Source organism: Hypomesus transpacificus, chromosome 23, assembly GCF_021917145.1.
Source record: "Hypomesus transpacificus isolate Combined female chromosome 23, fHypTra1, whole genome shotgun sequence".
Taxonomy (NCBI): domain Eukaryota; kingdom Metazoa; phylum Chordata; class Actinopteri; order Osmeriformes; family Osmeridae; genus Hypomesus; species Hypomesus transpacificus.
Genome location: NC_061082.1, coordinates 6,507,368 through 6,941,582, shown reverse-complemented (window position 1 = coordinate 6,941,582; position 434,215 = coordinate 6,507,368). Strand labels below are relative to the sequence as shown.

At 46.4% G+C, this 434,215-nt stretch overlaps 24 protein-coding genes and 2 long non-coding RNA genes across 55 annotated transcripts in view; 16 read left to right on the top strand and 10 right to left on the bottom strand.

Annotated features, from left to right (window-relative positions):
• The first annotated feature begins 3,189 nt into the window (after positions 1 to 3,189).
• LOC124485545 (DDB1- and CUL4-associated factor 1-like) lies at positions 3,190 to 13,598 on the top strand. The gene is made up of 26 exons (XM_047047230.1): positions 3,190 to 3,350; positions 4,051 to 4,174; positions 4,366 to 4,442; positions 4,527 to 4,600; positions 4,736 to 4,849; positions 4,964 to 5,101; positions 5,270 to 5,902; positions 6,069 to 6,170; positions 6,498 to 6,656; positions 6,823 to 7,002; positions 7,146 to 7,358; positions 7,504 to 7,673; positions 7,838 to 7,962; positions 8,098 to 8,342; positions 8,450 to 9,235; positions 9,380 to 9,657; positions 9,941 to 10,148; positions 10,273 to 10,355; positions 10,454 to 10,538; positions 10,663 to 10,896; positions 11,040 to 11,133; positions 11,217 to 11,333; positions 11,418 to 11,491; positions 11,595 to 11,687; positions 11,827 to 12,070; positions 12,180 to 13,598. Exons 2-26 carry the CDS (start codon positions 4,059 to 4,061, stop codon positions 12,254 to 12,256), a joined length of 4,719 nt encoding a protein of 1,572 aa, XP_046903186.1. The 5' UTR covers positions 3,190 to 3,350; positions 4,051 to 4,058; the 3' UTR covers positions 12,257 to 13,598.
• A 2,839-nt stretch (positions 13,599 to 16,437) lies between these two features.
• Positions 16,438 to 31,484, top strand: LOC124485107 (alsin-like). 5 transcript variants are annotated; one of them, XM_047046448.1, is made up of 34 exons: positions 16,438 to 16,516; positions 17,426 to 17,492; positions 17,654 to 17,802; positions 17,978 to 19,264; positions 19,525 to 19,687; positions 19,770 to 19,866; positions 20,043 to 20,120; positions 20,236 to 20,439; positions 20,552 to 20,723; positions 21,204 to 21,390; positions 21,604 to 21,669; positions 21,763 to 21,922; positions 22,221 to 22,352; positions 22,578 to 22,706; positions 23,067 to 23,090; positions 24,445 to 24,515; positions 24,733 to 24,799; positions 24,977 to 25,155; positions 25,248 to 25,313; positions 25,484 to 25,582; positions 25,977 to 26,141; positions 26,280 to 26,391; positions 26,473 to 26,550; positions 26,724 to 26,860; positions 26,996 to 27,151; positions 27,242 to 27,359; positions 27,460 to 27,617; positions 27,740 to 27,862; positions 28,100 to 28,276; positions 28,377 to 28,422; positions 28,940 to 29,001; positions 29,084 to 29,233; positions 29,347 to 29,443; positions 29,788 to 31,484. In XM_047046448.1, the coding sequence occupies exons 2-34, from the start codon at positions 17,473 to 17,475 to the stop codon at positions 29,824 to 29,826; spliced, it is 4,968 nt and encodes a 1,655-aa protein (XP_046902404.1). In that variant the 5' UTR covers positions 16,438 to 16,516; positions 17,426 to 17,472; the 3' UTR covers positions 29,827 to 31,484. The 5 variants fall into 5 exon arrangements, with proteins under 5 accessions (XP_046902404.1, XP_046902407.1, XP_046902406.1 ...); XM_047046451.1 differs by lacking the exon at positions 16,438 to 16,516 and adding an exon at positions 16,591 to 17,328 and having other exon boundaries at positions 26,724 to 26,806; XM_047046450.1 differs by lacking the exon at positions 16,438 to 16,516 and adding an exon at positions 16,591 to 17,328 and having other exon boundaries at positions 26,724 to 26,806; positions 26,981 to 27,151.
• Positions 31,485 to 33,682: 2,198 nt separating this feature from the next.
• Positions 33,683 to 41,321, top strand: LOC124485699 (MAGUK p55 subfamily member 4-like). The gene is made up of 18 exons (XM_047047450.1): positions 33,683 to 33,814; positions 34,152 to 34,229; positions 34,358 to 34,441; positions 34,616 to 34,747; positions 37,068 to 37,149; positions 37,256 to 37,341; positions 37,437 to 37,508; positions 37,661 to 37,857; positions 38,062 to 38,120; positions 38,394 to 38,459; positions 38,732 to 38,746; positions 38,903 to 38,944; positions 39,045 to 39,212; positions 39,305 to 39,385; positions 39,491 to 39,584; positions 40,108 to 40,216; positions 40,424 to 40,564; positions 40,694 to 41,321. The coding sequence occupies exons 1-18, from the start codon at positions 33,683 to 33,685 to the stop codon at positions 40,880 to 40,882; spliced, it is 1,827 nt and encodes a 608-aa protein (XP_046903406.1). The 3' UTR covers positions 40,883 to 41,321.
• Positions 41,322 to 42,671: 1,350 nt separating this feature from the next.
• On the top strand, positions 42,672 to 46,465 carry tmem237a (transmembrane protein 237a). Its single transcript, XM_047046452.1, has 11 exons — positions 42,672 to 42,757; positions 43,054 to 43,125; positions 43,377 to 43,511; positions 43,700 to 43,790; positions 43,914 to 44,068; positions 44,267 to 44,396; positions 44,703 to 44,894; positions 45,012 to 45,085; positions 45,635 to 45,722; positions 45,932 to 46,053; positions 46,181 to 46,465. Exons 1-11 carry the CDS (start codon positions 42,721 to 42,723, stop codon positions 46,246 to 46,248), a joined length of 1,164 nt encoding a protein of 387 aa, XP_046902408.1. The 5' UTR covers positions 42,672 to 42,720; the 3' UTR covers positions 46,249 to 46,465.
• Positions 46,466 to 47,199: 734 nt separating this feature from the next.
• On the top strand, positions 47,200 to 65,989 carry abi2a (abl-interactor 2a). 11 transcript variants are annotated; one of them, XM_047046881.1, is made up of 11 exons: positions 47,200 to 47,619; positions 54,237 to 54,404; positions 54,537 to 54,713; positions 54,961 to 54,978; positions 55,186 to 55,286; positions 58,144 to 58,293; positions 60,255 to 60,376; positions 61,708 to 61,890; positions 62,254 to 62,340; positions 62,760 to 62,930; positions 64,897 to 65,989. In XM_047046881.1, exons 1-11 carry the CDS (start codon positions 47,503 to 47,505, stop codon positions 65,070 to 65,072), a joined length of 1,470 nt encoding a protein of 489 aa, XP_046902837.1. In that variant the 5' UTR covers positions 47,200 to 47,502; the 3' UTR covers positions 65,073 to 65,989. The 11 variants fall into 11 exon arrangements, with proteins under 11 accessions (XP_046902837.1, XP_046902836.1, XP_046902840.1 ...); XM_047046880.1 differs by having other exon boundaries at positions 47,201 to 47,619; positions 60,252 to 60,376; XM_047046884.1 differs by lacking the exon at positions 54,961 to 54,978 and having other exon boundaries at positions 47,201 to 47,619.
• Positions 65,990 to 72,217: 6,228 nt separating this feature from the next.
• Positions 72,218 to 73,877, top strand: LOC124485687 (secreted phosphoprotein 24). Of its 2 annotated transcripts, none has more exons than XM_047047437.1 (4): positions 72,218 to 72,483; positions 72,747 to 72,877; positions 73,091 to 73,213; positions 73,591 to 73,877. In XM_047047437.1, exons 1-4 carry the CDS (start codon positions 72,435 to 72,437, stop codon positions 73,792 to 73,794), a joined length of 507 nt encoding a protein of 168 aa, XP_046903393.1. In that variant the 5' UTR covers positions 72,218 to 72,434; the 3' UTR covers positions 73,795 to 73,877. The 2 variants fall into 2 exon arrangements, with proteins under 2 accessions (XP_046903393.1, XP_046903394.1); XM_047047438.1 differs by having other exon boundaries at positions 72,258 to 72,483; positions 72,750 to 72,877.
• A 2,137-nt stretch (positions 73,878 to 76,014) lies between these two features.
• On the bottom strand, positions 76,015 to 120,669 carry raph1a (Ras association (RalGDS/AF-6) and pleckstrin homology domains 1a). 5 transcript variants are annotated; one of them, XM_047046344.1, is made up of 19 exons: positions 120,598 to 120,641; positions 120,013 to 120,285; positions 107,285 to 107,356; positions 95,526 to 95,645; positions 95,328 to 95,436; positions 95,076 to 95,215; positions 94,694 to 94,888; positions 94,234 to 94,563; positions 91,083 to 91,157; positions 86,994 to 87,071; positions 85,209 to 85,368; positions 83,640 to 83,761; positions 83,106 to 83,171; positions 82,759 to 82,902; positions 81,566 to 81,676; positions 80,370 to 80,468; positions 80,019 to 80,139; positions 79,764 to 79,903; positions 76,015 to 78,757 (listed from the first exon to the last, which is right to left on the bottom strand). In XM_047046344.1, exons 4-19 carry the CDS (start codon positions 95,643 to 95,645, stop codon positions 76,580 to 76,582), a joined length of 4,188 nt encoding a protein of 1,395 aa, XP_046902300.1. In that variant the 5' UTR covers positions 107,285 to 107,356; positions 120,013 to 120,285; positions 120,598 to 120,641; the 3' UTR covers positions 76,015 to 76,579. The 5 variants fall into 5 exon arrangements, with proteins under 5 accessions (XP_046902300.1, XP_046902302.1, XP_046902298.1 ...); XM_047046346.1 differs by lacking the exon at positions 120,013 to 120,285 and having other exon boundaries at positions 120,598 to 120,669; XM_047046342.1 differs by lacking the exons at positions 120,013 to 120,285; positions 120,598 to 120,641 and adding an exon at positions 110,048 to 110,473.
• Positions 120,670 to 126,433: 5,764 nt separating this feature from the next.
• Positions 126,434 to 128,945, top strand: LOC124485753. Of its 3 annotated transcripts, none has more exons than XR_006958091.1 (5): positions 126,434 to 126,561; positions 126,841 to 127,179; positions 127,442 to 127,611; positions 128,076 to 128,090; positions 128,244 to 128,945. XR_006958091.1 is itself a non-coding variant. In XM_047047537.1 (5 exons), the coding sequence occupies exons 1-5, from the start codon at positions 126,483 to 126,485 to the stop codon at positions 128,316 to 128,318; spliced, it is 618 nt and encodes a 205-aa protein (XP_046903493.1). In that variant the 5' UTR covers positions 126,435 to 126,482; the 3' UTR covers positions 128,319 to 128,945. The 3 variants fall into 3 exon arrangements, 1 of the variants encoding a protein (XP_046903493.1); XM_047047537.1 differs by having other exon boundaries at positions 126,435 to 126,561; positions 127,502 to 127,611; XR_006958090.1 differs by having other exon boundaries at positions 126,443 to 126,561; positions 127,445 to 127,611.
• A 1,187-nt stretch (positions 128,946 to 130,132) lies between these two features.
• LOC124485319 lies at positions 130,133 to 132,339 on the top strand. Its single transcript, XM_047046851.1, has 3 exons — positions 130,133 to 131,124; positions 131,234 to 131,596; positions 131,732 to 132,339. The coding sequence occupies exons 1-3, from the start codon at positions 130,545 to 130,547 to the stop codon at positions 132,292 to 132,294; spliced, it is 1,506 nt and encodes a 501-aa protein (XP_046902807.1). The 5' UTR covers positions 130,133 to 130,544; the 3' UTR covers positions 132,295 to 132,339.
• A 172-nt stretch (positions 132,340 to 132,511) lies between these two features.
• On the bottom strand, positions 132,512 to 144,821 carry fer1l6 (fer-1 like family member 6). Its single transcript, XM_047046852.1, has 42 exons — positions 144,515 to 144,821; positions 144,102 to 144,190; positions 143,775 to 143,895; positions 143,616 to 143,670; positions 143,366 to 143,497; positions 143,205 to 143,267; positions 143,044 to 143,122; positions 142,700 to 142,856; positions 142,290 to 142,479; positions 141,860 to 142,052; positions 141,377 to 141,711; positions 141,128 to 141,236; positions 140,879 to 141,032; positions 140,641 to 140,761; positions 140,451 to 140,551; positions 140,227 to 140,317; positions 140,015 to 140,134; positions 139,736 to 139,888; positions 139,429 to 139,606; positions 139,184 to 139,308; positions 138,806 to 138,940; positions 138,554 to 138,703; positions 138,373 to 138,480; positions 138,040 to 138,201; positions 137,661 to 137,862; positions 137,442 to 137,572; positions 137,211 to 137,333; positions 136,957 to 137,002; positions 136,720 to 136,764; positions 136,419 to 136,507; positions 136,189 to 136,317; positions 135,800 to 135,934; positions 135,527 to 135,654; positions 135,266 to 135,436; positions 134,810 to 134,964; positions 134,556 to 134,698; positions 134,370 to 134,458; positions 134,130 to 134,228; positions 133,766 to 134,007; positions 133,526 to 133,683; positions 133,248 to 133,348; positions 132,512 to 133,143 (listed from the first exon to the last, which is right to left on the bottom strand). Exons 1-42 carry the CDS (start codon positions 144,547 to 144,549, stop codon positions 132,963 to 132,965), a joined length of 5,523 nt encoding a protein of 1,840 aa, XP_046902808.1. The 5' UTR covers positions 144,550 to 144,821; the 3' UTR covers positions 132,512 to 132,962.
• Positions 144,822 to 145,929: 1,108 nt separating this feature from the next.
• On the bottom strand, positions 145,930 to 182,055 carry mylka (myosin, light chain kinase a). Of its 2 annotated transcripts, XM_047046348.1 has the most exons (32): positions 181,829 to 182,055; positions 177,231 to 177,387; positions 171,008 to 171,215; positions 170,056 to 170,101; positions 169,531 to 169,696; positions 169,260 to 169,425; positions 169,138 to 169,159; positions 168,495 to 169,006; positions 168,201 to 168,404; positions 167,213 to 167,347; positions 164,712 to 164,864; positions 162,651 to 162,788; positions 161,560 to 161,757; positions 161,235 to 161,481; positions 160,657 to 160,737; positions 159,329 to 160,218; positions 157,928 to 158,044; positions 157,110 to 157,178; positions 152,762 to 152,809; positions 151,709 to 151,836; positions 151,474 to 151,630; positions 149,507 to 149,806; positions 149,231 to 149,257; positions 149,046 to 149,136; positions 148,711 to 148,914; positions 148,389 to 148,606; positions 148,151 to 148,274; positions 147,866 to 148,018; positions 147,499 to 147,622; positions 147,315 to 147,405; positions 147,098 to 147,226; positions 145,930 to 146,934 (listed from the first exon to the last, which is right to left on the bottom strand). In XM_047046348.1, the coding sequence occupies exons 2-32, from the start codon at positions 177,381 to 177,383 to the stop codon at positions 146,696 to 146,698; spliced, it is 5,538 nt and encodes a 1,845-aa protein (XP_046902304.1). In that variant the 5' UTR covers positions 177,384 to 177,387; positions 181,829 to 182,055; the 3' UTR covers positions 145,930 to 146,695. The 2 variants fall into 2 exon arrangements, with proteins under 2 accessions (XP_046902304.1, XP_046902306.1); XM_047046350.1 differs by lacking the exons at positions 177,231 to 177,387; positions 181,829 to 182,055 and adding an exon at positions 172,446 to 172,583.
• A 3,986-nt stretch (positions 182,056 to 186,041) lies between these two features.
• On the bottom strand, positions 186,042 to 189,727 carry LOC124485698 (ropporin-1-like). The gene is made up of 5 exons (XM_047047449.1): positions 189,652 to 189,727; positions 186,942 to 187,047; positions 186,739 to 186,832; positions 186,436 to 186,597; positions 186,042 to 186,227 (listed from the first exon to the last, which is right to left on the bottom strand). Exons 2-5 carry the CDS (start codon positions 187,043 to 187,045, stop codon positions 186,042 to 186,044), a joined length of 546 nt encoding a protein of 181 aa, XP_046903405.1. The 5' UTR covers positions 187,046 to 187,047; positions 189,652 to 189,727.
• On the top strand, positions 187,904 to 297,431 carry kalrna (kalirin RhoGEF kinase a). 4 transcript variants are annotated; one of them, XM_047046250.1, is made up of 62 exons: positions 187,904 to 188,597; positions 227,469 to 227,543; positions 229,754 to 229,868; positions 232,818 to 233,010; positions 233,127 to 233,300; positions 233,546 to 233,884; positions 237,468 to 237,590; positions 239,043 to 239,234; positions 239,819 to 239,950; positions 240,878 to 241,108; positions 244,538 to 244,660; positions 247,866 to 248,057; positions 251,246 to 251,415; positions 251,706 to 251,880; positions 252,326 to 252,521; positions 254,173 to 254,339; positions 256,455 to 256,574; positions 258,579 to 258,797; positions 258,973 to 259,122; positions 259,225 to 259,339; positions 259,430 to 259,545; positions 259,842 to 259,964; positions 260,342 to 260,524; positions 260,991 to 261,109; positions 261,358 to 261,424; positions 261,541 to 261,650; positions 261,752 to 261,821; positions 262,017 to 262,106; positions 262,447 to 262,539; positions 263,238 to 263,349; positions 263,518 to 263,708; positions 264,500 to 264,601; positions 264,798 to 264,940; positions 265,107 to 265,209; positions 272,372 to 272,618; positions 282,738 to 283,012; positions 283,895 to 284,035; positions 284,606 to 284,701; positions 285,439 to 285,554; positions 285,831 to 285,897; positions 286,308 to 286,411; positions 286,542 to 286,611; positions 286,722 to 286,808; positions 286,910 to 287,002; positions 287,118 to 287,168; positions 287,289 to 287,366; positions 288,209 to 288,394; positions 288,540 to 288,711; positions 288,989 to 289,200; positions 289,564 to 289,817; positions 291,512 to 291,650; positions 292,806 to 292,868; positions 293,373 to 293,400; positions 293,514 to 293,676; positions 293,914 to 294,035; positions 294,124 to 294,255; positions 294,452 to 294,616; positions 294,752 to 294,830; positions 294,966 to 295,017; positions 295,118 to 295,266; positions 295,357 to 295,495; positions 295,605 to 297,431. In XM_047046250.1, the coding sequence occupies exons 1-62, from the start codon at positions 188,531 to 188,533 to the stop codon at positions 296,148 to 296,150; spliced, it is 8,916 nt and encodes a 2,971-aa protein (XP_046902206.1). In that variant the 5' UTR covers positions 187,904 to 188,530; the 3' UTR covers positions 296,151 to 297,431. The 4 variants fall into 4 exon arrangements, with proteins under 4 accessions (XP_046902206.1, XP_046902203.1, XP_046902204.1 ...); XM_047046247.1 differs by lacking the exons at positions 187,904 to 188,597; positions 227,469 to 227,543; positions 229,754 to 229,868; ... (42 more) ...; positions 295,357 to 295,495; positions 295,605 to 297,431 and adding an exon at positions 268,400 to 268,482 and having other exon boundaries at positions 289,564 to 290,880; XM_047046248.1 differs by lacking the exons at positions 187,904 to 188,597; positions 227,469 to 227,543; positions 229,754 to 229,868; ... (43 more) ...; positions 295,357 to 295,495; positions 295,605 to 297,431 and adding an exon at positions 275,928 to 276,169 and having other exon boundaries at positions 289,564 to 290,880.
• Positions 297,432 to 297,670: 239 nt separating this feature from the next.
• umps (uridine monophosphate synthetase) lies at positions 297,671 to 301,038 on the top strand. Its single transcript, XM_047046814.1, has 6 exons — positions 297,671 to 297,871; positions 298,001 to 298,154; positions 298,504 to 299,202; positions 299,300 to 299,475; positions 299,902 to 300,016; positions 300,159 to 301,038. The coding sequence occupies exons 1-6, from the start codon at positions 297,722 to 297,724 to the stop codon at positions 300,335 to 300,337; spliced, it is 1,473 nt and encodes a 490-aa protein (XP_046902770.1). The 5' UTR covers positions 297,671 to 297,721; the 3' UTR covers positions 300,338 to 301,038.
• A 447-nt stretch (positions 301,039 to 301,485) lies between these two features.
• LOC124485542 lies at positions 301,486 to 302,327 on the top strand. The gene is made up of 2 exons (XR_006958072.1): positions 301,486 to 301,681; positions 301,784 to 302,327. It is a non-coding gene; the product is annotated as an uncharacterized LOC124485542 (long non-coding RNA).
• Positions 302,328 to 302,988: 661 nt separating this feature from the next.
• LOC124485451 lies at positions 302,989 to 305,817 on the bottom strand. Its single transcript, XR_006958063.1, has 3 exons — positions 305,744 to 305,817; positions 305,399 to 305,447; positions 302,989 to 304,143 (listed from the first exon to the last, which is right to left on the bottom strand). It is a non-coding gene; the product is annotated as an uncharacterized LOC124485451 (long non-coding RNA).
• Positions 305,818 to 306,782: 965 nt separating this feature from the next.
• On the top strand, positions 306,783 to 309,672 carry cryba2b (crystallin, beta A2b). The gene is made up of 5 exons (XM_047047075.1): positions 306,783 to 306,818; positions 307,142 to 307,328; positions 308,337 to 308,478; positions 308,669 to 308,811; positions 309,088 to 309,672. The coding sequence occupies exons 2-5, from the start codon at positions 307,171 to 307,173 to the stop codon at positions 309,233 to 309,235; spliced, it is 591 nt and encodes a 196-aa protein (XP_046903031.1). The 5' UTR covers positions 306,783 to 306,818; positions 307,142 to 307,170; the 3' UTR covers positions 309,236 to 309,672.
• Positions 309,673 to 310,836: 1,164 nt separating this feature from the next.
• fev (FEV transcription factor, ETS family member) lies at positions 310,837 to 314,531 on the top strand. 3 transcript variants are annotated; one of them, XM_047046815.1, is made up of 4 exons: positions 310,837 to 312,017; positions 312,206 to 312,262; positions 312,716 to 312,787; positions 313,246 to 314,531. In XM_047046815.1, exons 1-4 carry the CDS (start codon positions 311,885 to 311,887, stop codon positions 313,782 to 313,784), a joined length of 801 nt encoding a protein of 266 aa, XP_046902771.1. In that variant the 5' UTR covers positions 310,837 to 311,884; the 3' UTR covers positions 313,785 to 314,531. The 3 variants fall into 3 exon arrangements, with proteins under 3 accessions (XP_046902771.1, XP_046902773.1, XP_046902772.1); XM_047046817.1 differs by having other exon boundaries at positions 312,137 to 312,262; XM_047046816.1 differs by having other exon boundaries at positions 310,837 to 312,262.
• A 4,091-nt stretch (positions 314,532 to 318,622) lies between these two features.
• On the bottom strand, positions 318,623 to 320,468 carry cdk5r2b (cyclin-dependent kinase 5, regulatory subunit 2b (p39)). Its single transcript, XM_047047451.1, has one exon. The coding sequence runs from the start codon at positions 320,399 to 320,401 to the stop codon at positions 319,514 to 319,516; it is 888 nt and encodes a 295-aa protein (XP_046903407.1). The 5' UTR covers positions 320,402 to 320,468; the 3' UTR covers positions 318,623 to 319,513.
• A 25,059-nt stretch (positions 320,469 to 345,527) lies between these two features.
• Positions 345,528 to 359,461, bottom strand: wnt10a (wingless-type MMTV integration site family, member 10a). The gene is made up of 4 exons (XM_047047543.1): positions 358,985 to 359,461; positions 357,204 to 357,469; positions 354,238 to 354,611; positions 345,528 to 347,562 (listed from the first exon to the last, which is right to left on the bottom strand). The coding sequence occupies exons 1-4, from the start codon at positions 359,068 to 359,070 to the stop codon at positions 347,038 to 347,040; spliced, it is 1,251 nt and encodes a 416-aa protein (XP_046903499.1). The 5' UTR covers positions 359,071 to 359,461; the 3' UTR covers positions 345,528 to 347,037.
• Positions 359,462 to 367,496: 8,035 nt separating this feature from the next.
• On the bottom strand, positions 367,497 to 382,863 carry wnt6b (wingless-type MMTV integration site family, member 6b). Its single transcript, XM_047047856.1, has 4 exons — positions 381,664 to 382,863; positions 376,719 to 376,939; positions 371,329 to 371,636; positions 367,497 to 370,299 (listed from the first exon to the last, which is right to left on the bottom strand). The coding sequence occupies exons 1-4, from the start codon at positions 381,843 to 381,845 to the stop codon at positions 369,838 to 369,840; spliced, it is 1,173 nt and encodes a 390-aa protein (XP_046903812.1). The 5' UTR covers positions 381,846 to 382,863; the 3' UTR covers positions 367,497 to 369,837.
• A 3,309-nt stretch (positions 382,864 to 386,172) lies between these two features.
• LOC124485456 (FAST kinase domain-containing protein 3, mitochondrial-like) lies at positions 386,173 to 389,561 on the top strand. Of its 2 annotated transcripts, XM_047047084.1 has the most exons (7): positions 386,173 to 386,241; positions 386,361 to 387,740; positions 387,958 to 388,043; positions 388,239 to 388,413; positions 388,538 to 388,607; positions 388,730 to 388,844; positions 388,946 to 389,561. In XM_047047084.1, exons 2-7 carry the CDS (start codon positions 386,387 to 386,389, stop codon positions 389,042 to 389,044), a joined length of 1,899 nt encoding a protein of 632 aa, XP_046903040.1. In that variant the 5' UTR covers positions 386,173 to 386,241; positions 386,361 to 386,386; the 3' UTR covers positions 389,045 to 389,561. The 2 variants fall into 2 exon arrangements, with proteins under 2 accessions (XP_046903040.1, XP_046903038.1); XM_047047082.1 differs by lacking the exon at positions 386,173 to 386,241 and having other exon boundaries at positions 386,252 to 387,740.
• A 1,134-nt stretch (positions 389,562 to 390,695) lies between these two features.
• Positions 390,696 to 400,906, top strand: map3k19 (mitogen-activated protein kinase kinase kinase 19). The gene is made up of 13 exons (XM_047047444.1): positions 390,696 to 390,878; positions 391,669 to 391,860; positions 392,001 to 392,161; positions 392,583 to 392,698; positions 393,252 to 393,361; positions 394,183 to 394,243; positions 395,121 to 395,208; positions 395,849 to 396,126; positions 396,224 to 396,270; positions 396,372 to 398,549; positions 398,705 to 398,809; positions 398,980 to 399,677; positions 399,831 to 400,906. The coding sequence occupies exons 1-13, from the start codon at positions 390,696 to 390,698 to the stop codon at positions 399,910 to 399,912; spliced, it is 4,299 nt and encodes a 1,432-aa protein (XP_046903400.1). The 3' UTR covers positions 399,913 to 400,906.
• Positions 400,310 to 408,377, bottom strand: ccnt2a (cyclin T2a). 2 transcript variants are annotated; one of them, XM_047046347.1, is made up of 10 exons: positions 408,170 to 408,377; positions 407,421 to 407,502; positions 407,193 to 407,321; positions 406,647 to 406,707; positions 406,005 to 406,067; positions 405,497 to 405,542; positions 403,655 to 403,818; positions 403,458 to 403,528; positions 402,150 to 403,326; positions 400,310 to 402,023 (listed from the first exon to the last, which is right to left on the bottom strand). In XM_047046347.1, exons 1-10 carry the CDS (start codon positions 408,325 to 408,327, stop codon positions 401,956 to 401,958), a joined length of 2,019 nt encoding a protein of 672 aa, XP_046902303.1. In that variant the 5' UTR covers positions 408,328 to 408,377; the 3' UTR covers positions 400,310 to 401,955. The 2 variants fall into 2 exon arrangements, 1 of the variants encoding a protein (XP_046902303.1); XR_006958032.1 differs by lacking the exons at positions 400,310 to 402,023; positions 402,150 to 403,326; positions 403,458 to 403,528 and having other exon boundaries at positions 403,734 to 403,818; positions 405,114 to 405,542.
• A 499-nt stretch (positions 408,378 to 408,876) lies between these two features.
• Positions 408,877 to 412,285, bottom strand: acmsd (aminocarboxymuconate semialdehyde decarboxylase). Its single transcript, XM_047047271.1, has 10 exons — positions 412,108 to 412,285; positions 411,311 to 411,355; positions 410,613 to 410,709; positions 410,474 to 410,523; positions 410,109 to 410,345; positions 409,915 to 410,008; positions 409,645 to 409,740; positions 409,359 to 409,531; positions 409,073 to 409,171; positions 408,877 to 408,987 (listed from the first exon to the last, which is right to left on the bottom strand). Exons 1-10 carry the CDS (start codon positions 412,162 to 412,164, stop codon positions 408,925 to 408,927), a joined length of 1,011 nt encoding a protein of 336 aa, XP_046903227.1. The 5' UTR covers positions 412,165 to 412,285; the 3' UTR covers positions 408,877 to 408,924.
• A 998-nt stretch (positions 412,286 to 413,283) lies between these two features.
• tmem163a (transmembrane protein 163a) overlaps positions 413,284 to 434,215 on the top strand; it is a 27,704-nt gene continuing 6,772 nt past the window's right edge. The window contains exons 1-2 of the mRNA XM_047047141.1: positions 413,284 to 413,757; positions 416,108 to 416,227. Of these exons, the coding sequence (XP_046903097.1) occupies positions 413,577 to 413,757; positions 416,108 to 416,227 (301 nt within the window). The 5' untranslated portion in view covers positions 413,284 to 413,576. The remainder of the gene's footprint in view (positions 413,758 to 416,107; positions 416,228 to 434,215) is intronic.

Here is a 434,215-nt window from a genome sequence, read left to right as displayed (position 1 = left end):
CTGCCCCTGCAGCTCTGAAGGAGCCCCATTGTGAGAGGTTGGATGTCACCATGCTGGGGGGCACGGAATGTCCGGGCGCCTCACAAAGACGCTCCTGTTTTCACTCCTCCTCCCCCCTCCCCCCTCCCCCCTTCCCCCGCCCCCACCACCACCACCTTCTCTCCATCAACTCCCCCTGCAGACTCCAGACTCCCCTCCTTCCTCCATCACTCCACCCTCTCCCCACCCTCTCCCCGCCCCCCACCACCGCCCACTCGTCTACCCTCCCCCAGGCTGAACCTGTTGGACAAATACAGCCTAAATGATAGATCTGTTCTGTTACAGCATCTCGGCTGTACGTGTACAGCACTGTGTGGATTAGGAAGTGGATCGTACCTGTGAAGGAACATACACGCTTGCAGACACACGCAGACACACACGGACAGACACACACACACACTCAATCTCTATCCTTATCCCTCTCTCTCTGTCTCTCTCTTTCACCCAGACAGACCTGTCTCAGAAATCGCTGGAATATACCATTTGTTTCCCTCCCCCCAGCTGTGTCAATTCCTGTTAAATCCAGGGTGTGTGGAGGTGTGTTTGTCTGTGTCAGAGGGGTGTGAAGTCTTGGTCTCACACTCCCCACCACACACCCACGCCTAAACGCTGCTGTGCATGTAGTCTCGCACCACAGCCACAGCCGCCTGACACACACAGACAAACAGACAGACACACACACACACACAGACAGCCACGTACAGACAAACAGACAGACACACACACACACACAGACAGCCACGTACAGACAAACAGACACACACACACACACACACAGACAGCCACGTACAGACAAACAGACAGACACACACACACACACACACAGACAGCCACGTACAGACAAACAGACAGACACACACACACACAGACACACACAGACAAACAGACAGACACACACACACACACCCAGACAGCCACGTACAGACAAACAGACAGACACACACACACACACACAGACACGCACAGACAAACAGACAGACACACATACACACAGACACGCACAGACAAACAGACAGACACACACACACACAGACACGCACAGACAAACAGACAGACACACACACAGACACGTACAGACACAATCACACACTCCTTCTCCTTTTCCCTCACATACGCAAAGACACACGCAAATGCAAACAGAGATCGATGCATTCTCGCCTGTACCTGCATATTTTGTAAATCTGTAAATATTGATGTTTACTGTGGCACTTCTGTTCTCTTCTGTGCTGCGTGAGAAGTGGTTGCTTTATAGTCTCTCCGTTCCTCTCTTTTGTTTTCTGTTTGTTTCTTTGTGTGTAAATGTGTATGTGTGTTTGTGTGTGTGTGTAGGTGTGTAGGTGTTTGTCTCCATTTTACCAGGTGTAGAAAGGAATTCCCTCTGATGATGATGCACTATTCAAAGCATCTCTGTTACTGCCATGCACATTCTAGGAGACAGCGGTCTGTGAAACTACAGTCTACACTGGGACACATATATTCTGGAAAATCTTAGCATCATGGAAAGTTATTTATTTTCCCCCAACGAGCAACTTGAGATTGATTATTTTGTTCTTTTCAGCAAGGTGTCATTGTACAGTAAACTGAGTAGTTCTTTACTTTTTTCTATACATTTGTTACGTCATGACATCTTGCCTGGATGGAAAGCATGTGTGGCCTAGATCTGGCCCGGGTGAGACTAAACAGGGATAGTCATTGGGGACACGTGTGTGTGTGTGCCCGTGTTTCTTTTTGTTTTTTTGCGTGTGTGTATTTACTTTGTATTTATGCATTTTGTGCATTTTTGTGTATCCGTGTGATTTTTGTGTGTGGGTTGCGGTGTCTTGCGGCGGTGATAGTGGGTGTGTGAAACAGCAGTTAGAAAAAAAAATGGCTTACGGTACTAAGAAAGGACCAGGCTGTAGAAAATGACAGACATGCTGGTCTAGAAATCTGCCCAGTTTAACTGCTAGACGCCATATTTGAGAGGGGAAAACATGAGGGAAGACAAAGGAGGGCCAGAGAAGGGAGACGAGCAATGAAAAAGGAGCAGAAGACCAAAAAAGGTTTTTCAGGAGAATGTATCGAGAGGAAGTACAGGAGAAGCTGGAAAGAAAAAGAAAAATAAAGGATTGAATTAGGGAGGATAAAGGAGAGGAGCAGAATGAACAGGACAAAGGGGAAGAGTCTGAGGGGAGAAGAGTGTAAAGAGAAGTTAAAAGGAGAGATTTGAACAGGATCTCATGTCCAGTCACAGCATTGTGAGACACTGGTCTAATCACATTCTCACGCCTCAGCCCATGACACATCTTCCTCTCCACATTCCACAGAACCCGTCTGTTTGTGTGTGTGAACTCCTAGTTGATATTGTACTTTCCATGCTATTTGATACTGGTATGTTATGAAATAGTGAGCACCATGTTTGTATTTTTTCCCCATTTCTGTCTGCATATGCTCCGGTTCGAATTGCGCTCTGCAGTTGTGGCAACAGCAAAACATTTGTCTGTGATTTGGCTAGGGAATAGAGCCCTCATACTTTAGTCTTCAAAACACTCAAGTCAGATGTACACACATCCAGGGACATTATTAGACCAGGTGCTGTGTGTGACTCCTTCTCCTTACTGCACATGCACACACACACACACACAGGCGTGCACATGCACCCACAGACACACACCACAGGTTTTTTTTTGTACACGATCATGATGTGTACTACTTGAGTTGGCTCCTTAACTTGGTGCTGTGGGGATGGTGTCAATAGCTCAACAGTATGACTCACAAAATAGACAGCTTCAGGTAGTATGGATGTGGAGGAGACAATGTAATGGCTTAAAAATCTAAATTTAACAGTTTATGACATTTAATTAGTTTAGTACATAAACAGTAACGATGTATTACTTTTGCCAAAGCCTCAGTGAGCTATGATTTGTATTTATATAGCTTGAATGAGCAACATTTTCTTTGAACAAATAACACATCATGTTTTTTTTGTTGGTGTCCCTCGGTATGAGGCAGTGCCCCTCCACCCCCAACATACACAAATTACTGCATCCATTGTTGTTACCAGTACTACCCCAGATATTCTATATGGGCAGTAACAAGGTGGACATTTTCTGAACGGATGACACATTAGGGGGGATAGAATTTGAAAACTTGGCAACCTTGCCTGTGACGTTGGCAACGTGCAATCGTCAGTGAAATAGCCAAAACAAGCATGTGAAAGTTTTAGCTAATACTTTAAAAGCTAATGAGCGTCGTTCTTTGTTATTTAAAATTCAAAATTAATAGGTGTAGATGACATTTACACTGGAGGATTAAACGGCGGAGGAATTAAGGTAACTATTTACAGTTGACAGTGGCGCTCAGCAGTTGACATGTTGTACTTATGTCATGCTGCCCCTCAAGCTAGCTAGCTAGCTAGCTAAAGGTAGCTGTCAATGTGTCATCAGGTATCTGGCAATAGTTGTAGCCATGTGGAGATATCAATAATGATAAGAGATGTTAATAAAAAACAGCCATTAGGTTTCGAAATTGCGCTTGCTGATCACTTTCAGTCGTCTAAGATGGTCAACTACCCAGCTACCATATCTTGATCAGCTAGCCTCATTCTAGCTAGCTAGCCTCATTCTAGCTAGCTAGCCAACCAGCTAGCCAAGGGTAGGTAGCAAGGTAGCTAGCTACTTATAAAGCTGGGGGGGTGTCCAGTGCGACCAGCCAGCTACTAGGCTAGCTGCTAGCTAGCCAACTCCCTTGAAAGTTCGATCTAGCATCAGCCGGTTAAAGCCACCTGTTGTTTGGTCAGAGTTAGTGGAAGATATGTTGTTGTACCTCAAATATCCCCCTATATTGAATATGTCATCACTCAATATGCGGTCAGGGTATCGATAATTGTTCATATTAGTAGTACTTGTTGAGGAAACGTTCAAGAAGTAAGGAGTCAGTATCAGTCATTTCGAGTAGAATATAGTTTCACTGACAGCAATATCGACTTTAAGTGTAGGCTAACTGCCTTAACCGTCTCCCCTCCTCTCACAGGCGTAGCCATGGATGCTCCTGTGGTGGAGGCGGTGGATGCCAAGGCAGAGCTGACCTCCCTGCTGGAGACATGGGAGCAGGAGCAGCAGGGCAGCACCGACAACCTTGTCTCCACCCTCACCAAGTCAGTCAACAGCGACGGCCATATCCAAATGTTTCCCTCCACCCAAGGCATTTCTTCTTCTCAGCTGCTCTCTCTGGCAGCATTGAAATAGCGCTTGAGCCCTGGCTTGTCTATAGCAGCATATGGTCTTTTGGTGAGGCTGATTATTGTATGCTGTGGTAAAGATGTAATGGTTTACTTTATGTTTTCAGAATCTCTGAGCTGATTGAGAAGGAAACAGAGGAGTATCACAAAGCGGACCCTGATCCATTTGATGATCGCCACCCAGGTGACTGTTCTTATTCTTTCTCAAGACTGTGGGCACACAGTGTTTCATAACGACAACAACATGAACACGTGTGTTTGTTTACAGGAAGAGCAGACCCAGAGTGCATGCTGGGACATCTACTCAAGATCCTGTTCAAGAACGACGACTTCACCAATGCAGTGAGTCTTATAAGGGTCATTTGTCTGTGGTCATTTGAAATGTATCCTGTTTGTTCCCTTTTAAAATGTGTTTCGAAAGTAGATTGTTTCTTGGTAATTGTCCTCAATATTTGGACTGTGCTTGTGTCCCTCCAGCTGCTGAACAGCTACGTGATGAGCAGCAGAGAGTTCTGTTTGAACACGGCTGCCTGTCGCCTGCTGCAGAACATCATGCCTGGTCTGGAGACTGCTGTGGTCTTCCAGGAGAAAGTAGGCCCGCCCCCCACCACTTCTCCTCTCAGCAACCAGGATTTGTCCTGAATATAAACCCCCTTTTGTCCCCGATTTGTTATGTTTTGTCTCTGACTGTGCTGTGTCCCCCAGGAGGGCTTGGTGGAGAAGCTGTTTTCTTGGGCCAGGGAGGCAGAGAGGCCCCTGTGTACCTATGCTACAGGCCTGCTGGCCAGAGCCATGGAGAACCAGGAGATCGCTGCCAACTACCGGGAAGAAAACTCTGCTCTGGTGGGTCATACAGCCTGCACACAGACCTCCCCCCCTCCACCATCACCTCCATACACACACACACACACACACACACACCAGATTCCACACCATATTTTAAAGAGCATTTTGCAAGATTCATTCTCAATCCTATATTCAATTTCTACCTCTGGGCTTTTAACTCTTAAGGTGCCACTCATGGTGCAGCGGCTCCGTGAGCTGCTAGACAAGGAAGACCAGGATCACCAGGGGCTGAAGAAGACCGAGAAGCCCCCAGACTCCCTGCCTCCTGAAGAAGAGGCGGCAGAGAAGGCGGAGGTGCAGAGTCCGAGGAAAGAGGAGGAGAGCAGCAGAGAAAGACCAGTGTTCAACGCCAGATCCAGACCGTCTTTCCAACTGGGTTTAGCCCAGAAGACCAGCAGCCGCGTGGCTGGTAGTGTGAAGCCCACCCCAGACCCTTTGTACCTGGCTGCCACCCCGGAGCTGAGCCTGGGGGAGGCTGAGGCCAGGCCAGCCTCTACGGGAGTCCTTGGAAAGAGGAAAGCTCCCTTAAGGGAGAACGGGAGGAAGGCCAAACAGAAACTGAACTTCCTCTCCGAGCCTGAGGCTGAGGCTGAGGCTGGGGCCGGGGCTGGGGCTGGGGCCGGCCCGGACTTTGGCCAGGAGCAGGAGAGGAGTGCCAGCGAGCAGCTGGTTAACAGCAGCTGGTCTGAGATGAGCTCCTGGGTGATAGGGAACAATTACCGTCTGTTCCCCCTCACCCCCGCCATGGAACAACGCCTCATCCTCCAATACCTCACCCCACTGGGGGACTACCAGGAGGTAAGACCCACCCCCCATCATGTAGGCCACCTGGACCCTGACATGAGAACACCCAGACCTCGTCTGAGGGGCCCGGAAGTCCTCTGGGGACACAGACTCCTAGTAACTGTGCCATATGGACCATACAAGCTGGTTATCCTTTTTTTCTCTCACTGCTTTCCTGTAGCTGCTGGCTGTCTTCATGCAGTTGGACACCAGAGAACTGCTCATGCACTACATTGACCTCAAACACTCCAGCGATGTCCAGCTGACCTTTGAGGCTCTCCTGGTAAATAACAAGACCTACCAAGACCTTAAGCACACGCATCAGCTGAACGTTTGCGCCTCCTACATCCTGGAGCTGACTTGGTCTTAGAAAGGCAATTGTGTCTCACTCAACGTTTTAGTGAGAGCTAAACCTCAGAGCTAAACCTTCATAAGAGCAGGGAATGTTTAGCGGGGGAAGCGAACTGCAAAGTTCTTTGAGTAGGCCGTGATTGTTCACTGTGTTCCAAACATCTCCTGATGCCCCTCTAGAGAGCTAAAAAGACTTCCAATTAGGTCGCAGACAAATGGAAAGGAGTGAACCCATTCTGTGCTCTCTCTCTCTCCCCAGTACCTGGCCTCCCTGCTCCTGCATAAGAAGTTTGCTGCCGAGTTCATCTCTCACGGAGGGGTTCAGAAGCTGCTGGAGATCCCCCGGCCCTCCATGGCAGCTACAGGAGTCTCTCTGTGTCTCTACTACCTAGCCTACAACCAGGATGCCATGGAGAGGGTGAGACTATCACACACACACACACCCACCGCAGTTCAGGCTATGCTGTTCACATTTATATCGGAACAGTTGAAATATGCTTCCCCAAGGTGTGTATGCCAACACTTCTGTGCGTACCCCAAAGTGTGTATGCTAACTGTGTGTCTGTGTGTGTGTGTGTGTCCAGGTGTGTATGCTGCAGGACTGGGTGCTGTCGGACATGGTGGCCTACGCCCTGTGGCTCCTGGAGTGCTCCCACGCCTCAGGCTGCTGCCACGCCACCATGTTCTTCTCCATCTCTTTCTCTTTCAGGGCCGTCCTCCAGCTGTTCGACCAGCAGGACGGACTGCGTCGCCTCGTCAACCTGGTAATGACGTCCGCTAGCTAGCGAACGGCTAACAAGCACCGCAGCGCGCGGCGCGCAGAAACGGAAAAGCGTCGGTACGCGTGACGAGCAGTATGCCTTTCTCTCCCCTGACAGTCGTGTTTTCGCCCCGGCCCCCTCTGCAGGTCAGCACCCTGGAGATCATGCGGAGTGCGGAGGAGCAGGTGTCTGTGCTGAGCGACGACCAGGTGTTCTCCAGCAGGCAGACAGCCAAGCACACCTGCATGGCCCTGCGCAGGTACTTCGAAGCCCACCTGGCCTGCAAGGTGGAGCAGGTCAAACAGTCCCTCCAGCGCTCCGAAGGGGGCGCTCTCGTTCACCCTCAGCCCTTCTTCAAGGTCAGGGACAGGTGATCGCTCAGAAGAATTGTTCCGTTTGAAATGCTTGCCGTATCTGATGATTTCCGTTGGCTTGCTCGACAGAGCCGAGGGTGAACGCTGTACTTTGTGACCTGAATAGGATCGTGTCGTCTCGTTGTTCCAGGCATGCACCTACAGTCGCGAGCAGGTGGTGGAGATGATGGAGTTCCTGATCGAGTGCGGTCCTTCCGAGCTGCAGTGGGAGCCCGTGGAGGTTTTCCACAAGCTCACCTGCATACCTCTCGTGCTGCAGCTCATCTCCATAGCCTGTGACTGGAGGACCTACTATGGCAGGTAGCTGCGGCGGATCCCGCACACCCGTAAACCCGCGTGGGACGGCATTGGCTCTCCTCAACTCATCAGTCCGTTGATCGATTTGAGATTCACTTCCCCCTCTTTCCTTCCTTCCTTTTTGCTTCTCTCCGTCTCCCTCTCCTTGACCTCCCTTTCTCTCCCAGGAGTGACACGGTGCGCTATGCCTTGGATATCCTGGCCATCTTGACGGTGGTCCCCAAAGTGCAGCTGGCCCTCGCGGAGACGGTGGACGTGTTTGACGAAGGAGGCTCCACCGTCTGCACTGTGGGTGAGTCTCTGGCACTGACAGCACCACCCCGCCCTGACTCACCTCCCAGCCAAGTCCCAAAGACGCAAAGAGGAGCGCTTTGGTCTGTTGTGATGGTTTCCGTGTGGCTTCTCTGACGGGTCTCCCCCTCTCCAGGCATGAGCATCATCTTGGGCGTGGCCGAGGGGGAGGCGTTCGTGAGCGACGCCGAGATCCAGAAGTCGGCGCTGCAGGTGATCACCAACTGTGTGTGCGCCCCCGACCAGAGTCGCTCGGCCGTGGGCATCTACCTGGCCGCCACGCCCCTGCGGCCCCAGCTCCACCCCCACCAGGCGCCCGCCGCCCTGGAGAGCGTGCTGTCCAAGATGTGGCAGGTGGTCCAGTCCAACAACGGCATCAAGGTCAGCCGCCCAGCGTAAAGCCAGTCCCTAACACCGGGCTGCTCCGGAAAACACCAAGAGTTCCAAGTGTGTGATCAGTTCTGTTTTCCCCTCCGCCTCCTCTCCAGGTGCTGCTGTCCCTGCTGACGGTGAAGATGCCCATCACGGACGCAGACCTGATCCGGGCGCTGGCCTGCAAGGCCCTGGTGGGCCTGTCTCGCTGCGGCGCCGTGCGTCAGATCATCGGCAAGCTGCCCCTGTTCAGCGGCGGGCAGCTGCAGCAGTTGATGAAGGAGCCCGTGCTGCAGGACAAGCGCAGCGAGCACGTGCGCTTCTGCCGCTACGCCGCCGAGCTCATCGAGAGGGTCTCGGGCAGGCCCCTGCTCATCGGCACCGACGCGTCATTGGCCCGTCTGCAGAGGGCCAGCGTGGTCGCCCAATCGCGGATCACCTTCCCTGAGAAGGAGCTGCTGATGCTGATCAGGAACCACCTGGTGGCCAAGGGTCTGCTGGACACGGCCGGCGCCCTCACCAGGGAGGCCCAGCTCCCCAGCGCCGCCCTCCTCGCCCCCTTCTCGCACCCCTGCGCCTCCCCCTACCCCGCTCTCGCCGGCGGCCTCCTCTCCTCCTCCTCGGCCGCGCTCCCCAGGACGCCGCGGCTAGCCAACGGCGTGGCGGCGCACCTCAGCACCCACGCCGGCCAGTCGCTCGCCGCCTCGTCCGCCTCGGCGTCTGTCCTGCCGCAGCCACACCCCTCCTCGTCGGCGGCGGCGGCCCCGCCCCACGGCCAAGGCTTGCCGCTGGTTGGCCGGATCCTGTTCTCGCGGGAGAGGCCGGGGTGCAGCCCGCCCGAGTGCGCGGGGAGGAAGCCTCGCGTGCTGCGTCAGAAGTCCGACCACGGGGCATTCATCCAGGTGGGTGTCAGGATCTAGAAACATCTCTCTGCTCCCCTCCGCTAACAGTCTTGGAAGGTCCTTCCTGATATTCATGCGGTTAAATTCTGCCCAGTGATCCCTGACCGGTCGTGTGTGTGTGTGTGTGTGTGTGTCCTGCTCCAGAGCCCAGCCATGAAGAAGCAGCTGGACAGGCACCTGCCCTCCCCCCCCGCCCTGGACGGCATCATCACCGAGTACCTGAGGGAGCAGCACGCTCGCTGCCGTAACCCCGTCACCACCTGCCCCCCCTTCTCCCTCTTCACCCCCCACCAGTGCCCCGAGCCCAAGCAGAGGCGCCAGGCGCCCACCAACTTCACCATGCGCCTGTCCAACCGCGTGCTCTACCCCAAGTATGGAGGGGTGGACGGGGGCAGCCTGGACAGGCATCTCATCTTCAGCAGGTAGGACAGATTAGGAGGCCGAATTGGACATCTGACATGCGACGCTTGTCAATGGGGCATTGCGTAACACAATCAATGTCTCTGTCTGTCTCTGTCTCTGTCTCCCTCTCTCTCCCCTTCTGTCCCCCTCTCTCTCTCTCTCTCTGTCTCTCTGTCCCCCTCTCTCTCTCTCTCTCTCTCTCTCTCTCTCTCTCTCTCTCTCTCTCTGTCTCTGTCTCTGTCTCTCTCTGTCTCCTCTCTCTATCTCTCTCTATGTCTCTCTCCCCTCCCTCCACCTGCCCAGGTTCCGTCCCATGTCGGTGTTCCGGCAGGCGGAGGAGAGCGTGAGCGTGTTCACGTGCTGTGCCTTCTCGGCCCGTGAGCGCTTCCTGATGCTGGGCACGTGCACGGGTCACCTGAAGCTCTACAACATCTACACCGGCCTGGAGGAGGCCAGCTACAGCTGCCACAGTCACAGCTACAGCACCATCACACACCTGGAGCCTGCCAGGGTCAGCACACACACACACACACACACACTCTTACTCATTGCTACTAGCTACTTGCAGATGCTTGTTTTCAGATGTTGTTTTCCCTGGTGTTGAAATGCCGTGTGTGTATCTCGTGGTCTTCCAGGATGGCTCGTTGCTCCTTACTTCGTCTGCGTGGAGCATCCCCATGTCAGCCCTCTGGAGCATGGACTCTGTCTTCGTCATGAAGTGAGTCTCTGAACGGGAAAATCACGTTGACGTTTTCACACGTAACTTTGGAAAAGGAGCCGTTCTCACCGTGGCTTTGTGTTTCCTGCTTGTTCCAGGCACTCGTTCTTGGAGGACAACTATGTGGAGTTCAGCAAGCTCTGTCAGGACCGAGTCATTGGCACCAAAGACCAGATAGCTAACGTGAGTCCCCCCCCCCCCCCCCCCCCCCCCCCTTCTATTGGACGGATCTGTTCTATGATCCGTCTCCTAATTCCGTGCAGTTCTCTGCGTGGACAAGTGAGAGGAACCCATCTGTTGCTTCTAGATCTACGACATCCACACGGGCCAGAAGACCCTGACCCTGAACGACGCAGGGCTGGCCAGCAACTACAAGAGGAACTGCGCGACCTTCGACCCCACCGACGAACTGGTGCTGAACGACGGCGTGATGTGGGACGTGCGCTCGGCGAGGGCCGTGCACAAGTTCGACAAGTTCAACATGAACGTCAGCGGCGTCTTTCACCCCAACAGACTGGAGGTCATCATCAACACTGAGATCGTATCCTTCAACGTAGTCACTAACCCAAAGCTACGAGAGCTCGTTAAGTTCAACACCATGGAAAACACAGGCCACAAGTCGAAAAGGGACAAACGTAAGTGTGTGTGAGAGAATATGTTGACCAGCCTTGACCATGACGCCAGTGGGACCTGAGGACGTTCCACCTGCTCCACACTGTGCCCGCCCTGGACCAGTGCAGGGTGGTCTTCAACAACAACGCCACAGTCATGTATGGAGGTAAGACACACACAGGCACATTCACTGGCACATTTCATTGTGGGGTTATGGGCATGTGTTAAGTTTCCCCCCCGCCTCCCTAGCCATGATGCAGGATGCAGAGGACGTGGATGTCAGGGTGATGGGCATCGACCAACAGATGAAGAGTCCCTTCGGTTCCTCCTTCAGAACCTTTGACGCCACAGACTACAAGCCCATTGGTAGGGCTCTTTGGACTTACTTCCTGCTGGTAGACGACTGTCAGAACATGGGTGCTAACAATGTTATTTCTGTTTCTTTTTTAGCCACAGTTGATGTTAAAAGGAACATTTTCGACCTGTGTACAGACACTAAAGATTGCTACCTGGCTGTCATTGAGGTAACTATACGTTGAGTTCATGGAGAGAGTTATTTTTTTTTGTCTTCTGTCTAACCTCTCTCTCTATCGCTCTCTGTCTCTCTCTGTCTGTGCGCACGTTCAGAACCAGGACCCGCCCAGCATGGACACAGTGTGTCGTCTGTATGAGGTGGGCCGACAGCGGCTGGCAGAGGAAGGGGACGAGGATGAGGATCAGGTGAGATTGCTTCGGAAACTTCCAGAACCAAACGGCGTGTCCCATCAACCCCAGCACTACAGCGTGTCCCCTAAACCATATATACATCTAAATACATCCCTGTGTGTGTGTGTGTGTACACGCTCGGCTGTCTCGTCAGGACGACGACGATCAGGACGACGACGACGACGATTCGGACGACGAAGACGACGACGACCTAGATGATCTGGATCTGGACACGGACCCTCTGATGGCTGAAATAGCCAATGCCAACGGGGAAGATGGCGGGAATTTAGACTCCTCCCCCTCGGATGACGAAGTGGTGGCTCGGCTCCTGGAGTCTATCGGCGATGATGACGACGACGACGACGACTCGGATGCCAACTTGCTGGACCTGGAGAACAGTGGGTAGTTGTATGTGAGGGTGTCTGACCCAGCAGGGGAAGGGCAGGGAGACGTGGGCGCCGTCGACACGTGTCTTACCACGCGTGTGTGATTGTGTGTTTGTGACAGGCGACAGCTCGGACAGCTCAGGCAACACCGACACCTCCGACCTGGAGGACCAGCTCCTGCTCTCCTTTGACGATTGACGAGGACGAACACACAGGGGCCACAGAAGAACACCTAGCTCCCTCTGGTGGACTGGAAGACCATCTTGCGGAAGTGAATCTGATAAACCGGACTGTTTGAAATAAATCCGATTGTGAAGCCAGGGGAGTGAGTGGTGGAGGCTAGTCCACAACGGGCTTTATCTTCTCAGGGTTATGTGGCTGCCCCTCGGGCTGGCACTGGGGCTGGGCCAGTGGGTGGAATAGGTTGTCGGAAATGTATACATTTCTGAACCGATGTAAGAATTGTGTCACAAGGACACGACATGAAAAGGGGTTGTCGAGAACGAAAACAAAATCTCCCCTCCCATTCCCCATAATTTAATTTTTATTTTGAGGTCAGTTTGTTCATTTTGTTTTTAATTTTTGCTTTTATTTATTGTTTTGGAACTGACATTTTTGAGTGGGAGTAGCAATGTCATAGCAGGCAGCTACAATATAGTCCAGTCAGTGGAAGCTGGTTTTCTAGATACGACAGCCCATTGAATTCCACTGCTCAGAGACCCAGCTCTTCAGATGCCGTCTCACATGGGGGGCATCACAGTGTTGCTGTGTGAAGATCTCCAAGTTATGCAGGCCTTTGGACCTTCTCGAGAGATTTCAGTGTTAATTTATGGACATCTATTTAGATTCATGTTATGGTCGTATGATGGTGACAATGTGATTCAGTGTTGTGGTATACTAGTGAACTGAATGCCAGACTCCTGCAGGGCTGTGCTGTTTGGCGTGTTAGGGCTGTACCCTTCTCACACGAAACCAGGCAGAGCCGAGGCCAGCTGTGCTATTCTAGCCTGGCAACAGAGGCTTTTGGAAAAGTGTGCAAAGAGGAGACAAAATTCAGTTTGCTAATGATGTGAGGTTATTGTGTTGCTAAACAAGGGGAACAGATTTCACACACAGTTTTTGAGAAGCTTTTCATTGCAAACAACTAGCAATAAAGCCTAATGTGGCTTTTCCGTTTTCTCTGTTATGGATGAACCCATGATCCCTGACCTTCACCCTGTCACTCCCTTGACAGATGGGACTGGTAGAAGCAATGAACTATTGGTAGACATACCACTGACACATCAGTTGCTTGTCTACACCTGTCCGATCTTCTCATCTGTAAGTATGAATGGGGATGTAAGGGTTGTTTTGTAACACTGCCTCCTTGCCACGCCTCTCCCTGTTGGGGAGCAACTGGGCACACTTGCTCTTTGTTTTGACCTTTGTTTTGGACAGGTGCTTTTTAAGTTGTCCTTTTTTGCAAAGGGCTTCAATATACATATCTTAAAAGCTGTCCTGTTATAGAGTAACTCTATTTTGATATGTAATAAAAGAAATGAACACATTTTTTTCAACTTAGTGTTTTTGTTCATGTGAAAAGGGCATTTACTTACAGTCTTAAAGAATGATATTTTGTAGAAATATATCGTACAATATCCAATCAGTCCTACAATGCAAGTTGGATCACCCTGTCCTAGCTATGTCAGACTAATGGCGATGGCAGGAGAGTGTTCCCTCCTGGGTCATGTTACTCAAACACAAGTTCAGCAAGCAGCCGGGGTAAATCCACTCGTGGCCTGGCCCAACAATCAGATGTTTTATTTGGTTTGGCCAGAGAAGGGTAGTATGCGTGCTGAGCGCAGGCCTGGGAAGAGTATAGAATGACTCTGGCCATGTCTACATGTGAGAAACAACACTGGCCACAGTGGGGTGAGAGACTAACAGATTCAACATGATTTGAATGTGTCAACACATTCTTTTAGCGCATATGGCCAAACCTCTAACGTTGTCAGTGTCGATGTCAGCATCTAAACATGCAAGGGATCCGTTTTACTATGGTCACATTCAGGGCCTGTTGTTGTGTCAGAGAGCTCAATTAGGTGTCTCGTTCTGACAACCTCTGGTTGCTCCTGTGGCACCATGACCTGAGCTTTGAAAAAGGGGAACACGCCATTGCATTACACACAACTGTGTGTCAGAGGGAGAGAGAAGGAGAGGAAGGCTTGAAGGATCTCATTCGTGGGCCTCTAGACTCCCCCTTTCATCTTTGCACCTGTTCCTCATTTTATCAGCCAAGTGTGTGTGTGTGTGTGTGTGTGTGTGTGTGCTGCATGAGCAGGCCAGCGACACGGCTGTCAGATTCTTTTAGGAAGAGAGAGATTCCCTCTGTCTTATCCCCTCCCCCTGCCCTGGTCCTTACCCCTGTCTTTAACCTACACACCACCTCGCACTCATGCACATGTTAAAGCAATTAATCCTTCGTCAGACGTCACCACCTGTTTGTCCCCTCCAGACTGAGGCCTACACCCCCCCCCCCCCCCTCCCTTTCTCTCTTTTTGTCCTCTTTCCTCACAGCCCTGGCCCCAGCATTTCCACTCAGTCACACGCATACATTCACACACATGCATTGCACGCACAAACACAAGCACTCCTTCCTCCTCCCATCAGTCAAGACCAGGCTGACAATCTCAGGCTTTGATCACTGTTCCATTACCATGGGACCATGATGGGTCCTGATTTCTCCTCCCCCCCCCCTTTCACCTCTTCTCCTCGCCCGCATTCCCCCATCTCTCCATCTCTTCCCCTCTTGGTTCCCCTCGCCCAATCACAAATCCCTCGACCCCCACCTACCCCCTCTCTCTCTTTCTCCTTCTGCAGCTGTTTCCTGTGAACATAGAATGATGGAAGATCTCTGGGGATTGCAGTACTCTATACGATCTGTCCTAGTTCTTCCAGGATGACATCACATGAGGGATCGAATGGATGTGCAGCTACCCTGTGTTTTAGTTGGCAGGCATTACAGACATGTCATCACGGAATACCTGCATCAGTCCAACCATTTTCTAAAAGACAAATGAAACGATCACAGATCAAAGCTGTCTGTTTACTGCTCACTGAGTTGTATATCTTACACTGTACAACATGTAACCCCACAGAGAACAGCCCTGTCATAAACCTTTCTTAGCTGTCACAAGAGAAACCTGTTAAACCCAACACCTCTAAAACAATTCCTTGGAAATGTTTTTAACTGCTGGAGCAAAAGGCCACAGAAAGGTTTGAATTCATTCATAGAATGAGTAATCTAAGTAGGCCTATGACGGGAATTAAAACCACATGGAACCATGGGTGTGGAACATTCCGATAATTCTTAAGTGATCTGTCATTAGATCACTTATACAGGGAAATATATAATCCTTTTTCTCTTTACTGACATATGTAAAGAAACAGTTTGAATAAGATTATAGAATTTGAAGAAAAGTCTGATATAAATCCCTAATTGTATTTACATGGATTTGATCACCAAATCACCTCTACAACACTTTTTGCAGTATGAACACCAAGAGCCCATGGGTCTAGACAGACAGCCCAACTTAACAGAAGCCACATGGCATTTGTAAGTGACCAAGAACTCACCCGTGTGGGAACCAAGTAGCTTGGGGAATCAAGCCACAGTGACAGACCTGACGTGTCGAAAAGTGAAGCCAGTCATTTCTCTCCCCATTTCGTGTTTGTGTTTATGACCAAACACACTTAAACGCCGGGCCAAACTCGACAGGGCGAAGCCAGAGCGTTTTATATAGAAAACACTAAAAGCTCAAACAAGCTGGGATCACGAACACGGCCGTCTGAGGGGATCTGGGGAGATGGTGTGCGTGTGAGAAGCTGGGCTGTGCCCCAGAGTCCTGTGGAGATAGGCTATACCTGCCAATCCCAGCCTGGCACATTTTACAAGCTGTGGTTTCCCTCCACAAAACCAAGAGATTTTTTACTATTCCTATATTTTATAACCCTTTTTTTGTTGTTGACTGTAATTCCACACACGGCACAGCAGGCCCCTGTTGTCTACAAGCAGATCTGAGTTGGTATCCCACCCTATCACTTGTTTGAAATAGGATTCAATTGGATGCAGATGAACCAAATACTATCTCATTGTACTTCATGAAATACACATGCTTTTTACAGTCTTCCCAATAAAGGAAACAGACCAGAAAAGCTTAAAGGGTTTCTCTGCAAAGCTACAGTTTCTTTGCACAGTATAGCCAGCCAATCGACTTGTCTGGCAAGACAAAAACCAGAGAAGTTAATGTGCTCCTTCCTGATGTTGACGTGCCTGAAACGCTTACCCTCCAGCAGAGGGCAGCATTCCGTTTTCTTGACGAGGAAGGGAAAGAAAGCGTTTCTGTGACTAATTATTTAACTTTGTTAAGGTGGGACTTACGTGAAAGTAAAGGTTAAAGGTAGGATTCGATCTGCCATGTAAGTAAGGGAATTTTCCCTTAATTCTGCACAGATAAGCTTATTATAGCAAATAAGCAAATAAGATGATATTTTATAACGCTTGTGGTTGATGAAGTAGATATGACATGTCAGCTCATTGCTGGGTAGGTTACAATGCTTCAATGTGTGTAAATGCCATGCATTAGGAGTGAAACCCTTGTTCCAGAATATGGTCTGTAAAATATGTATCGTATGTGGAGCATGTTGCATGTCGGTGGTAAACCCAAATGATGAGACAGCCAGAGGCCTCAGATGTGCTGGATAGACATGAAAACATGACATGTTAGTAGACCTTTAAATAAGAACCGACTGTGATACATCTTTTCCCTGTAAAAAAAATCATATTAGATGTTGTTTGATTCATGTTGCTGATGATTCCCAGTGACAAAACACAAACCCAATGTTTTGGGGGAAACATCCATTTAAATCGACTGAGCAAATAATCTAAATTCAATTCCCAGTGTACAATCAGTGTACATGTATTGACCAGGCATGGACAGCGCAAATAGCAACTTGGGACATTAATGACGCATAGAAATTCCACGGCGCAAAGCAAAGTAACTTGCTGTCGCCGACGCTTTTTGACCTTCTACGGATACCGTACAAAGGCAGGTCCCTGCATCTACAAAAAATAATACAACTTGACAAGTTGTGAAAGAAAGTTATCTTCACAGTTGAGCACAGATTTTTGTCTCCTGAATTTGGACGAGTGACAGTAAGATATGTAGCTAATACCAAATATGAGGTACTAGTCCAAAGGACAGACAACACTAACGCGAAGAAATTGTTTGGTAAGTTCTGCCTGCTAGCTAGCTAACTGTAAACAGTATAATGTGGTCCATTTAGTTTAGCTGACGTTATATAACTGTCTTATTCCAATCGTTGCAGTAACATGCTATTATCAAATCCGTGACCTGTGAAAAGGAGAGGATGTAATGCTGGACGAAAATAAAAGGTACATAGCTAAATAAATACTATGTATTTGGCATTGTATCTGTTCACATGTGCTTGTATGTGTGCTTGTGTGTAAAGTCAATAGGGTTATGTATAATCGTGCTGTCATTGTAATCAGTCTGTCTGTACTGGGCTGTGATATGTCTGCTGTACTCTCCTCAGCATTGAGGAGGAACAGTCCCCTGGAGCGAGAGGCTTGCTCCACCTCTGGAGAGGCTGCAGTGGGAATGTAAGCCCAGAGTGTCCCCTCCTGTCTCGGCCTGTCCTGCAGGTGTCCCTGGGGGCCTGTCATGGACTTCTGTTGGCCGAGGGTGAGGCTGCCATTCTGGGGTGGGGGGTGGGGGGGGGGGGGGAGGGGGAGGGGGAGGGGGAGGGGGAGGGGGAGGGAGTGAGTGAGTGAGAACATAGCTTAGTGACCCAGATATCAATCATGTTACACTAAGCTTACTAGTATATCCTAACTGCTTGTCTCCTCCTCCTCCCCAGGTGGGTTGGTGTACAGCTGGGGTGACCTGTCCTGGAGGCAGGGGCTGACGGTCCCCCCAGCAGCACCCCTACACGAGGACACCCTGACAGGCCAGTGGGTCGTGTCGGTGGCTGCCGGGAGCTTCCATAGTGGGGCAGTCACAGAGGACGGGGCGGTCTACATGTGGGGGGAGAATAACCATGGCCAGTGTGGCGTGTCGGAGAAGGGCCTGGTGCCAGAGCCTACCCTCGTCAGCGTGGTGGACTCGGACAGCGTCCCGCCTCAGGTGGTCCGAGTAACGGAGCTGTCCTGTGGAGAGCAACACACTCTGGCACTGTCTGCTCAGCGTGAGGTGTGGGCGTGGGGAAGTGGCTGCCAGCTGGGTCTTGTCTCCAAGACCTTCCCTGTCTTGAGGCCCCAGAAGGTGGAGCACCTGTCGGGGAGGCATGTGATACAGCTGGCCTGTGGGGCGTTCCACAGCCTGGCTCTGGTTCGAAGTCTACCTTCCCAGGACTACGTTACCCAGAAGTCCTCGGACAGGTGTGGCCAGTGTAAGCAGCTGCTGAACTCCCATACTGACTATGAGGACCACAGCATCCTCTCTGATAGCCACTACTGCCCGCTGGGGGTGGAACTGGAATCAGGCCGGTGGTCGAGACAGTCGACCCCAAAAGAGAGGCTTGCAGCCTACCGTCTCCCTCACAGCGACAGCCCATACCCTGAATCAGTCCCTGGCCAAGCCCAGGATGGAGTACAGGATTTGGTTCGAAATGCACATTTAGGCCACCTCGATTCGGACTCGGACTCAGACTCTGCTCAGTTCTCGTTGTCTGTTTCTCCATCCCTTGTTGAAGAGGCCTCTCATTCCCCTTCCGCAGAGTCCAACAGAGAGGCCACACCAGAGCCCCCTCCGCAGGAAGACGGCAGCCCTGGAGCTCAGACGGACGGCACAGATTCCCGTCCTCAGAGAACCAAACTCTTTTCTGACGAGCTCAAAGGCTTCTGTAGTAGACTCTCCGATCCCGAGCTGACTGATTGCACTACTGGAGAGGCACTATTTGATGGACGCCTTTCTTCAAGTTATGAGGAGCCCTCTCCTGTGAGGGCCTCCTCCAGTCTGTGTGGGTCTGCCCAGGGTTCGGGGAGTGTGTCTGGGTGGTGGCAGGGCAGGAACAAGGCTCGAGGTGGGCGTCGGTGTGTGGAGGAGAACTTTCAGGGCAAGAAGAGCGCCAGTCTGGCTGACATACTGCTGGAGGATGCTACAGCAGCCAATAGGAGGAGATCTCTCCCAGGAGCATTCTCTCATGGTATTCAGTTAAACCTTTTATCTATTGGTCGCCTATACAGAACTTCATTCATGTATTTTAAAGTTTCAAAAAGCCCTATGTGGTCTTAGAAACTTTTAAAATGCATTTATGCACTTTCAGTTCATGTTTTAGACTACTCCTTGTGTTTCATTCTGTAGATCGGATGTATTAAAGACTCGTACTTCCTCAAACGTAAATCTAAATGTCTAAATGGACACTTCTCAACTGTTTGTCAACTATCTGACCCTCTGTGTGGGCAGCATCACCAGTTCTGCCCAGAGGGAAGTGCCCAAGGGGCAGGGGGAAGGGGCCGGCGCCTGGCGTGGACGAGACTGAGGAGCAGCTGCCCTCCCTGGCCAACGAGGTGTGGAGCTGGGGCAGGGGTCAGGAGGGTCAGCTGGGCCACGGAGACCACTTGCCCAGGTAGGACCAACACACACACACACACACAGGGCCCATACATGTGAATAGTTGCTCCGACTGAAACATGCCCATGTCTTTCCAGGCTCCAGCCCCTGTGTATAAAGACTCTGAACGAAGAAGAGGTCGTCAGGGTGGCTGCAGGGACATATCATTCTGTGGCCATCACTGCCAAATGTCAGGTAACAAACATGCGTAGAAACACACCTACACACATGGTGCTCACACACGTACATCATTGGACACGTTATTCCGCTCCCACACCTACATCTGACCAAATCAAATTCATTCTGAAAGCAGAAGCGTCCGATTTAATGGGACTGCTGTATTTTCGGAAACGTAACCTCATTTCTCCCAGGTTTTCAGCTGGGGCAGCAACATGAGTGGCCAGCTGGGACACATGATGAGTCCTACCACTCGCCCTCAACAGGCCAAGGTAACCCTACCTCACTGTGGTGTGTTACCGCACGTGTATTCCTCTACCCTGGCCACTGTTAATGCAACGCGTGCACGACTGACCAGCTCTGTGTGTCTGCTGCGGCCCACCGTAGATCTCCGAGGGGATCCGTGTGTGGGATGTGGCGGCGGGTCAGAGCCACTCCCTGTTCCTGGCGGACGGGGACTGCGTCCAGCCCGTGCTCTGCTACAGCGGACAGCGGGACTCGCAGGGGTCACCTCCGAGGTTGCGGGAGAGGTCGTCCGCCAGAGGAGAGATGCACACAGTCAGACCGATCCTGCTGCCCTTCTGCATGGACGTGAGTACCCGACCAGTGGATCGTGTTGAGGACGTGATGCCCAGGGCAGAGGCTATGTTTGATGCCGTAGAGGCAGTCTGGCTGTGTAACGCGCCTCGTGCTGCCGCTGCAGATGGGCTACGTGAGCGGCGTGGCCTGCGGCGGGCAGAGCTGCGCGGCGCTGGCAGACCACAACGTGATGGGCTTCATCGGCGGCATCCACGAGCTGGCCGCCTCCGAGAGGAAGGACTACTGCAGGCTCGCCGACGTCCACCGACGCGTGGTCTGTCCGCTGCTCAACAGAGGTGAGATAAAGGAGCAGCGAGGGAGGGGGGGATGGCGATGAGGGGAGCAGCGAGGGAGGGAGGTGTGGACGGAGATGAGGGGAGCAGCGAGGGAGGGGGGGACGGAGATGAGGGGAGCAGCGAGGGAGGGGGGGATGGAGATGAGGGGAGCAGCGAGGGAGGGAGGTGTGGACGGAGATGAGGGGAGCAGCGAGGGAGGGGGGGACGGAGATGAGGGGAGCAGCGAGGGAGGGGGGGATGGAGATGAGGGGAGCAGCGAGGGAGGGAGGTGTGGACGGAGATGAGGGGAGCAGCGAGGGAGGGGGGGACGGAGATGAGGGGAGCAGCGAGGGAGGGAGGTGTGGACGGAGATGAGGGGACCAGGAAGGGGGGGGATAGGAAGAAGCCTCAGGAGGAGCAATTCAGTGAGGGCTCCGCTCCTCCAGAGATGATCCCCTCCTCCAGAGATGGTTATGTCCCTCTTCTGCCTTGGCCCTGCAGTGTCCTCCACCATGGGCCCCTGCAGCCAGCTCTTCCACACTCTGGGGGCCAGTTTCAGTCGCCTGTGTCAGCTGATTGGACAGCACTCTGTCTCCCTCACTTCCTTCCTGCATCACGCCCACAACCGTGACATCACAGGCCTGCTCCTCCTCCAGCACTCTGACCTCTTCCTGAATACTTACAAAGAGTGAGTACACACCTGCTACTGATAAGGACACAAGTAGCACCACCAAGAAGCGCACAGCAGATCTCTCTCTCAGCCTCTTCTATGGCCAGTCTAAAGTGAGCTTCCGTCTAAAACTGGAGAACTTACTCTCTCCTTTCATCCCTCTCCTTCTGCCCCCTCTCCCTGCCCCCTCCCTCTCCTTCTGCCCCCTCTCCCTGCCCCCTCCCTCTCCAGATACTGTGGTTCAGTTGGCAACTTCCAGGTGATGGGAGGCTTCCAGGCCATCGCCAAGCTCTCTGTGTAAGACGTTGTGCTCTTCCACTTTAACCCAGTCTATTCAGACGGATCGTCTCTCATTGCTCCCCCCCTCCTCCTTCCTGTTCCCGCTCCCAGGGAGTGTTTCGGTAAGAAGCTGGAGCTGCTGAGGCAGCTGTCAGACAGCCCGGAGAAGGCCCCGCTGGGAGACCTGCTGGTGTCTCTGTGCTACATGCCTCTGGAGCAGCTCCACCAGTACAGCAGGCTGCTGCTTAAGCTGGCCACCTGCTTCGACGTGGTGCGTGCTCCCAGCCCCTCCCCCCAGCCCCTCCCCCCAGCCCCCCCCCCAGCCCCCCCCCAGGCCTGCCTCGTTTCTCTGATGACTGCATGGGAGCTGTTTTTAATTTGCTCGACGATGACATCTTTTAATTGCTTTCAAATTATGCACTCAGCACATACACATTGCCCGGAGTATATAATTATTATTAAATTAAAAAAATGATCAGTCATGGGAGACGACGGGTATGTTGGTGAAGTAGCACTCTTACGTGGTGAGGAGCAGCGATGACTCATGCTGTGTTTGCGTGGGGAAGCAGAACACGGCAGCCTACCAGCGCCTCCAGGAGGGCTGCTCGGGGTACGAGGACCTGTCCAACAGCCTGCGGAGGAAGAGGAAGGAGGCGGAGAACACCTGCCTCTTCTGGAAGACCTTCTCAGGAAGGAGCACAGTGAGTGTCCACGTCCCGGCCTGCAGCGCTACCAACACCTCCCACGTTACCGAGGCTCATTACAATAACGTACTGGTTGTCGAGGTGACTTCAAAGTGATTCAAAGGGCCCTAGGCTTAGGACTGGCTCCCCCCCTCCCCCTCATACTGACCAAAGCCTTGTCTGGCTCATGGAGTAAAGGTGGATGTTGTGTCGTTCTGTCCCCGGGCCTCCTCACCCTGACAGGACTCTCTCCGCCTGCCCGTACGTCGCCTGTTGTGTGAGACCAGCAACAAGTCCCTGACCCTGCAGAACGCCGGCAGGTTCTCTGTCAACTGGTTCATCCTTTTCAACGACGCCCTAGTCCACGCACAGGTGAGGCCTACAGGAGTCACTGGGGGCGTGCAGGCAGGGGCGAGCTTGCATGCAGCGTTGAGGCACAGCAGAAAGGAGTCAGGTGGCCGAGCGGTAAGGGAATTGGGCTAGTAATCGGAAGGTTGACAGTTCGATTCCCGGCTGTGCAAAATGACGTTGTGTCCTTGGGCAAGGCACTTCACCCTACTTGCCTCGGGGGAATGTCCCTGTACTTACTGTAATTAGCTCTGGATAAGAGCGTCTGCTAAATGACTAAATGTAATGTAAAAATCTGACTGGAAATAACATTGTAGGGTCATTCTTCCTGAAATATTTTGTTGTGACTGAGCTGCATGTTTTGTTTGTCTCTTGTTCTATCAGGGCACCATCCCCTCTAAGGGCTTTGTAAGTACTTCATGTTCAGTTCCATACCTAGCTGTCAGCTTAGTAGTCGTCTACCCAGTTCTCTGTTGCCTCCCACCTTTGTGGCCCTTTGTTGTCAGTATGGGTGTGTTTGTCGACGCTAGGTGTGGGTTTGAGAACGGAGCTGCTTTTAGTAGCTCAAAGCTCCCGTAAGTGACGCATGGTATTTACTCAGCAAACACTCGACTGGAGCTGCAGGATGAGTTCCAACACGATATATGAAGGCAAACTCGCTGCACCACCTATTTAATTCTGGTCCGGTGCTGCTGTGTTTGCTGCCGTTCGTCCGTTTTGCCACAGGCCCTGTTGTGCAGTATTGCTCGACAGGCAGTCGCTAAGTTCTTAATCAGTCTGATTTCCTTTTCAGAATGTAGGCTGCTGGTTTATTTGCGGGCAGACAGACCCCGAATAGTGAAAGTGATTGGAGTGAATGCCCCCATGTGGAGCAGAACGCCGTGTTAGTATCTCTGTGTCCCTGCTCCGGCTCTTTGATGGCTGCTGCGTTACCATGGCGAGGGCCTGCTCCCCCCCCCCCCCCCCGTTCTGTCTGTGTGTTTGTGTTTGGAGTGTGCCTGCTGTGCTCTCCTTGTCTTTAAAGCTTTGTGCCAATATCTTTGATCCGACGTGACAAATAAACTGCCATAAGCGGTGATTCGCCTTTGGTGTAGAAACTTGTCACTCGTGACAGAATCCCATTAAACCCTCTCTGGTACTGGCACTGTTTCTCATGATTAAACTTTTGTGAAATGCCACTTTTTTGAAACATGTTGTAATGGACAGACATGACTTGTTTTGAGAACACCCTCCGCCAAATAGTTGTTGGAGGAGATCCCCCCACCTGATTGGTGCCGGGGACCTTTGAAAAGTGATGTGTTGTCAAAGCAGCTGTGTGGGTTTGAGCCACTTCCCAATTTTAGGCCATAATCACGTTAGTGGAAAGCCAAGAAATGACTGCTACTTCACTAAGATTGGCAGGTTTCACTTTCATTCACACTTACCAGCCCTACCAACTGCCTAGCAGGTCCTTTACAAAGGGGAACAAGAGGCCCAGACACTACCTAGGCACAGATTTATTGTCGGCAGTTGAGCGAATTTCATGTCTTTGCGAAGGAACTGTGGAATTCCACGTTTATTCTTCTGTTGCAAACCACGAGGTTATAGCTACACAGCCAGACTATTGTGACAGAAAGAATTATGTTGTATAAGGCCATGTGCCCCTACACAAATTGCACTAGTGCAAAATGATGAATAATAGTGATGTTTGAGAACGTTAGCGGTCATAGTTTTTGCTGTAGATTGTTGTTGTTTTGAAATCCTAACTCCTGCCTCCCCTCAGTTCTCCTCGCACCACGTGTACCCTCTGGCCATCCTGTGGGTGGAGCCTGTTACCCAGGAAACCAGCAGCCTGTGAGTCCTCTAGTCTTAGGTTCTACTGTGGGTTGTTTTTACCAATTTCTGTGTCTAACTTTTGAGCTTTTCTGTCCACTGAAATACTGCTGCACCTATGATCTTCTGCTGTACTTTCTATTTGCACTATATTGTATATAGCTTTGAAGGAAAGTGTCTGCTAAATTAATCAAATGTATAAGGTAAATGTAATGTTGACGTTTTTGTGCTCGACCAGGTATGGCATTAAGGTGACCACACCAGAGGAGACTTTCACACTGCTAGCTACCTCACCTCAGGAAAAGGTAGAGGTCCACAACCAGTCTGAACAAACACCTTCTTTAAGGTTTAACCTTGATGTGCAAGTCAAATGACTGAGTGACCTAACTCTCCTGTACGTGTGTGCGTGTGTGCGTGTGTGTGTGTGTGCGCGTGCGTGTGTGTGCGTGTGTGTGTGCGTGCGTGTGTGTGCTTCTCTGCAGGCGAAGTGGCTGCGTGCCCTGAACCAGGCTGTGGAGCAGCAGGTCGTGATGGGGGACAGGGTGGGGGTGGGTGGCGTCCCCGCCGTGGCGCGCTCTGCCTCTTACACCTTCACCAGGGACGGACGTCTGAAGGACGCCACCTACAGCGGGCGCTGGCTCACTGCCACGCCCCACGGCAGGTCAGTCACACACACACATGGAAGTCCCTCGCTCCATCCTAAAATATGTCTTTTTTTTGGTCTTCTTCTGACGATATCTAATTGTGTTTCAGGGGGACTATGAAGTGGCCGGATGGAAGAACATACACAGGAACATTTAAACAGGGATTGGAGGATGGGTGAGCTAGAGTAGTACAATGTCAGAAGATATCCACCACTGTTGACTCTTGGTTAGGACCTTGCATTCTCCTAGATACGTTTTGTTAATCATCTACAGGAGGACTGTTGGGGCTAGCACTAATAGTGTATTATCCATTGTTGCGTTGGTGTGTTTCTCCCTGGCTGGTAGCTATGGAGACTGTGTGATGCCCAACAAGCTGCAGAACAAGCCTGATCGTTACCTTGGCCAGTGGAGGGAGGGCAGGATCCATGGTTTTGGGACCTACAGGTCAGCCTGCCTGTCTTTGTCTGTCTGTCTGCCTGCCTGCCTGTCTGCCTGCCTGTCTGTCTGCATGCGTGTGTCAAAACAAACGCAATCCTAGTAAATGCCTAGTGTGCGTGTACTGAGTATTTGAGGCAAGGCCGTAATCATAATACACATAATAATCATAATAATCATAATCATATTGGGGGGGGACACATCCCCCCCCAATATTCAAATCTGGTCAAAATGTCCCACCCAATACATTGATATAAAAACATAAATGTGCTACGCTACGACAGGCAACCACCCACGCTGTCCGAAATGATCATTAAAAAAAATAATCGTCCCCCCCAATGATGATTCCATGGCTACGCCCTTGATTTGAGGTGTAACAGTGGAGTGTGCTGTGGCTGCCCAGGTATGCCTCCGGGGAGGTGTACGAGGGCTCCTTCCACGACACGCTGCGTCAGGGCCACGGCATGCTGAGCAGCGGCAAGCTCGCTCGCTCCTCCTCCAGCGTGTTCGTCGGCCAATGGCTGCAGGACAAGAGGACCGGCTACGGTGTCTTCGATGACATCACCAAGTAGGTCCCACATCTCCAGGACGGGTCCGAACCCTAACCACACCCAATTTTTTACTAGCCAGTGGGTTCACTCTTGGTCTGATTTCAAACGCTGTGCGATGTGTGAGTCAGGTGTTAAACTCCCATATGTTGTCTCAGAGGTGAGAAGTACATGGGCATGTGGCTGGAGAACCAGCGACAGGGCAGCGCTGTGGTGGTCACCCAGTTTGGCTTGTACTACGAGGGCACCTTCGGCAACAACAAGATGACAGTGAGTGCAAATGCAAAAGGGGGATGTTTTCCTTGGGGGTCCACCTCATGTGCGGTGACTGTGTGTGTGACTCACCCTCAGGGCACCGGCCTCCTAGTGGTCGATGACGATACTGCATTCCAGGGAGAGTTCTCCGACGACTGGATACTCAATGGAAAGGTAGTAGAAGATGCTGGGGACGTTGTAGAGGAATGATGTAATGTACCATTGTTGAAATACTGTATGGTATTGCACACTACTATATATGGAATATTCTCACTTTTCCTATCTTGCCCTTTCTTTTTCATTCATTCGCTCCAAACACACACACTTTGGGCGCCTCGTCCTTTCAGGGTACCTTGTCCATGCCTAACGGAGATCATATTGAGGGTCATTTCAGTGGAGAGTGGGCCACGGGACTGAAGATAGAGGGCAGGTACACCAAGCCCAACCTCTACATGACAGAGAGGAGAGAGAGGCCCTGTGAGCTGTAAGGACAGACAGCTTCGTTTGAGGGCGGGCAGGGGGTCATGTGCATTGTGTTCATGCACATGTTTGTATGTTTATTTGTTTGTGTGTTTCTGCCCATATGCGTATGCTTATCTGTAAGTGTGTGTGTGTTTAGTAAATTGGGTCGCTTGGCAGTGCCTGCTGATCAGAAGTGGAAGTCAGTGTTTGACGAGTGTTGGAGAAGGCTGGACTGTGACTCACCGGGCCAAGGTGACAGGAAGAGGGCCTGGGAGAAAATAGCTGTCACTCTCACCACAGGTCACAGAAACGGGTAAAGAACACACACACACACACAAAAACGGATTCAGACTTTTCCACACAGATGCACGTAACAGTCGTGTGTGTGTGTGTGTGTGTGTAGACAATTGTCGTTGAGTCGTAGTCAGAGGATGACCCTGGAGCAGCTGGAGGTCATCCCTCAGCACGTCGGCCCTGTCACCACCGCCTACTACAACAGCATCAGACGCTACCTCTCCAAGGTCCGGCCCCACCCTCTCACACACACCGCCCTTCCAAGCTACCACACCAGCTTTGTAGCCCAGTGATTGACGCCTGTCTTCCCCCCGGGCCCCTCCCCAGGCGTGTGAGACCCCTCTGCACCCTCTGGGCTGCCTGCTGGAGACCCTGGTGACTGTGTACAGGATGACCTACGTGGGGGTGGGCTCCAACCGGCGGCTGCTGTGCCAGGCCGTGGAGGAGATCAGGTCCTACCTCACACGCATCTTCCAGCTCGTCAGGTACACGGCCAGAGGACTCTGCTCTGCTTTCTTCTGCTGTGCTCTGCTCTGCTCTCAGAGGGTATGCAGAGGGATATCCTTCACTGCTCCCAGGGGTAACCTGTCTCTCCTGGCGTCTCCAGGTTCCTGTTCCCAGACCTCCCAGGGGAGGGGACCTTCATCCCAGAGTGTTCCTCCTCCCCAGCCTCCAGCCAGCCAGGGTGGCTGGGATCTCCGGTTCCCCTGACCGAGGCTGGCCAGCAGGGGTGAGTCTGCCCTACAGAGCCTTCCAACGCTAGTCTAAGAGTTAAGAGTTCTTCCTTCATTCACTCCCACCAGATCAAGTGCAGGGTGGGAAGGAGGGAATGAATGTGTGAGATTGGGATGATGACTGAGGCAGATATACCTTACTAGAAGTCTAGTGTATATAATACGATTCCACACCTCTCTTGTCCTCCCCCCCCATTCCTGTCTCTCTGGGAACTCCCCTCCCCCTCCTCTAGCTGTGTGGTGAGCAGCTCCAGCCTGCTGCTGCCCGTGCTCCTGCCCCGCCTCTACCCTCCCCTCTTCACCCTGTACTGCCTCCACCAGGAGAGGCAGGAGGCCGACTACTGGGACTGTGTCATCCGCCTCAACAAGCAGTCTGACCAGGCCCTGCTCGCCTTCCTTGGGGTGCAAGAGTGAGTCACAACACACACACACACACACCTGGTTGTATCACACTGTGTTTGATGAGCCCCCCCCCCCCCCTCATGGTGACTATTGTGTATGGTGTTGTAGGAGGTTCTGGCCGGTGTCTGTCTCTGTGCTGGGGGAGCAGAAACAGGTGAGCCCCACCCGACTAGTCCAGCCTCCTCTCCGCTCCGCTCCTCATCCGCCCCTCCAGTCACACAGCTCCCTCTGCCTTCTGTCTCTGCTGCTGGACACTCTGCTGGACACTCTGCTGTCCAAGTGCTCACCACCCCGCCTCAACACACACCAACACATCTTTTCCTCCTCCATCCTTCTCCTCCTCTCACTCCTTCTTGTCCTCCTCCTGCTGGTCCGGATGTCAGATCCTCTTTAGCAACTGCAGGACAGCTGGGAGCTGCTTCGCTGGGCTGAGGCCTCGTTCCATGTTACACACCGCACTATCATAGTCCTCTAATATAAGTTAATGTCCTGATCTCATTGGCCAGTGACTCACTGTAAACAAGCGAACGAAGGAGAAAAAGCACAGGGTCGTGTCAGGGAAGTTTTGTTGTCGGTAAGATACAGAGTAGATGTACGCCACAGTATTACATTTCTGGGAAGTAATGTTTACTCATGCCTGTTTTTCAAACCATTTTCCTGTCCACTCCCAGGTCCTCTCCAGCTCTAGAGACGCTTGCTTCGCCTCTGCTGTGGAGACCCTTCAGCAGCTCAGGTAAACACACTCCAGTCCAGTGTTGCTCCTACGTCAACCATCAGAACCTATTATGTTACATTCCTCTCTTCTCTCCCCGTAGTACCACATTCACTCCATCAGACAAGCTGCTGGTGATCCACCTAACCTTCAAGGAGCTGAAACTGGAAGTACAAGCCCTCTTGGATGGGAACTTCCTGTTGTCCATGGACGACCTCCTCCCCCTCTCCCTGTACGTGGTGCTCAGAGCCAGGTATGACATTGTCGTCGTCGTCATCATCATCCAGAGGGAACTGTCCGAGGTGCATGTGGCGCGGCTGTGAGGACGTGGGTCTGGTGATGCTCATGTTGTTCCCCTCTGGGCAGGATCCGAAACCTGGGGGCCGAGGTGAGCCTGATTGAGGACCTGATGGAGCCGTGTTTACAGCACGGAGAGCTGGGCCTCATGTTCACCACGCTCCAGGTACACTACACGCACACATACTACACATGTACTAGGGGTGGGGGGAAACATCGATTCACATTTGAATCGCGATTCAGTCTTCTAGCGATTCACATCGATTCACAAATGTAAAAAAAAACAACAACAAAAAAATCGAATATCATTTCTTTTTTCGAATCGTGAGGTAACAAAAGATTCCCACCCCTAATATCTACGTATACTGGATACAATAAAGCCACAGAATACAGTGAAAGAGACCTGCCAGCTAGCTGGATTAGAGCTCTTGTATCCGATGATCAATGTGAGTACGTGGTTTAGAAAATAACTGTGGTTCTCTTGTCTTGTGTGTCTACGTGTCTGTCAAGGCTTGCTATGTCCACATCCAGCGGGAGAAGACCACCTGATGAGGGATAGGAACCAGAGGGGAGGGGGGGTCTCCTGGCATCAGACTGTGTCTGGGAGGTACAAGCTCTAATGATCTCACAGCATTGTATACTGACTACTTACTATGTCCACAACCACATGGAGACGTGAACCAAGACAAGGCAGTTGGATGGTAGATATCGAATGTATCTACTCTACCTTGGTGACACAGGGAGACCTCTGAGAAGAACACGATGGCCCCTGTCTCTATACTGCCTCTCTCCATCACAACTCCACTGTTTTGGCTCTATAGGGACCATCCATTTATTACTAAGGTAGAATTAAGTCAAATTTCCTCCAGTGGCTTGACCACTGGTTACATAATCATTATGTAAATTTTGATTTGGGTGTGGCCAGACTCATTCTAAAGGGAGTTATGACGGAACATTGAGTTATCTTAAAGGGATAGATCATGAAAAGCTCAAAACACTGGAAAATGTTTACTATTTAAAACTTTTATGAACAGAAACATATGGGAAGTGTCTACAATGCTGCAATTGTATTTTTTGAATTGAATTTATTTTTTCTAATGTGTAGTAGACTAACAATGTTTTTCACTTATCTTAAATGACAGTGGATTGTAACCGCGTGTTAACTACTGTACTAAAGTATCTCAGTAAAGGTGATGGACTGCTTATAAATGCTGCCAATTTATGTTATATATATATATAAGAATTTATATATATATACGTCAAGCTACTGCGCAGACTTAAAACAATTTAGCAAAATTCCTGAAGATATTTTCAGATATTTGATTCAATCATTCAATTTGTGTGTGTTTGAGTGCGTGTGCGCGCGCTTGCGTGTCTGTGAATGTGTGCTGCTGGTTGCTTTGTGCGGTGTGTTTGTGTGTGCGTGTGTGCGAATTAGATCAAACTTGACACGGCAAGTATTTCACCAGGCGTTATTAGTGTGTGACTGATAATCCTGAGAGCGGTTTAGAGACACACGGTTCATCCAGAGACAGAGTTCCTGATCTGGTCTCTGATCTGGTCTCTGATCTGGTCTGCGGCACCTTTGTCTCCCTGGTATCCTGACTGTCCAGTCCCGCAACTGTTTCAATTCAGTCCTTATTTAGGCATAAATATATATTCATGAAACGATGAGGGATTACCTATCCCTTTGACTGATGATCTGATTTTTAGTACAAATGTAGGATTCAAAACAATGATTCATCCTTGTGTTTATATTGCTTTCATGGCAGTGTGCTGTTTGAGATTTCTGAAGCTTGAAGTTAACCGCACCTTTCGATGAGATGATTGAACTGTGTTACTGCTCAAACTGTTCTCTTATGTCTGTTGTAACTCTGATATATGAAGACATGGACCCAGCCAGACTGAGGCCTCAGTCTTTTGTCTTCTGCTCCAGTTTTTTACAGATTGTCTATCATCATGTGTTGGTCTTAAACCATGGTGAATTTCACAGATGCTTGTACAGTGCACTTGCCACAATGAACAGTCACATTTGATTGACCACTGAATATTATGTTGTTGTTTTTTTACTCACAGCTGCTTTATAATGTAACCACTGTTTGAAAGTTAAGAAATGATTGATAAATTAATGGGTTGTGTTGGTTGATTTACTGACAAATGAATGAAATGGTCTCATTTCAAAATCAAAATAAAATGAATGACCAAGACCAGAAACAGCTCATTGCCTTTTGCTCTTACTACAACATGTTTTCCTTGCTTCCCTGTGTTTGCTGTGAGTCTTATAGGCCTTATATTGTACAAGCTCCAGAATTGAGTTGTGTTACTGTGTGACCACATGGAAGTGTAATACTGGTAGTGGTGGAATTAAAGACTGTAGTGTGTATGTTTGTTTGGTGGTAAGGGTCTTAGTGACTGCTGGAAGGAGGATCAGGATTAACACTGTGATGGGGAGTGACCCTGAGGGTTCTCCTTGGACTCCCACAGTGGAGAGGAAGAGACATCTGGGCCAATCCATAATCTCCCAAGAGCTGTCGGTGAGGGCGACCTCCTGAACTCCACAGTCATGAAAACCTGGGGGGTTTACAGCTTGTGTTGCTTACAGTAAATGTTGCTTTGTTGCGAGTGTTAATTCTTCAAAAATGACGACGGATTAACCATAATTAATTTGTTGTTTCCATGTTAGTTACTCATCTGATTAAAACTGATTTCAGTGTTTACGTTTTGACTTTAAAATGACCAGCAACGCACGTACCCACACACTATGGTTTGACGTTCGGAATGAAGGCTGGTCTCTTGAATACCCAAATGTTGCTTTAGCCCACCACCACTATTAACCACTGTGCCATGCTACTGTTAGCTGTATCTACTGCCCGACAGATACTTGAGTGTGGGGCTAAAAGCAGCGCTAAGAAGATTTGTGAGCTGGACCTGCCTGTATGGTGAAGTGCTCCCAGAGAGAGAGAAAGAGAAAGAGAGAGAGAGATTGCTCGCTCGTCCAGGATTAAGTGGAGGATAGAGAGGGATTACAGGCTGTATTTCCGTGGACGCTTTGTAGTAAAACCACGTACATGTTGACACCGGTCCTGGCTTGCAACCTTTACCTAAATATATTTGACGGGATGGTCAACAGCTGAAGTTGACCCGCAGAACAGAGGATATCTGCGTGTGGACATCAGGGAGGGACACCTGAGGACTCAGGCAAGGTAAGGTTAAAGTCTGACGGTCGATTGTTTGCTTTGTTTGATGAGCTTTTACTCTGAGCCGGTGTGTAGCAATCAGCTTTACCCCTCACTGAGCAGCATATCAGCACAACATCATCCAATCTCAATCTCCCAGTGGAACTTCAGGCATACATGGGTGTTTTATCAGACCGCAATGTGTCACCATCTGTAGGTCTTGACCCATGCGAGCGATGTGAATAGAGCTTATGGAATTTAATGGAATCACAACAAACTCATGATATAGTTTCTTACATGGTCCAGTATGGAGCTAGGGAAGCATTCCTCTAGTTTCTGTCTCCTGTTACTCATGCCTGCATTAATCTGTCACTGAACCGATGATGCAATACCTTTAGAATAAGGATGTGACGTGGTAGGCCAAGATAGAATGTAGGCTTGAAACTAACCTCAATCTTACCCTTAACTATCAAACCATGAGGGTACAGAGTGTCTTATTTGGTATCAGAGTTATAAACTGGGCGGCTCTATTCTCACCTACCAGCAGAGGGTTTGCTAAGTGGCTGCATGACATTTAGTGGCCTTGCTGTCTGCTTCAATGATTAGTCATGTCCAGAAACAAAGAAATGGTCAAGACGTAGAACGAGGGATTAACTACAATCTCGTCCTTTCTAACAAATGAGGTAATGAGGTACGGAAGCTTGTGTGTCAGTTAGATAAGAACACACATAGGGGACCTAAGCTGGATCCGTAGTCCACAAGACAATTAGCACAAGACAGTCGTTACATGATCCTAACATGACTGGAGTTCTGTGGTTCTAATATATTTGTATGTTATATGTTTTGGTGAGGCCTCTGGTTTGTCTGCAGTGAGACCGGTGCCTTCATGTTCACCATGAGACACGCGCTAGAAGCAGAGGAAGGCCCAGTCCACGAGCAGCATGGTAGGACACACACACACACACACACATTCCTCACCTCATTATAGGATGTTTAGGTTAGTAGGTCCAAGGAAGACTTATCGTTAAAACAGTCTAATCAATACCCTGTCTTTGTCCTGAACCTTGAACAATAATCACATACACACCACGCCATCCAAAGCTTAAGCTTGTCTGCCAAAATGTCATCAGAATGATCTTACTAGATTAAATTCTGTCCCGCTTTTTAGCTTTCACTGTAGATGCACATTCTGTGTGTTTTTACGTGCATCCGTGTGTGTGTGTGTGTGTATGGTGAAAGGCCTAAGTGATGTTCTGCACAGAGTGGTGGAGGAGGTGAGGCTAGCGATCAGCAGAGATGTCAGTGGAGCAGAGCTGCTTCACAACCTGCTCAGCGCCCCCTGGCTGCATGCCCTCCTCAAGGTACTGCAGCTACTGTAGTGTTGTATGTATGTGTTATATATATGTTTATGTGTATATATGTAGTGTATATCATGTATTTGTACCTTCCTTTCTGTCTGTCTGCCTGCCTGCCTGCCTGCCTGCCTGCCTGCCTGCCTGCCTGCCTGCCTGCCTGCCTGCCTGCCTGCCTCCCTCCCTCCCTCCCTCCCTCACTCCTCCCTCCCTCCCTCCCTCCCTCCCATTGCCCTTTCCTTCCATGGATTTAATGATGTATTCATTTAGCAAACGTATCATGTGTGTCCGCAGCTTGGGTCTGTTATGGCATTTGACTGATAAATCTTGATCTCTGCCTTCCCAGGTGTATGAGTGCCTCCTGCAGTTCCGGAATCTTCTGCCCAGCCCCATCCTGCCGGATGCCTCCAGCCTGTCCTATGAGGTCTGCCATTTTAACATATTTACCTCTCTATTTTGGTTGTATGATATGCAGTATTATTTCATCTACTGCATGACTATGACATATGGATATGCCTGTATTGACTGTGTGGATGTGTTTGCCTGTGGCAGGTCCTGCTTAGTGTGAGTGCTGTCCCGAACCCCTCTGCTGAAGCCAGGGAGCTGTTCAGTCTTCTGAGCAGCCCGCACCTGCAGGTCAGTCAGGGGAGGGGACACAGGAAACGGGAACTAAAGAACAGCACGTTACAGCATCATCACTGGTGTCTAAGCCACTCCAGAGGCATAGTTAACCTTTCCTCGGCCTGGGAGCATCCCTGTGTGTCTGACCAGCTGTCCCCCCCCCCCCCCCCCCCCCCCCCCCCCCTCCAGGCCCTGCTCTCAGCCCACGACACGGTGGCTCAGTCGGACTTCGAGCCGGTGCTGCCGCCCCTTCCTGATGACCTGCCTCAGGACGAGGAGGCCATGAGAATCGTCTGTCTGGTCAAGAACAAGCAGCCCCTGGTGAGGCCCCTGGTCACTCCATCATTCAGATATGATGGGAGCCCAACACTTGAGCTTCTCATCAGATGTCTGGTTGGTTGCTTCTGCGTTTGTCTTTCTGATCGCCTCTTTCAGCTCCGTACGTGGTTGTTAGCAGGGATGGAACTTTTTGGTTCACATCATGGTGACATGGTCTTTACTTTGGGACCTTCGTCCCCCCTTGCCCTCCTCTGCTTTTCATGCCTCGCTCCTTCATCTAATCTTGTCTCAAATCTGTCTGCGCGCTCAACGTACACAGTACATCCGTAAAGTGACCCAACCCCCTGTCTTTCGCTCACAAGAATGGCGGAGGGGGGATACGCAGTCGCTGGAACAGCCTACGGAGACTCACCCTGGAAAAGCTGGTGCCGGGGAGGAAGGCGTGGTCGGGGGAGGAGCTGATAGACAGGGAGGGTGGGGACAGGTTTGCCTCCACGGGGCTGCTGCCCCCCCTGCTGCCTGGTCAGACTCGGCCCCTCCCCCGTTACGAGGCCACAGGAAGCTGCAGGTTGTGTCGGCAAACTGGCCAGCTCTGGGGCCTCAACCAATCAGCTCCCTCTGTCTACAACACGGCACGTGTTGGTAAGAGGAGGAACAGGAAGTGTTCTTCTTTAAATCACTTGGTTACTCAGTTCTTCGAAGAAGAAAAAAATGATATACTCAGCTACTTTGATGTTGACATGACTTCCACATAAAGTTGAGTTTGAATAAAGCCTGTGTTTCAATAGGTTAATGATTAACATGTACGCTTTCTCCTCATTTCCATACAATCCCCTCATTCCCTTTCCTTCATCCCTGGCCATCCAAGTCTGTGCTGCTATTGAAAAAAACACAACGGAGCAAAAAGAAATGAATGGAACAGACAATGACGATGCAGATTATGCTTACCCTCCATTTCCTCTCCCAGCCTTCAGTCAGACCACACCCAACTCCCCCACATGCTATTCCTCCACAGGGGGGCGCCCTCGGACTGTCCCTACCACGAGGGTAGCAGCCCGGGCACAGACGGCACCCTCTAGCCCCATGGCCAAACACAACAAAGGGCTAGGTACCGTCCACCGCTTCCACCGCCCCTTCTTTGATCTGACCAATCAACGACATCCTTCTCTGGATCGAACCGATTATCAGCGTCCTTGTCAGGGACCGACCGATCAGCGAAACCCTTCACTGGATCTGACCAATCAGAAACGTCCCTCCGTGGTCAAACAGGCCAGTGTGGACGAGCTGAGGTCCACGGTGCACACGGTGACCAGCAGCATGGAGCACAGCACCAGAGACGTCCGCCATCTTGGCCAGAGGATGGTGAAGGCCACAGAGCTGATGTCAGACAGCGTGGAGGAGAACGCCCAGGCTCTCAACTTGCTGGCCGAGGTCGTCGACAAGCTGCAGGGCCTCATCGTCGCCAGTAAGCCCCCCGAGGCGCCACGACCCAAACCCTTCCCTCCTCCCCCTGCTCGCTTTTACCGCTCCTCCTCCACGCCCTCCTCGTCCTCCTCCTCGCCCTCCTCTTCCTCCTCCAGCTCTCTCCACGGCTACGAGGAGGGTCAGTGGTCGACCCGAGAAAAGTCTTCCTCTGGGCCAGGCCTTAATGGGAGGAGCAAGGGGAAAGTGACTATCGTTGTCCCTCCAAAGACAAAGCAGGCTCAGCTCTCCAATGGGACAGCATGCAGGCCAGGGGAAGATCCCCAAGACCACGACACCACAGGCTGCCTTTCTAGCAAGAAGCACAAAAAGAAGAAGAAAGGTAGCAGGACATAGACCTGCTCGCTTCCTGTCGTCTGCTTTGCTGAGATTTCCATGTAAAAGAGTCTTCTCTGATTGTTGCCTTCAGTGCTAATACCAAAGAGAAAAATGTCTTCTTAAACATAATTTGACCTGGTATTGAATCGGACTCTCTTTGGACCCTTGCCAGTGAGGTTGCAAGTGGTAAAAGGTACATACTTTAAGATAGTGGTCAATCCTTCAAAGTGTCTTGTTCCTCTGTTGTTTCCATTAACCTACGACACCTTTTTGTCCGTCTTGAAGTCTTACTCAACTCCATCTTTGTGTGACGAGTGTGTGAATCATTGTCATCACAGTTCATCTTAAAGAGGTCCACCTGCTCCTTCATCTGATCAACTGTTCCTTGGGTTCCCTGCCTGTAGCATGATCATCTCAATCCTTCATTCCACTGCCTTCTAACCACCATCCTTTTGCCATTCACCATTGTGTTCTTTGCAACGACTTTTCCGGAAACATCTGTTTATTGCATAGATAGGGTTTTCGAATTTCTAAATGTTTGTTTGAAACCTGTCTATTCCAGGGAGCAACTATAAAGAAGGATGAGGAGACAGGAGAGATCTTCATTGCCCGGGTAATCAATGGAGGCTTAGCAGATCGCAGCGGTGAGCCCTCAGATGTACTGTACACGTTAACACTGGGACCACGTGCTCTGGTCTCTCCTCAAATGTATGTACTGCACTGTACCATACTGTGTGTGTGTCTATGCAGGTCTTCTGCATGCAGGAGATTTGCTGGTGGAAGTGAATGGAAGCCCGGTGGAGGGTCTCGACCCAGAGCAGGTCATAGAGATATTGGTCAGTCTTCAAACAGGCCACTTTCTCACAACAGTTAGTTCACACTCTTGTGTTACAGCTGTACTTTACTCACCGATTCCTCACACTTCTCCCAGATCCAGTCTGAAGGAACTATTTTGTTCAAAGTGATCCCAAACACACCCCGGTCAACCAACAGCCAAACTATGGTGAGTGGACCTTTACTCAAACCTTTTGAAGTAGTCTTACAACAACTTTCATGTTTTTCCATGATTTTACAGTAAAGATGAATATAATATATGACATGATGAATGCCTATATACACCAGTCAGATTGCACTGTCTTCTTCTCTGTCTCTTAGTTGCGTGTGCGGGCCATGGCAGACTACTGCCCCCAGCAGGACCCTGCCATCCCCTGCCCTGATGCAGGCATGGCCTTCAGTAAGGGAGACCTGCTGGAGATTGTGGACCAGACCGACATCCACTGGTGGCAGGCCAGGAAGCTTCCCAGCACCACTTCCTGTGCTGGCCTCATCCCCTCCACCAGCCTGCTCAAGAGGTCAGGTCACATGACCATGTTTTTTTCCCATAGGTTGGACTGTGTTCACACAAGGTTCATGGTCATAACGCTTGAGATATGAAATTCAACACTAATTATTCAGCAGAAGCCACTATCTTTGTGATAAGTGTGTTTATAGTGAGTCTGTTAAGTGTTGTCAGTCATCTAATGTTCTTCCATCTGTCTCTGGTGTCCCTTGTCCAGCAAACAGAGGGAGCAGTGGTGGTGCCAGCCATTTCAGGCTCACACCTGCTCCAAACCCTGCGGTAAGTCACTTCTTGTGTTATTCGGTCTCAAATTAACTCGTCTTGTTTATCCCAGTTTCTGTCAGTCAAGTTTCAAATTTTGAACAAATATTTTAACTGTCAAACGGTTTCCTTTGTCTACTGTGCGGCTAGTGAAAATGCCTGATGATGGCAAAGGTATGTACTGCAGAAAAAGAGGGATAAATATGCTGGCCAGCTGGGCTGAGTGGTGTGTTGAATTAACGTCATGTTCCACAGCGCATCTGAATGACACTTCTCTGTCTAATTTAGTTGTGTCTGTGTTCTTACTTCCAGAAGAGGACACAAAGGATGCTGATGACAAATGTATTAAAGCAGGTACACGTACATTCATTACTCTGTTCTAGGACATCCATCCCATTGTCATATTGATACATTCAGAAGGAGATACAAGTTGGTATACAATTACACCTCTTCTCTTTCTCCATAGATGAGGAAGATTTTGATTCTGGTAGGTAAGTCTTTACGGACTCACATAGAGAGTTCAGATATAGTATATTAGAATGAAGCAGAAACTAATTGTCAGCATGACACCATTATTAACCATCTTGTATGTTTCCTTGTCTTCCTTCTCGATGCTGATACTCTAGAGGATCTCAGAGAGGGTGAATATGTTTGTTTATTTCAGACGAGAATTACCAATTATTTGTATCACCATGTTTAACTCAGTCACTAAATTAAGAATACAGAAATGATTTGGATTAGTCGGCTGGAGTGCGACAGTCATGTGATCGCACCTCCGTCTTGTGTTGCCTCCACAGAGGAGGCTGAGCCAGAAAGCAGTGTGGATGGCATCTATACCGGTAAGCTGCCTTTGCTGTTGCAGTGAATACTGAACACTCACACACAGTTGACTTCTGTGAGGTGAAAGGTCACGGGGATGACGAGGATGTTCTGTCCCAGCTGGTTTCCGGCGTAGCTACCGGATGTGGAGGCGGACGGCATTCAGGAAGAGGCGCCAGTCCTGCTACTCCTGCTCACCCAATAGCAGGGTTCTTACCAACCCGTACGAGGAAGTGATGACCTACCAGCGCCCCCCGCAGGACCCCCACCGCCTCATCATCCTCGTGGGTGAGAGAGCCTCGCGGGGTTTGGAGTTTGTGACATGCAGAGCTCAACTGGTGAGGTGTGGTGATGATGTGCGGTTTCCATCGGTACTGTAGGTGCTTCTGGTGTGGGAGTGAACGAGATGCGCAAAAGGCTGATCACTCTCAACCCAACAACCTTCCAGGGACCAGTGCCTCGTATGTATCCCATACGTTACTTTAATATGAACACATGTCATATGTAGGTACACTGTGATCATTTCTCTTCCTGTGTGTGTGTGTGTTTTTACCGTTGCTCTCCAGACACAACACGTCCACCCAAAGATGGAGAGGAGCCCGGGAGAGAATATCACTTCATCACCAAGGAGCTGTTTGAGGACATGGTCTCCAACCACAAGTAAAACGACAGGGTCCATTTACATGTATTCATTTAGCAGGCGCTTTTATCCACAGCGACCTCCAAGAGGGAGCTTTACAAAAGTGCATAGGTCACAGATCATAACAACGAGGTAGTCCCAAACATTCTGGGCAGCCAAAACATGAAGTATACATTGTGAAAAATCTAATAAGTGCCAAAGAGAAGAACCATAAGGGCATGTAGTTAAACAAGTTACAATTAAACAACATGAACCTCAAAAAGTGCAAGAGTGTAATTGTAGAAGAGCAATCAACAGTAAAATATTTCACAGTGAGTACAATAATTTAAATCCGTTACAACTAACCAACAAGAGCAACAAGTCTCTCAATAAGAGTCATTTTGATCCTGGAGGAAACTAGCATTGGGTCCGGCAAATCAATCCTAAGTACCGTTGTACTGCCGGAACAAGTGCGTCTGAAGCTTTAAGCCTTAAGCCATTTCCTGTGTCTTTTTCTGTTTTTGTGGCGTGACCCCCCTGCCAATGGTCTGTTTCCCCGGCCAGGTTCCTGGAGCACGGGGAATATAAAGGTTACTCATATGGCACTAGCTCTGACGTGGTCAAGGACATGCTGAGCAGCAGCAAGATGTGTTTGGTAGACGTCGAGCCACATGTAAGTTCAGATGGATCCCAAGTCATGCATCATAGTAGTACGCCCCAATATCAGTGATAGGAGGTTTGTCATTATCGAAAGAGGAATCCTTCCGTCAATAATTTGTCGGTATTTTACCAAACAACCCCCCTACGTGTTCATCAAGTGACGCATTATAAAGTCAGGTGTGTTATCCCCTGCCATGTCTATCCGCTTCTGTCTTGTCAGAATGTCCAGTCACTGAGAACGAGGGACTTGAAGCCCTACGTCATCTTTGTGAAGCCTCCCGGTATGGAGCGTCTCAAACTGACTCGCAGGGAGGCGCACGCACACATCATCACCAACTACAACGCCGACCGGCCCTTCACAGTGAGACACAGCTCATTACTTTGAAGTCCTCGATCAACTAGTCGTTTGTTTCTTCTTCGTGATGGTAAATGAATTTCTTCTCTGCCACAAACCTCGTTTCCACCCCTCCTCCCCATCCTCTCTCCCCAGGATGAGGACTTTGCAGAGATGGAGGTGACCACCAAGCTGATTGAGTCTAAGTACGGTCAGTTCTTTGACAGTGTAGTGGTAAACGACGAGCTCCAAGATTCCTGCATGCAGCTGTTCACGACCATCCTGCAGGCCCAGGACGAGGCCCAGTGGGTCCCTGCTGGGTGGCTGAGCCAAGAGGAGCCATGAACAGAACGAGGGAGAGGATGGAGAGGATGGACGAGGAGCGATGATGCTATTTGGAGTGTCATCGTTTGATGGTAAAGGTGATGACACAACCCTGACTGCCTTCATAATTATGTTCGACCACCGGTTCAAAGAAGAAAATGTTTTGGGATAACTTGTTTGATTGTATGGTAAGCATTTAATAGACTTGACCCTGACTTGACCATGTGTCTTGAGAGTTGGTTTCATATGTGTGATTATGTGCCAAGCAGATGAGCCTGTTTGGTGTGTTATGTTTGTAATCACAGCATATATTTAAGTCAGATTCAGGTGATACCAGTCTGATACTGTACCATGGACTTGTAAGGCAGTCTGCTCCTCTGGTATTGAGAAGAACGGTTTGATAACTGTCACTGTTCTATGCATTATCATTAATTTAATTATTTAATATACTGTATTTGTCTCATCTGAGTTAAGATCTGAGGTTGGGTAGACTTGTGAATAGTTGCATTGTGTTCTGTTTGCAGTTACAATAAATGGTATGTATGCCAGTAGCTTTTGTAAACCTAGTTGAATAAAGCCTTGCATTTGTTTGTAAACAGTTGTGTATTTCCTTCAATAATACTATGAGCTTATGCAAAACAAGTGCACTCCACACCAGACTAGTGTGTCCTGCAATGTGATCTCTGCCCAGCTAGTTAATCCCCTTCCTGTGCAGATGAAGGTGTATGGGGGATTTTAGCTCTGGATTAGGCCTCAGCCTCAGACCTGGCGTTGGCCCCTCCCCCGCCCGGTCCCCCCCCCCCCACCCTCCTCTGTCTACCACACGTCCTGAGAGGGGGAGAAGCAGGTCATTCATTCAGAATTTTTCTCAGGGATTGTTTGGGGGCCTTGTTTGTGAGATGAACTGTGGGTGGGAAGTCATGGCATAAACACATCAAGCAGACTGGGACGGCCAATTGTATCTGTTGGACGTATCAGAAGGAATTAGTGCTGCTGTGCAACAACAAACAACAAAGCACTCACCATTTTAAGGAGAATTTGTTTGTTTGTGAATTTGTTTTTGTGACAGAAGTTTATGTGTAACAGTTAACAGGATGACTGGGTTGTCGTTTGGATTAAATCGGTCTTTCTGGCAGTTCTTAAATGAACGATATTTTAGAACAGTGCACTTTGACTTTGGCATCTTTGCTTTGACATCACTACAGTAATGCCTGTGATGTCATGTCTGTGTCATTGCATTGGAAACGGACCATACCTACCTTTCACCTTGGAAGGGGTGTAATTGGATTAAGTCTCTTAGACCTAAAGATTTCAAGTAGATAGATGGCGTCATCTGTTAAGATGCATTCACAAGGCAAGACAATAGAGACATTTTCAATCACTGCTCTGTAACCTTGCAAAAACTTCAAAACACATTTACCAGAAAAAAAGACATTTATATTATGAACATACACTGAAAAAGATACCAGCCTCTTTCTGGCATGAGGTGGGGAAGTGGGAATTATAATGAGGTTTGTATCACAGACCTGATTCGCCTTGTAATCCACTCAGGCCATGTCAGAATGCAGCGCAGACCTGTGGCGCAGGCAGAGCTATATCTGGCACAGGGCTGATTTAAACCTGCTGAGGAGCCGTCTTTACTCCTCTGCCACTGCCAGCCAATCACAAGGCCCCGTCGCAACCAAGCTGCTCATCTTCCAATCAATTGCAAGCTGTTTCTCAGGAGCCTCCTCTCAGGATGGACTAATGGGTCATAGCAGTCTGCAAGAGAAGCCAGGTGGAATTCTCCCCTGGGATCGATGGACTGTTGACAGACTTTCTCCAGAAGCTTTTCTCTGACATGGTTGTTTCTTCTCTCCATGGTCGAGGTGGGAAACAGGAAGGACAGTAAAGGTGGTGAGAAAATCTGTAATGTATCTCGGATGTATATCTCTTTGTCACGTATTGTAATACGTCTGTTGTGTGCTGTAGATGGTCTGAACTATGGGATGGTGTCAGAAATGAAATGCCATTTATAATTCGGAAATATTACTTTTAGTTTTATCATAATCGGCTGAAGCCCTGTAACTTTACGTCAGCCGTCAAAGACCTGATCTAATTATCTCAAGCCAGAGATGTTACAATCAGACCAACCGCTAAATCCTTTTCAGTTTCATTAATTTCATTAAATAGCCCTGGCTTCTCCTCTCCAGACAAAATGCCACTCGCCAAAACCAAGAAAAGGAAGTCAAAGAAGGAGGCGAATGATGTGGACGAGCCAGAAGGTGGGTGACTGTACACTTTGTCTGTTGTCAGGCTGCATGGTGGAACATCAGAGTCATGAGTTTTCATAAAGCTTTGGAACAGTGAAATCTTCCCCTGCCCATCACTTGTAATGTGCTCACGATGATCTTGCCACCACAAAACCTTTTTAGGAATCTCACCACCTGCACGAAAGGAAACCTGTAATCTGAGTGTATGACCCTGTGTGCCGTGCGACACACATTGTTTTTCCTGCTGTTGCCCTCCACCCCAGTGGGCATGGAGCACGGTATAGAGATGGATGGCCTGGCCAGCCGCAGGCAGTCTGAGTGCAGAGATCCCCTCACCCCAGAACCGCAGGATGTCCCGCCACATAAGAAGAAGAAGAAAAAGAAGGCTCAGATTCCAGGTATGATGCCTAGCTTTGTTTCTCTAGATGGAAACCTCAAGTTATCCCATACAGTTTTACAGTAAACACATCACCTGGTGTGAATGTTATAAGGAGAACCTGGAATGTTCATTACACAGATTGAGTTTACGGGTACAGTAAACAAAAAATTGGAATTCTCAAATTTGCTTGTGGGTTAACTCCTTCAGACCTGGAGGGGGAGCAACCTGACATGACGAACGGAGATGTAGTGGAGGCGCACACAGACGAAGAAGTGACGAAGAAGAGCAAGAGGAAAAAGTAAGAGACAGAGGGCACTGCCATGTGCTGTTCCAGCTTGTGACTTGTTGCATTATGTGACACGGAGATGGGAGGGACGATCATGTCTTAAAAAAGTCATAAATTGTCTCTTTATCACAACAGGAAGCCCAAGCTAGCAGAGATGCACTACACCAACGACCTGGGAGTGGAGGATGATGACATCATCACAGATCAATCGCCTATCCCCCAGCATTCCCTGTTCTCCGCCCCTCTGGGCCATAGCCAGCCTGTCGGCAAAGTGTTTGTGGAGAGGAACAGTATGTGTCTCCTCCCTCCTAAATCCAACACTCAGACAATCTGCATGTCATTGTCACATCCACATTGGTACAATGTATGGAGGATGACATGCTGTTACCTTAAAGCTCCATTAGACTAATAGCCTTGTAAGTGTAGATGAAGGCCATGTTTCTAATTCCAACGATGTTTAAACCAGAGTCGTTACGTTCTCCAACCAGGGCGTTTTCAGGCCGCAGAGCGAGTGGACCATCCAAAGCAGACTGACCACATGGACCAGATAGACTACATGGAGGTCCGGCCCATGTGGACCACCAAGGACGTAGCCATGAGGGTACATAGTGGCTTCAGGTCAGCAAACACCCTTCGCTGAGTCTTGTATTCTGATGTTTTCTCATTCTCTGCTTGTTTTTCTGTGTCTGTCAGAGAGGAAGAGCTCTTGACAGGCAACGTGTGTCAGGTGGCTGAGCGGTTAGGGAATCGGGCTAGTTATCTGAAGGTTGCCAGTTCGATTCCCGGTTGTGCCAAATGACTTTGTGTCCTTGGGCAAAGCACTTCACCCTACTTGACTCGGGGGAATGTCCCTGTACTTACTGTAATTTGCTCTGGACAAGAGCGTCTGCTAAATGACAAAATGTAAATGTGTGTTCTCCACAGGGTCATTGGGCTGTTCTCCCATGGGTTCCTGGCAGGCTATGCAGTGTGGAACATCATTGTGGTGTACGTGTTAGCTGGGGAGCAGCTGACCACTCTCCCTAACCTGCTGCAGCAGTATCACCCCCTGGCCTACCCCGCCCAATCTCTGCTCTACCTGTTGCTGGCCATCAGCACTGTCTCTGCCTTTGACAGGTAGCTACTAGCTGTGGTTGGTGTAGTGCAAGGGTGTGCAATCCAGCAATCTCTTTTCTGTGTCTCTCTGGGACTGTTCCTGTTGTCAGTAAACCATCTGACCTGTCTTGTGTCCAGGGTAAACCTAGCAAAGGCCTCCATGGCTCTCAGGGGCTTTCTCACAATGGACCCTGCTGCTCTCGCCTCATTCTGTAAGTCACTGTTAAATATATACAGACATGGACATTGAATATTAATTGTTATAATATTGGGTTAATGTAGAAAAAACTACCCCAATATATTTTCTTTACAGTTTGTTAGTATGGGGGGGGGGGGGGTCAGATGGCTAAGCGGTTAGGGAATTGGGCAATTAATCAGAAGGTTGCCGGTTCGTTCTTCACCTTACTTGCCTTGGGGGGAATGTCCCTGTACTTACTGTACTTACTGTAAGTCGCTCTGGATAAGAGCGTCTGCTAAATGACTAAATGTAAATGTAGTCAATTTGACATGGGCATTTAGTTGTCATTAACCTAATCAATAGAAAAAACAGAATATAGAAGACAGGCATTGTCCACCAGCTAAACGTAGACTATGGTATTACTATCAAAAACTAAGCCGATTATGAAGGAGCCGTGGAATAACTTGACAGAGGATCAGCCTACGAAATTCTGTTTTCTGTCACTGTTCAAAAGGAGGATTTACATACTAGTTAGTCATAGAGAAGTCTGTGTGTTCAGTCCCTGTTTTCCCCTCTTTCCCAGTGTACTTCATAGCACTGATTCTGTCCCTGAGCCAACAGATGACCAGTGACAGGATCAACCTTTACCCCAGTGCTAATGAGACTCTATGGTAAGCTTCACACAATGGTTTCAGGTGTCAAAACAATCGCAGTTCCAGCTCTGCATGTTGATGAAAGCTGCAGTCGCAAGAATGAGAAACATGGGTTCTCTGGAACTTAACCAGTGTCTACCTATCTGTCTAGCTGTCTTTTTGGGAAGCTTTAAGTCTGCTTGGAACAGCCTTCTGTACCTACTTCTACCTATTTACCTGTTCCCAAGGCCCCCTGGGTCAGAACACCAGATCCTACAGCCCTGGATTGTGGTCAACCTTGTGGTGGCTCTGCTGGTGGGCCTGGCTTGGGTCTTTGTCTCCACCAGGCCTGATATGGACTACACTGAGGGTGAGGACATGACACACAGGAAACTGGCACTCTGCACATGACACTCAAGCTGCTTCCACGGCTGATTGAAACTGTTTGGGATTGATAAACCGTGTCAAGATCTGCCCAACTCTTCCTTTGTTACCAGAATTTCTGATGGCGATGGAATTGGAAGAATACCCTAGACATGACGAGAGATTGGACCTTCCAGCCTGAACCCCTCTGTTCCTTCTACTGTTTCTACTGTATGTGCTGTTTGTGTTGGAAACATTGTCGTCTTATTAACTGTTTAAATTATTTTAATTTTTATATCATACATACCATAGCTTTTTTGTATCACATAGACTATTTATATTCCGCAATGTAATTTTATAAATTCAACCATGTGAAGAAATGTAATCTGTGTTTGATGTGACTAAAGTGAAAAAATACTATCTTTCTTGTGCTCGAGTTTGATGCCGTACCAGAGCACTAACTGGGTTGGCTGCCAAGGCTTCACTGTGGGCAGAGTATGATCACCATACTGTAAAAACACAGCATGTCTACTGTACTTTAAAATGTGTGGAGCCAGTATGGGCATAGGAGATTTGTGTGGGCCCTTATTTGCCACAACAGACCAGTACAAGCTCCCGATTGGCTTCTGTGCTGGGAAAAAAAACTGTAAACACAAAATAGGTCTGGTTAGAAGTTCTTTTGATGTTTAGAAGTTGAAGTTACACTACAGTTTTCAAATTGCATCTGATGAAGTTAGACAAACGTTAGCTAACTGTCCATGTCCAGACTGGTCATCTGTGTGTTGTTTTTACAAGCCACCTGCAGGGGGAAGTGCTGTCTCAAAAACATTGAGGAATCCCAGGGTTACTCCATTCACGATCCATAATTTAGCTGTTCATCTGTCTGTTTCCTCTAAGAGAAATAATGTAATCCTACAGTGAGTTGGCTATCCACATAATTTATTTTAAAGTTGTGAGCAGCAGTTCCCCTATGATAATGATCGAGCACAAATATGAGTAATAACCACCAGTTTGTCGTACTGTTTTTAATCTTGAAAATTATCTATGACGGTCGGATGTTCTGCCTTTAAAAGCTGTTTGACAGAACACCGTGGGATTTTTTTTATAGGAAAGATCTCAGGCAGTTTAAACTGGAAAATCAGTTCAAAGAGTGGCGGGGGAAGTTGTAGGATACGAAACATTCTGGCATGGGGAGAGACAAATGGTGTGGGCCAAGAGTTATGTTCTTCCATACTTTATCACAAATGGAAATGTACACTTCTTAAAAGTATTGTTTCAACAGAGAATGATTTGAAGAGCTCGAACACAAAGGCGACGAACAATCCCATTCCTGCATTTACTAAACAGAGTAGTGTTTTTGAAGAGGGGAGGAAGTTGCTCTCCCTCACTCTAGTTTCCTGCGCAAAGGGAGCAGTGTTCGCTCGTGCACCATAGTACTGTAGTAAAAGATGTAAAGATGGCGGAGCTACAAATGCTTTTGGAGGAAGAAATTCCAGCGGGTCGAAGAGCTTTACTTGATAGTTTCACAAATCTCGAAAGGGTTGCTGAATACTGCGAAAGCAATTATGTTCAGGTAAGGTATACGAAAACTGTCGCGTGCGTTGCCAAGCAATAAGTTAAACAGGGACTAGCTAGATAATATTAGCTAACGGTTTTCCACGTTTTAGCTTTAGGAATACAAGCGGATACTGTCCACGTTCAATCATACTTTTATCAAGCATGGAATAGGAGTAGATAGGTTGGGAATATTACGCCTTTCAAATGTATTTTGTATTACCATGAAATAACTTGCTGTCTCGTCTCGTTAGTTTACCAGCTATTGAGATAGAAGTCGGTCATTTGCAGTGGCTCGCGAGGTTGATAACAGATTTCTGAATGGAGCGTGCATTTTAGATCTCTATAATGTCAAGTCTAGCAACCGTAGCAAGCTGTAGTAAAGCTAACTGATATAATTAGCTAGTTGTATCTTGCACGTAATAGCTATTTTAGCTCTAGCTAAAACGCATGAAATGTGCACAATGTCAAACTTATTTCTTAAAATAAAGGCGTATGCCAGGCTATTTGCTGAGGAACGTCGTTATCATTATCGCCAGTTTTCTCATCATCTCATATGCGACTCAAACAGTGGGCTTACGTTTCGTTCACAAATAACATATTTTGCAGCAAATTGATGTTCCATAAGTGTATGTCTAAATTGGTTCTGTAATGTGCGAACGATTCATTTCCATCGGTGGGTCTTGGCTTGTTTGTTATAGACTTTACATTGACATGCGCTTCACACTGACAGCTGAGCAGTGAAGTCATTAGTGATTTGTTGCTGCCTAGTAGTGCCTACCTTTTTAATAGGCTGTATTATATAACCAAGCCATATTGTCCCTTGCACACTGGTAGCCCAAAAGCTTTAATATGTGATGTGAGGTACAATGTTGAGTGCTAGGGTATGCCAGATTAATTATTCCAAGTCACAGTAGTCCATTCTGTTGTTAACTCCTGCCCACTCACAAGCTGGGCTGGATAACTGTTCCATCCCTCAACTGTCTGGCAGGCAACAAAAAAAAATATGAAGACACCTGTTACTTCCAGCTCTTCATGGCCACAGATAGAGATGGGGGAGTGGGGAAGCTGGCAAAATATGTTCATGTCTTATCGGCCAAGAAGAACAAAATCAAAGTGAATTTCTCTAACTTGTGCACACAGCGGCCAGTTAGGTAGGGCTTTTTGAGTTGAGCGAGACGGCAGACTGTTAATCTCTGAAAGAGAGAAAGAAAAAAAAGAGAAAATACCGTGATGTAATAATGATTATTATGATATGGTATACTTTAAGGGCATGAAGGACTATAGCGGACCATGTTAGGTTCCAAAAGATCATAAGGAATGATTTCTGCCGTGGGTATTATCTATTATGTTTATTATATTGCGGTGGCTTTCGGGCTGACTTTGTGGAAAACATGTCTAAAAGACCGTTGTTGATGGGAGAAAGCGTTGTAGTTGTTCCTGGTGGCCTATATTGTAATTTTTTGTTCTCAAGGCATTCTTTTGTTCAACCCCACAATTGTTTTGCTTTTTATTGATAGCCCTTGGCTCTCAATCTCATTAGAGTTGCACAGTCTTGTTCTCAAGCCTAATAGCTAAAAGCTATTTGTGATTCCTTCAGTGGCAGGCCGTTGCTTTGGTTTTACAAGGTCCCCTGTGTCTCACGGCCTGCAGCTCCACGCTTCTCCCTAGGCCTGCCTCAAGTTTCCCCTCAGTGTCTCTCTTAAATATTTAGATTGTCGGCTTTTAGAACTGAAACACAACTACATGATTTAGCACGCTACGACATTGTTACATAGCTTTTATCTGGAAAATGAAGTTCAAGGAGCTTGTTTACTTTTCTTTATCTAAATTTATTTCAGCACTTGCATTAGTTGTAGGACACTGCTAGAGCCTATTTGCCATTCAAAGCATAGGCTATATTAGCTCTTTCGCCTTGCTTTGGAATTTCTAATAAAATATTCCCTTAATCTTAGAACATCTCTCTCTCTCTATCTAACTCACTCACTCTCTTTTTTTCAGTGTTTAAGACGGCACACTCTGTACTTTCACTTTCAAGACCACCATGTATGTATCGCAAAAACCTACCCAATGGTAGTTATACACTACTCATTTCACACACACTTATGTGTGTGTTTAAGAAAGCCTGTCTTACTAGAGCATGTGTAAACACAGACGGCGTACACATGACTGCTTCCCGCTCACACAGGGCCCTGCCCCTGACATTTTCCAGCTGAACACTCAGCGGGGTTTGGCTCGAGGGGTAGAGAGGCTTAAAAAGACAGGAGGGAGGTATTATGGATGAGAGATGCGGGACAGGGTCTGGAAAGGGACAAACAGGATGCATTTGAGACAATGACACGTTGGAGAGTCAAATGTAATGAGACATAAAGAAGGGCGAGGTAACAGAGAAGAGAGTTAACGCCTCAAATAGAGATAGGGTGTCTCAAAGGAGAAAGACTATAGTAGTGGGGACTGACAGAAGGTATTAGGTAATTTAGGGGAGAGGCAAAGTCCCCATTACCAGCTTGGCTGAAATCACAGATCTTGTTGCTGCTCAACACAGATGGTTATGGTTAGCCCAGAGTCCTCTCTCTCCTCTTCCCTTCCTCCCACTAAAGACTCCTTCAGGTGATTGGAAACAGCTGAATGCTGGGAAGGCAGGATGGAGTTTACTGGGGATTGAAGGGGAGAGAGTGTCCCTGCCTACCTGCCTGCCTGCCGGGCTGTTTCTTGGGTTGAAAACCAAGAAAATGTACAATGAAGTGCAGGCCTTGCCTACATGGTGTCTATTAAAGGACAAATGTTTCAACTCTCATCACCCCTATGGAAGATGAGTAACCCAGATTAGAACAGCCTTTTCCCATTGTTGGTTCAGTGTTGAACTAACTATGGATAATGAGATAAGCTTTGGCCTCACATTCAAGGTAATTTCCTCAACTTAATTAGGTTATTATGTTAGGCTAGTATATGTTTGTCCAATGCAAAAAGCTTGTATTCAGCTGCAGTTAAAGCAGTCTCGGTTAAATAAACTATAGACACTGTATTTGTACTGTACCCTTCTGCTGTGTGCTGTATCCTGCTGCTGTTGCAAACTGCAATATCCCCACTAAGGGACAAATAAAGGATTATCTTATCTTAGATGTGGAAGGAAGGCTACAGTTAATGAACCGGTAATACAAATCGGTACAGAGAAATTGCTGATGTTTTTTATCTTTAATGTTGTAAATGATGAAATCAATCAGTATGTTGAGACAGGGCTGGCGTGAGGTAGGCATGGTCTGCTACTTTTTTATTTTCTGTGAGAATGTAAATACTTAAGATTGAGGCTAAGTTAGTCTATGAATATGTCCACATGGAGCAGATGCTTTTGTCATTGTATAAGGGATTATCAGAGAGTTAACATGACGATTGATGCTGTAATTAGAGTATTTTCCAAACCTGCCAGATGAAGTTCATAATGGGCCAATGCATCACTGGCTGTCACAATGTAATGGGATTGGCTGGCCCTGGAAGATAGTGATGGCCTGTCTTGCTTGTTGAGTGGTTAATGAGTTTAAGCCATGTGCCAGAAGGACTTATCTTCCCAAAACATATAATTTAGTGCAGATTTCACATCAATGAACCATGCTTTGACCATATGAGTTTGAAAGCTGTTTGAGCCACCTTTTATACTTTGTCCAAACTCCTGTTATGGAGAAGCCCAGTCCATGTTGTTGGATGTAACACAGCTGCTGTGCCACACTGTCACACAATCCTTTTAAGGCAAGGTTGGCAGTTGGCATCCGTACTCTGGTCTCCGACAGGGTCCAAGCAGACAGGAGAATAAAGAACTGTTCTGTTACTCCTGTCTGCTCCAGATGACTGGTTTATAATGGACCCAGCTGGACCGGAACCAGGAACAGGCTCTTAGGAAGAATCACAGACCACATCAGGGGAGGGTTAGAGAGGGAAAGGGGGGATAAATAGAGAATGGAGAGAGATGGAAAAAGGGACAGAAGACTGAGAGAAGGACAGGGAGAAGGGAGACAAGGAAGAGTTGAGCTTGTCTGATGTAGGGTGTTTTAAACCAGGAATGAAGGTTCAGCCTTCAGTCTCTTCCTCCGAGATTGGAGCCCACTCAGCTTCAACCGTGTGTGTGTTCTGTATCAGTCACAATCAGCCGCAGAACAGTTATGTTCTGTGCCGCTCCTAAATGCAGAGTGAAACCGCCAGGCGTCCATCCATGAGTGAGTGCGGTTGTCTCCCCCATGATGCCCAGCCCCTCGCTGTCCCCGGGCGAAAGAAAACGGGCCTCCAACTAGGTCACGACTAATGGAGCTTCAGTCTTCTGGCACAGAGAGGCAGGCAGGCAGAACGAGGGGGCGAGGGTGGGATGAATGGATGGAGGGGAGGTAGGGAAAGGAGAAAAAGAGAGGGATGGATCAGGATGGTTGAGAAAAAGGAAGATGCGAAAGGGAGGAGTGTGAGAAACCGAGAGGGAAGGGGAGGGAAGAGAGAAGGGGGAGGAGAGAAGGGGGAGGGGTGCTACAGTGATGGAACATTGTGCTGTCAGTATTTGTAACAGTCGTCCTGAATCATTTGAAACCTCCACGCCGCCTGCAGCCTTAACACACTACAAAGCGGTGTTATGAAAAGGCGAGTAAAAATCCCTCCTCCTCCCCCCCGATGTTACGTTGGAAATGTATTTCATGCAAATCCTCATTTCCTCTTCTCTCTATGTAAAAGTTGGTGATCATGTCTGAGGCAGCAAGATCATTGTCTGTTCCTGACTAACCAGACCCCCCCCCCCCCCCCCCCCCCTTTTCCAAGCACCAACACCGTAACCTGTGTTAATCCAGCATGGAATCCAATCATTGTTCTTAGATTGCTTCTCCACCCAGACTCAGTGTGTCCGTGTCTCAGCTTGAGAACCATTCGTAGCAATTTTCTACAGCACAACTTAAGCCTATTGCCTAACCTAATTCCAAAAAGACACAATCACATGGACAAATGAAGCTGTTGCTGTATTTTTATAGGAGGTGCTGCTTGTTTGCAGTTTCAAGTCTCCATTCTGTGGACATAGCCTTTTTCTCATTAACCAGCAGATGATTGGCTGACTTCAGGAACATATTGATCCACAGTGAGAACTGATGGGGTTTGGCCACAGTGATGCTCTTGTCATGCCACAGCTGTGAGGGTTGTCGCAAGGATAGATGGCTGAGGGGACAGAAAGCTGCTTGCTAAGCTACCCATCATCACACAGCAGGGGGGATGCAGGGTGGGGAGGGGTGATGCAGGGTGGGGAGGGGTGATGCAGGGTGGGGAGGGGGAGCAGAAGAGAGGAGCAGACCTTCTCCCCTCCAAATCCTCTGCAGGGCTTTCTTATTGCGCTTAAAGGCCTGGTTTGGAGTAAAAAATTAAAATGATGTAGTCATTTGACAGATGTTTTTTTTTAAATCTAAAGTGATGTACAGGGGGAGATTTGAACTTAATATCTCTTGATCTGCAGTGAAATACTCCACCACTGAGCTAGGAATATCCATCCTTACTTCCCTCCGAGAGCCCTCCTGGTCTCTTCTCCCGTCCTCCATCTTAATCAGCAGGACAGATGTCGTCATTTTTGGACTGTAGGAGGAAGGGGGGGGGGGAGTTCAGGATTGTAGTGATTTGATGCAGCAAGCAGACACACATTGGTGTCACTGTATTTGTGTTTTCCTCTTTTCCCCCTTTGGTGATGGGGGTTGGGGTGGGGGTGGAGGGTTGTATTCATGCTGACCTACATGCCTGCCTGCTTGCCCCAGTTCAGACACATTCACTTCCACTGATGCTTGGCCTCATCCTGATGTAGAAGCTATGTTTAGCTGTGTGTCTGTCTGTATGTGTGTGTCTGTTTGTGTGTATGTGCTTGTGCTTGTGTGTATGTGTGGTGTCAGTCCCCCCGGTCCTGCCCAGGGACAAAGCAGTTGATTGAACCTAGCCGGCCTCTCTTCAGTGTGCGCGTGAGTGTGTGTGTGTGTGGTCATGTGATCTGTGCTCTACAATGCTGCTTCAGTAGAAGTGCTGAGTCTATAACATTCCACCTCCCAGGAGGCAACAGGCTCCCTACTCATCCAGCCTGCCCCATTCACTACCTCGTTCACTCTGCCCTGTGTGTGCTTGTCTCTGAGCGTGTGTGTGTGTGTGTGTGTGTGTGTGATCTGACTCTCTCACTATGAATAGTTAATCATGTCTCTGTAATCGTCACAATGTTGTTTTAGTGCATGGTGACTGTGGGCCTTTATTCACCTCATGACACGAGAACAGTTGGATTCATCAAAACCACATAATGTACGATGATAGTTTCCAGTCACACTAAATCCACATCACACAACACAGACTATCCTCTTAGTGAGCTAAATGAGGTTTAAAACACAGAGCTTCTACAGTTCTGCAGGCTGCATGGTGGAGCTGCAGACCGACAAACAGATAGCCGTGTTAGATAGTTAGGATAGCCGCGGTGCGATGAACGAGTGACCCGAGCGTTGAAAAGACACAGAGGCAGATCCACTTCATCCATCACTGCTTTGTAACAATGAGAGGAAGGCAGGGACAAACAGTCATCACTGAACCAGCAGCTGTCCTTGGATGAACTCTCTGGTGATCTCCCTGCTCCCTCCTCCTCCTCTCTCCCTGTAGTGTCCAGACAAGCAGCGTGCCCTGGAGGAGACCAAGAACTACACCACCCAGTCTCTGGCCAGCGTGGCCTACCTGATCAACACTCTAGCCAACAACGTGCTGCAGATGCTGGACATCCAGGCCTCGCAGCTCCGACGCATGGAGTCCTCCATCAACCACATCTCACAGGTAAGAGCACGGCGAGTAACACACACACACACTCACACACATATACCTACCATAATGGGGTTCACTCCAGTTGAATGCGCTCAACACCCGTTATCTCATTTCCTTCTCTGAATCTCTTTCTCCCTCTTTCAGACGGTGGATATTCATAAAGAGAAGGTGGCGAGGCGGGAGATTGGTATCCTGACTACCAATAAGAACACTGCCCGCACCCACAAAATCATTGCGCCAGCCAATCCGGAGAGACCAGTGCGCTACATACGCAAGCCTATTGACTACAATGTTCTGGACGACACCGGCCATGGAGTCAAGGTACGCTGAGGGGGGGGGGGAAGGAGAAGCACAATGTTTAGCTGTTAGTTCTTGAAGCGTGTTTTAACAATGAATAGTGGTTCTGTGTTGTGTACGGCATGCTTAGAGCACTATAAAGGTTTTTCTTTCCCTTCTATTTGTTTTCTCTGCTCTTCTAATGGGTGATGGTTGGCATGACTCAAATCACTAACTTCTCAATGCTCTCTCTCTCCTCTCTCTTTTCTCCTGCTTTCGATCATGTATATAGTGGTTACTAAGGTTCAAGGTAAGGACACGCCATAGGGCCCTTTTTGAACATCCAACATGCACAGACAAACACACAGTGGCTGTCCATACATGGGCAACTGCTGTGGAGACGACCTGTCACTGAGAATGTGTGTCACGTGTGTATCCTGATTTATAACCCTAAGCTATAAGTGTGTGTGTGTATTGTGGTTGTGTTGTGATTGACACGTCCTCGTCTCTCCTACAGGTCAGCAGTCAGAACATGAAGATGGGCGGGGCTCTCCCTCGCACCACCCCTCCCACTCAGAAGCCCCCCAGCCCCCCTATGGCGGGCAAGGGCACCTTAGGGTATGGAAGAACTCTCACACACACACACACAATCTAATCTATTTGTTAGGCTGTGCTATTGTCTGTATGTCAGTTGTCGATACATGTACATGTTTTCGTTGATTTGGAGGAACTGTTTGCAGGGTAATGTTGCTGCCCTGTCTCTGTGGTGTGAATGTCCATGACGAAATGACAAGTGAATGTACAGTGCCCTCCAAAAGTATTGGAACAGTGAGGCGAATTCCTTTATTTTTGCTGTAGACTGAAAACATTTGGGCTTGACATCAAATAATGAACGTGAGACCAGAGATCAACGTTTCAGCTTTTATTTCCAGGTATTTACATCAGGATCTGATGCACAACTAAGAAAATATCACATTTTGTTTGAATCCACCCATTTGTCATGTGAGCAAAAGTATTGGAACAGATATACTTAAAACATATTTAAGTGAATAAGACTTAATATTTAGTTGCAAATCCTTTGCTTTCAATAACTGCAGCAAGTCTGTGACCCATTGACGTCACCAAACTTTTGCATTCTTCCTTTTTGATGCTTTCCCAGGCTTTCACTGCAGCCTCTTTCAGTTGTTGTTTGTTTTGTGGGGTTCCTCCCTTCAGTCTCCTCTTAAGCAGGTAAAATGCATGCTCTATAGGGTTTAAGTCTGGAGATTGACTTGGCCAGTCTAATACCTTCCATTTCTTGCCCCTGATGAACTCCTTTGTTGTTTTGGCAGTGTGTTTTGGGTCGTTATCTTGCTGCATGATGAAGGCTCTGCCAATCAGTTTGGTTGCATCTTTCCTTAAATTGGCAGACAAAATGTTTCTGTAGACTTCCGAGTTCATTTTGCTGCTGCCATCATGTGTTACATCCTCAATGAAGATTAATGAGCCCGTCCTAGAAGAAGCCATGCAAGCCCAAGCCATGACATTACCTCCACCGTGTTTCACAGATGAGCTTGTGTGTTTGGGATCATGAGCAGTTCCTTTCTTTCTCCAAACTTTAGCCTTTCCATCACTTTGGTAAAAGTTAATCTTTGTCTCATCAGTCCATAAAACTTTGTCCCAGAATTTTTGAGGTTCATCTCTGTACTTTTTGGCAAATTCCAGCCTGGCCTTCCTATTCTTCTTGCTAATGAGTGGTTTGCATCTTCTGGTGTAGCCCTTGTACTTTTGTTCATGAAGTCTTCTGCGAACAGTAGATAGTGATACCTTCACTCCTGCCATCTGGAGGTTGTTGCTGATCTCACTAACAGTTGTTTTAGGGTCTTTCTTTACAGCTCTCACAATGTTTCTGTCATCAACTGCTGATGTTTTCCTTGGTCTACCTGTTCGACGTCTGTTACTTAGTACACCAGTAGTTTTCTTCTTCTTCAGGACATTCCAAATGGTTGTACTGGCTATGGCCAATGTTTCTGCAATGGCTCTGATTGATTTTCCATCTTCTCTAAGACTCACAATTGCTTGTTTTTCACCCAAAGACAGCGCTCCGGTTTTCATGTTGTTTTCACCTCTGAATACAGTCTGCATAGACAAAACCTATCTTACCCAATCTGAACCTGAGTGTAGACATTCAGTGGTATTTATTGATTGAATAATGTATGTAATAGGACACACCTGGGCAACAAAACACACCTGTCAGTCATATGTTCCAATACTTTTGCTCACGTGACAAATGGGTGGGTTCGAACAAAAAGGTGATATTTTCTAATTTGTGCATTAGATCCTGATGTAAATACCTGGAAATAAAAGCTGAAACGTTGATCTCTGGTTTCACATTCATCGTTTGATGTCAAGCCCAAATGTTTTCAGTCTACAGCAAAAATAAAGGAATTGGCCTCACTGTTCCAATACTTTTGGAGGGCACTGTATTTGGGACTCGACGTGAATTCCTTGCAGGAATAGCATGACGTCATCTCTGAGAGCTTCTGCTCGTCTAATCTAGGTCACTTCTGTCTCCAAATGTTCTTGCTGTGATGTTATGTTGTCTCTGTGTGTCTGCTGGGGGCAAGAAGTTGTAGTAAGGTGTCGGTGGTTACAGTTAAGACGGGGAAGTGACGGAGCTGTTTTCTCTCATCAGTGACAATTCAATTGAGGCTAAGCTACCATTGGGATTCAACAGTACTTAATTTAAAAAGTGCTTTCGTCCCTCAAGGGGAATCGGAATGACTAGTGTTTTATCTGAACTCTCCGGCTCCCAACATTTACTTTCATCAGGCAATTATCTCTATTTGAGTCACACCTCTTCTATGTGACTGTTTACAGGACTCACTATAACACACACACAGTAGCCAGATAGCTCGCGGGGTGACTGTTCCTGGATGCTTCCTGTCCAGTGTGTTTGGAGCCAGCTGGCCACCTCTCCCTCCCCATTGGCTGCCTCTCTCTTCCTGCTCCCTGCTTCCACAGGCATGCTGGGAACACAGTGGAGCAGCCTGGCTCTGACCATGGAGCACACAGCTTTACTTCACCTGAACGAGCAAGGCCAGAACTGTCCTGCTGGGCATTAGCTCTCCACTCACATCATAACTACTTATTTTCTTATATGAGCTCATCAAGAGTTTTTTTGTCCTCTCTTCCAAACAGGTGACCAACAGGATTAGACATTACTGCTGTTTTATTTTGTGGTTATTTTAGTTGACAATCCTTTACCTTCCACCCTCCCCCAAATCCAGCTGTTGTTATGGTTGATGAGTTGTCACCGATTCATGGGGAGAACAGAACAGTCTACTGATGAGCTAACGAGCAAATGATCACTCTTGATCCAACATCATCAGCTGTGTCTTTACCCATTCGGGTCCAAAAGGCCGTTCCAGACCAGCCCTGTCCATCTCTTCATCTGTCTTCTCTGGGTGCTAAACTTCCTTCCTGCCCCCTCCAGGAGACACTCCCCCTACAGGACGCTGGAGCCAGTGCGCCCGCCTGTCGTCCCTAACGACTACGTTCCCAGCCCCACGCGCAACATGGCTGTTGCCCAGCAACCCAGCCCCGCACGCACGGCCACCCTTAACCAGAGGACTCGCACGTACAGGTACCGCTACTCGCCCTGCTCCCACCCCCTCGCCGCCTCACCAAACCAATCACAGATTCAGGTACCCAGGATGCATTGGGGGCCTTCGTCTGGCCATGACAGAATGGAAACAGAAAGAAGCAAGGAAGATCTGAAGAGGGGGGGTGTTGCTCAACACTGTCAGACTGGAATCACTTTTTCCGCCATCATTTCCTTGTCGTCCCCCATCCCTCCTGCTGATTTGCCTCCCCCCTGGTCTCTGGCTTGAGCACTTGCACACCCCTCAACGAGACTCGTCTTTTTCTTCCCTCGTTCTTGTGAAGCTGTGCCCTGAATGACTGCAGAGTTTTATATAACTGATCCGTGGCCTCCTTCCATCCCTCCCTCCCTGCCCCCCTCCCTCCCTGCCCCCCAACCCCCCCCCCCCCTCCAGAAGGGAAGAGTCGTCCTGCCACAAGCTTGGAGATCTGACAGAAGGAACGTGCTGATTGGCTTATTAGTCTGCTCTCATGTTTCGCACCATCCACATGGTCTGGGGATTTGGAATGTTCCATGTGAGCTTTGAACCAGAGGAAAGCAGGCAGTGCCATAGAACACACACGCGGATCCATCTGCCTGACAATGTGCAGTGACTCATCTCGACTCATGAACAGAGATCAACTAGATGACAGAATTGAAGAAAGAAGTCACAGACGACCAGAAGTTTCAACTGGGAATACTACCAAGTCTTTCTGAAGAATCAGGAACATTTTCAAACCCAGAAAGCACAAATGGAGGTTGACTGGTTTTGCCTGTGATGATAAAGCTACAATGTGCGCCAGAGTGAAACGCAAAAGCTTCTGTCCCAGAGCGACATTCCCCATCTATTAAAGCCCATGAAGTATTTATAGTAGAAAGTCTGTTTTATCTGCCTTCATAGTCGCTCCTCCTTTCTAGCAGTAAATATGCATCCTTTCCTATCCTCACCCCTCTTTCCAAAATACCTATTTTGTATTAGTTTTTCTGTTTTGGTGTTTTATTTCTGTCTAATTGATCCTGCTTTTTCATTCAGCTTGGCATCGCCGCTCTCTCTCTCCCTCTTTTGCTTTTCTGAAGACTCATGCTCTTTCTCCTCAGCGGTAACCTCCATCCTCGCCGCATCGACTAACAAATTGTCTCTCACTCTTTTATTATTTGATTTTTTTTTATCCTTCACTCTCTTGGAACTCGCTCGTCTGTCAGCACTCGAGAGGGCTTTCTCATTTCTTGTATGTATGATGAATGACAAATAGATTTTAATCAACAAAGCAGCCAGTGGGTACTGTAGAGACCACATGATAGGCACTTATAGTGCCTGTGATTCCGTGTCGCGGGTCACATCTTCACAAGATTTACTACCTTACCTCTGTCACAATAGATGAGCCATTGACGTTAACATGCACAGTGCGTTCTCTGTATGGGAATCCTAATGGGTTTCTACTTTGAAGAGCTGTCTCCAGCGTCTTTGAGACTGTGTGAGGAATGAGAAAGCTCTTAAAGAACACTGACCTAATCAATCACCCAGAGGTGTTCTGGAACCCTCCTCTGCTATTGCCTTCCCTTTATTGCCTTTTTTTTCTCTGTTCCAGAACACTCTGCTGCTCTATGCTGTCTTGTCTGCTATCTCTTCACTCAATCATTTACTAATGTTATTGCTCCAGAACCTACTAGAGCTACCGCTGCTCAGGCATACCTTTTCGTTGTCATTGATCTAGAACCTTCTCTCTGTCTCTCTCTGTTTCTCTTTGTGGCCATAGCTGGCTTGTTTCTGACTCAGCAGAGCAGACAGACAGGATGTGTAGTGTTGTTGTGCGTCTCACTCTGGTACGTGTTCCCACGTCTCTCCTAGTCTGCGTTTCACTAGTGTGTTAGTGTTGTCTGTGACACGTGTCTTGTGTCAGTGTGGGTCCAACAGTGGAGCTAGTGCTTACTGTTAGTGTGTGTGTGTGCGTGTGTGTCAGCAGTGGAAGCAGTGGGGGCAGCCACCCCAGCAGCAGTCGAAGCAGCAGTCGAGAGAACAGCGGGAGTGGCAGCGTGGGGGTGCCCATCGCCGTGCCGACGCCCTCGCCACCCGGAGCCTTCCCAGGTAGACACACTCAGACGTCCCTCTGGTCCCCCAGTCACAACGCTTCACTAGGCTGGACCAACATGGCTAACAGGAAGGCTAACCAATCAACATAATTCACTTCAAACTATTGGGCATTTGTTGTAGAAATATCACTTTTTTTATCTATCTATCTTAGTTAAACATTTTTTATACAACATCAAAACTATGAAACAGGGATACGTGTCTAGCTTTCATAGCAGTGCCTTCTTAATAAACTAGGCATGTTTAGACTAAGGCTCCTCAGGGTTTAATAAATGATTAGAAGTTGTCATTAGTGTGGAGTGAGTAGCTTCACAGACCCCCTCCTCCTCCCCCCCCCACCTCCCTCCAGCTCTGCTGACCTCTGCAGCACAGACAGCCTCTACCCCCACCACCCTCTCAGCCAAACCCAAACATCTGTGTGCTGTTCTGACCTGCTGGTGTCCTCTGTCTCCCCCTGTCCTGTCCTCTCTCTCCTTGTTGCCTCCCGTCTTCTTAAGCCTCTACTTCTGGGGTCACAGGCACCTCTGCTACGCCACCTCACTCCGCACCACCTTCCTCTTCCTCCTCCTCGTCCTCCAGCACTGCCGCCGCAACCCCCGCCCAACCTAACTCCCCACCCGCAGCACCCGACCCCTGTCCCCCCACTAACCCCGTCCTTGCATCCGAGGGCCAGTCGGCTGAGTCCGAGGCCCCTCCTTCCTCCCAGACCCCCCTCTGTGCGGCTACTGCTGCAACCTCCACCACCCTTGTGCCAGGTGAGTGTGCCCCCCCCTCCCCCCCCCCCCTATCACCCCCTTCCCAGACTCACCCAGCATCACCCGCCCCCACCTCGTCCTCGCCCACTCCCATCACCCGCCTGGAAGAATGCAACGTTCCAGAAGGAGAGTCAGTCCATTAGCATTTATGTCTGCAGCACTGTGAGCGTGAGCCCCCTCATTCTGTTTCCATGGGTTACACCCTCCCACTGACAGCCCAAGTCCACACTCCCACGTTCACACCTCATCAGGCTCATTTCATCTTGCATCTCCGTTGTTCCTGGTGCTTTGCTTTTATATTTCACCCAAGGACATGTTTTTGCTCATTTGGATAAGTTGAAACTCGGTGCCTACAAATCCCATAATGCAAGAGGAAGAAACTACGGGCCGTTGGGGAGGATTATATAAAGTTTCTTTGCCAGATTGTAAAACTGTATCAAGTTTACAGTGTGCAGATTCTAGATATTGTACCTCTTAAAAAATATATTAAGAAAGAAGAACTGCATCAATTGAGAACAGGTCCTGCTTAACTGCTGTTTTTCCAAGATGGTTGATTCCCTCTGTGTCCTCTAGGTGGCATGGTTCCCCAGTTCTACAGCATGAACCGACCTGTCCCCAGACAGACCTCCCCCCCAGTGGGGGGGTCTCTGCCCTATCGCCGGCCCCCCTCAGTGACAGGCCAGCCCATCCTCCCTCAGAGCCAGGTCCAGAGCCCCAGCCAGCCCAACGGAGGGCCTTACTACAACCAGAGCCCAGGTAACTCTCCCACTATTATGAAACAGCAAGACTACAAGTCCCATGAGTCATTCACATGCCGCGCCTACAGCTCGGCCACCCAGCCCTCTCTTGTGAGGGATAGGCCCTGGACCTTTTCTGTTCCTCCTCGCCACTAGGATCTCTGCAGACATGTAGATGTGCTGGGTGATATACAGCTACTTCTCCATCCTCGGCATCAGTCTTTCTGCACACTAACCGTCTCCTCTTCTTGACCTCACCTCCATTTCCTTCTCCTTCTACAAAACGATTCATCTGTCTGTCTTCCTTGTTCTACTTCCTTCTCCTTTGGTCCCTGTTCCACCCTCTCTCTCTCTCTGCTCCACCCCTGCTTATGTGGCCCAGGCTCGGTGGCCCCCCCGCCCCCTTCCATCCTGCAGATCACCCCCCAGCTCCCTCTGATGGGCTTCGTGGCTCGGGTTCAGGAGACCAGTAAGTGGCTTTCAGCCTTCCCATAGCTAACAGCCCGCCCCTCTGCCGTCATACACAGACAACCTCTCACCTTCTGGTCCTCCCCCAGTGATGATCTTAACACCACAGCTACATAGTAAAGGCTGATCGAACATTCTAATACAGTGCAGATGTGATATGGCACGAGGACTCTTTTTTTTTTTCTTTCTCCCAAACACGACTCATTGAAGAGAGTGTGTGTGCGTGGGTGGATGTGAGAGAGTCCATGCGTGCATGTGATGGTGTCTTTTTGAGTTCCCAGCATGGTGACTTGAATACTGCATGTCCCTGCCATCCAGGCTGCCATGGGAGACCAAGCACATTCCTTTTCTAGGGTTTGTTTTTAGATGGGTGTGTATGTCTTCAGGTGTGTGTGTTCTAATGTCCCCCTCCTCCCCCAGTCTCCGACGCGCCCCCTCCGCCCCCCCCAGCAGAGGAGCCGGTGTTTGAGGAGGTGGAGCCCCTGCCCCCTCCAGAGGGCTACGAGGAGGAGGACTCAGCCATGGTGGAGTACAGCGACCCCTATGCTGAGGAGGACCCCCCCTGGGCCCCACGCACCTACCTGGAGAAAGGTACACACACACACACACACACCTGGAGAAAGGTGCACACACACACCTGGAGAAAGGTAAACACACACACCTGGAGAAAGGTACACACACACACCTGGAGAAAGGTAAACACACACACCTGGAGAAAGGTACACACACACACCTGGAGAAAAGTACACACACCTACCTGGAGAAAGGTACACACACACACCTGGAGAAAGGTAAACACACACACCTGGAGAAAGGTACACACACACACCTGGAGAAAAGTACACACACCTACCTGGAGAAAGGTACACACACACACACACCTGGAGAAAGGTACACACACACCTACCTGGAGAAAGGTACACCAACCCTCTACGAACAAAATTAAGCTTGAGTCGCCATTGTCTTTATGTTGAATATAGATTTAATCTACCATTTTTTTTGCAAATGGCTTTCTCTTGCCACTTGACTTCAGCTACCTCTCCACAGCTGATGATTGATCATACTCCTGAAGCTCTGGCCTTCTGTTGAAATGAAGATCAGGTCTGAAAGGCATGAGGATGTGAAACAGTTGATCTTATTGTGAAAGAAAGCGACAGTCAGTGTCGCGTTTTACCTTCCCTAGCAACAAAAAATCGTATCTAGCGACGAACGACAAATCTAGCGACTTTCCGTTACTTTGGCAAACTCCGTTATTTGTTATTGCGCAGTAGGAAAATAACTAATTGTACTTCTGTTGTCATATCAGCCAATCATGTTAACTCGCAGTCAAGCAACGGTGCGTCATTGAAATCTGCTCTGAACTTATTATTTGCCTTGAACTCAGTCACAGGCGAGTGAAATCAAACAATTTGCCATCTATTGGCTAATTAAAGATACTTTTTAGTCGCCTAGCGTGACATTTGGTCGTTAATGCAAGTGATTTACTCGCATTGTAGAGGGTTGGTACACACACCTACCTGGAGGAAGGTACACCAACCCTCTATGAAGAAAATGAAGCTTGAGTCGCCATTGGCTAGTCATTTTTTTTTTTTTTTCTCCCCAGAGTTTTTACATGAAATGCATGAACAATGCAACTGTAAAAAAGGACATTATTTGTCTGAATTAATCTTTAAATTGTAATCTATTTTGTTTTTGCAAATGGCTTTCTCTTGCCACTTGACTTCAGCTACCTCTCCACAGCTGATGATGGATCATACTCCTGAAGCTCTGGCCTTCTGTTGAAATTAAGATCAGGTCTGAAAGGCATGAGAATGTGAGACTGTTGATCTTTTTGTGAAAGAAAGCGACAGAGGCAGTGTCGCGTTTTACCTTCCCTAGTGACAATATTTTTAATCTAGAGACGAGCGACAAATCTAGCGACTTTCCGTTATTATGGCAATCTCCGTTATTTGTTATCGCGCAGCAGGAAGAAAGCTAATTGTACTTCAGTTGTCATAGCAGCCAATCATGTTAACTCGCAGTCAAGCAACGGTGCATCATTGAAATCTGCTTAACTTATTATTTGCCTCTAACTCAGTCACAGGCGAGTGAAATCAAACAATTTGCCATCCATTGGCTAATTAAAGATACTTTTTGGCATGAAATGTGGTTGCATATGCAAGTGATTTACTCACATTGTAGAGGGTTGGTACACTCACGCACACTTACCTGGAGAAAAGTACAAACACACACACACACCTGGAATATAAAGTTTACACGCCTGGAGAAAGGTACCCCTCCAGTCCCTCTGTATGTGTTAGCTGTACCATTGTCCATTTCTCTCATTCCCGTTCAGACTGTGAAGGGATTCTTGTAGCGAGACAAGATATCTGCTTTCAGATCAATGTTGGCCTCAATCTCTCTTTATTTGATCTCCTATTCCTCCACGGTCTTTTTGCCTCAGCTAAAGCACTCTCAGATCACACCCGTGATTGCGTGCCTCTCGTTGCGGTGATAATCTCTGCCTAGACACAGATTAGTCACGTATGATAGTAATGAGCACCTGCGCCCCCTCTAGTGGTGGCCATCTACGACTACGCCCGGGACAAGGAGGACGAGCTGTCCTTCCAGGAGGGCGCCATCATCTACGTGATCAAGAAGAACGACGACGGCTGGTACGAGGGCACGATGAACAACACCACCGGCCTGTTCCCTGGCAACTACGTCGAGTCCATCATGCACTATGCAGAGTGAAGCCCCGCCCCTGTCTCCTCCCCCCAGGCTCCCTCCCACAGCCTTGTGGTGTGGTAGATGGACTTGGCGTCAATGGGATTGATGTGAATTGTGTACATGCATGGGGGGGGGGGGGGGGACGACGACGCTGCAGAAGGACTCTTGAATTGGTGGGAACAACAAGAGGAGAAGAAGAGACAAGACCCTGTTGCTGTGGTTTCCTGTCACCACTGAAGGTGACATGGTGGTACAGAACTACACTATTAAAAGTCAAAAAACATGTCCTAAAAACTACAATAACAATCATTTGTGTAAGCCCAGATGACGGACCCGGTTGTAGCGCTGTGTTTCCTGTGTTGTGAGCGTGCTGCTGACGGGTCGTGCTGATGGTCCTCCTGTCCTGACTAAAGCTGGTCTCTCTGGTCACACTTTCAACTATTCTGTTCTTTGATTCTGGCCTGAAGTCATGTGGGGAGGGGAGGGCTCCTCAGAGCCCTGTGCTGTTGGTTTCTCGTTCTGTAGGACAGACACTACGATTACCGACACACTACAACACGGTGTCTGCAGTAGCCTTCCCGCTGCCCACCAACCTTCAGCAGTTCAGCCCAAACGTATTGAACTGTTCAGGTTATATGACTCTTAACCATTTATTATAGTACATTTTTTGGTATGTGTCTTTTTCTTTTCTCACTGGCTCTGAATATTCTGTACTAGTGGACCTAACCAGATTGCCTAGTGGACTATGAAGATGTTGTATACTGTATGTATGTGCTTCTTTGACTGCATGCTCTCTAAAACAGACCTACCGGTTTATTTTTCTTTTGCTTTAATTTCACCAACTTGCTTTACTAAACGTTTTACCATCTAGAGAAGATGTTGTTTTTATAAGTGGTTATTGGTTGTTATATCATTTTAATACAGTTTCACTCGAACTCTCAGATGGTGTTGGATATTTTGTGCCATATTGCGATGTTGTATACGTGTGTGGGTGTGATTGTATGTGTGTGTGATTTACAAAAATGACCACCCATATACATTGGTTCAATCCATGGTTTCACTTGTGGTTCCCTCACTAACGTGAATGGGGACCTACAAAGCAGTGTTTGATCCTTTTTAAGAAACATTCAAATATATAACATGAATAGAACTCATTTACATTACAGATTTGACTGGGAAGTTGTTTGTCTTAATGCCGTATTGCAAGAATTGTTTGACATTAGGTCACTACAGCAATAAAACTGAACTCTGTTTTGTTTTGGCAATAATACCTGGTAGAATGTGATGTCATCAGAAGCTTACTTTTGTAATCTATTGAGTAACAAAAGCACACTGTTTTTAGAGTGAAGTGAATGTGAGATGAGAAACCAAGAAAACGCTAACTGAAAGTTATATTTGTGTTAATCCGAATATGTGTATATTTGAAGGACTGTAATGCTATGACAGTGTTATATTTTGGGAAAACTTTAATCAACCCCGAAAAAAAGCAGCTTGCCAACTCTGAAGGATCTGATGATGTCACCTACACAGGCCTACTGGGCTCCTCAAAGACGGCATCCACACAACCAGGTTCTGTTTTTGTTTGAGTTTGGGTGACACATGCTTCGACGGGATTTCCAGAACATACTGTGTGTCAACATATGAAAAACAATAAAATGGGAACTATTGATACTTGATATTTAAAAAAACCTGGACATTTAATTTCCTACTTCCTGACAAAAGGACACAATCTCCAATTGTGTACGTTTCTGTGATTTGATTTCTGAGTTCTTATCATCTTTGATAACTATCCACAAGAAGGCATTGAACATGTGCTGGAAATGCTGTTTTATTATAGCAGACTTCAATCAATGTTGTTAGTCTTGCATGACTCAGATGTGGAGTCGGAGGTTGTAGAGGTCCGTTAGTCCAAGGATGACAAAAGGAACTCGACCTGCATCTCCAGGTTCCCCAGAACTTCCCCAGAGAGATTTTGGGAGCAGACATATAAATGGTCCTCAAAATCAAAGATGGCGTCCATCCATGACTGCATCTGGCTCTGAGACAACACATTGAGACAACATTTTGTAATATAATTCTACAAGGACACTTAACAGCTAACTATCCAGGTAGAGCATGTGAAGGGGGGAGAAAGGGACTGTACCTTGATTCTCAACAGAAAATTGTTGGCGCTCTGGCTCCAGCTCTGTCCTGGTGGTTGGATGGACAAAATAACCCCAAACAGGAGCTGGAGGAATCCATTAGGCCGCTGGGGTAGTGGACAGACATGAGAGATGAGACAGAGTCAAAATACTGGTAGGACTACAGCATTGTGGGTTAGACCAGCCAGTAAGTTTACACTATTAGGTTTGTGTCACTTGCCGGTGCAGCATGGACAGTCTTGCCCTCCAAAAGGCCAAGCAGGACCAATTCAAAAAACAAATCCAGGAAATTGATCTGGGTGATCTGAAATCAAACAAGTACATATTTTAAAGAACAAAGTAACACCAGACGAGAAGGATATCATAACCTTACATTAGAATCTCATTCATTTCTATGGAATCACTATCTGATCGGATGTCTGGCTACACCTACTCCTGCTTTGTCAATGTCCTCCTTTATTGCCTGTCGGTTTCCTGGCTCGTTTAAAAAGGAGACCAGGCGATCATAGGCCTGCTGGAACTCCCTCACATCCTCAAAACAGAAACGTCATAAAACTCAAGCCTCAAACATCCTATTGACTACAAAATGCTGTAACACTCATTACCCTTTCTCACTCTCAGTATTGTGATTTATAAATGTACCTGGTCATTGAGCTGAGCCAGTCCACCCAGAACCATCCGCCCAGCATGGCTGATGAAGTTCAGGGACTCGTTTGTATTGGTCAGATCCTGGGAAAATATGGGAAAACCATTGGTACACTGAATGTACACAAAGTAAAATGCAAAGACTCATGACAAATAAACCTTCTCTTTACCTCAAAGGCCTCACGAAGGGCAGCCAGTTTACCCTCAAAGTCATTTATCCCCTTGTAGGCAAAATAGCTCCTGTATCAATAACATTTGATATAGTGAGTTGTGCTGAAGTAACCTTTTGTTTAATTATATACACAGCAGAGTAACAGTGCTATTTTCAACCTTAGTTCCTACAGTACTTACTGCATCAGGGGGACTTGGACCTTAGGTTCCTCCACATCCTCTTCAAAATCCTACAACACAAAAGCAACATTGGTCTCAATCTCAAGGCGCTTTTCACTCTGGCGTGTGAGATCATTGGCAGAGGTATAAGGAGATGGAAGTGTGGAGATATTTACCTCCTCAAAAAGGGGTGAAGGAGGAGAGGCGTGAGGAGAACGAGGTGGAGGGTCTGTGAAGGTGGACTCTGTTTTGGAGCATGACCAACTTGTTGTCTGAGTCTCACCCCCTGCCTCAACAAAACCCTCAAAGGTGGTCATCACGTCCACCTCCTGTGATTGGAAAATACAGAACATCTTTAGATGTTTGGTAAACCATTCAACATTGATGACTGTAAACTCAATGTGATGTTTCATCAAGGAAAATGTGATGCACCTGGCCATCCTCAAAGTACAAGAACTCCTTCCTTGTATTTATATGGTGAGACATGACGTGGCTTGTCTTTCTACCACCTAGAAGCTAGGGAGGACAAAACAGAACTCGTCATTCATAACTGACACACAGTCTGAGTGTAAAGCTGAAAACCCAGAAGTTGCGTTTGTCGGCTTGTGAACATTAGTTGCTTGAATAACCTGCACCCCTGTGACCTCCAATTCAATTGTGGAAACAGCCACTGAGCCCTGAGAAAGATACACAGGAATACTTTCAGTTTCATCCAGGAACAGTGGGATGAACCAGACGCTCTGGTGACTGGCCTGTCCTGTCTGCAGTATTCTCTCACCTCAGGGTTCAGGAGGTCAATGTGGAGATGTTTTCTCCACCAGAGCTGGGTCCGATTGTTCATCACGATCTGGATTAGCTGGCAGACCTCCTCCAGGGTCTGTAAAGAGAAAAGTTCCTTGGTATAAATGCAAAATGTTGGGGGCTGAACTTCAGCCTCCTAATTGCTAGGCCAAACATGCCAAAAGACCCAGAGGACATTGTTTGTTCCAAGGTTGACATTAGAGCTTGTAACTCACTGACAGGGCTGACTCATTACAAGTGAGTTTCCACACCACCACTACTGTAGGGTGAGTGTGTGTGTATAGTGTTTGATACAGAGTCAGAGAAGTCCTCAAGACAGAGATGTCGGAGTTACCTGCAGTCTTCCAGCAGAGTGTCTGGTGCAATGAAAATCGGAGGCATTCCAGAGATCGACCAGGGGTAGGTCCTTCTCAAAAACTCCCTCCTTGTAGAACCACTCTGGTTCTTCCTTAGTCAGGGAGGCCTCCTTCTCGGCTTCATGCTTTGGTAGCAAGAAAGGCCACACAACAAGAACCAAACAGTCACCCTGACTTTCTGGAATTGTCCAAACTGTTCACTCTGAACAATTGTTTTTGTCTCTCATTGTATTGCCCATGGCAGACAAAGAAGTACAGATGCAAACAGTGTGGGGTTCCCATTCTGTTTACTGATGATATAAGGTTACCTGTCCTCTGGAAAGGGCTGTGTCCTCAAAGGCCATTTCCCCAGCCAGGGTAAGGTATCCTTTGGGATGCTTCAGCCATACATGGGCCATAAAGCAAGTCTGGCATGGAAGATATGGAGACAGAATCAAGCACATCATCTTCATTGAGGTTGACTTGTAGGTTTAACCCAGTGTCTTTTTCTCCAAACAGTAGATAGTGGATGAAGACCATGGAAGGTGCAGTGAATAGTTACCAGAGTGTCCAGAGATGTGAAGTCACCCAGAAGCAGTTTTCCAGCATGTGTTAGCTGGAGAATGGGCGTGGATGAAGGAGCCTTCATGGCAGAGAGGAAAACGAGAGAATCTCAGGACTTCTATGTAAAATCTTTATTTGTCCACAGTAGACATTGTCAGTGTTTTCAGAGCATTTACTAGCAATTATTATGAGCCGCTGTTCATACGTTGTTCTTAGTGATACGTTGATGCACCCTCTCAAACCCTTAACCTCAAGACAGACTTACAGGACGCCACACAGGCATGTACAGGACCAGAGGTCCAGACAGAGGGAGCAGCCGCTCCTCATCATCCTCCATGACCTGAGGAGGAAGAGTACAGTAGAGGAGGGTTGGAGAAAAAGAAGAAGTTAAATATGCATATTTATATTTAGGCTATATATATATTTTGTATACATTCTTAAATTGTTTGGCTTACAGATACATGTAAATGGTGTAAGCAGTGTGGGTATTCCATAATGTTACCTGTCCTCTGAGTAGAGTCCGGTCCTCCAATATCATCTTCCCCGCCAGGGTGAGGTAAGCCTTGAGACTGTCTTTGGGCCAAACTGGAGCCATGAAGAAAGTCTGTGACAATGAACAACTGGAGATGTTAACTCCACCATCTTTGTCCAAGGGTGACTAACACAGTGTGTCTAAGTCAGTGGTTTCTTAATCTGAAGACAGCATAATTTAGAACAAGAACATGGAAGGTGGAGGGAGAGTGAATTGTTACCAGAGTGTCCAGAGATGCTAACCCACTCAGAAGCAGTTTTCCAGCATGTGTTAGCTGGAAAACAGGCCTGGATGAAGGAGCCTTCATGGCAGAGAGGAACATTTTACAATGTTAGGACTTCTTTGGAAAGTCTTTATTTGTACATTTGTCAGTGTGTTACGATGACATTACTAGCTAATGTCAATTGCTCATGTTCTTAGTGATACATTGATGCGCCCTCTCAAAACCCTTAACCCCAAGACAGACTTACAGGACGCCACACAGGCATGTACAGGACCAGAGGTCCAGACAGAGGGAGCAGCCGCTCCTCATCATCCTCCATGACCTGAGGAGGAAGAGCACAGTAGAGGAGGGTTAGAAGCATTATAGAAGTAAAATAGGTATAAACTATAACCAGTAATAGGAGATGATCTAGTAGGTTTTGTTGCTCAACTGTAGAGTGTCTGTCCCTTACAGTGGGGGGTGTCTTTTCATGGCTCTTCCTCCACCATGTAAAGACATGTTTCAGTGTCTTTGGTTTGTGTTTGTTTGACTTCTTTGTGTTGGTCTCGTCTCTATGTCCCTTTACCAGATGGTGTGTAACACAGCCATCAACTGATAGGGAGCTTTCTGATAGTTTGAACAGAAAAAAGGCATGGAATTAGCACTGTAACATGAACTTAGTCAACCAGCAACTAGTTCAGTCCAAGGGCTCTTTCAAACACTTACCAGAATCCGTGTCATCGTTCGATGAGGATGACTTTCTCAGAGGTCTACCAACACAACTCAGCATTGGGAACAGGCAGAGGAATCCTCCAAGAGAATTTCCTCTTTTCTTTTTCTTCCTCTTCTCTTTTTTAGGTTTCTCCGAAGAGATCCCTGGGTCACTTTGGGCCTGACCCATCGAGCCAATGTTTATTTTAATGATCAAATGTAAACAATCATTAGCCAACTTAGCTATTGCTGTAACTGTTAACTAATCTCTATCTGTAATAAGAAAGTTGTTCACTACTGCTGTTTCAGACTGTCTGAAAATGTTGGAACAACATCTTAAAACTCAAGTTGTACATGTGACATCATAATTGGGAAGCTCCATCCCTTAGTAACATATCATTGTGACATCATGTTAATTTGTGTATTGTTTTTCATATTAGAATACTCAGCTTTCAAGCATTCCAAAGTGATATTGAATAATAGAACATAAGAAATTGCAGTAACGCACTAAATCACTCAGAATAAAAATACATTTCTTTCTTGTCTAATAGAAATGTTTAGTGTCCACTGTGCCTGGCGGCTCAGACGTGGTTACTTTGTGTTGTGCCAGTAAACACAGACCATTACTCAACCCTGACCACCAAATCAGAACTATGTCCTTATGATCATTGATCTTCTTCCATACTTTCTATATTATGCACTCTATGCTGCCTTGGATTATAGCATTTGCTAAATGAATAAAATGTACTGTAAAAGAGTACGTGTATACACAGGGCTTGGTTAGGAAACACCATGACGATAGCCACCTACCAGCATGAGGCGTAAACATTTAGAGATGAGAAAAAACTAAACTGGTATCCTCAGGCTGCATCATTCTATTGATTGAGCACGTCTACCTCCAGTGTGGTTACCCAGTGGCTCAACAGGCCAGAACAGGCCTGATATCACACCTCACACATCAACACCTCTACTGAGCTGTCTCACGACACAAGCACCAGAAGAGCGCTGAACAAGAACACAAGGGAACACTGGAGCTTTCAGAATTTATTTAGATGCCACATTTTTATTAATATTTATAACAACAAAAGCACTTATCAGGCAGGTACAGGAGGTTCCGGAACAGAGATGTCGGGTCTGGTCTTGCTGGTTCTGCTGCAGTGCCTGTGCTGCTCAGGTGAGGATGATCAAGTATTGTGTGTTTTCCTTGATAATGGAAAATTCTAGAATTTGAAGTATGCCACAAAGTGTATAATTAAGGGTAAGCAAATCCTAAAACCGGCCTCAGAGACGTTAGACACAATGCTACCCTCTTTTTAAACAACTGAAATTTGATAAACATACTTTGTTGCTATTGTACAAACCCAAACTTGGAAGAAACCCAACCCAAGGTCTGAATTCCACAGGATCTGAACAGGTGACTCGTATGTTTTGTACCAGCAGGTGTGCCAGTGCTGAGGTTCTCCTTTAGGCCCATGGCCCAGTGGGCAGTCAGAGTGACACAGGACCAGGTCAACCAGCGCTCTGCTAGACCCCGCCTATTCAGGGTCGCCAACAGCATCGTGCAACGGGTGAGTCTGCCAGACATCATAACAGTCTGGGGAGGACAGCCTCAATAAACTGCACTGTAGCACCATCCTGTGGTTTATTTAGGTAATTTCAAGAGTAAACCCACCAGGACTGATGGCATTTAAGACTTCACAATCTAACCTGTGCCATTGTATGTACTGATAAAACAAGCCAATGGTGAATAAAACACAATAGTCATTTGTATTTTTGGAAAGATTGCCCAGGTGGATCTGACCACCTATGATCTCCACCTGGACTTTGACATCGGAGAGAGCGTGTGTTCAAAAGGCTTGGAGCCCTACCTGGATGGGTGTCGTTTCAGAAGCAGGAAGCAGCAGGTGAGCGGAATCCTCTCATAACATCAGTGACATCATCGTCATCAGAGCTGAATTGACCTTAACCCTTGTGTTACCCTCCGGTCATTCTGACCCATCAGTCATTGTGACCCACTGTTGTATTGCAACCGCATACAAAAACAAAGTGAAGCATTTTCTTTTAACCGTCAGGCTGTCTCAGACCCCCCACATCGCGAAGGTTAAAAGTAAATGCTTTTCGTTGGTTTTTGTATTGGGTCAAATTGGGGGTAAACACAACGATGGTTTGTTGTGAACCTTTGGGTCATGTGACCCGAAGGTTCACAAAGGTTAAAGAAGGGACTCAGGAGAAGGATGCACACTAACAGTGCATCCTGAGTCCGACTGCCTCTTGTCTCCAGATGGAGGCTTCCTGCTCCAGTGTAGTGCGTGTGGCAGGTGAGTTTAGCAGGCTTCAGAGTCTGGAATGCATGCCTGCCCAGAGCTCCAGCTCTGAGTCCAGCAGTGAGGAGATGATCATGTTGCAGAACGTCCAGATCTTCCAACAAACCCCTGGGATTACTGTATGTGACGGAGCTATCAGCTGTGCTCCTTATGTACTGTAGATCACTTTTCCTGTTGTTAATGGTCAAACGAAATGGCTCTGGAAATAGGTGGACATACAGGAGGAATAAAGCAATACACAATTCTTTCTCTGGTCTTTTCCTCCAACACAAACACACCAAAGTGTATTGGTTTATTGATCTGAGGAAGTCAATCCCATGAACCAAACACCATGATGTGCTGTCCTGCCTGACAGTAACAACATGGTTTATTCGAATTCCACTTGAGTGACTGTCAAACACCAAATTGCGAGGTATGAGAGTTGAAAGACAACAAATTTATCTGGGAAATATGGCACTTCATGAGGATAACGCTTTCCACTGATTGTTATAATAATATATTCACTGCACTGCATACTTCAAAAACCAAAGCCCTTGACTACAAAGCATGTTTAGAATAGTCCATTTGGTTGCTTAATTGCCCATCTTTAATGGTTAATTATGAATACTTTTTCCAATATTGGTGAACTGAACTACTATTGGGATTACATTTAGTGTTACAGGGGTTGTTTGTGAGAGTATGAACTATCATATTTTCTTTCTCCAAAGGTGTAATAGCATAATAGTGTGGTTTGTATCATGGATTAATGTGCTGGCTCAGGAACCAATGGTGGTGCTCCTGGATGGTCAGCTGAGCTGCACTGTGAGCATAGTGGAATGTAGGTCACTGTGTTCTGAGTCCTACACTGGCTGCACGCATCACCTTCTGACACACACACACACACACAAACTACCAACTACTTGCCTACACACACTCAACACTGTCAGAACCTTAGAAAAGAAGTAAATCCAGTAAATGTAGACATAGTAAACACACATATTACAAAAAAGACATTTAGAAAGACTACAAAAAATGATGAGGTATGATTTGCAAATTTTTATTGTTCAGTTTAAATGCATTTTAGGTTTATGTCCCCGTTACGGCAGAGGATCTAAGAACGGTCCTGACTGACTTCAGGCAACTCCTCTGACCTTCAGACACAATGGTTTATTATATCTCATGTTGCCATGAAAATACTGAAGATCTGAAATAGACAATAGTTTGTAGCGTACTCAAAGCCATCAGATGTAGCAGATGTTAAGGCAGAGTTTTTCCACTCTGCACCAAAGTTTGACTAATCTAACGTCATGACAACAGTAGTGCAACGTGATTGGTTACAGAGATAGATTCTGACCTTGTCAGACCAATTGGCACGGGCTGCGTTCAGGAGGACGATTTTCCGCCCTCAACGTTTCAGACACGGCTTGGGATAGAACAGATGCCTACACTCCTTTCTAAATGTTTCAGAAAGTTGCACCTTGCTGAACACAGTCCTAGTTTGAATGAAGACAGACACACACACACAAGCACACAGGTTGACAGAAGTTGTTCCACAGCCAGAGATGGTCTTCATGCTACAGTCTTACTCAGTACTACTAATGTAAAAACAGATGGGACACAGTGCACACACGTAGAGCAGTTCCCAATCTCAGACACACAGTACAAGAGAAGGCATTCATGTGAACCAACGCTCGTCCAACCTCGCTGACAGCATGGCTGTTGCGTGACCTGGGGGTGCGTTCAGTGATCAAGCAATGAGAGGAAACCTTCGCAGCGTCGCTGACCGAAATGTGCTATAGGGCTGTTATGGGGCAAGTCTTTCAATGGCACGGTGGTCCCACTTTAACTACAGTAATCGGATCTTAATCGGATCAGTAATCTTGGAATATGTGTTTAGTGTGTCGTCTTTAACGGTGCCCAGGTGCCCTCTGACTCTGAAGCCCTTTCTAGGGGCTGGTTTAGGGTCAGTTGAGTGTCAAACCCTCTCAGGGTTAAAGGTCAAGAATCTGGAGAGGGTCAAATGGTCCTGGAATTAGGGACAGGGCCAAAGGAGGCCAGTAAAGCCAGGATAAGCAACTTTACAGACAAAAATATGTGACCAATAGAAATAAAGTGGGTTCAACCCACCCCCAATGTAACAGCCAATCCCAGAAGTGGACCTTCATTGTGCACCTTTTTATCTGAGCACCTTAGAGTGTCATTGCCTTGTCAGTCATCTTCATCTCTCTACAGTAAAACTGCTGTAGGTTTTCAACCATTTTGGTGCAATTTGCAAACAAAAAATCTTCATTAGAATTAGCGTTAACACAATGCATCTGTACACTCTACAGACAGACAGACAAACAGACAGACATACAGACAGGGGATCTTGAACCCCCCCCCCCCCTCCCCTGCTGCTACCCCCCCCCCCCCCCCCCAGTTCACTCACAAGGTTTGAAAAACAAAACTTTCAAATAATAATATCTTTCAGGTATTAAATAATCTTATATAAAAACACAAACGTAATAACAACACCCCCATTCCCTCCCTCCCCTTCATTACCCTAACATCCACATACATTTTTCTGTACACGCACAATCCCCCTCTCCCCCTCCCTCCCCTCCCACACCCCCCAAACCGTTGCTAAGGTAACACCATGTCCTCTACAGGGCTCCATGCAGTACCAGTTATATTGCAGCAAGTTTCTTGTCCTTTATGTTTTTGTTTCTGTTTATATTCAATGCAAAGCGGCACAAACATGTGGGAAAGCTGATAGGTGGTCAGGCTTGCTTCTTTTCATTGGAGTAATCATGTAATAATAATAATAACAATAATAATGAAAATCTGGGATTACAAGGAAGAGGATCCTAGCTCAGTCAGTCCAGGGTGGTTGCTATGAGGGGAAACAGACGGAGAGACAGAAAGAGTTCTGGAGGAGCTGACCTAATAGTCTTTAGATCCCGCCCCCCCCCCCCTTGTCCTGGTCCACTACCACTCCCCGGTTAGTTTGGTGCTTTGGTCCCGTTTGGGTGGGGCGGGGGGCGGACCGCGCCGTAGCGTTGCATAGCCTGAGATGTTGGCATGGGCGTAGCCTCCTCCGCTGGCTGGCCTGTGGGGGTCCTGCAGCAGCTCTGGGGGCGGGGGAGGCAGCGCCATATCGTCCATGGTCGCTACCGGCTCCATCTTGGAGGAGAGGCGGGAGGAAGGGAGCGAGCCGTGGCGCGAGACCGACTTCCTCTTCAGCGTCCGGTTGAGGTCCTCCAGGAAGTTGGGCTGCAGGGCCAGGTTGGTGCCCTTGGGGGACGTGGGGGGTATCTGGGAGCTGAAGGAGCTGTGAGGGGTGGTCTGCTGGGGTGGGGGAGACAAGGGGAGGGTCTCCTGCACTGTGTTGCTCCGCCTGTACACGGCCGCGGGGGGGGTCTTCTTCAGGGAGCTCGTTTTCCATGACGAGGAGACCACAGGGGGGGTCTGGGGCTGGGGGTTGACCACGGCTACCTTGGGCGCCCCCGGGTGCAGGTCCGCCGGCAAGGGAGGCGGGGGGAAGAGCTCATAGTCGGGAGGAGGAGGGGGGAAGTAGTCGGCATCGGTCGGTGGGGGGGAGGGGAAGTCTATGCTGGGCTGGCGGTGCTGTCCCGTCTGGAGCCCCTGCAGGGCCAGGGGCAGGTTGGCCAGGTTCAGCTTGCCCGGTTTGGGGGGCGCTGGGGGGCCCATGGAGGCATCCTTGGAGGGAGAGCCCGAGGAGGAGGCAGGGGAGGAGCCGCAGGAAGACAGGCCTGGCTGACCAAATTTACTGACTAGGCTCTCCACCTTCTTAGGCCTCTCATCCTGGAACTCGCCTGCCTTGATGCTGGAGTTGCGCTGGGGGGCGGTTGGGGGACCCCTCTTCCCTGCGGAGCCCGTGGAGGAGGAGGAAGGGGACTTCTTGATGGGGGACCCCATCTTGGTAGAATGGTGAGAAGGAGGAGAGGAGGACTGGGGCGGAGGTGGAAAGTCCAGGGTGCTCTCTGGTGGGGGAGGAGGGAACTCTGGGGACTGGAGGGCAACTTGCCCCCCGGGCTGCCACTTTGGCTTAGCTTTGACGGCTGGGGGAGACTGAGGGGGAGGGAATTTGGAGCCATCCATAGAGTTGGAGGGGGTGATGGAGGCCCCTGGGAACTGGTTGACGATTTGCTTGACCAAGGAGGAGGTGGGGGTGGGGGAGATGGGGGCGGAGAGGGGGAGGGTCTTGGAGGAGAAGCTGTGCTGCTTGGGCATCGTCTGCGGCGGCTGATTGGGGGAATGGCCTGTTGACAAGCTCTGCTGCTTTTTAAAGGAGCCGTGATGAGGTGGGGAGGGGGAGACAGGAGAGATGGTCAGGCCCGGGCCAGAGGGTTTGCGGGCCGTCTGGGGAGGGAAGCCGCCGGTGAAGGTTTTAGGTGGGGCAGGAGGGGGCAGCGTAGGGGACAGGGAGGACTGGTGCAGTTGTGGGGGAGGAGACAGGGCAGGAGGGGGTGGGGGTGGAGAACAGTCATCCTGCAGGTCCTCCGGGGTGAATTCGTAGGCCATGTTGGGGAACTTCTGGGCCAGGAACTGTTGCAGGCCCGTGTTGCTGAGGGGCGGGTAGGAGGGCTCCTGGTCCAGGGGGGGGGGAGGGGGCATGCCGTTGGTGTGCAGGTGGAGGGGGGGAGGCGGGTCTTGCTCCTCTGGGGGAGGAGGTGGGAGGTAGGTGGGATTGGGGCTGGGGGGGCCAATCTTCAACACTGCCATGGCCGAGCCAGGGGTGGGCATGGTGAGCGGGGGCGGGGGAGGTGGGGCGGGGGGCCCTGGGGCATAGGTTGCGGGCAGGGTGTTATACTGAGGTTTGACAGACTGTAAAGGAGGCGCCGGGGGTCCAGGGGGGGCAGGCTGGGGCCCCCCGGGGCCAGAAGGGGGTTTGTAATGGTTGGCAGACTGGGAGGCATTCTGGAGCCTGGCCAGGGTGCTGTACTTGACGTACATGGTGGGAGGAGCCGGCTGGTGAGTGGGATTGGGAAGCGGGGGAGGAGGGGGAGGGGGAGGAGGGGGCTCGGGGGGTGAGGGGGACGACTCGGGGGAGACGCTGGTGTAGCTGGTGCGGGACGGGGGGGAGGACTGGGACATTGTGGGCAACTGGAGGGGGTAGGGTCTGCTTATAGGGTCCACCCTCATCTGTAGAGAGAGAGAGAGAGAGAGAGAGAGAGAGAGAGAGAGAGAGAGAGAGAGAGAGAGAGAGAGAGAGAGAGACAGAGAGAGAGAGACGGAGAAAGAAAGAGAGAGATCATATCAGTGAGAAAACTCAACATCAAAAATGAATGTTAATTCATGCCATGACTTAAATTTTGACATTTCCAGGTTCATTTGAAGACACTTTAGCATGATGCAATGAACACCAAAACCCACACACACACACACACAGTACAGCCCAGAGTAGAGCTGCCTGGATCAAAAGGTCTCCACAGACCTCGATAAGAGTCTAACTCGACACACCATGCTCTTCACAAACCATGGTGAACCCATGTCTCTGTCTCTGGACCCGGTCTAGAGAGTCCAACTAAGGTCCACACATGGTTGCACCACATACCCAGAGAAAACAACATTAGACCAGCAGTGCTGTAAGGTTAAAACAACAACTCTATCACCCCCTCCCTCGACCCCTCAGTGACCACACCCCGACCACTCCTCAACCCAGTGAGGTAGCTTCTGTTAGTTTCAGATGGGGGAAGCCCACATTATGTCTAGCTTGTCTGAGGTGCACTTGATTTTATCTTGGCCCTTGACCTTAAAGGATGATTCCTCCCATCGAACCATGCAAGCTAAATCAAGCACAGCTCATGTACGGGACAGTATTTGACATGCGCGTGTGCGACCTGGGCCGGCTAAAGTCAACCCTGGGGGATGAGAGAGAGTTCTAGAACTCTGGTGTTAGAACACTGCGAGCGGTCACCCTGACCTCAGTCCCCTCCGGTGCACAGGGGCACCGCAGTCCGAAACTTCACCTTTGACCCCTGGGTGGAACAAGCGCAGAGGGAGAAGGGAGAGATGGGAACAGTGGTGAAGAAACACAACACCACCACAGTTGCATCCAGGACCAGGCAACAGTTGCTGTCTCCCCTCCATCACCACCATATTCCAACACATACAGACACAGAGTGGGACCAGGTGCAGTCTGGGATACCTTGGTGGTGTCTTCCTGCGTTCCCCTCTTCCAGGCCTCAGAGAAGATAGAACTGACCACACTCTGGGAGCGGGTGTGGCCTGACGAGGTGGTCTCTGACACGCCACTGTCTGATTGGCTGGAGTGGTTGGACTGGGACTCTAAACAGACGAGAGAGGAGAGAGAGAGAGAGTAGGGTTAGAGTCTGGTCATGAAGCCCCTGGATGGCAGAGAGGTGTCCGCAGCCAATCAGACAGTAGCAGTGTGTTCTCTAACCTGGTAGGCTGGAAGAGCTGGATCCGGATTTCATGCTGGAGGAGGACAGGGAGGACCAATCGTAAGCAGCCTCAGTCCGCTTCATGGCCTCTTGGTAGTTCACGTAAAGCTGCTTCCCATACTACACACACGCACACAAACACACAGGTAAACCAAGACACACAGACACGCACACACACAGATGAGTTATCCAGGGTTTCATGAGAAAATGTGCAAACTAAACACCTAGGACACAGTCCATTGGCTGACAAACAAACCAGAATTCCAAAGTACAGCTAAACTTTGCCTAAATGTCAAAGGTCAAAGCTCAGGAAACATAGCATCAGATTCTGGGCGGAGCTTATGTGCTACCTTGGCAATGCGTATACTGTTGATCCATTGGTGTAGGCTTCTGACATCATCACAGCACAGGTATTTGATGTACTGGGACTTCTTCTGGATCTGGGGGTGCTAAGACAAACAACACAAGTGATTAATAACCAACACTTTCAACAATGTGCCAAAATGTTTGGTTTATACTCAGAGATACCAATGTATTCTTCTGTTTGAAAGCAGACTTCACTTGATCTTCTGCAAGTGCAAAGATACATTTGGAAAAACTAATTTAAGTTTGTTGAACAACAACAGACGTAAACCGCCAATCCTTTCCCATCTGGATCCACCATCATGTGAACTGAGATTTTCCTTTGGCCCAGATACAATGGTATTACTACACTCTACCACTAGGTGGGAGTGTGCTACTCTGGGCACCTTCTGACAGACATGAGTAATCTATCCCTAACCTCAATCCCTCGGCTTTCAAAGAGCTGAAGCTTTACGTTGAGATTTATAGACATACTAATATCATTCAGTCACAGTGAAATCAGAAAGAAAGTTAGTACTGGGAGTACTTCCCCAAATGCTTCTTTCCATTCCACTGTCTTACTAAAGAGAACAAACACTCTTGGAAGATTCATCTCTCTCTGCTGGCTGCTTCATTTCAGATATATTTGTTCTTTTATCTGTATTCCACTCTATCCAAAACCCATCATCCTTCCAGGAACCACAGATCCTAAACAACACAACATCTCCTCTCCCTCTCTCTCCTCTCCCTCTCTCTCCTCTCCCTCTCTCTCCTCTCCCTCTCTCCCTCTTTGTCCTCCCTTTCACCCTCAGCCCCCTCTGAAGCCTCTAGTCTGTTTTCACAATCGTGACGGTGAGTTTTGGTAGAGGAGGCACAGGAGGAAACAGAGAGATCTATTTCCCTGGCTGCTCAGGAAGTGGAGGCATGAAGAGACACAGGGTGTCCCAGCAGCCCCGCTCTTCACTGAATAGCGGAACAGAAGCATCCTCTCATCTCACTCTAACCTGGGGACGTAACAGATATATGTGTGTGTGTCTGTGTGTGTGTGAGAGAAAGAGCCGTAGAGTGTGTGCTGTGTGTGTGTGAGCAGTAGAGTGTGTGGTGTTTGTGTGAGCAGTACAGTGTGTGGTGTGTGTGTGTGAGAGCAGATAACGTGTGTGTGTGTGTGTGAGCAGTAGAGTGTGTGTGTGAGCGGCAGCCTCACCTTGAGCACCATGCAGTAGTCGGTGGGAGCCTTGTACTTGCTGCGGTAGTCCTGGCCGTAGTACACGTTCACGTGGTCCAGCTGCAGGAAGCACACCAGGTCTCTGGAAGCCTGCCAGGGACACACACACACGCACGTCAGGACACACACCCTGAGATCTGTGCATACACAGACTAGAGAGTAGGGGGGAGGGGGAGGCTGGCAGGAAGCAGTGTGAGGAAGGCTCGCGTGCAGGAGGAGGGTAGGACACTGCACTGCAGATGGCCTGCAGCTGGCACTGCCAGTGAACTCTGGGTAAAAGACCATGAGGTGTGTGCATTTGCATGTGAGCCGGGCGGTGTGTGTGTGTCGGTGTCTGTGCTGCGTGTGTACGCATGTCTGTGGCTGCATGTCTCTGTGTGTGTGCATGTCTCTCTGTGTGTGTGCATGTCTCTGTGAGTGAGCTCCAGCTGGGTTAATGACCCAGAGGGATCAGGGAGAGTGACGCCTGGCCTTACTGGAGGATGGCTCTGTTAAACTAGCCCATCTGTGAGAGGCTGTCATCTGCTCTGCTCACAGGACCACTGAGGACTGTGTTTGCAGAGCCTCCTTGAAGCTCACAAAGGGCTAATGTGACCAACTCTACTCCAGACGGCATGACCCGAGGAAACTTGATTCACTGCCGTGACGTCAACACAGAGAGATCTAAAACGCTGCCACGTCCAATCTAAACATCTACAGAATGTGTGAGCGTGTGTTTGTGTGCACGTGTATTTATTCCGAGCCCTGGTCATAATCACCAGGCTTTGACCTCATTAGCAGTGTGAAGTGAGGTTAGGTGGGTGCTGGTGGCGAGTTAGTGACCACAGAGCTGGACTACAGCCAGAGATAACCACACACACACACACACCATCTTGTGCTCTTACAGCACCTTCACACTCCAATCTCAGAGCACATGCTTTCAGCTGGACAACAGGCTGACTGTACTCTCACACCCTCTCACACTTACGTACGCACGCTTAAACACACAGACACACACTCACCCACGCCGGCAGGGTACCAGACTAAGGCTGGAAGGCCAGGAAACATGAATCTTATTAACAAGCCTCCCATTGGACAGTATGGAGGAGAGAAGAATGGAGTGAAAGAGAGAGCAATGGAGCATGCAAGCAGCAGGAGGAGTGTGTCTGTGTGTGTCCAGGTAGGTAGCAGACCTTGGCTTTGCCTTTAGGTACGTAGTAGATTCCTGAGGCCCGCAGCAGGAAGTAACGCTTCTTCCACGACTTCTTCCCGTCCTCCTTCAGCCACAATACGCCCTCCATCTCTGGCACGGAGACCGAGCTGCCACAGAAACACTCCTGCAGACACACACACACAGAAACACACACACACAGAAACACACACACAGAAACACACACACACAGAAACACACACACACAAAAACACACAGATACACATACATCAGACACGCAGGACACGTTAAAGATGAGGGCCAGATTTCCGGCGGAGAAAAACGGAATCGATCACGTGACGTCCTCGCTCTCCTCAGAGGACGACTTACCTCCAAGAGGGCTTCCTTGTTCCTGTCGGCCATCTCACACGTCTCCTTCCGCCCCAGCAGATAGTTCTAGAACATTCCAGAAGACACAGAGGGGAAAGGGTTCATTCACCGAGGCCAGGCTGAACATTCTGAGGTTGTGCAGCTGTGTTTTGAGCACAAATAAACCCCACATGTATACACCAGAAATGGGGTTGCATGCTTCAGTGCTGTGTATTACAGATCTGTGCAGGAGATCAAGGTTTTCTGAAGGGCCCACCAAGGACACAGGCCTTGCGTCACCAATAAATTATTCATGTTCTCATCATCTACACCATCATGACCTACTTACACCAGACAACTGTGTGTCTGCCGTTGTGTGTCAACATTTGAATGTGAGCTTGCGTAAAATTTCAGAGTGTGTTAGCATTACTACATGGAAGCAGCGTGCAGCAATGCTGTAAGACAATAATAATCCTTGTATTTTTATCTGGTTCTATGTTGACGGTACAGTTTAATGTTCTGGTTGGTTCGGTGAAGCTGACAAGAGATTCTGACCTGGGGGTTCTTGAAGAGGGCGTATTTTTCAATCCGCTCTATGAACATGAGGCGGTTCTGGCTGTCTCTGGTCCAGTTAAGAAGGTTCTCCACCAGGTTCTCATGGTCCTCAAAGATTCGCTCTGGGGAGAGGAGAGAACACAAAATGGATGACATTATCACTCACCCCAGACAAACTAAACGAGTTAGTGTGGTGCCAAGCTAACTAAAGTCAGCCAGTGTACCAAATAGCTTTCATGAATATTGAATCCGACATAAACTTTCAGGTTAAACTTGGCCTGAGTGACCAGACCATGACCCCAGTGTCAGCCGTCATCTTTCTGTACTCCCCTTCACACACAGACCACCACACACAATGCTCCCGACCCTTCCCCTATACACACAGACCACCACACACATCAGCCTCTGCTGTGATAGAACTGCCATCTGCCATGGATCTAACTGTAATAAATCCCTTAATCTGTGGGATTACAACCTTGGTCCATTAGGTGATTAAAACATTTACCGAATTAATGATGTTTACCCCTCCGACTGTCATTCCAGAGGTTTACAGATATGTATACTGTATACTGCATGTGGATGAGATCCATGTGCAGTGTATTGTCTCCTATAGACACACATGTACAATATACCTCACACAATACTAGGTGGTGGAGATGCTTTGGAAACTGACTTTTAAGGGCAACATCACACACACACACACACACACACACACACACACACACACACGCACTAAGGCATGCTGTAAGGGCTGTATGGCTTCACAGTATGTGTCTCTGTCTGAGGTCACATGGTCTGATGGCCTTCTTGTCCCCTTTTGTCCTCTCTCCTCACTTGCTGTCTCAGTTCTGTCTGTGGGTCTCTACAGAGGACCATGCCAGTGTGTGAATGAAGAGCTTAAGGCTGGATTGGCCTGGTACAGTATCTACAGCTGTCCCCCCCCCCCACCCACCCCCACCCTCTCTCTTTCTCTATCCTTCTCTGTCTCGCTCTCTCTTTTGCTGTTCCTCTCTTCTTTTATAATAGGCGCTTGCGCAGAGAAGCTGGCCAGCCAGCGGAAGCCCTGGAGATGTAGGTTAGGTCACACGCATGACTGCACTGGACCCAGTTACACAGGGCTGTGTGTGTGTGTGTGTATGCACCCTATGGGATTATTACAATGTCCCATGGCATCAAAAAGGAAGCTGTGTGTGTGTGCGCGTGTGAGTGAGCATTTACCCTCTATCCCCCAACCCATCTCTAAATGGTCACCATCTCTCCAGCAGGATGCCACTGGTCTCCAATACCTACCCTGTGGCATTCTCATGCACTATATTACAGAGAGTAGGATATCCCCCCCTTCTCCTCATCACCACCCCCCTGCTCACACACACAAATCATCTGGCTGGGGATGACAGTGCTGAACAGGATCAAACTAATCTGTTGGCCTGACCATGTCAGAGGATGATGACAATGAGCATGATGATGATCATGTGTAAGTGACAGAGGGTTTCGTGAAAGAGGCGAATGGCTTGCCTGTGTGCATGTGTATGTACGTATGTATGTATGTAAGTGTGTGTGTCTTCGTACCCATCTGCAGCTCATTGATGGTCTCCACCAGGGACCAGTCGGGGCTGTAGCCACAGTGAGACTTGTCCAGCAGGCTGTCCAGCACCTGCCTGACCGTCTGCCTCTCGTCCACCATCATGGTCTTGGAACTCTCGTCTGACAGGTGGACCCGGATCACCAGCTGCAAACACACACACCACAGGGCAGAGAGGTCAGAGGTCAGAGAGGTCAGAGCAGAACGCACCCTCCCCAACAGATTTGGGTAGATGTATTTATGATCTGACGTGAATGTGTGCATGCACATGTTGTTTGCTGGGTGGATTCGATCAAGCACACTTTCCCACTCGTTGTATTGAGTGTGTCCAGATACACATGATTGGTCACACAGGAGAAAGGGGGCGGGATGAAGAGAGAAGAGGGCAGGGGCAAGGAGAGAGAAGAGGAAAGGAGAAGAGAGGACATGAAAGAAGAGGAGAGGAGAGAAGAGCATAGGAGGCAGATGCTGACCCCAGCCATCCTCAGCCTGTCCAATCCTCTCTGGGCTGGCAGGATGAGGCAGATGAGAGGGCCCATGTAGGACTGGCAAATCCCCTCTCTGACTCTCCATTTCCTGAATTAAAACTCACCGCTGCAGCAGCAAGCCTACGAGCACACTCATCCACCAATCAGATGAGGCCATGCTCAGCGGTACTGACCTACATACAGCTACAACACACGGCACTCCTGGTCGACCCTCAGCAAATCCAATCACTGACCACTACTACTGCAGGAACCATAATCATACAATCACACAGCTGTACAGACGCAATCATATGGAATCAAGTTCCAATCGTTGAAACTCGTTCCTATTCCAAGGAATTCTACACATCTGTCGTAAAAACACGTGTCACACGCATGTCTCACAGGCACCAAGTCAGATGTGGGCCAACAGTAGAGACATGCCAATGCAGTCACACAGAACGGGCATGAACAGAAGGCTTATGGTCAGAAGAGATCCATTTCTAGAGAACCGAGGGGTTCTTGACATGGAATAGATTGGAACCAGACCTGGTGGTCTGGGGTGGAGCTGAACAGCCCTCTAACCAGGCAGGATAGGAGGGGGCCTCCCTCAGGGGAAGAGGCTGCTCACCTGACCGTCCTTCCTTGTGGGGGTGTCGTGACCAGCCTTGAACCTGCCTTGAACTCCCCCCCTCCCTCCCCACACACACACACACACACACACACACACACACACTGATTGAGTGTGTACGCAGGTTAGTACAGGCCCAACAGTGTTTCTTCAAGTACTTTTACGTAAGGTCAGTCTACACGTGGCAACTCCCTCTCATTTCTTTGTCCCTGCCTCCCTCCCTCTCTGCCTAGGGCCGTGCTAAAGCTGGTATTGCCGTACGCTAATCCTCCGCCTGGGATTTGGGCTTAACGTTAGAGGGTTCCGCCATTATGTAGAGTGGCAGGGGAGGAGAGAGAGATGAAGAGAGAGAGACAGAGGGAGAGAAAGGAGAGGGGGATAAAGACAAATACCGGAATAGAGAGCAAAAGAAAGATAGAAAAGAAACAGACCGATTAAATGTGAGAGAGGCAGTGGGTCAGGCAGAGAGAGAGAGAGACAGAGAGAGGGAATATGAGATGGAGGGAGGGAATGTGTGGGCTGATGTTTGTGTGTCCAGCCGTATGACCCCAGCTGTTGCCATGTAACACTGACCTGACCCAGAAAAGAGCAGAGTAGCCGGCACGTGCCAAAAGTCGACACACACACACTTCACACTGTTTCGCCTTAGGTAACGAGGTGGGAGGCTAGTCACTCACCTTTTTAACCTGGGCCTCCTTGATCTTCTCCAGAGCAACCCGAATCTTCTCTGCCTTTGTTTTGGCAGCTTGCTCCTCCTGAACACACATACACACGCACAAGACATGAATACACATTTGCAATATGTGCCCTTCATAACTACACAGTCCTAGAGCATTCCTGTATCCAGAATCCAGGACAGGTCACACACACACACATTCTCTCCTGGTCCAGAAAAGACAGGTCATGTGCTGCTCCCTCTACACACACCGCTGCTAACTCACCTGGCTCCTCCAACACGCTGCCATGATCCCCTCAAGGTGTCCTACCAACTACAGGCAGTGTTTCTGTGCTCCTGATGTAGGAGGAATAAGCTGGTTCCCAGTCCTAAGATGGGAGCTGAGTGTCTTCCATAAGGAATCTGTGAATCTGAGACAGCGGCAGAAATCCCCTCTCACTCTCCTCCAGATTAGCATTGGATCTGTTTTAGGAGACAATTCCTCGGCAAGGATTAGCCAGTGGAAACGCTTCCTCGCATAGGGCTGTCTCCGTAGACCGGGCAGGAGCAGAACAACACCCAGCTGTCTCCAGAGACCAGGCGAGAGCAGCAGATCTGTACTCCAGCCAAACCTCTCAGCTTCCCTCCAGACTAAAGCATCCAGGGTAGTCGGTTGTTCGTCCCAGCCCTGTGGAGGGATGTCCTCTGGCCACACGAGGATCTGCTAAGATCTAAGACCAGGACCTGGGCCTGAAAAGGCTGGCTGGATCCAAACAGGGGATGCCTCTTCCTGGCTTCAGTGTTGCTACTCTGACACCCAGACTCGCAGCTGGCAGGAGCTCACACTGAGAGCTGTGGATCCTCTCTCTGCCTCCCTGACCAGAGGGAGGGAGGGAGGGAGGGAGGGAGGGAGGGAGGGAGGGAGGGAGGGAGGGAGGGAGGGAAGGAGGGAGGGAGGGAAGGAGGGAAGGAGGGAGGGAGGGAGGGAGGGAGGGAGGGAGGGAGGGAGGGAGGGAGGGAGGGAGGGAGGGAGGGGGAGGGAGGGAGGGAGGGAGGGAGGGAGGGAGGGAGGGAGGGAGGGAGGGAGGGAGGGAGAGAGAGAGGAGGGGCAATGATGCCAGTGCCAACACACACGATTAGGCTTTGAGCTGTCTTTCTCTCTCCCGGACTCATGCACTCTATTGCTCTCTTTATCCGACTTTGTGTGCCTCCTCTCCATCCCTTTATGTGTTCTTCTAGCTCCTCTGTTCTTCTCTCTCTCTCTTTCTTTCTCTCCGAGCGAGTGTATTCTCCTTCTCTACTGAGAGTCCTCGAGCTACAGTGTGGGGGAGGATTCTATTGTAGCCAATTATCTGAATCATGGGCTTACAACAAACTCACACACGCACACATACACCCAGAGGGGCCTAAAAAGGCACCAACAAAATGACAGAGCCACTGGATGGAGGAGGTGAAAGGGAAAGACCTAAGAATCAAGCCTCTTATCAACACCCTTAATCAGTCACACACACACACACACACACACACACTTTTGCCCACACCCCCCAACAATCCATTCCTGGCCATCTGAAGATGACCCTTTCTGCATGCGTGCCTTAATGACGGCACAGCAAAGCGCATAAATACATCCACGAGTATGATTTGACAGGGCTTTTCTGTAAGTGCGTGTGTTTAATACTAGAGCCAACATGGGAGATTATAAGATAAATCACACCATTAAATTGCCCCTTAATCAACCCTTCTGACCCTCCTCCACCAAGCTGGGGCTGCTGCAGCAAGCTCCTTATGATTTCATCAAGATTAGCATCTCCATCCCACTTACTGGATATTCATGGGTGACCTAGATTGAGATGGTACTACTGAGATTAAAATATTTTTTTCGCTATGCTGGCTAAACCGCCAACCCCATCTTTTTTACTCTTTGAAGTTGTGTGTTGTCTTCCTTCCTGGCTTGCTGTGGCAGGAATAATGTGATGTTCTGACTCATGCAGTGGGACAGCAGAAGGGGAACAGAGCCTACAGTAGCTGACTAACATAGCTGGTCTGAGCACTGGGTGTGTGTGCTACTTAGTATAGAGCCCAGGAGAAAAACAAAATAACTGTGAACAGGATCCACACATGGGGAAATACACACACATGCCCGCACACACACCTGCACGCACGCACACACACTCTCACACACACAGAGCTGTGCTCCTGCCCCAGAATCCTTTGTAAGATAATTACACATCGTCAGTCTAATTACGGCCTCCCAAGGGAATCTAAAAACCCTGTCTCCTGGTCTTGGAAATGTCAGTGTTCTGACAGAGTGAACTTGACATTCATGACAGTCAATTGCAATTCTTTAAGAAGCTGCCATGTACATGTGTAGGTAGGTGTTGAATAATATGTGGGTATGTACAGTATGTGTGTGTCAATGAGTGTGCCTGTGTGTGTTTGTGTTTGTATACAGGAGAAGCACCCCTCACCAGTAAAGAGGATTAAATCAGGAGAACCAGCCTGATCTGACAGCCAAGCCCAAACGATCCAATCAGATCAGCTGAGCCTATTAACCCCCTCTGAAGCGTGTGAATGCACACACACACACACACCAGCGTCAACAATGCACACAGATACATCAGCATCAACAACACACACAAACAGGCGGTAGGATTTCACTGACACCCCCCAGACTAGATTCAGAGCCTGGGTGATACAGTGAAAGGCTGATCACAGCGTACTCTACGATAAACTGAAATATGCTGCGTTTAACCATTAAGAACCACTTGCTTCCTAAGAAGCTTTACCTAAATTCCTGAATTCCTGGAAATCTAATTCTTATGGATTAATGAAAAGAAACAGGAATGTTCAGCGATGTGTGTGTGTGTGCTAGCATGTATGTGTCAGCCTGTGCACCCCCACACTGCTCGACTCGCACACCAGCCTGTCACAAATCCTTTTAGCCTGACCCCAGGTCCCTCACCTGGCCTGATCTTAGCTTTCCGTGGATCTCTCCACCACGTCCCCAAACGCAGGCCTCCTTGTCACACACCGTGTCAACCTCGCACTGCAGCTTTGACCTTGTCCTTCCCCATACCACCAGGCTGCTTCCCAGCCTCAGTACAGGAGCACACAGCCAGGCAGCTGAGCCAGAGTCTAAAGGGGATCTCACCATGACCACAACGTGGCCCGCTTTGATCATTTATTAATTTAACACTTGGACCTTTTTTTTGTTTTTGACTTTTTGTCCCATTCCTGGTTGTTGAAGGGAGCCACCAGTCCAGACAAACCATGAACAGCAAGCTCTGGGAGACGACTGAGTTTGTGTGTGTGTGTGAGGGAGTTGACAGACACAGAAACACTGCCCGCTAAGTACCCGTCTAATCCACCAGTCCAAACCTCTCTGTGGGCAGCACATTGGACCCAGAACACCCATTCTGTAACTGATCCATTCACATTCTCATTCCGAGTTAGCTATGGTCAGACCAAACACACTCATGACCTGCAATGACATACATATATCACACATGCCTTACTCTCTTCACATGCTTAGTAGGCGCAAGCAATCCATCACACACACGACCACACATTCCATGAGTAAATGAATACGGAACACATAGAGCAGGGAGGGACTACACTGTGGTTTGGAGAGCTAGGAGCCGATGCTGACCGGCTCTCTCATCAGTGGGGATCAAGAGACAGGTGCAGACTGCTGGGCGGGGGAGGGGGGCAGGCAGGGCGAGAGGGAAGAAAGAGCATGCGACATGCAGAGGACAGGAAGCCATGCTTTCCGCAGCTTTTTCTTACCTCTTTACACGACAAACACCCAGATAAAAGATAGCTAGCTACTACTGTCATTATCGACAGGATATGACCTCACAGGAGAAAGGCAGCAGTTCATTCCTTCTTGCATGGCAGGTGGGAGGTAATAGCCACGAAAAGCGGGGAGGCGTGATGTGGTTAGGTGTGTTCGACTTCATGCTGCACCGGCTGCCTTGAAGCTGAGAATGTCATTGGCTGCTTCAAGTCAGCCGGGCTGCAGGCGGCTGCAGGCGACGCCGGCGCTGCATGAAGTCGAACGCACTTATTGGCATGCAGGTGGGAGGGATGAGAAGCAAAGAGGAGGAGTCACCTTGGTCAGCAGGTGAGAAGGCTTTCCTGCTATGTTTTTCAGAATCAGGGAGGTTTCCCTGTCCAGATAGGAGTGCTTGGTGCGGAACGAAGAAAGAGAGAGTGTGTGTAAGAGTGACAGAGAGAAAGAGAGAGAGAGAGAGAGAGAGAGAGAGAGAGAGAGAGAGAGAGAGAGAGAGAGAGAGAGAGAGAGAGAGAGAGAGAGAAAGAGATGGAGAGAGAGAGAGAGAGAGAGAGAGAGAGAGAGAGAGAGAGAGAGAGAGAGAGAGAGAGAGAGAGAGAGAGAGAGAGAGAGAGAGAGAGAGAGGGAGAGAGAAAGAAGAACCATTAGTGAAATCTGTGAATAACTTGAGCATTTGATCTTTATTGCGTGGAAGCATGGTAGAGAATCAAAAGTGTGATTGTGTGAGGCACAAGCAGAACGTAATAGTGACAAGATAACTGACAAATACATTGTCAAAGTCCATTACAGAAATTTGACTTGCTGTGGAGAGACATCTGGGTTAGACAAAAACAATCAAGCAGTGGGAACTGGATTCCTGATTTAAGATAAAGCCGTTTACCCCCCTTTCCAAGGAAGCAGTGGCCTGAGGAAGGCTATTAGTGTATACCCAGACAGACAGACAGACAGACAGACAGACAGAGACAGACAGAGAGACAGAGAGACAGAGAGACAGAGAGACAGACAGACAGACAGCCAGACAGACAGAGAGACAGAGAGACAGACAGACACTACTCCCCTGGGGCCGGGGCACCCAGACTACAGTTGCTCTATTAATAATGTGTGTGCTGCAAACACACTTACACACACTTACACCCACACACACACAGACATACACAGCATAACAAAACAAAACAGAGCCAACCAAGTCAATTGTGTAAATGTTGAGCCACCTCAGACTGGCCATGTCATCCTTGTGTGTAACAGACAGCAGCCACAGACACATTACCTCTGCATCACATGAGCCACCACCAGGTGCTCTCTACTCTCATAGAAGTAGGCCACAGCATGTTCACATGTTAATCAAGCCCACAGACAAGCTAGGGCACAGCTTGTGTTGGACAGTAGCAGAGATCAGACAGGACTGGAGAGACAGACCTTTAGGCTAACACAAGGCATGAAGTGTCCAGGGCTACTGTAACTGTAGACATGGCTGACAGACATCAACAGCAGAAGAGCCTGTGTGGATCTGTTTATCTGGCTGCGTTCCCTGCCAAAGGGATCAGGCTAGGCTGGTCTGGCCGAGAGGAGGGAGAGAGAGAGGCTGGATGGGTTTAATCACCAACATTAGGTTGCTGCCAGCAGACAGCAGAGAGACTGGGGGTGAGGGGGAGAAAGCCATCCTGTTTCCTATATCCTGCACTCAATTTAAAAGTGTAGACGTTTTGTTAGCGACATCAAGACATATGGAAGAAGGTTTGGGTCTGAAAGCTGGGAACAGTGGATTGACGAGGATGAAATGCAAAGTAAAGTCACTGGTTTGACAAACAACATCGTTTGACCCAGCTAATGTTCCTCCACTGCTTCAGAACCACAACATGACATGACATCATGTCAGTAGAAGTTAGAAGAACCCTCTAGAACAGGGGTGTCGAAGTCCGGTCCTCGAGGGCCGCTGTCCTGCATGTTTTAGATGTTTCCCTGATCCAGCTCACCTGATTTGAATGAAGGGTCGTTATAACAAACCATTTAATTGAATCAGGTGTGTTGGAGCAGGGAAAAATCTAAAACATGCAGGACAGCGGCCCTCGAGGACCGGAGTTCGACACCCCTGCTCTAGAAGGTTGCCACTGCGGAGCGGAGGTTGCTGATGCACGCCCCGCTCCTCCATGTTGGGCTGTGCTTGACTGGCCAGGCGTGAGAGACACTGCTGCTGCAGGCTCCTCACTGACCTGAGACTGGAGGACTCAACCTCTGTCCGTCTGTCTGTCTGCCTGTCTGTCTGACTGTCTGTCTGTCCGTCTACCTGTCTGTCTGTCTGCCTGTCTGTCTGTCTGTCTGTCCGTCTACCTGTCTGTCTGTCTGCCTGTCTGTCTGTCCGTCTACCTGTCTGTCTGTCTACAGAAATAAGTTATTAAACACCCACCACATCTCTTTCTTTCTTTCTCAGCAGTGTCTGCCCTACCAAAAATACATTACTTGATAGCATTTTGAGAAAACCTTTCTCTTAATATTGTAGATTAAATATCGTATTTGGGCCAGATTACCGATGATTAAAATCATCCCTCTGGTCAATATATGGTCGAGTATATCCAACAGTAATACTGTTAGATGTTGATCCCTGTTACAGTGAAGTAATCAAGTCTGGGCAGCCAGAAAGCTGCTTTGCATCTCTACGGTCAGACTCTGTCTGTGTGTCTGTCTGATACCAATGTTGTGTGTGTGTGTGTGTGTGTGTGTGTATTTCTGTCTGTCCTCCCCAGTGTGTGTGGGTCCGTCTGTCTTCCTAAGTGTTTCTATTTGTCTGACAGCATCAAGTCAGAGTCTCTGACCCCATCATTAATCTCCACATCTGCTGTCGTCTACACTACTCTGTCCATCCATCCCTCACTCTTTCTCTCTCTTTCTTTCTTTCTTTCTTTCTTTCTTTCTTTCTTTCTTTCTTTCTTTCTGTATCAGAAGAGAAATATGCGAGGGAGCTGACAAGCTTGGATCAACGTGTCTATATATACAGATCCAACCGAGCAGGAAGGAAGGAGGGAGGGAGGGAGGGGGAGAGAGAAGGAAGTAGAAAGAAAAGAAAGAAGAAACATTAGTGAAATCTGGGAATCATTTGAGCATCCCTCTCCCAGAAGAGAGGGAGCGAATTAGAGAGAGAAAGAGAGAGAGAGAGAGGCTGGTGACTAACCTGTGCTGCAGAGGAGCCATGTTAATGAGCCATGCATGCCAACAGGGCTTTAGGCTTGGGGACTACACTCAAATCTTTATCCTCACTTGATTCTCCCCCCCCCCCCCTCCCTCCCCCTCTCCTTCAGCTTCAAGAGGAGCGGGGAAGAGCACTGCTTCAAATGGATGACTCAGCTCTTCTCCGCCGCTTCAAAAACAATCCATCCCGAGATCGTGCTCCAGTTCATCACCAATAAAGAAGAGAAAAACACTGGCTGAATCCCCAGCTGTTAGGGGGTCACAGACAACCAAGGTGGGAGTGTACCTCGGAGCTGGCCTGGCCCTGATTGGTCCCCTGCGGCGGCGGGGGTGTGGCGGAGGTCTGTCGCGGCTCGTCCTGGTCCTCCGGCCGCAGCACGCTGTCCAGGGAGTCCATGCTGGAGGCGGAGGCGGAGTTGATGGAGGAGCGCGAGGAGTGGACGATGGAGCGCGCCTCGTGCTCGCTCACCGTGCCCACCGAGCCCGTCCGCCGGTGGTGCCGGTGCGAGGAGGCGGGCCGGCGCATGGTGGACGAGTAGGACGAGGAGGACGAGGAGGCGGAGCCCAGGGAGTGGGAGGAGCTCTGGCGCGCCGCCTCGTCCATGCTGAGGGACGCCTGGAGAAGCAGAGGTATACCGCACCGTGAGACACGCTTCAAATACACACACTGGCTCATCTCTGTCGTATAGATTGAGACTAGCTTTACAGCAACACAAAAGGGATGAGGTACTGGTCGTCTCTCCCACCTGCTCCAGCTGAGCTGTGATGTCATCCAGGGAGAAGTTGGAGGCCAGAGGGGTTCGGCTGTGGACGCTGCCCCCCCTGACAGTGGAGGCCGGTGAGGCCCGGGTGCTGCTGCTTGTGCTGCCCCCGCTGCTGCCCCCGCTGCCCCCTGCATGCTTGGCACTGCTACTGCGCCCTGCCGGTGGCTTCTGACGCACCTGAACACACAGCCAGGATGAGCCACATACAGGGTGTGTGTGTGTGTCTGTACGTGTCTGTGTGTGTCTGTACGTGTCTGTGTGTGTCTGTACATACGTGTGCAGAGTTTGGGGTGTTTTTCGCGTATATGTGTGTAAGTGTGTGTTCCATGTGGGTGTTTATGTGTGTGCAGTCTTCAGAGCTTACCTTGGGCTCCCCGGGCACGCCCAGCCTGGTCATGCCAGTGTTGTTGGGCTTGCCGATGGTGCTGAGCTCCTGCTCTATGGAGCACAGGTCTGCCATCAGGGCATCCAGGTCCACTGAGTCACCACCCTGGTTTAGAGCCTCTGGACCACGACAACACACACACGTCAGTCTGGGACTATAAGAGAAAAGCTGCCTCGCGCCATACAGCTAACGGCGTCTGGTGAGAAGGCAGTGTGAGACTCTGGTCCTCACCGTTAATGTTGTAGATGGAGAAGCGGTAGGAGAAGTTGGCCATGTTGGTCTCCTGCCTCAGAGGAGCCTTCTGGCTCTTTGGAGGCTCGGGCTTCCCATCGTCCAGACTCTACAGGGACACAGCATGCACACAGGCTTGGGTTACATATCCTGTTTCTGCATGTGTGTGAGTGTGTGGGTGTGTGTGTGTGTGCTCACCTGTGTAAGTTTGTCTAGCTCTCCCAGCCAGGCTCCAAACATCTGGTCCAGGTCCTGGTCCTCCTTATCACTGTCCTCTTCTGCAGCATGGTCCAGTTCCTCATCTGAAAGCTGATCCATCTGCAACACACCACACCACACACACACACACACTTAGTAAACACAGTAAAACCTTACATTGAAAAGGAGTAACCAGAAGTCCACTGTCATATCCAGTAGACAGGAGGAACAGCTAGCGTGTCACTTCCTCTCATTCTGGCCCACAGGGCACAGCACGGCACCCCAGATTGCCATGGTAACTCAGGGGTCGTCTGTGGGACAAATCCATCTGGCCCGCGTACACCTGGCCTCACCTGAGGCTTTGAAGTTGACCATCAGAGGCTCAGCACCTGTCTGATTATCCCTTCCAGACTCTTCTCTCATGACTCACCTCCTCCAGGCAAGGATCACATTTCCCCCACAGTGATAAATGTGCAGCATGACAGAGAAAGTCTTCCATATGTGACTGCGGACACATTCTACTGGCATGGTCTAAGCATCTGCTCCGGTGAGTGGTGATGAATTATTGCCCCCTAGTGGCCATCTCCATAGCCTGCACGCACACGCAGTCTGTCCCCTCGTCAAGTCTCTGCCGAGCAGAAATGAAAAGGAGGCCTGCTGTCATGGCCTGAGTTATGGACTGATTATGCAACATCCGTGGAACAAGTCAACACACTCTTAAGTCTTCTGCAGAGTGCCTGAATGATTCATGTCCAGGATCATCACATTCCTGAGGAGCAAAACAAATAGTCAGGGCTCCACCAACATGTGTACCGCCAAATGAAGAACAGATACCACAACAAGAAAGCACAACACAGATCCAGACGACTGAATCACAGTCCTCCTCCTCCTCTGACATTAATAAAGCTGCGCATGATTTTCAGGGCCCGTAAACAGGAAGTCCGACTGTACACTTCATGAATGACTGCTGATGAACCGGCTCATGACTGACTCAAAAAAACGAGCCACAACCATCACCTCTAAACTTGTACACGTTGGCTAGCCCGCATAAGTAATCCTCTTAAAATTCCTTTAAAATCGAATAGAGGCCAAAGAGGTGAGAGGGGGAGGAGGTGGCCCCCACTCCCCTCCTGATGGGGGTGTTATGGAGGGGATGTACCAGGCTGTGAGGCCCCTCGATGTGGAGGTGGTGGATGGAGCAGGCGTGGCTACAAGAGCTGGATGTGTCCTGGTCTGTAGGAGCCAGCATGGGCGTCCGTCTGTGAGGGCTGTATCTGGAGATGGTTAGGGACTGTGAGGGCTGTATCTGGAGATGCAGACAGATCCCAACTAGGACTGGGACAAGTCCCAGTTGTTGATTGACTCAACACTCATCAGTCATAGGCTGCTGAGGTCAGGCTCTTCACACACACGTTCATCAATTTACAGACTGCACAATTTACTGAGGGATTGAACTAATCTAGGCCTGGACAGTTTTGCGAGATCAGGAAATTAGAAGGCAAGGCTAGCAGCACAAACAAACAAATCCTCAGCCCAAGCCCAAGCTTCAGCCTGAGCCACAGCATCAGCCCCGGTCCTAGTTCCCCTCCCTCCAAACCATGCTCCTCACCAGTCTTCCCCTTCACCCTAGTCCAAGCCCAAAACCCATCTTCCTCTTGTCCCGTCCCGTGGCCCTCTCCAAGCCCCAGCCCCAGCCCCAGCCCCAGCCTCAGCCCGGCCTCAGCTTCTAATCACAGGCCTGCAGGCCTGGAGCTAATTGTAGCGCTGCTCCCTAAAACTGGGCTCTCTAATCTCTGGCTGCTGGCTTCTTTTCACTCTCTAGGGAGGGGACAACTACACCAGGGCTGTCCAGGAATAGGCCACCCTGGCCCAGGGAGGAGAGAGGAGCAACAGGGAAGGAGCTGGGATGGTGGTGGGGATCTTGAGGCTTTACAGTAGTGGCTGCTATCTGTCTCCTGGGGAAACACAGACCCATGTCCACTTTGGATGCTGGGTCTGGTGTTTAGCAGAGCTGAACCAGCAAATCGGCTATGACAGGAGTGTATATGCAGGCGACCAAACAATCATCACTCTGCTGTCACACAGACACACGCCTGCTGTCCTGCAACCTGCCTGCAAGACTCTACCTACAAACAGGCTATCATTCTTCCCCTTTCCACTCCCTCTCCACCCATCCACCCCCTCTCCCTACCTGGCGCACACTAGTGCTCTCTGAACGTTGCACAACGTTGAATACTGTAATGTTGAACGCAGCCCTGCAGTAGCTTATCCACCGTGTCGGGACTACCAAGTTGAATGTAGGCCAAAGACAGCAAACATCAGACCACATCAGATGACAATCTGGAGAGGACATCCAAACAACAACATTCCTTATGGGGAGAGAAAGAGAGGGAACACATAAACAATGTGTGAACTTGTGTGTGTGTGTGTGATCTCTCTGAGTGTTATGATTATCCTAGCAGACAGTTCTGCTCCACTAAACCCGCTGGTACAGAGTCATACGAGGGGAGGTCATGAAGACAGATTTAGCCTCGACCCACTGCTGTTTACAGAGTCCTGAAGTCAGAGCGTGGGCTCCAAGACACGGGGGAGTTAGACCATGCAGGGAAAACAAACATCTCAGCGCTCCTCAGCAGCAACAGTAGTGTGTCCAGGAGCAAGGGCATTAGGGAGGAGGAGGAGGAGGAGGAGGAAGAGGAGGAGGAGGAGGAGGAAGAGAGGAGGAGGAGGAGGAGGAGGAGGAGGAGGAGGAGGAGGAGGAGGAGGAAGAGGAGGAGGAGGAAGAGGAGGAGGAGGAGGAAGAGGAGGAGGAGGAGGAGGAGGAGGAGGAGGAGGAGGAGGAGGAGGAGGAGGAGGAGGAGGAGGAGGAGGAGGAGGAGGAGGAGGAGGAAGAGGAGGAGGAGGAGGAGGAGGAAGAGGAGGAGGAGAAACAGGAATGTCCAGGACTTATTGGATTCCTTATCTCCATAGCGATGCTATGCTTGAGGAACAGCCTCCCCCAAAGGCTGTTCCTCAAGCATGGCCAGAGAAACGACAGAGCCTTCGCTGAATAACGTCCAGATTAAGAATTTGAACATAATCACTGCTCTGGTTTGAGAAACAGGTTCACCCCAAGGTTTCACTGACGCTGCGTCCTGCTTGAACACAGCTCAGAACATCCCTGTGGAATCCAGAAGGCTCACCAGCTGAAGCAGCATGGAGGGCAGAGGAGGAGGGAGCAGGCCCTGAGCTGACCCCAGAGGGTCAGAGAGATTCCACCAGGCGAGGGAGAACGTTGGCATGTCCTCAGGACTGCCATCGCTGGAATGAGCAGTACACATGTTCTACTGCCCCTCTGGTGCCCTGTGGTGCCCTCTACTGCCACTTGGGAGTGCCCCCACCCCAAATAGAGCAGAGGGTCAGTGACTGGGTCAGCTCCCAGGGTCCCCAGCTCCAAAGAGCTGTGACATATGACCTAAAGGTTAGGGGTCAGGGGTCAGGGCCCAGGAGGGGACAGACTGATTCCTTGTGGAAGGCAGCGTACGGTACATGACTAGAAAACACGTTTTCATACTACATCTGAGTTTTTATGACAACACAGTTCTCTGTGAGCCTGTCAACGGTCTAGGTGGTTAAATGATTGATCTCCCTTTCAGATAAACGATCAGGTGAAACCAGTGTTTAATGTGGGAGAAGATTACGGGGTGTCAATCTGTCTGACTGCAGAGGAGCAGAAAGCAAGCTGGTCTCTGCTCTGACATTCCTCAACAACAAGAACCTCCCTTGAGGCAACAGCTGCACAACCCAAATTAAAATGATCCTGTAACTCAAGTCACGTGTGTTTGTGTGTGTGTGTGTGTGTGTCTTGGGTGGGACTACTCCCTGTTCCCACGCCTATATTGGAATATGACTCAAGATAGGCCTAGGCCACTCCTTTAAACCGACTCCCATACATATAGTATAGATGTGCTGACCCACACACAACACAACACACACACCAGGAACATTCTACCACAAGTCTGCTGAAGAGACTACCAGGGGAAGGAACAGCTCCAAACCAGATCCAGACAAATTCACTCTCTCTCCTCTCCTTTTCTCTCTTCCTTGTCTTTTTTTTCTTTCTCTCTCTTCAGAAGAGGAAAAACAAATGTGTGTTGATGTTCTGAGACGAAGGATGAGCCACAGAAACCATGGAGGAGGGAAGAGACTGTGAGAGTGAATCCAGCCTCTCCAACTCAATGATACAGAATGTACCGTACGCACACACACACACACAAACACACACACACAAGCATGAGCACGACTACATGCATAAACAAACACACACTTTGACTATGCAAGTGAAAGCCAGCTGGACACAACCTTGTAGTGACCTTGTGGGTCCTGGGGATCTCTTCCTCATTCTCCCTCTCTGACATCAGTCAGGCCTTGATACTGACTGGCCCAGGAGACAGAAAGGGGGAGGGGGGGTGCAGAGCGAGTAGGAGGACAACATTTATTATGACAACACACACATGGTTAACAACACCCAGACAGGCCTGCACACTAACGACAACACTCGTCTTAAGACCGACACACACACACACACACAGTAGCACCTCACTACGTCAATGAGATAATGAGATACCTACACACGGATTTCCCTCCACAGCAGCAGTCACTTTACTGCTCTCTGAATCTTCCTGTGTGATTTTTGCAGCCACAATGCCAGAGTTGTCACATGCCCAGTTATAAAAGAGAGCAACGACTAAAATAGCAGAAGAGACTTCAGATAGGCTGGAGTCAGAGAGAAAGAGAACCCAGTGACCGCGTTCGAAGGGGGAGACTGCATAGACGAGGACTCCCAGCACAGTAGCGAACGGTTAGTGAGCGCTAGATTTCAAGCTAGCGACATGGATGGGGAGGTTCTCTCTATTAACTATTAACTGGGAAGATAGATAGAGAGATAGATAGATAGAGAAAGAGAGAGAGAGAGAGGACGATCCAGGCAGGCAGCATATGGTAAACACTGAGAACTACTGTAGCAGAACAGAGGAGAGAGTTGACTCCAGCTCAACATCTGACTCTCTGCATGGGAAATGTTTGCTACATCTGCAAGCAGGACAGAACATGGCAGCACAGACAGACAGACGGACAGGCTGACCGACAGGCAGACAGACGGACAGGCAGACAGACAGGCAGGCAGACAGATAAGAGACAGATTATAAGAGGGTATCGACAGAACAGAATAGTAGAGAAGCTGCCTGTTTGATGTTTGTGGTGGTGGTGCTCTCTGTAGGGTCAGTTAGGAGACAGTGGGCAGGGGCAGGCAGCCTCTTGCTGAACAGCACATCACTTGTTTTTCAGGGACAATTATCTGCTTAGCCTGCCCCTCCCTCCCCCCTCCCTGTGAGTCAGAGCCCAGCAGATGAAGCACCAAAGGGGAACTGTGGTTGGAGAGCAAGCCGTGCGAAAACCACTGGAGAGTCAACGCTGGCCAAGAGAAGACCCGAGGCTTCTACGTGAAAGACGCAAGTTAACTCTTGTGAATGTCCTTCAGATTTTTTAGGAGAACATTGTAATGGTGGGTTTACACGCCGATAAAGCAGATGAGGCCCGTTTCTGTTCCTGGTTTCCTATGTGGCTCCCTTCACTCCCCTCTCCACCCACTCACACGAAGGTCATGGCTGTACGACCGCAGTAGGAACATAACCACTGGCACCAGGCCTCTTTGTAGTCGACACTAACATATTGGAGTCCTCAGTTGGGGAAAACAAAGGGCATGTTTATGAATGCCGAGGAACTTGTTGGCTGGCAGTAAGTGTGCCTAGTCACGGCAGGGACTGCTCTGCTGATGGAGAGAGGCAGTGGGAGGGTTTTGATGTGAGACATGGGAATGTATCACGATGATATGTGACCGTTTGGGGCACAATAACTGTGAAAGAATGTTTTGACATGAGATGCTAGGCTGTGTTTAGGTTGAGTGGTCTTTAACACAGAACTTGATTTGGTTCTGGAATTCCTCTGCTTTCCCGGTCAATTTCTGTATATTTAACACCACAAACGATGAATGCAGCCTAACCTTTAAATTTGGAACAGTCTTGCCAAAACAGATGAGCATTCAGGTCGTTGACATAATCACCGTCTCTCTCCCTCTCCCTCCGTCATCCGCCCCTCAGTTGACGTCATGAACACACACGCGGTTGTTGGCACGAGCACACACGTGCGTACACGCTCACACACACACACCTGCGTGTTATGACGCAACCTCACCTTAGCTCCAGTCCATTTACGTGAGTTGCTGACAAAGTATAAGAGAGGGAGGAGGAGGGTGTGAGATATGGGAAGCCCGAGGGCTCAGTGTCAAATGGCACCTGTCCCACCTGCACCCTGTACCTCTCCTGAACCTGACCACACCTAGCTGCTCTACCATCCCACCTGCAGCCTGCTTCTCTAGTCCTGCCCTAGTACTGCTTCGGTACTGCCCTAGTCCTGGTCAAGTACTGTTCTAGTACAGAGCCCTCTAGTACTGCTCTGGGGCTGCTCTGGGACCTCTTCTTACGGTGCCAGCCCCTCTGCCGGGGTTTAGGTGAGGTGGATTAGTGGTGGGGCTTGGTTAGTTGGAACTATGCTGCGCCAGGCCAGTCCTACTTCCTCCATAGTCATGCAGCATCTGCGGTTGGGTTCTTATAAGGCCCTCTCTGTCTCATCTCACCAGGTCTATATGGAGGCTTTTGATGATGAGTCCAGGTTTCCACACTCCAGTCGGGTGTGACACACACACACCCACACACACCCGCACAGCCAGAGTCTCCCTCCACTGTTAATTTCCTCTTCCAAATAAGCATGTGAGTTCATAATGGCTGGAGTGTTATTATTCCGCGTCAGTTTTGCCGTTGAGCTGCAGCCTCCAGTTTCCATGTCTCCACCTTCCTAGGTAAACAGTCTGGCTGAAGGGGGGAATCTCAGAGGTCTCTCCTGGTCTCCTCTCCTCCTCTGCCTTTCCTAAAACACATGGGAGGAGACAGCCTGAAGTTCCCCTCAGACCTTCTATAATCTGCTCTGATGTGAAGATACTTTAAACAAAGACAAAGTTTAGGCTACTCCCTGGGTCTCTTATGTCACTCTGGACTGGTCTGTTCAGCACAGGCAGGCTACTAGACAGACTATGTCACTGAAGTCTCCACGCTAGTGACGGACACACACACAGACACCACTGACACACAGACACACTACGGACACACATACACACACATACAACAAGGGCTCTTATCCAATGCCAAAAGTCTTGCTCGCAGTCATGAAAGAGGTCCATTCAGAGGAGGAAGGAGGGAAACTGTTTGTCTGTGAGGGTGTGGCTCAGCTGTGAGAACCTGGCTGGACCGCCACACTGCAACTGGGTGACCTCTGGTAGTTCCAACATGACGGAATGATGGGAGGGGTCAAGAGGGAGGCGTTCAGCCAGACCATCTGCTGAATCAACCACAGTCACACTGCACAGGAAAACACACCCTGGGGTCCAATATGTGTGTGTCTGTACGTGTTCTTGAAGGCATGTGTTTGTGCATCTGTATGTATGTGCGTGTATTGAGATGTGTGTGTGTGTGGATTGAGATTAAGGTATCCCCGGGATAGATACAGGATGCAGGTGATTCATGTTCTGTAAACAACTAGAGCAGCAGGTATTTCCCAACTCTCTGACCAACCACATTAAAACCACACACATTCACTCATGTGTGGCCTAAACAATGAATCATCACTCACTGCCAAAAACGTTTCATTCATTATGAATGACGAATGATTCTCCTCAAGGATATACGGTCTAGGATAATGTCTATCATTCTGGAGGGCTTAATAAAGCCAAGTCACTTTCAACCTCAGAGGTTTCAACTAGTTTCAATCTTAATATACCATACAAACTCTATTCTAACACCATGGTGGCTTGAATTACAAAATTGAATCCAGCATCAGAAACCCTTGTCCCCTGTCACTCACCCTGCCTGCTGGATAAAGGAGCCGCATGGCTGCGTGTCATCGGAGGGAGAGAAAAGTAGAGAGAGTAGCGAGGAGAGACAAAGGCAGGAGTGGGCTAATAGAGAGCCCCTGTTGTTGCAGCCAGACAGAGAGAGGCAGCTCTAATGTCATCTTTCACGCACAACTAGCCACCGTAAATAAGCAGCATGCCTGGTGGCACCCCCCCCCCCCTCCCCTCCCCCCCCTCCCCCCCGGTTCCCCTCCATCCCTCTCCTCGCTCCCTCCCCCACACCCGTCACCTCCCCCACGGCCCTGGCAGTGTCACAATGGGCCTGAGGATTCACACTGCACCGCCAATTATAGTGTCTCTCTGTGTGTGTGTGTGTGTGTGTGTGTGTGTGTGTGTAGGGGGCTGACTAATGCCTCGAATGCTAGAGGGTTGCCAAGTCAGCCTGGGACTCTGCAGAGAAGCTGTTTTGAGTGCTCTGTCCACGGTGCACTCATACAGACCCAAACCGGTACCATACACTTCAGCAATAAAGATCAAGGGTCAGGTGTCATCAAGGCGGTTGGTCAACATGACCTAATATGACAATAGAATGATGGTAGCTCTTAGACTTGACAAAGAGCAGATGTTGCCCCTCATAAAACAAAGATCCCCATTTATATAGACAAGGGCGGTTTGGCATGTGGACTGTGTAAGACCCAGGCATCTATACTGAATCTGTCTTAACTCTAACCCAGCATCTAAATGAGGCTGACTGTCTTTTTGTCTGAACAATTCGCACAAAAAACTCCCAAAAACTGAGACTGAAATTGAGAAACTAAAGTATTCTTTAGTAATAGTTGTGATGCATAGGCTCCTGTAGAATTCCTGACTGCTGGTGATAGACATGCAGGCAGGTAAACAGACAGGCAGGCGAAGTGCACTCAGACCAATGAGCCAGACATTCAGTCCTCCATTAGGTAATGGATGGAAGAGAGAGAGAGGACAGAGAAAGAGAGATTGAGAGGCAGAGGGAGAGAGCTTGCATTAATTTCCAGATTGACGGCTTATCACCTCTACCAGTAACAAGCCTTATCATGCATTTGTGTGTCCCTCCAGTGGATTGTCATTGATCTAGTAAGAGACAGTGAGTTTCAGCCTTCCTCCACACTACAGTCTACATGGTCTCTCTCTCACTGTAACCCAAGGACTCCAAACTACACATAAATCAATACTGCTCTCTCAGCTTCTCTCTCTCTCTCTCTCTCTCTCTCTCTCTCTCTCTCTCTCTCTCTCTCTCTCTCTCTCTCTCTCTATCTCTCTCCCTCAGCCTCTCTCTCTCTCTCTCTCTCAGCTTCTCTCTCCCTCAGCCTCTCTCTCTCTCTCTCTCTCTCTCTCTCTCTCTCTCTCAGCTTCTCTCTCCCTCAGCCTCTCTCTCTCTCTCTCTCAACTTCTCTCTCCTTCAGCCTCTCTCTCTCTCTCCCTCCCAGCTTCTCTCTCTCTCAGCCTCTCTCTCTCTCTACCAGCTTCTCTCTCTCTCTCTCTCTCTCTCTCTCTCTCTCTCTCTCTGTCTGTTTCCTCCTCTCTCCTCCTCCTCATGTCTGCCCTTAGACGGAGCTGATTTGAGTAGTTTCCATCCTACAGTGTATAGTTAAACCATTACAGTAACACGATATTCACAGTATCACAATATACTGGCAAACCTAGTTTCCAGTTTTCCATGGATTCAGAGGGTCCAGGCCCCTCGTACTGTGTGGAGAACATAGCAGCTGGCATGAGCACACACGCCAACCTTCAGGATAAACCATAGAAAGGTTAATGTAATCAGAGGAAGCCTAGGGCTGGTCTGTCAAAACTACTGTTCTGATCTTTCATGTGAGAGAACGGGAGGAAATAAAAGAGAGAAATGAAGGAGAGGAGAGAGGAGAAAAGAGGGAGAGGAAAAGAGAAGAGAGAAGGAGAAAGAAGAGAGGAGACATGTGAGACAAGGAGAGACAAGGAGAGAGGACCAACAGAAATTACAACACAACCCCGAGGCCCTGTTACTGTAAAATCATTACATCACTTCCTGTCCCCCTGCCCCCATCTTATCCTGTCCTGATGGAAGCCCAGCTCCAGTGCTGTTAAGGTCAGATCCCAGCCAAGTGTGTGTAACGGCAGAACAATAGCGATGTGGAGGGGGCCCGGCCAGGGTATGACTCACCCGGCCTGGGAGAGGCTGTAGTGCTGGCCCCCGACACTCCACCAGTAGGATGTAGTACACACATATGCACAGCACCCTTCCAGGCAGATGGTCAACACATTACTGTGGAGCGAAAACAGCGAGAGCTGATGCTGGGGCTCTTCCTGGGGCCTGCAGGAGGCTGATGTGCCAGGGCCGGGGGGGAAACGGGGGAAGCAAGCCGGACTGCGGAACTCCGTACTACCAGGTTCACGTTACACCACAGCAGCTGTGCTCCACAGAGAGCTGTCAGGACATGCCCCGCGACCGATATAGACGCACACACACTAACACAGGACACACACACGCAATATCCCACTTCACGCTGTGATGTGGGACAGATTTAGACCAAAAAACGTTGGGTGGAGGACTGGAGGTACTCTGTCGTTTCAGAGCCCACAGACACCCCCTAGCAACACAATAGAAACTCAAGACACCTAGCAACACAGTGACCTTCAGCACTCAGTGGTATGGTCTGTTTTCTAACACAATGTCATTGGTGAGATTAAACAGCAATCAACCAGTGATGCTATTGTGTAACAGATGTGATCATACTGAGTAAGAATTTGGTTCAATCTTGACATACTGTAAGTGACACGTGAATACGTATGACAGAGAGAGAATTGTCTATGTGTGGCTGCAGTCAGGACTGGCTATCACCCAGATGGTGATGACTTCACTTCCTGGGGTCCCCTCTCATTATCTTTGAGTGAAGACAGGCCGGTCCGGTCGGTGTACAGTGTGTGTGTGTGTGTGTGTGTGTGTGCAGGACAGGCAGTAAAAGAGGTGGGTTGGGGGTCTACATTGTAGTGCCAAACCTGTCTATGTAACAATATGCTCCTTTACATTCGCACTGCCATCTTCCTGTACCGGCATCAACCAATAGAATGACTACTTTATTAAGCCTATGGGATTCGTTGTTGTGCCGTGTGTGTGTGAGTGAGTGAGTGAGTGAGTGTGTGAGTGGGTAATCACAGTGGGAGGGGGTTCAGAACGGACCACTAGCCCAGCCCATTCTATGATAACAGGGCAGGAGTTCCAGGACCGTCCCCAGGAGGGAGAACCCCAGCAGCATTCCCAACAGCCCCAAAGCAGCTCCACATGTTTCCATCCCTCCCGCTCCCCACATGGTTTCATTTCCCACAAGAGCTATCCCCCCCGAAAGCCACGAGTCGATCCAGGACTTAGCGTGGGTCTGCTGGGGCTTGAGCTCCACTGGTGGTGTACTGTGATGGGGGATCAGAAGTCTCCAGCCCTGGAGGCTTCCAGTTTTCCACCCGATAGAAACCCATCCAACCACGCATGTATTTCTGACTGGTAAATGCTTAGTGGAAAGAACAGCAGGGTTTGACAGCTGAGACAGCGACACACCACTGAGAAACCTGAGCAGTGGATGCGTGGCTGGTCTAAACCATCGTCTCAACACCGCAGCGAGCGGCTTCTCCCGCTCACATGAAGTTAAGCGTTGGAATATCCTGTTTTGAGAGAGCGATGTTCTCCCTCTCCGGTGCCAAAACGTGTCTCTGATTATACGGAGCATGGGCAAGCCTGGGTCAAGCCTGACTGCGGTGCATGCAGCGCCCACAGAGACAAGGAAAGTATACTGGGGTACCTGCTTACCTTTGGTGTAGTTCTGCAGCCTGGTTCTGTCCAGTCCACAATCCTCCTGCGAGAACAGCTGTTTAAATCACCCTGAGAGGAAGAAGGGGGAAAGAGAGAGAGAGAAAGGTAGTTCATTTAAAGCCAGCAGGACAGTAATTCATGTGGATTGTAGGCAAAGCCAAGTTTCAATCCACTGCTACAGAACAGCAGGCTGTGCAGATTCAGCTGAAGGTTTACTGTAGAGATTGACTGCTCCCCTGAAGCCACTGCTGCGGAACACTGAATGGCTGCTGCATGCTATCTGCTCTGGTACTGGAATTGGTTTCATGAAGGGAAAAGCACCTGCAAAACGGGCTTGAGCTGCAAAATGCTTGTTGCGTGAATCAGGCGATACACTATTCTACCTGTCTCCTCCCCCGTGCCTTCACTGTCCAGTCACCCCCTGCCTCCGCTCCTTCTCACTCCCCAGTCTCCCCCCATGTTCAGCTTCCTTCCCAGTGCCCTTACACTCCAGTCTCCCTCATCCGGGGGTCAGGTGGCTGAGCGGTTAGGGGTTAATCAGAAGGCTGCCGGTTTGATTTCTGGCCGTGCAAAATGACGGTTGTGTCCTTGGGTAAGGCATTTCACCCTACTTGCCTCGGGGGAATGTCCCTGTACTTAATGTAAGTCGCTCTGGATGAGAGCGTCTGCTAAATGACTAAATGTAAATCCCCAATCTCCCCCCCAGTGTCTCCCCATCCCCAGTCTCCTCATCTTAGAAGCTGTCCACACAACAACTAGCCTCGCCATCCAGCGACAGTACAGCAGGTGGCACTAATCACTCTGCGCATGTGTGGCATGTAGGCCTAAACCTTGCCACTATACATTTATTTCATACCAATTAGCTGACAACTAGCCTGATGCTGTGACCTAAAAATGTCTAACAGGACTAACAGGATATACATCACAAACCCACACAATCTCCCACACTGACACACAGACATACACAACCAAACAGTCAAATATAGTGGTATTGCAAAAAATTACAATGTTTTGTCAGTTAATTCAGTTAGTTAGTTCATTTCTCCATTTCTCCATTTCTATAACAAAATCTGTCTCAAGTTTGATTAGCAGGTTAGTCACAGCTACTAAAGTGCAATTCAGAAAGTGGGTCAACGTTTCCAGTTCATGTGACTCGCTTCCTGAGCCTTAACTTAGTCACATGGTCTGTCAGAACACACAATAATAAGCACACAACACACACTCACAGCCAATCCTAAGTTGGCAGTCCTCATTCAACTTTGGGCCTGTAACCTGAGGCTTTATTCAAACAAATAAAATACATGTTGTGACTGTCTGAGGTTCTCAATGTCGTGGCAGCACCGGCCACAGACTGCTCTTTCACTTCCTGTCTTGTGCTCAGTCTCCTCTCCTGCCCGCAGGTTTCCTGCTCCCGAGCGCCTCCACTCACACCTCTCTGTTGATGTGGTTTCAGGGTACAACTCACGACAAGAGGCAGGAGACGGTGTGGTCGGATCTAGTTAACCAAGTTTCGGGGAACACTAAAACATCATTTTAAAAGACAGAATGACAGCCGTGTCTACAGTTAGACACACACAGGCATTGAGGATCGTTTGTGATTCATCATACTGGAGGGGCTTAAAGTAAAGAGTTTTCAGGGGGAATATCTAGGTATCTCCACCTGACAGCTATTAAGTTATCCTTCAAGGCAAAGGGTGCTTGAGGGGGGGGGGGGGGGGGGGGCATGCGTGCAGGGCACCAAGCCAGGCCTACAGTATTATGTTGCTGTAGGACACAATAACAGCATGTGATACAGAGATAGGAGCAGCCTGAGGCAGGGAGGTGTTAACAGGCTGCTTTCACTGAGGAAAAGAACAGCTATACATGCAATACACACTCCCACACCTACACACACGCCACATGACACATAAAAGGCCAGTAGATTAAAAGGCTGGTGTTCTCTGACTGTTCATTGTTTGGTCTCAATGAAGTCGACTGTGAAGGTCGTGGCAATGGGATCCGCTGTACTGGACAAAACACTTCGATAAAATCCATGACAATGATAAGATGTGCCAATTGACTGAAGTGCTCTTGACAAACCTTGAAGATGGCAAAACATTTTCATCCACAATCCAGGATATACCTGCTTCCACTATCCTTTCACATGGCCAGGCCTGAATCAGAGCTTCCATGGAACTATATGAAGAGCTTGTCACTGTCAGAGTAAATACTGTAGCTTTGTTGGAACACGCTAAGGCTCATTAAAGACAGATTGAGTTTCTCTGTTCTCTGTTGTCAATGAACGAGGAACCTTTAGAATGCAAGCAAGCTATGAATATTATCTTACTATCTCACCAAACTCCCGTCATTCTTTCTGTCTCGCTATTTGACGCGCACACACACACACACACACAGACACACAAACATAGACACACATCCTCAGGAGTTGCCGCAGAGGGACACAGAGGGACTTACTGCAGAAGAGCTGTCATTGAAGATCACATTTAGCCAGCCTTCCCTACTCTGACTAACACACAAACACACATACACACAACCGTGCTGGAACAACAGCCAACCACTGACCTAGAAGGCAGGACCCACAAACAGGATACTACACACAAACACACACGCACACCAGCGCTGCAGAGTTGGGGACCACAAAGCATGACAGAAGAGCCTGCAGCCTTCTCTCGAAAACCCCCAAACACCATTGGTCTCTCCTTCCATCTCTTCTATCCACCACCTCCCCGTTTACCCAGAAACCCAACCACACGACTATACCAGAGCTGGCCAAATGCGGGGAGCTGAGCCTTCGATTCGGGGCCACCCGCCCTGCATGGGCACCGGAGCATGATGGGAAATTGAGTCTATCTTGGGCAGGCAGACGCGCAGGCAGGAAATTCCCCTGACAGCAGCTAACTCCGTCTCGGGCACATGTTATCTGGCTCTGTAGGAGACGTTACTGGGTCAGCCAGCACTCTGCTACTACTAGTACTACTGCTGCTGAGCACAGCAGAGTGGCACAGCACTGAACAGTCTACACACACCAAGTCACACCAAGCGTTGGGTGGCATGTTTCTGGTCATAGGGGGAGAAAGTCAAAAAGGAGCTCATCCAGGATATAAATAGATTGGGGTTTCAAATGTGAGGCAGCATCCAGAGGCTCAGAGCCAGACCCTTCCCTCCATCACAGTGTGAGTTGACACGGTAATTAACAGAGCTCCTCTAGGGCCCAGGGGAGACTTCCCCCCCTGGCGTGTCAGTCTTACATACTGCAGGTCCTTAAATAGGTCGAGCTGTGCATGTTGAATGGGAGCAGAGAAGTGAACAGCAACCAAGCCTGGTTGTGCAACCAGCTTACACACTCATACACCCATACTATGATAGCTGGGTTCGTTCAACGCTAACACTGTTGATGCTATGGTCTGCTGCTTGTTTGCAGGGAAATACTTGGGGGTTCTTGTGGCCATCCGGGTGACAAGTATACGTTTAGGATCAACTTACCCTTCTCAAAATAAGCTGCCCTTTCAGACTTTTCGTCTGAGGAAGATGAAAAACAGCCAGAGGATTAGCACCTGTGGGGCACCTCGACACACTAGCAGGGGGCTGGTGTCTGGAGCCTGGGATGGGTATAGCTCAGCTTTAGGGCAACTGACTGAAGATCCAGAGGTCACAGGTTCAAATTCCCCCCCATAGGTCACTTTGAATTAAAACAAAAAGTCTTCTAAAGGAGTGTCCTATATAGGAGACAGGCCCACCTCCACTCCTGACTGAAACAAGTGAGTTGTGGTCACACACACACAGCCAGTGCTGGGTCGGTGTGTGACCAGGCCTACCTCCTGGGTGCGTGTGTAAACCAGCTCACACTGTGACCTCCTACTGCAGGTCCAAACAAAGGAGCCAGTGTGTCTGAGCATTGTGGGACAGTTTATTTTTAACGTGGCTCAGCTCCCACCAGCTCATGGGGGTAAGGAGGGGGTATCACGGCTCACCCAGGTGGCTGGCTGTGAACTCCCCAGCCCTGTTCAACTCAGCCGAGGCCCCATGCTGACTCCCTCAGGCCTGGTTTGTGGTAGAAACCTCCTCTAATGGAAGTTGAATTCTCTTCCACTCTCCTTGGCGTACACCAGCTCACTCCTTAAGAAAAACAAAGCGGGTAGACACATATCTAAGGGCAAGAAATAATTGTAGAAATAATTAGGCTAGAGAGGTCTGTTAAATTAGTTTCCATTCTATTCTTACAGAGCATCCGTCTGTAATGCCACTCGGACAAACAGATGTCCACCAGATAATTCCTACTGAGCCATAATAAGTAGGCCTGATTTGAAGAGAACCAGTGCTGCCTCTATTAATGAGCTGATGAATTAGACACATATGGTTGAATGGAGAGGTGGGGGGGTAGAGAGCATGCCACTGCAGAAGGTATCTCTTTCACTGAGACAGAGGAGGCGTGTGTGTGTAAGTGTGTGTGTGTAAGTGTGTGTGTGTGTGTGTGTCGACAGGAAGATGGAGAGGTCTCTACTGTATGACGGAGAGACACATGACAACAAAAGGACAGGTGGCAGAACAGCAGGCCAGGACACAGTCCACTGCCTGTCTGTGAATAGCACTGACCGGACACAAACACACACAGGAAGTTAGCCTTCCTGTCTGTCTGTCTGCCTGTCTGTCTGTCTGACTGCAACTTACTCCTCCCTTCCCTCTCCCTCCATCTACCAAAGCAGCCCTCCAAAAACAACAGTTTGGGGTGGAGTGTGTGTGTGTGTGTGTATACATACAAGCTCTTCATCCAAAACTTTGTTTGTGTATTGGTGTGTGTTCATGTGTGTGTGTGTATTGGGGGAGGGTGGGGCGATCTGGGTTTCATCAAAATAACTGATTGGATTCCTGTAGCTGTTGCAGTCCATCTGGAACCAGGAGCTCTGCTTCTTCCCCATATGGAGGGTATTACAGGCCACGCGGAGAACAGGACAGAAGCACGCAACGCCCGGAATGTTCCCAACATGACACTATACTGTTCCAATGACCCCTGACCAGGTCAGCGCCAGCAGGCCCAGGATCAGTCCTCTGTAAATGATTCTGTCCTCATACTATGAGAGTCTTCACACCCAAACACAGAGATAGAGGAAGGAGACTGTCCATCCTTGAGCAGATGACTCTGAACTCCACGCGCATATTCCACCTCCTTTGTTCAACATCACACAGTACACTACACCAGACTCCACAAGACCCATGCTACCCGAGCATTGAGTTTCCGATAGCTGACGAACTGTTTTTGTCGAGTGTACAGGACCGCACAGCAACCATTACTGTAATGGCACGGTCTCACCGACACCCGACCCAGATGGTGAGGACTGGAAAAGGCTCGTGTTTCCACCTCCAGTCTGACTGGGGGCTCGGGGAAGAGCCGTGTCCTGCCAGAAACAACAGCCACGCAAACGACCATAGATGTTCTTATAGTCAGCCCTACCATCCAGGAGCTGAGAGAGGAAAGTGTGTGTGTGTGTGTGTGTGTGTGAGAGAGAGAGAGAGAGAGAGAGAGAGAGAGAGAGAGAGAGAGAGAGGGAGAGAGAGAGAGAGAGAGAGAGAGAGGAGAGAGAGAGAGAGAGAGAGAGAGAGAGAGAGAGAGAGAGAGAGAGAGAGAGAGAGAGAGAGAGGGAGAGAGAGAGAGAGAAGGGGAGAGAAAGAGAAGGAGGGACAAGAAGAGAGAGATGGGGAGAAAGAGAGAGAAAGGGAGACAAAGATTGAGAGAGGGAGAGTGAGAGTGAAAAAGAGAGAGCGAGAAAGAGAGGGAGAAAGAGAGGGAGCGAGAAACAGAAAGAGAGGGAGAGTGAGAGAGAGGGAGAAAGAGAGGGAGAGAGAGAGACAGACAGAGAAGGAGAGAGAGAGACAGAGAGGGAGAGGGGAATCCAGGGAAACCACCATAATGGAGAGCAGGAGCAGACTGCGGCTGAGCTAGAAAGACAGAAAGATGAGAGACTATTGATTACATAACCCCATAGTTACACTGTACTCATAGTCCTAATGTGTTAGGTGTAACAGTTAGTGTGTTAGGTGTAACAGTTTAGTATACACAGCCGATAGAACAACAGTACAGTCTCTACGTTGCAGACATCTCTCTTCATAGGTGTAGCCGGTAGCCAACGTGGAGAGAGTACATGTGTGAGGACAGTGAGTGTGTTTGTGTGACTTCCCACTACCATGGAGTGTGTGTGTGTGCGTGGTAGTGTGTGAAGTCCCAAAGTGCTGAGCAGGCAGTGTGTGAGTGTGGCTACGCTGAGGGAGGGAGGGGATCAGAGGGGATCTGAACTCCCAGCTGGCCATACAGAAGCACCTCCTCAGCACTTACACACCGCAGGAAGGCAGACACACACACACACATCACTTACACACTGCAGGAGGGCACACACACACACCTTCCAAACCGCAGGAGAGCACACACACATACACACACCTGCTGTACACACAATGTGCACAACACAAACACAAACACAGGTCTGAATCAACTAAAATCATTAGCCTCTGTCTCAACTTGTTTGACGTTGCTTCAGGTGAGTGAGTGGAGACAGGCCCAGACCACATGGACGAAGCAGACACAAGGCTCGCTGTCGGTTTAGAACTCCAACAGCGTGTTGAACCATTAACCTCACGTGTGACACGTGAAGCAACAGTCGCTTCGGCACAGTAGCCCAGGTCGAGATCAGCATACACACACACACACACACACACATATATATCAGCCCTAGGCGTAAATATGCCAAGAACACACACTGTTTTAATACATCTCTCAACACCTCTGGGAATGAAAAACAAACGGCCAGGCCTACAGTATCAACAATCCCCTTCAAACGCTGGACCCAGACACGCTCTGCTCCTCTTTATTGGAACCTTGTCTCTGACACGACCCAGTCACAAGATATTGCCACAGACCTGGCTCTTCTCCTCCTCTGGAGGTTGGCCATTTGGCATTCATTCCTTTTCTTTTTTCAGGGTTAGGGGGATCTTTAATCGTTCTTTATCTGTCCTGCTGATGACATCTTGTTGCCATAACAACACTCTGGGACAGTTAAGACTTGGTACTGACCCAGCATCAGATCTCCCCCAAATCGTACTTGGGGAGTCAGGTGGCTGAGTGGTTAGGGAATCGGGCTAGTGATCAGAAGGTTGCTGGTTCGATTACCGGCCGTGCCAAATGACGTTGTGTCCTTGGGCAAGGCACTTCACCCTAGTTGCCTTGGGGGTGAATTTCCCTGTACTTACTGTATGTCACTCTTAAGGAGCGTCTGCTAAATGACTAAATGTAAATGTAACCCTAATAGGTTGAATAATGTTAAAACGGACCATAGATCAGAATTGAAAGGCTGATCATCGAAGAAATATCAGGTCCTGATTCCCAGCTGTACATTCTTCCCCCAGTCAGACCTCGACATGAGGAAGTGTTCAGAGTCTTGGCGCCCTCTCTCTCTCTCTCTCTCTCTCTCTCTCACACAGAGGGAAAAACACAGAGGGAAAATATAAGAGTGAGATTATATTTTCCGAGCATGAATTTCAACATGACATCAATGCCATTCGTAGTTGTCACTGCTTCTCGTGTTGCTGGATTCTTCTGCAGAGGAGAGAAACTGGCGCTGGTTTATCTAGTGAGTCTGGTCTGCTCCAGCCTCCAGAAGGCTAGTTATCCCAAGGCAAGGTCTAACATCAGCTTACCTTCTCTCCACACCCTTAGGCATGACATAGGGACTCAGGGACAAACTGTATCCTGTGTAGTGAAGATGGTGGAGGATGGATGATGGATGGATGGATGGATGGAAAGAGGGATGTCATACAAGCTTCTCTTTCTCTCACAGCGTCTCCAGAGTCTGTGGTTAAAACTGTGCCAGGACCATGAAGCTGACCCTTGTCTATGCCTAATGGGTCAGTAACAAAGGGGGGAGAGTGAGAGGCTGGGGGAGAGACAGAGATAAGGAGAATGAGAGCAAGTGTGTGAGAGAGAGGCCACCGGATGAATGCAGTGATCTGACCTGACGTAGGATGGTCTTAGGGAATGATCTCCCTCGTTTTTCCTCTCTTCCTCCTTCTCCTTTCTCTTCTTCGACTCCTCTTTCTGTCACTCTCTATCCAACTCTCTCTTTCTCTCCGCAGTAAGCAGACAGACAAGTCAACAGCACCCTTCCAACTGACAGCTTAGCTGTTAGCTTAGCAACTCTGCAGAAGACAACTGTCCCCTTCTGACAGTCTTTATTAGGCACCCACAGCTCGTCAAATTCTGCTCACTTTTTCAACACTGACCTCTCCAACTAGTTACACAACTAATGGTTTGCTTTTCTAAAGTCATGCGTCTCATTTAAGATAAATGAAAGTCAGATGGTGACACTCCTGTCAGTCCAAAAGAGTTTCACAGCTTTATGGGGGTGACGCACCCATGTCTTTACAAGCGTCTTTCTCTCTCTCTCTCTCTCTCTCTCTCTCTCTCTCTCTCTCTCTCTCTCTCTCTCTCTCTCTCTCTCTCTCTCTCTCTCTCTCTCTCTCTCTCTCTCTCTCTCTCTTTCTCTCTCTCTCTCTCTCACACACACACACACACACACACTGTTGAGCAGGGCAAAGTGGCATGTGTTTGCTCTTTTCAGGATGCCCAGCCCAGCTGGAATTACCCATGGTTGCGAAACATGTCTGGGTTGCCTCTCTTTAACTTCTAATGTGTCTATGAAGAAGACACACAGCAGAGAGAGAGAGAGTGTGTGAGAGAGAGAGAGGGAGAGAGAGAGAGAGAGAGAGAGAGAGAGAGAGAGAGAGAGAGAGAGAACTGCTGTAGAAGTGCTGGTAGGAGAGGGGATGGAAAGACTACTGCTGTAGCAGTGCTGTTAGGAGAGGGGATGAGAAACTACTGCTGTAGCAGTGCTGGTAGGAGAGGGGATGGAAAGACTACTGCTGTAGCAGTGCTGTTAGGAGAGGGGATGGAGAGACTACTACTGTAGCAGTGCTGGTAGGAGCTCACGGTTCTTCTTCCGTGACTTCTGTTTTCTCTGCTATGTCATATAAATAGGGCTTGTGTTGTAAAAAGTTATTGCTTTCCCTCAATAAAATACATTTGGCAGTTTATTTAATCCAGGGTATTTGCCTAAGAAAGGAACCCAATCAAAAGCAAACGCAAAGGCAGAACTACAACCATTTCTCCAAGAACATGGGACAGATGGAGAGAACTGGGCAGAAATGTCCCCAGAAAAGAACACCAGTCTGCTCAACTTTTCTGACACAGTCCTCCTTCATTTCTCCATCTTCTGTTTGGCTGTTCTTCTGTCCACCCTCCTGATGGCCTACTGAGGGACACTTCCGAGATGGAGACAGAGATCTGGAGGGGGGGGGTGGGGGGGGTGTCACTGCCAGTTGGCCGGAGAACATCCCCGTGGTTAGTTACCACAGGGTCAGTCAGTCAGCAAGGCCAGGCTATGTCAACAACCACCCACATACTCCAACTCAGCCCTTGTTAGCCTAGCAGCAGAGCCTACCAAATAGGCTTGCATGCTTTATGAACAGGGATAGGCCAGCCTTTTTTCTGTCAGTGGAGGAGTTCAGAGCCAAACCTATCAGGCATCCCAGGCACTGCAGATCAGATCGAATCTCAGATTGTCACTGTTAATGCCTGAACGTGTTACCGTGAATCATCAATGGTCTGATTTTAATAGGGTGACAAAGACATGAGGTAGCATGTAACAAATTGTATTTTTCATATCTCCTCTTTCCTGTCTGGTAAGCAGAAAGATTTCTGTGGACGTGGCAGGAATGTTCCTATGGCATGCAGAGCTCTCCATATGGTATCCTCACCTCTAACCTTCAACCTATGACCTCTAGAGGTTCTAGGGTTCTCCTGGAGAACGGCCACCCCCATCCTGGCCCTGAACTGCAGGGAGCAGGGCAGTCTGGGACATTTACAGTGTTATCCTGACTGGTTTTCCCGCTGTTAGAGAGAACGCTTTACAAGAGAAAGGGACAGGAAGCTGGTGTAGGATTACCTCATGTGTCTGTTATGTAAAAGCCTCCTATCTGTACGGCCTGTGTGTGCAGACAGTCATGAGTACGCATGGTACTGCCACACATCTGCATGCTCATACATCCTCTCATACACCGACAGGGTTCATCAACGCAGTCTGAGGATGCTAATGACCCTCATCACCTCTATTTCGAGCTCAATGCTGAAGTGTGTGTGTGTGTGTGTGCCTACGTGCAAGCTGGGAGTCCCATTTGGCAGGCAGATTCACTCTTAAAATGCTCATGAAGACAGCCAGAGCACATCAATCTACATCTCTTCAACATCAATCAGCCTCATTTGATGAGATAAATGGGAGGCCAGGACTTTTTAAAAGTAAGGTATGGCCCAAGCTTCCACCTGGTAGCCTGCAAGTTAACGGTGCCAGGCCAAGGTAGTCTGCGTGGTAAGCTGCTTAGAAAAAGCAAGGCCATTTCAGTAGCTCTGTCATGACTGAGGACCTACCAAGGGCCTGGTATGCACCATTACATTACATCTAGTCGTTTAACAGACGCTCTTATCCAGAGCGACTTACAGTAAGTACAGGGACATTCCCCCCGAGGCAAGTAGGGTGAAATACCGAGCCCAAGGATATTAAGTCAGTTTTCACGGCCGGGAATCGAACCAGCAACCTTCTGATTACTAGCCCGATTCCTTAACCGCTAGCCACCTGACCCCCCTGCACCAGCAGCCGCCATGACATGAGACAGAGATGTATGTCCGTCTATTGCTGGATCTCTGTTGAATTTGTGCATCTTTGTGCCACTCCATTATTCATCCATCTACACAGCTCCCATCTTGAATTCTTGAATACTTGAGTCCTTATTGTGTTTGATGAGGTTGACCCTCTAATATACTGCTGTTGTGGTAGCTTTCGACCCCGATACTGACATTAGTCTCAATCTGTGATGCGCTCTTAACTCTATACCTAAGATAGGTACTGTTGGGTTTTAACCTCAAGGAGACTTTTAGCAGATGTATTCCTGTACAACAGTACGAGGGGAGCTTATTGTTACTGCAGGGAAACTAATAGGTGCAGAGCAAACGGCAGCCAATGTCGCGAACCTGAGAAACCAAATTATTTCCAACAACATTATGAGAATAGCCCTTCAAAGCTACTAATAACTTTTCAAGATCTGCTCTGCATTCACACATCCACTTACTCATGCCCAGGAGACAACGAGGAATTTCCTGAAAGAAGGACTTTCTATTTTCCATGAACTTGGAAACGACATCGGGAGAGAGAAAGAAAGAGAAATTACAAATGAGAAAAAGAGAGAGGGGGGGAGTCATTCTCACCATCTCAGTCTTGGTGCACACAGTCACCTCTTCTCACCCCTACACATACTAATACCAATATTAATACAAGGATCCAATAATGTAAAGATGTAATGCACTTCAGACACACCACTTGGTGTGCATTTGGTATTTCTCCATGGAATTAGTCAATGTTATCTATATGAGACCAAATGGGACAATTGTGACACAAATGTGGGTCTTTGGTATGTGTCCTGGTCAGTGAAGTTGGGTCTTTAAGTGGTGGATGCTTGCCATGCCTCACAGTCGCAGACTCCATAGGGATGGCAAGTGGCTGCTAGATTCTTTCTCTGCCTCCCTATCTCTGTCTCTGTCTCTGCTGGATGTTAACGGTTCAGCCAATAAAGAGCCATTTGTCAGATTAGGGATTATTGAATCCTATCGCATTACAACTGCCATGTGTTCGTAAAGGAATATCTAGGATTAAAAAACAAGATAGCCTGCCGTTGGAAACCAGTTTACAAAACAGGCGACCGAGTGAGCAGTCACGGGCATCGCTGACTATCAACTATGATAGTAACAGCAGAAGACAAACTCATGCCAAATTAATCTAAAATGTTATACGATTTACATTATCAATAATAAAAATCAAACTAAAGGAGGTAGGCTAATATGTCTTGAAGCACATACATGCACGAGCTCATGCAGGCCAAGATCATCATCATACTGCATGATGCAGAAATACAGGTGTCGGGATTTTACTCCTTCGGAAAATGAATTCCTGGTCATTTACAAAATGTAGCTGCAGTTTCACGATTATCGTTTTGACCAACCAGTGGTGATGACCCAGAAATACCACAGATACACCAAGATCAAACGCTTGCATGAGAACACGCCCATATCAATGCCACGCCACGCCTTTGAACCATCAATTGTGTATCTTAATTAAGAATAGACTGGTGGCCGACATCTCATGGAGTGAAAAACAGTCATACAAATAATATATTTCTACAGTTCACCATTTGTGAGGAAACTGTAAAGGTACGGTTACAATTTTCATTTAGACACATTCTCCCCGGTAAATTGTTCAGGCCGGGAATCATCCGCGGTTTTTCCCTGTCCATTCCCTACGGCGTAAGATACACAGCGCATATTTGGTATTATATCAGGAAGCATAGAATACACACCCATCGTCAGGATGATTACGTTTCATCTGAGCTAATCATGCACATTATGCTATGTCCTATTCTTAGACTATAAAGCATTTACAGGGCCATTCAACGTTTGGTAAAAAAACCTCAATGCACGCCGACCTGCGTCTATGGTCTTTCCAAATGGGAAGATATAACGTAAAACCCAACGGCTGCTGTAGGACACTGTAGAATAAAATATAATCTTGTGAAATGCGTTATGCGTTATAATCAATGTAACATTTACTGCATCAAGGAGGAAAGATGCTACTCACTGACAGAAATCCAGTTGTTTCCCCACAGGATCCTTCTAAAAACCGCAACAACAGGGATGGGAATTGAAGAAATAATATAACAGATCCTGATGACTGAAGGACTGTGCCACTCTGTTTCAGTCGGTCTGCTCGAGAGAATGTTGTCCTCTGCTGTTACCGACTCCTTTGCTTGGGAACTATTCTGGCACACTGATTTCATCTAGCTCCATACTGTAAAAATCACTCGGGAGCGCGGATCCTGCGCGTCCATGGAATCCCGTTTCCTGTCCAGCCCTACAATCAGTCTCGATCAATCAACCATGCCAAAACACTGCAATTTGGAAGGCAGTCAAATCCGTCGGGCTATCTGTGTTGGACATTAAGTTTGGCTTAGACCACTTTGTGTTATAAGTGTGCAATTACACGTATTAACTGTAAATGTAGGCATTTGGATTGCTGCTTTTTGTCCTCTTTGACATATTGTTTTGCCAGATTGTGTACTGTAAATTCAGTGTTTCTTTTATTACAAGTATGTCTTACAAGCATATGATTTATTTGTATTTTGTTAAATAATATGGTTTTATGTAGAGTTTTACTGTTATTTACCCCTGGTCTGTTCTGTTTTCAAGTCTTCCTCCATGCAGTCTCCATGCAGCCAACCTGCTGCCATGTTCTGTCTGTGTGGGTTCTGGGGGCAACAGTCCCAGTATTAATCATATCCTTGTTGAGTATCCTTCACACTGTATATAGCACAGGGCAAGAGGGTGGCATTCTGGATTGCGAGTTTCAAATAAAAAGACTCTGCCCTCTAGTGAAATATTTCATAATGCACATTTAGGATTTTCTGCACTACTTTCTTAGACAGGTTCAGCGCAAAAACAACTAGTTCATCTGTAAGGGAACGGCCTTGCTGGGAAGAAGAGAAGGGATTACATCCTTGTTTTCTTTTTCATGACAATCAGGTCAAACATTTATTTGCAAGTTGACTTCCATCATTTTTTTATGTTTATAAGTAAGTTTTAAGACATAGGCTAATAATGAGTTATGGGTATTGTTGAATAGGGTACATGACCTGGTGGTCACATCAAATTCAAGTAAAGTTATTAAACACCTCAGGGGTAAAAACGTAAATGACAAAACCTAATGCTGCTGCTTCTGTGGTTCTCACTTCCTTTGTCTCTGCTCTACCAAAACATCTTTGTCTTTCATTCTCTCTCTCTCTCTCTCTCTCTCTCTCTCTCTCTCTCTCTCTCTCTCTCTCTCTCTCTCTCTCTCTCTCTCTCTCTCTCTATCTCTCTATCTATCTCTCTCTCTCATCCTTTCTCTCTTTCTCTCTCTTTCTCTCTCTTTCTGTCTTTCTCTCTCTCTTACTATCTTTTCCATACTTATACAGTAAACTTCCGTACTTTATTCACTTGTTTTTCAATTCTGCTGCAACAGCCATTCTCAGCCCCCACATCTCAGGTTTCAGACTCCCGTGCATCTCTTGGCAGGTAAAATATGATTTTGGGCACCCACACACATGACACATGGTGTGGGTTAAGATTCAGGAATTATGTCTTGTGAAAATAAAGATGAGTCACAATGCAAATATGTAATGGAACAAAACAGACAACAAGATAGTTGAAGTGTCTGGGACCGTGGGTTGATAACGTCTATAACTCACTAAAAGTTATATTTCAGCAACCTTTGACATCCTTTTTCACAAAAGGATTTGCAAGAGTTTCACTTGCGTTTTGTTTATGAGTTGCCCCTCATCCACAACCCCACCCACAACCCTACCACAATCATTTTCTACTTGAGTTTGACACTGTCAGATAGATGTACCTGCTTAAAAAATCTGGCTCATACAACAAAATCAGGTCAAATTTGATATTTGCATACAGGAGAGGTCAAGATGGGGGGTGTTTGGACAGTGGTACTGCTGCTGTGGATCTGTATGGATGATGGATTTACTGAGGACATAGGTGAGATTGACTGTGGTGTTCATTCAAAGTTTGTAAAAGAATAACAGCTCTGAAAAGGAGAATGATTTGTTTTAGCAATACATTCCAAGATATTAGGTTCATGATTTTCCAACCTACAAGGGATTTAGGTAAAAGATTGGTAAAGTTAGTGTGCACCATAGTAAGCTTACTATTATTTTCTACATCCTAAACCTCAATAACAAAAATGACAATCAACAGCAAAACCTTTTTGAGATACACTCTTTGACTGCCCACTATGTCCATGTTTCTATTTAACACGCTTTGTGTTTTCTGGAGCATGGTTTAAGACTTCCTGTCATACTCAATTGAGGGACCAACAACAAATATGTTATTGTAACTATATATTGAGCTGCTCAGACTCGACTCAACTAGGTTTTCTGCCAGAATTTCACCTGTAGCCTCTCATTGCGTGTATTCTTCTAACCAAAGATATACGTTGTTGGCATGAACATGGAGTTGGGTTGGAACTGAATATCCTCGATGTTCTCCAGGACGGCAATGATGATGAACATCAGGGTGATGTTAGCCTCAGATAGTGTTAGATCCGACCGCATGTGACCTCCCTCCACACAGTCACCTAAACTGTATTTGCATAACCCTTAACAGTATGATCCTCAATTCTGGTAGCCTTTCAGAATGCGACTGTCAACAGCAGAATGTCTATACCCTGCCCTACCATGACTGGAGAAGACCTACTGTACCAGCTGTACTTGGATAAATTCTGTCTGCACTCCATACAACTCAGGAAGAATGGGAACTGGAAGACTCGGAATGAATCTCAGGGATGGGTCCAGTTAATTGGTGCTAACCAGAACAGCACACATTATTTGGTGACAGTGAACCAGACTGGCCTGTACACTTGTAAGGTAGAGGTACATAACCCTCCACCGTACAGAGAACAATCTCTGAGGACAGTTCTGTATGTGAAAGGTACACAAATACTCACACCTAAAATATATATTACAGAGCAACTGATCTCACTGCACTAGTACCAGTAAGTATGGCCTGAATGTATCCATTAATGTTGTGGGGTTATGTCTGTTCACAGAGGGTTGTTATTCACCACTAAACAACCAAACTCCACACACCAACCAAACTTGGCAGAGACCCACAGATTGTTTCAGCATTCTGGGTTGGTCTCTGATGGTGGCATGTGTGTCCTTGTTTCTCTACAGTATTGTCATGTCTGGAATAGCTGTTTATTACATGGTGAGTCAGTGCAGTCCCCAAACCCAGCCCCTTGATTTCCTTGCAGGGATCAGAGTTTCAAATAGTGTCTTTCAAGGTTTCAGAGGTCTGACACTAATCTTACCTCAAAAACGTTGTACTGGTGCACAGTTTATCTAATCATTAATTATAAATTGATGATCACTTAATATATATATAATATATATATATATGATGTAATGTTTTCTTTTTGACAGAGAAAGCTAAAGAGGGAGAAACATTGTCAGCCTGTTTACATGAACACCAAGCCCCGGGAGTTCACTAAGGCTCATGGTCAATCACCCACTCCAGCCTCCAGACCTGGGAATGTGTGGTAGTCATCCTATGAATCCCTCATGATCCCTCATGCAAAGGCTTTTTGAAGGCAAACCCCAGTGTTGATGAATGTCATAATAATAATGCTGCCATAATGAATGTATTTAAATGTAGACAAACTTTGTATGAAGATATGTTCCTATATGGCTTACTTTTGTGTTGCTTTAAGTGTTTTACGTAAGCCATAGTTTGGCAAACAAACAGGCTATTCTAGTAAACAATGAATTGTAAAACTTTGGATGCCGTTTTTCTCAATTGTTAACACTCATTTTTTGAATGTGCACTACGTTTTCTTAAAACCCTTGACATACATCTTGATACTCTCACAATTTTGACCAAATCCTTGACATTTCGATACAAAAGTGATCAAAACTTTGTCTGTTGTAGAAACCAAACTTTGCATTCAAATTACACAGAAAACTATCAAATACAATAAATCTTCTGATTTCCATTACACACTGCTGAGAGGAATTAAAAACACTAAAAAGGTTCATGAACCCATAATGTGACCCTGAATTTCAGATATGTAAATTATTTCAGTGTAAATCATAAAATCAGACAAATACCACAATTGGCCTTCTCACAGGATGATGATTTTCCAATCAAACATTCAACAGTAGAGTACTGCAATTGCTTGTTGAACAATCATGCTTGTCAGCATGACTTGTCAAACCTGTCTGAAACACAGGTGAGCTGTTGCGTTTTTGATTAGTTTCAAACTCCTTATTGCTTTTTGAGTATTTTTGATCATTATGACACATGGACAATTGGTTGTGGAAGGTGTTTGAATTGCGCTGGTTTGAATTTAGTTAGTTTAGTTATGAGCGGCAGTGTTTTCAAAATGACAATATGGTGACAATTGTGTCTTGTGTAAAATGTGAGAGTTGTTTATAGATATTTGCAAAACAGTGTGAATGGACCAGAGAAATGTGTCAAAAAGGGAAAATAGTGTTTCTAGACAGGGGAACATGGTCTTTCTGCTGGGAATTGGCAACATAGTTTAGTGAGGATGGCTTACATTAACAGTTTTTGTGTGTTTGCAAATCGAGAAAAACAGTAATACCTTTAAACAAATGTATTGTTAAACAGTAAACAGTAACTTAAAGTAACTTTTTTAGGTCAGCACATCCCTGATTGGAGTACCATACAACCATTGTAAACATAATATAACATGTACTGTGGATTACTTTTATGAACCTGATGAAAATCAAACTTGAATGTTCAGACACTGAAATGGATTATATCTCTCTACTCATCTCTCAATTTTTTTAATTAATTGTGAATTAGTGTACTTCCTGAATTCAGTGTATAATACAAAATATTTCTTGAAATAGGCCTACAGATGATGATGTCAGTACAATTATCTCACATTCAAAAATGTTCAGTTTGACTAAGGTCAAGTTTGAGTAAGGTGAAATGACACCTGATCTGTATCTCTGCCTCTTTCAACTGCTGAACCTGCCGCCATGATACCCTTCTGTAAGTGGCAGGAAATGGTTGATGGCTGTTGTCTACATACCAGAGAAAATATTATTAATACAGACATTGGAAAATGGATCAGATACTGTACTGTATAATAAAAGTTCTGTAAGGGAGTCAGATGGCTGAGCGGTGAGGGAGTTGGGCTAGTAATCAGAAGGTTGCCGGATCGATTCCCCGCCGTGCCACATGATGTTGTGTCCTTGGGCAAGGCACTTCACCCTACTTGCCTCGGGGGGAATGTCCCTGTACTTACTGTAAGTCGCTCTGGATAAGAGCGTCTGCTAAATGACTAAATGTAAATGTAACCAGTAGGAAGCCTACTCTCTTGTTGTTATTCTAGTGTATTTTAGTGCAGGCTTTTTAATTATTTTTTTTTCTTTTTAGAGAGACCAATGTGGAGACCAATTTCCTTCAATTCAACCTCCAACCATCCCCTAAATGAGAGTACACAGACCCAGTGTCAAAACAAATGCAAGCAGTGTCATAACGTCACTTGTGGTCTCCAGCAGAATAATGGCAGGGAGTTTATGCTTGGTCTTGTCCAGAGAGAACATCCTCCCCTTCTTGTTAACCTCTCAACCTTGTCATTCTGTAAGTGGTCAGTGTCTCATCAACACTAAAGAATGGGTATACCATGGGGATACCATGACTGCTAAGAGGCAGTATTTTAATTATACTGAACTTTAACATGCCACCGAACCACACCAAAATGTGCTAAATTCCTTTTTAGACTAAAACTAGAACACTGCATGTTAACGCAACAAATAATCATTACGAATGAGTTTGGTAAAGAAGTGGTAAGATTACTGACTTCATTCAAATCTGAAAAAGTTTCCTGTGATTCTCATCACAAATATATCTAAGGCTGAAAATAACTCAGTCAGCATGTCTCCTCACACCGATTTTCAGAAAAAACAGGAAGCAAAGCTCTGGGGAGCCAATCACATGAAACCTTTCAGGCAGCACCTCACTAGTGCTGACAAGGTTTGAGGTTCAACTTCACAGAAACATTCTAAAACAACAGGATGTGGGATTAACATGGCTGCTTATAACTACTTATTAAAAATATTTGGTTCATTCAAAAAAAGGGGGACATTTCTTAGCAAGAAATTGCATTGTTAGACAGTTAGCTAACTCAGATGTCTGTAGATTCCTCAATCCAATAATAAAAATCTAAAGAAGACTTCATTTTCTGCTCTACATACTACACGTCATTTAATTCATTCTAGAAAATGAGCTTAACAATTAAATATTTCAAAAATTTAATAAAATGTGGATGATTCTTTTGGTAGTGGTCCATGACAGGAAAAAACTACTTTTTAAAAATCTAGTCCTCAAACCAAAAGAGTAACTAACCTACTTCACGTCTATAACTGTCCAATGAGAGACAAGCAGTTGTATTGAAGCACTGTGATAGGATGGATTGAAGGGTTTATGATTCAGGATTCTCCTTTGTGTTCACAATGCTAAGCAGCTGTCATGAAACCACGAGTTAGAGAAATGAGAGTTCAACTCATCACCACAGTCTACGTGGTCCTTCTTCTTTGCATTTGTGATGGTGAGATCTTTCATCTATTTTACATCAGCTATATACCATTCATTCAGAAACCTTGATAATCTAACTTCGCAAATGAGACATGCATAATATAAAATCCCAAAACATTGTAAATACAGTATTGGGTAAAAAAAAAAAGACTTCTAAAGATTATTTGTAAAACTACCCTTACCAGATTCAACAAGCCTCTATAACGTGAGATGATGTGGTTTTAATTAACACAAGTTATGTAATTGCCCATTAATCTAACTGAAGCTCTGTATTTTTTTATTCCTATCCCAGCTTTTGAGGTTTTCCAGCCAGCCAGTCAGACCTTAAATCCAGATGGCACTTTCTCAATCATTTGTGAGCACACAAAAACAGTCCCCTCAAAAATGGATGCCAGACTGAACAAAATGCCCCTTCCTCAAAATTCTCCTTCTGCAAAGAGTGAAATCATCTGTCAGCTAAGGAACCCCAATTTAAACTGCACCGTGTTTTCCCTAGAAAGTAACCGGTACAAATTTATAGTATACCATGTGGATCCAAATGACATAGGACGGCGTTATGAGTGTGAGTTCTCCAACCTAACGCAAATTCCGATCATACCCAAAAAGGGATCTCCGACCAAACTACTCCAAGGTCAGTAGGACATTTGCCAGATGGATTTTGGCTCAGCATTCATCAGTCTTGGGGACTGTGTGTCGTTGCTTCAGAGCTAGCAAGCTGTTGACCATACTGTATATTTTACAATACTACGATTGTATTAGTGTGGCATTGTAGATTACATTGTTTTATGTTATATCATCAAACTGATTCTGTACAGAACAACCTCCGCCACGGCCAATGCCTTGTTAAGTTTTGAGGGTTTTTAATTGACTGAATTGTATACTTTCTGTGGTAGCAGTGTCCACATCTCCATGCTTGAGGGATACAACCGAAGTCTCTGTGTGTTCCACCCCAGCCCTTCTCCACCGTCCAGACCTTAACCTTATCTCATGGCTGCTGATTGGACTATCTGGCTTGTTTCTTCTCTACAGCCTCGTTATAACGTCTGTCTATGTCAAACTAAAGGTTTGTCTCACACTAAAACAATCATTACTTGACAGTGTAGAATTTAACATTCTGTCTGTAGATGAACTCGGCAGGCATGTAGACTCACACGCACGGCTGTAAGAAGGATAACATATCCTTAATCTGTAGAGTATAGACATACATAATGAACATATTACTTGTAAGAATGTGTAAATGCAGTTTATCTGTCTATATTATCATGTTGTATCACTCTATCTACATTATCTGCTCTAGCTCACAATAATCTTTGGTTTTCTGTTATCAGTGTCTGGGATGATGATTCACTAACCCACATGACCATAGAGCTTTGAAATTTTCCATTTAACATTTAAGTCATAATTTGACGAGTCAAAAGAGCTGACAGAAACATCTGTTACAGATCTGAAGCGAATTGTCATTTGTATCAGTAGTCCTTTCAATCATCATAACAATCTACAATGTTTTGTGTTTGATTCTTCCCACAGCAAAATCAAACCAAGGTAAGAACCATCAATGACTGATGATACACCTCAACTATACATCACCAAACTATCCATAGTTGTATAAAATACAGCTTCAGTTGATTTCACTTAGAATCAAACTAAGTTTGTAAGTTTGGGATGAATGACACGGGAGATGCATGTGTATTTCAGAGAAGGGGAGGAAACCCTGAAAGCACTTCAACCTACATGGATATGAGGAAGAAGCCCCCTGGAGTGAGGGTGTGACACAGGCACAGCTCTGGCGAGTCTCCTGCGAGGCTGCTCTATTGTGATCGCATGTATTATCATTTCAGATACAGTATAAAGTATAAAAGTATAACTGTCTCTGGTTAATTATGAGCTATTTCATCGATTTATTGAAATTGTTTGTGTTATCTTTTACGCCATATTATAATTGTGTGATGCGACACAGAGGAAGTTGTTGTGAAAGATAGTCAATGGACTTTATCATCCACAATGGTGAAGGCTATTACAGTAGCAAGCTTGTAGTGGTCAACTGTGCTGGCTTGGAGATCAGTTATCTGTAGTAATATCTTTGTAAAAAACAGTAAGTAATCAAGGATCCTAGACACCATTTCTCCCAGGACTTCTCTAGCAGCTGATAAGAGCTCAAAATAGTAACATTAAGCTTGTGTGCAATTCTTATTTGTTTGCAGAATCCCCCAATGGAAACTATGTGCTATGTACAGTAGACAGTTATGTCTAGCCCACCTGATTAAGATACGTTTTATATTGTTAGAGACTTGTTAGTACGGCATAATTTAATCACAAAAACGGAATGACAAAAATGTTAATGCTCAATAGAGACCGCTTGTTGAGGAATTTGTAGTTAAATAAAGTTATGGAGAGTAACGATCTTGCCAGCAGAGTGATTATTAAACATGTGCTTTCTGATAAGTAGGAAATTGCAATATGCTGAATTATAATGTATACTGGCGACGTGATTATGTAATAGCTAGCCTATACATTGTTAGATTTTTCCATTAGATTGTTTAGCAGGTTATTATCTTCATTGCACCTGAAAATACTTGTTGTTGTCTTGTTTTGTTGTTGCTGTCCGTTCGTTGGCGAATACACTACAAAAAGCTGTTGAAACTTTGCATGTATTGAAGCCTAGCACTTAATGTCAGCATAATTAAGTGTCAGCAACATTAATAAAATATAAAAAGAAATAGTAATAATTACAATAGGATTATTGGGATGCCAGAAGGATGATTAAGGGTTGTATTTTATACTTTTCATAGGGTCTATTTTTAGTACAGGGGATATTTACTTGATGATAATGATTATGACATTTTCAAGTAAGCCCATAAACATTCTCTTTTTTGAAAAGATTTTGTTTTTGTAAATTTTTTAAATTTATATTTAGTCATTTAGCAGACATGGAGTGCACTCCTATACAAAGCAACTTACAGTAAGTACAGCAACATTCCCCCGAGGCAAGTAGGGTGAAGTGCCTTGCCCAAGGCACTTCACACTTCACTCCAACGTCAATTGCCACAGCCAGGAATCGAACCGGCAACGTTCTGATAAATAGCCGTTTCCTAACCGCTCAGCCATCTGACTTCCTAGTTTTATTGTTCTATTCTTTTATGGATTTTACTATGCCCTATTTTTGTATTTTAGCTTTTACATTTTATTGTAATTATTATTCCTGGTGGACCTCAACCTGAGACAGAGATTCTGTTGTTTTTGTGAAAACCTTGTGCTTTTCTGTGTTGTCATTTATTCCATAAAATGTGACAGGTTTCCTCAATTTCAAAAACACAATTATTAAATAGATTGGACTCAGAAATAAATACGGTTTTGTTTAATCATAAGGGCAAAAGTTTAAAATGACATCTCGAAACTACCGTTGACTATTCAAATGCCTGTATTAAAAATATAAACAAACTTTCCAACTTTCAAATAAAGACAGTAAAATTCAGCATACAGGTGCCCTACAACCGTCTAAATTGAGCTCTTTCAGACAAACCGAGCCCGGTGCAAAGCTGTAGACTACTGACTCCACCGAACGTTATTTAGTGAAACACAAGAAAACTATATTTACTTCCGTCTATGCAACGTACCAACAGTTTATTTATTTATTTAGCGACAAGTTGGACTTCAAACGTGGCAGATAGACATCCACTGTTGTTGGTTTTTAAGATAGATTTGTTTATTCCAACAAGTTAAACGTAGTTAAATATATACAGCACATTTTGTTAGCCTTCTTGGATCTGGAATGGCACATATTAGCTAGCTATTACGGTAAGGGATGCTGTAGCTAGCTAACGGAAACAACTACTGTGTAGCCAGCCAGCTAGCTACAGTAGTAGTGCTAGTCAGATACCTAATAATACGTTTATAATAATACTAACATTACGTTTTCAAAGGCGTTACGTTAGGTGAGCTACTATACATTTTGTTCGTTTTAGCTGAGGGTTACACTACTCAGCTCGTTATTTAAATATGGATGTCAGTATAGCTGTATCACTAATGCGTGGCCAGATGGGGACAGTCATAGAGAGAGCGGTAAATACAGCTGTAGAAACAGTTTTAGCAGAGATGCTCAAAGTGGTTGGCGTCAAATTCGAAGAGCTAAAGAGGGAAATGTCAACAGTCAAAAGAGAGATGGTTGCGGTCAAAAGAGAGAAGGCAGTCAAGGAAAAGGAGAACGAAGATATTAAGGGTAGACTGCAGCTGTCTGAAATACGATTAAAATACTTAAAGCAGAGCCTGAGTGGCATGGTTTCAAAGGAAGACCGACGGGTTTCCCCCTGCCAGAAGACCGCGTATGTCCGCTCCGAAACCCTCACTGTCCCAGGGTTATCAGTGCCCTCAGCAGCCTCTGCAACAGGAAGGGACGATGGCAACGGAGGAAATACAACAAAGGAAACTAACCAGCTCCAGAATAGAGTCACTCAACCCCCCGATTCTTCGTTGGCCACATCGTTTGACAACCTGCAAGAAAATCATTTGCAGGATGTGGATGACTTAGTAAGCAATGTATCTGTAGTAAATGGGTCATTGGAGGACCAGGAACCTAAAGGTAAAATGGCACTAGCTCTGTGTATATTTTTTGTTTGTATCATGGTCACAATCTAGGGGACGTGTTACATATTCAACATAATTACGTCTGTTTGACTTTTGCCCCCCAGAAGAGATTACCAGGCCTCTAGATGATGCAGCTTCTCTGAGGAGGGATCAGGAGTGTGAGTCTGATCAGTGGACCAGTAAGCAGGCAACAGAGACCCCAACCGCAATACAAGGATCTTGTGATCAGACGGACAGTGCAATGGGCTCAACCCTGGCCTCCAAGGGTTCTTTCCGACCACAGGTGAAGGAGGAGGAAGAGGAGGTAGAGGTTATCTGTATAAAAGAGGAACCAGAGGAGGTGGCCTCTCTGCTGCTGGACTGTGAACGTCTGGCCCAGGGTAGTCAGGAAGACTGGAGAGGCCCATCACAGGACAACAGAAACTTCATAGATCATACACCGTTCAGCTCAACCAGCTCTGACACTTGTGAGTAGTCACTCATGCCCTTGTCCTACCTCTTTAACTATTTATGGTCAGTCACATAGTAAACATGTCACAGTTTATTCATGTTAAGGAAATTCCGATTTTGCTGTTATTATAAACCTCCTGTTCTGTCATCAGATTCCCTGTCCCAGCCTGCCATGTCCGTCTCTGTGTCCACGGCACAGAGGCAGGTTAGGGCGTGGCCTAAGGACCTGAGCCTATATGAGGAGTACAAGCTTCGCAGGGCGGAACTTCGCCGACACAGCCTGAACCGTAGGCGGGAAATGGAGAAATCCCTCCCCCAGCCCCTCTTGGCTGACCTGGTGAGAGAGCGCAGAGAGAAGACCCGGCTCCGGGTGGCTCGCTGGAGGGCTAAACGCAAGCTGCAGGCCTGCCTAATGAACCAGTCGGCCCAGGTTACCAGTGCAGGACCAGCCCAGGCCCTGAACACCCAGAGCCAAGCCCCGGCAGTCACCACTCAGCAGCGGAACAACACTGTCCCCTCCTATGGTAGCCTTTTGTTTAACCGAACTCACTGTAACTCTGCCTTAGCTTATCCTGGTTCTCTCCAGTTAAACTCCTCACCGTTGCTAGGACACAGCCTAGTAGAGACTGTCAATCACGCTGCGGTGACGTCCACTTCCTCGTCTTCCTCACAGGCCCAGCAAGGTCTGTCATGGACGGACTCTGAGATCTTTTAATGATCAGGACAGGTTGTTTTTAAGAGTGATTTTGGTTGTGTCTGAGTAAACTTGTTGGTTTGGATTTTAGTTTTGGACATGAATAGGACATTTTAGTTTTGGACATATGGCTATAATGTTTGACACTGGTGAATAATGTTTAGATAATTACAATACAAAATGATTGATCAGTTTTATTGTGATTTTATGATATCAAAGAAGCAAAATTACTTAACAGTGATGGTTAAAATGTTTATTGTATTTATTTGTCACAATTGTCTTTAAGAAGAATTAATATTTATGCAAGGCAAGTTTATTTGTATAGCACATTTCAACAAAGGCAATTCAAAGTGCTTCACATAATGTAAAATGTTAGACATATTGAACCTATCCTGACATGTCTATAGATATAACAAAAACTTGATCATTGACATTTCCCTACATGTATCTATGCGTATGCAATCTTTATTTAAAATATGTAATCATTTATTTTGAAAGAGGAGCAGTGAGTATTTTGTCACAGCATTTTTTCACTACCAAATTGTTTTTAATGAGGTTTTTCTTGCTAAATCTCAATAAATGCTAACTGTTGAAGTTCAGTCATTCCTCAGGTAGCAGCCACTATACATGATACAGCATTAGGTCACACACCACCTGACAGTGTGATGTGTGTAAGTCTGTTGAGCATCTTATCCATTAACGATCTTCTGGGAGATGGCTGCAGGGAGAGTGTAAAGCAGCAGGGCAATGAACAGAGCAGTGATGAGGAGGACCAGGGCTATGATGATGTATTTCTTGTAATTCCTCCAGATCAGGTGGAAGAAACACTTGAAGGGGTTCATGAACCAGGAAAAGGAGGTGTCGGGGCGGCTGATGGGTGAGAGGGAGGGAGACTTAGTTACAATGATGAATTTGGGTGAAAAGAAGGGTTTCTAACCGTTTCAAACATGAAGGCCTTGACTAGAGCATCTTACTTGGGTTTCTCTAGTGGTTCTGGCTCCTTGCGGGCTCGTCCAACTGGGTTTTTGTCCCTCTCCTCTGCGGTTACAAGGTGGAACTCTGCCTCAACCTTCCCCTACAAGAGTGAACACAAATCCTGTGTCTAAACTAGTGGTAGGCTTGTCATATTGACACGTGGTCTGCAAGTGTCTTAAATGTCTGAAAGGGTTATATGACGACACACATCTGCCCTTTCAAGGATTGTTAAAGAGGCACTGTTAGCACAGAACTGGGAAGTATGACTGAGTGGTACCGTGAGTTCCTCGGACTTGACGAAGGGCCACCAGCCTCTGGAACGCTTTTGCTGAAAGATGGAGATCTTCTCCATGCTGTCACCCAGCATGTCCAGCTTACAAGCTTTGGCTGACTTAGCCCCGCGAGGAAACCCATGCAGGTCTAACTCCACCGTGCCTAGGAACGCACACAAATCACCGGATGGCCCATCTTTGACATTCAGCTCATTTGACCCTCTTGGAAATAGAGTTTGTCTCACCTAGGAAGTCATCAGATGACAGCCTCTCAAAGTCCCAGACCTGCAGCACCAGAATGGCAGGGAGTTTTTGCTCGGTTTTGTCCAGAGAGAAGATGCTCTCCCTCTTGCTGACCACCACCACTTTCTCAGTCGGTAAGTAGCTGAAGGGAAACACGAAGCGCCAGTTGAAGTTGCCTTCACCTGTTAGAGAGTTGTAGTGGACATCAGTTTCCTGGCGATCGTCCTCCAAGCCCTTTAACCACCTACAAATAGGAGAAGAAGATCACAGTACAAATGCAGTTAAGCCAAAAAACAATACTGTGTACTTTTGTATCGGTGTAATTTGGAGACAGCATAATCACATACAGTAGATGGTTCTCCTCACCCTTTGATATAGATGTCACTTGACTGTTGACCCGTGAGGAAGTTGCTGTCCTCCAGAATCACATCCTCAGTGTTCCAGATGATGATCCTTAACTCATACCTTAACACAGGAAACACAGTCAGCTACATGCTGTATATGTTTCCTTACCCAAGCAGTCTACGCCACACATTAACGTGTATCAATCTGCAAATGTAAAAAGTACAGTTACGGTTAATGGTAAATGAGTGGTCAGAGCCTTACCCTTTGGGTTTTCGTGGGGAAATGTCCACTGAGGGTCCGGGGAGGGGCATGTCCATAGGGAACATTTCCACCCACATCTGGAGCTGACCCTATGCATCCGCACACACGAGGATGTACAATGGAATGTTTGATAGCGTCGAATAGAATAAAGGCAGGAGAGAATAGAATAGAATAGCGTGTCGATACCTGGTCCATGCCTGGCCTGGCCTTGTTGTAGAGTGAGCGCGTCTCAATGTGCTCTGGCACCAGTCTGAGCCCCACCCCAGGCATCTCTGCCCACCTGTGGAGGGTCTTCAGAGCCAGGTGTTCATAGGACTCCACTGTCTGCTCTGTAAGACAGCAACACGGCAGCAGTCACACGCCCCTGTCTGGATGTAGGGTTAGGTTTGCACTGTGGTACAACACATGGCAGCTATACACTCGCTGACACCATACATTACCCTCGTCTGAGAAGAGGGTTTTCCCCGTGAAGACCTTGTCCCCAATGGTGATTTTTCCTGGTGTAAAGTGGGGCCCGTCTAGACCGTTGTCTCTACAGAGCTTCATCAGCAGCTCTGAGGGCTTCAGGGAGTCCCTCCATGCATTGTACCCGTCACTGAACCAAAAGAAGCAGTTACAATTGAAACAACAGATGGCTGTCAGATCTGAGGGCCAGATGGCTGAGTGGTTAGGGAATCAGGCTATTAATCAGAAGGTTTGCCGGTTCGATTCCCGGCCGTGCCAAATGACGTTGTGTCCTTGGGCAAGGCACTTCACCCTACTTGCCTTGACGGGAATGTCCCTGTACTTACTCTAAGTCGCTCTGGATAAGAGCGTCTTCTAAATGTAAATGTTACAACCCACACACTTATTTGGAGTATAAAAATATCGCCTCCTTGAACACAACTTTGACTCACACTGAATACTCGGTGGGCAGGCCACAGGTGGCCCGATGGCGGCTGTAGAAGCGATTCTCCAGGTCGATCTTGGTCTCTCCTATGAAGTCGTCACCCCCCACCAAGTCGTAGTCGTAGATCAGGACGGTCAGCAGGGACTCCTTAGGAAACGTCGCCTGGATCTCAAATGACCTGAGACAGGAAAGGAGTCCGGGAGGACAAAGTGAATGAATCTTAAAACCTTGCAGAGATCTCAGGCTCTGTTTGTGTTAAGTCTCCTACCTGCCAAAGACAGGGTTGAGTTGTTTGGGAATGTAGTTGTCTCTGTCTTTGATCTCGGTTTTTCCCAGCCTCAGGACGATGTAGGGGTCCGACTTCCCATCCGGGTCTGCCGGGTGGAGGTTGGCAGCCTGGGAAGCACAGCAGGACAGTAGGGAACCATGGAGCACAGATAGCTTGCTTAACTAGATCACACACTAACACTTTACCAGTCAACTCATATTATCAGTCAAAGTCTTTTAGAAAGAGACTAAATGGAATATAGACACCACTCACAGAGACTATGTAGACACGAATGAGGACGTTGACGGAGTGATTGGAGGGGATCCCGAGGTTGACTTTGAAGTCGCCCGGGTCTGGAGTTTCCTCCCACTCTTCATCTTCAGTCAGCTTGTACAGACAGAAGCGACCCTGGACGCACAGTAACCTGGGATGTAATCACTGACGGACAAGTACAGTACACTGGTCATCTACAGTATATGGATGTATCGCCTCTGCACTGTGTAGGATGGATCTGCAACCTAGAGACAACTCTGGAACAGGAGAGTATTGTTTTGATAGCAGTTTCGGAAATAGTTCGGAATGTTCTAGTCTTTTTTTTCCCCCCTCTCGAACAGATCAGATCAACTGTGAGGTAGACCCACCACCGGTGTAACGTTACTCACCTTGAACTTGCCCACGAACCTTTCATCGCACGTTCCGTCCTCATCGTTGGCCTTGCCCCTGAACAGCTCAAAGGTGTTCACCCAGTCATCAAACGGACCAAACTCTGCCTCCAGCTCCTTGTCATACAGCTGGAAGGGATTGACACAGTCTCACTCAACGTGGTGATGATTGGTCACTCCTTGTGGCCCACTGTCAGATGTTTGTGTTATTTTTTTTTGTTATACAGTACCTGCAGTGTGGCCAGTTTGCCACTTAACACATTGACTTCTTTCACTTTGGGTACTTTCTTCTTTTTATCATCAACCTGCTGGCCACCAACTAGTAAAAAAATAAAAAATGACATATTTTACTCTCTTTACACACACACGCGCACACACACACAGTTACTGAAAGTGTTGAAGTCAGAATGTTGACCAGAAGCCCCACTGTCCTGCACTGTGGTGTGCTCCTCTGTTATAGAGTGTTCCACCAAAAGCAGAGAATGAAGTGAAACCCTTTAAAGTCAACCAGCTACTGTATAGTTTCCTTACCCAAGGAGTTTACGCCATCGGAAATCAAGTTTTGGAATGAAGATACTGCAATGCACAACAATGTGTATGTGTGTGTGTGTGGTAAGGGACCACAATATTGCATGTCATAATGCCAGAGAACATTGTAAACTATTAGCACCAGAGTGCTGTCCATTCCGTTCTACAATGAAACCTGAATACTTACTTAATTAAGAGTTCTAAGTTTGATACCACAACAACCTGCATATCAACACTCACCATTGTCATACAGATTTGGAAATGGGTGCCCTTCTCTTAACTTTGCCTGCAAGACATATCATAACATTCATTCAATTTCATCTCAAAGGTGGATCTTAATTCATGTTCTTGCCCATTGTACCATCCCACATTTGATTGAAGCTTCACTCAGTGCTTCACTCACTTCACTGAGGTAAGTCAGTAACCCGGGCCACCCCTTCAGATGCATCCCAGTGACCTCTTGATCTGCAGTGAAGTGCTCTAACAACTCTCACCTGTTGGATCTTGTCCACTGAGGCGTAGTACTTGGACCACCAGTCGATGACACTCTCTGCTGATTCGTCTGCCATGGTGCGTTTTCTCCTCTTCGTCGACCTCCTCGAGCTCTGTCTGTTGTCCTAATGGACGTGAAACAGGTTGTTAATGACAGTGTGTGTGTACGCTTGTGTGTACGCTTGTGTGTGTGTGTGTGTGTGTGACCTCTGTGGCCTGGCGTATCCTCTCACTTTTTTCTTCTCAGGCGGCGCTTCAGTAGGGGGCGGAGCCCTAGGAGGTGCTTCCTGGTCTATGGGGATGAGGCAGTCCTCGGGGGGGATTGATATCGAGGGGTCGCTGTCTGCTGACAGCTGGTATGCACCTGGGATAGGAAACAATGTCAGCTAAGAAGACACAGGACCAACCTAGGGGGGTTAATAAGAGCCCAGCATCATGTTTAGGATGTTCACCTTCTCTGATAGGTGGGTCCATAACCAGGGCAAGTGTAGGCTTGGCCATCATGCTGGCTGGGGGCAGAGAGAGAGAGGTGTATTTGAAGGGCCGCAGGTTGTTGATGACGTGGTTTCCCACCAGGGTGCTGCGTCCGAACGCGCGCCAGTCCACCACACTGATGCTGAGGGGAGGGTGGAGGTGCTCATTTTCTGGTAGCTCCTAAAAAGGGAAGAAAGGATAGGAGAGAGGGGGGACAAAGGAGAACGAGGGGAGGGTAAGAATCACCTCAATTATCTCCATTGAGTGATAGTGTTAAAAAGTGGCTACAGCAGTTAACACATGTTTATACTAATGGCCACAAGCAAAACGATCCATAGCAGGACAGGTAACAGTTACCATGTCTATGGCGTCCACCAGAACAGTAAAGTTGGGGTTTTTCTTGTAGCTCTGGATGACAGAGGAACGCAGACTGCTCCCTGCACATTCTATAAACACCTGCGGCCGGTCCACAGACAGCAGCTGCACCCTCTTCAGCTCCCTCAGACCCCAGAACAACACCTGGAGGAAGCAAGACAACACACACCTGCCTGTCATAACACACCGGTCTCTCATTACACACACCTGTCTGTCTCACACAAGGAGTAGGACACATGGAACAAATGTCTAGCCTGTTTGATTAAAAGAGCCCTTTACGCTCAACGTGGTTGCAAATCCCAGTGTGTGTCTCACCTCCAGGCGGTACCTGCTCAGGACAGGCCTGATGTTAGCAGGTACAGGGTAAACCAGTCCCTCTGCCTCCTCCAGCAGTGGAAGACTCTCCTCACCGGACTCTGGGATCTACAAAGGAGAGACAACTGCTGCAAATGTCCCACTGACCCGTTTCATTGGTTCTGCCTCCTACTATATATACCTGGAGGAGTTCGAAGGCAGCCAGAAGGTCGCCCCCAGACTGCCCCCCGCAGTAAATAGGGCAGTACTGCAGCTCAGGAGGAAAGTAGGGCTCGTCGGCCACTCGAAGCACGGGCACGGCCACAGTGGAGCCCAGGTACTCTGCCTTGCCCTGAGGGAAACAGACAGGTTCCATGAGGAGGAAGGCGGAATACTCAGAAAAATCCGAAAGATGAGATCATCCAGGCATTGGGCGGATCCTGTTGGCTCTGACCAGGGCGTCGTCGTCGTACACCTCGATGACAACGCGTGGCGGCTCCTGGGCCAGGTGAGCCAGCTCTCCGTGCAGCACCAGCTTTCTCATCAGCAGTGTCTGGTTCCAGGTAGGGGTCAGGGTCTGGTTGATGATCTGGTAGGACATGGGTATAGCTCAGCGGTATCGCATTTGATAGCAAGATCAAGAGGTTGAAGGTTTGAATCACCCCTTGGATGTTGCTATGGATAAAAGCTTTTTTGCCTAGAATAGATGAGCACATTCTACATCTGGGAGGGAAAGAGGGAGGATGGAGAGACTTGAAATAACTGAGGGAGGGAGAAAGAGAAGGGTGTCGGTGTGCCCGAGTGTAGTGTACTGTGTGGGAGGAAGCCTTACTGCTGTGTTGTGGCTGTGAGACAGGAAGGAGACCCTGGCAAACGGGTCTGAGAGGCCTGTGCTGTCTGCAGCTATCAGCCCTCTGGCCTGGTACATGTGGGCTCGCAGCTGGAAGTTGTGATGATCTGAGGACACACACACACATCTAAATCTAAACCAACTACACTACAGTGGCTTTAGCCATTTAACCCCACTTGAAGATGATACTCTTTTGGGGGATGGGTTGCAGCAGTGCCTTGTCGTACCTTGATACAGCAGGTGGTCCGGAAGGGGACCAACATGCCCCTGAGTGGCGCCCTCCTTGGGTTCCATCCCTTCAGGCAACTCCTCCAGCACATGGGAGGAGTCTGTGCAGCTCCCAAACCACAGATAGATGTCCACTTTAGCCAGCACGGTCCAGCCCACCACTCGCTTCCCTGGGGGCTGGGAGCAGGCAAGTGGATACAGGAAGTGTAACAGGTGGTTAGAAACAAGAAGCTGTCTCTAGAAGTCATGAAGCTATATATTCATTTCGGTGAAGTTTTTTTTCTTCTTCTCCAAACTTTCGTTTACCTTGAGGAATAAGGTTGTAATCTTGCCACAGTCCCTGCCCCTCTCTTCTGGGTTGGCAGAGTAGAGGAGGTCGCGGGCGGAGACCCGGGCATATGCCACGCGTTTGTTGTTGCTTAGCAACCACACAAACACATCTGGGACAGTGTGTTGGGGCTGGATGAAAGGGAGAAGAGCAGTCAGTTTTGTGTCATCCCACACACACACACGCACACGCACACGCACACACACACACACACACACACACACACACACACACACACACACAAACACACAGCATACCTCCTCCACCAAGAACCTGAGTTTCTGGGAGAGTTTGGATGCCTCCAGGAGTATTTCTTTCACACTGAGGGATTTCCGCTTTCTTTCAGCGATGGACTCAGCTTCAGCTATCATACTCTCCTGATGGGGGTAGCAGTGGCATGAACACACACACACGTACTGTACAAAACACAATATTGACTTGAATATGAGCAGCTATGAAAAGCCCGTACCAGTTCTTGTTTGCACATTGTGAGGCGTTTCTTGTCCAACATTGTCAGCTGAAGTTTCTTTACCTTCCCATCTGTAAAGGCTATGAAGTGTCTGCAGAAAAGATTGTAATCACAGACACACACACACACACAATAATTTGATGACTTTACATGTTCAGTGTACAGTAAACACACTGGCCATGCTCACACTACCTGTCATCATCGAGTGATGTTGTTGGGAGTACCTGGCATCCATACAGAAGTCCTTAAACAATCGACGAATGAGAACCTCCGCTCCAGGATCCGACTGCTTGTGTAGCTCTCCTGCACTGGCCATACCCTGTTCCTGGATACAGAACACCATATCACCATTACTCCCAGTCCATTTCCCACATGTCTGGTCAGGTCGTGTACGGCGGAAGCAGGTCGACATACAAACACAGTGCCGATGTTCTCCAACATGTTGGAATTGTAAAGACGATAGGTGCGGTCCTCCCAGCGACTGAACACATGGACGCATGGCTTCTGTCTGCCAATGGGCAGGTGCATGTAGTACCTAGACACACAGGAACACACTGGATTACTGCATCATCCTCCTGAGACCGAAATCCATCTTCACACAGGTTTCCTCCGTTTGAGGAAGAGAGACGACCATGGGGCGATGGGTCTTCACCTGTTCCCGTCACAGATGAGAGGTTTCTCTGGGGGGGAGGAGGACTTGCAGACGTCTGAGGTCTCCAGCAGGGGGGTGCCCTCAGTCTCGGAGCTCTCCACCTTTCTTCTAGTACTGGGCTGAGACGGGTTCTCTAGGGCATTCCCAAAGTTCCCTAGAAACACACACACACACACACTGTGAGTACGATATATACTTTGTCACCAATTGATTTTAGATTTAAAAGGTCTCTCAAAATTAAGTACTGACCGACAGAAAGTTCGAAGCTCACTGGCTTGTCCCCGACCTTCCTGTCAATCATGGAGGCTTCAAACAGAGCTCCGAACAGCAGAAAGGTGTCCTTGTCAGTGTCGCCGCCCTGAGGAGAGCAGGACAGCGTTCTGATCTAGCGCTGACTAACAGCTTCAGATCGATGAGGACATATGTAATTGCAACCTAGTAGAATGTGAGTGGTAAGGGACTGTGGTGGTGGTTAGCAGTGAGATGAGTGTCCCTCACCTGAGGTGGAGACTCTATTGGCATCACTTCTGCCCCCAGAGCCTTGGCTTTCTCCTCTTCTCCTGCACCCCCGCCTCCACCTGCCCCCCCAGTGGGGGCCTTGGGGTCTTTCCCTCCAGCTTTCCCTGCTTTGGGATCTTTCATGCGGGCTTTGGACTCGGCCGCACCCGGCCCCCCTGACAGGATCTCCACCGCTAGCTCAAGGTAGACGCGGCCCCTGAAGGACACGCCCTCTCCCACACCCTCGTTCAGCTCAGGGTTGTCGTCCACCAGGGAGAAGTTGCGGGCAGAGCCGTAGAGGTTGACCCAGGCTGGGCCGAACGTGGGAAGGAAACCTAAAGAGAGTACAAAGAGAGAAAGTGAAAGACAGCGGGAAAGAGATGGAGAAAAGAGAGAAAGAGAGAGAGGCAGGTTATATCAAGTAAATATTGTGATCATCATCAGTGGGAAAAAAAGAAAAGGCTTTTAAAGACCTGGACAGACCTTTGTCACCATCTTGCTCATTCGAGATCCTGCGCAGGTCGATGTAATGTGTCCCTATGGCAACATCATTCATGCTCCCTTCATCCCACACCTGGATCTTCAGCCTCTGGCACAGCGGAGGGAACATCTCTTTGAAGACCACCTGCTCGTTCCACACCGGGTCTGCTGTGCTCTTCTGGGTCGATGTTCTGCCCTGGGTCACACACACGGTACACCTGGCTCAAGTTCAGATCCTTTCCTCTGCTTACTTAACCTAACCTGGCACCAAGCAGAAGCCTCTAACGTTCGACCAACTGAAAAAAGAATGCAATTAAACTAGTTCAATTAAGTCTCAAACACAGCAAACAAGCCAGAAGTGAGAAAACTAGAAGTGAAGAAACTAGAGGTAAAGAAACTAGAAAGTGGGACAAAGGACATTTTCCTTGGTTACCGTTTGTCCAAAGAAGGACACCACCAAGTATGGGTCTATGAGGGCCGTGTTGTCCCCTATAAAAGCCTTGGTGACGTTGGCCATGATGTTAGCCATGATGTTCTTAGGCAGACCCTCTGCCCGGTAAACCTTCACGTAGAACCGGGCCCAGGGACGCTCTGATGGGAAACCCTCTGGAAGCAGCAGGTTCCTGGGTCAGAGAACAACCAGTCAGGGACACCTCAAACCACCTTTCAGTATCACACATACAGTGGGGTGATTACTGCTGTGATCCATATTCTGCACAGACGCTCAAGCAAGTTGTGTCAATGTTTTCTTTGTTTTGTGTGAAAAGGATCACTGTATTGTGTGTGTGTGTACTGGATAGTACATGATGTGTTTGTGTTACTGTATGTGTGTGCGCCTCTCACTTATCAATGTTCTCCTCAGCGTCGCTGAGCTTCTGAGAAGGCTGCATGGCGTCTCCCTTGCCTGTCACAGCGATGTCACATTTCAGGTAACCTTTGACCCCTGTGCGGATGTCTGCAGGGTCAGTCAGCACTGCCCACTTGTTGGTGAACTGATGACCTAGGCAGTACAGGGATGGGGACAAGAAAGAGGGAGGGAGAATAATAAACCATGCAGTGGACACATTAACACTTTCAACGTGCCAGGGTGAGGAGTGGAATAGAGACAGAAAGGGTAGAAGAGAGAAATAATAACAAAGTTAGAGAAAGGGAGAGGAGGACGCTGGGGGGTAGGGGGGTATTTCTACCAGGCTGCCTGTAGACTGTCCCCACATCCAGTTTGAAGGATCCAACACAAAAGCTTCTCATGATTTTGGAATGCATCACCTGAGAAGGAGGGAATTTTGCTTTCAGTCTGGAAGACACAACTGATGCGTTTTACTGTGGCTTTCCTTCCTCATCTACTCACCGATAATTTGATGATTTTGTCAAAGAAGGTCTCTTGGTGGCCAAAGAAGTCAAACACAAAATACTGTTTCAAAAAGAGAGAGGAGAGTTAGACGTGTACATCCTACCACTTTCTCGTGTGAAGAGCCAGAGGTCAGATCAGATGAAGATCCTTGAGGGCACCTCATTGTAGAAGGGAGCGCTGGTTCCCTCTTTCACGGTCGTCTGCTTTTTCTCATCCCCTATCTCTATCACCACGCTGGGGTCAATGTTCTCTCCAACCAGCTGTCGGGCCTCTGTGATGTTGATTGCTATCTAGAGGACACAGATAAAGGCACAGTTCTTCCCTCAACTGATGCCTACGTATTTTGAAAGTTAACCTGATTATTATTATTATTATTATCAGTGAGTCATTTGCGACATGTGCGTCTACCTGGAAGGACTGTGCTTTACTCTCAGCGTCCAGGATTCTTGGCTTGAGCTTGTGTCTGTTAGGACAGTGCTGTGTTAGTACAGTCGTTACCTTAGAAACGTGTGTCTGAAGGACGGTGAAGGACTGGAGGGATACAGACGGATACAGTGTGTGGGGTACCTTTTGGTTTTAGGCTTGTGTCTGACAGGGTTGAGGCCTGAGGGACCGGAAGGCCTGCCGTCTTCAGGGTTCAGGCCTTCGAGATCTGCACCCTCAGCGTTAGCCTGGGCCTCTGCACCATCTAACACTCATTCACACGCATGTAGAGCAACATTTATAAGACACATGATCTCAATGCAAACAGTGAAAACCCAACCATTCAGTAGCAGGCCGAGTTGGCTTAAGTGGCTCAAGTGCAGTTGACAATAAGACAGGACCCAATCTCTCTCGTGTTCCAAAGCCGCTTACACTGTACACAGATTGACGTGTTTGTTTTTAAGGCCTTACCAAGAGCACCCTTGTTTGCCAAGACCAGACCTTCTGTGTTGACTTTCTTCTTCTTCTTCACTTTCAGCCCGAACATTCCTTTCCCTTTCCTGGACACATGAGTAGATCACTCTCACTCATGGGCTACAAACTCAATGCATTATGTGAAAGTACACAAACACAGACACATCCAGACAAACCCCACCACCACCTTACGGTATCTGTATTTTTACAGTTTCACACAGACACCAATCCAATGCAGTCCCATTAAACAAACTGAACTTAGCCTTAGCATGGCATCAGGAGGCACCGATGAACATATTGTTATTTTTTTCTAATTAATCCCTGAACAGAGATCGATCGATCAATCCAGTTTAAGCGTGGGAGTGAGTAAGAGGATTCAGAGGTGGAGGCAGGTAGCTGTGGAGGCTCACCTGTGTTGTGCAGGACTGTGGCTTGATGGATCCATTCTGCCAGGTAAAAGTCTACGTACTCCCTGAAACAAGCTCTCTCTCCAGAATACTTCTCGTCGCTAAATCTAACGTCTCACTTGTCTTTAAAGTAGAGAAACTCAAATGACTACAGCTCCTCTCCTGACCCTACCTGTTTCTCTCGTTTGATTTCTTGTCACGGGATGAAAGTTGCGTGTTTGCTGGCTTGTGGTTTTCTTTAGGAACCTGCCCTCCTAGCAGACATGACTACTTACCAATCCTACCAAACAGTACATATTTCAATAATCTACAATACACGGATGAACGATGCTCTGGTTCAACTCCAGTTCAATACAGCTCTGTTTGTATTATGATGGGGCTTGTTCAACAGTCATTGCAAACACACAAAGTTCAACAAGTTGTTATAACAGCCATTCTAATCCTTAGATTGACACAGTATATAATATGAGGTCATGTCAATAAGTGGTGAACAAATTACCTTGGTTTGGAGGCCATTTGATGTTCTCAGATCGAAAATATAACAGGTCCTGTAGACTGAAGAAACTAGCTTTATCTCCAGCAGAGGTGGGCTTGAGGCACAGACTGGAGTTCACCCAGCACCTCAGAGCACAAGGAGTGATACGTGCTACACTGTTGACTTAGAAAAGCATATGGAGACCAGTCCTTCTTATGATCCCTGCTACTCATTTAACTACACCCAGTTATTACATGTATACTTCCTTAGGTCCTGTTGTAAGAGGTACTGTAGAACATGAATCGATGTTAATCCAAAGCTTTATTGTAATTTATAGAAGGTTGTGTTCCTCAACAGGTTTTTATGAAGTATCTTATAGAATTACGATTTACTGTCCCTCCATACGGTAATTTAAACAGCAGACTGCCATGTCTTAGGTCTTATCAGCATTTAGAAACAGCGTTATTTACAAGTTAGCTCCATGGTCATTTCAATCCGAGGATGACCTGGCATGCAGCCATGCATGATGTTTACCCAGAGGTTTACCAAGGTGAACAGGATCTCTGAGGCTGGCAGCTTGAGCCTACACACCCCTGGTAAATACACACAGACTATCGTGCAAACTGTCATGCTCCTTAGACAGGTAGATTGGCTTTCATCTGATCAGAGGGATGGGGAATTAGTGTTGCAAACGAGACAGAGTGTAATTGTCATCGTCTAACTATTGTCATTATTAAGTACACAACAGTTAATGTAAAACAAGGTTTAACAGCAAAGTGCCAATGATTCGTGAGAGTACGTTATTTCACTGGCAAGAAAGGTTTTGTCCGTACCAATCTATGATCTCATGTCAGTTGATCCCTCTACTGGACGGACAATACATTGCAAGAAAAAAGAGCAATAATTAATCATTCAAAGATACAAATTACAAGTACAAACAGCATTTGTTTTGTGATAAAATTTTATTTAGTAATGGTGAGTAACTACACTTGTAGTGTTCTCATTACATGGAATCTGCAGTCTGTCAAACTGATATATTTATAAAAATTTAAGAAATATAATCTACATACATCTAATACAAACAAAACAAAACAACCAACAACTAGGTCTGATATTTCACTGGTCTGTTAAGTATTGCGGCTTTGTAATATGGTGGACAAGTGCTTGCAGGAAAATAAATCAAAACTGATGCTCAAATGATAACATTAACTCTGTGCTTAAATAAATCTAAAAATAAAACATTCTTAAGAGCAAAAGCTCTGGTAATTTCAAATACCGTACTGCTGATAACACACAAACACACCTGTGACTTTGTTTGGTTTGTCTGGCTGAGGAGGAACTGAAAAGCCACTGAGGAAATGCCTTTAAATAAAGGGTTAAAGCACAAACAGCTGGAATGTGGTTAATGTCAATGTAATGTTATAAATATCAACATCTGATATCTGCTAGCATAACTGGTAAGTAAGTAAAAAAGAAAGTGCACAAAACATAGCAGAAGGTCATCCAAGCCCATTTGATCACCATGTCTGAGAAGGTGAGTGTCTTACCAAAGCAGGTATGAAAAAGAAACAAGGCAAAAAAGGCACACCATCATTACTATCATCACCACCAACATTACTAACCAACACCACCACCCAAATGACTAACCTACCCCACTAACCACCATAACTGTAATCCCCACCAACATCTTCATTGTCATCTAGAACATCTCATTCCTCCTCCTCCTCCTCCTCCTCTTCAGCCATCACCTCCACCAGTAGTTCAGCTGTACAGGTGGCCTCCCCCAGACTGTTGACGGCCTTGACGGTGTACTTGGCGTCGTCATCCCCGGAGACCTCGGAGATGACCAGGCTGCAGTTGCCCTCCTCGTCGTAGTCGATCTGGAAGTGACGCGTCTCTTTGATTGGCTGCTCGTCTTTATACCAAACCACCTCTGGGTCAGGGTAACCTGAGGGGGGGGCACACAAGGAATGGGGTACGCTTCATTTAGATCGTCAAGTTTCAAAGAACCGGGAGGAAAAGAAGCGGAGGAAATGGCCTTAATATGCCAGGAGACGGAACTGAAGTGCTCCTTCAGCAGGGGAGCTGCTGGGGTGGCGTGTCACTGTCACCTTCGATCTTGCAGTCAAATCTGGCGGCGCTGCCTTCTACCACCTCCACGTCTTTGATGACGGAGGTGAAGGTGGGCTTCATCTGGGTCTTCTCCTCATACTCGAGACACTCCAGGAACTGGTTGTCGTCTGCACGACAACATGATCATACGAGAGGTGAAAATCATCACTTTCATAACATCACATTTGTACAGAAGAGAGAACCACAGTATTTTACCTTCAGTGGGTGAGCCCTTCTTGGCACTAACCCCAGCCAGCATCGCCATGGACGACAGTCTTCCGATGGCTCTCACGGCATGGCCCGTTTTCTGAAATGAGATCCATGGTAAAGAACGACATAGGAGAGGCATACAGACAGTGGACAATGACAGTCCGAGCTTTACTCTCCCGTTTTGCCTTACCTGCCATTTTCTTCTCAGGATGTACTTCTTCATCCTTTCCTTGGACAGTTTCTTGGTCTGCATGCTGTTGGTGTCCTGTTTCAACCAGGGGTGCTCAAAGCACTGTGCACAGGTGAGACGGGCCCTGGAAACCAGCCCAGAGAGACACACACATCAACACACAGACAGACAGACAGGCACATCAACACACAGACAGACAGACAGACACATCAACACACAGACAGACAGGCACATCAACACACAGACAGACAGGCACATCAACACACAGACAGACAGGCACATCAACACAGACAGACAGACAGGCACATCAACACAGACAGACAGACAGACAGGCACATCAACACACAGACACTGCTGCTACGCTCACTTCATGCTCTTCTTGAGCAGGTTGGTGATGAAGTCTTTGGCGTTGTCCGAGATCTCGTCGAAGGCCTCGTCCTCAAAGTCCCAGGTTGCCGAGGTAACATTGGACAGGGTCTCGTTGTCGTTGTCTCCCATGAAGGGCGAGAGGCCGCTCACCCTGTGAGGGGGAGGGTGAGCAGTGGAGGAAGGTGGGAACACACATTTATAAATAAGTGTGACTCCCGCATTTACACAACAGTGACATGTCTCACTATAGTGCTGGAGCATGTGTGGTTGGAGCGACACTCACAAGATGTAGCAGATGACTCCTATACTCCACATGTCCGTAGGATAGCTGATGGCCTCATAGTTGATCACCTCTGGGGCCACAAACTCCGGGGTTCCGAACAGCACTTTGAGCGTCCCGGCGTTTTCTGCGAGCGTTCAGGGTAGATTGGTACGGTAACCAACCAGGAGGGTTAGCATGACAACAAACAGCATACGGACGTGGTGAAGGGGAGTGTGTGTCTGGACAGGGCCTGTGTTACCTAGTCTGCGTGCCAGGCCAAAGTCAATGAGTTTGATCTTGCCGCCGGTCTTGTTTAAACACATGATGTTCTCAGGCTTGAGGTCCAGGTGGACGATGCCCTGTTGGTGGATGAACTGGACCCCGTCTACGATCTGCAGCATGTACTTGATCACCTCCTTTTCAGTCAGCTCAAAGTCCTCGTCGATGATCCTCTCAAACAGTTCACCACCGGAGATCCTGAGAATCAGCACACACACACACACATCATTGAGTTAACATGACTTTTTCTGAACTACATGGGGGAAACAGACCTAACTGTTAAAACCTCAATATATACTCACATCTCCAAAACCATAACAATGTCCGACTTGCCCTCGAATGCATCTATGCACTGGACAAGCTTAGGGTGATGAAGGCTGTTCATGATTCCAATCTCGTGTCTGACATTATCCTTCTCTTTGGCAGAATAAGCTTTGATGAACTTCCCAGCCCAGGCTTTTTTGGTTGCTTTTTCCACAAGTTTAAACACTTGTCCAAATTTCCCCCTGAAAACACAGAACGTTTTGCACTTTTGAGCCAATGACAGAAGATACGGTAGGACAGTGTTAATTGAACACACAGAGATGTTGTTTGCACACCCTTCGATTTGAGATCTAGATTGATGTTGAGTACTCACGTTCCCAGTCTCTCTTCAACATCGTACAGGTCCTTGACTTTCAGATCTGCTCTGACTGTTACATCTCTGTAGTCTGGCTCCTTCTCCAAGTCTAGAGAGGGGCATTTCTCATCAGTAAACAGTGAGAGTTATTAATAGTAATGGTTATCTGATTATTGTGAACCTGATCGAAAGTATCAACATACCGTCATCTGAAGCCTCTGCCTCCTCTTCTGTGAAATTAAAGACATAATAACTTATATAACAATCTGGGACGAAACTAAATCTCTACTAAATATCGGCATAGTTAAACTGTGAGGTCTTTAACAAATAAAATAACCAATCCTCAAGTCATTCTAGGGGCACATAAACATTATAACCAACTGACAACAAATCCAACCACAACATCCCTGTCGCGCAACCTCGCCTGCTCTAGAGAGAAACACAGGTAAGTCCAGACCCTTCCAGCAGGGGGCGCTCACCATCCTCGGCTCCCACGGTGACGGGCTCAGACTCCGCACTGGGCTCTCCGATGCCGTAGACGTTGACGGCCCTGACCCGGAACTTGTACTCCCTGTCGGGCAGCAGGTCCTGTACGTTGTAGGAGGTGCTGTTGCAGGAAACCAGGTCCTTCCACTCCTTGTCCACAGAGTTCCAGATTTCCAGGTTGTAGGACTGGACGGCGCTGCCCCCGTCGTACGTGGGACCGTACCACGACAGGGTCAGGGTGGAGCGCCGGATGTCTGAGGCCGCGGGCACACGTGCAGGGGGGTCCGGCTTGTCTGATAAACACAAACACAGATAGATGTATGTATAAACATTAGGTTCAACGACATACATTCAACTGACACAGACATACAGATATACTGTATGTATATATATAGAATATATACAAACAACACGCATAGGTCAACACCGATATCTGGACACAGGGGTCAGAATGTAGTTCTAACCAATAGGCTCCGCAGTAGTTATTTCAACACGCCTTGAATCCACTACAAGACTGGACCCTGTGAACAGCTGTGCGTGCGCTCATGGTTCGGAATGGCCTGCCCTCTCATTGGCTGGGACTAAGATTAGCCACCTGAGATGAGTGGGATTCAAACCCCTAACATTTTCCAGATAGGACACACAAGCCCACCATTCACAAATGTCAGCGTGGTGGGTTCCTACTACAGCCTGTGTGAGTGGCTCAGCTGTGGGTAGGATCAAGGGAGGTTTCACCCACACTGCTCTGACTGACCTGGCTGGCCCCGCCTCTCTGACTTACGGTAGACTCTAATGCTACACTTGAAAAACCTCAGCTGAAAGTCACTGATGTCCAAATGAGCTTCTCATAAAACATGCTGTTCCATTAGGGCCACAATAAATGTCACTAAAAGCACCAGGGCCCCAGTTCAGGCTGCCTTACCCAGGCCGCACACTCCTGGAAGGAACTTGATTGAGTGACTCATCCCTGAGTGCTTTGAGAGAGACTTCAGGGAATGAGTGTGCATCTACTGTTGTACTTCTTTGCCGTGGTGTTAAGACGGTCTTTGGCAGGCCTTGGGAGGGAGTGAAGGTACAGTTGATTCCCCTGGCCTTGCCTGGGGCCAAGCGAGCCACGCTGTAACTCACAAATCTGTAACCCAGAGAGGCTCAGCTAATCCACGCCGGCCTCTCGTAAAACGCCACAGAAGCCAAGCCGCACAGCTCAGCACAACAAGCCCCACCAGCTGGTTGAAAACCAGGGGGGGTGGGGTGTCTGCCTGTGGGTGTGGGTGTGTGGGGGGGTGGGGCCGGAGGCTGTTCACACTCAACTGAAACAAGTGGGACATGTGAAGTCTAGCAATGCCATGTCAAAGCCATAGCCTGCCTTGCTCTAGTCAAAAGGTCAGAGAACCAACAAGTAGGTAATGCATTGGAACAAGCATCCCAGCAGAGTGTGACGTTTCACCAGGTCTCCAAGCAGCCCCTAGTCACCTCTGGGCATGCTGTTAACAGTCTCTGGGCATGTAAACACTGGCTTTATAAACTCGGCCGTTTATGTGGAGCGGCAGCTCTATAACTCTCCTGCAGCTGTGTGTGCGTGTGTGTGTGTGTGTGTGTGTGTGTGTGTGCGTGTGTGTGTGTATGTTTCCCTGAGTCAGGCTGGAACCTCTCCACTCTGACAGGCCAGGCACCGGACCTTGTATTAAAGCAGCCGGTGGGGAAAGAAGCACAGCCTTAAAAGGCCATGTGAGACCCCGCTACACAGGCCTGTTAGTGTTTGGCTCTCCAGCTGGAGCTGGGGCAGGATCAGGGGCTGGAGCTGGATCAGGGGCTGTGGTTGTGCTTGAGAATGGGCTGGAGAGCTGGGGCAGGGATTCGGACTGAACTGGGGCTGGGACTGTCCCCCCCCCCCCCCCAAGCCTAGTACTCATCTCTCGTCCACTCTTGTCCCCGTCTCCCCTGGGGATGTGAGACGTACCGACGATGGTGAGGTTGAGCGCGGCCTGTCTGAGTCCGTAGCTGTTCCGCAGCTCGATAGTGTAGCAGCCACAGTGCTCCTGCTGGCTGTCCGCTATGGTCAGCTTACTGCTGGACTCAGTAGTCTCAATGGTGATGTCGCCTGTCCCCTCCTGGATCTGAGGAGCACACAGGTCGAGGTGAGAGAGACGGAGACATGGTGGTGTAAGTGCGATGTGATGGATGGGTTATCTTACTGGTTTCCTGAACTTGAGCCAGGTACAGTTGATGGGTGGGGCTCCTCCAAACTTGCAGAGCAGATCCACCTTCTCCCCAGCCAGGATCTTCATATCATCAGGGAACTGGGTAATCTGAGGGGGCAAGCCTGGAGCAACAACAAAGGATGTAACATTAAAAAAAAAACACATTTGACAGAACTATGTTCTAGGTAGTTTTCTTTATCTGTGAAAAAGATTATAAAAGTACAAAACTTTCAATCTACAAACTGTTTACCTTATGTCAAACCGAGCTTTTAGCCATTTATGGAGACATTTTACCAACGTCCCCAACACCTCAGGTTGACATTACCAGTCTCAACATGAAGTCACATGGAACATCCCTATACCTACCACACTAACCGCTATTTAATCCATGCCCTGCACCATTAATCTGTGGCTGAGTTGGTTTGGCAAGGCCCCGGAATTTCCACACACACACACACAAATATGCACACACACACACGCACTCTCACCAACACTCTTTATTTCATTGCTTGCGAACACGGTAAAGCTCCACACAGTGGGACAGAGCACAAGTGAAACAGCTGCAGCTCTGTCTGACACCGACAGGGCTCCACTGCTTAGAAGTCCAAAGTGAGCTTGGTTGACACAGGTAGAGGGGATCTCTCACTTCTATAACAGGCAGGCCCAGACCTACATCACCACCACCACAACAAACCCACACCCAGAGCAAGGACTGTCTTAACCCCAGACACACTCTACAATGACTGTCACTGTAAAAACACACTCCTGCCAGGGCAAGTCTACACACCAGAAACCTTATGGCTGTCACAGCAAATCCACACTGTCCAGAGACCAGTCTCTTACATCCTCTTCACACCTGCACCGTTAAGATGGGGGTGTTCTAAACTTAGCAGCTAACAAAATATTCTGCCTTTTCTGCTAATAAAATCTGCAACAACAAAAAAAGGTTGCTTTCCTGTAGCATAACCCCAGTTTCTCATAACTGTCGAACCAAAAAAAATGAGCATATATTTGAGTGGAGAAATCAAACAGCTGTTGTACACTTACCTTGTTTAGGAGGTGTCTTTGTGTTAGGTTTCTTTATTCTGGCCTCACCTGTAAGACACCGCAGCAAGAAACACAACACATTACATATGAGCAGAGCTTATGTGGAAAACATACAGGGATCATTAAACATTCATACAACCAGGCACAAACTATACTGTACTGTACACTTTCAAATTAGACTGATCAAAGGTTGGTGGCTTTACAGGGGCAGACCATGTACCTGACCTGGCCACCACCAGACCAATGTAGACTATAGGGGGAAACAGGACTGGGGCCAAGAAGTCCATTATTTTAGAGAAGGACAATGTTTGCAAAACACAGTCAGTCCAAATCATATAGTATACCTTGTATACATTGAGTCCACCATATTTTCTTTCAAACAAATGAACAATTCTTCCAGTGACTGGATAGTATATGGTAAAAACAATATAAACTAGCATGTGTGTGTGTGTGTGCGCGCTTGTGTGCGTGTGATAAGTGAACTTGTGGGAGGAGGGATTCTCTTCTAAATGTCCTGGGAGAGTCTGTTGCCTCAGTGCTGATGTCCTTTGGTATTTGCCTTTTTTGGTAATACTAAAAATAGTCCCAGAAGTATCCAGGAAATGGCTCTTGGCACTATTTATTTTACATTTGATTGCTGTCAAGAAACAATGTAGCCAGTAAAACCAAATAATGCAGGGAGAGGGGATACAACAACCCTCGCAATTACATGTTTTAATCTTGGTCATTAATTTTTTCTCACTCTCTCTCTTTTTCTCTCTCCTTCACTCTTCCTGGAAGAGCTTCCTCCTCCTTGTTCTCTCACTGGAAAGAAAAACATTTTTTCAACACAAAACTATTTTGGATAACCATAGAAGTGTCCAGTGTCCTGAAATACATTTCAAAAACTTAATGGAAAAAGTTTGATTGCTCTACAGGCTCACTGACAAAACAATCCTGTAAATTTGTCTGCGTATAGAAGAACTAGAAGAGAAAACAGACTAGAGATCCCGCCAGCACCAACTGTCTGTTTGACGGTTTTACTAGAGGGAAATGGCTTATCCTCTAATACCAAGTTTCCAAAACAACTTTTTCCATTTGAATTAAAACAACAATTTCCACAGGGCTTTTACGTACTTCCAAAATGAAATCTGCACAATTAGTCTGTAAATGGCCTGTAGTTTTACGACAAGTCAAGAAACCAAATGACAGATTCAACCCCACAACCTGTCTCTGGGGTCTGAAGACACACTAAGCTGGCTTTGTGTCAAAGAGAGGATTCTGCCCTATTAAGGCAGAAACACAAGATAACCAGCTATATGTATGTTAAGGTCATTGAATAAACATGACTTTCAACCATCAAACTGGCAGGTCATGTTCTAGTTCATACCAAACAACCTCTGTGGCTGTGTTGGTGTAAGCCTGTCCCTCACTGCTTGTTGCATCCTGTCACTACTCCTCACTTCTGCAGCTACCAAACACGTGTTATCAAGCGGCCCCTCGGTGTGCCGTTCACAAACAAAAACAGACCGTCACGTGACAGGAAAGACGACTGAGAACATTCACGCCCTCCAAACCATAGACAGCCAATCAGAGAGCAGCACTGACACAGACCTGCTGCTGAGCAAGCTAGAAAACAGAGCCAACTGAACAGTTTACTGTAACCCCATCAACAAATTCAAGCCAGCGTCTCTGGTCATGACCCATTCTCCAACCACAAGAGGGTTGAACCCAGTCACTGCTCTGGCATGGTCTCCTCCTCTTCTGAAAATAACTCAAAACATGCCCTCAGACATGATGTGCACACGTGCTGTTGACAGAATTCAAATGCATGCCAACTGTTTATCTCTAACTCAACATGCATCTGGATGTGTCAGGCCATGTTGAACTTGTTTGAATGTGTTAGGGATGAGTTCTGTCATTCAAAAGCATGGGACCAGATCTGCCATGTCGACACCAAGGTGAATCAAACAAGACTGACACTAGACACCGACCAGTCCTCATTACATCTCACTTGGCCAGCTGCTGAGCCTTGATAAACCCTGATGAGAGGAGAGGATGCAGAGGTAAAGATGAGAGCACTGTGACATATGAGGCATCCGACATCCACATTGCTCACACACACACACACACACACACGCACACACGCACACACGCACACACACACACACACACACACACACACACACACACACACACACACACACACACACACACACACACACACACACGCAGTGTGATCATAGTGGATAGCATTCATTCCCTTTTCGGTGCACTTGATCTAGCTTGTCTGGCATGCTGTCCGGGAACAGTGGGTAGAGTTCAAACTATTCCATTAGTTCCATTAAACAAGGCATGCAAAATCAAGCACACCTTATGTAATTGAGAGAGGGAGGAAAAAAAAGACTGAATCGGGGCCAGAAGTAGTTGGAGTAGCGTGTGTGTGTTTATGATGGGAGGGATATTAGGTGGAGGGTTGGAGGGCTTCCAGGCAGGACAGTGCCTTGTGAGCTCTGCAGGACTCTGTTCTGGACATAGTGCCCCCGAGAGCAAGTTAAATAAATTTGCAGGGGTTAGAGTTTTCCAGTTAAGGATGAAAATGCTGCTTGTTTTCATAGAGCTACTCCATTGATGCATTTCCCATGCCTTTCCACACATTCACAGACCTATACAGCACGATAGTCATATACACACACGTGCATGGACACACACACAATCAATGACACACATCACACATGCGCTGTATCATGATAGATCATCTAACGTATGATAGCATCCAAAGGTTACTTGTATAACTCAAGGACATAAATCAGGATTGAAAGGCACATAAGTGTAAACAGCAGGAACTATGTAAAGGATCACTGCATTTTCTAACATGGTCCAGGACCCTTTTAGCTCTTCTCTCCATTGCTGGAGGGAGACCGAGCCTCTGAGGAAAGGCACTGAACCACCATTGATATGTCTGGGGACAACACAATGGAAGTAGAAAACCATCAGTTGAACACTATCATGTTTAGCTGCAGCCAGATGACCAGACACAACCGTACCTAGGATCTAACTTATGACAGAAAAAACCATGGCTAATCGCTCTCTTATGTCAGGTCCTAGGCATCCTACTTTTTTTTAAAAGGCTCTTCTCTTCCTCTTTCTTACTTATTCTCTCTCTCTCTCCCTTGCCCTCTCGTTCCTTCTCTCCCTCTCTCCGCCCCCTTTCTCTTTCTTTCTCCCTCTCTGTCTCTTTCTACCAGATCAGTTCTAGGCCTTGTTTGGATCAGGAACATTCCAGTGGGACAAAAGCGTATCCCGAAGCTGGCCGATTTCAGCAGAACCTGGGAGTATTGGAAAAAGAGGTCAGTGAGTGCGTGGTGAGGCTGAACGAGAGGGCTGGGGAGCAGGCAGACACAAGCCTTACATGGAAGTTTGGAAGAGGAGGGCGAGCGAGCAGGGCAGCTACACAGAAGCCTTCTCTCTCTCTCTTGTTTCTTCCTTCCGTACCGCTCTCTCTCCCTTCATCTCTTTCTCTCTTTATCCCCCCTCTCTTCCCCCTTCTCTCTTTTTACCCCCCACCCCCCGCCTCCCTCTCCTCTTCCCCAAGTCACTCTCTTTGTATGTTGAGTTCCAGAGAGTATCGGTCTGCAAGACAAACACTGCTCCCTTAGGTCTGTCAAACCTTACAGATTCCGGGCTTGTGTGTGTGTAAAAGAAAGAAAGAGAGCAGCGGTTTTTACACCCAATCCCATTGAAAACTATGCAGGTTGGCTGAATAAGATACAGCCCAGCTCCTGAATTCTTCCTTTTCCACTCACAAAGATTAAGATTTAGAAGATAAAGATAGAGGCATAGCAGGCTGTCCTCCTTGTTTGAGTGTAAATCTAGTGTATGGAGAACATCACTTCGGGTTACGGAGAAGTACCTATGAAGATACATTCCTGCAGATCATAATCTCTGTGCGTGCATGTTTTCTACGTCTGTATGTTTCGCCTCCTTCAGCCAACTGCAAATGGAGAAAAGATTGCAGCCAAAGTAAGTGGGTCCAGGGTCAGGATAATATTTTCTCTCTGTTCACATGCTATAAAGGGACCTGGCCGAGGCTGGAGGTTGAGGCTGGGAGCTGTAGCTGGAGGTTGAGGCTGGGAATTTGGGCCAGGGGCTAAGGCTGAAGTTATGAACTGGGGTGGAGGCCAGGTCTGGGTCTGAAGGCTGAAGCTGGGCCTTAAGGCTAGGGTTGGGGCTGGAAGTGGGTGTGAGTTATCAGGCTAAGGCTGGGGCTGAGACAGAGGCTGGAGTGAGGACAGGCTGCCGCGATGGGAAACACAGTCCACGCCTCTCCTTTTTGGGAAATAAGGAAGCGCATGTTTTGGAAACTCACTCTCTGAGGTAGGGGTGGTCGTCTTCTTGCTTTTCTTGTCAGCTGCGGTCGAGTTTGTATCTGTAGGATCTGCAATAAAAAGACCATAGATTAACATTAAGTCATTTAACAGACGCTGTTACCCAGAGAAACCTACAGTAAGTGAGGGACATTCCCCCGAGGCAAGTAGGGTGAAGTGCCTTGCCCAAGGACACAATGTCATTTATCGCGACCGGGAATCGAACCGGCAACCTTCTGATTACTAGCCCGATTCCCTAACCGCTCAGCCATCTGACTCCCTGATAGATATGGGACAGTTGTTAATAACAGCCCACATCTCTTCGCACAAACTCGTACTTCGTAGGACAACCGTAACAACAATGTTCTATCATAAAAAGAACAAATCACAACTTTAAAAAGGTAACTTTAAATCAAGTGTTTACATGGTAATATCAAACATTGTGATTTCCGATGCATTGCGAGCGCACCTTTATCTACGTATGAGTGCGTCTGTGTGTGTGTGTGAGTGTGTGTGTGTGTGTGCGTGCAGGGGGAGGACGTGCAAGCCGGGGGGAGTCTGGACCAGCGATCCCAGCTCTAGGCTAAAGGGTGTTCTGTAATTACAGGAAGTTCCAGAGCATAGGCAGACTGAAGCTCCTGGGAGCAGGGCATGGTGGGAAAGGAGGGGAGGGGGGCCGGGCTGCAGAGCCACAGACTGTTGCGACAGCCAGAGAGGATTTGTGTTTGTATGCAAGACGTTTCGGACATATATTATGATGTCTTGTCTTATTTCAACATGAGAGCACCTAGAATGATTTTTCTGTCCAGGTTCCACTCACCGTCCACCAGCACCATGCAGGAACACTCGGTTTTCCCGCCAGAGTTTTCAGCCCAGCACTTATACTGGCCCTCGTCTTCAGGCAGGGCCTTGGCAATGGTCAGGGAGCACTGTCCGCCTGCAGGGGCAGCCAGGACAGAAACAGTCAGCACAGACACATGGTCAACACAGAGACGCCCAACATTACCACAGAAACAGTCAGCACAGACACATGGTCAACACAGAGATAGGCAGATACACCTAGCATTGGTCTCTATGTCAGCCCTCTCAACATAGTGGTGGTCAGCACAGGGGTGGTCAACAAAGTAATGTAGTAATGACATTATTTAGTAGACACAAGAAAAGTCAGAGACCAGGTCATAACAGAAGGAGACAGACATCACTGAGACACAGGTACAGTCAAGACAGGGACAGATAGTCAGAGTAAGAACAGCTTGAATTTCAGCCATGTTATGTAATTGTACGCAGTACAATTACGAATTCTGATATCAGATAGCCTGAACAACACTGAAATCACCATGAAGACCCAGTGGGCCAGGGAGCCATGGTCATGTCTCAGCCTCCAGTGACTCCTGCAGCCTGAGCTTCAAGCTTTTGGGATCAACTGTACCTTCGCATGCTATGATAACCAAAAGCTGCTTCTCCCAGAGCCCCATGAGGTCTTCACCCAGACAGACTAGACATGAGAGACGTTATACTGTCCATGGTATTGACATGGTAGTCATCCATTGGAATAAGGTAGAGGGCTGGGTGACATTCAGGATTAATAGTTAGCGATGGGATGACAGACAAAAACACACATACATACACATGGCATTCCGAGACAAGCAGTGAGGGTGGCATTGTAAGAACTCCCTACAGCTCGTCAACACATCGTGCCGCCTGAAATAACAGCGTGAGGATTATGGAGGCCTGGAGGAGGATGAGAGGCCGGGACCCCCAGGAGTCTAGGAGCAGGGAATCCTTCTGCTATTCTGACCCTGGCTATTAATACCTCTGTAAACACGACAGGGGAACTGTTTCTACAGGGAAACAATTACACAGACAGAACACAATATTAATCAGAAGCCCTGAGCTACGCTAATACTGATTCCCCCTGTGTAAAGTGATAGGTTAGCAGGATGAAATGCCTCTTTGGTGAGGGAGCAAACTCGGCCGCACATCTTTGTGCATGTAAAAGAACCTTCTCCGTGTTCTAATATTAGAATCCCACGCCACCCCTGAACAAATGGCCAACCAATCCGTTACTCAAAAGAAAATCCTCAGTGTTGTGCCTTTCTGTGCGACGGTGCTGCACCTCCTGCTGTGTTAACGAACTGTGAGCTTATCTGCTCAGTCTCAGACAAACACAGTGACGCTTTCGAACGAGAGTGCGGATCTAGGCACGCGGACATATAATTACCGTCGTTGGCGAGGATGATGAACTTGGAGGGCTTGATGACCTTGCCGTCGAGAGTCCAGGTAACCGCGGCCGGGGGGTCAGAGGTCACCTGGCACTGCAGCCGGAGGCGCTCTCCGTCCAGCACAGTCACGTCGCTCAGCTTCTGTGGGAACACCGGCTCCTTTCCAGTGCCGTTGCTCTTCTTCTCTATAATCCCTCCGTCCACACAGTTGACCGCATTCTTCTCCTTCTCCTTCTCGCTGGCAGCAGGGACGTTTTTCTCCACCGGAGGACCTTCGCCGTTCTTCTCCGGGCTGCTCTGCTTCTTCTTGTTCGCCAGCACTGAGCGGAAGTCAGCATTCTTGGGGCTGTCTCCCTCGGGCGCAGGGGCAGCGCCTGCTTTAGGCCCTGCTACGGCACCTGGGGCCTTCTTCCCCAGAACGGCCCTGAAGTCGACCTGTTGAGGGGTGTTGACCTTCCTCTCATCTTCCGACTGCGTCTTGGGCTTGACCCCGGCGCGGTTGAGGTTAGCCCTGAAGTCCATTTGCTCGGCCGTGTTCTCCTTCAGGTCCTCCTCAGACACACTCTTGGTGGTGACCCTCCTGCCCAGCAGGTTGCGGAAGTCGCGTTGCTCGGCTTCCCGCTGGCGGACCTGCTCTTCCCGGTGCTCCTTGGTCTCCACGCGCCTCTTGAGCAGTCCCCGGGCTGGGCTAGGCTCCTCCTCGCTGGGGCTGGGCTCCGGGAAGGGGTCCCCTGGCTCCTGGTTGTCCTGGGGCTGGCTGGCGGAGGTCCTGCTGCTGTTGCTGCTGAGGCTACCTCTGCTGCTGGTCGTCTCTGCTCCTCCTCCTCTGCCTCCTCCTCTCAGCACTGTCCCTGCTGCTCCTCCTCCTCCCTCGCGCTCACAGGGCTGGCTGCTTCGACACAGGGGCGGAAGGGGAAAAAACACAGGGGTCGCTTAAAAGCCCCGGCTCACTGGCTGACTAGCTCAGCCCACCTCTGGGTAATTGAAAGGGAGAGGGAGAGGGAGAGGGAGAGGGGAGCACCACAACTCAACATGATGTTACATCAGAGATGACTATAGTAGCCTTATAAGGGAGCACACCCTGGACAGGGCCCCCCAGTCCTCCAAGAACAGACCCTGAGCCTCCCTAGATCCCCAGCCCCCTCAACCCACCCCCCCATCCCCTGACTCTGAACAATGGCACAGCTGGAGGAGGAAGTACTGTAAACAATTTATTTGGTTATATTGAGGGATTAAGCAGATTTTGAGCAGGAGGTCTGGATAGGGAGGGAAGGAGAGTCAGAAATAGTCCCTGATCCGGTGGGGCTAGCTGGGCTGAGACACATACGTTCTGTCTTCTCTGCTAGACACCCCTGGACCCTCGCTGACCACCAGACTGGCCACACAACTGCAGTCTCCCACCTTGTTCCTGGAGAAAAGAGACAATCAACAGGAAAACAAGGTTGGGGGGAGTTCTAGCTGCTGATTCGTTGACTAAATCCCTCTGAATAGATATCATGTTAAAGGGATTTGGGTCGCTCAGGGCTGGATGCTCCACATGAATTTTACAACTCCACTGGTATTACCACCCACATGCCATGCTGCCAAACACAGCACACCAAAACAAACACAAAACAACACTAATGAAACTAGATTTTGGCTTTAGAAACACTATAGCAGATGCAGAGCTGAATATAATAAAAAAAAAGGCATGATTGTAATCATGTAAAAAAAAGGAATGTTGTAACAGAACTATTAATGGTGTGGTTGAAAGAGTCACAATGGGATTTTGCTGACTCGTACTGCAACAGAAGGTGTACTAGGAATTTCTGGGGAGTCATGCTGTCGTGTTCAATTTAGTCAGAAAAAAATCTATGAGCAAATCGACCAAACAAACAATCCCTGCTCCATGGGACTTCTAACTACCTGAGGCTGATCAGGTAGTCTCCAGCATGCTGGGCCCTGACTCTTCTGATGAGCAGAGACACTACGTCCTCCTTCTGCAGCACCTCATAGTCCGGTCCAGAGGACAGCTCCTGCCCACCTCGCCTCCACTGGAACTCTGGGAAAGGGTCTCCAGCAATGGCGCAGGACAGTAGAATGTTCTGGCCCACACAAGCGCTGGTGGACTTGGGCTTGGTGATGAACCAGGGCTGGACTCCGTCCTGGGGTTCTGGCATACACAAACACAGTTATTACAGAAGGTCACAGTTTGACAGTTTTGAATCCCTCGCTGCCGTTCTTCCAGTACCTTGCACAGTGAGCGTGGCTTCAGTACGGATCTCTCCATACTGGTTCCACACCTCACAGGTGTATTTTCCGTTGTCTTCTGGGAAGACTTCCTGGATAAACAGACTGTACTGGTTTCCGTTCCTGTCGAAGTGGAAGTCCTCAGACTCTTGTATCTCCTTCCCATTGTGGAGCCACAACACCTCAGGAGCAGGGTTGCCTGGTAGATTAAAACAAGCACACACCAAACAACATGTACACAATATATATTTTACAAACAAATAGTGCAGGATCTCTAAAGGGAGAAGGAAAGACATGCCTTGAGACAAACCTTGAATCTATACCTGTTGTGGCACTGCACTACTTAGCTCATTGTGTCCTAAAAACAAATATATTAGCATTTGGTTACATTTCATTTAGCTCTATGGAGGCCCATTCTGCTCATCTCATAAACAAGATGATAGTGAGGCTCCTCCAACCACCCCTGGCTGTCAGGTCACATGGGGGCCAGAGAGAGAGAGAGAGAGGAAATGCAGATGTAGAGAAACAACCAAACCAAACATCTTATCTCAAGAGGCCTCAGAGGAAATACCACAGTAATAAAGAAAACACAGCGGTGCAAACACAACAGAAATGCAACCAAAACACAACCGAAGCTAAACCTCAACATAAAACGCATTGTGTTTTGCTACTTAAAAAAACAATGTAAACACAACTAAGCCTTAACCTAAACCCAACCAAAGCCCAGTGTTTCCCCCATGAAATACAGTAGGTTAGGATCAGCTGGAAGGACTGTGACACTGGACAGTCCAGGCCATGTTTTTCTATCCCGTGTATTTGCTTACTCAATTCATTTTATGGTTTCCACTTGTTGAGCTACAGACCAAGGTATTGAGAAACAAACATGCACTGCTCCATCACAACACTTCAGCTCCCACTTAAAACCATCATCACCGTCATTTTCACGATGGGGAGGGGGGGAGGGGGAGGCTGTTATTCAACTCAAACAGATAATTGGCCATACTGTACAGCATAGGCATCCACATTTCCATGGTGTGTAAGGATGCACACCAGGGAGAGAAGAAGGGGAAAAAGGAGGACATTGCACCGTACCTGTCACCTCCACTGTCATGGTGACCTGGCTTCCATCCATGACCTTGAGGTCGTTCAGAGCGTGGAGGAACACTGGAGCGGAGGGCTGCTTGGCGTCATGAGCTCCTCCAGGCTCGCTCCTCCGGGACTGCTTCCTGGCTGAACGGGAGACAAACAACAAGACTTCTGGGATGGAAAGTCAAACAACTCTTTTTGTGCTATCATTCTACTGATTTGAGTTAAACCCCAACACTGTCATCTTTGATAACGTTTTATTAGATAAGGGCCCAATGAAAAACACCGATTTTTTCCCCCAAACTTCCCTCGCTTAGCTGTCACTTTACAGCAATCCTTTGGGGGTGTTGGAGTGAATCTGAACCTCTTTGGGGGGAGTGGATCCCATCATTAATAGCATGGGCTTCTAGCACCAAACAGAGAGTGTATCTGACCATTCCAAACGCCCACTGTGTGATGTTCTTGGCAGCTTGTGAGGTGCATGTCCTGAGTATGTAAACACTGAGTTAATCTCATTAACTCAGGCCTGGGGGAACTCTGGGGGATGGGGGAGCTGTGTGTGCCAAGGTCTTCCAGAGTCAGGAGATCCAACTGCTTGACTACCAATTCCACGATGACCAGAAGGGAAAAAGTTCAAACTGCTGATGACATGCAAGTGCCACCAACATGATGTTCCTAAATATTTGAAAAATGTTCAAATGCACAGACAACAGGTCCTGAGAAGGGAGGGAACCGAGTAAAAACAGATTTTCAAGACGGATACTTTCTTTATAGCAGAAAGCTCACCCGAAGAGGAGAGAGAGCTAATGACCGTTTCGGTCTCCTCTCCTCGTCTCATGCACACCATGTATGGTGCTTGGTTTTACGTAGTTAACCCTCCTTCACAAACTCCCCAACCTCCCTCTCTCGCCCCTCTCCCTCCCCACCAGTCCATAAATCTGGGGAGTGGAACCCTGCGGACGTCGGGACCCAACAGAAGTGGAGGAGGAGGGAGGGAGGGGGGGGCTACAGATTTGTCATAAACACACACCCTTAGTCTGTATACATATCCAGCATGCCAGAGGGAGATCCACGATATCTTCAGCATGTTTCCATCAGCACCCTCCTCCCCACCCACCCTACCATCGGCCCTGGCCCTGCCTGCCAGTAACTGACCAGTTTACACAGTTAGACAGAACCAGGACCTTAAACAGGCCCTTGAATGATAAAGCATGATGCAGACTGCGTGGCACCTGCGTGCTGTAGAAGAGAGAAGCAGCAGGGAAGCCACCACGGTGGACCATTTTGTTGTGTGCATAGCTGGACGGTCTTACACAGTTCAGCTGAAGCCAAAAGGCATCCCTTGGCACTACACGGCACAATGCAATTTCCCATAATGAGATTAGATCCAAACCGTAAAGCCAGATGCTTCATATTGGGAAAAGGAATTGTGTAGGTCTGGGAAATTAGTGCAATATGTTTGGACTGGACAGCTGTTGTGTAGAAGGATCAAACTAGCAACCTCCCTTGATCTCCTCTGCAGGGGCAGTCTCAGCTGAATACTACAATCTCAGACTGTTGCCTGTGCACTGGCTCAGGATTGTGTGGGAAACTGTTGGTATTTCATATAGTATTTTTACCCCTACATAGAGCAGGGAAAAAACCTAACCTCTGCCATGAATGAAGCCCTCCACGCTGACACCAGATGCATGCTGGTCTGCAGGACAGGGAGCAGATGTTTCCTTTATGTTTCTGTCTTTTCCTCTCCCTCTCTCCCTCTGTGCCCAATGCCACGTCATCATCCCCAAAATACTCACATTTCTTATCAAACAGCCCGCCAGTCTCAATGGAGACATATCGGGGAGGGGGCTTCCTAATCAAATGTTTTCTGGGAAAATAAGCACATTTCCTATCTCATGGCTTGGACACATTCTCAATTTGGTTAAAGATTGAAATGGTCCCAGTGTAATAAAATATTTGATATGACCCCCATGTTTACCATCTGGCAGTGTGTGTGTGGCGGTGTGAGTATGTCAGGCCACATAAAAATAGACCACCAAGTAAAGGAGGTCTTTCAGTCAGGCTCACCTCTGACCGCCACTCTGGCACTGCACACAGCTCTCCCATGGCTGTTCTCCGCCACACACATGTACAGACCCTCATCCTCCTGCAAAGCATCATGGACCGTCAGCTGAGCCAGACCGTTGTCGAAGGAGGAGCGAGAACTCGGTATGGGCTGGTCTGGGGAAGGGAAGGAGGGAGGGAAAAAGAGAGGGAAAGAAAGAGAAAAAAAGAAAGAAAGAGAGAAGTTAAATAAGGAATGCATTTCCAGTGGTCTCAGACAGGTGTTACTGAGTTTAGACTTGGAGAAGAGTCCTTACACACCAGGCAAGATTCTGACACAAGTCACCTCAAGTTGATTGAGGGAAAACAAAGAGAGATCTGTATTGGTACAGAAATGGGCTAAAACACTTGCGAGCCTGAACTATGGTGCACTGTGTTGTTCTAGATCTTTCCTATTGGAAGAGAGATGAGTATGCGTCAGAGATACAGACCAATAAGACCCAGACCACTCACAGGAGAGAGGGTCTACGTAGCTTAGGTACAGACAGCAAACTCTGCTCTTTGAAGGGAAAAAGTATAAACCGCTCTGTAAATGCTGTTGCAAGTTCAGCATGAAACACTTCAGGGATTTGCGGGGGACAATCCAAATGAGATGTAAAAGCCAAGACTGCTAAATTCAACAGACGATGAGCTCGTCGACCTAAAAATACACGACATCAATTCTTCATTCAACAAATCTGCTGAGTAAGCACTCGGCGGTGTCACCGTTAACAGAACCTTGTAAGGTATAAACACCTCTTGGAGGTCATAGCAACTGATTGATACATTGGCACAAGATGATACTCTGTCTGATGACTGTTACCCTTTTCCCAGTCGTGTACTGTACACAGGAGCAGCTCTGTGTTCCAGCCACCAGAATGAGTTGTGATACACTGGCCCCCAGGCTAGCTGGACACAGGACCACCTCATCCCAAGTAGGGCATTAGCCAAGAAGGCTCTGTATTTCGTAATCAGCCTGCTCCAGTAAGAGTCCGATCTCAGATGTCTGTTTTCCAAGCTCAAACACGTGCCAAGTCAGGCTGGGTGTTATGTTTCAGGAGGGAGCGATGCATGTTTTTCCTTTTTATGGTACCGGACTTTCATATTTGTGTAATGGCCGCAGCTAGCTTCCAGTACAACAGAGGACTATGGAGAGGCATGAGTTGGGCATCAGGGTCAGTCTCTCTCTCTCTCTCTCTCTCTCTCTCTCTCTCTCTCTCTCTCTCTCTCTCTCTCTCTCTCTCTCTCTCTCTCTCTCTCTCTCTCTCTCTCTCTCTCTCTCTCTCTCTTTCCACTCTCTCTGTTCCTCTCTCCCTCTTTCTCTTTAATCTCTTTCCCTGTGTGAAGAGTGCCTTGTCATTAACCATCCATTCATTCTGAAGAGGCCTTTGGCTAACATCAACAGTTCCAGCACTGCTTAGACGGGGAAAGATACAGAACATGAAGCTGTGGAAACTATGTAAGCTAGTTCCACAGCATAAACCTTTGTTAGGCTACAGAGCACGGTGCTTTATTTAACCAAGTCACAGCATCAACTTCTATTTAACCAATGGAAAAAACCTCCTGCAGGCTACGTCCATATTCAGCCACTTCATGTGTATCCTGTTTACTAGTTATATTTTCTGTGTTTACGGTTTCTGGCTGAAACAGCTCTACGGCATGTTAAAACATCATAACTGGGTTCCTCGAGGAAAGGTCATATGCTGACATTTGCTGTGCAGCTTCTCTAGGAGTAAATTAAATATTTTAATAACTGTATCAAGTAGTGATTTACACACTAATAATCACTTCTTCGAATTTGAATAGCCAATAGACCCTTAGCTATGAACATAGAATGTAACGTTGAAACAGAAAGAACCATTCCACAAGGATACAAGTTGAAACCAGACTGAAGAACATCTCGTCAGATCCGGCAGACGTACCCTCAGCTGTCTATACAGTGCGATCGTTTTAGCTGAAGACAAAGTACCGTAGTCTCTTATGGAGTGGTAGTGGCAACAAACCATCAGTCTGGCCCTCTTGGGAAGAGCAGGCAAGAAAGATCTTACTGTGTTCTCTGATCCGGCACAGAGAACAGAGTAAAGGACAGACATACCATCATTTACAACCTCCTATTCATCCATTTGCTCAAGAGGTTTTGGATGTCTTGAGACATTATCAACTTTATCTCCATTTACCCTGTCACAACCCTTTTTTTCTTCATGGAGAGGGGCTGAGTCAGTTGGTCCTGATGTGAAAGACGTCAGGAAAAAAGAAAGCTATCCCCCTCTAGTGGCGGAATAGGACATAGCAGGAGCTTGACAGAACTATAATCCTAAATTCTGAAGTCATTTATTCCTGAAGGATTCTAAAAGGAAGGTTAAAAACAACGGTGGACACTGCCTCTGTAGCAAACTGATAAACATCCAATGCCTTCTAAATCCACCGACTGCGAGTTTAGAATCGAGTGAACTGTGGAGGAATTAGCCCACTCGGTTGTTCCTCACCATTGAAGAGCCAGGAGATGTGAGGAGCAGGTATCCCCTCCACACAGCACTGCAGCTGCAGGTCCTCTCCTTCTGTCACCGGGCTGCCCTTCAGCAAACTGCTGAACACCGGGGCCTTGCCCTCCACTCTCAGACCTGCAAGGAAGAGGGGTTCACTGAGAAACTTGCTGTGACAAAATGCAATGGCGTGATTTATCCACTAGGGGGTGTACGTTGACAAGAATGATTTGAGTTGTTAGTGATGGGCAAGGCTCTCCAAGGAATCTCGTGTCATCAAACCTGATCAAATACATCAGTGCACTATACTCTGCATTCTAAAACACTAAATTCTCTCTCGCTCTCTGTCAAAATAAACAACTAGATTACAGCCCTCTGACGTGCCGGTCTGTCTTGTCCAAACCAGTACAACTGGACCGAAACGTCCCATATTCCAATCCAAAACCCCCACTTTCACTTTGATTATCATTAAACAAACAACCAAGATTGGTTTGGTTATGCAGCCATGTCCAAAGCTAACAGCAGGCTCGTTGTGTTTGAAAGCAGCCCAAATCCATGCCGTAGTAGAGGAATGAGGGTCTATGCACTCCTGCACTCCTCCAGTCAAGGTCATTCCTGGACTGAAGCTACACTTGAGTCACTTTCATGAGCCCAAGGCAAAGCCAAATACTGCTCTTTCAGCTACCAGACATCCATGTATTATTTATTCACAGTACACATTTCTAACCCTATAAGGCCTAACAATCTACTCCACTGGTCCACAGGCAAAAACCTGTGGTACCCTTGAAAATAAAACATTTGAAATCAGACCAATCATGAAATCAGGGCCAAAAAGATAACCATTCCTGCATCCCAGTTAGACATCTTGAGAGCCAAGGGCCACAGCTGACGAATCCTAATCTAATATTCAAACACCTCCATGGCCCTAATATGTCATTGTTTCTCTCAGCCAGAGGATGAGAGAAGGTCTGAAATCTATGACGGTGCTTACTCTTGACAGTGAGAGTCCAGGAGGAGGACACCTGTCCGGAGGGGGAAGTGAGGGCGCAGCTGTATGTCCCCGCTTCCCTCCTGGTGAGCCCCTCTAGACTGAGGGAGTGTGTCGACCCCTGCTGCTGCAGGCTCAGCCCAGGCCTGGGCCTTACTGGCTGGCCCTCTCTCAACCAAACCACGCCAGGAGCAGGAGAACCAGAGACTGGGGAGAAGTGAGGAGATGAAACTGCCTCGTTCAACATTTTACGGTGACATTTTTCAAGAACTTTGCTTGGGAATGGTTACACTGTACCTTGGCATGAGAAGGTGACCTTTGACCCCTCAGCAGCCTCCTGATTCTGAGGGGCAGAGTCGAACCTGGGTGGAACCTCGGTCATTGCCGTTCTCTCTGCTCTGGCCTGCCTCCTGCTCTCTCTGCTGGTCTCTGCAGGCGGGGTCACCTCTGGAGGGGGTCTCACTGTGGTTCTCCTGGAGGGGTCCAGTTCTGTCCTGGCAGGGGGCTGCTGCCCTCTCACACACTGGGGTGATGGAGTAGACCCAGGAGGCTTAGGAGAGGGGGACCTAGGTTTTCTCTCTGCCCCCTCCGGCAGCTCTGCAGTGGGCTTGGGAGACAAGGAGGTCCTCCAGGGCGAGGGTTTCTCCTGGGTGTCCCTGGCCTGGAGAGTTTGTCTCTCTCTGGGCTCAGACCCATCTGTGGTCCTGCTGGGGGGTCTGGCCTCTGGCAGGGGGCCATTGCTGGTATGCCTGACTTCAGGAGAGTCAGTTGTCTTTGGGGAAAGGACTACAGAGCCCAGGGGGCTTGGGCTGAAAACAAAGTCAACATGTTCAACATGTCACGGTAAAAAGCACAGTTAAGGAACTGGTAAAACAATAAATAAAAAGATGATTCAGTGGAATAACACCTAATTCCTAAATGCAACACCCAGTATACTCACATTGCAGGCTCACTGCTCGAACCTGAAAAGATATATACAGATTTCAAATGTAGGGAGGTTTTCATGAAGACTGTACACGCGTGTTAGGACCCTAGAAGGCAGGCGGAGGACCTGGGGCTCACCCTGAACATTGAGCTCAGCCGTGGCGGAGGCTGTCCCGGCACTGTTGGTCACAGAGCAGGTGTACGTTCCTGCGTCCTCCACACACACATCACGGATCTCCAGGAAGTGCACGCCTGACCTCTCCACCATGCTGTAACGACCCGATGACTGGATCTCTACATCGCCCTGATGGAAGGAGAGAGAGGTGTAGGGAATGAGGGGCAGGAAGGAAGAAAGAGAGCAAGAGAGATGGCGTTGAGATAGTGAAAGTTTAGTGGAGTTGAGTCTGACCTTGAGCCAGGTGACCTGGGGCTGGGGTCGCCCTGTGATCTTAGCTGAGAACTTGCCACTCTGTCCAACTCGGGCAAAGGTGCGAGACGGCTTGGTGATGAACTTGGGGGGGCTCTCCCCCCAGATACTGGGCCGGTTCTCCACAGCTGAGACTCCAAAACGCCCACTGGAATCATGGGAAATAAGAGTTTATGACTAGACTGGTCCCAGTTCCATGGCCATCCACTCGTCAACTGTATGGTTATTCATAGTTAAGGCATGACCGCAACAGAAAGTTTGGCAAAAGTACAGACTGCTCACTCACTAAGACTTAGCTACACACTACATCATCCTCCAAATATGTGTCTGCTCAATAGCATCACTTGGACAAACACCCACTGTTTGGATAACAATTTTACTATCTCACTAGATTATTTATAACCTGAAGATTAAACATGGTTGCAATCTGATTGTCATTATTCAACCTTTTAGAGGAGAGAAAAATTAGAAAGAATCAGGCCAGGAGGAATAAAACAAGAGACTTACCTTCCTCTAGTGGAAGATGGGAGGCCATATTTCTTCCCAGCATTCCCTACAGTGAGATGAAAACATGCCTTAGAAGATGAATTAAAAAATTAAAATAAAGTAAGAGTGAGGCGGCGAGAAAGAGAGACTGAGAAAGTGAGTTTGTGAAGGGGAGTGAGACAGAGAGAGACCGAGAGAGAGTGAAAGAAAGTAGAGAGTAGTCCACTGGCATAAGACCAGGCAACTACAAACATAAATGGAAGTCAATTCTCATTCAATGGTTCATATCTCGATTCATGTACTAGGTGATGCGTGCTGCAACCTGCTCTTTGGAGGGCAGGCTCCATATGTTTCAGTTTGTGCTTAGCTAGCAGGAGGTGTGTAAATAGCTGTTTATGAGCTAGTAAATCTAAACAGAGTAGTACAGTATGTCAGAATGTTTACGTGCTGCAGCTTTTCCTGTGTGGAAGGTGGAGTGCCCCCTCCTTCATGGCTGATGTAAACTAACCACACAATAACCACAGGAAGTGGGAAAGACCAGGCAGCTGGCGCAATGGATGCCAAAGAATCTGAACGACAAGTCTGCCAATGCTACATATTTTTACTTAAACTAGAAGGGGAAGTTCAAGTCGTCCATGTATAATGGTAGGCTTAGCGAGATACTCTGATCCGTGCCTACTGAAAGGGTGGAGAGGGGATGAAAAGGACATCATCTGTAATAACTCAACAACAAGCGCTTTGAAGAGAATGTTTAACCTCCCTATCATCACTGAGTTATTGAGCTGAAACATCACTTGGGCACAGCATGAAAGCCTGCAGTCAGTTATATGTGGAGACTTACAGTATGTGTATTAGGTTACATCAAAATGCTGGTGCTCAAAACGTCTGGCGCAGACATGTTCTATTCATTTTACAAAGCTTTTTTTATTTTTAGGATTTTCAGCAAGAATGGAAAAAGATAATTCTGCAGTACCTTCTACGGTGATCTCCACGGTAACCTGCCGACTGCCAGCATCATTCGTGGCCTCACAGGTGTAGCGCCCTCCATCCTCCTCCTGGACACCTTGGACCACCAGACTGAAGGTTCCACGCACACTCTGTTCCATGATGAGCCTCTCTCCACTGGTCACCGTCTTTCCATTTCTGTACCATGTGATCTGGGGTTCAGGGTAGCCTCTAACCTGCAGTCAGACAGAGACTTGTGGGTCCAGAGGAGAAGGAACCATTCCATTTTGACAAAACTTGATGTCCAGTAAGTACTGTGGGTGCCAATGGTACAAAGACCTAGCGTGATTCACATATTCCTTTTCATCTTTTCAGTACATTGTCATCCCAGTCAACAAGAAGCCATGGGCTGTGAGAACTTGACTAGCTCTCAGGACAACAATAAGAACAGGAACAAATTCTAATTCAATAAACTAATTTACCCCCCCCCAAAAAAAAAAAATACAAATAAATACAAATAAGAGGAGGGATATCAAGAGCTGGACAGAGTTACAGAGTTAGACACATTACTAATTAACTCCAATACTTCCTAATTTTTTGAATGGTGTTCCCAGAATTACACAGGGAAATCACCCAGGTGTTCTAATAACGGGTGTCTCTGTGTGAAACAGAAGCCATGAAAACAGGCCCAGACCTGATGTGAACCACCTCTCACACTTTAAGTCTTTCTTAAGGAGCTTCTCATTGGGCTCTCTTTGATTCCTCTCAAATTCACCTCGCTAATCCTGATCTGAATCCAGCCTGTTTTCACTGAGTCCTTTGAAGCATCACAAATCTGCAGCCAGGCAGGCAGGGGCCACAACTAATATAGTGTGGACAACCTCTCTTTCTTTTTGACTCCATCTCTCTCTTCATCCTCATCTCCCTCTCTCTGTGAGAGAGAAAGAGAAACACACACACACACACACACACACACACACACACACACACACACACACACACACACACACACACACACACACACACACACACACACACACACACACACACACACACACACACACACACACACACACACACACACACAGTTTCCACTGGTGTTGTGTCCAGAGGCCCTCTCCCACCTCACCTACTGAATGAAGTTAGAACAGTGTACTTCACTAGACCATGGTGAAGCCAAGCAAGAAGAAATGTTACACACAGCTATAAAAAAAACAACAACACACACACACACACACAGATTTATGGAGGAAACAAAGGGTGGACAGAATCATTGACCACTACAGCTGTTACGAATTTCAGATTGAACATACAAATTAATAAGGGCCGACAGCAAGTAGACAATAGATTCGGTCCATATGGGACCCGAATTCCAAGCAGGGCAAAAGAAAGTGCATGCTTTCTATTCTACTGTACCACACACATTCCAGACTGTCAAGCTCCTCTCAGCTTCAATCAAACATTACCTCTGTATTACCACGTTGTCCTTAGGCTCGCCCAGAAACAGCCATATTAGGTTTAGAAGTCCTTATTAACTCAAACAGACACTGGCATTTCCTTGAAAACTTCAGCTGCTGGACGTTCACTCTCTAGCTGGCCACAGACATTTTGAACAGACTTCTGGTTGGTGAAGCTTCTTGCGGTCAAGTTCTCCGCCTTACACTCCGCCTCAAACATCCACAAAGACCAAGTTCATATTCAAAGTGGATGAAAAACACTGGGTTGTTTTTTCTACTCTGCAGCCAGAAAATATACACCAGCTCTATAGTCTGGCTTGTTGCAAGTATACCAGTTAAAAACGAAGATTATGACAAGACTTACAGTACACTACAGAGGGATATTGGCATAGGACCCACCATAGTCAGACGGAATGCTTTAAAAGAGTCCTCGTTTCTTTGTTGTAGTTCCATTCTCCATGGGAGAAATTATGGTCTGGCTGGTCACCTGTTGTGTTTTTACATACCCATTTTGTTTCTGACAAAGGTTTGTAGAAGAGTAACTACCAGACACCCAAATAATACATACTGAATGTCTCCATATATTCCCCATGGCAACATAAAACACCCCAACAACAACACATAGCCAAGTTGTCTCCATCTGGCCAGGGGTTTGAGAAAACAGGAGTCTGAGAGAAAACATGATACAGACTGATCGCTAACTTCTGTATTCTACTGTACCTGCTGTGATCTACCTACAGCCTTTCGGCTGTGTGTGAAAGGGCCAGTCCATAAAAGAATACAGCTGATGGAGATGGATGATATCTATGTAACGGACCCTATTGTAATGTACTGTAGGAGACATCTGAACATAACCTGTACAAGCATATGGCCTCTCTAACACATGGCCATAGGAGAGAGAGGAATGGGGAGAGAGGAGTGGAGGACGGAGGGTGGAGGAGTAGCCCAGCCTAGCCAACATCTGCTTTCAATAGCCCAGCAGCCAACCAGCCACTAGTAGGTCTTTACCTACATCCCCTTGACAGATTTCACATGGAGCCTCCCTCCCAAACATACTGTTCTCCTCCCCCTCTCCCAAACCTCCTATATATTTCCTGTTGCCTCTGAGGTAAAGTCATTATGTAATACAGCGTTCTGCTGCAGAACCGCTGCAAAAGGAGAGAATGAGAGAGACTTGTGGATAGAGAATGGGGGGGGGGGGGGATAGAGGAGAGGTAAAACATTTTGGGACAGGCGAGCAGGGAGTTGTAGGGGAGACCACCATTGTCAGTGTCACCAGTCACACCAGCATGCTACTTGGCCAGATTCCTTGTTTCGACAAAAGTGGCTCTGATTAAAACCATGGTTCTGGTGCATGAAACACTACAGGAAGAATGCAATATACTGGACAGGCACTTTAGGGACACTCACTGGACATCAGCTACCTCACATTGAATGAGTAGGCAGACACTACAGGATCACTGTTAAACAGATTGTTGTCCTCAGACATCAAGTCTCCACTACTGTCGCAATTAAACAGTATATGGTTCTGTAACAAAACAAGATATACATAAAAAAAAAAAAAAAGTTGGACAGTGTCTCAATGGACATGTGTTTTGTTTGGTGATGGAGAAGTGAGGATCTTCTCTGCTCCGTGTTAGACAGGCCCCGAGAAGAGAAGATGGATGAGGGTCGTCACTGGTGATGGATGCTGCCAGGGAGAGAAACATCTCAAAGTAACAAACCCACAGACACCCTATAGGCTCCTGGGAGCAGGGGAACGCTTACTGCACTTGCTGCCTTTGATCTGAGCTTCAAGCTGCTTCATAAATCAGTGGTGGGAGGCCCTATATGTGTGTGTAGCAATTGGCTGACAGATGTCCAAAGCGCTTTCAATCTTAAACTTGAGCTTTATAAATGCTCCTGAGGTACATCCAATATGATCTTTGCATGTAAATTCTCATTAATTCTTTTACTAAGATTCTTTCCCTGAACCAACGCACACTCCGGGTCCTTTTGGTCCTATGGTGAGCATGGTGCAGCACCGCAGGCTCCAAACAGAGCCCTGCAACACCCCAAATGAAAAACTTGAAAGAAAGTTCTGCGTTGTCTCAGATCATCGAAGTGGAACCGGGACCGTCTGGGTTCTGCTCCAGCGGTTCTGAAAAAAAAAGAACCATCCCTCCAGGAAACTGAGAGTCACAAGACCGAAGATATTTTAATCCCCATTAGAGGGCATTCCATAGATCCACTCTCACCCAGCTCCAACCAGGCTAAGCTAAGGTAGCCCCTCACCCACAGGCCCCTGCTGGCCCTGGCCAGAGACAACAACCTGTACACCACGGGCACTCACGCTAACCTGAACGGTTCTAGATAGGTGTTAGCTAGATAGATTACAAGCCATGTTCTCTGGTGGGTTAAGAGGAATATCTGCCATTTTGCTTATGCCCATCCAAACCTCTACTTAAGAAGCAGGCGCTGAAGGGGGTTTAGGGATAGAACTGACCTACCTCTCCGCTCCCTGCTCTGCCCCTGCTAACAAGCCCTCACCCTGGTCCAACCATAACAAAGGATTCATTAAAACAGCAAATTAAAGGAGAGGATGTTTCCTTTCTTATAAAAGATATTAACAAGCCATGACTTCAGCCCTCTCAACGGATATTCACGTCGAGTTTTAATTAGCTGCTTGTTGGGTCTTGGATTGAGCAGTAGTATTTACATGGCATTGAGAGCTGGAGAAAACCTGTAAGCAGCGATGGAAATCCAAAAGTGTATTTAAGAATAAAGTATACATACAACACATGTAAACAGTTTCACTTATTATCCTCCCCTCTGTTGGTCAGTGCAGATGTTAGGAAAGCACAACTGTTACACATTCGACTAAGGGTGTCTGAATAACAACTGAAAGTAGTGTTATTGTTGGTGCAGCCGACACGAAAAGAATGTGAGCGAGGACAGGCCCAGATGTCTGTGTTTGGAGTCAGTAAATAATACCACATTACTCTAGTCACACAGCTAATGGGTCATAAGAGGAGACGCTCACACCAGACACCAGACAGAGCAGTTTGCCCAGAGGAAGATTACCATTGTCTACTGCAGATCCTGTACATAGAGAACTATTAACTAACATAAAGTCATAAAGCATCCCTCAGCATCCCACATTGGATGGTGCTTCTACAGCTCTCTCTACAGCGACTGGGACTGTTCAATGCTCGATGCCATCCAGGGCCAAATTCCTTAGAAAATTTTCATTAGACTATGTGCCTAAACATCTCCTTACATAATGTCAGACTGGTGTCAGGTGGAGATGTGTTTACATTTCCATGCACACATTTCAACCATTAAAATGCGGAATTGATTTACTGTACATATTCTATCAACTTCTCGATGAAGGAAAATAAACCAGTAGATTAGATGGGCATCTGCTTCCTGTGTTGCTGTTCAAGACTAGTCAGGAGCTACAGTGCTGTGTGTACAGTGGAGCAAAGGCTAGTGGTGCACATGTGTTAACAACTACTACCAGATTCCATATACAGCTAAATAAGGAAGTATATTTATCTAACAATCAAGAACCTTCACTGGTTGTTAGGGGGCTTTTTCCATGAAATACTTCAATGATGACACCAGCTAGTTTAATTTGATTTGATGGGGTTCTTTGAGGGCAGTTAGGGTAGTTTGAGGTGGTAGTTTGGGGTTGCTGTTTGTGGTATTTGAAAGCATATGAGGACGTAAAAAGATAGTTAGCGGTATGGGATAGTTTGGGGTAAATAGTATCCTGACCTGTGCTAATATCAACATTATGGTCTCAGCTATGCTGTGCTTTAATGTGCAGTGTTTATTTATTTGTATAACCTTTATTTAACCAGAACACATTAAGAACACATTTGTGTATAATACAATGGCAGCCTGGCAGTCCAGTCCAGCCTAGCTCAGCCCAGCCTAACCCAGCCAAGCTCAGCTCAGCCCACCAACCATGACAGCATGGTGCATCCTGGCAGCAACTGTGCTCTGTACTGGACCACAAAGAAAGAAAAGAAGACAGAAAGAGTGAGAGAGAGAAGGAGAGAAGGAAAGACACACAGAGGTAGACAGACAAACAGGCAGAAAGGCAGACAGACAGAGTGGAGATCAACCTCCCTGCCCGCTCTGACAGACATGATGGAATAACAAGGATAGCAGAAACCACCACAGACCATCCGGGTCTAGGAGGTGTCACACACACACAGACCACACACACACACACACGTAGAAGAGTTTGTCTAGTTTGACAGACAACAGGGATATATTGTATACTGACATGTGCAGTAGACCATGTAACAATACAATTGTTGGAAGGATAAAAGTCAGGAGTGAGAGAACAATCTGAGACCATGTCCTGGGGTCTGCTTGTTGAATGAACTATTCAGTCAACAAAAGCACTAACTAGCATAACTTGACAAAAAATGTCCCAGATGAATACAGGCAGGAAATTCAACCCCACAAGTCTAGATCTCCTTCTTATCTGTGTTATCTGAACAGCCCAGTGACGCTGGTTCAGACGGAGAGTGCCTGGCCCAGCCGCCCCCTGCTAACAAGAGGATAGCGGGACAACATCTGACTCTGACCCAAGAGCAACAAAGACCGCTTCAGCACCTTCACTCAAAGCACAATAGAACTGTACTCCAACCAGGGTGGAGGACGAGAGGGCTGTTGAAGGCCATAGGGTGTGGGGTGCCAACAGGAATGCAGAGTAAGAGTCAGCTTCTTTGCTACAGTACAAAAGTACCAGTGGAGTGTTACTGTACTGTCTAGTGTGTGTGTGTGAGAGTGACTTACCTTGCCATCAAGGCGCGCTGTCCCTCCCAGGCTAACTCGGGCATTGCGGGGTGGCAGGGTAAAGGCTGGAGGCTCGTTGCTAGGGGAACCTCTGCCTAGCGTCAAGCTGGTCTTGGAGATCCGAGTGCTTGTTACTAGCTGCACATCGGCCATATTTCTGTCAAAAAGTTAGAATTCTGTTAGGACTTGGGTAGTTCACATCTGACATTTGCCCATTTCCTGTCCATGAAACGGTGTCCTTCTTTGTGGAGACTAATTATATTCAACACCTTGAGTTTATGATGTACTGTACAACCAGTTTTGAACTTGTTTCCCCTCGTCTATAAGCTCAGCCTTGGCAGGCTGACCCTGCTGGCTGCAGAAGTAGTTAGGGAGGTATTAGGAAATATATGGGACTTCCTTTTCCTCATGTTTTCTGAGAAATACCTCAGGTGTTTACTTTCCAGGATAGGATTCAACATTCTCAGACACTCAACATGTTTCTGGGATAAAGTCAACATGCAATTGATTAAAACTTAATAGGAAGTAAGTGAACTAATTCTGACTGAAAGATTGGTGGGACACAGATCCTACTCACAAACCTCAATTATCTACCACTGGGAGGAAAAGACATCCTGGTGGTCCAACGGGGACATTTTTGGAGAACATAAGTCAGTCTCAGGCAGAGCTATCACATCCCGGGCTACACATGCGTAACGGTCTAGAATGTGAATACTCCATAACCAGAGATGCGTATATTCATGTGACTTGGACTTATAGTGGAGATTCGAATGCCTAACCATATAAGTACAAGATCATTGAACCATATATATATCATACCAAAGGCATTTCACACCACCTTAACCCTTTAAGATTGGGAGTGAGAAGATACCATGGGTATGTCCTCGCTGTATATACTGTAGTTCTGCCCCTAATGGAAATCAAGTGAAATATGATCAGCTATCAATGTATTAGAATAACCATGGTGTTCCTGTTATGCTGGAGGCAAAGCCCACCATGGAGGGTGTGATCAGAATTACTGCTGTGAGGAGATGTAATCTAGAGGGAGGTGTAAACATTAGGCCTGGTGTGTAGCTAGCTCCACACGCAGCCTGTCTCTCCGAGGATGAACCACAGAGGGGTGCACAGGGTAAGAAAACAAACACACTTCCTCTCGGAGATGCCAAGAAGGCCTGCGCAAGAAGTTTCATTCTCCATTCTAAGTATAGTCTGCAAGTTAGAAGATCAGGTGGCTGTGAGGAGCATGTGCTTTTGTTTTATGCATCTGTGGGGGGGAGATCACATTCCTCATAGTTTCATCCACACACGTGACTGTATTTTTCTTTCCCTCTTTTGGTTGTCTCCCTCTCCTGAGCTGAGGAGGTGCTTGTTTTGAGTCAATGAGCGATGGGGCAGGTTATTAGCAAGGAGACAGAAGCAGCAGTGCCTCCCACATGTGACCATATAGTCGTATCTGTTACCGCATTACTAGAGTCAGATGGCTGAGTGGTTAGGGAATCGGGCTATTAATCAGAAGGTCGCCGGTTCGATTCCCGGCCATGAAAATGACGTTGTGTCCTTGGGCAAGACACTTCACCCTATTCGGGGGAATGTCCCTGTACTTACTGTAAGTTGATCTGGATGAGAGTGTCTGCTAAATGACTTAATGTATTGTAGACAGAATTGGATGCAATTGTGTCTTTCAACTCAGTCTAGCCTAAACCCGATTGATTTCTTGGATTTAGGCTGGTCTTTCTCTACCTTTCTCTCTCTTTCTGTATCTCTGGAGAATATGGCTCCTCAACTGCAAATACATGGCTGTATGACGCTTCTCCTACAAGCACACATGGTGCAAATTAACCGGACACTACAGGGTTTGATTCACAAGTGTCTCGGTAGTTTCCCATTGAAAGGAAACAGAGATGGGGAACACACACTGGGAGACTCAACGTGAGGTCATAACCTTAAGGTGGAATGTAAACCTTGGCTTTGTGAACATTTGCAAACACACACACACACACACAGGGTTGCTTTGTGTTGACTTACACATCCACCACAGACATCAACATAAACAGTTCCCTGACTGAGACAACAATCCCTTTAACAATAACTGACAACCAAACTTGCAAATCATTGGTGCGCTGTATCAACTCAATCATTTTCAACTTAATAACTTATCTCGAATACGTGCACAGCATCAACAAATGTCCACATTTTTGCTGTTTTACAAAAATGCTGTGATTCTTTCCAACTTTGCTACATCTCGTGAAAACATGATTATCCTGTATTATCCTGTATCAGAGTGGCGTTATCTACCATGTTGCTAGAACAATATCAGGCTGCTATCGGCGGCGCCACAGACAGACCAGTGTTCCATTAATCTCTGCTTGGAAAATAGAGATAGGGGATGGTGCTGGTTCTTGATGTGCTGACACTCAGCAGAGCACATTCACAGGCAGCTGTGGCCTTCATTTGACCAACGCTGTTTTGAATGGCCCTCAGTCAGATCTGATTCATTACTTATCCTGCGATGGATGGATGGTGACATCAGGCTTGGAACACGTATGAGAGCCGTGCGGGATTCAGAAGGGAACAATGTTTGATTTAGTTCATTAGAGAATAACTGCAAAGTATTGGTAAAAATGTGCAAAAGGATAAGTGGAGAACATCTCTTTGTGGATTCTAAATCTATTGTAAAAAATCAATCGCAGTCTTCTACATTTTTGTACCATTGAAAAATCCTGTCTGTGTGACTCCATAATGAGCCTTCATTGGAATGAGAGATTGAAAAAGGGAGATTTGAAGGGTGAGAGGTCAGAGAAAGACAAACAGGGAACACATGGAGCAAATATGTTGTACCCTCTGTGACTGAATACACAGCCGTGGCACCTGTGTTAGTGAACACCTAATACACCACCACAACGACATGGTCAAGGGGTCGTTGAACTATGATGGAGTGTTTTAGCATGAGATAACCTGCAGTGAAGGCCATGCAGACAGAGCCAGCCTTGTCCCCCACTAGACTTATCACACCTCACAGACCTGTGTGCTGGGAACATTGATTCTCTCGGTAACGTTGTCTGTGTGACACACTCCTGACAGCAAGCTGCGAACACAAGACCAGGAGACAATGGCCACCATAAACACACACACACAGACACACACACACACACAGACACACACACCCAGGGTTAAGCGCTAGTAGCAGGAAGAACACAGAGGACACTGTCGTGACTGAGATAAGACTAGCAGCCCTGTAACACGGCCCTTTCAACACAGGATGATGGAGCACAATTCTCAACAAGTATATTTCCCACACCAGCTTGAAAGATCAAAGATACTTATTCAACGCATTGAATTTAAAAATAGTGTTCTTCAATGCAATTGTAGTGGATACCTCTCGCCTGTTCTTGCTTCCCAGTGCCTATTGTAGCCTTTTCGGCGTGGCTGTGCTGACAGCCAGATTACTGAGCCACATTGTGTCAGTCACCAGAGCTGAAGACCAGAATGCTGACTCCAGTCTTCTGCTGCAGCTCAAGACTGTCTCAGACCAGAGCCAAACTCCCAGCCAGACTATCAGGCTTCCAGAGAACAGCTGGCAGGACACAGGGGAAGATGGAGCTATTAGCCGGGATTATTAAAGGGTATATCTGTAAATATTTCAGGGTTATGTGTCTTTCCAGCAATTATGTGTGTGGATGTTCTCGGTTTAATCCCTTTCAGTGATGAATGACGCCATTATTGTCCATCTGATCAAAATAATTGATATTACACTTGAGATTTGGGAGAAGACCACACAATCACAACTGAGACTGAGTCTAAGAAGACCATGGAACCATTATCTACTGTCACTTGTGTTTTCTACCTTCCATCTGTTTTATACCTCCTCCTGCAACCCAGGCACCGTGTGAAGATCTGCTGAGCTTTGGGAAGAATGGCCGAGACCCAGGGTCTACTACCTGGACTGCTACATTTGTTCTTCAGTTTATAATGTTTTCATTAATTCAGTCATATTATTCCCTACTAAATGTTGTTGATGTGGTATTCGAATTTACTAAAGAGAATATTCTACAGCATAACATTTAACAAGATAACACATTTTAAACTACAAGCATCTCCTGACCTTATGACATCAACTATCCCGAAGTGTGGACATTGATATTAGACGCACTATTCACTAAAATTGTCCACCAGATCAGTGGAAGATAGGATATGAGACTGCTTATCACTTTCCTCCCTGGTTAATTCTGCATAGTTCTCATCTGGGGACTTAAGTAACACGTGATGAAAAACTCACCTATCCAAATAGGTCATGTACTTAAGCTACTGATTACTTGTTTGTGTAAATGTTGATAGAAGTTCTATCTATGCTGTAGTGTATATTTCGTTCAAAATATTGTATGACTGTACATGGAGTATCTTGAGTACATTTTATTATAATATTTTAACTTTTAAAGTGAATGGCTGGTCCAGGTTGCATGTTAATTACAATGTAGCTGAAATGCTTACAATGTTTAAAATATTTCTGATTAAGATGTAGTACTTTATGTTAGAAAATGTACCCAAGCTAGGTAAATTGTGATCAGTCAGATGCAGGTCAATACTACAGTTGGACTCACCAAAACAGCACAAGAGCCGGAAAGCGCGTCTCAATGATATTTTACCGCTTCTCCTCCGCTCCGCTCTTTCTGTGTCGTTCTTCTCAATTCCTCCAAGCAAGGGGACACTATCAAAACAGTCACTATTCCGCGGACCTGTCGCCGTCCACCTCTGTCAGAAACCTGAGCGTTTCTTCGGCGGTATCAAACTTTCTGGCTCTTGTCCTAACAACATTCACTGAGACTTTTCATTGGTCGTGGATGGCTTGCTGGAAAGTGGAAGGGGGAGGTCCAAAAAATGAGCAGTTTCTGTTCTGTTTAAGATTGCGTTACATTTTACGATATGTCGTTTTTAAACAACATTTTCGATGCAACCCATTTCAAAACACGTTTAAATAACAGCCTGGGTATGATTGCTGTAATCCTACACAAATGTCACGTATGTAAACGAATCTCTCTGTAATTAGTTAATTGGTACATGGTCAAATGTAACGTGGAACCATGCACATGACATCAAGTGGTCCTGAAAGATTTCACCTTGCAGCTATCTTGCAGGTTTACCTATGCAGGATATTCATTTAGAACTACGGAGAAGTAGGCTACAGGGTTCTTAAGGCTAAACATGTTCTTCACTTCATTCCCTTAGCCGTGGAATTGCAGAGTGCACAATTGAGGAGACAACGTAGGAACATGTGGAATGGTCATTTGGTCCGTGTGGGATCTAGGCTGCGAGGGTTGAATGGTGAAAACACCTGTTCAGTCTGCTGGCCGTCACAGCAGCACCCGGTGACACACAGCTGATTTCACAGTCTGTCAACACTCCCCAGTGGCAGCAGTAGCCAGCCAGTCAGTCAAGAGGAAACATGGCCGGAAAAAGAGCGAGAGAGGGAAAACTTGGAGTTGTCTGTTGAAAATGCAGCCAGTGGAAGTCTATCATACCAAAATGCACTGAAGCATCAACAGCTGGAGTTGGATGGAAGGCTTGGAATTTATGATAATGTGTTCAGATGGGATGGGTTAATCATAGATAGTCTAACAGACAGGATGTTTTATGGTGAAGTTAAACGTTGCAAGCTACCAAAGAAATCTAAGGAAGACTTGTCCCAATCCTAAAATGAATCTACAGAACTAGAAAGGCTGATGCATTTTGTGTAGAGCGCAAAAGTCTTACTGGAATCACTGTACAATGTTTGGCATAATAATCGTTAGCCTGTTAGTGTAACCACAGTGCTCTCCAGTCAGTCTTTATCCATTTCAAAGCTTTGCATGCTCTATGTGTGTGTCTGTTAGTAGGGACACTCCTATATACCCCACCCCACCCGTCCCCCAACCACCACCCTAGCCACTGGCCTGTATGGGAAGTGGATCAAGAGTCCCCCACAGGAAAGGTAAAAGTAAACATTCTCTGAGAGCGCTGCCTCAAACGAAACTGCAGACAAAACAAACCAAGCTCTGTAAGAAACCAAGCCCGCTACAGAGCTACGGGGCACCGCTGGCGCTTGCCAAGCACATGCCACATCAGCCTGTATCTGGTGTGTGGAAGATGTGGATATTGTGTAGTCTTTCCGTCTTGTTGTGTATTACTCTTATGATGTATCATATTTGATGTTTGTTGTTTTTTGGGATTGTGGAGTCTCCTATATTTTCTCACACAGTGTAATTGAAAGCTATTTCTTACTCCAGTGGGCTTTTTGTAATAACAATCCTTACATTTGTACACAGACTGGACAACGCCATCAGAGCATCATGGCTGCATTTACATATTCTATTTCTTGTTTGCCGTCCACTGTGTACTGGTTTGTGACCTTGACCTACAGAGGGTTCTGACATGATGGAAGGGGGGTGACCTCAGGCGTCTCTCTAAGCTTATCAGGCCTCTGATGAACTAATGATCCTCTTCCTGTCAGTCTGGGGGTGTACAGTATCTCTGTAATTGGCAGGGCTCCACCACTCTGATTAAAGCACACCAATACGCCGTGTGGTTTCTGGGAATGCTTCACGGATGTCTTTTGGCAAGGCGTTTATCCAATTTGCCCACGACGCTGCCAGGAAGAAGGATATTGTCATTTTGTTTCAAGAGATTAGGAAATAGATGTGGACAACTTGTTCTGTTTTGATTTGGCCAAGGAACAAGGGTTTTGGTGCTGAAAATTTGTTTTTTGGTTGAATTGACAAATTGTCTTAATATTGGACATTTGGGGAGGTGTGTCTGTGTGCGTGTGTGTGTGGGGGGTGGTGAAAGATGTTTCAATGCATGCTCAGGAAATGTTATGTATTGTATGAAAGAGGAAGAGATTATGAAAATCTGTCACACAAGGTTTCCCATTGTCTTTTTAATAAATGAAATGTAGAGGGCCATCTACTGGCCACTCAGAGGAGTGGATACATGATACAAGAACGGCATCTGTTCTCCCCTGGAAAATCAGTGGTTTAACTTTTAAAAAGCCTGACATTCTTAAACCTCTTCCTCAACAGTCCATATTGTCTTTCTCAGTAAAACACATCTATTCAAATCCAACATTCAAAAATAGATGAATTCATGGGGAATTGCTTTTTTTTTTCATCTGAGCCTTTTTCTCACAGAAACAGGGACTAGACATCTACAAATGAGAGTGTAGACTAAAGGCATGCGGTGAGAAGCAGTCACTCGGACAGGGAGTTTCACAGTCTCTTGACTTTCACTGTTCTGTGTTATTACTGAGGAGACGCAGCAGTGGAGCTTCCCTGTAACTGGTCTGGAACAACTGTCTCAGTGGTCCCACAGACAATCAGCCAGTATCCTTCTCTTGGGCTACAGCTAGTTTATATTTCTTTCTTCTGAGTTTCTGGACCTCTGGCCTGTAGACTGAGTCCCCAGGGTAAAGCCGGCCAAACTGTCACATTGTTAAATAACTCGTATCCCGTCAACTCGCCTCATGTGTTAGGGATGGAGATTGTCTCTGGTGCAAGTTAATTGCTAGAGGGAATCACAAGTTTAATGTTGGAGCTCATTTAGCTCTCTGATTAGGGTTGTTGAGGGCTCAAACCATATGCTGTACATGTGTCTCTGCCTGTGGGAAAGCACGAAGAGCCTGGCCCTGCACCAGAGTTCTGTGTCACAGTAACGTTTCGATGGGCCATGGTTCGATGGCCCGCAGCCCTCTGGCCCAGAGCACCACTTAGAGTCCCGGAACATTCCGTCCACACTCAGGTGACCATGGAAACACCAAGGGCTGGAACGATCAGAGCAATCAAATGAGAGAGATTGTGCTATATCATCTAATTTACCATAGGGTTGGAGACACATTCCAATATACAATTATATTACATTACTCAGACATGACATTGGCAATGTTTGAGATGTTAATATTATGTGTCATGTTTGTTTGAAACATCGCATGGAGTGTTTATAACCAATACATGTCGCTGGAAAAGGTCATTTATATACATATATGTATTTATGACCGAAAGTGAAAAGTAATGGACTGCTTACTGCATTGCACAAAAAAGCACCTCCAAAGCATGCTGTAAATAGCTTGAAATAATAGTGTATATATAGTATATATATAGTGTGTGTGTGTGTGTGTGTGTGTGTAGTGTGTGTGTGTGTGTGTGTGTGTGTGTGTGTGTGTGTAGTGTCCGTGTGTGTGAAGGAAGCCTTGAAAATCCTGGCACCCGGTGACCCAGCAGGACCATCTGTGGGAGGGCCTGTTCCAAGGGCTGGGTCAGGGTCTCTGGACAGTGCATAAACACATATGCACACACACACTCACACATGCAGGAATGCAAAAATTCTAATGTGCACGCACTTACAAACACACACACACACATACAAACAGCCTGTTCAGTTCTCATCAAATTACGATGTTTGACAGAAATATACATTTATTGTTACACATTCTTTATCTGACAAATGTATTTGTATTTACACCTTAAGAAAGGGGATCTGTTAGATACTGTGTCTTGGTAGATGGCACTAGATCCAGTTGTAAATGTATGAAGTCAGACACCTTCACCACACCATTGCTTGATTCCCTAAAAGACATGTACGAGGACAAACATGAATAATAGCAAATATTAATTGAAGTATTTTCATTCTGAATTTAACTTAAACTAAGTAACTCAGAAGTGTACTTTGAGTCCAAAACATATTGTATAAAGTTAAAGCCTAAATCCCTTTATTATTCTTGTTTACTACTACCCTTTAATCCTGAGAGGTGGTGGCTGTTTACACAGTGTCCTGAATACACTTCACTCACGCTTTCCCCCTCAGATATGTCAGTACGCCGTCTATCTGTTCCTTCAGGACATTTCCATTCTTCTTTGCTAGGAACTTGTAGAGCATCTGGAAGGTTCCGAAGGGCACACATGCGTCCGGGGGCTTACAATCAGGGTCAGAGTTCATTGTGTAGCAGGCCGTAGTCAACGCCTCTTTGATAGTCTGACAAGACAGAGGATAACATTGCTAAATACCTATTGGAGTAAACATAGTCCTTTATGGGGATGGGTATAGCTCAGTGGTCAAGCATTTGACTGTAGATCAAGAAGATGCAGAATACATTTTCCTGCCACTGTATTTTAATCATTACCTTTTTCATGCAACAATTGCGTGAGTTGAAATGCATGCTGCTGCCTGTGCTGGGGATTACCTGTCCAAGATAACTGCAGCACGAGGCCAGGAACTTGTCCCACTCAATCTGATCTTCAAACTGTCCCAGAGAGAGGATGTGGTTCAGGGTGTCCTCCTCAATGTTCACAAGTTTCCAGAACACTGCCAGGTCAGACCTATTAATTTTTCCTCTGTCGGATAACTAGGAAGACAGTTTTTTACAAGGACTTACTCAAATCATTTGACAGAATGTGTTTACTATTTTATTTGTCCAAATGTGCCCCCTGGACGTGCTTTGACAGGAAAGAACCAGACAGAAGAGACATCTGATTACAAGGTGTACCTGCTCATGTAGAGAAGCTAATATTTCTGGGGTGAGTGCCAAGGCTTTACGGTCCATTGAAAAACACTCTCCTTTCACTAATGCTGTGAAGTACCTGGACAGCAATAAAATAGTTGTCTTGAATCTTAGTCAAGAACTTTGTTCATGAGGCTTTGTGAAATGCATCTTAACAGACTGTAAGAGGTTGGCTGCTTTGAACTTACTTGATTGAGAAGTCGATTATGTCATCTGGTTGATACTGCACAATTTCTTTGGTGAATTTACCAATGAACTTTGGCAGTTCAGGTGGGACCTCGGAAGCAGACATGTCTTAGATCAAAGAACACAACACAGTAAGACAGAAAGACAGATAGAGCATAGAGATTATGCTGTTTTTACAGTAGCCTATCACACAAGATGTTATTAGGAGGATGGGAAAATATTTTACTGAAATGGGCATCAGAGAGAAAATCGATTTAAAATTCACTTAAAATATCTCGGGTTTCTAAATAAACAAGAATACGTGTTTCTAGGTAATAGCATTTGAAAGATGCTTTAATAGTCAGTTATTCCATTGTTGACTGCATATTCTTGTAGGGCACAATCTCTACCACTAGATGTCTGTACTTAACTATATTTGCACAATACTAAGAAAACCGAGTATTCCCACGTGTAGGCTATGAATGTAACTGTCATTCTGACAGCCGCCTGATAAGCTATTGCGACAAATGCAACAATCTAACCTCACTAACTAACATAATTTGTTATAGCTGATACTTGCCTATACGATGCATTAACGCCTTTATTTAAATGTGTAAAAAGTTTTTAAATGTATGATTTAACAAGTTTGTAAACCTATCACAACATTTCTATTTAGGGTACACCATTATAGGCTTACACATTTGTCGAATGATTGTTATAGATTAAAAAAATAATCGTTATTATTTTGTTTAGCTTTAACTATACGACTCTGCGAGCTGCAACTCTGTAGGTTAATTTGTCTTATGCTGTCTGACTATTTCAGCCTGTTTGACAGATCATGACTTTGTGTACTGTATTGACAAATTAATTTAGGCGTTCCTAAAAGGCATTTTATGTTTTTCTCCCGATCTCAGCAGTAATCAAGTGAAAGTGAGAGGAGTGTGTTTAGGAGGCGTGGGTATAGGGGCGGAGGATGGTGCGAAGGGTCCGACTCGGAGCTATTGTTAGAATACTCTTAGATAACTGCAATTTGCGCGTTTTCTGAATACCTACATAAGAAGGTAATCGAAGGGATATTTGTGATTTTCATTCAAAGGATCATTAGCCACTGTAAGGAGTTACAGACAAGATGTTAAGAATACACAGATGGTCCGACAGCCAAAACCACTTCCATTATGCAGATTTTGTGACATCACGGATGAACTGCTAAGAAACCGCTCTAAAGCAACCATATATCTTTCTCTATCTACAGATCATTTTGTGTTATGCTGTAGCTTTATTATACTCAATCAATGAGTCCTTCGGTTTTGTTTTCCTAACTAGACTTGCCCATTTGAAATTATCGTTCGGCATCTTCATTGTGTCACACACGCCTTGGGTTCCTTTTGTGGCGCCGGGGGCTGCTAGAGAGGAGGTTGAATTCTAAACAATAGAGCGAAATACGGCCAAGCTCCGGAGCTTGGAACAAGGACGGAAACCCACGACTGGGTTTAGCGAGCAGCCTTGAATAAAGAACTCAAGAACATGAAGGAGAAGCACTGATTTGGGGGTTACTGTAATCACTGGATTTATTCGCGCTACATTGTATCTTTGAAATCCTCAAGGAGAGATCATGAATTCAGCAGAAGCTGCCGAGGAAGGACCAAACGATTCGGATACGGATGCGTTTTTCAAAACAGGTAAGATGAGGATAAGGTGAATAAACTACAGTTGAATCGAATGTTCTGCCTGGTGTGCATTCACAACGTTTTGATTCCTTCATCGCTGTGTAAAAGCAGGTCTGCTATTGTTTGTGTGTGTGCAGAAGGGTTGTGCCTTGGTAACAGTCTTGAAGCCACCACTGATTCTGTTCAAGGATGTGATAGGTACTAATGTCCCGAAGCCTAAATATAAACGGTTAGGTGTTATTGCTCATAAAAATATAGTTTGTAATTGTAATAGCAGTAGTATATTTGAGAAATGTATCTATTTGACTTATTTAGAAATATAACCAGAACATGAGTTGTATTACTGCAGTCCTTGTTAGTCTGACTGGGTTCTAATACTATTGCAATTACTTATATTATTTATGGCATTAACTGTGCACTCTGTTTGGGATGCAATCAACCAATGACACCAGGAAATACAACAGAAATAAACACAAAATACAACAGAAATACACATGCACACACACATGGACATGCACACAAACAGTGTGTGCATGTCCATGCAGTTTTTCAAGTATTGATGGTACTTAGCAGAGACATTTTGTGTGTTCAGACAACTGCATTACACACTCTTACACACACACACACACACACACACACACACACACACACACACACACACACACACACACACACACACACACACACACACACACACACACACACACACAAATACACTCACGCACATCAACTGATCTCCACTCAGTCAGGAATGGTTGGAATGTGTCTGTAGTTTGTAGTGATATGTACCATGAACCTGTCCTTAGATTTGAGTCTGTTCTGAATTCTTCCAAATGCACAGTTAAGACACACCTAGAAAAATGAGCATCAGACAAGAATGTCTCACTGTTTTCAGTGTGATACTGTGTGTGATACTGTGTGTGTGTGTATATGTGTCTTCATGTGTACTTATGTTTTTGGGGTGGATTGGGATGGCACTGCTGTAAAATGCCAGATCATCTAGAAGAGATCCACACACGCACACATGCACACACATGTGCAAACACACACACACACACACACTCACCCTGTGTTCTGCGCTGCTGTAGTCAGGGGCACACCCTAACTTTCAATCACTGATCCTTCAGTCTTGGAATCTCTTCACAGCCTCATCCTGGGTGCTCCAGCTCTGTTTAGTAGTGTGGAATAGTTGGTTTGATCTCCTCTCATCAGTCTGTTACTCCTTCTGTTCATAAGGATATCTGTGGAACTAGTGCTTTGGAGTTTACAAATGTCAATACAATATAGCAATATTGAGAGAGTCAATAGAAAGTGATTTGAGCTTTCCTTTCTTTTTTTCAGTAGTCCATTGGAATAGAGGCCCTGTAATCCTGTCTTATTTGAGAGGAAGGTCATAGTGAAGAGGCTGTTACTAGCGTCATGCACGCCAGCCTCTTAGTAAACATAGTCTAATCTATTAGGCTGCCTCTGGGGGGGGAGACTACGCCCAAACCATGAGAGGAACAGTTGATCACAAGATGAACACTTCTTCGAAAGTGGTAGATCTGAGTTCAAACCTGCTAGAGTTCTCTTAGTATGCCTCTACCCATATGTATTGGTGAAAGACTGAGCTATAGAGAGAGCATCAGCCTTTTCTCCCCAAACCACCCAAGTCCATGTGGTTTGATCCTTGCAGGGGAGTGAACTGGTTTAGAGGATAGACCCAGGGGAGAAGGGACAAGAGAATCAGAAGTCTAAGAAGCTAGAGGACTTTGTTGTGGCTATAGTAGGAGTGGAGCCCAAGACATCTGGTCCTGTCTCTCTGGTCTATCATTGATAGTTTATTGATCTGACTGGACCGAGGAACAATTGACACACACGCGCACACACCCAAACACATCCACACGCGCATACACACACACATTCAAAGAATAGTCAACCGGCCCTCTCAGCTTTTCAGCCGCTCAACCAAGAGTAATTGTGTGTCTGTGAATGTAACTGTGCGTGTATATGTCTGTGGGTGTGGCATTTATGCTGCGAAGAGAGACAATTACTCGGCCGAATGAGCTTTTAGCCGTTCTCGACAGCAGGCCCTGAAAGAGCTGTAGAGTGGGTTTATGTCCGGAGACTGACTGGAGACTCCCCGCCTGCTTACACAGGGCTTAGACACAGATCAACCTTCAATGTTAACTTGAATTCCCCTCATCTTTGTCCAGGAAGATTCTGACTGGAAGCCACGTCTACGTCGATAAGTACTCTTTGTGAGGCTTTGGAGGCTTGTTGAGTGTACTAAGCAATTAGAGAGCCTTGAAAACATACTCTGTCAGTCTGTCTACCTCTCGGCTGGGATGTAATTGGTATCCATGGCGATGAGAAGCAGGGTCATTTGTCCCTACTGCCAAGCTGAGAGAGAGGCCTCATCAGTCAGATCAGGTAATAATTGCAGAAGATTGACAGTCCAGCTCAACAATCAATATTTGCATTGATTGTGCCCTACTGCAACAACAAAAAAGTATCTCTCAGACAGATAAACAACAGTCTTCCAAGTCTCTGACAAGGGTGAGGCCATTGTGCCATTGTACAGACCAGAAATCAACCCAAATATTAATCAAAATTCAGCTACCATGACTGAAATATGGGTAAAAAGACACTCAAAAAAACACACATCCTAAGTAAATCAGGTCTTGCATGGTTAGGATATGGTGGAGAGGGGCTTCTATTCATTATGAGTGTGGCAAGGCTTCTGCTGTGCTGAGGCTGGGGCTGGAGACGAGGCTGGAGAGGACTCAGTCACTGTGGTCATATCATCTGTCAGAGCAGCTGGTTGACCCCAATGCCTCCAGGACCTTTCCTCCTCCCCCCCTCCATCCCTCTCTCGCTCCCTTCCCCTCTCTCAGACTGTATACTTAAACCCTCCCTCTCTCCCTTGCTCCACCATTTCCCTTTTTCTCCTCCTCTTTCTCCCACACCTCTCTCTGCTCCCTCTATCTTTCTCTCTTCCTTCCTGTCCCCCACCCAGCAGATGTACACCCAGGCTGGATAAGAGCACTCAGGTTATTATGACTCTCATTACCCAGCTCCTGCTGGTCAGGGTCCCGCCTTTTCTCTACATTTAGAGGCTCTGAGTGCTGCTGGGATGGCTAGATGTGTCCCCCAGTCCACAGCAGGGCTCCGCTGATGAGGTGTGTGGTGCCCACATACATGAAGCAATTGAGTACTTCTGGCTTTCTACCCGCAGGAAGATATTTCGATGGATGTTTATGGCCTTCCATTGCTGATTTGAAGACTGAACTGAATGGATGGCAGGCAGGCACACAGACAGACGCACAGAGAGGCAGACATGTCAACAGACAGACAAGCAGACAGACACGTCAGCAGACAGACAGGCAAGCAGGCAGACAGACAGAGAGAAAGACAGAGCACTGACCCAGGACAGCAGCCCCCCTCCTCCTCCCCCTGGTAACCTCCTGACTGGTACCAGTCCTGGCTACTGTGCTCTGTGAAGCATGGCAGTGGAACAGAAGTGTGTGTGGGGGGGGGGGGGGGAGCGAGAGAACAATGGGGTCTGATGCCCCATACTGTCAGTCCCAACAATAGGGTGTGTACTGGTGAGGTGTGTGAGGATAGATTGTGTGTCCGTGTTGTCATATGAGAGTGTGTTGTGTGTTTCCGCTGTGTGTTTAGTGTGTTTAGTGTGTTTATTGTGTTCCCTCCTTCCTCTGCGTGGTAGTGTCTGAGCCAGCCTCACCAGAGAGGCCGGCAGATGGCTAATTGGCCAATGTAAACCACTGGGGTAATGGAGAGAGTGAGAGAAGATTTGTGAGGATTATTGAGTCATGATCTGTCCATGGAGGGAGTGAGGGTGTGATGGAGATAGGGAGGGGGGGGACATAAACAAAGCCAGGGGGATGCCCCTTCCTATCCCAAAAGCAGCATGCTTCTTCTCAGGCTTCCCAGTCCTCATGTCTAACCATATGCCAGTGGTGGAGCAAGAACCTGGTTAGCCTTGCAGGCTAATGGAGAAAGATCTGATTAGCAGAGCTGAAATGGGGGGCTTTTAGTGGAATTGAAGGAGAGTTTTTCCCAGAGGACAGTGTGTGGCTTTATTCTGAGAAGACAGCTAAAGCTCTGGATGTTGAATGATTGCTCTTCAACCATTGTAATTGGATCAGAACATAACAGAGACATTCTTCGCAATCAATGTGGTTGTAGGACATGCATGGATGCAATAATTAATATTGGAAAAGGGAGATTATCTGATCTAGTGATTTCAGTACCAGACATATCAGGCCTGTAGGCCATTCCTGCTTGTCACGTAGAAACAATACTGGTGGCTTAAAGGACCAGCGTAGGTGTCCAACCAACCAGTATTGATTTAATGCACCAATCCTCTTTTAGCCAGATGGGTCTGTGCTGACTCCAGCCAATCAGAGCCTGGCTGAAATGTAATGTCAGTCAGTTGCTTGTCGCCGGGCTGACTGAGGGGATCGGTGGTAAACTAATTACCCAAGGGTCAAGTATGGCATTGACCTCTGAGAACGGCCAATTAGTTGCCAGTTCCCATAATGTGAGTGTAATAGCAGGATGGCTCCTGAGCGGCTAGCTAGTCAGGAGATAAGAGACCTTACAGGGAAAGAGCTATACAAGTGTGTGAGAGATGGTTTGAGTGTGTCGGTTTGTGTGGGTTTTTCTGAGTGTGTGGGTTTGTGTGTGTGTCTATGGTGAGTGTGTCTGAGTGTTTGAGTGGGTTTGCGTGTGTATGAAGTGTGCCAGATTATATGTGCATTCCTTTGTGTACTGTGCGGATCTGGCAGTTATGTGCTTACAAATGCGTTCTGTGTATGTAACTGCATGTTTTGTGTGTAACGGCATGTTTGGTGTGTATGTGAGTGCATGCGTGCTTGCATGTGTGTATATGCTTGAGCGTATGTGCGTGAGTGTATGTGCGTTTGCATGTGTGGAGACTGCCCTCCCCAGCAGCACGTCAGATGAGGCAGCAGACAGCAGTGAGGAGATGCCAGCTGCCAACAGGGACCTGCTCCGGCTGCTGACGGTGACAGGCTGGACCGGCCTGACTGGCTCCAGTCAGCCCAGTAGGAATAGATTTGTCCCTATTCTGTCAGCTCAATAAAACACAGGGCTGGGTGATACAGTGTCTCCAACACAGGTTCCCTGTGGTTTTCATAGGCTTCATGTGACTGACAGGGTTGCTTTCACAGGACTCCTGTCTCTGTCTCTCTCCCGCTCTCCCTTCACCAAAACAATGGGGACTGCAGGAGGAAATCAGTACTGCAGGTCTTTCAACCAACAACCTTCGGCAATGCCAGCTTCACACTTATGTCAAACGGATTCATGCTGGACAATATCTATCTCAGCGGTGGTCTCGTGCTCAATGTCTTTGCCTGGGGATGGAAATGTCACTATTTTTGTTGTGAGCTCCCCCATTGGATGGCTGTGCCGGCCTGTTTGGGCCAGCAGCGGGGTTTCTCTCTCTCTAGGGGGGGGGGGGGGGGTGGAGAAACAGACAGGGGAAACAAAGCACATCAGAGGGTGGCTGCATCAAGGGAAAAGGAATATCCTCTCTTTTTATAGCTCCCGCCTTCTTAATGCTCTCCCTCCCCCTTGCGCACTGTCAATGGTCGGGCCATAGCCTTTCACTCTCCCTCCCTCTCTCTCTTTCTCTCTTTCTCCCCATCTCCTCCTTTCCCCTCAATTTTTCTCTCTCTCGTTCTCTTTCTCCCTTTCTCCCTCTCTCTCTGTCTCTCTGGCATCCCAGCAGCCCCTTTTCAGTCTCAACCACAAGGGCATCACAGGAGGCAACTGGAGAGCTCTCATGAATATTTCATTATCCTGCTCAGGCTCCAGCCCCCAAACATGCACTACCTCGACTCTAATGGCCAGGCCTGGCCAGGCTTGGTCTGGAGCTGTCTGGCCTGGTCTGTGCACTCCATCGGCCTGGTCCATGACATGTTCCACTCGCATCCAGTCCCAAGCAGCCTGTATTACAGTCATATTGTTAATGAATCATTTATATTTGATTGCTGACAGACCCTGTCATGGAGGGCCTCTGTTAAGGACAGGAAAATAATAATAATGTGATGATTCGGATTTATTGCTGTTTGCTCTCGAGTCCTGAAAAGACAGAGTTCTTCTGTAGTGGGTCATTCAGACCCGTTCATAAATAGACCCTTTAGAAAGTGCAGTGTGTTGCGGAGCAGAGGCTTTGGTGCTGCGTTCAGCACCTCCCTGGAGAAAGGTATGCCACTACACGCACGCAGAGACACACACACGAACACACACACACACAAGCAAACTCTCACGCACACACACACTCATGCGCCTAGGGAGAAAGCCCTGGGTAAGCCAAATACTCACAGAAGAGGAGCCAGGTCGGCAGACAGTGAGGAGAGAGAAAGATGCTTGGCTCACGCTTTTAGAGGCTCCATATTTCAGCTGTAACTGGAGCAGGACGGGCGAGGGGTGAAGGATGTGAGAGGAAGTCAGAGAGAGAGAGCTGCCCAGGGAGATACAGGAAGTGATGGCTGTTAAAATTACCTTCTCTCCTGCTCTACATCTATGTCCAATCTCTGTTAAGTGTTTTAGGCAATGCAGCTAGACCGTAAGAAGTCAAATCGCTCTCAAGCCAAAAAATATATATATGTTGCAATCCAATCCAACACCGTATAATGGCGCTTGTGGATGTGAAGATGTTTCCATGGTATTCTAAGCATAGTCTATCTCTCTTGGGTTCCTCTGTGGATCTTGGCCTAACCAAGGTTGTATGTTGATAGTCCCTGGGAGCTAGTGCTGTTTATAGAGCTGGGAGGACCATGTGGAGCATGGTCCAGCTTACTGAGTGTCCGGCAGACATTATGAATGGGCTGACCTCCAGCTTTGACATTCACTGTATGTGTGTGTGTTAAACAACATGCCAGTGTCAATGTGTTGCTTGTGTGTGACATGACTAGGCCACTCCAACATGTGTGTGTCTGTGCATTATTGTATATTTGTACGAGGATTGCTCGGTTCTAGACCGTCTTCTCTTCAGTGTGAGTTAATTAATTGTGTTTTTGAGAAACAGACCACCTTTGAACCTATGGACCAAACTTTTATTAGTATTAATAATATTTTAGAGTCTAAGGGTCTGGATGGTTGAGTTACACACAGTCTGGGCTCACTGTGAACCTTCCACAACACAGCCAAGTTCACCACTCCAGACCCCAATATTCGCCTCATATGTTAAACCTTACTAGACACATCTGGAAAAGCTGTAATCCCTGCTACAGACCAGCTCATCACATCTACATTAAACTGGCCCTTTAGACTTCTGCCCAAGTAGGAAACTATGTCTTTCTTTCAGATCAATGGAACAACACTCATTCTATCTATACTCATAATGACCACCTTATTTTTTTCAACTAAAGCCCCCCCCCCCCCTTCTCCCAGTCTCCAACCATGAGTCAGCCCCCCCAACCCCTCCCCAGTTCTAACAGGAACCATCAGAGGAAATAATGGAATACTGATCCTAGATCAGGGTCCATTGAAGGAACACTCAAGTCCCGAGGAATGTCATGTGATCATCAATGGCAGCTGTATTTCGTGCTGTACATTCCATCCATGGGAGAGAAGAGGAACCATCAACCGAGACACACACACACATTATGGGTGGGTCTTGAGGAGGCCGTGTGTTTCACTCTGTGTGTGTGTGTGTCTGGATGTGCTGCTGTAGGAGAGGGGTACAGTGGCCTAGTTGGACCCGTGTCTAACCCAGCTGGCGAGTTAATGAATGTAGAGGGGGTGTTGGCATTAAGAGGCTCACAGCTGCAGTTCCAGTACGAAGTGCCAGTATAAACTAACTTAACCATCTGTGGGATGAAAGTCTGTCTGCGAAGGAGTGGGTTAGAGCCAAGCCTTCAGAGTGCCCAGTCAGCCCCTAGGCCCTGCTAGGCCCTTCCTCTCTGGGCACTATGGGTAGAAGACTAGGGGAAGAGTGACCGTTATGATGGAAACCAGGCAAGATGTAGTATATGACCACGTTAGGTACACTTAAAGTCATCCCGTCCTTGCCAAAATATTATTTTTCGCGCACACGATAGTGCTGATTTGCTGGTTTTAACTTAAAGTGTGAATGACTGCAGACGTAGTCTGAGGCCGGCATTGTCTTGTTTTGCTTGGTAGTCAACTGTTTGCATTTGATTCTGTCAACTGGCTATGGCTCTGCCTGCCTGCCTGCCTGACTGCCTGTGTGATGGACTGGTGTGAGGCTTTGAAGACGCAGTGTCCTCAGTGCTGGGGTCCTGGGGGTATTGCATGCTGTGGTTGAGCCCTCTGCAGAGACGGCTGGCTGGTGTGTTGGTCCTAGACGTTGGAAAACACAGCAATCCCTCTCTGAACTCCACCACACACACACACACACACACATCTTCACCATACTTCCTCATAATGGAGAAAGCGATCCTATTTGTTTGACCACAGATGGAGGTGTGCCAGCTATGCAGACTAACCTAGCCCTGGCAGGGCTAGCCATGTCTGGCATTGGAGCTTTTGGTTCTGGTGTTCTCCAAAGTCTGTGGGCTACTTCTTTCTTTCAGAGGAAATTACAAATGTCAGTCAGTTTCTGTCTATACCGTGCAGTTACATTTCAAATGACAAGTCTGCATGCGTGCCTGCGTCATAATGCAGTCCCACCTCGTAATGCAAAGCCACTTCCTCCCTGCTCCCTAGATTGGGTTTAAAACCACATGTCGCTAGCAGTAATTACAACTCATTGAGTGGCAAGGAGGCTGAAGGTTCAGTCACTACTGCCGAGTCATGGTAGACTCCTTCTCTCCACCTCTCCGCACGCCATGGAAGAAAGAAGAGCCAGCATCCGACTGGCCATAATTGACTGAACAGATCCCAAGAACGTGGCCTATGTGTGTATGTGTGTGTGTGTGTGTGGTTGGTTTATTAATAGAACTACGTGAACAATGTTGACCAATGGGTTTCCAGCAGTGTGAGGACTGTGAGGGTTTGATTAAACCAGGTTTTGAAGAGACTCCAGGGAGTCTACGGAGAGACTCTCCATGACTTCAGCGTGACGGATTGGTAGTGATAGCAATATGTGACAGACTGTGTACAAAGCACAGGACCAGATGCACACATGCACTTAATATTACTTACCAGATATTAATATTACTTAATATTAATATCTGGTAGATTCTAGAAAAAAACTATTACTGTAGCTACTTGCATATCTATACACCCGTATCATATCCTAATTTGAATGAATGAGATTGGCTGTACGTGACACAAAACGTAATGGTGTGTCATCAGACACATTCATTATTGCATCTATTTAAAGAAGTATTTAGTCATGTCACCAGGCGCCAGCGAGTACCTGCTTGTCATGTCCCTCTTCCGGCTTTGGCAGCTGACACCCACATACTCACATACGTGTCTGCTACAGCTGGTGTCTACTCCACAAGTGTGCATGCGTGCCCTGTGGTCTGCTTGCCTCAACCCCCACTCCAGCCCCAGCCCACGCCTCAGCCCCGGACCCCCACTCCAGTCCCAGCCCCAGCCCCCAGGCCGGTCCCCTCTCCCAGGCTAGCCCAGCTGTCAGGCTGGGTAACTGATACACTTGACAGGGACTGAAATGAAGGAGAGAATCTCGTGCCTGTCCTTACCTATGGGAAACATGTGTGCCTCTTGTCTGGCATGTGACTTTTAAAACCCTCCCAGAGAGTTTAACAGAGATTGATTGTCCTACCGGCTGACAGGCGGACAAGCAGTTGTATAGACAGGCGGATAAGCAGGCAGTCAGACAGACAGACAGGCAGGTCGACTGTCAAACAGCCAGGCATACAGACAGACAGACAGGCAGACAGGCAGACAGACAGACACACAGTCAGACAGTCAGACAGTCAGAAAGTCAGACAGTCCGACAGTCAGACAGACAGGCAGACAGACAGGCAGACAGACACACAGACACACAGTCAGACAGTCAGACAGTCAGACAGTCAGACAGTCAGACAGTCAAACAGTCAGGCATACAGACAGACAGGCAGACAGACAGACAGACAGACAGACAGCCAGACAGACAGACAGACAGACAGACAGACAGACAGACAGACAGACAGACAGACAGACAGTCAGACAGACAGGCAGACAGACAGACAGACAGACAGTCAGACAGTCAGACAGACAGGCAGACAGACAGACAGACAGACAGACAGACAGACAGACAGACAGACAGACAGGCAGGCAGGCAGACAGGCAGGCAGCTCAGTGTACTTCTGTGTGGGTTCAGGTCCGTCCTTACTTTCTAAGAGGCGGTCCACACGGTGGCTTAGCGTCTATATGCAGCATGTATTTGCCCCATTATTCTATTATTTGCGTCTGAGCTGAACACATTAGAGTTAAATAGGGCTTTAACGGGAGGCTCATGTGTGGGATTAGGGTGTGCATATAGGGAATTACAGCTGGCACTGCTACAGAAGACCTGCTGGGCTGAGGGAAACACGGATATGTCAGGGTTCCAATCAAGCAGGACTGACACCAACATACTGTAGCATACGTGTCATCAATCCCTTTTATGTACTGTACGTCATTTATAGCGATACATTTTACGTAATGGCATTAGACTGCGTTGTAATTTACATTCTGGGCACCCTTCCCAGGTGTGTATTGGTCATGTATTTGATGTGTGATGTAGTGTTCGGTATATGTTGTGTCCAAATGCTTCTTCATTTAAAGCTTATGTCTGCTATTATCCTACACTAATACGATTCCGTCGATTCTTTCGTGTTCTATTGTCTGTTGTTTGTGTCTGTGGCCAGACCAGCTGGAGCAGGAGGAGGGCCTGTGTACAGTACAAGGCTGTATCTGCTGACTCAGCCCACAGAAGGCCCAGTGTGGTAGAACATCACGCCTATGAGGTCATCAGAATGAGACGAGCGCTAGAAGGGCGGGTTGGGGGTTAATGGAATTGGTTCCCTCTGTCGGCTAAATGAGTCAGACCTATTGATGTTCCGACAGTACAGGCAAGCTGGCTTTGAGAGAGGCTAAGCAGGAGGCAGAGAGAGCAGAAGGCAGGCTAACAGTGTGGTCAGAGTTATTGACCGTGAGAATGGCATAAAAGTTAGTGGAGGAGGTTCTATACAGAGATAATGGATAATGCCTTTGGTTTTAATTGTGGTCTTCATTTTAGACTGTCTCCTCAGAGTCAACACTTTTCCCTGTTGCCTCGTTTCTGCCTCCACCTTGTCTCTATCTGCTCTGTGTGGCTTTGCATAATGGACCCTCTGACAGACAAGGTTTTCCTTTGTTTCCCTAGCTGTGAGTTCATCTGATTTATAGACTTCAGCTGCTTGTGTGTGTTTGTTTAATAGGAGGAAAAGCACATTGTTGCGACAATGGAAACAATGAATTAAGTTCTCACTTTGACTCAATTATCTAAAAATGTATGCTATGTGAACTCTGAGAGAACTGCACCAGAAATAGTCTTTTATAGAAGCACTGCAGCAACAAAGGAAAGCTAACCAGCTACCTCTTTCACACACAACCCAACCTCCCTCCCTCCTCAGTTCTCCTCCCCCCCCTTTCCCCCCTCTCCTCTCATCTCCTCTCTTCTCTTCTACTCTCCTCCTGTCCTCTACTCTCCAACCCTCTCCTCCCTTCTCCCCCTCTTTCATGACAGGCAGCTATAATTGTAGATTGGAAAAGTTAAGATGTTTGTTTTCGCTGCACGGGCTCCTGTGTGAAATGGTGAGTTAGGGAGCCATGAGAGAGACGGAAAGGTGTACGAGGGTGGGGAGGAGAGAGAATATAGTGCCTGGCTGACAGCCCCCTCATCTCTCCTGTGTTATTACCCTTCGCACAGTACGAAAGTGAAAGCTTTCTCCTTGCCTTTTAATGGCGGTGTGTTTGAGAGTGGACAAGAATGACGGGTGAAAGACCATTGACAGACGTTACTGGCATAATGTTGGCTACATTGACATTCTTTGGGTATGCATTATGTATAGGCTGCCTAGCAACGTAAACGGAATGGGCGTGATTTGTTGAGATTGCATGACTTGCCTGACAAGTCGTGTGTGTATGAGTGTGCATGAGAGAGAGAGTGTGTGTGCTCGTTTATGGCAGATCCTAAGCACTGGAAATGTCATTCACAGTAATTCTTTAGAAGGGTTTGTGGCGATGATGGATGTGGTCTGCTCGACGGGGGGAAATGTGAGCCTGCCAGCTTGCCGTACTATTAGCCTTCTGTCGGACGCTTGGACGGAATGACCTCGCTCTGACAGCAGGGAGGGATAGATGGATGGAGGGATGGATGGAGGGAGGGAGACATGGTGAGGCTGGGGGTGAGCAGACAAAGAGAGATGGAGGGAAAGAGAGGTGGAGTGGGAGGTGGAGAGAAGGGGGGGGTGGCAAATATAGGTGCATGGACAAGTCCTCAGGCATGAGCAAGCCAATTACTACTTTTCAGCACTTAATGATAATAGGTGGAAACGATGACAACGATGAGTGTAAATGTGCTGGAAGGCACGGAGGGGGGGATGTCTGCTTAATACAACATCATCATTAGTGTCTCCACAGGTGTCCTGGCCAGCAGCCTCCCTGCCAGCCCTGACCCTCTCCTGCTGTGCCAACCATGGCCCTGGCCCCCTCCCACTGTGCCCACTTGGTCAGAGCCCGGTCACTCTCCAGGAGGGAGCCATCGTGGCAAGGGGAGCGGGGAGGGAGGGAGGCTGTGTTGAACCTGTGTCTTGTAACCCCTCCCCCCCCCCACACACACACACACACACACACACACACACACACACACAACACTTATCTGACCTCTGTTGTCAAGTGTATGACCTACACAGAGTATCTTTTGTCTGTGTAGTGTGTGTGTGTGTGTGTGTGCAGGTGTGTGTGCAGGTGTGGCGTGCGTGTGGACTGTATGTATGTGTGCGTGTTATCCTTCCATTTACGGGTACTGCACCGTTGGGGGTGAGCGGGAATGTCTCAGCGGGTTGTCAGGAAGTGTCAATGTGGTGCACAAGAGGATTCTGGGTACTGGGTTCATTAGCTATCTCTCGGGGCCAACTTCCCTTCCTCTTTCTCATCATCCCTTCCTCCTCAGCCCCTTTCTCCCCATCTCCATTTGACATTGATATGCTCCCTGTGCTATCGTCTCACTCCTGGAAAACTGACATGCTTGAATTGCATTAAGGAACCCAGACCGACCAGGGCTGAGAGCTTTTTCTCTCCCTGAAACATCAGTGGAAAATGGAGAAAAAAAAGGTGCATTGATATTGAAATACTTTAAAGGTGCATTCTGCAGTCTCAACTACTTTGTTGTTATTGTTTATTCTACTCCTGTTTACTCCTTTGAATAAAAACCTGCTTTTACCGATGGAGGATTCCGAGAGTTAAACAAACGATGCAGCAATTTTTCCAGTGATTCCTTTGAAATTTAAATCTGGTTTTTACATCCTTCATATGTCAAGGGAGACAAACCAACATCTAATAAAAGTCTGTTTTGATGTGTCCATGTCGGTCTGTGAACTGCTCCAGGGTGCTGTTCTGCTGCTGCTGTCTGACTTAGACAACAAGACCAGTCCAGGCCATATGATAATAGACCAGGCCCAACCAGACCAGGCCCAACCAGACCAGGCTAGACCAGACCAGACCTGACCAGACTTAACCAGACTCGACCAGACCAGGCTAGACCTGACCAGACCAGACCTCACCTGACTGACCAGAACAGACCTGACCAGACCTGACCAGGCTAGACCAGACCTTATCAGGCCTAACCAGACCTAACTAGACCAAACCAGGCCTAACCAGACCAGACCACAGTACATGAATGACGTCAGTCCTTCATTCTGCCGCTAAGTAAGGGTTGTGTTGAGTCTGGCTGAGATGGACCCTCATAAGGGTTGTGTTGAGTCTGGCTGAGATGGACCCTCATAAGGGTCGTGTTGAGTCTGGCTGAGATGGACCCTCATAAGCTGAGCAAACACTGGTAGACAGGGTTGAGTTTCGAGCAAAAACAGTTCAGTAGTTTTAACCATGATGGGATAGAGGTGAATCTGTAGGATTAGGAGCAGTTTGTAGTTGATGAGCAGTGTGGTTATGGTTTGGAAAATGTGGTGTAGAATGTAAAGAAAATCTGAAAGTTTTTTTGGGGGGAATGATAGCAATGAACAATGAATAAATGATTCTAGCAACACCCCACACGAAGATTAATACATTAGTCCAACCCATTTTTTTAAATGTATAACACAGCAGATGTAACCACACACCCAGACACAGGAAGACTCAGGCACGGCTGACTTCAGTCACGCTGAGAAATACACTTACGTGTGAAGAAAGACATTTGTCCACGTTTCTTCCTCGGCTGCTGTGCTGAAATATGTCCCACTACAGGAAACGATTAAGGTCGCCGTGTTACCGTGGCAGCTGTTGCTAAGAGTCAACATTTGAACTCTGTGGGTCTCACCTGCCATTTCCTGTGGCCAGATATATCGGTTGATGTGACAACAGGAAAGCCATTCTACAAAGTTACTACTACTAGACGAAGGGGCTGCTGATATAGGGCTCTGTGTGAATGTGTGTAGCGCGTAGCTTTTGTGTGCGTGTGTGTTGTGTGTGCCAGTGCAGTGTGTAGTGTGTTTGCGTGTGTGTGCATGTGAGTGGGAGGCAAGGGAGGGTCCATAAAATGTAAATGTATCACACGTTTGAGATCCTTGCTGAACCTCAGGCCTGCAGTATATTATCCTCCACACTCCGTCTCAAACACACACCTGCTCGCATGCTGCCGAAGAGAGCCGTGTAGGTTACACATGACATCCTTATCAATACCAACTCCAGGAACTAAATGCAAATCAGTAACTGTCATTCAAATCAGTACAACTGACTTTTTTTTAAGGAAACCCTGGTCAGCATTGACATACCTTATTGGTTAGGAAGGGTCCATGCTTTCACGATTCATTGGAATTTATTCAAGCCATAACAACCAGGGTGGAACAATCTTCCACCATCTCACTTTTAACTGTCTGAAGCATTTATCCCAACAATTCAACGGAAAGTTGCACCCTGTATTAATACATGTTTTGTTGACAGAAGCTTAGGGCAGAGTCCCTTGTCTGGATCATCGTGAATAGACAGAACAATATGAGGGGGTTAAGGGAGTGTTGGCTGGGCTTCAGTCCATTCCAGCGCACCCCCTCCCTGGGCAGACCTCTGATATGATGGACTCCTCTCTCCCCCTTTAGTGGACAACTCTGGGTAATTGGATGAAAGAATTGAATCCGACAATGTTTTAATAGGTGGATGGAAGCCCAGAGGAACACATTGGTGTCTTTTTGTTGAAGCTAACAGTCTGGTTCTGAGCTGAGCTTGCTTTCATAGTCAGCATGAGTGTGCTGTGTCCTCCTCCCTCAGATCGGAGCTCGTTATCTCTCCTGCACCACATCTCAGCCGTTCTGTCTCCCTCTGAGTACAGCTCACAGTGTGGCTGACGGCTCCTGTTCTCCTGCTTTTGCTGAATACTGAGTTGACTCTGCACTTTGATGCACCCCAGTGAAGGTTTCTTCGGTTTATAACCGAGGTCTCCCTGGACTCAAGTTAAAAGTGTTATCTTCTCAGGAACAGGAGGAGGTGAACTTGTTCTGCAGGTCCTGATCCCCACACACCCAGAGTGAAGGGTCAGGGGTCAAGGGCTGCAAGGTCAGTCTGTATCGAGGGAGTGGACTGCTTTATCAAATGTGTGTAGGCAGACTGGCAAGCTGAGGGCAGGCTGGGGTGTGAAGGGTCTTTGTGATTTACACCTTGCCTGAGCTCCTCCTGAAAACAGGAAGTAGGGTAGGCCACGCACTGATTCCTGGCCTGCCTCTCTCGGATAGACTCTCTCTCTCCTACACACATACAAACTCTCACTCACAAACACACACACACACCCTCTTTTCTCCTTTATGAGTCATAAAGCTGGTTCGGGCAGGGAGGGGATATATAACCCAGCCTTCCCGTGTTTGCTTTCACTCATGTCTTGAGTGAGGGAAGATTGTAAAAGATTTCATCTCCAACATTACAGTGCATCCGCTCACAGCTCTCCATCCTGAAATAACAGGTGAACTTCCTGTGAAAGTTTGAGCGGCGTGTCTCACATAGTTCCAAAACAAGTCTCGTTTTCCCCAGTCTCTTTTGTAGTCTTGCTACTTAAAACGCAGAAGTTCTCTCTCCGTGAACAACATCTTCACTCACTCTCTCAGCTCGTTTTAGATCCTTGCCTCCTCTGAATGTGACTAACGAATGGTGACTGGTGTGAGAGCACAGAGGCACTTCTGGCATGTGGCTCCTGAGGCCTGTTAAAGTTGGCCCTCAGTCTGACCACACCATTTTGGGTAATTGAGACTTTCTCTTTCCTCGACATGGAAACGGAACACTGTAGACCTCTGGCAGCATCACACCCCGCGTCCTGGAACGAGCCCTTGTAGAGAACAACAGTCAGCTCTTTTAGCCTCTGGGTCAGCAGACCTTACACAACATCTATGTATTACATTAAACACAGATTAGAGAAACTGAGAACAGTGAATCACCCTAGATCACATTGTTCCCTCTCTACACCAAAGAAATCTAGTTCCGTTCTGTCCCTTGGAGCTGAGCACACTAAACATGATAGGGAACCAAGTGCTTATAAAAGCGCTATAATGTGCTGTAATGAATTTTAATGCCGGTTAAAATGTTCCTGAGGCGGTCTGTGGAATGCGGAATGAGTTACCAGAAGGGCAGCCTTGCTGGTGTAACCCCCCAGGACCTTCCCTCCCTGTAGGGACCCTCCCTCCCATTTCATCTCCTCTCTTCTCCTCACCTTTCCATCCTGACTTCCTAAAGGGAAGCTTGTGTTTATCTGGTCACACAAACACTGGTTGGGTAAATTTATAGATCAGTTAGCTCATGACTGATGAGCCAAACACTCTGTCAGTAGTTCTATATTGGACTGGTCATTGTCTGTGCTGGTTGGCTGTCTCTTCTAGTTATTCAGTATCTGTAAGCCGTGGTGTGATTGAGCTGAACCATTACATTCTATTAGAGGATCTGGAAACTGCAGGGTTGTGATGGATGCTGCCTGCTCCAGCATTAGCACTGATAAAACATTCACGCCATCGCTGGTCCTGTTTACAGGCTAACCTTGGGAAGCGGCCTCTGTGTTGATAGAGCTGGGGAAATAAATTCTGCCTGTCAAAACAACTTAAACAGCTCCTATGTTGGGAAGAAAAAATATCCTACTTGTCCTCAAGTCACACGCCTGTCTGTGCACACATATGTGTGTGTGTGTGTGCGTGTGCATACGTTTGTGAATCCTGAAGCTAGAGGTGCTAAAAGCTTCACATCTGCTAGTTGCCAGGGTTAAGGAAATACAGGCCTCTGAGTCATCCTTCAGCAGGTCCGACCCCTTAATGTGTCCCCAGTGCAACATGAGGCCTATCTCTCTTATGAGGCCAGTATCACTGCTCATTAATGTACATGTGGCCCTGCACAGCCATGGCATCCCAGGCCTAGCCCGTGCTCAGTTTCTGGCAAATCCCAGTGAAGGATGGCCCCTGGTGCATCAAGGAGGTCAGTGCCTTTGCTCATTCATCTCTCCTTCATTGACTGTGTAATGGACTAGGCTATTTACTGATCCGGAGGAATCTAGACGCTAACGGTTCAGTGTAGCTGTGTTGAGAGGACTTGGCTGAGGTTGTTGGTTCTATTCCAGCTAAGACAACATACATTACATGTATATGCACAGTCAGTTGCTTTGGACTAACATGTGCATGAGACAGCACTGCATAGCACCAAAGTGTGGCTGTGCTGCAGCTTGTAACAGCTTGTTCCCCCCTGCCTCGTCTGTTGGTGTGCAAAAGGCCTCTCCATGATGAGTGTTGCCCCGGTGCCTCCAGACTACCAGCTGCTATCACATTAGGTTAATTTAGCTAACAGGAGACACTGTATAATTCAATCTCTCCCAGAGGGAGGGAGTAGTGTCACCAGTGTTGCAGCGTTGGTTTGCTCCCATCCGAGTCACACAGACTCCTCTCCAGTGCCACGGCGGGGCTGGAACCTGGGGAGGAGAGGGACTCCACTGCTGCCCTTTATCTCCCCTCCTAGTGTCTCTGACGTTGATCATTTTTCTTTCCTTTTCTCTCCTCCTCTCCTCCATTATGTTCTCCTTTCCTCTGCTCTCCTCTCCAAACCAGCCACCCCAAGTCTTCTATCATCTCTCCTGCATTACTGCTTTGACATGTATTTATGTCCTTCTCGGTGCCTCCACTCCTCGCTCCCTCCCTCCCTTCCTCCCCTCCCTCTCTCCCTCCCGCCCTCCCCCTGACTGTGGGGTCCTCCAGTAATCAAGTCAGGGAGCCCTCCGCTCCCAGGTTCAGCATGTCTCTTAGCAACAGCTCTGCCAGACACACCCACCCCCTCTCCCTGTCACACGCACTCCATCTCAGGTAAATGGATGGTGGTATCGGTGGTGGCCATGTCTACAACACTGCTACATGCATGCCACTGTCATTTGATTTAAAGCCTTACAGTGTAATGCAATGATTTCATCTGCAGTACATTTAGCAAGTGCCTGCAATACTGGTGTAGTAGAGCAGTGAATACAGCATAATAACGGGATTCAGTTGTTTGATTTTAAGACCCCAGTGTAGAAAGTCACAGGGTGGTTCTCCACTGTGCTGTATGAGAAGTAATGCTTCTACACAAACATATTTTATGACTGTTGAGACTCTGTTGGGCACCTTAACATACACTACATACACTACACTACACTAAGAATCCCTTTTATTAAAACAAACTGTGTAATCTCTTTGCTCTAGTGCGGTCTGCTTTTGGGCCCTGTGTATGTATGTGTGTGTGTTTAGATCTCGTATCTGCATCCCTACATACAGTGATGTGACAAGGCTGAATGTAGAGGGCTGAAGGGAGCAGCTCGATAACACCATCCTCCCCTCAGGTGCTTTCACCCTGCTTGAAAGCAGCCACTTTGGAAGGGAGTGTGTGTGTGTGTGTGTGCGCGCGTGTGTTTGTGTGTTTGTGTGTGATCCAAGACCCTGATTCTAAGTGCTTAAATATGTCCACGTCTAGCCCACAGTTTTGTCTTGCGGTCATGTTCATTCATTTTCTAGATGGCTTAGTTTTCCAATGCCTCATTTCCGGCTATCACAGACCTGCTCCGGTACAGACTCCACTCCTCTACTCTTAGATTCTTCTGTCAGACAGTGTGCTTGAAACAGGCTTGATGACAGCTCTATAGGAAAGACAGCCTGCTCAGGATGCTCATACACAAACACACACACTATTCTCTCTCTCTCTCTCTCTCTCTCTCTCTCTCTCTCTCTCTCTCTCTCTCTCTCTCTCTCTCTCTCTCTCTCTCTCTCTCTCTCTCTCTCTCTCTCTCTGTCTCTCTCTCTCTCTCTCTCTCTCTCTCTCTCTCTCTCTCTCTTTGTATAAAACTTATGAACACAGAATGGGGGGTCATTGTTGAGCCGGCAGTAAGCCGGCAGCGAAGGTACTCACAGAGCCGAATTGACGTCTGTGTAAAAGGAGAGACGGTTTGTTGGGTTCAGCGTAAACAAGCTAAGCCGGCATCATGACGAGTCTTCTACTTGGCAATATTGTAGGATCTCTGTATAGAAGAGGCTTCTCTCCCACGCAGGCACACAGACACACACGCAACAGGGGCTTGGTGGCCATTTCATGGGTCGCAAGCCGCTGCAGACAGGTCAAGTGCATTTCCAGCACATCAGCCCTGACACGCCATCAGAGAAGCTAGAGAACCCACCCACTGGATACCATGATACACGACTCATACAAGTTATGCTCTACACAATGACTCCAATGTAAAATGACCCTAATGAGCCTTGTTCATGCTGTGTGGAGCAGTCAATACTGAAGTAACGTTGATGCAAGACCGTCTTCTTCTAATGGTACCTCCTGGAGTCAAGAGCTTGGTTAGTCCAAAAGTCAATCAGAGGCTCTTACTACATACAGTACATTATGGATGTAATCTAATGATGTGGAACTGTGATTAATAACATACTTCCATCTGGTTCATCCCATTCGTGGCTGCTTCCCTTTGAATGATCTTTCACTGTTTCCTATTATGCTAATAGTACTACAGTTTATTGATATTGGACATTTTCTCATTATGCAGTGAGAGAGCGCACGCATCACACTGCATGTGGCACCCCCCCCCCCCCCCCCCCCCCCCCCCCCCTTTTGTAGACTGTAGGGTGCTCTTAGCCTTCTCACACACGCTTTGAGGGGGGGATAAATCCTGGCAAGTTCATGAGGCCATCTTGAACATATCAATGGGGTTGATATTGCCCTCAATCAACACACACACACACACACACACACACACATACACTGTGGGTAGATGTAGTGCTAGCTGGATATCACCTATAATCCCAAAAGATGGATGACTGTGGCCTGGAACCTTTATTGATGTGTGGAAGACCCTGGGTTTAATAACCCTCTGTTTTCTATTAGTCTTTTGTGGGTGTAAAATAGGATGCTTTGATTCCCGCTGCTATGTGGTTGTGTGTGTCAGTGTGTATGTGTGTGTTTGTTGTGTGTTGTGCTACAGTATAGAGTATATCGTTTTCTGTGTACTGGCCATAAAATGGAGAGCTTCTATGCAACTAAAGGGGTTTCAGTGTGCTTTGTGTGTGCTTGTGTGTGTATCTATTTTTCACAATGTTTGCTTCATGTTTTGGCTGCTTGCAATGTTTGGGACTACCTCGTTGTTATGATCAGTGACCTATGCTCTTTTGTAAAACTCTCTCTTGGTAGTCGCTTTGGATAAAAGTGTCTGCTAAATGCATAAATGTAAATGTAAATCTTGACACTGTCTGACAACTCGTAGCAGACTATGCACACCATGTCAATGTTGATTATGTTATCTGGGTAATTCCAAACTTTAATCCTCTATTTTCTCCCAAAACAAAACTTTATAAATCAACTGTGAATAGGTCGGTGGGAAATGACATTCAGAGTGAGAGAAAGAGAGAGGGAGAAGGACAGATAAGTGGCTGAGAACTGTGGGTAATTTTGAGCTCCTATAATGAAGCCATCATTGGTAGTCAGAAGGCAACTTGAATGCTTGGTGATTACCCTGCCACTAATTGCATTCAATTTTTGTCCGAAATGTGTGTGTGTGTGCGTCTGTGTGTGTGTAAAGACAACCCTAATCCCAGACACTCAGAGACAGTAAACAGTCTCTCCGTCTCTGACCTACTTCTTCCACTATGGAGACATGCATCAGGGGTGCTGTAGGAACCAGGCCACTGGGACAGCCAACACGGGTGTCCTCTAGCAGTGTAGCTGTGGTCACACCCCCCTGATGCTACTGGACCGCAAGCACTCACACTGATCACCCTACATCGATTCCCATAGGGCTGGTGACCACCAATGAGGAGACACTTCCTGGTGTTGTCAGGAAGTGAGGAGTGAATGATATCTGTTTTTCCACTCATTTATTTAAGGGAAACCGAGGCAAAAAGAGCAAAACACACACTAACAACACACACACCTTATTCCTAAAGTAATGAGGACTGTTAAAGGTTCATCCTCAGAGTATTAATTAGACACACATGCCATGTAAATGAACTCAGAGCACCATGGCCGTGTACACAGCGAGGAGCGTGGAGTTCCCATTCATTCATCTCTTATTACTTATCCTGGGATGTGTCCAGTAGGAAGGAATATAGTACCACAGATGCCAGGACATGATTTATGTGGCCACCGCTCCCTTCTTGTCGGTGTGGGGAAGAGGAGTGCACTGCATACATGCATGCACACATATAGTTCTCACACGCAAGCACAGACGACGACTACAAATACTCCCACCCATGCACACACACTCGACCTTCATCAGGGTGTGTCTTCCGGAACTTTTGGACCCTGCTGGGTGTACGTGTGTGTTGCTGGGTGAGGCCAGGCTCTTCATCAAGGCTGATCAGAGGGATGGTGAAGGCATGTGGAAATCTCCACTCAGCCCTGAGCCCCACTGCTCTACACGCTCACACTCCAATCAGCCTTTGATTACGGCACAGCACACAAAGAACTGCAGTGGTCCCCTTGCTGATGTGGGTGTGTATGTGTGCGTGTTTATGTGTTTGTCTGCTTGTGAGAACGTTGCATGTGAGATTTGGAAATAGAAAGACTGCCTTGCGGATGTTTGTGTGTGTGTATGTCTGTGTGTGTGAGTGTGTGGCTTCCTGACATCTCAGGGACAGCAGTGTTAATGGTTTTAGCGGGGCTGAGTCCTGACCTCTGACTTTACTGCTCTCTCTCTCTCTCTCTTTCTCTCTCTCTCTCTCTCTCTCTCTCTCTCTCTCTCTCTCTCTCTCTCTCTCTCTCTCTCTCTCTCTCTCTCTCTCTCTCTCTCTCTCTCTCTCTCTTTGTCTCTCTATCTCTCTCCCTCTCTCTCCAAGCGGGTTGGCAAAAAAGTTCTGTCTATCGGAGGGGACAAAGGGACCGAATGATAAAGGAAGGTATTGATTTCTTTGATCTCTTGGGATGTGAAATCAGAAGAGAACACTTTGCCTTGCACTTTTACCTTTTAGGAAATTACATTTCACAGAAGGGCTCTCAGTGGCCCCTTAAACCAGGATTTGAAAGAACGTCCTGTTTGAGTCCCTAAGCAGATGAGAGGCTGACACAGTACTAATGCTAATGTCGCTAATGAGGGGTGTGTCACAGGAAGTGTGTTTGTTCCTGTCTCTTGGAATGATTTTCTACCACTGTTGTTAGAAAAGAAAGCGTGTGTGTGTCTGTGTGTGTGTGCGTGTTAGAATGCGTATGTTTGTGTGTGTGTCAGTTGTCTCCCATGGGAGATTTGGTCAACCAGGGTGTTAAGTGCTCTCAGCTTTTCTCCCCCAGCAAGCACTGCTGCATGAGTCACTGAGCTCCGAAGCAATGCACACACACACGCAAACGCACACACAAACAAACACACACATTCCTCTTCTGTCCGAGGCTTAGAGAACTGGAGGAAAGCACACAAACAAAGAAGCAGGATGATACACAGAGAGATCTCTTGTTCTCTCTGTCAACCTCTCAACTTTTCCATCTGTCCTTCCACTCCTTTTTTCTCTCCCCCCCATCAATCATATCGATCGCCCTCCGCTTGTACCTTTATCCGTTGAAAAAAAGGGTCTGAGAGGAACAGAAAACAAACTAGGTGGGTGAGAAAGTCACAGGGTGGTTCTCCACTGTGCTGTATGAGAAGTAATGCTTCTACACAAACATATTTTATGACTGTTGAGACTCTGTTGGGCGCCTTAACATACACTACATACACTACACTAAGAATCCCTTTTATAAAAACAAACTGTGTAATCTCTTTGCTCTAGTGCGGTCTGCTTTTGGGCCCTGTGTGTGTATGTGTGTGTGTTTAGATCTCGTATCTGCATCCCTACATACAGTGATGTGACAAGGCTGAATGTAGAGGGCTGAAGGGAGCAGCTCGATAACACCATCCTCCCCTCAGGTGCTTTCACCCTGCTTGAAAGCAGCCACTTTGGAAGGGAGTGTGTGTGTGTGCGTGTGTGCGTGTGTTTGTGTGTTTGTGTGTTTGTGTGTGATCCAAGACCCTGATTCTAAGTGCTTAAATATGTCCACGTCTAGTCTACCCCACAGTTTTGTCTTGCGGTCATGTTCATTCATTTTCTAGATGGCTTAGTTTTCCAATGCCTCATTTCCGGCTATCACAGACCTGCTCCGGTACAGACTCCACTCCTCTACTCTTAGATTCTTCTGTCAGACAGTGTGCTTGAAACAGGCTTGATGACAGCTCTATAGGAAAGACAGCCTGCTCAGGATGCTCATACACAAACACACACACTATTCTCTCTCTCTCTCTCTCTCTCTCTCTCTCTCTCTCTCTCTCTCTCTCTCTCTCTCTCTCTGTGTCTGAGAGGAACAGAAAACAAACTAGGTGGGTGGTGAACTCCTCAAAGACACAAGCACAGCCTTCTGGAGGCTAATGCTATGCTAGCCCCTGAGAGGAATATCAATACAGGTTGAACTAATCCATTACCCAGCATGCCACCTACCTGGCAGCTGGCCTCGGGCGAGCATGGTTGTAATTTTGGAATGCCAGGCTCAAGGTTTCCCAGAATGCATCAATAAAGCCTGTCCAGCTGCTTATCAACCGAGACACAAGGATGTCTGGGTGAAGCTTCTTTTAGCGCGGCGATACGCAGGAAGCTTCTGAGGTACACACCATATTTGAGTCAGTTCCCAGTTCTTGTGTTGTTGAGGTTGTAAAGTGGTGCTATCCTACCATCCCACTGACTGAGGCGTTCCTTGGGCTCAGCCTCCCCATTGTTATGAGAGCGGGGCTTGTGAAGGTTGTGTTGTTTCACCAGGAGACACGAAACCCTGCTGAACTCCAACATGTCTGCCTGATGACTAGGCAGTTCTGACTTTGGCTATCAGGTTCATCTCAGGAACGAGACGTTTCTCTGCCTTCTCTCTCTTTGTCTTTCTCTCTCTGTCTCTTTCCCCCTCTCTCTCTGTCTCTCTGCCTTTCTGTCCTCTCGCTGCATGGCCGTGGCCGGACAGGAAGTTACCTTGTTGTTATCTGAAGCTGGAGGTCTTTTTCCTTGTCTCCAGTTTCCCTTCTTGGCAGGGAAAGCTGCTCCACTGTCTGGCTAGTCTCCCGTTCCAATGCAGGCCTTTCTCCTTTTGACTCTCTCTCCCCATCTTCTCTCTTTCATTATTTCTCTCTCCCTCCCGTCTTACTAAATCATCTGTTGGATATATTCGCTTGGCTCCCTGCTCCCTCGTCCCTCTGTTTCTCTTTCTCTCTCCCTCCCCCAGTGATAAATGGCAGTAATATCAGGCAGGCTGACATGGTGTTTTCCTAGAGCATGCTGTGAGGAAATGGGTAACTCTCAAGAACAATAGGCTCTGACTTAGTGGAGCATTTCAAACAGGAGGCACAATGCAAAGGACGCAGTAAAACTGATGGCATTCAGAAGTGTGTGTCTGTTTTGCGTGCGGATCTGTCATAGAACACCACCCAAATGGTGGCAGGCTCACAGGAAGTGATGTCATTCAGAGGGGTACAGTAGATAGGTGATGCGGTGTGACTCCCTGTCTAAAAATATCCCATGTCTGGATTGGTCAAAATGAGTCACCAGCTGTCACCAACATAAAGTATTTTTTTTATATATATTTCAAATGTAAAAAAAAAACGAAAACTCATTCAGACGTATCTTTTGAGAAAATTCAGCTATGTGCAAAGACTTAAAGTGCAGAATCCTGACTTCCCTGAACTGTCTGCATAAAGCTGATAGCACTCTGCTAAAGCTGTATTCGGGATATCCATGGTAACCAGCTGAGGTGCTCCATGTTGTGCCAGAAGGATAGGTCATCTGACGTTCTAGCTTGTATCATTGGCACGACACAAACACACACACACTCACACACACACACTCACTCACACACACACGTCTCTTTCTCTCACACACACAGACACATGTGGGGGTAGCAAGCTGATATCTTGCACACATCGTGTGGACAAGGAAGCTAAAAACATCATGCCCATCATCATTTACAGCTGAAGTTTTCTACCACTCACTTTTTACTGGGTGGATTTATTAGCGTGGTCTTGGTGGCCAAGTGGCTTTCTTAAAGATATTTGTAGGGAAAGACTTTTGTGTCACCACAAAAGCCCCTGAATTTCAGTGTGAGAATTCACTGTAGAAGCCCCCTCGGCCTGTGTTGCCCTGGACAGGGATTTTTCCCATGGCCGAGTTTCACACTCATTAGAAGTATTCACTCTGCAAGGAAGGTTCTGCACTGACCTTCCTGTCAGGAGCATAGACTCAGGATACGGGCCAGGCTGTTACTCTCTGTTAGTTCCAGTCGTTAGACAGAGAGTGAGAGCAGGAGGAGAGAAAGAGAGATAGAGAGATGGGGGAGGGGGCTGGTGGAATGGAACACCTTTCATAAGAAGGTGGATGGATGTTCTTCTGTGATGTTAAATGTGATTAGTAAGGAGGTTCCTCTCCTGGGCTCCACTAAAACCACTGTGTTATTGGTATGACTTTTAACCAGATTATTTAGAAACATTCACATGATTTGACAAATTCACAAGATAAATGCTCAGGTTGATGAATATTGTGAAACAGCTGCAGCAGATGGTTGTGTCACACACAGTTATTTGTTGAAGATGAAAAATACATGGTCATGTGTTTGTGTGTGAGTGTGTGTGAGTGAGTGCGTAGCTGGAGCTTTACTACCCAGGGTGTAACCTAATCCCGGATGCAGAATGTGTTTCTCAGGTCAGATGGTAGTCAGAGTCATCACTCCACATGATAGATAGAGGTTTAAATCTTACTGTTCCACTGTGAGGAGAGGGAGAAGGAAAATACAGATAGGTGATAGAAACGGATAGGTGCTGTAGAGAGACAAGCAGGAGGACAGCTCATCAGAATGCAAGAAATGTATTTGTTCCGAACCAGTACTGTTTTTGAGTATTGTCAACGGAGTGTGCGTGTGCGTGTTCCAGGGACAGGTCTTCCCTCAGTTAGGGACAGGAGGTCTCTCCTGACATACAGCAACATAACCAGGGCCAGATGTTTTTCCTGACCTTGCAACCTGACTAGTTAGACTATAGCCTTTAAGGGCTTTCACAATGTCACTCTGCATGTGTGTGTGCACTTTGTAGCTTGTGAGAACTCTGTCGTGTCTTCTCGGTGTCTCCCATGAAGACCCCCCCCACACACACACACACACACACACATCTGATATCTGTGTGTGTGTGTGTGTGTGTGTGTGTGAGAGTGATAGGAAGTGTGTGTGAATGAGAGTGAGCTCCTCCCCAATATAGATTACAGATCCTTTTAAGGTTCTAATATCATGTCTTTGAGACTGACGTAATGCTGGGGCCCCTCAACCTCTGGAACATCTGGTAGTGGTTCTTAGAAATGAGTTTGTGTGTACGAGAGTGCAAGAAAGCTAGAGACACAGAGAGAGAGAGAGAGAGAGAGAGAGAGAGAGAGCACGAGAGAGCACGAGAGAGCACGAGAGAGCACGAGAGAGCGATTGATATTGAGTTTGTGTTTTCTGTGACAAGAGCTCGGTTATCTGTAAGACTGTGAAGCTCTGAACAATAGCTTGTGAGTCTCTCTGAGGAGGTGACTGACTGAGTCATCTTTCTCTCTCTATTTCTCTCACTCTCTCTCACTTTCTATTGGCATTGTAATTACAGTGTCTTGCTTTGTGTGTGTCAGTGCATGTGACTTGATTTACTGCTGTGTGTTATGATTGTTGCCAGATCTCAGTAATGAGTGAGCTGTACGACTGTCTGGCTGTGTGGCTGCATGACTATCAGACTATAGGACTGTAGGATGTTCTGACTGTCTGGCTGTGTGGGTTGGTGGTGCTTGTGTGGTGGGCACCCACAGTCATTGCTGGTCCAGACTGGCTCTATCAGCCCTCCACAAACACACAGACTTGGGACATAATACCAACACTAGTGAGGAGAGGTATCAATCTCCTGCAAAAACTAGAGAAGTAGTATTGTCTGTCTGTTGGGTGTGATGCACACAGGATGTCTCCAGTGGAAGCAGGGATGAGGCTGGAAGTCTGAATCGGGTCACAGACGAGCTCCGGTTGCTTGTGTTGTCGTCAGCTAACTCCCTGAGTCCTTTTCCTTCTGTGTAAACTAGAACAGCACCTGTGGACTGGTCTTGTTAAGTCATTTACACGCACGCACACATACACACATTCACATGCATATAAATACAAGCACACACACAAACACAAACACACACTTCCTCCTTTAAATGTGTGCATATGCTTTGACTATTACAGCTGTTTGCTGGAGAGAAGCAGCTTTCTTCACTGGTGTACTGTGGTAGTTGCAGTAACGAGTGATCTCTCTACCATGAGAGACTTTTGCCCCGTATGTTTGTATGTGCATGCGTATGTCATTATATTGTGGTGATCTCTTTATGTATTTGTGTTACAGCATTCAGCATTCTCTGTTACCCCTTTGAACAGTGTGCTTTGAGTGTGGTAGGTGGGATGTGTGTTTCGGAAACGCTACAATTATCTTGTTACAATGCTGTTGCAGTATCTAACCGGGAAGAGGCATTGGGACTTTGAGTGTTGCTACACTCTTGAAAGAGGCTGATGACACTTTTTTATTTGGTATATCGAGTAATCTCCTGAAATAAAAAATGCAGGCCATGGTTGTTCGTTTTCTTATCTTTATCCTGACTGTGTTCTCATGTTGAGTTTTCTAAACATAATTTTGTTCTCCTCTTAGCCAGACCAACAGCTAGTTGGCAGGATTTCTTCAGCAGCAGATGGTTTGCAGAATGGAGTCTTACATAAAAGGCAGCAGTTGCCACTTGCTGGGGCTTGAGTTTAGTCCAAGGCCTGATCTCATGAAATCAGTCTGATAATGGCCAGGGCTTGATCAGCATGTCTGTAATAGATTTAAATGAGTAGTCGTTGCATTTGAGACATCATCATGAATTCATGATCATGAATGAGACAGGTCCCAATCCCAAAAAAGGCCGGCTGTACATTGTGCAGTGATGCTTCCTCTATTATGGGTACTAGATAGAGCTAACTGGAGAAAAGGCTTCTTTGTTTGTGTCCTCTTACACTGTAGCTGTAACTTGACTCACAGTGGACACTTGACATTCATAGCTCTATACCTAAGGAAATGTTTTTTTCCCTGTGTGTTTATCATGTTGAGAGAAGTGAGATTGTTTGTGTGTGTGTGTGTGTGTTTAAGTCAGGGGTGGGGGCTGGGGGGCAAGGAAGGTGATTGGCAGCTCTGCATGCTCCACTGATCAAATGCTCTGATTGACAAGCATGCAAATGCCAAAGAGCCTTGCTGGGCTGCATTGATTTGTCTGTGTGTGTGTGTGTGTGCGTGTGTGTAACTGCACGTTAATAGAGGTGTGAGTAGTGGCAGGTGAAGATGCCTTCTGTCAGCTGTCCAGAACATCCACATTTTCAGCGGGCGAAGGACCACTGTCTAGCCAGCCAGCCAGCCACTCTCTCACTCAACCTCTTTGTCACACACAACCACAGTACAGTAATGTGTTCAGCCAGGAATCGAACCTGTGTCTCTTACATATTCAACTGACTTAACACTGGACCATAACAACAGTATGGACTGTAGTGTTCTGAAGGGCTTATCATTCAGTGTTGGTTCTGAACCACCTCTGCTAGATAATCCAGTCATCGTGCAGCACGTCCTGAGCCCTGGTCACCCTGGTCACCCTGCTGACAGCTGCTATTTTTACCTCCTGAGATCCATGACCTCACAGCCAATAATGGAGTTCCCTGGGGGTAGAGAGGGCAGTGCCGCCTCCGCCATATTCACTCCCCCGCCCCGCCCCGCCAATCGGATGGATGGGGCTGGCCGGATTAGCCCTCATGGGAGGGTCAGAGGCTGTACCTCTGTGTGGGAGGTGACGGAGAGAGCCGACACTATTGGGGCTGCATCACAGATCCATACTGGGGGGGTGGGAGAGGGCCTGGGGGAGCAGCAGAAATCAATCACAGTCGCTCTGCCTCCATCTCTAGCCCAGGTTTTCAAGACCTATTGCTTCAGTACACCGCTCCACAGGAGCAGCCTTTGGACCAGGTCTCTGCCCCAGATCCAGTCTCAGCCCCAGATCTAGTCCTACTCCCAGATCTAGGTCCAGCCCCTGTCCTAGGTCCAGGTCCAGCTTTAGTCCACTTTAGTTCACACATCCCCCACAACCCTGACTCATTTTCTAGTGTTATATTGATTTATCATGAGTCATGAATCATAAATGTCACACATTTCTCGGAGTCTGAGGCAGATTAGACTGTGTCATCGTGGAGTCTGTTGTTTGTGAAAACATGATGTTGTGTGTATGTGTGAATGAGACAGTTTTCAGCATGTGTTGTAGGAGGTACAGACCCACGTCTTTTTGTGTCTGCGCTGAACGCCTGTTGCCACGGCAACAGAACCGTGCCATGCAAGCTGCATGCGTGTTCCAGTCTATGGACGATGTTATTCATCATCTTGTGCGTCTGCGCTTGTGTGTGTGCGTTTGTGTGTGTGCGTTTGTGTGTGTGCGTGTGCTGAGGGCTGACTTGCTCATGGTGGCTGTGTCGCTCCCTTTTTTTGTCTCTCTGATCGTTACACACAGTGGCATCCTCTGGTCGTCTAAAAAGGCCAGCGATTTGTGCAAAGGCCATTGTGCGTGTCTGTGTCTGTGCCCTGTGTGTGCGATGGGTGTGTGAGCGTTGTCTATGCTCTGCCCTCTCAGCTCTAATACCCAGTGCCCCAGGCTGCTCTCCCTTAAGATTGAAACTGACAAGGGAATGAGCCAGCACAGCCTGAGTGTGTGTGTGTGTCTGTGTGTGTGTGTGTGTGTGCATGGTTGCCTATTACTCACTTGCGTGTGTATGATGGTGTTTAGCAGTTTGAGACTCCCTGGTTTGAGTGCCACAGTCAGACCAGCTTGACGGACAGTCTCCAGCTCTGAAGACAAGACTTCCTGCTGCCTGCTGAAGCCCTCTCTGTCACACCCTCTGGGGAGGAAGCAGGAGGCTAGGGTGGAGGAGGCAGGAGGCTAGGGTGGAGGAGGCAGGAGGCGAGGGTGGAGGAGGCAGGAGGCTAGGGTGAAGGAAGCAGGAGCCTAGGGTGGAGGAGGCAGGAGGCTTGGGTGGAGGAATCAGGAGGCTAGGGTGGAGGAAGCAGGAGGCTAGGGTGGAGGAGGCAGGAGGCTAGGGTGGAGGAAACAGGAGGCTAGGGTGGAGGAAGCCAACACTGAAACTGACAATGACATCTGGAACTGACATGAAGAGACATATAGAGAGAGAGACAGTGAGAGAGAGAGAGAGAGAGTGAGGGGGGGAGAGACAGACTGAAAGTGAGAGAGAGCTTGAGAGGGAGGGAAAGAGAGAGATAAAACAGACGAAAAAAAGTGTCTTTGCGTGTGTGTTTCTGTGTGTGTGTGTGTGTGTGTGTGTGGGGGGGGGGGGGTTACTAATGATGAGAAATTGGGAGCCATGTGGTATCTCTGGTGCAACAAAGACAAAGATCCCCAACTCAGCCTTCTCCTAAATGACTAACAGACACTTGGATCTCTGACTGGATCCATGTGCCATGGGGCGGTTGGTCGATCCATTCCCTACTCGTTTATTATCCACTGGATTTACTGCTGTAACCATCTCAAGACCAGATCCCAGCTCTGTCTTACCAGAGGAAAGGAAAACAAATAACAACAAAACATCAAGACAGCGCCTGAAACCATTTATTATTTTTGAGCGCTTCCACATTAATTTGCAATTACCCTTGGTTTCTGCACAGATGGGAACGGTGCATGTCTGGAATACAAAATCCTTGAAATGAGTGTGTGCACGTGTGTTTGCGTGCTCCTGTGTGTGCATTTAGGTGTGCGTTTTGGTGCTTACACGTAGCGCGTATGTCTGTGTACTTATGTTCGTCGGTATACAGCTCCAACCACATAAGTGTGTATGCGCGCATCATCGTGTCATTTCCTTCTGTGCTAAAAAGCTAGAAAGCGTGTTGTGTATACTCCTGAAGAGGCAGAGTAAATGGTGTGGATCCGCCCATGACGCTAGCGTGTGCTGCTGGCGGCGGGGGGGCGCCTGGAGCCGCCAGGGAGTGGCGTTTGCAGGCGTGTTGCCTGTGTAGGCTGGCTCAGTGATGGAGGCTGGCTGTCACACTGGCCCACGATCAGCCTGCTCCTCACGGTTCTACGAGATGCTTCACTGTCCGGGGTCCGCTAGCCATGAGATCAGCCGCACAGACTCACGCGCACATATACACACACAGACAGGCCATTAGGCAATGCGCTAATGTTAATGGCTTAAAGTGCAGCTCTATTTCGATGCGCTGGTGTGTGTGTGTGTTTGTGTGTATGTATGACCTCATCTTCTCTATAACTGAGCTGCACTTCAGGGCTGAGGTGAGACGTTTCTCTGCTCTCGGTCTCAATAGGTTTATTGACACAGACTCTCTCTCTCTCTCTCTCTCTCTCTCTCTCTCTCTCTCTCTCTCTCTCTCTCTCTCTCTCTCTCTCTCGCTCTCTCTGTACCTCTCTCTCTCTGTCTCTCTCTCTCACACACACACACACACACACACACACACACACACACACACACACACACACACACACACACACACACACACATACACACATTCGGACATTCCTGCATTTGTATGTCACCAATGTATCAATGTCTCAATCAATCCAGAGGTTTCCTTCAAACCATGTTCTCACTCTGACATGATTAATCATCTCCAGCTCACCTTTCATGTTCTCCAAAGTCCTACATTCTTTCCTCAAAGTATTTTACTGTCATTGCGTAGTTCCTTTTCTGTGATCTCTCTCTCAGAGAGACAGACTACGTAATAGGCTTCTGGCCAATTTGCATGAACATCAGCCAAACTCTGACATAATTGGATCGTGTTAGGTACTCTGGATGTGTGTGTGTCTGTCTCTGCATGTGTGTGTGTGTGTCTGTCTGTGTGTGTATGTGTGTGAACTATATATGTTCCATCATGGGCATGTGTGTGAACCCTTCATGAGCAAATGAAGTGGAAACAGTCAGTGATTGGACAAGGCTAATTGCCCGTGGGTGAGTTTGGCTGTGGTACAGACATGCAGTGTAATCTAGTATCACTGAGGAGTGTGTCCACACACAGTCAAACATCTGTCCATGGAGACATCAAAGTAGCACGCTGAAAGTCCTTTTCAGCGCCAGTAGAAAGACAGGTATTTATGAAGATGGCTTTGCCAGATAGACAGTGTGTGTGTGTGTGTGTGTGTAAGTGTGTGTGTGTGTGTGTGTGTGCCGTCCTCAGGTGATCCTTTTGTTTGCTGACTGTCCACAGCGCTATCATGTCTGTTGTTTTTGTCGTTGAGTTTGACTTTAGACAGTACATCCTGTCACTGGTTCATTAGGGACTGCTGTCAGACAGTCCAGTCGAGCTGTTTAGTGGCTGCTGGGATGACAGCGAGACAGATTGAGGGGGGTGGAGGGAGAGAGAGAAAGGAAAAGAGAGAAAGGTAGAGAGAGAGAAAGGGATGCCTTTTAGACTTGTCACTTTTGATTATGCATCCCTTATGTTGTGTGCCCGTGTGTTTGTGTGTGTATTTGCTAGTGTGCTCGTGAGTGTGTGTGTGTGTGTACATACAACCCACTGCTCCAAAGCGGTTTACTGTGCTTCCCTGTTTACTCCTCAAAGACTTTCCCTCTGACTATGCTGCTCCTGGTGATCTGGTTGTGAAGGAACCGACACGGTAATGTGAGAATAATGAAACCCTGCTGATTGACTGTCGACGTCTACGGAGCAGATGCACCCTATAGTGTCTAATTGAAAAGTAGTTTACGTCGACAGCCTGGTAATCAGACTGTACTCCATGGTAATAGCCGTGCAGGTGTTTCTACACTAGCTCTTCTCTTCGCCTCTCACTCTGATTGACTTCCATGACATCTGTTAAAGCTTTCTCCTCGTCAAAGCGGTGGAAATAGATTTTGCATCAAGGTTGGGAAGCTGCAGGTGCCTGCTCTGGGAGAGAGGGAGGCAGGCAGGTGGTCCCGAGAGAGAGGGAACCGGAGCTGAGAGACAGGAACTCTGACTGTTTGGATAGTTCCGGGAGGATCTTCTGTATTCTTTCTCATTTCACATCTCATTAACTGATCAAGCTGCAGGTGAGGGGGTTTGGTATTCCCTATTGTCTTTCACTCTGTCTCTCTTACTACCTCTCTCTCTTACTATCTTTCTCTCTCTCTCTCTCAATCTCTCCCTCTCTCTTATGCTTTGTATTCCCTATTCTCTTTCACTCACTCTCTCTCTTACTAATTGTCTCTCTCTCATTCTCTCCCTTTACCTCTCTCTCTCTCTCTCTCTCTCTCTCTCTCTCTCTCTTGATATTTTCCTCACTTCATTCACACTTGCGGTATTTAGTCTGCATGAATTACAGGTCTCTTATTTCCCCAAAGCCCTGTGCATGATTCCATTCTTGTGATGTCATCATCTAGCAGGAAGAATCAAAGGCGGGGAGATGAGAGTCGGAGAAGGTACTCTCGTGGACGCGTGTGTGTGAGTGTGTGTGTGTGTGTGTGAGTGTGTGTGTTATCCCCCCACACCCTGCACTAATGAAGAGATATTTCTCACCAGATTGAAGTATCTCTTCATACTGGATTCCTACAACAGCTATAAAGAGCAGAGAGACCATTGTGTATTACACCACATCATGTGTTACAACACAGCACCAACCAATAGCATTGATCCTCCAGTTCTGGGCCAGAGGACCTTAGCAAGACTGCTGCTGTTATCATTCTCAATAGAAACAACAATACCCAGCATCCTCCTTTATCAACCTGCTATTCACTCTGATGATGACCAGCTTTTATAATACTGGTTATATGGGCCTTTTATACCATGAGCTCTTTCTTTAGATTCAAGCTCTTTGGGGACCTATGAATCCCTCCCACCACCCTCCGCACACGCACACACACAGTGAGTGTGACACACACACTCCTCTCTGTGTGATTGCATTTATCTGATTTCCTGGATTTGTATCAGCTGGGTTCAGGAGCCTGGGGTCATATTGTCCCTCCTGCTGGCACATTGATCCTTTCCTCCCTGCCACCCACCATCCCACCATCCCTCCATCCCTCCATCACTCCATCACTCCATCCCTCTGTCCTCCCCGTGTGCCTTCCTCTCATCTGCCGTCAGGGCCAGCTCTCCCCTATGTGAAGGAGGTGAGGAGGTATGGGTTCCATACAGCTGATGGATTGTTGACAGGTTGAAAGCTGGAAGTCAAGGTCTCTGGTGTGACACTATGTCATGCAGAGCAGAGAGCATCCTGTGTATGTGTGTGGGTTAGCGTGTGTGTTTCTGTGAGATATAGAAAGACAGGGATGCAAAGGAGAGAGGAAGATACAGTAGAGAGAGAGCGAGAAAGAGAGAGAGGGACAGATTTGCCCTAGCTTGATTTGTCCCATGCCAGCTCCCTCCCTCCCTCGCCTCCTCCTCCTCCACCCGTCTCTCTTTTCTGTATCTCCCGCCCTTCATCCACCATCTTTCTCCCCCTCCCCCTCTCAGTTCCTTCCCCCCTTCCCTTTCTCCATGGCTCTTTTGCAGCCTCTATCTCAAAAGGAAAAGCGAGCTGGAGAGCGCTCAGAGCTGATAAGCGGCCCCGCGTTTCTCAGACATTGTTGTTTTGTTAGGCAAATGAGTTGTGTCACCATTCAGTAACGGCTGCTGGAGCGCTATCCACGGCGGGCCACATTGTCAGAGACAACATGAGCGGAGGCGCGTCGCGATCATAGTGCTGCTTCAGTGCTGCCTAGTCAGACAGCGTACCCCAACCCTTGGCAGCGCATGGCACAGTGGAGCTTTGTTGGCGCACTCTCTGTAGGCCTTTGCCACTGGGTGAGACAGATGGTGGATGCAGAGGTGGCAGTGATGGCAGTGACAGACAGACGGACCAGGCAGGGAGACAGACACAGACAGACAGACAGACCAGGCAGGGAGACAGACAGACAGACCGGGCAGGGAGACAGACACAGACAGACAGACCATGTTTCTCCAGTCAGGCTGTCAGTGTAGGATCTATGTCTTTACCCAGAGGAAGCACACATGCTGCTGTCAGTCCACATCTAAACATGCTGGATTTATTTCCTCCATTCCATGTTCCTCTTTCCCCTTGGCTTGGAAATGTCTCCAGTTCTAAAGCTTCTCCAGGGGGGCCCGATATCTGAATCTCAGCTGGTCAACTGGTCAGGTTTTATATCCAATCTTGAACTTTGACCCGCCCCATTCTCTGGGATGTTCGATGCCTGTAAGATTTATCTGCGGATGATAGACTGTGAAGGGGTGAATTAGGGAACATATGCTGTTATTGACCCAACATACCTCATATCCATGTGGATCTGTGGAGTCCGAGTAGGCCGTCACAAACCTCAAGACTGGCTACTGGTGAGGCAGGGCCCTGAGACCAGGGGTTCAGACTGTTTACTGAGGGGTTTATGGGATTCATACTGGAGGTTTTCATAGTCTGCAGACCCAGTGTGTTCTGGGTAAAGGATTAGCCAGACGGGTTTCCTTTTGTGTGTTTTCCGGAGTCTGATGCAAACCGGTTCAATGGCCAATCAGAGGTCTCACAGCCAAACAGGGACTTGGCTGTGTGTAGGGGGCGGTGCCCGTCTGCTTTGTGAATCCCTCTCCCTCCCCCCAGTGCAGCAAAACACAGCCCCACCCCCTCTCCCCAAAATGTGCGTTTCTGTAATCTATGATAATTCACACACAAATGCCCGTTCCTACACACACACACACACACACACACTTGGACACACACCAACACACTTGGACACACACAGACACACACATACAGATGAGGATTCGGCCCTGTTTGTTTCAGAAGAAATAGGGGAGGGGCCTGACCTGGTTTCCTTTGTAGATGCGTTGCCATGGGAAACCATGTCCCAGCTAAGCAGACAGAACGAGAAAAAAGATAGAGAGACATAGAGAGAGAGAGAGAGAGAGAGAGAGAGAGAGAGAGAGAGAGAGGGGGGGGGGGGAAAGGGAGGGGGAGCAGATGACTTAATGTCAAAAACGTCTCCTTCCACCTCCTCACCTGTGCATGTTTCCCCTCCCTCGCTCCCTCCCTCTCATTAAGCACAGCACAGCCTGTAGTGTTTCTTTGGTCTGGGTCCAGTGTGCAGACAGAGGCTGGGGGGGGCGCTCATAAATCCAGACAGACGGTAATGGGGAGAGGCTTTAGCTTTAATACTATCATTCTTGCTGAAGGTCGCTGGCATAAAGACTGCCTCTAAAATGGATGAGGAACAGGTTGGAGGGACAGGGGGCCTCCAGAGTACACACAATGGTTGGTAATAGAGACAGAACTTCCTGTGGAGACGATGGATGAGTACCGCGTGTGTGTTTGTGTGTGTCCTGTCTCAGTATCCTCACCTACCTCTCTCTTTCTCTTTCTCTCTCTCTCTCTCTCTCTCTCTCTCTCTCTCTCTCTCTCTCTCTCTCTCTCTCTCTCTCTCTCCAGCATAGTGCCCTCCTAATGATCCTCTTTTGGCTTCAAACAGTGTTTAAGCTGTGTGTGTGTGTGGGTGTGTGGTGCCCTCCTCTCATCTCTACTCCTCTCCTCATGTGTGTCACAGACACGGTAGGAGAAGGACATTTGGACCTTTTTCTCAGCCGCCGCACAGTAGACACAGTGGACAGAAGCTAGAAGAGAGAGAGAAAGAGAGTCAGAGAGAGAGAGACAGAGAGAGAGACAGAGAGAGACACAGAGAGAGAGACAGAGAGAGAGACAGGGAGAGAGACAGAGAGAGAGACAGAGACAGAGAAAGAGAGAGAGAAAAAGACAGAGAGAGAGAGACATATAGAGAGACAGAGACAAAGAGAGAGAGAGGGTTTCATAACATAACAGACGGATGTCCAGCTGATCTGAGAGTCCTGCAGAGTAAGAGGGAAAAATGAAAGCAAAGAGGGAAGAGGAGAGAGAAAAGAGAGATAAATCACATGTCTTTGTTTCACAAACAATGTTGCTGTGTCATCTTATCTAACCCAGATCATTATGTGCTGGTCACACTTATTGATTATGCATATTGATTGCAAATTCACATTTGAAGCTTTAGCCAAAGTCATCGATGTGTTGTCCCACGTGAATGGTGTTGCGGGCTACATCAGTGTCAAATGTCCAGTGAAAGACACCCAGGAAGGGATTTGATGTCAGTTTAGTGATGTTGCAAACTGATAAGTTGCTTTTACTTGATGTTTATCACATCGAGTGTTGAGGTTGTACCTTTAGCTGCTGTCTGAGAGCCAATATGACAGCACGTCATGATTCAGTGCTGTGGGTTTTCCCCCCATAATGCAGTGCTGTGGGGGGTGTTCCCCTCCCCTCCCCTGGCTGCGCTGGGACTGATGGATGCCATTGTTCCGCCTCTCCGCCCGTGTGTGTTGCTGTGCCGACCAGCTGATCCAGAGAGAGATAGGAGGCGGGGGGGTGTCCAGCAGGGGTGTGAATATAAAGTCTGTCGGCTGTTCTAAGTCAGAGAGAGATGAAGAGAGGGAGAGGGCCAGAGAGAGACTGAGAGAGAGAGAGATAGAGAGGGAAAGAGAGAGAGGGAGAGAGAGAGACTGAGAGAGAGAGATAGAGAGGGAGAGAGAGAGACTGAGAGACAGAGATAGAGAGGGAGAGAGAGAGACTGAGAGAGAGATAGAGAGGGACAGAGAGAGACTGAGAGAGAGAGACTGAGAGAGAGAGATAGAGAGGGAGAGAGAGAGAAGAGAGAGAGAGATAGAGGGAGAGAGAGACACTGAGTGAGAGAGATAGAGAGGGAGAGAGAGAGAGAGAGAGAGAGAGAGAGAGAGAGAGAGAGAGAGAGAGAGAGAGAGAGAGAGAGAGCTGTGTCTTGTAATAGCTTTGTAATGGCCTGTGATGGCGGGGCGTGAATAGGAAAAGGTTTCCTCTGAATCACAATGAGCCCATTCTCAGTGCTCATCATCCGTGTAGAGCCCCTGACAGCATCTCAGCTGTGTGCCCGCGGAGTGCGAAAAACCAGGAACACGGACGTATGCCCCTCTGCACAGTCTCCATTCTGCATGGCCGTTTCGATTCCAAATGCATGCAAACGTTTTCCGTTGTTTTCTTTAACATTCCTTCCCTCAAGAACTCTTAAGAACCTGGGGAAGGTTCTCAGGGTCTGTCAGAACTTTGCGACGGAGGAGAATTCTTTCCAGTGCTCATCAGCCTCTGTGTCTGTGTGTGTGTTCTTTTGTTCAGGAATGTAGATCTTATAATGAGATTAGTGTCGAAAGCTGATTAGTGAATCTTGTCTGTGCTTTTCCCTCTTCCCCAGGGTCCTTCAGGGCTGACGGCATTAAGGCGTCTGATGTTCTGCCCGTGCTGAAAGAGAAAGTGGCCTTCGTGTCTGGTGAGTGTGGGGTTTGTGGGATGCTAAAGCAATGCGCCATGGGATATGAAAATCTTTGGTCTGGGCATCACAGAAGTCCAGCTGAGAGCAGTCCCTGTGTTGTCATGTCAACATCATTGTGGACATGTTTTATCACCCTGGCTGAGCAGGACCTCTTTAATGTCATCTCTTCTATCCTTTAGTTTAACAGGATTCAACATCAAGGATGCAACATTATATTACACCCTGCCTGCTAGGGGCCTACTGATAAGGTTTGGAATGTCAGGTGGCTACATTTAAAACCTATTATAATTGCATAAATGTTAAGCCAAGTGTTAATGTACCTGGCAGTGTTCAAATCATTTCCCTTTAGAGCAAGAGGATGTTCTTGTTGTTTGAAGGTGACATTCAGACATGAACAGGTTTTCTGAACCACTGTCCCTAAGCTACGCTACGCTACGCTACACTGCCTTACATCATTACTTCACACGGTAATACTTTATTGATCAAAGCAGCTTTAAGATATAGGCATAGCTGCCCAACAGCCCATTATGACTACTATCATTCATTCATCTTCAGTGGACATGCTCTAATGGGCTATCAGAAAAGGATGTACAACCTTCTAACATCCACTGGTTTTAGATCATCTCTTATCATTCCAAGGGTGAAGAGTTCAGACTCTGGGTTGCTCCTACGGGGACCGAACCGACGCCTTCAGTCTTTATGGTCCTCACGTGGTTCCCTTCCAGCCCCACCCCCCCACCCCTCACCCCCAGCCTTCTGATCACATGACCCTGATCACCCTTACATGCTACGCTTGGTTGGCTCTCCATGTTGAGCTGGGTGTCACCACAAGGGCATGTTATCTCCCTCACCATCTCCCTCTCCCGTTGGCTGGACAGATAAGCGATGATGTCACTTCTCGCTTTTATCGCCACTGCTCTGAGCATGCTCTGTATGCTGTACATCGTTTTATAGTGCGCGTGTGGAAGGTGAATTAAAGGCCAATGGTATACACAGTTGTGATCCGCATGGATACAATGATGCTGGCTGGATTTCCTGGCACTCGACGATGAGGAGTTGCTGCTGTTGTTTATGTTTCACTACATTGGACTTCTCTCTGAATTAGGAGTGAAGCAGGTCAAATGCTGGCTTAGAGTGTCACAGAGCTGGCGGTAAACTAAACAGAGTTCACTGGGATTTCTCGCGCACGCACGAACGTGCACACACACACGAGCACACCGCCATAAAATAGACTATTTTTCTCATCATCGGAAAACCAGGAGGTCGTTACTAAGTCAAGGTAGTCCTTCAGGTGTGGCAAAATGGACTCCTCCTCTCCTCTCTACCCTTCCTTCCATCCCTCGCCAGCTCCCTCTCTTTCCCTCCCTCCGTGCCTTCCCTCGTTCCCTCCCCCCCTGGGGTCAGGCAGCTTCTCTGCCATGAATCCCACTGAGTTTTTTTTCCTTTCATGAATACATCACAAGGTTTTCTGCTGCTGGCCAGCAGTCCAGTCATTTAGCTGGCCTTATCTCCTCCGCAGGCCCAGCTCCAGGAAGGGAGGGAAAGAGCGAGGACGAGGTAGAAAAGAGGGCAGGGGGAACGGGGCGGGGGGGCGGAGGAGGGGATGAAGGGGACGGAGGGATGGCGAGCACAAGGGAGAGGAGGGAGGGAGGTAAGGAAGACGGGGGTGGGGGGGACCTTAAGAAGATTAAAGGCTGTTGAACATTTGTCAGGGAGAGGAATGGTGGGGGGGGGTGGGGGGGTCAGGGAGGGAGGGAGGGGGGCAGGCCGCTGACCAACGGGGTGCACCCAAAAAGTGTCAACAGAGATCTGTCATCATGGTCCAGATAAGAGTACTCTCTCATGGTGCCCCTCATACCTCCCCCATTCCCTGGCTCACCCTTTAGCTGTCCTTACACACACACACACACACACACACACACACACACACACACACACACACACACACACACACACACACACACACACACACACACACAACACACACACAGACTTAGATACACACCTCTCTTATGAGAAGGCGGGCTCTATGGCGTACCAGGGTAAACAGACGCTCCCTGTATTTCTTCCCAATCTGATCCCACATCTCTCCACAAGTACTAAATCACTGACCAACACACTCACATAGAGTCACACCACGAACACACACACACACACACACAAACTCTTACACAGCCGCTTGAAGTGCTGCATGTTCATGTTCCCAGGAGGCAGAGACAAAAGAGGAGGTCCCATCCTGACGTTTCCTGCCCGCAGCAACCACGACAGGATAAAACAGGAAGAACTCAGAAGGCTCGTCACCTACCTATCCACCGTCCCCAGGTACGTGCAGCGGATGAGTAGACTGACTGGAGTGACTGTCTCATATGATGTGGATGTTAGTTTGTTTTTAGACCACTGGTGGGCAGGTCTGGGTTCAAATCGTTTTGGGAAAGTGATGCATTCTAATCACCCCTCTGGACTCTCCTCCTTCTCTTCCTGTCGTCCCACTTCTCTCTGACCATCTCTACTCTGTCCGGGGGGGGCTGTTAAAGAGGCTCCCTGTAGGAACAGCAAGAATGATTTATGCTACAGAAACAGCTGCCTTGTCTCCCATCTGTACAGTACCTGCTCAAAATGAGCTGTAACACACACAGTCACACACACACACACACACCCTCCACTCTACATTGCAGAATCTCTTTGATGTAGAGAGAGGTGGATTCTTATTGTAAGGCAGTACACTTTAGGGGGTTCTTTCAGACGAAACACAAATAGTCAAGGTCAGATAATCTGTCACATCTTTGTTTGTGGATGTTTGAGCTTAGCTCAATTTATACACACACACGCACCCTCACACCCTCACACGCACACATTTGTGTGGTGCCTGGAACCATCTTGAACATGAAGAAAGATTCTGGTCATATTGGGACCCAGTGTTTTCTCTGTGTAACGTAGTACCTCAGACTTTGTGGTGGGGAAAATATAAGCGTGTGTGTTTGTGTGTGTAAGAGAAAGTGACACAGTGAGAGAGACAAGAGTATTAATATGTGCTAGAAGTCTTTTCCTATGTGTGTGCCCCAGCATGGGGTGCTGTCAAGCAAAGTGACAGGGCCACGGAGAGAGTATTCAGCCCATTGATCAGGCCTGGCTCTGGGCCTGTGAAGTCCGCTTCAAAGCCTCCCTGTTCAGCCCTGAACAAAGGTCTGCCTAATGAGAGGCTAAAACAGCAGCTTGTCTAAACAGCCAGGGAAACAGGCTGCCAGATAGGCAGCCTGTCAGAGGGGCCTCATGTCCTTGACCAACACATGTTGAGCTTGTAGGAGGAGAGGGGCAGGGGGGAGCTGGGGCAGGGGGGAGCTGAGGCTGGCAGCCAGACGTGGTATGGCACACGTCTGGCCTGGCGCTGAACACAAGGAAGTCTCTCTGCTCCTGACTCAGAGCAGCCGAGGGAGGCTAGAGTTTCTCGACTGCTTGCTAGTTGCTAAACACACACAATCTCTGTCTCTCTTTCAGTCTCCCTATGTTATCATGAACTTGTGTTGATCTTATAGAATTTTTTTTAAATAAATCCTCATGCAGTTTGTCAATTGTATTGATGCATCCGACCCATGCATCCGACCCATGCATCCGACCCATGCATCCGACCCATGCATCCGACCCTTGCATCCGACCCATGCATCCGACCCATCCCTCCTCCCCGGTTCTGTCTTAATCAAGCGTTCATGTGTGACCACCACCCCCCCCGTGATTCCCAGAAAGCAGTTCATTCTTTCAGTTTTTAGCTCATGCATAATCCATTCGCTAAGGTATTTTAGGTAACAATCTTTGTTTATAGTTCTGTTGAAATGAGCCACGATTACAAGCTCAGTGGAACAACAAACTGAGAACATGATGTAATTTGGGCCTAGCTAGTAAAACATACATAACAAGTTTTCATTCTTCAAGTGAACAAGTCGATAGATTATTTTCTATGGTAACAACTGTATCGTAGGGGTTAAATGGCCGTTAAGATTTTTGAAACCAGATTGTGTATTCATCCGGCACCTCAGCAGCTTGACACAAAGGGATAAAGCCATCCAAGCACCAGCTAACATTTCCTCCTTTCACTACTATGATGGTGTCAGAGCTTGACTTCCTGTTGTTCTTGGGCCAATGACCCAGTGAGGCTAGAGAATGACAGGAAATGAAGGGTACAACAGTTGTTATGAAGGTCTCCGGCTGCTGGTGTACTGTAGTTTCATAATGTCCCTGGAGTCCCTGCAGTCTTAGAAAGACGCAGAGGGTCGGAATAATTCCAAAAAGTAGGGGAGGGAGGTAGAGACGGAGGGAGGGAGAGAAGGAGGGAGGGAGTCTTCAGGAGGGCGTGCAGTGAGGTGAAGCAATTACAGGTTATTTTTATCTTCCAATCCCGGTGAAGTGCCTCCCATGCATGGAGGATAAGAATAGAGCATTAATAGTATTCCACTCGGAGGCCTCTATGCTAGCGAAGACGAGTCCCCACACAAATCAAGCTATTAGATTTAAAGAGATGTTGACATGCTCTGGAGGAGGGGGGCCGTGTGTGCCGTATCATTTGTATGATAATTCCCTAATGACTGCCTTTGCAAGCTGCCAGGCAAGTAGCATCATCTTGGAAAGGCTCACCGTAGGTAATGACGTTAATGACACACTTACATGAAAATTTGTTCCAACGGCTTAAGGGGGAAAACGGTGACAATGTGCGTCTCGAAATGAAATAAAACGCAAGCACACGCTGACGTGAAGAAGAAGGTGTTAAAGAGCACTGCTGAGGCCCAAGGAGTGGGATGAATTAGAAACATGTCCAATTGAATCTCCCTCCTCATTGAGTGGTGCCAGTTGAGCTGCTCCAGAGTATATAACAGCTTCAGCTCCCTGTCTCTCAGAGAGTCCTCAGGGACCTTTTCCAATATAACTGGCAGAGGGAAGCAGGGCGAGAGAGAGGCAGGGAGATAGGGAGGACAGGGAGAGAGGGAGGCAGGGAGAGAGGGAGGCAGGGAGAGAGAGGGAGGCAGGGAGAGAGAGGGAGGCAGGGAGAGAGAGAGAGGGAGGCAGGGAGAGAGAGGGAGGCAGGGAGAGAGAGGGAGGCAGGGAGAGAGGGAGGGATTTTCAGTGGGCAGTGTTGGACGGCATTGGCCTCTCTAGCCTTTCAAGGCTCTCTTGGCGTGTATCATGTTAATGATACAGTGTGATGCAGAGAGGAGTCTGGGTAGTGTGTCAGTGTGGTGCTCTACCTGGTTAACGTCTGCTCTGCTCCCGTCCTCTCCGCAGCGAGGATGTGTGTAAACGGGGCTTCACGGTCATTATTGACATGCGAGGGTCCAAGTGGGACCTAATAAAGCCGCTACTGAAGACCCTCCAGGAAACCTTCCCGGCTGAGATCTGCGTCGCCCTCATCATCAAACCCGACAACTTCTGGCAAAAACAGAAGACAAACTTTGGCAGTGCCAAATTCACATTTGAGGTAAGTGGTACACTTTCTACCACCTGTGTGTAGAATGAGGAGATCCTCTCCTGAAAGGTTTGGACAGGAGCCACACTGCTCTGACTCTGTATTTGGTGTTCTGCGTTGTCTGACAGACTAGTATGGTGTCAGTGGAGGGGCTCAGCAAGCTTGTGGACCCATCTCAGCTGACTGACGACTTTGAAGGCTCGCTGGATTACAACCACGAAGAGTGGATGGACCTCAGGGTGTCTCTGGAGGAGTTCATGGCCAGTGCCGTGCATCTCCTCTCCCGCCTCGAGGACCTGCAGGTAGGACTGACCAGTCTGTCAAACTACCAGACTCACAAACCTACCTCATAGTGAGCATTAAGGATTTGATTCTTCTAAGGATTTGTCTCATCCCGTTCAATGTTAAGTCAAAAAACAAAAAAAATATGTTTCACGTCTTCTGCTATCATGGTTTGGCCACTGTGCCAGTTCAGTACATTGTGATGTCTAACCAAGAGAAAGACGTTTGACACCAACCCCATGCCTGCCTTCTACTGTGTAACCAGGAGCTGCTAGCCAAGAAGGAGTTCCCTGTGGACGTGGAGGGATCTCGCCGTCTGATCGACGAGCACACTCAGCTGAAGAAGAAGGTGATGAAGGCCCCGGTGGAGGAGCTGGACCGCGAGGGCCAGCGGCTGCTGCAGTGCATCCGCTCCAGCGACGGCTTCTCCGGACGCAACTGCATCTCGGGCAGCGCCGACTTCCAGAGCGTGGTGCCCAAGGTGGCCAGTCTGCTGGACAAGCTGCACTCTACCAGGCAGCACCTGCACCAGATGTGGCACGTCCGCAAGCTCAAGCTGGACCAGTGCTTCCAGCTGCGGCTCTTCGAGCAGGACGCAGAGAAGGTGGGTGGTGCCTGGCTGCGACTGCAGATGTTGCTGTTGTCTCGACATCCTTTTCCCATAAACCAGCTGGACCTGGATCCATAGCCCGCCGAAGGCATCGGGGTGTTGTGGAGAGAAAATGCTGAGAGGGTGTTTTCTGTTAGGCCAGAGGTGTGTGTCTGGTATATATTTATGCAGACAACACACGGCAAGGAATTGGTAACGGTATATCTATAAACTGAATGAGAGGGCTTATTCATGTAAATATTCTCTTGCCTCAACTGCAAATATTTATGCGAGACGCACATCCAAACGTCTTTGGTATGGCAGCAAATAACAATCTGAAGGGGGAGGGTTCGAGTTTCTCAGGTCAGGTCTGTTTATGTAGATGGTCCAAATGCATGAAGGCAGTGTAATCAGATTTTGTGTTTATTTGGAACACATGTTTCCCTGTGAATGGCTTTCAATCACATGGACCAGTACTGTAAGTCCTGTTTTAATTGTAGAACACAAGGGTATTTTTTGAGGGAAAGCATCTACCTCATGTTCCCAACGCATGAGTGGTTCCTGAAAGGCCATTACAAAGGATTTATGAGTAACTTCTCATCTGGGCGTACATTTTCATAATTCCCCTTTAACATTGTCAGTGATGATGTCCAGATGTACAGAAAGGTCCATGTAATGCTTTGGTTATTATTTCTAGCTGTGTGAACAGCTTCCAGCAGCAGGCTTTTAAAAGGAAACCTCATACCCAGAAAGTCATTAGCGGTATGACGAGGAGGCTGGCGTGCTGACGGACCCCACGGCTGGACTCAAACACAGCCGGCACAGTGATGATGACACACAGGTGTGACTGGCACACCAGGTGATGCCTGTATCCTGTGATGTCACTGCCTCTTTTAACATGATTACTCGGTTCCCTTATTGACCACTCTCAGCTATTAGAGATGCAGCAGCTACTGTATACGAAGCTCTTTTCTCTCTCCCTCTCTCACTCTCTCTCACTCTGTCTCTCTCCCTCTCTGTCTCTGTCTCTCTCTCTCTCTCTCTCTCTCTCTCTCTCTCTCTCTCTCTCTCTCTCTCTCACTCTTTATGTCTTTCTGCCCCCGTCCTCCTCCATGTTTCTACATGGTGTAATGATGAAGTGAGGCCAGTGATTCCCAGCCCGCCACTCAGGCCTTCATTAGGAGAAGAGCAGTCTCCTGATTACAGTAATGCCCTGTGGTGCCTCTGATTAGGACAGGCCCACATAATGATAATGATCCATCCCCTCGAGGGGACTGCCAATCAAACACAGGCTTGCTCGTGTCTATTCCCTCTTACCGGCCAATGCCAATGCTAATCAAGGACTGAGTGTCCTCTCCAACTGGATGGTGGAGATGCCAATCAAAGACAAAGGCAAGGAAGCCTGTGTCCATTCCAGCTGAAGGTGACTAGTTGCGTGTCCATCTCTGTGTTTCCCCTCCATGATCTGACAGGCTGACTGGATACAGTGGAGCAGTTCTGCTCGGGTCATAATGTGGTCATGTTTGAAAGCTCAGAGGCCCCCCTGGTTCCTGCCGGACTGACTCAGCAGAGCGTGTGGAACACGAGGCTGGGATTGTGGGGCTTCCAGTGCCAAGGCTGTGGCTTCCAATCCAACTGGGTCTCATTTCCATCCTGACGTATGCTCTCGCTCTACTGGATGGTGCTCAGAGGACCTGCTGAATGGCATGTTTTAAGGGTCCCGCTAGTCTAAGTGGTGCTGCACCTGCACACAGGGTATTTGGGAACACGGGCTCTGAGCCAGACCACAGTGTAACACAGCACCTTTGAAGCTCCAGCACTAAGACCATTCCCTCATTTTCTCCACCATGGTAAAATGAAATTCTTGGAGTGTAACCCCAGTTAAAGCAGTGGATATCTGTATGGATTCGGATCAAAGGCAGCAATAACAGAACCGAGGGGCTTGTTTCTCTGAAAGGGAGAGGGATAGGGGGAAGGATCGGGAGAGGGATGAGGTTTCTCTGCACGTGCTAACGTTTCTCTCATACAAACAAGATTTCTATAGTGACCTAATACATACCACACTGAGACACTTAACAGAAACTTGTTTTCCCCCCAAAAGATCTCCATTATTACTGTGATCTCCTCTTAAGACCTTCATGAAGAATTGAAATCAAACATCTGACTTCTTTGCCCACCTGCCAGCTTTAGTACAGAGTAATCGGAGATAGAAAACCAGCTACAGTGCACTGTTTCAGTCGGAACGAAAGAAGCAAACAGTCAATGTGCTAATGAAAGTTTCTGACAGCTTCCGTACGTTTGATTTGTAAGACATTCTAATTTGATAGAGGTGTCAGCGTGTGATTTAATGAAGATGACAAGTAGGAGAATTTACAAGTGCTGTCCTCCATCAGTCATACAGTGTTCCAAGAATGTTCTTCAATTTGACAATAATGTCAATGACATTGAATCCTGTACGTACGGCAGGAAAGAAAGAGAAGAAGCGTTTATTCAAAACGTTTATTTTTAGCGAGCTGTGAATGCTTAAATGAAGGCACTGCATTAAGTTATTTCAAAATCACAATTTACAACATTTACTTGATTCTTGACTTGTTTGAAAAGATTAATTATGACTTCGTAATTAATAATCTTTGCTATTTGGAATACAGTAATATTCACTTTGATTTGTTTTATCAGTGCAAAGCCATGTGGTGTCTAATTCCCTGTGTATTGACTTGAGAGATGGAAAGCAGGAGAGGGTCAATGTTTCATTAACAGCCCGATCAAAACCTGATTAACGCAAATGATTCCAGTGTGTCCAGACACACCTTCCTTTCACATTGCCAGTGAAGACAGCAGATAGCAATGTCACTCACTGGATCAAGCTGGTTACATACTGGGAACAGTTTCTAGGCTCCCTGCAAGTTAAAGAGAGGGAATGGAGATATCAATGTGTCTGGCTTTTCAAACCAGGGAGCAGAGGACATTCTGGCTCCATTTACACCCGGTGGTTGATTTTCATGGCATGTCAAACTGTGTTAGGCTCAACTGCATAGGTGTAAAGAGTGACCTCTGCACTTTACGATGAGGTGGAGCTCTCTCTGTTTTTGTTATTAGATAAGTTGAATCAATAGTCATTGTACGGTACCTCAGGGAAGAAACTACAGGGTGATGTAATACTCAATCTGGAATGTGTCACCCCAGTTAACCTATCACATAACAAGTACATAATGCCAGGGTTATTTTGCAAATGCCATGAACCACTACTTGCAATGAACACGTACATTATTTTGTCATAGATTTTAACAGACGCTCTTATCCAGAGCGACTTACAGTAAGTACAGGGACATTCCCCCGAGACAAGTAGGGTGCAGTGCCTTGCCCAAGGACACCACATCATTTTGCACAGCCAGAAACAAACCGGCAACCTTCTGATTAATAGCCCGATTCCCTAACCGCTCAACCATCTGACCTCCCCCCCCCCCACATTATGTACGGCTGTTGAGTTGGACTTCAACTGCAAATGTAACTTTGATATTTTGCCAGCATTCTATATGGTCATACTTAACAATATGTTGTATTCATCAATCATATGTTTGTCTGTTGTTTGTCCCTCTAGATGTTTGACTGGATCAGTCACAATAAGGAGTTGTTCCTACAGAGCCACACAGAGATCGGAGTGAGATACCAGCATGCGGTCGACCTGCAGACACAACACAACCACTTTGCCATGAACTCAATGGTACGTATATCATGTCTAAGATCAAATCAACTATACTTACGTGAGGGATTTACTATGAACTTGTCAGTACCTTTCAGTAAATTGGATCTTTCAAGCCATTTCCTGTAGCTACTGCATTGGTCACTGCTATGTACTGTGTGTGTGGTAAAGGGAGGATCTAATAATATACTTGACGTCAGTGGTTTGAGTCATGCCTCTGTGATTTCACTCGGTGTACTATGTAATGTATGAGTTGAATTATTGAAAGACTGGAGGAGCAGGTCAAATGGCAAGTCAATTTAGGAAATTAGTATTTCTGATGGGCTGTAAAAAGCTTTCGGTGGTTCTTTTGACTGCAGTCTCTGTTGTGGCACAGAGGCCACAGCAGTTGGAGAGCAGGAATGGGTTCTCACACAAACAAGACGACTGGTACTGTTGAAGGAGGTCCAAAAAAGAAAAAAATCTCTGTCACACACACTCTTATAGAACACACATAAAAACACCCACACACAAACAAACACCCACACACGTATAAACACACACACACACACCCCTGACTCATACAGACCTGACAAATGCTAGGACTATTATACAGTGACGTGAGTCTTGGCGCAGCATACAGTCTGGTTAAGAGTCCATTAACGGCTGATTTAAACCCAGCCGTCATTAGTCAGGAGGGCTTCATTAACAACTTTAATCAGGTTAGAGGTAAATACAGCCCACGCTACAGCACGGCAGGCGTGTAAACCATGGACTTGAGCTGTGAAAGATGAGGGGAGACGGGTGAATGGATGAATGATGGATGGATGGATGGATAGATGGAGAGTTGGATGTAAAGAGGAGCGATGCAGCCAGATGGTAAGATAGAGTACGTGTCTGTGCACGTGTGTGTGTTCATGCAAGCGTGCGTGTGTGTGTGCGCGCGCGTGTGACTCATTAGTGGTAGCTAGCCCGCTCCCAGCCAGACATGCTGAGCTGCTGATTCCTGTTCTGCTTGTTGATGTTAAAGCTCTTCACTTTGCTTCACACAAGCTGACGTGTCAAAATGCATCTGTGCAGTGTCCCGGTCTGGCATGTCAGTGTGCCTGGCATGCGGGTGATGGCACCATCCATCCACACACAGTTCTGTCAAGCTGTGTTTATATAGTTGTCTGTCTACACATCATCTCAGAATTACTGGATTAGGAAAAACTCAAATGGTACATTAGAGAATGACACATAGAATTGAACTGGAAATGTGTCTTTCGTACAAAAACATGACATCAGAGTGAGTGCAGTAGTTCACAGTAGCGTGGCCTCAGATGGCATGTATTGCTTTGTTTCCTTATTTACATTACATTTAGTCATTTAGCAGACGCTCTTATCCAGAGCGACTTCCATTAAGTACAGGGACATTCCCCCGAGGCAAGTAGGGTGAAGTGCCTTGCCCAGGGACACAACGTGTCCCCCCCTTATGGTTTTCATCTGTTCCAGAATGCGTACGTCAACATCAACCGGATCATGTCGGTGGCGTCCCGGCTGTCGGAGGGGGGTCACTATGCCTCGCAGCAGATCAAGCAGATCTCCAGTCAGCTGGACCAGGAGTGGAAGAGCTTCGCTGCTGCACTGGACGAACGCAGCACCATCCTGGCCATGTCTGCTGTGTTCCACCAGAAATCTGAACAGGTACGAGATACAGTGAGGTCCCTGTACTCGCGTTAAAGGAAAGAAAGATTTCTCCCGATGGCTGCAGCTGCTTTGTTAGAGTGTGTCTTTTGGGGGGGATCCTAGTTGCCATGGCAGCAAATGTCACTGAGAGACTCTGAGTTGTTGGGCTTTAGGTGAAACTCTAAGCTGTGTGTGTCTGTGTGTGGGTGTGCGTGTGTCTGGAAGTGTGTTTGAGGTGGGGGGGGGGCGGTGGTGGGGAGTATTAGGAGGTGAAAACACTCTCTGTCTGACAAAGAGCACTTAGCTAGCTCTCCAGGCTTACCTCAGCATCTTGTAAAGTGGGGCTCTCTGGTTCCCTATTTTCCTCCCTCTCATCTTCCTGCCTGACTTCTCTCCAGTCTGCACACACTAGTGTCCAACGTGCTGTCTCCCAAGGCAGGTGTAGTGATGACCGGGCAGCCTTTATCTATTTAGCCGACTCAACTCTTCTGCTCTGCAACTCGCTCTTCCTAAAAATCCCAACAGTTAGGATCTCATGCTCTCCATAGAACCTGAGACTCCCTCTGTTCTAACCGTGTGACTTCCTGTTTCCGTGTGTCCAGTTCCTGTCCGGGGTGGAGGCGTGGTGTAAGATGTGCAGCGAGGGGGGGCTGCCGTCAGAGATGCAAGACCTGGAGCTGGCTATCCACCATCACCAGACCCTTTATGAGCAGGTCACACAGGCTTACACTGAGGTAAGACCCAGACCCTACTACTGACCCAACACTCACCAAGCACGGACCTCGCTTGAACTCACTCACTATCACAGCACCCAACACCAACACATCACCCAGGGGTATGATGCATGAACCTGACACAGTACTGACAAGGCGGCCCCAGCTAGAGCCCACAGACTCGCACCCAATAGCAGCCGGTTGCCCAAATCCATACTGAGGTAAAGCACAGTATACCCAGTAACAGTAATGCAATTTGACATGCAAATCTTTCAATTACTTTATTACATGTACATATCTGAACAGTTTTCACTTTTTTAAATCAGAAATGACCTTTACTGTCACTAGGGTTTCAAGTAGTGCTTAGCTTGTGGCTGGGGGCAGGTCAGACAGCACTGGGTCCTGTTGTCCGTCATACCCCACAGAGGACTGACGATGATGACAGGGTTGTGCATTTTGAGCTATGCTTCATTCCTCCAACAGCCACATCTGCTCTTGTTTGTTTTATTTTAGTGTCCTCTTTAAAAAGGCTCCCCTCAAAATGTTTATGGTTTGAACCCAAAGAGAAAGAGATGGTCACTTCAGACTTGTTTGTCCATATTGTGTTAAACAGTAGATAAAGAATAACACCACACCTCGCCCACGCGCCAGATGTGAATGTGTAATTTAGTCATTTTTCCTTGGAATTGAAATTACAGCCTGGTCCAGCTCAATTTAGTGAGTTAAGTAGACGGCTATAACAACCCCAAACTGGACTGTTATCAGAACACCATCTCTTTTTTTTCCAGTCACAGTACACATACAGCTCTTGTTTCTGTTCCCTAACCCCCCCCCCCCCCCCCCCCTCCATTGGATCAGTAAACCTACTGGCTTTTCTACAGGCCTCAGCCTATCAGTGACAGACGCAGTACTTTTAGCTCCCGTGTCTGTTCTCCCCCCACTCGGCAGGTGAGCCAAGATGGCAAGGCCCTGCTGGATGTGCTCCAGAGGCCCCTGAGCCCGGGGAACTCCGAGTCCCTGACGGCCACGGCCAACTACTCCAAGGCGGTCCACTGCATCCTGGACGTGGTCCACGAGGTCCTGCACCACCAGAGGCGCCTGGAGAGCATCTGGCAGCACCGCAAAGTCCGGCTGCACCAGCGCCTGCAGCTCTGCGTCTTCCAGCAGGACGTCCAACAGGTAGGAGGGAGCCTGTGCTGGTGTGTGTGTGTGTTTTGAAAGAAAGAAAGAACGAAAAAAAGAAAGAAAGAATGAAATAAAGAAAGAAAGAAAGAACGAAAGAACAAAAGAACGAAAGAAAGAAAAAAAGAACGAAAGAAAGAAAGAGTGAAGCCTACTAGTTGCGTAGTCGGGGTACTTGTGTGTGTTATTTCATATAACCACACAGTAAGAGCAGTGTGAAGAAAGAGCAGATTAGTCAACAGTCCACCATGAAGTGAGGGATGTGTGTTTTTCATGAGGAGGATTCTTTCCTCTAATATTTCCCTCCTGGACATGAGCCCAGAAGTACAGTTAATATTGCAGCCTTAGCCTGGGAGTGAGAGTTGGATCAGCATTGGGGCTCCAGTACCAGGATGAGACAGGTCACCACTACAGGACTGGAACCAAGTCTGGCAGCTATACCCAGAGCTGATCTGAGATCACTGGAGGGCTTTTCACAACAACAACATTCACCTCACGAGTTACAATGTCTCATTTTCAGTGTTTCCATACAGATACCATGGCCAAATTTTTTTTCGAAACCAATATATTCTCATGCAGTGTTCAATTGAATATGCATGTGTGTTCGTGAGCCTACTGTTTGTGCTTCCATGCGTGTCTATGAGTTTGTTTCCTGTGCAAATTGCTCTGTAAACCAATCTTCCAGTAGTTCCTGACTCCTGCGTTGCTTCACCGCACACATTAATTGAATGAAACAGAGAAGGGACAAATGAGAGACAGCCAGACAGACAGTGTGTCTGGTTTAACCTGGAGTACACAGTAGTCAGACAGTAGTCAGAGACTGTACCAGCCCATACAGGAATAGGCCACAGTGAGGGCTACCCTAGCTGAACCATATCTACAGTACCGCCTGTGTCCATTCCCTGGCCTTCTGCCAACAGCCAGACATGTACGCAGACGCACAGAGTCAGAGTTCTCAGTAATAAGTCTGTCTCTGTTCAGAGGCCACAGACTGCAGCTGAGAAACAGAATGTTCCACACAAACCAGTGGCTCAAACATTGAAGTTGCATTGAAGTTGCAAGATATTTAGCCATATCTAACCATGCTTCTCCGGTTAGAATGGCCGTGTAGGTCGGCACCGGTGAGTGCCTGCTGTGAGCTCGTGCAGTGGAGACGGCCTGTGCGGGATGGGTGGGGTGGAAGGGTTGGGGGAGGGGGGGGGGGGGTGGTGGGGTGATTGAAGTCCCCTGGCAACTGGGTTATCAGCTCAGCCACATGAGTGACCATTGGCCAGCCGTCAGAGCCTGGTGCACATGGGCCACATTTCGACATTTCCTGGCCGTGAGTCACACAGGGAGATTCCAGCCAGTCTGGGCCTGTCTGGCAGAGATGGTGAGGATGGGCCGGCCTTCCAGGGAGACCCAGGTCTGCCCAAGGTCACAGTGCTCCTCCTGGTAGATTTAAGAGGAGCCAGAGCTTCCTGGAGCTGTCTCTGTAGATATGCAGTGCATGCCTCCCTCCACACTTCTGCTTCTTATCTGGGGGAAACCAATTTTGTTATATATTTTTCATTTGTTTACTGTAGGAGGATGGAGGTCTTTAGGATGAACGAAGAGTTTTGAGGCTGCTGCTGGACAGTGTTTGAATAGCAAGGCTTAGAGATGACAGAGGTCAAACTGTCCATTTAGGCAGGAGCAAGATTGTGTTCTGTGGAGCTGCTGCTGGTTGTTCTGAGGTGGATATAGGAAGGTCAACTGTTCCTGCTACCCTGCTGTGCTATTCACAGCACTGATCTCCAAACCTTTCTCAGTTTTCACCTCTCTTCTGTGGCCATCATACTTCACAAGCATACTCTAGGACTGAGTCCAATTAGGCCTTGTCTGGAGGAATGAAGTGTTGAAATTTAGGAGTACTTTTGGCATGCTCTCTCTCTCTCTCTCTCTCTCTCTCTCTCTCTCTCTCTCTCTCTCTCTCTCTCTCTCTCTCTCTCTCTCACTCTCACTCTCACTCTCTCTCTCACTCTCACTCTCTCTATCTCTCTATCTCTCTCTGTACATTTTTGGGATGCCTCCTCAGGGGTTTGGATCTGTAGAGCTGTAACAATTAACAGATTCCAACTGAGATTATATAGAGCACACACACAAACACACACACGGGCACTGCCCTCTCTCCGTTCGGACTGTTATAGTGGATTTAAATCCAGAGCGTCATTTCTGCTAGGTTTATCTAGCGTCTGTTTTCAGTCAGGGGATTGTCCAGGGCAACATGTTATTATTATACGTTTAGAATAGGCTTAGCATGTTTCCTGGGGAGGAAACTTTGTTTTGGGCCAGGGGAGAGTAAACCCAGCTGAACATAGCTCAATGTTGAGTGAGATTACAGTAAACATATTTGCTTGTTATATGCCAGTCAACTGAAACACACACAAATACAAACACATACAAACTTGCTATCTTTAGACTGCAAATGTAATCTTCATTAAATAGAGAAGTGTGTGTGTGTTTCTGTGTGTGTTTCTGTGTGTGTTTCTGTGTGTGTTTGGATGGGAGTCCACTTTTAGAAGCTTGTTCCTGTGGATGTTCTAATCAGTCAGGGGAAAATAAAAGTTTGCTGCTCACTCTGCAAACACAAGATATGTTTATAAAACATTCCCTCCTTCGAGCACGCGAAACCTTCCCACTTCCCACAGACCTTCCACACACACATAGACACACATCAACACATTTACCGGATGGTTGCTGCAGTCCACTCAGGGATAACACACAAGATAATAAAATAATCGAAGCAAGAAGTGCTGTTGGGTGCCTTTTTCACTGAAAATGACAGAGAGATCTACTTCATTGCCAGTAACGGTTGCTTATACCACTGTAAACCACAGCTGCAGCTTCCACTTTGCTTTGTCTTGTTCGGGGAAGCATGTCAGAGCCTCAATCCCCAGCCAAAGGGACCCACACAAACACACACAAACACACACCCACACAAACATACACACACACACATGATCTCATCCTCTGAGCTGCAGTCTGATCATTAGCAACTCATACTGTAAATTCTGGACAGACTGCAAGCTGCTTCAGATATGCGAGTCACGCCACTGTAGTAATGCCTCTATGGAGAGAGTCTGTTAATGGGCCACTGGGGGGAGAGACTCTATGGACTTCACTGCACTCTGGCTGCCCTCCACATTTGGCTATTCACTCATTGACTGCAATGACATGGAATGTTATGGAAGGCTCATAATATGGAACAAATATACTGTATGTCCGGTTTACTGGGGGGGGGATATAGCAAGCTAAGTGACATCTAAAAAGCACTTTTCCATGGTTTATCTCCAGCGTAACCTTTATCATTTGTGTTTCCCACTTCCTGTTGAGCTTTGGTAAATAAGTGAGCTAGCTGGTCATGCTAACATGTTGACATGCTGTGTGTGTGTGTGTCCTGTGCAGGTGATGGACTGGACAGAGAACCATGGCGAGGCCTTCCTCAGCAAGCACACAGGCGTGGGCAAGTCTCTCCACCGCGCCAGGGCCCTGCAGAAACGCCATGACGACTTTGAAGAGGTGGCACAGGTAAAAGTCGTTTTAAAATACCCGGCACCTACTTAATGGCTTGCTGCCAGCCCTCTGATGCTGGGGGAACCCAGTGCAGAATGGTGCGGTGTAGGAACTTCCTCCATAAAGAGGAGACACGCTTCATCAGCTGTTCAATGTGGCAGAGGACCACAGTATCCTGGCAGACTGGAGCATTGCTGTCTGCCCGTCATGCCTCGAGGAGGAAGTGAACAAGCAGACACATTAGCAGAGTACACACACCAAGTCACGAAGCTCAACGCAGCATCAGAACACTATTGTATTGTACGGCACAAGTCGTTACAACCGAATCACGCATGGCTCTCTTGTGCTTTTTTTTTTTTTTTTTTTTACAAGCTCCTGTAACTAGCGTTCCTATGAAATGCAGTTCACAGATGGCTAGGTTTTATTCCACTGGAGCAGGTTCCACTGCTCCTCAGCGTGACTGTGGACGGAGCTCTGACGGCCGGCAGTCTCCTGTGTTTAGATGTTACTTGTCATTAAGGGCTCAGTGACAGATAATTAGGATACAAATGAGAAATACATACTGAGATAGTCGGTTCTCTGGACTTCGTAGCACGGTAATTGAACCTGAAATACATTTCAGATGAGGGATTGTTTTTATAAGGCTTGGCAGACAGCTTTCATGCTTGCTGCAGTCCATGTGTGCGAGAGGAAGGCCAGGAGACGGAGTTCTTGTACGAACCAGCTGGAAATAGTCCAGCGAAGGAAGAAAGATGCTTTTACATGTCCATTTTGGAAATACTTTGTTTATTACGTAAAGTGTACGTTGTTAACCTGGAGACTGTAGCGGTAGCGACATGAGGCTGGGTAAACTGTGACCAGATGCAGCCCCAGTGCTTTGGGAGGTATTTGAATGTTTTAATGCTAAAAGGATGTGTGTAATCCTTGTTTTAGCCTCACTCATCATGGATTTTCTTGATTTGGGTCATATGGTTTGGCACACACTGTCAGGATACACTGACAAAACACACACACACACACAGACACACACACAGACACAAAGACATGCTTCACCGCAAAAATACACGCAACACAGACACAAACATGCTGAGACGTTCCAAGTTATGAGGTTATTGTACCAAAGTCCCTGTAGACATTTGTAGAAAAGGATTCCTGTGAAAGTCAATGAGCGAATCTTTGCCATTTTTCTTAAAAATACCCTTTAGAAACGACAAATACACCCTAGTCATTAATCCCTCATCCCCCAATAACCAGCTGGTATATAATGCCATTGTAAATGACAAATATCCTAACTAGCAGGGATGCAGCTCTCGTCTGAATGATTGGCCTCTTCTACATAACCATATGATTGGGATTTGTATGAACAGAGCCCAGCCTGGTAGCAGCAGAGAAGCAGAAGCTTTTGTATCCTGCCTCTGCTTATCCAGCTCATAATGCAGCTGAGAGGAACAGATTGAGTGGAAGAGATCGAGTACGAGTGAAAGAGATACAGACCAAGAGAGTCTGACAGGGTGTTGGGTGGAGAGAGATTACAGAGGTGGGACAGGGTCACTCTTCTGAGTCGGAATGGAGGTATCGATGCCGTCGGTCTGCAGGGAGGAGATACCTTGAGCGAGGCCTGGCGGGTCTTCTGCTCTTAGGAAGACTGCTGGCCTGTGTGTGCGTTTGCATCCATTTTCACCAGGCTTGCGATGGTTATGCTCTCAACACCTCTAGATGGCCATGAATATGGAACCATGCCGCAGTAATCAATTTTCCCGTTCTCCAGCTGTTCACATGGAGCCTCTAGTCTAGCCCTTGTCCGGTAACACACTGATCTGCTGTGTTCACTGTGTCAATGAGATTTACACCAAAGCCAGGAGCAGTGTAACACAGGGTTGTATGAATTCTAAGTGTCAGCGGGGGGGGCAAGGAGGGAGGGAGTTTATCACTCATAAACTGTGACTCTACAGAACAACCTGTCTTCAGAACACTCTGAGCACCCAGTTGCAGAGCACAGAACACAAATCCTCGCTGTTTTTGTAATAAATGGGATTTTGTATATCTGTGTCAGTGGTTTGTGTGAATAAACGCCTCTGGTTTATTTCAAAAAGAAGGATTCAGGTATTTTAGTGTGGTAAGAGATGAACATTTCTCAGATTAACTAAAAAAGATTTATCTGCGGATAATCTGAGATTACATTCTTGTTGTAGTAGAACTCAGGCCTGCTGGGGTCCTGTTATAGATACATAGATATATGCTTACTGTTGGAGAGATGCTGGTAGGAGATGAAACCTTAGTAGCAGGATTTAAACAGTCGCTTAAGGCAGTAAGTAAACATACTGCTTGGTACATCTCAATTTTAAATATTAGCTGGACAGTGATCAATTAGTAGGGTCCTACTGGTTGGTATTATTGTTTCCACTTAACGCCTGCCTTAAATGTACTCTGAGAAACAGCCCTTGGCTTTGCTTGTCAATGTGACCTTGGGCAACTGTGACTGTGTGCTGCTACCAGGTTAGCAGGTTCTCAGCAGGGCTAACCCAGATCAGCACATTTACAACATCACTATACACATTACTAATCTGGCCGCCTGATCGCTGTTGCTGCCCTACTGAACTGTGAGAGACAGAGATCGAGGGAGCGATGAAGACGACTCCCTGCCAGCACAGGGATTACCCATGATGCCAGAGCTTTGCCCCCTCTACCCAGCACAGTGGCGTTTGGCCCTGCTGCTTCTGGGTAGAGACATTTCAGTCGTTTAGCAAAGTGCACCCGTCAGCGAGGATGCTGCACTGGGCTGGGAAGCTGAGGGAGGGACCTCTCTTAGCTAAAGTTGGATCTACTTCCCTCTCCCAGTTCTGGAGAAGACTTGGTGTGTGTCGTGTTTGAGTTCTGATTAAGTTGGCTGTCTGGGTCTGCCAGTGTAGACTGGTACAGTGTTTATCCCATCTTGATTTAGCCAGGTGAGTTATTGAACAGATACAAACGTAAAGAGTAAATGTCAATTGTCTATTTTTAAATGTCTGTTTTTGGTTGAGACCTAGTCTCGGACTAGTCCAGCAAAATGATGAATAACCTTGATTACTAACCCTAACTCTAACCCTAACCTTGACCTGCGATGATTTCTAAAGTCTGCATCAGTGCAGCTCCTTCCAGAACATACAGAACCTGGTCAGAGACCATTTCCTCTGTCTTCAAACGGTGACCCAACCACACCTCTTCTCTTCTTCTCTTCCAGAACACCTACACCAACGCTGACAAGCTGCTGGAGGCAGCCGAGCAGCTGGCCCAGACGGGAGAGTGTGACCCCGAGGAGATCTACAAGGCAGCCCGCCACCTGGAGGTCCGCATCCAGGACTTTGTCCGACGGGTGGAGCAGAGGAAACTGCTGCTGGACATGTCCGTCTCCTTCCACACACACACCAAGGAGGTAAGATAGCTGACACTGGAGGACGGGGCAGGATGGAGCTGTAGGGTGAGATGGGAGGGGCTTGAGATGGGAACTGGAGACTGACCTTGAGCTTGGAGTGGGGCGGGGCTGGACCTGAGGATGAGTACCAGGATGAGTTGAAATGAGTTGGATGGTTAGAGCTAAGTGGTACAGGATTTGACTGCAGCTCAAAAGGTGGCAGGTACGAATCCCTCCTATACATCACTTTGGATAAACACACAAGGGGCTGAGTTGATCTCGCTGCCTCGGTTTTCTGTTTCTGAGTCTGGAGCAGCGGGGATGTGTGATGAGAGAAGAGGGGGCAGAGAGAGGAGCATACCAGTCACTCACTGAGGATCAAGCAGATTACTCAGGTATGCAGGTGGGAATTCGGGCAGATAGAACTCTTGTGTGTAAAAGCAGTTTTGTTGATAAACAGTGTACTTCTGCACTTACAGTAATCTTCCACCTTGTACTGTGTCCAGTAGACCACTCACTCCTCCAAAAGCCCATTGGATGGCTGTTTAGTCACTGTACTTAACGTCTTCCTGCCTGCCTGACTGGTCTGCTCTTGTACGAGAAACAGTCTTGTATGTTTTACAGCTTAGAATGGTAATCTTGGACTGTTTAACATATAGCAGTCTTCCATGGGTAGGCATATGAAGGCAATTAAAGGCTGATATTGAAACCTCTGGAGCTGACACAGGTACATGAGGATGGACCATCTGTACACCAGTCAGAACCACAATGTGTTAGAGAGATTCAGTACAGCACTGGAGCTCATGGCTGATAGCTTCTCAGGAAAGCGCTCGGGCAGATAGGAGCAGGTCTTTTTATTGGGGTTTAGCAAAGGGAAGTGGTTAAACAAAAGCCCTGGGACATTCAGGGTGAACTGAAGATGAAGGACCTGGCTGGCTGATTGAATGAGTGGCTGGCTGGCTGGTTGGCTGGCTGGTTGACTGGCTGGCCAGCAGTTTGTGCATGGAACATGGCTGCTGTTGGAAAGGTTGTTTGACGGGGATAGAACAACGTTGCTCTTCTGGCTTTGGTTGGTCTCAAGCTTGGCTCGAAGGAGCTACCTAGCTCCTGCCAAGTACAGCCCCAGATAGGACTTCACAACACTAGGAGTGTTCGAGTGTTAAATGAAGGCACAATCTCAATTATTGATGTTGGGTCCTCCCCAGCTGCATCTAAAACTCATTCTAGTGTCAGTTATGGAGGTGGTTCGATAGAGCCCTGAGATCTTGACTCAACCGTTGTTAAACGGTAGGAGGTTTGGTCGATACAGTAACAGGAGTGGGGCCCAACTCAGAGTGCCTTCTCTGGGGTCAGAGAGGGTTGAGAGCCGCTGAGGCGATTTGGAACACAGGCTTGGATCCAGGTATATCTAAGGGGTGTGTCCGTGCAGAGGAAGTGTGTGTGTGTGTCTTAAAAGCTTATTGACATGCCAGGACCAGATTATCCTGCTACTTTGCATCAGATGTGTGGCTAATTCCCACAAAGCCCTGTCAACAGCAGCTTGACTAGGAACCTCCAACAACCACCTTGTTAATGTGCCCGGTCGTCACGGTAACTCCCTCGCGAATTCGCCTCGTTGTCACGGCGCTTTAATGCTCTCCTTCCCTCCAAGGTGAACTTTTGTCTTTTTTGGTATCTCAAAAGACTTAAAATAGATTTGCTAGCTGTTTTGACTAGAGGGTTTTTGATATGTAATAATATCATAATTCAAATGTCCACAGAAATAGATGACTGCAACTGCCCCTGTTTCATCTTGGTAATCAGTTTCTTCCTCTCCTGCTGCCTCCACTTCCTGTCACACTCGCCCTTATGGCTTTACATTCATATCGATTGCAATTTCATATGGTTTACACAAGATCAAGTTAAAAGCAGCCATTAGCTTATGAGAAGCAATGCTGTTGGTGGTTGGTGGTTGCTGTGTGGAGGCAAGAAAAGGGATGAGGTGTGGAGGGTGTGTGCAGGCTAAGTAGCTCCACTCAGGACTGGAGGATCAAACCAAGAGCAGCTATCAGTGACATGATTTATAAATCAGCAGCATGATTTAGTCATCTCAGAAAACTCTGTAGAGGGCTTGGCAATATTTCAAGTGTGTGTGTGAGAGTGTGTGTGTGTGTGTGTGTGAGAGTGGTGACTAAAGATGTTTGGCCCTTGTGTCGGCAGTAGTCACAAAGAGAAGCATGTTTAATTCTGGGCGTGCTCACATCAGTCATGGGGAGCAGTTACCATGGGAACCCAAGATATGGCAACGCTGCTCTGCTTTATGAATTCCTTAACCCTTCCTTGACAGAGTGGCAGTGCCTGTCTGTCCTTTGGCTTTTGCGGGTCGATGAGAGAGAATATTTTATAAATTAAATTAAGTCTGTGCAGAATCTAGATGTGTTTCAGCATCAGTGCTCAAAGTGGGAAGGCTGACATCATTCTATGAGGTTATAACATCAGAGCTTGACTGGTGACCACCTGATTGTTTAATCTGATTTAGTGATTGTGCTTGTGTGAAGCTTGAGTTGTTTTGTCTGCCTTGGCCCTGCTAATTGTTTTCTGATAGACAAAGGAACTCAACCCAAACAGCCAGGCTCACCAGTTCAACTGTATTATGGCTTGCATGAGAACGAAGGCTTGTGATGTGATGAGGAAGCAAGTTCCATCTCCTGCCTGCGTACTGTCCTGCCTCCCAGCTCCAGCTGCGGGGGGCTGTTGTCTATCCAAGCCTCGCCCCCTTCACTGAAATATTCAAGAAAACATTCATCCCTTTCGGTCTCTATGAAATATTCACATTTTCAACGGTATGAGAAATGGACGCCTATTTTAGGTGAGTTTGCACAGGGGTGTTCTACTTGCGGAGGTGACACCTGGAACTGGAATTATTGGTCTGCGGAGAGAAATCATGATCCGTTCACTTGATGTTTTAAGCATCTCAAGCTAAAATGTGAGAGGACTGAGAGGTCAATCATTTTGGTTACGAAATAGTGCTTCTTTTTGTTGTATCCAACTTTTTTAGGACTGTCCGAATCAAGACTCAGGGTTAGAGTGTTTCCGTTCTACTATAAGCCTGTTAACTACCCTGTCATCTTCTCTCTCTCTCTCTCTCTCTCTCTCTCTCTCTCTCTCTCTCTCTCTCTCTCTCTCTCTCTCTCTCTCTCTCTCTCTCTCTCTCTCCCCCTCACTCCCAGCTGTGGACCTGGATGGAGGACCTGCAGAAGGAGCTGTTGGAGGAGGTGTGTTCGGACTCGGTGGAATCGGTCCAGGAGTTGATCAAGCAGTTCCAGCAGCAGCAGACAGCCACTTTGGAGGCCACGCTCAACGTCATCAAGGAGGGAGAGGACCTCATACAGCAGCTCAGGTACCAGGTTTACTCACCACACCTGGTCTTCACACGCCAGGTGTTCACACCAGCAGCATTCAACCAGGGCAGGAGCTGGGTTAAATCCATGAAATTCACCATTAAAACATTTTGCATTATGTAACCTTAAACATGACCTATAGACTGTTTTAAAGGTCCCTCTCTCTCTCTCTCTCTCTCTCTCTCTCTCTCTCTCTCTCTCTCTCTCTCTCTCTCTCTCTCTCTCTCTCTCTCTCTCTCTCTCTCTCTCTCTTCTCTTTGTTTTTTTCTGCTCCCCTCTCTCTCTTCAGGGACGCCGCCATGTCGACCAACAAGACGCCCCACAACAGCTCCATCGCCCACATCGAGGGCGTGCTGCAGCAGCTGGACGAGGCCCAGGGTCAGATGGAGGAGCTGTTCCACGAGCGCAAGATCAAGCTGGACATCTTCCTGCAGCTACGCATCTTTGAGCAGTACACCATCGAGGTGAGGGCGGGGGTGGCAGGAGTGGGGTTGGGGGCGTAGCGGTTGGGAGAGAGGAGGGAAGGGAAGGTGGAGTGGGGGAAGGAGGGGGGGGTGCACATTGGGTTGAAGAGGCAGCAGGGGGTGCTGACTGTGGGGGCGGGGAAAGGGGTGTTGGAGAAGAGGGGCAGGACTCAGGTGGTGTGTGGGAGGAGGGAAGGGGTGGGGAGGATATCTGGGGTAAGGACTCAGAGGGGGGGCTGGCGAGATGTGTGTGTGTGTGTGTGAGGCAGGGGGCACAGTCTCGAAACACAGTTGAACCCAATGAGCACAGCGTTGGAGCCGGAGAGTGGTTCAGTTGTCTAAGTTCTCACCTGCTCTCTCTCTCTCTTTTCTGCTCTCTCTTTCTCTCCCCTGCTGTCTCTCTCCTATCTCTCACGCTCTCTCTTCCTGCTCTCTCTCTCTCCAGGTGACGGCAGAGCTGGATGCGTGGAACGAGGACTTGGTGCGCCAGGTGAGCGACCTGAGCGGCGAGGACCTGAGCCTGGCCGAGCAGCGTCTGCAGCGCCACACGGAGCGCAAGCTGGCCATGAACAACATGACCTTTGAGGTGATGCAACAGGGCCAGGACCTGCACCAGTACATCATGGAGGTCCAGGCCTCAGGTAAGACACTCAGACAGACTCACACCAGACCATATGGTCATTTCATTGTGTCAGTGTCTGGTCAGAGACTTTTGGAAAGTCATTTCCTTCCCGTCCCATAGACTATGGTGATGGAAAGCCATCGAATTGTGCAGTCATTGACAGAGCAAGATGGAGGCATTGCTGTAACTAAGCAGGCTGTCATGGTAGTGTTGAGAGGGCCAGCTTAAGTATGCAAGTACAGAAGGGTAGCAGTGTGTGAGTGTTGGAGTGTGGAGAGGTCAGGTCTTATCTCAGCAGCTGTGGAGTTCCACCATCTGGAGGGGAATCAGGAATTAGGTTAAAAATGCTGGGCTTGTCTCACCTAGGAGCAATCCTCTTACTCTCCTCCTCCTCTCCTCCCTGCCTCTACACCTCTCTCCTCCTCTCCTCCCCCTCTCCTCCCTGCCTCTCCACCTCTCTCCTCCTCTCCTCCTCCTCTCCTCCTCCTCTCCTCCCTGCCTCTCCACCTCTCTCCTCCTCTCCTCCTCCTCTCCTCCTCCTCTCCTCCCTGCCTCTCCACCTCTCTCCTCCTCTCCTTCCTGCCTCTCCACCTCTCTCCTCCTGTCCTCCCTGCCTCTCCATCTCTCTTTTTCTCTCCTCCCCCTCTCCAACTCTCTCCTCCTCTCCTCTGGCTCGTTACCTGCTTCGCTCCTCCTCTTCTATCTCTTCTTGTCTCCTTTGTCCCTTACCTCCTCTCCTCTCACTTGTAATGTCATTGCTCTCTTATCCTTTCCTATGCATTCCTATGTATCTCGATCCGTACCTCACTGCACTCGTTCTTCACCACAAGGCGTGGAGGGAGGTTATGATGGTAGACTTCATGTGCACACACACACACACACACATACACAAACACAGGAGGTCCGAAATCCTTTCTCTGCCCCCCTGCACTGCCCTCAGACCAGACACATATCTGTGCCAAGAGTTTGAGAGTAGGGGGAGGGGAGGGGCTTAGCCCCTTTCCCCGGTGCCTTTCCTGGGCTGTGACATCGGCCATGACCAATGGAGATGTAACCCCATAGTATCCCAACACCATGAAATGAAATAAGATGGGTGTGTCTCGCAATATTTCATATGGACATTTTTATTAGGGGGTCTTTTGAGTAGGAGAGGGGCAGCGTATCCAATTATATTGATAACAGTTGGGTTTCCATGATCACAGTCCATTTATCATTGTGACATCTTTTTATTAGCAGTGTCATGTGTTTCATTTTGCATTTAATTAATTAAGAAATATCCATGCATCGTTGGCGTTATAATGTAGCTGGAATGGTTCAATAGCTCCACCTAGTGGTGAATCCAGTCACCAACCTTATCACTCACAACAATGTCAAAACCACTACCAGTGCCTTACATCATTGTACATGTATAGTCTCCCTCATTTAATAAGCTACATTACATTTTAGGTATGAAATCACGTTTAGAACTGTAATATATAAAGTCAAGTAAAGGATGTGTGTATGTATATGTTTTAGCATTAGGTAGACTTGTACCTTTAGTATAGTACATATTTAAGAATTAGGCTTCCTATATGTTTAATGTATGCAGCTTCCTTCCAAATTAAATTCCTTGTCTGTGCAAACCTTCATGGCGAATACAACCCTTTCTGATTCTGAATGTGTGTGTGCAGGTATTGAGCTGACGGGGGAGAAGGAGGTGGACCTGGCCACACAGGTGCAGGAGCTGCTGGAGTTCCTGCATGAGAAGCAGCAGGAGCTGGACGTCAGTGCAGACCACACCCACAAGAGGCTGGAGCAGTGTCTGCAGCTACGCCACCTGCAGGCCGAGGTCAATCAGGTGGGAAGACACACGCATGCACACCCACATACATACACACACACCCACACACACACACAACCACACTCACCCACACACACACAACCACACGCTTGCATACACACACAACTACATGACTACACACCCACACACACACAAACACAACCACACACACAACCACACGCTTGCACACACACACAACTACACGCACGTACACACACACTTCTGTATTACCCTGCTGGACTGTATTTTATTTCCTCCACCACAAGCTCCCAGGAGTCAGCCTGTCAGCCAGTCAGTCAGTCAGTGTAAAACTTCTAGCAGGGCTTTAATATTTCATCATTGTCTGTCTGGTGGACTCACTCACTTCCTCACTCGCGTTCAGGATAATGGAATTGTAGGAGCCCCTGTTATTGTTTCTCAGTACATGTTTTATTATGTCTTTGAGTAACAGTTATTTATTGACAAAGAGATGGGTGATCTTACAGCAAAGCAATCCAATCCTGGAACAGCAGATCACACAGGGAACATCATCTGTTGCTACCTCCATATTTTCTACTCCATGTTGGAATGTTGCACTCGGCCTCTTTCTTCCTTGGGTTTCCAGTGAAGTGAGACATGAGGAGAGGAGTTGCTTTCATGTCCAAACAGGGTGTGTCTCTCAGCTGTTTCTGTTTGGCCAGTGAGCCGGACACAGGAAATACCCTTCAAACTGACACTCGGCTGGCTCGTCTAGATGTCAAATGATCTTATATGAGTCAAGTATTAGTACGCTGTGTCATAATTAACTACAGTATTAATGTAATAAATCGAATATGTCTCCAGACACAAAAGGTCTCATTGGAAAAGGCTGCAGCTGGCCTTGAATAATTGATGGTGTTTGCCGCATCGACAGCGACATACATACACACATACAGTACATACCGTTTCACTTATAACTGTCTGGAAGAGGCCTTCATTTAGCTCTAACAGCTACAGTGACTGTAGATGTGCTCACTTAAGGTGAGCTTACACTTGGAGCGAATATCCACACCTAGACTGGTCCTTTATTTTCTCAACTCCATGAAAAGTGGGATTTGGGGAGAGCACACTCAGTGGAGCGAGATGGAGACTGGGAACACAGCCGCAGACTTGTAGCAGCTGCAGTCAAGGACATAGGAACTGGGGGGGTGGGCGGTGGGGGGGCGGGTGGGGGGCAGGTGGTGGGGGGCAGGCGGTGGGGGGGCTGACAGAGGAATTATAGCAATGATAGAGAGAGGGTGTGTCTGTAAAGCAAAGTGAATGACTGAGGGGGAGAGATAAAGTGAGACAAAGACAGCGTGAGGAGAGAGGGGAGGAGGCAGAACGGCACACATTTGATAGTTAAAGGCCTCATTATCTAATCATCACGACACCAAACAAACTGTGTGGTTGCATTGTCAGCCAGTTGCACACAGCTGCACACACACACATTCACATACAAACACGTGTGCTGACACACACACACACAGACTGTTTCCCAGACGGATACAGCTGGTCTCTGATACCCACCACTAGAGAGAGAAAGTAGTCCATATGTCCGTAATCCTCTCGGGGAGGCATTAGGGAGGAAAGAGTACTAGTGTAATACTGTGTTTAATAGTTAATATGCCAAAGAAGATAATACTACAGCTAATCCTAAATCATCCTCCTGTTGCTGCTCAACTATGCCTGCTACTTCATCGTGCTGTCTGTCCGGCTGTCTGTTCGACTGTCTGTCTATCTGTCTGTCTGTCTGTCTGTCTGTTTGTCTGTGAGCCGTATATGTGTCTGTCTGCCTGTCTGTGAGCCTGTATATCTGTCTGTCTGTTTTCCTACCTCTCTGATCCTCTGTCTGTATCTGTCTCTCTTTCGGTCCGCGTGCCGGGTAACTACTTAACATGGAAGTGCTCAGTTTAGTTGCATACCAGTCTGTTTATTGACAGTCTTTATAAGCTGTGGGGCCTGGGGGCTGGCAGCTGCTCATTGCTCAGAACCTAACCTGCCCTCTCTTTCTCCTTTCTCTCATCCCTCCTCCTCTCTTCTCCTCTCCTCTCATCCATCCTCTTCTCCTCTCATCCCTCCTCCTCTCTTCTCCTCTCATCCCTCCTCCTCTCCTCTGTTGTGCCCGGTGTGCAGGTTCTAGGCTGGATCCGTAACGGGGAGTCCATGTTGAACGCGAGCATGGTGAACGCCAGCTCCCTGTCTGAGGCAGAACAACTGCAGAGGGAACATGAACAGTTCCAACTGGCCATCGAGGTAAACAACTGCACCTCACCTGGATATCCTGGCACACAAACACAAGCATGCGCACACACACGGTACGATCTTGTTGTTGACAGGCAAATTCTAGGTGAGAAGACAGTGTATTGACAATATTCACAGAGTTTTAAATAGCTGAGTAGGGAAGCTCAGACTCACACAGGATGGGCTGCTGGGTAAAAGTCCTGTATCAGCAAACACTGGTAACTTGGCACATACAAGGAACACACACCAACACACGCACACAAATGCACAAACCCACAAACATGCGTGCGTATGCACATAGATGCGCACACATATGCATACTCTTAAATAAACACACACTCACACTCACAGTGTTGTGTGAGTGCTGGCAGAGACCCCAGGCTAATTCACACAGATTTGAAGCCAAATGTGTGGTGTTCTCTGCGTCACTGGCTTGCAAACATATCCAGCATAGGAGAGGGGCAAAAGCAGAACGAACAGACTTCTTATGGGCTTGGACCGTCCGGGATCAGTCCGTCAGCATGGTCGGTGTTCAGAGTATCAGTGTCCTCTCGTGCTCCAGGCTACTTGGGAGACTTCTCCTCAGCACCTACTCAGCCCTTCAGCAAAGACATGTGTGTTCTGGCTGGGGCTCAGCTCAGCTATGCTCTGGAACCCATTTATGGGGGGAATGAAAATAAGGCCCCTTTAAGATGCTATTAGCAAACTTTTATTGAATCAGCCCGCTGCAGGATGTAGTGGAGAGTTTTCTTAATGTAATCACCGTGCTTCCTCTCTGTGGGAAAACAAAGATGTATGTATTTACCCCAGAATGCCCCCTTGGCAGAGCACAGGGCTCCCCTAGTCGCCCCCCACCCCCACTCCCCTTTGCAGGGGCCCCCAAAGTAAAGTTTAGAAACTGGCTCTATCTTGATTATGATGGTGGTGCGGATGTTGTTGAGGTAAACAATGGATGGATTGGCACGACTCCCTTACAGGAAACAATCAGTAGACCTGGCCTTTATAATCCCCATTTATGATTGATAGTTTATGGGAGCTTTATGGTTCTGGCTCCTGTCCTGTCTCAGCCAGTCAGCATTTCTCTTGTCTGTCAGCTGTAAAGCATTGAGGCCGGCCCAGCCTAATACTGCATGTCAGAATTGAGAAAATCACGCTCCGTAGAGAAAGCTAAGAAGATTCTTACAGGCATGGAGTTCTTTACTCTCAACATAAACAAATAACCTCCTCTTATTTTCTAATAAATCAAGTTATACATGTTTTCTTGGGCCAACACAAAACGTATTTTCCCCTGGAAACACTTACTAAACTTTCCGTGTGGGGAAAATAAGACAGTGGTTCCCCCCGTTTTTGTTAGGTTGAGTAACTGAGTGCTACAGTAAATAAGTTGATATTAGTATTGGTGGGGCTGTGTGGAAGTGCTCCTCCTCACCCTGGTCTGGTCTACTGTGTATGGTCCTTCCCTGGTGGATGGCTAGAAGATAAATCACATCTGGATTTGGCAGCAGAAGAACAACACGCTAGTGCGCCTGTCTGGGTCGAATTCTGCAAGATTGAGTACACCAGTAAAAACGCATTCTGGGCCTCTTAAATTTAGATATATTTTTTCCTTTGTGATGTTGTCAAGCCCAGCCAAGCAACCAAACAGGCATCCATTTGACGTGATTACAACTGAATCTTTCCTGAATAGTGGGCAGCATCCAAGAGGGAAGGACAGAGGAAATCTGCAGAAGGAGAGCTGATGTTGAGGAATGGCTTGGCTGTCTGCCGGGCGGACGGAAAGATTATTGCATTTTTCATCTGAGTGTGATTATCTTTAGATGGCTGCAGATAAATGACCAATGAAATGTTGACGGAAATATCTTCGACGGTGAACTTGGCATGATCGATTGGGAACGACACAGACCTGTCAAATATGTCCCTTCCTCTTATACCTTCTTCTCTTCCTAATCGTTCTCCTTTTCCTCTTATCCTCATCATCCTCTCCCCTCCTTTCCTCTCCTCTCCTCGCTCCCCCAGTCTCTGTTCCATGCCAACTCGCTCCAGAAGACCCACCAGAGTGCCCTGCAGGTTCAGCAGAAGGCCGAGGTGATGTTGCAGGCGGGACACTTCGACCCGGATGCTATCCGTGTCTGTGCTGAGAAGGTGGCCATGCACTGGCAGCAGCTCATGCTGAAGATGGAGGACAGACTGAAGCTGGTCAACGCTTCCGTTGCCTTTTACAAGACCTCCGAACAGGTAGGGGGTGCTGGCAACATCCTGATGACTGCCAAACTGAATCCCTTTTTGAGGGACTTTTCCATGTTAAGAGATCTGTAGATGTCGATCTGTCTTGGAGAGAGAGGCCGTTCACATCCACGGCTGAAGGTGCAGAGACGTGTGGTAGTAGTCATGGGGTGTGTGTGTCCTGCAGGTGTGCAGTGTGCTGGAAAGCCTGGAGCAGGAGTACAGGAGGGATGAGGACTGGTGCGGTGGCCATGACAAGCTGGGAGCCTTGGCTGAGACCGACCACGTTCTCCCTCTCATCAGCAAACACCTGGAGCAGAAGGAGGCCTTCCTCAAGGTACAATACAGTCACTGCGCCTGAAGCAACCTCAACTTACCGAACGTATGTTTTTTAAACTGGCCCCCGGTTCAAATCTCGTGATTGGGTCCTGTATCCCAGGCATGCACGCTGGCCAGAAGAAACGCAGAAGTGTTTTTGAAGTACATCCACAGGAACAACGTCAGCATCCCCGGAGCGGCCGGCCACGCCCGAGGACCCGAACAGCAGGTCAAAGGTCAGTCACGAGAGGCCAATCACTGACACTGTGTTAAGGACAAAGGGTGTGGTAACACTGATATCCTGGGGGATTCTCCTCTCTTCCTAGCTATCCTGAACGAGCTGCTGCAAAGGGAGAACCGAGTTCTGCATTTCTGGACCCTGAAGAAGAGACGCCTGGACCAGTGCCAGCAGTATGTGGTGTTTGAACGCAGTGCCAAACAGGTATGGCTCTTGAACACGGCCCAAACTGACCGAGAGATGAGTGTGTTTAGACTGGAAGGCCATAACATACAGTATGGAGAAGCCCTGGGGCTGGCCAGGGGCCTGTTTTCTTACACAGGCACTGATGATGTTGGAAGGGAAGGGGTGGGGGGGTTAGCGTGTGTGTAGAGGTGTGTGTATGTGTGTGTCTGCGTGTGTGCGTGCGTGCGTGTGTGTGTAAAAGAGAGCGAATGAGAGACACAGCTAAGAGCGAGACACCTCTTATCCTGTCATCAACTGGGTGTGTGTGTTGGCAGGCTCTAGACTGGATCCAGGAGACTGGGGAGGGGTACCTCTCCACACACACCTCCCCAGCAGACAGCAGCGAGAAGACCCAGCAGCTACTCAAGGAGTACGAGGAGTTCAGAGTCTCCGCCAAGGTAAAGGCTCCGTGGAGGAAGAGCTTCCGTTTGGACACGCTTCCTCCATCCATCTCCCCGTCCTCCTGTCTCCTCCCACTTCCCTTTCTTCCATCGGTACCTGCTAGAGATATTAGTGAAACATCTCAGCAGGGCCTGGTGTGTGTGGAACAACCTGATGACATCATGAGGATAGCAGGCGTTGGGGATCTCTCCTCAGGGAGGACTGCTCCTGCACTCTCTCCAAATCACCTTCACAGACACACACACATCCCCACACACACGTACATTACACACACACACACACACACACACACACACACACACACATGCATGCACACAGGTTCTCTACACAAACACTGTCTCTCTCTCTGACATGGCATCTGTGACTCCTACAGCAAACAAAAGAGAAGGTGAAGATCCTGATCCAGCTGGCGGACAGCTTCGTGGAGAAGGGCCACGTCCACGTGATCGAGCTGAAGAAGTGGGTGACCACAGTGGACAAGCGCTACCGGGACTTTTCCCTCCACATGGGCAAGTACCGCTCCGGCCTGGAGAAGGCCCTGGGCATCAGCTCAGAGGTGAGGACCCCACCATACGGCACGGCCTATTTTATTACCACAAAACTCATAACCCATAGCATTTATCTCCAGACCTGGATTGTTCCCTGCTCTCTGTTTCCCTGGGTTTACTTCCCTTCAGCAGGGGTCTCTGTCAAAGACCCACAGAATCATGAAGGACAATGCTGAGTAGAGACAGGAGGTTAACAATGAGAGGAACACAGGCTCTTTCATGGCTTGTCTCTCGTCAGCTTGTCTCTGTTTGGCCTGGGGCAAGGGCAGGAGGACACGGATTAGAGACAAGACGTCTACATCTTAGTTCAAAGCTCTTGACACACATATTGATCCCTCCTGTCCTCCCAAGAGAGAGGAGACCGTTTGATCGGAGTCGACTGCTTGCGAGTCAGCATGGTAGCCATGGTGAAAGGACGGTTGCTATGCCATCTCTCCTCTACAATTGGATAATGAGATCCTCTTTTTCTGATAGGATAACAAGGACCTGGAGCTGGACATTATCCCTGCTAGTCTGACGGACCGTGAGGTGAAATTACGTGACCCCAATCATGAGGTCAACGAGGAGAAGAGGAAGTCTGCCAGGAGGAAAGAGTGAGTACAGGAATTCCCCAGGAAGTCCCCCAGGCACCACAGAATGTGGAGGAACTGCTCCTCGTAGAATGGGAATACCTCGAGAGTGGATTTACCATATGTTACGGACAATATATGTGTCAATCCTTTTATTTACTCCGACCGATAGTTTACGATGTTCAATAACCCCTCTCTCTCTCTCTCTCTCTCTCTCTCTCTCTCTCTCTCTCTCTCTCTGTGCATTTGTGTGTGTGTGCGTGCGTTTTCAGGTTCATTATGGCAGAACTCCTCCAGACTGAGAAGGCCTATGTCAGAGACCTCCATGAATGTTTAGAGGTGAACTTTCCCTCTTTATCTTAAAATAACTATTGATGCCCTCCCCTTGTCTGGCTATCTGTCTGTCTGCCTGCCTGTGGAGCTTCCTGGTGTCCAACCTGTCTGTCTGTGTGCAGACATACCTGTGGGAGATGACCAGTGGGGTTGAGGAGATCCCTGCTAGCATCCTCAACAAGGAGCACATCATCTTTGGCAACATCCAGGATATCTATGACTTTCATAACAAGTAGGAGGACCAACAGCATATCTGTAATAGATTAATTTGGTGGCTTTGTTTTCAATTGAACTTTGACCAACCGATAAATTCTCTGTTTTGTGCTCTTTCAGTATCTTTCTGAAAGAGTTGGTGAACTATGAGCAGCTCCCAGAGGATGTGGGTCACTGTTTCGTCACCTGGGTAAGACTGGACCTGTTCACATAGTACTGTTGTTTGAATTGGTGTTTCTTTTTACTGGTGTTTCTCTCTACTGGTGTTTCTTTCTACTGGTGATTGTCTCTACTGGTTGACATATAATTAATCACACCTTTAGCCTCCGCTGTGTTAATTTAGCATACTGATGCAACTGATCCATTAATTTTTCGTGTTTTACAGGCTGACAAGTTTCACATGTATGTCAACTACTGTAAGAACAAGCCTGACTCCAGTCAGCTGATCCTGGAGCATGCTGGGAGCTTCTTTGATGTGAGTGAATCAGCCGTGCTGTTTCTTATTCTAAATCATTCCGCTCATTTAATTTTCATGACCGAGGATGAATTAATGAGTCAGTCAATGTGGCAACCTCACCAAGCCTACCTGTAGATGGCACCAGTGAGCCAGGTATTAAAACCCAGATAAGGTTGTACATTTTTTGGATCATGACTATACTGTTTTCAGCATTGCATGGCTGTTGATGAACTGATGACTGACAGATTGGCAAATAGAAACAGTTGAGTCCTCTTGTCAACCTACAAGTATGTATTTCACATTGCCATGAATACCCCTTACGAAGTCCTTTGTGCCGTCACTATTTGTGTGTGTGCAGGATATTCAGCAGAGGCATGGACTGGCCAACTCTATCTCATCCTACTTGATCAAGCCTGTCCAGAGGATCACCAAGTACCAGCTTCTCCTTAAGGTACTGGGTCAGAACCAGCAGCAGGGCTACAGTAGAACCAGCAGCAGGGCTACAGTAGAACCAGCAGCAGGGCTACAGTAGAACCAGGAGCAGGGCTACAGTAGAACCAGCTGCAGGGCTACAGTAGAAGACGGAGAACCAGGTTCAGACGGAGAACTAGGAAACAGGAAACACTAACAGAGCTGGTCATTATCTCTCCAGCTCTGAGTAGCTTGTTACATCAAAGAAGCCTTCTTGTGCTCTACTCCTCCTCCTTTCCTTCGCTCACTGTCCTCTATCTCTCTGCATCTCTCTCGCCTCTCTCTCTCTTTCTCCCTCTCTCTCTCTCTTTCTCCCCCTCTCTCATTAAGGAGTACCCAGGAGACTCTAGTCTGTGTTGTTTTACACTGTGCCATTAGCCTTCAGTAATGTGTCTGTTGAGAGTACAAAGTATACCTCCCCTAGACTGACAAACATCAAGTTGTAAGTTGTACATCATTATAGTCCAGTCTTGTTTACTGTAATCTGTTGAAAAACAATTTTTTTCAAGATGAATGTGGTTTCCAGCTTGTTCATAACATGTCATGCCTGTCTAAATTAGTCTCTGGGAAATTCAGTCTAGTTTCCATGTGGCCCTCTCACTGAGTTGGATAAGTCTGTGATTTTGTGAGATTTGAACCCGAGTTCTGCCCCCCACTCCCACACTCCTTCTCCCCCAGGAGCTGCTGACCTGCTGTGAGGAAGGGAAGGGGGAGATCAAGGATGGGCTGGAGGTGATGCTGAGCGTCCCCAAGAGGGCCAACGATGCCATGCACATCGCCATGCTGGAAGGTAGGGGGGCGGGAGACCAGCCTCTCACAATACACAGCAGTATACAGTCTGACCATGTCTACACTTTACCTCAGTTGGCTGACACTGTCTTCCAGCATGCCAGAGACCTCACACATAGTACTGCACATGCCTTGTAGGCCTTGTTCCTAAGCAGCTGTGTCCTCCCAGGGTTTGATGAGAACCTGGACGTGCAGGGAGAGCTCATCCTTCAGGACACCTTCCAGGTGTGGGACCCCAAGTCCCTGATCAGGAAGGGCCGCGACCGACACCTCTTCCTGTTTGAGAACTCTCTGGTCTTCAGCAAGGACATCAAGGACTCCGCGGGACGCACCAAATATGTCTTCAAGAACAAGCTCCTGGTAAGATGGATTGTCCGAGTTGAGAGGTTGAGAGAGAGGTTGAGAGAGAGAGAGAGAGAGAGAGAGAGAGAGAGAGAGAGGTTGAGAGAGAGAGGGTGAGAGAGAGAGAGAGGTTGAGAGAGAGAAAGAGAGAGAGAGAAAGAGAGAGAGAGAGAGGTTGAGAGAGAGCACATGTTTTATAGGGAGCTGGGGAGCAGAGGCCCAGGTGTGTTTAGCACTACAGTTGTTTGTTCTGAACTGAAGCCAGAGAGGTCAAACACTAGCCTCGCTCTGATCTGCAGCCAACAGAAACCTAGATGTAGAGCCCCTATCTCTGTGTGCGCGTTTGTGTGTGTGTTTGTCCTTGTTCAAATGCACTCAACAGTTATTCCCTATAATGAAAGCATCTGTTCAATAAAGTCCACAGTATATACAATGATGTGTATAAGGAAAATGGTCATTGTTAAGAGCTAGGCTCTGGCCTTGAACAGCTAAGGCTGTTTTTCAGTCACTGAAAGCAGTCCACTGAGGTAGGTTATGAATATAGAGCAGCACAGCAGATGGAGAGGCCTTTCCGAGCTAAATTAACTCTCGTTAACAAAGCTGTATCTAGGCACACGCACACACACACAGACACACAACCATGGCCTTTTCTATAGCAGCTCAACTTTCACCCCCTTAAGCAATGATTCACTATCAGCAGCCAGACACAGTAAACAAGGTGCAGTTTTACCGTAATGCTTACAAGCCATATAAGACTTCTGAAGCATGTGACCATGGAAAATGTTGACTATGTTGTGTTCCATCCCCAGACCTCCGAGCTGGGGGTGACAGAGCACATAGAAGGAGACCCCTGCAAGTTTGCTCTCTGGGCTGGCAGGACCCCCTCATCTGACAACAAGACTGTCCTCAAGGTACCGGTCGACTGGAGACATTTTCTAACAGGCTGGGACGCTCCTCAGCTTAAGCCCAAGAAAGCCACGTGACTTCAATTGTCATCGTCTTCCATGCCTCACCTACTATTCCACCTTCTCTGTGACCTTCCTTCTTTCCCCTTCCTCCTCCCTTTGCATCTCTTCCCCCCGTACCTGCCCCCTCCCCCCTCCCCAGGCATCCAACGTTGAGGCGAAGCAGGAGTGGATCAAGAACATCCGGGAGGTGATACAGGAAAGGATCATACACCTGAAGGGGGCGCTCAAGGAGCCCATCCACATGCCCAAGACCCCCGCCAAGCCACGCAACAACAGCAAGAGGTGAGAGGTCACGGGAGACCGGACACAACTATGATGACAGAATGGATGTCACAGATTAACGCTAATTATGTTAATCTTGTTACAAGTGATTCAAGAGGAACCCACGGATAGAGTCAAACAATGTGTGTTTGTGTATCCCCCCCCCCACCCCCACCCCCACCCCAAGGGATGGTGGTGAGGATGCAGACAGCCAGGGAGATGGAAGCAGCCAACCAGACACCATCTCCATCGCCTCCCGCACCTCCCAGAACACTGTAGACAGCGACAAGGTAGGAGATCTGGAGACAGATATCGTTTTAGGATCCCCTGAAAAGGGAATGTTGAACAGATAAAGGAGAATTTAGTTGTTTACAAGGGAAAGCTAGGATAGTAATTAACAGCAATAAAGTTATTTAGGCTGTGTCCCAATACCCATACTGCCATAGTATTTACATTTCCAAAATATTAAAATGGCCCAATGCACAGTATGTCAAACAGTTACCTGGATATCCTATGACATCCGATCTCATATTCTAGTGCCTCCATTCTCCCTCTACCTGCTTTTCCTTTGGTTACATATATTACATACTTACTTTGAAGGGCAGCTGCAGAAAACACTGAAATTCCAAAGGAAGTATGACATTGGGGACCCAGCCTTACTCTCCCGTGAGAGACTCCACCCCTTTTGTGGACGAGCTGATGGGTGACAGGTGTTGTACACTCGGGGTTTCCCTCCCTGCTCCACTACGGCCAGCAGGGGCTGTGGACGCCCATCAGCCTCCAGACTGGGAGAGACACAAGCAGCTCAGAGAGAGGAAGTCAGAATGACCTAAAACCATGATGAATGTGTTCGGGTTCTGTGTGGGCCTGTGCCCTTATGCCGCCTACGAGAGGCCTCGTGAGATCAAAGTAAGGAGGGTTTTTTTCACGGGAACGTTCACGGCATCAGGTTGTATCCTGAGCTCGTTTGATGGATGTGGTTGAATGTGTAATCGAGCGAATCTGATCATCAGCAAATCTTTATCTGGCAGTTCTTACAACAAAGCATACAGTATCTACTGAAGCTGAAGCTAGGTTATTGATATCGTGGAACTGTGGGGCAGGCTATGACGAAGACCCAGATTGTTGTTGTGAAGAGCTGTTTGTTGTCTTATCTTTGGGATGTTCCCCCTCTCTCTTCTCTGTGGTCACGCCCCCCAGGTCCTGCAGAGCACACTGATACTATCTCTTCCCCTCTCAGTTCTCCCCTGGCTTCTGTTGTCTTGGAGAAGACCCAGTGCCGTGTTTGTGTGTGCATGCATGCATGCGTGCGTCTATCGCCTTAGTCCACACGTTTGTGACGTACTGTGGCCTTTTCACACAGCTCAGCCCTACCCCCAAACACACACACACACACACGCTCCCTTCTAAATGTCACCCGGCTACAGACACATGCTCGCAAACACAAACTCAATATCCCCTTGAAACAGCACCCATAACCAAGTGACAGAGACTGTTAATACTGATGACGAAACATTTGGGATCCTGGGGAAGGTCTTTGCAAAGTGTACGTCTGAGAGCGTGCATGCGTGTCTGTAGCAGCCTAGCTAGGTTTCCTTTCGATCCCTCCTCTCCTTACAGGCAGGATGGGTGAACTCCTTGTCCTCCGCTCTGGACACAAAGCAGCTTCTGCCGCCCTGACAGGCTCCGGCTCCCCCTCACAGCCCATGTCCCAGTCTGGACATCAATATTATCATTACCCCCCAGGAATCCAGGAGTGGGAGTATTATTATTACTGGATGCTTGTGTCCAACTTCAAAATAGAAAACGTTTCAGTGCTTGAGTTTCCCTGTAGTTTACTGTACGATCAGGAAGAAACGAATGGAAGTTCGGCACGCCAAAGCCGATTGAGATCCTGCGCAGTTGAACTTCACCGGCAGTCTGAGTGATCGCCTGTTAGAAAGCACACAAGTCAATATAGCTTCCCTTCTGTGAAAAGTATATCACGTCCCGGCCCTGTCAATTGTTCCAACCATCTGTTTTTGTCTTGTAAACCAAGTATTATTCTGGTGGGTTTGGAGAACTTTCCGAGGCTTTCTGTCTGCCTACGCCTGGCGCTGTCCGTGACTGCCGGTAGTCACTGCTGGCAGCAGGGCAGTGTAGGCTTGGGTCCAGCTCACACCCACTCTGTAGGGCGAAGACAACAAGCAACATCCTAGACTGGTCTCTTGCTAGACTGGTCTCTTGCTACACTGGTCTCTTGCTAGACTGATCTTTTGCTAGACTGGTTTCTTTCTAGACTGGTCTCTCACTAGACTGGTTTCATAGCTGCTGCTCCTTGCTCTTGTAATGACATTGTCTATAAAGAAGATCTTTTCTAGAGCTTTCCAGGCTTAGTGGATTGCAAGTTTGGCTTCTTGTCTTCTTTGATGACTCCGTGTGAGCTTCTTCTCTGATGTTTTCAGGACAAGTCCCGCTCTAAAATACTCACTGAGTTCGACTGAGAACGCATACTGGTTGACATCTGTAAGAGGAGCCTGCTCTGCTCCTGCAGGCTACTGCAGCCCAGGTCTCTGTGGTCTAGCTGAAACCATTCAGACACACTATTACCGTGAAGACAAAGTTCCCCCTCTTTCCGTGTCAAGCTCATAAACGATGGGTGTGTGTTTGGCCTTTGTCCATCGCCCTGCCCATCACATGGATGTGTGCCTCTGGTGGGTCTTTGTACTGTACCTCAGTAAATCCAATCCATGTTATCCCTTTCCCAGCCCAGCCTGTTATAATGAAGCTTTTCTCCCATCACCACTGATGTATCCGTTAGTCATAAGACTGTCCTCGTGCCTCTGGGAACGGAGATGAGCTTTTTATCTCTCACATGCACCCGTGTAGTGGACCCAAACACACACAACCATTCTCTCTCTCTCTTTTACACACGCACATAGACATACACATGTCTTACTGTACAGCTGGGTAGGCCTGTGGTGAGTTGGGGTTTGGGGTACCCCACCTTTCCTATTTCACACACACACCCACACTCTTCCTCTCTCTCTTTCCGTCTCTCTCTCTCTCCCTCCCTCTCCCTCTCCCCCCCCCCCCCCCTCTCTCTCTCTCTCTCTCTCTCTCTCTCCCTCCCTCTCTGATTCACACATACAAAGGCTCTCTCTCTTTATTTTGCAATCACACATACTGTACACACAGAGACAGCCAGGTACACACACACACACACACACAATTATGACACGCTATGGGCGCATGTGAAGCCCTCTGTGACATGCTTGCGTGTAAAAAGGGCTATACAAATAAATTTGATTTGATTTGATTTGATTTGATGACACGTATCAATAAACATGCAGTTGTTCATTACTGTCTTAACTGTATTGAGCTTTCCCCGGTCGCAGCTTCCTTGAGTAGCACACACCGTTCATAACACACTGTGTGTCTATATCAGCCAATCAGCAGCAGAGCCTGAGCTGTGCCTTGCTCCCAGCGACACATAGACAGGCAGAGTGAGAGAAAGCAGAATAGAAGCTGGAGCAAACATGCCAAAGTGGATGAGCTTTAAACTTTTCAAGGAGAGCAGTCGTGTGAGTAACATGTCTTTTTTCCACCGCAGTTAAGTTACCTCATCAAACTTTTTTATGTCAAAATGTACCTATGCTAAGGGGTTGTTATCTGTAGGCCACGGTTGAAGCTGTTTATTATGAGCCAGTTTATGTGCCAGATGTTGTTCCACACTTGTCTGCTAACAATTCAAGGCAACAGTTGGTGTCTCTAGGATGAGCTAGTATGTGGTGGTTATATATGCTGTGGCTATAAGAAATTAAGAAGTAAGAAGTTTTATTCAGTTCTGTAGAAATTAATCTCAATCTATCACTAATTTTACAGCAGAATGTTATTTGAATCATATTTTATTTTTATAGCGCTTATAACCAACCTAAACTGTCAAGGAATGAAAGGAATAATTCCTAGGAAAACTCAAAAAATCCAAAAGATATATTTTAGCAACATAGCCTTTTGGAATTATGGTTGACAAAGGGAGCTTACCTCATTTATGACCTTAAGAGTGCACGGCCTGTGTGATTCATATCTGGGTGAATCAGAGTCGCGTACTTGTAAAAATAAAAAGTTGGGGAGTGCACATGAACAGTTAAACTCAGAGGACTGGGAGAGAGAGAGAGAGGGAAGCAGCCAGAACAGGCGACAGGAAGGGAGCTATTAAATCTGTCTGAATGAGATGGTAGTGAGTGAGTTTGGAACTGTTTGGGAGGCAGCACTCCTGTCCAGCGCAGCCCTGCTGCAGTGACACGTGTCCAACGCACCCTGCACACTCCCCGACTAATGACCTATGACCTGTGAACCGTACGTTCTCTACTTTGGGACAGCTTATCTCCAACCCAGTGAATGTTGTTTGAACTTGTGTTTATAAGAGGTTGGTGCGTGTGTGTGTGTGTGTAGACAGTGGGACACAATCCTGCTATGTGCTTGTTTGTTTGTTTTGACCTGCCTTGGCCCCGACCCACACAATGAGATCATATGAGCACAAGACTCCTGAGGAAGATGGAGAGTGTGTTTATGGAGCATTTACACAACACATACAAACATAACAGTTTACAAACATAAACTAAATATCTTGTCCTGCTATTTGATATGTTGTCATCACAAAAAGTGGACAGACTTGGACAATCAGCTTCCTATCCTCACAGCTGCGGTACTTTCCACGGCATGTTATGAACAAACTTTAGATAATGACAAAGCAGTGCTAAATTTTCCTCACAAATCCGTTCCCTCTGTGAGAGACGGACAGACGGACAGACGGACAGACGGACACACACACACACACACGAGCACGCATGGGTGAGGAGGCTTGGAGAGCAGAGCTCACTTTGTGACCCTGAGATCTCCTAGCAACGTTGGCATGGCCCCTGGTGGCTTCAGGTGACCTGATCTGTGCCAGATGGTCCGGAGGATGAAGAGCACAGAGAAAAGAAGCCAGACACATCTGCTTCCAGGCTTAACACTGGACGCCCTGACATTTACTACACAGCACTGCACAATATGATGGGAGAGATGAGAGAGAGAGAGAGAGAGAGAGAGACAGAGAGAGACAGAGAGAGACAGAGAGACACAGAGACACAGAGACACAGAGACACAGAGACACAGAGACAGTGTAAGGAACCTGTGTGCAGAGTTGGAGATGAGCTGGTGGTCCTCTCTAGTTCAACTGGTTGGTAGTTCTAGCGTTGGTACAGTAAGGTGTTGCTTGTTTTTTTATTAGATGTTACTTGTCATTCTATAACCGATTTGTCGAGCTTGCACTACCCTATTGTTTTAAACAACAGCCTTGTTTGTAATCCCAAATTGGCTTCGGAGCCCCTGGCTGTAGTGTCTTTGATCCTCCTCAGCAGTGAAAACCGATACCTCTGTTGTTGTTGTTGTTGTGCCAGAGTTTCGAGTTCTGCGGGTCTTACGGCCTTAGCTCAGCATGTGTTTTCTCCTGTCCTGCCCACCGAAGCCCTCTGACTCACAGACAGAAATAGCAGCTCGTTTTAATAAAGGAGTGTTGGATGATGAAACTTGTCTGCTTGGACTGGTCCCACCACAGGACTGGAACACTGGCAGCAAGCACGCTTTACTGTTTCCTGCTGCCCTCAGACAGCTAGGACAGCCGCTATGGAAACTGCTATTTACATCCAGACTGTACACACACACGCGCACACTGACACGCTGTCCCATTTTTGTTTGCAGAGGATTTATATTGTGGGTTCCATCAAGTATAGAGGCTTTTTCTAGCTGCTACATTGTGCTTGTGAGGATTTGCATTCCTCTCTGTGGCCTGTTGCAGCCATGCTGCTGGTTAACTGCACAGAACGCTACACCCTGATTGTTCTATACTCAATCACACCCCACTGGAAAACCACTTTCGTTGGGTGTTTTTGTAAGTTCAAATGTAGGGAGTCAGTTGGCTGAGCGGTTAGGGAATTGGGCTAGTAATCTGAAGGTCGCTAATTCGATTCCCGGCCACACCAAATGATGTTGACGTTATGTCCTTGGGCAAGGCACTTCACCTCCTGGCACTGCCTCGGGGTAATGTCCCTGTACTTACTGTAAGTCGCTCTGGATAAGAGCGTCTGCAAAAAAACAAAAACAATGATTGGCCCTGTTTTTCTGATCATGGCTTGAGGGGCTACCGAGGAAAACTTCAGACCCAATTCAGTGGAAAAAATGTTAGTCTTGATAATTGACCCGTTGGGATTCATGTTTATATTCCTGAGTACGACGTCCAGCATTTTGTGAATATTCTGCTCCCTCACTGAGCTGACTGTGCATGTTTAATGACGAGGACGTCTGGCCTTGTGTCATCGTTAGTTACGGAGGGTTAACTGTCAAGTGGTAACAATCATATCTCCTGGCAATTGGCTGGATTTACTGGTCGTTATAATGCTTGTAAATGCTCGTTATAAAGGTCTGTGTTTATTGTGTTCGGGGCGTCCTGCTGACTAGATTCGGTCTCCGTTAAGGCGAGGCTGCAGGCTGCTGCAGGCTGCCAAGCCTTAGGTGAGGTCATCACGCTGGAGCTAGGAGAGAAAGCAGGTTCACACAGCCTTCTGTGTTTGGTGTTGAACATGAGTCACGTCCCTTATCAGTGTTCTATTTATTATAGCATTGTTCCCTCTCATTTTGCAGGGGAAGGGTTCTTAAACTGCCCGACAGGTGAACAAGAGCCTGAGAATTTAGTGTATGGGGCTGATAGTGAGCCATTCTAGCCTGGTGTGTAACACAGATCAGACCAGGAAGGAGCAGTGAAGCAGAGCAGGGAGGGAGGGAGAGGAGCCAGGAGAGGCTGCCTGAGAGCTGTGGGTGGTCTGGAGGTCGTGCACTATTGGATCCTTCAGGGGAGGACCCTGGTGTGTGAGTGGGTGTTTTGTGTGGACATTCTAGTTTTACACCCAAATCTTGTTTTGGTCCCTTTCTTGTTCCTGTTACGAGACAGACAGGAGAGTCTTGTCTGTCCAGGGCATCCCAGGGGATGGAGGAGGGGCATGGTCTGTTTTTCCTGTTCCTGATATCCCTGGAGGGGAGTAGAGCAACTGTGGAGAGAGATGAGCTGACCCAAAATGCTCCTTTCACACGACCTGTTGATTCAATCTGCTATGAAGAAGAAGAGGGAGAGAGAGAGGAAAGAGAGAATGCAGAATGAGAAGTTATAAGATTATGTCTGGATGGTATCGAATCCCCCAGGCTTTAAGCTGAAGAAACAAACACATCTATCCTTAACAAGATGATGATGGTTTGGTACGCATGCCTCTTTTCGTGGTGTCTCCCCCTCCTCAGTGTCACGGAGGAAATGCCAGATGTCGAAGTCAACGCTGAAACCAATTCTGTCTCGATGAATGCTAGGTTTGCTAAGTTACATACTGCATGAGACTAACCAACCCCTCTCCCCCCCACCCTCCCCCCCATCTCCTCGTCCAGCTCTCCGGCGGGTGTGAGCTGACCGTGGTGCTGCAGGACTTTGCGGCGAGCTGCCCCAACGAGATGAGCCTTCAGACGGGTCAGACGGTGGAGCTTCTGGAGCGCCCCAGCGACCGGCCCGGCTGGTGTCTGGTCCGGACCACCGAGAGGGTCCCCCCCCAAGAGGGCCTGGTCCCCAGCAGTGCTCTCTGCATCTCGCACTCCCGCAGCAGCGTGGAGATGGACTGCTTCTTCCCCTCAGGGAAAGGTAAGGACAGGAAGGCTTTGGAATGGGGATGATGATGCTGCGTGGACTACGCGTCTTTGCGTGGAACCCCTGGGGAGGCGAAATATTATGCAGAAGTGATCTCAAGGAATGGATCAACATCATGTTGGCTTAGTCAAGTATGAGCCCTGCCAGAAAGGTATGGCTCAAGCCTTTGAAATTGAATTATATTTCTGAACCAACCTGTAGATGGTGCTGTTGGCTTGTCCAATTGGCCCTGTAAGTATATCGCTATCATGCTCACAAAGTTCAGAGAACATTGTGTAGAATGATGAATTTACCCCCTCCATCCCCATTTATTTTCAGTGGAAGGGGGAGTAGCTGAATAAAACAGCATGCTGCGTAGCTGCGCTGTGCGTATTAAATGAGGGGTCAATGCTTGTGTGTCAGAATGAAGCTAACAATAGGAGCCATTCATTGATTCAACCATCCTTAAAGCAATGCTTCTACACAAAGTTGTAGTCTGGTTTCCTCCAGCATTGCATGCTCACACACACAGAGTGTGTGTACTTGTGCTTGCCTGTGTAGAGTACAATATGAATGTTTACATGTGCTGAGGAGAGACCCTAGGGTTAGACCCTGTTGGGACATTACCGGTTATTGTTGACAATCTCAGATGGACTTCTTTATTACTGAGCCTGTAGGAGCTTCCTTTTTGTCCTTTCCTCGTTTCCTCTGACCTAAAACAGCCCCTCAGCGTTCCTATTCTGAGAGTCCGTACGCTCGGCTTCCTCTGACTCCCTGCAGCGGCGGAAGGAAAACAAGGCTTAGGAAATGGAAGCCATGGTGTGTGTGTGTATGTGTGTGTGTGTGTGTATGTGTGTGTGTGTGTGTGTGTGTGTGTGTGCATTGGGGATTCAGAGACACTGATAGACAGATGCTCAGGAGATGTCTCTCACACACACTTCAATATGTTATGAATTTATTTTACATACCCATTAGGCTTTGGATACTTATGTAAAAGGAAATTCATGGATGGTCCGTCTACCCTTCTTTCTCCTAAACATAAAACAGCCTCCTGACAGTTAAGTTGGTAACCAGTCTGTTTTATGAAATGGTCGCGTTTGTTTTGTTTAAACACAGTCAAAGGCTGGGCTTTCATGTGGTTGTGCCTGTGGTTACCTTACATTATAAATTCCAGTCTGTTGTTGTCTGTCCGTTGACAGGAGGCCATGCTTGTCTAGTCTCACCTGCCTAAGATCTGGAACAATGCATGTCTCACTGTGAACCATGTACCATGTAGTCTTTGTTAGCCTACATTCCTAATACTCTCTCAGACAGGTATCTAGGCTACATAGTTTCCCTCCTTGCTCACAGGCCTTCCATACTCGCCATACATACTGTACATGCACTGCCCCACCTGCATAGTGTTGAGTCTCTGAAACAGAAACCCACACAATCCCCCAGCGGTCCACTTATTTACATAGACACAATGTTTACCACTGTTTTCTCCCCTAGTCAGCCTGGTTGTTCCATGGCAATATGCAAAATGACACTAGTAGAGTGTCAGCTATGCGATATGTAAATCGATGGAATGACACCCTAATATGCACAAGTGTTTGAACTGTACTGCAGGGCTGACATCTACTGAACCTCAGGCTGTGGGTCCAAATGTTTTGGTACATTACCAACTGTCTCCCTTCTATATATGTCTACCTGGAACAATATTTTTCGGAAGCAGAAGTTCAGGAAGAAAAACGTTCAGCTGTTTAAATATAAAGTAAGATTTCTCAGCAAGGGGGAGCTTGGCTGCAGGCAACAGCATGTCCTTATTTGTACTTAGTTCCTCTAACTGCTCCTCCGCTTCAGTCCTGGAGGTACTTCAAGGTTGATCTGGTTTGTTGCAGCACTAACTTATGGGAATCTGCTCATAGACTTCTCGTTTTTATTATTTTATTGAGCGTTTGGGCAAAAACTGCACATCACAGTGATTTCAACTGCCACAATATTATCATTTGGAGTTCAACTACCACAGAACTTAATGTTGTCTTTTGGATTCCAATGTGTTAGTGCTAGGCTAGGGTAAACATGTGCTACCCTAAGTGTACTAGACTGGAGTTGATCCCTTTTCCCACAGAGGCTGAATAAGGCCATGTGGTTGTTGTGTGGAGACAAAGTGCCCTTGGCTGCAGGGGAAACTAGGACACTGCAGGTAAGGAGCCTGGTAGGAAATGTACTCTGTTGTGGAGTTTATCTGGGCTATGTGAGGCTGACTCACCTGGTGTCTCCGCTCTCTGCTGGGGATACACACACTGATACACACACTGATACACACACTGATACACAGACTGATACACAGACTGATACACACACTGATACACACACTGATACACAGACTGATACACACACTGATACACAGACTGATACACACACTGATATACACACTGATACACAGACTGATACACACACTGATACACACTGATATACACACTGATACACAGACTGATACACACACTGATACACACACTGATACACAGACTGATACACACACTGATACACACACTGATACACACACTGATACACACACTGATACACACACAGATGGGGCGGTGACGGGCCAGCACCTCCCACACAGACACTCTCACACTCACACACCTTGAAAAGAAAAGCAGTCCAAGGGTATTTCAAGATGACCAACCAGAGCTGAGATTCCTGTGCCCTACCTAGATTGTAGCTTGAAGATTGAAGCTTTTCACATGGACAGAAAATGTGACTTTCAGTGGAAACATTTAAAATATGGATTATTAAAAGTTAATTTATGAAAAGAACAGCAGGCAAGATTAGAAAATCAATGACTCAGAATCAATTTCCTCCTTGACTAAAGTTGACTGTAAATGGTGAATTGTCTAACTTTCCCACCATTTAAGTGTGACGTGTCTTTGGCCTTCAATATTCAAATACATCTACATGTTACAACTCGAAACATGCAGGACGTGTTTTTAAAACTCCAAATATGAAATCCCACTCTTCTGAGTCTTCTATGGTAACACAGCCTATGAGAAGAATTCTCCCACATATTTTCTTATGACCATCTTGAGCTCAGAGAGTCTCTCGGCCAGGACACAGCTCTAGTGGATACAAACAATCCTGTCGTTGTCTGTTTCTCGAGTTGGCCCGGGGATTCTCAGTAGTGGAGAGGAGGAGTAGTCAGGCAAGGAGTAGCAGCACTGTCGCGTGTGTAATCAACACCCCGCTCTCTCTGAATCACAGACTGAGAAAATGAGTCCCTCCCACGTCGCCTCCTCTATCCCCACCTCCTCTGTCCTCCCGCCCCTTCCCTCCCATGTAGGCTGCGAGCAGGCTGAGAACAGACCAGTGGCTGGTAGCCTAAGCCGAAGTCAGTCTGCATGTGGATCTATCTCCCTCTCTCTGTTTTCCCTCTCTCTGTCTCTCTCTCTCTGTTACTCCCCATCCCGTGTTCATCTCTTGGAGCCATGGGCTTTGATTGGGCATAATGAAGAGAGGGAGACTGAGCCGAGCGTGTTGTGGCTGGATCCTAACTAGGTGCTGCTGCTGCTGTTATAAAGGTACAGGTGCGTACTAAACGAGCACTGCACGTGCTCCTTCTGTGAAAAGTTAGGGTTTTTGGGGGGGAAAAACAGGAAATGTTAAAAAAAGGACTCTCTCTCTCTTGATTGTTGATTGCTGTAAAGGTTTTAGCTGTCTAGATTCAGTGCCTTTGTAGTTTATTGACTCTTTGAAAGTCATGATGCAGAGTGCATACAAAGAGTCCACACTTTGGGAGGAAGGGGACTGTGAGGGGCTATGCAGCGTGTGCTTTGTGGAGCATGAAGAGGACATAGTTGAAGTGGACTGAGCCTGATGCTGCTGGATGCTTGCCAGGTGTCACGGCTCAGGAATGGGGAGAAGAGAACAGGTTCTGATTGGCGTTCATTTTTCTCACAGCAGATATAGAGCTCTCTTACTTTTGGTTCTGGAGGATTGTAAACAGAGCTGTTTTTCCTCATAATCTGATGCCAGATGAGATGGATTGAGATAGGTCTTGGAGTTACAAATCTGATTAGGTTTCGGTTGAGGGGTTCATCTGCTTTAGGTTTCGTCTTTTTCTGTGTGTGTGTGTGCGTGTGTGCGTGTGTGTTTGTGTGTGTGTGTGTGTGTGTGTGTGGGAGGCTTTGTGGTTAGACCCATGTATAGAACGGGCAAGGTTTCTCTCTGCTCCACTCTAATGCAACCTTAAGTACTCATTATCCATTAACCCAGGCTGGATCTCCCTGCCAAAGTGATAAGAGAGAGAGAAAGAGAGAGTGTGTGTGAGTGAGTGTGAGAGAGAGAGAGAGAGATACGATGGTGAGTGGACAAAGTCACTTACAGAGCAATACACACGGTTAGATTAAATAATAAACACTAGTATGATACAATGGACTGTTCAGAGAGAGACGATGCAGGACGAGTAGATTTGGTGAGATGGATGGAGAGGTGGAGAAGTGACTTCATACAAACAGACGGCCTTGAGTATGAAGCTGAGGGGAATGCAGGTGACTTGTTACAGCATTGTCACTGTCTGGACCACTTCCTTAACTTGAAATCAGGCGCATGGATGCACTGCAAGTGATGACATGCTATCCCTGTGTAAGCAGATCTAACATTATCTAACAGTGTTTACAGGATGCAGTAAATCTAATTTTCTTCAGCGTGTTAATTATTCATGTTCTCGTTCCCCCCCCCAAAAAAGAAGTTCCATCCTAAAGTATCGTAGCAGCATTAGAGAGTTTCTGTTCCACTCCCTCCAACCTAGTTTTGTGAGGAGGCAAGCATGGTACTCCGCAACAGCCTTTGAAGACCAAATTAGCCACAAATCCTCTTTCATCTAAAGCATTATAACAACTTTCTTTGAAGATGACTCTTGGGTGAGTGGGGGGGGGGGGGGGGAGGAGACTTCAGGGAGTGGTGTGTGATTGTGGCTATGGTAAACTTCTCTGTCTCTGATATAGCTGCCCTGCAAGCTAATTAATGATGATCTTCCCTTTGCTGTGGTGGGTTCCATATCCAGGATATTACTGTACTGGTCTGTGACGTTGTGATTGTCTTTGTCCTTTGGGACCATATTTAGTCAGTTCAGCAAACGTTATACTGCAAACGGCTGATCTCAGGGAGGTGGAGTTCATTGAAACATCTTGAAGAATGTGTGGAATGTCATCTTTCCAGATGACATTTGTATCATTGACACATCAGAAAGGGAGTGATGAGGACTGGAATGACAGCTTGTTACAGACATACCAGAATGTCACTGCAATTACCTCTCCATTCATGACGTTTCAGCTGCATTGAAGTACAAAATGTATGCCTCCCGCTGGATGTTTATCTAGGTGGCAGAGAAACGGAGTATCTAGACTAAACGGGAGATTCTGTTAAAACAACTGATGATGATGTTTGCAAGGATGTAGAGAAATCTGCCTGGTCATGTGCTTTCAGGAAGTTTGAAAGCAGTTTGGCCAGTGTACCATCTAAGTATGCAAATGGTGTGGTTTCTCTCTGGGCACAGTATAGGAAACTGTTAGGGGCTTTTTTTAAACACCTTTTGAGGCCTCAGATAGTATCAATGTTTTTACTTTACATGAATTGGCACCATTACCTGTTCTCAATGAGAGTACAATAAAAGAACTGTTGTCACTGAAATGTTAATTATCTTTGCTATTTAAAGTATTTAATATTTCACAATATAGGCATTGTTTTCTGACAAGCATTTTTGAACACCGCTGGTATGAAGAATGTATGTTGCATGGTGGATTTTGTGTGTGGTACTTGAGTAGTTGAGAGACCATAGCTGTGTGGGCTTGTGGGCCGACCCTGAACGATGTTGTGTTGAGAGACTTGGTGGTGGACCCTGGCTGCACAGACTGAGTGATTGTTGTCATGTGTATTGAGCATGGAGAATCAGGTGCATGGACAGGAGCCTGAGGGCAGCCGCTCTGCCCAGAAGACTGCTGACAGCAGGTCAGGGGTCAACATGGAACAGTGACAACTCCTCTTGCCCCTCCTCCTCCTCTTCACCCTCTTTACTCATTCTTTGTAAAGTGAAACTTCTTCACGTTAAATGCTTATATTTAAAAACAACAACAAATATATTACAGTTTTTCTCAATTGGTTTGGCTCATTTCACGAAACTGAAATGACATTCTTAAAACAACACGTGCAAACCTCCAAACCACTGGGCACTTGTTCACAACAGATTGGAATTGTTCATTCCTTTAATCAAATTGCAATTGTATTAGTACATCCTTGTAAATGACAAGTGCAATTACCTACAGTTTGCACACATTTCAAATGATTTCGCACATCTTTGAAATGGTTAGGTATAATTGCCTTCAATTAGGCCAAGTATCAATTGAAAATGTCTTGCTGGTCTAAACTGACTGTTGTTTCTCAGTCAAGTGGTTGTTCTCTGCAAAAAATATTGGCATAATTTCCTTGTGTACATCATCACCTGCACAATAGTTCACTCCACTGTCAAAATCTTCCAGGCACATAATACCATGAAAAACATAATGGTATATACTGTAATATGGATCAGATGTGATGTCATTGAAATATGTGGCCAGACAGACAGTGAGGACGACAACTAGTGAAACTCCAGCTTTGCTTTACTTTCTTACTGTATGTGTTTCCTTCTTGCCATGAACTGCACCCTCTGCAACTCTGACTAGGAAGGGGTCAGATGCCTGAAAAGTACCGTGGTTACTCATACTAGTCCCCTCAGTGTACAATAGGAATCATTTGATGCTGGGATATACAGAACAGACAATAGAGGAGGTGCATTTCATGCCAGGCTTACTGTAATGCACCCCCTGCTAACTCTGACTAGGAAAGTGTCACTTGCCTGAAACTTACTGTGGTTACTCATACTACTAGTGTAGGTTATACATAATGTTAGTTTTGATGTGCTTATTGTATGAAAGTATATTGTGCTGTACACATTTCCTGTAACAGTAACCATGATGTATGGCAATTACAGTAACAATTTCCATGGCAGTGTAAGTGCAATATGTGATGTGAAACCTTGTAAGCTACTCTTGAATTACTGTAATCTTTTTTCTGTTTGATACACATTTACATTTTACATGTATTCATTTAGCAGACGCTTTTATCCAAAGCGACTTCCAAGAGACAGCTTTACAAAAGTGCATAGGTCAATGATCCTAAACAACGAGATACCCCCAAAAACATTGTGGTTAGCCAAAACATGAAGCATACATTACAGTATTGTTGCTTGCTTTTCTACAGGTACACTCTTGCACTTTTGAGGTTCATGTTGTTTAGTTGTAACTTGTTTGGCTACATGCTCTTATGGTTCTTCTCTTTGGCACTTACTGTATTTGGGTTTTTCACAATGTATACTTCATGGTTTGGCAACCCGAAATGGGGCTATCGCGTTGTTACTGTATGATCAGTGACCTATGCACTCTTGTAAAGCTCTCTTGGAAGTCGCTTTGGATAAAAGCATCTGCTAAATGAATAAATGTAAATGTAGATTGAGACACATTGTATTCTGGAAAGAAAACATCTACTACAGTAACTGTAGCACAGTGCACATAAGGGATATTTCTAAGATTCACTGCCATACTGACAAAACATCTAAACATTTTGACCTGCAGTGTTTACACAATGCCAAAGGGACTTTTCATTTTGGGGGCACTGACTATTTGTATGAGAAAAGGATTTAGTTTTGACTGATAAGTTGTCTGTTTTAGGAAAGAGATGACCCTTTGCAGGTGTTCCGTGGTGTTTTGCTGAACCATCTGGGTTATTTTGGCAAATGTATTTAAAGGTTTGAGAATGTTCTCTTTTTTCTCGAGAGATGAGCCAAAGCAATCGAGAAGCAACTTTTCATTTTGGGGGCACTGACTATTTATATGAGAAAATGATTTGGTTTTGAAGCATGACTTAACTGTTTTGGGTGAGATATGACCTTTTGAAGGTGATCTAGGTAGTTGTGCTGAACCATATAGGGTATGTTGCTAAATGCACGTGGAGCTTTGAGAATGTAATTTCTGTTTCAAGAATTGAGCCAAACCAATTGAGAAAAACTGTAATATTCTTCTCAAATCAAAACTGGTGCGTGAACTATGTGAATAGTGTGAAAATGATTGCTGTTCTACTTGCTAGGTGGCAGTGGGTGGTAGTGATGTTGCTATGGTCTTTTGTTGTCATCAACCAAGCATTTGGGGAACCATCCAAAGCATTTTTACTACCCTGCACATTCTCGTCTTTCTCCTCCTCTTAATCTACCTGCATATCTAGTTGGTCTAGCAACAAGTATGATTGGACCAAGTTTTCTGTTTTGTTTGTCCTCATTTGCTGGTATAGTGTAGCTAGCTGATAGTGTTGAACTTGGTCAAGGTCGCTGCATAGGTTGTCATTGTGTGGGCCTGGCTGTTCTCCCTAACTGCAGACATAATCACAGCTGCCTGGTCAAATACACCGAAATCTGACACTGTGTTGACACCCAGCTCAAACATACACACACCCACACACACATCACTTTAATTCCTCAAGACAGCATGTGGTTTAGTTGACCTGGGCGTAGTACTGACATAGTAGTGGCTGACAGTAGGCAACATAGCAAGTTACATTTTCCCAGTAGCCCAAAACTATGTATTTTCTCTCACAACTTTATGACATGTTGAGTATGTCACATAAAGTGGTACAGTATGTTGGTCTGGGCAGGCTGGGTTTTCCTAGTTCACGTGTTGTTGTTGTTAGTGGAAACAAACGTGTGATTGAACATGCTGATTCAGGGAAAGTGTCTGGAAGCAGAGATTTCAGGGTGAAGAAGGAGAACATTAATAGCCAGTTAGTGGGAACCATTTATGCATGTGGGCGGTATGTACACACACACACACACACACACACACACCACACACACACACCCAGACCTGATGGTTAACCAGGAGAGCCACTTGTTTTTCCACCACACACTCATGAGATGGTCCGCTGTCGTCAGCCAGCCTCTGTGTTACGCTCCATGGCCATTGGGATGCTCCCAAAGTGTTCTTCAGGCCATGTCAAGTACCCATTAGCTAAACAGACCATAGACTCTGCTCCTCTCTTAACCAGGGCTGAGTGACGCGAAATACGTCACGTTGGACTCTTTCTCTCTCTCTCTCTCTCTCTTACACACACACACACACACACACACACACGTGTCTTCTGGGACCATGTGCTAAAGCACTTTTCAGACAAAGGCCCATGGAAACGCTGTGTGAGGAGCTGTATTCATTTTATCAAAGAGATAATTCATCAGTTGATTCCACACCCACATTTAAGAAAGAAAAAAAAAGTGTAATCTTGTTCTCTCCCTCTCTTTCTTTCTTTTGCTCTTACTCTCGCTCTTTCGCTTTGTATTTATCTCCTCGTCTCCCTCCTCCGCCTACAGGTATGAGATATCGGTTGTTTGCGAAGGATTGTTGAGCTACTTTCGTTGACAATCTCCAACCAGGAACATGACAAGGTTACGTCCTAGCAATCATTCATCCAGCACAGAGCCAGACAGTCAGAAGTCAGCCAGCCAGACTTATAGTCTGTTACTTTAGTCTGTAAAACATGAGTGTTGGTTTTCCCTCTCCTTGTCACACCCTGCCAAGAGCAGAAGCAAATGGTTCCCTCTCATCACAATGTCTTGGCCACACATTTCGATTTGTACGAGTTGTTCTGATCTCAACGGATGTTCCCTATGCTTATGTACTGTGGAGTATGACACTGAGTTACAGTCACCATCTTACAGAGACAGTAGTTGTCAGGATGTGAGAGGCAGATGTTTAGCCAGATGACAATACATCCAGCAAAACAACATCCAGCCCTAAATTATTGGTACATGAATCACAATGCATGTTTACACATTATCTAGTAATAATGTGGTTTGTGGTATATGGATGTGTGATAAGAATGGGTGTGCCATTCATGCTTTGAGTAGGACACATTCCTGAGTGATTTGACAATGTGTGTGTTTGGGTTAATTGTCATTTCATTGAGCCGACAGGTTTATCCAAAGTAAACTGGGGACACGGGCACACACTCTTACTAACACACCCATCTGTTGATCCTTACTGACCACGCTGGTTCTGTTTTCCTGTCTTCCTCCAGAGAATTACTCCGTGAGTGGCTCGGAGCCCAAGACAGAGTCTGTAGCCAACCTGCAGCCCCAGGCCTCTCTCACCTCCATCCAGTCCAGCTCCCCAGGGCCCAAGCGCTCAGGGAACACCCTGAAGAAGTGGCTGACCAGCCCTGTGAGGCGCCTCAGCCAGGGCAGCGGTGTCAAGAAGTTCCCAAACAAGCCCAAGACAAAGAGGGAGGACAGACGCAAGAGCATGGACCTGGGCCCACCGGAGCTCACCCTGCAGGACGAGAGTGCAGAGGAGGTAACTACGTCTGAAGTGTCACTGCAGGAGGAGATGCTCCGGGTCTCATGTAGACAATGTCTCTCAACGTTGCTGGTGTGAATGATGCTTTTTCTTTATAGGGACATATGGAAATTAGGGAGAGAAAAAAAAGTCAAATCTTTCCTCCAATCTTTTCTTGTTGAGAAGTGTAGCTTTGCTGTTTCAGGCGGGCCATGCTAGGCTGTGGAATTGTGTGTGTTCATTATCAGTGAATCCCTCCAGTTGCACTGGTTCATGAAACAGGTTTCTTTTGTCCTCTCATATGCCCAGTAGAACCCTCAGAGACTAGAGGGTCCGTGAAAGAAGGTCTTTGATTCAGCACATTTGATTATTCAGAGTTGATTTTCAAATGGAGAACAGAATTGGTTGTTCTGAGTTGCTGGTGTCGAGAGACCCGGGTTCAAAACTAGCCGGGCAAGCTGGGTGTGATCAGGGGAACACGCGTTTGTCGTGCTGTGATTTCCTGTTCCTCCGCAGATGCATATACACATACTCGCTTGTGCGTAATCCCCCCCTCTCCACACACAGACACACACACACACTCACAATCATGGTGCAAGTGAGACAAAGAGGCTTTGTGAAGCAGGGGCCCCTCTGTGAACCCAGAGACAATGGGCCCCATATCGAATAAGCCTCAGTATGGGGTTTCAATCTCTCTGTAGACCCTTCACTCACACTCAAAGCCTACATCTGCACAGATGTGTAACCACCCGTGATACACCCTCATCTGATTCCCAGGATGTGATGCACATAGAATCACCTCTTGACTTATTAAGGAAACGATAAATCCTATGTGAAGACCTCCGCCGATAGTCTCCTGCGGACGTCTCTTCATCTCCTGCTGTGCTGTCTCTCCTCCAGAGAGGCAGGAAGGAGGGTACGCTCTCCAAGTCCTCGTCCGGGGTGCCGAGCGGAGGGGAGGAGGAGCCAGAGGACGATGCTCACACGCCCCTGCCGCCTCCGATGGAGATCATCAAGGACCCCTCTGCCCAGGACGAGAAGGTAGGAGTGGGAGACCTGACTGCCATGCCTGCTCTCTCCAGGACCCTTGTCCCCTTTGACAAACCTCTGTCATTCAGCACAGGCTTAGTAGCAGTGCCACCAACATACCACCTAACACATAATCTACATAATGGTCCTCAAAAGGTAATGGTAGCTTGGGCTTGGTTTCCAGCAGAGAGAAACTCTTGAAAGCTTCTAAATGACTTCTATCTCACACATTGGGCATAAGTGCATACCTGGAAATTGCCACCAAAAAAAAATGCAATTAGCTACGCATAGCTGCTTCAAATGCTTTGTTCCTAGGGGCTTATCTTATCTAACAAGTGCTTTTGTCTCTCCACCTTGCCTCTTACCTGTTCGCCTCCTCTCTCTTTTCACCCTCTCCATACCTCTGTCCTCTCCCATTCTCTTTTCCCTCCTTCCCTTCTTTTCATTCCACCTTGCCTCCCTGATCTTCTCCGTCGTCTCCTCCACCCCTCTCCTCCGTCCTCTCCTCCACCCCTCTCCTCTGTCTTCTCCTCCCTGGTCCCATCCACTAATTCATTCTTCCTCCTAACCCGTGCCTTGCAGTCCTCTGCGTTGCTAAGCACACGCCAGGCGTCCGCTGAGGTGCCTAGTGCTGCAGAGCTTGTCAGTGCTATTGAGAAACTGGTCAAAACGAAAATGGTGAGTCTGGAACCTGCAGCCTCCCATTACGGCATGAAGCAATGTGGCCGCGATGCTATGCAATGTTTCACTGCTGATAACGGTGCCATGACAATCTAACCACTAACCACCTCTTCCTCTTTTTCTTTCTTGATCAAAATATCTGTCTGTCGAAGCTGCTGTTTCCATCAAGATGATTAACAGTTTGGGCATAAGGGAGCTTTTTGTTGAGATTGTCATCACCTAGAACCTTAGAACAGTTAGTCCTTTGACACTGCACAATATCCAGTAGTGTGGAGGATCAGCCTGTTCCTTCAACACCCCCAGCTGCTGTATACAGTATGAGCCTGCATGACCAGCAGACCTGGCCAGGGGAGAGGGAACAGAGATGCTGTTGTAGTGCAGCTCATATGACAGACCCATCATGTGTATACTATCGAGATGCTTTTGGGGTCGTTTACTTGCCTTAATGATTTACAACTCTGTTTATGATTTACGATTCACGTCGGATGATTTCCTACTCTGTTTATGATTTACAGCTGCGCACTTTCGCTTTCAGCATTGTTGACATGGATCCATGAAAATGTAGTCACAATGCAGCTTTGAGGATCGTTTCACTATGCAACTTTAGGTGGTAGAATGTATGCGTGTGTCATTGGGATTCTGTTCAAATGGGTGACCCTTTGTGAATGAGTGTGTGTTTGTGTGTGTTGCCAGCTGTACAGTCCTGACTTCCTGTTTTCTGTGTCCCTAATCAGACCCTGGAGCCAGGGAGCTACCCCAGCTTCGCCTCCCTGACCCCCCCAGAGCAGACCCCCACCCAGCCCAGAAACCCCGAGCTGGAACAGAGGGCCAAGGCCATGAGAGGACGCATGTAAGACCCCCCTCTAGGACACACACACACGTGCACACACACACACACACACATGCACACACTCACACAACAGTAGAATGTCTGAAGGTTAATTAACTGTAGGCTTGCTGTCAGTGGGTGCAACAGTATTTAAATGGAGACATAATGAGCTACGTTGAGTTTAACTACATCAAATGCCAGCCACAGGCTGGTCCCTTTGTCACCGGCAGCTCTACCTTCACTCACAGACTTCTGAGGCTGTGTGTGAGAGTTTAGTAAACAGGCTGTTGTCCTCAGGTTTGTCCTCAATGAGCTGATCCAAACAGAAAAGGACTACGTGAAGGACCTGGGCATCGTAGTAGAGGTGAGATACTATCAGTGTTCATAACAATCTCTCTTTTTTTTATATATACATATAGTTTCAGACTAGTTCCATCCGTAGTCAATAAACTCATCTCCATGGCTTCATGTAAATGAGAGATTCAAGATTGCTGACTGTGATCTATTTCTGAGTGTTGTGTAATGTTGTCCCCTGGTAGCTAAGTGAAATGTGACCCTGTGTTGCCTGTTGTTTGGAACATATAAATCACCTAGTGTTTGGTTTTGGAAGAGCCGCCTGTGTCCTTGAGTCGCGCCTATTTGCATAGTGTCCTTGTGACATTAATGCTGTCATAGCCAGACACAAAGAAGCCTCTTACTATTATTAACTAGCTACTGTAGTACATGCAAACCACCACATAATCATCATTAATTACTGGTCCCATGCTCTTCCAGGGGTTCATGAAGAAAATAGAGGAGAAGGGAGTTCCTGAGGACATGAAAGGAAAGGACAAGATTGTGTTTGGGAATATTCACCAGATCTACGACTGGCACAGAGAGTAGGTTGCTTCACCGAGCATCCTGTTTGATTCATGGATTGAGTGGTTAATTAATAGTCCCACGGGGAGAGTATCAGCCCATGGATTAAACATATTGTAAGTACTGATTCTGGATCATGTCTGTCTGCAGTTTCTTTGTTGGAGAGTTGGAAAAATGTCTTGAAGACAACGAGCACCTGCCTGAGCTCTTCATTAAACACGTATGTGACTGAAAGAAATCAAAGCATGATCAAAACATTGTCAATGATTATTAGGATGAAAGATCAACATACCGTGTCATTAATTGGGTGAATGACGTACCTGTTTCCAGGAGAGGCGCCTCTACATGTATGTTGTCTACTGTCAGAACAAGCCCAAGTCGGAGTTCATAGTAGCAGAGTACGACACATTCTTTGTGGTGAGTCACACTATGCAGTGTTGGGACATGTGGCTCCACTAGCAACTCTGTGGCATTCGGGTGCTGAGTCCATGGTGTTCTGTGTTCCATGTGGTCTGCAGGGCATACAACAGGAAATTGCATCACGCCTAGGCATCAGTGACTTCCTTATCAAACCCATCCAGAGAATTACAAAGTACCAGCTTCTTCTAAAGGTAGGATCAACCAGGGGCATGTTCTCTCAAACACAGTCTTGTGTACATCACATACAGTACATAGTATGATAGAATGGCCCTTTTGAACCTAGAACTCTTGATTTTTTCCCTTCAGGACTTTCTAAAGTACAGTTCCAAGGCTGGAATAGACTGCCAAGAAATTGAGGTAGTAGAACGTTAATAATGACCTTTCTATCCTGTCCGTTAATTTATGCACTATTCAATCAAGGTTTTCCACATTGACAGTATACTGACAGTTCTCAAGCAGCGCTATTTTGTTTTACAGAAAGCGGTGAATCTGATGTCCCAGGTCCCAAAACTTTGCAACGACATGATGAACTTGGGCCGATTACAAGGCTACGAGGTACAGGCTCATTATTTTCTCACTTTTTAGTGACTAAGACATGAACTGGTGAAGTAGGCTTTTAGCTTTGATTCCTAGATCTGCATCAGTTGTTGTGGCCAGTTGATTCTCCCTACTAAAGAATATTCAGTCTACAGAATCTTTACCATGCCACGTTTACCATCGCTGATTTTCCTTTGCTTGTTTTCCCTCTTGCATATTAAAGCCACTCAAGCTACAGTATATGACATCTACAGTATGTGGCCTACAAGATAAGGTTCTTCTTGGAGAAAATTAAAGACCTCTATTTGCAGAGGGCCTGGTCAGAGATACAGTGCTCTGCTGTTAGGTTAACAAACTGGTGCTGAGAGAAGGAGTCCACACAGACTAATGTCTGGGTGTTGACAGACAAAGATGACTGTGATAAAAACGGACATATGCTCTAGTGTTGAAAGACAAACCAATAATGCCATGTTTGGGGACAATGTATGCCTTATGCCAAATGAAGGTTTCAACCTTGGGCAGAACCTTAGTGTAGAATCACAGTATCATCTGTGACAGACACAGATTCATAGTTATGCTATTTCCAACTAATGAACTGTAGAATCTTTTCTTTCCTCTTGCTTGTTGTGATAGTTGAAATGCTGACAACCCTGAATCATGTACTTTGCCCTGTGTCTTACTGATACTGCTGTAATCTCAATGGGGCAGAGTTTACCTCAAGGTCTCCAGTACTGTAATCGTTGTGAGAGTGTATTGTTAATGTAGGACACTTTTTTTTGTATTAGTAAGCCTTAAGGAATGTCATATGATACCTGCTTATCTCTGTCTGTCTGTCATTCTCTCCTTTGTCTCTCCACCAGGGGAAGTTGACGAGCCAGGGAAAGCTGCTGCAGCAGGAGACCTTCTATGTGACGGAGCAGGATACGGGCGTCCTGTCCCGCAGTAAAGAGCGCCGCGTCTTCCTCTTTGAGCAGATTGTCATCTTCAGTGAGCTTCTGAGGAAAGGCTCGTCCACCCCGGGCTACCAGTTCAAAAAGAGCATCAAGGTTGGTCCCCTCCAGAGCCACCTGATGGAGCTGTCAGCACAGTGCGTCACTGTCACAGGTGCTGTCTTAAACTACCCCATGAACTGTGTGTGTGTGTGTGTGTGTGTGTGTGTGTGTGTGTGTGTGTGTGTGTGTGTGTGAGCAGGTGAGCTTCCTGAGCTTGGAGGAAAACGTAGATAACGACCCATGTAAATTCATCATGTCCTGCCGTGGATCATCCGAGCGTTTCACGCTGCAGGCAGCCAACCTGGAGATCAAGCAAGTGTGGGTCCAGCACATCAACACAGTGCTGGATGCCCAGAGTAACTTCCTTTCCGGTGAGACAACGACAGGAGTTTGATCAAACTGATTAAGAACCTCTTTCAACAGTGTAGTCACTCATTAACGTTTGGAATGTGTTGGAATGTTTTTGGAATTGATTGTTTTGGAATGATGGATTAGTGTTTTAGACTGAGACACACCGCATGTACTTCCTGCTGCATGTTTTCTCTGGGGGCTTGTGTGAAAGCACAGGCTCTTAAGAGAGATGCTATAAGAACACAACGCCTTGGAGGACACTTCCGATCACTCACGTGCGTGTGCCTCTCTCCACAGCCCTGCAGTCTCCTATAGAGTATCAGAAGGAGAAGGGGGGGTCCCACTCCCTGACCAGGAATGCGTCAGGCAGCAGCCGTCCCTCCCAGGACAAAAGTCGACCCCACTCCTCCTCCTCAGTAGGGGCAGAGAAGCCGCCCCTCACCGGGCGCACCTCCACCCCTCTGAAGACATCTACCTCCAATGGCAGCTCTTGCTTTGATTCCACCAGGGTGAGTCCACTTGTCTGGCCATCAGACCACTAGTGCAACCCTGCCCAGCCTAGTCCAGCTTAGTCCTGCCTAGTGTAGTCCCACACTAATGAGGGAGCATCTCCTCTCTAACAGAGGACTGTAGCAGTGCAGATTTGGGAGGTTGGGGCTGCAGGTGAGAACCAGGCTATTCTTAGCTTTGTCGATGCCCTACTTTCTCTGCATGTATACGGGGAGGCTTAGTTTTTGACTGAAAACTCAAAAGCAAAAGTTAGGCCTTGATTGCTGACGCGTTGCCAAATTTACAAAACTTGTTCTCCCCTGTGTTTTGAAACCTGCATCTACATCTACATCTCCTCCCATCCTTCTCCTGTTCCCCCTCAGCAGGACGGCGTGGGTTGTAACGGCATGTCCTCCACCATGATGGTCACCCAGGACTACAGTGCACTGAAAGAGAACGAGATCTGCGTCATCCAGGGAGAGACCGTTCAAATCCTAGCAACCAATCAGCAGAACATGTACCTGGTCTACCGCCCTGCAAACATCCAATCACCGGCCGCCGAGGGATGGGTCCCTGGTCACATCTTGGGCCCGGCCACTAAAACTCTGAAAGATAGTGCTGCAGACGCAAGCATCAAGTAAGTGCCCCTCTGCCCGGCCCTCACTGCAGAGCTCTGATTGGATGATAAAGATGTCAGTCTCTGCTTTTTGAGTTCGCTAATCCAAATCCCCCAAAACCCCCACCACCCTATCTGGGAACTAACTGGGAAATGTCGGACAACCAGGGCAAGTCTTGTACTGTTCCCCTTTTTTGTTGATATGTTTAAAAGCTTGCTGATTAATTCTCTTAAAAAAGAGTTCAAGGACTTAATAGAATGTGCTTCATGTAGAGAAGATGCAGCGAGAAACTTACATCCATGTGGAACTGACTGGTCTGGACTATTATTTCTGTTCCTAACACCCGTTATTTTCTTTTTATTTTACACATTTTGAAAAGAAAATGGCCTTTTGATGGACTTAGGCCTGTTTCTCCAAATGGAGAAAGTTTATGTTATTGTCTATGGCAATTTGTACAGATTGTGTTATTCTTGTTTTCTTTTGATTTTCTTTTTGAAAGTTTGATTTGATCTTTCATTTGATTTGGCGATATCCGACATGTTGGCAGTTTACTGTAAAAAGTTAATTTGGTTTGTTTACTGATACTCGTTCCAGTACATTCCTGTATAAAGTCTTTTGCACTATTTAAGAGAATCCATATTAAATGAAGTCAGGTTGTGCAATATAATTGATTAGTCACAATGTTCAGCATTTTACTGGTAGTGTAACTAATCATTTAAAATGTATTTTAAATATGTAAAATAAACTTTTGACATGAGCATGTCTTAGCAAGGCAACTTAAGTTGAACTTGTTTTTTTGCATTAGGACGAACATCAGTGATATTATTAATACTAGTAAATATTACAGCTGCAGTCCAACTGCACCTCCTGTCTGATCTTTATTGAGCAGCCTTAGACCTAGACTCCATTCTTATCTCACATTGAGCATAAAATGATAGAGAATTCAATCCAACCAACTTTTTTATTGTTGATTTCTACTTGTAAATCTCTCTATGAAGTTTCATTGTGGCTTGCTCATTCATTCCCTCCAGTGATGGACCATTTCTAGATTGTGAGCTTGATTAAAGGTGATCATTCTTCTTATGCAGATCTCATGGTGGTTTATCAGCTCCAGTAGTTGCAGTGGGGTTGGGTATGCCCGCGCCAAAAACAAACACCACTTGGGCTTCTTCCCAGCACACACGACTGACCCAACATACAAACACCAGTTTGTGCACTTTATCTATGATTTAGTTTGATTTCTTATTTTTGTTGTAGGCTGATGAAATAGAATTTTGTTTTATTTCTCTACTAACCATACTGGTCCTTGATAAAGCCTATTTGTGTACAAAGCAGTTTGGTTGAATATGCATTAAACTGAAGTGATGTAGGGCCAATAAATGTTTACGGTCACTCCAAAAACGATGCTGCTTTGACACAAATGGTCTGTCCACCATGGTGTAAGAAGAAAAAAAGTGTATTGTAGCACATGAAACAGTTGAGCATTTATTTCTCTGATGTTTGTGAATTGGTAATACAAAGCTTTACAGAATCTGACTAAATGTGTCTGAAATGTTTGTTACAGAGGAGATTTCCCACAGGGTTTATTTGAGCTTTTTCCCCACTTTAGTTAGTTCCTTCTTCTTTCTTCTGATAAAGTTGAGCTGCCCGTTCTTTTTCTCCACTGTCCTCGCAAAAAGCTTGGATTTGATTGGTCAATGTTTTGACACAACAGGAAATCTCTTTCGTGGAACACCCTGCGCTCCAGAAAGCGGGCAGAGAAGGATAGCTCTGGGGTCAAAGGTGACGCCAAGCTAGAGAACGGACTCCGTAAGCCCAAGGAGATCCTCAGCACCACCAAGGTGACGGTTAAAGTGAGTTAACAGGTGGTGCAGAGTGACAATGTCACACGTGCCCCTGACACTCCCTCACCTGTGTGTCAACCTGCGATGCTGAAGCACAAAGATAATCCACCTCTAACTGCAACTGCACTAGCCACTGTTTGGTTTACCCTTCCTTTATGCATCCGAAAATGAACATATTATTTTGGTGAATTTATTAATCTTCCCTAAAGCATGCCACTAATTAATAGCAAGACGTGACTGTGGAGTTTTGTTTCAGTTTTAAGTCGCCCCCCCCCCCCCCTCGTTCTCCCCTACTTTACTTATTTACTAGAACTACTAAGTTGCTTTGGTTAAACTAACAATATCTTTGTGTAAATGTCTATTGACTTTGCTTAAGGACAACTCATGCTGCAACTTACTATAATAAACCACAAATAAAGATATCATAAAATTAAGAGAAATAATACAATAAAAACAGCCAAATTAATAATCAAGTATAATTTCAATAATGTATTATTTGTAAAGTATTTGAATTTAAGCTTCATTTGAAGGTAAAGTCAACATAATATTGGTGTTTATTACTTTTAACGTGTTTGTGCACCATAACAAACACAGTAGACTAGGCCTATTGGTGAAGTGATATTAGGAAAACGGTCCAACCGGCAAGATCTACTCAGAGAAATCACTCAATACTTACGGGATCTCACTGCACATGCCAATACTTTTAAGAACCATTTGCAGTATGCTTTGTACTGTGCGTTTTTCAGTTGTTGTTGTGTGAATCTAAACCACTTATCATTTCAAGCATGTCAATCATCTGTTTATTTGGCTCGACGTGTTCCCCATGTTGTGCTTTACCTCTTTTAGACCAGGTCATTACATTACATATTACGTAACTTTACATTAAGCAAGAAAATATTTTGTAGCCTTTATATCGATATATCTAACTGTGTTGAGATAATTGTATGTACAGTACTGTTAGTTTCTGGTCTTACGCATACAGAATTGTGCATTACCAAATCTTCCATGCTTATCACTGTCTATTGACGTCTTTCATAATGATTGATTTGGGCCTCGTCCCGCCCACAACCCTCTCCACACACTGCTAAACTTGGCCTGTCAGCCATGTTGGGGCTGGGCTGTGCTGTCTTCTCTAACTCTGCCTTCTCTCATCCCCCACCACAGGAGTCTCACACCTCAGAGGAGTCTGATTGTGATGATGATCTAGAGCCCAAACCTAGCATGGAGGTAGTACTGCTCAGCTCTGCTCTGTCCGGCTGCATGTTGCTCTGTTGGGACTTTTTAATCCGTACGATTCGGAGAGAATTGTAGATCCTTGACTCCGAGTTTAGCCATTATAAATAGAGCAGGGGTTTCAGCCTATTCCTCCCAATATCACTTGTCTGCTAAACACATTCTCACTGGCAACTTGTGAGCACACTTATTCATGTGATTCTGTAAGGCTAAAGTCTTCATCAGCTCATTCTGCTATAAGGAAGTGCATGTATGTCAAATGAGGATTCAAATACACTACACCACATTTTGCCTATTATGTGGTTTGCTGCTCCAACTGATGCGCTTTTAATCAAAGCAACACTGCCACATAGTGGCTTTCCCTCGCTATAGTCGCTAAATGGGAATATGTTGTTAAAAAGGAAGGTTTGGTTTGGTTTCACTCTAACATTATTCAAACTGAGACATTCAAATTAATTATGACTTACTGATGTCCATACGTTTAAATTTCCTTTGCAGTTACTGAATCCAAATTTCATACAAGAAGGTAAGATAAAAACATATTACAGGAAAATAAATACAACTTTTCAACATTTTGTTCTCCAACCTAAAAAATAAGGGTCTGTGTCGCTGAAATATATGTGTAACTTTGGTTCCAAGTGGCTCCTGAGTTCCTGATCTCTCTAGCTGATGTAACATGTGCCTTTGGAGAGACTGTGGTCTTGTGCTGTAAGGTCTGTGGGCGTCCCAAACCCAACATCACTCTGAAAGGACCCGATCAGAACCCTGTGGTCAACAGTAGCCGCTTCACCATAAACATCCGGTAAACTGGAAGTGTGTGTGTGTGTGTGTGCTTGCATGTGTGTGCAGGGATAGAGTACACGTTGTCTGGGACCTCGGTAGCGGAGGAAGTAAGATAAAAGCAGTGTGAGCAAGAAAATTAGTCGGTCCCAGAGAGACTTATTAGCTTCCTGTCTGCTTGACAGATCCATTCCTGTAGAACAGAACGGTGTGCACACACCGCCCAATTATTACTCTTCCTCCGTGTACCGGTCTCCAGGGATACAGGTGACATCCTGTTAAAGATCTGTAACCTGATGCCCCAGGACACAGGCATCTATACCTGCGTTGCCGTTAACGACCACGGCTCGGCCTCCTCTTCGGCCTCCATTAAAGTGCAAGGTGAGGGGGAGGGATGCGAGGGCCCCAAGGCTACACAAGCCCTAGCAGGGCGTCCAAGTGGGACTGATGTGTTCCTCTCGCACGCCAGGCATCCCAGCAGCCCCTGCGCGGCCAGTGGCGCAGCAGGCCAGCAGCACAGCGGTGATCGTCCACTGGCTCCCCCCAGCCAGCTCGGCCAACTGTGCCGTTTCCAGTTACACTGTGGAGTACCGACAGGAAGGTAGGCTCGTCTCACGGACTCTCATCCATTGTAGCATAACTCTACATCAGACATTGTATTTTCAGCTATACATTAAAACCGTGAATCACTTGCAGTGGATTCAAACTCAGTCACCAGTGGAGTATCCAGGCCGTAATGTCTGACACAGGCACAGTACATGTTATTGTTCTGGTTACCCCCCCACCCCTCTCTGCAGACTCGCTGATGTGGCAGCAGTCAGTGGTGTCCACAGCAGATGTGTGTGTGAAGATTGAGGATCTTATCCCTGGGGGGCACTACCAGTTCAGGGTCAGTGCCAGTAATCCCTGGGGGGTCAGTCCACCCAGCGAACCATCCAACATGGTGACCCTGCCCAGCGGGAGTGAGTGACACACACACCAAGATGTTCATTGCAGGCTCCAGTCTTTGTCAATAAAACACAACTACATTAAACATTTTGGTAACATTTTATTGATGTACCAATAACAGAACTATATGTAATTGTCTCTGTATTAAGATTCTACCTACGATGGCACAAGTATCCAGTGGAAAGACAACTTCGAATCAACGTTCTCTGAAATTTGTGAGATTGGACGGTAATGTTCTCTCGATCTCATGTCTATCGTTTCTCTTCCCTCTCTGCACAGCTGTATGTCTCTTTTTTTCTCTCTTACTTACACACACACCCACTGACCTCACTAATTCTCCATTCTTATCATCCCATCATGCAGAGGCAGGTTCTCAGTGGTGAGGAAGTGTCTCAACAAGACCACAAAGAAGGAGGTAAGTGGTTTATTCATGAGCGTGTTGATTGATCTCTTATGTTTGACAAAACGGAAAAAGCCAAATGAACACACTTGTCAACTGCTGTGTGTTCCCGCAGGTTGCCGTGAAGTTTGTCAGTAAGAAGATGCAGAAGAAGGAACAGGTGGCCCATGAGGCCGACATCCTCCGTCACGTTCAACACCATCAGCTAGTGGCTCTGCTTGACACTTACGAGACACCATCCTCCCTCATGCTAGTGCTAGAGCTGTAAGGAACTCTGATGGAATGAATATGCCATACGTACACAGTGGCACACTATTCTTTAGTGATACTGGTGTCTGTGTGTGTTTCTCAAAGGCTTGAGGATGGGAGGTTGCTGGACTACCTGGTGGCCCATGATGAGCTGATGGAGGAGAAAGTGGCGTTTTTTGTCAAGGAGACGCTCGAGGCCCTCCAGCACCTCCACACCTGCAAAGTGGCACACCTGGATCTGAAGGTGAACAATACTTTTGCACTCTGCAATCCTTCCTTTCATCCGCACTTTATCTTACCTGAATAAGACCCATTCACTAAGACTTTGCACTCGTGTGTTCCACCCTCAACAGCCGGAGAACCTCCTTGTGGACCTTCATGTTCCTGTTCCCTGCGTCAAGCTGGTGGATTTTGGGGACGCCGTCCAGGTCTCTGCTCATCGCTACGTCCACCTGCTCCTGGGGAACCCCGAGTTTGCTGCCCCCGAGCTGATCCAGGGCACGCCCGTCTCCCTGACGACAGACGTGTGGAGTGCAGGGGTGCTGGCTTACGTCATGCTGAGTGGTGTTTCGCCCTTCTTGGACGAGAGCTTGGAGGAGACCTGTGTTAACATCTGCCGGCTGGACTTTTGCTTCCCTGAGGAATATTTCAAGGGTGTGAGCCAAGCAGCCAGAGACTTCATCAGCTCCACGTTGCAGCAAGACCCGAGGAAACGCCCCAGCGCCACTTCCTGTCTGCAGCATCCCTGGGTGGGGGCGCACAGTGGCGACTACTCCAAGACCCCTCTGGACACGGGCCGCCTGGCCTCGTTTATAGACAGACGCAGACAGTTGCATGACGTCCGGCCTGTCACCAACATTAAAGGCCTGGTAACCAGCAGTATGGGACACACGCTTTAAGAGGATCTCAATGCCTACCCTAATACAGGTGTGGTCTTGGGGCACACAAGTCCAGATCAGGGATGCTAGCTAGTTAGCATCTCAGTAGCCTTCTCACTCATTCACTTTGCCTGCAATACGACATAAAGCCACAGTCTGGAGTCTAGTTTTTCCACACATCTGAAGTGTCTAACAACACAGCACTGACCCACCTTGACAAAGGCTCGAGAGACTTTCTGAAGTGTGTCTCTCATTGTGTCCGACTATTATGAATGCCAACGTTAAAAAATAATTGTTAGGTAACGTTCAAAGAAAGTTCCATGAAGAACTTAGCATAACTGTTGAATGTAATTTATTGTTGAATGTGGTCAATTCTTGAAGTTCTATAGTTTGTGACATTATCAGCAATTGATCACTTAAAATATGCATCGATTGTGCATCATCTGTAGATAAGCTGTGACTGCTATTTTTCAAAGGTTTCAGAGTGTAAATTGAAGATAAATTGATAACCTTTCCACCCTAAGATTTAGTAGTGTGCACTCAGGACATAATGTCATGATTGAATCCCTCATTCATAAATGTATATCCATTAATTTAAGAATTGGAATCTGTTGCACCTCAGACTAGTCCAGTAGCCATCACAGTAGTCTAGAAACGGAAAACCCTAGGCCTTAAATAAGTAGTCATTGTTTGATGCCAACCTTAATGTATTAATTTATTCATATTTTTATGAGTATAACTGTCTTTTCCACATAATTGTTTTTACGTGTAAACCAAACACTAGTTGTCCATCTGCCAGTGGGCTAATATGTTTGGCCATCATGTATTGGGTGCAAAAGACATTCTGTTTATTACATTTGGATCACAAACCGACAACCAATGAAATGTCACCACCACTTTGAAGTGTGTTAGTCTAATTTATTTAGCTTATTCAGCCTTAATTGTATTTACCCGTAGGCCCACATGCAGGAAGTAGAATGTGATCATACTGCGAACCATGTGTAGCCTACATGGTGTATACCGTATCACCAAATTTAAGTAAGCAAGCTAGCTATGTGGTGTAATCCAACTTCAAACCCAGTTGAGTTAAAAATATCTCTGGCCTTTCATTAGTTTCGCTCAATGTCATTGTTCATTGTGACTAGATTCCACCTACCTAACATGTAAATGCTTGTAATTATATTAACTACCGCAGCAGTATTGTTCATTACATCGCATCACACGTATCACAACATTGTATAAATGCCTAGCATCTTTTCTTACTCCATGTGGGCTGTTTGTTACTGAATGTTTACGAATAAAAAGTGCTTGTTTCTAGAAAACCTTGGTCTTTAGTTGTCTCTTTGAAAGTGTAAGGGATTTTTGCCTTCATTACTTCAAACGCACGATACTTGTTTCAATAGCAATCTGTCAAATAGCCAGCAACCTGCCTGGCACATCATCAGTGAGTGTGAGGGAATATGATTGATGACTCGCGAACGAGGTTATCATCAGGCACGTAAACTACGAATCCCACTATGCATTGCGCTACATCGCGCACATACGGAAGAAGGGAGTTTAGGGAGAAACGTGATTTCAGTCAGTTTGCAATAATGGATAGCATTTGCCTCGAAAGTTTAATTTTGAAGCTGCATGATGTTCAAGCAGTCAAATTTGGCGAATACAAACTGAAGAGTGGAATGATGACTCCAATCTATATTGATCTTCGAGTAATAGTCTCACACCCATCCCTCATGAATCAGGTAAAGCTAAATCTTAGGTTTAAACACGTGTTCCCCGTACGAGGCATGCGATGATGTTTGGTTTTTCACCAACAACAGCTTACTGTAACGCAGTGACGCTGCTAACACGTTATTGTGTTTGACTTGTAGGTGTCAACAGTTATTTATCAACGTGCAAAGGCTGAAGAGCTGGAATATAACTCCGTGTGTGGTGTACCTTACACGGCTCTACCCCTAGCAACAATAATTTGTTCCCGACATGAACTCCCCATGCTCATTCGGCGTAAAGAAGCAAAGGACTACGGTGGGTTTTCATGACTTTTCGAATACATTGTTTCTTTCTGGCTGTGCTGCTGCAGAGCGGCATTAATGACTAGCCCACCGTTTCATAGTATAGTATAATTTAGTTTTGGGGCATATATAAGGCATCAAAGACTGAACAGTGTTTCCTTACCATTCATGCCAAATTTTCTGTTATCTTTCTGGCTGTGCTGCTGCAGAGCAGCATTAATGCCTAACCTACCGTTTCATAGTATAGTATAATTTAGTTTTGGGGCATATATAAGGCATCAAAGACTGAACTGTTTCCTTTCATGCCTAACTTTCTGTTATGTTCCATGCCACCCCTGTGTTCTGTCATGTTCTGTTGTCAGGAACCAAGCGGATGGTTGAAGGAACCATCCATCCTGGGGACACCTGCCTGATCATCGAGGATGTGGTAACCACTGGAAGCAGTATCCTGGAGACGGCTGTGGTGCTTCAGAAGGAGGGCTTAAAAGTCACAGATGCCATCGTCCTGATGGACCGGGATCAGGGAGGTATTGACATGCTAAAGTCAGAGGGCATCACGCTCCACCCCGTCATCTCCATGGCCAAACTCATAAACGTCCTGCTCAAGGCGGAACGCATCGACACCGACACCGCCCAGAGGGTCCGCAAATTCATCCAGGAGAACAACGTCTTTATGTCTGCCCGAGGGAAGAACGGATCCAGTGGGACTGGCTCGCCTGCCACTAAAAAGCCCTGTATGAAGGCAGCGGAGATGAGTTACGGGGCACGGGCCCAGCTCCCACACACGCACCCTGTGGCCGCTCGGCTCCTGAAGGTGATGGAGGAGAAGAAGAGCAACCTGTGTGTGTCTGCGGACGTGATGAAATGCGAGGAGCTGCTGCTGCTGGCTGACTCCCTGGGCCCATTCATCTGCCTCCTGAAGACCCATGTAGACATCCTGCAGGACTTCACCCCTGCCTTCTGCCAGTCACTGACGGACCTGGCCACCAAACACAACTTCCTCATCTTCGAGGACCGCAAGTTTGCCGACATTGGCAACACTGTCAAACATCAATATGAAGGTGCGTAGGCTGAAACTGTGGAGGAATTGAGATTTGTTCAGTAAAGGCACTTTGAAAGCTATGAAATGTAATGAAAGGATGTGAATGCGTGTCTCAGGTGGGCTGTATCAGATCTCCTCGTGGTCGAACATGGTGAACGCCCATGCTGTGCCGGGACCTGGCGTGGTGAGGGGACTGAGCGAGGTGGGCCGGCCTCTAGAGCGCGGCTGTCTCCTCATAGCTGAGATGAGCTCTCAGGGTTCCTTAGCAACGGGAGACTACACCCAGGCAGTGGTAAGATGGCTGCTTGTCACATGGCTCTGAATGTAGCAGAAGTGTTTTGATGACCTTCCCATCAGTGTGGGTGATTACCTGTGTATTGCTACAACAACAATGTGTCAATGTTATGTTGGGAGAACTGGGGCTACTTGGCACTACATTAGAACGCAACACCAAGGACACATTCTTAAATTATTATTATTATGTGGGCTGTGCAAGAAAAGGATTTTCAATGTCTTTGGTCACATGAGTGCAGGATGGTGATTCTTTGTATACTTCAAACCTTCTCAATGTTACATTGGAACACAAATCTTACTTCAGGGAGACCTGTTTTATTTAATTTCAAGTGGGAATTAGGTTTACTAAAATGTCAATCTAGCGGATTAGTACACTGTAAACTCGAATACATTTCTCATAAGAGTTTTTGCTCCATGCCTGCAGGTGAAGATGGCAGAGGACCACTCTGAGTTTGTGTTTGGTTTCATCTGTGGATCCAAGATCAGCCAGAAGCCAGAGTTCCTCCACTTGACCCCTGGAGTCCAGATGCAGTCAGGAGGTAGGTGTCCTTCAGCTAAAGTAGGTCATAGCTCCTGTGTGCCACAAGGTGGTGCTATTCTCAAAGACATGAACACCAGACACCTTATCAATCAGTTTTAGATTCTTCCATTAGTAATGTCTTTGTTTGTGCTGCTTTTCAGGTGACAGTCTGGGCCAGCAGTACACCAGTCCTGAGGATGTGATTTTGAAAAAGGGCTCTGATGTCATCATCGTGGGACGGGGTATACTGGGTTCCGCTGACAGGAGGAAGGCTGCTGAGGAGTACAGAAAATCAGGATGGGATGCCTATACCAAGAGGCTGACTTCTGTTAGCCGTTAAAAAACAGGAAGCACATTATTTAGGGGTCTGTTCAGAAGGGTGAAATTTTACAGAAATAAAAAATTGAATTTGTGAAAGATTATATACATGGAAAATACAGAATTAAGTAGCATAGGGTGATGTGAGCCTTTCACCTTTCTGAAGGCACTCATGCTGCATGTTCAATCTGCTATCCAGACACACCTGTAGACTTTACTTAGACTTTTTCAGTATTAAAAACCTTAATCTGTAGCTGTTTTGTCTCAAAAAACAGTTGGTGGTGGTTTGTTTTGGGGGAGATGGACTAATGTGAATCCATGTGACAATTACCATTCCATCCAAATCAGCTGGAACATCTGTTGGGGTATTTGCTGCTAGCTTTCCAACTCTACTGAGAATCCTGCCACTAAATGCCATAGAGAGCAGGATGGTGATAAAAAAATAAATAATAATAACATTACTTTTTACGTCCTTTTATGTCTACACAAGACTTGTGTGTATAAGATGGCCAAAGCTGGAATATTAGGATGGAGTTTTAATGTCGACGAATCGATATTTTCCGTCCATATTTTCTTTCTGGTGGCAATAAGATTTGTTGCTAGGGTATTTCACCATGATATTCGTGTTAGATTGACTTGTGTTCCTTTAAATGATTTCTAAAAGATTGGTATACAATGGTTGTGCAGTGAATTATATTAATAAAGTCTCTGGTTTTTTATGTAGTAACCTATTTATTTCAAGTTCATTTCAGTAATCAGCGAGTTGTTCAGACTCAAAATGTACATGAAAGTTATGTTGAAAATGATTCCACTGTGCCATTGACAGTTCAGGTTGTGACCTATTTGCAAGACATGATATATAACACCTATAATATAACATATACGCATAACAGTGTAAGGAGATTGCTTTCCTCTATACCTACCTACAAAAAAAAGCATTTGCCATCTCGTCGATTCAAGGTAGGACGAGGCATAGTTGGTTTGCATAGAGTGTGTCAGAGAAAGAGAGACGTTGTGATAATGGAGAGGCGCGAGCTAATCTACTTTTGGACCTCCCACCTCTGACCCTTGAGTCAATATTGGATCAGAGCAACGCACCGTGCGACAGGTGTCCACAGACAGAAGGGGGGGATGGTCTCTTTTGGAACCAATCAAAAAAAAAAAGAGAGTAAAGATAGAGAGAGATAGGAGATAAGTGGAAGGATGGCTTTCCGCGGCACAGGTATATAAAGACCTACCTGTCACTGGCCACGCACATTCTGTCTCACTTCAAGGTGGGCCCCATCGTGCAGTGCCCAGGTGTGACCATAGGCTAACTTTTAGCGCAATAAACACCTGGCCCTGGCCTGACTGGATAGCTATTGTGGTAAGTTTATTTTGGAAAGACTGAACGGAGTTGTGGATTGACGTTTTATTGATTCTTTGATACACATTTCGTTGGTATTAATATTTTTTATTGTTTGTCAAGGTGTTTCGATGGAGCCATGGGTGGAGCGCTTCTTGGTATGGCGTTGACAATGATTCCTCCAGACTGGATCATCATATTTGGAATGATATAAAATGTTTTCTCTGTATTTGCCTCACGTTGAGCCACACGCACAATACCTGAAGATGAAGTTTTGTTCGTTCGGCTCGCGTTAAGCAGGTACAGGTTTTCTGCAGAGAAAGAAGAGTTCCGTTGTATGAGAAGAAGTGCTTGGCAATGTGACAGCTGTCGCTGATAAATGATAATTTGGCAGCTTTGAATGAAAGTTGGGCTACAGCAATAAGGCTGCGTACTACTACTGCCTAAGTTCGATCATTGATTTAGGTCCCAACGGATGCTCTTTTTATGGACGCTTTTCGTGTAAGCTGATGAGGACATGATAAACAATGGCTTCTGAACATGACAATGTCCTCAAGAGTTGGAAAACGTTAAACGACACGTTTGACTTGACTGTTCACTAAAGGTATTACGTAGCTTTAAGAACTGACCAAATATTGATACTCAAGCATTAAAAGTATGCATGATATCCGGTATGCCTGTGTCTTTTACCATATTAGTAGGAAGCTACTGTAGTTGGGACAGGCAAGGTTTAAGAAATGTATAGTTTTTTTCCCAGACATATTAGATAAATATTCCTCTGAAAGCCTACACTACAAAGATGAGTTGTTTGTACAGTATGATGCATAGGCCTACCTATTCAGGATCACATAGGACGATGAAGTTGGTGGAGGAGAGAAGATTATGTTGATGCTGTACATTTGTTTATCTAACGTCCAGGCCTCTTTCCAGCTCATGTCTTCATGGATCCTGCCTTTTAGTTGAACTAATATGCTACCCCTAATCAAGTTACATTCGATTTTCCCATTGGGACATATGGATGAAAATGAATTTGCCATGAAGGTCTTTCATTAGAGTCCACTGTACGTCATTCACCGCACCAGAGAAAGGGAACCTGGTCCTAATTGAAGTGTAGTTAACAATTAACCAACACCAACCCCTTCCAGACCACATATCTGATATGACCCAGCTGCCGTGAGAACCTTTCGTTGTCCCTAACAACAAATACATCAGTTACTTAGCTTAGTAGTGTTCACATTTGTACCAAAATACACATTTGAGTTTATGTGTACACATGACAGCCCCATTTTAGTCAGGCACAAGACACATTTATTTATATTTGAATTTTCCTTGCTGAAGATGGCAAGCACTATCCCATCTGATGAGCGTTAACATTTACACATCAGAAATGGAAATTCATGAGATTGCATTCTAAACTCGTAGCTCAGGTGCTCCAACACACATATGCTAGAATGTCCTTTTTATGAACCAGTACGCAGTGCATAAGGAAAGCTGTCCCATTACATTACAACATCAGAGAACTCCAGCTCCCTGCCTATTTGACTATGCTCCAGTAAATATTTGTTTAGAGCCAGAGGAAGGAGCTCTTCTAGCCTGCTGTATCCTGGTTACCTCCACCGCTCTGAGGACTGCCAGACTACACCCTACAGTACACCTCCAATTGAAAACCTCCACATATTTGTTCCACGAGGAACCTATCCCTGTGTACCAGAAGGATGGAAACGAAAATAAAACATAATGGCCATAGTTTGAACAGACATTTAGGTATCAAATATGAACATGACTAACAACACATCCTTGTTGTCTCACTGGTCCAGCCCACATACAGTACCACAACCACCAACATAAAAAAAATATAGCATGCACACTTTTGACAAATGAGGCCATGCAACCTGTACACACACCATAATCTAATAGGTTGTACCTTACAGTATCTCTCTTTTGCTTCATAACTGACATAACATTTTGATAATCGTTGGTGTGGGTAGAAAAACATGATTGCATCTGTGCTGCCTGTTAAACTGCTAGTGCTGTTCTAGTGCTGGCCTCAGGGGTCTGTTATGTTCCTCATGACAGTTAAAGAGGTTACTGATGAAATATGCAAATGCCTGGGGCTTGTCTTTCCTGAATGACTGTTGATGTAACTGCCTCGTTCTACCTGGGAGACAGGGACCTGCTCAGGAAGCAGAAAATGTAGAACACTGACGTAGAAATGGACTACAGCAGTGCTACAAATGCACTTCCTCTTTTCAAATGGAACTGGATCCATTCTACACATTAGATAGATGTTTTGAAAAAGGATCTGGATGGGAGAAGCCCTTCTTGAAACATTGCCTGTCTGCCTCCCTGCACCCAGCCCCCACTCTGTCCTCGGGTAAAGCCTGCTTGTCTGCGGTCCACTCCAACGCAGGGCTTTCAGAGCAGATGTCACCTGCGTGGAGCCGTCGAGGCCTGTTCAAATCTGTCCTTAGCAGGATCAGTTTCTATAGCAACAAAGAAAAAAGGGAGGAAACCCCCCCCCCAACACACACACACACCTGGATCAGGTCATTCTGTATGTCGGCTTGCTGACTATTCAAATATGAGCCACACATACAACCTGAGAGCAGAAAACAGCCTCATCCATAACTGTATAAACTTCCTGGAACTGGTCCCAGACAAAGAAGCTATCCTGTCTGACTAGGACTAAGCACATCACTGTGTCCTCAACACTCATAACACTGTTACATACTGCCCATCTATCTTATTTTCTATGTTGAATAACTCAAACAGTGCTAAAAAGAACATTTCCATGGATATTTTAATTCAATAACTTCAGGATCATCATATAGGATTGCATGTTGGAAGATCTATCTTGTCTTTATCCTGTCTATCTTTAACTACTCTTGTGCCTGTGACTGTTCTACATTTGCAGTTCTAATACATGGTAGGAGAGGAAAACACATTCTCTGGAGTACAGGTACTGTCCTTCACAGGCTCAGAGCCCTGGTCTGTTTCCCAGGGAAACAGCTGCATCGCTACCCGTCTGTTTATTGATGCTTATGCAACATCTCAAAGAGGAGGGTGTAACCATGGAGAACACTGGACATTAGCGCTTAGCACACACACACAAACACACACATTGTATTTTAAAGGTACAGATGAACAAGACAGTCTTAAATATCTAACCACTTACATCCTAATATAAGCCCCCCCCCCCCCCCCCCCAAATCATTCAGAAAAAAAATGATCTCATGCTGATAAACCTAAATTGGGGAACAATGTGAGGACAAGAATGAAATGAGAGACTGGGGTGGCAGATGCTCAAACTGTTTTGTTTGCTCTGGGTGCTGCCCTGAGTACGTATAGATCCACCTACCTAGGACTAGTGATTAGCTTATTAGCAAACTGTCATTATCATGGCATTATAGAGTGTATGTATTCTTTGTACTGACAAGAATCAAGCTCTCCTTTGGCTTCTTCACATTTGAGTGTGTTATTTGAAAATCTTTTTTAGCATCTCCCCTTTTCATGACCAACGTCCTTAGTATCCTATCAGAGAGCTACTGTATCTGATCCTTGTAGAAGAATAACCTGTTGTCCTATAATGACAGCAACAGAGATACGATTCAAAGTAGGACCCTGAGTAGGTACTGGACTGCAGTTCACTGTTGAGATCAGATGCAAATTGCTGGAGCTGAATTTCCCTGTAAAATTAGGCTTGAGCGTCAGCTGACAAAGAGACAATTCTAATCTTACCTGCAGGGAATCAAAGACCAGCAGCTGGGTTGTCTTGTCTGTCACCTGGCTGTCAAGGGCCACACACACACACACACACACACACACACACACACACACACACACACACACACACACACACACACACACACACACACACACACACACACACACAGGTACATAGTTACAATGAACCAGCTTTACATCCACAATAGGACCATTGTATACACGCATTCAGGGACAAATATTTTTTCATCAACGTTCTTTCATACACAGATGAAAATATAAGTAAAATCAATTAAACGAAAACTAAACCAAATTGAGCAGCCAAATTAAATTTAGAAAAATATTTTAATATCTACTTACTATGCTCACAATGTACATATGTCTGTCAATAGCATCAGTGAAACATATCCATGTGTGCATGCGTCGCGTTCGTGTGAAACCATGCTTACATTTTCATTGTTGGTGACCAATGACTGAGTAGAACTACATTATACCACTAGATGTCGCCAGAGACAAGTGCTAAACAGAAGTTAGATTACAAATAATTAATTTCAACTCAAAGACAAACTGACATTTCAAGGCCAGATGCCCAAACATAAAAGTTCCATGACAACGTACAGTACACAGGTGTACATACGAGTCATACCTAAACAGAAATTTCGTTTTACAAAACAGAAATAACTATAATCAAACATTCTAGCACTGAAAAGCACAAAAGAGCCTACACAGAACAATTGTATAGTACAATTTGATGCTACCTGCAGCGAGAAACGTAAAGCAGAATCTTGCTGTAAGGTCATGGATGGAATAGAATAATAAGCCAGTTCCTTGAAAAATTAAATTAATTATTCAAAATTACTGATGCCAATATTGTCTGCAAATGTAGAATAAAAACAGTACCTCTAAGTCCACCCATACCACACAATCATAACAAAATTGAGTATACATTATGCATCTTCATCATACATTGTCTTTCTAACGTTGATCCAATAGAATTCAATGTTGACACTGTAGCCATGATGGTGAGACCTGAGGTTGCGATCTGGGCTGGGCTGGGCTTGACAAGGTCCATGACCAGGGAGAAGGCTATGCCCTTGTCCCTATCCCTGCAGAGGATAATCTCCCAGAATGCAGCCATTATCCCCACGCTCCAATCAAACTGTCGTGTCAGTGTGTTGCCATTGTGGCTGTCCGTCATTTAGGCATAGGCCCAGGCTGCTGTATTGATGAGTCAGAGGTTCTAAGCTCTGTGACAATGGGCCTGTGGAGCCTCCACAAAGGCCTAGGCTAATACACGCTTTCAGCCACACGCTGCTGAGTGTGCAAGGCTTGTGCGTATGGTGCACTAAATGAGGGGCTGGGTCCTATAAAAACACTACCGGGGGTCCTGTCCATGACATTGATTATACAGGATCTGTCCCACCTCAGTACATCTGTAAGTATCACTACACCTGCTTGCTTGGGCAGTCAGTATCCGGTGCTGCTCACCCAGGTGTAGCAGCCCGCAGCCTACCTACCTGGAGTGCTGGCACACACAAGGAGAGAATATCTAGCTAGATTTTTCTCTCTGTAGTAACTGGGTATGGTGCCTCATTTAGGAATGGGTTGTTCACTCCCTGTAGCAGCATAGCCTAAAAACCCACTGAGTCAGTCAGTTAGCCAGTTATTTATAACCAGTCAGTCAGTCAATCAGATTGAATGGTTCAGTTTCCTCACCTCTGCCTTGTTATCCCCCTCTTCCACCTCCTCCTCTGGTAGTGAGTGAAAACACGGTGGAAACAGCAACCATGAATACCCAACAGATGGAGCAGATGGGACAGTTCAGAATCACTGTCTGGGAGGAGGAGAACTTCCAGGGCAAGCGTTGTGAGTTCATGCTGGAGTGCCAGAACATCATGGAGAGGGGTTTCTGCAAGATCCGCTCCATCAAGGTCGAGAATGGACCGTAAGTCAAAGTTTTTCATTGCACTCTGTTTGTTTTGATATTTGAGAGTAGTTCATGTCTTGAGATGAGAGTTCAACTAGTTAACATGCATTGTTAAACTGCCCATACTGACATGGCATTTACTATCATAAACCTGGCACATAATTGTTTGAAAATGCTTTTATTATTGGTGCAATCAATTAGATTGTATTGGTTACTTGAATATCATAGGCTCCTAGACAAGGCATAAACATAATTGTGGGTGAAAGGGGAAGGTTGTTTGCATATGAAGTCATCACAGGCCAAAGGACAGTAGATTACTGGTAGGTGACGTGAACAGCGGAACATTTGTTGAAGTGTTGGCATTGGCACTGGCATTATACAGTGGCATTAGTAGCAGGCAATCACCTCTTTGCTTGGAGACAATGCTGCTTCTATAAAGAGTCCAAGATCTAAGAAAGACACTATAATGAATCCTCCACATTTTTCATAGTCATTGATACAAATGGTGTATTGAGCCCTCTAGCCATTAGAGCTTGTAAATTGTTGAATTATTGCATTGCCAAGATGTGTTTGACCCTGGCTCCAGCTGTAATCTGCATTGGCCCTGCGCAGCTGGCTTCTGTGAGTCAGAATGGCTAACTGACGGATGATCTGATAAAGAAACGAGGGTGCACCATGTGATGTTTGCTTTAGCCTTTGTGCTGCCTTCAACAAAAGGCTCTCTGCAATACATGGGGCGTTGAGCTATTGTCTATCTAATGTGACTCTCTCTTTCTCCACATTTCTTTTTCTCTCTCTCTCTATTTCTTTTGTTCATTATCGTCTTTTCTCTTTAATTATCTTTTTTCTCATTGTTCATAACCTACTCCCTTTCCCATTTTCTCCCTCCCTCCCTATCTGTGTTCTCTCACTGTTTTCCATCCTTCTCTCCCATCTCCATCTCCCTCCATCTGTCTGTCCTCCATCTCTTCCTCTCCTCTCCTCTATCTCTCCCTGTCCTCTCCCCCATGTCTCCCTGTGGTGTAGCTGGGTGGGTTATGAGTACCCTGAGTTCCAGGGCCAGCAGTTCATCCTGGAGAAGGGAGATTATCCCCGCTACGAGGCCTGGAGCGGCAACAGCAGCTACAGAACCGAGCACATGCTCTCTTTCAGACCTATCAAGTGCGCTGTAAGTCTTGTCTCCAACAGCATGCTCTCTCCACGGTATAAACTGAGGGATATTGTCTTTGAGCGAATCCATCAAGTTTTTTTCAATCATTCACAGCTGACCATATTGCAATGAACACATATATAGAAAGGTGATTGGTGAAGGTAAGACATGGTGACTGATCTGGGCTTCTTCCTCCTCCCATGCTCAGAACCATAGTGACAGCAAGGTGACCCTGTACGAGTGTGAAGACTTCATGGGCCGCAAGTTCGAGATGTGCGATGACTATCCTTCCCTCCAGGCCATGGGCTGGTGCAGCAAGGAGGTCCCCTCAATCAAAATCAACTCTGGAGCGTAAGACTCACTGTTCTTCCGCCCCACTTATGGTCCCTCCTGTTTCAGTTTTGTGACTCCTGTTTGCTGTGACATTCAGGCCATAATAATACACTGTGATGTGCATAATTTAATACTACACCATGACCAACTAAGTGTACCTTTTGCAGTAGGGTTTTTAGCAGTTCCTTTATCAAAATCCCAGACCAATGCTTCAGGTGTGCTTGAATTGTGGCTGAAATTCCAATATTTATTTATTGTCTGTTACGTAAACAACGCTTGTGCCTATCTTCCCAGTTGGGTGGCCTACCAGTTCCCCGGCTACCGTGGCTACCAGTACATCCTGGAGAGAGACAGACGCCAAGGAGAGTTCAAACACTACAACGAGTACAGCACCCAGGCTCACACTAACCAGGTCCAGTCTATCCGCAGAATTCAGCACTAAGTCCCCGACACTTCATCCTCCAACGGCTACTATGTACCGACCATGCTATGACATGTATTGAAATAGGCAATAAAAGCTTTATTCAAACTATGGAAACAGAGTGCTTGTGGCAATTCATTGCTTTTTGGCAAGACATTTTATAACGTCTTTCTGTAGAGGGACGTAACATTGTAAAACAACAAGCCTGTGATTTTACGTAAAATCCTAACACCACAGCGCTGAAATGACGCAAGCTTTTGTTGAGACAATACATCGCCTTGGGTTTGTTTTCAGAGCTATATGCTCTGTATTCAGTAAAACAGATTGATTTAGGTTTTTAGGTTATTATGACTGAAAACACCTCATTGAAATACAAATCTTCCTGTTAGGCTGTATTGTTCTTGTCAGATTGAATCTTATTTCCAATAAACAAGAGCACGTTATCACGTTTGTTTTCACCATTTGTTAATGCGATGTTGTGTTAAAATGGAACCCACGGGGGATGCACCTTCCGATGGTTTTAATTGAAAAAAAAAAACTTTCTGGGATTATACTTCAGAATTATTCTGCATAGGTGGAGCGTGATTTGCTGTGGTGTTATTTCATCAAAAATATTAAATTATTGGGTAATTATAGAATTAATCACACAAAGATAAGGCGTAAACTAATAGGCCTACTCTAAAAACCTAAATGTCATCGGCCCGTGATGTAGGCTACCTATACTTGACCTATAGCCTTAACAAACAGTTTTGTTTCCTTTTATGGGTTTCATGGTTACTTTAGCACGTAGGCCTAACTTGTATTGAATTAATTCAAGTAGGGTAAATAGCATGCGTTTATTATGATGGCTGTAGAGATTACAGGTGTATGATTTAAATGCCTAAAATGAGGTGAACATGGCCATTTTTCACTCAGGCCCACATATGACGTATACACAAAATATGAATACCTGAGGCTAAGGTAAATAGGCCTACAAAACATGCTCAGCGGCCTGCTTTGATCCCCTCCGTGAGCTGTCCAAGGTGCCGACCTCAGTCTGTCTGACCGGGCCCAATAAAATTAAATGAGAGACACACAAATATGTTCTATAGCAGACTTAGGCATAAAAGGCCTACCATACATTGTTATTTGAAGGCTAGCCTACTTTATGTCCATAAACTGCTACATTTAGTCGTACATCGTGTTTAAAAATTAAACGCAATGTTTCACACTGCAACATCCTGGATGGAATCCGTTGTATGTTTGCCAAGTCGGATAAACGCTCTAACACCAGGACATAATTCCGCCTTACACACCCACACAACCTGAACCTGATCACGAGCCTTACGGCAGAAAAGGAAAACACAGTCCCGCACCCAAACCAGGATCTTTTAATAAATGTTCAACCATACACACCTTTCTCAAATATACATATAGGCTATGTCTTGACTGATTAAAACGGCAGCACAGTGCAATGCAGAGGAGTAAACCGTGCGTTTCGCATTGGTTGGTCATGCTGATCCTGCTTTCAACTTTGAGGAAAACAAGGATACGCACCATTAATGGACTAAATGCAAGAAGAGAAATAGTAGGCTATGCTTTAAGTAATTATAGGAGGCGCAGAGGATAGCGCGAGGTAGGACATAACGCGGCAATTTCTCTTTTAACATAAATGTCATGTAGATTAATTGTATGCTTGAAAACGACACCAATAATGTCGGTTCTTCAATAGGCTACCGAATGTAATAATTGTGTTCGTGATTATACGCAAAAAATAAACTTAATGTCCAAACCATCGCCTATATAGTGCTAGTAACCAAATGACAAGTAATATTTCAATTTGAAATGTTTATGCAATTGTAGGCCAATTGTAGGCCGTTCGTGAATATCTGCCATTCGAGGCTTGTTTTAAGTTGCCTGCGACCTGTTTAAAGACACAGGCAGCTAAAGCAAGTCTTGGACGCCAGAGACAGATCAACTTAACACAGAACAGCGGCCATAGGCTACAGGATGAGCAGAGAAAGGGAAGCCTGAAGGAAGCCTGCTTTATAACACAGCACAACGAGATATAGGCCTTGGAGTTACATTTTGTAACAGGTTACAGGGCTACGGTTGGGTTTGTTCTATTTGACTGCAAAACACCACTGATTCAAATGTACATCTGTTCAATAAAAAAATCTAAATATTCAGTCCATGTCATTACTTTGTCAATATATAGGCCTAATGTTTTGGAATAATGTTAGGCTAAACCGTCCTTCATGCACATTCCTTTACCGTTTCTGATTTAAAATGGGTTTTGTGTTTTTCTTACATCTGTTTTAACCCACGGTGGATTTGCCTACAGGGAATTAGGCCTACAAATGTATTGATAGTGGCAGGCACGATAATACATGTCATTTAGATAAAACGACTCTTGTCTAAAATGCGGTCTCTCACCAAGCATAAGCCTATAGCTAATAGGTTATATTAATGACAATCAGAAATTGTTTAAAATGTACAATATTATCACGCTCTAATAGACCAATAGCCTTACGCCTACTGACAGAAGGTGAGGGATAACATGTTCTTGTTTTCCTCAGATGCATTGAAGCGTGCTTTATAAGGTAAATATTCTTTTCCAACATGAAATAGGGCTTTCTGTTTGCAAAGAGGTAAAGAGGCGGAAAAGTGCGAGGATCTGAACTGGTTTCCATGTCAAACACTTCAATTCACCATAGAAACTCAGATCTTAACGCGGAAACTTTATTAAACTCTGATGGTGGATTGATAAGGCCGAATTTCTATCGGCCTCTTTTTATTGTGGAGACCGGGCGGGATGACAGAGGTAAATTGCTCTTTTAATTAAAGCAATGCACCAAAGGAAATTGCTGTCTGAATATTGTCTCAGAGATGGGGTTTGTGACAGTTGCCTGGAAACTTCAATCTGTCCCACATTTATTCCAGATCACAGTTATGAGATAAAGTTTAATAAAAATCTTTCCCCGAAATGAAATCCAACCCTTTCTGAGCAAGCAGCCACAATGAGACAGAACTTCGGAGGAAACCTTATGTTCAACATGTATCTCTCAGGTTCGTGCTTTTGTTCGTTAAATTATTAAAAGATGCTTTACACTTTTATTCTGCTAAGGAAAAGGATATTTAGCCCGGTCGTCCAGTGGTGATGATGCCTCTAGCCAGCGACGACACCTTTTCAATTTGAAACACGTCTGCTCTTTTGTCGGAAATCGGATATCCTCTTTCCTGAACGCGTTTCCTGGCTTCCCCGGTGAAGCTTGGAGGAGAAACCACAAAAAGAAGAAAACATTATAGGCAGTCTATTGAACAACGATTTGGTTTTACCAATCTGAGAGATTTGTGTACATTGTTTGTCATCCAAACATTGATAATAGTAAAACTTCTGAAAATGCCATTGTTGCATTCAACGTCAATAATTTTAAACAGTATTGTTAATAAGAATGTTTATTAAACCATCTTTTTTTGTAAACTATATCGTGTTGATCAATTCTAAATTTATTTTTTCAGATCCAACAGATACTCTGTTGAAAGAAGGTAAAGGCACGACTTGGGGTCCTATAAATTCAGGAGTACAGAAAGGTAAGTCATTACATTTAATCATTCTTGTCATGAAGCTATAGTGATGAACCATTTTTTACAGGTAGGCTTACTGTGGGATATGGTCTTTGGATCGTGAATGTGAAATACAAATGCAAATTGGCCTATTGGTCTTGTGATTGTAGCTGATAGATAAGTGAACAACTATAAGGACATAATCGTTTCACAATCAGGCTACGTTTGAAACAAAGAAAAAAAAAAAGTTTTGCAATTTACAGAATATTTTGTTTTACATTTAAAATAGATAATGTTAAATGAATCTATTGTAATCAATATTACTATAAATGAATTAATTCAGAAAATGTATTAGTCTTACAGTAGTCTTCGTATTATGTAGAGGTACAAATTGTTGTTAGGGTTAGTGTTTTTAAATAAATAGGCTGTGGTATTCCTATCCATATTTCCATTATTTCCGTTATGCCCATTGTGTTTTGCATTAGGAAGTGGACAGATTCAGCTATGGCAGTTTCTCCTAGAGCTCTTATCAGACAGCGCGAACATGACCTGCATTGCCTGGGAAGGAACAAACGGCGAATTCAAGTTGATTGACCCAGACGAGGTTGCACGGAGATGGGGGGAGCGCAAAAGCAAACCCAACATGAACTACGACAAATTGAGCCGTGCGCTCCGCTATTACTACGACAAGAATATAATGACCAAAGTCCACGGCAAGCGTTACGCTTACAAATTCGACTTTCACGGCTTGGCACAAGTGTGTCAGCCTTCGTCGACAGAGCAAGCACTGTACAAATTCCAAAGTAATTTCGCCCCTATTCCTTTTTCGGGGATCTCCAAGCTAAACCTTGTCGCGCCCGGAGTGGGTCCGTCCGGGTTCTCCTACTGGCCGGGTTCCCCACCGACTCTTTACCACAGTCACAATCTCCAACCACCCGGACCATTCGGGGCTGTGTCTGCTTCGCACATCAGCTGTGTTAACAACATTAACAACTTGAATAATATAAATACTCACTATAACTGACTTGCATCAACCTATTCTAGACATATGGCTTATATGGATGACCGTTCCATGCGCTACTGTTATAACCGTCCAGCCAACAAATTTATTATGGGCATATATCTGTGTGAAAATAATTATACCGAATTGTACACCTATTTGTATCAATTTCTGACTACTGTGATATGAACAAATTATCTTACCTAATTATCCGAGGAAAGGGACAGTAGGCCTAGGCCTATAATATAAACTTAGGCTATTTTACGTAAGGGACTCTTAGCGCTGTGGTTAAGAACATGATCCTTTGTCCTTTTTTACTGTATATTATTTTAATTAAATTGCACAATGTACATTGCCTGTATTTTCCACAAGATGACTGCCTTTCTGTAAATCTATCATTAACAGGTCATCAGCGCCATCTGATGGGTCTTTGGAAGCTATTGGAAATATTTTGAACAGATTACGTTGCTTTGTGTTAATGTATTTACGTTTTTGTTGTTGACCAATTGAGATGAAATTGTTCTAATTTTGAAAAGGTACATAATGCGTTCATAAATGCGTGCATAAAACGTTTACGTCAATTGTTCATATGACATGCGTGTACAGATGGCCTATACTAACCTAATCAATGTGGAATCAATCCATTTGGAATCAATCCACCTTTTCTCAAAGTGCGCCCATTTTGTATCAACACCACACTACCATTACTCAATTTCGTTATGAGAAATCTTTTTTTCAGAGGCTTTTATTACAATTAAAATGTCATTTTTACTCTTGTGTTTTTGTTTGTGTGCCTTTGTCCAGGATCAGGAATCCCACTAGACTTGGCATCCAATAGTAAATTCAATTTTTATTTTTTATTTTATTTCAAGCACGTGTCATACTGTTTGCAGACAGTGTCTTTTATATATTATTATTGTTAATGATTATCGTGTCTTGGTAGTCACATGTATGAACCACACGAGGGCGCTATACCTCTTCGGACGGTCAGCCACCGTTGGCAACTGTACGATACCTTCTGCTAATAAGCAGGAGTCTGTGCGTCATGCGGAAGACTGTCCTGCTCTACTTCTGGGAAGAGAAGGTCTGGTAACATGGTTTCTTTCCTGTAGACAGGCTGTGTTTATTTAAGGACATTTGTTGTTCACAGCCTAATTTCACCACATCCTGTTTGACAGAAGTTGTAATTACACGGTCCTCCATACAGTGACAGAGTATAGTGTGTACAGAAGCCTAAAAACCGTGTGGGTGTAGAACTAATTTGGTGTCATAGGTGGAGAATTCCTGCACGGTGGTGTATTGTACATCGAGGCTTGATCAGAACGACAGAGCAGTGTGTGTGACCTGCATATCAATGGAACCCCTACAGACCCAGAGAGAGGCTTCTATTGACGGGGTGGCAGCTCTGCTGCTCCTGCTTGCCCTGGAGACACGGGATGCATTTCAAAATACCTCCCCCCTACTCTCTCTCTGTCTCAATCTTTCTCTCGTTCTCTTTCCTTTAGTCAGCAGTAGCTTTAGCATTCCTGTCCCCATTCCATCTTTTGCATGTACAGCCTGGCTAATTGATGAGGTAGGCATCAGCAAAATCAGTTATTAAACCGTAAATTAGATGCATATTTCGAGCAAAGATTTTAATGTATGTCCAATTTCAGGTGAGCATTGGAGCATCTCAACTTTATACTTTATATTCTTTTTTTTTTTTTTTTACATAAGGGTGCCACCACACTGCACATACAACAGCATTACTTATATGGACTTGATTACGCAACATTGAACTGACGTAGGAGTATAATTGTGCTGAGTTGTTATGATAAGTGGGTCATCAAGCCCTTAATTCATGATCTCCCTCCTCCCTCTCTCTGGCTCCAAGGAAGAGCTATTTAGAGAACAGGTAGGAGTGTGTCTGTGTCTCTGCTGGTGACAGAGCTTACCCCTGGGAGTGTTCAATACCACCCACTGAAGTGTTAGTCATCATTTTCACGTAGGCACACATTTACAGCACTCATTTCATTCCACACGGTAGATTCACCATGGGGACTTCAGTTGAATGTAAACATTTGCTACTGTAATCTATGGGATATCAACTCCCTATAGAATACTGAGCTAGAATTGAAACCCTGCAGTCTTGCTTGTCAATCCTCCCCATGTAAGTCTTAAGCCCTGAGGGGAAACAATTGCATCCTGCCTCCCACCTTTGTGTTATGTAAGGGTGGGGAGGGTGAATCCAGCTTAGCGGAGATAATGCGCAGCTTAAGTTAGCAGGACTGTGTAACAGAGGAACATAATAATAGTCACACGTACACTGAGAAGCTTCCAAGACCAATGCCCTGCCATGAACTTTTATTGTTTTCATCAACATTTCTCACCCCTCATGGATCTCTTGAAACAGGGTCCGAATCATTCCACAAATCTGAAGTCCATTGTCTGAAATATGAAACTCAATTTACAAGTGTGATACTCTGATGTTAATATATAATTGAATCCGGTTGTGATGTGATGAACATTGTAACCATACAGATTTATTACATCAGGTAAAGATTTTGAGCAGAAGGGAAAAAGATGAAGAAAGTGTTAAAACTTTCTCCAGTTTATTCATTCAGTCAATATAAAATTGTAATCTCTCTTCTGAAATGGAGTCTCTACCAAAGATCAGTTGTGACTGCATCAGTGCGACTGTCATAAAAAGGAACTTATTATGTCTTCAAGCCTAAATCCACTCTCCTCATGCTTATGGAAACACCTTTGGTAGAAGATCGTCCTCTGTCGTGCAATTACATAATTCATGTTGAGAAGGTGCTTTGTAGCTTAAAAGATCAACTGTACTGATCACAGTGGATGCTGATGACAATCGACACAATCTAGGGCAGGGCAGTAGCAGTAGTAGCACTGTCCTCACAGTATCTTAGAAGACGAGTTCCCCAGTGTCCTGGGGAACCTGACCTGTCAAAGGATCGGTAGTAGCCTTTGCCTTTATTCACTGTGCTATCTACAGTCCCTCCAGGGTCCTCCACTTGGCCCAGGTCCTTCCCCTGTAAGCTGTTTTAAGGCGGATTAAGTTCCCCAAATATAGATGGGGCTTGCTGAGATGAACTAAATGACAGTCACTGTAGGAAAATAATCTGGTTGACCAGATTAGGGTTTGATGTAGTGAAAAAAATAGCTATGATAGCCAGATTTGCAGGACCAGTGTGGTGGTGACCATTTTATTTGGATAATTCCTGGTTTAGGTTGGACACATCGAGTCATGTAATTTACAATATGTGCACTGTAAAAAAAACTGATAAACATTATGGAATAACACATTTTTGGTTGTTGTAAACCAAATGTGAAAGGTGATTTCAGACAACCTAAAATCCCAGATTATCAGATGACGTGTGTGTAGTAAAGCTGTGACTAGTCAGCACAACACACCTTGTTCACCTGGCACTGATCCTGTTCCTGTAGTACTACAGGCTGAGTAACAATTGTGTAGCTGCATCGCCTTCTTTGCCTGTGAAGTGGAACATGAATGAAATTGTCTGTGGCGTAAATACATCTGGTTGTTGCTTTATGCCTGGGTGTTTTCCATTTGGGGGGAACAATGGAGAATCAGGACATATTTTCCTATTTCACATATATTATTCTATTTTTCCATGAGTAAATTATTCTATTTTCTTTTCATTTCATTGATGTTCTGAGAGTCTCACATCAAAACATTCTGCAGGTGCGGATTTGTCAGAACACCACTGCAAAATAAACAAGCTTTTTCAGGCATCATGTAAAAAATGAGTCATCTCACAGGCAGATACAGTGAAATATCTGATATTGATTTGGATGCATGTGTCTGCAGTGTTTCAGACCAGCAAACGCGATGTGTGGGCAACACTCATTCAGTCGTCTACTGGTTACTATAGCAACGTGACAAGAGGAATGCGGCAGGCAGGCAACACACAAAAGTCTCAACAGTCTAGAGTGGCTACCTTCCCTGGTCGCATCCTTTCCATTTGTACGTACTCTGTTGTTAACCTGTATAGTATGCTCTTGCTTAAGTCATTGGTTGGAGAAAGGGAAAGGAAGCTTCTGAAGATTATTGAGATGTGTCCCAGAATACAAAGTTTTACCAGGCACAGTGTAGACTACCATTACAGCCGGACAGACAGTTCTATCAGACTGCAGCAAATTCTAACCAATCAACTAGGAGACCTTAGGGCCACGTGCTCCATTCACAAAATCAGGGGAAATTCCCTAATTAGGCTCTCCCTTTTTCATTGATAATTTAGCCTACTAATGCTTAGACATCAAGGTTGCCATGATAATTCAATTAAATAGCTTTCTTAACACTACACATTTTAGTACACAAGTATGGTAAAGGTTAAGGTTTGACGGTTTGACAGTTTGACGGTGAATGTTTAATTGACTTATAGGTGTGAAAGCACCCAAGTTTCATGACATTGGTTTTATTCATTTTTATATAAAATATATATTTTGGTTTAAAAAACAACAATGTGGATTTCATAAAAATGACAATTTCAGACTAAATGTCACCTTTGTGGCTGTTCCCTTATGTGATCCAACCAGGCTTTAAAACATACATTAATGTATCCTTCAAGGTCATTACTGTCTCATCACACTCACATGCACACAAAGGAAAATGACGCAAACAATACTTCTGATATTTGTTTTATTTCCTGAAGAAGACTGTTTTGACAGTGTATAATGTTGTGACAGTTCAGGCATGTATTGTTTACAGCTCAGAAAGGACATCTAGATGTCCATTGTGACACCAGACAGTGGTCTGCTGGGTCTGAACACTTGTAATCACATGAAGGAGGTGAGCCATGTGCAGTAGGCCTCCTGTAATGAACTATCTGGATGATACATGTTTTACAAGGAAAACCTGGAAATTACCCAAAGACTGATATCGTAACAATTATAACATGTGCAAGACAAAAAAAGCTTCACTGTAAGTTTGATTCTTTGACAGTTTAAATACCTGCATATCTACTATTCAAGTCAATTCAAGGTACAACAATTACAGTTACCACATAAAAAGATGAAACTCCCTTATTTTACCTTTGTATTGCTTTAACATATCAGCAACATCAAATATGGTTATACATATTTGTAAAACTTTATTTCAGGCCTAATAATTCCTAAAATGTAAATTATTGGCACATATTGGGAAAGATAATCTCTGCGTGCGCACCCATTTAGTGCCTAAAGTCTACAGTCCAAAGTTTTGACTTTAAACCATGTAGGTTGCAACTGTGCGGTGCAGAAGTAGGCCTAAATGCTACTAGGCAGGTCAGCACCTTGGATAGCTCCTGACTTTGACGCTTCAAATACTGCTATTTCCTGGCCCACGTGACCTCCAATCGTTATATCCAGACAATTTAAAAATCATACTCAAATGTATGTGTGGTCTATCATCCAGAATGTTGTTTTTCCATCGTTTTCTTATAGCCTGAATAAATGTAAATGAATAAATGTATAGCCTGTGCCCACCTTCACACACACACCTTCACAGACACACTTTCACAAACACACACACACACCAGTAATAGGCTATTGCTGTATTCAATTGAACGATGGCTCCAAATACCCGTAAACGACGTGACAATTTGAACACTTTAGGTTTGAATGATTTTAGACAGTAGGTTGCTGATCAAGTATATAATGTGATTATACAGAGGCAAGTTATTGTCAATGGTTCTAATTTAGGGTACCCCTTACATTCATTTTAACATTTTGTTTTTATTTTATTTCTCGATTTAACGGTCCACGCTATTGTCCCGATCTCCTTCCTCTTTAAGGTCTTGAAAGACTTCAGTGAAAAAGTGCGGGTCAGAGTTTAACTGTAACATTTTGGCACTCATTCTATCAATTATGGTCAGTGATCTATCCCAAAAAACGTCTTTGTTAGCTTCGATGACGAAGGGTTTGAGAGGGTAGGAGATCTCGTTGCCCATGTAGGAGTAGGCCAGGTAGAGGCAGCTCAGGAAGGTGCCCTGTAATTCGGAGGCGCTGTCGATGTCCTCGGTTACTATATCCTTGCAGAGCAAGTAAACGAAGACCAGGTTAGCTGGCGTGATAAACCCATGGTCCTGCCAGCCTTGGATGAGCAGGGTTCGGTCTACGTTTCGAAACCATAAGATAACCTCCCCACTGCTGAGCTCTTTCAGTTTGTAACATCTCCGGCACAAAAAATCTCCCAGACAACGCAACAGCTCCCCAGTCGATGCCTGGACGATTACCCGTCTGGGTGAAAGGACTGACAAACGGCTCGGTTGCTTTTTGATTGACAAGAGAGTTACTCCATTCGTCTGACTGGGTTGAAGGTTTTGGGTGGGAACCGTTGGCACCGGAACAGCGAGCGGTGCTTTAACTTGTGGTTCGGACTCAGACTGTTGTGATTTCTTATGATTTTCATGATTAAGATGTTCCACTTGGTTGTTGCTGACTTGTGACGCAGGGGGGTCTGGGCTGACTTTTTTGACAGATTTTTTCTTATTCGATGCAGCAACCGATTTCGTCCATACAAGAGCTGAGACGAGCATGGATTGTCGTTTGACCGTCCCCTCATTGTTGTTGATTCCATTTCTATCGTCCAACAGAGCTCCCTTACTTGCTGTTGGCGAAAACGAAAGGACCGTCCCCATCCCGGCAACGTTGAGTCGGCACCCCACAGTTAGATTTTTCTTGAGGACTATTCCTCGTCCACCAGATACTCGCTGTGGTGGGATGCGGTCAAATTCAGAACAACTGATTTAACTCCATTGACTGTATTGCTCCATTCAATTAATGGTAAAAATTTGATGCTGCGTTATGTAATGTCGGGGGTTGAAATTCCAGGACACTCCCCAGCTCTTACGCACCACAGCCTCGCATACTCAGAAGAGGACAGACAGAACCTCTCTCTTGGTCACAGATTCTCCAACAAGTGAAAGCAATATAGATAATTCAGTAAAGTGGATTAGTAACCCAGGGAAACAGCCAACCCCTAGATTTATGGGATAAGACTGGCAACTGTTTAGGCCAATGAGAGGCAATATCAGTGACCAAATCAGAGTTCTTCACCCACCCTCCTCCCCTCGAGGTTATCATTTGATACATTTCCGAATTGTTCGTCGATCAGCGTTGATGAAGCATTAACATATAGCCAATCTCAGTTTGTACATTTGAAGACTTTTGCCTCCAAATGACTCCAATTGTAAAGTATTGAAGTTATATTTTTTGTGTTGATTAGTAATGACAAATTATGTGATGGAGTAAATTACTAAATGTGCTCCATAGCCCAAAAACCCAACAATTATGGTTTATTAAACAGACCCCAAAAGATCTTTAAAAGGTTCATTCTATTGAATGCATAGTTACAACTATACAATGTAAACATAATAGATTTGCAGTGTTTGCCCCAATTGTCTGACAATTAGTCTGAGTGACTGGGGCCAATTGAGTAAATCCAAGTTAAAATAAGACTGCACTCTAAGGACCTATAGCTGATCCTATTACAGAAGACAGTTAGGGGAACCTCTATAGAGAAATGTTTCCACTGTGCATGCATGGTGTATTGGAAACATTACCCACGTCAAATGCTAAAGTAGATAATTATGCTAAGTGTAAAAATCGAAACAACGTGACCTGGATCTAAGACTGTAAGTCAGCCTCAATATGATTGTGGCCACAAATTCTGAATATTAAATTATTGGCCAAATAAAGTTCTGGCAAACTGATCTTGAGGTCTTCATGTTGAGGTCAGGGGTTTAGCTAGGGTTGCTGTTATGTGGCTTATCGCTGTTCTTATAGACTTACTGTAACAAGGCCCATATTTGAATCAGTGTGTGTCGCACTCAAAGCATTGATCTATATTTTGTAATCTCTCAAAGGGTTAGCGAGGACAACAAGAGGAAAAGTGAAGGGAAGTCTGTTACAATGGTTCTGATCAGAGGAATGTCCAGAAACCTTTGACAGAGGACATATACATGGGTTGAAACCAATTGGATGTGCTATCATGTATCACGAGTGGTCTTTGGAATTTTCAATTTTCAAAGACAAGCAGGCAGATGGACATACAGATGGACAGGCAGGCAGACAGACAGACAGAGAGACAGACAGGCAGGCAGGCAGGCAGGCAGGTCGGCCCGCAGGCAGGTAGTCAGGCAGGCAGGTCGGCCCGCAGGCAGGTCGGCCCGCAGGCAGGTAGGCAGGTAGGCAGGTCGGCCCGCAGGCAGGTAGGCAGGTCGGCCCGCAGGCAGGCAGGCAGGCAGGCAGGCAGAAACTTAACATGACACCAGAACTAGTGGTGTTCCTTTAACAAATAAACATTCCTTGTTGTGGTTACACTACCTTTCACTTCTCAGTAGATACACTCTTCCACCCTGTGGTAAGTTGATGGCACTGCAATATATCTGTGTCACTTACTGTATGTGTGCCTATATACCTATGCCTATATGAACAGTCTGATATTGTATGCATTGTATGACTCATACCTGGAGAGAGATTCATTCCACACGATCAGAAGTTGAACAGATATTCCCCATCTGTAATACAGCTGGTGTACTTGGAGTGATCATCAGGGGGCAGCCAAGTATAACAGTTGACATAGCAGTATGAATTTTTACAAGAGTCTAATATTTTCCATGAAGGTCACTTGGTGATACGTTCTGTCACCAACAGTCTTCTGACAAGCATTTAATTACTCCTGACAGTCAGATGGAATGATGCTGGAGCATAGAAGCCTCTATCTGTGTAATATTGTGCATAGTGACAGAATCCTGCTTTCAACTCTTTAACAATGCCGTCTAGCAGTCCGGTCACACACTAATGGAAACTCCCAAGTGCCAACACTTATGAAGGAAACAGTGGTCTCCTTTACTAAATCCAATCATTTAGCCAACTTAGTTTGACTGCCGGTGGTGGGAACATGTCAACCGACATTTCCTTGAAAACTTGTATAGAAAGTAAAACAATGACACATTTTTACATAATTTGATTCAAACACTGTTATGAGTCAAAAACAATGTGAGAAAGTTGTTGACAACCATTCCTATGATACAACTGACAAACAAAACGGACAGAACATGGTGCTAAATCCTACCAAGCCAGACATTTCTCCCTTTGCTTCACTAGACCCAGGACATTCTGTGAAGAGTCCCCCCCATCCGTTGTCATGGTACAGCACATCAAAAGGCATCAGAAGGATCGTGTGTCGTGTCTTATCGAGGGCTTGCCCGTCAAGGCCGTCAGCAAGGGCTTAGCACCACGGCTGGAAGCAGGTGGGCTGCTGGACAGACCACAGGTCCCCTTGGGAGCTGCCTATGCAGCTGGCGGCCGAGGGCCTGATAAGGTGCACAGACACACGCACACACACACACACACACAGATAGATACACACATGCACACACACTAGGGAGGCACTGACCCTATTTTCCCATCACTGAAAAGGAGGGATTGTCGAGAACATGGAGGAGTTATCCAAGACACAAGACTATGGATTCATTGAGAAAACTGACCATTCTCACTACTGTCGTTGCCAAGGTCATCATGGGCACCAAGCCTGTGCTCCTCAGCTGTAAACTACACAGCGACGATCACACCTGGTGAGTGGCAATGAAATGAAGATCAAACCAACATCTGGAGCCAACCAATCTCCATAACTGTACTGTATGGAACACAAAGTAAACAACACATCAATGGAACCCAACACAGCTTCAATGAAGCAGCAGCTGATTAAAGCCCTGTTATCAGCATGAGAGAGAAATAGAGAGAGATGGAGAGAAGAGAGAGAAAGAGATGGAGAGAAGAGAGAGAAAGAGACAAAAAGGAGAGAAAGAGCGAAAGAGTGAGACAAATATAGCTATGGAGAGAGAAAGAGAGTGAAAGAAAAAGACAAAAAGGGAGAGGGAAAAGAGAATGGAACACAAGCAGCTTCTACTTCCCTCATGTTAACCAACCTATGAGCTGCTATATTTAGGCGGCAGCAGATAGGAGTCAAAGAGCTCTGATGTTCTTATCAACGCAGTCTGGCTGGCTGAGGACTTCAGCTGCATTGTCATAGCAACACAAGCAGACAAGAGGAGGAAGAGGACACGCACAGTGATTAACATGAGATACTTTAGACACTGCATTGCATGGTAAAGTAAAGGGACTGTACTGAGCGGATGATTTTCCTCAAAAAAGGGCCTCTTTTAAAAAAAAGTGTTGGGAAAGACTGGCAGGGTATCTCCCTCTCTATGGCCTTGACTGATTTGTCTGTCGGAAGAGATACCTTGTAAAGAGCGCCTTTGAGAAGGAGAGCAGCAGGCCAAGAACACACATCATCTCTCTGTCTGTCATCTTCATCTCATGAAAGCTTCCATTCACAATGCTCTTCTCCTCCAGCGAAATACCTCAGGAGGGAGAGATTCATCAGCTATGTGGGGCAGTGCGAATGTCTCTCCCCGTTCACATGATCCTCTGTGATTCTGGGAAGGATGCTTACACCAAATTACATCAACCCTGTTTTGTTTACCATATTTCATACATACAGGGACTGTGAAAAGAGTTGTTTTTGTGAGCATGTCAGAGCCAAGGTAACCTTTTGTACAAGTTTGGATTACTCGCACGATTTTGATTTTACAAGCTACAGTGTGGACAGTATGAGTCATGGAAATCCAAAGTCAAATTAACATCATAACACAACATAGCAAGTTTATCAAAATAACGTCACAAATCTGGCACAGTCTACCAAAATAACCTAATGGCAGTACCCTCCATATCATCCAGGTGGCACCCTTGTCTGTACCCTGGCCTGGCTCTGCTGTACGATAATGGGCTGGTCTTTAGTATATTATTGTCTGTATAGATCTTGCTCCAGTCTCAGCAGGAGAAGGTAAGGATCACCCTTAATGTACAGCGTCTGCCAGGACAAACACACAGAAACCCCTATTACACTGAACCAGAGCATTCCCCGAAAGGCCCGAGCCGGCAGATAAATACATGACACACAACTCCTACTGTCATCAGCCTAGGGGCAGTGATGCCCTGCTGTCCGCACGGTGCTATTCTCTCTCTCATCCCTGTCTTTCTCTCTTCTCTGTCTTCCCCTCTCTCTCTCTTTCTCTCTTCTCTGTGTTCCTCTCTCTCTCTTTCTCTCTCTCCCCCCTTTTCTCTCCGGCTTCCCAAAATAAACCCTTTCATTCTAAGGTCTGGGGGCCTCCCTCGGACGTCCGATTAGCCCGTAGAAACCCTCAACGCTTGATTTGAGGGCGGATAGAGATGAATCTGTTGGTGTGATCATCACCAGGCGCCCTGCAGTGGTTTTATGACAAGAGGGAGCGACGGGAGAGACCTGCTCTGACCCTGTGTTCACGGCAAGAGGATTCCTGCACCACACGACCACATTCACCCACCTTTGATGTTTAGGGATGGTAGAACAGCTGCAGAGTAGAGTGAACCTTCTGTCTTTGCTCTGAGGGGAGGAAATTCAAGACTTCAGGCGATGACCCACTTCCAGTACGTTTTCATTTCGTGTATAGGCTACACATTTGTGCTTGTCTCTGTCCATATCAGCCTTGCAGAACAAAATACTTAAATTTAAAAAAGAAAACTAAAAGATTCAAATGTTCCCAGTTGTACTGACATCCACAACACACTTTCTGTTAGAGAAAGTTCTTAAAACGAATAAAGCCACAATGCTCCTTACACACATTTTGACTTTAAATACATGCAAATATATACATCTGGATGGAAGTGACCTATGAAGTGTTATAGAGATCTTCTAGGTAATTCACATGCACAGATGGTTGTGGAGGCCTGCTATCTCTAGTTCCCTCCCACCTCCATGACTAAAACTCACTGTGTCTCCCCCAGCCTACCTCCCCCAGCCAGCTTCCCCCTGCCTGCCTCCCCCAACCTGCCTCTCCCTGGCCTCAGAGACCCCTTGTTCCCTAGCAGACCAGGCTGACAACAGCAACACACACCTGGGCCAAGATCAACAGCACATGTTGACAAGACTGTGTTCCATGCTGGGGGTGATGTAACTCTATCCCACCACCCAACCTGTCAGTTTAATTAATTTAGGTAATTTTATTTTTGGATAGAAGGTCTGTATATCCACTTCTGTCAGACATCAATGGGAGAGATCACTAGATGAAATGAACTGATGGCAAGACCTTGTTGTTACCATCATTGTTCTATAATAACCTGTACTCTTATATAGTTCATCCACAAACTTCTGACATCTGAAGCTGCGCATGCATTGTTTTGAATGGCATATTTATCTTGGAATTAAGTATTTTCCTTTTGAACAAAATAGTATTATCACAGAACCTCCAACAGGGGGCAACAAAGTATCCTGCATTTATCTCTCTTTTCCTAGCTCTCTCCCTTGCTCTGCCTCCCTCTCTCTCTCTCTCTCTCTCTCTCTCTCTCTCTCTCTCTCTCTCTCTCTCTCTCTCTCTCTCTCTGTCTGTTTATCTCTCTCTTTCTCTCCCTCTCTCTCTGCTTCTCTTTCTCTCAACCTATGACATCAACTCCCTGGTCTCCTTAGTGAATTACCAAAGTCTTCACCCAAGAGGAAAAAGGCATCCAATGAAAACAAACCAACCAAACCAAATGGTCTATTACAGGAATAGTGCTTATTTGATCCACACCCATCATTCCAGATCACTAGAACAGGTGCTACGCATACGCTTCCTAAATATTGCGAAATTGGTGGAGCTTATCATGTAAATATTTTACAATAAACTTTCAACAAAACAATACACAGGAAAGTCTTGTTTTCATCCCATTGTGTTGTTCTTGTTTAAACGGCAGGTTTGTTATTGTTTTACAGAAAGATCTCACTATGGGCTTGCTGATAGATCACACGGCTACTGCTAATATGGTTGCTGTTATTTCAGGGGGACCCAGAGGAGCGTTTAGTCCCAGCAGTGGGCCTCCCTCCCTGGTCTGCTATCGTCCCACATCAGCCTCCCCTTCATGTGGTTTTATAAGACATGACGAGGCCGCTCAGGCCCAAAGTGATCAGCCACGCAGCAACATCTGAAACCCATTTCCCACAATTAAAGGGAAAAACTATCAGCTCTAAACATCACTTGTTTCCACGGTATCGGCTCATTTGCGTGCACGGACACACACCCATGCATACACACACACACACAAACAGTCAGGCAAGCACTCACACACTGGCAAACACACACACACCATTCCCACCATAAACAGTGACAGAACATTTCCAAACCTATTTGTTTATAGAGAAAGCAAAGTCCTGGCAGCAGAGCGAGAGAGGGGTGGCCAGGGATCAGAAGAGAGACCAGTCGCTGACAGGGGATAATGTGTGAACGCAGTCACAATGTCTACACCTGTGCTGGCGTAAAAATGGAGAAGCCAGTGTGTGCGTGAGTGTGTGTGTGTGTGTGTTCGTTGGAGACAGAGAAAGAGAGAGAGAGGAAGAGTCAACGAGCAGGAGAAAGAGAAAAGAAGAGAGAAAAATAGAGAGAAATTTGAGTAATCTGGTATCATTCTGTGTCCCTGTGTGTATGCGTGTGTGTATGTGTATGCGTGTGTGTATACGTGTGTGTGTGCGTGTGTATGTGTGTGTGTTTGTATATGTGTGTGTGTGTGTATACGTGTGTATACGTGTGTAAGCATGTGCATGCGTGTGCTTGCTCGTCGATACGATTGGATGCTCATCAAACTTCAAACGCAACGCAACTGAAAACAGACAGACCTGATTGCTATCTGCAGATGCAATCAAACCAGGTCGACTCACCAAAACGCATGGTTACAACTCCAACCCCTGAGAGCACCTAAGAGTCCTCTCTGTGTCAACTGCTCCAGTGGATTGGTCATGGTGTACTAGACAAGCCTCTGGCACATGCTTTGGACTAAGTGCTGCTTTTGTGTGGCATTGGTGGTTCACCATTTACAAACACATTTTCCCTCTGTCAGTAAACTCTCTATCTCTTCCAGATATGGCCGAGCTTCCCAAAGCTTCTCCAACGCTGTCGTCTTTCCGCCACTGACCCTTCATGGTCCAAAAATGACCTTATTATGAGGAATATCCCGTACAGATTATAGTCTAAACACGCAGTTCTTCTGTGACAATCCACAGGGTTTATCTGTCCACCTTCATGGCATCAGTCCTGTGGGATCTAATCTGATCTAATCGAATCTAACATGATCCCTTCTGAGGGGAAGGCCCCGCAAGGGAAGCCAAACAGGACATGCGTTGCACATTATAATCTGTGCATTTCAGTGGCTTTCGTCTGTTCAGTGAGCATACTGTATAAGGTCACGGCCGTGAGATCTGAGGGATCAAGATTTAAGGGATCAATGTCTTTCAAAAAGATCATGGAAATCATTAACAACAAGGATGGTGTACTCAAGAGCAGTATTGTTGGAAACACCGCTTCTGGCAGTAACAGTGTTACATAATCAGGAGCACGGATTTCCAGAAACGTCTCTGAGACACAACAGGAATGGAGGGATACTCCATTGCTACATGCAGTGTTGAGGGTTGTTTCACCCCATACGAAAAGGAATCGGACAGGCCTGGAAGGAAAGCAAAGCAACTTTACGCTGAAGGAAAATACGGTTGGAATCACCTTTGGCCTTCTGTGACTTGGCAACATCCAACTGTCATCTTCAATTCCCTCCCAATAGAATAAAGCAGACAAGAATGGTATCAACACATTCGGACATAAATGTACATTGTTCTTCGCGCAAAAGTCTGACATTGATCAAAATCCTCCATGTTGGCATGATTACTATTTCTGATGTAAGCCTTTGAATTCATTTAGAAACATCCAATTATTTGCCTTGTTTCAACCTTCCAGGTACCAAAAAACTACCATGGTGAGAAAGAGAAAAAGAGAAGGAGAGAGAAAAAGAGGGAATGACTGCAGACAAAAGGCTGCAGGCCTGTTAGGTTTAAGAAAGAGAGAGATTAGATTCAAAGCTTAAATGACCACCATGATACTCTGCAACATGAAATACTACAGCATGTCATGTGTGAATCATAAGAAAGAGGAACAAGAAAGAAGTCTAATCCCAGCATGCTGGAGGTGGGGGAGCAGGGGTTCAAGCTAAACCCTAGGAGACCTCTGGACAGTCATATGAAACAGATTTCTCTACGATGGGCAAAGAGCAGCACTACCAGCAAATGTCTCTGCCAGGTCCGCTGCTCGATAGTAAATGGCAAATATGTCAAAAGTGAATAAATCACACAGGACTGATTCTAGTTCATCTTTGGGCTAAGCATTGTAAAGCTCATTACCTCCTATAAGCTGAAGGCCAGACCCAGACCTGGACAGGCAAGAGCTGACTGTCAATAGTCATAATGTGACAGGAAAAAAACACTGACGACCCACAAAAATATAATAACAGTGCTTTGTTGGCCTGTTAGAGATAGCTGACAACAGCTCCGAAGAGATATAAACATCTCCAAGTGATTATTTCTACACATGCTAGCATCTTTAAGAAGGTTGCACATACCGTATGTGATAGATACCCCCTCCCCTTAAAATGAAGTGTTAACCGTTTTTCTTTTCAAATGTGATGCTTTAACTGTTTTATTCTGTACTGCCTTTGATTTGTTTTAGAGTGTAAAGAACGAGTCAAAGTCGAAACAAATGGTGGGGTTTGAAGTGAGGTTTGAAATCAACATCACAGAACCACACATAAAAAAAGGCTTTATTTGGCTGTTTTATGTGCATTTTCTCATCAAAGTTTAAGGAAGTTTAATTAAGTATAGGAATATTGGTGTGGGTGCCACCAACAGTCCAAACCCCAAATGTTGCCTGCTTTTGTAATTAACTTTCATGATTTATTTCAGTCTTCATTAATACCAAATGTAGCATTTTCTTGAAAAGAAATGAATTTGTTAATGTGGTCTCATAAAATGCCTGTTCCTTCTTTTTGTGATTCATGGGGTTTGTTAATTCTGAAACCGGACCAACAATGTTGACAAAGGATGTCAGGGACAAGGTCAGTGTTTGCTGTTGCCAGGTAAAAAGGTGAGTCACTCATTGTGGAGGCCTTCTGGAACCATCCATCCTAAACTACTGGGCTTTGTGTTCCTGACCACAGGAGGCCCAGTGATGGTGTCACACTAACCCTGGAACACTGTTTCTGTTTAATCATTGACAGGACCTTATTCAGATGGAGGGACTACGGCTTAATAAGATGGGAGCATGTTTTAAAGTGTAAATGACAGACTCCTAACAGAATTCTCAGACTTGCTGAAAATAGTTTTTTTTCCCTTTCGGTCTCCATTTCTAATCGTTGTGATTGCAGCAGTTACATCACATGACTGGTCGGAGCTCCGTCTCAGCAGTGCCATCAGGTTAAATCTGCTATCGTTAAGAGGAAGAAAGGGCCCATTAAAGCACAAGTCTGCTTTCTCAGTGTCTGTGAATGATCAGTTAAAGAGCTAGAAGTAGGAGTTGTATATTATTGAGGTTCAGGAAGGAAAAGAACACACCACAAATTTCACCTGCTATCTTGTGCAGACACTTGCAGTCATTCCCGTCACAACATGCTATATACCTGAGGCCTATCAATGGGTGAGCATGAAGACAATTATGCTATAATACTTGTCACCTGTGTGTGTGTTTGATTGTAACCCACTCCCATCCCCTCCTCCACTCTCCATCTATTTACCATCCACTTCCTCCTTATCCCAGACAGGAGATTAGGAGAGAAATGATGAACACAAAGAAGCCCAGGACTCATTACCAACATCCAAAGACATCTTCATGGATCATTCATTCAGTACTTCACTACTGAATTACTTCAGTCAATTATTTTCCTTCCTGTAAATAAATACAAAACTTATTGAGTTTTGAGGTTTTTAGTGTTGTTTTGAACTTGTGAAAAAGACAGTTTGGTGACTTGTTTGTGTCACATGACCTGTCAGAACAGCAATGTGTGAGCTTTTAAAGCAGGGCAATCATTGGAAATACTCTTCTTTAAACAGGCCACCCGCACGGTGCAGTGTTATTTGTTTAGTCCAAATGGGCTGCATGTACTCAGATCCTCACTTGTTTTTATTGGACACTGTTCTCTCCTAACCTTTCCTGGTTCTCTTCAATCACTGCGAAACACAAGTAGAGTGAGTTTAAAGTACAGAGAGGACTCCCAGAATGACTGTACATAACATTGACCTACGTGGTTCCATCATCCAAGGCATTTTCTCCAGCACAAATGTGGGAGTGATGCATCGAAAACATTCACGTTATGCTTTTTTGACTTTTTAAAAAGATTGTTGTTGGATGGTTATGGCTAGGACAAGGAATTAAATCCTTTTTTTCTAGTCTGTGCTTATATCTGTCCTTTCTCCTGAGATAGTTCAGCATACATCTGAGCCGTTGTTTCTGTTGTTGACCTGTAGGGGGAGCAGCGATCCAACTTCCCTGTCCCCACACACTCACAGCTGGTTACACACCTGTTTGCCAGATGTCACAGACAGAAGAAAATGAGCTTGACGTGGAACTTTTTTTTTCACCTCTGTCTCTTTTTTACTTTCTGGTAAATGTTGCCAGGGACATTATTTCTCTTTCCCCCGATGTCTGTTTACACAAGCTGAGATTAGTGCTGAAGAAGGTGAGGTGAAGGAAACAGCACCTGATGACAGTCTGCAGGAGCCACCAGGGAATCCCCTCAGCGTCACTCTCCAAGACCCTCCTGGTCCATTGTGAGGGATATGCCCTATCAAGATCAGGTCCATGATGACATGTCAGACTTAATAACACTTTTTTTTTGTGTTTTTGCACCTTAGTGCTCACAGTTGAATGGTATATTTAGTTTGGGCCTACACTATGTTATTGTGATTTTTAGCTTCGAGTCAAACTGCCAGTTTAAGAAGACGCAAAAAATACACATCAGTTTGTTTGTAACTTGTGAAATGGTAAATGATGTGATGAATGTTTTTGTCTTTGCGTCAATATCATGAGTTGTAACAATAAAGTGCTTTGGGCACCACTGAGGTGTCCTCTTGTCTTTCTGCAGGTAAACAGTGTTCCGGTTCTGGTCGGGTGCAGTGCAAAGCAAGGCCTTTGGCTTAATTAGCACCTGTGTTGGGACTAAATCTGCTCACACATTGGCCTGGCTTTGAAGAACAGAGCCGCTAATCCTCAACCGTCAGCCAGAGAGAGAGAGAGAGAGACAGTGAGAGGGAGAGAGAGAGAGTGTAAGAGAGAGAGTTGTAGTTTTAACACACAGGACAAAGATAAAAATCCTCCTTAAATTTGTTCCTGTATTGCTCCTTGTAAACATTGAGAGTACTGAATTCCACTTTAGGTCAACACAAGAATGCAGCACCATATTTGACAGTAAAAAAAGACTTCACCAGCTATTGAAAGTATTTCGACAGATGGCAAGTTGAATATGTGCATGTCTTCTTGTGCGTATTTTGGGATTTCAGTAGATTCTCAGATATTAAACGCACAAATGAATGAGTGCATGGCAGTTTTTATTTATGCAACCACAAAATGGCACGCAAATAAAGAAAGCAGAAATGTCCAAACGAAAGTACAGGTCTTTAATATTTGTCAAGCAAGCCACAAAGAGGGTGTTCCCTCTGACACAAGGGCCAGCAGTGGTGGTGGCTGGAGCTCAAGCTGTTTGATCCCTTTGCCGGGTTCCCTGGAAAAGCTCAACTCTTCTCCTCTCCAACTCTGATGCTCTGGGTCACCCGCTGGAAGCAGTACAGTCAAGTCAGCACAGAGCCACTGGCCGACCATTCGTTCAGCTGCTCACTGGGATACCGTAAGAACCACCGCAGAACTACCGCAGAACCGCCGGAGAACCACTCGAGGACCTCGACATGTGTCATAACCACAATTTACCGATAGCTATGTTGTGAAACAGATACACGATACCATAGTACTTAGCAAAGTTATTTTTGAAATCCTAAGTCATATATCTTCTGTTCCTGAACTGGCAACAGTACGGCAAAACACATTAGAAGATGAGATCAGTTATGTAGAAGAAATGGTTGAGGATGAATGAATTGAAGGAGATGTAGCAGAGAGATATTCAGAGTCTCTCTTCACACCATCCTAGATGGTGCACTTGTGTGAAACCTCAGGATTGTGATTTTAAAAGAACCTCACCAAAGCAAATCTGGGTCCAAATCTCAGTTGGGGTGCCACAGTACTTAGCTTCCCACCATGTCACCATAGATGTCTGTAAAAGTAGCTATAATCAGGACCTATCAGAGCAGCAATGGTGCCACGCTAGCAGTCAGTCTCAGTGGGATGACCCTTCTGATGGCTAGGTGCTCCACCTCTCCATCTGTGACCAGCACGAAGCTGAATCCTCCACGAACCACAGCAGATATGCTTCTGACAGCGGAGCGGTGGTGGTGGTGCGACGTCCCCGGAATGTTCTCAGGTTGTTCTCAGGACGTGCCCAGGACGTGGTCCTGATAGGCTGTTCTGGCCACAGAGCCCCATCACCATGTGTGAAGTAGCACAGCGGGAACCACATGAGGGGCCCAGCCCTGCCCAGAGCACCCACAGCTCCCAGTCACACGCAGATACAGATACAGGAATGCTGTGAGACCGCGCCCTGCCTAGCACCCGCTATCACTGACACACACATGCATACATGCACACACACACGCACTCACACGCACATACACGCATATGCACTCACACATACATTCATACACCCTACTCATCCAAGGGATCATGTCAATCAAGTTTGGTTGAAAATGTGTTTTTAGAATCTGGTTGATTTTCAATGTGGTGTAAGTCAGTGGGAAATTATTCATGAAAATCTAAAATAAAACACATGGGAAAGGAATGTTCTGGGAATTAATCGGAATCTTCAGCAAAGAAAACTCTAAACACCATATTTACAATTTCTAAATAGTTCTGGGGTTCTTTAAAATATATAATTTATTTGTGTCCCTCAAATAACTGAAGAGACGTGTATCAATGTCACCTTCGGAAGAAGAAAAGAATACCAGTATACTTACCCAATTCTGAAGAGTGATGAACCTCTGTGACTCTCTGGTGAACTGTTAAGCCATTTGTCTAAGTGGTTGTAAAACTTCTATGCTGCTTTTTCTACTCGTAATTAAAGCAGTAAATTATTCTGTGTTTTCGACAGGGTGTTAATGGTGACTTTATGGGGCTATAACAGGCAGGTGCTCTCTTTCTTGTTGCCTTTTTCTAGTTGTCTTGGGTTGTCTGTACGTCACTGGGTGCTTGCCAGGAATACAGCCATGCTGCACTGATGGTACTAAAACTCCAATGCAGCGCGATCTGAAATAACAGATTGACAGAATGGAAATATTGAACAGCCTGTCATCGTCTTGCCCTCAGTTTGGAGGTCGGTCAATAAACAGACCCATGATGACATCTTGACTTGAACCATATTTCTATCACAGTGTAGCTGGCCATGACCGGCCGGCCCCACATTGCTTGCGTGTGTATTCCCTATTTGATCTTTATCCATCTGACCGACAACAAACACTCTGATGGAGTTGCATTGCTGCGAGAAGCACATTGAGGCCCACACACTGGCATTCTCTGGAATGATGGTGAAGCTGATGTCAGACACTGATCTCAGGTCAGTTTTGTGTTCCTCCGTCTGGGAGTAAAGTTTAGGAGGACGAGTGTGTTGACTGATCCTAGTTCATTGCATAAGAGACTGAGCAGCACAAGAGGCCTATCGGGCAGGGTGGAAGCCCTGATCCAGTCTCCATGCTACAGTCCAGTGGAAGATGAAAGTCAGTGTTTAGTACTGATGCCTATCTCAGTCCCGTGGTTCAGGCCACTATGTCAGGTTAGCTTAGCAGTGTGTGTGTGTGAATTTGTGTGTGTGTGCTTGTGTGTGTGTGATAGCTGAGGACTTTAAAGAGCCTGCTGATCATCTGGATACAATTGTGCCATTACTGTTTTCTTCTGTGTGGGGTGTGGGGACACAAAATACTTAGCCGATAATGATTGAAACGTCTCTTTGCTCTCTCTTACTCATTCTCTTTCTCTCCCTTTCTTTCTTTTTCTCTCTTTCTCTCTCTATCGCTCTCTCTCTCTCTTTCGTTATTTCTCAGACACAGACATACTCACACACACTCACACACACATACACATACTGAGGGAAAAAATCATTTGAAGACCCACAAGAAGTGACCAGACCGGAAATGGGGTTCCTGTTGTCCAAGTTAGAGCTCATTTGAACTTTGACCTTTCTCTGTGATTGGCTGCGGGGTGATTACTAAACACTGGTGAATACACATTTAGCCTACACGGTTACCGTAACTCAACTCCCCACTTCCCATAATGTTTGATTTTTGTAGGTCATTTGTTGCAGAGTTTTGTAAATACGCCTTAAACACATTAGACATAATGGATGGTTTTTACTGGAAGGAACCTATCTACTGGAGGAACCCGTTAAAAATGACTTGTTATTCGAACACACCTGGGTGGCATCACATCTCCAGACATTCTCTAACTGCTCACAAGCGTTGTCCTGCCTGTTTAAAAAAATCTGCCTGTCTAAAAAGTACTTAGAAAGCCTCCAATTTTCCCTCCACACTCTTTAAATTCATTTTGCCTGTCTAATCTTAACCAAAGGCAATGATGACTCAATTCACAGGAGATTTTGAACTTATCTCAACAGTGCAAGTCCTTTTCCCTCTGATGTGTCTTGAGGTTACTCCCACCTGAGTATAAAACGAAGTAGTCATTACCTCATCAGAGGATAACATAAATAAGTCTCTGTCGTTTCCTCCCCTAGAGGATCTAGCATCCTGCCCCTAGTGAGTCATTAAAACACTAATTTTCTCTTTAGTCTGTGAGGTGACAACCCCTCATTCCCCAGTCCAGAAGGGGAGCAGCGTCACCCTGTCATTTTGCCCAGTAAATAGTCTCACCCCGGCCTGCACACAGGACATGTCCCAATCAGGCCCTGACTGCTTTACTCTCTAGCTTGTGGTCATCACTCACAGGCCACAATCAAAGGATTCTACCGCACGCAAACCAATTGACTCCTCCTTGCTACTGTGTTTGACAGCTGAGCAAGGAGGGGACGCAGACAGCAGTTGTGAGAGTTTACTTCTTTTACTGTGCACTCTTTAATCTGTGAGGACACATGTGAGCAGGAGGAGGTGATGTAGAGGGACAAACGCGCCTCTCTCTGTGTGTTTGTGTGTGTTTGAGAGTAACTGTTTTCTTCTGTGTGGGGTGTGGGGACACAAAATACTAAGCCGATAATGATCGAAACGTCTCTTTGCTCTTTCTTTCTTTCTCTCTCTCTATTTTCAATCCCTAATCTGTGATGTCAATATCCGTTGAGTTGTAGATGGATCTGAAAGGGAAAAAGAGCATGAGGGGATTTAAAACAACCCCTCGTATGAACTTCCAACTAAACGTGCCACACAGCTGCATGTCCCAGCCATGAGCAGACTTCTCTTGTAAAAACTGGGCCTACCATGGGCCCGTTCCTCCTGCCACCCTCACCCACCCACAGCAGCAGTAGTACCAGCAATAAGAGCATGTTGAGATCCTGGCCCAGCACTAATTAGTACCCTGCGAGGGCCTGGCAGCTCCCTGCTCCCAGCTCTGAGGTCAGCCGCCCTCCCGCCCCTCCAGTAGCTACCGCTCCTGATTAACTGCATCCTGGCACTCAGGACCAGCACGCCCGGACAGCCTTTGATCTTCAGCTCCCGTCCCGGGGACAGACATGAGCCGTCGGCAGGCCTCCGGACAGTAGACATTACAGTGACTTTCAAGTGCAGCAGGGCACGTCTCCTTGCGTGGAGTTTTTTTTTTATAGTCAATTTATTTACCGTGAGTACAGCTAAATATAAGCGGAAATGCAGCGAGTAATGTATTTATAGAGCACTGTTCAAAGCTCAAAGAGACCTCAGTGAAATTAGGAAAAAGGCCAACCCTCACTTCAGGCAATAAACCAATTAACTAAATGCGTTGATAACAGTTTAGGGTGTGCTTGTGTCTCTTTTAGTTTGTTAGCCTCAGACTAACGTCGTCCGTGTTCCTGCTGCATTAGCGAAGAGGAGAAAACGGCTTCATAAATCCACACATTGTCTCACACCCTGCTTTATCGCCGTCCGCCGTGGTCTCATGTGTTTTAAACCCTGGCCGAAGCACTGCCTCAGCCCAATGGAATGTGGAACATACAGGGACATCACTCCTCATTGGCTTTAATAGCCACTTCAGGCCCTAGAAACTCGGAAAATAAAGGTCTTCCACCCAACCACACCAACACTGACAGTACACCAAGCCAATCAGAAACCGTAACACTGAGGAGAATAACAGTTTTTTATTAACTCAATAGGGCTCGTGTCATCCAATTGACTGTGACTCTCTCCTGATGCTTGACCCCATATGAATGAGATTGTCTTCCATGCGAACATGCTGAGGCTGGGGCCTTCATGTCACTTTTGGAGTCTTATTGAACTGAAGACAGTCTTCTGTATCAACACATTCACAGTTAGCTGAGAAAGCCACGGGGGTGGATGGTATGTAAATGAGCCTGCTGTCACGGGGGAACATATGAGAGATATTAGCCTGTTGTCTTTATATAGCCCTGGCTGGCCTCAGACCTGAAGAGCTCCTAGAGAGGGAGAAACCACAGGGCCCTTAGAGGCTACAGCATCCATCATCCTAACCAGGGGTGAGGAGATCACTGACCTCAGGCCAGATGTGCTGCCTGGGCTGGGCTGAGCTGGGTTGGGCAGGCTGGGCTGAGCTGGGTTGGGCAGGCTGGGCTGAGCTGGGTTGGGCAGGCTGGGCTGGGCCCTAACAGGAGCTGGTGCGTCTGACTAACGTAGATGTCACAAAATGTTTAATCCTTAAAAGAATGAAGAGAAATCAGGTCAACTGTTATTTAATTCCATTCGGATAAATTCACTTGTTGGTTTTTGCCAACATCATCTGAGGACGGCTGGTGAAAGAGTGGCTTGGTAATGCAGAACAGCCCATCTCACAGTCTGACTGGAACCATCTTCTTCCACCGTAGTGTTTGCACCAGCAGGACTCTACAAACTGTGTATTGCAACCCCATGTTTACTGTGATCAAGTCACGAACAGTTTATAGTCTCTCTTTCTCTCTCTCTCTCTCTCTCTCTCTCTCTCTCTCTCTCTCTCTCTCTCTCTCTCTCTCTCTCTCTCTCTCTCTCTCTCTCTCTCTCTCTCTCTCTCTCTCTCTCTCTCTCTCTCTCCTCTCCCTCCCTCTCCTCTCTCTCCCCTTAAATGCCCGATCTCGGTCCCTGGTCTTTCTTCTTTCTTTCTCCCAAATCCTCCCACCCTCTCGTTCTCCCCCTGTCACCCTATCACACTCTCTCTATCACCCCCACCTAACCTTTGTTACCCCACTCCTAGTTGGAAAGTCCCCCCAGTTTGGGAGCGATGGAGAGGAGGCACGCCACTGGCAGCTGCTCGACCACATGAGAGGGCCGAGCAGAGGAGAAGCAGCCAGATAATGGGAACCTCGCTGCTGTCAGCCGCGACCAGCTGCTCTGCTCCACACAGATTAAAGACCTGCCTTAACAGTCTGCCTCTCTGGTCTACGCTAGACTGGAGGAGCTCTGCTCTGTTTCATGCTGGCTGTTGTACGTTACGCTGTGCCTCTGTCACACCCACACACACACAAACACACACGCACACTGATTTGTTCGAGGCTGTTTGTTTTCTGTACTGGGCCTCTGCCCCTATCTGCATGTTCATACAGCATGTCCATCTACTGGTCATCCGACAGGGACTCGTCTGGTCTCTGTGGTAGATAGTTTGCATCAATGATAGGGTGCAGCCAGTGTAGTTACTTCAGATGCTCTGTACCTGTTGTCAATTGAATCCACCTATATTATGTTACATGTCACACCGTAGTATTAAAAGACATCTGTATTCAAAGGAATCAAGTACCAGTACGGTATAGGGCTTTCTAGTGGGATTCCTTACAATTCACTTAACAATGCCTCACTGCTGATTCAGATCATCAAAGGCCTCCCCATACAGTACTCTGCCCCACATCACATTACACTGAGGGCTCTCTCTCTCTCTCTCTCTCTCTCTCTCTCTCTCTCTCTCTCTCTCTCTCTCTCTCTCTCTCTCTCTGTCTCTCTCTCTCTCTCTCTTTCTCTCTCTGATCTCCATGCTGTTTTATTTTCTGGCTGTTTCATGCAGGCAGCATGTCATGATTGTCTGTTTCTTACTGAACACTAAAAGAATGTGGGTAGTGACTCACTTGTCTTCATGGTAACCACTGAGGCTTGCCGCAATGTGTAAGAAAGAGAGATAGAAAGAGAGAGCGAGAGAGAGAGAGAGAGAGAGAGAGAGAGAGAGAGAGAGAGAGAGAGAGAGAGAGAGAGAGAGAGAGCGAGGGATAGGTAGGGGGAGTGTTTTTTCTATTTGAAGAAACATGAAAACGAAAATAACAATAAAGATTTGGCTGAAAGTCTGACCAGAAAAGAGAAAGAGAGGTTTGGTAATCATTTTCAAACCAAATCTTCCATGAAGAGAGTGTCTCTGTCTGTATACACCAGGGTGTGGATCGACTCACATCGAGAGCAGTTTATTCCAGGGCCCCTGCAGCCAGGTAACATTGGAAGCTAACATATCACTCGCACACCACAGAGCCACCAGCTCTTCAGTTGTGGTTAGCAGGTTTTAGATGAAGAGTATTACTATACCACTGGGTGGTTGTAGCGCCTCCCAGCCGTCCTCCCTGGCTTTGTGCTTTTGTAATTTGTGTAATAGAATACCCTGATGTCATAACCCCAATAAAAGCGGCCTGTGACAGATGTCTGGCTGGCATTATTTCATAGAGGTGTGTGTCATTGTCTTGGAAGATCGCGCAAGAAAATGGAAGGAGCATGACACTAAGAGGGAGCTGGAGTCACCTCCCCACATGAAAGGGGCCTGCATCTCAAGTGCTCTGAGCAGGAATGAAAGAGTGCTTGTCAACTCACGGCACTAGCGTACGTACAACACACCTGTGCAGTGGGGTGTCACTTCCTTCGATTGTATGTCATCTGCTTCAAATGTTGTGTTTACTGAAAGGGGAGCACACTCATGCGCTCACACAGGAAAAACCTGACACGCACACACACATACCCACAGACGCAAACTCACAAGAACCTGATCACACACACACCTGCAGATAAACACACAGACACACCAGAAGGGGCAGGTTTGAACATAAAAGACACAGAGTAACTGTAACACTCCCCTTGAGACAAGTTCTAATCTGTCTCTGGGTTTTTGTCTGCTTAATCTCAACTGATTGCTCCCTTGACAGATCACACAGGTAGAGAAAGAGAAAGGGACACTGCTATGGCACCAGTGACATGGACTTAGCCAGCCACCCAGGTGACCAAGGTTAAAGGGCGGTGGGATTGGGCTTCTCTCCTGACGAGTTGGTAGCGAGATTCTTCGCAGGCAGAGGTGTGTCCCCAAACATACCAGTACACATGTGCCACAAGCAGCAGACATGTTTCCCGGCAAAATCCTGGCAGCCGAGGAAGGAGGGAAAAATGTCAGGAATGATCTGTGAGCTCAGTTCTGCAGGTCTGAGCAGGGAGCAGTGAACTTTAGTTAAGGTAGCAGAAATGGCCAGAGGCCTTGTCTTTCTTTACGACTCAAGGAAGACAGATTTCTGATGGACCCAAATGTATCCGTAGACATCACTGCTCTCAAGCTCTGCTGTGTTGATTAGGCCACGCAACAGAGCTGCCATTAGAGATGTTGGCCATGGCTTTCGATAAATGACTTCGACTACAACATGCAATCATACTGCGGCCTGCCTGCCATCATGAGGGACTATAAAGGCTTAAACCAAAGACTGTCTGAATTACTGCAGTTGGTAGCAATTAACATCAAGCTGCTTGTGTATCTGTGTAATACCAGTGCAATTACTTTGCCAGCCACTTTGTATTAACATGTTATTACATGATGCATAAAAAATTGGTACAAGGGGATTCCTAAGAGATCCACTCCTTCCTACACAAATTAGCCAGGCAACCTTCTTGTGATAAATCACACCGTCACTAATGCGGCTAAACTTTCCTAGTAACAATCGGATGGGTCAGTGTGACAAAGCACAATGGAAAAGTCCTCTCAGTGTGCACGGAGCCAAACCACATTTGTTAAATTCACAGACACTTTGAAGCTTACCTTCCCTGAGTGATCTATCCAGAGGTAGACAGCACTGTACCTGACAGGGCTCCAACCACAGCTCCATATTCCAAAACTGTCAGCTGGCTACACATCACCTTCAGATCTGTCTGATGTTATGGCCCTAGGTTCTTTGACTTCATGTTATGGGACCAAACTCGGAAACCGTGGCTTTGTGGCTTCCTGTTGGTCAAAGACTTAAAAAGAACAGAGCACAAGAAGAGGAGAAAAATAAGGAGGAGAAGGAGGGAGGAGGAACAAGATTAAAGGGTAACGTTGCGCGTAGGTTTTATGTTATTAATGCTGAAATTGCTAATTTTACTCTTTAGATCTTCTGAGGGGTTGGTTGGTGATGCAGCAATTTACCTCATTTGGTGAAGATAACGGTGATCAAAGCAGAAGAACGTGGGGTCAGTTATGGGAGCCTGCCAGACCTTACCGGGGAAGGTTCAGGGGGCATGGGTTGGTGGGGGCTGCGGGGGGTGGGTTTGAGGAGGGTGGGGGTTGGACAAAGATTTTAATGGTGACCGAGTGTCAGAGTTCTCCGATCTGACTCATGGACACAGAGGTGGGCAGGAGAACATAGGAGAGAGGGTCTGACATGTTGGGCCCCAGCTGTGTACGTTCTAGAGAATGTAAGACAGATGACTCAAATATGCGCCCCAGACATGACAGATAAAAGATTGTTTTCTAATGACATTTTAAGTACATTCCTCAGTTTAAGAGCAATCACGAATACCAACGACCTAAGATCTGCCTGTAAAAAAGCACTTCCTTTATGTAAAGCCAGTAGTATGAGGACATGAGGGAGTTTTACTGAGGTTCAAAATTCCATTTGAAGGGATGTAAAAGATTTTGAAATATTTGCCTTTAGTCAAAGACGTCCAGCACAGCAATGTTCAAACAGCGCAGCTTGAGATAACTCCCAACTTCCAGGGCAACAAAACTTTCCTCAGTGTCCCTCTCCATTAGATGAATCCCTGTGCACGACAGTGGCCTAAGGACGCAATGTCCTATGAAAGATGCAACAAGTGTCTGAAGGAAGCCCCTTTTTAAGTAGCAGTCATGCAGTATTCAGCGAGCTTCAATTTGGGGGGCCCACTTAAACAGGGCCCAGATTGGATCTAATGACAGACAGGGGAGCAGGGGAGCGTGGAAGGCTGTCAGGCTAAAGCTGTTCCCCCATGGAGACCCTGCTGGACCCTGGGCTTCTGGCTTCAGTCCATTTATAGCTGCGCTGGGGAGGAAATATTTAACCCTGCAGATGAATATTTCAGTGGATCCTCGTGTCACTCCTCATCTCTCTGCTGGTGAAGACAGGGCCACAGAGCTTACAGCAAGTGTAAAGTGGAACAGTCGCTAGGGTGGGGAGGCTTCATGACTACCGCCTCTCACAGCCTTCATGAAAATGGAACTAAATCTACTCTGTGGTCTCGGCTGAGGTTGGACAGAACATGCTCCAAATGGTGTTAAAAGCATGTTCTTGCTGGCCTCTTTTCAATATTTCATGAAGTAAGGCACACAAAATTATCCCTCTTTCCTCCTCAATACCATTCATGCTGACACAGGCCATGAATAAGTGATATGGATCAAACTGGAACGTTAGCACAGATCAAGTATTTGTAAAGAAGCTGACAGATGGAGGCAGGAGGTCCTATGAGATAATGTGAAGTGGGCTTTGCAATGTGTTCTTTCCTGTCACACTGAATTTCAATGTGGACTTAAGTTACTCTGCAGACACAAACTAGGCCCATTGTATGTTTATTATAAGGTCAGTGTTGCAGTCCTATAGCAATGTACTTCCATGAGAACCATATTTCAATTGGGCTGGGATGGAGAGGAGTGGTGTCCCATACAGCAAGTTGTATTATCAAGCACATAAGGTACATACATTTTCACTTGATTATACAGCTTCATATTATTTTTTTTACCTCAGAACAAATTGGATGATGTAGGCAGAAATCAAAGTGACTTGCACCAGTGTAATCTCCAGGGTAAACTCCTAGTCCTAATGGGATTAATGCTCGGTGTGGGAGTTCTTTTCGGATCTGACCTGAGCTGCTCATTCTCCTCAGGCCTCTCCAGGACAGGACACCCAGCTGCAGCTAATCACCACCACCTCCTGACCTGGGGGCGGAATAACGACCTATTTCAATCTGATTTATGTATCCACTGTATGTCACGTGGGAAATGTGTTACGCAACCCCCCGACTTCAGTCCTACTCAGACAGGTCATTTCTGAAGTCTATTTGCTGGCCACGTTTAGCCTCCTAAAGCCTAGAGACGCCTGAAAGGACACCTATGAGGATGTGGAGATCGAGGCACTTGGCTGTGCCACACTGGGAAGGTCTCTTCCTGGACGCAAATAGGAGTGGCTGTAAACAACATTTGTGCCAATCACGAAGCCAGTGCCTGTGCTGATAAGGACACTAATACGGCCAGAAGGGGAAGATGGGAAAAAGAGAGAGGAAAGGGAGTGGGAAGCGAAACTCAAACTGCGTTCTGCGCCTCTGTGCTTTCTCTTCAGCCCTCAGAAGAGTTGCTTCTGCCAAACACCTCACAAGGCTGGAAGACCCCACCTTTACTGTAAAAGCACTCACGTGTGGTCTCTCACGCCGATTAGGAGGTCAAAGTTCAGTTCGTGTTTTTGAGTTTCCATCAATGAAACCAACAAGCCTCAGATGGGTCCTCTAAGATAACAAACCCTACCCTATGCGTGCATGGCCAAACAGGCAGAGCTGAATCATGTCCCTCTCTCAATAGACACGCCACAGCGATTACCTGTGGATTTCACTGTGCATTTGTGTTCAACAAAAGAAATCACGATTACTTATTTCTCCCCGCAATGGAGTGCATGCAGTCGATCCACCTTATTTCGTGTGTGTGCGTACAATCGTGTGTGTGTGTGTGTCAAAGATGCATATGTGCGTGTGTGTGTACAGTACTGCACTCTCCCTCAGTTGCTTGTATGGACTGGTCTACTGTGATCTTCTGTGCTCTATTCACCCTTTTTTTTATGCACGAAGAAGAATAACGTTTATTTCTCATCAGGCGTTCCAGGCGGTTCAGTTCAGGAGGTAGCGATGTAGTAAAGTCAGTGCAGCTGCAGTGGCAGCTCTGCCCAGCTTTATGGGTGCAGACTGCTGCACCACATAGGCTAGGCTAGCTTAGGCTCATTTGACCAGAGCAATGCACCAGAGTCTTTGGTCTTGTGCATTTTTTGGGTAGAGTCAAGATCTTGATCCCACTCTCAAAATATATGGCTGGCTAGCGTTGACACGGCTCTGGTTTTTAATTCGATGCTTTCCAGGGTGTAACCCAACAAGGTCAGACATGGGGCACCAGATTTGCTCAGATGTTCACAAGTGTTGCGGGGGTGGTTTGGATCAGATCTGTAGAGATGAACCTAAGAATTACGAAGGAATTTGTGTGACCTGGCTTGGGAATTGAACCCTGGTCTCACTTATTAAAAGACATGCACAAACTCCCATCAAGCAACTTGGGAGCCAGTGCATGTTTTCAGGTACAGATAAGATTAGCCTTCAGGAGCAATGTCATCAAACCATTTTTCCTACACTTCTGTATCCTGGGTGTCCTCTGATCTACTGCAATCTCAGACAGTTTCTTTAAGTTCAGCCTACACACATCCTGCTAGTTCAAAACAACAATCTCAATCACCAAAAATGTTTCATACATCTTGAATAACGTTAGGGTCTTTGAATTCCAGATTCTGTTCTGATAAATTATGATGAAGTCCAGACATGTTAGCCTTGAGATATGAAGTAGATTAAAAAAATGATTGATAATGTTTGTTATCTACAGTAATAGTCTTTATTATGTCAAACCATTCATGAATCAAATGGTTATGGCATGGGTTCTTTTTGTCAGATAAAAAGGACGACAAAAGTTGTAATCAAAGCTAGGCTTGAGGTGATCTTGCACGAATGCTTTTTTGATTAATTTATGAGAGGGAATGTTTACACAAGGCACAAATGATCAGCAGTTCACTGCATTTTGGCCGCAGATAAAAGTGACTGTCTGTGGAGGAAGGGCCCGGGGACATTTTTGTTCAGGTTGCAAAATGTCAAACGTCAATCCATGATTCTGAGGAGAGGACAAGTTCTCACAACACAAACTGCTCTTACCTTGGCGTCAATGCACTAAGAAGATACAGCATTCTAACTGCTACTGTAGGTCTACCAAGGAGGGAGAGGGAGAGGGAGAGGGGAAAAGAGAGATAGAGAAGGGGGAAGGGTACTCAGCTTGTATGTTTGGATAAGAATAGTTCTGTATGACTCTGCACATAAATAGTGCACATCTATTTACTTTGAGAGCGTATCTCTCACATTTTTACACTTGACTTGGTGACTTCCCCCCACACAGGGGGAGCTGAGCCGAGGAACACATCAGTGAGCTAGAACGTACAGGCAAGCATCTCTGGAGCTGCCGCTTGCACGCAAACAGAAACCGCTGACGGTGGACTTGAAGTGCCCTCTCATGAAGTCTCACATGGTTTTACACTAACACTAACACCTCCCAATGGAGGTTATTGGAGGCTCTTTCAGGGTATTTCCTATATGGGGATATCCTGCATCATGTATACAGCAAGGCGTGCACAATACAGACAAGGAGCTTGGACGGCGGCCGACTCATGAAATACTTTTCAACTGTTTATTAAATGCCTTTTACCAATTTCGTAAATGTTGTCTTCTTTTTTCATTAATTCAAAGTCCCTTTTATAATTACACTCTTTATTGTTTTACAAATATTAAGTTATCAACGAAAAATAACTTAGAAAATTATCATTCAACAAAAAATAATACATTTATGACAAGATGCATATCGCTATGAATTGGTATCCCCAAATTATAAGTTATCTGGAACAAAATGCATGCGCCAACATCTTGTCTGCAGCAACATCACATGTGCCAGTACACCTGCCATAGATGATCAGTTGTTCTGAACAGTCACAGCAAACGGTAAACACCTGATTGGTCAGATGCAGTGCAGTAGGATGGAATGCATTTTGACAGTTACGAGGACGTTACACATGAATAACACAATACAAGACACACACATAACAGACAAACCAACTGGGAAATAAGATGACATCCACACATTTGCTTTGGGGTTGGGAATTAAATTAAATACAACAAAACTATGGATCTGTCCAACCACTAATGATACTCCAGTATAATGATTGATTCATGACATTTAAACTGAATAGATGGATGATATGATAGTGATTTTTGAAATGACAATACAACAGCTGTACAGTACACTGACATGGTCTCTGCCACTGAGGGGAGGACAAGAGGAGGGGGGTTAACAGGAGCAGCATTGATTATTTGTCCATGTTGTGTTTTGATTGGGTTAGTCTATACTTATTCCACTCTGTCTTCAGTCTTTTGATTGGCTTAGCCCGCTATCACTTAGTTCCATTAGTGTTAATAGGTAGGGAGTCGACACTTCATCTCTGATGCAGCTGTCCTCTGGCCCTTTTCATTTAATCTTCTTCAAGGTGCCACTGAGGAGGATTCATTTGATTAAAATATTGCAGTCCACATTTTTACACTGTAAGAAAGGTAGTATGGTACAGGGGATGGAAGGACATGACATAACCAAACTGTCTGGTACCGATACAATTTGTAAAGGGTTAGTAAAATAAAATGCAGTTACATGTTCTTTCTGAACCAAGCACTGGAAGTCCAAATTATTTATTTTCACTCATTTTCTTCTTAAATGACCAGATTCCATACATTTGCAATCAACACATAATAGATTGAATCAGGTATTTTATCAGTTTAGGAATCCCAGTTTAAATGATAGAGAGCTCAGTTACCAATCCTGTCCATGTTCATGTCACTGGTGTTCCTATAGTTTCTATCTATCAAACCTAATCCTGTGAATCCACTCTCAGGGAGTGAAGACAGTGCAGATCCAGACTCTCTGAGCTGATGTGGTGGGACTCATGCTGCTGTGCACGCTCTCTTCGTGCATGCTTCTGGTTCTGGCCCTGGCTCTACTCTGGTCTCCTCTGGTGCTTTCCATTCAAACCAGTGGAAACGGCAGTCCGTCGCAAAAGGGAAAGGGTGTATTGCAGTCTCTCCCTGTTTGTTAAAAAATCAAAACAAAGTCTTTGTCTTTCGTGGTCTCCGCTGTTTTCTTCATTTGCAGACACTGACCCACTCTGTTATCCTGCACTCTTCACACACCACATAGCAGCACCAGTGGAACTTGCAGTTGCAGCGCTCGCTGCGTGTCTGCTGTAAGATGTTGTGGCCTCTGCCACAGCAAAGACTCTCACAGTTGTCCATCCCAGGGCTGGTCTTGTTACAGATCCGTCCCTGTGTCCCTGCCGCGTCCGAGCCCAAATCCCGCTCGCAGAAGTCGGGTGACTTCTCAAAGTAGACCAGCTCGTTGATGTTGGCCCGGCGCCGGTGTGGGTGGTGGTGATGGTTGTGGTGGTTGTGGTGGTTCTGGTGGTTCTGGTGGCTGTTGTGGTGGTTCTGGTGGTCCAGCTGACCAGTGTTCCGGTTGTGGGCTTTGATGAGCGCGGCGATTTGGAAGCGTTCCTTGAGCAGCGAACCCACCGCCCGGAACTCTGGGGTTACCTGCCAACAGGTCTTCAGCTGGCAGCTGCCCGACGTACCATGGCACTTGCACTTCCTCCTCATGTGATCCATCACCACCTGGGAGGAGGGGAAAGGGAAAGAGAGATGAAGAGAGGCAGATAAAGAGAGGGCGGGCATGTGAAAAACATCAGCCAAATGGAACTGTTAGTCCCCAAGAAATGCGGTGCTGCTGGGGGTGGGGTTTATCCACAATGGATTCAAGACTGTATTCCCAAAGGGAATAGCATCCTCATTTCCCTCACAGACTCAGACACTCATGTTAAAGGTGGACAGAGAGACATGCAGGCATGTCCTTAGCATGTATTGTAGTCACATGGTGGTCTTGTATCACTGTTTCGGATGTTTGAACATGGAGGAATAGACCAGTAGAGACATGGGCCTCTTTCGGTAAAATGCCAAGTTGAAGTCCCTGTTGAGGATGTCCCTCCCACACTCTGGGAGACCTCCCTGTTCTCTCCACAATACACTCGTCTGTCAGCCTGAGTTATAAACTTTTAGATCCAATTACCGCCAGGAACAGGGGGCCACCCAGAGCACTGACAGATGCTCCTACAGACGCCCCTATCAACAGGCGCAGGCGCGGGCACAAACACACACCTCAGGGCCAGCAGTCCCACACACAGCACTCTGGCTCTCCTTTTTCTGACTCTCCCCTCCAAAAATAATAGAAATTCTAAAGATGTGATCTATTTTTTTTCCTGTCCAAGGATAGCTTGTTTGAGCTAAGTGGGCCCACTTCTACAAGACAACCCACGTACTTCTACAATAAAGAAGGAAAAACAAGGGTTTAATCTCTGCTTTCAGAAAAACGTCATCAGAATTTAACCGTGTCTTGAACAGAACCCGTGTCCTATGTTGGAGCTGATGGCTCCAGTCTTTCACTCACCCACTGTTCTAATATAAAGGTCCTTTTGAACAAATGCCAAAGGCAGATCCTCAGAGGTGAAGTGAATGATGAATTGTTAAAGGCTTGGTTTGCGTGCAGTGGGTCTCCTTTTAAGGGTCTGCCGTGGGTGTTCCCACTGAAGAGCGGGAAAGTGCTCTCTCTCTCTCTTTCTCTCTCTCTCTCTCTCTCTCTCTCTCTCTCTCTCTCTCTCTCTCTCTCTCTCTCTCTCTCTCTCTGTCTCTCTCTCTCTTTCTCTCTCTCCCCCCCTCTCTCTCTCTCTCATCCTCCCTCTCTCTCTCCCCTCCCCTGCTCATTCTGTCCTCCGTCTGTGAATGAATGGATATGGTAAGGAGTGATAAATGGGACCACTTGACTCATCCGTTAGGAATGACGGGTAAAGGAAAACAACCCTCTTGAATTGACGGAAGAGTCCAAACTTGACATCAATTGATCAGAGGCTCAACAGACCACCGGTGCAAACCTGAAGAGAAGCCCTCATGCCTTCTATTAATCTTAGTCTCTACATCAGGGTTTAGTCCGTATGGCTTTACACAAAGGACACCCTGTCATTATTTCATCGTAACCCACTTTAAACACTTTAAGATACAAACCAAACTCTGCATTATAATTGTATCCGTACTGCTCTGGTTTTCATGATGTGCTGCGATTAAATATAGAGCTGTTTCAAGAGAAGGGACGTGGTTGTTACTGTGCAATGAGAGATGTCAGAGGTAGGTACCCTCCTGAGGTCTGGGCATATTTGTTCCGTGACAGATATGGAAGGTTGGATAAGTAGGGGAATTTTCAAACCCAGGAGGTTGAAAACCTCCGCTGTCACAGAGCAGGAAACAGGAGCTGTCTGCTCTTGCCATAAGTGGCCCAGTCAATCTGACATAAAGAAAGAGCGTTTCGTCCGTGGTCTGATGGGAGATTGTGGCGTCTGACACTGTTCCTTTTCCTCCTCGTTGTTTTCCTAGGGTGCACCTGGGGGCATGACCGGCATGGATGTGCCTGTGGCACAAGCAGAGGAAATGTGTGTGCGCTTGTGTGACTGTTAGAGAAAGAAAAGAGAGAGAGAGAGAGAGAGATCGAAACGGAGAGAGATTGAAAAAAGATCAAGATCAAGGAAAAGAAAGACAAGAGACAGGAGACAAGAGCTCCAGACTAGACTAGCTCTCTAGTCTGACAATAGACGCTGATATGGCTGTGATTTATTGGCTGTTCTGGAAGCGGAACTGGGCTTTGCTTTAAACGCCATCTGAGGCCTGAGGCCCTACAGGCCATTGGGGATGTCAGTTTGGGGGGAGTGAAGGAGGGGTGGGGAGTGGTGGTAGATGTAATGCTAAGCGTACTGATAACAGATATTTGTTTGTGCCCTATGCTATAGCGGAACTGGGCACTGTTATACAAGTACACCAACAGGGCCCGTCTTTATAGGAATAGAGATATGCGTCTTGTCTGGGTTAGCCTTTCTCAATGAACAGTTTGTAACATAGGTCTGACACATTTGCTTAATTTGAGTAAAGGAGGAAAAAAACTTGTTTTAAGGTAATTGCCCCCAAATTCATTGGTAGACCACTGTTGGAAACACACATCTGGCCTGTTTTAATTGGAGAAGAGTGAGACAGACCCTTCTATAAAGTAGGAACCAGCTGAGATCAAAAAAGACATATTGGAGGCAGATTAGGACCACAACCTGTACTAGGCATTGCATGTGTAGTAGAGGTGGTTTGAAACTACAATATGATTTACTGATAATTTCCTCTCTGAAACTCACCAGTTTTTATTGTATCGTTATACCGAGTGAGACATATATTTCTCCTCAAACCACAAGAAGCGTGTTTCTTTTTGGTCTCATGGGAGATGCTTTGTATTAACCATGGAAGGCTTGGGTCTGATTCCTTGTCACTCACACCAGAGCTTCAACTACAGTGGAGTCTGCATTAACTCTTACAACTCAGTCCAGATAGGCTAGACTACATGCAGCATTGCTCTGTTCAAAGTCATGCACCAGCAGCCATTAACGAGACGCAAAAGACGCTATTTCAAAGATCACAAACAAAACCCACGGAGGCACTTAAAGAGTCACAGCATCACTTCAATCAAACAGCCCATCAAAGAACAGTTATACAGGGACACGCAATAACTGACACAGAACAATCATGTATTCAGAGGGAAACAAATAGACCAAACTGCAACCATCTCTAACTGCACCATAACCACCATGTGCAAAAGTATTACTCTCGGTTAATTGTACACAACATCCACAGCTCTCATTTGGGCCCTCTAATAAAACGTTATTACGACCATAAGCACTTCCACCTGCTGTGCCTTTTACAGTGCAGAGCATTTGTTGTGGTTCGGAGTCTGTCTGAACCGGGGCCAAAAGGCTAGAACAGATTAAATAGCATCTAACGTCAAAGCTGTACTCTCAGACCCCGAGGAATGCTTCATCCCCCTCCAATGATGTGAAATGCTCTCAATGAGAAGGGCCACCAATGTGTCAATAGATCAGACCAGGAGACTGTTAGATGTTATATTACACACAAGCAGTTCCCATCTATATCCATTGTGATATAGAGCCTGTATATTATCTCATCCTAGTTTACGCCACACCTACCACTAAGATACAGGTGTGAGGAGAGAGACCTGCTTAAAGTGAGTTTGTGTTAGTGGGTTAGTTGTGTTGGGAAATGAACTTTCTGAGTTGTTGCTTATCTTGGCATTCATACAAGGTAATATATGATATATTAGTTGATGGTGACTGTTTGTTCTAGAGTGTATACTGTAGTTTCAATAGCCAGGTTCCAATGAAATGCTGTTGAAGGAATTTACGACTCAAGTAACAGAAAAAAGTATTGACATTGACAGCTATTGTAAACAATGAGACAGAATCAATGAAACTTAAATTATGTTCAGAACTTAAACACTGCTAACCCTGATGACAAACTATGAGGCTGCTAAACAAGTATTATATGTTTTTTAGAGGAAATTGTAAAAACAAGATGGATTTTTTGGGGGGAGAAATCAATACTATTTTCTGGAAGACATCTCTTTCCCTTATAAACTTGTCTGAAAATCTATATTTTTTAAGTAGGGGAAGGAAGGGCAAATCTCTTTCTACTTTGCGTCGTGTTTGATGTCTAAAATCTTTTTCAGGGTTTAAACATCTGTTTCCAAACAGCCAGCAGCCACTAATTAGAGCTTTTAACAAGACTGAACGTCGTGAGAACCTGAGGGTGGGCATGAGGCGACATGTATACCCTACTAAAACCACCACATTCCTGCACAAAACACAGCTTCCTAGGATGGAGGGGAGGAGGAGGATAAGAAGGAGGAGGGTTAGAGGCCTCACCTGTCAAGTGTTTTCTGTTTGATTCTGGGGGGCTGGTAGAGGTAAGGGGCTCTTTGCTGTGTTTGAAGTCCTCAAGGCGCAAGCCTTTTGTATAGCAGCGTCTAACTGAGTAATACTCCTGGCTATCTGTGATGTGTGCAGCCTTTGCTATATTACATTTCCACACAGCCATTGTTTTCCTAAGCTTTAGTCTCATTAGTGAGGTGATATACGGCCTGTGCTGTGACAACTTTGGCGGCCCTGAGCACGTGCAACCTGATCTCAGAGAGACCAGCAGCAGGCCAAGGCTTTGAACCAATATACAGTCACTAGGCTTGATCAATTCAGCGCAGAAACACAAGTGGAGCTCAATAGTATTTATTTACAAGACTGAGGTATTGATGTTTGTGATTTCATAAAAGATGGGAAGCAAATGGTTATATATTTGAACTGTCCTCAATAGATCATTTAAACCACCATCAAGTGCCACATGCACATGATGGTTGTTTGATATCAAGATGCCTTTGAAGCTATATTATAGTTCAGCATTCTCATAATGCAGAACTGCAGCCTGTGGTTGAGGAAGCACAGTAGCTACTAAATAAACTTGTAATGGTAGTTTTTGCTTCAACTCCTGCCTCTGTTGTAAGTTTTGGTTTCCTTGTATCTTCTTGAGAATCAAGTCTTGACAGAATTGAGACATGTCCCAGTAGTTAATAGGTTTATAACACACAATTACTCCTTTGTTGCCAAATGGGGCTCTTGGCAAAAACACAGGTGAAATGTGCCCAAACGAAGAAACTCATCTATTTAATTTCACACCAGATCTGACAGCTGTTGTAGAGTAAAAGTAACATATTTATTCTGAACCGGAATTACTGTTTAGTTAAGTTCAAATCATTAACTCACGCCTGTACTTCAAAGTAAACGATCACCAACCACATACTACTATATAAACCCACAAACAAATATGACCTTCTTCAACAATCACTCTCTCCAAAGTTATATTCTGAGTTTATTGCTAGTTTTCATCTATATGTCTAGTTCTCCTCTATGAGGGTCTGGGTCATCTAACCCATCTAAGGTCTGTGGCGGGGCTTGTCCAACCAGCTCCACATTTGTGTTTTGTCTGAATAATCAAGGAAACCAGAAGTAAACTGATGGAGCGATACACGACCAAATTACACAGGAGGAAGCGCTGAACAATGAGCAATTTACTCCTGCTTCTGTTGTGTGTGTCAAAACGCTGGGAGCAATCACTGCTTATCCATGTCATTTACATCACTGGCCACACAAGCGATAGCCCTCATGGTGAATGGAGACAGGCAGACAGGCAGGAGGATATTTCACAATCTATGGCAATGTTGGAGACTTGAAAATCTTGTTATATCGTTAACTGAAATAAGTAATTTACGTTCATGACTGGTCACATCTGCTGTCACACCCGCATCTATAAATAGACAGATTTTTCAATGAACAGGTGGGAAGTCGAGAGGGAACCAGACATTGAAACAGATGCAAGGCGTGGGATCCTATTGGCCTGAGGTGATACATCTCGTGAATACAGAGGCACAACAGACCCAACACTGGGCTTTCTACGTAGGCAAGTTGTGCTCACGGTCTAACTTACAGGAACGACTGAACTTATTTATTAACTTTCTCACTCCACCTGAAACTCCACCTGTCAACTCTCAGCTGTAGGCATACTAGTCACAGTCACATTATCCAATTAGTCCAATTCCAGAGCAACAATGACAGGGCACAGCATGAAATCAATTTCGTAAAACTGTCCAAAGAACACAAAGGGAACAATTTGCTTTCATTTAGATAATCAAGTCCACCATTTTTATATAATAATACTTAATAAGGTATACACAACACACATTGCTTATCAACGTGCATACAATTATACAGGGTTTGCTGTTATTTAATAAGAAGTTGTAAATCTTCCTGGTCTGATGGACTGTTCTGGCTGTGTTAAATCCTATAGCTATGAGACTGAGAAGTAGAGAGGCTCCCTCTAAGCTCAAAGGTAGATTAAATTGAGCATGCATAGATACAAAATGCTTGAATGGGTAAGAGCTATGGCTATGACCATAACAACCATGTAAGGAGAAAGGGGATCTGGTTAGAAAAGTGTGCCTAACTCAAAAAGACCACACACACACACACACAAACAAATGGTAAATGGACTGTATTTATATAGCGCTTTTCTACCTTAGCGGTACTCGAAGCGCTTTCAATTCTTTGCCTCTCAATCACCCGTTCACAATCAAACTCAAACACTGATGGCGGCGGAACTGCCGTGCACGGGGCTAGCCTGCCCATCGGGAGTGTTCAGAGTCTTGCTCAAGGACACTTCAGCGAATGGCCTGGAGGAGTCAGGGAACGTACTGCCTATCTTGTGTTTAACAGACGGCCCTCTCCCCCTGAGCCACAGCCACACACACACATAGACACACAGACACACAGTCACACACATGGCCACTCTCAGCAAGCCGACTCCTCTCACCTGCCTGCCAACTCTGTTGTTGTGCAGCCTCATCCTGGCATGGATGTCCTTGTATGTCTCACGGGCATCCAGGAAATCGCGTGAGAATTTCTCTCCAAAGTCCACATCAGGGCTACAGCCACCCCACTCCCAGGAGTCCTGGGGTCCGGGGAGGTCCGCGGGGAAGTGCTCCATGACGCCGTGAACCATGCCTTTCCCCCTGTGGAAGGCCTCCTGCTCCAGACGACTCAGCTTGATCCGGAACGCTTCCTCGTCCCCGCGCCTCTTCTCGTCACAGCCGCAGGCCTTCAGCTTGCCCATGGAGCAGGCGTTCGCCACGGCATGGACCACCCCCGCGGCCGCGATGGCGTAAGCAAACGCACTCTCTCGGAAACCTGCGGACCAGTGGTGGAGAAAGGGTGATTGGGTTGGTCTCTATAGTCTGTGTTCTGCTTAGTTTATACTGTTGCTCATTATTGGCGGGATAAGACTGATTGCTGAAGAACCACATGCAAGTACATACGCACACTTACATACAGGACATACTGTAGCCTTGTAAAAGAGGTAGACACAGGAACATCTGGGACAATAGCAATTAGGGGGGCAATGTGTCTCATGGGAGAGTTGAATGTGAGCGGCCACCCTCCTGACACACAGATCTGATAGTGATTATAGGCCAGTGATCCTACTGTCTGTCTGCCATGTTTATCTACCACTTCTCATCTGTTTGCTTGCCTGCCTGCCTTCTTGTCTGCCTGTCCTCAACTGTAATGTCCTGCTACCCTGCAAGCCCACTTGAGCCACCCTGTCTGCCAGTGCCAGCCTTCCTGCCTACCTGCCCTCTGCCAGCCCCCTACTTGCCCCCTACCTGCCCCTGGCTGCCCCCTGCCTGCCCCCTACCTGCCCCCTGCCTGCCAGCCTGCCCGCCTACCAGCCTCCCTGCCTGCCTGTGTGTCGACCTGCTGAAGACATGAAGCGCCCCTGTTAATCCTCTTTTAAGCTTCCCCCTTTAAGGAGGCCCTCCAACATGTTTACCATCAACCTGGCTAGCTAGCTACCGTTGGCAGTCGTTTGATCTGCTGTGGCTATAATCACACGCAGTGCTGCCTACTGCCTCACAGCTCTAATCATCCCAGTATGGCTGCTACCTCTGGACAGCTGTAACAGAGGAGGTTTGGTGAGGCATGCTGGTCTGATGAGTAGTCTTGCCGGACAAATTAAAGCTGGTTCTGTTTCGGCTTGGGCTTTGCAGAGTAAGCAAATCTTTGAAGTCCTCTTTACAAGACGTGGGTTTGAAACAGCCGGCAAGTTTTAATTAGTGACAGTGTCCACGTTGAACAAGGTGGCTGTGACCTTGTGTTAGCCATCTGAAAAGACAGCGTTGACTGCAGATTGGGGCTTGTTTCTCTAGACTACGGAACATGGCTCGATCTCACCTCTGTCACCTCTGTAGCCCACCTTGTATGAAGTATGAATAACTCATAGATAAATAACACTCTATTGGTCCTGATGTGGGAAAAATCAGCTCAATGACCTTGACTTATACCTGGTCACTGAATCAACAAGCACCTGGAATTTGAAGTGTCAAATAATATCATTTGGCTGGTGCTCAAACTGACCATCGCAAACACACACCCGCACTGATACTCTCTTCACGTCTATGTCACACTTACTCTTATACACATCCCATACACACTCTGGTACTTTTTTTTTATCCCCATCTTGCCATGATTCCATTGGGGACAGATGGCACTTAGATGCAGCCCAGAGACACATACATGAAAATGCTGTTTTAGATTTCTTCCCTAGCAGGCGGGAGCCCTGGAACAAATCAATCTAACAAATAATTTACAGTGAGAGGCACGCCCGGATGAACTGATGGCAGAAGAAGTGGGAAAATGAATTAAAGATTAAAGAAAACTGTCACTTTGTGTTACAGAAACCAACTAAACAGGTTTATGCTTTTGCCACTGAGAGTTGGGAAAGTGCTGAGAGCAAATTCACAGCACTTGCACTGGCAGAGAGTAAAAGCATTAGGCCAGCCCCGGGAAGGCTTGGGCACTTCAAGTGTCTCAATGGCTTTTTTAAGCCTAGTTTTAATTCAACCTAACGTGGATACAGGGTCCCATAAAACCTGTCAGAATGAATCAACAAATAAATAAATGTTTGATGAAAAGAGGACGTGACATCAGTTTCCTGTAGTAAAATTAGATACCAAAACAAACAACTAGACTAGGGAATGCATGTCACGAGCAATCCGTAAAAGATATTCATGAAAAGTAAATAAGACTTAACCTGTATTAATTTCATAATGACCACTTGCCAAAGTCCTATTTAAACAAAGAATAACACAGGCTATTAATCAAACCGACTAAACGCAGTTTTGCAATAAGTGTTTACAGATTTCAGATTAAGTTCAATAACACATGTTTGATATACAGTATTACGGTCTCGCCTCAACTGATTGTTAATAGTTTCTATGCCTGGGGACTAACATCCCCAGCTCTATGTGAATGCCAGAAAACCAGCCTTCTAATAATGATAACAGCTTACAATGAGTCAGAGCAGACGAAGAGCTGGTCTGACCATGTGGTGTACTAAGTGTATATTAGTTCAGTCATTGAGAACAAATATTCCTTTCTTGATGATTAATCCTAGATTCATTTTCAAAAAGCTTTTAAAATAAGCAATGACAGTATGTCACCAAGATGTTGGTTATTTTCTTGAAGTTTCTTAGACCTTTTCAAGGGTGATAATAATACTTTAATAATTGCTTCAAGTTCAGAGTACATTTTCAGGTTGCAAATGGTTACTAGTGTCTCTTGCAGTTCCCAGGTGTATTTATTCAACATAATTAGTGCTCTCTAACTTATTTAAATTACCACATTTCGAGGATAGTTTACACAGTCTATGAACGAAGTTGATCCACTTCTGTTATATATCATACGCGTTATTTGACAGGGTGTGTAGTGGTACGCAGTACCAACCTCTTTTAAAGACCACACTGTCATAGGGGATCTTGTTCCGGGTCTCCAGACTGGAGCAGTTCCAGCGGTGCCCTCTGAACTGGTGCTGACACTCGTGGATGGCAATTTGAATGCCCTGGATGGCCGAGGCCGTCACGTCTGGGTTCCGCATGCACACCTCCAACTGTCGCCGGTTGAGACCAGGGAGGGTTAGACACACGGTGTTTGCGTTCAATATGGGGTCAATATTGGGGATCTTCAAACCTAAGATCTCATTGGAGTCTACCCTGAAACACAGAGAGGAATTGGGTGTTAAATATAGTTCAAGCTATCAAGTCTGTCATGGTAAAACATGGTTGTACTTATTTGGACAATCGGATGATACTTGAGGAGAGACACTTGTTTTAGTTGTCACAGTGTCACGTAATCTTAGGGTAGGACTGTCCGCAGAAAAAAAGGTCAAAGATAATTGGTGTAGCCCAAACCATCTCTTGATAAAGTCAGCCTAAGTCTGAGTCAAAGACTTGGTCTAACAGTGGAGACTAAAGCTTTGCCAGGCCTTGGATCGACTCCCATCACCGTTACTTGTGTTCCACACCTCTAACACCGGTCTAGTCTCAGCTAAGAAACAGACTCCAGATTGTGGCTTTAAGCAAGGTATGTCTAGCAACTGAGGAATGATTGATGCCCCTGTAGAAATCAATTATGAGTACTGGGCTACAGTAGCTATTGAAGTGACAGAAACCTGGTGTTTGGTACACTTTGGAGAGTTTAGATAGTGTAAATACAACACTATTATAAATCACAGATGATGGACCAGGTGGGGTGCACGTAAGAAGTGTAATTCCAAATACTTTGCTTAGGTTAAACTGCTTAATGTACATGAAGATGTATAGTATTGGATTTTGTTGGACAAACAAATAAAGTATTAAACTACCCATTGTCATTATATTACATCTATTTCTTGACATTTGTCTAAATATTTCTAATGTAGGCAATTCAATTAAATTGTATTAGAAAATAAATACTATAGAATGAAAATCAAGTGCATAAAATAATCAAATTCCATGAACCTTACATCTGTAGCTAATTTCAAACTAGACCTCAATGCATTATGGAAGTTGGCTCAACCAAACTTTATCTTGTATTTTAACTTTGCTTTATTGTAATAAGCAATGGATAATATCCTTTTTGGTGAGATTAACAATGTAAAACCAAAGACAATACTTTTTAAATAGCCTAACTTTTTATACAAGTTAGAAGGAGTTAGTGTTGTTATTCCAAGTGATTAATTGCAATTGACTCTAGGCTATATGGAGTAGGTCTGCAATTCTGATCACAAGCTAACATTCACATACAGAATCCCTTGTGCATGTTTCCACTTTGATTCAAGCTACAGTACATGTTCTGACAGATGATAATGTGATGTTTCTTCTACAACACAGTCTCCATAAAACAACAACTGCATCCGACAAACACTTTCAGGCATTCAATAGGACAACATGAAATGTTTCATAATTATACATAAAATAAAAGTTGAATAAAAACAATACGCCTCTAATATAAATGATCAAATATCGATTTTACATTCTTCACAGTGCAGACACAAAGTTGATAAGTGAATGAGTGAATGAGTAAATTCAAACAAATAGCCAAGTGCAGTAGTGACAGTTCCCAGAAATAAACGTGAACATTAATTGTTAACAACCGTTGAAGTGTCAGACAAAGTTTTGAGGGATCCACCATTATTCAAAATTAATTCTAAAGTATACCAATCAAGAGTAGCATCACTGGCAGCTCACCTTTCATCGAAAAGAAACATGACCACCACGATGCACATCAGACGAGTGATTGAAAATTCCATTATGATCGCTTTTTGACGCCACATAGCCTAACTGAGAAGGAGTGCTTGAAAGAAGTTAAATATTCCTTCTAAAATGCGAGCGCTTTTTTGTGTGGTCCAAGTTCGTGCGGCGCGCTTTTGAGATGACAGGTCCAATTCAGATTAAGTGCGGATCAAATTTAAGATCTGATACTAGCCAAATCGCCATACGAGTTGAGGGCAAGTTGCTAGTGGAACGACAAAGTTAAGCTGCGGGATATAAACTTACTGAATCAAGAGATCTAAGTTGGCAGAAATGTCTGAACACTCATATATGCTATCTTACAGTACATCTGCACATTGTCCAACAGCTCCGCCAAGATATTTGCATAGAAATACATCCGAAAGCGATGAGTGTACCAACAGCAGCGCACTATCTCGAGTCTCGAGTCTTGACTAGTGTGATGTTTTGCTTATGCTGATAGCATTCTAAACTACAGCACTTACTTACTTTGCCAGCCCACTTCTACGTCACTGGATGGAGTAGAGGAGCAGTAAGGTCAAGTGTTTTATGTTGAGAAAGAGATCTCCCAGATAGCATGTCCTCACTTCAGGCTACAAAGCAGCAGAAAGATTTTTAGTGATGATGATGATGATGATGATGATGATGATGATAATAATGCAGGATAGTTAAAATGTATATTAATTAACATACATAAACTTTTAACTTCACAAACGGTAAACCATTTCCATAAATGTTGTGCAATATCATCAAGCAGTAAGCAACCAATTTAAGGCATGATATTAACTATGATGTCCTGTTCACTAAACCCATTATAGGATGGTTTTCATTAAAGGTTGATTTTTTCTTAAATTTTAATGAGGTTGAAGGTATAATGATTGAAATCTACAAAAAAGCTTTACCACTTTTAAGCTCATGGCAGGAAGTATATACGAGGGCCCATTGGTCTAGTCTTTTTGGGGCCACGACAGTCATAAACCACAGAGTACCATTACCTTGTGAATCGCAACCCAGTGTCTATGACTCTGTTACAACCCTACACTCCAAATCCCATCAGACACATTGTGCTGGATGTCTATATTTCCTCCCCGAGAACTAACGGCAAGATGTTGATGCAAGCGGGAGAAAAACAGAAAAATATGTCTCCCCATCTGGTGCGGCTGGAGCCACTGCCAGGAGATCTGTGGTAAATACACACACACACACACAAACACACACACACACACACACATGCACAAACACACTCTTTTAATAATTTGAATTTGCTCACTGGAGTATCTGTTTGATTAACTTGATCATGAGTGCTGTGGGAACATTACAGTTAGTCCCAAATCAACCCTTGCCTCGATGTCCAGAGACCTTGACTTGGCAGTTCTGTTCACAGTCCCATTATGTGAAGGTCTCTTCCAGTGGAAGACGTGCCTTTGACCAGATGGATAGTTTGCTGCCTCAGTGTCGTTCCAGCCAGGCTCGTAGGATGTATGCTACTTCAGGAAATGAAACATATATTTTCTATGTCCTCCTGTCCCTGGACCAGAGCACCTTTGATTTCAGTCTGCAGTAAATCTGAAGGCAACAATGTGAGCTGACTTTATAAATGTCACAGAGGGGAAAAAAGAACTTAAGCTTCCTGATTTCTGGCCTTTTTCATTCAGATACAAAAACATGCTGCATTATGTTGGAATATTTTCTTTATACAAACATCCAACAAAGTAGAAACTCTAGTATTTTTCCATGTGTGTCCTCTTCAAACTTCAACTGACTTTGTTATTCTCCAAACTTCAGTAGTCCTTCAGATGTTTATGTGTCTGATTAAGAATTTACGACAGGTCTTTGTTAAAGAGAAACTGTAGTTTGCGTAAGACTTGGCATCTAGAGAAGACAATTCCCATGAAGTACAAGCTTAGACAGTACTGTTTCTCAGATAGCAAGACGAATGTCATGGTAACTCCCACTATAAAATAGACATCTCTAACATATAAAGCCACACAAATGTGCTATTACTTCCGTGAATAGAAAGGAATTTATGGATTTTTTGAAAGGAATTTATGGACACATCACGGATGAAGTTACATTGTTATAATGTATTGCCATTACGTCAGGTTGAAGGCCCATTGAACTGCCAGTAATTAAGTTTGTACTGCGTTACTACTGAGACACCAAGAGTGATGTTATCTCAACTCTCATTGTCAGACTGATAAACGTGTCTATAACATACTGTACACACAGTGACTAGCCAAGGCAAATATGTGTACCATATGTCTGCACTCAACTCACACTTGAATTTACATATACCCATAACTGTAAAATACCCCTCCAGTTCAATAACACGGACTAATGCCCACCCTATCCGCACATTACCTCCAACCTGTCAGCTGACACTCTGCTCAGACCTAAGTTCAGGTCAAGTTCGTGTTTCATGGAGAGTTTTGACGGGAGTAGAAAGCGGCAGAGCAGAGGTTAGCCAATTACAAGCCTCTCCTCCGAGGAACTATTTTTGGTTTTTCTAACGCGCAAATACCTGAGTGATTGCAGCTGAAGGTTGAGAAACCACTCAGGAAGGAGCACAGGACAATGTGTAGAAGCAGAACAGAGGAGAAGAAAGCCAGGGTCCAATTATAGGAGCATGCCCAAATAATGACGGGGTCTCGAGGAACAATCTTTAACTACAATGGATGTTTATCATTCAGGCAGCACTGTTGAAATTAGAGAAAGCTGCTGTGCACTTTCCAAGATCCAGCCTCAGAGTATACAGACAGTAGATATTAACAGTAGCTTCTAGACCAGGTTGTGAAGTTCTTTGACATAAACTGAGATACTGTGGCAGTTGCTGTTTAAATTTGTTCAGATATAACTGCAATGCTCTCTTGTGCAATAACATTGTGAAATTAGTTGAGAGAGGAGCTAGACCTACAGAAATTCTTCCCCACAGAAAAATGTAATTGTTCCTACACATCACTCTGCTGAACTGCTTATGCCGGGTGGAATCTAAAGGTTGGGCCGCCCTTGTTGTTGTATCCTGAAGCTGTGTCGCAATCCTCTGGGTGGAAGCACAGTATGGTCTCAATCAATTAACCAGTGGCAACAGAAACTATCTGGGGGATGAGAGGAACTTTATTCTGGACGTTCTTAACGGCACACAGAAGGGACACAAATCTGACGCCTGGGGGGGGGGGGATCTTCAACTTCATGTGATTTTTTTTAACAATGGGCGGTGCTTGGTTTTGTTTTCGTTCGTGGTGAGAGGAAAAGAGAGAACGAGACGGAGAGGAAGACAGAGGTAGAGAGACAGAGAGAGACGGAGACAGAGAGACACATACAAAAAGAGAGAGAGAGAGACATACAAAAAGAGAGAGAGAGACATACAAAGAGAGAGAGAGAGAGAACGAGGGAGAGAAAGACTGAAATATAGAGAAAGATACAGAAAGAGAGATAGACTGTCTAAGCTGATGTCTAGAATAGTACTCTATCGCGGGTGGACATGCTTGAGGCTATGAAGTCCCCATGTGGCTCTGTTGGTATGTGCATGGCATACAGTCGGGGGCGTTGTCCATGTCATTCGACGGCAAAGCTTGGCCTTGCAAATCAAATGCAGGGGCTAAACCACCTCGGCTCCAAATACAGTGTTGTAACGTGACTGTTAGGCCACTTTCGCGATGAGGCATCCTCTTTGGATACAATGCTAGTAAGGACTCACTGTATCCAGGGGACAATGTGATCCAGCTTTTTGCGGAACTGAAGACAACGCCTCTGTACAGCTCTGTGTACCCTCTATCCAGCTGAGAGTGGTCGGGGCCCATGGTTGGCTATCACACCCCAGTGGAAGACTAGGATGTGAGAGTACTCTGTTCACTAAAACGAGAGATGATGAGACTACAGCTGGGCCTTGGGGAGCACAGTTGTGAAAACTGAAGCTCCCCCTACTGGACAGTACAGAAACATAAAAAAGCATTTGTCTGATGTGTCAGATGGTGTGTTATCGGTACAGTTGAGAAGTTTCACAATGCAGAAATTGCTCTGTTAGTCTGTGTAAGAGTAATGATGCTGTTTTCGGGAATTTCACAGTTAGCGTAGCTAACTCCAGTAAAATCCTGTCATCATGTTTTATTGACCTAAACCCTACAGGCTTGGCTATGAAAAGAAGTAGAATACTCCAGGTATTCAATAGCGTTGCAGGTAAAGCCTGCATGATCCAAATTTCAGAGACAAATATTGTTTAGTTCATTGTGTATTTATGTATGTGAAGCACATTGTTGTGTACTTATGTGAAGCACATTGAATTACCACGGTGTATGAATTATGCTATATAAATTAACTTGCCTTGCCTTGTGACTCTAAAGCCTCATCTCTGCCTCATGCCCAGGAAGGTGCTTGTGGTTTGAGCTGAGTGGTATTTTTCTTTTGTAGGAGGGTGGGGGGTCCTTCTGGGTTGCTGTTACATGTAACCTGTTGTACTAGCTCTCTCATGCACCCTGAAATGCTATGCAAGGAAATCAGACCATTGCTTATTTTCTTTACCGCTTAACTTATTCCTGGGTATCCCTAATTGAGCGCAATTACACCATGCATGCATGGCTTCAGTTGTTGTTTTGTAAGAACATCTGTATGTGTGTGTGTGTGTGTGAGTGGGTGGGTGTGTGGGTGTGTGTGCGTGGTGTGTGTGCAGTTAGAGCTATTTAAGTGTGTGTGTGTGTATGTGTGTGTGTGTGTGTGTGTGTGTGTTTGTGGCGTTATGCCATGTAACAATCAGCAAGTCAATAATTTTGGCATCTTCTGCTTTTGGCATAGAGATCCAGATATGTGTTGGTCATTTCAAAAGTGCAATTCCTGCCTCTTCTCAGTGATTCTCGTGTTTTAGAGACCACAGGCAGTCTGTGTTTCCGTGACTCATCCAATAACATCTTGGTTATCACCACAGCGATCACAACAAAAACAAGGACTGGCACTCATACCGGTAACGGCAAGCATTAACCAGGAACCAGGTAGAGAGAGAGAGAGAGAGAGAGAGAGAGAGAGAGAGAGAGAGAGAGAGAGAGAGAGAGAGAGAGAGGAGAGAGAGAGAGAGAGAGAGAGAGAGAGAGAGAGAGAGAGAGAGAGAGAGAGAGAGAGAGAGAGAGAGAGAGAGAGAGACAGAGAGAGAGATAAAGATCTCAAGAGGAAATTAGTGAGAGTAGGCATCCTTGTGGAAGGCACTGAGTGGAGTTGGAGTGCTCTGAGGACACAGAGATGAAGATTAGAATGAGGGAGAAGCCGCAGGTTTAGAATTGATGACCATTGGGGCCACCATGGCTGAGAGTAGACTGTCTACAGCTGAACAGGCAATGTCCTCCTAGATAGCATTGATACGACAATAAATCATAACAATTGAAAAAAGAGAAGATAACTGAATATATCTGAATACAGCTGAACTTGGCCAATCTGTAGAGTTGGTGGATGGTCCTTTTACCCAAGAGCTAAGGGAAGTCCTTTACCAAGTGTTGACATTCTTAAGCTCTGAAGTGCTAACCAGGAGCCTTTGTTTTGTGATATGTTCTATTTCCATGTGTGGACTGTGAAGCATAATGCTGGGAACAAAACAACAACATCCTGTTCAAACATCGCCATCTTGTGTTTGAAAGGAAGTAGTGTAGTCAGAGCTGCATCACCACACCTGACAGGCCTTCATCAGTATCATTTTATCTCTGTTCATACCTTTGACTAACTTAAATGAATAGCATTAAATGTTATTGAAATGCAGTGCATTGCCTGCTTGAATGGTGCTCCGTGTAGCCTCATTTCTCATCATCCTGCACTTGTACATTACACGGATCATAATAAACACTCAATACGTTTCAGTAACAAGTTTCCTGTCAGGGAATACCGGCATTGAGCACACCACAAACAACGGCTGTTTATTGACTCAGACCTGGAGAGAGCAGAGCAGCGCTGTTTTCCTTCATGCAGTCACTGGGCCACATCAACACAGGACAGCAGGTCTCTCAACCACCCACTGGTTAGGCAGCAATGTTTTCACAGGGAAGGATAACAATGAAGATATCTTCATTTACCGGCAGAGTGCTCATCTGTACACTCATTTACAACGGATGTTACTTAAGTCGAAGCGTTTTTCAACTGATAGTGATCGCAAAGTACACGTTTCTGTGGTGAGCCAACTTTGATACAGGTCAGGTCGTTTAGTTCCAAGCCGGTTGGCCTCCGAGAAGGAAGACAAGTCCCTTTGTCATCCCCAAGCAAAGAAATACAGGATCACAGTCTGCGCCAGGTGGGTTAGCATCGGTGTAGGTAATCATCCTCTTGTAAATCTATGGTCACGAGCCGTGCTGGGTGGGCTGGGGGAGAGAGAGTCGTGGCCACGCAGACGAGAGCTGAACCTCCACCTCCAACCTTGTCTTTCATAAATACCACTGTCTCATTCTCCAAACACACTCAGCATTCCCTGCTAGAATGGTGGTCTAGGAGCTTTCTGTGGTTTATAATTAAAGTCGTTACCATCAGATAAAGCCCCACACATAGTTTGGGAACAGATTTACTCTGAGTAAGCAACAACTCAGAGAAGATTGATAGAGTATTGCAGAAGTGCACTGCGCTGTAGGGACATTATAGTGTCAGGTTACCTGAAGCAGTTTTCTCTCTCTTTCTAGCCCTCACCCCCCACCCTTTATCTGTGTCTTTGTTCTTGCAGTTCTAATACTAGCAGTCTGACAACAAAAACAAATATGTTATTGATCAAAAGACACATTAAGAGGACATTTAAGAGGTTCTGAATGCATTCTGCTTTTCAGAACGGATTCAGTTGACATGCTGCATGTTTCGATATAGAATGAATGTATCCAGCCAGAGAGAAACGCCACTAGATAACAGATGATCAGTCAGATCACTAAACACACATGAACCATTCTGGAATTCAAAGGGACCTGCAGAGTACCGTGAGTCTGATCAACTGTCTTAATCCTGACAGGCCTTAATTAATGCTCCATGGGTGCGTATGTGTGTGTGCATACCTGCATGTCTGTGTGTTTAACAGTCAGCAGGCAGAGACAGACATCACTGGGACACACAGCATACCTCAGACACTGCTCAGAGGGACACATGTGGAAAAGTACAACACCTCTCTGTTCAAATCCTGCAGAGAGAGAGAGTCAGACTTACAGACAGACAGCCACGTTAACACCAGAGCTTCTATAAATCTATCCTCTGTCTGGTGTAGTTCATATGGTCACATGTCTACAGCCTCCCTGCATACCCTTTTTGACAGTCTGCCTGCCGGTTTGTCTGCCTCCCAGCCTGCCTACCTGCCTAACTAACTACCTACCTACCTACCTCCCTCGATCCCTCCCTCCCTGCCTACCTTCCTACCTCCCTGTCTACTTACCTCCCTCCCTACCTACCTTCCTACCTCCCTGCCTACCTCCCTGCCTACCTTCCTACCTCCCTTCCTACGTCCCTGCCTACCTCCCTGCCTACCTTCCTGCCTCCCTGCTTACCTTCCTGCCTTCCTGCCTACCTACCTCCCTGCCTACCTTCCTACCTCCCTGTCTACTTACCTCCCTCCCTGCCTACCTTCCTACCTCCCTGCCCACCTCCCTGTCTACCTACCTCCCTCCCTGCCTACCTCCCTTCCTACCTCCCTGCCTTCCTCCCTGCCTACCTCCCTGCCTACCTCCCTTCCTACCCTCCTGCTGCCTCCCTGCCTGCCTACCTTCCTACCTCCCTGCCTACCTCCCTGTCTACCTTCTTACCTCCCTGCCTACCTCCCTGCCTACCTCCCTTCCTACCTCCCTGCCTACCTTCTTACCTCCCTGCCTCCCTGACTGCCTCCCTACCTCCCTGCCTACCTTCCTACCTCCCTACATACCTTCCTACATCCCTGCTTCCCTGCCTACCTCCCTGGCTACCTTCCTACCTAACTACCTACCTTCCTACCTCCCTGCCTTCCTGACTGCCTGCCTATCTCCCTGCTTGCCTACCTCCCTGCCTACACTGTACGTGGCAGCTTGAGGAGCGCGCTCCTGGCATTTTCCCCGTCTGTGGCTTACCTCTCTGTCTTCAACACTACTGCTGGCTCTGCTCCGCGCAACAAATTCCTGGAAAACTTGTGTCGACATGTGAGGCTGCCGACAGTTATCCAGTTTTTTTCTTTGAACAGCATAAATAACTCAAAACAACACCTTTTTTTTGCTAAGTTGCAAAGGAATATACTTTAAATAGAAGTGTTGAAAATATATCTTACAAGGAAATGGTCCTTTGGATTGGCTGAGATCAAATTCACGCCTTGACCCAGTCTGAAGTTAAATCAACATTTGCATGATGTGTTCAATGGAAGGAAAGAGTGACAAAAGTTTTATTGAATACTCTGTATAAATATCCTCCATTTATAAAAAGAGACATGCATGGGGCTCTTCGTCATAGGCTAGCATTTGTTTTAGATATGAAAACTGTAAAATAATTATAAAATTAAAAAAAACGTAATATTGTAGTTGCTCTGCAAGTTTTCTTAAAAACACTTGCAAACCCATAACAACTTAAAACCCTTCCAGTCGTGAAAAGTTGAGTTTTTATTTGACATGTACTTAGTGAGTTCACTCCTCTGTTTTACATCTGCATGAAACATAACAAATGAATATGCAATGAATTTGAGCACGGTTAACTAATCAGCAGAGTATCAAGAAAGTCCAAATCTTGTGTCTGAATCAAAATAAACACTGAAACATGAATTGAAATGTCACAACAAAAAGTTTTTTACAGACTGGAAAACAAAACTTGGACTTCAGTCTGTAAAATAATCAAACAAAGCACTGACAGGAGCCTCCACAGTGATTTACACAGAAAAATGACACAGTCCAGCTGGGAAAGGGTCGTTTAAAGCATAGAGCTGTGTTCAGTCAAAATCTGTCGTTTAATATGATTTAGATTATCCCTCCTTTAACCTGGCTCACAATCATGAAATAAAAACAACTAAATATTTTGATGTGAACAAACTACACAGACTGCCTGTTCAAGACAATAGGCAAAGGATTCTTCAAGGTTCAGTCTACTACAAAGGTTCCTTTGCAGTGTGTAGTCACTGTCATGGTAACAATATTAAAACTATGAACCCTCTGGCGTGGAATGGCCTGGTAATAAAACTGGGTACATTGGCAATAAATCACAGCGATGTCATCTCTCAGCGTGCGCTCTTGCTTCGTATCATCCTCTGCTTACTTGTAGCACAGATCACTACACACACCTGCATGCACACAAGCACAAACACAGGTTCTTCTAGTCACAACTGCGGACTCGACCAAGGGAGAAGGAATGGTGCCGTTGTTTCTAAAGAAAATCACTGTATTCCAGAGGCACAACGAGTGTTTTTTGTCTGGGGAGTTCGGGGGGAAACACACTTCAAAGTGATAGATTACAAAGAGCGAAAACTTGGAGACAGAAGGTTTTATTCTCACAAAACAAGCAACAAAATAAGAAAGTCTGATCTGCCTGTCATATAGCACTTTGACAGAGGGTCATGTCAGAGGAAGTGTGCTTTCAAAAAACAACATTTATCAACTCAACCACACAAATGTCTGGGTCTATTGGATGTGAAAACAACTGGCCATTCTGCAGAATATGACTACACACACCAAAAGCTTGATTGAAAGTGCATTACAAAAGCCCTGTATATCAAACGAATAAACAAAATATAATATCATACTTTCTTTATACTGAACCTCATATAAAAAAAAACAAAAAACATTCTTTTTTCATCTACAAACTACTCAAACGAATAGAAACAATGTTAACATATGGTTTACACTCCCATATCCAAAGTGCTTTTAAAAGAGATGGTAGGCACGTTCCTCATGTTACCACAATGAGTAGTCTTGTTATCGAAGGTTTATAAATAAACAGTCTTTGGTGTCAACCAAACTCATCAGCATCCAGCAAGTTGGTAGTCCTTGGACAACCCTGGGATTCCCTTTTTTTAAATTGTCATTGATACAAGAAGAACTGTCCTCCATCTTGGGTATGTTCAAACGCTAAAATCCATTTGTCTTAAATTATGATTTGTTATATGAAAAATATGGCACTATCACTCTAGTACTGTATAAGTCATAGCATTTGAATCTGATATTAGTCCTAGCTAACTTCATTCAAAGTCTGTGTCTTAGTGGCACTTAAATCTTTGGTTACAACTGCCACCACAGTAACATGACTGACTCTGTGTGCTTTACAGCAATATTTACAGTATCTAATGACAGATTGCAGCTTGTTTCTCTTTGGGCCTGACTAGTTCTTGGGTGTTGAAGTGAGAAAATATTGGTTCAGGTATTAGTCTGGGTCAATGGACAATTCTAAAGGTTCAAGGTGGGGGAATTTAGTGAAGTGGTTTGAGAAGGAGCTCCCGTTCTACATGTGAATCGATCTGTACCGAATACTGAGAACCTTGTGGAAAAACAAGTCTCCCGCTAGTCTTCTATGAGAGGTTCCCCAAAATTCTGTTCTGGGAGATGAGATTTGGGGTATAAGGTGATATTCAGCATCCCACTCAGCAGAGCTTAGTCAGCGGTAGATGTGAGGTTCAGAAGAGTAGGAGATCCAGCTGTCAGGTGTCTAGAACCCATATGGATGGAGCCTCACTCTCTCAGTGAGCGCAGGGACCACGTAGAACAGCTCCCCTGAAGAGTCACAGCCCGGAGGAATCCAAGATCAGACAGTGTTCTACCAGGGCTCTCCTGTTCAACAACTGAAGTGTGGAAGCTTGTTTCTCAGAGCGTGATTCTAGTTAACAGAGGAGACTCCCAACTCTTCACGTTTCTCGGGTTGCAGATGGAGGTCTCCTAGTGACACAGGCTGAGCTCCTTCCTCACAGAACACTTCTTGCACTGCACCACGCAGCACCAGTGGAACCGGCAAAGACAGTTCTCCTCAAACACCACCGTCTCCTCCCTGTAGCCGCGCTCACAGCACAGCAGGTCACAGCCACTCACGTCCATCGCGGTGCTGTTGCACATGCGGCCCCTCGTGCCCAGTGAGCCTGTCTTGCGGTTGGGCAGGCAAAAGTCAGGTGACTCCGCCGAGTAGATGAGGTCCTGTTTGTCTGGGGGTTTGATGTTCTGGCCCACCGGGATGAGGGTCTTGCCATCGTTGCCGCCCATCACTTTGGAGGCGCCGTTGAAGCGCTCCAGCAGGCGGTCGCCCACCTCCCGGAAGTGGGGCATCTTCTTCCAGCATGTTCTGAGAGTACAGGAGCCAGACAGCCCATGGCACTTACACTCAGTCCTCATGTAGTTCTTGACCGCCTGTGGTGGAACACACAAACGCACCCGAACACACACACACATGAATACGCGCACACATGCACACACAGATAGATAGGTAAGATAAAAGCAGACGCTATTCAGAAGGAATTTCCCCCCTCCTGTCCCTCCTTCCCGCCTACCTTGCCTCTGGCCTTCCTTCATCTACCCTGCCTTGACAACAAACCATCACTCAGCTCTACACTAACCAGGGAACGACAGACGCATTCTGCATGCCTCTGCACTTTTATCTCGTCCTCTCTTTCATCCAAAAATTTGTTTTTCAATATACATCTTCACGGTGTTTATGTTCAAATAGCTGCTCCTAATGCAATAATTGGGCTGACTAGCTACAGCCCAGTCCCTCCTCCACTTTTACCTGTGTCTGACCTTCAGGAGGAGGTTGAGGCTGTGTGACAGACAGTGTATCAAACTGGGATGCATACCAACACTGGAGAAGCAAATGGGACACCCAGGACATTTTAAGCAATAACATATCATTAACTTCTTAAGAGGGCAGACTAGCTCCGAACAAGAGTGCTGCAGTGTCACTATCTCCTCTTTGTCAACAAGAAGGCCCTTGTCAGTCCCATAATTCACTCTGCCTACAAGTGCATGGAGTGAGCAACAAAGGAAAACATTGCACATTTACAAGGAAAAGATATATTAGCAGCTACTTGCCTTAAAGGCTTGAAAACCAAATGGGTGGCACACTTGTGTTTTCTTGTTTCAGAAACATGATTCTTGTTCAAATATCAGTTTACGGTGTAACACAAATATGGCTAGGGGCTATCTCTTTCTGGTACATGGGCAGACTGAGACAACATCCATCTACACAGGCAACACCTTCTCAGCAATCCTTTTCACATCCTTAAAACACTGTCAAATGAAATAAAAAGCAATGGGTTGTTTCAATCCCGTCTTCAACAGTAATGTTGTCAGAAATTCAAAACAATAGAAATCGAGAGCACCAGCATTACAAATCAGCAACCCATATCATTCCTGAGTTGCAGACGGAGACTGTCGACTTACCAAGCGGCCTGCTTCGTTGTTGTGCAAATCGATCAGCGTTCGGATGTCGCTCTTCCCCTTCTTTCTCTTGGCGTCCATGAACTGCTTGGACTTCTCGTAGCCAAACTCCACGTCGTCCCCACAGCCGCCCCACTCCCACTTGACGCCCTCGCCGGAGGCTGAGGAGGAGGAGGCGGGCCGGGGAGGCGCTCTGCTGCGGGTGGCCTCGCAGCCACACTGGAGCAGGTCTCCCATGCTGCAGGCCTGGGTCACCGCGTGGGTCACCCCCGCCGCTGTGATGGCGTACACGAACGCTGTTTCGCGAATGTCTGGAAAGACACACAGAAATCGAAAACAAGCATTTGCAAGAGGGCGTTATTTTGTTCATGTGTTTATTCGCTGACCGGTCACTAACGGCGTCATTTTGAAAATTGTTTTTTCCTGCCGTCAAAGAATGATGCTCTACACTGGACTACAGCAGATAGGGACCACGGGGTCACTGTCAGCGTGTACAGCTAATACTGCTGCTATCTCTCCCTCTCTTTCTCTCTGCTTCTCTCTCACACAAAGCACAGCTGCTGGGTTATTTCTGGCTCAGGGCTTACCCCATAGACCCTGGGGATGTACAACTACAACTGCAAATTGATCCTGTGTCTTAACCTAATGCACAACACAACTTTCAAGGCTGTGCCGTCTTCTGGGAAAGAAACATATCCCGATTAGAACTTTTAATGTAAGAGACTGCTGGTTTTATACTAATAAAGTATTTGTTTTTAAGTTTTAAGTGTCGCTGAATCCACTACATCTATATATTTGTTATTTCTTCTCAATTTGATTGAAAACCGATAGCTGCAACCGGCCAAACACACAATTCCCATGCAGCAGTGTGTCCAGCTCTGCCTGTATTACATCAAGCAGAGGGAAGGGTGGGGAAGGTGGCAGTTAGCAGTCCATTGTGTCGAAGATGAAATGAATGACTTTTATTTTGTGGAGCTGGAAGACGTGAGAGTGCAGTCACCGCTCAGTCTGGTGCCAAATCCATATCGCATGATTCAGTGAATGGGATTCATTAAATCTGGTGAAACGGAATCGGTGCCGTGCGAGAGGGGCTGCAGACCAGCACACTGTGATATCAATACCAGCTGTCCAACCATCTGCACACCCAAAGATGTCTCCAGACCGGCCTGTATGTGTGTGTGTGTGTATGGCGACAGTGTGTGTGTGTTCATGTGTGGGCGTGTGTGTGCATCTCTCCATACGGGACAGGGTGTTCGTGTGTGGGCGTGCGTGTGTGTGCATGCCTCCATTCCAGTCTACAGTTTCGATCTGAACACACACCTGACCTCACAGACTAGCCACTATGTAGATGTAGTTCTCAGGTCCATGGCCTAACCCTGTTTCTCTCCCTGTCTGTTCCTCCCCATTGACAGAGGGGCTTGAGGGCCTCTAGCGAGCATCCATCTGTCTGCATGGTCGGAGCCCATGCTGCCCTGGACCTGACCCTACAGCCCTCCCCTCCTCCTGGATCCAACCTGGGGCTGTCTCTCGGCTCTGACCCCCTCCTCTGCTGCCCACTAGACAAGGGGAACATGATATTACTGTATGCTCTTACTATAAGGGGTAGTTGAAAAGTTCAAAAGCACCAGCATTACAAATCAGCAATCCATATCAATGGATGTTTTCCAGTCATATCTTTGTTCTCAAGATGCAAATGTTTGATGAGCCACAGAAAGTGAAGAGGAGTAAGTGGTTAAGAAAAAAAAATATTTATACCATATCGAAAGAATCTCTTAATTTGAGCAACCCTCTTTTATATTTTCCTCCGAGACACAAATTCCAAACAAATTTCTGCTGCAGCCTGTGTCTGGGCCTGTCTGAGAGTGCTCAGTATGCCAGAAGGGCCTTCGACAGGAATTAGCAAATCTTTTTTTAATACTCTAACTTTGAGTCAATGATGCATGGGTCCCGGGTTTTACGAAGCACTAGGGGACCGCCTGGGCCCCTCTGCGGCACGGCGTGGCAGCAGCTCCATCTGACACATGCTGATGGGTATGAACTCTGCTGATTGATTGATCTGGCCTGGCTGAGTCTGAGTCAGGGAGAAGCTGAGCTCATGTGCTCTTGAGCACATGTCTGCTGCCTGGTTGGCATACCTGCCTTCCGCTCTGTTAACCTGAGCCTCACACAGCTACCACAGACAGACATAATCCCTTACTATGCATCAAACACACTCTGGATGTTTCACACACCTACTGTACATTCTGCATCTTATGCTTACACTTGTGGGGATTCTGTCTGGGATATCTGGGGATAAACTGTCCACAGCTGCTAAATTGGGTATTTTCATACCAATGCATTTGGCTGATATAAAACAGCTCTTTGGTTAATCTGCTAAGAGCTTGGTGGACGGTGAAGACACACCTCTGCTTCATCTCTCTCTCTCTCTCTCCCTCTCCCTCTCTCTCTCTTTCTCTCTCTCTCTCTCTCTCTCTCTCTCTCTCCTGAGAGAGAGAGCGCAACACCACATGACTCACAACCACTATCAAGTTCAACAGGGAGACGGGTGAAGGAATGTTAGGAGGGGTACTCTCTCTCTCTCCTTCTCTGTCTCTCTCTATCAGAGTATCACTGGGTGCATGAGTACTTCATGGTTGCCAGCTGGGTGCAGAGGGGCGGGATATAACCCAATAAGTCAAGTCATCAATAGAGTTGTGGAAGACTGATTTGTTATTGACAAGACAGACGATTAGTTTGTGATGCTGCACGAAGTGTTCCCGCCGCCCCTTCCACCCTCAGGGGAGCTGTCGAGAGCTGTATTGTATTACCTAATAACACAACCAGGACATTCAACCCTCATTCTATGAGAATCAAACGCAGAGGAAAACAACACACTCCGCCTTGATTGTGTCAGATCTGATGCTGGCATGAGCACAATCCACTCCTTGAACCATCAGTGTAATTACAGAAGTACCAAATTGGTTATTTGAACACAGCAGATATCAAGATTATACTTGTAATGACTACCCAATCACACAGAGGAGAAGCTGCATGAATCTCATTGCTAAATAAATTGACTGGATTACAAAATAACTTGTTCCTTCTCTGCGAGAACATGTTCATTCATACTTGAACCTTTTCAGACTAGGGTATTTTCTATGATAAGCATGACTTACCATGTCCAAAGAGGAATGCATGTTCAATAAGTAGGTCATCTTCATTAGGACAGCTACTGTACTGCTGACACAGAGGGCTACTCAGTCCATGGTTAAAGGAAATACATGGTGTCCTATCATTCCTCACAGTACGACAAATCATAAGCATGGAAATAAAAAAAGCTTTTTGGTGCATATATTAATATTTATGTTTTAAACCCTGTTTCAATTGCTGCTTGGTTTTGTCGTATAACTACAAATGTTAAAACTCAAAAGCCATTCATTATCGAAAGAGTTCAACTTGTGAATGTATCAGGATGTTTCAGCAGTGTCTATGGACAAGACACTGGCAGTTACATTTCTCCAACCTCATCACTCGGCTTTATAGGAAACCCCAGTGACAGGACTGTCATTAATTGTTTTCTCAATGACAGATTGTGGCTTCAGTCATAAACGAGTGTCTTTTCTTGTGAAGTGCTTCGTAACTCAGAACATCTCTGTATCCACAGCGGACTGAGCACTGCCAGGGCAGGGAGTGTGGCGCTCTGACCATGACCATGACCATGACCACAGAGCAGAAGACAGAAGGAAGAGGGGTTGACAGACAGAGCAACGAGTCACATTCCTAAAGTGGCATAAGAAATGACATGCAGGCTGAGTATTTGTTATAATACATTGAAATTAGAACCACACTTTGTGTCTCTGAGCGTTTTCGAATTGCTTCATTAAAGCCAGGAGATGTGTTCCAGCTCTCCCAGCGGCTGTCTCGTGAGCCCAGCGCGGAGTGGCAGGGCAACAGCAGCTTCGGGTTTTTATGTTTGAAAAGGCGGGAGAAAAACAGCCTTCTGGCTATATTTGCGCGGACAAATAGGAGTCGGCTCGCGCTGGCGATGCGGCCGTGTCCAGGTGAGGAAGTGGCCCTGTCTTCGCCGGGCTCTCAGCGCTGATAGACGCTCCTTAAAGGCTGATCTGGGTAATTGTGCTGACGATTTTCAATGGAACAGCACTTTAAACCCATCTATTGTGTAGACACGCTGGAATTCATGATTAATCACCGTTGAGGGCTGTCAGATTCCAGCTCCTCCGTGAGAGGAGAGGTGTTGTAATACTGACGGTCCCACCTCTTTCCTGCGCCATCCAAGCACAGGCATGACAATCAGCCTCAAAACATCACTCTCAGATCCTCATATACCTGGTGAAAAGTACGTTTTACTAGCTAAACCACATAAGGTTCTACTCTCCAGCAGTTAGATGAACGTAGCTGACAGCTGTCAGTATTCTTTGGCTTTCTGACTGAATCTGGCTCGTCAAACAAAATGAGATACATCGATGTTTGACAGAAGATAATGTTTATCTTCTAGCCCTTCTGAGGGTTTCATCGTGGTACCAATATCTTCCTCATCCAGCCACCACAGTCTGTCTCAAGTAACCACACGCTATTTAGCTAGGCCACGGAGGATTACAGTCTTGCTGAGGAATGGCTCATAAGGCCTGACTGTGGCAGATGATACCATGAGTTTAGTCAGACACACCACACAGACATTCTTCTAGTCATAAAGTCTTTGAGTGGATGCTTTAATGGACATTTCTCAGCTCTGCTGGCCAAGTTCCTTCAGTGGCAGTGCTGTCATCACTATCAAGATGGCTCATAAAGATTCAAAGAGAACTGTGAGCATGCATTAGCTAGATAGCTCAATAAAAACCAGGAGAGGATATATACAATTAATATTGGAGCAACTCCCAGTGGTTTGTTGACAAAACACTTCATTGTTGGGTCACAGAGAGTGGTTTCTATGGAGTAATGGAGTAGTCAGATAGTGCTGGAGCAAGGGCAGGGACAACAGACAGAAATGTGCTTGGTAATTGCAGAGTAGCAGGGCCCTACATTAGTTATATTACTGAACTTCAAAGAGATGGGGAACATTTTGAGATCAATGATTAGGAGAGGCAATTTCAGAAGATAATTTTGAGAGTGCAATCTGATGCAGAAGAGAATCAGTCAAGTGTAAATCTGTCTTGTTAAGACACAACAGCTGTCCTTGTTCTGAGTTGAGAGGCCACTGCCTCAGCCTTCGGAGGTCAGGGGTTCACGTCTTCAAAATAGACACTAGTGAATCATGAGAGAGATACTTAGATCATCTTCTTTCATAATCACACAGCTTGGAAGAAGATTTAGGAAAAGTTAGTTGTGCTGAGTAACTATAGATAGGAACAGTTTTGGATTCTGTTTAAACAGAATCAATCCATTTTGTTACTCACCTTGCTGGAGTATTTTGCCAAAGTACTTGTTCTGACTGGTGCAGTTCCAGCGGCGATAGCGAAACTGGTACTGACATTCCCGGACGCCTAGCTTGGCACCCTTGGCCACCTCGCTGACAATCTCTGGCTGGGTCTGGCACAGCTCTGCCTGTTTGCCAGCGAGGCGCTTGGTCTTCCTGCAGATACTGTTGGGATCCATGACCAGAGGACTGCCCACAGCCCTGAAGAACAGGACACACACACACATCATTCATAGCACCCCTGGGAATCTTAGGTGTATTACCAGAGAGAGGCAGACGCATCTTCATTGCCAGGTTTCTTCACTTGGGATGAAAGACGTCTGTTTACACTTCAGGTAAACTGTTTATTTCTCTCCTTAACGGGAGAAAAAGTAGGCCTCTGGTCCAACACTGTGAGCTTTTTCCAGAGCGTTCCAAACAGTTGTCATGACAAAATGTGAGATCCGTCCCATTTGAGTTCACCTCCACTTAATAATCTATAATATCTGACTTTACAGATTAACGGTGTGATCCTGTAAGGCGTGAACCGGGTGTTATTGTTAAGTGGTAGTAGGGAATAGAGTGTATATGTCTGTGTGCATGGTCTATGTGTCTTAATGCACGCTCATGCCTGCCTATGTGTGTGTGTATGCATATTTGTGCACGTGTGTAAGAACGCCTCACTGCTTTTCATTCACCCCTTGCCGTTGTGTTCCATCTCTATGTCTAATAACTTTCATCTGCGGAGTGAGTTTGTTTTAAGAAGTCAAAGCAGCACTCTTGCCAATCCTCTCTCATGCCGGTCTGATAAGACAAGGAGCCACAGGATACAGGATAGTGGCAGTCTGCACACAGGACCCATCCCCCATCCAAACTAAGTCTATTATTTTATTACAGTGGGGCCATTTATATTTTGATTTAAAATGTCACCCTATACTTCTGATTCAATCAAAATACCATTTATTTTTAGCTACAAGTACGACCTTTTTAGCTTTATAGCGTCATGGAAAAAAGAAGATAGCAGACAAACTGCCAACACACGGTTATCCTCGAGGACAGAAATATATGATAATGTCGAGCGGCGTGGATTAAGCTTACAAAACTCCTCAAATCCACCCTAATAATTCATTCTTCCCGGAAAGGAGAGAACAGTACAGTAACAAGCTCCCATGAAGTAAATTATGTCAACTGTGGTGCGAGGTCCTGATTCCAAAACTCCAGCTCAGAAGAATGGTTACAGTATTCTGACAACCAATCCCCTTCTTCTACCAGTTATTGACGATGTATTGACAACGTCTCCTTGGCAACGGCTTTTGGAAAGAACACTCAATGAGCGTGCTCCTTTGAGCAGTATCCATGAAGAAAGAAGAATAAAACCCGTGGCCTTCCCTGCTGTGTCATTGTGGATGTTCACATGTTGTGATTAGCAGGCAGACTCTGCCTCTACAACCACTGATTATCTCTGTCATCACAGCTTCCAAACCTGTGAGCGAGTGTGTCCGGATCAGAGCCATGAAACTGGCTCTTCTCACAGCCTCCAAACCTGTGAGCGAGTGTGTCCGGATCAGAGCCATGAAACTGGCTCTTCTCACAGCCTCCAAACCTGTGAGCGAGTGTGTCCGGATCAGAGACATGAAACTGACTCTTCTCACAGCTTGCAAAAGAAATGACCAGGTTTTACAACAGGAGGTGTAGGCTCGTTAAAAAGCAGACTATGTTGGACAGACTTTCTCTTGTCCAAGTTCTGTGTCATTGTCAGTGTAAGAAGTGACAATTGACACAAAAAATATGTGTGATAAAATAATTTTGTTAAACTACTCAGGATGAATGAATAAGATGTCATAGTAACCTACTATACAGTACCTTGCTATAAATGCTAATGCTTAGGCTTTAGGAGAGCTCGTTCATACAGTCTTGTGTAGTGAGCAGTATTTCAATGTAACTCAAACAGTTGGACTGTCAGCATAGCTGGAGTGAGCATTGTGTATGTAAATGAGGCTTTTGTCTGTATGTTGTCTGTACCAAGTTGCACTGCAAAATGTACCAGAACCAGCACTGACCTTAAACACATCCCTGCGCTGCCAAAACCACACACAGACATCTTCATTAAAAGATATACACACAAGGAACTCCAATGTCAGATAAGCAATCAATCTTCCTATTCTTACAATGTCACAGATTCAGCCTCTATCAGTTCTAGTTAAAGCTCCTGGTGGTGATAACATTGAAACAGGGTCTAACCAAAACATCAACGAGGATGTACCGCCATGGATGCAATCAAGAACCTCTCCAAACCCTACCTCGCATGAAATATCAGAAAGATAATAGAGACCAAAATAGAGAAGGAAACAGAGATAAAGAACCACATATCCAAATAATCAGTCCCTGTGGAGCAGCAGACATGATCTGTGTAGGATAAGCTGTTTTTCTAGCCTGGCCGACCTCAGGTTTCATTACCACTCGCACGGCCACAGATATGGGCCTTTATTCACTTTGCGAAACGAGTGAATTTCATCCTCCTTAATCCTCCAAGTATGCTGTATATGAAGTCAGTCACGACAAGGCCAGGGACTAGGACGCCAGCTAGGGAAGGGGGGGGGGGGGAGAGAGAAAATGAGAGAGAGACACACAGAGAGAGCTGGAGAGAGAGAGGGAGAGGGAGAGAAAGGGATGCTGGGTGAGGCCTGTGGTCCATGGCTTTGAGCCATGGCATAATCTCCTCTAGACTTCAACACTAAATCAAGTGACAGTCTAGGACTGACAGAGGCAGCGCCACAGCAGTCTGTCACATGTTGATCTCACAGTGAGAGGGAAGGAAAGAATAAGAACATAGTACGCAAGTACCCAGCAGGAATCCAACTCAAGTCTCCCACTATGCCAGCTCCAATTATATACCAATTCACCAAGAATACATCCTTAAGTTCTGAGTATAATATTGTGCCTTGAAAGTCTCAGACAGGGATTACCTGACTACCTCTGCCACACAGAGACAAGACTTCTCCCAGTCTGGGAAGCGTCTGGTTCACAGCATGCTCTGCAAAGGAACACTGTAACATCCTGCAGACTCCAGAGCCCTGGCTGGCTCAGGCATCTCGCTCTTCATCTCATCTTCATCTGACCACATCTCTCTGATCCTTGATTGTACATCTCACCACTCTCAGACAAAAAAACAAAACATGTATTGCTTTTTGATTCGTGAGTGGGGACAGATAAGATCTAGTATAATTAAGTGCTTTTCAACTGGTGACTGATGTTTCAACTGGTGCGGAGCAGAAGCAAAGGGCCAGGGCTGGGGGGGGGGTATGCTGGCTCTGGCCCCATTCGGCCTGGATGACTGGGACTGACACTTGTGCATGTGCACCTGTGAGGTTAAGACACGCTCCTCACTGCCTGCCATGCCAGCCTATGCCCCACACAAACAAAACACAAGACACACAAAACTATCTGATGGGGATATAACACCTAGCCTCGTGTTCAATGATCAGTTAGTATCTGTCATTAGACCAAGAAAACACTCTCAAGAACTACTGTACGTTTAGGCGGGAAGGGTACATATGAACACACCCACCCACCCACCCACACACACACACACACACACACACACGGCATATAACTACTTGTGCTGAACCCTGTTTTAGAGCAAAGGCATTCCACACTCCCTGAATCTCACTGCTCAGCACCCGGCCCAAATGATTAGACTCTAATCAACAGAGGCTCTGAAAGGACAGGGTTATCTCTAAGCGTTTCATCTCTCCCTCTCTCTCTCTCTCTCTCTCTCTCTCTCTCTCTTTCTCTCTCTCTCTCTCTCTCTCTCTCTCTCTCTCTCTCGCCAGTGATATCCTGTATGAATGACAACTATTTGCCTTTAAAGAGAAGACGGAGAGAGAAAGAGAGAAGTGATGGTATGTCGAGAAACTCTCAACAGAAAGCGTCATTGTCCTGTCCGTGTCTGCCAGACCTACAGGTGTGCTCACCTTTAGCCCACCCTTCTAGGTCTGTCTTAGTGTAGCAGAGGTGGTTCAGTGACCCATGCACTATTGATGAGTGGCTTAACCTTTCCTGTGACCCGAGGACATGCATTATCTCCCCTAGTTTTAGCTCAGCAGGCCAAAAATATGCAGCCTGTGTCTCAGCACGGTTGGTCACACCAGTTCAGTTATTATAGGTGACCTTGATAGAGATGGAATGGAGGGGAAGAGCTCGAAAAATGCTGAAAGGGGATGTGATCTAAACATCCCCCTGCAGATGAGTGTGTGTGTAGAATATGTTATCAACAGATCTCTCCCTGTCTCTCTGACTGTCACACACCTCTGAGCGCTGAACACAGGATTGTTTTATGATGACATATCCACTGCCTCAAGGTCCACCTGAAATTCCAACTCTGACCCCTTTCATATGTCTGCTTTTACCACAGGCCATGCCAGACCTCAATGAGGTTCAGCATGCAAGACCACCATGGCCCTGCAACCCTAAGACATTTATCTCTATTAATTGCGGTTGGTTTCATTTTTAGTTGTAGTTTAAATACCTTTTACATTTTATTTAGAATGTGCTCAAAAGTTGTTAGATAAATTCAAAACAAAATTATTGTTGATTGTATATCATAAAGGTTTTTTTCAACACTAAATAATAGGCAACTAATATTCCCCAGGGGGCTAGGAGATTAGTAATACAATAAATTATTCAAATGAATTACGATGATATTATTTTAGATTAGTCACTTGGTATACTACTGCTTTAAAACATACGTGGGAAAATGAGTCGGTATATTGGATAGGCTATTGGATGACATGTTTAATTCAAATATATCAGAAAAAACGAGTTGCCGCTATAATCGTTTCGTTGTATTCATATCTGAGGTCACACTATTATGAAAACCCCTTACTAACATATTTGCTACTGCTATCCAACAGCACGTGTCAATTATTAATGTACCAAAGACTTACCACCATAGTCCGATGATATTGACAGGACAAAGAAGGATGAAGAATAGAGCAAGTTGAATCCGAGATAATGGAATCGTCATGATGAGTGTATCCTTGAGAAAGAGCAACAACAACTCTGTATCAAAGTTCCAAACCGAGCACCGCCTCTCCCAAATACAATTAAGGTGTTGTTTGTTTTTCATGGGATGTCTCGCGGACTCGGTCGACCACACTGCAGGAGTCAGCAGCACCGCCAAATACTGGTGCGCAGGAAACCCGACGGGATCTTCTCCGGTCTCATCACTAACGTTTGATAACTTGGTCAGAGTATGGCGATTTCCGTGATGGAATGCGTTAACCTCTTCATTGTCGTTTCTCTGGCAAACAATTTCAAACTTTAAACCCCAAAGGAAAAGGTGACAAAAACCTTGCGTCTTACACCCAAATTCCGATAGCACAGCGATTTTAATCTGGCAGCAAGGATACTGGAGCCTGAGGGTGATGGAATGGAGCCAGAGCCAGGGCAGGGAAGTAAACCCCAGAAGATTCCAGGAGGACTATCGATGTTGACGTTATGGCGCAAAAGCATTAACTGAAATTGGCCTCAGTGTCACCGTTTTTTTTCTTTTCTTTTTTTGCGTAGCTCTCACGCATTGAAATAGGATGACGGCTATTTTTCTATACCAAGGCCACAGGTAGGCGTCGGTAGGCAGGCGTAAACGTTGCCCTGCTGTCTAGTTTTTTTTGTTTTTTTTTGCCCTGCTCTCTAGTATTTAAGTGAAAATGCATTTGCCTTGGTTAACAGATGCGCTCATCTTCAACCGTGACGTCGCTCCGGGCCAAGTGAAATCCTCACTGTCACTCTGGGAAAAAATGGATAATTACTTGGAAAAGCTTGACTGATTACAAACTGTTGAAACCGAGGGTGGGGGAGAGGCAAAGAAACATTTTCCCAACGTGTTTACAGTAAAGAAATCACAGCCTATGGAATTATATGAGCTCATCACAGGTGTTGCAAATACCTCTCCGAGTTGCCATGGTTGATTAGAGGAACATGCAACTAGTAGGTGGAAAAATACTTGATTGAACAATAACAAAAAAAAAATGGACAGTAAAATTGTATTTCCATCTACTGTGTTCTGTTTTAGGGAAAGTGTTTAATTGACATTATTATCATTATTATACCTCCTGAATTTCACATAACGGCAAATACACAATAAATATAAAAAATAGTGTCCTACGTTCCAGCCAGCAATACTGTTGTCTTATTTACCCGTGGGTTTATGAACGTAATCAGTGCCAAAATATCTCTGTTTCCACTATTATTCTTGTAAATGAGAACACCTGCTCTGTGCTGAGTTAGCACTCGTTTGATTATAATAGTGTCATCACTGCAGTGGACTGTGGCATCACACTCTTGCCAACAAAAGGGCAATCTATGTCCATGTGTCAGGCATGTCTTGCATAGGTGGGATTACCACATAACCCCTTTATTTGAAGTGGCCAAAAGCACACATTGAAATCCAATAGCTGTGCTCTGTAGTTGCCCATCAAAAGATCAACCCACTACATTCCTGGACAGTGATGCAATCAATCAAAACACAAACACACGGCTCATTTTACAGCTGCAAGTCTCATCTGCATTTATCAACAACCCCCTGCCACCCCCCCCCCCCCCCCTCCCTCCTCCTCCCCGACCCCACCCAGAATCCAGGAGTGATAAGTGCAGATTTCTTTTCTGGTTATCTCATGGTCAGGTCTCTTTGATTCATATTCCATTGTTTCCCACCAACATCAAAGGAGGAATTTGAAACACATCTCTTTATGCTCCAGGTGTTTCAGAAAAACGTCAGTTTATCATGGCAGAAGAGAGTAGTTTAACTGGATTTATAGATTTTTCCTGCTACTAACCTCAGATGAGAATCAAAAACTAATGTGGGACATTTTCACTCATTGGGCACATTAGTTGGAAAGTTTATGATTGTGGGGTCAAATTTAACACCAAAACTAGGAGAATTCTTTCTCTTTTTTTGTTCTGATTAGTCTGCATTGTTCTGTGTAAGCACAAATTCCTATGACATTGGTATGAATTGGGCCCCCTTAGGAGGCTATTGAGAATTATTCAGAAAATGCATGAACACATGACTTACAACTTTTCCACAGGGAATTAGAAAGAGATAACGAGTTATAGTTATAACAGCATAATTGTGAACGTGTCTGACAACATTGCTCATTTTGTGGTATTCTCTCTTTCTCAGTATGGGAGGGTATGTTTTGTTAGGGAGGGCTGAATCTTCATACTTGGCTTAAACTTTATGGACAATAAAGATCTGATTTCAAAGTCCAGCAGGGTGTTGAGCCTGGGGTCTTGGCTGAGCGTTCCCTGGGAACAGCCGCTAAAGACCCAGAGTGTGCCTGGCTCACTAGTGCTTCACAATACCTACAAACTCCTATCTCCTTTATACACTCTACCCTACCAAGAGTGGCCAGCATTCTCTGTACTTCTACCCATTCTACCCAACTCCATCGTACCACTGTTAAACAGATGAGACACACTCCTCTTGATACACTGCTTTCATCCTGCCGTGAAATATCTCCCCGCAGTCTGCCTGGAGGCTGGACATAGCTTCTATCTCCGGGAACTTGTCCTCTCTCTAGGCCTAACACACCAAAGAGAAAACAACTTACAATCTTCACTCTTTGGCCAAAAAGCAAGTGATACATTCCCCAGGCATTATCATTTCAAAATGATTAGAAATCCAATCACACATAATATTTTATATGCCGAGTTGAATTAAGGCTAAATCAGAAACACATGACGGCACACATGAGGCTCTCTAACCTTTTTAAACGAGCCACAGTCATCCTTGGAATCCCCTGGAGCTTGCTTCATGACATTTCTTGTGAACCGGCAGAAGGATTCTATAATAAAACATCTATACTGTCCCATGATTTCTATGTCTACAGACCTCCACATCCTCCCTCCTGTCTGCTCTGGGATAATGAGATCGAGTCATTATGATGCATCAACAACTAAGGGAAAATTAAGTGTTTCAGCCAGAATGATGTCACTTTTCAGGGTGTAGACAGCCAGAGTATTGTCCAGAATGAGATACAAGTGGATCTCTGTGTAGGCCGCAGTATCTGCAGAAGCTTTCAGTTATCACATCCAGACAACCCGCTTCCGAGACCCAAACCTTCATTACAGTGCAGATTACGCATTTTGACTGTAAAAATGTGTTAAAAGTTTTTATGATCATGAGATCACCCCCTCAGTCACAAAAAAGGGTCCCCAGAAACAAGTTATCGGGGACATAATTAAATCCAGCCATTGTGCCATCTTCCAAGTGCGTCACATTAAGCACTTTATAACAGCATAACTGTTGAACTTTTCTTTATTAGATTAGATTTGGCCCCATTGATGGTGCCATCCATGTGAGGCGAAGGGGCCATCAGGGAGTCGATTTGTGTGTGTATGTGTATGTGTGTGTGTTTGTATGAACATGTGTTTGTGTGTGCGTGCATACTGTATATTTGTGGGCACGTGCATTTATTTTTTGTGCTTGGTGACATTTCACTGTTGGATTATCAAAAGACTACTGCAATCCACATCGTTTCCGTGAAATGTAGAAATAATTTCATCCGTTTTGCATATGTGTCTTAATGGACTCCCCTACGACTGTTAACAACAGCTCCCTCAAGACTTCAAAGTTCCAAAACGAACATGCTGCAATATTGATGGATCCCTGAAGAGTAATGCGACATGGGACAAGAGAGGCTGTGCTCCCTTGAGCATGCGAAGCTCATCTTCTTTGAGATGTTCTGGGAAGATAGAGAGAGGGGGGGGGGGGGGGGGCAGGATGATGACCCTTAGTTATCCACGTTGCTCCACATCAGACACAGCTGAAGCAAAGAAATGCATGTTTACCATTGTATGTTTATTTAGAAGTGCAAAATATATAACATCTAGATGTATAACAGACTGGATTTGTAGTGATAGAGTAAAGTGATTTAGAACATGTTAGTTCAGTCATCCTAGTGTTTGCTTCTCTATGTTGATGTTGTTATTAACATGTTTGCGGATTCATGAGAAATATTGTCAGGGGAAACAAGATATGGTATATTGGTACATTGCGCCACCTGGTGTAAAATAAGTGAAATAAGAATTGGTGTCAATTTGATCAGTCGATGCGTCGTAAATCAGATTTTACGGGCTTTTGTTCTGCCAAATGAGCAGCTTGCCCAATCTGAAAATACAAAAGGTTGAATAATCAACAGCTAGGGTGAAATGTCCACTTTGGTTTGACTGAATTACAGTGCATGTCCAAAAAACACAATTCATGTGTCATGATGTAATACGATAATACACATGTATGACTTACGGCCCGGTCACATCTGTTAAGTAATGAATAGTAGTGGACGCGAGAAGGTTGTTAGTTTTGTAAACTTCAACAAAGGTTTTTCATGCTGTCGTACTTACTATCACCAGTAGATGGAAGCAAATGTTAGACATTTGGCATTACACAAGCTGTTACCAAACATACCACGTATGTTTTGTAAGTCTCCGTAGTTATATCATAAACATCGTTCGATTGCAGGGTGAGTACGCATTAGTTTGAATGGATTGTGAACTAATACCTGAAATACAGTTGCTACTGTTTCTCGCTACTGTTTCTCACTACTGTCTTGTACATGCGTTATTTCTATTTGACTTTCAGGGGGAATCGTTATAATTTCAACAATTATGAAGTCAATTGCCTGCATATCCTCTGTGAGAGCTATGTGTCAGTATTCCGCTCACGCGTTGGTCTTAAGTCGTGGTTTAACGCAAAGTCATACACATATGCTTACACGACTTTTTACTGTGGAAGTACCATGCAAACATAGTCTAGCACCACCGTGCATTTCAACTTTGCTCCGTTACCATACCACAAGTGAGAGAGGGGCGATGGCACATCAGTTATGCAACCTGCCATCGACAGAGGAAAAAGACCACGAACTGATGTTGCATCTTGAGAGATGCCTTTCATGTAATACAGCAACAGGTGCCGTGGTCACACAAACAGTATCTCCTATTTCTCCAAACAAGACTCAGGCCATAAGAGATTCCTTCACGATGAAGGCCCTATTTGAAGGCGAGGTCTTGCCGGAACTCTGCACCAGGTTGACCGAGGCCCCTAGTAATCAAGAGAGAATCAAACATCTTGCCATTTTACTGGGAGTGTGTGTGGAGTTTGGTGTGGACCCTAACAGTCCAGTAGTTTCCAGGTTAAAAGAGGAGTGCAGAGCACAACTCTCACAAACAGACATCAAGCTACCACACTTGTGCCACCTTGGAGAGGTGGCCTACAAGCTGGAAGGCAGGAGATCTGAGATTGTGGTGCAGGTCCTTAACTCTGTGAGCGCTAGCATCGACGAGGCTCTCTCTCCTGACGATGCTGCCCAGGTGTACTCCCTCCTGGCTCTATGCCAGGACACCCACCCGTGGATGTTTGGCCTACACAGGCAAACAAAGAGGCTGATCCACAGACTGACTGCCAGCAACATCAGTGACATCCTCCACTTCCTGGGGGCCCTACAGCAGAGCCAGGCCATCTCTCTGATCCTCAAGCTCAGCCGCAGGGCCTCTAGGCTCTTCCAGGACTTCACAGACCAGGAGCTGCTAAGGGTCCTGGCCAGTCTCATGCACTTTGGACATCATGATCAGGGGTTCCTGCCAGCCATGGAGAAGCACCTCCCAGGCAGGATAGCAGGAGGGGACGTGGAGCTCATTAGCACGGCGATGGAGTTCTGCCTACAGATGAGGTGGCGCTCTGAGCCTATCTTTGAGGCCGTAGCAGAGGGCTTCGTCAGCAACGCGGAGAAGTACAGCACTCCCCAGATCGCCTGCCAGATCGTGGCCATGGGAAGGCTGAACTACCTGCCGGATTGCTCCGGTCAGATGTTTAGCAAGCTGGAGAGCGTCCTGCAGTCCCGTTTCTCCCAGTTCCAGCCCCGGTCTGTGATCGAGGTGCTCCACTCATGCATCCACCTAGAGAGGTTCCCACTCAACTTTGTGTCCAAGGTTTTCAGCCCCTACTTCCTGCAGAGGCTGCAAGGTATCGCATATCTCTTTCCCTTACTGAGTGTGTGTTTATATGTGTGAATGTGCATGAGACAGGACCTTTTCCCCCAGTTGTGTTTCTCCTCAGGTGTGGGATTGTTGGTCTATTAGCTCATACCTGCATGTGATATACAACGTGTGTGTGTGTGTGGGGGTGTAGTATATGAATGCTGTGTATCTAGTATGTAACCATGTCTTTCTCTCTCTCACAGCACAAGGGGAGCCCCTGGATAAGAATTCCCTGGGTCAGCTAACCCAGCTCAACCTTTCCACCTCACTGGAGTGCACTCACTACAGGGTGAGTGCACTCAGCATCACTGAAGACATTCCATGAATACATCCATGAATTGGAAATTAACCCACAAGCAAAGCTTTTTTTCCAGACATGACCACACTGGGCCTCCATGGAGTTTCAATGGAGATCATCTTTATAGAACTACACATTTTAAACTTAATTTTTACAATATACCACATTATGTGTATGTCATTCCAGGGTCGCAGGCTGCCTTACTACTATCACATGAAGAAGTTCTCCTCTGGGGACCACTCCTTTGAGACACCCATGGACAGATATCTCTACAGCCAGGTTAAAGGGCCTCTCAGCACTCTACTTGGGGGCAAGGACCACTACACCACCAGAGTTTTCACACAGACTGGATACACTATAGGTGATTCACTGCTGCTCTCTTCTATTCTAAATTGTAATATGCACTACAGTATGTTGACTTTACTACAGTTTAATGACAGGATTAAACAGGTGAAGTCATTCCGATGGTTGTTTTTGTTGGCCAGACTTGGAGATCAATCTGGATGAAGATGGCTTTGTCTTGCCTCTCTCTCAATGGGAACACACTCAGAGGAGGTAAGTCACACAGGTAGACTGAACTCATACAATTAATAAATAGAGTACGTTCTTTATGTTTGTAAAAAAAAAAATGCACATGTAGACGTGGTTAAGATGAAGTGTGTGTCTGTGTGTTGTAGGATGGCCTTGTGTCTGGATGGTAAGGACCGGTTCTGCAGCAACACCCAGCACCTGCTGGGGAAGGAGGCCACCAAGAGGCGCCACCTCCGTAGATTGGGCTACCAGGTGGTACAGGTACCGACATGACGACTGCAAATGCTCCTGAACCTCGATGGAACTTAACTAGAAAAAGCCCCGTCAGTGACCCTGTCTGTTGTTGCTTCGTTCTTCTCCAGATCCCCTACTATGAGTTTGAGAGACAGAGAAGGCCGGAGGACCAGGTGCGCTACCTCCACAAGAAGATCTTCCCCACCATCTTCAAGTTTAGCCGCTGATCTGACAGACTTATAACTCTATGGACATTTGGGCGACATCAGCAAACAAACAGGACAAGTCGACAACCTGCTGGTTGGTGGTAACATAAGCTGAGGAAGACAAGATGGAGGATGTTTTCTCCTAAACTGTCAATCATCTCTTGATGCATTGAGTAACACTGCTGTTTGTGTTATGGATATATCGGTTGAACTTGAAGGCCTAAGGGTTGCTAAACATGGTATAGTACATTTTACGCAAGAGGGGAAGGCATAACGGGCTGCTTGGATGTAATAGATAAGCTGTGTGCTTCGAAGCTTCCTCTGCCTTGTACTAATTACCATGAATAATCATCGACAGACCTTTTCTTTTTGTTCCAAGTGGGAGATTGTTTATTTTGTGCAATATTTAGTTCATTTGAACATAGCTATAATGTAATTTAAATGATTGAATATGAACTGGAAGTACTGCAATACAAGTTATACATGTATGGGGGAATTTCAAAGTCTCATAACTGTACAATAAAAAACTAAGTTTGTATATTGCCCTTATTCTTTATTAAAGGAGTGCAGCCAACATTTAAAAAAAAACTGAAGAAAGAATCATGTCCTGTCTTTTGAGTGCCAATTGTTGCAGCTTTCTTTTAGTCTTCCTCTTGCAGGGCATAAAGCTTGTTGGCATTTAATCCACTTTTGGCCTGCTGGGCTGACAATATCTCCTAGGCAACAGAGTGTAAACTCAGACCTGCCCAGGGAAGAGGGAGGCATGTGGAGAGAAGTGCAAGGAGTGTACACACTGGAGAGGCTGTTGAAATACAAAAAAACATGAACTTCTCGATCGATGCATAGCGTTATATATGTCTCTAATAGAGCACTGGATTGTATGTGAATCAAGCATGGAAATAGAGCAAATGATGGAAGAAAATGATTCAAATCAAGAGGAGATACAGCTCAAGTCTAAAGGTGAGTTAAGTTTAGTGTTTAGTCCTTTTCACAGACTCCTGGCTTCATCTGAGTCCATGCTGTTTGGGTTTTACCATACATGTGTTCCTCTCACTATCAGTAGAACATTACTTGGTTTGTTGGTTGCATAATAACTTAGAAATCCTCCCTCTTGGCTTTGTTGTGTTGTTTTAATGTAAGTAGTTGTCATTTATTATTCCAACGCAAAGCTGGGTAATGGGGTGACCCCAGCTAGATTTGATCGTGAAGCCAGTTAGGGCTGTCAGTGATATTAACATAGTGTTGATGCCCTGTTCATTAATGCTTACATCTGCGTCTTAATAATTCACACCACGAGACAATGTTGTAATGTGAGAGGAAATTTACTCCACACCCCTTTACCCATCAGGGACCAGGTCACCAGAGTCCTGCACTGACATTCACAACAAACCTCCCCTGATATAATATTGCACCCACACAGGTACTGACACTAGACCAGGTCTAGAGAAAGGAGAGTAAGCAGGTTTCCACAGCAAACCAACCACCTCATCCAACCCATGTCTCTAGACATCCGTCAGCACAGCTTTGGGGAGGCAAATTGGGAATCATTGGGAGAGCAGACGAGAACTAAGGAGAGCCATAGTGACAGATCAGCAGCTACAGCCAATCTGACAGTCTCATCTTTATCCTGCTGGCTGCTGTTCACACAGACCTGCCAAGGACCTGGTGGACTATGGAGAGGATGGAGGGAAGGGGGAGTGGTGACGACATGCTGAGGGCTGAGCTGGAGGAGCCAGGCCGGGACTTGGGCCTGGGGCTAGAGTTGGAAGACTGTCCCTGGGAGGAAGTGGATGTTCCCCAGACAGAGGAGGGCTGCACTCCACTCATCACAGCCTGCCAGAGGGGTATGACTGAGGTAAATTCAAGTTTTAGGGAGGAGATTGACTTGGTTGGGTGGGTCCTTTGTAGCTTGCTGCATTCACAGAATGAGACTCCCTAATGAGGTGAGTGTAGCTGGACAGATAAGACGTAGTCTTTGTTCTCATTGTTGAGTGACTGATGCTAGTGATTATTGAAAAAGGCATAACAGTATGAATTAAGCAGGTCATATTTTGTCATTCTTTGTGTTTTTTAATGTAAGTTCATAAATGCTATATAAACATTATAAATCACACACATGGCTATAAATAGTAAATGATTGAATCAAGCATCAATAATAAATAATTATTCCTTGTCATTAATGTGATTTAGCGCGGTAGTTTCTCACATGAACTTGTCCATTACGATCTCCTGTTGATATGACAGGGCTGTTTATTATTGGACACGAGGAGTTATCTATTTAGTTGTATTTTTCCTCACAATAACAATACCATGAAGAGATCCATGTCATGGCTCCCAGGAGTGGAACAACTGATGACCTCAGTGTTATGCAAGATCCAAATAAGCTGGTGACTTACTGGTAGTGTTGATGACGAGGGATGCCATAGGGATCTCCCTACACCTGTCCCCCAGGTGGACAAACCCAGCACAGAGAAACCTGTTGTTGGTACATTAGGGAAGATATGGAAAATGACAATTACAGAACAACAATGATTCATTAATTCCTTTGCTTGACCTAAAATCAAATTTCAATGAACCAACCAAGACAACAATACAAAGCTACACGGAATCGACCTCCGTGATGACATGCATCTCTCTGTTGTCAGGTTGTGCACTTCCTCTTGAGAAAGGGAGCTGATGTCACGCTGTGCAACCGCAGCAACCAGACTGCGTTACACGTGAGTCCTCCTGCCCTGCAGAGGGAGCTGCTCTGGTCCATGTCCAGGCCTCTGCCCCACCACACCCAGCTCCTCCAGGCTGCCTGGCAGGGAGAGCTCCACTCACTGCAGCACCTGCTGGTAGGACTGGTAGATTGTGTGTGTGTGTGTGTCTACCCAATGTTTACTTTGCATGCTGGCTCCAGATTTGTAGACTGTCGACATTTTGAATGAGGTCTGGCTCGGCTGTAGTCACACTGGAACATTGGTGTGTGTTTCAGGCTCAGAGTGATCTTGTGGATGCAAACTGTCAGAACAGGGACGGTCTGAATCCACTGATGCTGGCGATCCGTGATATCGACATGTTCGAAGAGCTCGGCTCCCTGTTGCCATGGGAATACAGGCCCGTAGAAGTTGTGAGGGAGCTGTTAGCGGCATCAGTGTAAGATACACAGCTTCATAGAATGACTCTAACCTCCAGTCCAGCCAACAGTTACCTCACGCATTGTGTTAGATTACATTTAGTCATTTAGCAGACAATCTTATCCAGAGCGACTTACAGTAAGTCTAAGGACATTCCCCCCGAGGCAAGTAGGGTGAAGTGCCTTGCCCAAGGACACAACTTCATTATGCACCTCCAAGAATCGAACCGGCAACCTTCTGAGTCATAGCCCGATTCCCTACCCGCTCAGTCATCTGACTTCCTCCATTTGGCATGCAGTGTAATCAACACCATCAACGAATTATAATATTCTTTAAGAGACCCTAAATATATCTCAAGTGCACCATGGTCCACTGTTGTTCTGACTGTATTGTGGTAGTGTATTGGTCTCATCCCTGTTCCTTGTCTCCTCCCATTCCAGTGACGTGAAGGTGTGTGACCTACAGGCATGCTCTGCTTTGCACTACGTCTCTCACATCAGTAGTCCCATGAAGGAGGAACTCCTCCACATGCTGTTCCAGGCCCTCACACCAACTGGTAAATACCACACCGAGCCATGGAATCCTATGCAGTGGATTGACATCATATACATACCATTGTGTAATATTATGAGTTAATAATATTATAATAAGAGGCTTTTATAAGAAGCCTATACACTTTACATCTAGTTATTAGCATATTCTGTTTAGTGGTACCATATTTCACATTGTGCAACAGGCCTTCATGTTCATTTGATCCTACCCAGAAAAAGACACAGCTTCTCTAGTTACCTATTAGAACGGAACGGTCACTCATTCTAAACCCTGGCTGCTGATGTGCTGACTGTGTATGTGTGTGTGTGTGTGTGTGTGTGTGTGTGTGTGTGTGTGTGTGTGTGTATATGTGTGTGCGCAGTATATAGGAGCACATCAGCTTTCCTCAAAACCAACTCCCATTTAGGAAACCCTCTAGGATTCCAGGGAGAGAGGGTGGTTTGTAGTTAAATGCGTGTGTGTGTGTGTGTGAGAGGAGGCCTTGTGGGCTCCTTGTTGCCCTCAAACTCCCCCCTTAACTCCATATCTCTGTCTCATTCTGCTGGGTAAACACACAGCGGCCACGCCCCTGGACCTGCAGAGCTTCCCCCCTGAGGAGCCGTGGGCTCTGGGCCAACCCCCGAACCCCTCTCTCTCACGCAGCCTTCTCCTCCAGTCCTCAGCAGAGGTAAGTGGACCGTCGCCGTTATATATCAGCTTTTCTGGGTACAATTATGCCATTGAAAATGTTACCGTTTTAGACTGGTTAGACGTTGTACTATTTAGTTCATATTTACTGTCTGTGCTGTGTTCTTTTTTTAGTGTTACTATTTATGAATGTGTGAGGTCAGGTCTGTCTGTTGAAAGAAGTATTTCCTACACAAGATCACTAAATAGGCTTGGTGGTCGGGCGTCAATAGTGCCTGCACACCCACACAGGCATTATCACACCCTTAAATCACTAATCTATCCAAATGGCTGGATGCCATAGTGGCCACACTTGACTTAATCTCTGGGACCCAGAGGCCCCAGGTGGGAGTGCTAGATTGGGGTGATTGGCGCAGGCAGGGGTGTTCTATGTGGCTGAGCCTTAGCTACATCCTAATGGGATGAGTGAATGCCTCGCAGGTGAGAAGCAGAGAGGGCAGCTGCTCACTGGCTAATGACCGAGCCCACTGATTGCATGGAAGACAGCCAGATGGTTAATACAAACTAGGGCCATATAAACACACAACAATTTGGGAGACAATGTGCTGATGAACTGAAGGGCGTAGTTTCAATTTCCTTTAGGGTAGTGTGAGTTAATCAGTGGCTGGAGCCATTCACTGTGTCCTCCCTTATGGATAATGTTTAGTCACATGGAAATCAACACAGCCACTTTGATAATATCAAGACCGACTTTTTATGTCAGCTGTTTCAACATGGTTGAGTAAATCAACATATTGTAGGCAATGTCAATGTAAAGAGTGCATACTTATGTCACAACAATCTTAATTTTGTGTCTCGCAGGATGACCCGGAATATTTGGATCCGGTTCTGTTATCAGAACACCATAAACCCAACAATCAAGGTGAGATATACTTTCTACAAGCTTTGACAGTTGGGTACTAATTGATAAGGGAGAAAAAAGTTTAGATGACCACTCCATTTGGTGTTTGAACTCCCAATAATACTTGTCTGGGTTTATAGACTAATACGCAGTTTATGGGCCGAAATATGGTTCTTCAGGACATTCCCTTTATTTCCACCCCTCCCTCACACTCTTAGCCACTCCCACCTTGGGACAGTGACAATGGCCAGCCTGTCCCTGTCCTCAGATGATTGGGCAAGCCCTCTGGGCTCTAATGCACCCTCTCTTATCAGAGGGAGGCACATATAACTGCCCCCAGCTGAGAAAGCTGCCTGCCCCTGTCTGATGCACCGCAGCCCTGCACAGAGAGAGAGGCGAGAGGTGGATACGATACACACACTTTGTCTCTGTGTCATATAAGCTGGGTATACTAAGATGAGGGTGGACTGGACAGACTGGCTCAGGAACAGGTAACAGCTATTGTTTTCTGTTGTGGTTTGAGAATCATGTACCAACTGTTTTGTTTGACCTCAACGCCTTGGAAGACCAGTACTGACATTGTCATGGGACTGCCTTGAATTTTATCAACGTGTGGTGTTTAAGAATTTGTTTTTTAAAGGTGAATGTCTTCAATTTAACTTTGTTCAGCTTTCCATCCTGTGCAGTATGGAATGTTATATGTTTTGTCTGCTCTTATCAGACTCTGTGAGGAAGACATTAACATTGTTTAATGGTGAACAACTGTACCAAAAGTGAAAAGGAACACTGATCCTTGACCCTAAGAGGAAACTTCTGTGAAACACTGATGATGTGTGAGAACCAGACTACTATACTATACGTGTGTGCGTGTGGATGTGTGTGTGTGTGCACAATGTAGATAAGGGAATCCCACTCTGTTTCCGGGGCGCCATGGAAACCCTGAGAGACCTGAGGCAAGCCGACCAGGATGTGGGGAAGGGGAGCAGGTGAGCGTACGGACAAACCGACAGACACACACACACAAGCAAACATACACACACACATTCCTTGTACTTTAGGACAACTGTAAAGGAACCCTTCAATACAGCAAACCAGGGGATATATTGACAGGAGCAGAAACACAAACACCGCCATCTGTTCACACAAACACACACTTGAGTACAAACAAAACTATTCATACTTCCATCCCCGCCCCCTTCAACACCTTCCTCCCACTTTTACACCAAAACAGAGAGTGACAGATCCAGTTACACAGATAGGCCAGAAGTTGGCCTGTCACTGTGTCTCAAGGGCATGCTGTTCTACAGTGTAGGGGAAGGGGAAGGGGGGCAGAAATAGAGGAGAGAGTCTGTGAAACAGACCATTGTTTGTGGAGCTCTGTAGTGAAAGAAGTCCAAGTCATCTGCTGGAGAGAAAAAAAAACTTTGAAAAGATCTCTCACTTTGCAGCATCAACTTTCAGAGCCACCGTCCCCCTGCTGTGGCCAGAGAAAGAGAGAGATCCATGACAGAAAGACACAGGAAAGAAATGTAGAGAAAACCACCACATAATGGATAACACCTGACATTTGTTTGTCCGGAATTTGTTTGTTCACATTTATCAAATCATCTTCTTCTCCTCCTTCAGCCAAAGTGGTTCCTTACCCGGCTTGTGGACGGACAGAAGCCGCCATTTGGACAGATTGGCTACATTGGACCCCTCTCTGGCTTCCCCTGGCCCGTTGAGAACCACAGGAACAGCCTGCCTTCTTGTGCCTCCCAAACCCAGGGGCAGGAGTGAGTCTGTGGCAGTCCACAGCCTGGCTGCTCCTCAGCCCAGCCAGCTCAGCAAATCTGCCCCCAGCCTCATGGAGCCTCTCATGGACCCAAACTCACTGCTCCAGGCCCGCGCACACATCCAGACACGTAAGCATAGACCTCAATGTGCCGGAATTTTCTGTCAAGTGATCAATGTACAGTATGTAAAGCCTGCTCATTCATTCATTTTTTTCCTAAATTGCAGGTCTTGTTGGGTGTAGTGAAACAGAGAGAAGTTTTCAAGGTCGAAAGGTAGGTTACCAAATAAATATTTTCAGCAAAATATGAAATGGCTTTAGTTTTGACGTGGCAACACAGTTTTTTTCTCTAATCATTTGTTTCTGTCCATCCAGGGCTCCTTGCCTTCCCTGCACCCAACATGCCCCATGCCAAGAACCCCTAAGCACCTGGCCCCTCTGGAGGGGAGGCAGGGAGACCGAGCAGCCCTACCCAGGCTCAGGCACCCCCCTCCCCTGAAGCCTATCAGCCTGACCCTTTTGAGCTCCAGGGCCAGACTGAGGAGGGACAGGCTCTCCTGGGCAGGTGTCCGGGGACCTCCGGCCACCAGGGGGGGTAGCGAGGAGAGCAGCTCAAGCAGCACCAGCTGCCACAGCTCCATTGACCTGGAGGAGGAGGAGGAGGAGGATATAGACGATAAGGACGAGTCCCCATTGGGACAGTCAGGACAGAATATCAACAACAGAATGCACTTGCAGAGAAACAAAGTTCACAGTCAGACTAGAGGGCCATTGGCGATTCAGCGGGGCACCACTGAACACATCTATCCCATAGAGCAAGTCAAATGTCCCTCTGTAGAGAGACAGACAGTACAAACCAGTACATCTGTGAATGAGATAAGGCCCAGTCATTCTTCAGACCTGGAGGCACACAACGATGCAAAGGATCAACCAGGAGTTATGGTGCCGGAACTGATAAAGAAGACTTTCCAGATTATGTCAAGAGAACCGACATCAGATCAGTCACCAGTCATAACATTCCAAGCACTTGAAACACAGGGATGCAGAGAAGTCCAGATCCAGGAGGACAATTGCAAGGTCAGCACAGCGGACGCCAAGCATCCCTGTCTTCCTGCTACGGTGAACATCACTCTGACAGAGAAGAAGATGAAGCTCGTCAAGCCCGTCAAGATCAAAGAAAGAAGAGGCAGCGCTAGTTCGCAAACGAACCAGTCTTTTAACGTACTAGCCCGCAAAGACCATGCAAGAGGACGTGCCAATTCCAAAAGCAACCTGAGAACTTCCTCTGTTCCCTCGCTAATCAAAGCCAAGGTCAGACACACACCTGATCTTGTCGTTTGTGGGGAGTCAACAGAAAACCCAGTCAAGTCCAGATCCGGTTCTTCCATGGCTGGTCCGAAAATCTTGGACACTTCCAGCTCTCCGCGCAAGAGGGTCGTCGAGCCCCCAAGGCCTTGCGTCAAAAGATCAAATCTTGAGAAGAAGACGTTAAACAATAAAAAGGTGTCCGCTCAGAAGCAGGCAGCCCCAGGGGAGCCTAAGAGTGTCAGGCAGCCTAAGAAGCCAGGGTCCCTGGGGACCCCCAGAGCCAAGTCTGCGGTGGACCACATACCTTACAGTGACATGTTCAAGGAGATCCACAGTGGAGACGAGGGGCCGGCCATCTATGAGATGTTTGCAGGCCCCGTCTACGACAATCTCCGAGTGTCCAGCTCATGTGAAAGATGCAGAACAGTTCAGTCTGCCCCCCATAAGAAGACCCCAACACACAGAGCAAAGTACAAATACCCCAAGAAACCACTTGAGGCCAGCAGACGGAAGAAAAGCCCTGTAGAAAAGCTGATTTCTTGCAAAGGTAAACAGAGGGCCATGCTGCCCAGAGTGGAGCCTCCCACAACACCTGCTTCCCCTGAAGAAACTGGCATCGAGGTGGCTGTGTCTGCCCTGGACTGGCATATCCAGCCAGACAGGAACGAAATAGAACTGAGTGAGGAAGAGGATGATGTGAGGAATTCTCCAAACACAGCAGAGCTGCAGGTGGAAGACCATACATTGTCCGTTATCGAGGAAGTTCTGTCCAGCTTCAGCTCGAAGACGCTCACTCCAAACTGTATTCCAGGGGGGAAGACTACTTCCCCTCCGTCAGGAAAAAGCAGCCGCACAAACAGAAACAACAGTGAGGAGACATCAGACACGGATGACGAGGGTCTCTATGTCTGGGAATATATGAGAGGGAAGCTGACAGACAGTGACAACGATGATAACAGGAGGAGTGCAGGACACCTGGACAACCCTGTACCTATTCCCTCAGCCAGCCCGGTGCCGCCCAAGATCAACACATGGACCTCAGGCAGCTGTGACAGGACTATGTCCCCCGTGTTCCAGAAGTTTCTGGACGAAGCAGGGGAGGGGCCTCTGACAGACGAACTGCTGAGGTGCCTCGCAGAAGAGTTGATCTCATTGGATGAGAGGGACGCGTCAGAGAGCTACGATTCACATAGGAGAGAACTCAGAGATCACCCTGCTCACAGAGAGGAGAAATCATTAGTGGGGGTAATAGTAATACATGTATTATGTACTTTGTCTTGCTAAATCTCTGTATGACTGTACTGAATAGCCTAACCACACTTACTACAGTTAAAAGTATATTGTCTATTGACACTGGAACCTATACTTTTGGTAACAGTCGACCCTGTGTTTTCTACCAGGATGCCACATCACCTAAGGCAGTGCTCAGTGGGTCAGGAGAGGTAATGGATGATGCCATCACCTGGACGAAGGGGGAAGTGCTGGGAAGAGGAGCGTATGGGACGGTGAGTCTTGTTTGATAGAAAAGGTTATCTTCTCCCAGAGCTTAGGACATTGACACTACTGTAGGGAATGATGTGGACAGCTGGAAGTCAGGTGATGAATTACCCTGAAGAGGCCTTGAGTTTAGGCTGAGACACTATCTGAGTAACCTTTGACCTGTGTGTGGTCGTAGGTGTACTGCGGGCTGACCAGCCATGGGCAGCTGATCGCTGTGAAGCAGGTGACCCTGGATGTTGCCGACCCTGAAACAGCAGACAAGGAATACAAGCGCCTACAGGAGGAAGTGGATCTGCTCAAAACCCTGCGGCACCACAACATCGTGGGCTATCTGGGCACCTTGCTGAGGCGACACGTGGTCAGCATCTTCATGGAATACGTTCCCGGGGGTTCCATCGCCAGCATTCTCCACCGGTTCGGCCCGCTGCCTGAGCGGGTACTGGCTCTGTACACCCAGCAGATCCTGGAGGGCGTGTCCTTCCTTCACCTCAACCGAGTCATCCACCGGGACCTGAAGGGCAACAACGTCATGTTGATGCCCACGGGCGTGGTCAAGCTCATTGACTTTGGCTGCGCTCGGCGTCTCAGCCGCCTCAATCACACCGCAAGTCGCAGCGAGCTGCTCAAGTCCGTCCATGGCACCCCCTACTGGATGGCACCGGAGGTGATCAACGAGAGCGGCCATGGCAGGAAGTCAGACATCTGGAGCGTGGGCTGCACCGTGTTTGAGATGGCAACTGGGAAGCCCCCTCTGTCACACATGGACAAGATGGCCGCCCTCTTCTACATCGGGGCACGGAGGGGGCTGATGCCCTCCCTGCCTGATGGCTTCTCGAGGGAGGCCAGGGACTTCGTACAGGTGTGCCTGACCAGGTGTGTACAGACTTTCACCTGGGTCAATATGTGTTAAAGGCTATGCTTTGCTATGTTGTTAGGTTACCTACTGTTAACTATCAATCATATCATAAACTCATAAATAAATGGAGGATCACCCTTCTCAAACATGAGTCTCTCCCCTCTCTGCAGTGATCAGAACCTTAGACCTACTGCAGAACAACTACTGGACCACGCCTTCATCCCCAAGGAGAGAGGACTCAGCCTCAGATGAAGGGGCGTTCTGCCACTTATACATGAGGACAATGGACTCTTCTGGCCCTTGTTTAGCATACACGCTCCTCCTGTGGAACAGGTGCAGGGGGAACATGATGGTCTGGACAACGTGCACAGGTTAGGATCACTCACTCCAGATGCAGATATGGAAGGAAGTTCTCTGAGGATGTGTATCCTATTGGTAACATGTTCTTTATTATTGAAGTGCCATTCTGACTTACCTATCAACAATGAATGTAAATATGGACTTGAAAGTCTTGTGTAGTGTCACATTTAAAATATAGCAGTATGTTGCAGTCACAACATAGGTGGGTCTTCTATTCAACATAGCTTTCACAATCACTTCACGTACATGTTTATGGTAGCAGTGACACCAAAAACACACACGTCTATCATATATTTAAGGTAGTGAGAACCTTTTAAGATTTATTCGTAGAATTGAAATGAAACAAAAACAACTGGATGTCAAGATCTGCTCTTGCTCTTATTATGAAACCAGTCATCTTGACAACACGCGAGAGTTGACACACTACCAGCGGTGAAGGGGAACATGATGTGTTGGTCTTGGGTTACTGCACGCTGAAACAAAGGAGTAAAACAGTCTGGAACTGAACAGAGAGGCTACGTCGTGTCTACACTTGAGGACGACATCTTCCGCACAGTAGGAAATAAACGTGGAAAACTGCATAAGCGCCCCGGTATCAACAACACTGGTGGGGCTTTTATTGAACCCAGCGCCAGCCAGGCCTTCCACTGTGTTTCACCGGACATGGATGTACGGTCCTACTACGGCCCAACAGGACGGCACTGTTTAGCATCTAGGGGCTACAGCGCCAAGCCAACAACAAGTTTAAATGCACTTCACAGCAAAGGTTATGTAAACTTTGATAGATTATAGTCCTCTTCTCGTGTCTTTTTTACTTCTTTTTCTTGGGAGGCACAACCTTTGGCATCCAGCTTAAGGTCTTCTCGGAGGTCCGAAAAAAATAAAACTTAACTCGTACAAATTTGCATGGCCTCTGACCACACGCCAGGTGTGTTGGTTTGTAGGAGCCTTGACTTCCCTACGGGTGGGAATGGGGGGGGGGGCTCGGTAGAACACCTACCCCTGGCAGCCAAGCCAAGTACAGGCTCAAAGCACATCAGTGGAATGCTGCAGTCAGAATCACCTGATGATGCGGGACTTCCTACATCCTTACCATAGTCTTTTTTTTTTTCATATATAATATCTTGTTATAATTACAAGCAGCTCCAAACCTGAGTATTTATGGTATAGCTTTTTAAACATACAAAAATGTATGTACATTTATCTCCACTTTCTGTAAACAGTCAGCATTCTGCTTTATCCCTTTGATGATTGAAACATGCAGATCATACATACAGTATTGAGTATAAAACAAAAGGAGAGAGACTCATTCCAGAAAAGAAAAAAAACATGACTAAAAATATCCAGCCTTCATTAGCGTCCATGTTAGGACCACCGGTCACGACAGAATCAACCTCTCCTACCTTGCAGAGGTAACGCCCGTTTCGTCACCACAGTGTGTTAGTTGTGGAAATTGTGTTTACATGACCATTAAAACAATGGAAACAGAAACATAATAAAGAAAAGAGAAATTGCACCTTTCATGCTTTTTTTCAGTATTTATAATACTTTCCCCCCCCCCCCCTCCCACGGAGATTCAAACTAGGAAGGATGACGCCGTCCTCCGAACAGCCCACCCCCAGACCTATGAAGACTAGGGAGGACGCAGCAAGGGAAGCTAACGCTAACCATGACGGGCCACAGCAGCTCTCGCCAAAATGATCAGGAAGCATCAAATGTATCTCTTTACTCTCGAGCCGAGATGTCCTTTTAACACTTTTCATGTTTACGTTTTCCTGTCGCCGTTTCACCTCCCTTTCTCCTGCCTCGCTAAAAGGCTTCTATGAGTTCATTTCCTCGGGCACTTGACAGGGAGGTGGCGCGTGTGAGAACGTGTGAGTGTCTGTGTGGTCTGAATAGTACTAGTAGCAGTGCTGGCCGCTGGTTCCCTGAGCCTCAGGTTCTTGGCTCCCCCCCGGCCTCCTGTCCAGTTTCACTAGGGTGCTGAGAAGTCCGCAGCCCACCTGAGGTGTGACAGGAGGAGGGGGAGAGGGGGATGGGGGAGTGGGGAAGGGAGGGTTAGGCACACAGCTGTGAGAGAACACAGGACACTGCAGTACAGAGGAACTGGAAGGAGGAGGGTCAACTACCTGCTGAGCCCTTGGATCTCCGGCTCGATTTCGAGGAGTGGTGGTTGTGGCTTGCCTCAGTGTACTGCCTCTTGCGGGAGGAGGATGAGGAGGTGGGCCCAAGAGGCAGGCCCACCCCCTCGCTAGTGAGGCCCAGAGGGCTCCTGAGGAGGGCTGCTGCCCCCTGCCCTTCTGGGCCCCCGCGGCCGTTGCCGCTGTGGGCGTGTCCGTGCTTGTGGTGGCGGTGGGCATGGGAGTGAGCAATGTGTTCCCGATCCCGGTGCTTCTCCTTGCTTACCAGCGGGCTGGAATGTTTGCTCTTGGCCCCGCCCTCGTCTGAGGAACTGTGCCTATCAGACGACACTTTGATTTTCATCTTCAGCTCCTCCTTGCTGGAACCACCCTGGGACGGGACGGGGAGGCGGAGTTTCAGAGTGCCCGCCCCTTTCTCCCGACGGTCGCTGGGGGGTTTGTTGTGGCCTGGTGTGGCTAGCTTCATTTTCAGCGGGGAGGCAGTGCTGCTGCTGCCGCCGCCCCCCAAAGCCTGTTGGGAAAAGGGGTGGGGCTGCGAGTGTTTTCTGTGTTCTGATTGAGCAGAGGGTGTGTACCCCAAGTCCCTTCCCTCAGAGTCCATGCCCTGCTGTTCCTGCCGCCGTTTCTGACCGGCTGCCACCTCGGCCGCCTGCTGCTTCTCCCGGTACTTGTCCAGAGAAAGTTTCTGGGCAGGGACGGTTGGAGGAGGAGGGGGAGGAGGGGGATAGGCAGGCTGCTGCTGCTTCCCCCCTCCACCCCCACCCTTGTGTTCGTGTTTGACGGGGTTGAACTCTACCCCTTTGTCAGGTCTGTGTGGCGGGTGATGTAGGGAGCCTTGCAGAGACAGTGGAGCCCCCTGCTGAAGGCCGAGTGCGTCTTGTTTCAGAGGCGGGTAGACCCCCTCTGAGCCTCGGCTCTGTTCCTGGGGCCAGTCGCTGGGGGCGGTGAAGGTGTAGGAGCTGCCCTGCAGGCTGCCCATGGTGTCCAGGGAGAGGGGTCCTCCTGGCAGAGGGACAGGGAAGGCAGCAGCAGCTTTGGAGAAGGCCGGGTTGGAGACCCCCGGGAGGGAGTCGCCCAGGGAATGCTCATCCACCAGGGAGGGACCTGCAAAAGAGATGTCCAACGACTGTCCATCCCCCTTGGGCTTTTTGGCTGCTTGTGTGGCCTAGTGTGGAGGGAATCGAAAAGCACAAAAGTTGTGAGTGGGTTTAGTAGGTGGAGCTAGACCTGGGTAAACAGTGGTTTGCAAATGACGCAAAGAGCATTCGTGTACAGGGCAATTAAGGAAGCCTTTACCCTCCAGTTCCTTATCCTCTTCAATCTGCTCGGCGTTTTCTCCAGGATCTGCAGGAACTCGTGGGTCAGCTCTGAGGAGAGAGCCACGGTCAGGGTGGGTTTCCCCCTCAGCCAATGGACACGCGTCTCTGCTACGCTACTACGGCTCAGTGCCAAGCATCCGAGAAGCACTGATCTAATTCAACCAATCAGCTCACCATCCAGCAGCTCGAGCGTGACCGAGGTGTCCACGTACTCCCACCAGTGCTTGCCGTCCGTGGAGACGGGGATCTCCCAGTTGGACCACTTGCAGGCCAGGTGGATGCAGACGCAGGCGATGACGGTGGGCTTGTACTGCAGGCAGAAGGTGGTGAGGTGCAGGCTGGACATCGGGCAAACACAGGGGGGGCACACATGGGGAAGAGAAGGAGGGGGGGGGTTGGGAAGAGAGGGGGCAAACACTGTTAGTGCCCAGAACTTTTAGTTTCAGCACTACAGAACAGTACCTTAACTAATTAGATATGTTATGACAATATTTGGTTCAGTATGCTACATTTGGTTCCATATTCCACTATTTATATTTCATGTCAAGTTACTTTATTTCACAAGTAAATTAGGTTACTATGGGTGTTTGTTGATTGACATTTATGCTACATGACCCAAACATTCAGGTAAAATAGATTGGGGTTAAGCATATGATATTGAAGCCTTACAGAAAACAAATGGCTACCCTCCAAATGTTGACCACAATCAGCAAATGTCAATAGTGTAAGAATGCTACATAATATATCACCCCTAGCACACTAAACACATAAGCTCAGTCAACATTAAACATTCATATATACTTTTCTATGGGGATGAGCAAAGAATTGCCCTGTTTTTCAGCAGTAAAAGCAAGTCTTAAAAGATTAGTACATTTAAAAATACAGGTTATGGGCTGGCTGGTAACCTATTGACCTCATGCTACCACAAGTACAATGTCTGGAAGTCCCGTCTCCAACCAATGCAGAGAAGAGTAAATTCGTAAACATTGCAGATCGAAAAGCCCCAGAAGGAACTGGAATAATTGCTGCTGTATCTTCACACAGCCTGGTGCTGCATGTAACGTGTGAACGCTCCACAAGGCTGTGCCGAGCTCAACATGCCCCAGGTTTACTACAACACTGTGGTTTACTAGAATGCTATTCATCTCCGAAATAACACTGTTGGCACGTCAACAGGTTTGGAAAGTTAGTTCCAGACATTGTATTATCTAGGTTCACTGGGTTCTATAGGACCATACAAAGCTGATTTACGAGATGAAATATTCATCCTGACCCAATACATCCCGGCACTACAAAGAACCAACCCGTTAAGGACCTAATCAAATAAGAACAAGCTCAAGAAATTTTGAATATGAACAACCTGAACCAAGAACTTAAAGAAGAAAAGAAAACCAATTCAGTGTCAAGAGATGGAATAAACAATTGTTTGCCTCAAATAGGATTTTCAGACAGTACATGTAGGTCCTTAATGGGTTCGGAAAAGTAAGATGTCAACATAATTGCATATTTGGTTAAAATTACAACTACAAAAATGCATGTTTTACACTAGCTTAAATCGAAAATTTGTTGGCGAGAATAAAAAATAAAATAAAACACAATGAATTTGAAAAGAGAAAGGAGTCGCGGTACTTACCGGAAGAACTTCTATGTAATGTATACATCTTTGTAATCTTTAGCTGCTACTCAGGCTACCAAAGTGTCTCTTTTTTTAGACATATGCACTTTCGCAACCGAGCAAACGTGTGGGTTCAAGCACACCACTACACTTCACATTGTGCATTCAACCCCACTGTGCCAACATTGGTCCCTTGTACAATACACCGCACTGCGGCCGGGGCTGGCAACGCCACACTCCCCCGTCCCACCCCCCGGCAAAAGGGGGCACCTCGGGAGGGGGTAGGGGTCACGGTGGCCACCGGCACACGTAGGGGCCGTTGGACACTGAAAGGGTACCCTGCATTACAGGAAGCTATAGTGTGCAGTCACAGTGCAACAAAGGAGGGTCTGGATAACAACCTGTTGGTAGCCATGAAATAGGAAGTCTGTGCCAGATCCTTGCTTGCTGTGAGGGAGAGAAACACAAAAGAAAAATAGGTGTTACACTTTTGATGCATGGCACTGAGGTTTGCTAATGGAAGTTCACACAGGAGGTTGACCCTTTAAGTGCCAGTTTCCCAGACACAGAATAGGTTTACTGTTTACATTAAAATGGTTTTGAAAAGAGTATGCACTGCTCAGAACCAAAAAGGTGTTTTGATCACGATTTAAGAAATTTTGTAAATTGGAATTACATTTTAACAATGACATTAACGGTGCAGAAAATAACTTTCAATCAATCTAGGTTGGGCTCAATCTGTGTCTTGAAAACCACTCAAACCACTAGAAAAACATCATATTCAGTCAGACTGAATCAAAGGTCATCCATGTTACATAAGCATTAAGTCAGTAGTTTTCCCTCCTATCACCCACACCAGGTAGGATGTGGGAGAGAGAGGGCAAGAAAAGCAAAGAAGGAAGCCTCTACCTCGCACTAGCTGGGAACATTTCACCACATCTGTGTGTGGATGTTCAATAGTTATTTCAAAGCCTGTAACAAAATACATGACAGGTGAGTAGAACAAGTACAGCACACAGGTGACATGTCATTTATTCAAACATCAACCAGCCCACCTAACCCCCACTCACTCTTCACAGAAACAACAGGAGGGACTGCAGTAAGGGTGTAGGGACCAAATCAAGAGTGATGTTGGATATCATTTTGTTTTGAGCTCATGGGGTTGGTAAGGGGCCAGCCCTTGGATGTCATAATCTCGGATGCCGCGTTATAAAAAAAAAAACAAAAAAACACCACAGATGGTAACAGACTGAGGATCCAGTTGCCATAGAGACCAAGGATCTGAACATTACAGAAGTCTGTTTGGCAAGATTTCAGGAATGTACCAGAAAAAACATTAAGATTTTTAAGAAAGTTCAAATAAGAATCCTGGCAGAGAGCAATAGATTACCATCACAGGCATCTAACAGACTGGATGAATTAATATGAACTGCTGACTGAAAATAACGTTGACATGCTGCAAGTGGTACAGCTAACTGTCAATCATAAAACACCCTTATTGATTACATTCTTTCTCTCGCTCTCTCTCTCCACATCCACTCTGCTACTTACCCAGAGTCTGTAGCACTATGGTTTCAAGTATCACCAGCTCTTGGGCTTGCTGGAGGTATGCCTGAAGTTTGATAGACAATCATTACATGATGTCTGTAATGTGTCTTTTATTCTTACCCCTACTAATCAACTGCAAAGTAACCATGTAGCCTCTCTGGTCCATCAGGGCAAATAACATTTAGTCCAAGACAAAGATATCCGTCTTACAAAAAACACTGCTGTGCTATTGCCTACCTGGTCTCTCCAGCAGGAAGCTCAGTAGCAAGATTCCCAGACACAGACTAAGCTCAGTTGCTTTTGAACTTGGGCACTGGGTTGGTATGAAGATATTCTACAATAGTGCCAATTTGTACACCCAATGGAATTGACAGACTTTCAAAGAGAGAGGGCTTCATCGGGGTCTGGGGAACTTGCCCACGGTTTGTCTTTATCTATGCACACCACTTAAAGTACCTCAAAACCAACTGAACACATGCAACTGAAGTAAGAAAAGAAGTTAAGAGGAATTGTGACCAGACCTCGGTACCCAGTCCTACCCAGACTTACATTACTCTTTGTGTCTAGGGGGGCTTCTTGAGGGTTTAGACAGGCGTGTGCAACTTTAATGACATGCTCGAGTTTCCGAGGTTGTTCTTCAACCTTTGCAGCCAAAAATAAGGTGGTTGGAGAAATGATCTGTTATGAAGAGACAAACACCGCATGTCAAGCTTCTGTAAAGCTCTGAAAGGACTATGAAAAATTACAACTGTAAAATAGAATTGCCGTTATACTTACATTTCTGTGGAATTTGGTGAAAGAGTGGTTCATATAAAATCTATGCATGTAAACAATAGCTGTGTTAATTGTAAGTTGGGAGCTGGGAAATTAGTTAAGGAGAGTATTCAGAATCCATTGCAAAACATTTCATAACTATAACTTACTTAACTATAACTTACAGCATTAGAAGGTTTGAACGTTACACCAGCAATGTTGACGGCTTTAGCTAGCTTGCAAAATGACAGCCACCGCTTGACGCCACTTCTAACTGACAAGATACACCAGCTAGCTAGCTTTAAATAATGTTTAGTGACAGGCTGGTGAAGTCATATAAAACATATTTTATTCAAAGCTAAGATCAAGCACTATAAGACATTAACAACTTATCTAGAGCATTGGAAGCTAGCGACGCTAGTTTGTCGGCTCCTGCAGTCAGCTAGTTAGCTAGCCTTAGGCCATGCACACGGCAATGCGAGATAAACAGTATTGAGAAAGTTCATTGATGGCTTTTGAGCATTTGGATCATTCTAAATAACAGGCTAGCATCGTCAAATGTTCAGTGTTGATGGAAATGTATCGCAGCCAGCCACTTTGGTTGTTATTTCAAAATATCTAGCGAATTAGATAACCCCATAATGCACAGGCCCAAGACCCATGACTCCGACCCATGCATGCCACTACTACAAGCAGCTAGCTATATAACATTAGCAAGCTCGCACTAGATAGCCTAGCTGTGTGACGATGTTGTGCTAGTTTAAAAGGGATACACATTGAGTCTTTGGCCCATGTCTTGGATGAGATTTGCTGCCTGTTGACGATATGACAGCTCCCTGTCTGGTTCAACTCCACAACGCCGAGACGGCGTGGTTTCGAGCTGCTCCCGGGTGAAAAACCATTTAGACGAAGATCCCCGGCACGCCGCCATAGCTATCCAGAACACGTACAGGAGGACACCGAGGAGCGGATGCACGTAAACAGGGCACACAGGGTCTTCAAAGTTGCCAGGTTGTACTCTCACCAATCCCCTATCATAGTGATGTAAAACGCTTTGTGATACTGTGTACATTCACCAAGAACTACCCTCCTTGCTTTTAGAGTTTCTTAACGTTAAAATGTAATTTTACTAATGTGTAAGGCAATTGTACGAGACATACACTTGTATGTCAATACATACAGTATATCCCAGAAGGTTCCGTTCCAAAATGACCCAAACCATGAATATTGTAAAATTGCTCTCATGCTCCTTAATCACTTGACTGAGCCTGCTTTTGAAGTTGCTTTACATCAAAACATTATATTTCTCACGTGCTTTGTAGTCAAGACAAAATATGAACGTGCGGTGGTAATCTTTTAACCTGGCAACCCTAGTTCCGTTTGATTGCCCCTGTTCGCGGCATAGACTGTATTTTTAATCATTACCCTTAATTTGATCAACAATACCACAATCACACTCTTTTATCTGTGTCATTACACATGCAAATATTTTATTGATATTCATCATCTGGAATGTATATTTTACAAATCATTCAAACTGATCTCTTTTAATTCCCAAAAAGTCCAATGCATTGCCTGCAAGAAGTTTATCCTGCAAAGGAAACACAAGTGCATTTTATGGCAACCCAGCTCAACCATCAGAAGATAAAAGACAATGCTTACTATTAAATGATTACCTTTAAAGAAACATCAAACTCATCCATAGACTCAATTAGTGATCCTGGCTGCAGCTCACCAAGAGGAAAAGGATAGTCTGTTCCTAACATCACTTTATCCTTTGAGTTTAAATGAAAAGAAAAAGTCAAGTCACAGAAACAAACTCAAGGTTACAGATGCCTGATATTAATTTAGTTAAATTATTCATTTGGCAGCCATACTGTGTAGCTTAATCCCCAAAACGTAACTATATACATTATGGTATGAAATATGGATCAAAAGATTACAAGAGAAAATCTTGCTTACTTTTCCAATCACATCCATCAGAAGTTTAAGGGAGATGGGGTCATGCACTAAGGAATCTGTGTAGAAGGAGCCGAGGTATTTGCGGGGGCTGATTTTGTTGTCCACAGCACATAGATCAGGGCGCACCTGAAACCCATGTTCAATTCTGCCAACAGTGAACGCGAAAGAACCACCTTGGGATGTCATCAAACAAACAGACAGACAAACAAACCAAGTGAGACTTCACAATGCTATAGGAATGTCAAAAGAGAATAATTTCACTTAATGCATAAAGTGTTCAACATACCACCATGAGCAAAGCAGACTTTCAGTTTAGGGAACCTTTCAAAGATGCCTCCAAATATCATTGAGCAAATTGCCATTGTAGTCTCTGAAGGCATGCCTATAGTGAATTGTGAAGTGGAGAACATTCAAATACCCTACAATCTTACAATTACAATAATGTACAAGGTTATGAGTTTGTGCAGCATTCTCAAATAGAAGACCACGGTTTGAATCTTACCTAAGTTATTCAAAAGCATAATCAATTGCATTTCTTGTTATTCCTTACACTCACCTACAAGCCACGGAAGCCAATACTTGGCCATTCTCTCATCTACCTGCATATCCCATGGATGAATAAACAGGGAGCAGTTTAATTCCTCTGCCGCCTGTTTGGAAGAGAGACAGAGAAACAAATGCAATCTCTTTTTTTCTCTAAACACTGATTAAACAAAAAAGTCTGTCTGCCGTGAAACAGTATTCCCTTACAGCAAAGACAGGGTAAAGTTCAGGAGCATTGAGGTCCCAGGTGTTGACGTGAGAGCCAATCTGCACCCCAGGGAAGCCCAGCTCCTTCACACAGCGCTTCATCTCCAGGACTGCCAGGTCAGGTGCCTGCATCGGCAAGGTACCCAGGCCCACAAAACGGCGTGGATGCCTCCGGACTGTCTGTGCTAGGTCATCATTCAAGATGCCACACAGGTCTAGAGTATCATGTGGTTTGGCCTATAAAAGCCAGGATGGAAAACAACAATGTGTTGTGGGGATAGAGACATATATTAGGTGGTAGAGTGGGCACAAACTATTCATTTCTCTGAATGTCAAAGAATCCTTGCTCCATGATACACACGTACCCAGTAGTTGAACATGACTGGGACAGTAGACAGGGCTTGAACAGTCACTCCTAAATTACAGGGAAAAGGTCACATCCCACGTCTGCTGTGTTACATTTTCCAAGTCAAATCAAACTTCAAAATGTGACCAGCATTCTACCATGTTGATCCATGTCTCGTATGCGTGCTTCTGCATCCCAGCAGTTCTCCTGGATTACACGAAACAACTTCCCATCCTTCATCATTTGGGCCTCCCCCTGAGAGGGTATAAAGTTGTATGTACTACCACACAACATTTTCAGCCTGAGGAAACTAAAATCACTTTTGCAATTGGTGACATGATGGTTACAGAATGCTCAAAGTGTGATATTTCATAGGTTCAAATAATTTGTGAATGACTTCAGAATGTCAAAGATGCACGTCAGAGTGTGTGCTTAGAGTGTAGGCAAGCATATGTCCATCCATGCAGTTGCTGATGCCAATGGTTTCACTGCCCAGGCAGATGCCCAAGCCCATAGTGTTCTGGCTCGTTTGAAATAGCCTGTTCTGCTTATCAGTACACCACGCTGGTTTCTACAGCTGCTCGCACAGCAAGGCCCAGGCAGACCCTGCAGTCTATGCGACATGTTCATGCAGGCTTAAACATTCACACCCATAGAACACATCCGGATCACACACAAACACACACACACACACACACAACTCAGTAAAAGTATGGTATTCAGTTCTATATTGACCCAAGCCAAAAACAATGCTTTTGCGTTGCTTACTCACTTTCCACATGGGGGCGCCATAAGGCAGGACTGTCTCAATTAATTTGTCTGAACTATAGACCTGTGAAACCAGCAAGACACTCACCTTACAGTGATGATGAAGTTGAATGAACCCATCATATCCATACCTCTGAAACACACAGTGTGTTTGATAGATGAGATACTATGCACTATGTATATCTTGTCACTTACTGTAATTACAATTGAAAGTATCTGCTTGGTGTTATGTATGTAATTAAATCACAACAACAACAATCATGATCTTCATCTATTTATAAATGTTTGTAACATCTTCATGCTCTGTATGAATGGAGGTGGCCTACAATCTTACATACTTCAGGCTCAGCAGACAGTAGTGGTTGGGAACAGCATTTATTTTGAAACTTCCTATCTCAAACCTTCAGACTATGACTTAGACATTCGACTTGGTCGAATGGTGAAGGCTTTGTTAGGTGAGCTTGTCCACCATAGCCGTCTGTCTACACAATATGTCCCCTTCCACCGGAGCCACAGTGAACATGGGAAATGATTATCCAAGAGCAGGCCTTTAGACTAAGGGCCTGGCTCGAATCAATGAGGTCATTGCCAGCTATTGATTCTTGTTTAGCAAAGCATACAGTTGATTTATAGGGTGGTAAAAACCCTTTACACCACTTCCAAAGTAACTCACTGTACTAAATGTCAAATTAACTTGCCCTTATAGGAGGGTTGCATAGCCATTATACCATTAAACCTGAATTATTCCTTATATTGTCATCTCAGCACTTCAAATAAAATGCACTGAGGATTGCTATGAGGGTGCTGTCCGTCACCTGCAACTATGCGTAATGACGCAAACGAAGAATCAGGTAGGCCCACAGGTTAACCATTCTTTTAACCTACCTCTTTTAGATTAGGCCATTCCTTTGGCAAAATGTGATTATGAATATCAATCTTCATCCTGACCTGAATGAAAGATAGCCCTTTAAGAATTGTTTCCACACTAATCGTCCACTGTCAAAAATATTGTTTACGCACGCGAGTTGGTCTTTTTCTCCGCCCCACAGTTCTGCCCCCGGGAGCAAACCAATAGCAGCAGAAGAATGATATTGTGCACAAAGGGCAAAATACACCTTCTGAGTCACCTGCGGCGCCATTATAAAAACGTATCTTCCATGAATAACTCAGTCTAGTTTGTGTAAATGTGGCTTACACAACTGAAGACTAAAATATGATGATGTAGGCTACCCATTCTCCCTCCTTAATATACTCAGTAGCCCATTCTGAATCAGCATTATTCCGCCAGCAGTTTTAGTAACAATTCATATATGGTGCATTACACTGTCAAGAAACAAGCTTACAATTGCAAGACATTGTTTGTGGTGCTAAAATGAAAATAGGTATTTTTTCTATCATTATGACTAAAGTAGAGGCCCAGTTGTCTGTATTTATGGTCAATGAACACGTAAACTAAAACAAGGCATATCCAATCTGGTCATAGGCTACATTTAAGACATACTACAGAGGTTCATTGCAAGGTAAGGTAACGAAAATACTTTCTACCCCCCATGTTAATAACGACACCTGGTGGTCTTGTGATATAACAACGCCTTTTTGTGAGGTGACGTCCACTATATGTCTAATTTAAGTTCAAGATAACGTAAAAAGGTCATCCCATTCAAATATGTTACATAAACAAAAGGGGCTATTTTGTGCCATCTAAAACGACAGGGCATGCATGAAAGCCATAAATAAAGCCACATTTTCTTGTTTAAAAATTATGACGAGTTGAAAGATAATGCTATGTTGTGAATCAGATTGAAAGCCAATAATTGAATAAAGTGTTCTCCTCATTTAAATTAATGGAATAGACCTGTGTGTTTTTCAGTTGCCGAAGTGTCAACCATTTTTGGATTTTTGGTGGAAAGTTTAAACAAAAGAACGAAATTCTTTTCGAAATTCGAACGAAAGTGATTTTCAGAATCAGAATATAATTAATTCAAAACATTCTGCTAAAGGCCTATGATGCGCGAGACGGCGAGAGTGTAAAGGGAGGGGGGACTAGTGCCACCGCCTCCCATTGACGAAAACATCGCATCGCAGTTTGAATCTCTCAATTACCAACAGTAGTGAAGTGAAACAAATCAAAGTGGTCTCAAAAGCTGCTACTCCTGCAACCCATTCCGTACTAGTAGAAAGCTGTCATCGAAAAGGAGCTCTGCTGCGGATGCTGGTGAGATAACATTGATCTAAATCTTCTTGCCTCCCCTCTGCGAGTCAACACCGGTGGCATTCGCGCCCTGGATGGCTGGCCTTGGCACTCCGTTGTGACATTTATTTTGCAAGGATACTGACCTAAAAACTAAACTACAATGACCGACCCAGCTGCTCAAGACTATCCGGTCCCGGACCTCACAATTGTAGATCCCTCAGCTGTGCGAAACGGACAGTGCGCTCCGGATGGCAATCTATCCAAAAGACCGAGTCAAGCCGATCCTTTTGGAATGGACCGGGACCAAGAGATGAAAATCACCGACAGTGTTGAAGGTCAAGGTATTTCAGGCATAACATTTTTGTTATTGTGTTAAGGCTGTTTTTGTTGTTGTTTTTTTTACAAATTGCACATTTTTGAAAGTTTTGATCATCTGTATAAATCCCTCACTAAGCAATTTGGAATATTTATCGACCAACATAATAAACACACAGTCTACAACATACTATAACTACGTTTTATAACTTGTATTCGTTTTAGTTGTATTTTATTAGTCCCTGTCAGATGTTGTGGCACTGAAATAAGTTGTTTCTGTTGCCTATAAATCTTTTCAAGGGATGCAAATCCCCAGGTCCAAAATCCACTAGATTAAACGGTACATGTTTTATTTTCACTACATGTGATCTCTCTCACAAGTTGTAGTCATGTTCCTGCTTTATCCCTCCATAGAATGCAAAGATCAAGTGCTAAACATTCCTGCATGGATATGAACATTTATCTTAACCTACCCTTGTAATCCTTTTAGTCATCGACTCAATGTTCCTCCATGTCCAGTTGTTGACTGATATTATGCTTTTCTTGGATCTGTATTTCACTGGCATGAGTCCGACCGAGCGGGTGTCTCTAGACAGACTTGTTTTCAGTAGTACGAGACTTAAAATACTGAACAAAAATTGGTTTATAAATAAGCAAGAGGCTAACACACATTGGACGAAATGTTATTTTTTTGATTAAAAAGGAGTCTGCATTCAAAAGCCCTGATTTGCCCCCCCCCCCCCCCCACCTCAACCCACCCAAATATGCTGCTGCCTCCATCTCCGTCAGCTTCAGTTATAGACTGTTCTAGATTGTAGATTTTCACAGATCACTGCAGTCGTTTTAATAGGTTTCTCCAAAAACATACTGTAGTATGCCAGAGACAAACAGGCCAGCCATCTTTCCATGTTGGTTGGTGCTGACACCGAAATGTCATGAGATGTCCCAGTCATTCCACCACTGTAGATTTCTGGTAAAGTTCATCACCCTACGCATCTGTTACCCGGAATAACCTTATGCAATCAATTCAAGGTTTTGAATAATTTGTGCTTTTAATTGAGTGCTGGCATTCAGGATACTTTGAGAAAGAATACAATTTCAGGGTGAATAGATTATTATTATTATTCATTTAACCAGTGTTTTTTTGTGTGTGTATGTTTATGTGTGTGGAGGGGTGTGTGTGTGCGTGTGTGTGTGTGTGTGTGTGTGTGTGTGTGTGTGTGTGTGTGTGTGTGTGTGTGTGTGTGTGTGTGTGTGTGTGTGTGTGTGTGTGTAGTGGGGGTAGAGCACATGCTCTCACTGCTGATCCTAGACATGTGAGTTGAGCAAGGCTGCATTCTCTTCTCCCTCACTTCCCCTCCGCCCCCTACCCCCAAACCTTACAAAGGCTCACTCATGGAAAACACAATCCAATGAAATATTATATTTACACTTATATTTAAATAGAAAAGTAACAGCATCACATTATACACTTCACACATTTACATCAGCCAAACAAAATAAAATTATAGATGTATTCATATATAATTCGTGCAAAATTCCCTACTAAATAAGTATTGCTGAACTTCATAGGTGCATGTTATTCTCTCCACTGGCCACTTTTAAGATGACCAGAGATTGTGAGATAGTGGACAGATTTGACCCCTGGACTGTTCTTGTTTTCATCCCTAGGGAGACTCAAACAGGGGTCGTTGTTAACAGCACTCAATCATGCAGCCAGTCTAGGTGGTCCTGGGTCAGTGTATCTGATCCCTGTTTGAGCCCTGACCTAATCTGCTAGCAATCCCCTCAAATACTGATCATAGATCTGTCACTAAACTTCAACATCTTCGATAGGCACCTTCTATTAAGACTAGGATAACATTTGGCTTAAGAAATAGGCAAAGGCAATTATCTCTCCCTCCCTCCCTCCCTCTCTCCCTCTCTCCCTCTCTCTCTCTCTCTCTCTCTCTCTCTCTCTCTCTCTCTCTCTCTCTCTCTCTCTCTCTCTCTCTCTCTCTCTCTCTCTCCCTTCTTGCCTGGGCGATCATTGTGCCATTTGTCAGCACTGCTCTTAGCAGCATACTTAATTCAGCCCTATCACAGACTACAGCGAACTAGTCTACCCTGCCATGTCTAACAGAGCTGTTTTGCCAAGCTAATTAGGTATGACTGCCTTCTAGCTTGCAGAGTGTCACCTCATACTTTCTCATGTCGACTGCTAAATTAGATCCTCAACAGCCCGGTCCTTTCTGGCTGCATGAGGAGGAGGCATGGAACTAACCCAGAATGCTTCAGGAGGGAGTCTTAGCCTGTGGCTTCTTATTACTTACTGCTGATGTATGACTTACTTCTTCGCACTAGCATGAACTAATATGATGTGTCACCTGATCCCAGGTCTGTTGGAGAGCAGCATGAGGCTGAAGCCCCACGAGGCCCAGAGCTACAGGAAGAAGGCCCTGTGGGTGTCCTGGGTCTCCATCGTGGTCACCCTCATCCTGGCAGTGGCAGCTTTCAGTGAGTACAGAGCACTTCTTCAGTCAACACATGAATTCAACACATGAATATCTGTTTCTTTAAGAGGCCGATAAACCTACTGCGTAAGGGGCCACTGTGGTCAAGGATGCAGTGTTCTTCAATGTTCATCTCAGAGGATGTTACATTGTTAGAGACACTGATTTGCATGTGTTTTGGAGTGGTTTGTGGTCCTCCTCCATTGATATCCTCATAACTATGGCTTAGATGTAGCCTCAGGTCAAAATGCAGTGATTGCCGGATGCATGTCTGGTTTGTTGAAATGCAACCCATTTTAGTTCTCACTGAACTGAAGGGTATGATCTGGTATGAATAAATCAGTGGGGCTCTTGAACCCTCCCAAAAGGCCAAAATATTAAAAAATAATTTACCCACATAAAACCCTATGAAATGATAAATCCAACTACATATTCTGTCCGTGGTACGAATAATTCAGAAAAAATAGCCATCTGGCAATATATATATATATATGTTTTCTCTTTTTCTTTACAAAGTTTGCAGTTTTATAATTGATCAAATGAGGGGAGGGAGGGTTGTCCTGGGTTTGAGATGGTACATCACTGTAGGCCTGGAACCTCTAGAAGAGGACAGAGAAGGGGCTTCCCATTCTGACATAACATACTAGGAATAATGAGAGAGAGAGAGAGAGAGAGACAGACAGACATTGGACAATGATGTGTGACAATCCGTTTCGTCTGAGCTCCTAGAATATAGACCTCTCTCTTAGGACATGAACTTTGTTGCTTCTCTACACCCCTTCGGTGGATTAGAAGAGGTTCAGGTCAACTGTTTTGGTGTTTCATATTCACTTAGAAGGATTGACTTTTCAGTGAACGGTAGCTAAGCTGCCCTGTAACCTTTTAAGCTCTGTCCCAAGAGGACACCCTTTATAGGATCTCACAAAGTGTCTTTCTTCCATTTGGAGATGACTTTTTCTTTAGTCTGAAATGTGCAATTGAGTATGGAGCGCAATACAACCCAATGTTTGGATTCCTTTCATGATCCCGCTTTTTGAAGAGTAGCTGGCCAAATGGGGCATGGTTTAAGATCGTCTTCAGGAGATGTGGCTGGTAGATAGAGAGGAGGCCTGGGAGGAACACGAAGCAGAGAACTCGACCTGGACTATCAAGTTATAGAGAATCTTCTCTCTGCCTGTCTCTCTAGCTATCTTTATCTCTGTCGCTATCCTTGTCTTTCTCTCTGTGTGTGTGTGTGTGTATCTTCTTCTTAGTAGTTCGCATCAGACTGTGGTGCATTTGGGGGAGTTGTTATTCGAGACATTCGAGAGAATTTGAGTCTGTCATAGAGAGAGAGTAATAAACAGAGAATCCTCATTTATATTCCATTGCGGTACCAATTAGCATGACATTTGGAATTTATTTGAAGTTAATGTCAATGAGCCAAACATACATCTGAATGTTATCTTAAATGAGATGCTGTTTTGATTTAGAGTCACTCTGTCATAAACATCCCAATCTACCTACTGCATATCTTTGTTAAATCTTTTCACTGTAACCCGTTAAACCTCACACCCTCGCACTGCAGTAATGAAATAGACCTCATTAACTGAATATTAAATGAGGTATTCCGTTATGCAGAGAATACCATTAATGTGAACCATTTGTATTCTGCGTGCTAAGCAGACCTCAGCGAAGCTGCTCGATATTCAGAGAGCCTCCTCTAGTGGGGCTGGTTCCAGAGAGAATGAAGGCCCTTTAGCACTGTCGTAGACATGGCCCAGTAACAAACAGGCTGCTGCTCGATCAATCTGTCCCCCTGCCAGTTCCCATTCGCTGTCATGTGAGGAGCTTGGGTGGAAGAAAAGAGAGGAAGGGAGGGATCTGGGGTGGAAAGAACGAAACCTCCCATCTGAGGACTTTTAAAGCGTGGTCCATGAACCCACATGAAACATGCAGGGAGCTAATTTGGCTGGAAGACTAGCTGAGAGACCAGAGGAGCCCTCCTCTCCATCCTCTCATCCAGGCTACCATCTCTCAGAGCAGTCTAATTAGTTTGCTTTAGCCTAGTTACACTCTTAACACAAGCACACAAGATAAAAATAAACATTCTGTAGTTTGGTTTATTGCTTATCCAGTTGAGCACCATGAGTGTACACGGGGGGAAATGCTAACTCCATGGTTAGGTGGGCAAATGTTTGTCAATCTGTGAACTGAATGTCTGATGAGCATCAAAACAGCAAGCATCCTTTGGCTTCATATTTTTTTGTCATCAAAATGTGCCCAAATCATCATGGGAGGAGGCAGCCCGTTCCAGATGTCAAGGTCTTGTGCGCTGGTGTTGTGTTTCCTGGTCCGACAGCCGTCTGCCTGTTTTGAAATGAAACATTAGCCAGCTCTCACAAACCACCAGACAGGCGCTCCCGCCTTGCACCTTGTAGCCTCCTGCTGCTGCTTCTCATCTCCACCTCTTCCTCCTCTACTTTCGCCACCCCTCCTCCTCCTCCTCCTCCTCCTCCATCCACTACCCCTCTTCCCTTCACTCCATTCCCTTTGTGTTTCCTGTCAACTTCAAATCGAATAAGCACACTTAAGGCAGACAGCAACCTCCCAAGTGCTTTTAGAGAGGAGTGGTGGAGACTGAATATCAATCCATCTCTTACAGATGATCAGATAGCATTAAGTCTGTCCTCCCTTCAGCATGACAGTCTACAATATACTCTATGCATGCTGGATGAATAAGATGCTGGTCTCCAATTCTAAATAGTCGACAAAGTATTGAAGTTGTTAGAATTTTGGTTGATTGTACATATATATTTGAAATAATTTAGATGGTTATGTGTTTATGCTGCAGTGTTATTATTTAATTTGATACACATCTATACAGATAGCTTTTTCTCTGACAGGATGTGACATAGAAAGTGACAGTTATGGTGAAATAGCTGCTTAGCATGGCACAAAGGAGGAAATACCAGACCATAACAGAAGGAACTATCTCTTCCTTTCTCGTCTCTCTAACTGATGTCTCTTGTCAACCGGTGGTCAATATTACAATGCTGTCTGTGACAGACTCTTTGGGAGGCTGAAAAGAAAAACACTCTCACCTGTTCTTTCTTTCTCGATCATTCTTAATCTCTGTCTATTCCGGGGAGGAACACATGCTTATTTATTCATGCTTGTTTTCATACGTGTATATTCCTGTAACCTATTTCTTTTGGTAAATGCCAAGCAGTGGGAAATGATGGACAAGTAGGCTTTGGTATACAAAATGGAATGCATTTGAAATGTTTCATAAATGCAGATATTTTTCCTTAATAATAATAACATCTAAGTGTTATTTACAATCAGCTGCAATACCTTGATCACAACATTATACATTAACTACTTTATGGAAAACGTCTGGGTGTCTTCACAACAACCATACAGTGTGTGTCCTTCCATAAGGTCTGCTTCTACACCAGACATCATCCCTTGACTGACCTACTACTTTGTTATTCTGGTGGATTCCATGCTGAAGTGTATATAAAAAGCCCCATCCCTCAGTTGTTTTTCATCATGATTGGAGTAAAATGGATGGAAAGCAATGGATGTCCCACAGACGTGATGTGCAAGTAATAAGCCTGAGTAAGCCTTGCTGATCCTAGACAGGCAGCTGCAGGCAGCTGATCCTAGAAGCTGCCTGCAGTGCAGCTTCTCCCTGCAGCTGCAGCTGTAGTTCTTTGCTGTGGAGAGGACAAGACCGACTGATGCAGCAGATCTCATGATCAAAGTCTGAAGTGACGCCTCACCCTGAGCTAACTGAGGAGAAACATGATACCGCTTTTCGTTTTTTTCTGTTCTACAAGCTGACGATCACTGCCATCGTATCATGTCCAGAGGCATGTCTGGACGCACAAGTTTCCTACTGAAACATGTGTCTTTGTGTGTGTGAGATTGAGGTCGAAAGGAGCATAAAAGCTCAAGTGTTTGCCAATCATTGACCATTTCTTATGCTTTATTGTAGCTATACTGTTGTCGTTTAATAGATATTGCAAGGAGTGATTTTCGTATAAAGGTAGCAATGTTCCTCACAATAGCTGTGGTTTTCAGATGGCCATTTATGCAGCAGCCCCTGAGTCTGCTGTATGAATGAATATGTCTCTATTAGGTTGGCCTAGATTACTGGACTGCTGACAGATAAGCTACCGCTGTTCTTTCTCTTACTCCCTGTAGAAAGACACACCAGTAACAATACCAGTGTCTCTGACTCCTACATTACTGAAGACACTAGCCAAGTCTCTCACAGGATATTTACTTATTAGAAATCTACTCTCACGTGGGACTCATGAAATGTTTCAAACGTAACTTGAGATACACTGTTGGGGATCATGTGGACAAGTCAATGAACTGTTTCACTTCAGGATATTGAAATGACCATTTTAGTTAGATAAGGAATCACACAATAGACATTGGTCTGCTCATCTACATTCCTGGAGTGCATAAGGTCCCATCTTGTCAGTATTGTAACAGTGTACAATGCTGAGAGGGAATCAACCTGTAACTTTATGTTTGGTCATGGGTTTTCTCCCACATTTCTTGGGAGCTTAACAATGGAAATGAGAGGTTGTGCATGCCCGATGGAACATGCCCTTGTTGAGGTTTAGAATGTTGCCGGACATGTAACATTTTCATACACAGCGATTTGATGTGATGTGTATAGTATGTTATATGGATCCCAAAGTCAGAAATCCTCAGTGTAAAGAACAGGACAGCAATGAGTGGCCGATACAGGAAGTACGACTCCTGCCAGGGGTCATGCGAAACACTTTCCTCTCTCCATGACGCCACAATGACACAGCAACACAACAACCAGCCAAGTCATCCTTACAATGCAGACGATAGCCGGCAACAGGCATGGCTGTGTGTGTATGTGTGTCTTGTTTATTGATTACAAGGGCCTCTGACCATCAAACTCGAGTCTTTCCAATAACACAAGTGTGATGAATTGTGCAAGGTCTCTGACCGTTAAACAGTGTTTCCTCATCTCACAAGCGACAAGTCTCCATCCTGACACACAGAATGGAACACTGGGCATGTGACTCTTTCTATGAGATCTCCAGATTCACAGCAACGTCCCTCTCCCTCACATTACACGCTGCTGTAGCCTTCCCCTAATGTGTTCTTTATTGCTCCGGAGGGAGATTTGGTGTGGCTACTGTCAACATTTAGCTGATAGTAGTTAGAAAGTGATTATCTACAGTGCCCTCCAAAAGTATTGGAACAGTGAGGCCAATTCCTTTATTTTTGCTGTAGACTGAAAACATTTGGGCTTGACATCAAACGATGAATGTGAAACCAGAGATCAACGTTTCAGCTTTTATTTCCAGGTATTTACATCAGGATCTGATGCACAAATTAGAAAATATCACCTTTTTGTTCGAACCCACCCATTTGTCACGTGAGCAAAAGTATTGGAACATGTGACTGACAGGTGTGTTTTGTTGCCCAGGTGTGTCCTATTACATACATTATTCAATCAATAAATACCACTGAATGTCTACACTCAGGTTCAGATTGGGTAAGATAGGTTTTGTCTATGCAGACTGTATTCAGAGGTGAAAACAACATGAAAACCAGAGCGCTGTCTTTGGGTGAAAAACAAGCAATTGTGAGTCTTAGAGAAGATGGAAAATCAATCAGAGCCATTGCAGAAACATTGGCCATAGCCAGTACAACCATTTGGAATGTCCTGAAGAAGAAGAAAACTACTGGTGTACTAAGTAACAGACGTCGAACAGGTAGACCAAGGAAAACATCAGCAGTTGATGACAGAAACATTGTGAGAGCTGTAAAGAAAGACCCTAAAACAACTGTTAGTGAGATCAGCAACAACCTCCAGATGGCAGGAGTGAAGGTATCACTATCTACTGTTCGCAGAAGACTTCATGAACAAAAGTACAAGGGCTACACCAGAAGATGCAAACCACTCATTAGCAAGAAGAATAGGAAGGCCAGGCTGGAATTTGCCAAAAAGTACAGAGATGAACCTCAAAAATTCTGGGACAAAGTTTTATGGACTGATGAGACAAAGATTAACTTTTACCAAAGTGATGGAAAGGCTAAAGTTTGGAGAAAGAAAGGAACTGCTCATGATCCCAAACACACAAGCTCATCTGTGAAACACGGTGGAGGTAATGTCATGGCTTGGGCTTGCATGGCTTCTTCTGGGACGGGCTCATTAATCTTCATTGAGGATGTAACACATGATGGCAGCAGCAAAATGAACTCGGAAGTCTACAGAAACATTTTGTCTGCCAATTTAAGGAAAGATGCAACCAAACTGATTGGCAGAGCCTTCATCATGCAGCAAGATAACGACCCAAAACACACTGCCAAAACAACAAAGGAGTTCATCAGGGGCAAGAAATGGAAGGTATTAGACTGGCCAAGTCAATCTCCAGACTTAAACCCTATAGAGCATGCATTTTACCTGCTTAAGAGGAGACTGAAGGGAGGAACCCCACAAAACAAACAACAACTGAAAGAGGCTGCAGTGAAAGCCTGGGAAAGCATCAAAAAGGAAGAATGCAAAAGTTTGGTGACGTCAATGGGTCACAGACTTGCTGCAGTTATTGAAAGCAAAGGATTTGCAACTAAATATTAAGTCTTATTCACTTAAATATGTTTTAAGTATATCTGTTCCAATACTTTTGATCACATGACAAATGGGTGGATTCAAACAAAATGTGATATTTTCTTAGTTGTGCATCAGATCCTGATGTAAATACCTGGAAATAAAAGCTGAAACGTTGATCTCTGGTCTCACGTTCATTATTTGATGTCAAGCCCAAATGTTTTCAGTCTACAGCAAAAATAAAGGAATTCGCCTCACTGTTCCAATACTTTTGGAGGGCACTGTATGTATCAATCAAGATCAATAATGATGTCATAAGTAGTGACATTACTACACACAAGTAGTATCTGGATATAGTTTGAGACTGAAACCTAAAGTCCATGGGTGGTCTCTGTCACCTTGGTCCTTGTGTCTCCTACCCCTGGTAAATCTATAGAAGCACGTCATTGCAAATCAGGCCATCCCTGTTTTACAGCTATAAGGATTGGTTTTTGTCCCACATAAAGCACAGTTTGTTACAAAGAAGGAGGTTCACGTATTGTAGTAGAATAATGGCACCGTTTTGTCTCAGTGTTTTATTGTTTGTTGTATTTGTTGTAAGTAGTTGTTAATCTGATACTTCAGTAAATGGATCATTGGTTGTAAGGCCTTGGGTTTAGATTTACATTAATACCACCCCCTGATGTACACTTCTTGTGGGATTAGTCACATTAGGTCTAATCTGGGGAGTCTGTGGGTAAGAATTCATCCCAAACTACTAACCACTGCCCACTAAAAGAACTCTGAGAGCACACTCATGCTAATCTCACCATCACACTAATTTACTCTTCCGTGCTGTTACACTCAGAGAGCTTACACAGACTAAAATAGATCAATTTACACAAAACAAACCCATGGCACTAATGTTCTCCACTGCACTCACTACATGCCCGTTTGTACGAGCATGCATGTGTGTTTGTTTGAGTCCATTGACCAGCGTAGCGAGAGGTACTGTGTGTGTTCTGTACATTTAGTCAAGGTGCAGGTGTGCAAAGGTTGAGTAAGCTTCCTGCCGGAGGCGGGGAGCCAAAGGCCCCATTTTCAATGTGTGCTCTCGTCTGGTCCCCTTGGCAACAGTGTGCACCTGCACGGTGCCTTCCTATCAGAGTTGTCAGGCAGAGGCTACCCATCGTTTACCATCAGAAACCGGCAACGGTTGAACAATGGCAAACCTTGAATCCTCTCTCCTCGCCTCCTCCTCCAGAGGACGAGCGAGGATGGGAGGAATCAATAAGAGACCATGGAGACCCAGCCCTCAACTCCTGTGACTGGATTTGAGTATGAGCTGATTAACCGGATTGACTGTCTGATCGAGCGACTTGTTTGTTCGCCCAATCAGGTCTTATGACTCTGTTGTATCACACGTGGCCCTGGGTGGTATTCCTAACAGGAGACAAAGCTGTGGTCTTACAATAGCAGCCTGAGTCACTGTCACTTGGTCAGCTGTGTTTTGAGGTGGAAGCATGTACCAGTGCAGCTTTAAATGTGTGTCTCCGATTCGGTGAAGTTGAGGTTTTTACGCAGGTCATTTGAAATGCATGAGAATCCATATTTGTGGGCATCTCAAACGTTTTCACTTGAGCTCATTATTAAATATTTCCCTTCTGTTCATCCATCTGTTGAAGATCATCCCAGTATTTTCTTTGCTCTTATCAGCACCAGCTATTTATATTCCTACCATGCTGAAAACAGAGTGAGGGTGTAGGGTGTGATGCGGGACGTGCCACAGGGGAGGGCGGTGTGTATGTGTGTGAATGTATGTGTGTGTGTTACACGTGCATCTGTGAGAGTTTGTGTAGTGTGTGGTTGTGCGATGTCCCACATAGCTGATGAGGATGTGCAGAATTTCACACCCACTTTAGGTGGCCCGGATATCTCAGCCTTGTCTGGTATATCTGCTGGGGCTCTGCCCTCTCCTCTGAGTCCAGATCTGGTGAGTTTATCCATGATGCTATTCTCACCTCTCACCCTCAAGACCAGCTGCGTCATCAGATCAGAACCCACTCTTCTCACCTCCCCTGTCCCTCCACGGAGGGCAAGAGCAGACTTATTAACAGTCTGGAGCACACAAACAAACTGCCACCGTCAACATGAAACTCATCCAATTACTGGGTATCTTTGTTGCTTTTGAAATAAATGGTGTGCACTGGGAAGCTAATGTGCTGTCTTTATCAGCAGAGAGATCTCACAAAAATAAGATTCTCAGAGAAATGTCACATTTTCATTCATGTAGTGAACAGAACATATTTGTCTATTATGAAGGAGCCTGGTCCTTTGTGTCAACCTAATTTCTTACCTTGCAAATATATTACAGTGTGCATTAACTGGCATCAGGAGGGAAGGCAATCTGTCCTTTATTCATAACGCACAGTACTGTATGTAACCACTGACCTTCATCAGATTGATCATCTTCTGCTTCCTAACAGAAGTCATCCTAGACTGTGAGCAGGCTCTTGGGGAGAGGGTTTGGGTAAAGAGAGAGACAAAGATAATATTCATCATCCTCATCATCTGACTATGACTTTAGTCCTCTTCCATCTATGTGAAAATAATGGGGTATTGTTAGTGAGACTCATTAAATGGACTGGAGCAGCTGCCAAGACAACCATCATGGTCATTTCTTTGGTTATATAAAGGTATATTGGGATGAGTAAAATGTGTGAGAAGTCACATAGTGGTGGCATGGATTCAGTATATCCACTCTGATATAGTATTGATTGTCTTGTATCAATTTGCAGCTGAAAGGTTGAAAGCGAGTGTATTCCTGCTCTGTCTGAATTTCTTGGATACATAGCAGGATATATTAAAGCATGCTCTTGAACACACTGCTCTTGAGACATCTGACTTGCACTCAATTCACAGGCAATCACAGGGCTACCTTTTCTTTACCATCAAGGGTCCTTCAGTCTGTGCCATGTCTCGGTCAGAGGGAACTCAATAACACAGAGCTGCACTGTCTCACACAGGTGAAATACACACAATAAAAAGCAATAAAAGTATACAATATTAGTCCAACACTTCCCTTTGGAATTTATATAATTTGTTTATGAGAAACCTCTTGCAACATCTATGCCTTATGTCTAGACAACTGCCATGCATTAAAATGTATGAGTTTGTGAAATGTTATGAGGTACTTAGTGAATTGATAGCTATGGCTTGTTTTACTGTCAACATTATGACCACCCTAAGATCAGCCCACAACAAGATACGGCATTCTTGTGTTTTTTTTGTGTTAGATGGTCTCAACTTTAGTATTATTCCACTGAAGCAATTGTTGCTTGCAATTCCTCCCTGGCCAGTATTTCATTTTGGTGGATTTAAAAACTAGACTTGAGTACTGTGTACAAGCCACATGAAGTCTAAAATGCAGAAGATTCAGCTTCATGTGACAGTAGTTCGTACTTAGTTCTGTCCAAAAATAAATCTAGCGACTAAAACAGACAACTCGACACTTTGGTGTGAAAATGATATTGGACAGCACTGATGGTTTCAATTCCTTTGTTAGCCATCCATCTCCCTGCTCTCACTTTCGTCCAATCACATCCTCTCATTTCTCCCCTCCACCGTCTTTTTTGTCGAGATGTGAGGGCGGTAGCTGCTAGACTGGAGGGACCTCAGAGGACACACCTTTTTCCATCCTCTAAAGGAGGAGACACAGAGACATTGAAAATCGACAATAGAATCAAAATAGATTCGGGCACTGAGTCAGAGACTATTAATTTTTCAGCAAGGACGAAATGTTTTTTTAGGTGTTGGTTGACAGTGTGAGTTTTTAGTTGCCTGTTTTTAGAGTTTGGATTAGTCCGTGATGTATCAGTGTTGTAAAAGGTTTTTAGAAGGGGGAAGAGCTGGCCATCCTATTGGTTGGTAGAGGGCACCATGCCTCTATCGGTTGCCAGGGGAGGAAATGAGGGGAACAAGGCTGTCATGAGAGGTGTGGCTGTGGGGTGTGAATGGTAGGCTTTCTGTCTGCAGTCATCCATTACTTGCCCCCCCCTAGTGCTGTGAGGGCTAGGCCCTCTTGGCAGCAAGGAAAGGGAACATCTGACTCATCCAGCCTTCTGCTTATCAGTTAGCTATCCCATTTTCTTATATTACATCCTTTAATATGACTTGATACAAATAAGACATTTATTTTTCACAGATTTCATCAAAAAAGTATCATGTCATGAAGTACCTTTGCACTGAATGTTTTTCTTACCGTATGTGATTTCTTGCAGTTATAACTACCCAGAAAGACTCATTGATTTAAAGCCCTTGACAAGCTATCATGTTTTTCATACCTAAAGCAAGCATTGTATGGCCCTATGGAATTGTTCGGTTGTATGTTACAGCTTTTAAAGCCTGTGTCCTAGTACTGTTGAACATATCATAAAAGCTCATTAGTATGTTTCTTCAACCTGTTAGGAGTGAATTGCTGAGGTGTTGTTTTATAGAATTACTATCTGAGAAAGAAAATACATTGTCTCTTGCTCTGGGAGCGTTTAATTAGGCCTTGCCGATGACTGGTATGATGGATGACTCACTGTACCACTGACATCAGACAATTAGTGTTGATTAACGATGTCTCAAGCCTTGTTTGTGTTGTGTTTGATTACAGACACACTCCTCATCATTGTCCCTGTGGTACAGTGGCACACATTAATATCACTGCAATGATTAGTTATGACCTAAACTGGTGGAACGCTCTACCGATCTGGTCTTGACTGCACTTCTCATGTGTTTTATCTGGTGGGAACCAAGCCTTTATCTGAGAACCCAGACAGACAGACATAGAGATGCAACACAACACACTGCAGGTACCATGAGTCTTGTTTGCACCACATAATTCGGAAGAATGGATAATCAATTTTTAGAGAGACAAAGGTGAAACAGGCAGTACAAACACATCTCGTTGTTGTAGAGGTGAAAGACACGCTCAGGTGCTTGAGTTTTCACATACCGTTATAATTTATTCAGGAAAATGTCATGTTCACTGTCTTGGCTTGAAATATTAATTTGGTGTAGCCTAGTTAGATCAAAGAAAGAATGAATCAAAACATATTTATTGCAACTCCTTTGATTTCCTAAAAACCATACTTGGAAAAGAATCAAGTTTGTTTGTTATGACAGAAGTGATACCCCGTACCCCCTAGTGAGAAGCAGTCTTTCGTCTGTAGACCCCATGAGTCTTTGTCTGATTATACAAGAGGCTGCCTTAAACCTCATCATTATAAAACTTCTCACCACCACGCATTGTGGGATCAGAATAACGACATGCTCGTTTAGAGAACTTTGAATTGATTATTGTGTAAGCCACAAAACAAAAGGTTGCTCTCTTCAGCTTTAACAAGCAGTGAAAATGAATGTCCACCTGTGTTTACTCCCTGCTGTTCTAATCAGCATCTTCCCAAGGTCAAACATGCTCCGAAGGCTGGACAAGTGGATCACTTTGTATGACGGATGCATTCATTGTCCCAGTTTGCTCTCTTGTGTACCATCATTGTTAAAATAATCATTCCTTTGTCCAGTTACCTCAACCAGTACCACCAGAGACTGATTTCATTTGTGTGTGTGTGTGTGTGACTGTACCTTTGTATACCTGTGTTTTTACCCGCGTGTGTAAAGAACTAGATTGTAGATATACAGCAGCAGTGTTATTCTCCCATGCAGTTGTCCAGGAGTGATGGATGTAGGGGCCAGCTGGCCTCGCCAGAGGCTGCATCCAGACAAAAGTCGCTACATCGATAAACAGCAGCACGCAGACATGCCTCAAGAGCTGGCTGTGTACATCTTATTGATAGCCTGGATGTCACCAGTACAGCTCTGCCAAGGCTGACAAACGGAGTCACTGAACTAATGTGTAACTAACTGCCTTATTTGCCAGATGAAAAACTGATTGTCCATCGATCAGATGAAACCCACTTATTTAAGTAACTGACAGCTACAAAGCTCATATTACAACGAGGATGATTTCGACAATGTGGCTGTGACTTGTGAGCATCAATGCCCTGTAAACTGTCCTCTGACCTCCAGGAAGATATAGTGAAACCAACCAGCTTTTCTTTGCAGGATAATAATCAGTAACCTTTTCAAAGCTGATTCACATGACTTCTACATGTTAGTAATGCCAAGTTAACACAGCAGCGGCACAGCCTAATGTGTGAAAATCTGATTGTGCAACCCTTCGTTCCGAGCAGGTTGAACAGTTCCAAACAAGGTCAAATAGTCTGGAAGAAGAAAACACACACATAGACACGCGTACAATGAGCAAAATAGTACTTGTTATCCAAGTAATTAAAACCAAAAACACCAAGGAGGTTGTTTAACATAAATAATTGGGACATCAAGTTGTGCGAGTACTGAAACAGGCAGGAAACAGCAGGCAGGCAGGCCAGGGCAGGCAGGCGAAACCACACCAACATTCTCCAAGGATTGTTGCCTCTCTATAGTGTGAAATGGCTGTCTGTCTGTTTATCTGTCTGTCTGGAAGCTGAGCCTTGTGTGGTCAGGCACTGCAGCAGAGGAGGGACAGTGAGACAGACAGACAGACAGACAGACAGCAAGGGAGTGAGAGAGCCTCTACCATTTCAACAGGGTCTGACAGAACAGGGACAGGCTGAAGGGGATGCGAGGACAATGTTAGCTGTTTGAGCATCTCAGCTCAAACCAAAATAGACTGAAAAAGAATACTGAACTGAAAGTGTCACTGATAACTTTCAACCTTTTATATTTCCCACTTTGTACTACTAGACTTCTCAAATTATCCCAGACTGAGCCTGGATAATGAGGTCTAAGCGGTTTGATTTCAAGCTACTGCTGTGCAGTTTATGCCAGGGGAAATTTATGGTCCTTAAAGATTTACAAGTAAATATTGGTTAAGTAAACAGTGGTGCAAAGTTATTTGGCCTAATGTTAAGTAGATTTACCTCACAGTGCCTATGTGATTTGAGTGTGAATTGAATTGTTCTTGACTGTGTGTACCTGTGCCAGTGTCTGTCTGTACCTGAACCTGTGCCGGTGTTAGTTGTGTACACTGTGCATTCTGTACTCTTTACCCTTTTCAACTCACAATGTAATTCCCAAGGGAATTGTTTGAACAATCTTTCCCTGGGGTAACACTAGACCAGCCTCCTTAGCCACATTAACCTCCTCTGAATCCTTAATGACTCATGTTGAAACTGACTACCTTCTCCAAGTCTGCCTGTGTGGCTGATGCTAGAATAAAAGACTGCCATAAAAAAGGCTGTAAATTACATCATATTTGTCCTAAATTCTTCAGTTGTCATGTCGCTGCACACCCAACCCCCTCCCACAGTACAATGTACATGAGATCAGTTGTAGCTTTAACGGTTCCTCACTGCTAGATCCTCTGTAATGCAAATATGCATTTCAAAGGGGTATGCAGTATAACTAGTCAGCAATGTGCAGGCAATTTGAAAGTTTACTCTACGGATTTGCAGAAAGAAGTTGTTTTTTTGCTAAGAATGAAGCTAAAGCTTAGGGCTGTCTGCAGTTACAGTGGAGAAAGTCCTCTGGGATTTAATTAGGAATCAGTGGTGAGTTGATATTTCATGTTCAGAAGGTTGCTCTGAGCTTCTCTCAGTGATTGTAGTGAACAACAACAGACCCTGGGAAGGTGAAGGAGATGCTGCTGGGCCTAATGCCAACACTGGCATTTAGAGGGAGGAAGCACCGAGGTGTCCTTCATGACACACAGCGTGATGATCCCCACTGATGTCAAGACATTTACCCAGGAGACATTGCAACATAGCAACTCTGTGGGCTTACAAGCCATGTACCCTCGGTTGACTTGTTTTGATTCTCAGTGGCCTCCCTCAGTCTGTATTTATTAGGTTTATTTTAAAGGCAGTATTTGCAATTTAAAATATAAAAGTCACTATTTGATGCACCGTACCAGATGATAACTTTCAGCTAATTAGCATTTGTAGTCCACCAAAAGTCGTGAGGCACTCAGACAATCCAGTTAGGAGCTGGCACTGCCTGTATATATGCTTTGCTGTGACAACATCCAAGCCACATCTCAGGTGGCACCTCTCTAACAGCTCATATCGACCCACTGGTGTCGGATCAATAAGGGAAAGGCAGTTGGGGGAGGAGACTGGAGGGAGTGGAGGAAGGGGGAGGAGGGAGTTTAGAGGGGTCCTCCCTAGTTGAATGTTTGAAGGCAGAATTAAGTTACTGTAAGAGATGAGGGTGTGGCTTTGTGTTTCGTTTTGTGTTTTCTCTCGTCTTTTTGTCTTCTACTTGAGCTAGCAGAAGCTTCCTGATTCCTGATTGGTCCCTTCTGGTTCCCTCAGCTAACCACTCACCTGTCCTCTCTATAACAACCAATCAGCATCCCCCAACTTTGCCTACAAAGGCCCCTCTCCTCAACACCCCAGGAGAGCTGTGTTGTCCACGACCTTGTGTTTTTGAGATCCTTTATTGCACCTTTGTTAGTGACTTTGTGATTGCGTTCGTACGTCTATGATTTACCCTTTGTCAAAGAAAGTATTTATTCCTTTTTGCGCCTACACACAAACATTTCATTTTATTCCTGGAAAGGGAAAAGTGGAGAGGCAAACCACACATGGGTCTACACTCCCATCACGTATGCTACCATCATGTTCCCTTCGTACATCTACCCTCCTACTGTACGGGTGTGGGTCAGCAGGGTTCCCCTTTCCCGCCCCTGGCACACCGTCCCTGGGGGGAGGGTTTGTAACAGAGGGCATAAGAGGATATAGGGCCTAGGAGGAGAAGGATGGGGGGTAGGAGAGGGAGGAGAATGTGGGTAGAGGAGGGAGGATGATGGGGGCTGGAGGAGGAGGATGGGGGGGGGAGAGCTAGTTGTGCCCAGCGGAGTGTTATACAGGGGAGCACTCAACCGGAGCGGCCCACTGCTGCACAGAACAGTAGGTCCTGAATTATTTAACACAACATATTGCAGCTGAGCAGTGGGGCGCAGCCATTTGGGATGGTTATACTTCTATACTGGACTCCCTGTGAGGCTGTGTGTGCATGTGTGTGTGTGCATGTGTGTGTGTGCATGTGTTTAGGGGAAGTTATGGATGCTCTGAGACCTAATCAAAGGCCATCTAAAAGCTGTTCATTAAGTTCTAATGAGCTGCCGCAGACTGGAGACCAACCAAAGAGTAAAAGCTGGATTAATGCTCCTTAACAAACTTAAAAATACTCCCTGACATCACAAAACTGCAAATTATTGATCAAACTTTGGGATCTACATGCCTGTCTACATGAGTGTCCACTGGATTGGCTGCTTTGCCATAATTTCATTTGAAAACTCAATTATAGTTATATCAATCCACCTCACCACACATCGTGCGAATGAATGCGGAAACACCCTTCACCCTCTCTCTCCCATTCTCTCTCTCTGCATCTAGACAATCTGTCACGCATCTGGAGGAGGGAGGCAATATGAAAGGAGATTATCTATGATGAGTCCTCTGAATTGATCCCAGCATCATTGACTTGCATAGCTTGCCTGCTCAGAGGATGGTCTCCGCCACCTCAATCCTCGCTCTCACCCCACTTTCACCCGCCCAGTAATGTAATCTCACACCCTACCTTCTATCTGCGTCTCACCCTGGGGGCGAGAGGGGAAGTAATTACAGTTCTCGTTAGGTGCAAATGATTCCCAGAGCTATTTATCAAAGCAGCCAATGGAGACTTGGTTTGGAATTAGGTATTTCCGTGTGGCACTCCAGTTAACTGGCCTGATGCAGATCAATAGATAATTAGTTTAGTTAAATTAGTTAAATTATTGTTAGATCGGAATCGATTGGTTTCCTTTTGGGATGGATGGAAACAGGCTGTTACAGATCAAGGAAAACTCATAACAGAACCCCATCAAAGCTAGGGTAGTGGAGGTGGTTCAGTGAGTGAGTGAGTGGAATCATAATGCCTCTGGTCTTAGTGCTAAGGTGCTGCCTGAGCTCAGATGGATCAAACAGTTTAGTGATGAAGCCAAACAGTGAGTCTACAGTTATTTCATGGCTGTAATTGAGCACAGAAACCAGAAAGACTGCAGTTACTTTTGTTCGTTGCGACTTGCGTCCCTGTGCACAGAACCTCCACTCTTGCCAACAAAGCCAGCATCTGACCAGAGATTACATAACACTCAGATCACTAGAGTCCTTGCCAAAGTCATTACCATTGCTAAACAGTGTGAGAGTCTGGTGTTTACAGCTCTTGAGGGCCAAGTAAAATCCTATTTCCCAAAACAGGAAGCTAAGGTAACCGTGAGGCGGCTCTGCCTGCATGACTCCACTTCTCCAGAGGAGAGCTGAACGATTGGGAGAGCAGTTGTTAAACAGTTGGGTGAATCGATCAGTGCAATTATCTATACCACCGAAAACAAGAGTCCTCGTCAATAACAAGTGCCTTCGTTTGTAACAGAAACTATTCGGCCAGCACACCCTTCACCTCCAACCCCCCGCCCCCCCCCCCCCCCCCCCCCCCCCCCCCCCACACACACACACAATCCTTCCCCCACACCCTCAGCCGCCCAGCCAACAACGCCACACTTGCCTCCCTGTTAGATATATGTGTATTGTCATCAGCAGAGCTAATTCCTCCTTTATGAGCGTCTTATCATCCAACCCAGCCTTGTCATCTCCTGCAGGGCTCACTCTGCTCTTCCCAAGGCAGCACAACAACTGCTGCCTTGGGAAGACATGCAGAGCTGAATCAACACATGACCCGACAGTTATAAAACTGAATGTGGCGACGACTCCTCTTCCCTTTCATGGAACAGAGACAACAGTAGATATACGTTTTGTGTCGACTTGTAAAGCACACATGAAGATAAGCAGGAGATACTGTAGATATGGACAGTGTGTACAGAGATACTCCTCATTTTGACAGGATGAAAGGCCCGTTCCACTGGTTGATACCCTGTTCCTCTCCATACCCTACTGCAGCGTCAAGCCCTAGGAATGTAGACAGTCACACGTAGAGGCTTACACTGCCTGACCCACTTCTCTGCTTCACTGGTCTCCTCCATGGAAACCTCAGCCAAAAGGATACCGTGTCTATGTGGACATGAAGGATCCTGCTGACGTGTTCTCTAAAGAAGGATGTGTGGGTGATGTACAGTGGTCTGGGACTTTAGTCGACGCATTGTTCACACATTATACAACGATCTGTACAATGGATGTACAAGAGCCCATCACGTCATTGTCATGGTGACATTCAACTGTACTTCTGCTTTTAAAAGACATTTTAATTAGTCTTGAAAGCTGAGAGGAGAGAGGATAGGAAACAACAGCTCCTGTGACAGACTTGGAGAGGCCGATCAAACAATAGAGAGAGGAGGAGGAGATGAAAGCCCAGCCGAAGTTAACACAAACAAACTCC

Bases quoted from the DNA above. Each gene is read 5' to 3' on its own strand.
- tmem237a (XM_047046452.1), top strand. From the start codon at position 42,721: ATGGTCGAGGTGGGAAACAGGAAGGACAGTAAAGGTG. The intron at 42,758-43,053 runs GTGAGAAAATCT...TCTCCTCTCCAG, and splicing joins CAGGAAGGACAGTAAAGGTG to ACAAAATGCCACTCGCCAAA. The intron at 45,086-45,634 runs GTAAGTCACTGT...CCTCTTTCCCAG, and splicing joins TGCTGCTCTCGCCTCATTCT to TGTACTTCATAGCACTGATT.
- acmsd (XM_047047271.1), bottom strand. From the start codon at position 412,164: ATGAAGATTGATATTCATAATCACATTTTGCCAAAGGAATGGCCTAAT. The intron at 410,710-411,310 runs GTGAGTGTCTTG...ATACCCTCTCAG, and splicing joins AACTTCATCATCACTGTAAG to GGGGAGGCCCAAATGATGAA. The intron at 408,988-409,072 runs GTAATCATTTAA...TTTCCTTTGCAG, and splicing joins AGTTTGATGTTTCTTTAAAG to GATAAACTTCTTGCAGGCAA.
- raph1a (XM_047046342.1), bottom strand. From the start codon at position 110,104: ATGCAGGGCGGGTGGCCCCGAATCGAAGGCTCAGCTCCCCGCATTTGG. The intron at 94,564-94,693 runs GTGGGAGAGACG...CTGCTTCTCCAG, and splicing joins TCACAGCTCAGCTGGAGCAG to GCGTCCCTCAGCATGGACGA. The intron at 91,158-94,233 runs GTACACTCCCAC...TTCCGCACCAAG, and splicing joins AGGGCCAGGCCAGCTCCGAG to CACTCCTATCTGGACAGGGA.
- LOC124485698 (XM_047047449.1), bottom strand. From the start codon at position 187,045: ATGTCTGCTTCCGAGGTCCCACCTGAACTGCCAAAGTTCATTGGTAAA. The intron at 186,833-186,941 runs GTAAGTTCAAAG...ATTGCTGTCCAG, and splicing joins ATAATCGACTTCTCAATCAA to GTACTTCACAGCATTAGTGA. The intron at 186,598-186,738 runs GTACACCTTGTA...CTGTCTTCCTAG, and splicing joins TAGCTTCTCTACATGAGCAG to TTATCCGACAGAGGAAAAAT.
- umps (XM_047046814.1), top strand. From the start codon at position 297,722: ATGGATAGCATTTGCCTCGAAAGTTTAATTTTGAAGCTGCATGATGTT. The intron at 298,155-298,503 runs GTGGGTTTTCAT...TTCTGTTGTCAG, and splicing joins TAAAGAAGCAAAGGACTACG to GAACCAAGCGGATGGTTGAA. The intron at 299,203-299,299 runs GTGCGTAGGCTG...TGCGTGTCTCAG, and splicing joins TGTCAAACATCAATATGAAG to GTGGGCTGTATCAGATCTCC.
- fer1l6 (XM_047046852.1), bottom strand. From the start codon at position 144,549: ATGGATCCATCAAGCCACAGTCCTGCACAACACAG. The intron at 138,941-139,183 runs GTAAGGCTTCCT...ATGTCCTACCAG, and splicing joins CTCACAGCCACAACACAGCA to ATCATCAACCAGACCCTGAC. The intron at 134,699-134,809 runs GTAATGTATGGT...GCTGTCTTACAG, and splicing joins AACCCTCTTCTCAGACGAGG to AGCAGACAGTGGAGTCCTAT.
- kalrna (XM_047046250.1), top strand. From the start codon at position 188,531: ATGAATTCAGCAGAAGCTGCCGAGGAAGGACCAAACGATTCGGATACG. The intron at 254,340-256,454 runs GTGGGAAGACAC...CCCGGTGTGCAG, and splicing joins TGCAGGCCGAGGTCAATCAG to GTTCTAGGCTGGATCCGTAA. The intron at 261,110-261,357 runs GTGAGTACAGGA...GTGCGTTTTCAG, and splicing joins AAGTCTGCCAGGAGGAAAGA to GTTCATTATGGCAGAACTCC.
- LOC124485753 (XM_047047537.1), top strand. From the start codon at position 126,483: ATGAAACCACGAGTTAGAGAAATGAGAGTTCAACTCATCACCACAGTC. The intron at 126,562-126,840 runs GTGAGATCTTTC...TTCCTATCCCAG, and splicing joins TCTTCTTTGCATTTGTGATG to CTTTTGAGGTTTTCCAGCCA. The intron at 127,180-127,501 runs GTCAGTAGGACA...GTTCCACCCCAG, and splicing joins TCCGACCAAACTACTCCAAG to CCCTTCTCCACCGTCCAGAC.
- mylka (XM_047046348.1), bottom strand. From the start codon at position 177,383: ATGGCCGATGTGCAGCTAGTAACAAGCACTCGGATCTCCAAGACCAGC. The intron at 169,426-169,530 runs GTCAGACTCAAC...TCCTTCCATCAG, and splicing joins CCCAGGTCACCTGGCTCAAG to GGCGATGTAGAGATCCAGTC. The intron at 151,837-152,761 runs GTAAGTGTACAA...TTGTTGCTCCAG, and splicing joins AAAGACACCTCCTAAACAAG to GCTTGCCCCCTCAGATTACC.
- wnt10a (XM_047047543.1), bottom strand. From the start codon at position 359,070: ATGTGGCGTCAAAAAGCGATCATAATGGAATTTTCAATCACTCGTCTG. The intron at 357,470-358,984 runs GTGAGCTGCCAG...TCTGTGTTTCAG, and splicing joins ATGTTTCTTTTCGATGAAAG to GGTAGACTCCAATGAGATCT. The intron at 347,563-354,237 runs GTGAGAGGAGTC...CCCTCCTCCCAG, and splicing joins ACAACAGAGTTGGCAGGCAG to GTGGTGATGGATCACATGAG.
- cryba2b (XM_047047075.1), top strand. From the start codon at position 307,171: ATGAATACCCAACAGATGGAGCAGATGGGACAGTTCAGAATCACTGTC. The intron at 308,479-308,668 runs GTAAGTCTTGTC...TCCCATGCTCAG, and splicing joins TCAGACCTATCAAGTGCGCT to AACCATAGTGACAGCAAGGT. The intron at 308,812-309,087 runs GTAAGACTCACT...CTATCTTCCCAG, and splicing joins ATCAAAATCAACTCTGGAGC to TTGGGTGGCCTACCAGTTCC.
- LOC124485545 (XM_047047230.1), top strand. From the start codon at position 4,059: ATGGATGCTCCTGTGGTGGAGGCGGTGGATGCCAAGGCAGAGCTGACC. The intron at 7,359-7,503 runs GTCAGGGACAGG...TCGTTGTTCCAG, and splicing joins ACCCTCAGCCCTTCTTCAAG to GCATGCACCTACAGTCGCGA. The intron at 11,334-11,417 runs GTAGGGCTCTTT...TTTCTTTTTTAG, and splicing joins CACAGACTACAAGCCCATTG to CCACAGTTGATGTTAAAAGG.
- abi2a (XM_047046880.1), top strand. From the start codon at position 47,503: ATGGCGGAGCTACAAATGCTTTTGGAGGAAGAAATTCCAGCGGGTCGA. The intron at 55,287-58,143 runs GTATGGAAGAAC...TGCCCCCTCCAG, and splicing joins GCGGGCAAGGGCACCTTAGG to GAGACACTCCCCCTACAGGA. The intron at 62,931-64,896 runs GTACACACACAC...CGCCCCCTCTAG, and splicing joins ACGCACCTACCTGGAGAAAG to TGGTGGCCATCTACGACTAC.
- ccnt2a (XM_047046347.1), bottom strand. From the start codon at position 408,327: ATGGCGGCGTGCCGGGGATCTTCGTCTAAATGGTTTTTCACCCGGGAG. The intron at 407,503-408,169 runs GTATCCCTTTTA...CTAATTTCCCAG, and splicing joins ATGGGCCAAAGACTCAATGT to CTCCCAACTTACAATTAACA. The intron at 403,819-405,496 runs GTTGTTATCCAG...CCCGATGTCCAG, and splicing joins TATTTCATGGCTACCAACAG to CCTGCACCTCACCACCTTCT.
- LOC124485699 (XM_047047450.1), top strand. From the start codon at position 33,683: ATGGTGAAAGGCCTAAGTGATGTTCTGCACAGAGTGGTGGAGGAGGTG. The intron at 37,150-37,255 runs GTGAGCCCTCAG...GTGTCTATGCAG, and splicing joins AGGCTTAGCAGATCGCAGCG to GTCTTCTGCATGCAGGAGAT. The intron at 38,945-39,044 runs GTAAGCTGCCTT...GTTCTGTCCCAG, and splicing joins TGTGGATGGCATCTATACCG to CTGGTTTCCGGCGTAGCTAC.
- LOC124485456 (XM_047047084.1), top strand. From the start codon at position 386,387: ATGAAGTCAATTGCCTGCATATCCTCTGTGAGAGCTATGTGTCAGTAT. The intron at 387,741-387,957 runs GTATCGCATATC...TCTCTCTCACAG, and splicing joins CTTCCTGCAGAGGCTGCAAG to CACAAGGGGAGCCCCTGGAT. The intron at 388,845-388,945 runs GTACCGACATGA...GTTCTTCTCCAG, and splicing joins TGGGCTACCAGGTGGTACAG to ATCCCCTACTATGAGTTTGA.
- LOC124485687 (XM_047047437.1), top strand. From the start codon at position 72,435: ATGTCGGGTCTGGTCTTGCTGGTTCTGCTGCAGTGCCTGTGCTGCTCA. The intron at 72,484-72,746 runs GTGAGGATGATC...GTTTTGTACCAG, and splicing joins GCAGTGCCTGTGCTGCTCAG to CAGGTGTGCCAGTGCTGAGG. The intron at 72,878-73,090 runs GTGAGTCTGCCA...ATTTTTGGAAAG, and splicing joins CCAACAGCATCGTGCAACGG to ATTGCCCAGGTGGATCTGAC.
- LOC124485107 (XM_047046448.1), top strand. From the start codon at position 17,473: ATGCTGGACGAAAATAAAAG. The intron at 22,353-22,577 runs GTGAGTGTCCAC...TCACCCTGACAG, and splicing joins CCTTCTCAGGAAGGAGCACA to GACTCTCTCCGCCTGCCCGT. The intron at 29,234-29,346 runs GTATGACATTGT...CCCTCTGGGCAG, and splicing joins TACGTGGTGCTCAGAGCCAG to GATCCGAAACCTGGGGGCCG.
- cdk5r2b (XM_047047451.1), bottom strand. From the start codon at position 320,401: ATGGGGACGGTCCTTTCGTTTTCGCCAACAGCAAGTAAGGGAGCTCTG.
- fev (XM_047046815.1), top strand. From the start codon at position 311,885: ATGTCAAACACTTCAATTCACCATAGAAACTCAGATCTTAACGCGGAA. The intron at 312,263-312,715 runs GTTCGTGCTTTT...TTATTTTTTCAG, and splicing joins GTTCAACATGTATCTCTCAG to ATCCAACAGATACTCTGTTG. The intron at 312,788-313,245 runs GTAAGTCATTAC...GTTTTGCATTAG, and splicing joins AAATTCAGGAGTACAGAAAG to GAAGTGGACAGATTCAGCTA.
- wnt6b (XM_047047856.1), bottom strand. From the start codon at position 381,845: ATGAAAAACAAACAACACCTTAATTGTATTTGGGAGAGGCGGTGCTCG. The intron at 376,940-381,663 runs GTAAGTCTTTGG...CCTGTTCTTCAG, and splicing joins AATATCATCGGACTATGGTG to GGCTGTGGGCAGTCCTCTGG. The intron at 370,300-371,328 runs GTAAGTCGACAG...GTTCCACCACAG, and splicing joins ACAACGAAGCAGGCCGCTTG to GCGGTCAAGAACTACATGAG.
- LOC124485319 (XM_047046851.1), top strand. From the start codon at position 130,545: ATGGATGTCAGTATAGCTGTATCACTAATGCGTGGCCAGATGGGGACA. The intron at 131,125-131,233 runs GTAAAATGGCAC...TTTGCCCCCCAG, and splicing joins GGAGGACCAGGAACCTAAAG to AAGAGATTACCAGGCCTCTA. The intron at 131,597-131,731 runs GTGAGTAGTCAC...TTCTGTCATCAG, and splicing joins CTCAACCAGCTCTGACACTT to ATTCCCTGTCCCAGCCTGCC.
- map3k19 (XM_047047444.1), top strand. From the start codon at position 390,696: ATGGAGAGGATGGAGGGAAGGGGGAGTGGTGACGACATGCTGAGGGCT. The intron at 395,209-395,848 runs GTGAGCGTACGG...CTCCTCCTTCAG, and splicing joins GATGTGGGGAAGGGGAGCAG to CCAAAGTGGTTCCTTACCCG. The intron at 396,127-396,223 runs GTAAGCATAGAC...CCTAAATTGCAG, and splicing joins CCGCGCACACATCCAGACAC to GTCTTGTTGGGTGTAGTGAA.